Below are 446,031 nucleotides of genomic sequence, written 5' to 3' on the forward strand. Positions count from 1 at the left end.
TGAATAAATTATAATTAAATATTATATGCTAATAAGATAATATTACTACTTCTTAAAAGCTTTTATTATTATTATAAGTTTCTAATTAGGAATTCTATAATTGATTTCTAAGCTATTTAACTTCTTTGAAAAATTGCTTATAATCTTTAAATGCTCTTAATTATCTTGCTAGCTAAGTTGTTCTCCAAATGCATATTCTAATATATCAGTTTCAATTTCAAAGGATTTGTAGAAATCTGCTTTATATAGAATTGGTTCTGAGATAATATGCTTAATAATCTTATTAAAAGCTTCTTATATCTTGAGAATTCATTTAAAAAACTATTTCTTTTTGATAAGATTTGTAAGAGAATATATAATTCAGCTATAGTTTCTAATGAACTACTTATAAAAGTTAATATATTCAAGGAAAGATTTAATATTTCTAATATTCTTAGAAACTAGCTAATTCCTAATAGCTTTTATCTTATTTTTCTATAGCTTAATGCATTCTAGCTTGATTATAAATTCGAGATAATTGATTTTTTGTATATAAAAATAACTCTTTGCAAGTTTTATAAGAAGTTTTGCATTTTGAAGCATTTGCAATATTATTTCCATATATTTCTTATATTCTTTAAGTATTCAAGAGTAGATAAGAATATTATTAAGATAGATAATAATAAACTAATTCAGATGCTTGCATAGAATATAATTAATCATTTTCTGAAATAAAGCTAGAATATTTATTAAATTAAAAAGTATAATTAAATATTTATAGTATTTATAGTATATTCTGAAAGCAGTTTTCTATTCTTTTTCTTTCTTTACTCTAATTAGATTATAAGCTTCTTTTAGATTTAGAATTATAAACTATTATGCTTTCTGCAATCTATTTTGTAATTTCTTAATGAGTAGCAATGAATATTAGTTCTTAATTATAATATTATTGAATTACTTATAATTAATATATAGCTTAAGCTTACTATTCTTCTTGAATATAAATAGAATAGGATATTCTGCTAATAATTGCAATAATTATATATATTCTTTCTTAAGATTCTCATTGAAATATTCTCTAAATATTTCTAGCTATACTTTATTTAATCTATAGATAGAGAAGAATTTGAGCTATTTCCCTTCTTATAGCAGAATCTTGTAATTATATAAGCTGTATTCTAGCAATTCTGTATTCAATTCTTTCTGAAACAGTTTCTTGAATTTATAATATTCTTATAATATGTTTGCAAGTATTGATTCTGATTTCTATGCTATTTCTGCTATCTGGAGGAATAGTAGATACTATTAAGTATGCTTCTTTTCTGATAGCGTTTTCAAGAGCTTTGAGCATTTGCTCCGAGCTGAATCGAGCGCTTGAGAGTCTGATTTCGAGGTTTTTCCTGTATAATTCCACAATCTATATTCTGAAGCTTTTCCTTGCTGTTCTGAAGCAAACTAACTTGCTAAGGGTTTCGCTTCTGTTGTTTTGCTAATCTGTTAGCGCTCTAGCACTATTTGAGTTCGCTTATTACTAGATTTTTCTTTTTGAACTGCTAGCTTTGCTAGTTTGAAAGTATGTAGGAAGTTGTATAAAGCTTCTTTTTCTGAGTATTCTTCAACTATTAGCTTTGATCCTATACTATTAATTATAACTATCTTTCTAAGTATAGCTTGTTCTTATAAGATTTGGCTAGTAGTTTAATTAATTCGAGAATTGTACTTTTTAAGCTATAAAAGCTTTATAATTAGCTCATACTGTGCTATATTTATGATATTAAAGAAAGCTCTAATTATATATTCTTAAATTAAAATAAATAGATAATTAGTTTTCTTATCAATTACTTCTTAGTTATATGCAACAGATTGTTCTTTTATAGTATTGAGAATATATAATTACTTCTTTCATTTCCATTGTAGTTATGCTTGATTAATAATATATAAGAATATGAAATTTCTCTAAGCGCTACTATTCAATAGTATGCTATACTTGCATTCTTAAATATATATATCAAGCTTGATATAAATATAATCTATCTTGAAAGCTTTATATAAGAACTATTTCAATCTGATTATCTATAGTTCTCTTATAAGCAATTCTATTCTTTTGAATTTATTAAGAACTGCTTATTCTTCTAAGCTTACTTTGCTGCTTCTTAAGCAAGCTTCTTAGCTTGCTTTTGCTTATATTATTATTATTTCTAATTTTTCTTCTATTAATGCTAATTGCAAATCTTATTATTAATATGAATTATATAGAGTATTATTTTGTACTGCTATTATTTTATTTCCTTGTTTATGCATTATATAAAGCAGTTATCTAATAATTCAATATATGCATTATAATGCTATCTATTAAGAATTTTTCTGAAGCAGAGTTTTTATTCTTTAATAGCTTAAAGAATTTATTCTAATTCTCTAATAAAGAACTATTTATATTGTATCTTATCTGAGAAATGTATTTTGCAGCTATAATAGATGCAGAAGATTTATGCTAGTTTGTAGTATAGGTTGTAAAGTAAGCTGATCTGAGGATTCTTATCTTCTTATGCTTTGATGTTCTGCAAGGAGATGTAGATAAAGAGCTCTTTCAGCTCTATTCTATAGATGAGATATTCGATCTATATTATTTCCTTATTCTATCTAATACTGAAAGGAAATCTTTCTTTAAGCTTGTTAGATATATTGTTTGCAGGAAGCTTCTGCAAGCTGCTAGATTGTTTGCTCTAGCTTAATCTTTCTATTATTTAAGAAGCATTCTTTATATTGCTTAGATATTTATACTAGTAGCTAAGAAGATACTATTTCTTATTCATATTTCTAATTATAATGCTTAGTATAAGCAATGAAGAATATTGAAAAGTATTATTGCTAAGCTCTTCTTCTAATGCTTGAATGCTCTATTTTATAATATTAAAGCAGTTTGAGTTGCTATTTATAAGAATGCTAAGCATACACTCTCGCTCTGCTATTGCTATTTATCTGCAGCGCTGAAGCTTCTGAGGGAATTATTCTAATCCTTCTTTATTTGAAAGATGTATTAAGCAGTTATTGTTATAGCAGAATATCCAGCTGAGACTTCTGTAATTAATAGAGTTCGATATTTGCTTCGAGGGAATGTTTTTGCTTAGTTGATTAGATTTCTATTATTGAGCGATATTCATTTAGCATTTTTTCTGAACTAATTGCTATTTATTCTTTCAGAGTTAATAGCAGTTGCATATAATATATTCTTATTTGTTGTAATTATAGCAAGTAATGCTATTTTTCTTGCTATATTGCTTATTAGTAGTATCGAGTTTTATAGAATCAGCATATATAATACTACTTTAAGCTATGCTACTCTGTTGTTTGCTATTCTTATATTGGAGTTTCTTGCTTGTATTAGCTGGAAATCTCCAAGTTTGATTTCTTTTCTTCTTGAACTTTTTCATTCATTGTTCATACAAACAGTTGTTAATACAAATAGCTTGATTAAAGAATATTGCAAAGTTCTTCAGCTAATTCTGCTTAGAGATTTTATCTTTAATATTGTTTTTGAGTTCCTTGTAATAATACTTCATAAAATTCTTATCTTTCTACGGAAGTCTTGCTAAGAGCTGCTTGAATCTGATTATATAAGTAGAAGCTAACTGTAATGAGCACTGCAGCAATCCGAAGATTCCTAAGTATATGAAGAGGTTTATGCTAATAAGAGCAGTATCTGTCAGGTGGAAAGGTTGCAAAGGCAATGTGGCGAGGTCTTTTCTCTCTTTCAGGGGTATACAACTAGAATAACATTGAAGCTTAAGGAGCTAAGTTCTGCTCAGCAGTGCTGACGTGGCTAGAAAGCCGCTTTATAGCCGCATATTGCTTAGTCATCCGTAATCCAGCTGGCTTAGCTGGCCCTGAGCCTTGCTGGCACAATCGGCCCTGACAGATTGTTTCCCCTTATCAGGCCTTGTTCTCAAGGCCTTTGAGGCTTCCGAGCTTTCGTTGCTTCCAGGCTTCCGTTGCTCCCAGGCTTCTGTTGCTTCCAGGCTTTCGCTGCTTCCTAGCTGCTCCTACGCCTTCTCAATGCTTCAGGCTCTTAAGATCTCTCAGTGCCTCAGGCTTCTAGGTCACTCAAGGTCTCTCAGTGCCTCAGGCTTCTAAGCCACTCAAGGTCTCTCAAGGTCTCTCAGTGCCTCAGGCTTCTCAAAGCCTCTCAGAGTCTCAGGCTTCTCAAAGCTTCTCAAGATCTCTCAGTATCTCAGGCCTCTCAAGGCTTCTCAACCATCTCCCTCCTTCTCTTCTGGCTTCATCCCCGAAGCCTGTGAAAAAAAAAATCTCTTTTTAATCACATTCCAGACATAAGTCTTCCGAATGCAATACCCGCGCTATATACGCTGCTCAGTCGCTACTCCCTCAGCGCTTTATCCAAGCACTCTTCAGAACTTAAAGCTGTTTGATATAGATTGCAAGCCTTTCATCAGAAACTTAGTTTGCAGCTAAAAAGCTTAGCATTCAGAACAGCATCTTTGCAGCTATAATAGATAATTACAGCTTTCCATTTTAAAAATTGCTTTCTAGCAATTCTAAAGCTATTGCTACATTTCGCTTTATTGCTAAGTACAGAAGAATAATTAGTTTGCAATCTAATATCCAAGCAACTTCAGTTGCTAAGCGGATATTCTACTTCAGCTCTATATTCTTGCTCAAATAGCAAAGAGTATACTTTTAAAAACAGAAGATACTCAGATCTACTGCTTGCTTACTCTGCTCTCTCGCTCGAATAGCAAAGAATATACTCTTGAAAACAGAAGATACTCAGATCTACTGCTTGCTCACTCTGCTTTCTCGCTTGAATAACGAAGAATATACTCTCGAAAACAGAAGATACTCAGATTTACTGCTTGCTTACTCTGCTCTCTCGCTCGAATAGCAAAGAATATACTTTGTTCTAGCTTAGCAACTCGAATGCTCTGAATCTCTTCTAAATGCTTCTTGCACGTTGCTTGCATACTGCTTGCTTGCTATTTGCTCTAGCTTAGCAACTTGAATGCTTTGAATTTCTTCTGAACGCTTCTTGCATGCTGCTTGCATACTGCTTGCTCGCTATTTACTCTAGCTTAGCAACTCGAATACTCTAAATCTCTTCTAAATGCTTCTTGCATGCTGCTTGCATACTGCTTGCTTGCTATTTGCTTTAGCTTAGCAACTCAAATGCTCTAAATCTCTTCTGAATACTTCTTATATGCTGCTTGCATACTGCTTGCTCGCTATTTGCTCTATCTTAGCAACTCGAATGCTCTAAATCTCTTCTGAATGCTTTTTGCATGCTGCTTGCATACTGCTTACTCGCTATTTGCTCTAGCTTAGCAACTCGAATGCTCTGAATCTCTTCTAAACGCTTCTTGCATGCTGCTTGTATACTGCTTGCTCGCTGTTTGCTCTAGCTTAGCAACTCGAATGCTCTAAATCTCTTCTGAATACTTCTTGCACGCTGCTTGCATACTGCTTGCTCAACACTGCTTGCTCGCTGTATTCAAGGCTCGAAAGCTCGAAAATCGAAAGCTCGAAGGTTAAAGGCTTGAAGATCAAAGGCTTGAAGATCAAAGGCTCGAAGGTTCGAAAAGAATAGTAGTCTGATCGTTTGCTCTGCTCCTGCTCAGTGTTAGCGCTGCTCCTAGGGAAAAAAAAAAGATAGAAAGCCTCGCCGGATTGCCTCCTTTAAAAGGGCCAGGCCTCAAACTGTCAGGTGGAAAGATTGCAAAAGCAATATAGCGAGATCTTTTCTCTCTTTCAGGGGTATACAACTAGAATAACATTGAGGCCTAAGGAGCTAAGTTCTGCTCAGCAGTGCTGACGTGGCTAGAAAGCCGCTTTATAGCCGCATATTGCTTAGTCATCCGTAATCCAGCTGGCTTAGCTGGCCCTGAGCCTTGCTGGCACAATCGGCCCTGACAGTATCAAAGTATCAAGTTCTTGAATATGAAACTGTACAAGTTCTAATAAGTAATGCAAGTATTTACTGCTTTTGGAGTTACTTAGTATATAAAACTGAATACTTAGATTGATAACTGAAGAGCTATGTATAATAATCTATCTAATAATAATGAACGTGTGATTATATATTCAGCTCTTCAGTGTGGCTTGCTGATGCTCACTGAAGCTCACTGCTGCTCAGTGGTGCTCACTGAAGCTTGGTGAGCACAGATGAGCTCTTCTGATTAGTTAGCCTGTAATCCTAACCCTGGATTATATAATCCTTGTAGATTATCTAACATTGAGTTATAATATCTAGTTCTTATTTACTCGTAATCTGTTTTTGTAATCTGTATATTGAATAGATTATAATATCATCTCTCTTCTATCAGTTATTATTCTCAACGATCTCCTGTAAATATTCAGCAAGTTCTCTGCATGCATGATTATGCCTTCCTAATCGAGATATTGAATAGAATCTTAAATTCTTGCATTAGTAAATCTTCTTTCTCTATTCTTTCCAAGAAAAGCTTTGCTCATCGGAAACATTTCGGTTATATTGAATCTAATGAATATAAGATAATGCTGTATTCTTCGTATTTGGAAAAAGAAGTATTATATAAGATGATGAATGGAATAAAGAGTTGTTTGCAATGCATCAAGCGGGATTATTCCTACGATGCGAATCGCATACTTGTTTCTTCCTATTAGTATTTCCTTCTGAATATTTTTCTTTATTAACTAAAACTTTTCTTCTTAGTATTCTGAATTATTAATGAGTTAATTCGTATCGATGAGCGCAAGCTTAAGAAGAAGAAGCGATTATTGAAATTTTAAGCTTGCATGAACAAATCGCTAGCTCGTTTGTTGCAGCTGAAGAAGCAGTAATGCTTTCCTTAAGAGAAGGGAATAAAGCTGGTAAATAAGAGTCTGGAAGAGGAGGAACGGAAGCGTGTAGCTGCTGAGATGCAGGCTGTAGTTTCTGCGGAGCCTATTGCTGTTCCTGTAGATTCTTCCTCTGAAGATTTTGACTGGAATTCCTTGAATGTAGGGAATGCAGTGATAGATTGATCGGATTTCCTGGAGAGCAAGGTCTCTGAGGCTTCTGAACCTCGGTTCGGAACAGAGCGATTATCTTAGATGCTAGCTTTCCTTTTCCAATATTCAGCTATCTTTTTCTGAGCATTTTCAATGTTCCCCTATAGTTTCCATGAATTTTCACTTGCTGAATAATCTTTCTACTTGATAAGATATTCCCTTGTATTATCTGTGCTTCTATGCCTAAGGATTTTTTCTATCTTATACTCTGGTTCATTATTTTCTATTTCTGCTGTATTATTCATTAGTATTTCCTGTACTGCTAGTTTCAGTAATAAGATATGAAAAGCTGAATGTATTCTTATTCTGTAGAATAGTGCGAGTTTGTAATTAACTAGCGAGATTTGTTATAGGATTTTGAAGAATTCTAGTTTCTTGTAATTGAGTTTGTTGTTAAGCTTAATCATTTTGATGTTTTTGCAAAGAAGATAGACTTTATCTCCTTCCTATAGGATTAGTCCTTTAATTCTTTTTGAGTTTGCAAATCGTATTATTCGTTTCCTAACAAATTATAGATTTGTTTGTAGATCTTTCTAAATCTTTTTGATTTTCTTAACTCTTTTATTTGCAGCTTCTGCATTTGCTTCTAGCAAAGCTTTATAATAAGCTGTTGGATTGTATTTATAGAATGTGTAGAATAGTGACTTTTCTATTGTGCTAGTATCTGCACTGTTATAAGCAAATTGTATAAGTAGTAACAGATTAACTCAGTTATCCTATTCATAGTTAATATAATATTGTAAATACTGTTCTAATGTTTAGTTAGTTCATTCTATTTGTTTGTCTGTTTGCAGATGGAAAGCTGTAGATAGCTTATAGTTTGCTTCGAGTTATTTCATAAGTAACTTCCAAAAGTTTGATATAAACAACTTATCTCTGTTAGAAATAACTTCTTCTAGCATACTGTAGTTAGCAATAATCATTCTGAGAAATATATATGCAAGATTCTCTGTAGTGCTGCTTTTCTTATAAAGTAGAAAGTATGCATACTTGCTCAGTCTGTAAATCACTACTAGAATACTATTATACTGCACTTTAATTAAGAGTTCTTGTAAAAGAGATAGCTTAATAATAAAGTTTAAGCTAGTTGATTGCTAAATAGCTATAAATACTAGTAAGAATTGTAGCAATCTATAAGATTTGTATTATTCTGTTTTATTCTTCTTGCAACTATTATATTATTATAGAATATTCTCAATTCTTTTTCTAAAGCTTAATAAATTTTAATATCTTTTAATACATTTATAGATTGCTCTAATTTCCTGATATCTATATACTAATATACTATATATATTCTTAATATAATTATCTTATTCATCTGAAGTTATTGATTCTGAATTCTCTTTCGAGAATTCTATTCTGAAAGCAGTATTTAGTTCTCTGTATGCATTGATGAGATTTTCTGATTCATCTTGGGCGAAGATGTTCTGTATATTCGAAGAGTTTGCATCTTAATAATCTGATCTTCTGCTAAGAGCATCTGCTTATTCATTCTCTGAGCTTTTGCAGTGCATAATCTTGAAATTGAACTGTAAGAGAAATTCTGCTTATCTAATTTATTGTTTATTTAAGACTTTGATTATTATAAATGTAATTAGATTTTTGTAGTTTGAGTATATTATAATCAAATGCTATATACTAATGAGATAGTATTGCTATTTCTTAAAAGCTTTTATTATTGCTATAAGCTTCTGATTAGAAATCTTATAATTAATTTCTAGCTTATTTAGCTTCTTCGAAAAGTTGCTTATAATTCTTAAACATTTTTAGTTGTTTTACTAATTAAGTTGTTTCCTAAGTATATATTCTGATGCATTAGTTTTAATTTCAAAAGGCTTGTAAGGATCTGCTTTATATAAAACTAGTTCTGAAGTAATATGCTTGATAATCTCATTGAAAGCTTCTTATGCTTTGGAGGTTTATTCGAAAAGCTATTCTTTCTTAATGAGATTTGTAAGAGAATATACAATTCGGCTATAATTCTTGATAAATTGTCTGTAGAAGTTGATATATTCGAGAAAAGATCTAATATTCCTAATATTCCTGAAAACTAACTAATTTCTAATAGCTTTTATCTTGTTTTTCTATAGCTTAATATATCCTAGCTTGATTATGAATCTGAGATAGTTAATCTTTTATATATGAAAGTAACTCTTTGCAGATTCTATAAGAAGTTTTATATCTTGAAGCATTTGCAATACTGTTTTTATATATTTCTTATATTTTTTAAATATTCAAGAGTAGATAAGAATATTGTTGAAATAAGCAATAATAAACTGATTTAGATACTTGTATAGAATATAATTAATTATTTCTTAGAATGAAGCTGGAGTATTTATTAGATTAAAGAGTATAACTAAATATTCATAGTATTTGTAATATATTCTGAAAGCAGTTTTCCATTCTTTTCCTTCTTTTATTCTAATCAGATTATAAGCTTCTTTTAAATCTAGAATTATAAATTATTATACTTCTTGCAGCTTATCTTATAATTCCTTAATAAATAATAATAAATATTAGTTTTTAATTATAATATTATTGAGTTGCTTATAATTAATATATAGTTTAAGCTTGCTATTTTTCTTAAGTATAAATAAGATAGGATATTCTGCTAATAATTGCAATAATTATATATATTCTTTCTTAAGATTCTTATTAAGATATTTCCTAAGTATTTCTAACTATACTTTGTTTAATTTATAGATAGGAAAGAATTTGAGCTATTTCTCTTCTTATAGCAAAATCTCGTAATTATATAAGCTGTATTCTAGCAATTTCATATTCAATTCTTTCTAGAATAGTTTCTTGAATTTGTAATATTTTCATAATATATTTGCAAGTATTGGTTCTGATCTCTATGCTGTTTCTGCTATCTGAAGAAATAGTAGATATTATTAAGCATGCTTCTTTTCTGATAGCATTTTCAAGAGCCTTAAGCATTTGCTTCAAGCTGAACTAAGCGCTTGAAAGCTTAGTTTCGAGATTTTTTCTGTATAGATTTACAATTCATATTCTAAAGCTTATTCTTATTATTCCGGAGTAAACTGATTTGCTAAGAATCTTGCTTCTGTTATTTTGCTAATCTGTTAGCATTCTAGTACTATTTAAGTTCGCTTATTACTAGATTCTTTTTCTTGAATTGCTAGCTCTGCTGATTTAGAAGTATATAGGAAGTTATATGAAGCTTCTTTTTCTGAATATTCTTCAATTACTAGCTTCAATCCTGCATTGTTAATTATAATTATTTTTCTGAATATAGCTTGTTTTCATAAGATTTAGCTAGTAGTTTAATTGATTCGAGAATTGTATTTCTTGAGCTATAAAAGCTCTATAATCAGCTTATATTATACTATATTTATAATATCAAAGAAAATTCTAATTATATATTCTTAGATTAAAATAAATAGATAATTAGTTTTCTTATTAATTATTTCTTAGTTGTATATAATAAATTATTTTTTTATAATACTAAAAGTATATAAGTATCTCTTTCATTTCTATTATAATTATACTTGATTAATAATATATAAGAATATAAAGTTTCTTTAAGCGCTACTATTTAATAGTATACTGTATTTATATTCTTAAATGTATATATTAAACTTAATATAAGTATAATCTGTTCTGAAAGCTTTATATAGAAATTATTCCAATCTAATCATCTGCAATCTCTTTATAAGCAATTCTATTCTTTTGAATTTGTTAAGAACTGCTTATTTTTCTAAGCTTGCTTCGCTGCTTCTTAAGCAAGCTTCTTAGCTTGCTTTTGCTTATATTATTATTATTTCTAGTCTTTCTTCTATTAATACTAGTTGCAAATCTTATTATTAATATAAATTATACAGAGTATTATTTTATATTGCTATTATTTTATTTTCTTGTTTATGTATTGTATAGAGCAGTTGTTTAATAGTTCGATATATGTATTATAGTGCTATTTATTGAGAATTTCTCTAAAGTAGAATTCTGATTCTTTAATAGCCTAAAGGATTTATTCTGATTCTTTAATAGAAAATTATTCATATTATATCTTCTCTGAAAAGTATATTCTGCAGCTATGATAAGTATAGGAGATTTATGCTAGTTCGTAATATAGATTGTAAAGTAAGCTGATTTGAGAATTCTTATTTTCTTATATTTCAATATTTTACAAGGGAATATAGATAAAAAGCTTTTCTAGCTTTATCTTATAAATAAGATATTTAATCTATATTGTTTCCTTATTCTATTTAATGCTGAAAGGAAATCTTTCTTTAGGCTTGTTAAGCATATTATTTGCGGAAAGCTTCTGTAAGCTGCTAAGTTATTTGCTTTAGCTTAATTCTTCTGTTGCTTAAAAAGCATTCTCTATATTATTTAGATATTTATATTAGTAGCTAAGAGAGTATTATTTCTTATTCATATTTCTGATTATGATATTTGATATAAATAATAAAGAATGTTAAAGAGTATTGTTGCTAAGCTTTTCTTTTAATGTTTAAATACTTTATTCTATAATATTAGAGCAGTTCAAGTTGCTACTTATAAGAATGCTGAGCATATACTCTTGCTCTGCTGTTGCTATTTGTTTGCAGTACTGAAGCTTCTAAGGGAATTATTCTAATTCTTTCTTACTTAAGAGATATATTAAGCAGTTATTATTATAGCAGAATGTTCAGCTAAGATTTCTATAATTAATAGAATCTAATACTTGCTTTAAGAGAGTATTTTTGCTTAGTTAATTGGATTTCTGTTATTAAGCAATATTTATCTAGTATTCTTTCTGAACTAATTGCTATTTGTTTTTTCAGAATTAATAGCAGTTGCATGCTATATATTCTTATTTATTGCAATTATAGCAAATAATACTATTCTTTTTACTATATTATTTATTAGCTATATTGAGTTTTATAAGACTGATATATATAGTATTATTCTGAGCTATACTGCTATATTGATTGCTATTCTTGTTTTGGAATTTCTTGCTTATATTAGCTGAAAACTTCTAAATCTAGCTTTCTTCTTTCTTAAACTTCTTTATTTATTATTCATATAAATAGTTATTAATACAAATAGCTTAATTAGAGAATATTGCAAAGTTCTTTAGCTAATTCTGTTTAAAGATTTCATCTTTAATATTATTCTTAAGTTTCTTATAATAATGCTCTATAAGATTCTTATCTTTCTACAGAAGTTATATTAAGAGTTGTTTGAATCTAATTATATAAGCAGAAGCTAATTTAGTTTGCTTAAGATTTATAAGCTGCTAAGCTGTAGTATATTCTTTATTAGAATTATTAAAGATTTTCTTGAAAGCTTTCTTAAAGCTTTCAAAAGAATTAAATATACTCTTGATATTCTAAGTATGTATATTAGAGTTGTTTTGATGCTCCAAGTAGTTGTATAGAGAAAGCTTATACTAGATAAGAGTATTCTTTTCGAGATAAGTCTCTGCAAGAATAACTTTCTCAGATTCCTTAATAAACTAAGTCTTGTAATACAGGAAATACACTCTACAGTAGATAAGAAATCTATATAATATCTTTTAATTGCTATTATATATAGCAAGCTTATTCATCTTATATGCTTTTTCAGCACTACTAATAATTGCAGAAGTAAACTGTGCCTGCTGAGCTTATTAAACTAGCTAAGCTTATTAATTAGCAATAATAGCGCTCTAAATCTGCTATTATTTGTATAGATTCTGAATATGCTGAGTAAGCTGATATACCTAATTAATCAGTTCTTTCTAAGTAGAAGCATATAAGAATAAAGAGATTTCTGGAAAAGCTATTATATTCCATATTGCTTAAGAAAGTAATACTAAATCATTCTTGAATAAGAGTTATTAAAATATAATAAGCATTGTAGCAATCCAAAGATTTCTAAGTATACAAAGAGATTTATACTAATAAGAGCAGTATTAAAGTATCAAGTTCTTAAATACAGAATTATACAAATTCTAATAAGCAATGCAAGTATTTACTGCTTTTAGAGCTACTTAGTATATGAAACTAAATACTTAGATTAATAATTAAAGAGTTATATATGATAATCTATCTAATGGTAATGAATGTGTGATTATATATTCAGCTCTTCAGTGTGGCTTGCTGATGCTTACTGTCAGGGCCGATTGTGCCAGCAAGGCTCAGAGCCAGCTAAGCCAGCTGGATTACGGATGACTAAGCAATATGCGGCTATAAAGCGGCTTTCTAGCCATATCAGCACTGCTGAGCAGAACTTAGCTCCTTAGGCCTCAATGTTATTCTGGTTGTATGCCTCTGAAAGAGAGAAAGACTTCGCCACATTGCCTTTGCAACCTTTTCACCTGACAGTTTGAGGCCTAGCCCTTTTAAAGGAGGCAATCCGGCGAGGCTTTCTATCTTTTTTTTTTCTTCCCTAGGAGCAGCGCTAATACTGAGCAGGAGCAGAGCAAACGATCAGATTACTATTCTTTTCGAACCTTCAAGCTTTTGACCTTCAAGCCTTTGACCTTCGAGCCTTTAACCTTCGAGCCTTTGACTTTCGAGCCTTCGATTTTCGAGCTTTCAAGCCTTGAATACAGCGAGCAAGCAGTGTTGAGCAAGCAGTATGCAAGCAGCATGCGAGAAGCGTTTAGAAGAGATTCAGAGCATTCGAATTGCTAAGCTAGAGTAAATAGCAAGCAAGCAGTATGCAAGCAGCGTGCAAGAAGCGTTCAGAAGAGATTTAGAGCATTCGAGTTGCTAAGCTAGAGCAAATAGCGAGCAAGCAGTATGCAAGCAGCGTATGAGAAGCATTCAGAAGAGATTTAGAGCATTCGAGTTGCTAAGCTAGAGCAAATAGCGGGCAAGCAGTATGCAAGCAGCGTGCAAGAAGCGTTCAGAAGAGATTTAGAGCATTCGAGTTGCTAAGCTAGAGCAAATAGCAAGCAAGCAGTATGCAAGCAGTATGCAAGAAGCATTTAGAAGAGATTCAGAGTATTCGAGTTGCTAAGCTAGAGCAAACAGCAGGCAAGCAGTATGTAAGCAGCGTGTGAGAAGCATTCAGAAGAGATTCAGAGCATTTGAGTTGCTAAGCTAGAGCAAATAGCAAGTAAGCAGTATGCAAGCAGCGTGCAAGAAGCATTTAGAAGAGATTCAGAGCATTCGAGTTGCTAAGCTAGAGCAAATAGCGAGTAAGCAGTATGCAAGTAGCATGCAAGAAGCATTCAAAAGAGATTCAGAGTATTCGAATTACTAAGCTAGAGCAAATAGCAAGTAAGTAGTATGCAAGCAGTGTGCAAGAAGCATTCAGAAGAGATTCAGAGCATTCGAGTTGCTAAGCTAGAACAAAGTGTATTCTTTGCTATTCGAGCAAGAGAGCAGAGTAAGCAAGCAGTAGATCTAAGTATCTTCTGTTTTCAAGAGTGTATTCTTCGCTATTCGAGCGAGAAAGCAGAGTAAGCAAGCAGTAGATCTGAGTATCTTCTGTTTTCAAGAGTATGCTCTTTGCTATTCGAGCGAAAGAGCAGAGTGAGCAAGCAGTAGATCTGAGTATCTTCTGTTTTCGAGAGTGTGTTCTTCGCTATTCGAGCGAGAGAGCAGAGTAAGTAAGCAGTAGATCTGAGTATCTTCTGTTTTCGAGAGTATGCTTTTTGCTATTTAAGCGAGAGTGCAGAGCTGAAGTGGAGTATCTGCTTGGCAACTGAAGTTGCTTGGGTATTAGATTGCAAACTAATTACTTTTCTGCATTTAGCAGTGGAGCGAAGTGTGGCAATAGCTTCAGAGTTGCTAGAGAGCAACTTTCAAGATGGAAAGCTATAATTATCCGTTATAGCTGCAGGGATGCTGTTCTGGATGCTGGGCTTCTTGGCTGCAAATCAAGTTTCTGATGAAAGGCTTGCAATCTACATTAAACAGCTTTAAGTTCTGAAGAGTATCTGGATAAAGCGCTGAGAGAGCAGCGATTGAGCAGCGTATATAGCGCGGGTATTGCATTCAGAAGACTTATATCTAGAATGTGATTAAAAAGAGATTTTTTTTTTTTACAAGGCTTCGGGAATGAAGCTAGAAGAGAAGGAGGGAGATGGTTGAGAAGCCTTGAGAGGCCTGAGGCACTGAGAGATCTTGAGAAGCTTTGAGAAGCCTGAGACTCTGAGAGGCTTTGAGAAGCCTGAGGCACTGAGAGACCTTGAGAGATCTTGAGTGGCTTAGAAGCCTGAGGCACTGAGAGATCTTGAGAAGCTTTGAGAGGCTTGAGGCACTGAGAGATCTTGAGAGGCCTTGAGAGGCCTGAGGCACTGAGAGACCTTGAGAGATCTTGAGAAGCCTTGAGAGGCTTGAGGCACTGAGAGACCTTGAGAGATCTTGAGAAGCCTTGAGAGGCTTGAGGCACTGAGAGATCTTGAGAAGCCTTGAGAGGCCTGAGGCACTGAGAGATCTGAGAGGCTTTGAGAAACCTGAGGCACTGAGGGATCTTGAGAAGCTTTGAGAAGCCTGAAGCACTGAGAGATCTTAAGAGCCTGAAGCATTGAGAAGGCGTAGGAGCAGCTAGGAAGCAGCGAAAGCCTGGAAGCAGCGAAAGCCTGGAAGCAACGGAAGCTTGGGAGCAACGAAAGCCTGGAAGCAACGGAAGCCTGAGAGCAACGGAAGCCTGGAAGCAACGAAAGCTTGGAAGCCTCAAAGGCCTTGAGGACAAGGCCTGATAAGGGGGGATAATCTGTCAGGGCCGATTGTGCCAGCAAGGCTCAGAGCCAGCTAAGCCAGCTGAATTACGGATGACTAAGCAATATGCGGCTATAAAGCGGCTTTCTAGCCACGTCAGCACTGCTGAGCAGAACTTAGCTCCTTAGGCCTCAATGTTATTCTGGTTGTATGCTCCTAAAAGAGAGAAAGACCTCGCCACATTGCCTTTGCAACCTTTCCACCTGACACTTACTGAGGCTTACTGCTGCTCAGTAGTGCTCACTGAAGCTTGATAAGCACAGATAAGCTCTTCTGATTAGTTAGCCTGTAATCCTAACTCTGAATTATGTAATCCTTATAAGTTATCTGATGTTAAGTTATGATATCTGATTCTTGTTTGCTTGTAACCTGTTTTTATAACTTGCATGTTGAATAGGTTATAATACTAACTTAGTCTGCTTAAGATTCATAAGCTGCTGAGCTGTAGTGCATTCTTCGTTAGAATTACTAAAGATCTCTTTAAAAGCTTTCTTAAAGCTTTCAAAGAAATTAAACATATTCTTAGTATTCTAGATATGCATGCTGGGATTATTCTGATGCTTTAAATAATTATATAGAAAAGATTTATATTAGATAAGAATATTCTTTTCGAGATGAGTTTCTGCAAGAATAATCTTCTTAAATTCCCTAATAAACTGAATCTTGTAATACAGAAAATACACTCTGCAGTAAATAAGAAATCCATATAGTATCTTTTGATTGCTATTATATATAGCAAGCTTATTCATCTTATATGCTTTTCTAGCATTACTAGTAATTGCAGAGATAAACTGCACCTACTAAGCTTATTAAGCTAGCTGAGCTTATTAATTAGCGATAATAGCGCTCTAAGCCTGCTATTATTTGCACAGATTCTGAATATACTGAATAAGCTAATATATTTAATTAATCAGTTCTTTCTGAGTAGGGGCGTGCAAGAACAAAAGAGTTTCTGAAGGAGCTATTGTATTCTGTATTACTCAAGAAGTAATACTAAACTATTCTTGAACAAGAGTTATCAAAATGTAATAAGCATTGCAGCAATCCGAAGATTCCTAAATATACGAGGAGATTTATGCTAACAAGAGCGGTATTGAAGTATTAAGATCTTGAATATGGAATCATACAAGTCTTAATAAGCGATACAAGTATTTACTGCTTTTGGAGCTACTTAGTATAAAAGACTGAATACTTAGATTGATAACTGAAGAGCTATGTATTGAATTCATCTAATAATAATAAATGTATTCTTATATATTCAGCTCTTCAGTACAGCTCGTTGGGATTGCTGGCGAGTCTAGCGATTCAAGGTATGAAGCTCGTTGGGATTGCTAGCGAGTCTAGCGATTCAAGGTGTGAAGCTCGTTAGGATTGCTAGCAAGCTCAACGATCCTCCCTTCTTTACAACTCTAACTCTGAGTTATGTAATCAATGCTTTGTCAGAACGTTGGATTCTTAATACCTGGTTCTTGTTACTCGTGACTTGTTTTCGTGACCTGCATGTTGAATGAGTCATAACATAATAGCTGTAGAATTTCTGTTTCTGCTTGTAAGTTCTTCTTTTTTTTTTCTTTTTCTAATCTCTTCACTAATATCTCTCTTCTTTCCTTAGTTTTGCATATCATAGCAGAAGATAAGAAGCTGGAATCGAAGAAATAGGAGGCAGAAGCAGAGTTGGAAAGAGCTTATCATTAAGCATTGGAGGTTCTTGATGAGGCTTGTGCGAAGATCTCGGAATCCGCTGCCCGTCTTGCTTGCTTGCGCATCCAGCATAGATCTCTTGCTTTCCGGGGTGCTCAGATGGTAAATGCAAGCTTTGAGTCTCTTGATGAGCTGGATGAGCAGGAATGTTGTGAGGAGGAGGAATGCAATCTTGCTGCATCGGTTTGTAAAACAATATCAGCTGAGAGTATTTTGGCTGAGAATTTCTTGTTTGATGGTTTTGATTGGAACTCTGTTAACTCTAGTAGAGCTATTGTAGATTATTCTGGATTTTTGGGGAGCGAGGTTTCTGAAGCTTCTGAATCTCAGTTCAGAGCGGAGCAGCTGTCCTAAGCGCTGGTTCTTTTCTTCTTTCAATACTCAGCTACTCTTTTCTAAGCGTTTTCGATATTCTTTCGTAGTTCTTATAAGTTTTCGCTTGCTGAGTAGCCTTTTTATTTGATAAAGTATTCCTTCATGCTATTTATGCTTCTATACTTGAAAATCTTTTCTATCTTATATTCTGGTTTGTTATTCTTCATTTCTGCTGCATTATTTATTAGTATTTCCTATATTGCTGGTTCCAGTAGTAAGATATGAAAAACTAGATATATTTTCATTCTATAGAGTAATACTAACTCGTAATTAACTAGAGAGATCTATTGCAAGATTTTGAAGAATCTTAATTTCTTATAATCGAGTTTGCTGCTAAATCTAGTTGTTTTGATATTTTTTCGAAGTAGATAAATCTTATCTTCTTTCTATAGAATTGATTTCTTAATTCTTTTGGAGTTTGTATAATATACTATTCATTTCTGAACAAATTGTAATTCTAATTGGAATTCTTTCTAAACTTTCTTAATTTTCTTAATTCTTTTGTCTGCAGTTTCTATATCTGCTTTCAGCAGTATCTTGTAATAAGCTATTGAATTATATTTATAGAGTATAAAGAATAGCGATTTCTTTATTATACTTATATCTATGCTATTATAAGCAAACTATATAAGAGATAATAAGTTAATTTAGTTATTTTATTTTTAGTTAATATAATATTATAAGTATTATTTAATAACTTAATTTATTCTTTCCATTTATTCATCTATTTGTAAGTAAAATGCTGTAAACATTCTATAATGTATTCTAAGCTATTTTATAAGCAAAGTTCAAAATTTTGAATTGAACTTTCTATTTCTATTAGAGATTATTTCTTCTAATATGCTGTAGTTAGCAATAATTGTTCTAAGAAACATATATGCAAATTCTTCTACTATACTGCTTTTCTTATAGAAAAGAAAATAAGCATACTTGCTTAGTTTGCAAATTACTACTAGAATACTATTATATTGCATCTTAGTTAAGAGTTCTCATAAGAAAAGTAGCTTAATAATAAAGTTTAAACTAATAAATTGCTAAATAATTATAAGTATTAATAGAAAGTATAATAGTTTGTAAAGCTTATATCTTTCTACTTTATTCTTCTTATAGCTATTGCATTATTATAGAATATTCTTAATTCTTTTTCTAAAGCTTAATAAACTTTAGTATCTTTTAATATATTCATAGATTGCTCTAACTTCTTAATATCTATATACTAATATACTATATATATTCTTAATATAATTATCTTGTTCATCTGAAATTATTGATTCTGAATTTTTTTTTCAAAAGTTCTATTCTGAGAGCAGCGTTTAGTTCTCTATATGCATTAACGAGATTTTCTGATTTATCTTAAGCAAAGATATTCTGTATATTCGAAGAATCTGCATCTTAATAATCTAATCTTCTGCTGAAAGCATCTGCTTATTCATTCTCTAAGCTTTTGCAATATATAATCTTGAAATCGAATTATAAAAGAAATTCTGCTTATCTAATTTATTGCTTATTCAAAATCTTAGTTATTATAAATATAATCAGATTCTTATAATCTAAGTAAATTATAATCAAGTATTATATGCTAATAAAGTAATATTATTATTTCTTAAAAGCTTTTATTATTGCTATAAGCTTCTAATTAGAGATTCTATAATTGATTTCTAAGCTATTCAACTTCTTTAAAAAGTTGCTTATAATCCTTAGATGCTTTTAATCATCTTGCTAGCTAAGTTATTCTCCAAGTGCATATTCTGATGCATCAATCTTAACTTCAAAAAGTTTATAGGAATCTGCTTTATACAGAATTAGCTTTAAGATAATATGCTTAATAATCTCATCAAAAGCTTCTTATATCTTGAAGATCTACTTAAAAAGCTGCTTCTTTTTGGTAAGATTTGTAAGGGAATATGCAATTCAGCTATAATTCTTAATGAATTATCTATAGAAATTAATATATTTAAAGAAAAACTTAATATCTCTAATATTTCTGAAAACTAGCTAATTTCTAATAGCTTTTATCTTATCTTTCTATAGCTTAATGCATTCTGGCTTGATTGTGAATCCGAAATAGTTAATTTTTTGTATATAAAAGTAACTCTTTGCAGGTTTTATAAGAAGTTTTGCATTTTAAAGCATTTGCAATACTATTTCTATATATTTCTTATATTCTTCAAGTATTTAAGAGTAGATAAGAATATTATTGAGATAAGCAATAATAAACTGATTTAGATGCTTATATAGAATGTAATTGATTATTTTCTGAAATAAAGCTAGAGTATTTATTAGATTAAAAAATATAACTAAATATTTATAGTATTTATAGCATATTCTGAAAGCAGTTTTCTATTCTTCTTCTTTCTTTATTCTAATCAGATTATAAGCTCTTTTTAGATTTAGAACTATAAACTACTATACTTCTTACAATCTATCTTATAGTTTTTTAATAAGTAGTAATAGATATTAGTTCTTAATTATAATATTATTAAATTGCTTATAATTAATATATAGTCTAAGCTTGCTATTCTTTTTGAGTATAAATATGTCAGGGTAAAAAGGGCACACAAGTGAGGTGAAGGGGTATGAGCTGCTCTCAAGCCGCTCTGTTGATGCTTTTATTCAAAGGAACTACTAAACCTATCTCCCTCCTTCTCTTTTCGCTGCTAAATCTGTTATTCCCCTTTCCCTTATATATACAATTAGCCTGAACTAGATAGAATGATAATAGTCTGATAGCTATATAGTATTATACAAGAGCGCTACTTTGAAGCGAAGCTCTTGCAGCAGCTCTGGACTGCCACCAGGGATTGCAAGAGCTATCTATTTCCTTTATACGCATACAAGCTCTAACAGAATCCTTCCTCTTTCAGATTTCTATTTCCAGAAATTATGCATCCGAGCTGCTCTCGTACAGATTTACAAGTTCCTTTATACTTGTTAATAATCCTCTCATTAGTTAGTTCTTGTTATTGGAGTATTTCGCTCTAGAAAGCCAAGTTTTTCTCTGCTAATAAGTCATATAATATTGTGAAGATTGCTCTAGCGCTAGTGCAGCGCAGATGCAGTATGATTATAAAGACTATGCAGCTTAATGCAATTATCCATGCTACTACAATCTCGGAATAGCTTCTAGAGCTAGACAATAGGATTGCCTGAGATGCGCATACTAGTGAAGCACTATTGCTCTCTATTTCGCTTTTGCATTTGAATCTCTTTCTCTTTCTATTTTTCTCTTTTCTTAACTACTATAGCAGCAGCAGCAACAATAATAATAATAGTAGCAATAATATAATATATATATTCCTATTCTCTGAAATATTATATAAAAGCTAATTTATTGCAGATATCTCCTTTTACTGCTATTAATGCATCTGGGGAAGCTGCGCTAGCTCCTGAGGTTTCTGAGAATCAGATCGCTTCTAAAGCTTCGAAGACTAGCAATGCCTCCTTTAGCGCTATTAATGCAATGCTCTCTTCTTGCTACTCTCTGCTCTCAAGCGCTTCTGCTGCTTCCGCATCCTCTCTCTCTCGTAGCCGCTGCAGCAATCAGCGTAGTAGCTGCAAAGCCCCTGCTAGCAAGAAGCGCAAGAGAGCCTCTCTCTCGCTCTCGCCCTTTCTCTCGCCTCCTCTCAAGTCTCCCGAGACTCCTGCTCCAGAGGCCCCGCCTCTCGTTACTTCCACAGCTTCTGTAAGTACTTATATATATTGTATATACAGTGCTGCATTAACATTGCTAAGCTGTTAAGAGAAAGAAGATTCTCGAGAAACCGAATGCGATGCATTTCTTTATCAGCTGATGCTAGGAGTGCATGCATTGCTGCATTCAGAAGTCTGAGATTTAGTACTGAAACCAGTTAGATGTACCAGTTTTCTTATCTTACAAATTCTTATATTGATTTGTTATAAGCTCCAATGCTTATTATTTTCAGTATACTTGCAGCAATTACTTCTGCTAGCCTGTAAATAGTATTATCCCTGCTTCTTCTTATCTTTCATACTGCTTATAAGCTACTATAGCTTTCTTACAAGGCAGGTTTGGCTCTGAATAATGCTTGCTTCTTTGATCGGAAGCTGATTGATAAGAACTTGCAGGGTGTCCTCCAGCTGATATGCTCTGTAAGCGCTGCTTCTGCGCTGATAATCAGCGCATTTCCTGCTTCTGTTATAAGCAGAGAGTTAATATTGCTGCTTCAGTACAATATCAGCGCTCTGAAAATGCTAGCTGAAGCAGCTCGCAAGCCTTCTGAAGCAGCTTCCGAAGAGAAAGAATAATCTCTTTAAAAATCCTGAGTAGATGAGCATGCTTTTACAGCATAAGAAATAACTAGCATTAATTGCTATAATGCAGAAGCATTGCTAACTCTTTGAATAAATAAGCTATATAAGGATTTTTAGTTTTCCAATTAAAGATTGAGTAGCTTCTGCGCTGCATTATTATTACTTTAATTATATCTTATATTCTTTAATTAATAATCTGTTATTAATAAATGCTTATAATTTTTATAAATTCTTATTGCTGCTATATTCCTTCTAATATATAAGAAATTAGTAGTTCCTAGATAGCTCTCAGTATGCTAGAATAGCTTCTATCTTCCAACATATCTCTTTTTCAAGATCAATATTAGAATGCGCCTCAAGCTCTTCTCTATCTTGTTTATTAAAGTTCTTTAGAGCTACAATTGAAAAGATATTGTAAATCTTGTATTTTGCTAGCAATTCGAGCTTATATGCTAGTTTATATACTTCTATAATCTCCAGCATTTGAAAAGAGCTAAGATATTTATTTGCTAGTTTATTATTAATATCTTTTTAGTATAAATGCTTAGCTGAGATGAAAATGAAGTTGCTAAGAGAGAATCTTTTATTAATATAGCATTTGTTATATTATCTAATATATGCTTATCTTGCATAATTAAAGCTTTTCTAAGCTTTCTTATAAGCTTTGATAAGATCTTTGAGCTACTTTGAAATCTTGGAAATATAGCTTGAGTACTATATATTAATATCTATTAGTTTTGTTAATTGGAATCTATAGAGCAATATAGCAGATAATAATCCTATTCCACTATAATCTGCACTATTATATGCTGTCTGTGCAAGAAGTAAGCGTTGCACTTAATCCGCTTAAAAAAAGCTGTAATAAGTATGGAGATATTGTTCGAGATTCTAGTTCTGCTGCTCAGTTTATTCATCTATTTAGAAGTAAAATACAGTACTTAAGCGCTACTTGATTCCCAGATGGAAGCAGAAGTTAGTTCAGAAATAGCTTATAAAAAAGCTTTTTCTATCTGATATAATGCTTTCAGGAATACTATAGAACTGATATATATATTATAGCATAATATCTGCTAAGCTGCTGCTTATAAGCTGTATTATTATTAGAATATACAGAATATACTTCAAGTATCTATTAATAATTATCAGAATAGCATTGTAAGCTTTATTATAAAAACTGATAAATCTGAGCAAACTGATAATAAAGTTTATTAATATCTTAGCTTATAAGCAAGTTGCTAGTAGTAAGGAACTAAGCAGGCTATATGAGCATTATTTCTTCGTTTTTATCTGCTAGTATATTATATACATATTAATATACTTCTTTATATTCTTAGCTAATACATCTTAATAGTAGTAATGAGAAATCATTTTAGTAAACTTAGCTATGCTGAGATAGCCAGCTATTAAATCATCATAGTATGCTTTCAAAAGCTCCTTGCAAGTTAATGAATAGTTTAGCACAAATATATATTCCTTAAAGTATAGCAAGCTTTCGATAACTTGCTATAGCTTTATACTAGCTGTAGAGCTGTATATTCGCTTCTTGTATCAAGCTTCTATTTGAATAAAAACGTTTTCTTGTTGCAATTATAATAAATACACTCTTATTAGCTCTGCAAGCTGCTCTAGCACTATTGCTATGCTTCGCTTTATTGCTAAATGCAGAAGAATAATCAGTTCGCAATTCGATATCTAAGCAATATTAGTTGCTAAGCGAATATTCTGCTTCAACTCTGCGCTCTTGCTCGAATAGCAAAGAATGTACTCTTGAAAACAAGGAATACTTAGATCTGCTATCTGCTCAAACTCTGCATTCTTGTTCGAATAGCAAAGAGTGCATATTCGAAAACAGGAGATATTCAGATTTGCTGCTTGCTCTATTCTTACTCTTTGAATATAACTAATATAAGATTCTTTCTGATTCTTCAGATTCTTCATTATAATGAAATTGCTGAAGCTTTGTAGCTTCTGCTTAGCTTTCTTTCCTTTCTGATAATCTAGCTGTTTGGATAATTTATTAGCTGAATTAGATTTGCTGAAGCAGTACTGAATAATGAGATTATATATGCTAAGATTATTTAGCTAGTATAACTAGTAAGCAGATAGCTTCTGTTTAGTCTCTCAGTATTGCAAGTTGAGATAGTTTGTAAGAATAAGTATAAGCTTAAGCAAATATAACAAATAATGCTGCTAGTTTGATACAGCATTTACAATAGCTAATAGCTTGATATTCTTTATGCTATATTGTATTTCTGTTGAAGAGAGCTTCTTTGAATGAAAAGCAATTGGATGCTAGCAGCTTTGAAACAGCTGAGCTAGCACAGCTTCTATAGCAAAAGCAGAAGCATTCATTTCAACTCTTATTAGTAATGCAGTATTGTAATAGTGTAGCAATAAAGCTGTTGTAAAGAGTATAATCAGGATCTTGAAAGCTATTCGAATGCAGTTTAAGAGCGCAACTATGCTTATACTGCTGCTTTGCAAAAAGTTGATTAATAGTATAGCAATCTTGGAATAGTTCTGTATAAATCAATAATAGAATCTAGTAAATCCAAGAAATATCTGAATATTGCGAATAGTATGCAGAAGCAGCTACTATATAATAGCTATAATATGCTTCTTATCTATACTAATTTCTTCTGAGAATATTATAAAGCTTAGGAATTCCATCTATTGTATATTGAACTTGCACTTCCTCAGATTGAAGTATAGCTTTTATTGCTATAGCTGCTTCAAGACTTTTCGAATATAGCTTATATGCTACTTAGCATTATTGCTATAGATTAGGATATTATTCAGATAAATAATGCAGATTATATTTATTAAGCTTATTAGCGCTTTGTTAATATATGCTTGAAATATAGCTGAAGCGTTAATAAGACTAAAGAGCAGAATATAATACTCGAAATAGCTATATTTCGTATAGAAAGCAGTTTTCCATTTATTTTCTTTACAGATTCGAAGCTAATAATATGCATTCTTAAGATTAAGCTTAATATAGATTTGTATATAGCTTAGTTAATTAAGAATCTTAGCAATCAAAGACAATGAGATGCAGTTCTTATATATAATCCGATTCAGTACTCTGTAGTTTATATAAAGATGCAGCTTGCTTCCTTTCTTTAGCACGAATAGTATAAGTATGCTAGCAGAGCTGATTAAGAATTGAATTCATTCTCTAGCTAGTATTTCCTCTAAGTATTTCCTAAGCATTTCTAGTTCAGCTGCAGAAAGAGCATATAAGAGCTTCTAGAATAATCTTGCTTTCTCTTCAAGCTTAATATAATAGTTAATATCAGTATGGAATGCAAGCAACTTTAATGCTTCCTTCATACATAGATTAATGAAGTTGCAATACTCAGGAAGCAAGCGCAGCTCTAGCGCTGCATCTTCTAGCTCAGTCTTGAGGAGTAGGTCTGATAAGCTTGGATAGTAATATGCTGCAAAAGCAATTCTTGCTCCCTCAAGCTCTTTCGCTATAGTGCAGAGCTGAATCTGAGAGCGCTGGAGAGGAAATCTTTATTGCTTTATATTTCATTATATTACTAGGTTAATAATCTTAAGCTATAGAAATCTCAGAATTAGGCTGAGCTAGCTAATATCTGCTATTATGAAGTAATAGCACTGCTTCCTAGATATTTCTAAGCTATTTATAATCTTTATATTGATAGAGTAGCTGCTGTATGTAATAATAGCTTTCTGGTTAATTGAAATGAGCTTAGAGCATGCTTCAAAAGGTTGATTCTGCGCTAGAGCTTCAGCTAAGCAGCAGTTAATCAGATTCTCCTCTGCTTCCGAGTTAATCAACTTATATATATGCTTCCTTTTGTTTCCAAGCAATAGCCTTGCATGAACAATAAGCTAGTAAGGCTTCCGCTTAGCATCTTCTCAGCTCTATTGCATGGCTATTGCTACCTTGTTAGCTTGCTTGCAGCTGTTTGCTGTATGCTTCTTCTTTCTGCAAATTCAATATTCTGCTTTTAAGCAACTGAAACTATAGTAGCTTAGCTTATTGCAGGTGTAACAGATATTTCGTTAAGGCTCTGAGCATAGATTAGCAAAATAGCTTATTTTCTAACAGTTATAACAGCAAGCAAAGTTGTTATCAACTATTTGAAAGCACATTAATAAAGCTTGAATACCCGTAAGGAGAAGTGCTTGAGAACTATGCAGAGCTGTGCAGTCCCTTGCTATATAGCTTAGCTTGCTACAGCTGTAATAGCTACAATATGAAAGGGTAGCAGTTTCTAAGCTGCTGCTTAGAAGCGTTTTAACAGCAGATTGAGAGTTGGTAATCATTCCTTGAGCAGATTCGATACATCATACTAAGCTAATCAAAGCATTTTAGCTGCTCGAAAGCATCATCTATACACTAATAGCAATACAGATCTCTAATCTGAAGTATATAAGAACAGCTATTATATAGTATTGCTTGGTATCAGAATAGGAAAACTCAAGCTTCACCTTCTAATACTAGCATATAAAGCTTATTATTAATTCGCTCTTGTCTTAAGCAATGCTTGCAAGCATTGCTGCAGCAGTAATAATACAGGTAGTAGAATTAGCTAACTGATTCTTCAGAAAGAACTTGAGTTTTCCAAAGATAATAGGAATAGGCTTATGCTATTCCTTCTTCTAGCAGATAATATAGTTAACTCAGTTCTGCTTGAAATTGTTTTTCAAGCAGTATACTGCATATTCTATCTTATCTGCTTCATTAGTTAAGCAGCAGATATTGAAATAATATTGCAGATTATATAGAAATATCTTCAACTTTATATACAATCTCTTCTTATATATAAGAGCTAGCAAGCTGCAATATAGCTATATAAGCGCTATTGAGAGTGCTTCTGAAGAAGTTAGCACAGAAGGAATGCTAAGAGGGCTGAAGCTAGCTGGCTGAGGCTTCAGGCTGGTATTACTGCTCTAGAGTAGTATTAAGCAAGTGCGCTTGCTTCTTAGCTGCTGCTATATCTTCTCTTCTTCCAACTAATAATTGAGCTTGCATTTCTAGCATTGCAATCTAGCTATATCTGCTGATGCCTCGAGCAAGGGATTCTTATAAGCTAAGCCTGGATTTGAGCTTGAAAGGAGGATTTGAGAAGGGAGTTAGCTTAGAGTCTGTAAGAGATCAGAGTTGCTAGCTCGTTGTGATTGTTGCTCTGGAGCAGCGCTGCTGCTTTGTATAACCGGAGCCATTCTCACCTCCGACAGCTTACTTCTCAGAAAAGAGTAGGAGATTCAGACTTATCAGAGTAAAAAGAGCATATAAGTGAGGTGAAGAGATGTAAGCTGCTTTCAAGCTGCTCTGTTAATGCTTTCATTCAAAGGGATTACTGAATCTATCTCTCTCCTCCTCTTTTCGCTGCTGAATCTGTTGTTCCCCTTTCCCTTATATATATAATTGGCCTGGATTAGATGGGATAACAATGGCCTGATGGCTATGCAGCATCGTACGAGAGCGCTGCTTCGGAGCGAAGCTCTTGCAGCAGCCCTGGACCGCCACCAGGGGTCGCAAGGGCCACCTATTTCCTTTGTGCGCATACAAGCCCTGACAAAATAGAATAGAATATCTTGCTAATAATTGCAATAATTATATATATTCCTTCTTAAGATTTTTATTAAGATACTTCTTAAATGCTTCTAATTATGCTTTGTTTAATTTATAAATGGAAAAGAACTTGGGCTGTTTTTCTTCTTATAGCAAGATCTCATAGTTATATAAGCTATATTCTAGTAATCTTGTATTCAATTCTCTCTGAAATAGTTTCTCAAACTTGTAGTATTCTTATAATATATTCGCAAGTATTAGTTCTAATTCTTGTACTATTTCTGCTATTTAGAGAAACAGTAGATACTATTGAGTATGCTTCTTTTCGTTTATTATTTTTGGTAACGTTTTTGAGAGCTTTGAGTATTCGCTCTAAGCTGAACTGAGCGCTCGAGAGCCTGATTTCGAGGTTTTTTCTGTATAGATTCACAATTCACATTCTAAAGCTTTTCCTTATTGCTCTAAAGCTTTTCCTTATTGCTCTGAAGCAAACTAACTTGCTGAGAATCTTGCTTCCGTTATTTTGCTAATCTATTAGCGCTTTAGCACTATTTGGATTCGCTTATTACTAGATTCTTCTCCTTGAACTGCTAGCTCTGCTAACTTGAAAGTATATATAAAGCTATATAAAGCTTCTTTTTCTAAGTATTCTTCAACTACTAGCTTCAGTTCTGTATCATTAATTGTAACTATTTCTCTGAGTATAGCTTGTTCTTATAAGATCTAGCTAATAGTTCAATTGATTCGAGAATTATGCTTCTTAAGCTATAGAAATCCTATAATCAGCTCATGCTGTACTATATCTATAATATTAAAAGAAATCTAGATTATATATTTCTGAATCAAAATAGATAGATAATCAATCTTCTTATTAATTACTTCTTAGTTATATACAATAAATTATTCTTCTATAGTGCTGAGAATATATAAGCGCTTCTTTCATTTCTATTATAATTATGCTTGATTAATAATATATAGAGATATAAAGTTTCTCTGAATATTACTATCTAATAGTATGCTATATTTATATTCTTGAATATATATATTGAATTTAATATAAGCATAATCTGTTCTAGAAGCTTTATATAGAAACTGTTCTAATCTGATTATTTGCAGTTTCTTTATAAGCAATTCTGTTCTTTTGAGTTTATTAAGAACTATTTATTCTTCTAAGCTTGCTTTGCTGCTTCTTGAGCAAGCTTCTTAGCTTACTTTTGCTTATATTATTATTATTTCTAATCTTTCTTTTGTTAATATTAATTGCAAACTTTATTATTAATATAAATTATGCAAAGTATTGTTTTGCATTGCTATTATTCTATCTTTTTATTTATACATTGTATAGAGCAATTATTCAATAGCTTAATATATGCATTGTAGTATTGCTTATTGAGAATCTCTCTGAAGCGGAATTTCTATTCTTCAATAGCTTGAAGGATTTGTTCTGATTTTCTAATAGAAAACTATTTGTATTGCATCTTTTCTAAGAAATGCATTCTGCAGCTATAATAAATATAGAAGATTTATGCTAATTTATAATATAGATTATAAAATAAGCTAATTCAAAGATTCTTATCTTCTTATATCTTAATATTTTACAAGGAAATGCAAGTAAAGAGCTTCTTTAGTTCTATTCTATAAATAAGATATTCAATTCATATTATTTTCTTATTTTATTCAATACTAAAGGAAAATCTTCTTATAGATTTCTTGAATTCATTATTTACAGGAAACTCTAATAAATCATTGAATTGCTTATTCTAGCTTAATCTTTCTATTGCTTAAGAAGCATTTTCAGTATTATTTAGATATTTATACTAATAATCAAAAGAGTATTATTCTTTATTCATATTCCTAGTTATAATGCTTAGTATAAGCAATAAAGAATATTAAAAAGTATTATTACTAAGCTCTTCTTCCAACATCTGAATACTCTATTTTATAATATTAGAGCAGTTCAAATTGCTATTCATAGAAATGCTAAGCATATATTCTCGCTCTATTATTGCTATTTATCTGCAGCACTAAAGCTTCTAAAGAAACTATTCTGATTCTTTCTTACTTGAGAAGTATATTAAGCAGTTATTATTATAGCAGAATATTCAGCTGAGACTTCTGTAATCAATAGAATCCGATACTTGCTTCAAGAGAATATTTTTGCTTAGTTGATTGGATTTCTATTATTAAGCAATATTTATCTAGCATTCTTTCTAAATTAGTTGCTATTTGTTCTTTCGGAATTAATAATAGTTGCATATAATATATTCTTATTTATTATAATTATAGCAAATAATGCTATTTCTCTTGCTATATTGCTTATTAGCAGTATTAAGTTTTATAAGATTAGTATGTATAATACTGCTCTAAGCTATACTGCTCTATTATCTGCTATTCTTATATTAAAGTTTCTTGCTTATATTAGCTAGAAATCTTTAAATCTAGCTTTCTTCTTTCTTAAATTTCTTTATTTATTATTTATATAAATAGTTATTAATATAGATTGCTTGATTAGAAAATATTGCAAAGTTCTTTAGCTAATTCTATTTAAAGATTTCATTCTTAATATTATTCTTGAATCTCTTATAATAATATTTCATAAGATTCTTATCTTTCTATAGAAGTTTTGCTAAGAGCTGCTTAAATCTAATTATATAAGCAGAAGCTAATTTAGTCTATTTGAGATTTATAAGCTGCTAAGCTGTAATGCATTCTTTATTAGAATTATCAAAGATTTCTTTAAAAGCTTTCTTAAAGCTTTCAAAAGAATCAAATATATTCTTAGTATTCTGAATATGCATATCGGAATCATTCTAATGCTTCAAGTAATTATGCAGAGAAGATTTGTATTAGATAAGAGCATTGTTATGACTCATCCAACATGCAGGTCACGAAAACAGGTCACAAGCAAACAAGAACCAGGTATCATGACTCAACATCAGACAACTCACAAGGATTACGTAACCCAGGGTTAGGGTTACAAGCTAACTAATCAGAAGAGCTCACTTGTGCTCACTGAGCTTCAGTGAGCACTACTGAGCAGCAGTAAGCCTCAGTAAGCACCACTGAGCAGCAGTAAGCCTTAGTGAGCATTAGCGAGCTATACTGAAGAGCTGAATATATAATCATACATTCATTACTATTAGACAGATTATTGTATATAGCTCTTCAGTTATCAATCTAAGTATTCAGTCTTCTATACTGAATAGCTTTAAAAGCAGTGAATACTTGCATTGCTTATTAAGACTTGTATAATTCTGTATTTAAGATTTTAATATTTCAATACTGCTCTTATTAGCATAAATCTTCTTATATACTTAGGAATTTTTGGATTGCTGCAATGCTTATTACATTTTGATAACTCTTGTTCAAGAATGGTTCAGTATTATCTCCTTGAGCAATACGGAATACAATAGCTTTTCCAGGAATCTCTTTGTTCTTGCACATCTCTATTCAGAAGGAACTGGTTAACTAAGTATACTAGCTTATTTAGCATATTCAGAATCTATATAAATAATAGCAAGCTTAAAGTGCTATTATTGCTAATTAATAGATTTAGCTAGTTTAATAAGCTTAGCAGGTATAGTTTATCTCTGCAATTATTAGTAGCGCTGGAAAAGTATATAAGATAAATAAGCTTGCTATATATAACAGCAATCAAAAGATGCTATATAGATTCCTTACTTACTGCAGAGCATATTTTCTATACTATAAGACTTAATTTACTAAGAAATCTGAGAAAATTATTCTTATAGAAACTTGTTTTAAAAAGAATGCTCTTATCTAGTATAAGCTTTTTCTATACAATTACTTAAAGTATCAGAATAATCTCGATATACATACTCAGATTATTAAGAATATATTTAATTCTTTTGAAAGCTTCAAAAAAGCTTTTAAGGAAATCTTTAATAATTCTAACAAAGAATGCATTATAGCTTAGCAGCTTATAAATCTCAAGTAAACTAAGTTAGCTTTTGCTTATACAATTAGATTCAAGCAACTCTTAATGCAATTCCTATAGAAAGATAAGAATCTTATAAAGCATTATTATAAAGAACTTAAAAATAATATTAAAAATGAAATCTTTAAGTAGAATTAGCTAGAGAACTTTGCAATATTCTCTAATTAAGCTATTTGCATTAATAATTATCTGTATGAATAATAAATAAAGAAGTTTAAGAAGGAAGAAAGCTAGATTTAAAGATTTTCAGCTAATATAAGCAAGAAATTTCAAAATAAGAATAGCAATTAATATAATAGCATAGTTTAAAGCAGCATTATATATACTAATTCTATAAAACTCAATGCTACTAATAGATAATATAGCAAGAGAAATAATATTATTTGCTATAATTGCAATAAATAAGGATATATTATATACAATTGCTATTAATTTCGAAAGAATAAATAGTAATTAGTTTAGAAAGAATGCTAGATGAATATTGCTTAATAACAGAAATTCAATTAACTGAGCAAAAATACTTTCTTAGAGCAAGTATTGAATTCTATTGATTACAGAAGTCTTAGCTGAATATTCTGCTATAATAATAACTGCTTGATATATTTCTCGAATAAGAAAGATTCAGAATAGTTTCTTCAGAAATCTAAATACTGCAGGCAGATAGCGATAGCAGAGCGAGAGTATATGCTCAGCACAACTACAAGCAGTAATAACTCGGATTGCTTCAATATTACTAAATAAAGCATTCAGGCGCTAGAGAAAGAGCTTAATAATAGTATTCTTCGCTATTTTCCATCATTTGTATCAGATATTATAATTAGAGAAATGAACAAAGAATGATACTCTTTTGATTATTAGTATAAATATTTAAATAATACTGAAAACGCTTCTTAAGCAACAGAAAGATTAAGCTAAAACGAATGATCTAATGATTTACTAGAGTTTCTCATAAATAATAAACTTAAGAAGCTTATAAGAAGATTCTTCTTTAATATTGAATAGAATAAGGAAATAATATAGATTAAATATCTCATTTATGAAATAGGATTAGAAAAGCTCTTCATCTGCATTTCCTTACAAAATATTAAAGCATAATAAGATAAAGATTCTCGGATTGATTTACTTTATAATCTATATTACGAACTAGCTTGAATCTCCTGCATTTATTATAGCTGCAGAATGCATTTCTCAGATAAGATGCAATATAAATGATTTTTTATCAGAGAACTAGAACAAATTCTTCAGATTATTAAAGAATAGAAACTCCGCTTCAGAAAGATTCTTAATCAATAGTACTATAATGCATATATCGAACTATTAGATAACTATTTCATACAATATATAAATAAGAAAATAAAATAATAGCAGTGCAAAATAATGCTTTGTATAATTTATATTAATGATAAGATTTGCAATTAATATTAATAAAAGAAAGATTAGGAATAATAATAATACAAGCAAAAATAAGCTAAGAAGCTTGCTTAAGAAGCAGCAAAGCAAGCTTAGAAGAATAAATAGTTCTTAATAAATTTAAAAGAATAGAATTGCTTATAAAGGAATTGCAGATAATCAGATTGAAACGATTTCTATATAAAGCTTCTAGAATAGATTATGCTTATATTAAGTTTGATATATATATTCAAGGATACAAATATAGCATATTATTAAATAGTAGCATTTAGAGAAACTTTATATTTCTATATATTATCAATCAGATATAATTACAATAGAAATAAAAGAGATGCTTATATACTCTCAGCATTATAAAAGAACAATCTGTTGTATATAACTAAGAAATAATTAATAAAAAGACTAATTATCTATCTATCTTAATTCAAGAATGCATAATCAAAGCTTTCTTTAATATTACAAATACAGCATAGCATAAGCTGATTATAAAGCTTCTATAGCTTAAAGAGCATAATTCTCGAATTGATTGAATTACTAGCTAGATCTTATAAGAACAAGCTATATTCAGAGGAATAGTTGCAATTAATAATGCAGAATTAAAGCTAGTTATTAAAGAATACTCAGAAAAAGAAGCTTCAAACAACTTCATATATACTTTTAAGTTAGCAGAGCTAGCAGTTTAAGAAGAAGGATCTAGTAATAAGCAAATTCAAATAGTATTAGAGCATTAACAAATTAGCAAAACAATGAAAGCGAGACTCTCAGCAAGTTGATTCGCTCTAGAGCAGCAAGAAAAAGCTTCAGAATATAAATTGTAAAACTATATAGAAAAAATCTTAAAATTAAGCTCTTAAGCACTCAGTTCAGCCTAGAGCAAACGCTTAAAGCTCTCGAAAACGCTATTAGAAAAGAAGCATGCTTAACAATATCTATTATTTCTTCAGAAAGCAGAAACAGTATAGAGATCAGAACTAATACTTGCAAACATATTATAAGAATATTATAAGTTCAAGAAACTATTTCAGAAAGAATTAAATACAGAATTGTTAGAATATAGCTTATATAATTATAAGATTCTGCTATAAAAAGGGAAATAGCTCAAATTCTTTCTTATTTATAAATTAAACAAAGTATAGCTAGAGATATTTAGAGAATATCTCAACAAGAATCTTAAGAAAGAATATATACAATTATTGCAATTACTAGCAGAATATCTTATTCTATTTATATCTAAGAAAAATAGCAAGCTTAAGCTATATATTGATTACAAATAACTTAATAATATTATAATCAAGAACTAATATCTATTATTATTTATTAAGAAATTATAAGATAGATTGCAAGAAGTATAGTAATTTATAGTTCTGAATCTGAAAGAAGCTTATAATCTGATTAGAGTAAAAGAAGAAGAAGAATGAAAAACTGCTTTCAGAATACGCTACAAATACTACAAATATTTGATTATACTCTTTAGTTTAACAAATACTCTAGCTTCATTCTAGAAAATAATCAATTATATTCTATACAAGCATCTGAATCAGTTTATTATTGCTTATTTCAATAATATTCTTATCTACTCTCGAATACTTGAAGAATATAAGAAATATATAGAAACAATATTGCAAATGCTTTAAAATGCAAAACTTCTTATGAAATCTGCAAAGAATTACTTTTATATACAAAAAATTAACTATCTCAGATTTACAATTAAGTATAATGAGCACTGCAGTAATCCGAAGATTCCCAAGTATATGAGAGATTTATGCTAACAAGAGCAGTATCGAAGTGCTAAGTTCTTAAATACAGAACTATACAAGTCTCAATAAGCAATGCAAGTATTCACTGCCTTTGGAGCTATCAGAGTAGAGAATAATCTAATACTTAGATTGACAACTGAAGAGCTATATACGAGATCTATCTAATGGGAATGAATATGTTCTTATATATTCAGCTCTTCAGTTCTGTTAGTAGTGTTAGTTGTTGGATTCCTTGGATTATCTGAATAATTCAACTAATCCGGATTACCATAGATCAGCTACTGATTCATTCTAATCCTGTAATCCTAATCCTTGCTTATGTAAGCCTTAATCCTTGAGATGTTTGAATCCTTTCCTGTCTTTCCGGATAGCTGTTCCGAGTATTCTGGCTAGTGATTTGCATGTTGGATGAGTTATAACATTATCTCTCTTCTATTAATCATTGTTTCTAATGATTTTCCGTAAGTATTCTAGCAAGTTATTCGCATACATGATTATGCTTTCCTAATCGAGATATTGAATAGAATCAACAAATTGCATTCTAGTTGTTTGGTGAAAACTCAAGAGCGTTATCGTCTTGCTGAGCTTATTGTTAGAAGATGAAAGCTTTCTGTTGTTTTGCTGAAAACTCTTCTTGTTATAGAAAGTGTATTTCTCTGAGCTAAAGCTGTAATACTGATTGTTTCTCAGCTTCTGCTAATTAGTTTCTTCGTTCCTTAGTATTCTCCGTAATTACTAATTTTCTTCTTCAGCGAAGTATTTAATTCGTAAAAAGTGCAAAGTTTTGAGCGAGAAAGCTAAGGCAGAGTCAGCAAATGCTGCTGCTCTACAAGCCTTGCTAGCGTTGCAAGCTCGTCTTGATCGTATACGGAAACAGCAAAGGCTGTTGAAGGAACGTACTGCAGAAATGATTCGTTGTAGTTTCAATTTCTTGGAGGAGTTTGCTGATAAGGAGGATTGCAGTCTTCGTAAAGAGGAGACTTGTCTGATGTTTCAGGGATATCTTGAGATTATCAACTGGAGTTTCTTAGCTCTTGATCCTAGCGTGTCTGGTTAGCTTTCTCTTCTGAAGAGTGAAGTTCCCAAAGCTTCTGAGTTTCGGTTCGGGGCGGAGCGATTATTTTAGATACTGGTTTCCTTTCTTTTCCAATACTCAGCTACTCTTTCTTAAGCATTCTCAACATTCCCCTGTGATTCCCATGAGTTTTTACTTGCTGAGTAATCTTTCCACTTAATAAGATATTCCCTTGTATTATCTGTGCTTCTATGCTTAAGGATTTTTTCTATCTTATACTCTAGTTCATTGTTTTCTACTTCTGCTATATCATCTATTAGTATTTCCTATGCTACTAGTTTCAGTAGTAAGATATAGAAAACCGGATATATTCTCATTTTATAAGATAATACTAACTTATAATTAATCAAAGAGATTTGTTATAAGATTTTGAATAATTCTAACTTTTTGTAATTAAATTTATTGCTAAATCTAGTTATTTTAATATTTTTTTAAAATAGATAAGCTTTATCTTCTTTCTATAGAATTGATTTCTTAATTCTTTTGGAGTTTGCATACTGCATTATTTATTCTTGAACGAATTGTAATTCTGATTAGAATTTCTTCTGAACTTTCTTAATCTTCTTAATTCTTTTATCTGCAGTTTCTGCATCTGCTTCTAGCAATGCTTTATAATAAGCTATTAGATTATATTTATAGAATATAAAGAATAATGATTTCTTTGTTATGCTTATATCTGCGCTATTATAAGCAAATTATACAAGAAGCAACAGATTAATTTAATTATTCTGTTTCTAATTAATATAGTATTATAAGTATTATTTAATAACTTAATTTATTCTTTCCGTTTATTTATCTATTTGTGAGTAAAATGCTGTAAATATTCTATAATATATTTCGAGCTGTTTTATAAGTAAAGTTCAAAACTTTGAGTTGAACTTTCTGTTTCTATTGGAGATTACTTCTTCTAGCATGCTGTAGTTAGCAATGATTATTCTAAGGAATGTATATGCAAGTTCTTCTGCTGTACTGCTTTTCTTATAGGAGAGAAAGTAAGCATATTTACTTAGTTTGCAAATCACTACTAGAATGCTATTGTATTGCATCTTAGTTAAGAGTTTTTGTAAGAGAGATAGCTTAATAATGAAGTTTAAACTAATGGATTGCTAAACAGTCATAAGTACTGATAAGGGGTGCAGTAGTTCGTAAAGCTTGTGTCTTTCTGCTTTATTCTTCTTATAGTGAGATCTCGTGGTTATATGAGCTGTGTTCTAGCAATCCCGTATTCAATTCTTTCTGGAATAGTTTCTTAAACTTGTAATATTCTCGTAGTATTGTGGTGGCCAGGGTGGTAGTCCGTGAGATGTGGAGTACAGTGGATCAAGAGTCCTCATATATATAAAGAATACCACTCACTTTTCAAATTCTTTAGCTATAAGCAACAATGAAGCATCCTTTCTCTTCCTTTCAATTTTGAACTCTTTGAACAGATCTAAGACAGGTTTTTCACTCTGTTCTTGCGCTCGTATAGCCTTAGTTTGCTATCCTCATCTGTACAAGCATGCTTGGGTTGCATGAGCTCTTGCTCATTGCTTCAGCAACTGTTTATCCCTTTTTCTTTCGAGAGCGATAGCGCTCTAGTTCTGGTGTTGTGGTGGCCAGGGTGGTAGTCCGTGGAACGTGGAGTATAGTGGGTTAAGGGTCCTCATACATATAAAGGATACTACCCACTTTTCAAATTCTTTAGCTATAAGCAACAAGAAAAGCATCCTTTCTCTTCCTTTCAATTTTGAACTCTTTGAACAGATCTAAGACAGATTTTTCACTCTGTTCTTGCGCTTGTATAGCCTTAGTTTGCTATTCTCATCTGTATAAGCACGCTTGGATTATACGAGCCCTTGCTCATTGCTTCAGCAGCTGTTTATCCCTTTTTCTTTCGAGAGCAACAGCGTTCTAGTTCTGGTTCAATGATGCAGTATATGCAGACTTAGCTATTCAGGCTGGTAGCTTAGAGCTGTTTGCGTTATAGTTTGTAAGGATTAGTAAGAGCAGCAAGTTTATTCTATAAACAAGCGTATTCTTTTTCCCTGCTAAGCTCTTTTATTTCCTTTATCTATTACGCTTATATAACAAGCTGTATATCATATCTGAACTCTGAGTTATGCCTGAGATCTCTTGTAGAAAGGAGATGGGTGGATAGAGGAGGAGTGGTATAAGTTCTGATTATAAGCTGGTAAATGATATATTGAGCTTGCAAGCTAATATTATAAAGAAATGAATTCCTTTTTCTAATATTTTCCATATTAATTAATAATTCTATATAGAAGCTAATATAGCTTAGATCTGTATAAGCTACAGTAGAAAGTTTAATTATGTTAAATATAGATTTATAGTTAAATTATAGAATAAGATGCTTTTAATGAATAATATTCTACAGAGAAAAGTAATATGATTAACAAGATCTATGCTTCTTGTAATAGTTTAATCAGTATGCTCTATCTGAATACATCTAGCTATATTAATTCTTTAAATCAAAAGCTTGCTAGTTGCATTATTTCAAAAGTAAAGAATATAAGAAAATAAAGATAAAAAACTATTAGTATATATAAGGAATAAAGATTAAGAATTATAATAATATCATTCGATATTAAACTTTAATTAATACTTTATATCTAATCAGAAATATTTCTATTGATTAGCAGAACTATTAATAAAGAAAATTCTAGTACAATATAGAATAGCTAATTTAATCTCTTGTTGTTTATTATAAAACAGATCTTATATACGCTTTATTTATAAACTGAATCTTTCTTAAGCATCTGAATTCTCTTAATTTCTATAGTATTGTTTTCTGCAGGATATGGAAAGCATTTCAGCTATAGCGCTCTCAATTCAAGGACTTCGAATCAGAAAAGCAAAGAAATATCGGAGGAAGCGATAATCAAGAGGAAAGATAGCTTCTATATCTGAGAGCTCTTTCAATTAGATATTCAGTTCAGCTGACTACCTAGCTAACAATTACTATAGTTAGAACTTCAGATTTCCCTTTTACAGTAAGCTTGCTAGTAGTGGATTGATATTATTTGCTTGTATAGAAGTCTTCTTATAGCTGAAGCGATTCAACTAGTGGCATTAGATTAAAGGGATTAATAATACTTAAGCACTTAACTTTATAAAAAGCTTCTATATAAATATAATCGTTGCTAAAGAAGTAAAGAGATTTATTATAAGTATTAAAACTTGAGATGAATAGAAGGAGCAATTGTTGATTGCTTATTGCTCTTAAGATTATCTTTAAGTATATACTTCTGAGCAGAAGTATCTAAATATTATTAATAATTATTTCATTACTAATGCTGCTAGCTTCTAATTATTTATTATAGATTATAATAATACTCTTATTTATCTTAAGATTAGAGATAGTTAATCTGTAGCAGAAGTATGAATGAAGCTTTCTTTAATCTGAATTAAGCATTTCTAAGCTAATTATAATATTACTGCTGAAAGCATTAGTAATAAGAAGTAGCTTTATCTTATGGAAAAGCTATTAGAGATTCATTATAAAGTACTTTAGAAGAAGATTCAAGATTAATTTATTTCCAATACTACTAATCTTCAACTTCATTAATAAACTCAATTCCAAGATTCTTTTATACTTCTATCTCAGCTAATCCTTAATTAGATACAGCTTATTCCTATTCTATATTTAATATATAGTGCTTCTAATTAACTAATGAATCTATTAGAACAAATAATAGAGCTATTATACTATTAACTGCTTCAATAATCAACTTATGATTAGCAAGCTTAGCTTGAACTAACTAAGCAGATCTTAAAAGCTGAATCTGCTCAGAAGAGCAACTAAGAATATAACTAATTAGCTTTAATAATAAAGCAACTCTGTATTAATTAAATTGTAATAGCAAAATCCTTAAAGCTGCAAACTAATACTCTTAAATAGATATAAAATATCTTATATAATTAAATCAAAGCTCTATAGAAAATCTTATAATTAATTAAGCATTTCTAAACTGTTTCTGCAAAAAATTCTTCTTAGGAAAATGCAAATTTCTTGCAGATAAGTATTATCTATACAAGTTCAGAGAATAAGAAAGAGCAGTACTCTGAAATATAGCAAGCAAAGATTAATGAAATCCTGAAGAAGGATGAAATTCTATACAGATGCTATAGCTATGAATCGAAGTTTCATAGAGCTTATAAGTATATAGAACTTCATACTATTATAAACTATAGCATTTGCTATATTTCAGTATTAGCAAAGCTAGAATAGCATCTTAGCAATTGCTTAGAGTTTCTAAACTCTAGATCAAAACCAGTATTATATAGCTAAATCATATTTACTTGAAATAATTCTAAAAGCAGTATAATTCATCTAATTCTCAGTTTCTATAAGAATTAGCAGCTGAAAGATATTAAGAATTCTTGGATCTTTTGATATATTAGCTTGGTTTAAGAGAATGAGAAATAGCGTAGAGATTCTGAGATAGCTAAGAATAAGATATTGTAAGAAGAGATCAACTCCGTTCTCAGATGCAATAATTAGTATAGAACTAATAATATTGAGATTCTTAGCAATGCTAATAAGATTCAAATAGAAAAGTTATATCTTATTTCAGCTCAAGCTGAATTATATCTACTAAAGCTTTTTAGCATTAATGCTATAAGTATTAAGCTTATTTAAGCTCAGATAAATGCAGATAAAGCAAAGAAGTGCTATATTAGAAAGGCTGAGTATAATGATAATAAGATTGAAAGAGATGCAAGTATAAGAATTATTAAGATTTTTATATATTTCGGAAATATTGAATTAGAGAAATCTAACAAGCAATTCAATAGTTTGAATAAAGAGCTAATAGTTTAAGCTATTAGTAATAAGCTTCTAAATCAGTTTCTAGATTACTTATTGAAGATTTCAGGCTAGGAGATGATAGTTATGTTATTAGAATAAAGAGCTTATCTGATTTATAGTTTTCAAGAAGTTAGCTCTGAAGCTCGAAAAGTTGTTAATCTCAATAATCAAACCAGCTTGAACTTGTATAAGATAGATACTGCTGAATTAGCTAATTTATTGCAGTATAAACTTGAAATCTCGATACTTTCTTAGCTTGAAGAGCTTATTAATAATTAGATTATTAATACTCGAAATATTACTGAGTATCTTTTGAAACTAGCTTAATTATTTGCAGTTCAAGCTTTGTTTCTTATTATTAAATCTAGCTATATTAAGCTTACTATTAATATGATTCAAGCTTTCAATAAATCCTTATTTCTTCCTATAATAGCTTTCATAACTGCTCTTAGCAGCATTCAAGATAAAAGCATTACTTTAGTAGCATACATTCTTCTACAGCTAAGAGATAAAGAGAATAAATCTGTACAAGCAATGCTGAATACAGATATTGAAATAAGCTTAATAGCTCTCTCTTTATATTCAAGCATGCACTTATTTTATATGCTAATATTGAATATTATCTTATATATATATAATAAATCAGATATAATGCTTGTTAGAGTTCTTGAAATCAATATTTTCTATAGCAGCTTCTCTAAATAAATAATATTCTATATTATTAATAATAGATTAATATTACTAAATTATTCTATATTATTAGAAATGCTATTTGTAATGCAGACTAAGCTTTTCTTTAATTACTCCATTCTCGGATTTCTTCATACAAGCTTCGCTTTTGGAGAAGTATAACTAGTTATTATAATTAGCAATTAGAAACTTCTTAAAGAGAAGGGTTTATATAGAACTATATCAAAAAACTGAGTATTAGCAGCTACTCTGAGGAATGCAGAGCTATTAGCAGAGAAGTTATCTTAGAGTAAGTATTATTGAAGAAGGGAGATATAGCTGTAATATTTATATCTGAATAAGATATTGCAGCTATTGTGAATGAGTTAATAGTAGAATTGATGAGAAGAAAGTTGAAGAAGAATTGCTTTATAATAAATAAGAAAGAAGCAATTCAAGAGTCTTACTTATATGAAATATACAGTAGCTAGCGCTATTCATGCTAGCTATATTATATAAGAAAGGAAAGAAAAGATATTTTAAGCTTAATTAATATTCTTTACAAGCTTAAAGATAAGAAGATTAAGCTAATTAATGATTCCCAGCTTAATGATTCAGTACTGAAAGGGATAATTGGATGAAAGCTTGCTAAGATTAAAGAGATGAGATAAGCTTAGCAATCTATAAAGCTTATCAAGTATGATAAGTGAATTGAATCTAAGTTTAGTAATCTGAATTCTGATTAGTATCTGAGATTTAATTAGTAAGCTGCTATGCAAGAGAAAAACTGTAAAGGGTTTTCTGAAGCTGAGAAGGAAATATTTAAATATATATTAAGAAATAGAATTAAAGCTCTTGCATGAAACTTTATTGAGATTGGAAAGATCATTAAGAAAGTAGCTTTCTTGCAAGAAATCAGAACTGTATTCTACAAGATCTTTTAAGCAAGGCATATTTCAATCTCTAATACTCTTAGTGAATCAGAACTAGGGCGCTATTGCCCTCGAAAGAAAAAGGAATAAATAGCTGCTGAAGCAATAAGCAAGGGCTTGTACAATCCAAGCATGCTTGTACAGATGAGAACAGCAAACTAAGGCTATACAAGCGCAAGAACAGAGTGAAAAACCTGTCTTAGACCTGTTCAAAGAGTTCAAAATTGAAAAGAAGAGAAAGAATGCTTTATTGTTGCTTATAGCTAAAGAATTTGAAAAGTGAGTGGTATTCTTTATATATATGAAGACTCTTGATTTACTGTACTCCATGTTCCACGGACTACCACCCTAGCTACTACAACATTAAGCTAAAGCTAATAGAGCTTCTAAAATAATATATCAAGCGGAAGATTATTAAGAAAAGCTATACATTATATAGAAACAACTAGTTTCTTATTATTAAAAAGAATAATAGCTTATATTTAATTAATAATGCTCAAAAGTATAATAAGCATAGCTTTAAGAATGCTTTCATGCTGCTTGCCTTAGATGAATTCTCGGAAAAGTTTGCTATATACAAGATTCTTTTATTACTTAACTTTTTTTCCAGATATAACTAAGTACAACTGTATTCTAATAGCAGAGATATAATAATCTTCTTAATACTTTTAAGCTTATTTAGAATATATATTCTATTTCAGAATGCTACTAATTCTGTTACTTAGTTTATAAGAATAATAATTAAACTTTTATATAATCTTATTTCTTATATATACTAGCTTTTCCTTAACAATATTCCTATTTGTAATTCTATAATAATCTATAGAAATAAAGAGATTCCGAGCTTTCCTGGAATGCATAAGTATATTACTGAATATATTGAAAATCTTAATAAGATTCTTATAAATACAGAGCTAGCTAAAGCTATAATCTCAGTATTTAAGTTAGAATAATACTAAGTAAAAATTAATATAATTGATTATATTATTAGTTTCAGCAAATAATAACTTTAGAATAGAAAGATAGAAAAGCTTCTAGCTTGAATAGAATGTAAGAATATTAAGAATATTCGCTTTTTCATTAAACTGATCATTTATTATATAGCTTGGATTTGAAACTTTGCAATCATTGCTTAACTACTCTACAATCTTCTCAAAAAAGATGCTGTATAGAGATAGGAGAAAGAACAGAAAGAAGCTATTGCTATACTTATCCAAATACTCATATCTTGTTCAGTTATCATTTCAATTAATTATAATACTAATGCTAGAAAGATTGTTCTTATAATAAATGCAAGCTTATTAAGCTGAGATGCTGTACTGATATAAGTAATAGAGAATAAACGAAAGCTAGCATATTTTGTTAGCGAAATCTGAATAGTTACAGCACAGAAGTATGATGCTACTAAAAGGAAGTATTGCATTATTCTCTGTACTCTATAGTTTCTTCAGCAGCATCTTTATAATTATTATTTTATTCTGAAAACTAATGCTTGCATTCTAGTAAACTAACTTAATAAAGGAATAAATAATATACTTAATACTCTTCTGAATAGATAAATAGCAGTAATTAAGATATTTAATTTTATTATTAAATACATTTCCGAATTAAAGAATTCTGTAGCTAATATCTTTTCTCAATCTTTATACTTAATACTATCTAAGAAAAATAAAGATAGCAATATTAAGAACTGATATAATGCTTAGCTTAATAGTATAAACTTAGATAAAGCTAATCTAGTATTACTGCTAAATCTAACTTTTTAATAAATGGAATAATCGAAATAGTATGCAGAATTCTTATACTATAGAATTATTTTATTAAAACTCTTTAAGAGAGATTGCAAGAACTTTATAATAGAGATATTAAAGCATTAAGTATTTAACTAAGCTTTGTAGCGCTGTACTGATATAAAACTCTTATGCTAACAAATAGTAAATAATTCTAATCTTTATTACTAAATTATTAGAAAATATTATGCTAAGTTTGAATATTAAGATCAAGATTTTATAATAGCTTATATTAAGCAATTCTATTACTAAAGAGATCTCTGAATAGATATAGCTAATACTGTTTCGAGTTACAAGAAGTATATAAAGTTCGATTCAAAGATATAAAAGGAAAAAGTAATTCTAATTCTTTCAAATCAACTCTTTACAAGAATTAATATTAATATTTAATACATAGCTAAGAATAGCAGTTACAGATATCTTATAGAAGCTTGCTATAATCTAATCAGCTATATACTTGTAAGATTTCTTAAGAAAGCTATAGCTGCAGAAATGAGAAAGTTCATTTTGAAAGAGATTATTCTTATATTCAGATGCTTTCTCAAAATTACTATTAATAGAGAATTAGAAAACAAAGCTGAAATAGCTAAGATTATTAGAGCTCTTGAAATTCTGCTTATTCAGATCTTTAATTACAATTTCTATATTTAAGAACAAATAGAAGCTAGTTATTTTTTCTTAGCAAGTGCTTTTACTAAGCTAGCTAATGCTTAACTCTGAAAATGAAAGTAGTATTTAAAACTTATATTCTTTACTAAAAGAATTACAATCTGCTAATTGCATAAATACAGCTTTTTCTATTTAATTTTCAGTTAAAAGCTGCTTATTCCAATTGAAACTAAAATCTCAATATAGAGAGTTCTTATATAAACTGAAGATTAATTCTCTTAGAAAGCATTTGAAATGCAATTAAGAATAATTGCAGCTAAGAAAGATAATATATAGAAAACAATTGAAGCTATCTAAGCATATTATCAAAAGATTATAGCTAAAAGTTAAATACAGAATCTAGTACGAAAATCTCAACTGAATATTAGAAATCTTATACTTATTTATAATTATATTCGGAAAATAAGCTATTTATGCAATACTAAGATTTCTTATAAGTAAAAGAGTTTATATCTAATTGCTTAGATTTTAAATAAATATGCTTATAAGCTTAAGATTACAAACAGAGTTCTGCTAAAAAGCATATATTTAGCTATCAATCTCAAAAAATTTATATAGAATATAGATAGCATTTGGAAACTCAAAATGCTTATACCCTAGAAAGAAAATATCAAGCTTTAATCTAGCTAATTATTAGCAGAAAAGCTGAATTCAATAAAAGCTTTCTAATAAGAGAAACTAAACAATAATATTCTTGAAGTTCAGAAAGCAGATTCAAGCAATAATACTATATTCTGAATTCCAGATATCATTAAGCACAACTTTATGCTTAGTTAAACTAGTTCTAATTCAGAAACTGTTAATCTAGCAACTAAAGCGGATAATAATGCTAAGAATGGAAATGGAGTTAATAATAATAAATATTTCATACAAGCAGCAGAGAAGAAAAAGTAAGAATAGGAGAAAGCAGATAGAAGTAAAATGTTTATACCAATTCCAACTAAATCAGCATTTCTAGCTTATAAAAGAGATTAATTTCTTTCTATTTATATTTCTTTTTTGTTTACAAAACACATTTTCTTTTTATCTTTCCTATTCTATCTTATGTATTTTGCTAGAGAAGAAGAGATAAAGTATTATCTGCTACTACTCGCTACAGAATACTATAAACTCATCTAAAAAATTTCAAAGCACTCAGTACAGAGCATATTAATCAGCTCTAAAGCTATTTTCATTATTCAAAAATTACAGTATATTGAAATGCAATGCATGAAAAATGCAGAGTATTAAAGAAATACTGCAACTTATGAAAACCTCTTACTTTTATATATTATTCTTATTACTAAAATATTTATAAATATTATTCAATAGCTTTCTTCTTATTCTATTTAGATTTATATTATCTATATTATCCGCTAAAGAATTATTATCAAAAATAGAGAAAGAATCTTGAAACTGAACAAATTTAGCTTGTTTTTCAATACAAGATTCTACTATAGCCTTGCTCTTGCTTTTATTCTTATTGCAAGATATAGATTATAAAGCTATCTGCTTAGACTCAGATACTTCTTTCTTAGAAGCAGAAGAAGCAGTACTCTTCTTGCTGATTTATGCAGATAAAGTTAGTAGTAATCTTCTTAAGCATTGTAACTATAATTGATTATGAAACTCATAATATCCTATGAATATTATTTTCTTAATATAAAAGAAATCTATTTAATCTAGTTATATATAATATTTTTATTCTGCATAAGCTTGTATTAAGCTTTAATAATATACTTAATATTAGTATTAAAGTTGATTTAAGAATTTATCTTAATTATATATTGAAAGCTAAGTTAGTAAAACAAGTACTAATGCTATAAGAAGAATAATAATTAATATATATTCAAATCTAATTAAGAATATTAGAATAGAAATCTTACTTATATATTATGCTCTTTAATATAAGAAAAGTTTTTAGTATAATTATATTCAGATTCTATATAATAAATGTAGTTATTATACTTTCTATTGAAAAAACTTTTTATTAAGATGCATTCTAGAAAAAGCTAGTTAATATTAATCTGCTGCTTCTAAATAAGTATATAAGCAGTAATATACTAATAAGAGCAGTAATTGCAAGAAACTAAATTATACTGATTATAGAACTGAATAAGAAGAGAATTTATTTGCTTAGATTGGAAAAAGATGCAGATAAGATACTTGCTAAAGAGCTTCTAACTAGCTTTATATACTATAATAGGATTTAGTTTAATAGAATTCTTATTATTCAGCTTTACAAAATAAGCAGTAAAGCTAGAGCTTAGCAGTAAGTTATTCCAAAATATAATATCGCTTTAAATATTCCAAGAAGCATATATTAAGCTAAAATTTCTCTTAATAATATTAAAGTTTGTAATATTAAGAAAGTTAATATAAATATTCTTAAGCTAATAGTAGTTGCTGCTCTGAGGAGAAGAAACTAAAGAAGAAAACTAGATTCAGATTTTATTAATTTCTTAAGAAGCAGTATTTATCTGCAAAGAGAAAACAGCATTGATAATGATTTGAGATATCTTGAGTATATTGCAGAGCTGAGCAAGGGAAGATTGATAGAAGGAGAAGTTGTTATGTGAAGGATGAATTGAAAAGCAAGGTGAACTAAGGGAGAGATTATTGAATAGTTTGCTGAAAATTAATAAGATAGCAATGAATAACAAATATATTCAACTGAGTTATTATGCTTTCTATCTAGTTTGTTGCTGAATAGCTTCTATCTAGCTAAGGATGAAGCTGTTTGTTTTATAATAAATAGAAAGCAGTGAATTACTTGAATAGTTGCTAAATAAGATAAATTAGCTATTTTATTTATACTTGCAGCTAGCTATTCTTCTTCCTTCTTCAACCTTTTTACAACTATCTTTCTCAAGCATATATATACTCTTTTTCTTTCTCATCAATGCTGCTTCAGATCTGTATACCAACATTAGAGCAAATTATTAACTGCTCTGCTTGCATAATATCATCTTTCTCAATAAATTCTCTAGCTAAAGCTGCATTCTTCTCTATTTTTCTTTCTCAATCAATACTCTCTTAATCTCTTAACTTTATATCTTTGCAAATCTCTTTTGCAACTACTTATCTTCTAACAAAACTGTTCTTTCCTTTTCCCTTTTCTTTCAACTTAGCAGCAATAGCCGAATTCAAGTATTCTCTATTCTTACCTATTCAGCATAGCTAAGGAAACTGAATGATCAAAGCTTATTGCTTTCGAATTGTTTTTTCCAGAGCGCTATACTTAACTAAAGTAATTAAAAGTTGTTCGCCCTACTTCAGTCTAAGGAATAAAGAAAATCATCTAACAGCAGAATTCGTTAAGAAGTATTTTCCAGAGTTATTCCCTTATAAGTTATACTTGCTTACAATCTTCAGTACTAATCCTTTCAGATATTTTCTCGATATTTATAATCTAATTGGATTCTTAGATATAGAAATCTCTCAAGATATTAGTTTGCAGTATACTATAGCTGCTTTTCATTATTATATTCAGTATAACTAATAAGATGTATTCTTAATAAAATGCTTTTGTATTCTATTAATAGCTTATTTATCTAGCTCTTCTAATATTCTTAATAAGCAGGATCTGCTTAAATATAAGGCTAGATAGAAGCGCTTATGAGTTCTTCTCTTAGTTAATATAGCAACTTTAGCTTATACTCTATCTTAGCTTAATATAAAGATTGAAAAAGGATTTTATATTATTATGCATAAATTTAGCAATATTCTACTAGCTTATACAAGCAAGCACTATCTGAATAGTTAGCTTAGAAGTATTAAAGCTAATTAGGATTGAGATTTCAAGAATGTTTCAATTATACTGCTAGATAACAATTCGAATGCAGCTCTGCTTTATGCAATCAAACTATTTCATCTTCGAATTCTAAAATCTATTGATTTCTACTAATTACTTAGTAGCTATTCAGACTGAAAGCAAGCTCTTTATCTTAACTATAGAGAAACTGTATAAAATGTGAAAGAATGAAATGCGGAGATAGCTATAACAAGCTTGCACTGCTAAGCTTTCTTTTATAAGCTGAGATATAGCAACTATATACAATATCCTAATCAGCTATTAAGAAGGAGTATCTTATTTTAAGAATATAAAGCTATATAAGTAAAAGCTAGTAGAGTACTGAATATAATCTATAAGCTGAATATTATTTTCTTTGTAGAAAGAATTGCAGACTTGCTTGAACTATTTATTAAAAGCAATCTTAATAGAATAAGAAGGAATATATCAGCTTTTATTCTAAAGGATTTCAGAACGAGTAGAGTATTCAGCTTAGTTCTATTAAAATAACAATCCCAAGAGAATATAGCTCCAGCTAGCCCGATCTTATATTTATCAAGAGGATATAGTATCAGCTTAGAGTTAAATTGATTCCTATTCGGAACTCTTACCAATTCTTACTTCTCTTCATCTCAAGAAATGCTTATCAGTTCAGAACTGATAATCAATCTATCAATGCAGCAAATAGCTAAGCTTGAATATGCTACTGAAGCTTTATTGTATCAGAGACTGAGAAGCAGCAATATTATGCTTCCCAGTTTTCCTAATAAACCTCAGAAGCCTTGTATGCTTCTATGGAATAAGCTTTATAGCCTTAATTTTATCAAGCTCTCAGTAGATTCTCCGAATTGGATAGGATTTGATTATACTATCAAGATAGATATATATAAAGCAAACTGCAAAAGGATTCGTTGAGTAAGAATGCAGAATTAGAAGAGAACTGCTGCTGCTACTACTGCTTAAGCAGAGTTTGAAAGCAAACGGAAATAGAAAAGAGATTAGCATTAGGATCTATTCAGATCATACTTGTATTACAAATGAATTGAAGATGAATACTAATATTTCTGCATTGATTTGAATAATAGCTTAAGCAATAAGAAAAGATATAAAGATTAAATTGAAAGAATGGTTTGGTTTGCAGTATTTCCTTTAGCAGTTTATAATAAATTCTTTATTTCTTTATTTTATTTCCCTCTGATCAGATCTAGCATACTATTGGATTTGTTGCAACTTTGGAAGAAAGTTGCTGGGGAAGAACTGTTGTAGTAGCCAGAGTGGTAGTCTGTAGAATGTGAAGTATAGTGGGTTAAGAATCCTCATATATATAAAGAATACTACTCACTTTTCAAATTCTTTAGCTATAAGCAATAAGAAAAGCATCCTTTCTCTTTCTTTCAATTTTGAATTCTTTGAACAGATTTAAAATAGGTTTTTCACTCTGTTCTTGCACTCGTATGGCCTTAGTTTGCTGTTCTCATCTGCATAAGCACGCTTGGGTTGCACGAGCTCTTGCTCATTGCTTCAGCAGCTGTTTATCCCTTTTTCTTTCGAGGGCGACAGCGCCCTAGTTCTGGTTCACTGGTTCAATAGTGCGGTAAATATGGATTTAGCTATTCAGGCTGATAGCTTAGAGCTGTTTGCATTATAGTTTGTAAGGATCAGTAAGAGTAGCAAGTTTATCTTATAAATAAGCATACTCTTTTTCCCTGCTAAGCTCTTCTATTTCCTTTATCTATTATGCTTATACAACAGGCTGTACATTATATCTGAACTCTGGATTATACTTGAGATCTTTTGTAAAGAGAAGATGGATAAATAGAGGAGAAATAGTATGAGTTCTAATTATAAGCTGGTAAATGATGCATTGAGCTCGCAAGCTAATATTACGAAGAAACGAATTTCTTTTTCTAATATTTCCCATATCAATCAACAATCCTATACAGAAGCTAATACAGCTTAGATCTATACAAGCTATAGCAGAAAGTTTAATTATATTAGATGTGAATTTATAGTTAAATTATAGAGTAGAATGTTTTTGATAAATAATACTCTGCAGAGAAAAGTAGCATAGTTAATAAAGTCTGTACTTCTTGTAATAATTCGATCAGTATGCTTTATCTGAATATATTTAGCTATATTGATTCTTTGAATTAAAAGCTTGCTGATTATATTATTTTAAAAGCAAAGAATATAAGAAAATAAAGATAAGAAATTATCAGTATATATAAGAAATAGAAGTTAAGAATTATAATAATATTATCTAATATTAAACTTTAATTAATACTTTACATCTAATTAGAAATACTTTTATTAATTAGCAGAATTATTAATAAAGGAAATCTTAGTATAGTATAGAACAGCTAATTCAATCTCTTGTTATTCATTACAAAACAAATCTTATACATACTTTACTTATAGACTAAATCTCTTTCAAGCATCTAAACTCTCTCAATCTTTATAGTATTATCTTCTGTAGAATACGGAAAGCATTCCAGCTGTAGCGCTCTCAACTCAAGGATTTCGAATCAGGAAGACAAAGAAATATCGAAGAAAGCAATAATCAAGAGGAAAGATAGCCTTTATATCTGAGAGCTCTTTCAATCAGATACTCAGTTTAGCTAACTATCTAGCTAATAACTACTATAGTTAGAACTTCAGATTCCTCTTTCATAATAAGCTTGCTGATAATAAGTTAATATTGTTTGCTTATATGAAAGTTTTCTTATAGCTGAAGCGATTTAACTAGTAGCATTAGATTAAAGAGATTAATAATATTTAAGTATTCAACTTTATGAAAAGCTTCTGTACAGATATAATCATTGCTAGAGAAGTAGAGAGATTCACTATAAGCGCTAAAACTTGGAATAAATAGAAAGAGCAACTATTAGTTGCTTATTGCTCTTGAAACTATCTTTAGATATATATTCTTAAGCAGAAGCACTTGAATATTATTAATAATCATTTTATTATTGATACTGCTAGCTTTTAATTGTTTATTATAAATTATAATAATGCTTTTATTCATCTTAAGATTAGAAATAATCAATTTGTAGCAGAAGTATAAATGAAGCTTCTTTTAATCTGGATTAAGTACTTTTAAGCTAATTATGATATTACTGCTGAAAGCATTAGCAACAAGAAATAGCTTTATCTTATGAAAAAGCTGTTAAAGATTCATTATAAAGCATTTCAGAAGAAGACTCAAAACTAACTTGCTTTCAGTACTATTAACCTTTAACTTTATTAATAAGCTTAATTCCAAAATCCTTCTATACTTCTATCTTAGCTAGTTCTTGATTAGATATAGCTTATTCCTATTTTATATTCAATATATAATGCTTTTAGTTAACTAATGAATTTATTAAAATAAGCAATAGAGCTATTATACTATTAACTGCTTTAATAATTAATTTATAATTAGCAAGCTTAGCCTGAACTAACTAAGCAAATCTTAAAAGCTGAATCTGCTTAGAAGAGCAATTAAGAATATAATTAGTTAGCTTTAATAATAAAGCAATTCTACATTAATCAAATTGCAATAGTAAAATCCTTAAAGCTGCAGACTAATATTCTTAAATAGATGCAGAATATCTTATATAATCAAATCAAAGCTCTATAGAAGATCTTATAACTAATCAGACATTCCCAAACTATTTCTACAAGAAATTCTCTTCAGAGAAATGCAAATTTCTTGCAGATGAGTATTACTTATACAAGTTCGGAGAATAAGAAAAAGCAGTACTCTGAAGTATAGCAAGTAGAAATTAATGAAATTCTGAAGAAGAATGGAATTCTATATAGATGCTACAGCTATAGATTGAAGTTCTATAAAGCTTATAAATGCATGAAACTCCGTACTATTATAAATTGTAGTATTTGCTATATTCTAACATTAGTAAAGCTAGAGTAGTATTTTAGCAATTACTTAGAATTTCTGAATTCTAGATTAAAACTAGTATTATATAGCTAGATTATATTCGCTCAAAATAATCCCAAAAGCAATATAATCTATCTGATTCTCAGTTTTTATAAGAATTAGTAGCTAAAGAGTATTAAGAATTCTTGAATTTCTTAATATATTAGTCTAGTTTAAGAAAATGAGAAATAATATAGAGATTCTGAAATAGCTAAGAATAAAATACTATAGAAAGAAACTAATTCCATTCTCAGATATAATAATCAATACAGAATTAATAATATTGAGATCTTTAGCAATATTAATAAAATTCAAGTAGAGAAGTTATATCTTACTTTAGCTTAAGCTGAACTATATTTATTAAAGCTTTTTAGCATTAATACTATAAGTATTAAATCTATTTAAGCTTAGATAAATGCAGATAAAGTAAAGAAGCGCTGTATTGAAAAGGCTGAGTATGATGATAGTAAGGTTAGAGAAGATGCAAGTATGAGAACTATTAAGATTTCTATACATTTCGGAAATATTAAATTAGAGAAATTCAATAAGCAATCCAATAGTTTAAATAAAAAGCTAATAATTCAAGCTATTAATAATAAGCTTCTAAATCAATTCCTAAACTACTCATTAAAGATCTTAAATTAGAAGATAATAGTTATATTATTAGAATGGGAAGCTTGTCTGATTTATAGTCTTCAAGAAGTTAGCTCTAAAGCTTGAAAAGTTATTAATCTTAATAATCAAACTAGCTCAAATCTATACAAGATAGATACTGCTAGATTAACTAATTTATTGCAGCATAAATCCGAAATCTTAATACTTTTTCAGCTTAAAAAGCTTATTAATAATCAGATTATCAATACTCGGAATATTACTGAGTATCTTTCAAGACTAGCTTAATTATCTATAGTTCAAGCTTTGTTTCTTATTGCTGAATCTAGCTATATTAAGCTTACTATTAATATGATTTAAGCTTTTAATAAATTCTTATTTCTTTCTGTAACAGCTTTTATAATTGCTTTTAGCAGCATCTAAGATAGAAGCATTGCTCCAGTAGCATACATTTTTCTGCAGCTGAGAAGTAAAGAGAATGAATCTATATAAGCAATGCTGGATACAGATGCTAAAATAAGCTTAATAGCTCTCTCTCTATATTTAAGCATATGCTTATTTTATATGCTAATATTGAATATTATCTTATATATATATAATAAATCAGATATAGTACTTATTAAAATTCTTAAAATCAATATTTTCTGTAGCAGCTTTTCTAAATAAGTAATATTCTATATTATTAATAATAGATTGATATTATCAAATCATTCTATATTATTAGAAATGCTATTTGTAATGCAAATCAAGCTTTTCTTTAATTATTCTATTCTCAGATTTTTTTATGCAAGCTTTGCTTTTGGAGAAGTATAACTAATTACTACAATCAGTAATCAGAAACTTCTTAAAGAAGAGAGTTTATATAGAATTATATCAAAAAAACTAAATATTAGCAGCTATTCTGAGAAATGCAGAGCTATTAGCGGAGAAGTTATCTCAGAATAAGTATTGTTAGAGAAGGAAGATATAGCTGTAATGTTTATATCTGAATAAAATATTGTAGCTGTTATAAATGAGTTAATAGTAGAACTGATAGGAAGGAAGTTGAAGAAGGATTGCTTTATGATAAATAAGAAAGAAGCAATTCAAGAGTCTTGCCTGTATGGAATATACAGCAGCTAGCGCTATTTATGCTAGCTATGTTGTATAGAAAAGGAAAGAAAAGATGTTTTAGATTTAGTTAATACTCTTTATAAGCTTAAAAATAAGAAGATTAAGCTAATTAATAATTCTTAGCTTAATAGTTTAGTATTAGAAGGGATGATTAGATGAAAGCTTGCTAAGATTGAAAAGATAAAATAAGCTTAGCAATCTACAAAGCTTATTAAGTATAATAAGTAGATTAAACTTAAGTTCAGCAATCTGGATTCTGATTAGCATCTGAGATCTAACTGATGAGCTGCTATGCAAAAGAAAAACTATAAAAGATTTTCTGAAGCTGAGAAGAAAATATTCAAATATATATTAAGAAACAGAATCAAAGCTCTTATATAGGATTTTACTAAGATTGAAAAGATTATTAAGAAAATAGCTTTCTTATAAGAAATCAGAATTATATTTCATAAAATTTTTTAAGCAAAGTATATTTCAATCTCTAATACTTTTAAGCTAAAGCTAATAAAGCTTCTGAAATAATATATTAAGCGGGAAATTATTAAGAAAAGCTATATATTATATAGAAACAACTAGTTTCTTATTATCAAAAAGAATAATAGCTTATATCTAATTAATAATATTCAAAAGTATAATAAGTATAGCTTCAAGAATGCTTTTATGCTGCTTATCTTAGATGAATTCTTAGAGAAGTTTGCTATATACAAGATTCTTTCACTACTTAACTTCTTTTCCAAATATAATTAAATATAATTGCATTCTAATAGCAGAGATATAATAACTTTCTTAATATTCTTAAGCTTATTCAGAATATATACTCTACTCCAAAATGCTACTAACTCTATTGCTCAGTTTATAAGAATAATAATTAGATTTCTATATAATTTTATTTCTTATATATATTAGCTTTTTCTTAATAATATTCCTATTTGTAGTTTTATAATAATCTATAAAAATAAAGAGATTCCAAGCTTTTTCAGAATATATAGATATATTACTAAGTATATTGAAAATCTTAATAAGATTCTTATAAATGCAGAGCTAGCTAGAGCTATAATCTCAGTATTTAAATTAGAATAATGCTAAGTAAAAATTAATATAGTTGATTATATTATTAATTTCAGCAAATAATAATCTCAGAATAGAAAGATAGAAAAGCTTCTAGCTTAAACAGAATACAAGAATATTAAAAACATTTACTTTTTTATCGAACTAATTATTTATTATGCAGCTTGGATTTGAAACTTTGCAATTATTATTTAATTACTTTATAATCTTCTCAAGAAAGATATTGTATGAAGATGAAAGAAGGAATAGAAAGAAGCTATTGCTATACTTATCCGAATATTTATATCTTATTCAATTATTATTTCAATTAATTATAATACTAATACTGAAAAGATTATTCTTATAATAAATGCAAGCTTGTTAAGCTAAAGCGCTATACTAATGCAGATAGTAGAGAATAAACAAAAGCTAGCACATTTCATTAGCAGAATCTGAATAATTGTAGCATAAAAGTACAATACTACTAAGAGAGAATATTGCGCTATTCTTTATACTTTACAATCTCTTCAGCAGCATCTCTATAGTTGCTATTTTATTCTGGAAATCAATGCTTGTATTCTAGTAAACTAATTCAATAGAGAAATAAACAATATATCTAATGCTTTTCTAAATAAATAAATAGCAATAATTAAGATATTTAATTTTATTATCAAATATATTTCCGAATTAAAGAATTCTGTAGCTAATGCTCTTTCTTAATTTCTATATTCAATACTATTTAAGAAAAATAAAGATAGCAATATTGAAAACTAGTATAATGCTTAGTTTAATAGCATAAACTTAGATAAAGCTAATTTAATATTACTGCTAAATCCAACTTTTCAATAAATAGAATAATCGAAACAGTATACAGAGTTCTTATACTACAAAATCATTTTATTAAAACTCTTTAAAAGAGATTATAAGAACTTTATAATAGAAGCATTAAAGTATCAAATACTTAATCAAGCTTTATAGCGCTATATTAGTATAAAACTCCTATGCTAATAAATAATAAATAATTCTAATCTTTATTGCTAAATTATTAGAAAATATTATACTAAGTTTAAATATTAAGATTAAGACTCTATAGTAGCTTATATCAAATAATTCTATTACTGAAGAAATCTTTGAATAGATATAGCTAATGCTATCTCGAATTGCGAAAAGTATACAAAGTTCGATTCAAAGATATAAAAAAAAGAAGTAATTCTAATCCTTTCAAATTAACTCTTTATAAGAATTAGCATTAATATTCAATATATAGCTAAGAATAGCGATTATAGATATCTTGCAAAAGCTTGCTATAATCTAACTAGCTATATGCTTGCAAAACTTCTTAAGAAAGCTATAGCTGCGGAAATAAGAAAGTTTATTTTGAAAGAAATTATTCTTATATTCGAATACTCTCTCAAAATTACTATTAATAGAAAACTAGAAAACAAAGCTGAGATAGCTAAAACTATTAAAGCTCTTGGAATCCTGCTTATTCAGATCTTTAGTTACAATTCTTATATTCAAGAACAAGTAGAAGCTAATTATTTTTCCTTAGCAAATGCTTTTGCTAAGCTAGCTAATATTTAATTCTAAAGATAAAAGCAGTACTTAAAACTCGTATTTTTCGCTGAAAGAACTACAATCTGCTAATTATATAAATACAGCTTTTTCTATTTGATTTTTAGTTAGAAGCTGCTTATTCTAATTGAAACTGAAATCTCAATATAGAAAGTTCTTATATAAATCGAAAACCAATTCCCTTAGAAAGCATTTGAAATGCAATTGAGAATGATTGCAGCTAAGAAAAATAATATGCAGAAAGCAATTAAAGCTATTTAAGTATATTATTAAAAGATTGCAGCTAAAAATCAAATACAGAATTTAGTATAAAAATCTTAATTGAATATTGAAGATCTTATACTTATTTATAATTATATTCAGAAAATAAGCTATTTATATAATACTAAGATTTCTTATAAGTAGAAGGATTTATATCTGATTGCTTAGATTCTAGATAAATATGCTTATAAGCTTAAGATTATAAATAGAGTTCTGCTAAAAAGTATATATTTAGCTATCAATCTTAAAAAGTTTATATAGAATATGAATAGCATTTAAAAATCCGAGATATCTATATTCTGAAAAGAAGATATTAAGCTTCAATCTAGCTAATTATTAGTAGAAAAGCTAGATTCGATAAGAGCTTTCTAGCAAGAAGAACTAAATAATAATATTCTTAAAATTCAGAAAGCAGATTCAAGTAATAATACTATATTCTGGATTCTAAATATTATTAAGTATAACTTTATGCTTAGCTAAACTAGTTCTAATCTAGAAATTATTAATCTAGCAACTGAAGCGAATAATAATATTAAGAATGAAAATGAAATTAATAATAATGAATATTTTATATAAGTAGCAGAGAAGGAGAAGCAAGAATAAGAGAAAGCAGATAGAAGTAAAATATTTATATTAATTCTAACTAAATTAGCATTTCTAGCTTATAAAAAAGATTAATTTCTTTCTATTTATATTTCCTTTTTGTTTATAAAATATATTTTCTTTTCATTTTTTCTATTCTATCTTATATATTTTGCTGGAAAAGAAGGAATAAAGTATTATCTGCTATTACTTGCTACAGAATACTGTAAACCTACTTAAAAATTTCAAAGCATTCAATATAGAGCATATTAACTAGCTCTGAAGCTATTTTCATTATTCAAAAATTATAATATATTAGAATGCAATGCATGAAAAATGCAGAGTGCTGAAGAAATATTGCAATCTATAAAAACCTCTTATTTTTATATATTATTCTTATTATTAGAATATTTATAAATATTATTTAATAGCTCTTTTCTTATTCTATTCAGATCTATATTATTTATATTATTTATTAAAGAATTATTATTAAAAATAAAGAAAGAATCTTGAGATTGAATAAATTTAGCTTGTTTCTCAATATAAGATTCTACTATAGCTTTGCTCTTATTTTTATTCTTGCTGCAAGATACAGATTATAGAGCTGCTTATCCAAACTTAGATATTCTCTTCTTGGAAGCAGAAGAAGCAGTATTCTTCTTGCTAATCTATACAGATAAAGTTAGTAATAATCTTCTTAAATATTATAATTATAATTAGTTATAAGACTTATAATATTCTGTAAATATTATTTTCTTAGTATAAGAGAAACTTATTTAATCTGATTATATATAATATCTTTATTCTGTATAAGCTTATATTAAGCTTTAATAATACGCTTAATATTAGTATTGAAATTAATTTAAGAATCTATCTTAATTATATATTAAGAGCTGAGTTAGTAAAACAAGTACTAATATTATAAGAAGAATAATAATTAGTATATATTTAAATCTAATTAAGAATATTAGAATAGAAATCTTACTTATATATTATACTCTTTAATATAAGAAAAGTTTTTAGTATAATTATATTTAGATTTTATATAATAAATGTAGTTATTATACTTCTTATTAAAGAAGCTCTTTATTAAGATATATTTTAGGAAAAGCTAGTTAATATTAATCTGCTGCTTCTGAATAAGCATATAAGCAGTAGCATACTAATAAGAGCAGCAATTGCAAGAAACTAGATTATACTAACTATAGAATTAAATAAGAAGAGAATTTACTTGCTTAGATTAGGAAAAGATACAAATAAGATATTCGCTGAAGAGCTTCTAATTAGCTTTATATATTATAATAGAATTCAGTTTGATAGAATTCTTATTATTCAGCTTTATAAAATAAGCAGCAAAGCTAAAGCTTAGCAATAAATTGTTTCAAAATATAATATTGCTTTAAATATTCCAAGAAGCATATATTAAGCTAAGATCTTTCTTAATAATATTAAAATTTATAATATTAAGAAAGTTAATATGAATATTCTTAAGCTAATAATAGTTGCTACTCTGAAGAGAAGAAATTGAAGAAGAAAATCAGATTCAGATCTTATTAATTTCTTAAGAAGCAGTATTTACTTGCAAAGAGAAAACAGCATTAGTAATGATTTGAAACATCTTAAGTGTATTGCAGAGCTGAGCAAGAGAAGATTAATAGAAGGAAAAATTGTTGTATAAAGAATGAATTGAAAGGCAAGATGAACTGAAGGAGAGATTGTTAAATAGTTTGCTGAAGATTGATGAAATAGCAATGAGTAACAAATATATTCAACTGAGTTATTATGCTTTCTATTTAGTTTGTTGCTGAATAGCTTCTATCTAGCTAAGAATAAAGCTGTTTGCTTTATAATAAACGAAAAGCAGTGAATTACTTGAATAATTGCTAAATAAAATAAATTAGCTATTTCATCTATACTTGCAGCTAGCTATTCTTCTTCCTCCTTCAACTTCTTTATAATTATCTTTCTCGAATATATACATACTCTTTTTTTTCTTTCTTATTAATGCTGCTTCAGATCTATATACTAATATTAAAGCAAATTATTAACTGCTCTGCTTATATAATATCATCTTTCTTAATAGATTTTCTAGCTGAAGCTGTATTCTTCTCTATCTTTCTTTCTTAGTTAATACTCTCTCAGTTTCTTAACTTTATATCTTTGCAAACCTCTCTTGCAACTGCTTATCTTTCAATAAAGCTGTTCTTTTCTTTTCTCTTTTCTTTTAACTCAGCAGCAATAGCCGAATTCAAGTATTCTCTATTCTTACCTATCTAGTATAGCTAAAGAAACTGAATAATTAAAGCTTACTGCTTTCGAACTATCTTTCTCAGAGTGCTATACTTAACTAAAGTAATCAAGAGTTATTCGCTTTACTTTAGTTTAAGAAATGAAGAAAATTATCTAGCAGCAGAACTTATTAAGAAGTACTTTTCAGAGTTACTCTCTTACAAGTTATACTTGCTTATAATCTTCAGTACTAATTCTTCCAGATATCTTCTTAATATTTATAATCTAGTTAGATTCTTAGATATAAGAGTTTTTCAAGATATTAATCCGCAGTATGCTATAGCTGCTTTTTATTATTATACTCAGTATAATTAATAAGATGTATTCTTAATAGAATACTTTTGTATTCTATTAATAGCTTATTTATCTAGCTCTTCTAATATTCTTAATAAGCAGAATCTGCTCAGATATAAGATTAGATAGAAGCGCTTATAAGTTCTCCTCTTAATTAATATAGCAACTTTAGCTTATACTCTGTTTTAGCTTAATATAAAGACTGAAAAAGGATTTTATATCGCTATATACAAATCCAGCGATATTCTACTAGCTTATGCAAGCAAGCATTATCTGAATAATCAGCTCAGAAGTATTAAAGCTAATTAGGATTAGGATTTTGAGAATGTTTCAACTATGCTGCTAGATAATAATTTAAATGCAGCTCTGCTCTATGCAATTAAACTATTTCATCTTTAAATCCTAAAATCTACTGATTTTTACTAATCATCTAGTAGCTGTTCAGACTGAAAGCAAGCTCTTTATCTTAACTATAGAGAGACTGCACAAAATGTGGAAGAATAAAATACGAAGATAGCTATAACAAGCCTGCACTGCTAAGCTTTCTCTTATAAGCTGGAATATAGCAACTATATATAATATCCTAATTAGCTATTAAGAAGAAATGCTTTACTTCAAGAATATAAAGCTGTATAAATAGAAGCTGATAGAGTACTAAATATAATCTATAAGCTGAATATTATCTTCTTCATAAGAAGAATTGCAAACTTGCCTGAACTGTTTATTGAAAGCAATCTCGATAAAATAAGGAGAAATATATCAGCCTTTGCCTTAAAGGATTTCAGAGCAAGTAGAGCATTCAGCCTAGTTCCATCAAAACAATAATTCCGAAAGAGTATAGCTCCAGCTAGCTTGATCTTGCATTTATCAAGAGGATATAGTATTAGCTCAGAATTAAGTTAATTTCTATTCAGAATTCCTACTAATCCTTACTCCTTTTCATTTCGAGAAATACCTATTAGTTCAGAACTAATAATCAATCTGTTAATGCAGCAAATAGCTAAGCTTGAATGTGCTACTGAAGCTTTATTATATTAGAAACTAAGAAGCAGTAATATTATACTTTCCAGTTTTTCTAATAGATCTCAGAAGCTTTATATGCTTCTATAAAATAAGCTTTATAGTTTTAACTTTATCAAGCTTTTAATAGATTTTTCAAATTAAATAAAGTTTAATTATATTATTAAGATAAATATATATAAAGCGAACTGCAAAAGAATCTATTGAGTAAGAATGCAGAATCAGAAGAAAATTGCTGCTGCTGCTACTGCTTGAGCAGAATTTGAGAGCAAATAGAAATAGAGAAGAGATTAGCATTAGAATCTATTCAGATTATATTCATATTACAAATAAACTGAAGATGAATACTAATACTCCTGCATTAATTTGAATAATAGCTCAAATAATAAGAAGAAGTATAAGAATTGAATTGGAAGAATGATTTGGTTTGCAATATTTCCTTTAGCAGTTTGTAATGAATTCTTTATTTCTTTACTTCATCTCCTTCTAATCAGATCTAGCATACCATTAGACTTATTGCAACTTTGGAAGAAAGTTGCTAGAAAAGAACTGTTGTAATAGCTAGAATAGTAGTTCATGGAATATGAAGTACAGTGGATCAAGGATTCTTATACATATAAAGAATACTATCTACTTTTCAAATTCTTTAGCTATAAGCAATAATGAAGTATCCTTTCTCTTCCTTTCAATTTTGAACTCTTTGAACAGATCTAAGACAGATTTTTCACTCTATTCTTGCATCCGTATAGCCTTAGTTTGCTGTTCTCATCTGTATAAGCATGCTTGGGTTGCATGAGCTCTTGCTCATTGCTTCAGCAACTGTTTATCCCTTTTTCTTTCGAGGGCGACAGCGCCCTAGTTCTGGTTCAGTAGTATATTCGCAAGTGTTAGTTCTGATCTCTATGCTGTTTCTGCTATCTGAAGGAACAGTAGATATTATTAAGCATGCTTCTTTTCTAATAGCATTTTCGAGAGCTTTGAGCATTCGCTCCGAGTTAAACCGAGCGCTTAAGGGCTTAGTTTCGAGATTTTTCTCATATAGTTCTACAATTCATATTCTAAAGCTTTTTCTTATTACTCTAAAGCAGACCAACTTGCTAAGAGTTTCGCTTCTGTTGTTTTGCTAATCTATTAGCGCTCTAGCATTATTTAAGTTTGCTTATTACTAGGTTCTTCTTCTTGAACTGCTAGCTCTGCTGATTTGAAGATACATATAAAGTTGTATAAAGCTTCTTTTTCTGAGTATTCTTCAATCACTAGCTTTGATTCTGTACTATTAATTATAATTATTTCTCTAAGTATAGCTTGTTTTTATAAGATCTAGCTAGTAATTCAATTGATTCGAGAATTATGCTTTTTAAGCTATAGAAATTCTATAATTAGCTTATGCTATGCTATATCTGTAATATTAAAGAAAGCTCTGGTTATATATTCTTGGATTAAGATAGATAAATGATTAATTTTCTTATTGATTATTTCTTAGTTGTATATAATAGATTGTTCTTTTATAATGCTAAGAGTATATGAGTATCTCTTTCATTTTCATTGTAGTTATGCTTGATTAATGATATATAAGAATATAAAGTTTTCCTAAGCGCTACTATTCAATAGTGCACTATATTTGTATTCTTGAATGTATATATCAAACTTGATATAAGCATAATCTATCTTAAAAGCTTTATATAAAAACTATTTCAGTCTGATCATTTGCAATCCTTTTACAAGCAATTCTGTTCTTTTAAGTTTATTAAGAATTATTTATTCTTCTAAGCTTGCTTTGCTGCTTCTTAAGCAAGCTTCTTAGCTTGCTTTTGCTCATATTATTATTATTCCTAGTCTTTCTTCTATTAATACTAATTGCAAATCTTATCATTAATATAAATCATATAAAGTATTATTTTGCATTGCTATTATTTTATTTTCTTATTTATGCATTGTATAGAGCAGTTATCTAGTAGTTCGATATATGCATTATAATACTGTCTATTAAGAATCTTTCTGAAGCAGAGTTCCTATTTTTCAATAGCCTGAAGAATTTATTCTAGTTCTCTGATAGAAAACTATTTATATTGCATCTTATTTGAGAAATGTATTCTATAGCTATGATAAGTATAGGAGATCCAAGCTAGTTTGTAGTATAGATTGTGAAATAAGCTAATTCGAGAATTTTTATCTTCTTATATCTTAATGTTCTGCAAGGAAATGCAGGTAAAGAGCTTTTCCAGCTCTATTCTATAAACAAGATATTCGATCTATATTATTTCCTTATTTTATCCAATGCTAAAGAGAAATCTTTCTTTAAGCTTATTGAGCATGTTGTTTGCAAGGAGTTTCTGCAGGCTGCTAGGTTATTTGCTTTAACTTAATCCTTCTATTGCTTAAGAAATATTCTCTATATTGCTTAAATATTCGTACTAGTAGCTAAAAGAGTACTATTTCTTATTTATATTTCTAATCATAGTGCTTAGCATAAGTAATAAAGAATGTTGAAGAGTATTATTGCTAAGCTCTTCTTCCAATGCCTGAATGCTCTGTTTCATGATATCAGAGCAGTTCGAGTTGCTATTCGTAAGAATACTGAGCATATACTCTCGCTCTGCTATTGCTATTTGTTTGCAGCACCAAGGCTTTTAAGAAAACCATTCTAAACCTTCCTTACTCGAAAGATATATTAAGCAGTTATTATCATAGCAGAATATCCAGCTAAGACTTCTGTAATTAATAGAGTTCAATACTTATTCTAAAGAAGTATTTTTGCTTAGTTAATTGGATTTCTATTATCAAGCAATATTCATCTAGCATTCTTTCTGAACTAATTGCTATTTATTCTTCCGAGATTAATAGCAGTTATTGTCAGGGCCGATTGTGCCAGCAAGGCTCAGGGCCAGCTAAGCCAGCTGGATTACGGATGACTAAGCAATATGCGGCTATAAAGCGGCTTTCTAGCCACGTCAGCACTGCTGAGCAGAACTTAGCTCCTTAGGCCTCAATGTTATTCTGGTTGTATGCCCCTGAAAGAGAGAAAGACCTCGCCACATTGCCTTTGCAACCTTTCCACCTGACAGTTTGAGGCCTGGCCCTTTTAAAGGAGGCAATCCGGCGAGGCTTTCTATCTTTTTTTTTTCTTCCCTAGGAGCAGCGCTAACACTGAGCAGGAGCAGAGCAAACGATCAGACCACTATTCTTTTCGAACCTTCGAGCCTTTGACCTTCGAGCCTTTAACCTTCGAGCCTTTGACCTTCGAGCCTTCGATTTTCGAGCTTTCGAGCCTTGAATACAGCGAGCAAGCAGTGCCGAGCAAGCAGTATGCAAGCAGCGTGCGAGAAGCGTTCAGAAGAGATTCAGAGCATTCGAGTTGCTAAGCTAGAGCATACAGCGAGCAAGCAGTGTCGAGCAAGCAGTATGCAAGCAGCGTGCGAGAAGCGTTCAGAAGAGATTCAGAGCATTCGAGTCGCTAAGCTAGAGCAAACAGCGAGCAAGCAGTATGCAAGCAGCGTGCAAGAAGCGTTCAGAAGAGATTCAGAGCATTCGAGTCGCTAAGCTAGAGCAAACAGCGAGCAAGCAGTATGCAAGCAGCGTGCGAGAAGCGTTCAGAAGAGATTCAGAGCATTCGAGTCGCTAAGCTAGAGCATACAGCGAGCAAGCAGTGTCGAGCAAGCAGTATGCAAGCAGCGTGCGAGAAGCGTTCAGAAGAGATTCAGAGCATTCGAGTCGCTAAGCTAGAGCATACAGCGAGCAAGCAGTGTCGAGCAAGCAGTATGCAAGCAGCGTGCGAGAAGCGTTCAGAAGAGATTCAGAGCATTCGAGTTGCTAAGCTAGAGCATACAGCGAGCAAGCAGTGTCGAGCAAGCAGTTTGCAAGCAGCGTGCGAGAAGCGTTCAGAAGAGATTCAGAGCATTCGAGTCGCTAAGCTAGAGCAAACAGCGAGCAAGCAGTATGCAAGCAGCGTGCAAGAAGCGTTCAGAAGAGATTCAGAGCATTCGAGTCGCTAAGCTAGAGCAAACAGCGAGCAAGCAGTATGCAAGCAGCGTGCGAGAAGCGTTCAGAAGAGATTCAGAGCATTCGAGTTGCTAAGCTAGAGCAAATAGCGAGCAAGCAGTGTGCAAGCAGCGTGCGAGAAGCGTTCAGAAGAGATTCAGAGCATTCGAGTTGCTAAGCTAGAACAAAGTGTGTTCTTCGCTATTCGAGCGAGAGAGCAGAGTGAGCAAGCAGTAGATCTGAGTATCTTCTGTTTTCGAGAGTGTGTTCTTCGCTATTCGAGCGAGAGAGCAGAGTGAGCAAGCAGTAGATCTGAGTATCTTCTGTTTTCGAGAGTGTGTTCTTCGCTATTCGAGCGAGAGAGCAGAGTGAGCAAGCAGTAGATCTGAGTATCTTCTGTTTTTGAGAGTGTACTCTTCGCTATTTGAGCGAGAGCGCAGAGCTGAAGCGGAGTGTCCGCTTAGCAACTGAAGTTGCTTGGGTATTAGGTTGCAAACCAATTATCCTTCTGCGCCTAGCAGTGGAGCGAAGCATGGCAACGGCTTCAGAGTTGCTAGAGAGCAACTCTCAAGACGGAAAGCTATAATTATCCGTTATAGCTGCAGGGACGCTGTCCTGGATGCTGGGCTCCTTGGCTGCAAACCAAGTCCCTGGTGGAAGGCTTGCAACCTACATCAAACAGCTTTAAGTTCTGAAGAGTGCCTGGATAAAGCGCTGAGGGAGCAGCGACTGAGCAGCGTATATGGCGCGGGTATTGCACTCGGAAGACTTACGTCTGGAATGTGATTAAAAAGAGATTTTTTTTTCACAGGCTTCGGGGACGAAGCCAGAAGAGAAGGAGGGAGATGGTGGAGAGGCCTTGAGAAGCCTGAGGCACTGAGAGATCTTGAGAGGCTTTGAGAAACCTGAGGCACTGAGAGATCTTGAGAAGCCTTGAGAGGCCTGAGGCACTGAGAGACCTTGAGAGGCCTTGAGAAGCCTGAAGCACTGAGAGATCTTGAGAGGCCTTGAGGAACCTGAGGCACTGAGAGATCTTGAGAGGCCTTGAGAGGCCTGAGGCACTGAGAGACCTTGAGAGGCCTTGAGAAGCCTGAGGCACTGAGAGATCTTGAGAGGCTTTGAGAAACCTGAGGCACTGAGGGATCTTGAGAAGCTTTGAGAAGCCTGAAGCACTGAGAGATCTTAAGAGCCTGAAGCATTGAGAAGGCGTAGGAGCAGCTAGGAAGCAGCGAAAGCCTGGAAGCAGCGAAAGCCTGGAAGCAACGGAAGCTTGGGAGCAACGGAAGCTTGGGAGCAACGGAAGCCTGGAAGCAACGAAAGCTCGGAAGCCTCAAAGGCCTTGAGGACAAGGCCTGATAAGGGGGGACAATCTGTCAGGGCCGATTGTGCCAGCAAGGCTCAGGGCCAGCTAAGCCAGCTGGATTACGGATGACTAAGCAATATGCGGCTATAAAGCGGCTTTCTAGCCACGTCAGCACTGCTGAGCAGAACTTAGCTCCTTAGGCCTCAATGTTATTCTGGTTGTATGCCCCTGAAAGAGAGAAAGACCTCGCCACATTGCCTTTGCAACCTTTCCACCTGACAGTTATATGCAATGTATTCTTATTTGTTGCAATTATAGCAAATAATGCTGTTTTTCTTGCTATACTGCTTATTAGCTATATCGAGTTTTATAAAACTAGCATATATAATGCTGCTCTAAGCTGTACTGCTATATTAACTGCTATTCTTGTTTTAGAGTTTCTTGCTTATGCTAGCTGTCAGGTGGAAAGGTTGCAAAGGCAATGTGGCGAGGTCTTTCTCTCTTTCAGGGGCATACAACCAGAATAACATTGAGGCCTAAGGAGCTAAGTTCTGCTCAGCAGTGCTGACGTGGCTAGAAAGCCGCTTTATAGCCGCATATTGCTTAGTCATCCGTAATCCAGCTGGCTTAGCTGGCCCTGAGCCTTGCTGGCACAATCGGCCCTGACAGATTGTCCCCCCTTATCAGGCCTTGTCCTCAAGGCCTTTGAGGCTTCCGAGCTTTCGTTGCTTCCAGGCTTCCGTTGCTCCCAAGCTTCCGTTGCTCCCAAGCTTCCGTTGCTTCCAGGCTTTCGCTGCTTCCTAGCTGCTCCTACGCCTTCTCAATGCTTCAGGCTCTTAAGATCTCTCAGTGCTTCAGGCTTCTCAAAGCTTCTCAAGATCCCTCAGTGCCTCAGGTTTCTCAAAGCCTCTCAAGATCTCTCAGTGCCTCAGGCTTCTCAAGGCCTCTCAAGGTCTCTCAGTGCCTCAGGCCTCTCAAGGCCTCTCAAGATCTCTCAGTGCCTCAGGTTCCTCAAGGCCTCTCAAGATCTCTCAGTGCTTCAGGCCTCTCAAGGCCTCTCAAGGTCTCTCAGTGCCTCAGGCCTCTCAAGGCCTCTCAAGGTCCCTCAGTGCCTCAGGCCTCTCAAGGCTTCTCAAGATCTCTCAGTGCTTCAGGCCTCTCAAGGCCTCTCAAGGCCTCGCAGTGCCTCAGGCCTCTCAAGGCCTCTCAAGGTCTCTCAGTGCCTCAGGCCTCTCAAGGCTTCTCAAGATCTCTCAGTGCCTCAGGTTTCTCAAGGCCTCTCAAGATCTCTCAGTGCCTCAGGCTTCTCAAGGCTTCTCAAGATCTCTCAGTGCTTCAGGCCTCTCAAGGCCTCTCAAGGTCTCTCAGTGCCTCAGGCCTCTCAAGGCCTCTCAAGGTCTCTCAGTGCTTCAGGCCTCTAGGCCACTCAAGGTCTCTCAGTGCCTCAGGCCTCTCAAGGCTTCTCAAGATCTCTCAGTGCCTCAGGTTCCTCAAGGCCTCTCAAGGTCTCTCAGTGCCTCAGGCCTCTAGGCCACTCAAGGTTTCTCAAGATCTCTCAGTGCCTCAGGCCTCTCAAGGCCTCTCAAGATCTCTCAGTGCCTCAGGCTTCTCAAGGCTTCTCAAGGCCTCTCAACCATCTCCCTCCTTCTCTTCTGGCTTCGTCCCCGAAGCCTGTGAAAAAAAAAATCTCTTTTTAATCACATTCCAGACGTAAGTCTTCCGAGTGCAATACCCGCGCCATATACGCTGCTCAGTCGCTGCTCCCTCAGCGCTTTATCCAGGCACTCTTCAGAACTTAAAGCTGTTTGATGTAGGTTGCAAGCCTTCCACCAGGGACTTGGTTTGCAGCCAAGGAGCCCAGCATCCAGGACAGCGTCCCTGCAGCTATAACGGATAATTACAGCTTTCCGTCTTGAGAGTTGCTCTCTAGCAACTCTGAAGCCGTTGCCACGCTTCGCTCCACCGCTAGGCGCAGAAGGGTAATTAGTTCGCAACCTAATACCCAAGCAACTTCAGTTGCCAAGCGGACACTCCGCTTCAGCTCTGCGCTCTTGCTCAAATAGCGAAGAGCATACTCTCGAAAACAGAAGATACTCAGATCTACTGCTTGCTCACTCTGCTCTCTCGCTCGAATAGCGAAGAACACACTCTCGAAAACAGAAGATACTCAGATCTACTGCTTGCTCACTCTGCTCTCTCGCTCGAATAGCGAAGAACACACTCTCGAAAACAGAAGATACTCAGATCTACTGCTTGCTCACTCTGCCCTCTCGCTCGAATAGCGAAGAACACACTCTCGAAAACAGAAGATACTCAGATCTACTGCTTGCTCATTCTGCTCTCTCGCTCGAATAGCGAAGAACACACTTTGTTCTAGCTTAGCAACTCGAATGCTCTGAATCTCTTCTGAGCGCTTCTCGCACGCTGCTTGCATACTGCTTGCTCGCTGTTTGCTCTAGCTTAGCAACTCGAATGCTCTGAATCTCTTCTGAACGCTTCTTGCACGCTGCTTGCACACTGCTTGCTCGCTGTTTGCTCTAGCTTAGCGACTCGAATGCTCTGAATCTCTTCTGAACGCTTCTCGCATGCTGCTTGCATACTGCTTGCTCGCTGTTTGCTCTAGCTTAGCGACTCGAATGCTCTGAATCTCTTCTGAACGCTTCTCGCACGCTGCTTGCATACTGCTTGCTCGCTGTTTGCTCTAGCTTAGCGACTCGAATGCTCTGAATCTCTTCTGAACGCTTCTCGCACGCTGCTTGCATACTGCTTGCTCGCTGTTTGCTCTAGCTTAGCGACTCGAATGCTCTGAATCTCTTCTGAACGCTTCTCGCACGCTGCTTGCATACTGCTTGCTCGCTGTTTGCTCTAGCTTAGCGACTCGAATGCTCTGAATCTCTTCTGAACGCTTCTCGCACGCTGCTTGCATACTGCTTGCTCGCTGTTTGCTCTAGCTTAGCGACTCGAATGCTCTGAATCTCTTCTGAACGCTTCTCGCATGCTGCTTGCATACTGCTTGCTCGCTGTTTGCTCTAGCTTAGCGACTCGAATGCTCTGAATCTCTTCTGAACGCTTCTCGCACGCTGCTTGCATACTGCTTGCTCGCTGTTTGCTCTAGCTTAGCGACTCGAATGCTCTGAATCTCTTCTGAACGCTTCTCGCACGCTGCTTGCATACTGCTTGCTCGCTGTTTGCTCTAGCTTAGCGACTCGAATGCTCTGAATCTCTTCTGAACGCTTCTCGCACGCTGCTTGCATACTGCTTGCTCGCTGTTTGCTCTAGCTTAGCGACTCGAATGCTCTGAATCTCTTCTGAACGCTTCTCGCACGCTGCTTGCATACTGCTTGCTCAACACTGCTTGCTCGCTGTATTCAAGGCTCGAAAGCTCGAAAATCGAAGGCTCGAAAGTCAAAGGCTCGAAGGTTCGAAAAGGATAGTGGTCTGATCGTTTGCTCTGCTCCTGCTCAGTGTTAGCGCTGCTCCTAGGGAAAAAAAAAGATAGAAAGCCTCGCCGGATTGCCTCCTTTAAAAGGGCCAGGCCTCAAACTGTCAGGTGGAAAGGTTGCAAAGGCAATGTGGCGAGGTCTTTCTCTCTTTCAGGGGCATACAACCAGAATAACATTGAGGCCTAAGGAGCTAAGTTCTGCTCAGCAGTGCTGACGTGGCTAGAAAGCCGCTTTATAGCCGCATATTGCTTAGTCATCCGTAATCCAGCTGGCTTAGCTGGCCCTGAGCCTTGCTGGCACAATCGGCCCTGACACTAGCTGGAAATCTTTAGATCTAGCTTCCTCCCTTTTTAAACTTTTTCATCTATTATTTATACAAATAATTATTAATGTAGATAGCTTAATTAGAGAATATTGCAAAGTTCTCTAGCTAATTCTGCTTAGAGATTTTATCTTTAATATTATTCTTGAATCTCTTATAATAGTACTTTATAAGATTCTTATCTTCTTATAAAAGTTGCGCTAAGAATTGCTTGAATCTAATTATATAAGCAGAAGCTGATTTAGTTTGCTTGAGATTCATAAGCTGCTAAGCTATAGTATGTTCTTTATTGGAATTATCAAAAATTTCCTTAAAAGCTTTCTCAAAGCTTTCAAAAGAATTAAACATATTCTTAATACTCTGAATATACACATTGGGATTATTCTGATGCTTTAAGTGGTTATATAGAGAAAGCTTGTATTAAATAAAAGTATTCTTTTCGAAATAAGTTTCTATAAGAATAACTTTCTCAGATTTCTTAGTAAACTAAGTCTTATAATACAGGAAATATATTCTGCAGTGAATAAGGAATTTATGCAGTATCTTTTGATTGCTATTATATATAGCAAGCTTATTCATCTTATATGCTTTTCCAGCGCTACTAGTAATTGCAGAGATAAACTGCGCCTGCTGAGCTTATTAAGCTAGCTAAGCTTGTTAGTTAGCAATAGTAGTGCTCTGAGCTTGCTATTGTTTGCATAGATTCTGAATATGCTGAATAAGCTAGTATATCTGATTAACTAGTTCTTTCTGAGTGAAGATGTATAAGAACGAAGAGATTTCTGAAAAAGCTATTGTATTCTATATTACTCAAAAGGTAATACTGAACCATTCTTGAACAAGAGTTATCAAAATGTAATAAGCACTGCAGTAATTCGAAGATTTCCAAGTATATGAGAGATTTATACTAATAAGAGTAGTATTGAAATACTAAATCCTTGAATACAAAACTATACAAGTTTCAATAAGCAATGCAAGTATTTACTGCTTTTAGAGCTATTAAAGTAAAGAGTAATCTGATACTTAGATTGATAATTAAAGAGCTATATACAAGATCTATCTAATGAGAATGAATATATTCTTATATATTCAGCTCTTTAGTTCTGTTGGTAGTGTTGGTTGTTGGATTCCTTGGATCATCTGAGTGATTCAACTGATCTGAATTACCATGGATCAGCTACTGATTCATCCTGATCCTGTAACCCTAACCCTTGCTTATGTAAGCCTTAGTTCTTGAGATATTTGAATTCTTTCCTATCTTTCCGAACAGCTGTTCCGGGTGTCCTAGCTGGTGACCTGCATGTTGGATGAGTTATAACATTAAGCTAGAATGCATTAAGCTATAAAAAAATAAGATAGAAGCTATTAGGAATTAGCTAGTTCTCAGGAATATCAAAAATATTAAATCTTTTCTTAAATATATCAATTTCTATAAACAATTCATTAAGAACTACAGCTGAATTGCATATCTTCTTACAAATCTTATCAAAAAGAAGCAGCTCTTCAAGTAAATCTCCAAGGCATAAGAAGCTTTCAATGAGATTATTAAGTATATTATTTTAAAATCAATTCTGTATAAAGCAGATCTCTATAAATCCTTTGAAGTTGAAACTAATATATTAAAATATACACTTGAAGAATAATTTAGCTAGCAAGATAATTAAGAGCATTTAAGAATTGTAAGCAACTTTTCAAAGAAGTTGAATAGCTCGGAAATCAACTATAGAATCCCTAATCAGAAATTTATAGCAATAGTAAAAGCTTTCAAGAAATAATAATACTATCTTATTAATATATAATATCTAATTATAGTTTACTTAGATTATAAGAATCTAACTATATTCATAATAATTAAGATTTTGAATAAATAATAAGTTAGATAAGCAGAATTTCTCTTATAGTTCAATTTCAAGATTATATACTATAAAAGCTCGGAGAACGAATAAGCAGATGCTCTTAGCAGAAGATTAGACTATTAAAATGCAAACTCTTCGAATATATAGAACATCTTTGCTTAAGATAAATCAGGAAATCTCGTTAATACATACAGAGAACTGAATACTGCTCTCAGAATAGAACTTTTGAAAAAGAATCTAGAATCAATAATTCCAAATGAATAAAATAATTATATTAAAAATGTATATAGTATACTAGCATATAAATATCAAAGAATTAGAGTAATTTATAAATATATTAGAAGATATTAGAATTTATTAAGCTTTAGAAAAAGAATTGAAAATATTCTATAATAATGTAATAACTGCAAAAAGAATAAAGTAGAAAAATATAAGCTTTATAAACTACTGCACTTCTTATTAGTATTTATAATTATTTAGCAATTCATTAATCTAAATTTTATTATTAAGCTATTTTTCTTATAAGAATTCTTAACTAAGATATAATATAATAACATTCTAGTAGTAGTTTGCAGATTAAGCAAGTATACTTATTTTCTCTTTTATAAGAAAAGCAGTATAATAAAGAAACTTGCATATACATTTTTCAGAATAATTATTACTAATTATAGCATACTAGAGAAAGTAATCTCTAATAAAGATAGAAAATTTAATTCGAAGTTTTGAATTTTGCTTATAAAATAATTCAGAATATATTACAGAATATTTATAATATTTTATTCATAAATAAATAAATAAATAAAAAGAATGAATCAAGTTATTAAATAATATCTACAATATTATATTAATTAGAAACAGAACAACTAAGTTAATCTATTGCTTCTTATATAATTTGCTTATAATAATACAGATATAAGTATAATAAAGAAGTTATTATTCTTTATATTCTATAAATATAATCTAATAGCTTACTACGAAGCACTGCTGGAAGCAGATATAAAAGCTGCAGATAAAAGAATTAAGAAGATTAAGAAAGTTCAGAAGAAACTTTAATCAGAATTACAATTCATTCAAGAACGAATAATGCAGTATGCAAATTCCAAAAGAATTAAGAAATCAATCCTACAAAAGGAAGATAAGATCTACTTACTTTGAAAAAATATCAAAACAACTAGATCTAGCAATAAGCTTAACTATAAGAAGTTAGAACTATTCAAAATCTTGTAATAGATTTCTCTGATTAATTACAAATTAGTATTATCTTATAAAATGAGAATATATTCAGTTTTTCACATCTTACTACTAAAACTAGCAATACAGGAAATACTAGCAAACAATATAGCAGAAGTAGAAAATAATGAATCAGAGTATAAGATAGAAAAGATTCTTAAGTATAGAGATATGAATAGTATAAGGAAATATTTTATCAAATGAAAAAGCTATTTAGTGAACCAGAACTAGGGCGCTGTTGCTCTCGAAAGAAAAAGGGACAAACAGCTGCTGAAGCAATGGGCAAGGGCTCATGCAACCCAAGCGTGCCTGTACAGATGAGAACAGCAAACTAAGGCTACACGGGCGCAAGAACAGAATGAAAAACCTGTCTTAGACCTGTCCAAAGGGTTCAAAATTGAAAAGAAGAGAAAGGGATGCTTTTTTTTTTTTTTGCTTATAGCTAAAGAATTTGAAAAGTGAGTGGTATCCTTTATATGTATGAGGACTCTTAACCCACTGTACTCCATGTCCCACGGACTACCACCCTGGCTATCACAACATTAGCAAGCGAAAACTCATGAGAATTACAGAAGAATATTAAAAATGCTTAGAAAAAGATAGCTAAATATTGGAAAAGGAAAGCTAGCATCTAAGATAATCGCTCTATCCCGAACTAAGATTTAGAAGCCTTAGAGACTTCACTTTCCAGAAAATCCAATCAATCCATCACTGCATTCCCTACATCTATAGAATTCCAGTCAAAATCTCCAAAGAAAGAACTCCTAGAAGCAATAACGAGCTCTGCAGAAACCATAGCCTACATCTCAGCAGCTATACGCTTGCACTCCTTCTTCTCCAGACTTTCATTTACCAGCTTTATTCCCTTCTTCTGAAGAAAGTATTGCTGCTTCTTTAGCTATAACAAACAAGCTAGCAATTCGTTTATATAAGCTTGAAATTCCAATAACTACTCCTTCTTCTCAAACTTATACTCATTAATACAGATTAATTTATCAATAATCCGAAATACTAAGAGAAAAAGTCTTAATTAATAAAGAAAAACATTTAGAAGGAAATACTAATAAAAAGAAATAAGTATATAATCTGCATTGCAGGAATAATTCTGCTTAGTATATTGCAAATAACTCTTTATTCTATCTATCATCTTATATAATACTTCTTCTTCCAAATATAAAGAATATAGCATTATCTTATATTCATTGGATTCAATATAACCAAAACATTCCTAACGAGCAAAGCTTTTCTTAAAAAGAATAGAGAAAGAAGATTTACTAATATAAGAATTTAAGATTCTATTCAACATTTCGATTAGAAAAGCATAATCACGCATACAGAGAACTTGCCAGATATTTACAGAAGATTGTTGAGAATAATAACTAATAAGAGAGAGATAATATTATAACTCATCCAACATGCAGATTATGAAAACAGATCATAAGCAAACAAGAACTAGATATTATAACTCAATATCAGATAACCTACAAGGATTATATAATCCAGGGTTAGAATTATAAGCCAACCAATCAGAAGAGCTTATCTGTGCTTACTGAGCTTCAGTAAGCACTACTGGGCAGCAGTAAGCCTCAGTAAGCACCACTGAGCAGCAGTAAGCTTCAGTGAGCATCAGCAAGCCATACTGAAGAGCTGAATATATAACTACACGTTTATTACTATTAGACAGATTATCATACATAGCTCTTCAGTTATCAATCTAAGTATTCAGTCTTCTATACTGAGTAGCTCCAAAAGCAGTGAATACTTGCATTGCTTATTAAGACTTGTACAGTTTCGTATTCAAAGTCTTAACACTTCAACACCGCTCTTATTAGCATAAACCTTCTCATATACTTAGGAATCTTCGGATTGCTGCAGTGCTCATTACAAGCATTCTTTTCAAAATGAATTTCTATTAGAATAACTTTCTCAGATTCTATAATAAACTGGATTGTATAGTACAAAAAGTATGCTCTACAATGAATAAGGAATTCATATAGTATCTTCTGATTATTATTATATATAGCAGATTTATTCATCTTATATGCTTTTTCAGCGCTACTAATAGTTGCAGAAATAAACTGCATCTGCTAAGCTTATTAAGCTAGCTAAGCTTATTAATTAGCAATGATAGCGCTCTAAGCTTATTATTATTTATACAGATTCTGAATATATTAGATAAGCTAATATATCTAATTAATCAGTTCTTTCTAAGTAGAAGCATATAAGAATAAAGAGATTTCTAAAAAAGCTATTATATTCTGTATTATTCAAGAGAATAATACTGAATCATTCTTGAATAAGAGTTATTAAAATGTAATAAGTATTGCAGCAATCCGAAGATTTCAAAGTATATAAAGAGGGTTTATGCTAATAAAAGCAGTATCAAAGTGCTAAATCCTTGAATACGAAACCGTACAAGTCTTAGTAAGCAATGCAAATATTCACTGCTTTTAAAGCTATTAGAGTAGAGAGTAATCTGATACTTAGATTAACAACTGAAAAGCTATATACTGAATCCATCTAATGGTAATGACCGTGTTCTTATATATTCAGCTCTTTAGTATGGATCACTGTCTGGCAGCGCCCCGCGGATCACTGCGGTGATCCGGGTGAGCCTAGTGAGCTGTGCTCCTGGTGCTCCTAGTGATCCATCCCTGTCTTCTTCCTAGGTTATGTAATCAATGCTTTGTCAGAACGTTGGGTTCTTGACACCTGGTTCTTGTTACTCGTGATCTGTTTTGTGACCTGCATGTTGGATGAGTCATAACAATAATATATTATTATATTAAAAGTTAATAATTAGAAGTAATTAAAAGTAATTAGAAATAGTTAAAAATAATTAAAAGTAATTATTAATAAATAAGAATTAAAAAATAAAATATATAAAAATACGTTTATTATTATTAAATAAGTTATTAAAATATAACTTTTTAATTATTAATTTAAATATTTATTTATTATATATTTAAATAGCTTTAAAAGAAAATAATAATATTTATATAAATTATTTAATTATATTTTCGTATTTATTTAATTATTACTTTAATATCGCTTTTATTAATATAAACTTTTTATATATTTTAAAATTTTCAAATATTATAATATATTATTATATTATATTTAATAAATTAATTATTATAATAATTTTAATATTAAATTAATTATTATTATATATTAAATAAATTAATTTTTTAATAAAATTATAAGCTATTTTTATTTATTTATATATTTAATAACTTTTTTATAAAATTTAGAATATATATTACTAAAAAATTAAAAAATAAAAGTATTTATAAATTAGATTATTTAATTAAATAAATATTTTATAAACTTAGTTAAGAATACTTATTTATATAAGAAGATAAGTTTAAAATATATATTTATTTAAGCTATGAATTTTTTCTATACTTATTATGCATTGATAGGGTAGTGAGCAGGTTGGATGCTGAGCTTATAGGAATGATACAAGACGCAGTTGCAACAGAGCACTAACAGCTCACTAGGTACTGTCTAGTGTGGCACCTTAACTCCGACCTTGCACTCGGTGACGACACGCACTTGTTGCACTCTCTCCTTCATCTTTCTTGTTGGCTCAACTTCTAACCTGGCTAACCATTTGCTTCTCGTCCTCCACACTCACCCTCCGCCAAAAACGAAAACAAAAACAAGGCCGGCGTACATGCATCTGTATGCTGTGGGGTCGAAGAATTATATTTAGACCATTGCGTCTCCTTCGCAACCTATCATAATTAATCCGGCTCGCTACCTCGTCTTCACTTAGTTGAAGTCCCCGTCCAAGGGATTCAGAACCTCCGCTGGTCAGAAGTTCGACACCCCCTCTTCTGTGCTCCGCGCCTTGTTGCGCAGTATCCTTCATCGTCCAATCTCTAAAAGAAGCCCTGGCCGCCATGCCCATCCTGGGCGCCCGCGATGTGTCGCCTTTCCTGGTCCTGCTTGTTTTCGTAGCTACCCTTGGCCCTTTCCAATTCGGCTATCACTTGGTATGGCCCTCCCCGTGCCTGTTTTCTATGACCGCCTCTCCACATCCTTTCTGTGACTCTGCTGAACGATACCCCTTCCGTCTGCTGCCTCTCTAGTCCGAGCTGAACGCCCCGCAACATGCCATCACCTGCGAGAATGACGACCTCCCCACCGTCACCAGCGCTCTAGCCCGTATCACCGCCAAACTCTCGTCCACCACAGGCTCCGTCGATGGCTGCAAGGGCATACCCATGGAGGAGGCTGCTTTCGCAGCCGTCTCCTCTGTCTTCACCATCGGCGGCCTCATCGGCGCCCTAGCCGCTGGGCCCGTCACCTCCAAGAAGGGCCGGTGGCTGTCCATACAGATAACAGCTGTTACCTTCATCCTCGGTGCCGCAGTAGAGGCCCTGGCGCCCGCTGCATGGGTTCTTGGGCTTGGTCGCTTTGTGTCTGGCCTCGGGTCCGGCGCCAGCACCGTCATCGTGCCGCTCTACATCTCCGAGGTCGCACCACCCGCCGAGAGGGGCTTCTTTGGCGCCTTCACACAGATCAGCTGCAACACTGGCATTCTAACCGCGCAGGCACTGGGCTACTTCCTGAGCCATGGCGCTGCTTGGCGCTGGATCCTGGGAATCAGCGGCATCATCGCTGCTGGCCAGGTGGTGCTGACCTTCTTGATACCCGAGAGCCCCGCCTGGCTAGCTACTGTCAAGGGGGACGCGCCGGCTGGCCGCAGAGTCCTACAGCGAATCCGTGGGCCGCGGGTTAACATCGACGACGAGGTAGCCCTCTGGGGCTCCGGCGCTGTCAAGGCCTCCGTGGATGCCAGTGAGGAGCAGGGGCTGCTGGCTCCGCCTGCGGTGGCGGCGGTCGAGAGAGAAGAGGAGGCCCGGCACATTGGGGTCATGGAGGCGCTGAGGGATCCCCTCTACCGACCGGCTATGATCGTGGTCATGGGGGTCATGTTCGCCCAGCAGCTGTGCGGCATCAACTCGATAGTGATGTACTCGGTGGCGCTCCTCAATGGCCTGCTGCCCCTGAGCTCTATCGTCCTGACCATTCTTGTCTCCGCCGTCAATCTTGTCATGACTGCGGCATGCTCGCCTCTCCCAGACAAGTGGGGCCGCAAGACGTGCCTCCTGGTGTCCATCATCGGCCAGGGGTGCTCGTCCCTGGTGCTGGCCATCTCAATCATGACGGGGTTTAAAATCATCTCGGCTCTGGCTGTCGCCTTCTTTGTCGGGTTCTTCGCCGTCGGGCTGGGCCCTGTGCCGTTCATCCTCGCATCGGAGCTGGTGGGCCAGGAGGCCGTTGGCGCGACGCAATCCTGGTGTCTGGCTACTAACTACACGGCTACCTACCTTGTGGCGCAGTTCTTCCCCATCGTCAACACGGCTTTGAACAACTGGCTGGGCGGACGTGGTGGGTGGGTCTATTTTATCTTCGCAGCCTTTGCAGCGATGTTTTCCCTCTTCATCTGGAGCAGGGTGCCCGAGACCAAGGGCAAGAGAGATGCGGATGAGGTCTGGGGGCGTACAAGACGGTTGGACTGAGCAGCTCTGGCCGCTCCGAGAATTGCCTGACGGACGGGGACCAATGACCTATGTATGTATATAACCTTGTACCCTACCAACATGCCAACCACAACGAAAATCGACACCTGACATCCTTCGATAAGATGGAGAAAGGCAACATCCCGATGAAGTGGTGATCCAAAGGACCAGAGAGTCTATGCTTGAAGAGGCAAGAACATGCGCCGCATTTTGACCATGTTCCCAAGAACCTCCACCCCAGCGCGCACCCCGTCAAGAACATAGACATTCTTTGCCTGGTGCTCGCCGTATTCGGCCTTGATGGCAGATCGGATGATGTCCTCTAAGCCAGCCATGCCGGCACACCCCATGATGACACAATCTACCCCACCATCCTGCAGAAGGCGCTTGGTAGCTTGTGTGAGCTTGTCCATGACTGTCTCCGGCGACACATCTCCGTGGAAGTCGCCAGCGTTCAGACCCGTGGTGAAAACCCCCCGGAACCATCTGTTGACATTTGCTTTTTGGTCGCCAAGGAACTCACGCACAGCCGAAGCGAGATGGTCCTCCCAGAACTGACCAGTAGTGACGATGCCCCAACCGCCGCCCCAACCGCCGCCCCAACCGCCGCCCCCACTGCTATCCCTAGGACTTGTCCTCCTCAACAGCGGGAGGGCCGCGACTATGCTCGCCTCAAAGATGCCCGTCACAGCGATGCTTGGATAGTGACCTGCTATCCTGCTCACCAGGGGATGGGAGCTGTAGCAGGCAATCAGAACGCCGTGGTAGTTCCTCTCTAGCACATGCGTATCGCGCATGTGTTTCCACACTGCCTGGGCGCTCGTCTCAATGTCGTCTGCGTTATTGATGCTGGCGGGGCTACCACTGTCCAGAGGCGCAGTGTACATGGTGATGTTCAGAGACTAACTCATCGTAGAGATGCCATCAGCCCATGCTTGCTTGCCTTATCACGAGTGTACTGAGAAAGAGTAGTGATGTGTGGTGTATCTTGATGGCCCTTTCTTAGAGAGGCTGAATGTATATCGTACATGTGGTAGATTCATGCTGGCAATGGCCTGTTCCATGCCATGGGTCATGTCCTCGGATGTGTTTGGGTTCACGACCAACAAGCGTAGAGCGCCGTCATCTTTCTCTGGTAGAGGAGTCATTATTTTCTCGAACTGACAAGTCGTGCGTGCCCTGGTCTATTCGAGTTGGCGGCTGATTGATTGACATTCGCAGGAATTCTTGCATAGTAAATTAACTGTTAGAAGACGAGGCTTGATATGTGGGGCAACGCTTTTAACAAGCTACTGTGTGCTGGAGGAGAGCCAAAGGTCGGGTGGGTGCGTGTGTACTAATAAGCAGGGGAGAAGGTACCGCTACGTAGCGTCTGCCCCAGGCGCGCACCTACTTTAAACCCCCTTGAAGGGCCCCCCCCTCTCCCCGCCGAACTACAGCTGTAAACCCCCCTACCAGCGGCATAGTACGCGGTACAGTACACACAGAGGAGTCTCTTGCACACTGTGGTACTGTACTGCGCACCGTACCAGTGCCGCAGGGTACGATCACCCCTGCAGTACCTCAGTACCTCCGTGCACGCGCATTGGGAACCCTGCCACTGTAGGTCGACCTTACCGTCATCAGGGCTGCCAACAACCACCACCACCGCCTACCACTCTCGAGCTGTCCGTCACCGCACTGCGAGAGCTCTCTCAACGCCGCCCATCTTTGCTCGACCAGCTGCGCTTCACTTTGCCGTACCGATTATTTCTCGGGCAGCTAGCTCTTCACGAACTCCTCAATCCAGCTCCTGGACAGACCTGTCGCCCGTCAGTCAACATGGCGAACCCGCCTCCTATCGGTAATGCCACCGCCCCTCCCACTGTCTCTGCCTCAGGGTGAGAGAGCAACATCACAACTTCACACCAGCCCTCCCATCTCCTGCTTGTTGGCTGCCGCCGAGACTGACTCGTTTCCTACCCTCGCTCTCTATCTAGTCCTCGATGGCGGTACCGGCTTCCTCAAGGTCGGTTACGCGGCCCAAAACTTTCCCGAGTTTCAGTATCCTTCCATCGTTGGCCGGCCTATCCTGCGTACCGAGGAGAAGGGTGCTGGCGACAGCGACCTGGTCATCAAGGACATCATGTGTGGTGACGAGGCCGCTGCTGCCCGCACCATGCTGCAGATCAGCTATCCCATGGAGAACGGCATCGTCAAGAAGTGGGATGACATGCAGCACCTCTGGGACTATACCTTCTTCGAGAAGATGAAGGTCGATCCCACCGGCCGCAAGATCCTCCTGACTGAACCCCCCATGAACCCGCTCAGGAACCGTGAGCAGATGTGCGAGGTCATGTTCGACCGCTACGGATTTGGCGGTGTCTACGTTGCCATCCAGGCCGTCCTGGCCCTCTACGCACAAGGTACGCCCCACCTCTTCGCACACCTCCCTCCTTGCTCCTCCTTGCACCCTGACGACCAAAAGCCCCCCTGTGATGCCATTGATTGTTATGGCTACGGGTGGCGATGGGAATGCTTATCACTGACACCTCCTCTTGTCGCTTGACGATTAGGTCTCAGCTCTGGTGTCGTTGTCGACTCGGGTGACGGCGTCACTCATATCGTCCCTGTCTACGAGTCCGTTGTCCTCAACCATCTTACCCGCCGCCTCGACGTGGCGGGCCGCGACGTCACCCGCAACCTGATCGCCCTGCTACTGCGCAGGGGTTACGCCCTCAACCGAACTGCCGATTTCGAGACGGTGCGCCAGATTAAGGAGAAGCTGTGTTACGTGAGCTACGACCTGGAGCTCGACAAGCGCCTGAGCGAGGACACGACGGTACTGGTGGAGAGCTATACCCTGCCAGACGGGCGGGTTATCCGCGTCGGAAGCGAGAGGTTCGAGGCGCCCGAATGTCTCTTCCAGCCGCACCTGGTGGACTGCGAGCAGCCGGGCATCGCCGAGTTTTTGTTCAACACGATCCAGGCTGCTGACGTGGATGTGCGCTCGTCCTTGTTCAAAGCCATCGTCCTTTCGGGCGGAAGCAGCATGTACCCGGGCCTGCCGTCACGGCTGGAGAAGGAGCTGAAGCAGCTGTGGCTGACGCGGGTGCTGGAGGGTAACCCGGAGCGCCTGAGCAAGTTCAAGGTCAGGATAGAAGATCCGCCGAGACGGCGCCACATGGTGTTCCTGGGAGGTGCGGTGCTGGCCAACATCATGGCGGACAAGGAGAGCATGTGGATCACGAAGCAGGAGTGGGAAGAGCAAGGCCCCAGGGTGCTCGAGAAGCTGGGACCGAGGTAGTAGCAGTAGTAGTAGAAGCAGCAGCAGCAGCAGTAGTGGCGGGAATCCGAGGAGCAGGACCGTGGGAGACGGACGAGAAGGACTCGCTGGGGAGGACGCCGAGACGGGTCTTTTGCGGTCATTGTGTGGATTATCTCGCGGGCCTCCAAGAGAGAGAAGGGGAGGGAGAGAGGGAGAGAGCAGAGGAGACGAGAGACAAAAAAACGAGCAATCAAGAACTTGTTTCGATACAAAGTTTTCTCCTATCTTTACCCCCTTTTGGTGAGAGTTGAAAGCGCGCATGTGAAGGCAGTACCGTCGATGTCGATTGGCTTCTGAAATGCGGGCGATAGACCAGCTGGGGCAAGGGCTCTAACGACAAAACAGTAACAAATTTCGCCGACACGTGCAGATAAACTGTTAGTGCTTCAGCCGTAGCGCGCACCGGCCTTAGTGTGCCGAAACCGCGTGGGCAACAATCGTAGACGAATACAAACAACCAAACGACTACGACAGCTGCAACTACGATCTGCCACAAAGTACACATATTCATAGACGTTCATCATTGCCACGGCTCTACCAAGGCTGGTTTTTTCAATTGTCGTGAAACAGAAGAGGCAGCCCCATATCCCAACAAACTCGGCACCAAATCTCAGGCGACAACGCATCCATGAAACACTACCTTCTTGTCAACTGTACGATCCACCTGCCAACCTGTTGTCGTCACTCTGAGGCTCTGGGATCTGACTCGAGAGCATTAGTGCTCTGCCGGCAAGCTCAGCTTGTTCCCTTGAGGTGAAAGCTGTCTTCCTGCAGAGACCAGATGGGCCGTTGAATACTGGAACACCCGCACAGGAATAGCCGAGAAAGTCCAGATTCGAACCCTCGTTCTATCTGAGACAAAGAGAGACACCCGGAAAGCGATAAGCAAGCATCCTGTTGCGCTTTGAACGAAAAAGCAACCCCCAATATAACACCTGCATATCTGGCTGCTCTTGGCCCCAACAAAAGAAACGGGAACCAGGACAGGGCGCCGACCCGAGATCAAATATCCCACACTTACTTTGGCGTGCATATCCGAGGTGCTTATTGGGGTCGTTGTTGGCCCCGTCGGCATCCCAGGGGCGGCACAGAGATCAAGTTCAACCCACCTGATCGACACGTCGGCCCCTCCTCGAGGGCATTCACTTGAGGCGCCGTGACTCGTTTGCTGTCTGCTGGTTCGCGAAGGACAGGAGTGCGGCTGGCTGGGCTGCTTGTGGTCTTGGGACTGCGTCCACACACATCTCGTTTCCTGCGCAAGGTGGACTCGAGAGTATGACCACCAATCCATCATCTGTTGCTTCTCAAGGGTCGGGCAGAACGTTTCCACACCAGCATTCGGGCTCTGCCTCGAACAAGAGGAGCGTCCAGGCTGCCTTTGAAGGTAAGAAGAAGATGAACAATGAGCTCAACCAAAAGACCACCTCGATACACACAGATTTCTCCCTTTAATCCCTCCTCTTCATCGTCTCTTCTCCCCCCCCCCCCCTCTCTCTTTTACTCGAACAAATGTCGCGTGTGTTTGTGTGTTGCTACAACTCGAGCAAATCAATGTGTCTATTGAGGAACACTCCTCGTGTGACCATTATACCTCAGCAGACCGCTCTGTGCCGCTGCTCACCGGTCACTCTGACGGGATTGGATGACCTCTTTTCGCCCCTGCATTCATTCGTTCATACATACATACTCGCATGCAATACACACGCGCGCGCGCACACACACCCACACTCTATCTAATGTACAGGTGTTGATTTTCCTTATTTGATTGTGATTTATGATTCCCTTGACGTCTTCTGCAACCCTGTTCATCCACCTGTCCTGTGCCTTTCTGGCTCTACCCTCATGTATTGGTGAACCCACCCTGCTTTCTTGATCTTCTCGACTGTCGTCTTTTCGTCTTCTCTGTCCCTCTTCACCTCCAAAAGTTTGCTACTTTCATACTCAATTTTCCCTACCTGTGGCATCCCCTCATCGCACATGGGCCTTTATTGTCTCGCCTTTCGGGGAAACCGGCAACGGAGCCGATCTGCTTTGTGACCGACAGCCTCTGCTTTTGCGGAGTCCGGACCCCGTCGGATGTCAGCTGGCTGCCAGGAAGGAGAAAAAAATTCCCCGTTCAGAGACACAGCCCAAGCCTGCATGCATAAAACAGTTTTGTGTGTCTGCGTGTGCGTGTGCGCTGTGAGAGAGTGAGAGAGTGAGAGAGTGAGAGAGAGATTTCGGAATATCTGTTCTTCTTTCAATTTCTTCTTTTTTTAATTCTATTTTTGATGTAAACACCTCGGGGCAGGACACGCTGGCGGATGGTCCGGACCACGAGCTCCCGGACTGTTCCTTCCTCTCCTTCACCCCTCCTCCTTCCTTTCTCTCCGACTCGGTGCTCGATTTCCTCCTTGCCTTCTTCACCCTTCTTACTTCTGCTCTCGTCCCCCAACACCCCACCATCTACCCCACCAGCAACGGTGGAGGCGGTGGCATGATGAATTCGGCATCGGGTTCGAGACAGTACGGTCTGTCCCGACAGTCGTCGACCACCCATGCGGGTCAAGCAAGACCTGGTCTGTCGAGACAGGGGTCGTCCTTCTCATCATCATCATATCGTATGGCCAGCTGCCCGTCCTCTTTTGTTCCTATCCTTTCTTCTTCTTCCTCGTACCAATCATCATCATCATCATCATCATCATCATCATCATCATCATCATCATCATCATCATCATCATCATCATCATCATCATCATCATCCTTGCCTATCCATCACCTCATCTTGTTGCACGCCCTTGGTCCTCCCTACTGCCTTGTATGCGAGAGAGAGAGAGAGAGAGAGAGACAAGCACGTGGAGAGAAACACACGCAGAGAGAGACACAGAATGAAAGAGGCACAGGAAGAGAAAGTGAATCGACGAGAGAGAAGTTGGCTGGGGGAACGCAGACCACCGAAATTTCTTGTGTTTCTCGGCTGACATGAAAGCTACAAACAGATCCGACCGACCGCGGTGCCTTTGGCCCGGTTGGCTATCAGTCCAAGGTCCGGGTGATCGACCGGTACAAGGTCATCGGCTTCATTAGCTCTGGGACATATGGCCGCGTATACAAGGCGGTTGGCCGGCAGGGCCAGGCTGGGGAATTTGCCATCAAGAAATTCAAGCCGGATAAGGAGGGCGAGGTGGTGACCTATACGGGCATCTCGCAGTCGGCGGTGCGTGAGATGGCCCTTTGCAGCGAGCTGTCGCACGCCAGCGTCATCAAGCTACACGAGATCATCCTTGAGGACAAGTGCATCTTCATGGTCTTCGAATACGCCGAGCACGACCTGCTGCAGATCATCCACCACCACACCCAGCAGCCGCGCCACCCCGTCCCGCCCGCCACTATCAAGAGCATCATGTTTCAGCTCTTCAACGGCTGCCAGTACCTCCACTCCAACTGGGTCCTGCACCGCGACCTCAAGCCCGCCAACATCATGGTTACCTCCGCGGGCGAGGTCAAGATAGGCGATCTCGGCCTGGCCCGCATGTTCCAGAAGCCCCTGCACAGCCTGTACAGCGGCGACAAAGTTGTCGTCACCATCTGGTACCGCGCCCCCGAGCTGCTACTGGGCTCCCGCCACTACACCCCCGCCATCGACATGTGGGCCCTCGGATGTATCTTTGCCGAGCTGCTGAGCCTGCGGCCCATCTTTAAGGGCGAGGAGGCCAAGATGGACAGCAAAAAGACTGTGCCCTTCCAGCGGAACCAAATGCAGAAGATTGTCGACATCATGGGCCTGCCCACTAAGGAGAGATGGCCGCTCCTGGTGCATATGCCCGAGTACCAGGCTCTGCAGCAGCTGACGCCGCCAGTGCCACCCCATGGTGGCCACCACGGGCGTGGACAACATCACCACCACGGCGGCAGCAGCAGCCACCACCACCACCACCACTCCTCCAGCTCCTCTCCCTCCCATCAGCAGCAGCCATCCTCGAGCCACCTAGAGAAGTGGTACTACAGCATTCTCAACACGAGCACCGGTACATCCCAGCCCGCCCCCAACGGTGGGCCCACCTCGCTGGTTAGCCTGGGCCAGGAAGGGTATAAGCTGCTTGCGGGCCTGCTCGAGTACGACCCTGAGAAGAGGTTGACCGCAGCCCAGGCGCTGCAGCACCCCTTCTTCACCACGGGGCCCGACCGCCCCAGCACCAACTGTTTCGAGGGCCTAAAGATGGAGTATCCGCACCGCCGCGTTAGCCAGGACGACAACGACATCCGCACGAGCAGCCTGCCAGGCACAAAGAGGAGCGGCCTGCCCGATGACTCGCTTCGGCCGGGAAAGAGGGTCAAGGAAGGCTAGCGATTGTCCCACCCAAATTGTTCAAGTCCGTAGAACGACCTTGCAAGGCCGTAGATTTTTCTTCCAGTTCCTGTCCCCCCCACAGGATAAAGGGCGGAGAAAGGAGCCGAGTATGGACTTAGATCATGGGATTTATGCATCAAGATATAAAGCGTGGCGTTCATGGAAAATATTAAAGACGAGAAGTGTTGTACTTTGTGTAAATGATAAGAGGTACTGCATGCACGTATACAACATGTTCAAATTCATCTTCTCATCCTTTCCTTGAGGTTTCCCAATATATCAAGGTTGAAAGAACCGGCCTCCCCGAATGTCTGTCTCAAGAGCTCAACACAGCCCCCCCAGTGAAGATCCCACCCTCGGCTGTCTAGACAAGACAATCCGTCCGTGCGGGTGGGACTGATCTCACATCGCTTCCTTTGTGTCAACTCGCCTTGGCCAAACTTGCGACCTGTAACATGTAACAGGTTTGTGCGTCTTAGAGACTCCCTATGTGCTTCAGCTGGAACCTAAACCAGTCTACTTTTGGGGGGGGGGGGGGGGGGAACCCAGGTGCGAACAGGAGCACCGTCTCTTGATACTATAGGAACAAACGACATCACGACGGAGAGTAGGATTCAGCAGCATTGGAGCAACGGGATCTTGTCTGTTTAATAGGTCCTGAATTCTCGCTTTGGGTATCCCGCCAGAACAACAAAAAGAAACAAGAAAATATGGAAAATGGTAGAGAATTACATGAATGTACAGAAGGGAATTAATGGTTTATTTTGGGGAGGGGGGGTTGGGGGAAGGGATTGGATCGTCAAATGTAGGGCCATGATATAGGAAACCAGGAAGGACCCCCTCCTCCCCCCAAAAGGAAGGGCGAGAAAAAAGGACTTTCAACACAGGCCCTGTTGCTTGTGTGATGAAACGCCCGCTATCGCTCGCTGTGAGAGCTGGATGCCCTCATTGCATACAGCGAAGATTCAGCATCTACTTGCCAGAGTTGGGGCTATAATCGCTCCCCATCCTCCACTGGAGAGATCCCCGCATGCGCTCCCTCCTGGTACTGAGCACGGCTGGGTCCTCGAGCCCCGACCCAGCACGATATGTAGGTGACTGACAGTCATAACCAACTGACCAAATACAGCCAGCATGTCCTCACAGCAACTGTGAACCGCCTCACATGCTCCTAGAGCTCCTACTTCTTGGCCGGGGCAGCGGGGGTCTTGACGTTGTTGGACAACCAGGCAAGGCCCTCGAGCAGGCCTTCGCCGGTCGTTGCGCAGCTGGGCACGACGAACCATATCTTATCCTTCAGTTGATTGAGCTTGAGGGCCTCGGTCACCTCCTGTGGCTTCATGGCTGTGGGGGAACAAAAAGACCGAATTAGCACGTCAAATAGGCATGTATGTGTGTGTGTGTGTGTGTGTTCACGCCACAGGTGAACACTAGAGGAAGGAGGGCTGTTGTAAAAGAGGCAAACTAACCGTTGTCGAGATCCTGCTTGTTGGCAAAAACCAACAACAGGCTGTCCTTCATCTCCCTATCATTGATGATGCGGTGCAATTCCTGCCTGGCCTCTTCCATACGTGCGCGGTCGGACGAGTCAATGACGAAGATGAGACCCTGGGTGCCTATTGGATGCGAGCGACGAGTCGTCAAAGTCAGTCACCGGTTTCACGCACACAGAGCCCCGAGACCATGCCAATGGCACCAGGGGGAGGTGCACCGTCCTTACCGCTGAAGTAATGCCTCCACAGGGGCCGGATCTTGTCCTGGCCACCGACGTCCCAGACATTGAATTTGACGTTCTTGTAGGTGACAGTCTCGACGTTGAAGCCAACGGTGGGAATGGTCGTGACGTCCTGACCCAGCTTGAGCTTGTAGAGAATCGTGGTCTTGCCGGCAGCGTCGAGGCCGAGCATGAGCAGGCGCATCTCCTTTGATCCGAAGATCCTGCCCATCATCTTGGAAAGTTGGCCTCCCATTGTAGTGGCGGTCTGGTTTGTGGGGTCTGGAAAGTGTTGTTGTATGTGTGTGTGTATAGAGATTGGGCGGGGAGAAGGAAACGTGATCCTGGGACGTATTGAAGTCGAGCGACCGTTGCAGAGGTGGTGGTAGTGGTGGAGACCACGAGGTAAGAGGGCAGCGAGAGCAGCCTTGTTGGGTCGAGGTGAGAGGGCGAGTCAGGCCAGATTAGACTGTGTCAGTGCGCGTCAGGACGCAGCAGCCACGGCAGGGCAGCGTGTCGAGAGTCTGGGTTGGCAGGCGGCGAGGCGAAGGAGTGTACTGGCTACAACGCAGAAGCGCAGCAGCAGCAGCGAGTGGTTGCTTGACTGCTCAGAGATTCGGGTAAGGGCAACGCAACACAGCACGGCAAATATCGCAAGTATCGTGCGCGTCGGGCGGGGAGGTACTGGTACTCGTGGGCGTCGAGAGGTCGGCTTTGGTCGCTGAGAATTGGACAGATCCAATTAGTACTGTGTACGGTTGTGGGTGTGCGCGCTCGGTATTGAAGCAGGCTGTGTGGGCGTGAAGATGGACTGTGGTGCAGAGAAACGCGGTAGGGACCAGAGACGATGACCAGACCAGGTCAAAGACGTAGGCAGGTCCCCTTTGAGAGGCCACCAGGTCAGGCACCCAGCAGGGGGTATATGGCATATATTTCCTGCAGGGGTCTTTCGATTTTAAAAGAGATGGAGGTAGTTGCCAGGGGGGGGGGGCGGGTGGATAGAGAGGTGTGTGTGTGTGTGTGTGGACGGAAGAGGGCTGGGTTGAACTCGCTCGTGAAGATTGATGATGGGACAGGATGTGGGAGTAGCAATGCAACTTCTACGTGGATTTGTTGCATACCTATTCGGTCAATGATGGGGCATCAGACTTCAGAGACAATGAAGAGGAAAGGAAGGGAGGGAACAGCGAGCTAGCAGAACAGAAAGAGCCCACGATAGGGAGAAGGAAGGACAGCAGTGGGTGGGTTCAGAAAAAAAAAAAGAGGGTGAGTGTGGTGTTTGTTCGAGAGAAGGAGAGAAGGAGAAAGAGAAGACACGGAGATTAGGGTCGGCAGCACGGATCAAGTGCCCTGGCAGGAAAGGAAAGAAAGAGAGGAGGATCAGAATTCCAGATTTCGGTTCGAGGTTGTTGAGATTGAATTGAGTTATCGTCAACCTTACCACGGCTACTATAGGGGACGTAATTACAGTGGACAAGTGCGCTGTGGTTTTTCCACCCTGCCACCGTAGCATGTAATTACTTGTAAGCATGCCTTCAACCAGCTTTACTGCTTCAGGCCTTGAGGAGCCAGTGGACCGCCCAACTAACTTTTGAGACCCGCCAGATTCGGCCACGACTCTCATGTTTTCTGCCCACCTCAAAACCAAACAAACAACTAGCCCCCCTCCCCTTTTTTCCTTTTCCCCTAGGCCCTTGACCCTAGGGCCCTGGCGGGTCCCCCTGGACCCCTTCTATCCAACTCCCCAAAACGACCCGGCTCGGCTCTTACCCGCACGCCAGGGCTGCCCCAGGCCTTGCATGGGCAAGCACTAAACCATTGCATTGATAACAACAACAAACCCCCCACCCCCCCTGAAGTTGTTATACATCATGCCTCTAGCGCATATGATTGTCTATGCCACTATCAATCAATTGTTAACGCATAGCCTTCTCAAGGCATGCTTCTCAGGCTGGATATGCAAGACAAAGACCAAAACGAGCTTCTTTTTTTGTTGATGAGATGATCTTACGCGAAATTGGTATTGTTGTGATAGCGTTTGTTGTTCAGCTCTGGGTCGAGCGCAACTGGTGATGCCCAATAACCCAGTCAAGCATACGAAATATATACAGAATATTAATTTGTATAATATATATGAATATATATATGTATATATAACTGTGTGCATGTATGTATAATCTTAATAACAAATGCACACCTACATGTGGTTGAGATTGGGCATTCAGAACTGTGCATTGCAGCAATACCAATCTGCCGAGTCTACGAGGCACATCAGTCTCGGTAGTCGACCACAAACCTACGCTCCACGACCTGCTGCGTCCCTGACTGCTCTTCACCTTCGAAGCGAAGGCTTACATTCCCCGTCGCGCTGTCCATCCCCGTCACTTCGGCCTTGTAGAACGTAGTGCTGTCGGGATAGAGCGCCAATACCATCTTGCCCTTGTCCAGCCTCGGCAGCTCAGTGGTGGGCGAGGGAATGGGGATCATGGCCGACGCGCTCATCTTGTATTCCTTCCTGGCGGGCGAGGGCACGTCTGGATCCTCGTCCTTGACCAGGTATCGGCGCGTCTTGCCGTCCCCCATCACCTTCTTGACCTTGCCCAGGTACCAGTCCTGCGTGTCGCTGGGCTGCGCCGGCTTGGGCTTAAACGCCACATCCTGGTTTTCCGAGAAGACCACTCTGGCGCGCATGGCCGAGGAGCCGACCACCCCGTGGGCTTGCGGCTCGACGCTGTCAGCCTTGGCCGGCGTGTCGCGGTCGCGGTCACGGTCACGGTCGCTGGCGTGGGGCGGGGGCACGCTGTCCCTGTTGCCGGACCGGTCGCTCGACGGGCCAGTATTCCTCCCCGCCAACTTTCGTGCGTGGCCGCCAATGGGGCTGGGGTGGGGGCTGTCGGCGGCCCCGTCAAAGTCATACAGATCTTGCTTGCTGTCCTTGTCGCCTTCTCTGTCCGCTGCCGCCGCCTCACGCTCGCGGTCTCGGTCCCGGTCCCGCTCACGGTCACGGTCGCGCTCCCGTTCGCGCTCCCGTTCCCTCTCGCGGTCTCGATCCCGCTCCCTTTCCTGCTCCGCCTCGCCTTCCCTTTCCCTCTCCCTCTCTCTATCCCTTTCCCTCTCGCGCTCCCTCTCCACCCGCTCGCGCTCCTTCTCCCTCTCCTTCTCCCGCTCGCGCTCCCTTTCCCGCTCCCGCTGCTCCCGAGAGAGTTGGCTCTCCCTCTGGGCGCGCTCGCGGCCCTTCTCGAGCTTGCCGGCACGGCTGGAACTCCGGCCTGTGCCAGCGTGAAAGCTCGAAGAGCGGGCGGCCGTCCCGATGGAGGGCTTGGCGTCCTCCTCCTTGGCGGCCTGGATGCCCTTGACGATCCCTAGGGATTCGTTGATTTCGGCCATTCTCTTGATGGTGGCGTCGTTGATCTTAACGCCGGCCCTGTACAGGGTGTCGAGCTGCTGCATGAGCTCTGAAGTGCGCACGCTGTCGGCGGGGTTTTTGGAGTCCTTGATCTTGGCGATCTGGCTCTCGAGGGCGGCGATCTGGCGGATGTTGTCATTGCTGGCGTTGATATCGGCGATGACGGACTTGATATCATTCTGGGTATTCTTCCAAAGCTCGACCTCCTCGCCGTCATTGCGGCCTTTCCTGCGGCCGGACATGGCGCTGTCCCTCCAGCTCTCGGTGTTCTTGAGATTCTGTAACTCCCTGCTCGAAGATGACAACTTAGCAGATATTCAGGTTCCATGATGTATGGGCCAAGAAGTAAGATTGAAATTTTGGGGAATGATCCGTGATGTTATTGAAGTCATGGGAGGACGGCGTTCTAGAGGAGGAGGAAAGACGGGAGAGATGCGTTGGAAGTCAGTTCGATTGAGAGATCATCGGCCAGCGCAGTCTCTGGCAGGCCTCCCCCTCCCCCCTCTCTCTTCCCCTCTCTTCTCCTAGTTTTGTATTCCCTTATTTTCCTGCAGAACCCACCCATGACCAGGATGGCTAAGCAGCGACAAGGTGAGGCGTACCTTCAGTTCAGAATCCAGCTGCCAGACCTTGCGTGTGTTTTCGGATAGAGCGCAGCTTTGCAGTGCCAAGAAGCAAAGTGAGAGCAAGAACACTATAAGCCAGTGCTGTCTATAATGTAAGGATGAGTGTTGGTGGTGGAATAAGATCAAAGATGAGATCGGGTAGAGAGGAGATGTGTTGAGTTGAAATAAGAGAGCGCCTTGACTATTGGTTTATGATGATGGAGCGACGGCGTTGACCTGGCGCTTTGGGGAGTGTTGATGATGAGGATGAGGAGTTTGATGATGCTGATGCTGAGATTTCTCTGTCTCTGTCTCTCTCCCTCTCCCTCTCTCTCTCTTTTGAATTTTCCTTTCTTTGTTCTCCTTCTCCCCTCTTTCAAAACGTGTGAATGTCACAAACACCTGCACAGCACGGTACGGCACGGCACGGCACGCACGGCACCGACACAGCGCAGCTTAGAGACAGACAGGCAGACGGAGCAGATCCGGTTGTGTGTTGTGGTTGGAGATTGGAGTTGAGTGTGTGTGTAAGGCTCAGGTGCGAGTTGAAGGATCAAAGGCAAATCAGCCAAGATCAAGACCGAGATCGAGACCAAAAGCCAGCCGACCAAGATCAAGATCAAGACCCAAGACTAGGGACCAGGACCAAGGATGGGTACTGTACTGTAAACGGATGGCGTAACCAACCTGGACTGCGAATTTGAGCGCGAGTGAGTCAAGTGCGGCCGCGAGGCGTGAGGCGGCGGCGAGGCCTCGTTTGACTTGGGCGTGGAACTGGGACTCTGGTTGTGACCGGGGCGTCCTTCATTGCGCCTAGGAGGTTGCCATGTCATCCTCAAAGACTTTTTTTGTCAGGCCGCGTCGTCGCAAGTCGCGCAGCACAGTCAGAGTACGGGTGTACTAAGTAAGGGAGAGAAGAGGGGGGGCCGTCTAAGGGAGGAATTGGGGGGGGAGGGGGGTCGATCGAGGCTAAGGTTAGAGGGAGTCGCTCGTTAGAGGGGGGTGAGAAGAGAGGCTCAGTGGCAGTAACAGGCTCTCATTGGGTGCTGAAATCAGGTAGTCGATCCTTGAGATTGGCTGGTGGTAACGCATAGGTGGGCAGGCGCGGGCGCGGGAGATGAAAAGCACGGGATGGGATACCCAAAAGGCGGGTGTAGACCGGGTGCTATGGAATGTACCGCAAGGGAAACGTAACAAGTAACAAGTAACGTCGCAGGTGTGTGGCAGAGCTAGCAGAACCAGATTCAGCCAGGATTGAACCTTATTTATGTATGCACGTTTTCATGTATGCAGAACAGAAGTATGGAGAGATTATTCATTTAAATTTCGGAGGGGGGGAATGAGCCAGCGAGGCTGGGAGGGGAGAGCTGTCCAGGCTGCCAGGTGGTGGTGGATACAGTGGGGAGGGGCGGCGTCCCTCTCTCAAGCTGGCAGCTCTATGCTGGGTTAGGGGACTTTAGGCTAGGGGGAGGGAGGGATGATTTTTTGGTAGTGCTGGTTGGCCCATCCCACCCCCCTAGCCCCCTGTTGAACCCCCCGGCAAGTCAGGCACCTTCTCGTGCTTTTACAGTGAGTGAGGGGTGGACAAGGCAGGGCAACAGCATAGCTAGGGGCGATCTGACCCCATAACTTTCTCCCCCACTTAGCATTGCTGTTGTCTTCTCCATGACGATGACAACAACAACAACAACAATAATAACAAAAACAAAACTGCCACCACCACTGACCACATTCACAACTAGTAGACACATTGTCTACATATACCAATCCCAAAATATTCAGTCCTCAACCACATATCACAAGCAAATATCATGCAGGTGCCCTTAATCAGACTCCAGTGTGGGGTGAACTCGTACGACTGGGGCAAGAAGGGCTCAGACTCAGCAGCTGCCAGGTTCGCAGCAGCAACGCCAGCCCAGGACTTCACTGTCAACAATGCCCAGCCCTATGCCGAGGTGTGTATTGGCCCCCTTGCTGTGTCTCTACGGCTGTCGCTGACTATAATGACCCTGCCAGCTCTGGATGGGCACACACCCCTCCAACCCCTCCAAAGATGTCCAGACCGGCCGCACCCTCCTCGACCTAGTCAGCGACAACCAGACCCTCCTATCCCCCTCCGTTATTGCTCGCTATGGAAAGAAGCTGCCCTTCCTCTTCAAGATCCTCTCCATCGCCAAAGCCTTGTCGATCCAGGCCCATCCCAATAAGGGCCTGGCTGAGCAGCTCCATGCAAGGGATCCCAAGAACTATCCAGATGACAACCACAAGCCCGAGATGGCCATTGCTCTTACCCACTTCGAGGGTCTCTGTGGCTTCAGACCCCCTGAGGAGATAGCACACTTCCTCCAATCCGTCAATGCACTACGTAATTTTGTCGGCCCCGACACGGCCGATGCTTTCGTCAAGACCGTCAGCTCTCACCAGGGCGACGACTCCGAGGCTGCCAAGGGCGACAACAAGGCGGCGCTCAAAAGCCTTTTCGGTGCCCTGATGTCCAGACCGCAGTCTACACTCGACACGGCAGCTGCGGCCCTCCTTGAAGAGGCTTCCAAAGACGCGGACCGCTTTGCTGAGGGCGGTGCTGGTCCTAACAGCGGCGGGGATCTTGCCAGTCTCATCACGCGCCTTCACGGCCAGTTCGGCCCCGACTATGGCCTCTTCGTGATGTTTCTCTGCAATCTCGTCACCATGGCCCCTGGCGAGGCCATGTTTCTCAGGGCTGATGATATCCACGCGTACATCTCGGGCGATATCGTCGAGTGCATGGCCGCCAGCGACAACGTCGTCCGCGCCGGCTTCACCCCCAAGTTCAAGGATGTCGATACCCTCGTGTCAATGCTGACCTATAACTACGCACCCATCGATGAGCAGAAGATGACCCCCACGGGCTACCCCTACGCGACCCTCAACCGCGCTGCCTACAGCTCCGGCAGCGAGGCCTTGCTCTACGATCCGCCCATTGACGAGTTCAGCGTGGTGCGGACCGTTCTGAAGTCAGACGGTGCCAAGGCCACCTTTGATCCGCTGGATGGCCCAAGCATCGTCATCTGCACTGGCGGCGCAGGCAAGATTTCGGTTGGCCCAACAGTTCAGGAGATCAAGGAAGGATACGTCTTTTTCGTTGGCTCTACCGCTGAATTGGTTCTGGAGGCCACAGGCTCGGGGGATGATGGCTTTGTGACGTTTAAGGCTTTCTGTGAGGTCGAAGACCACAGCAATGGCGCCTAGATGGGCCATCTGTCGTGTGCCGAGGTGGCCAGCCGGCGGGCACTTTCTTTTTTCTGAGATACCCTATGAACTGATGAAAACAAAAATGAGGTGTGTCCCCAGTCACTGTCAATACGTCTGCTTTCCCCTGATCCGAAGGCTAGGAAGAGATAGAAGGATCCTCCAGGTCTGAATCTCAAGTCGAGGTAAGGTTTCCCATAATAGAAGCCAGCTCAAGCGCCTCAGGGCTCTGCTGGAGGGTGGATGACTTGGAGATTGGCAGGCCAGCAGTATCGAACCATATTTGTCACTAGTAGCGCACCATGATCTCGAAAATCACTTGGCTAGCATTAGCATCAAACAAAAACAGCGCTTCGTTTCACACAATTGAGGAAACAAGAAGGCAAATAAGCGACAACATATTAAGTCCGTGACATGTGACTGGCACGTCAGATCTGAACCCACTGCATACAACCTGTCGCCAGGAACGTTGAATACAGTGTTTGCGCTGACAAAAGAGCTACTACAAATCATCCTACGCGAGCGAGGTTCCATAGCGGGGGCAACTCAGTAAGGTGAAGTAGAACAGGAAGGATGTAAAATCAATGCCGAAAATAACCTCTCACACAAGAATTATAAGAAAGTCCTGTCTCATCCTCTCTGCCATGCATGTGCTTTTTCGTATTGCGAGTGTAATGTTTTAATCAACGAACTCTCCTTGATCTCTACTCGTTTGGACACACTGCATGTGGTATATTCTGGTTTCCTCCAGGCTTCGTATTCCTCCTTTTCTTTCTTTGTTCTTCTCTTGCCATTCCATCTCTTCTAAATGATACCGGCGCAATGACAAATCAACAAAGTAAGATTACCATTCCCCTCCTTCCGCTTCGCTTTCCAAATTGACTCCCCGGACATGGCGATCCTATCTAGAGCCAAGCCATGTTCTCCCCTCTGACCCCTCCTCACATGATGAAGAATTAAGTTTGGCTTGATAGCACTCCCCATGAATGGGATGAGGCAAGAGCGTAGTCCTAGGCCCTGCGTTGTACAGGTGCAAGTGAGTTTTTCCCGGCTGAGCCTTGATGGAATGATGATGTATGAAATAAACAACAATAAGCAGGCACCCGACATATTGTAAGAGAAAAGGAATCCCCCGCCCTCCTTCTATTGTACTGCAAGTGTCAAGTAGCTAGTCTGGACATAGGCATGAATATGCCAGACCTCATCTTTGGCAATATCATTTCCTCTCTCTGCTCCTGAGTATGAGATGCCTCAGGGGAGGCGAAGACCGTCTCAACAGGCCTGCCTTTAAGGACATGTTTGCTTCATGACGCCGCAGAGAGCCGTGTGTATTAGGTCCTCCGGTACGTCAGATGGAATAGGCGAACTCCGTGGTTCTCATGCTGTACAACATACGGTTGTTGATTTCCAGATATCTGTTTCTGTTTGATTGTGGCTGTATGCCCTGAGTGCTAGTTGGATTTACGGACAGCCAGTCATTACCATCCTGTCAAATCCTCTAGCCTCGAGACACCCTTCCGTCTTGGAGTGGAGGGGGTGTTCGAAGATGCCTCGTAATTTTTTGTGCACACCTCATCTGACTATTTCTTCTGCTGCTGCGTTGATGGAGGGCTGGGACGGGGTCTTGTAGATTCGAAACCCGCATAGGCACAACTGACATGGACCGGGCTGCGTCGGCTATGTGCCGGCTAACAAACTGTCGGGGAAAAAAGCGATCGCCAGTCTCTCAGAACTGGCTGTACCTATATATTTTCCCACACAAACAACGGAATCTCATTGAGAGGACGATTGTGTCCAATTTTGTCTGCACATCACCTTTGTTCGGAGAACACGAAATCATTTGACCTGGATTCTTGGCAAGATATCCCCATATGCTGTCCCGGACAGCGAACGTGCCAAAAAATACACCTTGCACGCTGAAGCGAGCAGGAGTTGTCTTTGAACCCCCACAGCAAGGGGACAATAAGAAACGAAGAAAAGTAAAAAAACAAACAAGGGAACAATAAACATGTCCTCCTGGGGCGACCTCTCAGAAGATGAATCACGGGTGAATGCGTGACTGGGGGTGCATCAAGGTGCGTGCCTGCCATCTGACTGACTCTGGTGCAGCAGAGAGGCCAATTTATTCTGCTGGCGACTTCCCTCCTTCATCCATCATTGACCTTCTCTGCACTGCGACTTGAATACCTCGACAAGATTCTATAACTTGCTCTGAAAGACTTGTAGGACGACATAAGCAAGTGGGTTGCCAGAGAGTCTTTTCTCCTTCGTTGCTTCTGCAAATGTTGGTAAGGCGTAAAGGGCACCGTGACCTCAGTGGCTGGCTAGAGATGATCGTGAGATAGCGGCCCCCAGTCCCAGCTTAGCGATGGGAGGTGACGCTGACTCGATGGCTGTCTGTAGCCGCTATTGTACCACCAGTAGGACCTCCAAGAAGGCCGCTGCTGCTACTACCACTGCTGCGGCCAGACGACACTTCTCCGTAGGCCGTGCTGCTCGTGATAGCATGCTGCTGCTGCTGCTGCTGCTGCTGCTGTGAGAGATGGCGGCTTGCATGGCGTGGAGAGGCGTGGTGTGACACTCCGTGATGTTGTTGGTGGTGGTGTTGATGATGGTGTGGATGATGAGGAATAGAAGCAGCAGCAGCACCAACGTGACTGTGGGTGTGTCCATGAGAAGGAGATTGATGTTGGTATGCTCCAGATGGGCGAGGAGTTGATGCACTACTATCACTCTCAACATAGCCTGCGCTGCTAGGGCTGCTCTCTGCCACCGATCGGGATGTGAGGCCATGTATAGATCCAGACGATGCTCGTGGCATGCTCGGCGACTCTACAGCAGGGCTGGCCGCACCGTACGTATACCCAGAAAGGTCCACAGCTGAGCCCTGCGTCGCTGCGCTGCGATCTGACGGACCAAAGATGGTCTCGCTCCCTCCCGACGAGGCTGCTGCATATGTAACTGCTGGGTTGCCACCATGCTGCTGCGAGGACCTCGCCGCTGTCGCATACTCGTACGCAGAGCTGGCATAACCAACCGCGGCCGCTGTCACGTCGGTAGAAAGAGGTGCAACAGGTGTGGTCTGACAGATCGTCACACCAGACACAGCAGTAGAGCCCTGACCAGGCCTGGAGGCGCCGTATCCGGACAGAAGACCGTCGCCACGGTAGCTGTTGTTTCCAGAGCCATTACCCAGCGTCTGCGAGATAGGCGTTGGGAGAAGTCTCTCACTGCCAGCGGACGGGAGGGAAGCAGCGATACCAGAGAAAGAATAGGCAGACGAATCTCCAGGCACAGACACCGCTGGGCGAGGGGCGAGGGCGGTAGTATTACTTGACATGGCACTGTAGGCGTACCCTGCGTCCGAGTCCAGGCAAACGCCGTTGGCGCCATGACCGCCGGCCCTCTGTCGGGAGGCAGCAGCAGCAGGCCAGTGTCCATAACTCGAGACCATGTGAACAGGATCGTTGTTGAGGACTGGGTACGGCGGGCAGCTCAGCGCGTAGTCGACGCTCGCGTCTGAGCCGTAGGCGTCCGCCCACTCAGGTCCGATCGGGGAATATCCATTGCCCCGGTACGAAGCTGCTGCTGGTAGCGCTCCCGTCGCAGGGCCCAAGAGGTGTTGCATGTCCTGCGGATACTGGGTCATGGCAGTGCTCATGTGCGCCATGGACGCAGCCGCAGCCCCGCGCTGCGCAAGCGACCGAGAGATGTCCATGTTGTAATCATATCTGCAATCTTCCCGCATGGGCGCCTCTTGTGATTGGACCTGTGAATCACGAACCATGTCAGATCGACTGCAGCCGCCAAGCAGGGGGAGAAGAAGAAGTTCATCATGGTGTGTGCAACTTGTGTTGTTCGAGGGCCCGCCCGGCTGGGGCAGCAAGGTTGATCGTACCCGTAGAAAGAGGCATTGCTCGGTTCCTGAGTTTTTGCAATTGTCACATGGCTGTCCACCGCCCGAGTCCCCACTGCAGCGGATTTTGCGCTTGCGACATCGTCCACACTGTTAGACCAAGAGTCAGTGACTAAATTTGTACACATGTGGTGATTTTTTTCGTGGCCTTTTGGTTCTCTTTCACTCCCTACGGCTGATGTCTGACCGACAAGTGGAAGTTCGTACGCCCCTCTGCCGGTAAGCACCTCGCCGAACACAACAGACTCGTGAGCCAGTTGGTAGCAGCAGCTCCAGTATCACCCATGCCAATGTGCGGTTGGAAAGCAAAGTGTGCTCTGATGCGGCATGGACGAGGGTGTGTGTGTGGGTGTATTGGAGGTGGGGGGTGGGGGGGGGAGGAACGATGAGAAGAAAGGCTTACAGCAACAGCAATGCGTTTCCGTGGCGGCGTCGTTTCTTCGGTCTGTGTATCAGTCATGGTGATAACCTGGGCGTCGTGTGATGGAAGCTGGTACCGCCGTTCCGAATAGGAGAGGTAAGGGGCACATGAGCGGCCAGATGGATATCTCGCTCCATTCTTAGCGTGTGGGTGAGGAGGAGGATAGTATGGACGGGAAACCATGGTGATATAAAGATTGCTCTCCTCAGCTGGAGAGGGAAGGGGCGTCCGTGTTGTTGTTCAGCTTGGTAGAATGGGAAGGCGAGAAGGACTTGTGGATTGTAAAGGAAAGAGGCCAGGCTTGGGCAGGTGCACTATTAGTCCTTTTGGACCAGATATGGGGGGGGGGGGGGAGGTCACGTCACTCCGATCTCCTGAGAACCAGGCTTGGCTGAACAACGGCTGAGTCGAGGCAGGTTGCCTTCTGCAGACCTTTTTTTTATTTTAAAACCCCCTTCCCTTTTCTTCTTTCCTTCAGGGGTCGTATGGCAGAAAAAGGCAATCGAAAGCGAGGACGGACGCGCGACGGGATGTAAAATGCAAGGCCACACTCCGAGTTAACGAGACAAGGGGTCCAGCAGTAGAGAGATGAGCGGCGGCGGGCGAAGACAGACAGGCAGGGCCGGCACCTGGAAGCGCAGCAGGGTTTCTCGAGGCGAGACAAGAAAAGAAGCCCAGGTAGAGAGTGGCCACGGAAAACGTACGAGGCCCGAAAGGACGGCCGATCACAATTCGAAGTCGGTGGCTAGAAACCAGGGAGAGCGTCTTTCTCCAGCGGGCTGATGAATCGGTCCAGTTGCTGTGTGTTTGTTTGGGTGCTTGCACGTGTCTGATCTGCCCTGGCTTGACCGGCCTGGTTCGATGGTACGGCCTGTGTGTCCTGCGGCTCTGTCCAGTGATAAATTTGCGACGACAATGATTCCTAGCATGCATAAGACTGCGTCGGACATACGAAGGCCTACCGCAAGCACACACACAAGTATGGCCTCTTGTGGAGTAGGTGTTGCGTGAGCTGATGAATGTGTCCGTGTGTGTTTGGTGTCGGGGGAAGGCTGGAGCCTTGGTGTGTAAGTATGGACCAGATCCAGTCTCGTCTGATCGGCTCTTCTAAATGGATGGCACGAGGAAACCTACCACGCAGCGTTTGCTGTTGTTCTTCCAAGTCAACCTTTCAAGGCGATGTCGGAAGCGATGAGCTCCTAGTCTTGTTGCCTGGCAAAGTTGATTCCTCGCCCCAGGCCTGAGGGACTTGAACAAACTCCTTGTCTTGTGGGACCTGGTTATTCGAGAGGGAGCTTCAGTAGTAGTCAACAGATGCAGCACCAGGAGGACATGCGATGTCGGTGATTCGTTGCACGTCTGAGAATCTGGTCACAAAGTCCAACGTGACTGACGAGGAGAGCAGCAACAGTATTGAAAAGGTGAGATGGACACTCGGATAGAAAACATTAAAAAGCAGAAGAGAAGATCGACGGAGGGTAGCTTTCAGTTGATTTGAGGCAGAGGATGAAGAGTCGTGAAAGTATTGAATGCGTCCATTCTCTTAAATAGCGATTATCTTCTTCTGCCTATGTTCAAACGGTCTGCAGTACCAAATGAACCTGAGTTACCCAAAACGGAAAAGTTACTTAGCTATTTTGACTGACGGAGGAGGCGTTTGCCAAAGTTGACACACCCAGGATTATTAGGTAAGAAGTTAAGCGATGGGGAGGGAATAAGAAAGAAGGAAAGTAACAACGAAAAGAAACTAAAGGAATGAGTCCCGTCTGCAAATGTATCCTGTGGGGCACACCCCTGTGTCAATCTTTTCATAACCTAATTCCAGGTCAAGTGTGAGATACGTCTCGTCTGGCGGGTCCAAGAAGTTGCACAGCATCTGTCAGTGAGACGTGCGGATGCACTTCTTGAGAGGCGGTATCGTAACATAACCGCGCCTTCAAGGTAGCCAGCGGATACCTGCATTCGGCCTGCTGCTGCGCCGTGGCCCCTTTGCGTGGCAAGGATCACTTGTAACCAAGCTCGTTCAGCCTGATCGGTGCGGATGTAGACGCAATTTCTACATGTGTGGGATTGTAGGACTCTTGCAAACGGTCTCCCGTTGTCAACAACAACTACATAGTGCCAATGACAAGCGTGCAATGTCGACCGCGAGCTGTGCAAAGGCAAGGGAAGGAGCCCACGCGTATGTGAGATCATGAGTTATATTGTTTTGGGGGGGGGGGGGGGACCTGCTCGAAAGCTCATCACCATGTTGATATCGTGAGACAATGAATAGTTTTTGATGAATTTGAAAGACTTGAAACAGGCTTCTTCTGTTAGTACCCCTGGGGGTAGGAGTGTACTTTTTGGTGCCATATTGCTGTATAAACCCGAAACCAGTGTGCTTCTACGAGCTCTTTTACCTTTAGAATCTTTCTCCTCCTGGCGGAGCAAATTGGTATCAACACATAGACGCAGGGTAGAAGAAAAGTTGTGAAACTGATAAAACGATTCATGAGGGAAGATAGAAATCAAAACATTACCACATAGACAGAATGTTGGAGGCGAAATGCCTTCATGCTGCCACCCGTGTATTAAAAACGTAGGACTGAGGAATAAACGCTGACGGAATCGAAGGTAAAGTGAGTGAATACCAGATTTGCAACCACTCGGAGGCAAAGTTCTGGCCGCGAATTGACGAACGTCAGGGACTTACTTATCCAGTCGCGTGGCATTTCTTTGTCAGTTGTCTCACCCCTCCTCCCCCCCCCGGGGGCCAATCCACCCCCCTTCTCGTCCGCCTTAACATACTTCTGTGCATGCGCTCAGACATATCAATGCATGAGAACGATGCAGTACTTTGGTGATACGAAGTTCGTGGTCATATCTTGGTGTGTGCATGTGTGTGTGTGCGCGCGCGTCCACAAGTTCTGGTGTGTCACAACAGCATATACATTGTTCCTCAACCCAGGTTAACTTTATCATATGCCTCACCGCAATTTCAGGTGGTAACAGGGAAACAGCTGACGGTTCACACAGCTCATCGGGGATTTGAAGGAAAGGAATAAAAACTGGGCATAGAAGAAGTAAGAAAGAAAAAAAGGGCAAATGAAGGTACAAGATACGCAAGGAGGAGGGCAGCAAACTTTGGCACAGACTAGAGCCACTGGGGAGGGGACTGTACTCTTTTGACCCTACTAGCTTGTGGCCTGTTTGTGTGTGCACCGTGGGGCGACAAACGAGGTGAAGGTGAGACACGCGTCACCTGAAGATGCTCGTCTCTGGAAGATCAACATATCTTGGGTCTCGCCCATAGGCTCTGAAGTCCATGGCCGAAGAATGGCCACGAGACACGTCGTAATAGGACCCATTCAGGCTCAGGGCCTCTTCTCCGAAAAGAGACATGGGCGAAAGGGCTTGCACGATCGAGACCACATGGCAGAGGAAGTCTATGCGTTAGCCTTGATACAGGTGTAGATGCTTTCTTCAGAGGAGACAGGCAGCTCCTGATTGGCCAATAGAGAGGGCTTAATGTTGAGCAAGTACGGAGCGGGGCCGGGTTGCCAAAAGCTGGCTGTTTTCCACTAGAAGAGGATCTCTCACTGTTAGGACCGTCAATTAGACGACCTGTCGTCCCTGCAAGTAATTTGCACCATCCTGAAATAGATATAGGCTGGGGCAGGGTGGAGAGAGGCACAAATGCTTGTTGAGGCTGGCCTTAGCCCCCCCCCCTCTCCCTCTTCCCTTTTCCCTATGCACATGCAATAAACTTGTACGCATGCTGTCGATCGGTGACGACAGGGAGGATACCTAAAATAATGTCTCCCCGATGCTTCAACCCAGAAAAAATTGGCCCTCCTCAGGTATCCCGGTACCACGGGGGGAAAAAGCAGCTGGAGGGAGTACTCTTTCAGAAAGCCTTTCCGTATTGCCAATGACCCAACAAAAAGATGACAGGGACACAAATGAGATTACATGTACGTAGCGCACAAAGGTGAATAGCTGTCGAGCAAGTCGCAATTGGTTACATAGCAAGAGGCCCTCATCTGATAAGATGCTCGTTCACACGATTCCAGAGTTTTGACATGCTCGGCTGTTGGGAAATCGAAAGACAGCTGACGAAAAGCATGGAAAGATGAATAAGCTGGGAGGCCGCATCTCATCTCGTATCAACGAGCACTGTACTTCTCACTCCACTCCGCCGCCACAAAGGCCATCACTGCTTGCCGATATGATCAGCCAGCAGAGGGTAGCTTGCTGGGGAAACAGCTCTCCACGGTTCGAAAATTCGGTGACACAATGCCTCTTGTCCCCTCTTGACGTGGCACCGGAAAGAGAGCTTGAGATCAGGTGCATCTCAGCAATGTACGTGGTAGGTGGGCCTTGCAGCAATCCGAACATTCCACCAAAGGCCCACTAGAGAGAGCAGAGTGTGCAGAAACCAGCCACTTGAGGCTGTGACCAGCTAGGGCTGGTCTTTGTAGCCAACGGCCGATATGCGCTGCATCGTGAGGTGGTGTGTTGATTACCTTTGAGCATCGGCTCCATCGACCCTATAGGCCCAGCCACGGTTTCAAATTTCGCGAGCTGTCCCTTCAGCAAAGTCGCTGTGTGGTATACATATGCAGGTTCTAGCTGATAGGGGGCACGTGTCCGGCCACAGATTGGTCCATACAGCAACGTCGGCAGCTTTCATGCATCGCTAGAGAAGCAGTCCGCGTGCTTCAATTTTCGTTGGCCGCAGCTTGGCTCTCGACGCTAGTGATGCTCTGCGTTGATGTCTGGAGTATCTCACTCTCCTCCACCAATCTAAAGTTTCGGAACACTGCAGACATCCAGTGGCTGCTCCCCAAAGAGCATGACAGCACAGGGGGTTGTGATGAGGAACTGGCACTAGTTCTGCACCGAAAAACCGTCCATCTAGAAGAGAGGCTTGAGGCGAGACCCTCCAAGTCGGGATTCTGTGTGTGTATATCTGTGTCTGTCTCGAAGTCGTCGGAGCTCGCCTGTCAGTGTCAGGTTGACAATTGGGCGTAATGAAGTGAGCAGCCGGGACGGGACGAGCTGGATGGTGCCTCACCCCCCCCCCCCCCCAGCAGCCCTCAGCCACCAAATGCAACGCCTCACTGTGAGGGCTTCAACATGTGACACATCAAAGTATGTTAGGCAGGAGCCATGCCACCCTTTGTGAATCCCTGCTGATGGCCAAAAATCTATTGTGGTCGGTCAACGTCCCGCGCAAATATTGAGACGACATGTAAGCCGGGCCCCTGCGAACTTTGAGAGCCCCGCTCGTGGACGAAAAGGTACCGGTCTGAGACATAGGATGCAGTGATCTTCTTTTCTTGTCTGGATCCAGTGTCGTATCGGGGACTTGTGGTCTTGACCCTCTGTGCAACGTCCTCGAAAGCGCCTGACTACGAACACCCTCCCCCCCTCCTTCAAATTGGTGCTGTATTATCAAGAGTTGAAGAAGCCCAGAGCTCCATGCCACTCAGAGCCCAATAAGTTTGAGGCCCGGTCTTGGCCGGTCGTGAGCTGTGCTCTCGGGATAAGTGACGGCTAGCTGCATCGTCCACAGTATGCAACGCGCTGCTATTCTCGAGCGCTAATTCGTGGGTGGATAGAATCAACCCATGCTGTACGACAATGCAAAGCCTTTTAGGCCGCCTTCATTTTCGATGCCGGCGGCCCTTTTGATTCCGCAGCGGAATTCATGCCATCACTGCTCAAGAGAACGAGGAGCTGTCGGAAACCCAATTCTTGTCTGCACCGTTCGGGATACCTAGCCAAGGATCCGGCTCTATCAGAGGCAACGTAGACGAATGCTTTTGAACTGTGGTTAGAGGGGGCCGTAAAGTGCGTGGCGCATGAGATGTCGTTCAGCAAGAATTGGCTCGCAGGGAGCGACTGGTCAGCGGTCGGCACGAGAGCCACTCGTCGACCTCGCCGTCGACCTGGACCTCAGCTTAGACTGATTGAAGACGATGCAAGAGGAAATCCGCCCCCTTCAGAGGATTAGATCTAGCAGGCAGAAGTAACGATCGACCTGCATCGTGTATGCAGCTCGTGCGACTGGACTCGTTCAATGGTGATGTTCTTGTTTGTTGATTCGTATCGTCGCTGGCCCAATTCCAGTAGTCTGACCACCTGTCTTGTATGACCAAGTGAGCACGAATGATGTAACCCATGTCTTCATGACACGGAACTTCCTCATATGCATATTAAGGCCACAAGATAGTGCGGACTGAACACTCCATCTGAGCCTATCCAATCGCTTCTCCCCTGCTTCATAGTCGAAGCGCCAATGGTCTAAGTCTCATCTCCATCCATGCACATCAAGACTCAGATGTATATCATGGTATTTCTGTCAGATTTTCCCAGTCCATTGAAAAGCGTGCACAAGTAGGCTGCTGGTGCTCGCCCCAAGCGGTTATATGCAAATCCAGGGAACAAGAGCAGCAGCCCTCGAAACGACAAAACAGCCGCTGCCTCTTACCATGTACATCTAGTCGAAACAAAACACAGGTCCTTGGAGCATGAATCGTGCTCCCAAATATCCGAAAATACGTAAATGCGTGGATAGCAAAGACATTTTGCAGTTGGGCTTCGGGTCTGCCAGGCGTGTAGAGAGACTGTATTGCCATGCCGTACCAAGAGCTGTTTGACATGCCCGTGAGCAAGTCGGATATCCGGCCGTGGCTATTGGAAGACCCACGGTCCGGGGGAACCCGCATCAGGCTGCAGGCACCCAGATGGATATGACAGGTCACTGCGGCAGTTGACCAGACAGAGCAGTGCGAATGCAACTCTGATCGTTTTGGGCCAAGCTTCACGGCCCAGACCAGTCAGCTACAAACCTCGTCGCTTCTCGAAGGTCCTGGCACCATCGGATATGCAACAGGCCATGAGTGGTGGCAGGTCGTTGCTGGGCAGTGGAGTCTTGGTGCTCTGGACATGACATTGGTCAGACGTATAAATTTCCGAGGTACAAGTTACTGACCCCACACGGGGCTGTAGGACTGCACGATGTTGTTTCATAGGGTGCATTTTCGTTGTCGTGTGTCCTCCCTAGCAGCCGGTGTGATGTGGTGGACGCAGATAGGCACCGACCTCATCGAAGACCCTGGGAAAAGAACGTGACCTAGAAGGCAGAGACAGAATCACATCGACCAAGATGTGGACAGTCAGAGTTTGTCCGCGGAATCGGAAGATCAGACAAGCGGTCCCGAAGGCTTGGCCCCAACAGTTGGGGGACACCTCAATTTGGGAAATGGTGAATCTCTGCTCGCTTTGTTCTCCCTCAAACAGCCTCTGCAGCGGCTGAACAGTCTCCCGTGAAACCTTGAACCCCACGAGAATGGCTGGGGACTGCGTTCGGCGGGGAGATCGTAGAACCACATAGTGCCTCTCAGCTGAAAACCATGCTGAGCGACGACTGCAACAATCAGCCCTGGCTTTCACTCTGGCTGGGGTCCACCAAGTGCTTAGGTACTCTGCAATGACATGATGACAGCCACAGTAGACGCCACACCTAAATTCTCTGAAGCCTTCTGTCTCACAGATTGCAAGTTCACTGACAAGGTTCGAGGACTGTTCCTAGGCAGCTGGTTCTGTTCTCATCTGAAGGGTCTGGTAGTGTGCACCAAGAGACATGAAGCCACATGTGTAGCAGCAGGATTTAGCGACTCGACCCAGATCGCGCAGAGGTGAGAGACCGGCAATTACTTGCTCGTGAACCGTGAGATGTGTCAAGGGAGCCGCTTCGTCTGTCTTGACGGCGAGATAATATTCCGAGGCTGCGAGCCAAGCAGCCAGTCAGCATTGAGCGGCCGTAACCTCAGACAGGTCGCGCAAAGAAAAAATATTTGCCCAAGAGCAAGGGATCCCCTACAAGGATTGACGCCCTTGTCCTCCACCGAAGAAAAAGCTCTAGTTTCGAGTGAAGAGCTGATGGTGACCAGACCCGAGGGCTTAAATCTTAGTACGGCACGCATCAGTCATGAAAGGGGTGAAAAGGGGGGGGGGGGGGGCACGGATATCTGAGGGGACAGATGATCGGTCGAGTACGTTTGTGACTTCGACTGTCTTAGGAGTTGAACCCGCCGTAGGCTTATGATACGGACGACCCTGGTACGGCTTGCTTCGTAAGTCATGTATCTCAGGTTGCTATGTATCGATTCCATGACTATAAGGTGTAATCTGAGTAAAGGTTTAAAAGAGCGGACTCACTCGTAGTAAGACCGCAGGTGGCTGGTCGATGCGAGACGCTCGTATTAGAAGAAGCAGGGGAATCGTGACAGCCCAAGCTGGTTGTTTCTCATCTCCTTCGCGAGTCTCTATAGCTGCCCCCGCGGCGTCTGTCTCGGACGTCTTGGTCTCTTCTCGACTCGTGGCGACCCTTCCAGGGGCTCCTGCTTCGATCACGCCTCGAAAAGCCCAAGTCTTTGTCGTTTTTGGATTCTGAGTAGCGAGATTGCCGAGGGCTCCGGCTTCGGTCGGTTCTCGAGAAAGCCCGGTCTCGTTGGGAGCTGGTCTGATGCTGGCTGGAGCCATGAGACACTGTGGGCCTGCGCTCTTCGTCTCTGACGGCCCTGCTCTCCATCTCCTCATCGCCGTGTACCATTCGGTAGCGATCGCTCTCCTGAGGGATGTCATCCTCCTCGCGGTACTTGCGCCACTTCTCCAGCTCTTCGACGCCACCCCAACCGCCTCTGTTCCCGTTAGAGGCGTGTTTCCGCCTCTTGGTGTTGGTCTCTGTCCTCCACATCTCACTCAGCCGGCTCACGCTCTGGGAGAAATCAACATGGATGCGCCGGTCGTCGATGAGCACACCCTGCATCTTGAAGTAAGCGGTCTCACACGCGCCCTTGTCCTCAAACTCGATGAAAGCGTACTGCAGGCTGTCACCCGTCTTGCGATCGCGAATAATCTCACACGAGAGGATCTTGCCAAAGCGGCTGAAGATGAGCTCCAGGTCGGAATCGACGGTGACAGGGTTCAGCTTGCAGACGAAAAGGACATTCTCTGGAGGCTTGACCTCGGCAAATGGCAGATCGCCCATCATCTCCAGGGTCAGAGCCTGGGCGCGTGCTTCCCTCTCACGGCGGGCCTTTTCTGCATTCTCGGCGGCCTCCTCGTCCATCTCTTGATCGAGCTTCTCGACTTCGCCGTCAGCAATGCGCACGGTGGCAAGCTGGGCTTTGGTGGGGACGGGGGAGGAGCTGGGCTCGCGCAGGCCAGCGGGGTCGGGATAGGGATCGTCGAGGACGACAGTGTGCTTGATACGGATATCGGCTAAGGGGTAGCCCTTCTCGTCGACTATTGCATCGTTAATCTTCTCGAGTACGTCAAAGCCCTCGACGACCTTGCCAAAGATGGCAGCCTTCCCGTCGAGGTAGTCGGTTTCATCAGCCAGGGTGACGAGGAACTGGCTCGCGGCTAGTCTGGTCTCTCCGCCGTCTGCGGGGTTGGGAGTGGTGGCCATGCTGACGGTACCACGCTCGAGATGTTTGAGCTTGGGGTGGAACAAGGCGGGAAAGGTACGGTCTGCCGGATCAGAGGATAGAAGCCCCCAAACAGAGGAACCGCCATCGGATAGCGAGGACGAGGGACCGAGCGGGTCGCCGGTCTGGAAGGAGAAGTTCTTCTGGACGGAGTGGACGGGGGCGAAATTGTAGTATTTGAGCTTGCAGAGCTTCAGAAAGTTCTCGCAAAGCTTTGGGGTGTAGTCGACGAGCAGGTCCACGACGATGTCGCCGGCGCTCGTCTCGAGGAGGACCGACATGGCGAAGAAGGCTGGGTGCAGTCGAAGGCGCGCAGTCGCACTCAAGCCTGCGGCACCACAGCGCTATTGGTGTGCACAGAGGCCGAACGTGATTCGCGATACACTGCGCAGCGGTGTAGGACGCGAATGGGCTTCCGTCGACAGCAATGGTCCCTGAAAGGTGGGAGGTGGAAACAGACGAAGGTACGACTGTGCAGTTTGGTTGAAGACTGATGTTCCATCGAGGTTGGCCTAAGACTGCAGGTAAGAACGACCCTTGAGAATCGTTAATGACGTCGGATATCGGCTGATATAATAATCCGCGGTAAGGGCCCCCTCCCCGGCTTCCTCTGGCAAACACCAAGAAAAAAGTACTTGCTGTACTCTTTAGGTAGACCTTGGAGGCAGAATGGGTGCCAAGATAAGAACAAGACCTGAAGTACAAGCAGTGTCAGTCAAGATCACACATATGCCCATGAGTTTATATGAATTTATTCCCTTATGTTATATATAGAAAGCCAGAACTGCTAATCACGTTTACAGTGAGTTCATACGACTCAGTCCCCCCCCCCCCCCTGAAATGATCCTCGCTCTGCACTTCCAAGTGCTATCAAGAATTGCCAGCAGATATGGTGAGTTTCAAAGGTTCCATGTTGTTCAGGTTGATCCAGGAGAAGTACTTTCAGACTCAAAAACATAAAATTAAAAAAGAATGAGCAGCATGTAAGGCTGCAACTCCAGACGCCCCCCACACACGAGGTTGTTCAGTTTTCATTCCCATGCCGACCTCTTTACCTTCACTTCCCTTTTCTCCTCCCAAGAATCAAACAGGCCAAGAACGCCATGCCCAAGATGACAGACCACGTGCGAGTATGCCATCAATTTGCCATGCCCTCCCTACCATAGATTGTCCTCTCCTATGAACGCCAATTACCGCAATGATGCAAAACAAAGCAACCACTGTTCCTTCTGCCCTTTTCCAAGTTCCTCCCTGTCTGCATCCACTATTCACTCGGTAGGGCAGCTCCTCCTCCGCCGCCCGACCCGTAACTCCTTCTCGACCTCCAGAAGGCGGGCCATGATCCATTGGCGGAGGGCCTGGTCACATCGCACCGTCTCGCAATTCAACAGCTCAGTGAGCGACCGCTTGATGCCCTCGTTGATACTGCACAGCTTGGCCTCTTCACTGGCCACCTCTGCGAGCATCATGGGATCCACCGCCGCGGCATCCAGCTCCATGGACGCCGTCATGTCCATGGCCCCGCCCCTGCGACGGCCCCGGGCGTGGATACGGGGCTGTGGTACGTTGAACTGGGGCATGCTGGCCCTACGCGCCGCTGAGTCGAGCCTTTTGTGCCCAGGTCGGGTCGGGCTGAGCGCTGGTGATGTCGTGGTGTTGGTGGTGGTACCGGAGGATATGGTGGCGGAGAGCTCGTCGAGGTGCCGGCGGATGGTCTCGTGCTCCTCTTGTAGGAGCAGATACCTCCGCAGGGTAAGCTCGCGGTTGTGCTGGGGCAGGCTATCCTGCAGGGCCGGGCTGGCCGTGGGAAGCGTGAGGAATGGTCCCATCGACATGACGAGGGCTGCGTTGGGTGTAGACTTGGAAGGTTTGTGGTATGATGCTGTAGTATGTTGTTGACTTGTCTTGGGCGGCGGGGTGCGTATGCTGATCGTCAAGGATCTGCAATGGGCTCTTGAGGTTGTCATCGGGAAGCCGGTATTAGGACGTGTGTGTATACGAAAACCCCTACGATGAATGTCGTGACAAGAACTGCAATGCTGGATATGGTGGGCGTGTAGAGGGAGAGGACTGCGCAAGGTTCGATGAACGGTATTATGATTTGACACTTCAGAAGCGCAATGACCGCGCTTGTGTTTCTTATGCTGGTGGTGATGGCGTCGATGTTGCTTGTTTCTGATTTGAGTGCTTGAGCGGTTGACGATAGTAGACACGAGAGGAGACGGAGAGAGAGGGGAAGATGAGAGAAGGGAGAAAGAGGACTTTGTAATGTCTTTTGCTGGTCGTGGATGGGTGAGGTTGCATCTCATAAAAGAATATGATGGTGGTGGTAGTGGTGAGCCCCTGGATGTGACGGTATTTGTGCCACAGTATGGAAGACCAAGTGCACGAGTAATTTCCCAGGGGAGATTAATACGATAGTTGACCACGACCTTCAGCCTACGTCGTCGCCAAGTAAAATGGCAAGAGGACCGCAGACAATCTCAGGCTGGTCGTTTTTGGTGTCGTATCGAAATTTGTCCCGTAAACAGGTTCAAGATCCGATGGCGAAATCCACAGTCTACCATGAGAGCGGCACCAGGACCACCAAAGGAATTTGGAACACTGCCAGCTGGCGATGCAGAAGAGGAGGGCCCAATAGTATGCCCGAATAAGGTGTAATTAAGAGGTGGAGGTGGGGGGACGACACACTCCCTCGTCCCTCTTCCTTTAGCGCGTGGGGCAAAATAGGGAGCTCCTTTGCGGGCGGTGAGTCTATCTGTCGCAGTTGTTATAGATCGCGGTTGCGGTATGGTGTATTTGTACGGATGCTCTAAAGACGGCTCTTTCTTCTTCCTCGTTCGTCTGCGTAGGTCGTCCACTTGTCGTGGTAAAAATCGAGGGTGACAAGAGTGTTTGGAGATGAAACTGACTCGTGCCGTGGAGACGTAAAGTCCAGAACGGATGCATGAGGTATTTATACAGGCTAGGGTCAATATTTGGCGACAGATATCGTGATTGTTGCGTGGTCGTATGCCGGGAGCTGCCGATACGTTCGAGAGGGTTTCATTCGCCCACCCGCTTCCGCATCCGGAAACCTTATCTGAGGCTGCTGAATTCCAGTTGGGCAGTCTAATTTGAAGCAGAAGAAGATCTCAGAGGTATCATTGGTGAAATGACTTCCCTCCTAAGCAGGAAACGGTCAACAAAAACAAGTTGTGAGAAATAGCATACTATACTATATCTCCGCTGTGGAGGACAGCGTTGAATCTAGGTGAATTTTCTTTCTTTCAATCATCAATACCTTGTTCATGCCCCCCCTCCTGATAACCTGTGACGTCGCTAACCAAGTCCGTACTCTGGTACTCTGGTACGTCTTTTACGCCTGCTTTGACGATTTGTTGAGTGTACTATATGTCCCTGTCAGTAACCACGGAAGTATCCGTGTACCGATTGTTTTAATTTGCTACATGGTTGTTTACTAGACTTGGCTAAGATTTTCACTTGCTCTCACTTTCACTTCTGAAGGAGGGAGGTGATCACAGTGTATACACGCCTGAGATCGGAACTGTTGAGAGGAACTTACAAGTGAGACGAGAGAAAACCGGTCACATCAGGCACCAACACCATCACGTCGATTTTACGTCATGTTACGAACGTCAGGAGAGGACAAAAGGTACCGACTACGCTAGTTAAGGACAGAGTCTGAGAGTGTATGAGTGGGCGCAGAAAACGGCCTGGCCTGGCCAGCCTAGCATAGCCTCTGAAGGACTGTGCCTTTTCTACTAAAGTACTTGTCTGGCAGTCTAGTAACAATACTATGATATTAGCTACGACGATGATGAGGGCTGAACGAACCCGCCCTTTCCGCCTCCAAGCTGTGGAATGCTGAATGCTGTCTGTACGTGGAATGCGCCAGAACAAGGTCCGAGTGACACTTTCCCAAGTCCTGTTCCTGTGCAAGCTCATCAGCTGGTCCAACTCAGTGAAACAAACAAAACAAAACCCTGCCACCCTGCCAGATCTCTGCAGGTGAACCGCTGCCCGGAGCGAAGGCTACGGGCCCCGATCCGATCAAGTGCTGATGCCGCCACCTCGACTCGATCGGCACTGGATTTTTAGGAAATGGATCGTCCCAGCGGTGGCCTGCCAGCCCCGTCAATCCGAGTCGATCATAGTAAAACAAGAGGTGAGGACTCCAGCGGGCATCAAATCAGTTCCAAGAAGTATGGGACGTCCTGTACTTGGAAACGGCCCACATCAGCCAGAACCAGCCAATCGTGGCAAATAGTGATGCACTCACTCGTGACTGCGAATCCTTCATCTTCTTACATGAAACCTTCTCCCTGCGTGTTTATACGTCGCACACAGGTGCATGCCATCCAATGCTGGATTCTCGTCCTCTATCGAATACATACTGTATACACTGTCGTACCACACCGAAGCACCGAGAAAGCAGCTATGGTAACATGGTTCGTTCACTTGCCTCCCCTATGCCACCCAGTCGCTTACTGTGTAGGCACTCCAGGCACATGGGGCACCGCAGGTGTACAAGTCGTCTACAAGTAGGTCCCTAGTGTCAAGCGGGTCACTAATATTAGTCCCCTGTTTGTTTAGCTGATCGCAGCCTTATGTACGATCGTTTTGGCGCTGTGCCTAGTCGTGAAATTCTATTTTTTCTCCCTCTCTAACTTGTTTCTGCTTTCATCCAGGCCTTCATCAGGGCGGCACGGCGCTATTATCATTCGTTCGCAGACTGGGATGTGGCGCTGTGTCACCCCTGTATTCGACGGCCACTTGGCCATCAAAGAAGCCTGGCATTGCTTCCCATGCCGCTTTTCAGGTTAACAATGGAGGGGCTTATCACGTCATAATTACTAGAAGTAAGTAATTGACGAGTCTATAATGTTAACCAAATTTAGGCGCGATGCTGCGATGTGTATTTTCCTTTACTTTTCTCTTTGATTTTCTTCCTTGACTGCTTCAGTTTCACGGCACCATGCCTCGAACAGGATGCTTCTTGGCTTAGCACCTCGAGCTATGCTTATAGCTAACGATAGCTTGGGCTTAATCTTTTAACCCCTTGGTGCGCTTATACGTGTGTCAGACGTTACTTCAACCGAAAACTCATCATCTGCACCCTGGTGACAGTCCAGACACTCTATGATCGTCGACATTACCTGTCATAAGAGATCTCAGTATCCAAGAGTTGATTTTCCTGACCCATCGATTTTCCACGGACGAAGGACTGCTACACATAATTACATGCCAGAATGAAGATCGACAAGTCTCAGGCGACGCTCCAGTACTACTCCGAGAGTACTTCAGACTGCAACGACTTCTTCACCTTAGAATGACTCTCGATGTCGGGCTAGATTATTGTGCTGGGGGATCCCAATCTTGATAGCGTGCAAAGGCATTCATGGATGTATCGTTGAATACTTAATATGTGCATTCTTGAAGTGCTTTTGCTTTCTTCGGTCTCTCTTCCGCTTTACAAGTGTTGGGATCATGGCATTCCCATGTCGCGGCATACAATCATCGTGCTGCTGACGACAGCTGAGTCCGCTCTCAGCTAACGCGTCGATATGCTTTTAAATCGCTTGCGATTCTACAATTAATTTGTTGGTATCAGTTCTTCGGATGGCACTTCTGGCTTTTCTTCGTGGATTCGACTCAGACAATTAACCTCATGCTTGACTGTGTCATGTTAGTGTCAATGGGAGCTCACAATGTTCAAAAGCGGCGATCTCTGACTCGGCCATCGCTGCATCTGGCGCTGTGTACACTAGATATTTACTATCTAAGCCCGCGTCTAGTATTATTTTCTGTAATTCCTATCGTGTCTGACGTGACGTGTTGAGAGGTAATGGGAAGTGGTGATGAACTTCGGCGGTAAAGATCTTTGTCCTGCCCGTTTTCTACTACATTTCGCTAAACTTCTTAAACCTACCGTAGAATTCACTGATAGCGGAATCGATTGTTACAATATTCTCGCTACCCATCTTGGTATCTTGTGGCTAGTAGACAACATGTATAAGGTTTTCTTTAAATAAGAGAGCGTTATGTTAGACGCTTTCATATTGTCTGGGATTGTGATCAGCCAGTGGCTTAGTCGGCTGATGCTTTGAATGTGAATTAATTACGCGTTGACCGCCTCAGAGATTAGATTGATGATTACCTGCACGTATTTGATAGTATGTCAAAGCCTCAAGCTCACATGATGAAGTAGTCTTGCGTCAGGACCCTAGGTCTAGACCTTTGAAGAACATTTGACCAGCAGGCTCTGGGAATGAGAATGACGATTAGGATCTGGGACGAGTTTATTCTTGAAGGCATAGCCTTCTAGAGGTCAAGAGCAGAATCAACTTCTTCTCACCGGTTACATAGTAAGCTGTAGTTTAAGTTGTCTTATTGTGAGATCTTCATTCTTCGATTCTCGTCGAAAACATAGTGTTCGGCCGTCACGTGCACCACATAATTAGTACTCGACCATCTACATAATCTCAGGTGTTGAGTTGGGTAAGTATAAGGCCAAGTAGGCGGATATTCAAAGACAATGAAAACACAAGAAATGAACGTTGGTATCATTAGAGTGTCACCTACCTTGGCGTCTTAATTATACTGCCCAAGTTCACTACTTAAGTACTTGTAGTATGCAGTGCTCAGACTGTAAGCACTTACTTCCTGTACCGTGCACACTCCATTTCTGCGCGTAGGGGACCTCGATGGATCACTACATGTCAACTAATTACATGGCATATCAGTTGTTAAACTGATCAATGGCTCTCACATGTGATGAAGTTTCAAACTCAAAACTTCATGGCTATGTCGCTTTTAAAAACTTTCTTTCTTCTTTTCAATCTTTTTTTCTTTCTTCCCTTTCTTCATCATCATCATTTTTCCTCTCCGAGATCAATCCACACGGAGAGATGGTTTGACCGCTTACGCCCGGAATTCACAGCGTTGCGTATTGGCGACAGCGTGTTTGCGTGGCCCTTGGCCCAATCGGAGTCTCCAACCTTGGCATTATCAGTTTGCATGCGTGGCCCCCCGCTAACACCACACCACATAAGAATCCAGCTCTTGCTCTCCATTTCAGACATATTGAACCTACAGCACTTGAGCCTGAGCCCAGTAAAAAGGCCAAAATTGCACAGAGGCATCACAAGAGACATGAGATTCTCGACGAGGTTCACGCCGGAGGTCCTTATCGAGGCCCCTCGTCGGGGTCCGGCCGTCGCCAATCCAGATGGCACAAAAGCTCTCTTTACTTGCTCAACCCACACAATCGGGGGTGAGACCGTCAAGGAAATAAAGGTTCTTGACATACATACAGGATCATCACAGCTTCTCACAGCTAGCAACAAGGCACATGACGCAGCCTGGCTCGATACGAGTTCGGTCGCCTACCTTCAATCTGCAGAGAAGGGCAGCACGGAATTGAGGGTTGCAAAGCTGCAAGACAATGAGAGAGGTGGTGTTTCGGGTCAAGACTCGGCTGTCATCGCCACATTCCCTGGCCCAGTCCTGAACCTGAAGCTGAGGGCATTGGACGATGACAGCGTGGCTGTTGCGTTGGTCGGCAGAGTCGACTCTAGTGGGCAGTTGTTCAACGAAGAGACCGAGGAGAGAACAAGCTCAGTGAGAGTATACAACGATTTCAATGTTCGCTTAGTAAGTTGGGAATTAATTTTGTATGTCTTTAACTGATTTTCCCGATACTTACTTTTTCATGTCAGTGGGACAAGTACCTGAAGCCGCAGAAGTACACGATCTGGTACTCTCGCCTGGTCAGAACTTCAACACCACTACGCGCTCAACGTGACGATGCACAGCTGACTTCACCATGGGTAATGGACGGCTCATTGAGAAATCTACTCCCCCATAACCCAGAGATGGAGGCCCCGTTCGGCATGGATGACGGCCTAGGCGACTCCATGAGCTCTTTCGACCTGGCTGAACGAGGAATTATCTTCACAGCATGTGACCCGCAGAATCGGAACCCGCTGTACAGAGTGACGACGAAGGTCTACATTGTCCATCTCAACTCGTGGTCAGCTCATGATTCACCAACAGTACCCAAGGAGGTCCCGGTTTTTGGAGACGAGTCAAGAGGGACCTGTTCCAACCCTCGCTTCAGCCGAGATGGGCGGATGGTCGCATTCCTCAAGAGGCCAGCTGAGAGATATGAAGACAACAGACTGTACCTCGCAGAACTCGAACAGGGTCACAGCGATGGGACGCAAGGGGCACGCTCTGCGACTGCCATCAACGTCTGGACCATGGTGACAGGGACGAAGTGGGAACTTGTGCCGGATAGCTTTGAGTTCTCCGGCGACGGGCACTCCTTGTTCCTCACTGCGCAAGATCACGGCCAAGTCGCGCTGTATCGGCTGAGCTTGCAGCCCAACGCAGTGCCGCAGATAGTGCTCAGAAACGGGTCCGTGTCGAGGTTTCAGTCACTGGCCGACGGATCCCCGGAGAAGCTCCTCGTGACGACAACTACTTTTGTGGAAACTTCGCTCTATCAAATTGTCGACGGGTCTGGCAGGTCTGAGGTCAAAGTCGTATCGTCAGCTTCGCAGAACGGTGCTAAACTAGGTCTGTCCCCTGAGCAGATTGGAGAAATCTACTTTCAAGGCGCTGGTGACTACTTCGTGCAGGCGTGGGTCATCAAGCCTCGCAACTTCGATACGTCCAGGAAATATCCTCTCTGCCTCCATGTTCATGGCGGTCCTGCCTCCGCTTGGAATAACGGATGGAGCACCAGAGTATGCCTCAGACCCGTGTCTTTCAATGACTTATATATATCTCGTGGGAAAATGCTTGTAGCTGACTTAATCAATTTGCAGTGGAATCCGGCGGTCTGGGCTGAGCAGGGCTACATTGTAGTCGCCCCGAACATCACAGGTTCGATCGGGTTTGGGCTTGAACATACTGAAAGTAAGTCTTTGCCTCGGCAATGGTGATCCAACCCATCTCTCTATTAGATGATCCATTTCTGACTCATACCTATTGGCAGGAGTATTCGGCTCATGGGGAGGAAGTCCGTATGAGGATCTTGAGAAGTGTGTGGAGCATATCAGCGACATGCCCAATCTTGATCTTGACAACGCCGTCGCGGCAGGTGGAAGTACGTACTTCTTGAAACGAACTGCATACTTACTGATCCTCGTCATGACACGATGAACTCGGACGAGCTGTGTTTGTATTGGTTGCAACTCGCTGACGGGCTACTTTGAACATAGGCTATGGCGGATACATGATGCTGTGGCTTCAGGGCCAGAGTTTAGGACGAAAGGTGAGGGTTAAGTTTTCCACTTGAACAGGACAAGTATGAAGCTAACACAGATACGCAATTCGTCAAGTTCAAAGCTCTTGTCTGCCATGATGGCATCTTCCACCTCCCGAGCTTCCTCCTTGAGAGTGACGTGAATATTGGCACAGAGGACTTCAGGGGCACCCCTTACATCTGGAACAACATCGCGGAGCTGGACAAATGGAATCCTGCGCGTCCAGACCTCTTGAGAAAATGGAAAACGCCAATGCTCGTCGTGCACTCTGACCTGGACTTTCGCTGTCCCGTCACCGAGGGCATAGCTGCATTCAACACTTGCCAGGCGCTCGGTATCCCCAGCCGCTTCATCAACTTTCCGGACGAGAATCACTTTGTTTTGAAGGAGGAAAATTCTCTTCAATGGCACCGGGAAATACTTGCGTGGATCAACCACTATTCTGGAGTTTCCAACGGAACAGACAATTTCGCGAAGTAAAACTTCCCCGGACAGACACCTGGCAGGCCTGTTGTACTGTCTACCAGCCGCAGCAGTACGAACCGATGACCCTCCTTGAGCTGAACCGATGGAGTCTTGCCACCCGAGCCTGATTTGATCATTGATTAGATCTTTTCGACGCCGCATTACGAATTACATTGCATGTTTGCATTGTGAGGAAAACAGGCAACCCCATCTTGGCCGGCACATGTCATCATCCATCGATCTTTCATGTCCAAGTAATCACAAAATCGGCCTTGGATCGTCCGTGATCTCGCAGCTATGCGTTGGGGCGTCCATGAAGACATCTTTCAGGATTATTCTGCCGGCCAGATCCAAACTTTCATGGTGTGGTTTCAAGTGAATATCCAGTTGCAGGGTGCAAGTCCAGGCACGGCTCCAGGGGGAAAGAGGGGATGGGACTCATTGATAGGATATATAATAACCATGGTAGCGTGTTGTGGGGAAGTTGACGGTAATTTATTTCGGACCATAAACCCTCCTATGTACAACTTTTGGTTCAAGCCCTGCGCAGTGACCGTGTGTCCTGTGATACCGCTTTAGGTCGTAGATCGGTAGATCCGGGCTTAGATTCAATCTACTATGGTTGTAGATCCATGGTGAAGGTTTCCGCCGTGGTATTTCCGCCATACATCACGGTAGTATTGGTTTCTACCCCCCGCCCGAGATCCAAGAACACGTTTGGTTTCTCGAAACATCGAAAGGCAGCAGGTCATCCGATTGACAAGGGAAGCCAGCTCTTGTGAGTTAGTCTGTCTCTCCAGTTCCGCTCGTAGCGAGGATCAGGGTGTCTCTAGTGAGTGCGGGAATGAAATAGGGCGTGTTTCATGTGTACTGCATAAACGAGCAGGACTTTGACCCGCAATATTAATCCACCACAATAACGCCATTCGTGGAGAATGGCTTCACCGTGCCATAAATCCTTCGCTTGGAAACAACATGCATCTGCAGTCTACTCGCAACCGCGCTTACGAGGGCGGCTGAATTGCCCTTTTCAGTCCGCCATCGTAAATGAAGGGGCATCATTTCTCAACACAAGGAGCCGCCCCTGAATATTCACTCCTATGTTTTTGGCACAAGAAGCCCCATGCTTCTTCTCGTGTGGACATGACGGCCAGCCAGTGCAGCCGCCCAGTCGAAGGATCTGAAGAGCTCTCAGGTCGATAGATGAGAGGGATGAACTACAGCAACCAGGTCATCGAGAAAGCGCATATCACTTCGCCGCGAACCGGAACTTACAGGAGAAGCATAATTAAGTAGATGAATTTTTATGTCAGTACTTGTATTTTATCCAAGGAGGTATAATCATCATACCATTGTACATACATAGTAGCAGCAGAAGTATGTACCCACTGAAGAGTTTACTGGTACCAGCCCTGGTATTCCCGTGTTCATCCTGATCCGCAATAACCTCCTTGCCTTTTTTTTTCTTCATATGGGTGCCCCTGGCAAGTCCTTACCACCCCCCTCCTAATCATGAAACGAACCACAATCTATTCAAAAAGGCTGGACAGCCGCAACGATGAGTGTCCCTCTTCTGACCTCGTCGAGATTTCTCAATTCAGGTTTGCTTTGGAACAAGTCCTGTGTGGTTCATTCTTTTTCTGTCGCTCTTTAGCAGGCTGTGCACTGCCTTTTCTCCTTCATAACTTGCTCTGCTTAGGTACACTCAAGCCATTCTCTTTTTCTGAGAAAGCCAAAAGGAACAGCCGACCAAATATTCATTTTCTACTTTGATACTTTCCTTTTTGAAACAAATACAAACACACCAAAGCCATGGCTCCTCGTCTTCTCACAACTGGCCTGCTGGCCACAGTCAGCTACATCCTCCCGGTGTCGGCTCAGCTGTCTGGAACGGTTGGACCGACCACGTCCACCTCGGCCAAGGCTGCCACCAAGGTGTGCAACATTATGGACTACGGTGGTGTGGCGGACGCGACGACAGACAACAGTGCCGCCATCACCTCGGCCTGGACCGACTGTGCCTCTGGTGGTGAGGTCCTCATCCCGGCTGGTGATTATGGCCTGGAGACCTGGGTCACCTTGAGCGGAGGCTCGGGCGTGTCCATTAATCTGGAGGGCATCATCTACCGCACGGGTACCGCTGACGGCAACATGATTGGGATTGAGGACAGCACGGATATTGAGATCTACTCTGCCACGTCGGCCGGTGCCATCCAGGGCTATGGCTATGAGTTCCACAAGGACGGAGAGTACGGTGCTCGTCTCATGCGGTGCACCAAGTGTGTCGACTTTAGCATCCACGATATCATCCTCGTGGATGCCCCCCAGTTCCATCTTTCTCTGGACACCTGCAGCAATGGAGAGGTGTACAACATGATCATCCACGGAGGATACGAGGGAGGCCTGGACGGTATTGATGTCTGGGGCAGCAACATCTGGGTTCACGACATCGAGGTCTCGAACAAGGATGAGTGTGAGTTATAGAATGATTCTTTTTCTTCTTTTCTTTTCTCTTCTTCCTGTTGTTAAGATGGGAGGCCACATGGTTGCTAACCTAAGCTCTCTTTCTCTCGTCAAAGGCGTCACGGTCAAGGACCCGTCCAACAACCTCCTCATCGAACAGGTGCACTGCAACTGGTCTGGAGGCTGCGCCATGGGCTCCCTCGCCTCTGGCATTGACATCTCCGACATTGAGTACAACTACATCTACACCCACGACTCGAACCAGATGTATATGATCAAGTCCAACGGCGGCAACGGAACCGTCAAGAACCTCGCCTTCAACAACTTCATGGGCCACTCCAACGCCTACACCCTGGACTTTGACACCGCCTGGAGCAGCATGGACGTCGTGGCAGGCGACGGCATCGACTACTCCAACATCACCTTCAGCGGCTGGACCGGTACCTGCGCTGATGGCGAGGAGAGAGGCCCCGTCAAGGTCAACTGCCCCGCGGAGGTGCCTTGCGATGATATCACCATCGAGGATTTCAACGTCTGGACCGACAGCGGCAGTGAGGTCCTCTACGGCTGCCAGAACGCCTACGGCACTGGAGCCTGCCTGGTTTCCGGAGATGCCAATGCCGCCTACACGACCACCCAGACCGTGACGACCGTTGCTTCTTACTCGTACACAACCAGTGAGTGACGCCTTCTGCCCCCCTTTCCCCCTTCCTTTCCCCAACAAGCTTTGCCCTGAACAAAGACTGACTGTCCTCTCTCTTTCTCTCCGGTAGTGGACAACGAGCTCTCCACCGGCTACGACATCTCGTCTTCCATCCCCATCCCAAGCATGCCTGCCTCTTTCTACCCTGGCAGGGCACCCATCTCGGCCATCCTGGCTGGGTCTTCCTCCGCAACGACGGCTGCCGCTGAGGCCGTTGCTGCAGCCTCGACCACCGGTGCTGCTGCGGCTGCCACCGGTGGCAGCGCCCGCGCCAGCTCATCCGCCCCAGTGGCCACGTCCGCCGCCGCCAGCTCTACTTCGGTCGCCAGCTACACCGCTGCGGTTACCTCTGCTGCCCAGGCGAAGCCGTCGTCTGGTGGCCACAGTGGTCACGGCCAGGGTGGCTGGGGTGGATTCTTCGGCAAGGGCAGCTTTGAGAAGGCTGGTGTCCCTGGCAAGAGGTCGGCCAAGCTTCGTTACTAGGAGCTCGTCCGCGCGACATACCGCCAGGCAGGCGGTGGCATAGAGTAGATGATGGCGACAGTCTTCCTGATGTTGGATAAACCAGCAATTTCTTGTGCTGTATATACTACTTTTCTCTCTTTCTTGTATAAGACACACGCTAGAAGCAGCTAGCGATTGTAATAAAAAGACTTCGAAATTGTCTCACCAACTGTATTGCGCAGCTCTTGGAACGTGTGCTCAAAGAACTGGCAGACACTCAGGAATGTGCCATCATTGACATATCAGCATTCTTGCACTAGTTTTCTGCTCGAGGGCTATCGAAACGTGATGAACAACACTTTATTGTAATGTTTTGCCGTCTTGCTTTGAGCTTTTTCTGGCGGGACCTGGAAGCCGGAGTTGGAACGGTGAAGAGAGGAGAAAGAGCAACAGTTCAGAGATATCGAGGGCACGTAGCATCTGGGACAGGAGGCATGGAACAAGAAATGAAGTGCAACACTGTGCATTCTCAGAACGCGGAACATCAAATTTATTTGTTTCCTGATCACAGCTGGAAGATGGCGTTCATCGAAGTAGCTTTGAGGCCATTGCTGAGTGGTCGGGTTGTAGCACTGTATTCCCGTAGTGTTATAGGGTTGCAGCGCTACAGTACTACTAAGCTGCTATGGTAGTAACTATCCGGAGCTGGAAGAACCCTCGGGCGCTAGCGGTTGATAACGGCCTCATCCCTGTCGAGTCTCTGCAAAGTAGGAGGAATCTTTGCAGGGGGCCCTTTCAGAAAATTTCCAGCCTGCGAAGTCCACCTGAGAGGAGTCGTTCTATCGCAAGATTGTCTCGACTTAGCATCTTCTTCTTTTACATCCAAACCACACGCAAACGCACACACACCTGCCTACCTCGTCACCTACAGCCCCTCACATATTGATCGGGGAAGATATCCTTGAAACAAAGAGGAGGACCTTTGATCAGGTGCATTCTTATTGGCTCCAGTCGCCAATCCCCGCAACCTCCCTCCAGCACATCAATCGACCCCAGCGTTGCTTAAGGCCCGCGACAACTTTCCCTCTTCAAGATGGCGTCCGACAAGAAGGAGAAGAATGAGAAGAAGGAGAAGAAGGAGAAGAAGCACAGCAGCGATGGAGTGACCAAGGTCAAGAAGGACAAGAAGGAGAAGAAGGCCGAGAAGGACAAGCTGAAGCAGAAGGTTGCCGACACCCTCGACAGGCAGCTGCAGGCAGATGCTGCTGCCGCCGCCGCATCAGATGACCATGACGACCACCCGGGCTCCGACCTCGAGGATATCAAGAACCCTGAGGTCGAGACCAAAATGGTATACTTTGCCGTGCCATTAGCTGATGTCAAGGGCCACAAGAAGATCTACAAGACTATCAAGAAGGGTATGCTTGACCTCTCTTTTCCCCTTCTCCCTCCCTCCCCGAAATACGATTGCCTCTTTTTGTATGGGGCCCAAACAAATGAAGTAATACACCTTGCTGACGGTCCATACCTACAGCGCGGAAAGCAGGCGCCCTTCAGCGCGGTGTCAAGGAGGTCAACAAGGCTCTTAGGAAGACCCCCCTCAAGACCCCCTCCAGCGCAGACCAGATCCCCGGCATCGCCATCATCGCAGGGGACATCTCCCCCGACGAGGTCATCATGCACCTGCCCATCTACTGCGAGGAGCACAATGTCCCCTACCTCTTCGTCAAGTCTAGGCTCGAGCTGGGCAGCGCCGCCAAGACGAAGCGGCCCACCTCCGTCGTCTTCATCCAGGAGAAGGGCAAGGAGAGCAAGGCTGCCAAGAAGGCTGAGGCTGAGGACGAGGACGAGGACGACGGTGCTAGCTACGCCGACGCCTACAAGGAGCTGTTGAAGCTTGCCCAGAAGGAGTACACCAAGCAGATGAAGGATGTTCTTCGGGGTTGAGACACCCAGGCAGAGTGGTCATAGACAAACCCCAACAGTGATCCACACACATACACACAAACACAAACACACAAACACAAACACACACACACACACACACACACAAAAGACAGTTAAAAATGGGGGAACCGGGGAAAACGGGATCTTACCCTAGGGGGCGTTGGTGGGCGTATGGATGAATTTTTGCATGAATCGTCGCGGGCTGGATGGACTTCTTGTTATAAAACCGTCTGTTGATTCAACTGGAGGACGTTGACAACAAATAGGGGTTGAAAAATTCCAAAAGAAAGTACGTGCATTTTACTGAAAAGCCAGTGCATCTTTCTCTCTACCGTCAATTACCGCCCGCGGATAATTTGGAAGGTTACTTAGTAGGCACGACCTGGGCGAACGCATGTCCCAACATGTATTTGAAGTACTGACGTATGTTCGATGCGGATAAATCACGACAAGCAGGTAACACGAGAAGGACTGGAAACCACATTCTGCACTGCCAATCACCCTATATTATCATGTGAAAACTAATGCTGCAAGCCGACCTTGACGCGCCGAAAACCCCTATTCCCCAGTTTCCTTAGTTCCCAGCACACTTGCCCGACAATCAACTACATCCAAACGTGTAGTGGACAGGCTTCCTTTATTCGAATCCATTACTCGAAAGGGTTGGTGCGGGTGCCCCACCAGGTGAGGAAGCAGGCCAGGCCCACGGTCTCGAAGACCTTGGCGACAACAGAGACACCGACGGTCTCGAGAGGGCGCTTCTCTTGGAAGATTTGTGAGATGTACTGCGAAGGAAGGTATTAGCAGCTGCTACGCAAGAGAGTTTCTTTCTATGCAAGGACGGGGTTGTGGGCTCACAGTTGGGGCAGAGGTGGCAAGGAAGATCAGTCCGCCGAGGTATGTAGCTCCCTTGTAGGAGAGAGTACCGGTGGCGTTGATGAGGGCACCGACCGCGTAGCTCTGTGCGAGGCTACCGACAAAAGATGTGCCCAGAGCCTGGAAAACACCAATTAAGGTCAGCATGAAATGACACATAAAGTCGAAGGGACAAAACAATCGCGGGAGGTTACGAACCACGCCAGTGCTGGTTGCCTCCTTGCTCTTGAAGAATTCCTCTGCAGAATCGGCGCGCTTGGCTCGTCGATATGAGTCGCCGCTGTGTCAATGTCAGCACACTCCGCTCACAAATGGTCAAGACAAGCCTTGCGCTGGGAGGGTTGGGGGCAGTGGGCCTTGTGGATTGACGTACAAGACTGGTGCGAGAACTACTCAATGATGATATTTAGCAGTTGATCTTCACTGACAAGCACATACACCTTGATTATATATGCGTTAGAGCGTTGACGGCAACTCACCAGCAGTCTCAACGGTCTGCGAGAACATCAGTCAGTCATGGCTCAACATTCAACAGTCCTTTCAAATCGCCAGTATGGGATGGAGGATCATACCTGGTTGAAGACAAGACCCAGGGCAACGGCCGAAGGCTTGACGGGGGGAAGGTCTAAGGTACATCGTCAGCAGCTGGTGTAAACAGCCCGCAGTGTCGTGCTGGGCGCAGCACGTCATTCAAAGGCATGCCAGAGCTTCGTGCTGAACCACAAAAGCTAACCCCCAGGCTCTCAAGGGAGACCAGTGGGTGAGAGAAGGCCGATGTGGTGGTGAGACGCTATACTCACAGTGCAGAGACATGTTGATGGTTGATGTGTAATAAGAGTTTATGTGTGTGTGTGTGTGTTGTTATTTCAAGAAGAGGACTTGTTGGCTGAGTTTGTTAGGCAGTGTTGACAGGGTTTTGTGGTAGGTGAGGTGAAAGGTAGAGCATACACAACAGGTGGGCAAGACGCGGACTACTTAATAAAGGGCGGGAGATGTGTGTCTCCCCCAACCTCATCCAGCCTGTTTTGTCTTACGTGCTACAATCGTCACTTGGGTTCGTTCAAAGGGAAGCTATGAGGCAATGAGGGGGGCCAAGAGAAGGGCTAGCTGGGGGGTTCGATCGTTGTGTTCCATGTCCTCGGACACTGGTTCTTCCATTTCGTCACTGGTTCTGGGCCCAAGGTCCTGGTCCTGCTTCCTGTTCCTGATCCGGACAGGCCTGTGACCGCACCACGGCAAGCCACAAAACCAAGGATAGCTCTGTTAGGTGGTACACAAGTGGCTTTGGTATGTAATGCATGATGACGGGCTGTTGGGCAATGTACTATGTACAGTGTGTAAGTGAAAAGTTGTATGTAGTAGTAGTGCTGCAGAAGTAGTCGAGACCACCTTCTCCCCTGTCTCTTCCAGGATTCACCTGCCCCACCCTCAACAAGAGTATTACTTAACAATGATGATGGCAGACAGACCTTTCAGGGGCCATGTTTGACAATTACCATGTGAGGGACGCGGGGGAGCGCCCCACGGGCCCAATGCTCCGGGTCAACAGAGTAAGAAGACCATAGAAAAAAGAAGCTTGTTGGGAGATTATAGGTGGGTGGTGGGTGAGGTGACCCTGTCGAAGCTCGATGCAGGGCCGGGTCAGCTGTGCCATGATGTCATCAACGGGTGGGTCTCCGCGTTGCCTCAGCACAGCATACATTCTACTGTTTAGTGCTATGCTGCTATGGTATCATAGCGGTGGAGGTGCACTGAGGTGGTAGTAGTAGTAGCACAGTACCGCACTGGTGGTGCTATGTACAATATCACTGTTCAAGGCACGCACTATACTCTTACTTACGAGGCGGCATTCTATACACGTACTACAGCGACAGTACAGTGGCACAAGAGGCTTTCCTACATACAACCGTTATACCGCTACAGACCGCTACAGTAAGTACTCAACTAGGCAAGTAAAGGGAGGCACTTCAACCAACACCAGATCAATTGCGTCGACTTGAAAAGATCGTCCGAGGAGGCATGGGGTGCAGTTTCTTCTTATATTTGTTCTTGTGTGGCCCAAATCTGAACAAGATGCATCCTTCTGGAGGAGTTGTGCTTGTCTGCCTTCGACTTGCAGTGTCTAATACACTAATGGTCCGAACAGCGCTCGCTTCCGGCTCAGCCCCTTGCAGAATAGAACACGACGTGACATGATGACAGCCCTCCCGGAACGATTTCACATGCTGTTCTATCGGTTGGCAGGTCGCTGCTTCTTCTGTTGGCCTGTTCTCTTTCAAGCGCCGACAGGATAATGCCGTGGATACACACACAAGAATACACAAGGTGCAAATAGTAACGCTATGAGACCATATGCTGTCCATCTTCGCCCCCTCGAAGCGCAAGCAGGGCTCGCACGTCTGATACGTACTGGAGCCCCTCCAGGAAGGGGATTAGATGCTGCAGGTCGTTGTCCGTTGGATCATTGATCCAGCCTTGTATGGGAATCGCATTGTCTGAACTTGGTTTCAGCACATGACCTTTGTGAATCCCAAGAAAGAGAAAGAGACACAGAGAGAGAGAGAGCCGGGGGGAGGGGGAGGCAGCTGTTAATGACCCGGAGGGCTTGCTTACCTTGATGGAACATATAGCTGAGAGGGCTGTTGTCCAAGATCATGACCTTGCTGAGGTCGGGCTCCACGGAGCTGAGGTCCTTGATGAACGCGCCGTGACGAAACGTGCAGTGCTGTCGGTAGTACCTTGCTGAGAAGAATTTTCTCTCCGACTCAAGCCAGTCGATGACTGGGTCGGCATACTCCTGCACCGAGGCCGTGAATACGACGAGATTAAACCATTTGCATACCTAGAGGGAAAGAGAGAGGGAAAAACACTGTTAGAGCTTCTGGGCACACGCACGCGCTGGGGGCTGCGGGAACGCGACTCACCCTCCGCAAGAAATCATCGCAGTGTGGTCGCTTGTGCACGTAGTAGAGTATAGGATGCTGAGGCCCGATGCTGGCTTGGCCTCCCACCCCGACGTATGTCGTGTTCAGTTTCACCTCGACCATGTGTCCCGTGCTCATCCTGCCGCCCTTGGACATGCTGTGAATTAGGGTCTCGTCTAAGTCTAGTATCAGAGTCTTTTGGGGCGGCTGCCCGTTTGTCTCGATATTGATATATGAGGGTTGTCGTCGGGGGATCAGCGGCCTCGGAGGCGCCGGAGTTCTTGGGTACTTGGTGAGAGCCCCGGCGGGAGACGTGGGCGATTTGAGTTGCGCCGATATATCCTTCTGGTTCTGGCTGCCTCCCGTGGTGCCACGAGGGCTTCCTGATTGGCCCTTTCTGTGCTTGCGCTGCCTCAGAGCCTCTTCATTATGCAGCTTGATCCGTATAGACCTCCTGGACGGACTGATCTCCTCCTCCGGCGGTGGTGATGGCTTTGATGCTCGTGAGCTCCGACGCCCTGATCCCTTGCTGCTCCGGGCACTCCTGTCGAGCTCCGACTCCGACTCGCTGGACACACCCGAGGAGGACGAGCCAGACGAAATGACAGGATGCGCCGTCATGGCGGTGCTGCGGCCGGTATCAAGAGTCTTCTCGCCTCGTGCTGCGCCGCCATCTCGCTTCTCGTCTGCGGCTGCGCTGCCGAAGTCTTTTTGATTTGCGCCGAAGAGTCTCCTCAGCGGCGCAAGGTTGCCCTCGTCGTCGTAGAAATAAGCGATTAGGTAGAAACCTGGCGCGGCAAGCGTGGAGAGCACCCAGCGGACCGAGTTCAGGATAGCGCTGACAATTCGTTTGGGGATCAAGTGCCATGCAGACTGTCTTGCACCCATATCCTTGGGTTCGGCGTGCTGGAGGAGGGGTGTGTGTTCGTCCGGAATTGCGCCGCTCCGCTCGGGGTCGTGGCTGCGTGCCTGGTAATACTGGTACGATTCGGAGGCGTGCGGGTCCTCCTGGTGCAAGTCTCCTTCGTGAGAGGTGGGCTGCTCCTCATGGGAGGTTACGGCGATGCCCACCGACGCGAGGGAGTTGGATCGAGAGGAGGCGGGAGCGGGGGCGGGGGACACGCGGGCGGAGACAAAGTTGAGGGAGTTCATGGTTTTGCAGAGGTTGGTCGAGCCATGAGAGATCGCCCTGGGAATAGCTGGGTCGTGGAAAGGGTGAGGGCGGATCGCGGGAGGAGGGAAGGGAAAGGAGAGGAAGAGGACGAGGAGACGACTAGCCGACCAATCGCAAGACAAGACGCGCTGAAAAGACGGGCGCTGATGATAAGAAGATATGAAACGGTATGGTAAACACAGTCGACCCGAGGAGACGAGCTGGTTGAGTGCAGCGCTGGACCGCGACTGCTGATGGCCTGGAGACGAAGTTGAGAATTACGAAGTCTATAAGGCGGATGTGAGAATGAATGGACGATGGATGATGGCCATGGAATCATATGGTCTTAGCTCGGCCGCTCGGCTTGACTAGGGCGCCAACACTTCCAACACACCCCACGGCACTCTCCAGCTAGGCCCTTCAGCAGGTACCGTGTGGCAGGGGGTTATGGCATGGCCTAGAGCCTAAAGTGTGGCATGGGGACCGGGGGAGTTTCCCCCTCTGAGCGGGACGTGCTGGAGTGCTGGGTGGGCTCATAGGCCTAGGCCTGACAGCCTGTGGACTGTGAGACCTCGGCTGGGAGAATCTCAGCAGTGTCTTTGCATGGCCCATCATCTAAAGACTCTTACTGTCGACTTTTGCTTTCCTTCCTTTCCCGTATTATGACTTTTCGAGCTTCAATCCTTCAAATGAATCCCTTGCATGCCACAGGAAGATGTCATTCTGTCAGAACACAGCTTTGAAAAGACAAGTAAAGGCATCTTTGGCTCATGACACTCTCTTGCTGGCTATAATTCATGACAGGCCATGGTAGGTAACATCGACCTGACCTTGACGGCTGACCCCCCATGTACTATGGTAGGTGGCGCCGTGTGACACCTCGCGCCTCTGTACAGGGGGTATTACAGAGACTCCATACGTGACCCCACACCTGCCACGCCCGCCCGCGCCCGCAGTTGATCAAGCATCAAGTAAGTGCCTTATCATTTATCAGTAGTCGTACAGTATGTACTTGGATGGGCATATGATCTATGACCCCTACTGTGCTCTTTACATATCTCTTGAGGAACCTTTGGAGTCTCGAGAGTCCTCTCCTCCGCACACAAAACCCTACCAGCCTGAGCAGACCTTGTTGTGCTCTCTGCTTTTACTATTTTACCCTTACCTGCTTATCCTAGGAAATAAAGCTTGGATCCTCGTTCAACATCAACTCGGTCGGGTCCTCTCGAGGCAGACATGCTGCACCCCTCTTTGACAGGTTGAACCACCTCCTCCTTCGACCACCTCACCCCCGACTTCTGCTTGTCCCTTCGCCTGCGAGTCCGTCAACCTCGACTGCTTCCCTATGACAGGTCCCTACTGAGGTATGGTCCAACACACTCCGTCGACATGAAATACCGTGCAAACTACTTCCACTGCTCCCATCTCGACGGCGTCCCCGACCTCACCCCGACCCGCCCGTCTCCTGCTGCCCACACGGCAGATATCCTTTCAACATGGCTGGCATCTTCCAGTCCTTTCGCACATCGGCCATGCCGAAGCGACTCCTCCGATATGCGATGGCCCGTTTTGATATCTTCGAGGACGATGCTCTCGATCTCGAGAATCTCGACCTAGGCTTTGGCCTCCGCAACACCCTCGAGTTTAAAGATGTGGGCCTCAAGGTAGACGTATGCCGTCCTGCTCCAGCTGCCTTGCCGCCGTTCTACACTATCTAGAAGACCTTTGCAAACACTAACGGCGTCTCTCTTTTTCTTCAGAAACTTACTAAGCAGCTCGCCCTCCCGCCTGAATATCGTATTAAGCAGGCAGCGGTATCTCGCCTTCAGGTCACTGTGCCTCTCGACCTCTACTCCAGCTCCATCGAGCTGACTGCCGTCGGCGTCCGTATCTGCCTCGAGATCTCATCTGTCGATATCCAGAAGAAACCTGCTTCTGAGAAGGAGGAACAGAGGAAGAAGAAGAAGAAGCAAGAGGAGGAGGAGGAGGAGGAGGGGACTGCTGCTCCAGACCTGGTTCCCACAGCAGCTGATCTGGCTCAGTCATTTCTAGACACCCAGCCCGTCCAGGAGAAAAAGGCTCTGGAGGACGCGCTCGCTGCCGAAAGACACGACTTGGCTGCTTCGGTCGTCTCGAGCGAGGATGGTAGCGAGGATGACGCTACGTTTGGAACTGGCCAAGGCCTCTCTCTGCCTGTTTTCCTGACCGACTTCCTGCAGGGTGTCGCCGACCGCACCCGTATCACCATCCGGGACGTCGCATTCCACCTTGATGTTGAGGTGCCCGTGGAGCCTAAGAGCCTCGAGACAGAACCAGTCTCTCTCCAGCTTTGCCTTGATGAGCTGCACGTGGAGGGCCTTACGAAGCAGGTTAGGGACGACGAAAGCTCCAAGATCGTGCCCAAGGAGGGCAAGCGTCATATCCTTCTCAGCGATATACGCGCTTCCCTTGTCTCGCAGGCCGGTGCCTTCTCAAGCTTTGTAAGGTCGCCGTCTACCACATCCGCGGCATCGCAAGCTTCTGTGGCGGCGGGACTCGACTCGCCGCAGTCAGCGGCACCAGGATTAGTCCCAGATCTCCACAGCCCGCAGACCGAGGCGGAGCCTGACGATCGTGCCCACAGCCCACGGCTCTTAGATGACAGTGAGGAAGCACTCCAGATACCGTATGAGATAGAAGAATGGGGAGGCTCCGGAGATGCAGAGCAGCTGGAAGAAGAACCAGCTTCGTCTCTGTCCACGCCTAGGGCATCTATCTATCATGACTTCTCTGGCAATACTGGTCACCAGCCCGGCCTATCCCCACCTGGAGGCGACGACGTTCCTGAAGGGCCCACGGCGTCGGCAACACTGCAAACAGACCGTGACAATGATGTACTCGCAGGTTCAACGTCGTCTGATTCTGCAAGTGATGACTCTGGCGCCCAAGCCTCTGAGGATCTCGTTCAATCGCATTACTTCAGTCACGAGGAGGCGGAGAGCATGTACATGAGTGCTTTCTCTTTACCAGACTCTCAGAGATTGAAGAGCGGATCTATGCCAGGTACTTGGAACTCGAACCCCGGATCGCCTGACAACTCGCCCAAGCATCATCCTCAGGACAAGCACGCACTTCCGACCCATGCCATGAGCTCTTCAGCTCAGGATGTGAGCACGTCGGGGCCTGCCGAGGAGGCTCTTCCTCCTAAACCAGGAACTCCTAGTCTGGTCCAGAAGGCTGTGGCGAGTGAAGAGCAGATCGCAGACCCGCAAAAAGGCCCGGTCGTCCCGATCGGAGTCACTCCCAGTCTTAGCGAGGAAGGTCTGACATATGAGACTGGCAGTCGAAGGTCTAAGAGCCTCATAGTACGAGAAGTTCTGTGCATGGACTCGATCTCGGTCTATGTTCCGACGGGTCACCAGCATCTTCACGTTTCGAGTGAGGCGAGGACAGGAAATTTGGCAGAATCAGCCTTTCAGAATGTCCCAGGAGCCTTTTCCATGCATTCGTCCGTATCACAGACGCCAACTCACTTCAAAAGCCATGCACAGGCTGTGGAAGATAGTGCGAGGGACGATGCCGTCGAGGTACATGTCGCGCCTATATCAGTTCAGTTCGACGCTTCCATTGGCCTCTTACTGGCAATGGTAGCATGCAGATTACTCGAGGTCTCAAAGAGATCGCCAAAGGCTCCTGACCAAGCTGGGAGCCCTGCTGCGCAACAACCAGCTGTCTTCTCGATGCCTGACTTGAGATTTTTTGTGCAGAAGATTTCCGTGTCTTTCATGGACAAGATATCCGGCCTTGCGGACACAGGAGCAGCAAAACAAGGTCCAGGCACAGATTCTAGCTCGGAGACGCTGCTGAGAGCTGAATTTGGGGATCTGCGGGCCATCATGTCCGAGTCTCCTTCTTCAAAGGAAGCTGGCCTCACTCTGGGAGACTTCCACTTCGGCTACCCTGATAGTGATATCCTCAGCTTCGACCGAGACGCGCAGATGTACATGTCTACGAGGGACAAATTTCCCGATCCTGGGGTCGATATCTCAGTGAAGATGACGACAAACGCAGAGGGCAGCCGAGGGATCGTCAATACTCTCCCACTTCGAGTTCACATCGATCTCCAGCGCCTAGACGAGACGCTGAACTGGTTCGGTGGCCTGAGCAGCGTTTTGCAGATGGGTGCCTCGATGACCTCGAGTGGTCCACGCCCACAGAGAAAGCCCACGATCAAGCCCAGCAAGCCGAGGGGAGTACGTTTCGACATCCCGTCGCAGCCGGAGAGTGCCGACCCGGGACCTGGGGCCAAATGGGACGTCCGAATTGGTGGTCTGAGCTTTGACCTGGTGGGGAGAACATGCAGCATGCTCCTTCGAGCCAGTGCTGTAAAGGCCTCCAATCGAGGCACTGCACTCCGTGTTCATATCAGCAAGATTCACGCATCGGGACCCCACAACAAGAAATCCTCCGGTGAACCGCGGGTCAACATTACTGTGACGGGTTCTACCCTCGAGTTTCTGACATCACCGCGCGACGAGGACTTGGATCGACTTCTTGGGCTGATCATTCCTTCCAAAGACCAATACGACGATGGAGATGATGAGATTATGGTGGACACTCTGCTACGACAACGACGAAAAGGGTCAGTGGTGGCGCTCACCTTGGATGACGTGCAAGTACGGGCTGGTGAGCTCCACCAGCTCGATGCTGTTTCTGCTCTCGGGGAGGAGATTGCGCGGCTTGGGGCTGTAACCAAATATCTCCCCGAGGATGATCGCCCTGGCCTGCTGACTCTGGGAGTCATCTACAATATAGAAGCTTCTGTGGATGTCGGGGGCAGGTTCGGTATGGTGAGTGCGCACATGAAAGACCTCGAGCTGGCTCATATCACTTTCCCGTCCCTGGCCGCGTTCAGTATCGGATCCATCGAGGCCAGCAGGAACAACATCGAGGAGCTCGTCGGATCGGCCAAAGACCCTACCCAGGAACTCGCCGGGCGGTCACCCGTTCTCATGGTGCGAATGATTGGAGACCAAATGGAACCTGTCATCAGGGTCAGGATGAGGAATCTCATCTTTGAATACCGTGTTCCGACCGTCATGGATCTTTTGGGACTGTCCTCCGAGACGACGCCGCAAGAATTCGATGCCACGTTGGCGGCTTCTGTTGCGAATCTCGGTGAGAGGGCCCACCATGCGCTAATAGGGAGTGAACTGGCACCGCGGCAGAGTCTACCGACACCTCAGTCTGAAACGACGAAGCCCACAGTCTTCAATGTGGCCTTTCGCGACTGTCTATTGGGCCTCAATCCACTGGGCTTGACATCCAAACTTGCGATTTTGCTTATCGAGACCAGCGTGGAGGCCAGTATGCCAGCTGATGGCGATGTGTCCGTCGTGGCAAACCTGAAGAAGGCTGCGATTCTCCTGATCGACGATGTCTCGTTGCTCGACGCTCCTCCGAGACCGGGGCCGTCTCGACACCGAGGCTCAGACGCTCAAAGGCAGAAAGACATGCTATCGGCCCTGTGCTCCAAGGGTTACGTGAATATCTGCCAGATCTCTTCTGCGAGGGCCACTGTCCAGGTCACAAATGACGCAGATGGCGAGAAGCATATCGATGTCGAGCTCAGAGACGACCTGTTGGTGCTGGAGACTTGCGCAGATTCTACCCACACCTTGATAATTTTAGCAGGCGCACTGAAACCACCGACTCCTCCGAGTAGGGAGATTAAGTTCAAGACTGAGGTGATTCCGATGCAAGACATGCTGGCTTCTGTTACAGCTGATGCTTTCGGAAGGGCGGAGGGCAATTACGACTTTGATGACGACTTCACCATGGCGCAAGAACTTGACGGAGGGGACGAGCTGTCCGAGGGTGAGCTGATCGACGTGGACCCCATGGAGATTAGGCCACAGTCTCATTTGAACGACCCGGAAGTTTCCGAAAACCTCTTCGATGCGACGTCGTCCTCTATGTTCTCGAATCAGACCACAAAACAAGGCTCAAAGACCGAAGAGCCAGAGTTTGGTATTCATTCTGAGATCGAGGTTCACGAGAACTTCTTCGCGATGGATCCACGGTCACAGGGGAAGGGCCACCGCTGGAATTCCGCCAGAAACACATACGACGAAGTACAAGAAGAAAAGATCCGCAAAAGCCCCCTCAAGGCACGCGTGCGGGATGTACACGTTATATGGAACTTATTCGACGGCTATGACTGGCAGCACACCCGGGAATCGATAACGAAAACCGTCGAGGAGGTCGAAAACCAGGCCTTCGAACGGCGGGCTCGGTCTGGGCGAAGGTCTTTGGAAGATCCAGACTTTGACGACGACGATGTTGTGGGAGATTGTCTGTTCAATTCCATCTACGTCAGCATTCCGGCCAACCACGATCCTCGAGAGCTTGTTGGTGGCATCAACCATCAGTTAGATGATACCGAGTCGATAGCGGCGACAACGTTGACCACGGCGACAACGCGCGCAGGTGTCGGTCAGTTCCAATCGAGAGCCAAGAAACTGCGCCTCGGCAGGAGCCGACGGCACAAGATCACATTCGAGCTGGCGGGTGTCAATGTCGATCTCGTCCAGTATCCTCCAGGCTCCGGCGAGACGGATACTTCCATCGACGTGCGTGTCCACAGTCTGGACGTCTTTGACCATGTCCCTACCTCTACCTGGAAGAAGTTTGCTACGTATAATCTGGATGCTGGCGAACGCGAGATCGATACAAGCATGGTGCATATTGAACTGCTGCTGGTCAAACCGGTGCCCGACCTGGCAGCTATTGAACATGTTCTCAAAGTCACCGTTCTCCCCTTGCGCCTGCATGTTGACCAGGACGCGCTCGATTTCATCACGCGGTTTTTCCAGTTCAAGGATGAATCGCAGGCCCCTGCGCATGCCTCCCCAAGTGACGAGGCCTTTATACAGCGTGCTGAGGTTATGGATATCCCAGTCGTGCTGGATTTTAAGCCTAAAAGGGTGGACTACGCTGGACTACGGGGCGGGCGTTCTTCCGAGTTCATGAATTTTGTGATACTTGAGAGCGCACGTCTGACGCTGAAACACGTGATCCTGTATGGCGTGCCGGGCTGGGAGCGTCTGGGCAACACCCTCAACGACACCTGGACGCCAAATGTGAAAGAGGAGCAACTCGCTGGCGTGCTGGCCGGCGTGGCTCCTGTGCGGCCTTTGGTGAATGTTGGGAGCGGCTTCCGCGATCTCATTGAGATCCCCATCAAGGAATACAAGAAGGACGGTCGGATTGTACGAAGCATCGGGAAAGGCGCTGTTGCTTTTGCGCGAACAACGGGCACTGAAATTGTCAAGCTGGGAGCCAAAGTTGCTGTCGGCACGCAATACGTCCTGCAGGGTGCGGAAGGTATGTTGACTAATAATCCGGCGGAGGGCAGCAGCGCGGCCATGCGAGAGTACCAATCGGCCGTGGCGGGCTGGGAAGAAGAGGATGACGCAGAGCCAGAAGAGAAGAAGCAGATCTCTCTGTATGCAGACCAACCTACAGGGGTCATACAGGGGCTTCGACACGCATACAGCAGTCTTGCCCGAGACTTGAACGTCGCCAGAGATGCCATCATTGCAGTCCCGGCAGAGGTGATGGAGAGCCAGAATGCACACGGGGCGGCAAGAGCCGTGATGCGGAGAGCACCTACAATCATCTTCCGGCCTGCCATTGGAGCTACCCGAGCTGTTGGACAGGCGCTCATGGGAGCGACCAATGCTATGGACCCAGAGAACCTCAGAAGGGTGGACGATGTAAGTGGGCGAGATCTACGAGTTGACAACACTGCGCGCACTCCTGCTGACCAGTCACATAGAAATACAAATCAGGTCCTGGAAGATGACGACATGCCGGAGACACTCTCGAGTGACAGACAGAGCATCATGACGAGAAATGAAGGATACGAACAGTTATTGAAGACGAGGCCGCATCATGGAAGTCGGGACATTGCGCCAAGAGCAAGAATCCGCTGATTATTATTTCTTTCTTTTTCCTTTGTTTCTGTCCCACTGCCAAGACTGCAAGGAACCGTGCCGAAAGTACACTTCATCAGCATCGTATTCACGCGGGCGCACACACGCGCGCATCAGCAGGGCTGCCGCTGAAACCTACAATCTACAGCGGATTGCTGATGTGGCAGGGTAGTTCGACGATGCATATTACTCTGTCTTTTCACACTCTTTTCTCGGCATTAGGGAGCGGGCAGTGCATCTAGACAAGGCGTTGGGTGTTTCAGTACTTCCGACTTACCATACCATCTCATTGCGAGGAGTCAAAGGAACAGGATGATATATATCTTCTTCAAATGGGAATCTCTTCATCTATTTTTATTTATTTATTTTTATGTAATTCTTGGATATTGACCTGACGGTGTGACAGGTGATTCGGCAGTGAATCCCCGTGCATGCATACGTACATGCAGAGTCCCCATCAGAAACCATCGTCCTGGATGCTGCTCTTGCGTTCTGCCTCTTTTCTCTCCTTGTTGACATCGGCCCACCACCTGTGGGTCTCGTCCTTGCTGGTGCTGTTGCCGTCGGCGTCGAGCTCATCCCAAGGGTTAGGTGTCAGGATGTAGTGGATGTTCTTGACCTTGTCGTCCCTCCAGATGGGCTTGTGGACATTATCCCAGCGCAGGGTCTTGAGGGCGTTGTAGATGTAAGGCAGGGCGACCCAGCGGCCGCGGTACAGCTCGCTCAGCAGGGACTGGTCGGCAAACTCCATGGCGGCGGCGTTGTTGTCCATGTAGTCGACAATCTGCTGAAAGATCTCGACCGAAGGGTTGACGACCTGCAAGCCTCCGTTCATGAAACCCAGGGGACCGACGGCCGGGTCGGCGCCGACGGTCTGGGCGGTGTCTGGGTCGGCGTGCTGGGAGGTGAAGGCGCAGTTCTCGGGCACCCAGTCCTTGGGGTAGTGTGGCTTCTTGAGCGGGTTGCAGACGCAGGCGTGGCCGGCGGCGAAGACGCGCTTGCTGTCGGGGCCCCCCTTGGCGGCGACAGAGGGCTCGTCCAGGTCCATGGTCATGAGCTCGTCCATGTTCTGCAGGACGAGCATGTCCGAGTCGAGCTGGACGACGCGGTCGTACTGGGTCAGGCTGAAGGGGGTGAGCTTGCTCCAGCAGTCGTAGAAGCGCGGGTCGTTGCTGTAGTCCTTGGTGGACTTGGTGGGCAGCAGGTACTTGATCTGCTGGTGCGGGATGCCCCTCGCGTCCAGGGCGGCGATGCCCTCGGCTGGGAACGAGTCCGTGTACAGGGCCACTAGGGGATAGGCGGACTTGTGCTTCTTGAGCGAGTAGTCCAGAGTAATGAGGCCAGAGAGGTAGGCCGTGTTTGTGATGAGCGTCGTCCAGACTGTAGAATGGGTGTCTTTTGTCAGCAAAGAAAGCTCATCTTGGGTGGACAAAGAAGACAAGAAACTTACCTCTGCTGGAGTCGACTGCCCTCTTGCCATCAGCCATGACTAAGGACAAAAGAAAGGAAGAAAAAAATATGTGTGTGTGTGAGGGGGATACAAGAGAATCCAGTGAGGGGATTCAGATGAATGGATGATGATTGATGGTGAGTACTTTTTAGTAAGTCAATAAGTGAATACTGTAGTGCTTGGATGACGTGCCAAGTACACTAGAAAGAATGAGGACTAATTACAGGGACAAATGTTCACCACGTGCGAGGGTGATTAGATGAACTCGAAATAGAGATAGAGAGAGAGAGAGAGAGAGAGAGAGAGTTGAGGCAGAGATATATACCTCAGACTTATCTATGTGTGCATACACAACTATATAGATATATATTTATCTCTCTATATATAATCATATCTATAGAGGTGTCATCGATTTGCTGTTTGATGTGGATTTGCAGTGGATCACCAAGACTTCTTGAATCGTGCTAAACGTGTTTTAAGTACGCGGCACATTGATTTGGCACTAAACACATGCTGTGGGCGCCGAGGTAGGCGACATGGTGCGGCAGATTTCATGAGAGCATAAAACAAAGGCGGGACCTCCCCCCTCTTCTTTTCCCCAAAAAACTCCATAACTGTATGCTTGAGGTCTGTTTTACATGCTCTATGTTGTAAAGGGGCAAGGAAAAGTAGAATTGACCTGAAGAGTACCATAGTACTATATATCAAGATAGATGAACCAGATAAATGGAAGAATGAGAGGAGGGGGGGGGGGGGGCGGGAAGAAAAATGTCATTAGATGTCAAAGTACATACCTACTCAAGGACATAATATGAGCTGAGCTGGATCAGGGTGTTTAGATGGCTCTCTCTCTCTCTCTTCTTCAATTCCAGATCATCATGTCATGGTAAGCATAAACCTGTATGGTGTGATTCTCTGGTATAAGCTTGTAAACACAGAACAACTTGTCTGTTCCAGACACATAAACTATTTTTGAGGATGCAACCTTCGGCTGAGGCTATCCTGTATTCAAAGACCTCCACAACACGGTGGGTCCTCTGCGTTTTGGACTCCTCTGAGGCAGCGCTGCCAGGGTTATCTTTTGTCTTGGATCTGCAGGGTCTGTAACTCCCGCATGCAGCCCTGGTGTTTCTTGTTGTTTCTATCATGCAGTAGTGGTAGTATCCCGTACTGCCTCCATTGTAAGTACGTACCTCTCTGCTATAAAATTGCTCGCAACATCTTTTGTGGACTGGGCCGGGCCTGGTGAGAATCTCGCAGGGAACAGCCAGGCCCCTCAAGACCCCTCTCCCCCACCTCCCGACACAGTCCTTCTATGCATGTGCCTTTAGGACTGGAGAAGACAGCAATGTACTATCTCAAGGGGTATGGGTATCCAAAAGAAGTTGTAGGACTTGAGATGAAGATGAGAAAGAGAACGAGAGAAGGAGTCGGGCACACACAGGGTTCCAAGGTTCATTTCAAAGGTGAGAAAGGGTGGTGGGGTTGAGCTGGAGCTCTTATCTTATCTGGTCAGGAGTGACTAAGCAGGGGACCACCCCCCCTGCCATCTTTTGTTTGGGTTTGGCAGTGCGTGCTGCTTTCCATCTTGGGGACATACTAATGTACAGTAGTACTATTTACTGTACGTACTACCAAGATACCTATTGTTTACCTTCTGTGCTGTTAGTTCTTGGTCCTTGAACGAGAAAACACACCAATTCTCTGTTGGACTCATAATTTCTTTTATACCTTGGGGCCGCCCTGACACTCGTTTCCACCGTTTGAGACGGTCCATCGCCGCCATGCCCCTTGTCGACCCTGTCACCATGTCCGCCTCTACTTCGTCGTCGTCGTCCTCCCCTTCCAAGGCTCAGTCGATCGCCGGGAAGACTAGCGACCAGTCTCAATTGCAGCAGCCTGTTCGCCTGAAGGCGACGATTGTAGTACAAGCAGCACGTCATGTCTCCCCAGTCGTCCTTGCTGGCCTGTTCATGGCTGGCTTTGGACATCTCGTCGCCTCTCCTGTGTCGACCATGTGGGCCGCCTTGCCCGTCGTCGCCGCTCTGCAGCTCCTCCACGCCATCATCTGTCTTCCCGTGGCTGGCTCTTCCGGAGCAATCAAGGCCAGGAAACAGCGCTCTGGCGACAAGAAGAAGGCCACCGAAGGCTCCGGCCCAAACCTGGTCATTGTGGGCTATCTTACCCCCCCCCCTTCTCTTCCTCTTCTTCCTCCTCTGGACCTCTTTTCTTGCAGCAGCCTTCTTTGCTAACTGTGAAGTACCTTTGGACGAAAACAGACGGCCCTGCTCTCTCTCCTGCTCTCCGTCCTCCTGGCGCCTATCCTCCACGCTGCGATGATTCTTTTCGGCGCCCCTTTACTCACGCACGTCTCGCATACCTTCCTGTGCGCCGCACACCTGTCTCTCCTGACCTCCTTCCCGCTCTTCTACGTCCACGGTATCGACCCGACCGTGTGGACCTCACTCGCCGGTTTCAAGGCTCCTCTCGACGAGTGCTATGGTGGCCTCTTGGGAGGATTCCTAGGCGCTTGGCTGGGTGCCGTGCCTATCCCGCTGGACTGGGATCGTGAGTGGCAGAAGTGGCCCGTTACCATCTTGGTCGGTATATACGCTGGCTATCTATCTGGGCGGATACTTGGAGGTACTCTGCTCTGGGGGAAAAAGTTTTGAAGCTTAGAGCTCCTTGTCGTTGTCATCGTCATCTTCTACTACTTGCATATGTGAGCAAAGCTATGTGAGGGGATTTGATATCCCATAGCCGAAAGAAACACTGGATACCTCTAATAGAAAACAAACCATTTGAAAGAAAGGGGAAAAAAAAAAAAAAGACAAACAAAAAACCGGAACGCCGTTCATCATCAGAGTATGCTACGCAGGCCAGAATATCTTGTCCCAGCAAGGGTAACCATCCTTAGTCCCTCTTTGCGTAATGTAAATAATCTTTGTCTTCAAGCCTTGGTAAGGTGCCGCAGCTCCTTTCGTGTCTGCGCAGGGCCCCCAACGCGTTTATGATAACCAAACAAGGTCGTAAGAAGCTTCACCAGGACCGGGAAGAAAACAGCAAACAGGGTAGCCCGCACCGAGGCCACAACACCACCGCCCTGGTTCTCCTTCATCTTGGCCCCTGCTGCCGCTGCCTCCTTCTCCTCCTTGCGATACCGGTCACACACCTCGAGGAACAGCTTCGGGTCGTCCGTCATGATACAGTCCAGCTTCTTGCGGATGGCCCAGCGCATCCAGGACACCTTGTTCACGGTCCACGCGTACAGAGGCCGCCCGTCCTCCTGGCAGTCCCGGATGAAGCGCGGCCCGCCCAGGCAGTACAGCGGCTCCTGGCGCATGTTGATGGCCACGTTGGGCACTCTGAGGTACTGCCTCGCCAGGGGCAGCGTCACCCCGATCCAGGCGATGGCGAAGCCGGGGAGCAGCTCGTGGCACAGGCGGAGGTGCTTGGCCGTCCAGCAGCCCAGGACGACCCGCCGCGTCCAGGCTGCCGAGGGCGGCGGCTGCGGTGCCTCGCGGAGGATGGTCTCGGCGATGCGTGGGATCATCTCCCCGGCTGGGTCGTCGATCTTGATGTCCAGCAGCAGCCAGACGGCCTCGTTGCCCGGCTCGGCCAGGTACGCGAGCAGTTCTGACAGGCGCGGCATGGGTTGGCGCGGCTCGCGGAGGGTCCGCAGTGTTTGCAGGTAGGCCCAGTCGCGGTCTCGGACTAGGCCCTCTTCGCCGTAGCAGCGCTTGAGATCTTTGTCCTGTGAGATTCATTGGAGGGTCAGTATATAAATATTTATGTGTGTGTGTGTGTGTGTGTGTGTGTGTGTGTGTGTGTGTGTGTGTGTGTGTGTGTGTAGGTTTTGTCTTGAAATGACGAGAGAGAGAGAAGTGGAAAAGAGGAGAGAGCTCACATGTGAGATGACGACGACCTTGTCTTTGGACAGGTGCAAATCCGTCTCAATGGCGTGGGCGCCGACCTCGACAGCCCCTCGAAACGCTCCCATTGTGTTCTCTGGAAAGCTGGCCTTGTACCCTCGATGTGCAACGGCCTGAGGCATTCCATTGTGGTTGAGCGTCCACCACGCCGGCGGAATGCCATTGTCATCACTACTGGATGGTGGCTTGTTCACATCTGTCGTCTCGTCTGACAGTACTCGTTGTCGGAGGGCCGACTTCACGTCGGCAGCAGCCTCGCCCATGTTTATCGATACGTATATATGTATGTATTCGCAGTTCTCCTCCAGAATCAGATATAATGGGATGTCCTGTGTAATAGGAGATCAGGTACGATGATGGTGAGGCTGGCAATGAAGAAGAAGATGAGGAAAGATGATGATGGGCGGGGTTCTTGTGAGGAGAAGAGGGTAGGAGAGGGAACACAGAAAAGAGCAAGTGGTTCTGAAGGCGACGAACAAGCTGAAGAACTTGGTGATGATGATGCTGCTACATTTCTATTACGCTATGGTGGAGACTTACAACACACCTGCACTGCCTCCTGCGTTGTTAAATCACAATTTAAAGTAGAGCAGAATCCAAAATGTCGGATGATGAGACCCGATTCCAAGGTTCTTGGGATCTGATCTGCACGACTGCTGCTGTGTGGCGACGGGCCCGTCGGATGATTTTCCAGCCCTTTTCTCTTGAACTGGGGCTGAATCTTGCATGTGTTTGGCCTGGAGAGAAGGTAAGTAATTACTAGCTGAATGCAGACCTTGATTGTTTGGAAAGAGGACATACAGTCTACTTACCTGAATAGTGACTTCTTGGGAAGTCCTACAGTATTTTACGTCGTCCAGGACTTTTGGGACTTGTCTACTCACTCACAAGTCATACTCCGAAGGAGCCGACCTTGATTCTAAAATCCGCAAACTCCGTTCTGAGGCTTGCTCGTTGTAAAGCAATAGGTGGTCAATGCTGATTCATAGTATTTAATTTTTTAAGAATAAGGAAGAAAAGAAAGAAAAATGACCTTACTGACAAGTCAGAAATGGCCGTCGTACAGCGTGTTCTATAGGTCGTTTTGATTGGTGAGTGAGACATTTGAAGGGGGAGGGTGGGAAGGGGAACATAAGAGAGAGGTGAGCAACAGGGGAGGGGGTGGGTAGGCCTCAATCGTTGAAAGTCGGATGGAATCATTCATATTCAATCTCGTATTCATACTTTTTGAGACGTGTGAAAGCTACATGTACTCTCAAGCAGAGGGAAAGCAATCGCAAGCTAAAACAAGAGACTGCAATGTGGCAATAGTCACAGAGCAGAAAAGACAGCCACCCCCGCCTCCCCGCTCCGCCCCCCCCCCCCCCCAAAAAAAAAAGGAATCAAAAGAACCCTCATATAAAAAACACCAGCACAGAAATCACCCACCTATACACGCCATGATATCTGATATGAAGCCACAATAGCAATTTCTCTCAAGACAAACGGAGAAAGAGAACAACAAACTTCATAATAGACATTTCCCCAACAAGCGCTCAACCAGTATTGAAATAAAAAAAGTCCATTTACAATCCAAAACTACCGTCTGTTGGCAGCCCTTCCAGCACGAATCCATCCGCCGGCATCATCGATCCATGATGATGATGACTCACAGAAAACTCCCTAAAGTCCAGCGACGCCATGTCGTCGCCACCAGACACCGAGCTGAGGCTCTCCTCGCTCAGGCTCGAGGCATGTGGCGCGCCAAAGTCGCCTAGGTTGAAGGTGGACAGGTCCAGCGCGTCGGGGGACCAGTTGTTGCTGCTGCTCTCCACGGCAGAGCTGACTGGCGTCTCCAGCGTGACCTGAGGACCGCCGTAGATGGCATCGTAGAGATTGGCCTGTCCCGCGTCGATCTGACCCAGCAGTGCCTCCCACTCCGATGCAGACATGCCGCCTGAAGTGGACGCCTTTTGCGGTACCTGCACTGGGTTGTAGAATGGCTGCTGGGATGGAGCTGGCACCGTGGTTGGAGATATGCCACGCTGGTGCTGCTGCTGCTGCTGCTGGTTGTTATTGTTGTTGTTATTGTTGTTGTTGTTGTTGTTCTTCTGGCTGACCCTGCTCTGTGGTGGCGATGTTGGGTTGGGTTGCCGAGGCACACTGTTGCCCCTCATTGATAGGTAGTCTATTGGTAACTTCTGTGAACAGGCCATCATCGCAGATTGTGGTACCGACAGTCGCTGGTCACGTCGCTGCATGAAGGATGCCGGGTTGGGCCGGCCGCTGTCCAGGGAGGCCCGTGAGGCCGGGCGTTGCGCCTGCGGTCGTTCTGCTGCGGGGACTGGCGAGGTCTTGAGCATGGCCAGCCTCTTGAGCTTCTCCTGCTGCAACAAGAGGTCGGTCTCACTAACGCTGGGGTGTCGACCAAGCGAGTACTGCTGTGGCTGATTCCTCGAGATTGAGTGCCTCTGTTTCGGTTTGGAGGGTGATGGTGAGGTCTGTGGCGGTGGTGCAGCCACACTGATATCAGGACTCTGTCCGGGAGGTGTCGGTAGTGATTGTGGTGGCTCGTCCACATTGACGACAAGACTTGCGATCCGCGTAAAGTCTTGTGTGCTGTGCACCTTCATTTTCCCGACAATGCTGAGCACAGCGTTGACCAGCCTGTCGTTGTCTTTCATCATCTTGCTGTCCTGCTTGAGCTCAAGACTCTGGTACAGGAGAGCCATGCCGCAAGACACCAGCAGATCAGTCTTGTTGAGACAGAACGAGAATGACAGGCTCCTCTCTTCGAGCAGCTGTGCGATCTGGATCGTATGCTTGCTCGACTCACTGATGGACATGACTGCCGGCGCTGCCCTGGGACCGAGGCTGGATCCCACAGCAGGTCTGTAGATGAGCGTACGGATATAATAGTACGCAACAGCCTGGGAAAACGATCAAAAAGAGTCAGTACATTTGTGTATTCTCCATCATCCGGACCATATCAAGAAGAAGCCAGCATGGACAATGACCTACCAGTAGGGGAGATCGGCTGCCTGTGATGTCGGTGGATGGCTTGTCTTGTTTGAACGTGAGCTTGAGGTGTTGGGGTAGGGTGTTGGACCAATCATCCAGTTCGCCCTCCAGGCTGGACAGCTGCTGCAGAGAGAGCTCATGGCTGGTCGCGGCAGGGTAGTTCTTCTCCAGGACCCTGGCGAGGATGCGGGACGCCCGGAACAGAGCCAGAGCGCCTGACAGGCGTGTGCTCTCGCCAGGCAGCGTCGGCAGGAATCCCTTTTCGGTGACGTACTCGTCGTCTATATCGTTGGGGTATTCGGCGTATATGTCATCTTCCTTGATCAGCTTGGGCAGGCCGAGGGTGGCGGCGGAGAAGCAGTCCAGCGTGTACAGGGCCCAGAAGACCTTCTTCCTGGTCTCGATGGTGAGAGCGCCGAAGGAGAAGCGCTTTTGGGACTGATGGAGCCCGAGCCTATGCGACAGGCCGACAGCGAGGCATTTATAGTGCTGGAGGCGTTTGTAGTCGGCTCGGATCTGGCAGTACGTCAAGGCCAGGACCAGGCACTGGAGGGTCTCCATCGTGTCGTCCATCAGGATGGCCTGGAGCGACCGCTGCCACTGCTGTTCACAAGCAGCCACCTGCTCGAGATCGGGATTCTCGCTCGACAGAGCAGCCACGGCAAATACCAGGTACAGCTGCGCAAGCTTGTGATGGCTCTTGACCTTCTCGGGGTCGGCCACCCAGTCCTCGTAGATGCGGAGGAACGTCGGCTTGTGCAGGATGGGAAAGAGGGGCGCCCATTCTTGGAAATAGATGTTGACGCATCGGTCCGAGAACAGGCGCGGGGGACTCAGCATGACGGTGCTGGCGTGCTGCGCCACGAGCGGACAGCAGCCCTGGATGTGCAGAAAAGACTCGGTGTTGAAGTCTGAGCAGGGCTTGCCGGCCTCTTGGAGCCTGCGCTTGAGAGCCTCTATGAAGCCTCGCCCACTGGACGGACCCATATAGTACGAGTCTGAGTTCTCCACCCCCAACAGGAGCGGTGATGCCTGAATGCGGAATGTGTCTTCTCTCGGCGGCGTAGCCTCTCTCCCAGGTCCGCTGTCCATCATCATCGGCGAGCTGCTCATGGGCGACATGGCCGAGGCGCTGGGCCCCTCGGATAACCGGCGGTGGTTGTGGTTCCCGTGCATCTTGGACAGCATATCGATCTTCTCATCCTTCTCGTCCAGCAGATCTTTGAGGTCCCGCACCTCAGCCTCCAACACCCTGACTCTCTCTTCCAGGCTCTCTGTGTACCCCCTCGGAAAGGCGCGGCGGCTGAGCTTGTCGCTGGTGCGGCACTCGAAGCCGACATTGGCACACTGGGTACAGGTCGGCCGAATCCCGTCGCATCGTATCTTTTTGCTCCTGCAGCGGTCGCAGGCCTGGGCGATGCGGCTCTGTGAGCTGCTGCCCACCTTGATGACCTTCATGGGAAGTATTCCCGGCATGCTGGCGGTGAGGCGACACTGCGCGGGACAGGACAGATCCTCTCTTCGGTCGATCGTAATTTGAAAAGTATGTAGGTGACGAGGTATGGGGAATTTTTCACAGGAACTAAATTAATAACTTGTGTCGACTCGATTTGAGTGCTGGCCGAATTAAGCGTAAACGAGACAGATCTCGACGTATGGATGGTCAAAGATAACAGCGTTCGGTGTAATTGACGGTGCTTTTAACGAGTCATCTCAGGTCACATTCGCGTCTCCTCGCGCTTTCGTCCAGATGCTCGGCGTCGCGAACATGTGTAGTCGATGCGCAGCACTTTAAGAATGAGCCCCCACAGTGATCACAGAGACAAGAGATTCGCAGCAGACGAAAAGGAAGTTGAAAAATTGGATAATAGGGAATATCGCACGTAGGACGAGGGACTGAATTCTGGGAAATGGAGGAAGAAAGGAGAAGGGGTTCGAATTGGGTACGGTTAAAAGAGGAACCAGTGGAGGCTTTAGAAGGGGGGGGCAGGTCAAGGCGGGATGATCGAGAGAAGACAAGAGAGGGGGGGGGGGCAAGGCGAGGCGACTCGGGGCAGGGAATGGGCATGACGGTCCGGGACTAAATCCCAAACTGGGGTCAACCAGACAGGAGGTGGAGCAATCAGCTTCCATCCTCTCCCAAGCATAGACCACGTTATTGGTGTGTGGGAGTCCAAGTGTCTCCACTCGAACTATGTGTGTGCCACGAGGGAAATCTGGGGTCGAGGCCGGGGTTTGGCTTCTGGGGTCCGGTGGATTCCGGGTCGTGAAAGATAGCGGCCCTGCAGACTTCTTTGAAGGATCGATCGTACGGTAATCTTTCTCTCTCTCTCTCTCTCTCTCTCTCTCTGTGTGTGTGTGTGTGTGTGCGCGCGCGCGTGTGTGTCCATATCATTACACACAGAGGCAGAAGTACCGGTACTTGGAAGAGAGCGAGCAGGACCACCGAGCACCGAGGACCTGTACGTAACGACGCCTTTTGTTGAGAAACCCTCCTCCTCTCGTCGAAGGATTCTGTCCAGATTGACTAGGCGCGAACAGCCCTGTACCATTGGTCGACGAGAATGCGGGCGCAAGCCACTGGCTTGACTCATGATTGTGAAATCGCCAACGGTATTGCAGTAGCTCGGCTAAGTAAACCTTCAACGATGGTGGGCGACCCGGATTGGACTTGGGCTTAGTCCTGGTCCTGGTCTCCGGCCCCGTTCCCAGTTCACTGGGATCCGTTTTACCCCGGAAACCCCAGGTTTTCTTCACTTTCGGTTTCCGGCTTGCGTTAGACCCAAGAGCCAACGAACAGCCCAGCAGAGACCAATTTCTGTGCCGTGTCGCGTGGTACGGGCACCTCCTTTAGCGATGGCGTTCCCCCACTGTCCCAAGAGATGTTGAGTTGCAGTGCAGCGCTACCGTAGACGCATGCAGTATTATTCCGGTGTCACGCTCGTGAGACATGGGAAGGCACCTTGCCTGACACCCACCCAGAACCCCTACTGCCAGCAGCTTGGTGTACTTTGGCCGCTCTGGTGTTCAAGTTCACGATGGTCTTGAGATCTTGTCAACCTGCCGTCGATGGTCATGTGAATCAGTGAACCCCTTGGCGGCTTGGCGGGCTCATCTCCCGTGCATTGTTACAGCCTGTGTAATTCAGCAGTTTGGAATTTATTCAACAATTAGCACCCGAGGGTGCCGTACCATGGTTTGGAGGAGTTCGATCAGCATGCAAGGTATCCCCTCTCAGGTGTGGCCTCTCGTGATTTCTGCATTTTTGTTTCCTCAGTACCCAGTAGTTAATCAGGCGATCTGACCAAAGAAGGACGGACTCCCTCGACTCTTGAAGACCAAAAATTGACAGACAATATTCTCACTAGCATTGGCGATTTTGACAGATGCAGAGATGCTACGGGTGGAATTCGCACCAACACCCTGACGATCATCATCCTTTGTCGTCATCAGGTCTGTGAGTCGAGCTGTGATCTCCGAGTTTGTATTGATCCTGTCAATTTACATAGCAGACATAGTCGCAGGCGGCGGTGTCGTATCTGCGGTTCCGCCCACGGATCCGAATTTAGCACGTCCTCGTGCGGTTCCACTCAGGTCATCAGCGCCTGAGGGCTGAAAGTATCGGCTGTTGAGTGACACCCGACGATCGGTCTCGATCTCAAGCCCTTTGATGACGAACCAAAGCTCCACACACGACCGGCTGTGTCGCCAGATGCTGCTAGCCTTCTCATTGGCTCTCAGCCAGGAGCAGTGTCGACGAAGATTCAAGATCTCTACTCCTCAGCTGAAGTCATTTTCGGAAGGGTCCTCCTCTTGGGTATCATTAGACTCAGCGCCAGCCTGCATCGACGCGAGATAGGTTGTGACGCTCTCTTCTGCCAGAAGTTTGTTCCGCTATAGAACGTGAGCACGTCAAAATTGATTAGCTTCCGGACGTTGTTCACCACGACACGGCAAAAAGTTTCATCCTTCACACGGTGTCTAGAGGAATCTCACAGTGTAAGATGTCTGCTGGGAAACCCCCCCCCCCCAAAAAAAAAAAGGGAGAGAGGGAGAGAGATAAATAATAAAAAGCTTGCATTTGTGCGATTTTGGCGACAGTAAACTCACCTGATCTTCCAGTGCCGCTGATGTTCTCTCGAGGGCGCCCTTCTCTATGCGCTTCAACATGCGCGCGTTGATGGCGTTGAAGCTGCTGACCTCATCGACCACACCAGCTTCTTCGCTCTCGTACAGCTGTTGCAACTGCTCCTCAAGTCGCTGGGAGATTACCATGTTCACTCGTAGTCTGAACACGTCTCGCAATGGATGGTCTGCAATGAGCGTCTCAAACGATGCGGCCTGTTCAGTAACATCACTGTCTTGCCAGAACATCCTGAGCTCTCTGCCACCATCGGACGACTGCAGGATCTTGAATTCCAAGCCGTCCTCTTCATTCAGGCACACTAAAAAGGCGAAAGGGCTCGTATACTCCATCTCCCCATCGACTTCCTTGACCTGAATGGAGGGAGTGCCCGTAAAGATGTGAGCTTTCGCCCTGCCGAGCGGATCGTCTGGGAGGGTGTCTAGGGGCAAGGTGAGACAGCAAGCTCCGGATGAAGCATCTAAGAAGCCATAAGAAAACAGCATCTCCGCGGCTGGCTTGTCTGAGCCATAGCTGATGGTGATTTCATCCTTACTGTCGACCTGGCTACCAGGCCGGAGCAGCAGAACGACCTCATCTTGGGGTGTCTCCTCGTAGTATGCGTTTGCTTCAGTTGAATGATTTGCCATATCAATACATGGGACCATAGATGGTCCGGACCTGGGCAGCTCGAGCACCCTAGATCGATACCAAGCGTCAAGGCGATACCAGTCCACCAGTTGGATAGGATTGTTGTTATCCCAGAAAGCGTTCCTCCAACGTTCGATGTCGGATGACTTCTCGCGAATTTCGTCGAACTCGCGCGCGAGTGCCAGCATCTTTGCGTTTAGGGCGGGCTAAGGAGAGCAGATCCAGTCAGAGTTCGTCAAACATGAACACCAGGCGCCATGAATTCGGTGTACGCACTTCAAGGGATGTTCCTCGGAGGAGCGCGCGTTCTTCCTCGATCCACAGAATCGGCACCGGCACATGGTCATCTAGGATTTTGATATACTCTGTCCATGGAGTTGAGAGGCCTCCCAGCTCATGAGCCTGGGAAGAGAGGGCTAGCTGGGCCAACAAGAACAACAGCACATCGTGTCGTGGACTCTGCTTTGATGTCAGCTGTGTCCTTTATTTCGCCTCCATCAGACCGAGAGAACATGCGACCTGCCTTGTGCCCGCAAGCATCCAAGAGTGCCCTAAAGTTCCTGTCTGCTTTGGCATACTCTTCCACAGCTCCTGCATTCAAGAGCAGGTCACGAGGGACTGTGATGAGAGGAGACAGTCCAATTTCAGCTGATTTTGCTTGGGCGACCAGCCCATGGCCCTTGTCCGGGATGGTCTTCACCTCAACGTGAGAAAATGTTGCATTATTGAGGCTCATCCAGGCCGGAAGTGACTCCAGTGGCAGCTTCTCTCGAGGCATCATAGACAAGTTTTGCGGCAGGAAGAGAGCAGGGGATAGAAAATAAGGGCTGTTGCAGGTATCGTGGTTGAGAAATACATTTGATCCCAGAGAATATTGTTTACTACTGCGGATAAGAAGGAGCACTGAGCACTTACAGCATTAATGTCACTGTTAAGACCCCTGTATACACCCGGACCTCCCTGTTGCATCAGCAGCAGGACCCAGTCGTTTCAGGGCCGTTGGAAGCTTAACCCACTAAGCCTAGGGCCTGAACCCAAAGCCACAGTGGCTTGGTGGCAGACAGTCACTGCCAGGACAGCATGTGCTAATCGATTCCTACTTCGGAGCTACCCCTCCATGGAAGACAGTATCTTGGAGGGGGAGACTTTGATTTTCTCTCCACCACACCACACCACCGGCTACTACTACTACTGCCACCAACACCATCCCCAGGCACACCCTTCACCAAAGAACGACGAGGCCTCCCCTCAGTTGATCACCCAGAATGCCTCGCGACCCTTTAATAGGTCTTGTTGGAAAGCCCAGTGCTGGCAAATCTTCCACCTTGAATTCGCTCACAGATGCCACATCAAAAGTTGGTCCGTCATGTCCTGATCTTTACGTTTCCTGGTCTGAAGGATTGCGAGCTGATTGTAAGCTGCAGGAAACTTTCCGTATGCGCATATTTTTTTTTAACTCCCTTCTTTCTCTCTTCCATACCCCTCCTCTGGATCACAACCTTCCGACCTGACCCCATCGCATCGTTGACTCCATCCTCTCGTCCAGCCTCGAACTGACAGCATCTGTGTCGTTGATGTATAAATAGATTCACCACCATCGACCCCCAACGAGCCATAGGCTACCTCCAGATCGACTGTGCTTGCAAGCGCCACAATGTTTCCGACCGTTGCAGACCCAACTACGGGTCCTGCGACGATGGCAAACGCAGTGTCCCTATCGAACTCCTCGATGTCGCCGGTCTCGTCCCGGGCGCCCACCAGGGAAAAGGCCTCGGTAACAAATTTCTCGACGACCTCCGCCACGCGGACGCTCTGATACATGTGGTGGATGTGAGCGGGACGACGGACGCGGAGGGTAAAAACACACGGGGTTATGACCCAAGCGTTGACATCGCCTGGCTGCGCAGCGAGATCGTGGCCTGGATACGGGGAAATCTAATGGAGCGCTGGGGAAGCATCCGGAGGAGACACGTCGCGGTCAAGGCCACGGCTGTCGAGACCCTCCAGAACCAGTTTTCGGGCTACGGAAGCACGGCCAAGGTCGTCGCGCGAACCCTCGACAGGCTGAGTCTCAAAGAGCCCCTTGAGAGCTGGGACGATGAGACCATCGACAGAGTTGTGAATGCCTTCACGGACGAAAAGTTCCCCACCGTCATCGCACTCAACAAGATCGACCACCCGGATTCCGATGCCAACATTTCCCGGATCGCAAAGATGCAAGACCCCAACACAATTGTATTGTGCAGCGCCATCTCCGAGATCTTCCTGCGAAAGCTTGCCAAGCAAGGGTACATCAAGTATACGGAGGGTAGCGAGTTTGTGGACACACGGGAGGATCTCATTGCCGACGGGGACCCGGACGGCGGGGGCTTGAAAGAGCTGGACGAGAAGAACCGGGCACGGATAGAGAATCTGAAGGACATGGTCCTCTACCGCTTCGGCTCAACGGGCGTGGTACAGGTGTTAGCTAAGGCTGCCGATATTCTAGGACTGGTACCCGTATTCCCTGTCCGGAATACATCAACGTTTAGTTCCGGCGCAGCAGATTCTAAGCACGTCTTTCGGGATTGTGTTTTGGTCAAGAAGAATAGCACCGTAGCCGACGTGGCAAGAAAGGTCATGGGCGATGCCCCGATAGCGTATATAGAAGGTGCTGGTGGCTTGAGGGTCTCGGAGGACGACATTGTGGCTGTGGGAAAAAACGACGTAAGTCTGCCGCATGTTCTTCTCGTCTTCTGTCACTGTGTTGGCTGACACTATTCACAGATTTTATCGTTCAAGGTGGGAAGGGCATGAGGAAGAAACATTCAGTGTCAGACCTGCGATGCAGAGTCGTATTCACATCTTGGCTATACAAGATTCATTGGTATGGCTCTTCCGTCCTGAATCAGCTTTGACAGTCATAACATTGCGCTTTGCCAGGCCACCATGAAAAGGCCCTCGCAAGCATGGTGACGATGTCTATCAAAGGCATCATTTCCGCCTCAAGTAATTGAGGGCCATAAGTTCCACAAAATTTGGGCACTCAGCCCTTGATCAGAACGGTGCCGCTGTGTGACATCATGGGCGGTAATATCCGACGTCGGCTTTGGAAGTTGTTGCGCCAATTGATGAGCGACAATCAGCAGAGACGAAAAGGAACACTCAATATGCATAGTTGTAGATCAATCCAGATAAGAGGCCAATTCATATCAAGGGTGTGAAGGGTATCGTATCATTACTCAAACATAGCTAAGTCTCCATAACCTGGACCACCGTCCGACTGGACCATTGAGTGACAAAAGAAAAGGTGAAAAGGAGGGAAGCTGCAGTATGCTGTAAACCGAAACGCATCTCGTCGCATAGGAGCGAACCAGACGCCACGTAAAATTCCCCTCCAAGCAGCCCGTCATTATAGAACAGACGATGTAGTAAAGTGTCTCGTCAATGTTCTGTCGTGAATAATCGCCGGTTCATTGCCCCCCCCCCCCCCTGATTGTTGAAAATCCTTTCTTCGGTGGTAAGGAGTTGGTGACGAATGCGGCCAGCAACGGCGTACGCGCCGGGCCCCGCTTAGCGGCAGGACACAGTGGAAACCGGTGGCTGGGCCTCGTTGATCCGTCGGTGTGAGACAACCACAACTCCATATGGCGGCTTAATAAAGAATATTGATCTCTGAGGGGAAGGGGCATCCGCCGACTAGGCCCGATCGAAAGGTCTCAGCGGCTTTGCGGGTGCGCCATCCAGGCGCTTAATACTTGAGAATGATGTAGCTAAATGGGAGAAGGAGGGCTCATATCAGCTCGTCATGTCCATTCATGAAAAGGCAGCCTACTGCTAGAAGCTGAGGGGTGGACGTACAGGGCATGAATGATGCCAGGGATGTAACCCAGGATGGTGAGCAGGATGTTGATGAGCAGGTCAGCGCCACATCCGCGCTCGAAGAAGACACCCAGAGGTGGGAGGACAACGGCAAGGATGATCTTGCAGATATCGCTATTAAGAACAAGCTTCTGGTTAGCTCTTTGAACACAAGAGAGAGGGAGCAGTCGGGTGGATGAGGCAATGTTCAGAGGTGTACACGGGGCAAAGAGAGGAAACAACGGGCATCGGCGGGGAACATGTTGGTGTGTTTACCTGGCGGTGAAAGGCATGATTGCGGTTTGACGAGTTGGTCAACTGAACAATTGAGATGAGTTGGTTGGAATGGTCAATTGGGGCTTGACTGTAAGTTTGTCGAGCGTGATTTTCGGTAGTAGGTTGGATGTATACGATAGGTTTTGGAAATGCGTGTATAGCTGGGCGGGACAAGGACTTAAATAGAAGAGGGACCCGGTTGCATCAGCATTGAGAAAAAGAAAAGCGGTGGTGACGGGCGCAAACCAGCTTCATCACCTGGACACCCATACCAGGCAGGTTCGGCAGGGTTGGACTTGGCACAATCAAAAGACGTGCGTCATAGCCCACGGTAGCTCGATCATTGGCTCCAAGGGCCTGCCTGGCATTGGTGGCTTGTTCCGTCGCTGCGCTGCCCAGTTTCGTCTTCCCGAATGGTGCAAGGCTGCCCTCAATGCCATCTTGTAAGACCTTGCCATTGTTGATTGGGATTGATTGTAATGCTCTCATGCCATTGCGCCTCCTCTCTTCGAGCGAATTACTTTTACATACTAATGTACTGAGTTATGCCGCCGTGCATAACGTCGACGAGGACTTACGAGGTGCGGACTCTATTTACCTGCAGAAGCAGTAAAACCCTGCCTGGCGTCTACACGCAGCAAGGCAGCCAGCCCACTTTGTTTGTTTGGAACGAGTCCTTGGAGCTTCAAAAGCTCGAGCGCCATGGTTCTGGGCCGCCTCGCTGAGACAGAAGCTGGATAGCGCTGTGCTCTGGCTGGCCCAAAGTCGAGCTGCCGTCGAATCCTCTCCGGCCACCGCAGCTCTCGCTTTCGCGTTGCAGGCACTGCCACACGGTTGCGTGTTTTTCTCCTCAATTGGCACAGGAAGTTAATTGGGATCTCGCTTCAGCATCCTCCTGCTTCTCGTTTGTTTCGAAGTCTTGTCTCTACGGACGGGCGCTAATTCCCACGGAGAATTCCGGCGTTGCAGCAGGGCAAAAGGTGGTCGTCGCAGCGCAATACACGTCTGATTGATTTTTCATACGTCATCAGCATTTCGCGCCTGAGGGTATCCTCGTAAGTTAGTGGAGGTGCCGATCCTCCTCCACAGTGCTATGTGCCGACAACAGGATCAGCCCAGGAACGTCTCCACAATGACCCGCTCAGAGATGAACTTGCACTACTATATACATAGTACATGCCGAAGGGAGGGTGGCTTTGCGGCTCATGACCAGTGGCGCAGGCCTCCCGCGTGTGTGGCGGTGTCATGCATCTTGGCTACTTTCTGGCTGCAGGACAATGAGATGAACGTTCTCGCAAAAATGGCTGTCCATCGTGGCGAGAGGCAAAAAACCTGGAGACCTCAAGACGCTGAAGTATGATAATAGGCGGCCTCTGAATAATTCGTGAGATCTGGAAACCCTGCCTCTTATGACTCGCCTTTTGCAGTCCATAAGGGGCCGACGAAGAAAAGTTGCCGCTGCCAGCTGTCAGCAGCTGAAGACCGGCCGGGCCAAATTTTGAATCTTATCGTCTATAGCCAACCCTTATCGTGCTTAGACCCACTGCTCTGGTGGGTCAACGCCAATTACAGACTCGCGAGCCCATCTAGCAGAAATTTTGAAGGAGTTCGACATCGCAGAAACGACCAAATACTCTTCCTCACTTCCGACCACCAGACCACCACGCGGCGCAGGATATCCGACCTCTTTGCGTCCTCTTCTCCTTCCCATCTCAAAATCCAGACAAAATGGCTCCCCCAACTGTATGTATATGACACCGCTTTGCTGCTGGCCCAGTCTCCCCGGCCAGGGCCGCAGAGATCATGGCGTGAAGCAGTAGGCTAAGGTCAACTTTTTTCAAAATCACAGAAGAAGGGCAAGTCTAGCAAGACTACCAAGAAGGTAAGCTTTTGATCGAATCTCCCCCGTCCTATCAATCACCTTGAAGGGGTTTTGATCCTGTTCCTTACTGACGTCCGCGCCTCCCGCTCTCTGCCTGCAGTTCATCATCAACGCCTCGCAGCCTGCCAGCGACAAGATCTTCGATGTCTCCGCCTTCGAGAAGTTCCTGAACGAGAAGATCAAGGTTGAGGGTCGCGTCGGCAACCTGGGCGACACCATCCAGATCTCCCAGCAGGGCGACGGCAAGATCGAGATCATTGCCCACAACGAGCTGTCTGGCCGCTACCTCAAGTACCTGTAAGAAAATATCCCATTCACCTACAGACAGGACTCATCCAACCCCCCCCCCCCCACCGAGCCAGTGGATGAAGGAAAGGACAGCACGCTGACGGGTAATGTGGTTGTACAGGACCAAGAAGTTCCTCAAGAAGATGCAGCTCCGTGACTGGCTCCGCGTCGTCTCCACCTCCAAGGGTGTCTACGAGCTCAAGTTCTTCAACGTTGTCAACGACGAGGCCGATGAGGACGACGAGTAAGCGGCTCATCGTAATGGTATTCGCACTTCGGACACTCTTGATGGAACTGCGAACAGCGTAACTTCTCGATGAAGAGGACGGCCGCTGGTGGAATTCAGAAGAAGTGGTCGAGCATGCCGGGCCGGGGAAGACTGTCAAAGCGGAACCGGTTCGTCGCATGATGGATAGCACATAAGGGAGGGCACTTGTCTGGCCTGGCTAGAAAAAAAATACCATCCATGTTGCATCCATGATCTATGTTGAAACGAAAAGTGCCATCCCGTCTATGTTTGAAATGCTCTGGGTATCAATGCGCCCGCATCTCCAAATATTTCATCAAAGCCCCCCACCCATCTAAGTTGATATTCTGAAATACCCAATTCCTCTTTGATGCTATACAGGCCAGTCACGGCAAGACCCTCATAACGCCTTCAAATGCCACGAGAGCCATCGCGTTCGCCGGGAACGCCCTCAGGAAACACGGCAAAAATCCTCGCCAGTAGCCCCTCCACCCGCTCTCCCTGTATACGGCAGCAGCGGCATCCTTCCATCGCGGAAACCGCCTTGTGCCATCCCCCAGCCCTCCGCCCAGGGGGTCCGTCATGATCCGCTGCTTGACGACGTCGCTCGGGTAGCTGGTCAGCCAGAAGACCTGGGCGCTCAGCCCGCCGGCCCAAAAGTTGATGACCGGCTTGCTCAGATCGGTGGACCTGGTCATCCAGCGCGAGAAAAGGTCATAGCTCCCCCACCAGAAGAAGAAGAAGGACCTGAACAGCAGGGTCGCCGACAGCCCGTGGTAGATGCCCCGTACGCCGTGGGCCCGCCAGATCTTGCTCACGCAGTCAATCGGCCCTCTGTACAGTCTCTCGCTCTTGTTGGCTGCGTACTGGATCTGCAGGCGCGCTTTGACGTGCTCGACGGGGGCGGCGATGAAGGAGACGGTCGCGCCGGCCATGATACCCGCCAGACCGTGGCCGTGGACAGGCAGGGGCTTATTCGGATCGTGGAGCGGGTGGAAGGGCGGGTTGAAGATGTTCTCGCGGAGGAGGCGGCGGTAGACGGTCAGACTCCCGAGCATAACCGAGTCCATGAACATCCACCCGACCAAAGGTGGTGTTGCGCCCTTGTAGAGACCGTAGAGACCTTCATTGCGGACGGTCTGGAGCACACACTGGAGCGGGCCAGAGAAGCGAGCGGCGTCGGTGGTCTGCAGGCGGACCTTGATCGTGTCGAAAGGATGGCCCACTGTGTTTTTATGTTAGCAGGCTGGGTGTTGCTGAGCACCAGATCTTGTCAAGAGAGCGAGAGACAAGTCCTGTTGAAAGGTGCTAAGCCGTGCTGTGCTGCACTTACCAGATAGCTTCGCAATACCGGAGAAGACGCCCGCAACAAAGCCTCTATAATTTTTGGTCTCGACCGTCACTGGCTTCTTCTCCGTTCCTGACATCTTGCCCTTACCAGCCTTGGCAGCAGATTGAAGCTCCGCTGGGTCAGGATCCAAGGAATCAACAAGCAGTCAATTGAAAAGAAGAAAAAAAAAAAAAGAAGAAATGAGACACTAACATAAATTTATGTTGAACCCTGAAGAAAATGGTGAGGTAATGGACAGACGAACTTGGGTACGTAAAGTAGTGGGGTAGTTCTGATGATCCTTGTTACAATGTCGACCCTTCCCCAATAGATGGGCCAGTGCTGTGTACCTTGAGTACCTAGACAGTTGTAGAAGAAGTTTACAAATTCTTGACAGTGAGGAGACCTGTCTCTTTCAGATCTGGGTTGTAGAATACATCATGCCGTCCTCTTGACTCATCAATTTTGTCTTTCCTTCCCCCCTTTCTTTTCTTTTGGGCAGCAACCTTGCTGACATGGCCCCATTTTCCCAAGCCCTGTTGCACACAGCATACCTTCATGTCTCAGAAGAAGTCCAGGCCAGCCCCATTGCTTGTAATCACAGAGCTAGAGAATCCCTCGAGAGTCCTCCCAATCAAGACGCTGCTGAGCTGGGTATCAAGTTCCGGAGTGACAGGTCGTAGACAACATCCTCAACCTTCTTGACATGGTACTTGACAGCATCAACTCTCTTGCGTAAGATGTCATTCTTGAGATTGAGCAGCTGAAAGCCAGCATGGATGTCTTTGACAAAGTTGCTGATCTTAACAGCAAGCTCGTGGTCTCCCAGAGTGACGGAGTTGACAGCCAGACGGGACAGCTCGTCTGTTAGTGATGTGACAGCCAACAGATACTCCTCGATGGTGATGTGGAAGGCATCGCGATCTTTCAGGTTCACAGGCACTATGATGAGCAGGTGTTAGCTATGACACAAGCAGGATTAAAGGAAGAGAAAAGTCAGCTAGATACCTTTGAAGAGCTCTCCAACCTCCTCAAGGGTGAGCAGTCGTCCAAGCTTGCCCTCAGGAACCAGGTTGCCGCCTAGCCAGCTGTCCAGCAGGACTGTGAGGACTGCATCTTGAATCGTTCGAGACCACTTGACATTGTACCTGACATAAGACAAGTCAGCAAGCACACGGATCTCAGCTCAGACTCCTATGATACCTCTTTACCATGGGTGGGGAGGGGGAAAGGGAGGGCAGGCATCATACTTGTAGTAAGGGTGCTTGGACGCGGCAGTGCTTAGGGTCGAGATGTCTTCGAGCTCTGACTGGATAGAGACCTCAACCTGAGAAAGCAGAGCAGGGTCTGATATGCCAAGTTATCATCAGCAGATGGTCAATATGAGCTCGTAGAGAGTGTGTTATAGACTCACAGGCGGATCTGGGTGTTGAGTGGACTCGGGAGAGCAGACCCTGTGTGTATGACACGTCCCGTTCCAGCTTCTGAATGATCTGGGTCAGTTCATCTCGAGCCTGAGTGTCCTCATCAATCTTGGTCTTGAGGTGTTCAAATATCTGGGGATCAATCATGCCCGACATTTTGTCCAGGCCAGATTAGGGCAAGTATGAGGTTGACCAAGAAGAGGATAGGTGGTGGTGGGGGTGGAGGAGAGGTTGACCAAGTACATGGGCAGGCTGGGGCGTCGAGGGGAAAATTTGAGATCTCCAGCATAAGGAGAGAGTGATGCGGGCACGCCTAAGAGAGGAGACAGTAATATATCACAACAATGTTGGCCACACTCAACAGTAGATTTTTTCTTCTTCTTTTTTTGATACTTTTGTCAGTGAGACAAATAATGAGAGATGGCATCCATAATTAACCTCTTTTCTCCTGCGAAACAAGTGAGGCTCACAGCATCTCGGAACGAGCAAGACACCATACCCCTAACCCTGACAATCCACCCCCCCTAGGAACAAAGAAGAAAACAAAAGATAGAAAAGGAAAAAGAAGAAAAATATACCGCACGGGCTGAAATCATCGTAGAAAAGAGCTTGGAACATATGAACATGTTATATAAACTTGTCTAGACTAAACAATTGATTGGCCAAGTTTATTACGAAGGGCTATTGGAAGATTATCCTAGATGTAAAACCCAAATGCACAGAATTGAATTGCTTTTCAAAAAAAAAAAAATTTTTTAAGTTTTTTTTGGTTTGGGCAATATGAACTGCAGTCATTGTATTTTGGATAAGTGATAGCTGCTAACAAGTCTAGAAACTCAATCATTGTTACCAGTGGCAACGCCCCAGAAATATGCAGCCCATGACCCCAGAATGAATATTAGCAATGCAATGAAACAGCTTTTGCTGAAGAGCTTGTTGCGCCTCCCGCGCTGCCCCTTCTCAAACTCGTCCTTCAGTTCCACAATGATGTGGCCGTTCAGGATCCTCTTCTTCCTCGTCCACTGAAGTCTGCCAATGTCGGGTTTGATGAAACCCAGGCTGAGACTGACAAGGGCTACCAAGACAGATGCAGCCGTAAGGAAGACATAGACAATGACGACTCTGTCATAGCTGTTGTCATCTGCATCTTGGATAACACCAGTGATGACCCTCACAATGATGTTCATGCTATTATTGACAGCGATCTTGACAGCATAGGCTGAGCCAAACACCTCATGGTACCACATAGATGTGCGAATAGAATCGACGATGACAGTAGGGCCCAGAGTCACTTTGAGAAATTCTCCAGTTAGCACGAGTTCCATTATATGATGTACCAACAATATATATCTGAAGGAATCAGAGAGGACCACTTACGTGCGACTGCGTAGACACCAAAACTCGCGGCTGTACCGCTGACTGTTGGACCCCAGGCTGCCAAACACATAGCAACAAGCATGCCACAACCGCATACCATCATAACGCTGAGGCGATTCCCGAGTATATCGATGAAAATGCCGACTAACGGCACGAAGAAGAACCCCATGTACTGGGACAGCGAAGAGTACCAGCCTGCGGTCACGGCTGAGACGTTGAAGCGCTGCTCGGCCAGCTCGGTGGCGTTTTGGGAGAAAATGATGGCGGCCGAGGTCTGGAAGAGCGAGAACATGATGACGAGCCAGAACGGCCAAGGCAGCTCGAGCATCTTCCTGAAGTCCCACTTCTCGCTCTTTTCGGTGAGCTTCTCGCCGGTCGCCGGGTCGCGGAGGTTTCCATAGCGCTTTTCAGACCACTTGTTGAAGAAGTAAAAGACAAGAGTCGCAACGTTGGTAAAGAGGTTCATGAAGACAGCCATCCAGTAGACCCACGCAAAGTCGCCGAGGTTGGTCGCGATGATGTTGGCCGTGGCCTGGCCGACAAAGGAGCCGATCTTGCCGATGCCGAGCTCAAAGCCAAGCGTCGAGGCAAAGCCGTTGGATGGTGCGAACCAGGAAGAAAAGATTTTGTACTGAGCGACCTGGGTTGCGATGTCCCCGAGCGCCTGGACAATAGTTCCAAAGATCATGAACTTGTAGTTTCGAACCTGCGTGGCTGCCGCTATCAGGATGGCCCCGACGGAGAAGATGGCATTGCCGTACAACATTGCACCTGCAGGAAAGGACATGAGTTAGGAAATGAGTTCCAAAGCTAGGTGTCTTTGCATAAGATAAGTTTATAACAAAAAGGAAAGGGAAAACAATCTTTGTTGGGGGGGGGGGGGTTTTCTAAACATACCGGCGCCTCCTATTCTGTCAGTTACCAAACCGCTGACCAAGATCAAGGCTGTCACCATGAAATCCTCGCTGGCCTCGAGAACAGCATACTGAGTATTGTTGATGTTGAGTTCCTGAGATTGATGTCTAGTCAGTGAGACAAATCTTGAGTGGACGAGGGTCCGTCTAAATCATCACCAATTGCTCATACCTTCTTCAAAGTACTCTTCATAGCCCCAGTGACGCCGCTGCTCCAGTGCGAACCAAATCCGATCGCGCTGACCAGAGCAACCGCTATGATCTTCATGCTCAGGGGAACCTTGGAGCTACGGCTGTCAACCTGTGTGACATCTTGATCCAGTGTGTCGTCCTGCTCCGAGTCCACGGCCTTGACAGCCTCTTGGGCTGCCTTGCTTTCTTCAACCATGTTGTCAACGATGTCCGAAATTTGTTCCTGAGGAAGACTGGTTACTGCACAAAGAACGGCGTCCGGTGGCTCCAGCAGGGGATCTGCGCAAGTTTTATACATAGAGCCGTTGAGAAAAGATCCATCCTAGGTGCATCGGTGTAAATTCTGCTGCCCAGGTGTGCCCAGCCCGTCCAAGGCCGTCCAAGTGCACCGCTCTCGGCACCAGAGATTATCAGATCTTCCACAAGTGGCATGGTGAAGGCTCAGGTTGCAATGAAGTGGACATGTTGTCTGCGGGTCGCTCCATTCCTAATCTAATCAATCGCGATGTCTCGGATCACGACTCAACAGAGTGGGCAGTGACCCGACTTTCGTTGATCAGTTGGACTCGGCCGAGCTGCAAATTTTCTCTGCCAAGACTATAGCTGCACGAAACGTAAATTTATCGTGCGTGTCTGGAGTCTGGGCGGAGAGGACTCTTGGAAAGTGGATAGCTGCTCCTCCTACTTCGGTCCATAAGGGATGTTGGATCTGACGAGGAAAGAATGTGCCTCTTACACATCTTGTCGCAAAACTGTTGAGAACACTCATTATGCGGAATTACCCTGACTGCAAATACCTGGCCAGTATTATGGGTAATGAACAGGTTTGTGGAAGATCACCACGGAATTCCTATCTACCCCTTGCCCCAAACGAATAATATACTCCATCCAGTCTTGCTTCCTCCACTTATGGCTTGTTGACCAACTTCCGAGATCTTCCTTTACTCCGCCCTTGAACTAGCATATTTTATGTTTGTTTCTTTTCTTTTATCCTCACCCATACCGCCTCCACATCCTTGTTTATCTATGTTTTTCCTCTTGTCTTGCCCACACCATAGGATGGGGACCCTGGAGCGCCACGTGTGCGCGCTTGCGTCCGCCTTCATGTTTCCGCCGAATTTTTTCCCTCTCCCAATTTTCTTCCAGAGAAGCAAGCTTGGCAAGGACCTGGGATGCACCAGACAGCCAATCAGAGCCTGCTCTGCCACCGATTTAGGAAGCCATTGCCTCTAACAACCACATCGCACTGCAGTAACGACTTCTTGGAGCATTGCGTGGACTCTGTAAGTCTCGAATCATTCTGATATTCCAAACTACAATTGTGACAAACTATAGCCACGATACTGAGCAAACGAAAGCCCTCCAGGGGATCAGGGGACTTAGTAGTTTTTGCTCTATTATAGGCAAGAAAACAACCGTATGGAATCTTGTGTGGCGTAACAGCACATGCAGATCGCCGGTCAAGAAGAGTGCAACGGCACGAGGGCTGCTAGGTTGACCTTCCTTGGGCGTTGTTGCTTGTTTGGACATCCTTTGAGACATTACAAAGGCACAACAAAGGTATTGCCTGGCTGGACACAGAGGACCTGGAAACAATCCAATCACCATTAGCACTTTAGAATCCATTGTTCTGCTTGCAATAAGGAACGACGGCAGTCAACTAACAATGCTCAGTGTTACAATGCCGGCCCTATCAATGTCTATAAAGATGCGGGCACACACACAACTCACCACAGACGGACATGAGATGCAATCCTATCAATCAGCCAACCAACTAATCAACCAAACCTTTCTTCCCACATCTGCTGAGAGACACCAGGCCAGAGGCACGGAGCTGGGATCCGGCCAACCATCAGGATGCTTTCTTTCCTGGATCTGCGCAAGAAGTTCTTGCAAAAGAGCCTGCAGACCCAGTCCAGCTTCGGCGTCGAACTGGAATTTCTGGTTGCGGTGCGATCAGATTCGGATAACATGGTTCGTTTTGTGCCGGAGGAGCTCGCAGGTCAGCCCGGCCAGGCTATCTTGATTCCTGAGGAGAAGAATAATCTATGGGAGAGAGATACGTACTGCATCAATCATGTGCAGGCAACGCTGGACAGTTGTCTGGGTAATCTTTCCGCCAAGACGAGAGTCTTTGTCCCAAATGAGCTCTCTACTCCCGAGGAAGGCTACCTGCATGAAGATTACGAGTACTGGACTGCCAAGCAGGATGCTTCGATCGGACTGCCGGATAAGCTGTTCTCTTCTGGTGAGTATCTGGGCCACCAATGGGCGGGCATTGAAGTGACGTCTCCGGCTCTCTGGAACGAGAATGAGAGTTTCGATGAGATTCGAAAAGTCTGCGAGGTCTTGAAGGCACGGTACTGGATCCTGACCCCGCCAACGTGCGGCCTGCATGTCCACTATGGGCATGGTCAGGACCAGATTGCCGTCCAAGATCTACGCAACATCGCTGCGCTTCTCCTCGCTGCTGACCCTCTCTTGGTCCAGTTACACCCCGAGAGCCGCAAGCGAAATCGGTTTTGTGTGAGCAACCGCCTGTTCTCTGATGTTGCACAGGGTCTTAGTGCCGAGACAGCCACCGCCATGTTGATGCATGATTCTGTATCCTCAGAAGGTGAGGAGGCTCCGCAGAAGGTCATGCGGCCTCTGCAGGGTAGTAAGCTCTTGAGTCGTAGCAGTTGGCGATCTTTCAATCGCCTCATCCCTCAGGGAACACTGACTAGCTACCCAGTCGGCGAGCCAGGCTCAAAGCTCAAGTGTCCTGGGAATGCTGCCGCCAGGCTCCATGCTCCACGGAGCATTCTTGGGTGCGTGGAGGAAATCCTCTCTGCCACCCAGCCGGAGGTTGTTGCGCGGCTGATGCAGGCTCCTCCTAATACTTCCTCTAAACCGGCCTACAGCTTTGCTAATTATGACCAGCAGCAGCCCTTCCCCAACAGCAACAGCGAAATCAAGAAGACGGTCGAGTTCCGACAGGCAGCCGGTACTGTGGACGCAGATGAAATTATCACCTTTGCAAAACTTGCCATTGGACTAGCTGATTTTGCCTGTTCTTCCGACCTCGACACTTTCTGGTCCGTCATTCTGAAGTGTGCGCAAGCGGACGCCAATACGACAGCCCAAGGCAAGGACAAGACCACTTCTTACGATGTTTTCAACTTTCTAGCGGACATTGGGCTGTGTAGACTGATTCGGCCCCTGCAGAATATCGTCATCAAGAAGCATCCTACTGTACAGGAAAGCCAGTCCAAATAAGTTGCGCTGGGTGGCTGTTGGAGGCCGGCGGGCCGGCGAGAGAAGAGAAGAGGAATAGCGGATACTAGGAAGACTGACAACAGAATTATTGAGAGGTTAATTTGCATGATCATTAATCGTTTCCCAAGTGATAGTCTCCGTGGCCTCAATCTACCAATCAACATAGAGGTATATACATAAGTCGAGCGGGCTTACGGCAAAGTTCTCCGAAACTCAGGTCATTGTCGTTCCATTAGGCACCGTAAGTGACACGATTTAATATGTACATAGACAGGCTAAAGACGCTGAGTTTGGATATACGTTACTGGCTATATGACACAGGCCCGTCGGCTTGTGCATGTACAACGCACAAATGTTCCCATCCTTTCGTCCAGTTTATTGGAACGGGACTACATGACGAAGGAAGTATCACAACGCTGTCATATAAGACAAAAAGCAAACAATGGATGATTTTGGCTCCAGAGACTGGGCGCACGAATTTATCTCCTTTTTGAAGTCGTGCTCATCGATTGTGTTCTCAGCCAAAACAAAAGAACAAAGGAAGAGCAAGAGACAGCCTTTACTGCTAATAACTAACAACAAGAACGTATTGACAATATGGTCAATCTCACAGTACTCGCCTCTTTACAAGACTGCCTCAATGGTGTCTGTGCGGGTCGATCCAACTGCGTGGCATACGCCAGTGACTCTGATCCTCTTTACCAGATCGAATGGGTCAAAGCCTACAACCTCGCCATCGATGTCACCCCAACAGCTGTGATCCGTCCAAACTCAACCCAAGAGGTCGCAGCAACCGTGCAGTGCGCCGCCGAGAACGGGATCAAAGTACAAGCCCGATCGGGGGGACACTCGTACGCGAACTTTGGTCTGGGAGACGAAGCTGTTGCGGTGGACATGACCAACCTGCAGGACTACAGCATGAACGAGACAACCTGGTATGCGACCATCGGTGCTGGCATGAAGCTGGGCGATGTGGACCGGAATTTGCACAAGACGGGTCGCGCTTTTGCCCACGGGGTGTGTCCTGGCGTGGGCCTCGGCGGGCACGCCACTGTGGTATGTTGAGGAGTGTAAGATAAGAGAGCGAGATGAGTATACCATTGAAAGTGACTGACAGGTTATGTATGCAATACTAGGGCGGTCTCGGGCCAATGTCTAGGATGTGGGGTACCGCGCTTGATCACGTCGTGGAGGTCGAGATGGTCACTGCGAACGGGACGATTCTACATGTGAACGAGCGGCTCAACCCAGACATGTTCTATGTAAGTTCTCAAAAGCGATGTAAAAGGGCCAAAAAGAAACACCAGTAATAGACTCCATGTAATTTCTGCCCAGAGTGCTGACCCAGAAATAAACACATTAGGGAGTCCAGGGGGCCGGAGCCAGCTTCGGGATCATCACCGAGTTCGTCATGAGAACGCACCCTGAGCCAGAAGAAGTGGCGCAATTCACATTCGACTTCACATTTGGTGTGGAGCCAAGCAAGCTGGCGGACTCGTACATCCAGTGGCAGAAGCTCATCGCGGATCCTAGTCTTGACCGTCGCTTCGGAAGCCAACTGGTCATCTCGCCAATAGGGGTCACAATCACAGGCACATTCTACGGCTCGGCGGCCGAATGGAATGCATCTGGAATCCTCTCAAGGCTTCCACAGAATGGAAGCGTCATATTCACCGACTGGCCTAGTTCGCTGACAGCTTGGACTGTACAAGAGGCGCTGTACCTGTCCGACACGCCCTCCCACTTCTATTCCAAGAGCCTTGGTCTCCGCCAGCAGGACCTCTTGTCCGAGTATTCGGCCACCAAATTGTTTCAATACCTCGAGTCGCAGCCCAAGGGCACCCTCCTGTGGTTTATCGTCTTTGATTCTTCAGGTGGTGCTGTGGCTGATGTCCCCATGAATGCCACGGCATTTGCACATCGCAACAAGATCATGTTCTATCAGTCCTATGCCGTCGATGCTGTCGCCCTTTCCAACGAGACATGGTCCTTTCTGACTAATTTCCATAATAACTTGGTTGAGGTATTGCCTTTGAATGCTACAGGACGGGGAACGTATCCTGGATACGTGGACCTGAACATTTCGGGTGTGCCGCAGGGGCAATACTGGGAGTCAAATTTACCGGCCTTGCAGATCCTCAAATCAAAGTGGGATCCAAATGATGTTTTCCATAACCCTCAGAGTGTCCAGCCTGTTGAGGTGTAACGATTGAAGCCAGTTTATATTGGCATGAAGGTTGGATGGGCAAGGAGGGTTCCTTAGAGTATGCAGGATGCTGAATCAACAAGTCAGTCTATCATTTCGAGACTGGCAAGAGCCAGTAATTTGGGAGTCTTTCACAGTCGCTGAGTGATAGCTTCTAAATGAGTCAGTTGATCAGCTCTCCTAGCCATTGTAGGCAGCTGTATGTTCAAATCCTAGCCTCTGGGAGCCTTTTGATTCCTTTTTTGTATTTTGATCTTCAAATGCTCAATAATAAGCTCAATCTTCAATTCTCACATTGAACACATTCAAATGCAGGTTCAAAATTCACAAAGGGTTCTAGCAGCACTTTTGAATGGTATTCTCTGTGAGAGGCATCTCTTTATGACAGGAATAAAGAAGAAAGACTGTAATATTCTTTGGACTACTACTGTGCGCTCAATTCCTAAGTTGAAGAAGCTCAACTACCATGATGAGAACGTGTGATTAAGATGAGGATACTCTGACAATGAACATAGAACACACAGATAACTAAGAACAAATTATTTTTTCTGGTAAGCCCTTCTTTACTTTGTAGAGTCCGCATCACGAAGTCCAGCATACGCTTCCGTCTCGATATCTGCCCACAGTTTGAGCACCTTTGCATCACAAAACGGCAAGATCTGCGTGGCTACCATGCCTGCGATGCCATGTTCCGGATCACACCACCAGAACAGATTTGCCAGCCCAGCCCAGTTTGCAGTCTTCGTACTGCGGCCGGTAGATCCGCCATTGGAGAGCATGAAGGTGAGGCCCCAGCCTTGCGGAGGGTCGCCCGAGACAGGGTATAGATCAGGGACATTGTTTGTCAGATCTGGCTTTGCCGCGGGAATAGACTGGCGGCCGAAATTAGGGAAGTCTGAAATATGATTCTCGAACATCTCGGCAACCGTCGAAGGCTTGAGAATCTCGGCGCCCGTTGTAGGGGATTTGCCTTGGTTGAGAAGGGCAGCTAGGATTTCTGCTCTCTCGGTCAACACACAATTCGGGAGAGACCAACAAAACGCCTGATGACGATGAAGGTGACGACATCACTCAAGGGTAGCCCAATATATTTATATATATAACTTACTGCAATATTCCTGGGGCCTAGCAAAGAGACCTGCACCACCGCTGTTGAAACATCGCGAGATGTCCTCTCCCCGTTGAACGACCAGTGGTGTCCGCATGAGGTGATCTCTTGAGCGTAAAGATCCATCAGGGGAACGTTGTTGCATGAAAGCCAAGTTGGCCTTCATCTTTGGTGATGGAAACATGGACATATCTTTGATACCCAGAGGCTCAAAGATGTTCTTGACCATATAGTCGTTGAGGGTCACGCCCGTAATCCTCTCAAGGGCGATTCCGGCCCAATCAACACCAATCTATTCATTGTTAATCATGATGAATTGTCAAACTGAGGTCTTGCATGTGCCCTGGCAGGAACCTAAACAAGGAAACAAACAACTTACACCATATTCCCAGCCCTCTCCAGGCTGAAACAACAGTGGCGAGATCATTTCTTCCTGTCTGCCATTGAATTCGTCTATTCCAGCCGGATATCCCCAATCTCTCAGTCTCTCGTTGAAAAATGAGTACCCAAACCCAGCTGTGTGGCTCAGGAGCATCCGCAGCGTGATACGCTTTTTTTTGTGCTCTAAAGCCCCATCCTTCCGCAGCACCTGGAGTCCCTTGAGCTCAGGACACAGGTTCTCGATCTGTTCTCCATCGTCGAGCCTCAACTGCCCCTTCTCGACAAGCTGCATACAAGCGATGCCGGTCACCAACTTGGTGCAAGACGCGATCCAGAAGACGGTATCGAGCGTCATGTCCTCGAGGCTAGCCACTCCGCGTCGGCCAGCAGCGTGAGCAAACAGCTCCTTGCCATCCCTCCTCACGACGACCACGGTGGCTCCGGGTAGCTCATGAAGGGGGTCTGAACACGCGGCGTCGACGGTGGAGCGGAGCGTGTCGACAGTCTGTTGGCTGAATTTGGACATAATTATGATATAATGACTGTGTCTCTTAGTTATCGTTAGTTTTGGTGGTGAAAAGTAGAAAGATAATAATCTGAGTCCACGTATCGTCAGCCTAGATGAAGCTGCCAGTTAAGTACTCGCAAACCAAAGCCATTACAGCTTGGCATGAACCACATGATGAACATGGTATGGAGTCTTGGGAAAAGCCACAAGCACGAATCGCCACACATTACCAAAATGATTCCAAATGCGGGGTAACATAACTTTACACCACGGCCGTAAGCTTTTTGCTTTTCTTGAAAGGCTCTGACATTCGGACAGGAGGAAGCAAGAGAGAGGCACGGATAGACGGAGAGACGGAGGAAGAGGGGCTAGAAAGGGACGAGAGTTACTTGTGGGGCACCCCGGAGAGGCTGGAAACCATAATAATGCATACACGGCACAATTAGCATGCCAAGGGATCACTAATTACCGACGAACCCGTGGATATCAAGTATTCTACAAGCTTCATGATCAATTATATGTACGTCAAGCATTCTTCGCAACGCTTGCTTCTCGTCCGTATGGCCAGTCTCATTGTGTAACAAGTAGTTAGTGGGACTTGTCGAGATTATTCATCAACTTGTATCCTCTTTGAATCCAACGCCGGCAACAAGAAGGTGGCATGGACGGGCAAATTGGGAAAAAGCGCAGATATGTCTTAGAACCAAGAGATAGGAGGAGGAGGAAGAGAAAGAGGGGGAGGAAGATGGAGAATGGCACACTACCCAAGAGATGTGCCACACCACAGGTACCGGTTTCCTTGATTTGGAAATCCGATTACAATCCGATTGGGCTTCACAACCTAGATTTTGCTTGACATCTCCGCATTGCTCGTTACCTAGGTAATTTTGCATGTGGAGAGAAGCTCGAGGTATGCGCAAGTACCTGGGTACTACTCTTGATGATGCAGTAAACACATTGGCCCGCAGCCATTTGATTGTATATTGAGAGACGATTCATGAAGGCCTCTCTGTTCTGAGATATGAGGCTGTTGTACAACCAAGAGATGAAGACGGGGATGAGTTTCTTGTGATAACAAATCAGAATAGCAGCCCATTTGGAATCTAAGATGCATACATAAGTACTCAAGTATGATGTACAATCAGTAAGCAGATCAATAGCGACATTCCTCCACACCCTCCATCGAAACTAATGTGAGGAGAACATGGGGTAATTATGCAGATCTTAGCAGAGTCTGGGGAAGAGGAGTCAGATAGTGGAGGAGTACGCACGCCTCATCCATTCGTGCGAGCTCTGATGTATTTCCAGGCAAAGAGACATTGTCTTGCAAATGTCCAGGTGGTACAATTTGCGGAGAAATTGCTCCATTCCGGTGTGTGTGTGTGAGGGAAACCGACTATTTAATCACCCATGATGGGCAGATGCCAGTTTCTCTGGCCTTGGTTCTCATTGTTCTCATAGTGACTTGTCTCATGAGGTACAACGTATCACTACAGGAAAAAAACTGAGAAACCAGGCCACATATTCTTTTCTATATCAACTAATATTCTCTGATAGTGTTCATCATGGGAGAGCCACCAAGTTCCAACGGCTCGACTACCACGGAGGAGAAGAAGTTCAAGACGAGTCTCACTGATTATTCTACCCGCCATGGAGAAAAGACTGGACCATACGCAGACAACCTCGACATAGACGCCATCATCGTCGGAGGAGGGTTCAGTACGTGTCTCCCAAACACGTTTCAAGCATACTATGATTGTTTCACTAACACACAGGCTCTTTACAGGCGGCACCTTTATGCTCAAGACGCTCCGCGACCGCGGGTTCAAGGCTGCCATCTTCGAGGCTGGGAACGACCTGGGCGGGACATGGAGGTTCAACTGCTACCCCGGGGCGCGTGTTGACTCAGCCGTCCCGACGTATGAGTTCTCGTGGCCAGAAGTGTATGAGAGCTGGACTTGGACCACCAACTATCCCGACTACAAGGAGCTTCGAGCCTACTTCGATCATGTGGACAATGTCCTGGACATCAAGAAGGACTGCTCGTTCCACACCGTCGTGACAGGGGCCAACTTTGACAAGGGGGCTGGCAAGTGGATCGTGGAGACTGCAGATGGACGCACAAGCAAGTGCAGATTCTTAATCCTTGGATCCGGATTTGTAAGTGTTGTACACATTTCCTTGGCCCTGACCGTCAACGAAATACCACACGCATCTGCTGAAGACTCACCGTCGTCGTCTCGCACCCACAGGCCGCGAAGCGATACATTCCAGACTGGCCCGGCATTGAGAAGTTCCAGGGCGTCTTGCACCACTCTTCCTTCTGGCCAGATGAGGAAGTCGACGTCAAGGGCAAACGCTGCGCTGTCATTGGCACAGGCGCCTCGGGCGTGCAGATCAGCCAAGAGTGGGCCCCGGTCGCCGGGAGGCTGACTGTCTTTCAGAGGACGCCAAATCTGGCTCTGCCTATGGGCAGGAAACCCCTGACGGCCGAGGAGCAGAATGCCTGTAAGCAGTTGTACCACCAGCTGTTTGAGATGCGCGAGAAAAGCTTCTCGGGGTTTCTGTTTGTAAGTAGCAGCTCCTTTCCAATGTTTTATTGGTAGACGTGTGAACTAACACTGGGCAGGACTTTGCCGAGAAGCAGACCTTCGACGACACGCCCGAGGAGCGGGAGGCGTTCTACCAGAAGTTGTGGGATACCGCTGGCTTCCACTACTGGCTGGCCAACTATGATGACATGCTGAAGAACGGCGAGGCCAACACGGAGGCGTATAACTTCTGGGCCAAGAAGGTCCGTGAACGCATCACTGACCCCAAGAAGCGAGACATCCTGGCACCACTCAAGATGCCTCACTATTTCGGCATCAAGAGGCCGTGTCTTGAGCATTCCTACTATGAGGCGCTGGACCGGGAGACTGTGGAGGTTGTCGATGTTAGCAAGAATGCTATCAAGGCGTTCGATGAGACCGGAATCATCCTTGAAGATGGCACTCACTATGATGTGGATGCTATTGCCATAGCCACTGGATTTGTGCGTTGTTCTTCCCTCTTATGTTTGCTCCGGCCTCTCGCCGCAGTTCGATCTCCTCTCCCTCTCCCTCTCTGGTATTCTGACTTGCCTTGAATCATAGGATATCATGACTGGCGGCATGACCCAGATGGGCCTGAACAGCGTCCGTTCGACCCAGTTGGCAGCTGAATGGCAAGCCGCGGCCAATACATACCTGGGGATCACCGTGTCGGGGTACCCAAACATGTTTCACATGTATGGTCCTCACGGCCCTACGCTCCTCTCCAACGGACCCGCAACAGTCGAGGTCCAAGGCCGCTGGATCGCCGACGCCATCACCAAGATGCAGAGACAGGGCATCAAATATATCGATGCCACGCAGGAAGCGACCAAGACCTGGAAGGCTCGCATCAATTACCTAAGTGACCAGACGCTGTTCCCCACGACGCGAAGCACGTACAGTAAGTTGGATTTATCCATCCACCCCCCTCTTTCTCTCCCCCCCCCTCGAGTGCCTCAGAGTATGAGTGATATACTAACCGCCGTTGCACAGTGGGAGGATCCGTTCCTGGGAAGGCGTTCGAGCAGGTCAACTATTCGGGTGGGCTCTCAAAGTATAAAGATGAAATCAGGGAGGCCCTCAATACCTGGCAAGGTTTTGAGGTGGTCAAAGGCGGGGTGCCTATTGGCCTGCAGAGCGGTGTGCAGGGCAGTGTACAAAACGCCGCCATACAGAATGTTGTACCGACTGGCGTGCAGCATGGTGCTGTCATGGTATAGATTGAGAAGGGAATATGACTGAAAGTCTGCTTGAGAGAGAGGAAGAGCTCAGCGGGCTTACGCGAGATGGTGATTCCAGAAGACAAACAGCTCGAGGATTGAAAACAAGAGTCATGAGCAAACGTAAATCTTCGAAGAGCCAGTCGTGAAAGTGTTCCTATAACGAGTGTGTCTCACTGCTTGTGCTGCTGAAGAGGTATAAAAAGCGATCAGGAGTCAATGGTGAGGATGTCACAGGCGTGAGGACTGGCCAAAGATCTCTAGTCTATTTCTTTCATCGTACCTATCTCGTTGTCATTGATGTACAAGGCAGCATGCATCCGGCTGCGACAATTACCCGTGCTGTGGCTTGTCGCCTCCATCTGCTCCCACGAGCGAGCCCGTCTTTTCTCTCTTCCTCCTTTCCTCATCCCATCACCTGATGCAACGCCTACTCCTCGTCGGCGGCGAACTCGGCTATACCAGCCTTGGAGTTGAGATAGTGGTTCCTGTCAACGGTTTCTGGTCAGCACTCATTTCCGTCGTAAGGCTATTCTCATTCATCCATCCACTCTGTGCAACACCATCCCTCGCACGGCACGGACTGACCTCTCGATAGCCCAGCCCATGACGAAGTAAGCGGCGATAAAAGGAGGCACGACGTAGAGGACCTGTGAGCTGAAGCGTCGCCACGTGTTGAAGACGGCAGCGTGGGCGGCGCCAGCGAAGGGGTTTTGTCGGTTGGGAGCCAGGCCGTAGGTGACGATGCCCTTCTGCTTCTGCACCGGGGTGCCTGTTATTGGAGGTGATCCTGTCAGCATTCCTTGCTTTCAACCGTGCAAAAAACGTTCCTCTTCCTAGCATTATAGTATCGACTGCCTGCTCTCGCCCTCGGGAGGGAGTTGACCCGTCACAAAATCGTTCGACGTGGCCTCGGCTTCCGGGTTTGTCTCGTCGGCAGGTCGAAGAAGCGACGAGGTGAGAGAAAGAAGGCGTCACTCACCGAATGAGCCCCAGCCGTGGCCAAGGTACCTGTGAAGACGACAGTTAGCAAAAGACCAGCTTCCTTCAGGATAAAAAGGCGCGCCATGCGACACCCGAAGGCTCCGCAGGCCTACTGCACTTACTTGTTGTGCTTGCCAATCTCCTCGGCGCCGGAGAGCAGTCTCTGTGTAGGTCTCATATTGACGATGGGATATCAATTGATGTTCCTGAAACAAAAAAAAAAGGGGTGGGATCAATCGAGGGCGGTCGGGGGGTCGTTGAGGTCGGTCTCGTCGAGAGCTTCAAAGTTGGCTGCTTGAGCCGGCCGCTGTCGTTGGAAATCGGAATCGTCTGGCAGGCGATTGGGTCTGATTTGAGCTAGCCATAAGTAGACTAGCGTATTCAACAGGGGTTGGGAACGCAAGGAGCACGGGCCACCCAACTTTTTTGCTGCAGTTTGTATATGCAAGAGCTATCCTACCCGTGCTTGCCGTGGTACCATCAATAGTACGAGGGGTCTTTCAAGTCGAGCTCATCATCACCATCATCATCACGACCACGACCGACCAACCTCAGCCCAGCGTCTACCACTCGAGCTGAGCCACTCTTCCTTCATTTCTCTTTTAACTTTCCCCAGGTCCTCTCTCTTACTTCTAGCACCTGGCAAACGGCATCTGCTGTGCCTTCTAGACGAGAAATCCTCTCTCTCGGGTAGCTTAGCATCTGCTGCCCTTGTTTTCTACATACACACACTCACACTCTCACTCACACCCACCCACACCTCTCTCAACGATGGCGCAAATAAATCCCAATGCCCTGCGGAACATCTACCGCTTTGCCATCCCCGCCGCCCTCGGCGCAAGCTTTGTCAGCAACTCGATATACGACGTGCGCGGTGGCTCGCGCGCCGTCATCTTTGACCGTCTCTCGGGAGTCAAGGAGGGTGTGATCAACGAGGGCACACACTTCCTCATCCCTTGGCTGCAGAAGAGCATTGTCTTCGACGTGCGTACCAAGCCTAGGAACATCGCCACCACTACTGGCTCCAAGGACCTGCAGATGGTCAGCCTGACCTTGAGGGTACTGCATAGGCCTGAGGTGCAGGCACTGCCCAAAATTTACCAGGTTCGTCTACTATTCTCTTTCTCTCTCTCTCTCTTTCCGCCCTCTCCCTCCACTTCCCTTCCACCATCCGTGGACGTAAAGCTGACAGGGATCTCTTTGTCTTTCAGAACCTCGGCCAGGACTACGACGAGCGCGTGCTCCCTTCCATCGGCAACGAGGTCCTCAAATCCATCGTCGCCCAGTTCGACGCGGCCGAGCTCATCACCCAGCGTGAGGCCGTCTCCCAGCGCATCCGTACCGACCTGATGAAGCGCGCCGCCGAGTTCAACATCGCCCTCGAGGACGTTTCCATCACCCACATGACCTTTGGCAAGGAGTTCACCAAGGCCGTCGAGCAGAAGCAGATCGCCCAGCAGGACGCCGAGCGCGCCCGCTTCATTGTCGAGAAGGCGGAGCAGGAGCGCCAGGCTAACGTCATCCGTGCAGAAGGCGAGGCCGAGAGCGCCGACGCTATTGCCAAGGCCATCGCCAAGAGCGGCGACGGTCTGATCCAGATTCGCAAGATCGAGGCCAGCAGGGACATTGCGAACACCCTGGCGAGCAATCCGAACGTTGCCTATATTCCGGGCGGGCAGCAGGGGACAAACATCCTGTTGAATGCAGGCCGGGCATGAGGCGGAGGACGACAATAGGCGTGTTGCAGAATGCAAAGACGTGTCAGCTGAAAGCATCTTGGGGCTATTAGCAAGAAGTTTGGGGGGGAGGGGGGGGGGAGGAGGAAGAAGAAAACTAAAAACAAGGGGCGAGTAAAGAAGCCATCACAGAGGAGGAAGAGGATGGAGGGGAGGAACCGCATTGGGGAGGAGGCGGATGAGGAAGTCCTCTTTTTTGGGGGGTTGCCAAAATCAGCCCATGTAAACCATATATCATGACGAGGCCTGGAGGGCAGAGCACTCGTCTACTCCACTATTATGATGAATTAATGCCAGAGGAAGCACACCAGCCAGGTCCTCCCAAGCAGAAAGAAGTGATATCCTGCTGTCTCGCCCCGGGCGTCTTGTTCCAAATGTCAATCAGCAGGCATAGTATACTAAAAAAAAGGAAAGAAAGAAATCCCAAATGTTCACCGCCTGTGGTCGCAGGGCGGTCCCGTAGCTTATAGCATTGATGCTGCATAAGAGGTACGACGCTGTGTGCGCAGAGAGAAGGGAAGAGAAAGAAGCGATAGAGAGCATTGCAATCGTCGCCAGCCATAAGAGTTTTTCTATAAGCTCTAGGATGAAGCAGCCCCCAAACTCCTTGACCATATGCCTGTATGAGCCTCAGCCCTCCACGACGCCTTAGGCTATCCTTTATCCTAGACACATTCCAGAAACACCTGCTGTGAGCAGCGGGAGGAAATAGTTATTGCCCAGCATCTGCCTGAGGCTCCCCTACGATTCGGCCTCGAGGACTCCTTCGGTGAGCAGTGCACCTCCGTCGTCTAGATCAACTGACTCCTCGCTGCTCCGTTCCTGTGGTAGGGCGGTGGGTGGTTTCCAGCCTGGGGCACGGAGCTCGCCGTCCTCCCACTTCCACCCCTGGGACTTCATCAGGGTCCATTCCTTCTCTACCTTGTACCGAACCAAATCACCGGCAGACCGAGCATCCTCGGCGCTGTCGTGGCCCTCGCCCGTGTCGACCTGGATGCGCCGGTTGAGCAGAGTCTCCATGAGCAGCTTCAGGCTTGTCCGGACCGGCAGCCCGCGCTTGTGCGGGTACAGGAGGACTGTGTCGACAATCTTAGGGTGAACCATGCGCATAGCGTTGAGGTCATTCTCCAGACCATGGCCGATCAGGATCGTATCGGGGTTGATGAACGAGTGGAGCAGGTCACGGGCCAGCTCGGGCGACGAGACCTTCTGCAGGACCTTCCGCTCGCCAGGCTGCTGTGGTGGCGGCGTCCAGTCCCGGGTCCATGGTACAGCACGGGCTAGATCTTCGGGCCAGACACCGCTGTACCTCGAGTTGAGGTTCAGGATCTCGCCGTACGGCTGGACGAGGACATCGAGCAGCTCAGCACCATCGGGCCAAGAGGTGGCCGTCACCCGGATGAGCTCCATGCCGTGCACGGTGTAGCCCATCTCGCAGTCGAAGGCCACCGCCTCCTTCACCACAAAGGGGTTGTCGTTGGCGGGCGTCTCGGCATAATTCCACAAAGACGCAAGCCGCTTCGGGTCGGTGGTCTTCCAGACGTGGGCCTCACTGACGGTGCAGCCCGGAGACTCGCCCACATCCTGGTTGCAGCAGCGGTATTTCTTGGCAATCCAGGCGGTATCCCCTTTCGGCCGCTCGGGGAAGTAGGCCCTGCCGGGGTGATGATTGCACTGTCCGCCTGACGCGAGCTGGCCGGTCTCGATGTCGCGGCCAGGAAAGACCTGAAAACGAGCTGTGCACCGATCACACTGCTCCCAGCCCTGCGACCACTTCACGGCCTGCTTCGCCTCCTCGATCTGTTCGTCTGTGGGTGGCACGGGAACGTAGCCATATTGCTCGAGGTTTTGAATGGGCGTGACCAGTCTCTGCTGTAGGACAACGACCTCCTGAGCCGTGGTCAGGCCGGTGTTGATGGTGACCGGCGCGCCGATGCTGGGGGTTTTCTGGGCAGTCTTCTTCTCTAGGGCCTGTTTGCGCTCGGCCACCCAGGCGTCAAGCTTCATCCTCTTGTACTTCATAACCTCCTGCCGCATAGCATTGTCGTAGACTGCAGCCTTCTGCGTAGCCAGCTCCTGCTCGCGATCCAACACCATCCAGATGATTTCTTGGCCGGATAGGACGAGACCCTTTAGCTGGGGATCCTTAGCAGCGCCGCCCGAGACCTCGCCGTTGAGGCGGGTGTAGTCAGCATGCAGCAGGGACACCAGCTTGTGACGGACGCCGTGAGAGGCTGGAGCCGCGGTGAGATGGCGAGGATTCAAGGACTCGGGCTTTCTTGCGGATTTGGGTTTCTGCGAAGGAGGGGAACTGGATGTCGACTTGCCCGTTGCCAGTGCTTTCCGTGTGGCGCTTGGAGACCTGGCTGGGGGAGAAGCTGATGGATTGACTGGTGTCGGCTTCCTGACTGTTGAGGTAGGTGTTGCAATCCGTCCTGAAGTAGTAGGCGTCCTAGAAGCAGAGGAAGGAGGTGACACCTTGGGCGTCGTCCGGGCAAGAGTGGTAGAGGACTTGAGCGGCGTTGAGGGACTGACTGTCTGGTTTCTCAGAGAAGAGGGCGTCACAGCCAAGGGTGACGCAGGTTGACGTGCGTGGTCAGCGACGGGGGGTGACAATGGATCATAGAGATCAGACGCCTGGACTCGATCGACGGGTTTCAGGCTGTCGTCGGGATGACTTGTGATATGTGAGCCACTAGCGGGCCCGTCGCCCACGCGTCCACCTTGGCCTTCGACCTCGCCAGGCCGGTGGATTGCTGTCTTTTGACGCTTACTAGGGGGAAGCCCATTTCCATCACTCGCAGGGCCTTCCTCTTCCTCGTCTGCGGCTCCGTCGAAAGATCGGTGAAGGCTCCTCGTGTCGGAGGGTTGACTGTCGGCCCTGTGGCCAAAGAGACAGCCTGTGGTAGTGCATGTGCGGCCTTCAGTCTCCTTGGGACACGGGAGATGCTTGAGGCCGTTGAACAAAGGAACGGCGCTGGCCATCCTAACGAGGGTGGACCGGCCAGTCGAGTGTGGGAGTCAATGACGGCCCGGTAGGAGGGCGGATGCTGAGCTGTTGTAGAAGCTCAACTGCTCATCCCTCAGACGCGAAGAAGGCGCAGGGCTCCTCAAAACGCGAGGTAGCGGTGAACGCTGTGCCTTGGGGCCAAAGTGACGTGAAGAGAGACCCGCCGACGACGACGTATAGACGCGCGGGGATAGGAACCTCAGTGACAAAATCGACATTTACGATTATGAGATGGAAGGAAAGGAGGGAAAAGACTGTAGCCACATGGAGAGAAAGCGAAAATCGTTAGTCGAAAGTTCTTGTATACTCTTGTGTCGTTTGTGCCAACAAGAGGCCGGGGTAACGAACGGGCGATTGTTTGTTGATTGATGTCCTTTGTCTGTGCTTTGGTTTGGGTCGTGGACAAAGGGTTTTGGTTGATGTCGAATCCAGAAAGAGACGGACACCCCTGTGAGGCTGAAGGGTACAGTGGGTCTCGGTTGAACCGCTGGGGGAAGAACGGTGGGACCAATTGTAACGTGCTTACTACGTATTGCGTACATAGTGCATTGTACCATGTCGTGTCGCGGCACTACTCGCAGTAGGTGCTGCTAAGGGACGGTACTATCCGTACACGCTTGCAGTACTAATGTAGTACCAGAGTATGTGCTTACTTCGTCACTGTAATGCCGTCTATATCATGTACTACGTATGTATTTCAACTATGTACATCTACGGTTTGCCATTATATACCAAGTATTTGGTATACATAATTGACTCCTACTTTATACATTACAGAAAATAAATACGTAGTAGACAAGACACGAAGCGCATCTTTTCAACGTTTGTAGTGCGATAGTTGAGGGGGCAGAAGTATTTCTGAAGAATTACTATAATCAGCTTGGCCTCAACGTTTGCACCACCGCTCAACCAAAATCAGGAGTGAAGTGAGTGGATTATGAGAGGAAGGGTTGCCAAGTCCTTCAAGCACATTCTCAATCGACGTACACACTTATCGGTCACCGATATCCAACTGAGAAAACACCTCCTTGATGCCATGCAGGGCGGTATCCTCCTTATCTGGATGATCCAGATAGGCATGAAAGATGTTCCAGATGGTTGAGGTCTTATCTGTGGGGGCTTGTCACAAGCCAAGAGACGTGCTCGGAATTATCTATTTATTGATCTGTTCGCCTATCTGTCCTGCCCATTCTGTGTCTTGTTGGCAGGTGGAAAGTTGTTTCATTCAAAGACTCCTCCGTTTCCTGTCGTTGCCCGCATGTCGAGAACGGCCGCCCGACCACCAACACCAACAACACTGGAACTGGAGGAGCACGCGTACAAGACTGACTGGCTTGCTGATCTTTACACAGAAACCTACATACACACAGTACTGAGGAGGAGAGAGGAGAAGGAGGTCTCAAGTCAATCGCAATTTTATCGCTTCTCGTTGGAACGAAGAGAGTGGGGTTGTGATTTTCCCCTTATATATTCTGTGCAGTGCAGTACGTGCAGACGTGCATGATTGCATAGAAATCGCTACAAGACTTGTCCGTGAGCGAGAGTGTGGGTGTTGGTGGTTGGGCGTGGGTGATAACAACAGCATCTGCAGTGGTTGTGGCTGATAAAGCAGAAGCTCGCCCCCCTTTTGTTGCAAGGAGGATAACTCTAGCCACAGTGCTGCACTGCAGCCTGCAGGTACGCCCGGATTTAGCGGTGTTTTGGCGGGCAGCCCATCTTTTTGCGGCTCGTCATCCCACCTGGCCGAAACCAACAACCCCCTACAAAAGACACTCAAGCTGCTGCCCTTCTCGATCCGGTCCATCGACCGGTCCCTGATCAGCCATTACGACGAGATGGCTGATTATACCGGCGGTGAGATCGAGGCTGACCACCTCGTCGTTTTGGTCCATGGGGTATGTTCTCCTGTTCTCCTGTTCTCCTGTTTGCGTTCTTGTTCCCCTCGTGCTGGATGGGTTTTCTGATCTTGATTTGATTTGATTCGATTCCTGCCTCCCATCTTCCCCCTATCCTGCACATATGCACGCCAACCCACGCAGACATATTTTTTTTTCTATGGAACATGACAGGTCACTGACAAGCTCGCCTCCTTTTTCTTCTTCTTCTAGCTATGGGGAAACCCAAACCATATGGCGAGCATCGCCAAGGCCTTACGCGCGAAACATCCTGCCGATAAGCTGTACATCCTCTGCGCCAAGAGGAACAGCGGTTCCTTCACCTACGACGGCGCCGAGCTCGGGGGCGAGAGAGTGTGTCTCGAGATCCAGGAGGAGCTGCAGGCGATCGAGCGGCGAGGAGGCAAGATCAGGAGGCTATCCATCATCGGCTACAGCCACGGCGGCCTTGTCGCGCGTTATGCCATCGGCCTGCTGTACGCCAAGGGGACGCTGGACGAACTCGAGTGCATGAACTTCACCGCCTTTGCCAGCCCCTTCCTCGGCGTCCGCACCCCGCTGCACGGCACTGCCAACCACCTCTGGAACGTCCTCGGCGCTCGCACCCTGTCCATGTCTGGCAGGCAGCTCTTCCTCATCGACAAATTCCGCGACACGGGCCGCCCCTTGCTCGCAGTGCTGGCCGACCGCAACTCCATCTTCTATAAGGGCCTGGCCAGGTTCAAGCGGCGCACGCTGTACGCCAACATCGAGAACGACCGGAGCACCGTCCACTACACTTCCGCCATAGCCAAGACCGACCCCTACACGAACATGGACAGGGTGCGGGTCAACTACCTGAAGGGCTACGAGGATGTGATTCTTGACCCGGTGCACCCAGTCGAGCACATCCCACCGCACGCCTGGAAGAAGGAGCCTTTTCCCGAGTGGGCGACCAAGTGGATACGGCGCGTGCCCCTGATCGTTGCGCTGGTCATCTTCGTGCCCATCGGCATTGTGGCCTTCCTCATCAACAGCGTCATTCAGACGGTGCGGAGCTCCAAGCGCATTGCCCTGCATGAGAAAGGCCTGGCGGGCATCAACATTGCCGATTATCGGCCGCCGACTCTCATGATCAACGAACTCCGGGAGGCCGTTGAGGATGTATACGAGGGTCTGAACAGCTTTCAGCAGAATGAGTACCTCGGCCTGACGGACGACGACGACGATGACGAGGAGGGCGAGGGCGAAGTCTCGGACCTCGAGAAGGAGGCCCAAGAGCCGCTGCTGGAGAAGCAGGACTCTGAGAAGATCCACAACAATATGGCGGCCAGGCGGGCGAGCGATGCGAACATCCTGCGGCTGGAGCGCAGACAGAGCCAGCCGGGCCAGCCGACGCTGGCCCTCGCACCCTGCCAGTTCGAGATGATCTCGGCCCTCGACAGCCTCGGCTGGCGCAAATACCCCGTCTGGATCCATCGCAACCGCCACAGCCATGCTGCCATTATCGTGCGCATCGACAAGGAATCACATAGCGAAGGACATGTGGTGTTGAGGCACTGGCTGACTGAGGAATTTTTGGTTTAGATGTATGCATTCATGTACATGCACTTGTATATATAGATAGATGGTAAGATGGAGTGATGGCTACTGGGCGCTGATTTAAACATCCTTTTGCAATAAAACTAATATCTATATGCTTAACAGCCTCCTTTTTTTCCAGGGATTGCATCTCTGGTGCCTTGCTTGGGACACGTCACACGTCTAGTGTGTGCGACCTGGACAGATGATGCTTGTAGTTATAATTTTAGAGTACCATTAACGAGCATTGATACACGGGTAGGATCGTCGTCAGTCCTTGTCTTGACTCGGGCTTCATCCGAACAATCAACCTTTTCTCGGCCCTGGATCGCTGTGTAAAGTATGCATAGTAGTGCAGCGAGAAAATCATCCATGACAGTAATGACGTGACCATCTTTTTCTTGTCTGGGCTGCTTCCCGGTCCCGGGTAAGTCCGTCCGTCCGTCCAAGCCAAGCAAGCAAGTTTAAAGTGTCTGCTTGTCGCCTCACTCTTATTGTTTCCCTTTTGTTTTCAATGACTCAAGGATTCGAAGGGCGGGGCCCGCATGCGTCCATCCACGCTGGCAACCCCCCGACCGGGGGGCTCACTACCCCATTTGGGAGGCGAGCGCCGGCCAACACGAACGATAAGGTGGTGGGTGCGTGGCTGATTCCGATGATGAAAGGATCTCGCGATTTGGAACGGGGACTCGTGTTGCGAGAGGCTTGGCTCTTTTCTTCTTCAACGTAGTGCACAATCTTGTATGGGTGACAATTCATAATGATCAGAAACACAGTTCTAGAGGAATAAAAGGCTACAATTCGTAGGATTATCACGAGAATGTAGGGGTGGTAACGGTTATTCTCATGTTGGCTGTTTGTAAGCAGTCACACGACCAACACCCGCCGAATCCATCCATACCCCCGCCCGTCTTGGTAATGCCCTCGTCTCTCTTATCTATCTCTGCCCCTTGGGCTAATAAAGCAACAGTCCATATCACCAGCGCAGTATGCAGGATGAAAAAGACCCTCCCATGCCAACAGATATCTCGCTCATAAAACCAAATAAATAAATAAAAAAAAATCAGTGTAAATTGGTAGAACCGGCTCCTCCCTCCACCAAAGGCGCCGATGCGTAAACAGGGTGAATTATGGTGATAAAGGTACAAAGAAGAGGGTGGAAGGTTTCATCCTCATCCGTTCCCTCTCACGCAGCCAGTGTTGCGTGTTTTCTGGTGTGTGTATATGTGTGTGTGTGTGTGTGTGTATAGTGTTGACGTCGTCCAAGAGTATATGAGGTCTGTCTCTTTCCCTTTTACTCTCTCGAAAGTGAGTTTGAGGGCGCTGTGTGACTCGTCTAGAGACTTGTTGAAATCGTATACGGCGACCATTCGAGATTTCTCATTGTAGATCGTATATTTGGGTGGACCATGATCTTATATCCTGACGACCTGTGTACGCTCCTTGAGGAGCTGAGCGGCGTTCTCCTGGAACAGCTTGGTCTTGGTCTGAGCGTTTGAGACGTAGAAGTTAGTCTTTTGTCCGATTGATCCGGTTCTAGCCTGGCTTGGTTGTTTTCGTAATCTATCAGAACTTACCACATCGGCCATCTCGCAGTTGTGTTCCTCCATGAACCTGTGTGCGCTGCAGAAGAGCTTGCCGCAGTCGTCACACTTGCCGACAATGGGGTGGGCAAGCTTCCGGCACTCCTTGCCCTCGATCTTGGCTGGGCATCTGGGCTTGGCCATTTTTGCCTGGTTGGATGGTTGTTGTATGAGTGTGGTGGGGGGACAGCTCGTGTGAGAACGGCGACAGAGAGAAGTCGGCCGAGGTTGGTCGAAGAGGAGGGGGATAGTGTGTGGTTGGGTGGGAGGATGAGGAGAAGGGTAGGAGGTGGTGGTGGTGAGATTCGAAAAGAGGAGGACGTCTCTTAAGAATAGTTGGAAGCCGAGGTAGTCACGAGGAGGAAGGAATAAGAAAGGAAGAGGGAGAGACAAGGCGGACGAGGCTGGCGGAAAGTGGGAAATTGGCAATGTTATGTACCGTAGGCAAACATGCCATTTACGTGGTGACTAGTTCCGAGGATGGCGACAGCAAGAGAAGAAAGGGAAGATGCTGGAAAGGGCGGCAAATAGGGACCGACGTCAGGGGGGGGGGTGTGTACAGTACAGTACACGGCAGAGAAAGGCAGGCCAGGCCGGCCAGGGGTACTTTGTTCCGGGGACGTCAGATGGACGACGATCTTGATTAGGTACTAGTATGGTGTACTTTCTGGGGGTGGAGTGCAGGGGAGGGGTGTGAAGGTACAGAACTGTGTAGTGTGAGGACGTGTGAGTTGTATGAGTGTGTGTGTTGGCTGGTGGTGATCGGTCGAGCCGGTGCCGTAGACTTTGTTCACATACTTGTTATCGCTCTGGTAAGTAGTCCCTCTTCTCGTTTTCTCCATTTTGCCGGTAGGGAGCTTGTTTTTGTCGGAAGAGGCTACTGCGTCCCAGCGCAGAGGAAGGGGAACGTGGCGTCGGGACGGGGTGAGCGGTCTGGTGACGAGGCTGATGATAGCGAGAGGGACCAGGCGAGGCTCCGCTTTCGGTGGGTGGTGGCGAACTAAGCAATGGCAAACAAGTTATAGAAGCCAAGACTGACAAGGACTCTTGACATTGAGAAGGAAGATTATCATCTTGAGATATATCCACAAGCAATCAAGGACATAGGAAGAAGAGTTGGAGGAACATGAAAAAAAGCTGATGAAAAAGAGGTCACCTGTCATTCGTACTTGCAGGGCTGTAAGGGCTGATGGTAGGTTGCCAGCTTGGTCACAAGACACGACAAGACAGGTGTCCGTCTCAGTAAGTCAAGTCATTCAATTCATTATTACAGTCTCAGTACCCACCCCCCAATAGAGAATTCCAGTTTCTTGGTTGCATCGTGTCGCAGTACGGCACAGGGCTATTCTTTCCCCATTGATACCAACCACGATATATTCTGTCCTTTTGACCTGGGCGAATAATGCATTTCTCCTCCTTTTCTTCCTGCCTCTCATCTCGAGCGAGATCCAACAACTTCCGGCACGGACGGCAGGGTTTCGGCTCGGCTGGGGCTTGGGGCCTTGGACCTGCTGGGCTGGGTTGTCTTGGTGGATTTCGTTGATGACGCGAGTGCTTGGGAGCCTGGCCTCGGTTCTGGTGACCTTGCACGACGGGTGAGAGAAGTAAAAAATAAAATAAAAAAAGCCTTGTTCCTTCCCTTGAAGTGCCGGGAGCAGGGGACCCTCCTCTCCTCTCCTACTACTGCGTAAGTAGACCCCTGCTAGATCAAGATACCCTCCCGGCGTGTTTCCATCGTATCGGTACGTATTTTATGTAAGTACTCAAGGTGGAAGGCACGCTAGGGTAGCACTGTAGCACTGCCCGTGGGTCCCGTCTAGCCATGTGGGCGCATCCGCTGTCCGCCAAAAAGAAAGAGCCACCCCATTAAATGGGAATGCATTGGAGGGGAGATTCAGCCTCCCGACGAAGTCAAGTACAAGGTATGTACTGTATGTAACTTGAAGTGTGTATCATGTCGTGAGATGGTAGATGACGGCCCAACCTTGGAGGACAAACCACACAAATGCCGAAACAAGACAAGACCAAAAGGGACCGGCCACATCCCCATCTGACTCGTCAAAAAGGAACAAGCCGTGGTTTGAATTGACTATAAGAGCATAACATGAACAGGCCCAGGCCCAATCCCTCTTCCATGGCATCGCATCGTAGGGTCGCAGAGGCCCATCGTCCAGCCCAGCCCAGCCCAGCCAACCAGCCGGGCATTTCCCCCATGCACTGTAGTACTGTAGTACCTAATCATTCATGCCTAGCCTGTCTTGGGTACAAACCCCATGCATCTATTGCATCCGTCTCATCCATCCATCCGTCTGGTGGGACGGGAAGTGGTGGACAGCGTGGCGTGGCTTGTTCTTAACTGGCTGGGCTAGATGGATGAATGGATGGGAAAAAGGTCATCGCCGGCATGGCGCGTGCAGAAATACACGGCGAACACGACAGCAAGCCAGCGATCATCCGTCTATTGTATTTGCGACACTCACTAGTGGAAAGCCCCAGTAGATTTTGTGGAAATATTTACACCTCACCATGTGTGCGTGCGTGTTGAACTAGCTGGCCATCCTCATCCTGCTGTTGTTGCTGCTGCGGAACATACGGTAGTCACATTTCGCATTGTACATATTTTATGAAGGATCGTTGCAAAATGGGCAAGAGGAGACTGACTCAAGCACACACCAGTCCTCGAACAAGATGTTTGGGCGCGTGTGCAGTACAGCCGAAGTATGTAGTAGTAGTACCATGAATTTTGAAACGTCGTCCTTTTGCTGACCTACTGACTGGTTGGGTGGTTGGGTGGCTGGCTGACGGACTGGCTGACAGATACTCCGTGTCAAAGGTAGGCAAAAAGAGAGGGAAAGAGAGCAAGGAAACAAGAGAAGAGAATTGAATCCTCATCTCATACCAGTCCTCAATCCTCACTGTCGCCCTTGACGATATCTCAACAATCAATTTGACAAAAGTCCACCGCATGACCAAAGACACAAACAAGCAGGGAGTAGGACCGTCAAGAGCAAGGAATGGACCCTGAAAAACCCAGAGTCCGGGCCCAAGGATGCGACCAGCCGAAACCGCGAGCAAGTCTTGGTTGATGGGCTTGATACGCTCGCACCCCTTCCTGGACCCACGAAGGGGCCCCACCGAATCGTGGAGAGAGACGGAGGTGTGAGAACGAGAGGCGGAGAGGGGTCCAAGATCTGTGTGTGTATGGCTCTCCCTGCCTGACACTCTCTCTCCCTTTTGACTGCAGCAGTATGTGCATCTGCAAGTGCAATGTGCATAGACGCCCACCACGCATGCATGGCCTGCTGCATCCAAGGGCAACAGGCACCAAGCACCAGCACCACTTACCATCACCTCTTCCGAATCCGTCCGTGATCATTCGGGTACGACACGAATCAGACGAGGACACGATATTTGGTCTGGTCCCCTGGCTGACAACGACCCGGTTGCCCATTCACACCCCCATTGATAAGCCCTTACTGTAACTGGCTGGGACGGACCATATTCTCTCTCTCCCTCTCTCGCTGTCAGACTCAGAGTCGCAGAGTCCAAGGATAACGACCAATACTGTAATCAGTTGCCAGGGAGGAAAGGAAGGGTTGCTCACTTTTTGGCTACGCCGAGTTTCACCCGGGACCAAACCGCTCCACCCCAAGAGTCGATCCTATCTCGGGCCCTGATAAGCCACCAGCAGAGAGTCACCTGCTACCTCGCCGCGCGGCCGCAGCAAGTTGGTCCAAACGTCCCCATACCATGCATATTTAAAGTACATGGTAGTAGATACATACATACAGTTCATCATGATCATGAAAAGGTCCAGGAGCTAGAAGAACCCCCCGGCCGGCTTCCTTAAGATGTCACATTGTCCCGTCAAATAGAGACCACACGCCGTGCCGCTGCAGCAATCGACGATACGTCGTGCGATGCGTCCACGTCTTTCAACGATGACAGCGTGTCTGGTTGTCCGTTCGTCTTCACTGTATACTTCATCCATCGTCCTGCCAATGGTCTGAATAAGAAAGGTCACCATTTCATTCTGTACCACCCGCTGCGAAAGAGAATAGGAATCGAACTGTCCAGGCCGTCAGCCGGGCACAACCCATCAGGACAACACTCTCGGCCTGCCATGCATCCCGCCCCTCCTGACCTCGTTCCTACGTGCGAATATTCCAGCGACACACTCGAGGTTGTCACGTGCTACTCCAAAGTTTGTGTTAGGATTGAACGAGTCCATTATGAATTGTAGTGAGGAGCCCAGCTGCCGAAGGAGGGACAGGCGCGGATTTTAAATTCCGTGTAGAAAGGTTGATGCCATGACACAGACGGCTCAAGGAGATGTCTTGATCAATTGAGAGGGTCGCCTCTTCCACGTCGTGTCACAATCCTTAGAGACCAGTGGCAGTCGAGCGAAGAGACGCTTGTTTGTGTGAACAGAGACGTTCTCCTACACACCTTCACTTCTCGTGCCCGGCTTCACTCTTAACCGCTCGTCTTTTTTCTGCTGTTCTTGGACGACACGAAGCAGATGCCCGCGCAGGTGTTGAACCGCAACTTGTAAGTCTCACTCTGCCCACGCCCTCTTCGGCCTATCGATTATGGAGAGCAGTTCACTTGCTGGGGGCTCGCCGTTCACAATGCATGGATGGTCTCGCGGACGATCACTATCTTTGGACTTGGGCTGCTTGGATTATTTTTGATTCGCTATCAACGTTTCGGCGACCAAGGGTCGATCCCAGTTGTCAGGCTACACAAAAACCACAATGCATGTTCGAGCAAGCCATCTCTGGCGTGCGGCCCTGGCCAAGAGTCTTTAGATAGCCAGTCTCTCCACCTTGTCCTTCAGGGCCCGGATCTGACCCATCAGGTCAGAGGCCTCGTTGCTGGTAATGGCAGCAGCGATCACAGCGCGCGAGACACCGCAGGCTCGGCCGAGGGCGACCTTCGAGGGAACGTAGACCTGCGAGAGCTTGAAGTCAGCCTGCTAGCTCCAACATGCGTGCGGTGGGTTGACGACATCCGGTCAGGTTGCGACTCACGTAGGGGGTGTTCTTGTCTTCGGCCAGGAGGGGAATGTGCAGGAGGATGGCCAGAGGCGCGGTGTCGGCAGCGAGCACGACGACCTCAGCCGTTCCACGGTTCAGAGCCTTGGTGGCCTCGTTGGCACCCTTCTTGAGCTGGCGGTAGTGGCTGGCCGACTGGATCAGGTCCAGGATTTCCTGTTTGCCTTTTCGTCAGTTGATGTCGTGTATAAAATCGTTGAAAAGGTTGAGTCGTCTCTCAGTATTCACGAACCTGGGACAGGGCAGCATCGGCGATGGGCCACGCAGCAGACTCGTTCTGGTTGGACATGTTGGCAGAGAAATGGATTGCGAATTATCCAAGGGAGAGGCAAAGAGGTACACAGCAGGGTTCCTTTCCGTAGATCGCCCTGTATTCTGGATCTAGATGGTGATGATGGAGAATGGGTGAGTGAGTGTTGGGATTGGCCTTGCCCAAGGGACTTGGGAAAAAAGATTGGAAAGAGTTTAAAGTGGGGCTTACCGATAAGCTGATAGGATCATTTGGTTGTTGCGTTTCCCGGCCCCAAGCCGCTGACAGGTGGTTCCGCTCTGCTGGCCTGATGGGAGCTTTTCGTTATAGCGCAAGTTAGTGGTGATGCTGCTGACCTGGCAGTGCCTGGGAGGTGCTGAGCTGGCCTGCGTTCAGGCCTGACTTTGGGACCTGCCCAGCGTGCCCAGCGTTTCCAGCCCCCCTGCTGGAGGATTTGCCGCAGGACAAGGAGTGCAGGCAAAACCTTGCCCTCCCAATCAAAGGCGGATTCCAGCTGCAACTGCAGCAAACGACGCAACTCGCAACTCGTCACCATCATCCATCCACTCACTGGCCCCAAGCTAGCTGCTGCTTCTATTCCTCACCCACCCGAAACAAGACTCTCAACAACGCCCTTTCGCCATTACGACTTCAACGCGCTATCGCGACCATTCCATCTTCATACTCTCCTTCTACTACCTCCTTTACCTTTTCTCATCCTCCACAACCGTCAAGATGCCTTCAGATCTGTGGTAAGTACTTGCTGCTGATGGGCGTCCCGAGCTCCCCTGCCGTCACTTGAAGCTTAGACCAGAGACATCACCTCCCTCAACCTGTCTCAAACACTTCGAAATCAACCTTAGATGACATTCCCAGCTGATCATGATGAACTCGCAGTCCCGTCTATGCGGTTAGTTCTCCCTCCAGGGCACCTCCCTGCCCACCGTCGTCATCGTCATCCTGAAAAGCTCCCTCCGGCTCGAGACGAACTTATCCACGAGAATATCATCGAGAGACAACGTTATGCTGACAACCTTCTAGCCCTTCTTCGGTGCCATGGGCTGCACAGCTGCAATCGTCTTCACATGTCTGGGCGCGTCATACGGAACCGCCAAGTCTGGCGTGGGTATCGCGGCGATGGGTGTCCTGCGACCTGACCTCATCGTGAAGAGTACGTCCCGACAATAAGAGCTGCCTTCCATTCCGACGATGAACTTTGCTTACCGATAACCTCTAGACATTGTCCCCGTTATTATGGCCGGTATCATCGGTATCTACGGTCTCGTCGTCTCCGTCCTCATTTCCGACGGTCTCAAGCAGACCGACTACCCCCTGTTCACCGGCTTCATCCAGCTCGGTGCCGGTCTGGCCGTCGGTCTGGCCGGTCTGGCTGCCGGTTTCGCCATCGGCATCGTCGGTGATGCTGGTGTGCGCGGTACTGCCCAGCAGCCAAGGCTCTTCGTCGGCATGATTCTGATTCTCATTTTCGCTGAGGTCTTGGGTGAGTTATTTTTAGAAACAACAGCTGCATCCTCCTGCTCCCATGTCATCTCGAGGAGCCGAGGTCAGACAACGATGGGCACATGCTGACAAAATCTACCCAACAGGTCTGTACGGTCTCATTGTTGCGCTGCTCATGAACTCCAAGGCCTCGCTGAACGTCAGCTGCTAAAGCGCTTCGCTGTCCACGTCTCGACCCGTCGACACGATACTCCGAAGCGGACCGGCGACTGGAAACCTTGCGCAAGGTCCTCTTCGAAGCTTACAAGAACGACACAGTCGGCGGTAGCACAAAAGTCACGGAATCAGCTTGGGACTCTGGATAAATGGGTCATGCTCTGGGGAAACAACCGCATTCAAGCACGGCGGTTCACTCCCCTGACCAGGATGAACGAAAGGGGCGTAGACGGAGAGGACGGATGATGGGGAACGGTGCGTCTGGAGCATATACGTGTAAAATCTGTCACATTAGGCGGCATCATCGGTTGTCTTTTTTCTCGTCATAGATGTTGGGAGGCGGGAGAAGTGGTGTGTGGGAGAAGACTGTAGTGTAGGATGGGAGTAATGCTGCGTTGATTCTGCGATTTCTGGGTTTCACGGCTGCATTAAGTACTGACAAGTGTGTTTTTGCATTACACCTCATCCTCAAGAACGTTCTCCCTGTCTTGTTGACATTTGTTTTGGCAAGCCCTTGCATGTATCGATGTCCTGCCCGATCTGCTTACTGTTGCTGTCCTGCAATGTATGCTTTCTGAGCCCACCACGTCCTCAGGAACTTATTCTTCATGATTTCCGCCATTATGTCTCACTCATCATCGACATGGGCCGGCATCTACCTCTCTGTCCAACTTTTTGCCTATTGGCTCTCCAGGTCTGCAAAGCTCACGAAATGACGAGACAATGCTCAGCAGTCAACACAGATTCTGCAAATGTTTTATTAGATTGATTTTCTTTCCCCCCTGAGAAAATATCCATTAACTGGATAGGTGTGTGTCACTTTTCGCTGCTCGCGAGGCGCAACGTACTATATGTGCATTACCACGTATAAACAAGAGTGAAGATGATGCAACCAACGCCCGGGGGTGTGATGCTACTATTAAGCCATTAGGTCGCATTGGATCAATGTCCGGCCCCCTTCACTAACTCCCACCATAGCCTTCCTGTCCTCTTCCTCTCTTTTTTTTTTTTTGTTCGCCCCCCCCTTCCCCCTTCCCCTTTTCTTTTCTTTTCGCACTTTTCATGCCCTCCTTTTGCCCTGGCTCCATCAAATAGCTTCCAGCCGTCGGAGAAGGGTCCATCTAATACAAGAATAGAAAGACTATTGCCACCATAAAGAAATGCAAGAGTTAAAAGCAAGTACGTTTGTCGGAACATATACAAGGTGAATCGAACTGGAAGTTATATCAAGTCATGTCCCGCTCCCTGCCTCCTCTGCATTCCGACACCAACAACCTGTTCATCTTCCGAGGCCATAGTCATGGTATGAGCCTGCTTAGATGACATACTGCAGGAGAAAGAAGATGATGGTTAGCAGGTGTAGGTTCATGTCGTTCCTGTCGTTCCTGTCTTTCCTTTTCTTGTTCTTCTTCGAAGATCTACAAAGAATGGATTGAGACTTACGGGGATGAACAGGTATGGGACCTGCCTCTCGTACTCCTTCCAGGCATCTCCATACTTCTCGCGACAGCGCTCAATGTCCCGAGAGGCACGGTGGGCGATCATGCCGAGGAAGAAGATGGGGTAGAACCAGGGGAATGGGCTGCTGAAGCCGGTGATCAGACCCCAGCAGATGGCGAAGAAGGCATCGCACGTGTAGTGGACCTTGCGGGCGAGTCCGTACCAGCCGTCCACGAGGATGGCATCGCCGGTCTGCGTAGGGATCTTCCTGGGGTTCTTGACGGACTGCCATGGGACCTGGGGGAAGGTGTTGCGCTTGGTGAAGGTACCGCGCTCGGTGGCGCGGAAGCTGTTCTTTTGGCCGTTGCAGCTGTCCCAGACCCAGTAGACGAAAATGTAGGCGGCGAAGAGGAAGGTCAGGAAGACACGGTTCCAGCGGTACTCGGACGGGTCGTGGTTGGCGAGGTAGATGGTGCAGTGGCAGTAGGACAGCGGCACACCCGCCATGTTCCAGAAAATAAGCATGAACCCCCACTTCTCGTAGTACATGTCCCAGGTGGTGATGATCAGCTCCTCGCCCTTGCTGCAGGCGTTGGCGTACAGCCAGTGCGCCATCACGATGAAGCACACCTCGCCCGATACATAGCCGTACTGCTCGTACTGCCGCACGGCGGTGCTCACGCTGAGCAGCAGCAGGATGTACCAGGGCAGCCGGACCTCGAAGAACATCTTGAAGTCCAGGATGCCAAACATGCGCGGGTTCAGCTCGGCGCCCATGAAGAAGTCATAGATGGGGGAGCCAGTCATGCGGTGCTGGGCACCACGCCAGAGAGCCGAGAAGTAGGCGATGAACGCGACGAGGTAGCCAGAGAGGATGGCGACGGACAGCAGGGGCCCAAACTCGTCAATGAAACTGGCGGCACTGTAGATGCCCGAGAGGTGCAGGGCGGCAAAGACGGCGAGGGTGATGTAGAGGGACACGAAGCCGGAGCAGTAGTACTTTAGCTGCTTGCCGCCCTCGAAGGGCAGGGGCTTTCCATAGCCGTAGACGCCAGGCGCGAAGAGGTACAGGACCATTTCGAAGACGAAGAAGATCCAGTACATGGCCCAGGCCTTGAGGGTGGGGAATGCGCCCGTGTAGACCAGGTGGCCGAGGTGCTGGAAGAAGTCTCCCCAGCTCTGGCCGGCTTCCCGCGCGGGAAAACGACCGTCGTAGTAGGTTGCGCCGATCCACATATACCACATCAACAGGGGAAAGCCAATCATCATGGCAGACACACCCAGGCTGCCGCCAAACTCGTATCTTCCCGAGTAATCGATCTTGTGGTCCATGCCGGGCTTCCAGCCGTCCACTACCCTGTCCTCGGCAGCAGCAGCATGCCCGTTGGTGGCCTCAGCAGCAGCAGTCTTGCGCCTTGTAAGCACGCCCTCCTCCTCTTCAGGCTGACCAGCCTGCTGAGCCGAGTTCTGGACAAGGCTGCTGTTCTCGTTGTCGTCATCGATGTGCTCGACGAACTTGGGTGCGCCTCGTCGCCGGAGGGCACGGGTGGCGCGTGAGGAGGTGGTAGTCTCGGCGGCGGAGCTGGACTCGGCGTCGGCATCAGAGCCTTCGAAGGACAATGAGGTTTGTCGCTTGGAGACGCGACGGCCAGGCGTCTCGATCATGCCCTCAAAGGGCTCCTTCTTTCTGTGAGGAGGCAGAGAGTCAGACAGAGGACACAACGCGTGCGCCATCCGGGCAGAGCAATGTGAGGTGGTATTGCGAACTTACCGAGGAGTCTGGCGAAGAGAGTACCTCGACATTGTTTTCTGGTCGGTATGGTTCGCTTAAGAGAAAAGGAAAGAGAATGAAACAGACAGATTGAACCTGATATGGACGTGGTATTGAGCCAGACAATATCAATTGCCAAGCAGTTGCTCTCGCCAGCACAACGAACGACCTTGAGACTTGACAGGTCACTCGGATGGGCGGTTGCAACGTGATACTGTAGTGAGTGGGTTCATGGGCAGTATTCGAGCTAAGCTACCTGGAAAGAGCGAAGCAGGAGGGTCTTCCAAACAAATCAAATCTGCTCTCGGCTCCACCTCGGCTGTTGGCAGGGCAAGCAGGGATCTGTTGTGGTTGGCACAGCAGCCAGTCACTGCTAGTGTGAATTTACACCAACCAACCAATCTCCTTGAGGGAAAGGAAAATCAAACAAAAAATTAATTTATTTGTTTCCAACCTGAAATACGAAAAACAGATCCAACAACGAGAAGGTTGGGGGGAAGGGGCGGGAGGGAAAAATGAAAGGAAGAAAACAAGGAAGAAATCAGAAATGAAAAAGAGAGGGGGGGGGGGCATACTGGAAAATGGAGAGCAATCCGCTTCACACTGGCATCAAAGCAAGCTTCCTCTGGTGATTGACACGTCTTGCTAAGTAAGTACTTTGTAACAAGATCAATGACAAGTAGTTTCGGCCATTCTCTCTTTTCATATTGATTTTCCTCATTAGATCCAGCTCTAAGTACTATTAGTACCTCATCAGCTACCTTAGCAAGTCTTTTTCATTTGCATTTATTGGCTGCTGAGAATGTTGTTCCAACTTGATTCATCGATGGTTTCTCACCATAAGCAGAGTTTGTGCACTGATGGCCGGGATGATGTGTTCATCCCTTTTCTGTCGCAATCTGAGTTGCTGCGTTGGAAATTATTGAGCGCTGTGAGTTATGTGTTGTAGATTGTCATTATTCCTGTAGGACCTGTGTTTCTGCTATATAACACGTTCTCACTCGAAGAAAACCTTGATATCGGGGACTTGGGCTGCAGCTGTTCGTTGATGAGTCCATGTCGTCCGGTCGTTTCACTTACTTGATTGGTTAACGATGTTTACAAAGGATCGAGTGTATATTTCTGCTCCCTTGCGTAAGACACTTGCCGCGTATTTGAAAGCCCTCTTAATGGTACTCTCCGTCACGGAGCTCGAGGGCCTAAGTCTATCAGTCCATCGGATATCAACTCGACCGCTCTTCATCCTGCTCACAACATACACACACCATGGTTGTAGTGAGGCAAACGCTACAGAGCAGATGACGCCCTCAAGTCTCGATTAATGAGCTCGGAACCAGCCTGTCCGATTATGATGATCACCTGGTAGATGTTTCTCATGTGGTGGCCCTCCTGTGCATAACCGCATGTGAACTACCCACCTTTAGCCCAGCCTCTTAAGTACCTGCATAGCGGCACTATTATATTCCCAGACTTGTCTTGAAGACTTGTTAATTTGATGCCCCCCACCCCCCCCCCTTTTCCCACATGGTCGGAATGATTGTTATCTCGCAAGGTTCTGTTTCTGGGTTGCATGTTGGCAATTCGCGGCTCTTCCGACTTAAACTCCAGATTGTCCGGTTGATTGAGAATTGAACCCGCTGGATCCTGAATTTTGATAGGACACAGATATTAAGCATCAAATATAGTCCTCAGTACCAATATACAGCCTTTCTCCTACTCGTCCAAATAGGCGTTTGACATGTTGATTTCCCTGGTTCTCATAGGCTTGGCGTCGTATTCATCAATGTGGCACGCCGCACTCTTCGGCACTTCTTTTGGAACATTTGTCTTCTGTCATACTTGGAAAGACGAAGATCGTTCACAAATATCGATCATTACATGAATTTATAAGTAGTGGCTATTTTCTTGATCAGTTGACTCTTTGCTCAGACCTCTCCTCTTCGTTTTTTTGCCTTGGCTCAGATTATTATAGTAGACACATGTTTGCGGAATAGACATACCATTCCACAAACTGCCTTTCATTCAGTCACTTACTCACAATTCTTATCACCATCACTTGCTGAGAACATGGCGTGGTCACAGGTCATTGGCCTCCTGGCCCTGAGCGTGCTGGGTACTTCGTCACCCACGCCACAGATTGGTGGAGGCGGCGCCGAATACACGATGCTCCGTTTCGTAAGCAACTTCATACATGCATTCATCCAACACATACACCCATGTTGTTCACATATTTGTGAGACAAATGAATACTGACTCTCATGGTTTGTTAGGGCTGCGCACAGGTCGTCATCGACCGTCTCGACCCTCTAGTTTCTCCAGGATCAGTGCCATCGGGCCATGTTCATCAGATCGTTGGCGGAAATGCGTTCAATGCCACTATGACGACGGGAGATGTTTCGGACGAGTACGTGGTGTCCGCACTCTAGATATTTAGGACAATTCTTTTTTGACCAGTCTCTTGTGAGGGGACTTGCACTAACATCACCTATGCGACGTTGATAGCACTACTTGTACCACCTGCGCCTTCTCACAGGATCGCAGTAACTACTGGTGCGTATTCGTCATTAGTGTTATTAGTCAAGAGTCTACTATCAAGTTGCTTCGATGTACTAATGGGTGGAATGCATGATAGGACAGCAAACATGTACTTCAAGGCTTCCAACGGCTCTTACCATCGCGTCCCTCAGGGCGGAGCAGCCTATCAATTCAATGATAACTTCAGCACACAGATCGGAGGAGGGATCCTCGTATACTACGTGTCATATCCCTCTCTTAACATCACTGCCTTCAAGCCTGGGTTCCGGATGCTCGTCGGGGACTATACTCGGCGCACCAACCCAGGCAGCACACTGAAGTATCAAAACTGCTTTCGCTGCTACACGGGTCCCAATTACGGTGGCGATACCTCAGCGCCCTGCCAGGGGAGGTATGTGCTCAGAAGTGATTTGCAAAGTTCTGTCCTGAAGTTGTACTGATGCAACTCTATTTATAGCAATGACTACCAAGGACTCCCTCCACAGGCTTGTCCAGGAGGCATTCGGTCAAACATTCTCTTCCCAACGTAAGTTTTTCGTGGCTCTTCACTACTTGAGTAATACATTCTACCTGTCAATGATTGTGCTGATTGATCTTGAAATAGCTGTTGGGACGGCGTCAACCTTGTAAGCAACTGTCCCATCTGCCTTGTCGGCTATAGGGTTACAACACTTCAGCACGCTCTTGGGCTGCCCAGGAGGATGTTCTGCTCGATGAATCTTGTCACCTCTGATACCTTGATTATCCTGAATTACTTTTTCCCCCTTTCTTTTGGAAATAAAGTCTGTGATCATAGCATTGCTCACTCAAAGATGGACAGGATACACCGAACCACCAGGATCACGTCGCTTATCCCACCTCCGGCCCGACCACCTTCATCGATCAACCTGGCGAGTGTCCATCCACACATCCTGTTCGCATCCCGCAGGTGATGTTTGAGGTGGTCTGGAACACCACCCAGTACAACGACGAGTGGCCCACAGACGGCTCCCAACCCTTCTACCTAAGCTACGGGGACAACACCGGCTACGGCCAGCACGCCGACTACGTCTTTGGCTGGCAAAACACCTCTCTCCAGGGGGCCATGGACGTGGCTGGTTGTATGGGCGCCACGTGCTCTCAGGCGAACCTGCTCACCCAGGACATCAACACGGCCAAGGAGTGTACTGTGAAGAAGGAGGTCAATGAGGATGAGGACGGCTGTGAGTGCAAGGCCGTCGACTATCGTGTGTGTATCGTGAGTTGCTAATAGCTATTTAGGGATGTCGGCCCTTCCGGGGCAGAGTATGTAATGCTCACGGTAGGATTTTATTTCTTTATTATATCAATTCATTCAGCGATCACAGAGGTCGCTGTACGCCGTGGGACCACGAGAAGAGCGTGTTCCGTAGGCGCACCTTGTATTCGTGACCTGTGATTCCTCCTCAAGAGCTTTTACAGGTACTTGTTATGTGTGCAGCAGTTTCTGTGGCGAGTTGTTTCGTATGGTTTGTCAATCTTCGTTGCTGGAGATTTGATTGATTATCATACTCAAAGTTTCCATTGTTAGATTTAATGCAATTGCATTTCACTTTCGCATCCCACGCGCGATGCACAGCCCTCCTAGCAGAATCCCTTATGTTAGGATCGATTCGTTGTCCAAACCAAAATGTTATCCCTTTTTGAGGAAGAGAAAAGAGAATTTCCAAAAAATTATGGATATTTGCTGCTGTCGCAACAAGCTACACTTTATTTTCGATCAAAATCGTTTTCTCTTTCCGGTTTTCTCTTGCTCTTTACATGCATAGATAGATACGTATACAAATATATATATCTATATGTTATATTTTTCAAGTCGTCATTTTCAACATCTTCTCTGATTATTGAGCACGCCTTTCATGTCAAGGGACACACGTGGAACTGAAAGCAAAAAAATAAAGTCGTCACACGGCTCAGATTAGTGATCTGTTGGCTGAGCGGGCAAATTAATAATGCAGAGGACTGCAGCAGCAGAAGATATCGTGTGATCGGTTCCGGAGCATCTTGTCAGCCGCAAGGCATGAATTATCCTGCAAGTTGATTGGTTCATTTGCTGCCACCTTCCCAAGCGCCAATTGTAATTGAGCCGTTCCGCTTTGAAATCCGATGGCTGTTTGGATTTCCGGCATATTTTTACCGTCTTTGAGGAATCTGCCGTGCTGCGCCGTGCGTACGTAATCCCCGCTTTTAAACCTTTCGATGAATGAATGATGCAATCATGGGTTCGAGCCTTGGGTTGGGGCGCTACGGGGTTTCTCGGGCGTAAAGACGCGGCCGCATTTATCTCCAGCGGACTTGAGAGATCTTAAGCGGTACTTGGCAGGACACTCCTCCTGCTGTATTAATATGGTAGTACACATATGATCAACTAGGAGACTTCATTGCAACACGTTGTCTTCGTAAGTATATAAACAGCTAGTTGGTTCTCGTCTCCAAGTGGTGACTGTCCTGGGAGTCCATCATCGTCTTGACCAAACCAGACACTCACAATCAATTACACACTCTCACTGCCTGCGTCCGATTCCAAAACACGTACTTTTCGACACTCACCTGAACTGCATTCTATTACATACTTCGCACCCATCATGGCGTCGAAATACAACAAGCTTCAAGGAAAACACGTCCTCATCATTGGCGGGACCTCTGGAATTGGGTACGCGGTGGCAGAAGCGTCTCTGGCGGCCGGAGCCAAGGTTACCGTGTCCTCGTCCAGCCAGGCCCGAGTCGAGTCTACTGTCCAGAAACTCAAAGAAAACTTCCCTAACGGCACCGCTGCCGGTCACGCCTGCGATGTGTCCAAGCCCACCGTCGAACAGGATCTCGAGGCGCTCTTCACCAAGGTCGGACAGGTCGACCACATCGTCTACACGGCTGGTGGCAAGCTCTCCCAGCTGGACCTTCCCGACGTCACCTACGAGAAGCTCATCGCAGCTGGACAGATCCGCTTCTTCGCCGCGTTTTTCGCGGCCAAGGTCGGCCGTAAATTTTTGACCCCCGGCCCGTATTCGTCTATCGTCTTTACCACTGGTACTGTCAGCCAAAAGCCGATTCCAGGGTGGTCTGCATTGGCTGGTTATGGCGGCGGCCTGCATGCGCTGACGAGAAACCTGGCTCTCGACTTGAAACCCATCCGCGTCAATCTTGTCAGCCCTGGCGCCGTGGAGACGGAGCTCTGGGAGACTGGGAATAAAGAGGCCGACGAGAAGTTGAAGGCAATGCTTGACGGCGTTGTCAAGACTTTACCGACGGGAAGAATTGCCCAGCCTGAGGATGTGGCCGAGGCTTATCTGTTTCTATTGAAGGACCCGAGTGTTACTGGCACTGTTGTTGACAGCAATTCAGGAGCGTTGCTGGTCTAATTTTCGAGGTGACAACGGCTCTCCCTCCCCCCCCCCCCCATCTCTAGGTATCACTATACTGTATTAGCTTTGCATATTCCTGTTTGTTTCGCGTCGAGACAAGATAAGCATGTATTACATTATTTAACAAGTAACGTGTTTCACCATCGAATGATGGGCTGATGTGTGAGCCCGGGAGACTTCTTTTAATGTTCAAGAGTCACTACAAATATCGAAGCATACCACAGCCTATCACGCGTTGTAATCTCCGTAATCCTTTGCCTTCTCATCCTCGATGCCTTGACCGTTCACCCTCGGCTTCCTTGCATTCCATACGCGCCTCACAAAATCTCTTTCATGAACCAAGTAAGTTAGAAGAAACACTATCACTGTGAGCGGTACAGTAGCAGCCCAGTACCACCAAAAGGGCGGCCCTCCTTCCTGTCCGAATATATCCGTGGGTATACTGAAGATTGATGCCACACAAGCCGGGGGTGCGAACAGCATGGCCACCAGAGTCAGCGTTCTAGCCGTGCGGGCCTCCAGGATCGAGAGACGACCGCCGATCATGCCGTTGAGCGCTGCTAGAGACGATGTCATGCGGGCGTAGTCTGCGAGACGCAAGCGGAACTCCCGATGAAGGTAGAGAAGATCTGGAGTTGATGTCCGCCAGTCTGCGTGCCCAGGAGAATGGACTGGGCTATTGTTCATGTTCGTGTGTCGCCGAGAGGCATCGAGAAAACCCTCTGCGTCCACATCAAAGTGCTCGTACGGTTCATGCCCATGCGGAATGCCAAAGCAGTCCAGCACGTGGCTGAGTGCCTCGAAGTATTCTGGACACTTAAAGTGGCTCCACGCGCTCTCGACCTGGCTGGCTTCGTCGATTTCCTGCTGTGTCCGGCGCTGGACCGCCCACCCTGAGGATCGCATGGACGCGGTCTGATGGCTGACAAAGCCCAACAACTGGCAATAGTGGCTGGCGGCGATCTTCCTGAGGAATACTGCCGCTGACTCTGGCTCTGTGACGGGTCCCAATACAGCGGAATGTTCTCGGATGTAGTAGTTTATGTCGTCGAAAAGGGATGTGTGTGGTGGAGCCTCGATTCTTGCACCACGGACGTGATCAGGTATGAATCCATGATAGCCGCCTTCGAAGATTTTGGTAGCCACGTCGATCTCCAGCCCGTTGATCATGACCTTTCTGGGAGGAGGGTCGCACAGAATCACAGCTTTGGTTATCCATAATCCACGTGTCAGTACACACGAAGCACTATATCCCTCGTGCAAGAACCCAAACTGAAGTCGAAACCGATGTTCTGCACTTACCATTCCAGCCGTAGCCGTGTCTTTCGGACCAGAATGAACACTTTCGCGGCGCGATGAGAAGCCATTCAGAAGTCTTGCTCCATTTATGACACTGGAGATCTCTCCCTGTTGCTGCGCACTGCACAATGCTATTCTTCGCGTTCTTCATATAGTGATCGAAGGACTTCTGGCTTGTAATCTGCCACATTTCGAAATATTCAATCGAGAATCTCCTCCTCGGATTACAAATCGTTGGAAGTCTCGGGCAGTTGATGGTCTCGTTGAAGCGAAATGTTGTATTGTTCCACTGATGGATATTGAGCATGTCCTGTGGCATGTGTAGGCTTGTCTCTAGCACTTGTCTGAGTTTATGACCGGCCTGGCAAGGCCTGCAGGTGGCCGATGGATGACGTCCATTGCATTGTGATGGGGTTTGCACGATAAACAAACGTTGTCGACCTGTTCTAGCATACGGCTGTGAGCCCTCCTTTAGGGCTTCCTCAAGCTTGGACAAGTCGTTCTTGTGCTTGATCCCACCCAAGTTAGATGCTGCGCCTGACTCTTCAAAGTCCCATATAGAGACGCTCGCTTCCATTGGCAACACTGTCGGGAGAAGTGGCCTTGAGCCAAGGGTTCGAGTTGAGATTACACGAGGAAACTTCTGGCATAGAGAAAAAGTGAAGAAGAGTATGTCAAAAGGTAGGTTTCCGCTCCAAGGGCGCTTAATTAGGTATTATATGGTAACGATTTATTACACCTCGCACTCCAGCAGGGTGGTCAGCAGCAGATCTCGCCCGACTAACCATTCATATAACACTTAAGCTCATGCATATAAGCACTGCCACACTATAGTACATAGCTCCAACCCCCATGGTCATAGGTCATTGGACGAAATGGCCTTGGCGGCGTAGGAGAGGCTGTGTAATTCGACCTCCTTGATCCTGCGACATGCAGTGCTAAGGGTTAGGCTGCAGCATAGAGTCATTTGTAGACGGCTTTTCTTCTCCTTCTTCTTCTTTCGTTTTTATGCGCTTTGTGATTTTAATCAGATCACACTATATTCTAAGTATACAGATTTCGCTTTCTCTCGAGCTCTCCCTCTCTCTTTCTATGCCCGGCTGGATTGCTAAAGTGAGCACTGTGGTATTGTGTTTCCACTTGATGAGAGACAGCAATGACCCAATAACCTCATGTGAAACTTTTCATGTAGAGTGATATCAGCACTAGATGATCCTACTCCTGGGCATTCCTGTCGACCTTAGCCTCCAGCAAGGCATTTTCCAAACGAAAAGATGAAGTATTCATATGGGACAGTTGCTAATGATTTTGATAGTAATGCCTGAGGGAGTAGAATAAATAATATGAGGGAAGTAATTATTGAAAGGTCTGACAAGCACATCGATATCTGATGAGTTGAGTAATTGACATACATTTTCTATTTATTTGGATACTTAGATACTGCTAACCGATCTCTGCAATGTTGATCTACACAATCGTCACATCCGTCAACTCCCCATTGTTTGGATCCTCGGCCCACCTGGAGTCCCATTCTCCCTCTTGATGCCCAGGAAGAGCTCGCTCGTCTGCCAGACCAATTCTCTCGTAGCATCCCGCCTGCGACTTTCCCGCAGCCCGAAGAACCAGAAAACAAGGCTCGTGCACCTTGGCAATAACCTTGTAGCCAAGAAGAAGGAGAGAATATCCAGAGCTGCGGCCCGGGAGTACACTCGACGGATCGTCACATATGAATGGTAGGCTTCTCTCACCTTTGTCGAACAACCGAAAGGTGATTTTGTCGTTGCTGTAGTGACTTTCATCCAAGTGAAAGTCAGTGCCACTGTATTGGCAAGAAAGATCTCTAATAAGCCGGCCGCGCAGAACAAGTTTGGCCGAGGCGACCTGTCCAAACGGATCGGCGGCTCGGTCGAGGGGCTCTGCTGTCGCCTCCAAAACTTCCACCGCACTCTCTACGCGAAGCGCATCCATCGGTGAGATGGGCGCATCCAATGACATAAACGACCATGTTGGAGCACGCCACGGCTCAGCACGCCTGGGATCGTACACACCAGTGATTGTACCGTTGTCGGAACGCCACGAGGCTGCCGTGTAGGTGACATACCAACAAAGGCTCCTCACCAGTAACTCGTCGCCCCAGAGCCCCGCAAGGTATGTGGGCTGGCGACCCAGGTGACGGGTCAAGAGATCCGAAAATTTCCTTGCCAGGCCCGACAATGCAGGAAGCTTGTCCTTCTTGTCGGTGATGCTCCGCCTCGTGAAGACATGCACATAGTTACTCCAGACGTTCCTCCAGAAGAAGGACATGTCATAGCCCTCTGTCGAAAGAACATCGGACCGACGCAGAACAACGTTCGGGTTCTCGGTCACGTCAACCTCTGTCTCGCCGAGACCACACTCGCACCATCCCGCCTCGTTGCACTCCCACATCATCTCGTCGGACGTATAGTGCAAGATCCGGTTCGAGAGGACACTCTCCTGCATGCACCACGCTCGTGCGGCCAGCGGCTCCGTGGTTGTGGTGTCGGCAGACCAGTCGGCCGAGATTGGCACGCGGAACAGGAGCCCCCAGTCGCAGTCATTGTGATATTTGGCGATGTTCGCTCGCGTGTATACCTCGCGTCCGTCGCGCAACTTTCCGAGTGATCTGGTCTGGGAGCCGAACCACTGCTTGCCAAAGATGCCCACAGAGGAGCCCTCGGCTTGCGTGGCTGAGATGGTGAGCAGTGCGTTTGAATAGACGTCGCACATCTTGCCAGACTCTCTGATCCACTCCTCCGCGTCGTGCTGAATGATGCACAAGGCATCCACCCACAAGTACTGTATGCCCAGCTTCCGGGTGATCGTCACTGCATCTTGAATCGTCTTGGGCATATGTGAGAACTTGATGGCCTCGAGGTGTTCTTGATAATTTGCCTTGAGCTTGAACTCTGGGAAATCCTTCTTGACGGTCTTCATAGGCGGGTGCTGCTCCCACCAGCCCCAGCAATAACTGAGCGCAATGTATGGCTTATTTTTGCAGGCTGATCCCTTTGTCTCGAACAAGAATGGTTCCCTGACGCCTTCTAGCCCGACGTCGATAACCCTGGTGGGCATAGGGAGATCCCCAGGCATCTGGCATCTTGGATGGTCAGCTCGGCACTTTTTGAGCCACGACGCGGCCAAGGCGAGTGATGTTTCGGAGCCGGAGTTCTCGGAAACCTCGATAGTGGGGCCGATGTATGGCGCTTTTGGGTCTTTTTGTTTTTGTGCGGTCCCGTTCTGGGTGATTCCATTCGTGTGCGGGCTTCGAGTAAAGAGCTCGATGGAGTACTTGGGAGCCCTATATTTAACTCGCAACGGCTGGTCCCGTGCAATGAGCAGTTCTACGAAGTCATCGTCCTTGAACTCTGAAGTGTATAGTTGGAGGGCTCTCCAGACGAGTTGGCACTCGTCACAACTGGACGACTTCAGGCCTCCAACACTGATCCATTTGGGTATTTTGGCCTTCGAGCCTGGCGGCAAGTTTTGCAGTTCCGGTGGGTGGATGTTGGCACAAAGTTCGCAGCTCATGTTCAAAGCAATCTGAGGAATATAGAATTGAACGTTGACGGGACAAGATCATAGCCACCGATGTGGGGAGGAAAAGAAGAAGAGGGATAAGGAGGAGGATCAGAACATTCTTACACGTAGGAGCCAAAATTCTCCATGGGGATGGTTCCACGATGCTGCAATACCAAGCCAGCTGAAGTCAGGGTTTCGCATCCTGTGAATTGATGCATCGTCAGTGATACAATGCAATCATGAGTTATAGATGAGCGAGAACTGAACAATGATCATGATGTCCAGACATGGCTCTACCATTCATTCTGAATCAAAGATACGACGGAACTCATGCCCCCAAACTTGGAAGCCAAAAGATGCCGTCGTCCAACCAAGTCTTTGGCAAATCCTGAAGTCGAAAACAATTGGGCAAAGCCTTGGACCCACTGGTCGACCACATGCGACTCAGCCCCATAAGAAAGGGGTTTTACTTAGATGGCCAAAAGTCGCGGCCACGGTGATACGGTATTTGCCTGGACTCGAATCAGGCAACGATATACGAGAGCTAATAATCGATCAACAATTTTCTCGGTCCACTTTGGTCAGTTTTTCTCATAAGCATTTATCTCAGCGTTTAATCAGCACAAGGTGTCGAGGTACTCAAGCACATCCAAGGGTTTCCCAATTGTTACAATTCCGTCTCTCCACGCTTGATCCACTTTTGATGGCTATCAGTAGAGGATTGTTACAAGCATGATAGCAAACATCATTCATCTCTACCGTTCAGGAACGACTGCAAGCGAACACAGTGAGCACTCAAGAGAGGACAAAAAATCACTCATCATAGCTCAGGGTAACTCCGAAGCCATGTAAGATGAAGAAGTCCGGTTCTTCAGTAGTAGCTTAGTCAAACCCTTCTACAAATTAGCTACTTGAGGGCTTCAGTTCCGTCACTGAGGTCCTTCTTGAGCAGGCTGTGCTGCCATTATGTGCTTTATTATGAAAGTGTGCTTCTCACATAGTCGGTATTAGGCATAAAAGTAAGCGACTTTGGTTTTGCTGTCGTTACTGAGACCCTGAACACCTCGACAAGTAGGAGACAAGCCGAGCACTGCCGCGCTGTACCACTGTAAGTAGCTGCAGTAGGGGTTGGGCTAGAGATCCCTCTCTGCATGCGCGGTGAGATGTCGTAGGCCAGCCAATCGTTTTCATTTCAGCCGTCCTGCAACTCCACAATGGCGCTGTATGCTAGTTGTGCGAAACCGATCCCGATCCCGCCGCGTCCAAGTTTGATCCTTATCAATAGGGAGGACCGGACTGTCAGAGTGCTGAGCCACACGTGTGCGTTGCTGGCTCAAGTTCGCAACCAAAGAGACAACACAATGTTTGGGCAGGATGGGTGGAGCTGAGTCAAACCCACATATTCTTCACGAGGAACGAGGAACGAACCCGTCGTCGTGGGGTAGAAGTAAGCAGGATTGATGGGGGCGGCGCAGACTTTGAAAGATGGTGATGGTGTCTTCGATAATGATATAAAGATCGGAATCAGGACCTTTGTACATGTCTCTGATCAACTGTTTCCGGATCTTGATAATTACCTCTTCTATCTAATGGTCCTATAGCAGCTTGTTTTTTTTTTGTATTCGTATCAAAAAGACATACTGCCATAAATAACCACATTATCTTACACGGCACTCGCAAGATATTTACCAATCTGTCTCTTCACATCGCAAACTTTTGTTCTCTCTCCTACCTTGACCAATAAAAAAAAGTCAATACTCGAGTTTCCGACTTGTCATTGTTATTGTCGTCCGAGGGGCACCGCAACCATGGCCTCACAACTCTACAACCGCATGGTGGCCAGCCTACCACAGCTAATGGCACGGCGTTCTTCCTCCTCGTCCTCCGACGACTGGTACCCATGGAACTACACCAGCGTCAACGGACGAGTCTGCGACATGCCGCGGCCGATGCTAAACACCGAGACAGCCACGCTGGCGGGCGGCATGGACTTCTCCACCATCAACAAGATCATCACGGGCGCGTGTGCCCTCTTTGTGCTGCTGAGCCTGCTCGTGCTCATGTTTCGGCACGCCACGCACTTTTCGCGGCCCAATGAGCAGCTCCACATCATGCGCATCTGCTGCTACCTGCCCATCTTCAGCATCGGCTGCTTCCTGCAGGTCTCGTTCCCGAACGCCTACGTCTACCTGAACCCGTGGCTCGATTTCGCGCAGGCCGTCGCCCTCTGCAACTTCTTCCTCATGATGTGCCAGTTTGTCTCCCCGTCCGACAGCCAGCGCGAGCTGTTCTTTGCGGCCCTCAAGGTGCCACAGAAGAAGAGGCGGAACAACATCAGGAGAGGCGGGAGGAGAGGCAGAGGCAGGAGGGCAGGAGGCTACGACGACCAGGAGCAGCAGCAGCAGCAGCAGCAGCAGCAGCAGCAGCAGGTCAATGACGAACCAGTCAACGGCCTGCACTGGTATCGCCGCATGTTCATCTTGATATTCCAGTACCCGGTGGTCCAGGCTGTTGTGTCGATACTCACCGCCATCACAGAGAGCCAAGGCGTCTATTGCCTGGTCTCTTCCAAACCTCACTTTGCACACCTCTGGCTCGACATTGTCCACACGGCTAGCCTGGCTGTTGCCGTCATGGCATGCCTGAGGCTCCTGAGCGGGCTGCGTGGCCAGTTGAAGCACCACAGGCCTCTGCTCAAGCTGGCCGCATTCAAGCTCCTAATTGCCATCACGGGTCTGATTCAGGTACGTGCTTTAATCCATCATCATCCCTCATACACCATGATTGCCCATGAATAGTAGTAGAGGAGTTTGGCTAACAACGCCCTTCCAGCTCATCTACTGGATCCTTCGGACGGTTAAACCGACCCCTCTCAAGCCTACCGCCTCCCTTTCCTTCGCAGACGACTTCATCGGCATCCCCGTGCTAGTCATGGCCCTCCTCACCGTTCCCTTCTCGATCCTCTTCCACTTCGCCTACGATGTCCAGACATACTACCTTGAAAACGTCGACAAGAACCTGCCACTCACCCAAAGGGATGCAGAGGCTGGTGATAGCACCGACTCCCCCTCCTCGTCCCTGAAGCCCAATGCTGGCCTGAGCTCGGCAGGGTCATCGTACCAGGGCGGGTTTTTGGGGATATGGGCCTGGCTGGGCATGCTCAACCCGAGCGAGCTCATCTCTGGACTCAGGTTTGGGCTCACCATGTTGAACAGGGAGAACCGGGAGATGGGTGTCGACACAGTGCGGAGAGCGCAGACGGGGGAGTTTGATAACTGAATGCCTTGAGGGCTCGAGTCCTTTCTTTTGTTCGTCGAGAACAAGCATTATACTAATTCGAGGATGCGAGGTTACTTTTCTTGATATCCAATAGACTACTGCAGATTTCATCTTCTTTCTAGAATTGGAATCGTTCATTAAGTAATTATAAGTTAACTGCTTATGGTCTCTTCAACTACTTCGAGGCAAGGCTGAACGCTAATGTCTGTGGATAAGATGATATCGGCCAGTGTTTGGCAAGAGTGAAAAACGACAATTCTTCATTCACCATGCAAGCTATTTTATACCGTTTTTGGTGCACGGATGGAGGACAACCTTTGGTTATATGCTCCTCTGGAGAGAGTTTCTATCCTGTTCCTCTTCCCTTTCCACAAGACAAAAGCTCATATCAAGTCCGCGCCACTCGATGCAGGACCAAACCCGACCAGAGAGACACCTGTCCTCCCCCAGGTGCGGAAATTGGCCGGGTTCCCAGGCTCCTTGGCACCGTCGTGATGGATATACGGCCACTCTTCTCTCAATGCCACCCTAGCTTCTTCTGCGCTGGTTGGTGGTGCTTGGGGGCTGGAGCCGGTGGTGTGTTCTCGATCTAGGAGGAAAGAGTCTATGCGGTTCTGATAGGAGCCGCAACAAGTCAGATTTGAGGCGATCGCCTGGTTTTCAGGACACAATTGATGTTTCAGAGGGGGAGAGCACTTACCCAGTCAACCCTACCAGCCAGAACGTCGTCCAAGGGGTAGTAGTTACTACTACTCGAAGCCCGATCTTTTCGAGTTCCCAGATTATCCAGCCATGCATAGTTCCACAACACAGAATGTCCCTTGTTCGCTGCGGCTACTCTCTCGGTCAGAGCCGTAGGTTCTTCCTGGTTATTGGTGGCAGTGGATGACCAGCCCGGTATGAGCGCTGGCTTTCCACAATTCCGCAAACCGTTTGCATTGCTGGGCTCTGTATTTGGGACAGCAGAAGAGGAGGAGACCGCTTTATCCACTCCCCCTCCCCCTCCGTCATCAAGCGATGATAGTCGTCCCTGGTCCTGCTGCTGAGGGATCGTGGAGAGGATATGCTTGAGGACCTCAGTTGCGTGGGCTGCCTCTTTGCACATGCCACTCATCATGCTCCAAAGGGTGTGGGCTCTCTTGAGAGCGTTGACTTTGCGGTCTGTATCTTGCTGGGTGGTGCTAATCGTTTGCAGTCATATTCATTGACTGTGTCAGCATTCCAGTACAGAGTGGCCAGCAAGAAAGAAAGACAGAAAGGGGGGAAACAGGATAGGCATATAGACAAGATTTTCTATTACCTCTGGCGATCCCCAACAAGGAGGTCGAGACATATGCACATAGCCGCCAGCAAAAAGTCATGATAGCCCGTATTGGTCAGCATATATCTCTTCTCAAACAGCCTCGCCCCTCGACGGCTGTGCTCTTCGAACTCGGCCTGAAGATCCAACAGGCGCAGTGAGGCATCCCGACAGGCCTCGCGTGAGCCGTCGTAGACGCCGTTCTTCTTTTCCAAGGTGAGATATCTGCGGTGCAACACGCACATGGACTTGAGGTAAATCATCTCGCACAGCAAGCGACGCATGATGACATCGGGCACATCTGCGAAGCCGCTCTCGCGGATAGGCCTATACCGTAGGCTTGGCGGTACGTCGTCGTGCAGCGCTCGCAGGTCGGCATCGAGGCGTCTGACGTCGCCATAGGAGGGCGGAATGGCACCCAGGGCCTGCTGTACAACGCGGCGCAGGAGCTTGGTTTGTTTGCTGTAGTAGATGAACCCCAGGATGGGCGTGAAATCACCCGTGGGCCTGGCCCGTGGTAGAACTTTGCTGTCCTCGTTGAACTCGTCGTCGTGTAAGTTGGCGGGCAGTTGAGTGTCCACGTCGGTGTCCTGGATGATGGGTGGAATGCCCAGCTGGAAACTGTGGACGACATCAAACCACTCGAGCGTGAACCAAGTCCTTCTGCGCATCTCTGCCTCGAACGGAGAGATCCTCAGGGCGCCGTCGCTTGGGCTCATGTTGGAAGCATCGCGGTGATATCCCATACGCTGGGCGAGTCGTACGGCCGTGCTGATCGAATGCCAACACAGGGGGTCCGCATCGCGCTTCTGCAGGACCAGGTGCATGCCAAACAACAGAGTGGCCTCGACACAATAAGGCTTTCCACAGAGGTAGTTGCCTGCCACGAGACAGCGGTAGGCCATCGAGCTGAGGTCGGCAATCTTGTCCTCTGCCTTTGTAACGACGGAGGCGGCGGGCCTGTTTGTCCCCGCTCCTCTTCCTCTTTCTCCTCCCCCTCCTCCTCCTCCTCCTCCTCCTGCTGCTGCTGCTGCTGCTGTGCTACCAGCCCCCACGACACCTCTCGAGGCCTGCTGGAAGATGGAGGTTGATAGCAGGGTAAAGAGGATGCTGATCCAGAGGAGGCTTGTCTTTTCTGGGTCCTGCCAGAACTTCTCATAGGTTCGTTGGAACTGGCCCGTGTGTAGCGTCGCAGGGATCATGTAGACCTGCTGGAAGTAAGAAGTGAGCAAGTCGTCGCACTCGACCCTGAGGGGAAGCCGCCTCATGACCTCATTGATAGTCAAGGGGCGCTGGTCTGCTGGCCCAAGAAGAAGATACTGATTCACGTCAGAAGTAGTAGGTGGGGAGGAGGCAGCCCTTGTTGTTGTTGTTGTTGTTGTTGTTGTTGTTGTTGTTGAAGATGATGGCGGTGGTGGTGCCACACTGGTGGTGGCAGCGGTGGAGGCATCGACGAAGCCCTGGAGGTCGCGTATACAGTCGAGGACGGCCTCATAGCTGGTGGCGCCGACAAAGCGCACCTCGTTGCCCTCCTTGCTCAGATGACCACTGCCAACGACGGGCTGTGCCTGGACGGTGCCCTGGTCATGACTTCCTTCTCTCTCAGCAGAAGCAAAAGCAGAAGAGGAAGCATGACGCGAGGTACCTGTCGAGCTGGTCTCACCATCGTTGGTGACAGCGACATCACCACCAGGAGAAGCCCCGTCTTGGTGCATGAGCCCGCTGACCAGGCTCTCCAGCACCTGCAACCTCGCCTGAACCTCACTCTTTTGCACTGCTGCTGCTGGACTGTGACCCTGACGCCCACCCGCGCCCTCGCCGCCGCCAGAGACGCTACGACTCCCACGCCCTCCTCCACTCGACGACCAAAGAAAGAACTTGCACGAGGCCTCATCGTGCCTCTTCACGCACGAGGCGCACGGCTGCTGGCGGTCACACCTCAGCTTGCGGCTGCGGCAGGGTAGGCATGAGACGACCTGGCGGTTGCGCCTGATGACTTTTCTATGGGGTTCGGAGGTGGAGGTCAGGCGGAAGACGCCCGTGTAGTCGGCCACATCGGTATTGTTGGGCATGGTCTCGATCTTAGTTTTCCCCGCCCTCTCTGTCTCTTCTTTCTTGCTTCTTCCTTCCTATATCATCAAAGGGTGTTCCCAAGAGGCAAAGTAAGCTCTGGAGAGAATCAATAACAGGACTAAGGATGGGTACGCAGAAGGAGGCATGTAGGTAAGTCTGAACTGGGTGCGCGTGTTGTTTCACAATCCAATGAATGAATAGATGGATGGATGAATGAATGAATGAATGTTTTGGTGTAAGTTGCGTGCCAAAGGACGAGAGCATGGAGTTAAGTCCGTCTAGGTTCCGTCAAATGCACCGAGGCAGGGAAGCACGGAGCCGACGGCGGCGGGCCGCGTTCCGGAGATTGTCGGATATTTTTCAGCAAAGGAAGAAAGGGAGTTAACCGCTCATGGATATTGTGCATGCCACGTACATAAAATTGCATGCGTGTTGTTGTTTGCAAGTACGAAGTCGATTGTTGAGCACTGCAATGATTTCTTATCCAAGACAATTCAAACTGTCATGAGATATAAACGTCATTCCTTGGTGGTACAGACACGCTATGGTGAAGTCCTCCTTCCTTCCGAGCTGTGGAAAAAGTGGACCATTCTGGCCCTAACCCTCCCTCCTATGTGACTGCCAACTATGAGCCTTGACATGGCCACGCCAAAGTTTCTTTTCTTCTTCTTCTTCTTCTTTAGGTTCCATTTCCACATTGTTTCTGCCACTATCGTACTCACAAGTTCCGATATTTTGTCTCTCTTAATCTTTACAAAAATCGAGAAATCCCAAAAAATCGTGTCCTCCAAGGTCCAAGGAAGAGTCAACGCCTGATCAGTCTTGTCTCTAAGTACTCAGCATTATCGCTGATCGGCTTTAGCAGTGTGACGCGTTCCATGGAAAATTACAGTGGGCCTGTCACAGCAGACGGCGCAGCCTGATCGCCGCCTGGTACATGTATTTTGAACTAAGTACTCTTCCCAACTCGTTATCTGCTAAATCTTTCTCTTTTCATATCGCACCTCTGGCAGCATCTGCATCGTTCACGGGGCTCACGGGCGGAGCTGACGGGCGGGGCGGCCTTCAAGTGTACTCAATCCGGAGGAGCATCTGCTCGGCCGATCGCTGCTCCAAGGACGAAGTGTACTCGGCATCCCTAATCTGGAGGCATAAATGTTAAGACAACTCTTTTTTGCGACCAATCTTTCGCGGACAAGGCGTCGGAACCGAGATGCCTACAGTATAGCGATGCGCGCTTGAGCCGCTAGTAGAGACAACCACTCCTTTTCGGTATTCGCCTGCAGCAGAAGATGCACTCTTAGCCCGCTGGTGCCCTGAGTTTTGGGCCTCGCTGAGTTCGTTCGTAATGCGGTAACTTGCCTCGCGCCTGATACCATACAAGATTGCTCATCTTATACTCCCATTTTGGCTCTGCGGGAACGTATACGCTCTCTTGCAAGTATTCGTTGGATGGGGGCAATAGGGGTTCTCCAGTTTCCGCCATACTCCGGTGCTGTGGTGCGAAGGTTGGGCAAAAACAAAAAAAAAAAAAAAGGTGAAGTTGAGAGACAATTAGGGCTGATTATGAATGCTAAAATAGGGGATTTGCTTAGAATTAGTAATTAAGACTCATCTATAGATCTGCTCTCCTGCTAACTGATCAGCTAATAGCTCTAATCCTAACTCAGCACCTTTATATCCACCGGGTATTAAAATACTTTGGAAATGCACTTTCGCCCCGAATACTGACCGCGAGGCTCTCATGGATTTCCCCTCCGACCACTCCCAGCCTTACTGTCAACTCCAGGTGTTGCTACTTATATCTTGTCATCATTCCCCTGCGCTCGCTTTGGTGATTCGCAAAATGAGATGACGGGTTGCGTCTCGAGAATATGGCCGCGTTGGTGGAAGAACTTGCCGAGGCTCTGAGCAAAGAGCTGACTGCTAATCATTGCATCTCCTCACCTGCTCTCGCGTCCATCTGTTCCCCTGAGGCTCTCCAGGCGGCACTCGGCCCACCAGACGATGCAGATTACGACCCGGCGACAGGCCGCAAGCTCCTAGCCCTCCTGATCTATCTCGGACAGCCGCGCGAGGTGATTGTGCAGTGCCTGAATCGAAGACCCGATGATAACGAGCTGTTCAATGTGTTTGAGTTCCAGCCCGGCTGCACGCAGGAAGGACTGGCGAGCATAATTCCAGACGATTCCGAGCTCCGGAGGCAGGTGTTCGAATCGCAATGGATCATCCCGCCGATGCTTTCGGGCAGTGAGCATCAGCATTTTCCAGCACAGTTTAAAGCGCCGTTTCGTCGAGTTGATACCGGCCGCTCCTTGCGAGACGGAGCGTTTGGGAGGCTTTTTGTTGTTCGTGTCGTCAAAGGCCATCTTGATGCAGAGGTATAAACCAGAAAGATCCCGAAAATTACCTTCTTGAGAGAGATCACAGTGGCTCACCGTGGTCCAGGAAGCCGACTTGGTTGTATGCAAAGAAGTCCAATATGGGCCTGGGAAATCAGCCGAGCTCGAGGCGAAACTTATGAGACGCTTCCGGCACGATGCCATTGTTCCTCTCCTGGCCAGTTTCGACGCTCCTATGGGCGCAGTGAGCGCCAGTCCAGCGCCTTCATTGCATCTTATTATGCCGTTTGCTTCAGGTGGTGACTTGCAGCAATTCATAGAGGCACAGAGCATTCCCGACTTCCTCACAGATGACGCCCAAACCAGGTCCTTGCTCCTATCCCAGATCCAAGCTCTTTTTTCTGGACTCGCTTTTCTACAGCGCCCCCAAAAGCCCAGCGACGAGATTGTCCTCCACTTTGACCTGAAGCCGCGGAATATCCTCTGGTTCTTCTCTGAGGGTGGACATTCCTTGAAGATTGCCGACTTTGGAAACGCTCAGACGATGAAGAGTGATGCTCTTTGCGGTCCTGCTGTAGAGCACACAACAGCCGAATATGCACCGCCTGAAGCATTCAATGATCGGGGAACTCTAGTACCAGGAGAGAGTCATGGCACGCAGTTCGACGTATACTCAATGGGTTGTATTGCGCTGCAACTGATGACTGTTGTCGTTTACGGGTGGGGTCGCCATGTCCACGCGATTCGACAGTACAGGCCGATCGCAGGGGACTCACGCGTTCCTTTTTGCAAGGACCCAGAAGTCATCAGAGACTGGCTCGCTACCCTGAGAGAAGAACAAGACGACCTTCAACGACATGACAGAGTTGTATCCATGACGCTGGAACTTGTCCGGCAATGCTTGGATCATGATCCGTCCGCCAGGCCATGCGCATGGGAAGTTGATATTCATCTTGCTCAATGCCTATCCGGGACTCAGGATAATCATCTTGCCGGCGACCGCGCAATAATGATTGCACCGATGATTCCAGAACCGGCCAATTGTTTTGGTCCCATGAGACCGGGTCCATCTGAGCGAGCGAAAGCTCTGGCTGGAAGCGATGCCCCCGTACTTGTCAACCTCATTCAGCAGGCAGGATGGGATGAGTTTCTGCTCAAGAGGTCTGAAAGGGTGGCTGTAAGATCCAGCCGCCGGTTGCTCCAGAATCTTCCTACATCGCACACACGAGTTCAGTATGGACTGAAGCGTACCATTGATAGAATACGTGATGCGTTTCTCCAGCCAGGGTGTACTTGTGTCGGAATCTGGGGCTTAGGCGGCTCTGGGTATGGCGTTCCTCACTTTTCTGAACAATGCCGCAGTGACGAGCTAATCCGCAGTCCTTAGAAAATCGCGATCAGCCTACGAGTATTGCAAACTTGCGTACAATGTTCGACCCGGCCAAGCCGGCAATCAATATCTCGGACCAGCGCACGTCTTCTGGGTCGACGCTGGGAATCCTTACAAGGTGGCGCAGTCTTGCGTCGCCATCTGCAACAAGATCGGCAAACCGGTTCCAGAGGACTGCGCCGAGCCATTCCGCATAGTCAAGTCGTGGCTCGAGCTTGAGTGTGAAGAGAAATGGATCATGGTCATGGACGGACTCGACAGCGAAGTTGAAGCCTGCAGATGGCAAGAATGGGGCCTGCCAACCCCGGCACGCCGCGGCGCAGGGAGTGTTATTATAACGACAAAGAATAGGGAATTACTCCAGGATTTCACCCATTTTGACGAGAACACGACGATTGCTGTCAATACTCTTGAAGAAAGGGATGCGTTCAAGATATTTGTCCAGGAAGTGGGCGAGGACTCTATTCACGTTACCGCTGGACAGGACTATTTCAAGATGCTGTGGGAGATCCTTGGTATCCCATTGTTTGTGATACTCGCCGCCCAGTACCTCAAAAAGCACATGTTCGGTCACGCAACCTTGCAAAGGTTAACCGCCCGTCTGCAAGAGGACGTGCCGAATTTCAAGTGCCTGGACAAACGGCCTCAGACTGCTGGAAAGGTTCAGGAGGTGGAACTTATGCAGTATAGGATCTTTTGTGTCCTGCTGGATCCGTTCGTCGACCAGTACAAGCCCGACACGGACGAGTTCGGCCTCCAAGCCACGCTCTGTTGCATGGCACCCGATAATCTCGATGTCGACATCATCTCTTCTTTCTACGAAGACTCGGACCCCATCGAAGAGTGGTTGGGCACCCTGGGTAATTACAGATATATTACACCGCAGGGAAACGGAGGGCAGTTCACAATGCACGATCTTGTGCACAAATTCTTCTTCCGCTACGTTTTCGAGCATCCCGATCTGGGGCCGAAATACCTCCTGGGAGAATTCGGAGAAGTCTTGAAGTGCATTTATTTCCGCTCCCAGCAATACCGACCGGAGAAGTCCTGGACCGCGAACTCCGGGACTCCGCAACACGCGTCCCACGGCAAGCGTAGATTCATGCCGCACTTTGAGGTCTTCAATGATTTCGTCAAGGTACTGAACAAGCAGAAGCTCACGACTGGTACCCCTGCCGCAGAGGGTGTACGCTTAGGGGCTCGAGAAGTACAGGGCATCATCAGCTTCTCCCGGGTGCTCCATACGGACAACAACACCAATGAGGCTCTTGCCTTGCTAGAATTCGCTCTAAACCAGGGCGTCAAACCTCACACGAGGATACCAAAGAAAGAAGTTGAAGTGGAGGTAGAGCTGCATCGTAGTATTGCTTACTACCATCTTGAACGACACTCCGTGGAAACGAAAAAGTTCAATGTGAACCAAGCCAAGATACATTTCGAGGCGGCTCTTCAGCTCGCACGAGATCATGGCCTACACAAGAAAATATGGAGGACCTGGATCGGCCTTGTCGAGGCCATGGCCAGCTTGCATCTGCTAGAAGAGGCGGATGCTCAGATCCACCTCCTCGAGAGTTACATGACGGACAGCAACAGCCACCTCACTGGCAAAGACAACGAGCGGACGGAATTCTCGAGCCGACTAGACGTCCAAAAAGTCCAGATCGAGTTCGAGAAGGCGAAACGCGACCAAAAACATGGCCTCTTCACTTCGGCAGGGAACCGCCTCCTTTCAGCACGACTGATGTGCGCGCAGGCCGTCGTCAGAACGCACCGGGGCACCGCCGACGGGGCGGCCCGGGAAGAAGTCACATTCGAGAAGCTCCGCAAGCTGGCCGAGATCGATATGGAAATACCGCATCCGTTCCCACTGTGCGAGGCCGAGGCCATCTACGAGGCCCACCTGCGACGGCGGGAGCGACAGTTCACGACCAACTCGTCGTCTGCTGGAAAGGGGGCTGACATGAGCTCTCGCACAAGCGAGCCCATACGCCGAGACGCCCTCGTGCACCTCGCGCGGGCCCGGAGCAACCTGGCCATGGTGTGGCTGCGCATGGGCTGGCTCTGCACTGCTCTCATGGAGCCGGAAGCCGTGGCGCGCGCCCACTGGGAACGGGCGAGGGCCGCTATGGAGCCTACCGTGCGCGAGATGGGGGCAGTGTGTGGATGTGCCGACGGACTGGCGCAGTCGATGGCGTATAGCCTGCGGGAAATGCTTCACGAGCTGGGCCTGAGGGACGAGTGCCGGCTTTTGGAGACGCGGTTTGGCCTGTTGCCTTCAGAAGACCTCGAGCGTCCGCCTTGGTTCCAGCGTGGTGCTGGTCTTGATGCGGAGACTTGGCCCACGTCGTGGACAACACCGCTTCGGTTTCATGATGTCCCCAATGAGTCGTCCCAGGCCGGCTCGGAAAGGATGATTCTCAGCCTTGGGTCATTCTACGACGAGCCACAACCTCGACGTCTTCACGGTGCTAAACATCTTGACAGGCGTTCCGTCGACCTTGCTACCATTTTAAGGGGGACATGATCGGCTATGGGTTCGAGCGTAACCAAACGCTATATAACATTCAAGGCGATAGCCAAGAGGAACATGTTCCATTCTCGTGGACAAAACTCAGGGAAACAACAATATGCCTGAATCCCGCCTACTTCGAAACCTCTGGACCCAGCCAACTCATCAATCAACATATTTATTGTGCCATTGGACCTTTTCTGGTTGCATTTTCCCGTTCGAGGAGAAGATGTCCTCAGTTTTCCAGGCTTCCCGTGCCCAAGTCAGCATGAGCAGATCCTCCGAATCATGTGAGAAGTCGAGGGTGGCCAGATGGGAGAACTTACATCCAGAACCGTACGTGTTGGAAGAGTCCGAGGCGTCATTCATATCGGCCGTGATCTCCTTTTGCTCCTCTCTTGCGACGGAGACGTATGCATGTCAGTAAGTGAAGAATATTACACTGAATATGCGCTGAGCCTTATGATAGTTACTCACCTGGTGTATGTTGTGGTGGTATCCACACGTTGGGTTGAAAGCGTCGAAGTCTCATGATACTTGCTCGAGTTTTGTTCTTTTTTACCCATTGTAGAAACTTTTTCGACCTTGCGATTTGGTGTGGGGATCAAGCTTGAGTAGAACTGGGCGAAGAGTGGAATTTTGGAGATAGCGAGGGTTAAAAGATTATCGGTGGCATTTATACTTATACTCAGCTTGGGCAAGGACTTGGAACCTAGAGTGGTTGCCTGCAAGCAACAGTTTATCTGGCAGGATGCAGAATAACAGGGCTTTCCCCAAACGCACTCTCGCCCTGTTTTCAACAAGTGGGCGAATCGGATCTTGACGGCAAGTTGCGTACGCCTCTCGCCCTGTTTTACAAAGTGGGCGAATTGGAGATACTACCATGTCCATTATCAACATGCAGTCAGCATCGCCCGAGGCATTCCGCGCAGCAAGGCAGAACCACTTGGGTTCTCAGGATCCACGGCTGCACACAACTCTTGCATGCGATTTTGCAAGGGTTTGTAGGAGTCTACAACCCAAGGATAACAACATATACAATTAACTTCTTGTTCCGGGATTTTCTCATCATCTCTTGCGGCACTTGTTCCAAATCACAAACTGTCCAAGGCAAAATGGATGGGATCTCGACCGCTGCGTCTCTTGTAGCCTTGCTTCAAGTTGCGGCCCAGTCTTGCAAGTTTATCCTCGGGAGCTATGAGGCGATCGCTGGTGCCCCCGGCGAGATCCGTACGCATTGTATCACTATTAAAGCACTGATCTCTACTTTAGATCGACTTGCCACAGCCTGGACGGGACTCCCGGCGGGCATCACAGCGGACGCGGAGCTGAGAAGCACCCTCGGTACCTTCATCGATGAGGTACGGGAGGCGGAAAAAGCAGCAGCCGAAGTCGGTCGTCTCCTTGCAAAAGGCGGCGTCCGGGGTTGGCTTGCCAGGGTGAATCATGCAATGCAGGACCGACGACTTGTCCGATTCCGCGAGCGCGTGACCTACTTTTATGCTGTCTTCTTGAACGAGACGCAGGTACTTGAAATGTGCGCTCGGAACTGACTGTTTTCTAATGTTATACATAGGGGACGTCGAGTTATCGTCAAGAAAGTCATTCCTCTGGACGCTGACGCGCTGCAGGGAGATTTTAAAAGTTTTAGTTTCTCGAAGCGAGGTGATTGTTGCTCAGTCCAGACCAGGACATAACAATACAATTACAAACAGCGCTCAGCCTGTCGGCGTTATAATCCCGCCTGCAGTGCCCTTGGGTCACAACTTGGTTGACCATGCCGGCCAACTTGCACCGAGTTCACCATCACCGCCGGCCTGCGGCTCTGCAGGACTCTCTGTTGCAGAGGTCGGAATGCAGCCCAAGGCTTCCAAAGCATGGACCATGGGGCCTTCTCTCCTGCGCTTACGGCATGGACATGCGGTCTTTCGGCAGGGCACATCACGAACTTGTGCAATATACACTGTTCTCTTATCATCGTGGGCGTACCAAGTGTCCCTGACTGTGTTCTCTTGGAAAGTCACTCTGACGATTCTCGGATGCACGCGTTTGCCGGGCCTTGGCGGGATGTGGATGGATCCTAAAATACGTGTGACAAGCGTCGTGCCAGACGATTGGCCCATATTCAGAGCCATCAAAGAAGGCGATTGTGATACTGTCCGAGAACTCCTCGTGTCGAGACAAGTCTGCATCACGGATACGACGCGCCAGGGAGAAAGCCTCCTCCATGTAATAATGCCTTTGCAATGAGAAATCAAGCAGTGTCTGGGGCACAAACATACCTAGGTAGCTAACCTCACCTTCAGGTGGCCACTCGGCACCAAAAGACAGGCATAGCGCAGCTACTTCTCCATCTCGGCGCTGATGTCAATGCAACTGATGACCTTGGCGTGTAAGTCCTTGGCCCTTTTCCCCTTTTCGAGAACCCCTGGGACTGGGGCCTGAGGCTTGAGTTAATAGAACCGAAAGCTGATACCACGTGACTCTCGACATGCTAGAACCCCTTTGCATCTCTCCATCCGCTTGTCCAACGACCTCGCTCTATCCAAAGCCCTCCTCGCATCCGGCGCTGATCTCGCCCGCCGCGACCTCTCACAGCGCACACCACTACATCACTACTTTTCCTCGCACACACGCGCCGTGCTCTACGAGGCGGCTCTGCACAGCCAGGACAGCGACCTGGACGCCCTGGCAGCACCCGACGACCAGGGCATGCGCCTCATCCACTACCTCGCATGGACGCGCTCCTCCACTGCCAAGGAGGACCTCCTCTTCCTCGCCCAGCGCCAACAGCTCCCCGCCGAGTCCTGGACCCTCCCTGACAGCGCGGGCCGCTCGCTGCTCCACCTCGCCGCCGAGCGCGGCAACATCCCGCTCATGCGCCACCTGCTCAGAATGAAGGGCTCAGGTTCCGAGAGTCTAGGTCCCTTCCGTGGCCGTGACCGGACGGGGTGCACGGCGCTCCACTGTGCGACGAGGAGCGGGCGGGCGGCCGCGGCGCTGAGGGTGCTGATCGAGGAAGCGGGGTTTGACCTGCATGAGAGTGACAGAGGAGGCAGCACCGCGCTGCACCACGCTGCGGCGAACGGCAGGCTGGGTGCGGCGGTCGTCCTGCTGGAGCTCGGGGCGGTGGCGGATCTGACGAGTAAGAATGCACGAGGCAAGACGCCGCTGAACTTGACCAGGACCCGAGAGATGAGGGACTTGTTGGAAGGGAGAGCGCAAGGTCATCAGGGAGCGTGTGAGCAAATCGTGGAAGCCAACATATACGGCCAGACCGGCGCGGAGCGGTCAGTCCAGGGGCCCTTGAAAATCATGAAGAAAGGCTGGGCGCAGTCGATTTCGTCCAGTCGCATACTACTATTGTATACTGTGGGAGTTGTTCTGTTTCTCCTGCAGATTGGACGACTATAGGAATTTTCTAGCTGGGGGATTAGAGCTTTTTTTTTTCCTTCCATGGTTTTACACTGAAAGTGGGATAAGAAACGGATTGTTTGTGACGATCCGTTTTATTCTGTTTCTTGCTTGGTTTCAAAGATAGATCGTTTATAATTTTTGGGAAAGATGAACTCGTCTTTCTGGTGAAATACTGTTTGCTGTATAAATCATCATTCCCATGTGTGAGTAACGGAAGGGGAAAAAAAGAGGAGGAAAAAAAAAAGAAAAGAAAAGAAAAGAAAAGAAGAAAAAAAAAACCAAAAGCCAGATCATGAACAGCTGTAGCTGCATACCCCAAGTACTGTGCTGCAGCTGGTCCTCGTGTGGCCTCGAGGGCAGCAAGCAGCCTTGGTGCGGCCGCCAGACGCTCACCAATCTAATATGCTAAAAGCTGGAGGTCGGTTCTGATGAGAAAGTGAACGTGGCTTGAGCAATGTTTGTCGAGTGAGGATTCTGACAAAGGGCCTGCAGTGGTTGCCGCTCTGCTTAGGGCTCGGAGTACCACATTCTGCGCCATCTACTTTGGCGGACCACACGCGAGAAGCCTGCATCAAGTTTCTCCATTGTCAACTGTCGATGTTTGATGTCGCGCCAAGGAGAGAGTAGCCCTACCCGTGAGACATCCCAGGAATTTCGCTTTCTCTGTCCATTGTTTTCTGTTCACTGGAAAGTCAGTGGGCGGAGAAGTTTCAACTGCAGCCTCCATGAGTACACGCGTAAAACTCGGGCTTGTAAACGAAGCTTAAGTACCTACCATCTGGTTTATATATATTCTACATATATATATATATATATATGTGTGTGTGTGTGTGTGTGTGTGTGTGTGTGTGTGTGTGTGTATATGATAGCGGGGGGTCTTTTCTATGCAAATTCTTGTGTCTTCGGATGAAAACCCTGCGTGACACAGGTAAACCTCTTAGAATTCAACGCTGTCCCATCTAGATGTCGAGACTATTACTTCAGTACTTATCTAGCTCAGAACATACTCTACAAAAGGCTTCTCAGGATCGTCAAACAACTTAGTCACGTCTAACCCTTGCACGTAACAGTCTCCCTGGAGGGTGTACGTATCCCCTTCACCAGGCCGCAGAGCAAAAGGGTAATGGGATCCAGAAAGGAAGACAATTCTATCACCCGGCTGCACTGGCGGATCTGCAAGCCCCATAGACCCTCCCTCGGTAACGAATAGCTTCCTCCCATAAACAACCTTCTCCAAATCCAAGGCATAGCGTTGGTAAGCACTCTTGTACCAATCATATAGTGTATTCTCGTCCCTGTTTCCATTGCTGAGGTCCGTGCAATATTCGACGTCCTCAAAGTATCGGGGCTCCTTCTCCATAAGCACACCCGTACCGTATCGTTTGTACCATATCACTCCAGCCAAGCGTGCCCAGCTGTAGGTTGAGCCGAGCCCAGTGCCTTCAGCAACTAGTGTCGATAGGAACGCATCAGCTGCCGTGGTGTGCGGGTCGACCGACATCGAGCCCGTTTCCGAGTCTTGCGTCCGGGACCAGGTCTCGCCAGCGAGACTCTCCCATCCTGAGAGAACCTGGGAGAACGCCTCTGTACCAGGCGCATATTCTGTGCTTGCGGGCATCTCATCCCCAACGGCCAGAACAGTGTCGACGGCCTTACCCTTGATTACGAGTTCCTTGCCGCCGTTGCGGACACGCAGCCCGGGCAATGCCTTGGTCAGATACTTTGATATCCACTGACCAAGTTCCTTGGTGCAAATGGTGACCCTCTGGGGAAGACGACATGAGGAGCGTCTTGCGCTAAAATCTGGCACCCAAGAAGGTAGACCGGGTAGAGTCTTCTTCGTTCCACACAGGTTCAAGAGGCGGATGTTAGCGTTATTCTGGATGATGACCTGGGCGAATTTGCGATAAATTTCTTGAACATCCAACTCGTACTCCACTTTGACTAAGCCAGGTCTCAGCAGGCCAAGTATGCCGTAGACTCTATCTTTTGGCTCGGTAGCTTGACAAAACTGACTGTACGTGAGCAAGTCCTCGTATGCCTCGTGCTCGGTCGACAGGTGCAGTCGGCCCAGCTGATGTGCTCGGCTTTGGTGGTGTAGGCCACCGAGGGGATGGTAGGCTTCCTTCCTGTAACCCGACGGCCTGAAGAATTCTTCCCAGGGGGCTGAGTCGGATCCACAGCAGATAATGGCTTCTTTGCTGAGGGCTTTCTCCTGAATTACCCATGTCCGGAAAAACCAAGGTCGCCGACAGAGGCGTCGAAACGCCGCAAGAGTTGGCCCTTGATAAAGTGGCGGGTTGACGTGAGATTCGCCGAAAGGGTCTTTTGGCCTGGCGCGACCTGAAAGTACATCATCTCGGTGCTTCTGGAACTCTGCAAGATGTTGGAAGACTAGGTGAGAGTCCTCACTTGCCTTTCCCAGCCAGACGAGGACTCTGCACGCGTTTCTGTATATGTCGCCCATGAGAGTTACTTGCTGGTTGCGCTCGTTGGTGTCGCATTGATTAATACAGGTGGCGTCGACCCATAAGTGTCGCGGCTGGGACTGCAGCCGAAGTGCGAGCAGGGCTTCGTACAGGTTGGGCTTGACCTGGAAAACCTTGCCATCCAGCTTGATGTATCTCGACACAGGGCTGTCGCCCCATACGTAGGAAAGTGTTTCATAGTCTGGGTTCAAACTCAGATCGGAAGCCACGAGTTCACATTCAATCAGGGACCCTGAATCCGTAGCAGGGTGGAGGATCATTGTACGGAATGCGTCGCGGCCGGATAACGGCTTGTGTTCAAACTTCTCCCCGTCAATCATGTCCATTGGCAACAGCTGGGATTCAGGGTTTGTTGATTCTATGTGGTCGTCCCAGTAGTCGAATGTTTGGTCCTTGTTGTTGATCACGGTCTCGATGGGCGCACGCCGCTGAGTGTTCACCCGCCACTGGTCTCGCATTCTTTGCGCTTCCTCCGGCATATGACGCTCCAGCAGCCAAATGAGAGACCATAGCCCCGAGAGACCACCACTCCCCCACCCTTTCGTTTTGAGCGTCTTTTCCAGGGTCGTCAACACGTTGTTTCCTGTCTCCGGGCAGTGAAGGTTGGCGCCCCGCTCAAGAAGAAAGTCGATGGTCTTCTTAGACCCAGTCCTGCATGCAATTTGCAAAAGCGTCTCGCCCTTTTCATCCTTGTCGGGCCGGGTGTGGAATTCCTCGTTGATATTTCCGAGGCAATTTGAGGTAAGGAAATCAAGCATGTCCATATCACCCCTCGTGATCACTGACACAGCAAGCTGTCCAAGCTCATCGGGAGGCACCAGATTGCCCCATCTCTGAAATAAGAGGTTCAGCAGCTCGCAGTTTCCTTTCTCGACAGCAGACTTCTGTGCTTGAGCAGCGTCGAACTCTGAGCCGTGGTCGACAAGGAGCTGAATTGTCTCAAAGCTTTTAATATCGGGGACACGGGCAAGTCTACACCCCATCTGCAGAAGACGCTTTACCAGGGAGACCTCGCCGTGTTTAATAGATATCTCGAATAACTGGGCCCGGTCATCTGGGTTGGATCCAACTTCCAAGAGCACGTGACACGTCTCCCAGTAATTCGACATCAGCTGCTCCGACTCCGAACGTTTCATAGTACGATTCCACCGATGGGAATAGGGACTCTTCGCAAAGGCATGCGCCTCGTCGATGGCGACCGCCAGAGCCGTCTGCTTCCGAGCCTTGCGTGGAACAGATTCGCCCGATAAACGAGGGCGTCTTTTATCTATTGCAACACAAGTCGAAAGGCCCAGATCTTGAGGCCGGGCGTCCTTGCCAAGAAGGAGTTTAACCACATCTGCCTGCCCCCCGGCGGCCGCAGCATGAAGTGCACAAGCGTAGAACCTCCCTCCGCTACGATCTTGAACTGTCGGGGCGTCGATTGGAACTCCAAACTCCATCAACCTCTTGATCCATGAAGCATTCCCCTGGAAACATGCCGTCTGCAAAAGTTTGACCATGCGTGGATCGTCGCGTGGGCACGATAACCCAGCATCCAGCAGATCGCTTGCAATCTGTCTCCATCCATCTCCAGGTTTCAATCTCCACGGATAATCTAAAACAAAAGGCGTTTGGAACTCCTGCCATGCAAAGGCCTCGAGTGTTGCCTGCAGTAGGTTCAGCGCTGTCACCTCTCGCCACGAGAAAAACTGGTGCGTCGTCGATATATCGGCCCCTTGTCCCAAAAGCTTCCGAAATAGCTTGTGATGTCCAAGCATGCAAGCGTAGAAGAGTGCAGTGTTCCCATGATCGTCGAAAGCCCTGACGCCGGCCCCATGCTCAACAAGTAGCGGGAGAATCTCAATCAACTCGCTAGAGAAGGAGTCCAACTCCCAGGTTGCAAAGCTCCATCTCTTCTCGGTTCGAAAACACGAGGCGAGGGCAAATGGTAGAATATCAGCTCCGTCTTTCAGGAAGTCAGGCGCAACCACGCCCTTGATCTTTTGGAAGAGAATGAGGGCGATCTTGTACTGCCTCTGTTTGAGTAGGGACCTCAGACTTTGGATGACAGATGGTGTGAAGGCCTCGCGACCTGCGCCAGCGCCAGCAGCGCAGCATTCGTCCCACATCGCTTCCTCAAAAGCTGTCAAGTCGAAATCTGCCAAGTCGCGGGACCCGTCAGCGGCGATGTTCATACATATGGCGAGTAATTTTTGTCCAGCGACCGGCCCCATCTGGATCTCAATATCCGCATCAGGCTGAGCCACAGCGACCTCCAGCTGTAGTGAAGGCACTTCCTCCATGAAGTATGCTTATTAGATTATAGACGGATTAATCTGATGATGGACATTGGGCGTTGGATCATCGAGTTTGGACAGTGTAGGACTTGGAAAAGTTCAGCTACCCAAGTTTGTAGAGCAGGGCAAGATGCGGGGAGTAATACAAGCTGCGAGGGTGGCTGCTGCCTTATCGAACCTGGGTTCTGTCAGCAATTGGTATCGCCTCGAACTTTCCCCTCCCGATCGCCTTTCTCCTGCTTTTTTACTAGCTATAAAGCTTTTAAATATTACATATTCGAAACTTGAATTGATAACTCAAAAGCTACGTACAAGTAATTTGTCTGATAATAATAAATATAAGATTATATCCAACCTTTTAGTCTTAGAAATTTGGAACTACCCCAACATAAGTCATCTTGTGTAATAATGCAAAGAAAAGTAGAGCGTAGGCAACGATTTACACGGTAGTATCATGGTTCTGCGCTTATAGAAATGTGTGAGAAGGAGGAGGGGGGGGGGGATGGTTGAGAAGCATGTTACACTATTATATTCATCTTTGAAATAAGACTCTTGAGAACAATGAATAAGTAGTGTACCTATGGTATAATGAACATTATAGATCGATGGGCCACCCAGGAGTCCTCTACTCAAGTACGTTAATAGCTGCCGGACAAGATCCAGCCCAGACCCAATGGCGGATTGACTATCAGCCAACAAGGGATCTATTGCTCATATCCTCATTCTAACTCAGATCGAACAATCATTATGGGTGCTTTTTTTGCGTACAATAGAGCTAGACAAGTGGTGACACAGATTAATGGGGGGGTATGCAGCAAGTTGCGCCCTCAGGGCTCATCTCCAACAATCCTCTCGTCTTCTTCCTCTTCCACAATCGGGTCTGTCTCCTCCAGTCCCCTCAACACCTCCTCGATCTCTGACGGGTCCGTAATCGCCCACACACCACCGCCCTTGACGGCATCTGTCCCACGAATCCCGACTTCTTTTCCCACCAGGTTTCTCCCCACTTTTCCAGGGCCTATGCCGATCCACCGCCTGACTTTTTCCTGCTGGTCTAGATACCGTATGCTGTCCCACCACCTCACTGTTTCCAGGCACGACCTGGCCACGAGGTCCTTCAACATGGCCTTGCTCTCAAAGGGCCTCGCCGTGACGTTACTGATCGCCCTCACTTTCCCAGGAAACGTGACAAGCTCTCCTTGCTCTCCCTCCTCCCTCTGGTCGTGGCCTCTTGACCCTTTTGTCCTCCTCCGGCTTTTCCCATCCAGCAGGCGCCGCATGGTGGCGACGGCAGGCTTCATAATGGGGCTGTGGAAGGGACTGTCGCTGTTCAGCCGGACGGCCCTCGGGTCGTGGCCCAGGAACTGCCTCACGTGGGCCACCAGGGTCTTGATGCGCTCGATGGACCCGCTCAGCACGATCTGGTTCTTGCTGTTGATGTTGGCAATCTTGACCTGCTGGATGGGCGGAACCTCGGAGTCGGCGCCGCTGTCGGACTTGTCGCTGCTGGGCACGGTGAAGTTGTTGACGGCGTCGATCAGGCCCGCCAGGTACTCGGGCTCCGTGACGATAGCCACCATCCCATAATCCCCGCCGTACTCCTCCCTTGCCGTCGCCGTCGCAGCCGCCATCACCTCGGCCCGCCTCTTGACAAGATACAGACTGTCCTCGAACGCGAGGTATCCGCCCGCCACGAGGGCTGCGAACTCGCCCAAGCTGTGGCCCAGGGTGAAGTCGATGCGGTCGCTGACATGGAAGCCAAACTCGCGCTCCAGGACGCGCAGGACGAGGATCGAGGTTGCCATGATCGCAGGCTGGGCATGGGGGGTCGCGGAGAGGAGCGAGTTGGGGCCCTCGGCGATGATGCGCGTCAGGGAGTAGCCCATCACCGTATCGATCTCGTCAAGGATGGGCGCCGCGGTGCGAGGGAAAGCTTCGACCCAAGGGGTCAGCATGCCTACTTTTTGGACGCCCTGGCCTGCAAAAAGAGAGACACAGGAACCTATTGTTAGTCATGGAGACTGAAAAGAATACTGGAAGGGGGGTCTCGGCATCCGTACCTGGGAAGAACAATGCTGTCTTCGGCCGTGTAGTCCTCTTGGAGGACGAGGCATGGCGTCTTTGTCCTTGTAGGTGTCGCTGCCGTTGTGCTTGACCACCTCTCGAGACCCTGGGTGATAATGTTGACACCACCCTCCTCTGCACAGTCCTGGGTCCAGCCGCCAGACGTCGAGGTATTATAGAGTGGCAGGTCTGCTGAGAGGACAGCCCGCGCAGAGGGAGGGGGAGGAGGCGGCGGCTTGACGCTGGTATTCGTGCTGCTGTTGCCGTTGCCGTCTTCATCGTTGTCGTCATCGTCGTGACTCAACCGACTTGCTGCTCTTCTACCGCCGCACTTTCTCTCTCCCTCTCTCCAGCTGGCCCAGCTCGAGATGCCAAGCCGCGCGACGATCCGCGAGAGAGAGAAAGAAAAGAAAAGGTCACCGCATCAGGCGTTCGAGAGCCGCCCTTCTGTGTAGTCGTGGACGGGAATGTGAGAAAGCGTTGACCAAAAAGGACGTGACGACGGGGAAAGGGAAACCCACACAGCCTCGGCTCAGTAATACAGTCTAGAATAGCTGCGATGACATACGATCGGCAGTAGTGTTTAGCAGTGGGTACAATAGGCGCCACGGAAAGGAACAAGGGGCCTTCTTCAGGCGGCCTGAGGAGGATTAGCCGCTGCCGAGGACAGGCGAGCGACTCTTTTCCGCTGACCCGCCGTAGCCGAGGCTGTTGTAGACAGTCCAAGGGGCCTGCAGCTCCCGCCTGTAGCGCCTGTAGACGCTGTACTGTAGACGCTGTAGAAATCGCGCTTGTGGGCGAAGAAGCATTGTCGCGAAAGACTACAAAACAAGCGATCTCTCTGTTTACTTGCCAGCATAGTGTACACAGAACAATTGAGCTTAAGAAACATTTCAGCACTGAGTCCGCAGCAGTATACTTGCCAATTGTACCCTTTGTTTTTTTTTTTTCTTCTTCTGTCATCTTCTTCTTTTTTGATTTATTTTCTTAACCTCAGTGGCCAGATGAGCACCCAAGGGTGGGTCGTTTTGGTGAAGATGACACCAGGTACAAGTCCATGAACATAGTTCAACTGCAATTACAGTAGTGCATCTTCACGGTATGAGATAGTCCCAGACTCATTCTGGTAAAGCTTGTTTCTGTGGTTGATTTATGTTTCATTCTCTTCTTTCTGAAATACCCCGGAAAAAGGGCCACCAAACCTGCAATTCCACGTGAACTTGCATTGGGCCCCTTTGAGACTCAGTAAGAGCCTGGATTTTGCTCTCATAACAAGTCTATGTGGCCATATTGCCTCTTTCCCCGTTGTGCATTCCAATCTCGTTCTCCTTCCTCTTTTTCAGTCACCAAAAACACTCTCAATCAGCTCACTCTGTGCACCCCGGGGTGCAAGAAGACACGCCCTCTTTCAAGGACTTTGGAAGCTCCCCTTCGGTGCATGGAAATGGAAAAAGGGTGAACAAATCGAGATGAGAATGTTGAGAGGCCCATGGCTTTTCTTTACGTTCTTTCTTTCTCTTCTTCATCATCAACCATTAAAATGGGTATCTTGGACAAGCAAGAGGACTAAAAACAGTTGCTACAAGCAAAACAAGTAAAAGCAGTAAGTGCAGCGAAATCAGAAGCAATAAAAAGAAAAAAGGAAGAAAAAGATATATAGAGAAAACTCCAGGGAAATCCACAACAAGTCCAGCTTTTTCTTTTTTCCTTCTTTTTTTCTTTTTCCTTTAGGAATACGGCGATGCGATACCCCTTGTGACCTTGGCTGGATTACCAGTACATATGCAAAAAGCCGGTTGTGTCTAGATTCATAATCAAATGTCAACTGTTGGCACATGTCATGGTCGAGAAGAGGAGAGAGAGAGAGTGAGGAGACACAATGACATACCCTCGTCACCAGGCTCATGGCGCCAACAGTTGTGCCCCGACCGATCTTGACACCCCCAAGGATCACCACGCTGCCCCCGATGAAGCAATCGTCCTCGATGACAATCCTCTGGCCCTGGCAAGCTCCCTTTGCGCCATTTCTTCTCCTCGGGTCGGTCGTCATGCTCGTCGTGTAGAAGCTCACATTGGGTCCGATGACGACGTTGTTCCCGATGATGACCTCGCACGCGTCTACCATGGTGCAGTTGCGCCCAATCACGGTGTTCTTTCCAATCTGGATGTTGTATCCATAATCGCAGGTAAAGGGAGCCTCCACGACGACGTGGTCGCCCACGCGCCCAGCATTCATCACAGGGATCGTCTGCACGGGCGAGAGTTGGATGGGCACCTTGGGCTGCAGGATTTCGCGGAAGAGCCGTGCTCTCTCCTCGGGCGATGCACCGTTGGCCGGGTTCATGCTGTTATTGAAGCGGCAGAGAGCCGCATTGCAACGCTCTCTCTCTAACACGAGCTCCTTGTCGAACGGATAGTACTGCCTCTCCGCAAGCATCTCGTCCTTCTCGCGGCGGCCACCACCGCCTGCCACTGCTGATGCGGGCGAGGAGAACTGCGAGGTGTGCGAAAGCGCGAGCTGTGCCGTCGTCTGGGCTGTGCTGCTGGACTGCGGCGTGCTGATGGGGCTGTTGGTGCGTGTGGCGTGCATGATGTTGATATGAGGGAGGGTGGTGCCCGTACTGCTCTGCGGTGTCATGTCTGGCTCGGTGGAGCGGGTGAGATCGTGCAGAGGCGGCACACGCTGGTATTCCTTGGGTCCTCTGTCGGGGAAAGGCACGGGAGCGGCGCTGACAGGAGTCGGGAAGACGTTGGCGGGCGTGCTGCTGGTGGTGGTTGTATAGGCGGTAGAGAGAGCAGACAACTTGTTGTTGTCTGGGCTGACGACGGATGCGCTGGGAAGTGTGGACGCGGTGGGCCTGTCATCATCCGAGTAAAGAGGTCGACCCTGGGGCGGCTCGATTCTCAGCGGCTGACCTCGATATGAAGGAAGAGGCTCTCGCTTCTGTTGGCTCAGGGGGGGCTGTGGCGGTTGCGGTGGTGGTTGTTGGTTGGGATAAGGCGGCGCCTGCTGAGGCATGCCATAGGCGCCTGGCGGCTTGTAGGATGGATCCTTTGACTCGATCTGGACCGTCTGCGCCTTGCTCTCTGGTTTGGGCCATGATCCTCTCTGCGGAGGGTATCCGGCGCAGACGAAGCCCCCCTTCAAACAGTTGGTACCTATATTCCTCGCCAATGTCAGCTATGCCTTCTGAGAGATGACCTATTTTGTATGGGAGGCGTGACGAAAGGACGGTGGCTGTTGTGAGCTACTCACACTCGGGCTTTGCCTCGTCGCACTTCTTCTTCCTCTTCCGGCAGGTCAGGCAGCCTGTCTTGGTCCGATTGCTGAAGTTGCGCTTTCTCTTCTTGGCGTCGGACTGGACCACGCCATCCCTTCGCTGTTCAGGCGTGTACGGTCCCGAATAGGCCATCAGCCGGTCATCACCTTCAGGGCTCGTCTGTGGATACTCATGCTCGGCAGCAGCCCTCCGCAGCGCCTCGCCCATTTGCTGCTCTTCGCTCTGGGCCGAGTCGGGCGCCGCCGATGCAGGCTGGCTGTAGACGGATCGCTCGTCACGGCTGGTGTGCGACGAATACCAAGCCTCATGGTCCCGTTCACGCTCACGATCCCGTTCTCGTTCTCGTTGCTCATCGCTATAGGTATGATACTCGCCCCGATCGCGTCGTTCCTGGTCGTAAAGGTCTCTGTCTCTCTCCCTGGGCGGTTCGGAGAGCTGTGACCGTTCCTGGTGGGAAATTTCCTGTTGCCTCTCCACCGACATAGGCATCTCCCTGCGATCATCGCCAGGATCGTCGTGTGACCTCTTCCTTTTATGCGACGAGGCTTCAGCGTCAGGATGAGTTGCTGCAGAAGAAGAAGTATATTGATGATGAGCAGCCTGGCCCTGTTGACTTCTTCCTCCTTCCCGTGTCGGCGAGGCCTCACTCGACGATGACTCTCGTTGTTGTTGTTGTTGTTGTTGCCGCCGTTGATCCAGAGGCGGTTGTAATGGTGCTGTTTGTGGCGCTGTGGTCCCATGAGCGCCATCGATAGAGCCGGCGCGTTGCACGTCCACGGATAATCCTCCATTCGTGTCCTGCACGCCCTTTTTTGGCGACCCCCCGCCGTTCATAGCTGTAAAGCTTGCCATCTTGTTTCGTTCGAACTGAGATCAGCACGCAGGTGGGTTGTTGTGGCAAGGGCGTAAACACCAGCGTGAGATGGATAGACGAGGTTACCGATGATGGGCTGGATCCTCTTCTTCTTGTTTATTTCCTCCTCTGGTGCTTTTCTTCTCTCCCTAGACAAGTCTTGCCGGAGAGGAAATTTGGTGAGAGGTCACCCGCGCCGAGGATGGCGAGTACGGACTCTTTGCTCCTCTTTGAGTAACGCAATACCCCTCCTGGGACGGTTGGGTTTGTCTCGAGGCGGAGGTGTGAGTACAAACAGAAAAATGAGAAACTCAACGTTGCGCAGAACACGACGGCGAGCCTTGAACCAGGATGATCAAGTAAGGATACCGGCGGTGGTCCTCTGCTTCCAACAACCCCCCCACACCCGCCAAGCAGAGAGCACCAGTCACTCACTATAAGACTTGTGGGATATTGAAGGTGACACAAGCAGAGCACAAGAGATTGAGACACCAAGCTGGGATCTCCTCCGTCTCTCACTCACGCCTAATCAAAACCCACGTTCGGGGTGCCAGCTCGACAGATTGTGTTGGAAGTAGCATATGAGAAAGAAACAAGAAGAAAAAAACACAGAGAATTGATGGTGCCTGTCCTCACCCAAACACACGCATTTCTCTGTGCTCCGTCCGAGTAAGCGCCGATATCGTCTGGCCTTCACGACGCCCGAGTCCTCCGCCGTCTTGGATTAGGGCCAAGACACAGATATCACAGATACATGCGTCTGTCTCGTGCGCCCGAAGTCCGAAAATTATAGAAAGGGCGAACCGGAGAATTGGGGAGGATCGACAAAAGGTGGATTTTGGCAGTGACGCACGATTGAATTAAAGAAGAAGAAAATTGACTGCCGGAGAAAACAATTCTTTATCGTTGTACTCGGTGGAATGTAAAATGGACAGAGAAGACGATAGATGATTTGACCGGATCCGCCCCGTGTGAGATGAGAATCTTGTCTGGATGAATCAGCGACTAAATGTGTGATTAGCGTCCACCCATCCTCCGAAGAGGGGGGTAGGAAAGGCGGAGGGAGGGAGGGAGGGAGAAGAGGGGCCTAGAAGCGAGGGAAAAGGCGGCGGGGCTCTTTTGCAAAGGTGCTGCGTGTGCAGTAAGGCAAGGCCAGGCCAGGGCAAGGCAAGGCGAGGAGGAGTTCGAGGTAGGGTGAGTTAAGGTAAAAGTCAGGTAAAAGGGTAAGTGCATGTGTGTAGATGGTGGTGCGGGTATGGGAGCCCTGGGAGAAGGGTGCAGGGAAGGGCAAGCAACTGGGATGGGATAGGACAGGACAGGATAGGGTAGGATTTGGCGGACGAGTAAGAGGAGAGCGTGTTGTCGTGCGCGTATCTTGCCTTGGAGACGCAACCAGGTGGTGGGTCGGACTGGGAAGGCCAGGGCGGCACAGATTGAGCCCATTAGACGGGGCAGGACGGGGGTGTGCTAGACGCAGAGGGAGGCGGTATGTATGGGTACCTACGTTGCTTGGATAGGCTGTCTTGGCGGAGAGGTACAGTACCTCTCTTGTCACTCTTGAAGCTGTGGGCCAGGGTTGGCCTCTTCTCTTGTTCGAGGTTACTTCGACTTTGGGTCGATCATTGAACTGCGCCGCCTAGCCTCGGTCAGACTACAAGGAATAGTAGAGCCGAAGGAGATTTTACTGTCTCTCGATTTCAGCGGACGGCAAGTGCTTCTACCCTTTCGCAGACTGTATTAGAGTAGAGAATAGATATCTGCTTGCTCGATCGAGCTGGGCATCTGTTTCTATCAGCATCATCTCTTGTAGTTCGGATAGAAAATGTCACTGGCTGAATCTATTGTGAGGAAGGAGGGTCAAAAGTGAACTGTACAGGCAGCCTGGTCCCCAACAGGATCCAAGGGGAGAGGAGGGGAGAAACGAGGGAGTAGGGAAGGGAGAGAGACACCTCCCGCCCTCTTTGCTAGTCGCGCGGGTAAGGCACAGGGTCATAATTTCCAATAAACCCACTTGTCAAGGGAACGCGGCAATCTGAGCAGCCTGCAACGTTGACTGACTTTCCAACGCCAAGTGGAGACGCCGGAAAGGGGAACGCGAAAGGAAGGGTGGAGAGGGCAATGCATTGCAGCGCCAGGCCTCCCAAGGTCCAGGCGAATTGTACACGTCAGAGCTACAGAACAAAGAAAGAAAGAAAAATGGGAACCAACAGCAGCGAAGGAGGAGAAGAAGAAGAAGAAGAAGAAGAAGAACACTACAGAAACAAGTAACAATAAAGAAGAAAGGAGGGGGGGGGGGGGAATAAAGAAGCAAAGAGAGCCGCGCGCGCGACATGACGCTGCACGACAGCCCAATATCTGCTGGCTGATGATGATGATGATAATGATGCACATGGAAGAAAATGGTTCCGTACAGAACGCATCAACTAGCCATTTGCTGCATGGTTCAGTCTAGGCCTCCGCTTGTCTTGTCGCTACCTGACAAGAGCAAGGCGTGACGATGTGCGTGTGCGTGCGCGTGCGTGCATTGGTGGGTGTGTGAGTGTGATGTGAGTGTAAATGCCAATGATTGGTTGCCCGGCAGAGTGTCATGGGTGCCTGAGTATGTAACGTCGAAAGTACTGTACGTCTCTTTTTTTTTAAGAAAATAAAAAATAAAAAATTCGCTGCAGAGTGTGATCGGATACGGATTACCGTGTTTGCATAGTGAGCGTTCAGACAGATCCGCGTCCAAGCATATTTGCACAGCGTACGGTAGAACTTCAAGAATTGAAAAAAAGACAGGAAGCATTCGCGAATGACATGGGCAGGTTTTCAGAGCATGTACATGGTAGATTGAAGCACTCACCGATAGGGGGATTGATTCGACAGGAAGGTGATGATGACCTCGGCCGAGACTGATTGGACTCGCTCTCTTCCTGGGATGATCAGCGTGATGATGTTTGTTGCGTGAGGTCACGGAATCGAACGAAGCTGCAAGCTGCAGGTGGTCCAAGATTGACGCAAGAGGTCCGTCGTCCTTGTCTTAATGTTCCCTTGCATCAGGCAATTTGACGAAATCTCGTGCGTTGGTCAGTCGACTCCAGTTGTCTCTCAGGACGCTGGGTGTGCTCTTGTCGTCCTTTTTTTTTCTTCTTCTCCCGTCCTTTTACCCCGGCTCCAGCTGAATAGGTAGTATGGAGAAATAAGAGCCCTCGAAGTGAAGGAGGAAGGGAAGTGGTGAAGGCTGAAAATGGGGGAGTAGAAGCTGAGTCTCTGCGGAACCGCGCTTGAGGGGGGAAGGCACGTTGCCGCTGGCGCGCGATTATTATGGAAATCAGGGCGTCTGCTCTGGAGGACAGAGCGAGGCACTACAGATGTACTAATACCCCTAGTGGGTAGTACTATAGTACAGTGTGTTAGGCCGGGGCTGACCCACGACAGTACGGCTCTTGAGGCGGTTTCCCTGATGAATTTGGTGACATGTACAGTACATGGTACAGTACAGTACTAGCACATGACACACTAGGTCGTCTAGCTACGCTTGTTGCACGTCGTCCCTGCCGACTCTTACTGTGATGGTAGTTTCGCTTCCCGGTACTCTCTTGCATGTTATTCGCATATATGCAATGCATGTCAACCAAGTCACTTTCTTTCAGCTTGCCTCTCTGCCCTGCAGCAGCCTCAAAACAGGTTGGAATGCTACTGTACGGAGTAGTTGTCTCTCTTGCCGAGATTGTCACCTTTTGGGCATGGTTTGTCCTTCTTCTTCTTCTTCGCTGCTCTGTTGGGCTGGCACATGTTACATACGACCTCGGGAGTCCGAACCCTGAAGAGGAAAAGAAAACGGATGGCGTGGCTCCTCTCAGGGCCTTCCTCCTACCACCACCCCCCTTTCTCCTCTCCTCATCTGAGCCCCCGAGGTAGCAGCGATTGCTACACAAAAAGACGCGAGATTAGCCAGCCACTTACGCTCCTTCACAGCGGTTGTAGCTGTACGGACAGAGAAAAGAGGGCGTGCGCGCAGAGAGATTGGGATGACGAATGGTGGTTGTGTCTCGAAGGTGGCGCAGTCACGGGAAATAAGATGAGAGAGAGAGAGAGAGGAAGAAGAGAGGAAGACATGCAAGCCAGCCGCGGACGGGTGGAATTTGATGATAAGTAAGACAAACGTGGCGGTTGGAGGATGGTAAAAGGACTCCCTCCCCGGCCCCTCTCTTCCCAACCCCAGAATAATCATGTCTGCAGAAGAAGGAGGACTCATCTGGGTCTGTTTCGAGGTGGCCCAAGATCAGGATCCAAGGTCCAGATCCAACGGCCAGGAAGGGGAGAAGGAGGACCTCGGGTGATGTTGCAAGCAGCGAAGCAACGTGACAGCCTGAAGGCTTTGCTGCTGGCCAGACAGACTGCTACCTACCATGACACAGTAGTGTAGCATTGGACACTGTACTGCACGCCGTGGCACATGGAGCATGAGACGTACAGATACAAGCTTGCCCGCCACCCTTGTCAGAATCAGGTACCACCACAAAACCCACCGTAGCGCACAGCGTTTTCCTCAATCCTCTCGTTTCGATACCCGCATGGCTCGCGCCAAGTTCGCATCGGCTCCAATGTTCGGGCGGCATGGCGCTTGTCCAGCAGCGTGTGTGTATCGGTAGCACACAATAAGTCTTATGCGGCACTCACTGTGACACAACAACACCCGGTGAGTATGTCGATCCAGTAGCGTGACCCTCTCTCTGGTCGATAGTCTTAATTTTGTTTTAAAATGAAGGAAAGAAAGGGAGAAAAGAAGCAAATAGAGAGAAAGACACGGAAGAAAAAAGAAAGAGACACAGAGATCTCCCAAAGAATGACTTCTTTTAGCCATCAATAGGAAAAGGGAGTGAGAGAGCGGAGACCTCTTTCTCGTCGGGATAGTTCGTGCTAAAGAAGCGCGCTGGGGTTTCTCTGGTGCGCCCGAAAGGGGCGCCGCCCGTTCCGCCGCTTGTTTCGATGAAGGAGGTCCAGGGACAAGGGCTGCCAATGGATGCTGGAGGGAGAAATCCATGATAGATAGAGAGGAGGCACATCCCTTTCTCCTTAATCGCAGCCGCGGGCTGACGATAATCCTGCGTAAAGTGTCAGACAGTCCAAGGGCAGCCTGTTTGGCGGTACTGCAAATACGGTACGCTACTGGAAGCAAGTAACAGAAAATCTACAGCCTTGACCCCAGTGCCTGCCGGTATACATAGTCGTGCTGCTGGAATTGCACAGAATCTTGGTGGGACAAGGTACGTGCGAACAGGGGACAGATAAACGGACATCCAGACACATACTGCCATATAGTACATACACAGCATGTGCGTACTTCCTTACTTACGTACATAGTTGTGGCTCCTCTAGAACGATGGTCAGATAGGAGCTGGCTATAGGTTATTTTACGAGAGAAACATGACAGTCCGTCGGGAAAGGGAGGAAGAGGGGGCAAGATTTTAGGTAGAATCCTCCCGTCTGTGCTGTCACCTACCCATGGATGATGAAGAACTGAAGTAGTAATGTACTATGTACTGTTGTAGCCAACAAAAAGAAGAGGAAGAAGATCACCGTCAGCCAACCCACCCATACACCCACCACCAGAACCAGCATGCTTAGCAAAGTAGCAACGACAACACCGCTGCTACTAAACCATTCCGGTTTCCCGGCCATGCAGGTTGGTGGTATCCTAAGGCCCAGAAGAGAGACACAGAGAGAGAGAGGCATTGGTCGACCTACAAAGACAGAGAAGATCGGGAATACAAGACCTTCCGGATACGGCGGCCGGCAACATCATTCCTCAAACACCCCTGTGGATCAAATACTACTTGGGACTGCCCATTTGGCAAAAAGAGATGTCATTTTGTGTCTGGACCTTCTTTTCCGCCTATCCCCGCCGTCGGGTGATCGCGCTTAGGCCACGTTCAGCGCGAGGAGGGTGGGATGCCATGGTGCAAAAGCCTGGCAAGGGATGCACGTCACCCTTTCTTTCATGTTCTCCAGATGAGATCCCGGTATGCCAATCCTTCGGAACAGAACCAGGCCGTTGGGCATCCCCAAAGGAAGCGATCCGATCTGTGCCTAAGTTGAGTGGCTGCCCTGGTTTACCAACCATGAGACCAGACCAGAATCCTCAATCGGATCTTCAGAGTACCTCTCTTTCCCCTCCTCTCTCTCTCTCTCTCTCTCTCTCTCTCTCTCTCTCTCTCTCTCTCTCTTTTTCTCACACACACACATATTTCCCATCATCGCGGGAGATCGTCGTCGATAGAATGAATAGCATGCGCACAATGGTTCCTGTTCAACAAGAGTTCTTCGCTACTCGGCCAGCGGACGCACTGGCCGAGGTAGTTAGCCCGTTCAGTAGTATCGGTGTCCAACAACCACCGCTAGCTGATGCCCGCGGGTCTTGAAAAGGCAAAAGCCGTGCAGTACCTTGCACAATAACCACAATAACCTGTGGCCCGAGAGAGAGAGGGGATGCAACCCCACAAAATCCAGACCGACGGAGAGGAAAAGAATGGTATGAAAAATCCTTCCTTTATGAGGAATCGAGCCGCGACCCCTGGTCTCTTGGGGGCTCCTCTGGCATGGGATGTGAGACTAATAGTACGACTATGGTCCATAGTAATAACTCCTCTTCCCGCCGCCGTGTTAGACAGACTGGCCGGCTCTGCCATATCATTGGCGAGAACCATGGGTGGAGCAAGCCCAGCCCAACGCGATTTCGGCCCTTGGGAGTGTGTGTGTGAGTGTGTGTGTGTGTCTCTGTGTCTGTGTGGCCGCATGGTGCATAATCATGGACCAAAGAGACGCGAAAGCCCAGAACCAATGACTTGGTCGGCGACAAGGAATGGCGACAGTCTAGCGCGGCTGCGTTTGAAGCCCTGGGGGACGCCTAGGACCAGGGGGCCCTCAGCCTCTTCTTCCGCGGCCTGTAAATGTCCCTACGCTTGTTACTTGGTAGGCCCCATCGTAATCCATTGTGGGGCTCATATTTTGTACTTTACCGTAGTACTATGTTCGTTTCATGAGATACTGAGTTGGTGATTTTGGGAGAGAGACTTTTTTTTTCTTTTTGTTTTTTTTTCTTTTTTGAAAATAGGCCTTCTAGAGTACATAAGATTGCCCTGTCACGAGAAGCGTCATGGGAACCACTCGTGTCGTTTGTGTCATTCGCACGCATGTTCTCTCTAGCGAGAGCCGCCCTGAGTCAACTTGCACTCGCATCTTTGAAGGATGAGGATACACAACCCTTGTCATTCCCCATTCACTAAATAAAAAGGCCTCAGCTCGCACTCTTTTTCCTGTACTATGCAGACTCAACTGTCGACCCACATTCTCTCTGCACGACATGATTTATGGTGCATATACCGCTCTCTGCCACCCAGCCTTGTTGTTGGGACGAGCGTGTCATGCATGCATGCTAGTTCTCCTCCATCAGCCATGAGTCGTGTTCTTTGACAGTACCTTGCGTAGTAATTCTGGTACAGTACTATAGTAGAATGTTTTTCTGTCTGGAGGTGTTTACTTTTTCGGTGACATGAGGTTTGTGTTTTGAGGGCAACTGTGGCTGCACAGGCAGACAATTTCCTCTTCTTTCTTTCTGCTCCGGCTGTCCTATTTATACCAATAAATATGCTGCAATTCGCACCTCCAACATACATACTGTACTTTATTACATACCTGAAGTACTTATATGCAGCATAGTCCCACCAAAGCTCTCCAGGGGGTCGGCATCCCGAGAACCATGCCCGGCCTGGCTGCAGGTCAGCCCAGGCCAGTCTGTATACTTCTTGGTTGGTCACACACCTTTACGCAGGCGTGTGGAGGAGCATGTTCGCGGCATAGCATGATTGGTCGAGAATAGAAGGGCCATCATGAACCTATAACAGACCGTTAAAAGATGATCTTCTCTTGCTCCGTTTCCCCCTCCATTCTCACCCCTGTTTTCTTCTCTTGGATTCTTTTTTATTTTTGCCTTTTTCCACTGTGTCTACCGGGATTGTTTTTCATAGGCGAGATGTGGGTTCGTGGTACCGTGCCGGCTCTCTCTCCCTCTCGGCGAACGGTAACTGTGCTACTTGCTACTCACTCAACGCAACCTCCAAGGGCAACTTGAGGCAATTAGACGAAAGGGAAGACGAGGGGGGGTCCCTTTGTCATGTTCGACTCGACACCACTTTCAGTCCCAGCCCAGTCCTTGGCGTGATGACCTGCAACCCCCCGGCTGCATTTTGCATATGCGCGACCCGTCAGCACACACCACCACCACCCCCCTCCCTTCTCTTGGACGAGTCGCTTATCGAGCGCGATCCGCGGAGGTCTTGCTCGGCTAAGCTTGTTCTCCTTCATTTTTTTTCCCTTGTCTTACTTTGGAAAAGAAGGCTTCACACACAACACACCTGCCCCCCGGTAAGAATAGAGGATGTTCTTTCGCCAATTGCCCCGGGGTCTAACAGAAAGGACATAGTTCCGAAGTGTTTCTTACCAACGGCGCCTGATGTATGTGTCCAGCTGACCAACCTTTTCATCACATCGTGGGCTGGGAATATAGCTGCGGCGCGGTTGTCTTGCCCTCCCGAGTCCTTCCCCTCCTCCTCCATCTTAATTCTCCTCTCACCTACTCGCTCTCATCATCATCGCTACTCTCCTGCACTCACAATATACCTGTCAGATGGTGCCATGTACGTACACAGCGAGTGAAAGAGTGAGAGAGAGAGAGAGAGAGAGTATGTATGTGTGTGTGTGTGTGTGTCTCTCGCGGAACACAAAGATGACTAGCTTGATCCTTCGGGCCTTACCCTGACCACGAATTGCCGAGGGGGTCCCTCTTATTTGCGAATAGACTCATCCGTGCACAGTGTAGTCTTTCTTAGCTCTCGATAATCATTCTCTGGCGTCCTTGTCCTCGCCTACGTCGTCGCACCCTTCGTCCTCCTCTCAGCAGGAGCTCGACCAGTGGAAAAGAGAGTGTGTAACTTCCTCCCCTCCTGGTGTTTGATTTTGTTTTTGTGCTACTATTTATCATGACTACCAACCAACCACCCTCACGCCAGGCCAGGCCAGGCCAGGCTACAACAGTGTAACCCTCGTAGGTACCACCGAGTGGTACTTTGAAGCAACCAGCCCGTTGGGCCTCTCTCTGTCCCCGTCTCTTTTTTCTTTCTTTCTGTTCCTTTCTCTGGGTCCAGGAGATCGACATTGAAAGTGACGAAACGGCGCCTGCGTGTAAGCATTTAGCGCCCTCCGCGCAGAGTATACCCCTCCATATTGCTTAGGGATCATAGTCACCTGATTGATAATTATCCCTTGCAGCCAGAGACCTCCCTCGGGGGTGTGAGTGTGTGCACGGATTCCAATCTGAAGAGTAGGTGCAAGCGGGCCGTCATGAGTGGGTGAGGATAACAAGAGCAGCATTGGAATAACAAATTGCTTATTACAAAGTGCTATGGACTCTTCAATGTTGATTACTAGGCTAAGATGACCTCTAGAGCAGGGTGTGGTTATGCACTACTTGATTCCTCCTTATTGTCGATAGTGTACGTTGCGTCTGTATTCTGACACCCTCCAGCATAAGCACTCTATAACCTTGGCAGCATGAAAGTACAAGTACAAACACATGAAAAACAGAAAGGTCATCACGATCTAGACAAGGCTCGGATGTAGGATTCGCGGTGCTTCTTGATTTGCGGGGGAGGGTGAAGGGGGGGGGGTCTGGTTTTGCAGGGATCACTTCGAGTGTGTGTGTACATCCTCAAGTGCACAGCATGTATCCTGCATAAATGAGGCTGCTTACAGAGCAACGATATAAAAAAAGGAACTGATTACTTGACAAGTTCACGAATTTTATGCCTTTGTCTCGCACACACAATGTCTGATCGAGGGCCGGAAAGGCGAAGGATCAGCCAGCAGGCCAAAGGGCCAGATCTGGGCCAGGGCATCCAATTTATCTTTTTTGCCCCTCTTCTTCTTACTGCCATGATGTTGGGATGATTTTGGTGGTTGATTGTATGCTGCAGCCCAGATATCCTACTTTTAATCGGAAGTGGTGAGGCGGATCATATAACACATATATCGACGGTGAAGACATTTGTTTTGCCCGTCAACGAGTATGAAGATAGGCTGGGCAGATGGACGAATAACGAGACAGAACCAGTCAAAGTCGACATCTGCTGTATACCAACTTACACCATTGGGTACTTCAACAAGTCACATGAAATTCCCCAGCCTCTTCTTTATGGTGTACTAGTAGCGTTGCGTTGCTATAAGACCTAAACTTGGTGACGAAGCATTCTCAGCGATTGTGTCTACCACAAAAAACAACCACTTCACCAACCCAGCGCACCAGAATGTTGCTAAGCCAGCCAGTTGCTCAAGTCTAAAGTACAGTTTTCAGATTCATTATTTTGTATGAATAAATAGAACATGGCGTCATGCTGACCAAAAGTCCAGATTTCTCAAAGCCGCGGCGTGCTGCAGCAAACCGCACTGCAGTGCGAGTGGCCAGCAACAAATCAGAGGCGCAGCAATAGCCGCCCATATCGAGAAGCGCCTCGCCAGGGCCTCACTTCGTTTCTCACCACCAGCCAAGGAAATATCCTAACCTGTTCGGCCATGCAGCCATCTCTCTCCCTCTCTCACCACGATGATGCCCTCTCATTCTGGTTCCTTCCGTCCCCCCCAAGTTGACACATTTTCTCCATGACTGGATGACGAAAGAGGAATGAATGAAGAAAAAAAAAGCCCACCCCAGCTGGGTCCCTTGTCAACCCCCCAATTGCCCCACGCCGGCGCTTAACCCTCTCCCCCTTCACCTTCTTTGTCTTGCCGCCCCGCGCAATAAACGAGATCTCAAGATGCATCATGCACGACTGGCAGCCAAGGTCTAGGTTCAGGGGCATGGGCGGACCGGCTCATGAGAAGCAAGAAAAGATCTCTAAATGGCACCGTTCCATCGGGCCGGCACATGGATGCCTGATCGGTCTGGGTCGACAAGTACTTTTGCCCTGCCTTACCTGGGGGTTGTACCTGTACCACCTGAGAGAGAAGGATGGAGGGAAGGAAGGAAGGGGGCATCTGCTGCTGTTGTTGGTGACGGTGGTGGTGGTGGTGTAGGTCCCAGGCAGTCGGGTCGCAGGCGCTTCCACGAGGGGTGGGCTTACCCACTTTGTTGTGTTGATGTCGGCAGGTGTGCAGGTGTGCCGTGGAGGTTGTGCCGAGGGAGGGTGGCTGAAGGTGCTTGTGGGCGTCACGCGGGCAAGACGTCACACGGAGGATTGTGTGCAGCCGTTGAGAAGAAGGAGAAGGAGGAGAAGGAGGAGGAGGAGGAGGAGGAGGAGGATGGAGTCCAGAAGAGGCCATCAACAGGCACACTGTTGACTGAGAACCTCAATTGTCGCCTCGTCCTCCTGTCGAGCTGCTGACCACATCGCCACCAGGGCGCTTACGTGCAGTCTTCCGAGCGGCTACCCACCGATGCCTGGCCAGCAGGGTCTACAGTGGTCTGTCCTCATTGGTGTGCATGTGTACGTCTGTCGACTTGGCTTGTATGTGCTTGCCATGAGTGCTGTGCGTGTGGTGGGCCAGGACGGAGTAAACAGGCAGGGGCATACGCAGAGACCCAACTGCAAACCAAACAAGACGACCACTGCCGGGTTCAAAAACGAACAAGCCTTGGTCTGGCCCTCCCCTGATCCGTCAGCTATAAAAAGACGCGGCTACGCAGGGTGACGAGATGCGGCTGCAGGACAGGTAACTTGTCTATCGCAACGACACACAAAGGCCCTTCCATCATCAACCTATCATATGCCTTCCTTTCCATCTCACCTTGGTGGTTATTGAGATGCATATTTCGAAACAATTGGCGAATGCAGGGAAACAAACATTTAATTGTGACTGTTTCGTTCACCCGCTTTCTCCCCCATTTAGACCCAGCGCCTAGATTTGGTTGGTGGGCTCCTGTAAGTTGAAGTCATGGCTCTCGTACCGGTACGAAACCCACGAGGGAAATCCCCGCTGGGTACTTGATGATTGCTGCGATCAATGTCGAAGTACATCTAGTCTTGTCGTAGGACATGCAGGCCAGGATAAAATTGTGCCATCACGACAGGGTTTGTATGTTGGGTTTTGAATGTGTCGACAACAGAGCTGAGAATAGCATCAGGTCCACTCACTCACACACGCACTCTCTTTCTCGTGGCACCGGACAGAAAGGTAAATAACGGTCATGAATCGACCTATCGCTTAGACGAGTTGGCCAGAGGGTAGTGAGAGAAGGGTGATGATGCCCAAGAATAGAATTGCTCTTGTTACATTGTGTTTCGCAGTATAATATACCAAGGTCCTTCATTATCAGTCTCATCCTAAAAATAGAGTAGCAGGGATGATCTTGATGCACTCATCAGGAGAAGACTGTGCAAGAGCTACCACCACCATCACCAACAGCAGCGACGAAGACGCATTGCCAACAGCTCCCTCTTGTCTCACTTCTTCTGCCTCTTGGTGCTCTTGTCGGATGTAGCGCTGAGAACGCTAGCACTTCGCTTGTTCCGGGGTCCACCGCTGCTCCCTGGCCTGGTTGCACCCTCCTCCTGCTTTACGAGCGGTGTTGGTTGATCTTCGCCCTCAGCAGCTGCAGCTGCAGCGGACGCGTCGCCGTCGCTATTTTTGGTCGGCGCCTCTTCTGCCTTTGCCGCCTTGGCTGCTGCTTCCGTCGCAGGCGCTTCAGCGGCAGCAGCAGCAGCAGGTTGTGAGTCGCTGCCTTTGGCATTCGAATCGCCGTTCGTCTCTGCCGACTTGTCCCCCTCAGCCGTGGTAGCAGTCGCGGCTGCGTTCTCAGAAGAGGTGGACGCCTCGCCGTCCTTCTTCTTCTTCTTCTTGTCATCGGCAGACGGCTGCTCATCGGCCTGGCCGTCCAGACCCAAGGCTGCTCTCGCCTTGGCCCGCTCTGCCCTCTTCGCCTCCTCGATTTTGATCTCGTTCTCGAGCTTGTCCTTCTGCTTTCTCAGGTCTACCAGGCTGGTGACGGCGAGTACAAGCTTCTCGTACTCGGCCACGACTGTCGCGGTAGGCATGTTGAGACGTACAGGGATACTGAGCTCGTTGAGGACGTGCTGTATCCGTGCCTGCTGCTGGCCGCTCTTGTGGGAGAACAGCTTGTTAACCCGTTCATACCGGAACGTCGGTCCAGAGCTGAGCCGCTCGTGCGTCGAGACGCCGTAGATCTGCTCTTCGTACTCGCTGAGCTTGCGTCTCTCGGGAGGTGGCTGTCCCTTCTTGTTGCCCACAGGCGTGGGCTTCTCGGCGCCGATCGAGTCGCGGTGGCCGGCGGACTGGGCGGCGATGCTCTCACGCCGACTTGGCGCTGTCTCAGATACCGCGCTCGATGGCTGGGCATTTGCACTCGCAGCACCAGTAGCCGGGCTCGCGGTCTCGGGCGCCGTGAGGGGCTTGCGTTTCCTGGCTTGGCTCTGGGTTTGCAATGTGTTGAGCAGCTGAGAGAGCCCCGCACTGCCTCTGAAGGCGCTGATGTCCTGGTCCGCGTGGGGATGATCAAGCCTCTGGTAGAGCTCCCTGCGCTCCTCGTTGAATCTCTCGGCACGGGCCATGATGCGCTTGACCTCGATGAGGAGCGACTCTTCCTCCTTGGCCTCGGCTTCTGTCCTCGACATGGTGTTCAGCGCGAACCTCTTGCGTTGGGCTTCCTTGTCCGGGTCGAAGTTCAACATCATGGTGTGCATGTCCCATTCAAATTGTGTCATGTACTGCTTCGGCTTCTGAACCTCCATCATCTTGGCCGCCACCTCGTAGTACCGTGCCTTGAGATCCTCCATGGTCCGCTGTCTTGGGGCGGGAACGACTGCCGTGCTCGACCCATCCAAGTCCATATCATCAGGTTGTTTTGGCGAGTACTCAAATCGGTCCCATATGAGAGGCCACCGCAGGTCAAAGTCCCTGACCAGCTGGAACAGGTAATCGGTCTCGTCTTTGGTCCAGTCGTCGCTCTGTAGCTTTGCGTCGTACTGCTCCTCGTTGTAGTCGGGCACCTGGACCTTGACGTTGAATCTCGCAAATGCCGAGTCCTCGACCTCAGGCTCACCCTCCTTCTGCTTGTCGCCCTGCTCTCCGCCCTCTGTAGCTCCTTCGCCTCCTCCTTCGACGGTTTCGCCCTCTACTGCTGTACTTCCATCAGCCCGGTCTGGCCTTGGCCCTGCCTCTGACTTGCGCTTCCAGTGCCGTAAAACTAAGCTGTTGTCATCACGCGCCGAGTTTCGGAAGGCCCGTAGTTCCCATTTAGAGGCCGGTTTGCGATTAATCTGACGACGCTTCTTGTAGAGAGAGACTTCGGGTACGATGGCAATCGGTGTGTCGCCTCCCAGGCTCTGAACTTCCCGTGCAAGTCCTTTCAGGTTGGGCCTTGGAGCGGCAATCTTTTGCTTCTTGGAAGGACGTGGTGCCAAGCCCTCAGAGGGCAGGTTGAGGACATCACGAACGTCGTTAGAGGCCATGGCGGGGTTCTCGCTTTGTTGACGTCGACGTCGACGTCGACGTTGGTATTGATTGTCGTCAGGCTGGGTCTTGGGAGGAGATTGTTGTTGTACGAGGGAGGGGCGTGTCGAGCCTCGAGGCAGTGGATGTGGCTCGATAAATTCAGTCAATCATGGGTTGGGAGGACATGAATGGAGCGAGGGGTCGCAACTGATGGATACTGTTGTATGGTGGGTTTGGTGGCAGGTGGGTGGATTGCCCATTTCGATTTCACGTCTGTCACCAAACCGCGTTTCTGCAGAATAATAAAGTGGAGGCTCGCACAGACCATTTGCTTACGTGATGATGGCGTTTCTTGCTCTTTTCGGGGACAAGTTCAGGGGGAGCTTGGGCCTGCGGACACCTGGGCAAGTGCCACAGTGGACCTGAACCTGCTAGAGCTGGGGGACCTGGGGACCCCTGCACATGCATTTGGAGACCGTGGCTGCTTCGATTCTCGACCACCGAGCCACTGCAAGCAAGGGCCTGGACAGCATCACATCTTCTTCTCGCACGACGACGACGCGACAGACCGACTACTTCCACAAAATCACGTCTCGTCCTCTAAAGACCAATTGTTTGATTGCGCTATCCTCCGTGGGGCCTACATCTCAAGCGTGCAACTTTCCAGTTCGATCCCGACGGGACAAAACAGACAATGAGGGCCTTCTTCCCCCTCGTGGCCTTGAGCTCCCTTGCTCAGGTCACCCAGGCCCTCTACTTCTTTCTCGACGGCACTACCCAGAAGTGTTTCTACGAGGAGCTTCCTAAGGACACTCTGGTGGTTGGACACTACTCGGCAGAGGAGTATGATGACCAGAGACACGCCTGGTGGAAGCATGATGGCATCAGCATCTTTATTACTGTGGATGTATGTTGTATTTCTGAATGATGGCGTGGACAAACTGTCGTTCGACCTCTCTTTCTCCCTCCCTCTTCTCTCTCGTGCGCCTAGTGGAAACCAAATCTAATGCGTGCGCGCTTGCGCCCCCCGATGAACAGGAACTCTTCGACAACAACCACCGCATAGTAACGCAGAAAGGTGGCGCAGGCGGCCGCTTTACCTTCACTGCCGCCGAGGCTGGCGACCACAAGATCTGCTTCACTCCCTCCTCTGACAGCGGCAAGACGGCCTGGCTTAGCACCTCCAATCCCAATGGCGGCATCAAGCTGACCCTCGACATGACCATCGGCGAGACCAGCGTGATCGAGAGCTCCGACAAGGACAAGCTGGAGGATATCCAGTCGAGGATCAAGGACCTGAACTCGCGGCTGCAGGATATTCGCAGAGACCAGGTCTTCCAGAGGGTACGCTTCTTCTATAAGCTCCTTTTTCATATGACAAGCTTGGACTTGGATTTGGACTATTTGTGGCGGTCGGGGGAAGCTAATGTTGATGAAACAGGAACGAGAAGCCGAATTCCGCGACCAGTCTGAAGCTACGAACTCGCGCGTGGTCCGGTGGATGCTTATCCAATTGGTTGTTCTCGGCGGTACTTGCGCCTGGCAGCTCTCTCACCTCCGATCCTTCTTCATCAAGCAGAAGCTTACTTGAAAGGGTGCTAAGGAAAGGAAGGAAGACAGAAGTTGTACGTTTGACGACGCGAAACGTATGTTATGGACTAGGGATGGGGAGAGGACCGGACAGGGGAAAAGTTACGTTCTCATGAATGAGAAGGGCGTTGGTGTGGGCAGCCTGTTTGGTTGAAATGATATACCTATGCTTATGGCAAACCTCAGAGACGATCATGCTAGATCGAGGTACACCCCGGAAAAAGACGGGAATCTACTCTCTTCCCCTACAATGGGAGCATTTGCTTTTTGCTTGCGATATCCCTTACTTGCATATGTGTTTCGTGTCGCCAAAGTTCATGATGGGAAGAATCATGGTCAATTGTCTCTTTCAGTACCGCTACCTGCTAATGTATAGAACCGCATTTGACCAACCCTTCGCTGAAACGCCGTCATGACCCGATTCATCAAATGAGAACCCAACGCATGAAGATCAGCAAAACGCATCTTACTCTGCGACACAGGCGCATCTCACTTCTTCTCTCCTGCCAGCTATCATGTCCTGGGCTTGCCTGGCTTCGTGGTCTCGGGCGGATCTGCCGTGGCAGGACCCCAGAGACACCACACGCACTTGAGCTCATTGTTCCGAGGTTTGCAAATGTACTGCGGGGCCTCCTTGCGAGGAGCGAGGGCCATCAGGTCCTCCAGGGTGTGCCTGCGGGCCTCGAAGGTGCTGAGGGTCAGGCGGATCTTGGGATGTGGGAGCTTCAGCAGATCATCCACCTCACGCCTGGTCAGGCTCTTGCTGACGGCCTCCCTGATCATGTCGTCCTCTGCCTGCGTGAAGGACAGGTATTTATCGATACGCCGCTTGATCTCGCCTGCGTACATGGCCTCTTTTGTCTCGGCGGACCGCCCAGAGTCGACTCTGAAGTCATTGGCTATCTGGACCGGATCTTTGCCTTGGTTGTAGTAGAGATCGATAATGGCCCTGTCATCTTCCTCGGTGAAGTGAGCCGCCGTGTCGTAGTTACATCCCCCTTTGCCCTCGATGAGACATATTCTCATAGTCACCTCGGCCTCGCTCAGCCCTATCGCCTTGGAGATCTCGCGGATAGTCCTGTTCTTCCTCCTTATCGTCATGAGCAGGTCCCTCTTGATCGGTGGCAGATGGTACAGAGCCATGAGGTACTCAATATCCAATTTCGATTTCTCTCTTCGATCAGGAGTTGCTGCCTGGGCATCTACAGCACCCTTTGTACTATTATCACCGCAATGGACCTGCTCAGCCCTTGGTACTATCTCCAATGTAGAGGTCAAGGGATTCAAGCGGACGTCCTCTTCTCGTAACCCAAGTATATTCAATATGGCCTGTTCACTCATGTGAGCATAAGGATTGGAAGAGAGTGCATGTGCCGCACTCGCCGTAGATCGAGAGTGTCCAGCGATGATCCCCTGTGGTGCTGGGTTTGTGCGCCTGTTTGTGGGAAAGCGGTAATAGGCTGGGTATCGAGTATAAAGTGGACAATATGGTGGACTTGTATCAGAGGGGCCAAATTGTGTAGACAACTCTGATAGAGGTGTTTTCCAAGCACCATTGTTTGGGTTTTCTTCCAGGTATGTTTCCAGGAGGCCGAGGGAGTGTTGGATTGGGTCGTCAGTATCTTGGTCCTCGAGCCCCGTTGCTGGATCTGACCACCTGCGCATGGTTGGTAATGATGGTTGGTAATGATTTTGAAGGAGTCAACACTGGCGAGACTCGTGATGATGAATCGTGAAATGATCTTCTGGTTCTGGACATACCTAGAAGAACTATAAGGCAGCCGCGATCAGAGTAGTCCCCAGGCCTGTTCTCATAGTATCAAGGCAGGAGAAGAGAACCTCTTGCAAGTTGTATGTGCTTCAACACATATATGGACGCACAAAACAGTACTTTTGCGAATATTGAATGTATGAGTGTACAAGCGATCAAGAAAAGTGCATGAAAAAGAAATAAATGGAAAAAAGAAGAAGGAGAGAGTGGGCGAGGGAGAAAGAGTGTGTGTGTATGCGCGCGCAAAAGAGGCTTCCGCAGCTGCCTATTACCGTTTGGAGATTCATTCACTGTTGGCAAGGCTGGTGAGTAAGTGAATGTAAATGAACATCAGATTACTGACTCCTAAATTTCCGTTGCCAGATTGACACCGTATGTTCCTCAGGTAACGTCAAACACGGTGACCGCAGGAGCATTTCAGTAACACATCGAAGTCTGAAACTTGAGTTCTCTAACAACGAATCCTCCGAGGAATATATTGTGACCTTAAAGTAATTAGTTATTATAGTAAGTATACACAGAGACTCGTCGTCAATTACCACTCCCCCTCGCACATGACAAAGATCAAGGATAATTACACCTCCTCACGCCGTCCTCCCTGAAAATCTCCAAGAAGGGTGCCTCGCTCGAAAAGACGAGGAAGCCGTTGCGACAATCCTGTGTTTCCGTTGCCCAAGTAGCCCCTCCGTTCTTCCAGGCCACCAAGTTGCCGTCGTTGCCACCGTGGTATATGAGCTCGGCGGCACCAGGTCCATAACGGTTCATGGCCCACTGGACGTGCCCGTTGGCGGCGTAGACCACCAGGTTGCCGTCAGGCTGGTAGACAAAACGGTTGCCGTTCTCGAAGATGAGGAAGGGCGTGTCGCTGGGGCTGACGCGGAATGTATCCCCCCTAAAGGAGACGGAATGACGGCCAGTGTGCACGCCGTTGTTGAACCTGATCTGCTTGGCGTTTTCGATGGCCTGTGCCTTCTCATGCTCAAAGTTCTGTCTGGCCGCGTCAACGTCTCTTGAGATCGAGGCTCTGGCCTCTTCAATCTCTCTGTTGGCCTGCTCCTTGGCGAGCTGGATCTCCTTCCTGGCCTGGTCACGCTCTTCTCGGGCGGCATTGATGGCAGCATCCGTCGCGATGGCATCCGTGTCGTAGACGGGAGCGGCCTCGCGCACTGTCGTGGACAGCTTTGTCGAGCTCGAGTCGCCCCAGATGACACCCAGCCGCAGGATGCCTCCGTTGGTGGATTCGTCCATGGAGATGCGGCCAAAGAAGCCCTTGAACGTGCCACGGCTGAAAGCAGAGTCGAGGAAGACCGTCTTGATCTGCTCATACTCGATGTTGTCCTTCTTGACCCGGTCGCCAGCTAGGACTTCGTTCTTGATAGCCTGACCTAGAAGTCTGCGTCCGCGGTTGGTGTACATACAGACGGAGAGGACCCGCACGGCATCCTCTGCCTTTTGATCGCCTCTAATAGTGGGCACGCCGACCTCGATGGCAGCAGAGGTGATTCGTTCGCCTGGTTGGAAGTTGCTGAGGGTCTTTGGCGTGAGATTTGCCGCGGGCTATAATTTCATTCAAATAATGCGATTAGTTTTCCGAATCAATCTTCAGTACTGTTCATAGAACACAAGTAATTTCATTGTGGTGTGAGTGAATGGGATGACTTACCAGTCCCTTTCTCAAGAGAAGTCCGTTCTCGTACACCACCTCGACCGACCCAACACAACCCCATTTTGTGATGCCAATAGTGATAGACTCGACCTGCCACTCGGGGAAGAGGAACTCGAGGTTGTTGAAAAAGTCTCCCTTCTCCGTGTTGGGCGTGGCTCTCGAGACTTGCAGGTGCCTGCCAATCCCGGGGCTCTTCATCTTGATCTCGTCAAGAGACGTTGTCTCAGCCATTGTGAGGTCCTGGTCCATCTGGTACAGCGCTGGTGAGTCGTTCTCCAGCCTCTCCTGGTCGATCTGTTCTTGTTTCAGATCCTCCTCCGTCTGCGTCTTGGCCATGATCCTCCTTCCGCTGAGCGGATCCGACTTGGGCTTGAGTGCGTCTGGAACTTTGGTGACGGGCAGGCGCGTCTCGAAGAGCAGGGGCGCCTGGAAGGGCTCCTCGTGGTCCTCGTCTGTCGCAAGCTTGGGATCCTTCTCGATCTGGTCGACCTCGTTGACGATAAACACCATTTGCCTGCGGATGAACTTGCGTGCATCGCTGAAGCCAGCCAGAGACGCATCGAAGCGAGAAGTGTCGAGGGCGGCAGTCAGCGCAGCCGCATACCTCTTGGCCGCCACCAGGGCATTCTGGTCGCCCGAAGCAGCGGCCTGACCCATCGCCGTGATGGCCCTGGACTTGCTGGGCGTATCCACTTCTCCTTCGCCCTTCTTACCATCGTTTGCGTCTGTCCAGGGTTCAATCTCCAAAGTCTTGCTCTGGATCCGGTAGACATCGTCTCCGAGCTTCTTGTACAGGGACTTGTACGACATGAAGGCATCCATCAGCACGTTGGTGTAGATCTGCGCATTCTCATACTGGAGAGGAGAATATTGCGCAGGCTTGAGCGAGACAAAACTTCGCAGGCTCTCGTACTTGGTCAGGATGGCATGTGTTCTCTGCGGGCAGTCGGCAACGAGGCTGGGGAAGCGGGCAGCAGCCTGCATGACGCTCTGGATGTTCCATGGCTGCTCCATCGGCTTGATGTGGCCACCACCGCACCAGCTCACCTGGATGGTGGTCTCGGTGTTCATCTCCAGGTTGGTCCTGGCGATGCCCACATTGGCCTCTGCGGTGATATCAACTGGGCCAGCTGTCAGAGCGACCTTTGCCTCGGCCTGGATGTCTAGCAGCTTGGCCTTGTTGTGCACTTTCATGCTGATGATGGCGTTGAACTCGCCTCCTTCTTGGAAGCCAGAGATGAAGCTGTCTCCGTAGACCTTGTTGAAGTCATCTGAGCCGATGCCCACAGAGCGCATGGGATTATAGACAAGGGCGTCTTTGAAGTTGACCGTCTGGTTGACGACCTTGACGGAAATGTAGAAGTTGAGGTCGCTCTCCTTGAACTTGTCCGAATCCACAAACGATCCTCGACCAGAGCCGCCAATCTTGGCCATCTTGACCGAGAGCGCGCCAGAGATGGCCATGTCCTCCGTGACATCGCTGAGCCTGTCGATGAATCTGCTCGAGTATGTGACCGTCTGGCTTGGGCCCCTCGCTCCGCTGGCGTCGAAGTTGTACTTCTCGTCGCTGGTCGCCATGCCTTCGAACCGATCCGCAAACTGGTTCTGGGCCTTGATCTTGTTGAGGTCCTCGAGGGTCAGCGCATCCTTCTTGGCAGCCACAGCCTCAGCGATGGCCTTCTGGGCTGCTGCACGGCGCACTGCCTCATATTCCCTCTTCTCCTTGCGGATCTGCCTCTGCTCTTCGCGCTCCTCTGCCTGGCGCTCTCGCTCTTCCTCCCGTGCCTGGATCTCCAGTTTTCTCTGGTAGTCACGCTGCTCGCGCATGCGTTCCTTCTCCAGCTTAATCATCTCGAGCCTCTCTTGCTTGTCCAGGCGCGCCTGCTCGAGCTCGACCTCGCCTGCTGGCTTCTGGGCGACAACAACTACATCTTTGGCTCCCCGTTTGGGAATCTCTTTCACCTGAAACTTGGTGGATGGCGCCTTGGTAGTTCCTGTGTTGCTTGATTTGGCGTTTTCTTGCTTGTTACCGACTGATGAAGAGCGCAGTCGGGACTTGGGACCAGCGGGCTTCTCTGGCTCAGCAGCAGCCTTCTTTGGGTCGGCTTTTCCTGTGGCAGATGTCGACGTGGCCGCGACGGCCTTGATTGATTCCTCGTCGGCGGGGGCCTCGTCGCCGTCTTCTGTTGAGGCCTTCTCATCATCTTTCCTAGCTGTGTCGCTGTTCTCGGCTTCGGCCTTCTCTTCAGTGTCGTCGATCTCAGGGGTGTCCTCTTTAGCCACATCCACAGCAGACTCGCTTCCACTGCCATCTGCGTCGGCTGTTTCTCCCTCTTCTTCTTTTGAACCAGAATCGTCTGCAGCCTGGGCTTCTGCATCTCCCGACGCCTCCTCGGCCGATTCATCTTCATCGCCTGCAGCAGCAACGCCCGCCGCCTGGGCGCCCGCATCGGTCTCCTCAGCAGCAGCATCAGCATCATATCCAGACTGAGCCTTGGAACTAGAGACAATGGCGTAGTCATCGTCACCTCCTGCAGCCTCCAATAGCTTGGCTGCAGCGACAGGACCTTCTTTGACGACCTCCTTGATCCTGTTCCAGACACTGGGCTTTCCTGAACTCTCTGCTACAATGCGCATCGTCGTGCCATCGTTTGTGATGACGTTCTCGGCTCTGTTGGGGTCGATGACCACGGCATCGTCCACACAGATTTGTTGCGTGTAGGAATTAAATCTGGGGTCTCACGTTAGCCATGGCGTAGTCCTAGAGAAGAAGATCTGGGCACTTGAGAGAAGGGGAAATTTTCTTACCCTTGCCCAAGCCGCATGGCATTGGTGTAGGGTGCTACGAGCAGAGCCATCTTGAGACGCTACTATGATTAAAACAACAATGAAATGAAATGAACTGGCTTCTGTGGGTGCGGTTGATAAATTGGAAGATTTGTTGTACAAGTATTGGCGCAAAGCAGACTTCAACCACACTCACCAAGGACGCAAGCAGACATATATATACACACACACACACATATATATATATATATATTTATTTGTTACTTAGAATGAGTAGGGGTTCGTGGAAAGTGGCCGTCAGTCACATGCAGAGACTGACCTTGCCTGGTCTAGACATAGATCTTTCAAGAGTCGGCCTGGACCACTCGATCCATGGACGTATAGTCTCAGCCCCATGAGCTGATAATCTGTGTATGGCTGTTTGGGGTAATTACAGTAGTACGTTTTCATGGTGGAGATGCACCGCAGTGAGGGACTATTGCAACTAGTGTAGAGGTTCTCAGTTCTCAGGGTCTCGCATCTAGAACATCAAAGGTGATAGGGGTATAGTATCAATTGTTTGGCTGAGCTTAATTGTAACTATCGTGAACTGGAACAGTGGAATCCGAGCCAAGGCAGTGCGACCACAAGCCAGCCTCTCGGGAGCATCCGTCGAACCTTGGCGGACGCCACAAGCCCCGGGACTAGACCCGCCCGGTCCTCCGCGTGGTCTTTGCTGTAGGAGCTAACACCCCATCTAGACCTCGTCGTGCAAGGGGACATGGCCAGATGTGCGAGTCTGGAAGCAGATGAATCGTGTTCAGCTGCGCAGGGAGACCAGCTCAGCTTATGGAGACCTTCGCTTCGATAGTTTCGCTGGCTCTCCAGATCTGCCCAGGTGACCAGTCAACATGAAAAGCATACTCTTTTCGTGATGGCTTTCCCTCTTGTTGACACGTCTTTGTGATTAGTTACACCAACAAGGCGGTATAGCAATATTTTTTTCTTCGTCTTCTTTCCCCTGTCTTGCGCTCAGACCTCTTCGTCCTTAGAGGCTAGAACTATTGCATGTTCACATGTAATCGACGAAGCAGAGCTGGCCCCTTTTCCCATAACCTCGGCGTATTTTCTGTTTGTCCAACTTTGAGCTGCATTCGATGATCAGCCTTGGAGAGAAAAAAATTGGCCATTGGTAATTATGAGTTACAACCGCGTTTGAACGGACCGCCATCATGTCACGAGCAAAAATCCAAGATGATGAATTCGAAGACTGGCTCCAACTAGACAGCCAAGATGAGAACTGGCTCGCCCAGCAGGTGGCTCTAGGTGTGCCGCTCACCTTACCGTGGAAGAAGGAGAAGGTCAGGCTGGGAACTTGCTTCCAGTCTCGCCTACAGAACGGCAACCCTTGGCTCAAAGACAACCCCTTCATCTTGTCGGATCTCTACATGATTCCAAAAACCCTGCGGAGCGAATACGGCAGCACTTCTTCTTTCCATTCGGTCAATACAAGTCGCAAGTCAGAGACGGGAAATCATCTGAGTCTGGGCTTTGGTATAGGTGTTGGCCTGCCCTTTTTATGTTCTGCGTCTGTCAAGGGAACATATGATGAGCATGTCCAAAACAATAACGACGTGAGTCAGCCCCAACGCCTGCTCGAAACGGCTTTTTTTTTTTTTTTTTTTTTTTTTTTTTTTTTTTTTTGACCTTTTTCTTTCTTACTAACATGAAATATGAAAAATTAAAGTCCGACAAAAGCTCCATTCGTGCCAGTGTTCGGAGTGCTACTGTGCAGCTGGAGCGCAATCCCAGGCTGAGCCACGAGGCAATGGCAATGCTCAAATACGGCGGAGGATACGAAGCCTTCACAGAGAAATATGGTGATTATTTCGTTTGGGGGTACCGTCTTGGAGGGGATACTGGCTTGATGATAAGCAGCAAAAGCTTCTCGACAAAAAAGGACGAGTCGTATGGCATTACTCTCACAGTCGAGGTTCTGCTGATCGAGGTCAGCGAGACCTGGACAAAGGATATTCATAGCTTCTCCGCGGGCAAATCAATGAGGCTGGTGGGCTATGATACACTGAGTGATACGAACTGGAACGTTACTACTACCGCTGAAAGTGGCATCACTGCCTTGGTGGACGGGACCAGGGAGGTCATTTTGGCCTCACAGAATATTCTTGAGAGGACGCTGAAAGAGCTCGAGAAACAAAACATGGCAGATGGGGATGACTTGTCTCATGAGCAGTGTGAGTTCTTGACTGGCAGTGGGCTAGCTGTAGAGCTCGTCCTGCTTCCCATGTCTGCACTGAGAGATGTAGCCCGCTGGACGACGGAAAAGAATGTAATTTAGGAACATGATTGATTAATAAATATAAGTTCATAGCTTTAAGCGTACGGATGTTAATCTGATTCAAGTAAAAACTCTCCAGCCACAATCCGTGATAGCAGCTGTCTGCTTGTCTACTCATACAGGGCGCATATAAATTGAGTGGGAAGAAAAACATCTGGAGGCCCATTCTGGGAGGAAATCAACGGATCTGCCCATATTACCATGTGCTAGCTGAGGAGTAGTCTCTTGGTGTCCACCTATCAGTTAAACGTACAGGATGTGAATTTTGTAACTAATCATTCAGTTAACATAACTTATGGCTCAAAACCAATTCAAGTTAATCAGTTACAGACAAGAATCACAAAAAAGAGTACATGTCATGATACGTTTGAATTCAACAGCACTTTACAAGAAACACTAATATGATGCAAGATAATCACATACAAATGGGAATTGGCGCCTCTCCACTCTGATGGCATCTCATGTGTTATCACGAGCACCGAAAGACAGACAGATCAAGAGCCTAGGCTCAAGTCGACCCAAAGCGCCCGCATCACCTCCACCGCAACCCATCCCTGCCTGTTCAAGCCCCCAGCAGAGTCAAAATGGGGCCCGTTATTCTTGAACAGGTCAAGTTGTTGGTGATTCGCGAGCACCTCCCCATTAGGGACACCCGTCTCATATGCAGCCGCAGCCACGCCTTTGATGTCCTAGCAAAGCGAGATTATTTAGTACCCAACAGTCAGTAAAAGCTAGTGTTATGGAGAACGTACCCCTTGCTTCCACACGCTCTTGAGTATGCAATAGAGGTACTTCTCAATAGGAAGCTGTGGTCTGACATTGTCTTTTTTTCCTTGATCAACCGCCTTTTGAGTTTTCGTTTTAGCATCGCCCTCAAGGCCCTCGAATTGCTTCTGAGGGATGCTGATCATTGTTTCCGGAACCAAGTGAATCTCTGCAGCCCATTCGGGGTCCCAGGCTGTGCCCAAGAGAAGATGGTCACAGGCCTTGCTAAGGATCATGGAGACGGACTTGTCGTAAAGTCCCTTCGTTGGCATCTTCTTCCCGGCCAAGGCTTGCAACTCTTCTGTGCCATGGTTCGGCAGACTCAAGATCAGAGCCGTTCGCATGACACTTGCTGCTGTGGCTTCCACGCAAAACCCTCCCTTGCTGGTGTTGGTGCGTTTCCAAAGGTAAGCCAGAACTATTTTGGCCTCTAATTTGTGAAATGTAAGCAGATCGTATCATCGCTTAGGGCCTTTGCTTCCACAAAAGAACGTACCTTCACTGGGAGGATGTTCTGCAGCCCATGCTTTGATCTTGTCGCGCGCAGCCTTCCTCTCCTGCTGCCTCTGGATCATCTTATTGCTCATCATCTTTCCTTGCTGATATTGTAAGAGTGTGAAGAATGGGTGCGGCTGGTTGTGAGGGATGATGATTATGAGTAATACGTAGGTGTACTTGCGTCCCTATTTATATCCTCTTCTCACACTCCACCTCACTGGCTCTTGGAAGTCTTTTGAGCAACTGTCTTTGACATCTTTCAGTAGTTCTGCTTCTAGACTTACAGAGTGGATCCACTACACTCGTGATCAACCCCAGCATATATAGCGTACAGGCCCAGGAGTGTTGATCCCCTGAAAGCCAGTGACAGTGTGCTTGCAGTTCAGCTGAACTTTTTGTGGAACTACTATTGACATCCTAAACCAGTGCGAAAACCAATCATACCCCACAGCTGTTGTCTCTAGTGCGGATATACCTTGGTCACTGTGTTTCCTGATTTCTCCTTGCCAAGCAAGTGACCACTTCTACGACGTCTCCCTTCCACCAAAAAGCTGAAGATTGACTTTTTGACTACTGGGCAAGTAGTCATGATCTGACTTTAACGCTCATTTCAGCTAGCCTCCTAGGCTGCAAGACAAACTAATGAGCCTAGGCCCATGACAGCCAGGGGACATGTGGCGGATTCAACCTCGGAAGCGAGAAAACAGGGGACTATTATCACATCTTGAATAGGTGGGCTCATCAGCTCTACTTTTGAGATAAGAGACAGGTAGAATACGTCTGTGACATTGTGACAACAGGCAAAGGCCGAGAGTTCTGTCTTAGCAAGGAGAAGCTAAGGCTCGTCTTGGCCGCTCTGTTCTCTATTGCCTTCTCTTGCAGAAGTTTGCCCGATCATATGGAATGATCTATGAGTTGATTATTATGGATCTAGGCTTTCTATTCCTTTCTGGAAGGATGAGGTCACATTTCCCATACCTTGATTAGTCCATGGTTCCCTCACAGTCTGCCCTTGAGGTTTGCCCGTCACTGACCACTAGCTTCTAATCGCCCTTTAGTTACATCACACTGGCGACTGCGAAGAGAGCTGATTCCCTCTCCAGTATCAGTAGACACTGCCCTGGCCTCTTCTGTTGGTTATTGGACGGCACAGAGCTCCCAGCAGGGCTAATTGGCAGAGGAATATGCTCCTCTTTATGGTTGGTCTACGGCAACTTGGAGGTCATTTCCACAGACATGGCTCTGCAAGCCTCGAAGCTGTCGTATGAGAAGCTTTGCTGACCACTCCAAACAATCCCGCAATGGAGTATCTTGGCTTCTAACATATTCCGCGGACTTGGATTATTTATATTGGAATCTGGTTGGTCAGAGATTGTCCTCTTTGAGCACTGAGCAAAGTCTGTCAATACGTGTAACACACTGGCTAGTGGTGTGAGTCCTGGGGTGCATATAAAGAGAATCGTCAAATACAGATGATTCTCGATCTTTTTGACGCCCTAGAGCATGAAATTCTCTCCTCCAGTGTTTGAGGGAACCGTGTTATTCGTTGATTCTTATGTGTAGAACTGCACGTGTGACAGCTGCTGCCACTCTGTCTGCAAAATTTTGTGTTTTATACAAGGGCTTCTACTCCGTATTGCGCTTGGTGTTGACTAGAACCAGACTCATGTGTCTGCTCATGGTCTATGCAATCACTAGGTCAGCGGTGGTCTGTGATTATGTCGAGACTGACAACCTTAGAGGCCGCATAGGCTTGACTGAACATGACTGGCCTACAAAATGGCTGGACCATAATCCTTTTTACTCATGGCCCAAGCCGTGGGTGATCTTATCCCAATGGACAACTGGTGGTCACGCCATGTTTCGTGCCTTCCTGCTGCTAGGTGTCTTCATCGTACTTACTTTCTTTTTTCCTGAACGCAAGTCTGACTTCATCATAACTACATACTCGGCTTTTCCACGCCGCCAGACTGACAAGATATTGGGGGTATTTTTCATTAAGATAGATATTCAATTTCCACTTTAAGTTGGATGCTCAGCAGGCTCAGACTAGGACTTGGCTACAAAGAGCTGATGTCTCAACGGGCAGGAGGGGGGGGGTGTCAGTTCAATGACTGACATGGAGAGTGAGCGAGGCAGAGTCAGACCAACAAATCTCCTTGTCAGTTGATGTAGACTAATTGTATCTCGAAATTAAGGCTACTGAAAGTAGTTCACCAGTATTCGCCGTGAGTAAATGTTGCTTACTATTCGTGAATCCCAACCACAGACAATTTGCATCAGCTTCTGGATCACGGAGAAAAAAAGCCCAAGTCGGCCACTGAACATTCAGTCCCTGTGTCATCTCTCGGACGTTCCTTTTGCGCTGTCTTCTGGGTTGACAGTACTCGTCCTATGATGTGAAAGCTTAGTTGGCACACTGAAATTGAATTTGATACCAACGGATGGGTGGCTGTCGAGTCCTCTATTGGGGACTGTGGGTGTAGAGAAGGCTTGAAGGGGGATGTTCCAATTGACAGCTTTCTCTCTCTCTCTCTCTCTTTCTCTCTCTCTCTCACACACACACACATTTTCTCTTTTCCCCATGCCTTCTGATTTTCATCTTCTTTGCCCTCGTTTTGGTCTTCACATCCACCACCCTCTGCCCACTTGATCTCCTTCCTCAATCTGTGTACCAAATCGACAACTAGATACTGAGAGGTCCTCACCACTGACTGAACAATTTAAAAGCATACCGAGGGGTGGCGGTCCTATTGGGATCACCACATGCATAGGGTTGAACAGACCCTGAAACACCACCTTGATATGGTAATTGCTACTTCATATGTGGAGAGTCTTATCGTACGAAACACGTCTAAGCCTTGCTACTATCGTACAAATGTGTGTGGGAGCCAACATTATTTCTTTTTAAAAACAAGAATGCCAATACAAATTGGCTTCAGGCTATCACTATAACAACTGTTGCTGTTCACAACCTGCGCTGACGTTTACAAGCGAGATGACCCAATTAACAGTTAAAGCGCCCTTCCGGGGGCCGCCGAGCCCCGCCCCGGCGGCTATTCAATGGTAGCATGGGCGCAGATAGAGAGAGAAAACGATGCCATGCCTACTAGATCTATCTGCGAAATGTCCGAGCAGACCAACGTTTGGGAGCGATGGCGCTACGGCCTCTTTCTGTGTCATCTTCTCCAACTGCGGCCTGTAGGAAGGTCAAGCTCATCTCGATTACACACATGTTGCTGCCGCGGTTGCATCCCGACGTCGGAATGACCAGCTGGCCACGTCTGAGATGCGGGAGACGACCTGGAGGATGGCGCGTCTTGATTGGTAAATTGTCGAGCAGCTGATAGATGACGGTACTTGACCTGCGAGGTCCTTTATGCGGTGTTACCTGGAAGACGGGAAAGAAGAAGGAAGAAAAGAAGTAAAAGATATTTACTACACTAGGTTGGGAATAGTCAAACAAAATCCAGAAAGAAACAGAAGCCAAGTCAGTCTGCAGCGCCTCGAGTCATCACGCGCATTGGGCCTTCTTCCATCTGCGACACGTCAACTCAATTCATGCAGATCGATGATGCTGATGATGAGGTGGCGGCGGTGGTGGTCTGTGTCGAGTGCCCGAACCCATCCTCCATCCTAGAGAAACAATCAAGATGGAAGAACCGTTGTGTTGACAAGCACGACACCAGATACAAACACACATCTAGATACTGTGGTAGGACCTCGGCTTTTGTTTTCAAGTAAAGGATGTAATGACTTCCAGCCAGTAAAAACGGGCCGTACCCATAGCCAAGGATGCTGACACAGGAGGAACACGGCTCACGGGCGTCAATCTCATGGCCCCCGGTCCTCGGCTGCAGGATTTCGCATCTCGCTCCATCTCGGTACGGAGATGGGATGGGGTTTGGGTAAATAACTGCTGGGAATGATGTATTAGCGCTTCTGCCATTTGCTGGCTTGCCTCATGAGAGCAAGTATGTAGTGTAGTGCAGTGCAACATATCAAGTAGTAATTACTTTATGTAGTAATTGTGTCGAGCAGGTCGAGGAGCAATGTGGATGGTACACACATACATTTATGGACCATGGTAGCATCATGTATGTACATTGTTACTTATTATGCATACATAATCTGACAGGCGTGAGCTCTTGTGGTGGTGTGGATATTTCGTCAGGTCGATTCGATGCATCTTGATCTTTGTTTTTTTTTCTTTCCCTTTCTTTCCTCCGGGGTTCTCGATTGGTTTTCGGTTGCAATAATCCTTCATGAGCGACATTGTTGAGATGAAAGCGCTCAAGAAAGCAATTTCAGTGCCTCCTTTTTCTTCTTCTTTTCCTTTCTACCCCATTATTCTCTTTACTCCTCTCCCTTTTTGTTTTATTTTTCTTCTTGTTGAATTCCTCCTTGCCTCACCCCTCCTCCAAATTTGATGAGGTTGGAAGATGGTATCCATTCTCTTTCCTTTCATTCACCTCAAAGAACTATGGGTAATATGGGGTTGCTCCACTTGGATAAGTCCTGTTCTTTTTTCCTCTCCTTCTTTTCATCTCTTTTTTCTTTCTTTCTTTCTTTCTTTCTTCCCTTTTTGCTGGGAGGTCCCACGGACTGGCCGTGCTGAGGCTGGCCTTTACATCGTTACAGCTTTGATGTGGGTCGATCCGTGGTATTAGCAGGCAGCCTGCTAAATGTTGCCCTCCTTCTGTTAGTGAGTGGATGTCGCCAAATCTACCTTAGGTGGGCTGCTTGACTTCGTTTAGCCCCGGTTAAACCCCCCTGGTACCCCTGGCGCCGCCCCAGGCAGTCTCCTGGGGTGGTTCTGGCCCAATATAGGCCCGTGCCCCCGGGCGTTTCTATGGGGCTTTGGGAGGGGCACAGGGGGCCGCTGGGGGTTACGCTGTTGCACTCGGATGTCTCGATTGGGGTGGAAAGGGGGAAACTAACCTCTTCTCGTTGTGTCCCGTAATAATGCCTTGACAATTGATGGTTGATGACCCGGTTTGCCTGGTCTGTCGTGCCTTGGCCTGTGACCTCGGACCTGTGCGCCCTTCTCTGCCTCTCAGCAGAACGGCTGTGTACCAAATTTGGACCCGTGATCCGTCCGGGCTTCTTTTTTCATCTTTTTTTCCCTGTAATTCTTCTCTCCGTCCCTGTTCTACCTTGCCTTATGCCTCTCACTCTGCCCACCGACTACGACTGCACAGCACGGGCTCCTCCATTACACACCTCAAGGCCACTGAGGTCAGCAGTGTCACTGGTGCCAAGTTCGAGTCAAGCCCTGCAGCCAAGCCCAGACGGGACCAGAACAAGGAAGGAACAAGTCGGGGAGACGACGAACAGAAAGAAAAGGAAGAAAAAAAAGGCAAGAAGAGGGCAGTGCAGCTATCAAACTTCGACCTGGGCCTAGACCAACTTGCGTCTAGCCTACCACAGGACCTGAATCTGGCTACCACTAGCCTTCCCGTCTGCCTGCCAACCTGCCTGCCGTCTTGCCACGCCTGCCTGCAGCCCGTATCCGCTCCCACCGTCCACCGTTCACTGTCGCCCAATCCTGCCCTGGCCCAACTCTCGACTCCCTCCCTCTCTTTTCCTAGACCCTGAAGCTTTGACGAATCCAATTCACTGGCGATCCCAGGGAGGCGTGATCTGTCACCCACCCACAACCCTCAGTCTTCCCATTCAACAACCTCTCCCATCCATCCCCCTTTGCAGGCCAAGGTCCAACCAAGATCACAGTTGGCGCCAGACCTCCTCCGCCTCCTCCCTCTGTGCTGTTCTAGTTCGCACAAGAAATAAACCGACAACTCCTTTCTTGCAAAAGTGTGATTGATCGCAGATCTATCAGCCGCTTGCTGTTGTGTTTCCCCCGGCCCTTTCGTCCCGGTCCTCCCAAGCCAGGTTCCATTCAGCCCAGTCAGCCTGTTCTAGCTGCTGCTTCGTTTCTATAACAAGTATCCTCGGGCTTTTCTTTCCCCTGGTCTTTAGAATTCCATTGGCAGCTCGACATACATACACGTCACAAGACAGTTCAGTATTTTGATCCTTCAGCGCCACCCTTGAATCAGATTTTGCCTCGACAAACAGCCAGTTCCACGGGTCGGCCGAGTACGAACGAGCGGGAAGAGAGCCCATAGCCTCAACTAAAATACGGCCCCTAATCCGAATCTCGGCCAGGTTCCCGCCTCCTGCTGCGGCCACTGCCACCATTCAGGCAACCTAACCCAACCCATTCACCATTGTCAGAGCAGCGCCAAGAAATAAGGCAACGCAACGCAACTCGACATTGCCTCTCTGTCTCTACCTCTCAGCTGCTCTTCTCTCTCCCTCGCTGCCTATCTGTTTTTGCCTATCCCTGCCCACCCCGGCTTCTAGAACAACCAGGTATGTAAAATGTTGCACTTTAGGGTGGCCGAGTTAAGCACAAGGACAGGCATCAGAGCCCCATCCACACACACAAGGCCCTGAACCACTAGACACTACCACTGGGCACTGGCCACTGCCACCGCTGGCGACCACCACCACCACCACCAGCACCTTCTTCTTCCTACTTCCTCCACTACCCTGCATCTCCCAGCAGGTGCTGCCGCCCTTGTCTGCCGCTCACCCTTCCCCCTAGCAGGTTGCCCCGTACCCAACCAATAACTCGGACAGGGTCCCCCCCCTCCAACCCCCAAATCTATGCTTGTGCAGTACCTGTCGTCTTCAGCAGCTGCGCCGTAGACCATCTCCCTCCTAGCCTGTTGGCTCAGATCGGCTACCCTTCTCTCCTATCTCTCCACATCCTTCCTCCAGCCCTCAATTACACGCCTGGCCGACGTACAACAGACCACACTACACCACACCCTCTCTGTCGGGCGTGAGAGTTTCTCTATTCCCGACTTCTTTTTCCTCTCTCTCCCTCCCTCTCTCCCTCCCTCTCTATCAGAGCGACGTCGAAGTGACGCGCGCCTCCATCAACCAGTTTCACGGAGCATGACCGACGTTGTGCTCTGCTGACCGCCTCATCTGCAACCATCTAGGTCTTCAGCCAACCCCCCTCCCCCCGGGCCTGGTCATTTAGCATCTTGCAGATTGCTAAACCCCTCGTCGTCGTCTGTCCAGGTTTTGTCGACTTAACTTTCCGACATTTCCCTTCCATCGGCCGACCGGCTTCTTACGTCCTTGCAGGACTGTCAAAATCGCGACAATGGCCTCCTCGTCATCAAACGTCGTTGGTGTGCATTACAGGGTGGGAAAGAAGATCGGCGAGGGCTCTTTCGGTGTCATCTTCGAGGGAACCAATCTATTGAACAACCAGCAGGTTGCCATCAAATTTGTACGTCACCGCCTTGGACTGGTCCTTGTCCGTTTTTCGCTCGCTACAGATGGCTTCTGAAAAGAGAGCAGCATACAGAAAAGGGGGCGGAGACAGGGGGAAAAAGAAAGCTGAAGAAAGAAGAGAGCGACCGACTAAACGACATTCAATAGGAACCACGAAAGAGCGATGCTCCTCAGCTTCGAGACGAGTACAGGACATACAAGATTCTCGTCGGCTGCCGTAAGTCCGCCAGTATGCCCTCACGTCGCCCACACAACACCGCTAACACCCAGCCTCCGCAGCCGGAATCCCAAATGTGTACTACTTCGGTCAAGAGGGTCTTCACAACATCCTCGTCATCGACCTGCTGGGTCCCTCGCTGGAGGATCTGTTTGATCACTGCGGCCGGAGGTTCACGCTGAAGACCGTCATCCAGGTTGCCAAGCAGATGGTAAGGCCATATGGTGTTGCTGCTTCATGCGGCTGGTCCTTCCCGCCAGCTGGCATTGTGATTACTTGACCCCCTTTTTTTGCTAATCGGAGGCGACAATAGCTTTCTCGAGTCCAAACCATCCACGAAAAGAACCTCATCTACCGCGACATCAAACCCGACAACTTTCTGATCAATAGAATCGACAAGGCCGTCGTCAACAGCGATCGGAGATCGATTAACCAGGTCCACGTTGTTGACTTTGGAATGGCGAAGCAGTACCGAGACCCCAAGACGAAACAACACATCCCCTATCGCGAACGGAAGTCCCTGTCAGGAACGGCCCGATACATGAGTATCAACACCCATCTTGGGAGGGAGCAGTCGAGACGCGACGACCTGGAGGCTCTGGGTCATGTCTTTATGTATTTTCTGCGGGGTGGGCTGCCGTGGCAAGGCCTGAAGGCTGCGACGAACAAGCAAAAATACGAGAAGATCGGCGAGAAGAAGCAGACCACCGCTGTGGACGAGCTCTGCGCGGGCTTCCCGGTCCAGTTCAAGGAGTACCTCGAGTATGTGCGGAACCTAGGCTTTGAGGAGACGCCCGACTACGAACACATGCGGGGCCTGTTCACGCAGGCGGCGCAGAAGGAAGGCATCGAGGAGGACAATAAGTATGACTGGGATCACATCATCGACAAGCTGCTGGAGAGCAAGTATGGCCGTGGCACACCACAGCTCCGGAACCCGGAGCAGAGGCCTGGTCCTTCCAACATGGAGGTCTACGGCCACTCGCGGGGCGGCAACACGACTCCTCACCTGTCGGACCCTCGCATGACACGCCTGACAGCAGACCGTTTAAACGCCGCACAACCCCCACCACCTTCTCCGATCAAGCAAAGCCCGAAAGATCGGCGAAACGGCCCAGACCGCTTGATGATGTCGCCCCGTTCCGGAGCCGGGGGTCTCCGCGACATGGCAACGCCGACAGGTTCTACGCAGGCCCAGTTCCAGGCCAGTACCCAGAACCTGCCCAAGCCCATGAACTCGACACAAGCGATGAACCAGCCAACATCCACTCCGAACCGGGCGGCCTATGAGGAGCAGGCGACACCGGGACCGACGGGCTTCCAGAAGGTCATGAAGGCTCTGTGCTGCGGCTAGAAACCGAGCCCCGGTCGCCGTGGTCTTTCCAGCTTCTGATCCCTCCCCACGACGGAGATCTGTAATTTGCTGGGCCATGGTCAACTTATACACAACACACACTGCTTACTACTCCTGGGTGTGGAGAGGAAATGGGCACGCTCCTGCCTTGCTGGTTGTGGGGACCGGTTCGGCGGGATTCTTAGACCACCACCACCTTGGGGGGGGGGATTCATTTTCGGAACGATCCGGATCTTTTTCTCGGTTATAGAGGCATTCTCATGACTTTACGCTCGCTCACATATTCCGGCTTTTTTCTTCTTCTTCCTCTCCATATACGTATGCATTTGCGGACCACTTGGTCCCTCCTAATCGACAACCCCCTCCCCCCACACCCACTTTTCCCGCTTAATGACGCCTTTCCGCCTCCTTCAAACCGGAATTTCGAATGACCGGCCGTGAATCTCGATGCTCCTCCCCCAATGGCAAGGTTGTTTAGGTCAGCAGCACTGAATTGTCGGACGACCAGTCGACAACGCCATCAACACGTTGAGCGGCAGACTGTGTGGGGAGAGCCTCACAGCTCTGTCTCCAGGCAGCGTGGGGGTTGGGGCTCTGATGAAGCCCTTTTAGCTAGTTGGTGGATGTGACGCCAACCGAATATGGGATTACGCAGCTGCGACTCGTGGTTCAAGGGCCTTCAGAATCCGGCCTCTCCCACTTTAATACCGAGCTTTGCTGCGCTCACGAAGCAGCGAGCAAGAACAAGCACGTTACTTGGGGGTAAGGTGGGAAGCTTTGGTTTCGGGCCTGGTATCGACAGCCTGGTACCATTTTCTCTCCTGCGACGTGTGGTGGACGATGACGGCCGTTTGTTCTTCTACTTTTCTTACTGCTGGAGTCAGGAATAGCATAGGAGTTGTTTTCTTTCTCTCTATTTATTATTATTATTATTGTCTTTTCCCGTGCAGAAATATATGAGTAGCATGGTGGATGGAGCGCATACAGGAACGGGATGGAGATGAAGTGACACACCGCAACCATGGAAGAGGTCCTCCGGAGGGAGGGACAGAGAGCGAGAGAAGGGCAGAGCAAGAGAGAGCGAGTGAGGGATAGACAGACAGGGCACAAAATAGGAATCTAGGGATAGCATTGAAAACCTCACAAACTAACTGTTTGACTAGTCTTTTTTTGCAGTTGATTGCCTGTGACATCGGAGGCAGTTTCTCTTAGTGGTCAGATCACGGCCGAATTTACTGTTTCCAAGATTGAGCCTCTTTTCCAGAGGCTGATCTTCTTGACAAGCTTGGCCAGCTTTCTTGTAGGGCGTATCAAGACGAGACAGGTACGTTGTGCAGATGCTGAAGAAATGATCCAGGACATGCAGTGTTGGTTTATTCGTACTGGCATTGGCTTACATAATAACACAACGCCTCGGTCCGCTGACTGGAAGTACTTGTGTACCTGAGTACATAAAGCCTACCACGTGCCTGCTAAGTACTCTGGTACTGTACTGTACTAAGACATACGCTACAGTTACAGGGGAAAGCTATGGCCGCCAAGGTCCCCAGCTGCATTGTGTCACTGTACCAACCGCTGGGAACTGAACTGCTACTGCCTCCGCCATTCTTCCTCTCTCCCCTCCCAACCATTACTTCGAAAAGAGACACAATTACCTAGCACAGCACAGTAAAGCACAAGGCAAACCAGCCAGGCCTAACAGTCATGGCGACAGCGATACCCTCAATAGCCTGTCTGGGCGTCATAGGGCGAAATGTGCGTACTTTTCCCCCGCTTGCTCACCCTGCCATCTCCAAATTGTCCCTTCTCCCAATTCCCGTCCTCTCTACCTTTGCCCCTTTTCGATGCTATGGATTGTGTTTTATGCTGAATGAATCTGCTAACCTTTGTCCTCTCTGTCTCTCTCTCACACGCACACAGAATAATCCCCTTCATATCTCCATTTTCCCCTCCCACGAACCTCACACCAACACCCTCCAGCCGATCCGCTCCCCGCTCCAGTTCTCCCTCCTCTTGTCCTCCACCCTCGACATCTTCGAGCTGCGCGCCAGAAACTCGGTCATACTACCCCCTTCCTCCGCCTCCTCTTCTGTCACAGCGGGAGCAGCAGCAGCACCCATGTCAGGCGACTACGGGCTCCTGCACGCCGTGGACGAGCGGCTCGCGGCGTACGGCTTCGAGACGAACACGGGGGTCAAGTTTGTGGCGGTGGTGGACATGCGTGGACGGAGGATCGACGGTGCGGCGTTGGCTATGAGTCCTGCGCTGCAGCAGCTTGAAGGGTTCAGCGGCGCGGCTGCTGGGGCCAGTGCCGGGGCAGGTGGTGGGGGAGGCGGGGGAGGTGGTGGTGGGAGGGCGGCGAGTGTGGTGGGGCTGCGGGAGAGTGATCTCAAGGTTGTGTTTAAGGCTATGCAGAGCGCGTATGTGAGGTTGCTGCAGAACCCGTTCTATGAGCCGGATGAGCATGGAGGTGGTGGGGGAGGAGGGAAGGGGGGCAAGAGAATCGTGAGCAGACGGTTCGAGTCAGAGATGAGACGGATTGGGGAGGCCTGGACTGTAGGTGTGACGAGCTTGTGATGAATATGAGGGATAAGAGGGAGGGGGAGAGGGGGAGAGAGCTCTACACAACTGGCTATCTCACCTCAACCCCCATCCTTCTCGCAAGCCACCCTCCGCCTCCTAGTACGCGCCCAGTGGCATTTGGCCTTGCGTGGAAAAGGGTCTTGCGTCAGGGCGTTGGTGAAAGGATACACCTGCCTGTATCGAAGCGGCACTTCCAAGGCTTTCTTTGGCAGGCACATGAGCCAGCCTGTACCGTGGAGCCACTGGATGCTTCACGAGGACAAGGTCGGTCACGTTTGCCAAACCAACCCCCCTCCCCCTCCAACCCCTCCATGGCATTGCAAGGCAAGGAAAGCATTCTGTGCAAGGCGTTTTCAGGGAGTTTGTGTGAGAGGACTGTGCCTTGTTTTCTTTCATTTCTGAGGCAAGTGGAAGAGGCCTTGTCCCCCTCTGTGTGTATCTGTAACGGACCCAGCATGTACGGAAAGTTTGTTTTGTTTTTGATACCTGACCTGCTTGTCATGATTTGGTTCCCCGCCTCTCTATGGCATTTCATGCGTGAGCTATAGGCGCTCGTTACATCCCAGCTTCCAGCTGTTGATTGGGTCTTCATACCACACCTCCGAGCAGGAGGTTTGTTCCCTTTCCATCTCTTTTGGTGACTATTTCTGTTCCGTCGACGCGCGTGCACACACACATTCTCTCCCCCTCCCTCACCATTGCCAGCTCTGGTTGTTTCAACTGTAAGCATCATGCTAGAATGGAGGCAATCTTGGTTGGCAATCAAAGTGCAGAAGACCTTTGTTGACTTGAGGCCTGGACAAACTTGGGCTGAGCAACAGGACAGACGGAAGGTTCTTGACATCCTTTCCTGTAAGAGGCTCAGACAGAGAGACGGTGAATGTGAGTCTATAAGTCGCGAACTGTCGGATGATTCGGTAAGTGGGAAATCACTTCCTACGTCCCTTAGCCCAACCTTATATTCATCCAAACCCGCCAGAGTCATTCTGCTCACCCCAAATAGTATGTCTCACACTCCTTGGCGAGTTTGGCCCCCTCTTCCTCCCCCCCCCCAGACCTAAGGACAAGGGATAATCCCGCGGGGGGGGGGGGGGGGGGTTGACGGGCATGAGATCCCAATGCAGGGTCGCAAGGTTGTCAAGGCACCTGCAGCTGACTATGTAACTGTAGGAAAAGATCAGATGCACACCCATCATCCATTGACAACCATGGTGATTGCAACACAGTCCAATGTGCCAGGAGGATTTGGGACAAATCTTGTGGGTGCATCAAGAAAGAAAATTGGATGGAGATGGAAGGCTCTCTTCTATGGAGATGAATATTGAATGGGCAGTGCAGACAAGCCACACATACACACACACACACACACACACACACACACACTATATGCTATGAGTTTCCTAAACTGGAGCACGAGGCATTCTGAGTGGTCCCCGACCAAGGGTGTTTCCGATACCAAACGGGCGACATGGTACTATATTTATTCCAATGGCTTGCCGGACATTAATACGTACAAAACCTAACAGGCTTGACAGTGGAGCACACAAGATCGATAAAGGTGACGGCCATCGTCCAATTCCTCAACGATCTCGCCGAGAGACAAGGCAGAATGAACAGACAAGACAGCCTTGGACCGTGCATCTTTGACAAGGGGTGGGTCGAATCGTATTTTTTTTTCACTTGCCGCAGACATTAGTCCCAAGCCTGAGGAAAGCATACGGTCGATCACTTTACACAGAGACAGAATGACAAGCCTAAGCTTATCTTCAAAGGGAGTTGCTAGGGAAGTTAAACGTTCGAAACGCGCAAGCGCAAGGGGTCTGGAATCCCTGATGAATCGTACCTGAGTTGAGGTAGTGTTGCGGGAGGGTGGAAACCTCTTTAGTTCCCGCATGTCGGTATCGTATTCGTATTTGTTTCTGGATGCTATTTTTCTTTGTACTGATAGTACATAAGTATAGTCAAAGTAATAATGCTGTACTATAGCCAGCAACATACCACAATACGGCTTCAATGCCCACTTACGAGGAGATTCGGTTTTTTTCATCCCCTCCTCAGCCACCTTTGGATGGGCCAGAACCACTGTACTACCAATGCTGGTTTTTTCTTAGTGTTGTCTCTTGCTCTCTCACTCCATATGCGTGGCATCTGGAAAGAAGAAAGAGAGAGCGAGAGAGAGCAAGGTAAAAAAGAAAAGAGGGTCCCGAAAGTAGTGTGTGTGGGTAGGGGTTTGTGCTCTCGCATGCAGTCTAGGTCCGCTTCCCCCCAAGCCCTTGTCCGCCCCCGTTCATTGTATGCCGGCAGTCGAGCTTCGTTCCGAGCCCTTTATGGGGATTAAACTCGTTTTCGAGTTTGAAGAGATGCACACAGCCACAGCAGATGCGTTGGACCGTGGGCCGTCCCAGGATAGCTCTTTGAAACTCCCATTGGCCATGCAAAGAAGAAGTGGTGACCGACTATTCACAGCCTTGATGTGGTCCTTTAACATGTTACTAGCAACTCCATGGCTATGCTTGCAAACTCAGCTGGCACTACGCAGACCTCCTTTCTCGAGATCGCCAATATAATTACGGCCAGTGGCTCCTTGGTCTTTTCCTAAATTGTTGAACTTCATGACTATCAAACACCGTGCTCTACAAGACCTTGCACATACATGGACTCGGGGAAGAGATAAGAACCAATCCAAGAGCATAACAAATCTTCTTCTACTCTCTTTCTCTCTCTTTCTCATTTACTCCCTTCACAATACTCCCTCCCTTCCCCTTCTGTCTAGTCAAAGTGTCTTCCTATTCTGCCTCCTGCTCCTCCTCCTCCTCCTCCTCCTCTAGACCCCGAGCGGTCTATCATGTCTTCTCTCAGCGATGTTGTCATCAATGCGGCCCGCGCAACCGTCGATATACCTCCGCCTCCACAATCCGTCATCAACCTCGCCTGGGCAGATCTCATTTTCGCCTTCATCTTCCTCTTCATCAACGGATGGATAGCATGGAAACATGGAAAGGCAGGCATGGTGTGCTGGCAAATCCTGCTGCCGGCCTTCATCGCTCGGATCATCGCGGACATTTACCAAATCATCAACAAAGACCAGCCTATGATCCCCACCGCCGTATCAACAATGACTGCTTCTGCTGTTCTTGCTTGTATTTCTCTCGCCCTCATCGGCATCATATATGAGTGGTACGTGTGTGGTTACTTTTTTACTTTCTTATTCTCTTATGTAAAAATTGCATTCGGAGCGTCGGTCCGGCTATGGTGTGTGTGAAGAGCAATAACAATATGATTGAAACAATTTTTCTGACTTTCTCTTTTGTGCATTCTCCAGCAACACGATTCTCCCGACGAAACCCAAAGCCTGGTCCGAGAAGATCATCCTCGGCGTGCTCCACCTCTTCAACACAGGCGGCATCGCAGTGGCCACCTACGGCGGCTCGGCCAGCGCCACGGGCGAGGGTGGAGTCATCAACCAAAGCCTCTACCGCATCGGCACCCTCATCCTCCTCTTCGTCCTCTTCAGCGTCTGCGGCTGGATGTGGCCCACCTTCCGCAAGATCCAGCGCTACTCGCGCTTCCACCCCAACGCGCGACCGGCCCGCCACATGTTCTGGGCTGCCGTCGCCGCCATGGCCTTTTGGCTGCTGCGCCTTGCCTACGACACCTTCTATGCCTACGACCACCTGACCGAGCTGGACCCGGTCATGGGCACCTTTGGCACCAAGCTCGTGCTCGTCTTTGGCACGTACCTGGGCGCCTCGATTGCGCTGCTGGCGGGTGGCTGGCTGGGCATGAGCAAGATCCCTCTGGACATGACGATGGAGCTGGTGACTAGTTCAGAGGAGCGGCAGGAGGATGTTGAGATGTTGGTGCACCGGAAGTGATGGACTGGAGTCTTTTGTTTCTTCTTCTTTTTTCTTGTTCTTTTTTCCTTCCTCTGTAGGAATGGGTAGGGGTCAAAAAGGATAGAGAGGGTTTCCTATATTAGTGACAAGGCTAGACCTGCACTGCGAAAGAGGATTCTTGGTTTGGTTGGCTTGGGCTGGTTTGGGAGAAAGGCAGCGTAGCATCTTGTTCTTCTTTGTTTCATTGTCCTTTAGCCTCTTTTTTCTTTTTCTGCAGAAATACCCACATTCATATTATGCCTATCAACTGTGTCTAGTTGTTGTGTGACTTTCTTCTGCCTTGAGTAATCATGCCTTTCTTGTTGCACATGGATTTGAACTCGGGGTGCATTAGATGCTGTACCTCTGCCCTTGACAGGATCTTCTTTTCACGGCCAACAAGAACTCAGTTTACAAGGTACTTGGCTGGTGTGAAACACCAGGGGCATTGATGGTGTCGATCCTGGAGAGAGAGACAGAGAAAGAGAGAGAGAGAGAGAGAGAGAGAGAGAGAGAGAGAGAGAGAGAGACAGAGGAACAGTGTTGTTGATGGTCTTGAGTCACAAGTTGCAAGTCTAAGCCCGTTTGGAAGGTCGACTGGAGAGATGACCATGAGAATGATTCCATGAGTGATCAAGTGGCCCCCTTGAAACTCATGCGTGATGAGTGAAGCCAGTCCTCTGGAACCAAACATGTCAGCAGCCAAGCCAGCTGTGTGTTTTTATCTATATACCTAATTGAGTTCAAAAGAGCACGGAAGATGAAAGAAAAGATTCTCCATGACCGAGTCTTTGGAGCATATAAGTCAGTACTCAAGTAGGGAAGACCAGGTGGATCTACGGCTACAAAGATGTTATCAGATTTACTGATGACACCCGTCTGTATCTCTCAACATGAAATCTTGGGCCGGAAAGGAAAGTTGAAAAAGATAGAACAGAAGAACACCAGGATTAACTAGACTAAACGGGATGGTAAATATCAGAATAAAAGCATTATAAGTATAATAGCTAATTAATATGGCTCTAAAAGCTTAATTATTTAAGTGTTCACAAGAGAAAATACTAATAGTTCTTGCGATTCATAAAGGATATAATGAATAAAACGATTTATCTCGGAGTCTCGCTCTAATCCAGGGACCTCCTGGGACGACTTGATTTTACAGACCCTTGAAAGTCAAAACCACATGCGGTCAAATATTTCTATCCTGAAGTCTTCTCTGAGCACTTCGTAGCAGACACATCATGACTGGCTCGCAAGTTGGGCCAGCCACCTTTCCAGATCAGCCATGATACGCTGCCCAAACGTCGCATCGACAGCGCAGTCCGGCCAGTTGGTGCTGACACACATGCCCCGGCCAGCGACGCTGACTGGGGAAAACTCCATGGCGGCCGCGGGGATTTCGGTGCTGAGGCCAAACTGCGCTCGGTCGATCGACCACCTCTGGCCGTCGTCGCACTTGGTGTCGCCGCCGGTGGACGCAGAGATGCGTCATCTATGAAAAAGGCCCGGAACTGGGGTTTGTACGGAGCGGAGCGGATCGGGAACCAGGCTGCTTGGGACACGTCCCGGTTCAGAAACCGAGGCCGAGTTTCCTCCCAGAATACCTTGGCGAGGTACTTGAGATCTACTGGAAGACTCTTTAAGCTCTCGATTGGGGTTGGAAGCAAGGGGGCCGCTTGAGGTAGTCTCAGGATATCGCCATCCAAGCCAGTCCGCTCGCATGCTCCGTTGTCAGCATTGAGCATCTCGAGAAAGTCTTCGTGGAACACCTTGGCGCCTGCACCGTCGAATTGGGGGTGATTCCACGTGAGTAAGACCTCCATGATAGGATCGTTCCCTTGTCGAATGACGGTGATCTTCCAGCCCGGCTGCTTAATAGAAAGGTCTGGGAAACGGTCATCGAGCTGAGTGCGAAAGATTTCCTGCACCGTCTGTTCAAAGTCGTCATGCCCTCCGATATAAAGCCATTTTATATGTTGCGTCAGGTCGAGACTCTGCAGCTGGATCCACGAGGGAGTCTTGGAAGTGGCATCCACCATGCCGACTTGCAGCATCGGATGTCTCATAATGGTGTCCACCGACAGCGACCTTGACTGCCTCCTCCAGTTGGGTCTGCGACTCTGCCAGTGCAAGACGTGGCGGGATCGCATAGCGACAAGAGAGAATAGTGCCACGGTATTGGTCCAGTAGATACATGGCCAGTTGGTACGTCTCGCTAGACACATCGTCGTTAATTAGATGCCCCCCGAGATGCCATACCAGTATGCGACACTGGGTACTTACTTGATTCCGAATGTGCGAAGCACCATCGTCTCTGTGCCATGTCTGAGTTTGTTTGCCATGGTTCGTTGCTAACGTGGCAGATCAAGAAGAGACGGATCTGATAAATAAATACTCGATTGCTGCCAGAGAAGGCGTGCAATAGATCTCGTCGTGATAGCCTCAATTCGAACTTGGCGACAGACGCGGCGAAATGATTGACTACGTAATTGAGGATGAGATATTGTTTTGTATTGGAAGAACGAAGAGAATGAGAATTTAGCGAGTGATTACTTTTATCTCTAGAATGAATACCCGTGGACCCTGGTCATTTCATTTCTGCCCACAAAAACTATCCCCTTTGAGTATCAGTTCTGAATCCTTCGGCTTGCTCTTCAGGTTTAGATACTCCGCCAACCTGACACCAACATCCAACGCTACGGCCCCAACAACTTGTTGTGCTCCCTGCCGGTATTATCAGGGGCTCTGTGGATAATGGCGTCGAATTCTACCGTGGCTTCCCTTATTCCCAAGTTCCAGCCGGCTTTCTGAGACTGAAGCCCCCGGTACGCCTCGAGAGTTTCGGCTCAGTCCAGGCCATCTCTATCGGCCGCACATGGGTTTGAAGTGGGCGGCAGACAACATTGCAGCGTTTGGAGGTGATGCCAATGCGGTCACGATAATACGGGGTGATAGCGTCGGCTGTATGAATAGTTCTGATCAGCTTGCACTGTTAGACGGCAACAACACCTACAAAGGCTGACTCTTGTTCCGACGGGCCGTTATGGATAGCGGTTGCGATTACTCAATATGAGAACAGTGCCTCTGAGCTGGAACTGACGATGATGCCCATAAATCATAATCAACCACTACACTAAGAGAAACAAACTCGGTTTTCTCTCAGCTCGTAATGATCAAAGGCTCTTAACTGCATTTTGCAGATGAAACTGTTCAGCTAATCTGCACCTCGACATCGTAGCCTAAAAAGGAATATGCTTTACTTTCTTGACCGCTGCTAGCCTGGCCGCAGTCATCATCCTGCTGAAGGCTGCAGAATTGGCCGGCTAGATCTGTGGACATTATAGGCCTTAAGCCATGCGACCTGTGTGATCTGAGATGTGAGATCTGATCGTGGGCCCGTAATTATGGAGATTTCGGAGATCTCTTGAGACAGAACCTTAGTAATGATGTTGTCGTTTGCATCAAGCACAGTATTGGCACACCAACAAGCTGTCTACGACCTAAGGGCATTCACCGGCATTTAGACAAGTACGCGCAGCCGTTCCACTCAAGCAGCCTCCAGTTCTGGATTATAAATGTATATTATATGTATTCCAAGTCATTGATTTGTTCATCTTGCAACTTCCTGCCAAGATTGGGCAGGCCGGTGATGATGGTCCCGATGTGGAATCACGATGATTATTTTAGCTTTATCAGAGCCATGCGCGGGGAGGCCTGGTATAGGATGGACGGGGTGAAGAAAACGAGTAAGCACCACCCGCCCAGAGACCCGTTTCAACCTTAAGTTTAACCTTCGTAAATCGAAAACAGGCTGCAGAATTCCAGAGCCTCGTGCTAACAAACCATTGTGTCCAATCGCGTAATCATCTGGCTTGGTTGGGCATTGGCCGCCAGGAAGCAGAGTTTCCCTCTTTTCCCACGGCCTAGTCAGGTTTCGAATGGAACAAACAGCGTAATGGAATGCGATGTCGACATCTATCGGGCAGTGTTTAAAAGAAAGCCTTTTCTCCCACAATATCATTGATTCTATGCTCTCAGATCACAAGAATTCCATCAAGTCAACGAGCAGCCCTTGTCAGCATTGAATCACCTCGAGAGCGTAGATCGTCACCTCGAAACCTTTTCTTTTACCTTTTCCCCCTACACCCTGACTTCACACAGAGGTTTCTCTCTATCATCATCTTCTCTCTATATCACCTTAGCCACTATGCCTTCCCTCAAGACAGCTCTTCTCTTGAGCGCGACCTCCCTGATCTCGACCGGCTCGGCCCTAGGAATTAACTGTCGTGGCTCCGGCCTTTGCACCTTTGCTACCATTGAGAGTATGTCTTTCAAATTCTCAGCATCTCCTGTCAGGCTGTAGTTGCCTGGGCTGTCTCGAAGACACAAGGGACAAGGACGTTTCCCAGGAACACTCTGAGAAGATTAGTTCCTTTTGCAGCCTTCGAGACTGTTCCAGCAAACGCCAACCTCTTTTCTATCCCTGTTGAAAACCAAAGATTGTGAGGGTGATGTGTTCTAACAGGCGAATAGACCATTCTGGGACGAATATCGTGCAGGTAAGAACGCTTCAGAATTGAACTACCCTCAACAACATCAAAAGTCCAGAGGGGACTGCAAGAATCTATTATCAGACACTTGCTAACCGATCGTCTCAACAAACCCACAGCTCTGGCACGACGTTCTCAACACGACCACCGTCGATGGGGGCACGACGTATTCCAACGGCGACCACGTCGTTTGCATCGGCAGCTCGGCCTCCATCACAGTGGGTGCCGATGTAGGGGCCGAATTTGGCGGTGCTTCTGGGTCTCTGAGCCTGTCATCCAACGCCAACATCGGGACCGGCGGTGTCTGTCTGTTCCCGCAGAACATGGCTGACGGGGCGACTATTACGCTGGAGTCGATCCGCAGCCTCGTCGATGCGCTTGGCGAGCATGGATGCACGACCTGTGGCTCGGTTCCCATTCACTATGTGGACCAGGGCAGCAACTCTCCGTCGGATGGTATCCTGACGTCCAACTATGTTGGCAACCCGTTCTGTATGTTTACACACTCACACGAAACCCATCTTCTCCTTTTCGAGTCTAGGCAATGGCTGACGAGTGATGACAGGTGATGACAACTGTATTACGTCTGTTGGAAGTACTTAAGGGTTATGTTCTGAGATTTCAAGGAGTCATGGCGTTCATTAGGAGGGTTGACTTTATTTGATGCACGTTTTTAGTTCAAAGTTTACGAGCAGGCCTCAGCTTTAGCTTTTGTCTTTTATTCTTCAGTTTTCAATATCCGTTCAAGGTTCTTTGCTGGTTGTATAAGGTCTTGTCTACTTAAGCAAGCGGGAGTTCTTCCGGCTCCTCCGCCTCCCGCAGGAATTCTTTTGGCTACTTGGCCGGAATTCCGAATCAGATCACTTCCAGTCATTGCATCACATAAGAAAATGAGTGATTGGTGTATTTGCAATGTATTCATTCTCAGACGGACCTTCTTATTCACAAACCCCAAATCCTACAAGTGCGCCAGGCTCGATCTTCTTCTATGTTCTCTCTTGAATTCATCAGGAGGATCAACAAGTCCTTCAGCATATATTTGAGAGAAAAATATTCAACCAGAAGCTGTGTAGCATGCAGAACAGGCTGCTTCTCTTCAGATCATAGACACCTCGCCCCCCGTCCCCTCCTTCTCGGGAGCTTATATTCACAGCATCATGAATACAGCAGCAACAGCCATCATGGCACCAAAGGCGCTAACAGTCTTGCTTGACGAGGCAGAAGCGGTCTTTGTGCTGGATGTGCTCGCGGTCGCCGCGCTGCTGTTGCTGAAAGCGATGCCAGCCACTGCAGCCGACCCCCCAGCGGCGTTGGTGCAGTTACCAGGAGCAAACTGGGCCGAGAGGTCCGTCAGCTGGCCCGTGAACTGTCCTGTGAGCTGGGTGGCGACGGACTGCAGGGTTGAGGGGACCTTGGACACGGTGGCGGAGATGAGGCTGTTGGCGGCGCTGCCGATGTCGGTGGTCTGCTGCTGCACAATGTCGCAGAGGCTGGCCTGCTGGATCTGCGGCTTCTTGGCGACGAGGTCGCTGGACAGGCTCGCGGCGGACGACTGGATGGGAGACAGGGAACTCTGAAGGGTAATGGCGTCCTGTGCCGAAATAGCTGCGGTTCCCTGGATCGTTGATGTGCCCTGGGTCAGGACCGTCTTCAGGCTGGCGGCGTTGGTGGCGAGCTGGGTGAAGTCTTGGCCGTTGAAGGCCTTGACGGTGGTGTCGAGGGTTGTGATGGCGTTGGAGGCCTGGGTGATGACGGACTGGATGGTGGCGACGTCTCGTTTGGGGAGAGGATCCCACGTCTGGTCAGCCACGGTGGAAGCCGCCAGGGCGAGGGTGGTGGTGAGCAGCGATGCCACGGCCTTCATGATTGCGACGATGGTGATCTTTGGATCGAAATTAAAAAAGAAAAAGAAATATTGTTGAGCAGTATTATAAGTAGTTATCGAGCCCAGCTCGTTTGAATGAATTATCCAGATTGCTCAAGTTGAGATATCGCCAGAGATGATGGCGAGGATGAGGCGAGGATGGCTGGTTCCAGCTGGCCCTATAAATATTTTCTCATCAACTACCCATCGGACCAGACTGCCGGTGGCCTGCTAATGATCACATCTTGGCAACAGTTACTGTATTTGGAAGTGAGGTTTCACGATGCTCGTGCCTGGGGACCTTCGAGCTTCATCCAATGGTAGGTGTGGTTTCATTGTACAACTACTTCAGATGAAGCAAGAAACCAGCCTCGCAAGGGGGACATGCCAAGTTTTGGGATCAATTCCCAACTATGTCTTTCATTCACTTGGATCAGTAAGTCTGCTCGCATCGATCGCTGTAAGGGTTGACTCGTTCGTCGTCCGAACTCCAATACCCCCCCCCCCCCCCCTTCGTCAGCTGTCGCACGCACGCATCGACTTCTGGAGTAGGAATCTCGGCGTTTTACTTGCGACTTGACATGTCCGACAGCTGGGGCCGGTCGGTCAGGAGCGCTGCATGTCAGAAGTGTGGAAATAATGGGAGAAAACGGTAATTCACCACACACAAATGTATGTGGGGTGGAAGGCTCATCTGTCTCAGTTCTGCACCGCATGCTTTGCCAACTTTGGTAACTGCCAACATTGGAACTCACACACAATTCATGCGAGGAATCCAATCGACCGAGAAGAAACTCCCCATTCTATTCAAAAATAGATTACGCAACCAAACATATCCTGGATTCCATTGCCGATTGTTTCCTCCAATTATTGAGGCAGCTAGACTACTTATGACCTGGACATGATACTGAGAATTGTGCGAACAAGAACACTCAATCAAGACGGTTGATGCTGTTGTTCCTTCTCAACATGTACTCAATACTGATAGTGTTATGAATGAGATGATTTCGAAATGCTTTGCGAGTGGACCATGCATCAAAGGCAGTAATAAGAACATGTAAAGTGCTGAATGCGTAATTCAAAAGCAGGACAAGTAAAGGGTCAAATGCAAGGCTGGACTTACTCACTTCTTACAGTACACGCACAAGTCAGGCTGCTTAGCCGCCCCCCTGTTCTTTTTAACAATTGCAGCCTCCCCAAGCAGTTCCCCTGCAGAGGAGCTACAGTAGCTTCCCCAATGCCGAGGCTCCCACATCCGCTCGCAAACGTCAATCCAACAGCTTCGATAAAAAGCTGCCAAGCTAAGTAATTATCTTGCCTGGAATATTTCTCAACATTTGGCGCCTCAAGCAACTCACGCTCGAACTCGCATGCCTTATCCTTCTTCCTCGTCCTCGTCAGCATCCCTCCTCTCCAAGTGCGGCACGACGCTCACCTGCATCCTACGCTCCGTGCCCCTCTGGGTGGTCGTCGTTGTCGTGCTGCTGCTCGGCGCCCTGCGACGGCGCATCGCGCTGCTCCTCTTGCCCTCTAGCCCACACGACAAAACTCAGCTCGTGCAACAGCAAAAGCCAGCTGCGAAGGCACAGTAATCATAGAGAGAGACTTTTGTGGGCGATGAGGCAAACATAAGCGAGGAAAGACAGGGCAAGCAGGGAAGGACGGACGGACGACACAAAAGAGCCGAACAGCCTCCTAAAGAAAGAAAAATAGAAGATAAAGAAAAAGAAAAGATGGCCTCCGCAAACGCCCTTGGTTACATATTGCCCTTGGGCATGGGCTCGGCAGCTGTAGCGGGCCTGTCGCTCGCGCATGTTGACTGGAAGACTATCATATTGAAGTTTGTCACGGGGCCTGGGCGGACGAGCCGGATCTTGCTGGCCATTTTTGTGTTGATCAACTACAAGAGCATGCCCTTTATGTGGACGGTATGTTTTTTCCCCATTCTCCTTTTTCTTTTCTTTTTTCTTCTTTCTTTCTACCTCTCCCTCGTCCTCCTTCTACAGACTGGTCTGGCTAACGTTTCAATCCTCTTTTAACGTAAATGTAGTACCGCGTTCTGGGCGCTATAACCCGCCAACACCTCCCCTACCTCCGCCCCGCCCGCCTCCACCCGCGCATGCTCTTCCACTACTCCATTACCTCCTCCTACAACTCCCTCCTGGAGACAGACTACAACTTCCACAAGTCCAACTCCACCTACTTCAGCGACCTCGACGTCGCCCGCTCCCACTGCGTCTCGCACCTCCTGCGGCCCGGCATGGACGCCATTGCCCGCAACGCGGAGACGCAGTGTGTCCGCACCAAGGACGGCGAGCTCGCCAAGGGGGGCATGGCGGTCGGGCTGGGGGCTGTGTTTTGTTCCTTTCGGAGGGAGGTTGCTGTGCTGCAGGGCTATGAGATGTGGACGCGGGTGTTGGCCTGGGATCGGAAATGGGTCTATCTTGTCACGCACTTTGTGGTCAAGGGGAAAGTCAGGCCGACCGCGTGGGACCAGGATGGGAGTGAGCGCTGGTTCGGCCCGCTCCGAAAGAAGCAAAAGACGGCCGGGCTGAGTGGGGCCGAGGCAAAGGAGCTTGAGAAGCATGTCATTGCCACCGCGGTGAGCAAGTACGTGTTCAAGGTGGGACGGTTCACGGTGCATCCTGCCATCCTGCTGGAGAAGAGCGGCCTCTTGCCTGCGCGGCCGGGCGGCTGGATCGGCGGCGTGAACGAGGTGTGGGACGAGGTTGTTGACGAGGATCTGGGAGGGGCCCAGAATGGTGAGAGTGAGGAGGAGGACGGGGTTGGAGACTGGAGGCAGGTCGAGTCGCAGAGGAGGCAGGGCATGAAGTTTGCAGAACGATTTGCTGCGTTGGACGGGCTCAACGGACTGTTTGATGGCGGTGAACATGGTGCACTTGGTCGGTTTTACCCTGGCTAAAGGTTGTTGTCGTTTACAGAGGTTTTAGACTCGGATTAGAAAGAAAGAGACGGGACATTACGAGAATATAGAGAGAACTAGAAAGTTTTATACTAGAGGCAAACACTCTTCAGCAATTCGTTACAATCACAAATATATATTGTCATTCTGATCATTCTGAATGGTTCCTTATTCTATCTATAAAAGTCTTGAGCAAAATGTGGTGTACTTGAGCCACTTTGTATTGGTATATCATTCATCCCATCACTCGAAGAAAATTCCATCTTCAGCCGTCTAGACCTGAACTTTTTTCTTTCCTCCTTTTGAAACTTCCATGAAATAATCCACTATCTGCCAGCTGACATGTGGATAAGTATCTCCCCTCCCCCTCTTATTTGTCCATCGTGAATTGAAAGTTGGGGAGAGAAAGAGAGAGAAAAGAGGGGGCTGTCTATATGCAGCCCAGGAGGAATGGAAAGCCACACAAGAGGCAAGCTAGCTTATAGGGCCAACAGGCCAACAATTCCAACAACAGCGGCCCAGCCGAGACCGTAGAGCTCTGGCCGGCTGCCAGCAGAGCTGGAGCTGGAGGAGGAAGAGGAGGAGGCGGCTGATGACGAGCTGGTGCCTGTGCTGGTGCCCGTGGTCGAGGAGTTGGACGCCGTGGAAGACGTGGTGTTGCCGCTGACCTCCTCGCAGATCTCAGTCACAACCTTTTGGGTGGCTGAAGAGTGAGAGGAGAAGTTAGTTACCAGTCCGGTAAATGTTACCCAGCTAAGGGACACTTACAGGTGATGTCCGTGACGGAGCATGACGTGGTCAGACACGAAGTGGCGTTGGTCTCAATGGTCGCCTTGTTGTCACACTGGCAGGAGTAATCTGTGGCGCCGCAGCCTGCAGAGGCAGCTCCGGTGGTGAGGCACGAGGTGGCGCACGAGGGCAGCTGGGATGCGATGGCGGTGACGTTGGAATCAGAAGAGGCTGCTGAGGCCAGGCTGATGAAGCCAGCGAGGGCGATGTTCTTGAACTGCATGTTGGATGGTGTTGGGTTATGTATGTGCTGTAGAGGTAGGTAGCTACAAGGCTTGTGTGATATTCAGACTTGGTCTGTACGTAGATGTGTTGAGTGTGATGGAAAGAAGAGAGTGTTGTAGTCACAGACCAACTGTAGTAATACCGTCAAGAAAAAGAGTGTTGAGGACGGAGGAAAATGGTCAAATGGTCATAAATGAGGGTCAGAGGGTTGAAGGGTTGAAGGGTTGAAGAGATGGTATTCGTTCCTCCAGTCTCGAGAGCAAAGAGAGCGAGCATGGCAAGAGTGGGCACTATTTATCTGTAATACATAGTACCTCGATCGAAACTTTGTTCAGGGTTTCTCGATGGTAAGAAGAATAGGGAACAGGGCGAGGAAAAGACTGGATCCTGTGAAGGTAGAACCATGTCCCACATCCATGTTCCATGTCATGAAGCCGGAGTCCCGAGAGAGCCTAGACCATCGGAAAGGGGAAGTGGAAGCGGATACTTGAAAACAGTGACACCGGCACTGGCCGTAAGCCTCGAAAACAAAAGGGTGTCACTAAGGGGTGTATGGATAATTGTCATAGCGGCAAGATGGTCTCTGAAGCCGTCGAGATAGGTTTGCCTTCTATCCTTCCTTCGCAACAACCTAATGCAAGCCTAGGAGTCAGGAGAGGGCTCGAGAAGGAGGCAAACCTCGTTCTCAATGAGCCCAAGCTTGTCAAGCGCCGGAGGATGTTGCCATGATGCGACAAGGACACTTTCCTTGAGGTGCCCCAGACGAGGTCTGTGTGTGTGTCTGTGTGTGTTCCCAGTGTAGGTTCTCGCCGAAAGAGCGAAAGCAGGAGATCCTGACTCGGCAGGAAGAAGAGACAACCATGCACAGATGCGAACTATCATACTATGCACCAACCATAGTAACACACGTACAAGCTGTCAGGGGAGGGAGGTTGAGGCATTATACACAGTTCAGGGCAGTGGCAAAGTGACTGTCCAACCAGTGGCATGGCGTCCATCAGCAAAACCAAGGGGAAAATTTTTGAAGAGCTGGAAACAAGTACAACAGGACCAGAAACGCCCGACGTTGAAACCAATGTCGATCCACACTATCCATGTACCATCGTAGACAGCAACGTCGCCCTAGCCCAATCAAGAAAGCCTGCGAAATGCGATCTTGGTCAGAGGTGGAGAACAAGTGAGCTGGGTGTTGGGTTACTGTACCATAGTTACCTGCGTACATACATCATAAAGTACCAAAGGTTTTCAGGACTTATAGTGAAGGCAGGGCGGACGTTCAGCCCAGCCCGATCCTGTCCCGATCTCCACAGTGGACCACGTTTTGAAAGGTCACCGTGGAGTGACGACGTGAGACATTGTTCGACAAGGCTGAGGATTGGAAGGAAAACAAGAAAACTGGGCCCTTGGTAGACACAGGGCCAGAACAGGGGGAGGGTTGAAGTCTTATTGCTCCGAGAGCAGGAGGAGGCAAGAGACGGTTATCGGTGCGAAATGAAGAACGAGAAATTAATGAAGTAATGGCTGCAGTAGCCTGGCTGCCTTGAGCTGAACGCTGACTTTGAAGGAAGAGGAAGTGACCACAAACCGAGGACCGCGCTCTGGCCCTGAAACAAGGTTGAATTCATGGCAAGACAGTCGCACATGTTATTCCTGATAACTCAGGGGCTTGCTTGGATGGCACTGTCCATCATTTTTCAAGCGGCCTTGGCCAACCCAACGGAACCTTTCTCTACTGGGGCGCGCGCTCCTAGAAGAGTTTGGTCTTATGGTGTCGCCGGCGGTAGGCCTATGCATCCAAGCGAGATCACCATTTTCTTCTTTTTGGGGGGCTTGGAAAATCATTACTCAGAGAATGAGGAAGAACAGTGCCTGTGGTGCCCCTGTTTCCCTGGAAGAGAGAAGAAGTTGGCTGTCGTTGTGTGCAGTCAGCCGAGAGCATTTGAGCTCTTAACGTAGGATCCTGACATGCTCTCGGAGTCTCATCGTCCGTCCCTATTTCTAGGGAAGTAGTGGACGAAAAGCAAACAGATGCAATGAGGGCGCACGGCGGTACTTGTGTTGGTAGGAAGAGGGAATTTCTCTTGGTGGATTGTTGACTTGGTTCCATTCATTGATTCATTCAGGAGCGACGCAATGGGCACCTGTATTCATTGGCTGTTGCCCCACCCCTGAAATATCTATTTGGGTTTTGTTAGTCTGACTGCTTTGGGGGGGGGGGCGCTGATCTCATCGGTCAGTGCTGCGGGGCATTTCTCCCTGAACCTGAGCATTTCAGGTCGAGGCTTATACTAAATATTTCCCCCCACCACCTCAAACCACGACTTGACAACGACCACCACGATAACCACAACCACAGTCTTCCCATCAGCTGTGTGTGTATATATATATATACTGGTTGTAAGTCGTTAGACAGATCGAACTCTTCAAGGAGTCCAGTTCTGCCCCCTCATCTGCTGCCGCCTTTCCATACGTCCATAGCCAGCATCAGCTCGACACAATGCCCGAACCAGTATCAGTCCTGTTCGTCTGCCTGGGCAACATTTGCCGCTCAACCATGGCGGAGGGTGTCTTCCAGAGCATCACGTCCAAGCCCCCATACGAAGGCCTGGTGAAGAAGCTGGACAGCTGCGGAACGGGCGCGTACCACGTCGGTGACGACCCAGATGACAGGACTATGGATACGCTGGAGAAGCATGGCATCACGGACTACGTGCACGCTGCGCGAAAGGTACGCCACTTCTCTCAAACAGACGACCCCCCCTCTATCCACGTTCAGCAGTCTTGGACGAACCCAGAGGAAGAGGACTAACTCAAGGTTGTCTCGTCCCCTGTCGCCGCAGGTACATATCAAGGACTTTGACAACTTCGACTACATCTTCGCCATGGATCGAAACAACCTCCGCGACCTCGAGCGCATGCACAAGAACAAGCCCGAGGCCAGGGCCAAGGTGATGCTGTTTGGCGAGTTCTCCGGCACGGGCAAGGCCGAGATCGTCCAAGACCCTTGGTATGGAGGGATCGACGGCTTCGAGACGACATACCAGCAGTGCATACGGTTCACCAGGAACTTTCTCCAGGTCGTCTTCCCAGACATCACACCTCCCGAGGAGTGATTGAACCTCGCCATACACATATCAACTCACAAGCAAGAAACGAAATATGGTTAATAGCGAATGCATACTTTTCGGCGTTTTGGGTATCTTTGATAAAAAGAGGTTGGAAGACTTGACTTGAGAGAGCGATCATAATAGAATAGAAAGAAAGATGTTTTGGGAAGGGGAAAGAAAAAGAAGGGCACATGTGATACCCAGCCTCGTAGAGTTAGGATTGGCTTATAGAGTGAATCATGGATAGACTTGATCGGCAGCTTGTTTGAAACCCCCAGGTCGTTGAGTGAAGTTTTGAGGCTTGAGCCGTAGTGCCCCGGCGCATTCGGTCCTTTGGGATGGTTGATGATGTGTGCTTACCTCGCTCACTACTAGCGACGGAATGATCGGCCAGGTTCCTGGCTGGTCTGGCCCTTGGTCCATGAACTACCGGTTGTGGGCAAGCGATGGGTGTCGAGGTCTCTCCAGCCAACCACCACTGCGCAGTGACTCTCTCCAAGTCTTCTGTCTCGTCTGCCGATCACCCAAGCTACCAAAGGGCGCGCGGGCACGGGTACCATAGTAGTCGGACGGGGTGGCGTTATACTAAACCAACTGTCGGATGCAACCAAGTCGCAATGCATGTTCAGCCCTACCGTATCGCCCCCAATGGCACCGTCGAGACGACTTGGCAGTGTGACACTGCGACAAGATGAAGCTTGACCGGGCGTAGCAGCCCATCGGCGGCGGCGACGATCGAATGCGGCCTCTGTCTGACCTTGGAGAAAGAACGTTTATTACTGGAGAAGGACGGTCGCATCGTCCACAGATAGATACCATAGTATTACGGCAGATGGGTTCGGCGCGCAGACGTTGCCTTATTAAGTCAGTCAAATCTGACCAATTCATTGCCAACCCGGAGCTATAAGCCTGTCTCGGATAGGCCCAACAATCCTTCGTGTGGTTGGCTGGTTGCAAGCAACAGAAAGACCAACTTTTGTTGTGTACTTTTGCGCTTGGCACTCGTCCTCCTCCTCTTGCCTGTGGATTTTCTCACTCTTTGTCTCTTTCTCTTCTCTTTGTTCCCTGGGAGGGTAGACTCTTAGCAGCACTGCCCAAAAGGTCCCACCGAGCTCCTCCGACTGCCACATCTATTTCCCCCTTCGAGTTCAAATTGACTGTGGCTGTGTGAGGGTAAGGTTGCAGTACATGTCCGACACTAGCATCATCACCATCATCTCGTCCATCCTTTGTTATCATCTGTAGGGCGGTGTGGGATGGGGGAGGGCCTCGTCTCGGCAGTGCTGTGGTCCAAAGTTTGAGGGTGGACCTTTTTTTTTAATTTAGAATCGTGATGAGTAGAGACAGGTCCAGATAAAATAATGAGGTCCCTATATCCGTCAAGTCTACATAATATAAAGTACTTGGTGCCAATGGACAAACAGAGCTGTCGTTTGCTGCCAGCTCAGAAGGAATCACCTACCTTCTCTACCATGAGGCCGTTCGATGCTTGCTGCTTGCTGTCTGTCTATCTGTCGTCGAGATGCGTTGTGAACACACCCCCTAGCAAAAGAAAATTGGGTGCAAAATGGTTGCAGCCCGAAGAGGACTGGGTGGGGGTGGGTGTGGGTTAGATGGCATGAATGCAGATGCGGATGCCGGAAACCTGCAAATCATCAATGCCTTCAGGGCGTAGCATCAACTTTCTCTGTACCAAACTAAGACCATTCCTGCCGCTGTAGATCTGGGTTGCTCCCCCTGCACAGGGCGGCTGTAGAGCTAATTACCCACCAGGAGTGGGCGAAGCACATCCTGCCCATTGGCTCCCGACTGGCCCTGACTGTGGCTCTGGCGCACTCTGGGTTCCCGGTACCTAGCGCTACAGTGATGCCATAGTGCCGTTGTAGGTAACCAGCTCCCAAGTGACAGGGTTCCCCTCTTCACACAGTCATCAACCCATAGCACGATAGGGACGGTGGTACAGTGGTACTCTGCCCTATGGAGGAGGGGAGGAGGGGAGGAGGGGAGGAGGGGAGGAAGGAGGGGGAAACCCAGCCAACCTCTCGAACCTGAAGATACATTAAACCGTTCCCCATGGTTCTTACCTTCTTACCACCATAAATCCCACCTCACCTCTCCTTTCCACGGCGCATCCCAACATTTCCTCCTGTCTTCTTTGTGTTTATCTATCATGACCAGGAGAGTTCTCTGAAGGCATTCGCTACTGCTAAGATAGCTTTTTCATCCATACTTCAGCCTCTTTGGGCGACCACCTTCTCTCGTCCCCCCCCCCCCTCTCTTGACGGCCTGTGGCAGTAGGACAACTTTACTGCTCTCTCCACCATCAAGCGTTGTTGTGTGTGTGTATCCAGTAGCCTCACCAGAACGGGTAAGCTTCCGCCTTGTCTTGTGTTTACTTGGCCGCGTCTGTCTTTGTCCTGTCCTGCCCAATATTTGTGTGTGTATGTCGCTTGCTCTAGCTTCGGGGTCGATTCTGACTGTGCCATGGATTCAATTCATTTGAAAACATGGTCCAGAGGGCTGACGCTGATGATGTGGTGGAGACTATGGTATATTTTTACTCAGAGTGTTACCCTTTGCTGACAGCCTTGCAGGTGTCTTGGACCACACATAGACGCTATCCAGGGCCTGCGACTCCGCCTCCTTTGTTTAAACAAATCCCGTCCTCTTCCTTTCATCCTTTCGAACAACGACCGTGACGAGTCTCTAAAAGGGAACGAGCTCCCTCCCTCTCACACGCATCGACACATACAAACACGTCTCTTGAACGTTTGACCACCTCGAGTTCCAGAACCCTGTCCTCGGTATACATACCATAGATCCAGGCATACGAACAATTCAAGATGGCAGAGTTACAAGGTCGCAAGGTGTTCAAGGTGTTCAACCAGGACTTTATCGTCGATGAGCGCTACACCGTCACCAAAGAGTTGGGCCAGGGAGCCTATGGTATTGTCTGGTGAGCAGCAACGCCCAGTCCACACTCTCTTTATCCTCTTTCTTTTGGGCCTGTCTACTGATCACTGCGTTGTTTCTCTTTTTCTACAGCGCTGCCACGAACAATCAGACCAACGAAGGTGTCGCTATCAAGAAGGTCACCAATGTCTTCAGCAAGAAGATCCTGGCCAAACGAGCTTTGCGCGAGATCAAGCTCCTTCAGCACTTCCGAGGACACCGCAACGTAAGCGTTCCCCTAGGAGGAGGAAGAAAGGAACGAAAGATGGAGAACAAGGAGAGGGCCGCAAACAAAAGAGCATGAGCTGACAGCAAGGGCGCCTAGATCACCTGTCTGTATGATATGGACATCCCCCGACCTGACAACTTCAATGAGACTTATCTGTACGAAGGTAGGTCAGAACCGCAGGTTGCAAGAAAGAAACACGGATGGGAGAATCATAGTAGTAGGCTGACTAGAAATGGTGGACCTGCACAGAGCTGATGGAATGCGATCTCGCCGCCATCATCCGGTCTGGCCAGCCCCTGACCGACGCACACTTCCAGTCCTTCATCTACCAAATCCTCTGCGGTCTAAAGTACATCCACTCGGCGAATGTGCTGCACCGTGACCTAAAGCCCGGAAATCTTCTGGTCAATGCGGACTGCGAGCTCAAGATTTGCGATTTCGGCCTGGCCCGTGGGTTCTCGGTTGACCCCGAAGAAAATGCCGGTTATATGACGGAATACGTGGCCACGCGGTGGTACCGTGCCCCCGAGATCATGTTGAGCTTCCAGAGCTACACCAAAGCCAGTACGTGAAAACCTATCAGACTCGACGGCAACCCCCTGAAGACCCTGGAGAGCGAGAAAGAGAGAGAGAGAGAGAGAGACTTGTCTGCTAACGTGTTCCCTGTCTCTTTTTTTGTCTTTTTGTAGTCGATGTGTGGTCTGTTGGCTGTATTCTTGCCGAGCTTCTGGGCGGTAGACCTTTTTTCAAGGGCCGGGACTACGTGGACCAGCTCAACCAGATCCTCCACATCCTCGGCACGCCCAACGAGGAGACGCTCTCCCGCATAGGGTCTCCACGCGCCCAGGAGTACGTGCGAAACCTCCCCTTCATGCCCAAGAAGTCGTTCCAGTCGTTGTTCCCCAACGCCAACCCGGACGCCCTGGACCTGTTGGACCGCATGCTCGCCTTCGACCCGACCTCGCGCATCAGTGTCGAGCAGGCTCTGGAGCACCCTTACCTGCAGATCTGGCACGATGCCTCTGACGAGCCCGACTGCCCAACCCACTTCAACTTCGACTTTGAGGTCGTCGAGGACGTAGGCGAGATGCGCAAGATGATCCTGGAGGAGGTGTTCCGGTTCCGACAGACGGTGCGGACCGTGCCCGGCGGGGCTGGGAACCAACATGGGGCGCAGGCCGCAGCAGGCCAGGTGCCTATGCCCAGCGGCGGCCAGCAGCAGTGGAGGACAGAAGACCCGCGGCCGGAGGAGTACCTGGGCCACAGCCAGGGCGGTCTGGAGGCAGACCTAGCGATGGGTGCCGACGGGAGGAGATAGAGTCTCACTTCCTCGGCCGCAGACGACCTACTCTCCCCGGGGGAAGCAGACCTGTGGAGCCGGACCTGCCAGTGGCTATTTGATGAGGATCTCGAGAACGGCATCCTCACAACCGGCAGCAGCAGCCTGGACATAGACCGTCATCTTGGTGAGGAGGACGAAGACGACACCGCCGAGAACCAGAAGAAGAGGAACTGCGGGGAACTGACAGGTCGCAGTCCTGTGGTAGAGGACCTCAGCCCGGACGGGCAGAGACATTATTGGGCGCGGGAGCAGATGTGGCTTCGCGAAGCCGTGCGGAGGTTGGACATGGACGGGCAATGACGACAACGGGGTTGTTGCAGCCTCCCGACTCCGGGGTTTCGGTCACGTTTGATAGGGTTGCGTGTGGCGTCAGGCAAGAAGGCCTGCGTGGGGAGAATGGCAAGTAAGAGGACGAAGTCATCATCATCTGGATGAGGGACAGAAAGAGGTTGAGGTGTGTGATGGACATTCGATTTCACGAAGCAGAAACAGCAGCGGGCGTGCGCGTGATGTCTTTTTTCCTTGTCTTTGTTTCTTCTTCTTTCCGAATAGCTTTTCTCGTTTCCTCTCCTCTTCTCTCTCTCTGTCTCTCTCTCTTACACAGCACATTATCATCTATCCATCTGTTGGACGACTTGTAAAATTGGCGAGCGTACCTCTATCACATGCGTGAGGTCGCCGACACCCGAAGATGGCGGTTTTCTGGTGCGGAAAGGGTCCCACCCTGAACAGAGATGCTGAAACACGAAACACGCAAAAGACTAGACTGAGCATTAGCTGTCACTTTCCGGGGGTCCTCGGGGTTTCTTCTACTGCAGGACCCCTCGCCAAGCTACAGACGCACGTCCATGCTACATAAAATTTCGTCTCATGTTGGGAGAGCAAGGCTTGCTTAGCTTTATCTTTAACCTTGACAATAACGTTTCGCCCTTTCGAAGGATTGGAAAGAAAGAAGGAAAAAGCCCGTCCTACTCTCCTGGTACAAACTACGACGAAACATTGACATAATACAGGCCCCCCCTGCTTTGTCTCATGCCCCGTTCGAAACGGTTTCCACTCGGACCGGGAATGACAAGTATTGTTGGGAGGGGGGCGGGGGAGGGAAGGAAACTCCTGTAAAAGGGGACGTGGGGTTTTGAAGAGAGCAAGGGGGAAGAAGAAGGATTTTTTGGGCAGGTCGATTCAATTGATGTCTTGATCTGCGTGGGTTGGTGGGGGGGAAGATGTAAGGAGGGGGCGGGGGAGCGGATGATGATGATGAGCTAAATCCTATGTTAAACTCTAAAAAGTAATGAAACAAACGACAGACAGGGCTTGGATGAACGTGCGGGCGGAGGAGGCAGAGTGTGTGCGCTTTGATCATCATTGAATTCCTTGCTACAGAAATTACTATCATCCACCTCATTGTAACTCAGATCAACATGACGTATTTTTCATGTTATCTTGAGTTTAGGATCTTTTTTCCAATTTTTTTTCTTCTTCTGATTATGATCTCTCCAACGCATATTATGATTGTATGTATGTATGTAATTAATTGATCAATAATTGTCTAGAACGATTGACTGTCTTTTCTCCTCCTCTCCGTGCCTTTGAAGAGTTTGACTCTTGAAAACGAGAGATGTGGGTGCAAGTAATGTTAAAACTTTGTCTAAATTAACCACTCCCTCCTCATCTGTCAAGACGAAAAATGGCGTCCAGGGTATATCCAAGCGAAGGTTTATGCAGTTAAGTGTTTTGTGCGTGTTGTGTTGTGTGGTGTGGTGTGTTGTTCGTGTGTTTTTTTTGTTTCCTTTTCACAATATAGATCCATCCATCCAGCCACCCACCCACCCAACGCCGCCCCAAAAGGCAACACTAGACATTGAAAGAGAAGAGAAAGAAATAAGAAGAGTTAAGGTGAGGGAGAGTGAGAAGCACAGGGAGAAAAGATGGGAGGGACGGAGTGAGAGAGAGAGAGAGAGAGAGAGAAAGAGAAGAGAAAGAAGCCGACCAGAGAAAGAGAAAGAAAGAAAGAAAAAAACACAACATCATCATCATCATCACCTTGCCTCATCCTCATCCATAGAACCAATACTGCGCAGTGTACGGCACACTAAAGGTCCCGTTCCCACTTGCCCCGCTCACACTACACGCCTCAGCTCCACCACCGGCCGTGACGACGCGGTACACGTTCGAGATGCCCACACTCAGGCCTCGTCCGCTGTCCGCCAGCTCCAGCCAGTCGACGGCCTTGGTGTCCAGCAAGCCCGAGTCGGCCGTGGTGGGCGCGGCCACGTCGCCCACCTTCTTGGCGCTGAAGAACAGGCCTGCCGTGGCGGCGCCGGCCAGGTTGAAGGTGGGCGAGGACTCGCTGTCGAAGTAGTGGTGGCCCAGGTAGGACGCCGAGAGGCCGTCTTCGGAGAGGTCGAGGGCCGCGGCGGGCGAGGGGAACGGGTCGGCGCTGTCGGCGTTGTAGGACGACTCCGGGTACGTGGTGTCGTCCTGCTTGGCGACGACGGCGTCACCTGCGGCCGGGTCGACGAGGTTGAGCGGGATGGCCTGATCCCAGAGCACGGCGGAGGTCATGTTGGCCCACGACGTGCTGGACATGCTTGTGCTGGACAGGCCTGGGTAGAGGCTCGTCACGTCGTAGAGGACGGCGAGGGCGCCTGTGTTGACGGCTGTGGCGGTGCTGTCGTCGGCGCAGGTGTAGTTCTGGATGCCGTGGCCGACGGCGACGTACAGCAGCGTGAGGTTGGACTCCGGGGCAGGGAGATCAGTGGCTGCTAATGGGTAGATGTGTTAGCTAAATTGTGGGAGAAAGGAGAGAAGAAGGAAGAAGAAGGAAGACTTACACCCTGTGCTGGGAAGGGTCGGTGTCACAGATACTGAGGCCGCCGCTGAGGTAGCCGCCACCGTGGAGGTCAAGGAGGAGGAGGCTATCAAAGACAACGACGAGGGTGACGATAAAGAGGACGATGAAGATGAAGAAGAGGCTGAGGGCTTTGTGGGCCTGCACTTGACCGCCGGGGCCGCGAGTGCTGCCGTCAAAGAGACCGCAAGGGATATTATCTGTGAGGATCGCATGATGATGTTGTGGTTGTGTTTGTATCTATGTAGAATAGGGAAATAATATGTATAAGTCTTTCTTCTGGGGTTTGATCTTTTTGCAAGATAGTGTAGTTGTCGGGATGAGGTTCGGATGAGATGATGGCTCCAAAGCTAATAAGGCTGGAAGGAGAGGAAACAGGATGCAGAATTTAAATTATGGCCTTCTCTCGTGCCAGTATACTCTCAGTCTCTTTTTGCAAGGGACAGGAGAAGGAGAAAGGGGCAAGAAAGAGGAAGATGCAGTAAGTTTGTTTCAACACACAGGAGCAACAGATGCTTTCTCAACTTGGGGCCGAGACTGTATCGTGTGTGTGCAGGTATGTGTGTGTGTGTGTGTTGTTCTCAAGTCTACAACACAAGAACAAGAACACTTGTGACAGGAGTGCGCAGTATGTCCGTCCGTGCAGAGGAATAAGTATGGTTTGAGAAGAGAGAGGGCCTGACACGCAGGGACAAGGTGCTCCTGCATGAGTCTTTTCGTACATATATACCACGAGAAGAGACAGAGCGAGAGGGAAGAGATGGCAGAGACAGAGAGAGACATGATCCCTGGCAAGCCATGGTCGGAGCACGGCTACTATCGCCAGCCCCAAATGGGTTACTATGGGTAGGTACTTAACACTACATGCATGCTCGTGGCGCACCAGGGGAAGAGAAGATACGACGCTGTGAGACCCCCGGTCACCTGAACTGAGCAGGGGTGAAGGAGGCGAGAGGGAAAAAGAAAAAGAAAGAAGGGGAGGAGGAGGGGTGAAAACGAGGGGGGGCCCTGGGAGAGCATTCGAGATTTGTGTAAGTACATACCATTATATGCAAGGAGGACATGGTTCTCGATCCCCCCCAAGATGCACAGAAGTGGAGGAGACGAGACACGAAGGAAAAGGCCGAAATGTACCTACACGAAGTGATGGTACCTATAGTAGTAATCTACATGCTACTACTATAGTAAGCCATTGCACAGATACATAAAAAGATATGCCGCAGGGGTTTGGTAAGGTTATTAACCAACAGGCCATGGCCAACAACGGGTGGCTGCCGCTCTGAGACCTAGGGCGACAAGAGGAGTCTGAGAAAGACAAGCTTCTCCACCCGAGTGCCTAAGTGTTATACAGTAGATGACATGCTGACTGAGAAAACAGACAGGACACAAGCCATCGGGTCGGGAGGAGCAGAGCAGCAAAAGGAAACCCTCGGGAGCGGCTCTGTGCATGACTCCAGAGTCAAACACCCATCCACCACCATGCTCGCTTCACACAGGCGCAGAGATCTTTCCGTATGCCAGCCATTCACCCACTTGCTTCGTCCCTCGGCCTTAAACTTGGAACGTGGACTTGTCGTACTGCCGTCGAGTCTCTCGAGGACGGCTGCCGACTCTGGCCTAGCACCAACGGACGGCAGAGTGCGGCATGCCCTGCCTCGTTCCTTGTACCATACTGTGGTAAAACGAACGAATATTGGGAAGGGTGGGTCTTCTCCCCCTCCAGGATATTATTAAAATAGCGCTATGGCCTCCGTGTGGGTGTTTCTGTGTGTGTGGCGCATCGGAGCTGCAGTAGTTCGACGTCCCCTGCCCCTGGTTTCCCGTCGTTGCAACATTGGGCCCCCGTCTTTCTTCCGCCCTCTCGAAGAAATAGGAATAGCTGCGAAGGAGAAGCTGATGGTTCCAGGTGAGACAAGGCTCCGTCGTGGTGGAAATGGAGGTGCTGTTGTTGTTGCGGCTGCGGCTGCTACTCATTGACGATGGGGATCCAGTCTATTGTCTGCAGGGCAGTTAGTGAGTTCATTCTGTACCGTGCTTCTAAGATTTGCAAGGCCTTAGTAGTAGTATTAGTAGCAGCATGTGTTGTTGATGGGTCAGTATTCCCAAGGCAAGGCGGTAACATCGTAATGCAATGACTACTATGGGAAAAGATAATGGAGGGTGGCCATTGGACAGCAGGCAATGTGTACATGGTACATTTGTGCCGTGAACACTGGATGGGCTGCCGAGAGGCCGAGATCTTCTCCAGTGATCCTCGTCCTGGGATCCACCAAGAGACCATGCAGTAGATCTCGGTTTCCTTCCACAAGACAGCCAGCCAGCCACGCAAGACAGAGAGGGGCATAGATAGACACACACATAGAAACAACTGAGAAAAGATCTCTCGGCCGAGACGGGAATTGGCTCAGCCTGTTTTGTTGACGTGACTCCTGCCGTCTCGCTCTCGATTCTTTCGGGCTTCAACAACAATTTCGGCTTTAATGATCACAACAACACCACGGCAAGATTCTGATTTTCAACTTCGAGTGAGCGATTGGATGAATAATCGGGTTGTTAAGGAGGGCCGTTCATACCCAGGTTTCCCGAGTTGCCCATCTCTCGAATGGGTGCGTAATACGAGGCGAGACGAGGCGCGTAGGACAAGTCATATGCTGTACTTGATGGTGAAAGCCGACCTTTTTCGTTCTACCTGCTCGTCTTGTCTGTCCTGAGCCAGCCAATATTGTGGGCAGGCGAGATTGGATTGCTGGGCGAGAGGAGGGTTACAGTTGCAGTCGGGTAAGAGATTTGACTTGACGCGCATGCAGTCGAGAGCCACCATTTTTTTTTTCTTGCCATTCCGAGATGATGGCCTGTCTGTCTCCTCTCATCCTCCCCACCCTTTCCGTCTCTCCTTCCCTCTCAGAAAATAAGCGACAATAGAACGTTAGGAAAAGAAAAGGAAGGAGGGGACTGGACTGACGGCGCTTTCCTGAAAAGAGGTCATGCGCGGCTACAGCAAGAGCCTAGGTGCCTTTTCATTCGTTCAAGCGGCTGCAAGACAGTGGGGCCGGGCGGGCTGGACCACCACCACCTGGACTGGGCTTGTATTTATAGCGACGTTAGGCCTCTCCAGGTCCTGTACTCTTACTATAGTAGTGAGTTGGCGCTGGAGGATGCCCTGCAGATTCCCTGCAAGCGCGCTGCAAGTGCTTTTGCCGAGATGCTACCAATAAGTGCTGTGCTATGGTTCTACAGTTACTTGCAGCAGCAACAGCAGCAGCACTCACTACAAGAGTATTATCATATGTACTGCGTATTAAGCATAGTAGTACCGATGGCACCCTTCTTCTTTTTTTGGTGGGGTGGGATGAGCGGCTTGCAACGTCCAACAACCACCAACCAAATCCAATCCGGCCCACACACCAAAAAAGACCACCTGCTGTGGCACTCAACCCTCACTCTCTCAGTCTACACACACACACACACACACAAACACACACGGCGCCTGTGAGAGCGGCCTGAAAGCACGACCTCGTTTACTAAATCTAGACGGCGCTATTAACGGCTTGCGTGTGCACCTTGCAGATGGAGAATTCGATGCAGATGATTTACTTACCTATTACAGTCCCAAGACGGGCTTCACTGGCGGTGCTGCTGCCCTGCTTGGGCCCCAACCACGCGAAGGCACACACACCACTGCTGCAGTAATTACACATTAGTACATATAGTACTAATGCGACGTACCTATCATGCTCACATGCTCCAGCAACAGCATGTCATCCTCGGTAGTGCCAATTTTTTTTTTGTCCCTAGAGGCAACGTTGTCCCGTGGCGACTATGGCGGGCGGGGGGGCTAAATATTAGGTTGCAGTAATGATTATGGCTGGCTTGCTTGCTTGTTTGTTCATCTGCCTGCCTACCTGCCTGTCTGTCTGTCCGCTTCTACAGACAGGTGAACATTCATAGCAAGATTTCCCAAGGCGTGACGAGGCGGGTTGAGCCAAAAGAGGCCTCAGTATAATATGCCCAAGGGGGTGCGACATCGGCTGCAACCCAGAAGACGATCTGTACTCTCCCTTTCTATCTGTTCACCAGTCGATCATGCCGCATGGCGCTTCTCAAGCAAAAAGAGCAGGGAAATGAGTGGTCATCACCATGTCTCCCCCTTCTCACACCATTGCAAATTGTTGTCTCGGATTTTCTTTTTAACTTTCCTTCCCTGTCGTGTGATACACGAAAATCATGCTTGATCATGGTAATACTCACCAGGGCGCTTTTGATTCTTGTTCGACCACGTGTCGGTCTGTCCGTCGACTCTGAATCACGACGTCAAGTGAGGATGCTCAGCCTCTCTGTGTCCGCTGAACCTAATCATCATACTCTGTGTACTATAATGGAGGCATAGGCTGGGTAACCGCGAAGTTTGATTGTTTATACTCTGAAAGACGCCAATTCCATGTTCATCTGTCTCCTCGATCCATCTCGCTACCAGAATAACGAATATTTCTTTTCATATATACACAAGTACGTATATATAGATACAAGACAAAGAGAAATGAAAATAAAATGAGGCAGCCCAAGGACGGGCGGCAAGGGACCCGTGGTCATGTCTTGGTCATGCGCCTGCCCGCATATCAAAATCCGGCCCGTCTGTGTCCTGCTCCGCCATACAGATCGGCAGTTAGGCGCCGGTGTGGCGGGTACGGTGATGCTGATGATCAATTTAATTTATTCTATCCGTTGCGAGATGATCCTGGTCTGGAAGCTTGAAAGGGTGGGTTACATAATTAATGCGGAACGGAACAATGATAGACATGGCACCTGGGGAAAATGGCACCAAAGAAGGAGGAGGAAGGGTGCAATGCTCCTATGTGACTCTGGGATACGATTCTGTGCCATCACATGTAATGAATGCTTGGAATAGTGCGGGTGACTGCAGCTTTCATGATCATAACATGCACAGACTTGGGCCGATCCTCCCAAAGAGATTGTCTAGCTGTAATCATCCATCAATGTCTCAAAACTGCACTCAATGTGCGCAGGGTCAACCCCACGAGGGAATGTAATCACTGGCAAACTGTGTGTAAAAAGAAATGTGCAGGCGAGTGTATTTGTGGCTGGCTTCCATAATTCACTCTTGCTTTTGATGTGTCTATGGCCTAATATTGCCTAAGGAGTTATGACTTTTGGTCTCCGGTTTCTGTTTCGACATTCAAGCACCCATCCTACTCTGGCTTTCAAACAAATACTACTACCATTGCTATTTCCATATTAATCAGGGCAAACTAAGTAGTCTTTGGGAGTCTCGCACACTAGAATTGCCTGCTAAGAACTGAATAGAATACCATACGACTAGATGGTCTGTTGGTGTTTTCTTCTTTCTTTTCTCTCCATATTTGTCGCATTGACAGAGCCAGATCAATATTTGGGAAAGAATTGTATGAACTCACTGACAATTCGCATTGGAACGTTACGGGAACAAGTTAAGACAATAACAGCCAGCCGTCTTACTTACAAGTTGCGACAAAATCATCCTGATGCCTCTCAGCCGCATGCGGACACGGCTGGTGAGAACACAATGAATGCCTTGCAGTTGGCTTGGAATTCTCTGAACAAAGTCGAGAAGGAAAACAGAAAATGCTGTCTAGATAGCATACATATCTTCTCTTTCTGGTGATGGGATGGCTCGTCGAGGTATGTCCTGTTGTATGTAGTTTATTTATCTATCCGATGCTTGTTTGTGTTCATGATGAAATCCTCCTTCACTACCAGCAGTATCACGGCAATCTGCTTCTTCTTCTCCTTCCTCTACTTCCCCCAACCTGCCGCACCCACAAACACTTCCTCACCCCCCACAACTGCCATCCTGCTCCCCCTCTACGTCTACCCAGGCCTAGGCGCATGGAGCCCCATCTACACCGCCATCAAGAACCACCCACACCTCCAGTTCCAGGTGGTCATCAACCCCAGCTCCGGCCCAGGCCCGTCCTCGCCTCCGGGAGCCGACAGCCGCTGGGTCAAAGCCACCGCCAAAATCAACTCCTTCCACAACGCCCGCACGTTTGGCTATGTACACCTCCTGGGCGGGGCCGAGCCAGCCGCCTCGGTCGAGGCCAACATCACAGCCTGGGCGTCCTGGGCCTCGTATGGCGACGGCGACGGCGACGGCGATGCTGCGAACATCTCCATGCACGGCATCTTCTTCGACGAGACGCCTGACAACCGCACTGCTTACATGCGCAACCTGACTTCCTTTGCGCGCGCTGCTCTCGACGCAGGCTCCGAGATCATCTTCAACCCGGGCAGGACGGTGCTGGACGATACCTACTTCACCCTAGCCGACCATGTCGTCGTCTCTGAGCTCGCGGCCGGTGACTATACCACCGCTGTGCCTACGGACAGTGTGCCTTCGCAGTATGCTTCCAAGGCGTCTATTCTGGTGTATGACTTTAAGAATCGGTCTGCATCTGACTCTGGAGGAAACGCAAAGGCAGAGCTGAGGACATGGCTGGAGGGGATGGTCGCGGCTGGCATAGGGAGTGTGAATGTCGTTGACTATGGTTGGGATGCCTCTGATAGTGGAGATGCACCGGCGAACATTGGCACTGTGGCCAGCTTGCTTGCTCAGGCTACTGGCGGTGGCATGTCCCGATGGGATGGTCTGGGAAGCTCATCAGTCGTGCTGATTATGATGGCTGGCGCTGTGACGCTGTTGGTGACGGCCGTCTTTTGACGATTGAGGTTCCTTCCGTCAAACAATCACAATAGTCCAGCATCCTGTAGGTCCAGCTTTAGTTCTTCAAACATCATAAAGTCTATTTCATGGGGCTCTTCGAAAGAGGAGAAAAACTTAAAGGGGTATCGCGGGTCAGCACCGACGCCTCTTCTCTCCGAATATCTAGGTTCGTCCATCCGCATATGTCTTTGCCCTCCCGAGGTAAAGGCACAGTAAACCAGGCTCGCCAGGTAAATAGATGCTCCTCGGCATGCTCACCGCCCGAACCCGATGCTAGTCGTGAACATCATCATAATAAAAAAAAGAAAAAAAAAGAAAAAAAAAAGGGCTAGCATGCTGTAGTAATCATCAAACCGTCAACCGCCCTCTAATCATGCCAGGAACTCTTCTTCCCTTCCTCGATGCTGTACAGTAACCTGCACTTGTCCTTTTGACACACCTTCTCCCTGCCTAGTCGCTTGAACTTGGGCCCCATCGGCCCCGTGACGTAGTGATACTGTCCAAACAACCGCCACTGCCTCTCGTCGCCCAGACCGTACAGCTCGTCGCCCCAAGGCCCATCGAAGTGGAACCACGACGTCGGTGCGTCGGGGTTTGACGAGGCCGGTACGAGAGATGTGGGCTGCACGACCTCACCGCGCCTATTGAGCTGCACTGTGCGGTTGGTGTGTGCTTCGAGGACGCCCGCACCGAAGGGATAGGGAGTCGACTCGTCGAGGAGGAGTTCCTTGTCTGAGCCGCCACCACGGCCCTCGTCCTCCTCGGGCGGGGGTGGGGAGTCCTCGTAGTCATAGAAGTAGGCATACTTGTTCAGTGAGGGGTCCCAGAGTGGCCCACGGTCGGTAACATCCTTGAGCATTTGGAATGGCAGGACATAGGCGTGAGGACCAGGGAAGGCATACATGGCGTGGCTGCCAACGGCGGAATAGATTACTGGTCGCTCGACGATCTCAGTGGTGCCTTCACCAGTCGCACTGTTGGTTGTAGTGGTGATGTTCATGCGCTTCTTCTCCAGTGCACCCCACGCGTAGGCCTGTCCGCCCTCGTGCTCGCTCAGGAACATGGCGCGCGGCTCACTGTTCTCGAAGCGCACCATACAGTGTTCCCAGTCGCCGACGTGATTGCCGAACCGCATGTCGAGTACAGTCTGGCCGAGGTTATAGCTGTAAAAGAAGAACCAGAAGGCATCCAGTATGCCTGAGCCCTTGTCGACCAAGACCAGAACAGCCGGGGCTGCTGAGTAACCACTGGCGTCTGGTTTGTGACCTGGCGTGGTTGGGGGCGGCGGGAATGGCTTTTGAGAATGGTCACCAGAGAGGACGGCCCGGCGCATATGCTTGGACAGCATCTCGCTGGGCTCAAAGGAGCGCTGCTCACGTGGGTCGGAGATGCGGCGCAGCGGATGGTCTTTGTCCACGTCGAACCACGTGGTTCCCTCTGTATACGGCGCATTTGGTTGCTCAGCATTGTGGTCGCCCGCAGGGTCGATCGTCTCATCGTCGTCCTCGTCAAATGGCTCCGGTCTGCCGACATGGCTGGACAGCCACTCTGGTCGCTGCTCGACGTCTTCCCTGCTCGTCAGGTAGACCATATCAGGTATGGTGCTCAGGTCGTACAGGTTGGCCAGCGACAGAGGCTCTGTGGTGTTGAGTGGCTCCTTATTGACAAACGGGGTCATATGCCGGATATGTTCCGAAATATCCGAGGGCCAAAAGCTCTCCCCCGAGTACAGATGCACCAGAGGCGCATTTCTGAGTACGTATTCGGGCACGTCGTCCAGCGTCTGGCCTCTCTCCTGTACCGGCCTTGCCCTCGTCCCAAGGTCTTCCCAGGAGGCCGAAGACACATCTCTGCGTCCCTGAAGTGACCTCCTCTTCTTGAGCTCTAGTTCGCCGAGCTCGGAGACCGGTATGGCTGGGCCCCTTGGCTTCACAGGGTCGTCCCACCGCATATGATGTATTCCGCACACGCTGAACCACTTGCAGGCCTGTCGGTCGAGCCAGTACGGCGAGGAGTTGACCCAGGCCTTGTCGCGCTTCTGATCTTCCGGGCTGGGCGGGTTTGGGATTAGGATCTTGGGAACGAACCACGTGATAAAGACGAGAGAGGCGATGATGGCGACCGCAACGGTCGCACGTCGGAGGTGGTACATGGCGACTTCGGTGCCTTTTTCCCTCTCTTTCCCCACCCTGGGAGAAGGAGAGCAGGGAAAGTTCAAGAATGGAGAAAAAATAATAATGAAAAAAAAAAAATGATGTTTTGGATGCCCCCAAGAAAAGTGAGTGCTTCTGTGAGTGTATAGATGTTTGCCGGGTGGGGATGTCTTCAGCTGGGCGACAAAGGAAGGGCGTCTTGCGGAGGCCGAGGCATCGCAGTGGAACCGTAGGAAGGAGAAATCAGGACCTAAGAATAAATGCTATGAAAATGATAGACGGCTAGGACATGATGTCTGTCAAAGCATTGTAGTTTTCCAAGAAGGTGAAGGGAACCAAGAGAGTGGGAGAGTAATGCGAGAAGAAGAAGAAGAAGAAGAAGAAGAGGACGAAGGTTGGTCTGTTCGGAAGTTCAGGCGGAAGAGGGCATCATTAGGACCCTGGAAATACTTTGTCTAGGATACTATGTAAATCAGGGACATGCTTAACTGCGCACTGCCACTGCTACTTCCCTACTGTCACGGCCCCTGGGCTCTCACTAGAGATGGCAAAGTCCAAGTGACTCCAGCTTTTGGTGTGACATATGCGGGGGTGCATGTATGCAGTACCCCATGCATCACTATAGCACTATGACACTCCGCAGGCTTACTGACGCAGGCACGTACCCTACTATGGTAGATCCCAAAAACGCGAATGGCGAGGGGCACTAGCATACACGTACTGTGATTTGTATCGAAAATGTTAGTGCTGACCCCATGACAACCCTTAGTAAAGGTACTAAAGTAAGAACATACTACCACTACATCCTACTCCACAGGACTGAGGAACATTCCCCTCCACAGATCGCTGATATGGCACATAGTAGAAGAGCCTTGGTTGCAACCCCTGACAACCACATGCGGCCAGGGAATGTTCAGGGTCCACACGCCGCCTCGTCACAGCCAACGCCTTGCTCCACGAGACCCAAGATGGTATTATCATACGCCGTGCAGTGTAGACAGTTGCAGCAGACCTCCACTTTCTTATCTTGCGACGAGATCATCAGACATGACTCCCAGCAATGAGGGGTTGTTTGGGGTCAGTCATTGAATCAGTCATCTGTAGGGCATGTCAGAAGAAATAGAAAAGGCAAAACAACACGCTTGAACAAACTGCCCAGATGCAGCGAATAAAAAACCAAAAATACAAAACCATGGGGTATCATATCTGACTGACTGCCAAACTCCATCGCCGTGTGAAGAAAGTCCCAAATAAACCAATCACTCCGTCACTCACTCCGAGTCCATGACTGTATCCTCCTCAGCGCCGTGAACATGTCCTTCGACTTCACCACCAGTGTTCTCACCGCCGCCCTCTCCGCTGCCACGACCCAGTTCGTCCCACGTCGTAGGTGTGGGCCTCGACAAGACACTTTCGTCTTCTTCTCTATCGTCCACCTCCTCGCCCCTAATCCTATCGTCACCATTACCACTGCCATTTGCACCCCTGTCCGCAAAGGTCACCACCCGCCTCCTCATCCATCGATTCCCGCCATGCCTCTTCTTCTTGGGTCTTGCCAGCCTCTCCTCCATTAGCCGCTGCTGTCTCTTGCGGTCTCTGGCTCGCTTCTTTTGTAGCGATGCCTCTTCCGGGTCGTCGTCGCGGTCCACCCAGTCTCGCGTCGTGTCCCGGGTCATGGTCGTGGCATCGTCCATCTCGCCTCTGCTTCGCTTGATTGCCATCAGGTTCTCGAGGAACCGCGCCTGCGGCTTGCGCCGCCCATGCTTGTCGAAGGCGATCGGGATTTCGATGCCTGCTTCCTTGCGCAGGTGCTTGTACCGGTCGGGTGCCGGCCGCCGGTTCTGTTGTGCGAGCGCCGCCGCCGCCGCTGCAGCCGTGTCGCCCCGGTTTTTAGGCCGCAGGTCTGCCGGCACCGTGAGAATACGCGCCGAGCATGCCGCCATCAGGTCCACGCCGCCCGCAAGCGACCGCAGGTGAGGCAGGTTACGCTCGACCACCTCATCATGGTCGCCAAACAGGAGCTCCGTACCGATGTTGTGTGCCCAGCTGCCCGAAAAGATGCGCCCCTTGTAGGAGATGATAGGGTTGTCCGAGTGCAGGTCGAGGATCTGGATCTCGCCCACATTCTTGATCCGTGCTGGTCTGTCCGGCTGGTCTCTGCCGAGATGCGGTATTACCGAAGGAGCACGTGACGCTGCTCTTGACGGGGTTCTCTGCGTGTTCCCTGGCGGCGCCCGAGACGGAGCTCGCTGTGCTATGTTCCGCAGCGTAGGATCGATAAGGTTGTCGTCCTTGTCGCGGCCGGCGTCTCGACCCTCGTGTTCGCCCTTGACCCTGTGGCTTCCGCCGCCTCCTCCTCCTTCTCTGGTGTCCTCGTTTACGTCTCCATCCCTGCCCTCAATTTCCTCCTCGTCCTCGTCGTCGTCCTGCGGCGCAAGTTCCCCCTCGTCCTCATTCTCCTCGTCGCCAAACAGCATAGCGTTCGTCTTTGTGGGTCGAAGCTTGGTGTTCTTGTTCGGATCGGCGTAGACGGGGTTGAACCACTGTTTGTAACCGCCTCGATTCTGTGCATGGAAGGAATCCTTGACCTTCTCGAACATGCCCGAATGCGACATGTCTATCGTCAGGTAATAGGTCTGATGGACGCCGTCAGCTTTCTTCCTCTTTCTTCTTTTGTTTTACAATAGTTTTGTGTGTGTCGCCCAAGGGATATGGTGCATTCGTACCTCCGTCTCGGTATTCGAGTACTCATATTCCCACTCATCTTGGTCGTCGCCTGCTTTAGACGACGACGATAATTGCGCGAGCGGGAAGCTGGCGGCGGTCTCAGGCGTTGTGCCTGGCCAGGCAATGGGCGCCTTGGCCGTCCTCACCATTGTCGATGTGGAGAGGGAGCTCTCATGTCAGTTAGAACATGCAATGTTTGGTGCAGCACCCATGGAACAAAAGGCAAGGGTGAAATCTGTTTGTATGGTTGGTTGTTGGAGGAGGAGGAGAGACAAGAACACGGGTGGGCAAAGGCTGGAGAGTTGCATATGAATCGTGAGGTGGGCGGGTGGACCCTGTAGGAAAATCTTAGCTCAGCTCTTAGTGACGGCATCAGTGGTGTGAGCCCCTGTAAATTCTTGCCCATCAGCGCCTGTTACCCCCTGTCAAACTTGACCCCTCCTTGTCAGTCGTCAGTAGTAGCGCCATGCAGGCTGCCCCTCGCTGCCCCTCCATTTGAACGTTTTTGGAGATTCAAATTCGATGCTTGGGTGTTTGACTCACTCACCAACCTTTTTTTCACCCATGATCTCCCACGCCCCAACTTCACACTCATGATTATCCTCGATACGAAGTTGAGACCGTCTGAGGCAGATACAGAATACTCAAGATGCCTACCGTCTATTTATTAGACTATGTTGCCGGAAATGTGAGGAGTTTGGTCAACGCCATTGAAAAGGTCGGATATGAAGTCGCTTGGGTGAAGACGCCAGAAGAGGTCGCCAATGCTGAGGTGAGTAACTCGCATTCATGCAATGCATGCTACTCTGGTCCAATCTTTTTGTTTCACTAAACTAATCTTCCATTGCGCCCATAGAAACTCATCCTGCCTGGCGTAGGCCACTTTGGCCACTGCCTCACCCAACTTTCCTCTGCCGGTTTCCTGCCTGCCATCAAGGCTCACGTAGAGGCTGGCAAGCCATTCATGGGAATCTGTGTCGGTCTGCAAGCCCTGTTTGAAGGGTCCTCTGAGAATCCAAACTGTCCTGGCCTGGGTCTCATCCCCAGCCGCTTGGGCCGCTTTGACAACGCCGTCAAAGCCGTTCCTCACATCGGCTGGAACGACGCACTCGTCGCTGGCGGTGCATCACTATACGACCTCCGCCCTGGGAGCAAGTACTACTACGTCCACAGCTACCGGTGTACATACGAGCCTGGCGTGCTGGAGGGCCAAGGGTGGTCCGTCGCCACGGCTGGCTACGGCAACGAGATCTTTGTCGGAGCTGTGGCCAGGGGGAACGTGCTGGCCACGCAGTTCCACCCGGAGAAGAGTGGTGTCGCAGGCCTGCGGGTGATCAGGGCATTCCTAACTGGTGACGGTGCCAGGACTCTCGGTCAATCCCTGCCTGCGCCGCCACCGGCCACGACCACGACCACGACCAGCACCACCACCACTGCATCGATAGCACCGCCTGGCAACAAGGATGTGGTGCCCCCACCACAAGGGCTCACCCGCCGTGTGATAGCCTGCCTTGACGTGCGCACCAACGACGCCGGCGACCTGGTGGTGACCAAGGGCGACCAGTACGACGTGCGCGAGAAGTCAGACGGGCGGGGCGTGCGCAACCTGGGCAAGCCCGTTGAGATGGCTAGGCGGTACTACGAGCAGGGCGCAGATGAGGTGACCTTTCTAAACATCACCTCGTTCCGAGACCTGCCGCTCCGTGACCTCCCCATGCTCGAGATCCTCCGCCAGACCTCGCAGACCGTCTTTGTCCCGCTGACCATCGGCGGCGGTATCCGCGACACCGTCGACACAGACGGCACCAAGGTGTCCGCCCTCGAGATCGCCAGCATGTACTTCCGCAGCGGCGCAGACAAGGTCAGCATCGGCAGCGACGCCGTCACCGCCGCAGAGGAATACTACGCCGCCGGCGAGACCCTGTCGGGCAAGACAGCCATCGAGCAGATCTCGTCCGCGTACGGGAACCAGGCCGTCGTCGTCTCCGTCGACCCAAAGCGTGTCTACGTCGCCGGGCCCGACGCCACCCCGCACAGCACGGTCAAGACGAGCCAGCCGGGCCCCGGGGGCGAGGAGCACGTGTGGTACGCCTGCACCATCAAGGGCGGCCGGGAGACGCGCGACCTCGACGTCGTGCAGCTGTGCCGGGCCGTCGAGGCCATGGGCTGCGGCGAGATTCTGCTCAACTGCATCGACCGCGACGGCACCAACAGTGGCTTCGACCTCGAGCTGATCCGCCAGGTGAAGAGTGCCATCAGGATCCCCGTCATCTCGAGCAGCGGCGCGGGCAACCCGGGCCATTTCCAGGAGGTCTTTGACGAGACCACCACGGATGCCGCGCTCGGGGCTGGCATGTTCCACAGGGGTGAGTACACCGTGAGACAGGTCAAGGAGTTCTTGGGCGGCAACGGCCTGGCGGTAAGGGGTTTTGAGGGAGATTTGTGATTTACTTTCATGCATGTATCGAAGATTATCAGTTCATCAAGCTCCTTTTGTGATTTACTGGGTTCAAGGGGACCAGAAAAAAGGGGGGCGTAGCAAGGCGGCTTCACATAGACAGCCTGGGGCATACACAAATATTGGTAGACAAAAGATTATATAGAATTGCATAAAGATACCGTGCATGAATGTTAGCTAATTCTTGCAACCTGTTCAGCTAACCCATGAACAAAAAAAGCCAGTTGAAGTATGAATAGGTGTGACGCTATTACGCTCCCAGAACTCCTGAGTGGTACTGTGTCTCCCCTTCTCTTCTTCTTTTTTTCCTGTTGCTTTTTATTTGCTTTTGCTATTCCTCCCAGCAGAGAAAAAGACCGTGGAATTTTTTGAAGGTTGTGTCGACAAAACAGTGGCAGACGAAACCGGGCAAGTGCTGTGCGTACAACCAAACAAGACCAAATAGAGGAATCAAGTAAAAGAAACCACACAGGCATGGACAGGAAAGATTGCTCGCCTTAATCCTACACCTCCATACCCATGAAAAGCCACCTGCTACTGGTGACATCCCGGATCTCGGCCCACCGGTCGAGAGTGTCCATCTCGAAGCCGGCCCACGCCAGGCCCTTGGTCAGAGATTGCATCTCATCGGCCTCGATGGACCGATCAATGCAGATGACCAGCCTGGAGCAGCCGAGAGGGGTCTCAGCCAGCTCGATCAGGGCGACTAGGGCCTTCTTCAAGTCGCGACCGACCACACCCGCGTCGAAGAAAGTGAATAGGGACTTTTCGCCGGTGGTCAGGTCCTCGGCTACGAAGGCGAGGAAGCTAGCACCGCCCTGGTAGTCCCAAATTTCCATCCACGACGTCGCCTCAATGCCGGTGCCGGTACACGGCCCGTAGAGACTTGTCCTCTCGTTGTCGTCGGAGCAAGAAGAGTCGCAAGGCAGGGTCATGCACTGATGGACGTCGGAGCGGTGGTCGTCGCAGGTATAAGAACCGAAGTAGCCAGAGTCGACAGAAGCAACACTCCTCCCAGTGTCGGATGACTGGCTACGATCTCGACTCGATGATTGATGTTGATGATGATGTTGATAAACACCCGTCAGGCCGGAGCCATGAGTGGCCGCGTTCTCCTCACCGTGGAAAACGACCTTCATGGTCTCGCAAAAGAATCTCTCACATTCTTCCCTGATGCGAAGTGTTGCCCCCCCTCGACGGGTACGAGCATTGCCGGAGCCGTTGGCGTTTGTGTGATTGCGCTTGGGCTTGGGCTTGATGGCGAGCTCGTTGTCGGAGGTGAATGCCGCGAGGGGGGGACTGGACGGAGGGGATGGTAGTCCTGAGATAGGGACCTCAGGAATACCACTCGGCCCCTATCGAGAGAAACTTATGTCAGTTATGGTCTTGGAGAGCAGTAGGGCTCCGGGGGGGGGGGGGGGTTGTTCTTTTCCTTACCTGCAGCCAGGGTAGTGCAGTAGTGGAGGCCCTTCAGAGAGCCGGCGACATCGACGACGTAGCAGCTGGCGAGCACATTGGCCTGACGGGCAACGTCCTCGCCATAATTACTACTGGATGAATTGGAATTTAAGTTTTTCATGGGCGCCATTTCGTCTTGCCACCTTGGGGGATTTGTCGTCTACGGTGGGGAGAAGAAGATCGGACTGGTTGGAGGTTGAAAATCGAGGTCAAGTCGATTGGGCACAAATGCTAGGTAGAGGTAAAGTAGGTGTGTGTAGGTAGTGTACTTTGTTGAGGTTGGCAGGCTGGAGGCTGTAGGTCGGATGGTTGACAGACAGGAGTTGTTGTGTTGACTGACGAGGAATCAATTTCAGAGTGTGGCTGAGACAAGAGGCGAGAAGAGTAGAAATGGAACGACGAACGGATGAGGAACGGGGGTGGGGAGGTTGGGAGAATGGCAAATGTACCGGAGTACTGAATGGTTGCAAAGTGACTCGCCGCCAAGGTTGCAAGGTTGGACCGTGTAGCGCTGTCCTGTTCTGCGGGTCTCTGGGAAATTTCGACGCTTCGCTTCCAGAGTGCCCTGCAGTTGTGCACGTGGTGTGTAATGGAGTCCGTATTTGTGTATGCACCCGGGTTATAGCGGCAGTGCCAGGGTTTTAGTGCCCCTGCCAGCGCTATCGTCGCTTCACTCTCCCCATGCTTCCTCCCCATCCGGAAAAGAAGCCGCTGAACCAAGTGCCAACCACAAGCTCCACATCACAGAAGGTGCTGGATGAAGTTTGGACCCTGCATATTTCTAGAACAACTTCGTTCGACAATTTATTCGTGCTACCCTACCTACTCCTCTTGCTGTTGCTACTCTAATTGTCTCAGTTGATTAATCTGCATCAGCTCTCTTCTCCTTCTTTTCCTTCTCCTTCTCCTCATTCCTCCCCGCCTTCTCTTTCCTTCTCCAGTGGGGTTTGCGGAGGGAATCATTACAAGCCTGGCAAGCTTGGGTGGTGAGGTGGGTGGAAATAGGCGGCTTGGAGATTTGAGAATCTCCAAAGCAGACGTGTCCGACTCTAAATGGCTTCATTACACCATGTCGTTGTCAATCCGCTTCAATTTCTGTAGCAGATGTCGATCGATGACCAAACGCAGTAATGCCTGCGTCTGCATCTGCGCGGACAACACGTACTTACATGAACCACCTGATTGTACATGCATATTCTCCAACAATATGTGCGCTGGCAGGAATCTGCACTTGTGGAATTGTTGTCCATATCTAAGGAAAAGTCCCAACAAACCCTTCTGACGCACAGTCTGGTCTTGACGGGCAGTACCTAGTCAGATCATGCAAACTCCAGGCCTGCCTCCAGCTGTTGAACGTTGTGAAGCTTCATGGTGATGCAGGAGACCGACGGCAGATGCCTCATAACATATCTCTCAGCCTCCAAGGCTTGTACAAGTGGCGATTCATCTGTGGTGGGCTGTCATACCGTCTGTGGTGGCGCTCAACACAGGCCGGAACTGGTGATTCGACGGCTTCTTCTGGCCGCTCAGACTGGCCAGCACAACACATTGGATCAACAACACGTTGAGCGATGCGAGGACATACACAGTACATGATAAGCAAACTCTTCGCCATAAATGTCTCTGTCTCTTTTCGAGTTGCTTCAAGAAGAAAGAGAGGGAGAGTGGGAGAAAGACGTAGAGATCCGGGGCCCGGGGACAAGACACAGTGCCGCGTTTGACCCCCGACACCCGGCCGGTTGATCCGGAATGCGGATTACAGATTACCAATCGAGAGGAGCGCCCTCTCTAAACCAACAAGGGCCCTTCTCTTGCTCGTCACCGACTTCGTTGGCTGGAACCAATAAAGCTCTTCAATCCACCATTCTATTGCCTCGCCAAGGGGCAGTGCAGTTCCCATCCTGTATTATTTTGTTATTCATTGTAACATGTTCTGTACAATTCTTTTCCCTTGCGCCCTAGAACCCATGTCGCCTTCCGATCAACGAGACGCTGGACATATACAAATACACACAGACACACAGCGCAAGAGAGAGGTGGGGATCTTGGCCACGGTAAAGGACACTTTGATAATCAAAACCACTAGGTCAACGAAATGGCCAAGGAAGAGCAACTAAATACCAGCAGTCTCCCGAGACCTGGCAGCCATTTGACGAACAACTATACACCAAGCGAAGGTTCCACCGTGGCCGTTGCCTCTGAAGACTCACCGCTGCTGGGATCAAGGTCGACATCTCCAACTCTCCGCGATGTCTCACCAGGTGAATTCCATCGCTCACGTACTGGTGGTGCGGTTGGGGCTGGGACCGACGATGACGATGCAGTTCAGCATCACGTCACCCCGATAAGGGCTGTGTGCATCTGTCTCAGCATATGGATCCTCATGTTCATGCAGGCGTGTAACAGTGAGTCTCTCATGCATTGTACCCTCTAGTTGCAGATTTCTTGGTTTGGTAACATGCTCGCTGACCTGATGTAACATTTTGCAGTGTCTGGGATGACAATGGTCCAGGGCAACATTGCAGATGACCTCGAGGCTTACGACGGCGCGATGTGGTTCACTTCCGTCTACCTGATCGTCATGGCCTCGACCTCACCCCTGGCGAGTCGGCTGGCGACCATCTTCTCCCTGCGCCATATGATCTTGGCCACGGCATGTCTCTTCGCACTTGGCGCCATCGTCACATCTCGTGCCGAATCGTTTGCGATATTCCTGCTTGGGAGGACTCTGACTGGCATGGCTGGAGGCTGCATCATGACCCTGTCCCTCATCCTGGTCCTCCAGCTCACATCGAGGAGACGTAGGGGCTTATTTGTTGGCATGGTCAACGCTGGGTTCACAGTTGGCATCTCTGCAGGTGCTGTAGTGTTCGGTGCACTGCTGCCAGTACTCGGCTGGCGGGAGTTGTTCCTCGTACAGGCACCCGTTTCTCTGCTGGCTGGCTTTGGCGTCTATCTCAGCATTCCTGCGTCGACATCAGATGGCCTCTCTAAGGACAAGAGCACCCTGCAGAAGCTCAAGACCATCGACTACGGCGGGGCTCTTTGCCTGACAGCGACCATCGTGCTCTTCCTCTACGGCCTGTCTGGCACGATCCAACCCCTCCCGATGATACTGTCTATCCTGACGCTGGCTTTGTTTGTGTTCAACGAGTACAAGTTGGTGACCGACCCTCTCATCCCACTGAGCATCCTTCGGTCCCGGGGAGTGCTGCTCTCCTGCCTGGCCCAGCTGGGCCTCATGAGCGCACGCTGGACGGTGCTCTACTACGCGCCTATCTTCGTCCTCGCCGTCCGAGGTCTCCCCCCCACGATTGCAGGATCGGTCCTCATCCCAACCAATGTCGGTTTTGGTCTCGGCGGCCTTCTTGTCGGCTGGCTGCATGTGCGGCGCGCCGGTTCTTTCTATATACCTTGTCTCGTCTCCATCTTCCTGTTTGGCCTGGCCATCTTTGGCCTGTCGCTGCTGAGCAATGCCGTCTCGCCAGCATGGGCGTACGTGCTGGTCGTGTTCTGTAACGGTTTCTGCACGGGCGCTGCCCTGAATTATACTCTAGCACACATCCTGCACGTCTCGGCGCCTGGTACCCATTACATATCCACCGGCCTGCTGGCGACATTCCGTGGCTTTGCCGGCAGCTTTGGAACTTCGATCGGGGGCGGTGTGTTCACGAGGAAACTGAGAGAACAGCTGACCATCGGATACGCAAGGCTCGACGCCACAGACGGTCTCTCGCCGGCCCGCCTGCGATTCGTGACTCGGCTTGTGGGAAGCCCGAACTTCGTCTTCAGTGGTGCCCTTAGCGACGCAGAGCGGGACATTGCCATTCATGGGTATGAGGCGGCGCTGAAGGTGATGTACACATCTGCAGCCGTCTTGATCATCTTTGTCCTTGTGATCCAAGCCGGCACGGGGTGGACGGAGCTGGCGGACCAGGAAGACGAGGAGGAGATTCAGGAGGAGTTTGCCGAACACGACGGACGCATGGAGGCGTAGGTCACGTTTGCAATGTACTCTATGTTGGCGTATGTACGAATTTACTCTACGAAGGTATTGCTTTACAGATATGACTATTCGAGAATAGTTGGGTGGTTCAGAGAAAAGAAAAATAACATCATGTATAGAACATAACAGGTAGAGAAGTCACTTTACCGATCTTTCACAGGACATATAGACACCCACCCGTACTCAGTTGCGAGACACGCTTGATAGCAAAAACATAAGCACACTTACACACTCACACACAAACATATGGACCCATATGCCTTGCAGGTCTCTCTGTCTCTCTCTCTCCCTCTCACAAACACACATATTGTACAGTATAAAAATGTTGCTGAGTGCAGATGACATAATTAGTGTCACGCCCCGTTGCTGTATGTACTGTAACGGAAGAAGGCGCGTCCCTGAACAAGACTTAGTCAGCAGGTGCCTCACAGCTGCAGCTACACTAGCTGCGGGTAGCACATGCCAGAGATCCATGTCAAAAGTACCAATGTACACTTCCAGGTATCAACGAATTACCACATGGTCACTGTTTTTCGTCGTCTCTTCCTCTCTTTCCCTTGATTCAACATCTTACGCCAGCACACCGCAACCAGTCCACCACGACGACAATTCCTCAGGCTCTCCTCTCTCTCTCTCTCTCTCTCTCTCTCTCTCTCTCTCTCTCTCTCTCTCTCTCTCTCTCTCTCTCTCTCTCTCTCTCTCTCCCCCTCCCCGTCCCTGCCTGACTTTTTCTCTGGCCTGAGAGGGTTGGGTGTGTACATTCTTGCCAATGTAGTAGGGTTTCCTCCCGCCTAGACCTCTTGATAAGATGTCGCAGTGGCTCTCGTTGATGGGTTGGACCATCCTTCCTGATGTAAGTCGCGTATCCTTCCTTCTTACTAGGCCAAAGAGAGCCTCTTGCTTTTGCCTTGGTGTTCTGATATAAGCTTCACCACCTCTAGATGGCCACCCGCTTCCTCCAGAATCTCTACTACAATGTCACCATCCGCGCCGGCTCCCCTCGTCCACAACCAGGCCAGCAACGCTGGGCCGAGCACTACAGGCGCACCTACATCGTCGTCATCTGCGCGTATCTGCTCTTCACCATCTACGAGGCCGACTGGGAGCTCCAGCGGCCCGCCAACAGGGACTTCTACTCGGTTTTGGGCGTACCTCCGGATGCCGGCCTGAAGGATATCAAGAGGCGCTACCGCCAGCTCTCGGCGGCCATGCACCCAGACAAGGCGTCGCTGGGTCCTACAGCCTTTGACGCTGACCTGTACGTGCGGGTACAGCTCGCCCACGAGACCCTCTCCGATGAGGTCAAGCGTTTTGCTTACGACCGCTTTGGGCCGGACATGACGGGCTGGACGAGGTGCACCGTGGTGCGCGACTACGTGATGACGGGGGCGACCGGGCTGGTGGGATACTATGGCGTGGGTGCCGTGTTTCTGTACGTCCTCCCCATGCTGGGCTATTTCAGCGACGGGGTCTATTGGCGGTACCTCGCCTTCGCGGCCCTGCTCACCTTTGAGGTGCGTACCATCACCAGCCCGAACCATCCTTGGCTCCTCGAGGGCCTGGTCAATCCTTTCCTGGTCCGGATCGTCAACCCTGTCGTGTCCTTCTGGAGCCCAGGTGCCGCCCACCCGCCATACCTGCCCTTTCAGGCCGTCGCCATGGCTCGCAAGCTCAGCGTCACACTGTCCATCGCGCTGAACCAGATCCTGCCCCGCCTGACGGCCGACACGCGGGGCGGGCGCCTGCAGCTGAGGAAGAGCAGGGGGGACGACGAGCTCTCCAGTGCGAGGCAGAGCCTGGACGAGCTTGACAAGGCGGTCGTAGCGGCGAACGAGGAGGCGGAACGCTTAGTGAAGACGGAGGCGGCGCCGTTCATGGGCGACCCACAGCTTTGGATGACGCTGCGCGATAAAATCAAGAGGTGGCTGGTTGACAACACGGTGCGAAACGACCCATTGACGAAGGCAGCCATCCACGAGAGGATCAAGAGACGGAGACAGGACGCACCCGCCGGCGCGCAGGGAAACGGCATGAGAATGAGGCAGAAACCGGCTGGGATGGCGAACGGCAATGCCTCGGCTCGGTAGAGTCGTGCTCTTCATCTTTTGCACCTTCTTCTCTTACTGTAATAAGGGCAGTAGTAGCTGCTGCTACATTAGTAGTAAGTAGATGCCAGAGCATGGGGAGCAATCTCAGCCCACCCCAACCCAGCCTTGTCTTCTCTTTTTTCTCCCATTGTGTATATACATATATATATGCCTCAAAGATTGTGGCCCATGCTATGCTGCCCTTGTGTACCATGCATGCACAACTGTACACGCTGATAAACTGCCATACCATTTACAATTACAGCCTCTGTCGGCCTCTCGTCTCGATAGGAATCAGGACCATACCCACAAACGCCGCGAAGATCAGTGCCGCGGCCAGGTAGATGGGCGTCGTGGTGCCGTCACCAGGGATGCTGGCCGCGAGCATGGGCGCGATGAGGCCTGTGATTCTGTTGAGAAAGCTCGCCACGCCGGTTCCTGCGCCTCGTACGGGGGCAGGGCTGTTACCATTTCAATAACACACCATATATAGTCAGCCCCCGCCGCCTTGGTCGGTCATTCAGGGAACAATAGAAGGAAGAAGGATAGGAGGAAAGGAGAAAAGGAAGGAAGAGAAACACTCACAAGATCTCTGGAGTAAATGCATATAGCACTCCATACATGATGTTCTGGCTAAACGCCTCGACACATGAAAAGACCAGCTGGGATGTTCCCGTCTTGCCGTAGCTGACGAATAGAAGCAGGAATCCCGCCGAGATCAAGGTCGAGAGGGCGAGCGTGCCCTTGCGGCCTAGGAATGGGGATGGGCTGTCTACTGCAAAGTAGGCCAGTACGCTGCCTGGTACGCCAACGACGCTCAGAATGGCGTAGTCACGGTAGGTCTCGGGTGAGATCTCTACTGCTGCTGGGTTTGTAGTAGCTGTAGCCTCTTTTGTGGAGGAAGAGGAGGATGTGTCTCCTTGGTGGTGAGAGAGGTACTGTGGGAGAAAAGCGTTGAACAGAGGGTATCCCATGCCGATCGTTGCCCAGCAGAACCAGACGAGGATGGTCGCGAGGCCTAACCTGCGGCTACTGAACAAGGGACGGAGGCGCGCGGCAGAAAACCCCTCGAGACGGGCCTTGAGCACGCCCCTGGCTGATCCTGAGGAGGACGATGATGACAGGCCTCGATAACCGTTGGCACCTGGCCCAGCAGACACCGTCTCATCGTCACCATTGTTGTTGTCGTCGTCGTCGTCCAGCACCACAGCATCGAGGATATCCTCCGTCAGCCAAGTCTTGGCCCTGTTCCTGTACGCAAGACCATGGACCACAGCAACAGCCTCAGGCTGGCGGCCGCGCGACAAGAGGTACTTGGGGCTCTCGAGCAGGCGAAAGACGAAAAATCGGAGGGCAAACATGGTCAAGGTAATGAGGCCGATGGACAGGACGAAGCGGCGCCAGCCCTGGTCGGCAGGCCAGCTGCCGATGAAAAACCAGGCCAGGATGGAGCTGGCGAGCTGGCCGACGGGCCACCAGACGCTGAGCAGGGTGAGCAGGCTGCTTGAGGCGTCCGGGAGAAACTCGAGAAAGAGGGCGCCGTCGACGGGGAGGTTGCCGCCGACGCCGAAACCGAGGAGGGACAGGAGGAAACACACGGCGGGCCAGGAGGGGGCGAGGGACACGAGGAGGCCGAAGACGGCGGTGATGAGGAGGGTGGCGTTGAAGGCGATGCGGCGGCCCAGGATGTCAGACCCGAGGCCCCAGGTGAAGGCGCCCAGGCAGAGGCCGAGATAAACCCATGATGTTGTGTAGCGGACCTGCTTCTCGGAGACGGAGAACTCGGCCGAGAGGGAGGGGAGGATGAGAGAGACGCCCTGGAGGGTGAGGGGTGTTTGGTCAGTGGTTGATGAGGATGAGGAAGAGGAAACGAGGGAAAGAGGAGGAAAAGGAGGAAGGAGGGCCCATTTTGGAAGACCTGTTCTCCCATCCCCCCTCTGCATCTTTTACTTACTTGCATCCAGAGGCTGAGGCACGTTCTGGTTAGCCCAAAGTACAAATGAAAAAGATGAAAAACAGCCGTCAAGAAGGAAGACAAAAGGCATACTTGTCTGCAAACCATCCAAATCCACACAATACAAACAGCTGCCAGTTATATCTCCCCATCCCGATATCCTGAACAGCCTTGTTGATGATCATCGACTTCACTACTCAAACACGTCAGTAGTTTAATTCATACGTACAGACTCTGAGTTCCAAGAAACATCTGAACCAAAGGGACAGCTGAAATGGACTGCACAACAGCAGACTTACTCTCATATGCTGACCTTATTCCCCCTCCCGTCCGCTTCATTTCCCTCCTCACTTCCCTCCTCAAACCCTCGATGCTATACTCTGCCGCGCTCATCTCCAGCATAGCTGCACCCTCATCCCGTCTTCCTCCTCCTCTTCCTCTTCCAACACCACTACCAGCACTACCAACACGCCTGTCCTTAGCATCCTCCTCCTCCTCCTCGTCATCACCCCCCTCGACTTCCTCACGGCCCGCCACCTCCTCGTACTCTACCTGCCCGCACCTCGCAGAGTGGCTGTGCAGATGGGCCCGGTCGAGAGGGATCAGCACGCCTGTGTAGTCGGCCGTCGACTCGGGTCTTGACATGCGCCATCTCCATGCTGTGATCCGGCCAGACATGACCTCCTTGCTCTTTTCGCTGAGCAAGAAATTTACAGATAGGGGAAGAAAAGACAGGCAAAAACAAAACGAAATAACAAGATCAACCCCTCCCCTCAGTCGTCTTTCGTTTCTCTGTCTCTCTCTCTCTCTCCCTCTCTGCCCTTCTTTTCTGTGGCGCCTGCTGCTGGTGTCGTTATTTCGAGGGCGAGCGATAATTCGAAAGGTTCTTGTCTGGCCTGGTCTGATCTGAAGACCCAAGAAAAGACAAGAGAGGCGTTCAAACACGAAGGATGACGAGGAGGGTGATGAGACGACAACGATGGCAGCGAACACGACGTAAGACCAGATGGACCAGATGGACCAGAGATGTTGAAGATGTAAGTGAAATTAACAGAACCCCATCCTCTTCTCAAACCACGCGCACACGGTTAGATCAATGTATCAAAAGGAGAAGACGAAGAAGATGAAGAAAGACGAGGACGCAGGGTTGCGTTATGAGTACCTGGATGCAGTGAGACACAGTGGTTTACAGCTCTCGGCTTGTCTTGCTCGGCTGGTCCGGCGTCTTGGGGGGGGGGGGGTGCCGTTCCCGTGCTGCAGAAGGGGAGTGAGTGAGAGTAGCCCCTGTAAGCTACCGCCGTCGGATGTCGGGGTACAAAACTATGGTACTAATCATTTTACCTTCCACCCCTGTTCTGGTGGCACTCTGTGCTCTGCTGCTGCTACTTTTGGCTGACAAAGAAAGAATATATACCAAAGTAATTATAAACTTGTAGCCAGTTTCTGATGGAGAGGGATAAGAAGTCGGACACAATTATTCGACATTCCTTTTCCTTCTTCTTTTCGTACTGCATATGAGAGATCAAGATAACATAGAGAGAAAACAAATGCTGCGCAGTTCTGTCGCACACATGCACAGTGACACATGTGCATGTGCCCAAAGCATGTGGCCTTCACCAGGTTTGGAGTATCAGGTCACTTTCATTCTTTTGGACCGACATACTTTTTGGTGTGTCATTAAGCAACTTCTGTATGCCCACTGCAGGTGGTCTCAGCTTGTGACCAGCCATATCGTCTCATCGCAGGTGACTGACTGACCGATTGACGGACTGCTTTTGGAATACATGAAGGGGAAAGTGTGCGTGCTCGCTTGTGTGGATCCAAACTCCAATCTTGCATGTCAGTCAGTGCAAATCAATCTGAATCAAGATGTCGATTCATCAGCCCCTTGTAAGCCCTTATTAGTTAGGGAAAAGTATGGGGAATGCATGAGCTGTCCTCATCAATCCCCTTTGATCCTGCCTGTCTGGTGACGCCAAAGCATGCCTCCTTCAAAAACATCCCCCCCCCCCGGAAACGCCCAAGACTACATTTGTAATTTAGGTACTGAGTAGTCACCCGTGAAGAAACCACCTTGAATCCGCTTCTGTAGATCCCCTCCCCAAGACCGTTAAAGGGTTTGTGTAAGCAAGAAAAGAAGAAGAAAACCATCCTTGAATGCCTGCGATATTCCTTCCAGCCTGATTTCCATTGATGATCCTGACCATGCTCTGTAGTGCGGTCCAGCCCTCCCTCCAAACGAGATTGCAAAGAGGGCCAAAACCCACGGCACCGTAACCAAACACAAAACGCCGATATCCAGTTCCGCAATGCTCAGGCATTTCCATCATCATTTCATGATCCCATGATTCCCGCCAGATGTATTTTTTGTTTTGTATCTTCCTCTCCCCTTCCTCTTTGGTCTCTATTCTCTGGTCACAATTCGTGAGACTCATTCGCTAGAGAAGGACCGCCTCACCATCGTCCTCCACGTCCTCCTCGTCGCTAAGCTCCACGTCAGCCGCCATGGCTTCGGCGCGACGCTGGACCTCCGCGAGGCCCGACAACTCCGCAACATAATCCTTGTCCTCGAGGGCTTTCCGGAGGAACGCATAGCCGTCCTTCTTGTAGGCGTCGACGATGGTCTTGCTGCATGCGCTGCAGTTGGGATACGACTCGCCGCGGATGATCATGTTCTGGAAGGTGGAGAGGAACCCACGAATCTGGTGGGGGACGAGGCCAAGTGCATGGTTGGGCGGGTCGCGCTCATACGAAACGGTGTCGCCGCCGCTGGGGACAGGAGCCTTGGCGTGGTGGCCGTCGGGATGTTGCAAGATGCTCGCCAGCAGCTCGACAAGGAGTGCTGACGCGATCGCTGCGCCGCCAGGACGGGTGACCGTGCATTGCTGGTCGAGGGTGAGATCTTTCTGGGACTGTAGCAAGAATTTGTGTCAGCAAAAAAGAGGAGGTTGTTTGGTATTCGTTGTAAGACAATGATGATTGAATACATATGCTGCGCGGCGGAACTTACATCAGTAGCCACAACTACATCGTTGCAGAAGTAGCACCCTAGAGTCTTCTCACTGCCATCCTTGGGCGCGGCACCATGTCGCATCACGACGTACGTGTCAAAGCCCAGCGCAGCATTCATGACGATCTTGCCCGCAGCCTTGCCCATTACTGTTGGCAGCCACCGTGACTCACGACTGTCCATCAGCAAAAAGATGACGTCGTGGGACTCGACGAGCTGTCGGAGCTTGGTGAAGTCGGCCTTGGTCCTGGCCTCGTCCGCAATAGGATGTCCCAGCATGGGAACCGAGAGCACATGGCCCTCGCTTTCCACACTGGGGTTGATCTCCCGTAACGCCTCGGCCGCCTTGGTCGCCTTGGGAGCGCCTCCATTGAGGGCGTCGTTGAAGTCGAAGAGGGGCTGCCGCACAGGGTTCGAGAACGAGACGGAGCCGTTGTCGACAAAGGTGATCTTGCGAACGCCCCAGCCCATGAGGTTGCGCGACACGTAGCTGCCCAGGGTGCCCGCGCCCAAAAGCAGACACGAGGTATTCCTGATGGTGTCTAGGTCCAGGCCGGGAGATATCCGCCACTTCATAAGCTTGAGATTCAGGTCCACGGCCTGGTCCGCCAGCTTTTTGGGGTCCATATAGTCGCCGAGGCTCGCCTGGCGCGCCTGCAGCTTTCCGATCGCGTTCCGCTCCCAGCCCGTGACCTTGGGCATCGTGCTCGTCTCCATCTCCGGCACGCTGTCCATAGCAAGTGGCAGGATGATGCTGCGAGCCTCGTGGCGCCGAGCCTGGGTGTCGCGGAAACAGAGGATGTTGACCTTGCTCAGGTGGAAGCGCTGGCGGACAAGGACTAGCAGGTTGCGCAGGGGCCAGGAGGGGTGCTCGGCATAATTGGAAGGGTCAACGAAAGAGACGAAGCGGTCCTCCTCGGGGACGCCATCGAAGAAGCCGTTCTCGAACTCTCGTAGGGAGGCGATGACCCACCTGAATCCGAGCTCCTCGGCGGCAGAGTCGAACGAGTTCTTAGACCGTGTGTCCTCGCCGCCGCGGACTTTTTTGGCCAGGAAGAAGCCATATTCCCTGTTGTCGACGCTGTAGCGCCAGGTCCCCACCTGATCGACCAGCGCGGTGCTCTCGGCGGACGTGAGCCTGCCTATGTCCGCGGTGCGCTTCCACTGGGGGTCCGAATGCAGGGCGGGGAAGGCGAACCAGTACGTGAAGCGGTATTTCTTTAGGTCGGCAAACGACAGGATAGTGTGGGAAGCGAGGAGGGAGGGGACGGAGTAGATGGTGCCGTCCTTGATCGCGTCCCAGATCTGCCGGCCGGCGGTCTGGAGCATGGCAGCCTTGTCGGTCTGCTTGAAGTCTTCGATCGTGTTCACGTTCTTGATGGTACCGTCCGCGCGACATTGGTTGAGACCGACCCTGTCGCAACATCTTGGTGTTAGGAAATCCTGTAGAAGCAGACGAAAGCTCTCCTTTCTTTCTACCTGCATGCCGAGAGAAAGACAGCAGACAACTGCATCCGTGAGCGACTTACGAGTTATTGGTAAGCGAGTTACCGAGGATCTGCATACGAGTGCTCTCGTCGGGGGTTGCAGCCGGGTTGGACTCATAAGTGCCGAGGACGAAGCGCGCAGAGTCGTCGAGCTTGGCGTGGTCAAGCTTGGACGAGAAGAGTGCCGAGTAAAACGGCAGCTCTATCTGCGACGAAAACGCCGCGAATTTAAGCTCTGCCATGGTGGTGCTGGTGTCGCGATCGGTGCCTGTCACAGGCTCTTTGAGGTTGCACAGCTGGGGTTTCTCTCCAGTTTGGATGGTACTTGTTCGTTTTCTTCTCCTCTCGTTTGGAGCCGCACTTTCCACTCTTGTATGAAGGGGGAAATAAGGAAAATATCAGAAGATCACAAAATCAAGGAGAGGATGAAGGAGGAGGAGTCAAGAGAAGGCGTCGTGAGGTTGTCAGGTGGCTGATGTCGGTCGCAAGGTGAGGGGGACCCTGAGCAAACAAGCCCCACTACACCTTGGGCAGGAGGGGTGTGGGACGAGGGGCAGTGGATGATGCAATGAGCAATGAGTGTGCAACGTACTGTACGCCCAGAAAGAGAGGCAATGGTGGACAACGTCACCAACCTTGAGGAGAAGAGGGGTGAAGAAGAAGAGGATGAGGGGAAAAATGGTCTCAGGGTCGAGTCATCAGTTCATCAGTGCACAATGATACTGGTCACGAGGAGGAAATAATTAGAGTGCAGGCAGCGAAGCAGGTAAGTTGGTGAGCTGCTTGGTGATGGGTGTCGAAGAAGAAAGAAGCTCCGAGGTGGTCCAGCAAACAGGTCACAGGGATGTTCTGGGGAGTGGGGGTCCATGAGGGGTTGGAGCGGCAAGGTACATAGCACTGTGGTTGCAGGCACATACCCCTGTGACTTGGTGGAAGAGGTGCTGTAATACTATGGTACGTACGGTGTCACGTTGAATGCTTAGAGGCTAGAAGGATTGACAGCAAGGAAGCTCCCGCACCGTCTCCTTTCTTAGGGCTGCAGCACCTGTACCAACAGGACCCCTGCTCCAACCCCCAAGAACGCGTGAAGCGCGTATCCTACAGCAGCGCGCCTCTAGACTTTCTAGCTTGTGAACCTCTCTGTATTTCATTGAGTTGCCTCAAGGGTTTCTCCTGTTAATGAGCCATTCCCCCACACGAAACCTAACCCACTGCACACACAAGTCAGACACAAATTGTCTCACCCCAACCAACAAGATGCTTATTGGAATTTGTGGCAGTGAGTGTTGAGCAGTCTTTTCTCTTTCCTCCACATACACAAGTTCCTAATCAGCTCCTCTTAGGCATATGTTCTGGCAAGAACACTGTGGCCCAGTACTTGGTGGAACATCATGGCTTCACTCATGTCTTTGTCAAACCCCAACAAGGCGCGTTGGTCACAAATAGCAGCACCCCTTCCCAGGAGCCAGCAACAGCACCAGTAACTGCAGACACAGAGGAGTCAAATACACATCACAAACGGAGCTCATCATCCTCTACATCCCTCATCTTCTCCTCTCCAGATGACCTCCTGGAACACGTAACTCAGCACTGGCGGGCCCGCTGGGTCGTCACGGATGTGCTGTCCAAGGACATCCTCGACGCCTACTCGAAGCGGCCCTTCTTCCTGCTCATCTCTGTCGACGCGCCTCTCCTCGTGCGGTGGAAACGCTACCAGCAGCGTCACCTCGAGACGCAGCAGTCGCTGGCATCCTCCGGCGATAAGGCACAGCCCACCACCAGCACCAGCATCTTCACCAGCACATCATCATCAGACAGGTCGCCACCGCCTGCCCAGACACTCGAGGCCTTCGCCGCCCTCTCAGACGCACAGCTCTACCACCCGCTGACAGGCCAAGCAACACACATCTCCAGCGCGCCCGTCCGCCTCCTCAACACGTCGCGCGCCCTGGCCTCTCTCTACGTCAACCTAGGCAAGCTGGACCTCCTCAGCCCCGAGCGCCTCCGCCCGTCCTGGGACAGCTACTTCATGTCCCTCGCCACGCTCGCCTCGCACCGCTCCAACTGCATGAAGCGCCGCGTCGGCTGCGTCGTCGTCAGCCACAACCGCCGCGTTATCTCCACCGGCTACAACGGCACCCCGCGCGGCATCCGCAACTGCAGCGAGGGCGGCTGTCCGCGCTGCAATTCGGGCCAGGGCTCGGGCCACGGCCTGGCCACTTGTCTGTGTATTCATGCCGAGGAGAACGCCCTGCTCGAGGCCGGCCGGGACCGCCTGCGCGAGGGCGCCGTGCTGTACTGCGATACGTGCCCGTGTCTTACCTGCAGTATCAAGATTGCGCAGGTCGGCGTCAGCGAGGTCGTGTATGCCCAGGGGTACAGTATGGATGGAGAGACGGCCGCCGTGTTTAGAGAGGCCGGCGTGAGGTTGAGACAGTTTGTACCGGTGAGTTGTGTTGCCTTCATATTTCATTTATCTGTTCTTTCTCTTTTTACTCCCACTCTAGCTCCTCTACTCTGCAGACCAAATGCTGACAGCAGGCAAACAGCCTGCAAATGGTCTCATCCATCTTGAAAAGATGGAATTGAACATCTAAGCCGCAAGGGCAGTGGTGGGTTAGGCAGCCGAGATAGTCCACGGTGTGTTGTGTTCAATGCGCCATGACCGCATCAGCACATAATGAGGGGCTTCATCGAAAATGCACAAGCTGCTTGGTAGGTGTAACGTGGGAGGCTTGTCTGTGTGTATGTCGTATGGAGAAGGCAAGGTTGGGAAGGCGGTCAAACACAGGATTGTGTGGATTACGCAACACACACACACACACACACACACACGAGATACTGCGACACCAAGCAAGAAACCATCCAATATCATCCGTCTCTGGTCTTTAAAACGACTGTGATTAGACTGTTGTATCTTTGTTGATTGAAAGTCAGACGAATAGCTGGCTGCTGAAACGCAGGGCAGCTTGAAGTATGTGCGAAATTGCCAACACAGGCTCAGTGGCATGGGAGGAGCATCATGACTTCGTCGCCGTCCTCCCCGTCCCCCTTTACCCGCCCCCTTCCTCTCAAGAAATAATCATTACTGCCATAATAAGGTCTTCCGTTTTCGTTCAGCCGTACGTCCGCCCTCCCCCGTGCCTCACCAGATTAGGTGGCGCATATGTTCCATATCTTGCCCCGGGCTCCTGTCCAGGCGGACCAGTAGCTGCAGGCCACAGCTGCCGCTCGCGCGTACTCTTCTCGTCAATTCCTCCCCCACGTCGGGCTCCCCATCTATTGAGCCTGCTTCCGTTGACGCATGGCAGTGATCTTTTTGCTGATGAAGAGGCCGATAATGCCGACGGCGACAACGAAGACGATGCAGAAGACGACGACAACACCAGCCTCCTTCTGGGCCCAGTTCTGGCGCTTGGCAATGGTGGAGACGGCCTCGCGGGCGACCAGAGCGTTGATGGCAGGCATTGTTGCGGGATTTTCTGAATGGACAAGAATGGATCCTAGAAAACGTCACTCATTGTTAGCCACACGTCATCTTTGTATCCTCTTCGAGGGTGAGGTGCTGCAGGTGAAATAGAAGACTTGAAGATCCGTAACGAATCAATCACACGACGAAGCAATTGGCCTCGCCGGTCACGCCAATTGGCTCGCGCAGAGTTTGGTTTTCCACCAGGACCGCTCACGGTCGCAGCAAAACGATGGTTCAATAACAGTGACGATGGCTCTTTTTTTGTTTTCTCATTGCCGTCTTTTTTCTTCTTCATGGCTTTTCTCTTTTTGTCTTGGGTCACTGCGCCGCTCCCGTCCAAAGCCGCAGCTTGGCACCCGTCATGTGTGGGTTGCTGGGGCTGCCGCGGCTGGGGCCAAGAGCTCTACCCTACAGCTGCAGCTTGTTGACACAGCCGCTGCGGCAAGGTTCCAGTGGTGGTGCGCGCGCGACGGCGCTCATAAAGGCCAATTGCTGCTCTCTGGGATAGATGGATGTGTTGAGAGGGGAAAGGGAAGGAGATGCAGCGAAGGTGCAACAGACGAAGGAGAGAGGGTTCGTCTCTGATGGTGTGAAGATTTGTGTCGTACCTTGTAGAGGGAATTTGTTTACGGATTCGGCGGCGTGAAATGAATCTGATCGCGGCGTTGGGTGGGTTGGGGGGCTGCGAATGGGTGAACAGCACACGACAATTTGACAAGAAGGTCTGAGAGGCGGAAGATGTCCAAAGTTTCAAAGGTTGAAATCTATTCTTCGTCGAGAGAAAATTGTCTGTCACAAGGTCGAAGTGCGTTGAGGGGAAATCAGGAAGGAGAGAGAGGGAAGGAAAGAAAAGAAAAAAGAGGAAAAAAGAGCAGACTCGAAAGGCACGCTGGGCGCTGGCAGCAACAAATAGCGGCAGCTTCTCTCTGCGCGCAGTGGTGTGGGAGACCAACCGCCTCGGATGGCTTAAAAAGACCAAGATCGGCAGTGACAGGCGGTGTGGTGGTGGATATGCGGGGGATGCAGGTACCGCCTTAGCAGAGAAGAAGGTAACACCAGGCCAAGGCCTGCTATAGCACCAGAGCAGTGTGTATGTTACGGTACTGGAGGGAATAACGGAACGGGGTGGAGTCGGCCAAAAATCAATCAACCATCCAGGCCGAGCTAGCGACGCAGAGAAAAGCTTGTCAATGGACCGGCACGGCACAGGCACAGCCTTGACCTTGAGCTCGAACCTCGACTAGGGTGGGAAGGAAGGGTAGGTGAAATGTGCATTTGCATTCACACTGTCGTTCCTGGGATCTTCAGCAGCGGTTAGTGGAGGAGGCGGAGGCTTGCCGCGGAGGAAACAGGACAAGGAATGGGTGGTCGGACGTGTCAGTGACCGCTGTTTTTCTTTGGTCATGCTTGTGTGTGGGGTGACAGAGAGGGTGCTATGGATGGATTATTGAGTATCGTACATAGTACTATGGTATTTTGCGCGAATTTCTCCCCCCTTTCGTCGTCGTTATTATTAAGGCGAGAAGGCGGCGAGGCGAGCCCGCGGCGCGAGGGATTGCCCCAAAGCCCCTGCACCCTCCCCCCCCCCCGGCCCCGAGCCCAGCTCCATCACTTTGGGCTGCTTCCTGGACCTGGACTACCATACCGTACCGTACCTTGTTTGGCCTTGTATTTCTGCGCTCACTGGCACTGCGTATCATTCATGGTGGATTTGTGGGTTCCCCGGGGATAGGACGGCGGACAAAGTTTCCACAAACATCACCCCAGAGGCGAAAAAGATCTGACTCGGAAAACGGGTTAGTACAAAAGGGCACTGATAGAAGAAAGGAGACAGGAGGTGTGTGAGAATACGACGCTCAAATTGGATGCAAACCGAACCTGAAACTTGTCACTCTACGTAGTACTTAACTGCTTCTTACTATTGACTGAGAAGAGGAGACGCGATGAGAATAATTGAATGAATGGTTCGCGTCATGTACTGTACGGCACATGCTGCATACTTTCGAGTACAGTACCATGTAACAGTAGATACACTGATCAGTGTGGACCTGCGTACCCTGTTCAGCATGGAGACGCAGGGGCCTACAGTAGGCAGCTCCTACCAGGGGGCCTGAACGAACCTTCCCTCATACAAGGGCCCAGGGCTCCAGGTGAGGTGGGGTTTAGAGGATGAACTGAGGAATGGTCCAATCAGGCCATGCAGCCTGCAGTGTTTCCATCTACCTCTGTCCTCCCCACCCATCGGTCCAAAGGCAGACACTCCATTTACAATCTCGTCATTTAATTGCTCTGGCCTGGATCAATGTCACACTCCCTAGCATGCTTGCAATGAATGCTATGGTATGGTGGAATTTACTGTCTATCCATTGTTCCTTCGTCACTGGAGGCTGGTCATTCCTTCATTCAACGTATCCTCCCCACCGAACGCCATTCCTTGGGCATTTCACAAACAGTTGGAAGTGCTTCCTCTCTCTCAACGGCAATGTTGTTCTCCCGATCAAGACGGTACAGTGCAGCTGAGGCGGCAATTCGAGATGGAGAGAGTGTGAGAGAGGGGCAACACTACGGCTTGCCCGATCTGCAGGCTGCATGCACATGGACAGGGCAGAGAGACAACAAAAAGTCCCTCACCCCAGATTGCGATCCTTGACTCTGCAGACGCGCGATGACGTTACGCTATCAGCAGCCGAATCGTTTCCCTTCCTTTCCGCGCATGATTACAAGAGAGGGAGAGACGGGAAGACAGAAGAGAAAGGAAGGAAAAAAACAAGAAGAAAAAAAACACAAACGCAGAGACTGTAGGATTGGCTAGGATCAGCGCGGCATCTTATCCACTCCTCGCTCTTATTCCGGGCATTGTCGCCTCCACCGCTGTTCGGCGCAAAGGCACGAGCACCAAAGCGAAACACAAAACAGCCTCGGGGCTCGGATATGCAGGCCCCCTTCTAGCCAAGTGAACTGGATCTGCGGAAGAACCCTTGCCTACAAAAGATGCGGAAGGGAAAAGGGCTGCTGATGACGACAAGCCCGTCCAGCTGCACTAGGCTGCAGGTGCCGGAATACCGGCTGTTCGATTTCGAGTCGCCTTGAAATGCCTCCTCCCAAGGGCTCTTCTCACTTGTTAATTTGCACTAGATACAGCACCGCGTACATACACACCCTGGCCTTGATTACTAAACATGTGCACTTAGGGTCGAGGTTAAGATGCAAAGTTGTCGGCAGCATGCGATAAGGAAGTGAGAAACTGTGGTACATATCGCAAAGCCTCGATCCCCTCAATCCCACCCAGCACTACCTACTTACTCACCCCTGACAACGCTCCCACCCTCTCAAGAGGGAGAGGAAAAGGAAGTTCAGGAAAGAAAGGAAGAACAAAAAGTAAATGACCGAGATTTCGTCTCTCAAGCTTGTTGAAACTCACAGTCGCCAGACTTCAACACGTCACTACAGCCGGACCTGGCGGCGTATACGGCTTGCCCCCATTGTCAGGCTGCCCCGTCGGCCCATAGATGTTGATCAGGATCGAGGGGTCTGTGGCCGTGTACGCTCCAGGAAAGCTCACCGTCGACGAGAAGTTTGTCGAGCCGCTGCCGCCCACCTCCAGCTGAGCACAGCTGCTATAGAACTGCGCCTGGCCCTGGGCGTATGCCGAATGCAGCGCGATGATCTCGGCTCGCAGAAGGTACTGGCCTGGCGCCAGGCAGCTGGGGAGCGTGTGGTACGACCAGCCATCATTGGCGATCATGTCATCTGGACGGCCGGCCTAGTCAGCCTTGTACCGGTATACAAATGCCACCGAGCCAGCAAAACATCAACAATCGCCGCCAATTGGGAAGACACGGGGAGGACCGCATCGGAAGAAACCTACCTACGCCCCATGTCTTGGTCGACGTGTCGAACCCATCCGAGCTGATCTTGAACCACTGCAGTCCCGTCTGCGGCGACGTGGCCGCATTGACCACCCTCGCCATATATGCCATTACTGGTCCCTTGTGACTCGACGCGATGGGGTTGTCGGCGTCGTTGGCCCCCTGCGGCCCCCCGATGATATGTTGCCACCACGCCCCGATCTTGTCACCTGGCTCGGCCGATATGACCGTGGTTGAGGTGGTCCCAGCCGTGCCGCAGATCAACGAGTCACTTGTCACATCCAGGACAGGATTATTGTTGTCGGGAGCCCTGAGGCCCACAAGCTCGGCCTGGTCTTGGTCATTCACAGACACTTTCTTGACAACCCCCAGTCAGCCTGGAACTATCACTAGCCACGACGACCAACAGTCTGTATGTATGTAGGATAGGGGGCTCATATACCTGGAAGATCGTATGCCCTTCGACAGCAGCGCCTGCGCCAAGCGCTACGGTAGCCAGGAGGGAGAACCTCATCGTAATGACGCACAACTCAAGAGAGTAGCTAAGGACCACTGTGGCCTATGACTGCAGCTGAGATGAAGTCCAGAAATCAGGGCAAGCCAGCTGGCCCCCTTCACAGTAAGGCTTCTCGTCCCCTTTTATTATGTATGAACATGTAGACTTGTCATCAACATGACAGTGCCAAAAGCTGATAGATAGATAATGTAGCACCACTCACTCTATTCTTTAATTTCCAAATCCAGATTTCCATGTAGACTTCCCTATGACGAAAACCAGTCTCGTGATGATTGCATAACACAAGAAACTCTTCCCGCCCGAGCCGGTTTGTGCTAATCAACAAGCCCAAAGAACACAATCAGAGTCACATCAGCCAAAGAGAAAGACGTTGAGCATTAATTAGAAGGTTGCTTGTAAGTAGCTCACCCAAAACTCCTCCCCGGGTCCTCCGTTCCGCAGCCTACCGTGAATGGCAAATGCCAAGTGTTAATATAATGTCAATTTATTCTGGAAGGGGAGGTTCCAGAGGACTTGCTGACAGTTTAACCGTGGGACGGGCATTATTTTCTCTGCTCCGCCCAGCGTCGAGGCACTTTGGAGGCACATCATGACGAGCCGTTCACCCAGAACTCCTAGGAAGGAACAGTTGCTGAAAGTAAAGATACGTAACGTCAGGTATGTCAGCTAGGCAGAAGAATCTTGAAGAAGGGGAAAAGTAAACCACCAAAGAAACAACCCCAGTCGGGAACGGGTTGCTGGTCTGACGGATCTTCTGGAACGGACAGGCATTCATATGTTGTAGACATCTCTCGGAAGTCAAATGCTGTCGTCCACTTAAACTCTCCCTCTTCACTGGCTTCAAATCGTATAACGAATCAACTGCAGGTAGCAGCTGTCTTTTGTCACACTGCTTAAGTCCCCGAACAGCAGCTGCAGATGCGCATATTTCGGTGATATGTGTGAAAATTCGATAACGAGAACTTGGTGATGGACTACTTTTTTCTTCACGCTGGATAAGGCGAAAGAGCTGAACAACAGGCAGTTCAACTTTGCATTGAAATATAAAATACTCTATATAAGTAAGTACGTATCGGAAGTAAGTGGTGATTGATTAGGTAAGCACCTCGGCGGTATCCGCTCTTGCCCACCTGGCCAATTGGCTTCGGGTTGATGACCAGGATTATGTGGGCCTCGCAAGCAACGGGCGGACTGGAGAAGCAGCTCTCCAAACTTCTTGACGACATGCACTGACTTGTCTGGCCCTCCGTGAAGTCCCCCCAACTCCCATCCTCTACTTCAACCCAGTCGCAAGTTCCCTTCCAATCGTTCCAATTGCCTCCTCACAAATCGCGCCCAGCATGGCAAGCAGGATCGCGCCCATAGTATTCCGCACAGCAGCTCGCTGCTCGAGGCCTACGAGGAGCGCAGCAAGGCAACAGATTCGTGCTCTCTCAGCCACACCATCAAGACCGAGCGATTCGCTCAGCGTTGTACGTCCCATTGCTCGTCCTCCACCCCCTTTCGAGCATGTCTCTTCCGTTCCTGGCGGAAACAAGGGCTGTGCCGACCCTCAATGGCCTTCATGGCCCCCCCATCCACCACGATCCCAAGAGGAAGATGAGGAAGGGAGAGATAGAGGAAAAGAAAGCAGGAGAGATAGAGAGAGACAAAAGCTGATCTTGGCCTCGCAATAATGCAAACAGCACCGCAACACACCCGACAACAACCCCGACATCCCCTTCAAGTTCACACCGCAGAATGAGGCCGTCATCGCCGAGATCCTCAAGCGGTACCCACCCCAATACAAGAAGGCGGCCGTGATGCCCATCCTGGACCTGGGCCAGCGCCAGCACGGCTTCACCAGCATCAGCGTCATGAACGAGGTGGCCCGCATCCTCGAGATGCCCCCCATGCGCGTCTACGAGGTTGCCTCCTTCTACACCATGTACAACCGGACCCCCGTGGGCAAGTTTTTTGTTCAAGCCTGCACGACGGTAAGCCCAGACCCCTTCGCCCTACTTTGCCACGACATTTTATCGCCCTTAGTGGGGGTTAAACGATACTTGAGAGAGAGGGATGTGTGGATGGTGGTATATAATCGATACAAAATGGAACCTTGTAAAACCTTGTATCGAGCAGAGAGCGGCACACAGCAACGCACTTTTGTAGGATGAGACAAGGGAAAGAAACTGACAAGACTTTGTTATCCCTTACAGACACCCTGCCAGCTGGGCGGCTGTGGCTCCGACGTGATTGTCAAGGCCATCGAGGAGTCCCTCGGCATCAAGGCCGGCCAGACGACCCCGGACGGGCTCTTCACCTTCATCGAGGTCGAGTGTCTGGGCGCATGCGTCAACGCGCCCATGGTGCAGATCAACGACGACTACTACGAAGACCTGACACCCGAGACCACCAAGTCGCTGCTCACAGCCCTCAAGGAGTCTGCGGGCGACGTGGCCAAGGTGCCCAAGCCCGGTCCCCTGAGCGGTCGGGACACGTGTGAGAACAGCAACGGCCAGACAAACCTGCTGAGCGAACCTTGGGGCACGGAGACGACGAGGTCAGATTTGTAGACAGGGGGTGGTTAGAAGACAAGGGGAGAAAAGACGTTTTATTTCACTTGCGCAAGTGTGCAAAGTGTTGGTGGGTGTGGCCAGGAAGAGAGGGTTTGATCTGATCTACATGGAGCGACACGAAGGTAAAAAGGGAGAGGAGGGCGCAGGTGGATGTATGCCCCAACAACCTCTTTGTAAATATGATATGTACCTGTGGGTTCAACAAGACAAGAAGTTTTGAGACAATGATTGAGACGATGGTCCATGTGGTGTTGTTGTCAGTCTGCTAAGCTGGTGTTGACTAGATTTCCAGATCGTAATCCTCGAAAATAATGAGAGAAGAAAGGAGAGACAGGGAGAAAGGATGGAAAAGGAAGACATCCTGCCATTGGATCTTGCCTCAGCTCCAGGCTTTTGTGACAATGTCATCAAGGCTCCCTCTTCTCCGCTCCAATCCTGAGGATCCATCCATCCCCAAGTCTCTTGTTGGTCTCATCAACACCACCCCAGATGACCACCCCTCTTTCCTCCAGCTCGCCCATGTGTGCACTGGCGAACCAGCCCCTTGGGCCTGGTCCCTGCGCCGCAACCTCATCCTCGTCATCGTATGCTTCAGCTTCCACACGGAACCACTTACCCTCGACTGAGCTAGAATGGCTTCCGCTCCGCCCACGCCCAAGCCACGCATCGAGGCCACCCTGCGCCATGCCGATAACCTGACCCGCGGCTGTGGGATGAGGCAGCTCGTACGCCCAGGTATCAGACCAGAACTTACCCGCCGCCTCGTGCCCTTGGCTGCTCGGGTCGCGCTCGCCCAGCGTGAGCAGCAGGTACTCGCGCCCAGAAGGGCCGCCGATGGTAACGGTCTGGAGGCCCGCCACGCTGCGGTGGCCTGGCCAGCTTGGGACTTGAGATGGGTGCTGCTGCTGTGCCAAGGGTTGAGATGAGGCTGCCTCGTCGTCCTCGCTCGCAGCTGGGTTGGTGGCAGCGGCAGAAGGGACCTGGTTGGGGAAGATGCTCTTCCAGCCTCCTCCTCTGGCACTTAGAATGACCTCGGGCCCGCCGCTGTGGTCGTGAACGTCGTTATCCACGCCCAGCTCGAGGTAGTCCAGCTGGCCACCCTCCTCGCCCTCGCCATTAAAACCACCAAACCGCCACAGCTTTCCACCCGCGACAGTGAGACCCGTCCCGCCACGAGACCGGCCTGGCGCTGAAGGAAGCTCATGCCAGACCCGCGAGCGCACATCAAAGGCCCACGTGTCGTTGACGCGACCCCCCTTGTCGGCAGCGAGGCAGCCCCCGTGCACGATAAACGTTCCGTAGCCGTCCTCATCCTCGTCACGGCTGTTGTTCGCCACGTTGCCTACGATGGGCCTCTGCGGCGTGCCGACCATCTCCGAGTCGCCCTGTGCCCACTCTGTCCACGTGCTCGTCCGCTTCAGCCTCCCTCTTCCGCCCGGCCCAGCAGGGCCAACGCCACTGCCGCTATAATGATGCTGCTGCTGCTGCTGCTGCTGCTGCTGCTGACCATCCCCAAAGTCCCTTGGTAGGTCAAGTGCCGCTGCGGAGTGGTAGCTGCGGGCAGCAGGGAAGAATTGTCTCTTGTCGGCGAAGGAGGTGGGCTCTTCAGCGTCGGCGGCGGCGGCGGCAGACGATGGTATGTAGGGGTCCAGGTGGCTCCACAGGTGGGTCTTAGTGTCGAACACCCACACGCGGCCTTGCTCCTCGAGGGGAGTGTCCATGTCGGCACCTCCTCTGCCGCCAAAGAGGAAGATGCGGTTGCCAATGACGGCTGTGGCGTGGCCTACACGAGGGCTGGGGACGTCACCAAGGGAGTTGTCACCAGCACGAATGGCTGGCTTGGAGGAGGACGACGAGGAGGCTGCAGTTGGGTCCTCTTGAACCTGATCTTCGGAGAGGGGCACATCGGAGAGCTCCTTTTCTTTGTCGCCTCCTTGGACAGAGGAGGAAGTGGCAGCAGGAGGCTCGACAACGGTGGGAATCTGGGGGCGTGGTGCGGTCTTGGCCTTGATGGTGTAGCAATCAGCACCGGCGGAGCTGTAGGGGAGCACGATGACGTGCATGTCGTTGTCGACGGGCTGGCGGGGCTCGACCTCGCCGCCAAAGATGTAGGCGCTTCCCGAGACGACATTGATGGAGTGTGAAGAGCGTGGGATCGAAGGTACGTCGATGCGCTCCCATGTCGCCCTGGTGGTTGGCTGCTGCTGCTGCTGCTGCTGCGATGGGGACGAAGACTGGGCCCAGGCGGGCATCTTGGGTAGATGGGATGACAGGCCCGAGAGCGAGGGGAAGCTGACCTGGGGCACTTTTGGGAGCTCGGTGGGCATGGCTGGCATGGCTGGTTTGGGAACGCTGATGTTGTTGACCAGGTCGGTGGTCCGACGCTTCAGGGTGCCAAAGGTCTCCATGGCTGCCACTGCTGCTGCTGCTCTTGTCTTCCTCTTTGCCTTGTATTTATCTTCTCTTCTCTTCTGTGCTGTACTTTGGCCTAGATGAGATAGGGAGTTGATGGTTCAATTTGGTTGTGGAGGTTAGGAGGAGGAGGAGCAAAATGGATGGCTGCAGCTTGGCAGTAGGCACTCAGTGTCGCCTTTATGAGTGGGCAGACAGACCTGATGCGAACGTGGTTGTGTTATGCTCTGTTGGCATTTGGTAGTAGCAGCAGCAGCAGCAGCAACAACAGGCTGAGCTGAGCTGAGCTGAGCTGGAGCCTAGGTGTGGGTGGGTTTGCTTCTCGCCTCTACTGTTGGTCCACGCCGCTTGGCTTGTCCACGTCTTGCTATGATTTACTACCCGAGAATACGTACATGTGCAGTGACGTAAGATGGTACATTGCTTCACTAAAAGGCGAGGCGGAGAGGGGGAGGCGTCGTAAGGGAAGGGGCGGAGGGAAGAGTGGGCGCCCCTCGCTAAGAAAGTTTGGTGAAGATCCGTACCATGTACAACCGAATCATCCGGGTTGGAACTTGAAGTACTTACCTGTTTGCTGCTCTGGTCCTTTGCTGCTCTTTTTCTTTTCTTGTTTTTGGCCGTAATAAGAGGACTCGCTAATACTTACTATGTTACTCAACATAACAGACTGCGTGCTGAGTGGATGTCAGGTTTCCAATAGGACAAGAGAAGGAAAAGCTGGGGAGGTGGGTGGCTTAGTTCCGCTCCGATCCTCCAGAGCATGCCACTGTGGTGGAAGGATCCATCTATTATGGTACGTGCAGTACCCCACAGCACTATAACACAGCAACAAAACGGTGAGCACAGCCCCTCCCCCCCTTCACGTGTGCCCCTGTCTGCCCGTTGCAGCTTGACACGAATCAAGCAAGACCTCCTGGAGCAAGGCGGTGGAACCCTGACAAGCCTGCCTCACCCGCTGTACCACTCAGTAGACCATGTATGTCCACGCCGTACATAAGTGCTGTGTACGCGAAACCTTCTTCCATCAGCAAATACGAGCTGTGGCAAACCTTTTTTTTTTTTTTTTTTTTGGCATCGTGACTCGACAAACCAGCAGCTCATCCACCTTAGTAAATGCCCTGCATACACACACACACACACACAGAGAGAGAGAGAGAGAGAGAGTGAGTGAGTGAGTGAGTGAGTGTGTGTGTGTGTGTGTGTGTGTGTGTGTGTATGTATGCGTGTGAGTGAGAGAGAGAGCTTGGAGGGCACAGCAACAAGTCATACCATCATCATCATCATCAGTTCCTCTTCCAAATTTGCTGATTACATGACAACCTGTCCCAGGATTCATCCAGTCACCTTTCCAACCCAAGACTCTGCTTTTTCAACTGCCTGTTGAGGTCATACCCGAGGAAGAGGCTGGAAACCATTGCCACAGCCCTCCCGACACCCTTACATCGCACCGTCGGCAGTGACACGGAATCGGCTACGAATCCAATGGCTCAGTGCCATCGCTAAATCAAGCATAGATCATCTCATCTCATCCAGTACATACACTTAACCTCTGCCTTATAGAAAAAAAGAGAATTCTTTGGGAGAGTGGCACCATGTCACAATGGTCTGTGCACAAAAAGAGTTAAATCCTTCGGTACAAGCGAAGACTCAACTTTAAGCGGAAGATAAGATAGAGGTGGCTGACGCCGGCATGTCATTCCAGTCTCGAGAGAAAGGACTGCTGGCATTAGGTAGCATACACCGTAGAGCACAACACAGCATGGTAACGGGCTTGGTCATTTAGGTTCGAGCGGACACCGGAACAAAGAAGAAAAAAGCAACACAAGCACGAGACTGCGCAGGCAGAGAAAGCACCCAGGAGAGTTGCATAGGGGCTTACGTATAACTGTATGTTTCATTTGCTTGTGTGAATGGTCTGCATCATAGACTATAGTATGCAATCCAGCCTTGCTTCAAGGTATCACAGCGCCCCGAAACTCAATCTTCTTCGGAGTGAAGAAAGCCGTCGCGACCGCAGCTTCGTTCAAAGTCCAGATGATGATGAGGTGGGATCCGGAGGAACGCTGCCCACTTGGCACGCGGCTGAACCCCCCTTGCTCGTTTTGAACATGATGACCGATGCGTGGACGTCGTCGGAGCAAAGAACAAGAGACAGCGTCCCGTCTGTGCTATCCGCAGCCCTGACCACAAGAGGACAAGTTCGAGAAAGGCGAGGCGGCGGCAAAACACAGAGAAACTCCACCGAGGATCATGAAGATCCCTGCGCGGCTCAACAAGCTTAAACAGACCTCGTTTCATTGTGCTGGCAAATCGCAACCTCTGCACTGGCCTCCTGCGCGAGCGCCTCCCTGACTCCGAGTCCCAAGACAGAGATCCAAAACAACGCAAGCAACATCAGACGAGTCGGCTTCACTCCTATTGACTATGCTTTTTTTCAACCTCCTTTCTTTCTGATTTTCCCTTTGCTGAAAAACTACAATGTCAAACTCTAAGCCTCACGTTTCGTTCCCTCCGCACCCCCCCCCCCTCTTTCTCCCCCAACCTTGTCGCCCCAGCCTCTAATTCGTTCTATCTCTCTTGTCTAGATCAATTCTGTTCAGGTTTTGGCCAATCGCAACCTTGAAACGGCACCTATGCTTAATTTTATTTTCATTTTCATCTTCACTCTTGCCTCCTCGTTGGTTTTCAGGTCCATCCCATCCTCTCTCACAGTCTAAAGTCTAGGCGCCCGGGTCGTCCCCTCTCCTGCTGTGAGAGGTTCCCACTCTCACTGCTGCGGTTGCGTCGTCGGATCATTGCTTCACCTGAACTCTGAAGAAAGAGAGGAGGAGGAGGAAGAGATCGGGAGGGCAACAAAGAGACACACAGACAACTCACGAGCATGTCGTCGCCGAGAAGAACTCCCAAGCCCTGCCAGGTGGAGGCCAAGGTCTGGGCGAGAAGCATGGCATCCGAAATTTCTATAAGACACTCGGCATCCTCTCCCGTTCACTTGTCATTACTTCATTCTCATCACCCTCATCATCAACAAGTTCCATCAACTTCAGCAGTGCTGTAATCTCATCTCAACCTTTCTCCTCTATTATCCCTTCTTTCATACTAAAGAGCCTGGAGCTTCTTCAAGTCTAATAATTCCTCTCTTTCTCCTTCTCTCTCTATTAATACCCAACCACCAACTTCTCCTTCAAGATGCAGTACTCTTCAGCTATCCTCATCGCGGCCTTTGCTGTTACCAACGTCCTCGCACACGGTGTCATCACTGAGGTGCAGGGTTCCAACGGTGTCAACCTGCCTGGTCTCTCCGTGGCTGATGGCACTCCTCGTGACTGCCCCTCGCCTGGCTGCGGTGCTGAGGCCGACACCTCCATCATCCGCAGCGCCGAGCTCGGCACCACCAAGGCCACCGCCCTGGGCCGCACCAACGGAGGCGGTCCCGTTGATGCCGAGACCATGATCTCCACCTTCATGGACGGCGCCTCGGCCAACAGCTCCGCCGTCACCGCCGCCCGCGCCCTCCACGCCGAGAACATGGCCCGTCGCGCCAACCTGCCTCGTGCTGCCAACGGTGGCACCAAGACCCCTTCGGGCACCAGCGAGACGGGCGTCAAGGCTGCCACCGGTGTGGCTGCCGAGTCTGGCCTGCCCACTACCCAGGATGACGGCACTATCGCCATGACCTTCCACCAGGTCAACCAGGACGGCGCTGGTCCTCTGACCGCCCAGATCGATGCCACCTCTGGAGGCCAGGACGCCTCCGCCTTCCAGGACGCCCAGGTCAGCACCAACGTTCCGGGTCTCGGCATTGGTGGCCTCTCTGCTGCTCAGACCACCGACTTCCCCGTCAACGTCCAGATGCCCGCAGGCATGACCTGCTCCGGCTCCGTCGGCGGCGCCAGCAACGTCTGTATCGTCCGCATGCAGAACAGCGCCCTGGCCGGTCCCTTTGGAGGCTCAGCTGCCTTCACCCAGAGCCCTGCTGCCAAGAAGCGCGCCATCGAGTACAACCTGGCTAAGCGCCGCTTTGCCCGTGCCCTCAAGACGGAGTAAGAGCAGTCGACTCCACCACGGATAAAGATTGAATTAGTAAATAAGGGTGTCTGGGTCTTCCACACAACTTCGCTGCTGGTCTGGACTAGCAGAAGAAGAGGTTATTACTGTTCTTGGTTGGTGTTTTGATCATGATAATGGTTGGCTATTCATTGGGTTCTCAGCGCATTATTATACCACGCTCTTTTCTTTTTGTTTCATATACACGAAAAAAGACCCATTACGACATGGGCATAGCTATATACGAGGAGGAACGGTTGTAAATAATATGAGATAGATGGTTGTAAATGATGAGAACACATTCCTTAAATCCTAATCTTGGGTGAAGCTTGAAGCTTTGTGAAATTCCTAAATTTGTAAACTGTAAACTAACTATTCCGCAGTTTTGATTGCACAACAGAGCTCTGCTTGGGTCGTTTCAGGAGGAGCCCATCTACAACACGCCGTCTGGAGGCGCATGGAGCTCCGTGAGGGGCCTTCTGCTGCGCTAATCGGTGGCAGGCTCGTTGAACTATATGCTGCTGCATGTTGTCATTGCTTACAGTAGTATAACTAGCATTATGCTGATAGGGCCACAGTGTATGTGCCATACTTCTCTCTTGGCGTACTTTTGGTTTGGGCCATTGGTGTGTATATAAAAATAAATTAAAAAAAAAAAGAAGAAACAAGAAACTAATTGAAATACATAAGAGCTGTAAGGTCAGTCCCCTGGCATCGAGGGCAGAGACAACATGAAGAAAAGAATAGAAATGAGAAACACACCTTCTATGTCATCATTGGTTCCAAGAGCTTACAAGGTTGTAGATTGGTCGCGTTGATCTGGCACATGTAGATGGAGACGGGCTTGGTCAGGTTTATCGCCTGCCAGACCATGCTCAACGTCTTGCCCTCTACATAGACAGCATTCGATGCTGCATGTTTCTTCTTGTTACTTCTACATCTTTATGAATTGCTAATGTCATCCAGTGCAGGCAAAGTGATTATCAAAGAGCGTATGTGTAGTATAAGTTTTCTATCTTGTTCACTTTCTTCGGTAGTTGGGCACTAAGCATTCATAATTTATATCGTATCAGTGCGTGCATGGTTGCTAGTGACTGGATTTGCTTCTAAGATTCATAGTAGATTCTAATCCAGACTGCAATGTTTTTTTTATGGATCAACAAATACACATTTACCCTAATAAATAATTCAGAAGGATTCAAGAACAGAGAGAGCGACCCCTCTACCTTTCCCTCTCTCTCTCTCTCTCTCTCTCTCTCTTTCTGTTTTTGTTTTTACTTATTCTTTGCTGGGTTGTTCATATGCACTATCTATGTCCAGTAGGACCTGTTACTCAGGTGACAGGCAGTTTTAAAGTCTCCCGATAGCAGGCAGAATAAGTGTATTAGTTCGACAACAGTGTCTTGGATTCTGTTGTTCCTGCCGCCTCTTTTCTGCTTCTGGCAGAGCATTCTTCTCTTGTCTAGCCTCTATTAGCAGACTCTATCCAGATGGTCCGTGAAGCCCATTTTCCTCCAGCCTGTCATCCAGATATCTAACACTATATACAGCGTGAAAGGCTGATCTTTTTTTGCACTACACCGCTCCTGTTTGACCTGATCAGCGTGTCTCTTATTCAACATGCACGAGATCTGCACCAGGTTGATGATCCATTACAATGCAAGGCCTACGCGCCAGCTAGATGCTAGACAAGGGCTAATGCCCTGAATCCCGTCCCTTAAATGTTCTTTGTCAACCGAGTCTCCAGATCGCCACCTCCATCTGGCCTACTCAGGACGTTTTCCGTGCTCATGACTTCCCAATCTCTCCCTTGACCCATGACTCCAGCCCGCCTGCTGCGATGATAGCCTGCACGTTCTCCGGCAGCTCGCCGACCTGCTCCGTCCAGGTCTCACCACCCTTACCCTCCGTGACCTTGACGAGGCTGCGCTTCACGTCCCACGTCAGTGTCCAGCCCGTCCGGCGCGTCAGCTGGCGCCCAGCGGCCTGGCCCGAAGTGGAAGAGAAGTGGGCACGCAGGCGCTCGAGGAGACGGGGGACTTCGAGGCCCATAAGCGCATTGTTGATACTATTCCGAGCAAAGATGTTGCCAAAGCTCCCAGCCACGACTAGGGGGATCTGCTTTGCGAGCAGCGCGGTCGCAGCCTGTTCTCTTGAAGACCCACAGCCAAAGTTTCTGCCGGCGACAAGAATATCGTTGGGCTTGGCGATGCCGTGAAACTCGGGGTCGTAGTTGGACATGCAGGCGCGTGCCATGTCCTCCTTGGAGACGTTATCCTGATATGTTAATTTTCCAGGGTAGATACTGTCTGTATCGAGATTGTCGGCGTCGCAAAAGAGGATCTCGCCGCTGATCATCTCGGGGAAGCCCGGCAGGATCTTGACGGCGGGTTTGTCGTCGTCACTACCTTCGACAGACTGCATCAGAGATTCCATCTGCCGCAAGGCATCGGCAAGTTCGTGCTCCATAGTGGGCTCACTACCGGTGCCAAATCCACACTCCACGCCAGACCAGTCTGCTGGTACCTGGTGGGCCCCTGGGCCAGAGATAATACCGCTGAGAGCGCTGGCGGCAACGACTTCGGGGCTCGCCAGGTAGGCGAGGGCATCTCGAGAGCCCATCCGTCCCTTGAAGTTTCGATTACTAGCGCTGATCCCGACCTCGCCGGGTTCCAGAAGCCCTTTGCCCAGGCCAATGCACGGCCCGCACCCGGCGGGCAGTGGCTGCGCACCAGCATCGAGCAGAGCCTGCCAGTCGCCTGCAGCCTCGGCAGCCTCCTGCTCAGGTGCTGAGGCCGCGGCAATGTAGAACTGGACACCGTCGGCAATTTTGGGAGTAGTGCCTGGGTTCGCCTTGGCGGCGTCTTTGAAGACTTTGGCGGCCGCGGCAAGATCGGAAGCACGAGAGTTGGTGCAGGAGACGACGTATGCACGATTGATCTTGATGTTCTGCTGGACGAGCTCGTTGAGGGGCGTTGCCACCTTGACCGAGTTGGGCCCCGAGACGTAGGGCGAGAGGGTAGAGAGGTTGAGATAGAGCTGCTTGGCATAGGAAGCGCCCTTGTCCGCTGTGAGGGGATTGGCAAACAACTCTTCGATCTTCTGGTGGGTGATACGTTCTCGGGTGGTCCGCGTCTCGTACGATGTTGCCTCCTCCGCCTTGCGCTGCAGCCAGCTCTTCAGTGTCTGGTCGATAGGGAACAACCCGGTGAGCGCCCCCCATTCACATGCCATGTTGGCTATCGTCATCCGGCTGTCCACCGGCAAGCTTGCCATCGTCTCCTCCGAGCCGGTGAACTCGACTGCGTGGTTCAGGACGTCGCTGTTGAACAGTCCGCATAATGCGACGATCACGTCCTTGCCCGTCACTCCTTCTGGCAGTGCTCCTGTCAGTGTCACCCGTGCGACAGGCGGGATCTGCCACCAGGTTCGCGAGGTTGCCCAGATACTAGCAGCATCTGTTCGTACGACAGGCGTTCCAAGGCAGCCCACCGCGCCGTAGTGTGTACTGTGCGAGTCCGAGGCAACGACCATCGTCCCAGGCCATGCATATCCTTCCTCCACCATGATCTGGTGCCCAATGCCTCGTCCTGCTGGATAGAAGTCGATTCCATGCTGCTTCGCAAACTCCTCAATCTGCCGGTACTTCTTCAGATTGGACTCGCTGTCGTTCTGGACATCGTGGTCGAGAGTCATGACGATCTGCTGCGGATCGTTGACGCGTGTTGCTCCTAGAGACATGAATTTGAGGGCCACAGGCCATGAATTGTCGTGGGTCATGCAGAACTCGGGTTTCATGCTGATATAGTCGCCGCTCTTGACGAGCTTTCCCTCAGGAAGACCGATGGCATATCGTTGTACGATCTTCTCCGTCAGGGTCTGCGGTGGCTGCTTCTGGGAAGAGATGATTGAAGAGAAGTTCCTGGACTGCGCGCCGAATGCTCTAGGTCGTACGGAAGCGGTGGTCGTGCTCAGGGAGCTTACTCGGCAAGACGAGGAGGGTGGGCATGTCGAGGAGAGCGGACGCAATCCATGTTGGTGGTGGTGAACTATCCTCCTCGGCAAGAGGCCGACAGATGGAGTCAACCGAGGAGGAAGCCTGAACTTTGGTGAGGAGTTAGAGGGAGCTGGCTGTTTGAAAAGATGATTGAGAAGAGGATGCGTTCTATTACTTACTGATCTACGAGGAATCATGTGCGTCATTGGGAAACGCGATCATGTATGTACCTCAGGATGGTCATTTCCAGAATTGATCATTCTCAAGTCTCATGAATAACTTCTACTTTTCCATCTTTTTCTTTTTCTTCCATGCAGTTGTTGCGAAGCCGGACTATTACGTCAGCCAGGACTTTCTCAGGGTGGGTTTCACCCAGCACTTGGGCAACTAGCGCTAGCTGCAAAGCTGGGGCCCCATGTAGAGATGGGGCATAGATGACCAATCATCGTTACTGGGTTGCACATCCATACCAGGATGCTGGATTGGTGTATGGATAAGTTGCAACGAAATCGGCAGCCTTCCAAGGTTTCCAGCTACCCAGCCTGAAAAGCTGGATAGACAACCTCGCGTTCATTACGATTTGATAGAGAATTGTAATTTGCTCCTCAGTTGATTAATCTAATCGTTTATTTGACACACATTTGAATAACTCCAAAGGCAGTAAATACTCGAAGTAATGACCTATACATTGTTTCCTTATCAGAGGTCTGTACTTTACACCCCGCTTGTCAACATAAACCTCTTGTGTGCATAGATATTTTTGGGTTACTGGAATGCTCTATATAGCAGCCTAGCCTCTCAGTCCTTGGAGAAGTTCATAATCAGTGACATCCACGTGGTAAGTGTGGTGATGGAAGTCAAAGTCGGACAGGTACGTTCACCGTCGGGTCAGACCATCGATCGTGCATCATAGCTCTGGTCAACTTCGAGCATCCGAGTAATTCCATTTGGGCCTTGTCCTTCCTGCCAGTTGTTCGGGTTGGCTGGGCTCTGGATAGTGGCTTGAGTCTGAGTGAGAAGGCTTGTGTCTCTGAGCTCGTAGTAGCTTGTGCCTAGTGGGAAGCCGCCTTCTGCAATAGTTTGGTCAATTCCTTGAGCTCTCCCTTTCTTGCCCCCGCCGCCAACGGTTTCGATTTTCTTCTTGTAACTCGGTTCGCCGGACTTGGTGTTCGTGTCTCTGTCCTCGTAGTTGGTAAAGTGAGTCCTTAGTTTTTTATAAAATGTCGAATTTGCCACGTGAAGCCTGAGAAAAGTGGCGAAAGCAGGCATGCAGCCAACAATCAATGTGACAAAATCCTCAACTATGCTATTTCATGAACACTGTTAATAAACTTCTTTCATTGTTTTAATGTGACCTTAGAGCAGAAGGATCGGAGATTGTACCGACAACTCACATCGGCAAAAAGACTTGTGCATCGGCCCAAGTATCATCACCCGAAGCCACAATCAGGCGAAAACGATACACACAGGCGATAACGCTGGCGACAATACCCCTGGGAGATTCAACATAGTTAACCAGCCGACTTCGAGCTATTTAAACACCAATTGAGGGCAATGGTAATATAAGAGCTTACATAAGAGCAGTCCCAAACAGGATAAAGAGTTTGAGACGCAGTTTTCGCGGCATGTTGAGAGTTTTCAGAATAGGAAATGGCAGGATAAATATATATATATCCAGCAGCACTGCACATGGTCCTTGATATGTTCCAAGCCATTTCGCATCTGCTGGACGTTGGTTGACGACAAGATCCGACCAGGTTTCTCCAGCATGAGGAGCTCCTAAGAAACCGGTAACGAACAAGTTCGGAACATAGACTATCGCGTTGACAGCAATCCCAGCATAGATCGCCCAACGCATCGACTGTTTCACGGAGAAGATCTGGAGAAGGATCAAGAATACTGATGTCTTGGATAGTCCAACAGCGAATGGAGCGATTATAGAGTTGGCGAAGTCGATCTAGACTCATTTCGATCAAACTTGTAAGCGGTTTTTCTGTTGCAATCTTTACCGGATGGTTATAGAGTTGATGGGGCTTGCCTTCATGTACTCTCCTGTGAACCAGCACTTGAAGATAGCAAGTATTTGTTAGAATTGAGTATGGTATTCTTAGACCGTGATGAACTTACAATTGGTATATCCCATTCGTGCCGAAACCAACGGCGGGTCAAAATGACAACCACAGCATGTGCTACATCAAAAATGAAAGCCGCAATAGCCACGTCTGTTTCAACTTCCGTCAGATTTGGCTTATGCTTCTCACATAAATTCTAAGTGACGTACAGTCGGCAACCGCTAGTTTGCGGAAGTTGACATACAACCGTCCAGCCATGAGGACAGAGGCCCAAAATATCATAATACTGCAAACCGCGATGGCTGTGTTTGCTAAGGAAGGTGGGTTGACAAGATTTGAAGTGTATCCATCTGGAGGTTGCACTGGTGCGATGAGACAAAGGGGGTTGGTTGCGTCATTGTCCATGATTCTGGTTGATTGGCAGAATCAGTCCTCTGAAAATTGAAGAGTCCTTTAGAAGGGTGCAATGAAATAATAGCACTGAAATTCGAGGATATAGTAATGTCTGCCTGATAAGGGGGCGGGGGACAAAAAGAAATGATGCAAGCAGGGAGAGTAGAGAAAACTACCACAGAAATGGTGGAAGGTTATGAGCAAAGATGTAAAGAAAGAAGAACAGAAAGAAACGTTCAAGTTCGATGCATGTTAGTAAGGAGCAACTGCAAGTAAGCTGCCTGCTTACCAGGAATATCCTGCGAGGATGTAATCAAATGGTGGAAAAATCATGTTGATGGGTTTCACCACATGCATGAGCTGACCACATTCACCTCGGCTGATAGTGGCTTGGGGGGTTGGGGGCTCAAATACAACTCTTGTTGATACTGAAAAGTTGAGTGAAACCTTTATTCGGCCCTTTTGCCTTGGGGATGGAAGCACAAATGCAATGGCTTATGTAGCCATTGGTTTTCCTTGGGGGCTAACATATGATAGGCAATATTCTTCTGGCTGTTTGAATTTGGGTGGAGGCTGAAAGGACAAATGCAACTTCTGAGACATTTTCTTCTTATAAGCAGAAAGGAAAGTATATCTTCTTATACAGGAATAAAAAGAATACCCATTTCCTTTTCTGAAAATCTCGAAGCATATTATTTCTTCACCAAAAAATACTAGAGCACACCCCACGAATATTACCTCCACACTATCGTGAATGCCATGCCTATCACAGCTTTCAGTCTTGCTGACTACGTGTCGCGCGTTCCTCTGGCAATGATTGTTGCCATATGTGGGCTTCTACTTTATTTATGGCGGTCTGCAAGATACCTCGGCAAACGGCTGAATGGAATCATCTACCTGTTCAAAGGTATAGCGATCATTGATGAAGCCTATTCCAAAGTGCGTTGGAGGCTCTCACAAATGGATACTTGTCGTTAAAGATTTACTGAAACAATGTCATTAGGCCAACGGCCAGCCATTCAAAGTCTCGACACCATCCAATGATATCTTAATGATCACATCGAATGATCTCTACACGGATGTCAAGTTCTCTACTCATCGCAATCTGTCCCTAAATGCAGCTGCAAAAGAGGCAAATTCCCCTTTGAACCTAGCGTTCTGGAGTACCTTCATCATAATAATGGTTTTTTTTCTTGACAGCTCTTGCAACCCCAGTACACAATGCCTCTTTTCAAATGGCAGGATGCGCGCAAGACGAGTGATGGCGGTGCATTTACCCGCGCGATCCGCACTAGCCTCACCGCGCACCTTCAGTACTTACAGCCGAATCTGGAAAGTATTGTCAAGAGCGAAATGATGAAAGCTCTTCATCAGACAGACAGGCATGGTACGATGCTTGCAGCTATGGATTTTTCCTTGATGCAGTGTTACTAAATTCAGCTGATGGTGTTAGGCTGGGCGCATCCCAAAATCTTTCCCCTAATGAAACATATCGTTTCTAAATTGAACTGCTATGCCTTTTTTGGCCCAGAGCTTTGTACGTTACTGTCTATGAAGTATCCTTTGGCCGTCGTTCTAGCTAACTGGAAATATTTGCCATCAGGGCAGGATGACGAGTTCGTCGCTACGGCATTGGAATACCCACAGACCACCGTTTTCGCAGCAGAGCTTGTGAGGAATCTTCCGACCTTCTTGTGTCCGTATGTATCTGTCCAACAGCCTGAAGATCTATGATTCTCCCATTACCAGAGTTTTATACAAAGACCAATCTGACTTTGTCTCGGGCAGTCTCGCCGCTGGTTTGGCAACAAATTGGGGCCAGGCTGAGAAAACACTTGTCCACTACCTGTCCCCTATCGTTGAGGAGCGACTACGCATAAAGGAGAAGATTCGCGAATCAGGCGCTTCAGACCAGCTTGACAAGCCGGTAAGATAGACTGGCACCCTTAATAAGGCGATTATACTTACGAGCTAAATCGAACGAAACAGAAAGACGTGATGCAATGGATGATTGATGTGAGTCCTCAGAGGAATTGGACGACGACTTTGATGGTGGGACAGATTCTGGCGGTGTGGGTCCCTTCGGTTCATCAAATATCTATGGTAAGGATTTCAATGATCACGAGTCTACGCCCATTTTCATCGACATCGGCCTAACTTATGTCTTATAATTCAGGTGACTACTTTTGCGATAGAGGATCTCTGCATGTACGAGGAGTACGTTCAGCCACTCCGAGAGGAAATACGCCAGGTCCTGGGGGACGCGAATTCCGCGTCTATTCGAGACGTAGAGCAGCTGCCCCTTCTTGACAGCTTCCTTCGCGAGTCAATTCGCATGACCAACACAGACCCGATAGTCATGCGTCGAAAGGCAGTCGAGCCACACATTCTGTGTGATGGCTCTCGCGTGGCAAAGGGCGACTGGATATGCGTGCCCCAACAAGCTATCATGAAGGATGGCAGCATGTATCGCAACCCTCATGAGTTTGATGGCTTCCGTTTTGCGAAGGCCAATGAAGTCCTACGTCATGGTCATTTATCCCCTGATACTCCTGACAAGGTAGAGACGAAACTGAACGATGCCAACTTTGAATGGTCTGTATGGGGATTTGACCCGGCTGCTTGGTAGGTATTACCCCTGACCGCTCCCCCACCCACAATGTTCACTCAAGAGAGTGACCGGCTAATATACTGATTGAAAATTTCTCCTCTTTTACAGCCCTGGACGTTGGTATGCTACCTTGGTTATAAAGCTCATCATTATACACGTTCTGGAAAATTGGGATTGCAAATTAGCCGACAAAAATGCGTCTCGATCCAAAACATGGCGCACAAATTGCTTTCCCCGTTCTGATACCATTGTGTCAATGAGGAAGCTTGAGTAGTTGCAGTTCAATGAAGCGGAGAAGGGGCCAGAACATGAACCGGTTGGAAGCTGGGAGTTTCCGTTGGAGCAAAGTGTTGAAGCTTCTTCCTTCACAGAATAAATCTGCAATACACCAGAGATATCTGCAATACAATGCGCTCAAAGAACAAAGCATTCAATGCAATTGCAAGCCCTGATAGAAGAATGGTGAGTAAAACACTCTACTTGGAAAGGGAGCGAAGAATGCAAGCAAGCCCACCAGTTTGGCTGAGGCGATCTACAGAAAGCTGTGGGGCAGTTGGCTGCCAGGCTCTTGAGTCACCAGGCTTTGTACAAATGCTATCTTTCGACCCCAAATGCAAGTTTTTACCTCCGCGCGTAACACAATGCTACACGACTCACTAACCCTCGCATACTAATGCATCATTTTGCCTTCATGTCACATCGTTCATGTTGTGTAAGGAATGAGTGTTGGTTCTTGGTCGACTCTGAAAAGCACCACCTCACATACGTGGTATCATCGAGTATGAGGGGGCCAAAATGAGCAATCGAGCCACTCATCACCCCTCGCAGCCTCGTCCATAATCTTCTAGCCATTCCGGAAAGTTGCATGCTGGATAAAAGAACTGTTCACAGGTAAACGTGCTCAGATGCCTGTTGCAATCACCTGCCCTGCACAGTTCTTATGCAACCGACATCCCCCAGCCGGCCTCGCCCCCATTGCAACACTCTTGGATAATATTAAGCGAGTGAGGCGAAGCGAGCCCCAAATCAATAGTGTCTTCTTTCGGAGCTATCTGGAAGTCTGCGTTTCCCGCGATCCCCCCTCGCCACTGATCCTTTTCGGTTTCCGGGCAAAGACTAGTAGATCATTGCATAATACGGACTACTACCTCCGTTCGCCCTTGCAAGGCTCTGTCTGTCGTATAGACAACGGCTGACTAGCTCAAGATTCAAGTTCATTGCAATGAAGACCCAAACTCACCCCATATCTTACACACCCTCATCCTACCGACCGCCTCACTTGCCTAGACGAAGTTAATGCTACGTGAATTTATGTACAACCACTTTTCGTGCAGATGGGTGGGAGTTCCAATGCAATTGCGAGCTTTGTACATTCTCCTTAAGCTACTTTGACGGACCGATGCCAGGGTCAGGGGTCGACCACCTATGATAGTACTCCACAGATCTTGCCGCGTATCGTCAATAAAACTGTTCCTTGCCATTACTCCAAGTTCCAATCCCGTGTGATGAAGTCCGCACACCTCTCGCCAACCATGATCGCGGGCCACATGGTGTGGGAGCTTAACATACGCGGGAAGACGCTGGTGTCCGCAATACGCAAGTTGTCAAGCCCATGGACTCGAAGCCGCTGGTCAACGACGCCCAATCTTGGATCATTGGACATGCGACAGGAGCAACTAGGATGAAGGCTGACAGTAGCGACGCTCCGAATGTACCTATCGATCTCGTTGTCTGTAACACTCTCCCAGGTCTTGGCGGCTCCCGAGGACGGCGGCGTCTGTGGAGTTGCGGGAATCTGTAATCCCTGTGGACTGGAGGAGGCCGAGGCTATGGTAGTTGCGGAGTGCTGGCCACCCTCAGCGGTCTGCTCCCACTCGGCAAGTTTGTCCAGATTGTTGCCAGGCGCGAAGGCAAACGGGGCCGGATAGGGATACCCGGAGTTCTGAAACTCCTGGGCTAGGCGCATGGTAAAACGAACTGCCTTTCGCGCTACAGGCCAGTCTCGTTCATCACGGAGTACTGGATGGGTAACCCGAGGATGTGACAGTGAGTCAGAGTCTGCTAATTCAACTCGGCCTGTCGAATGTGGCTGGACGACGCAAGCATAGAGGCTGAAGAGTGTGCGGCCTGGGAGAGGTCGCTTAAAGCCATTGACGGCAAAAAGCATCACCTCTATGTCTGGTACGTTTCGTGGCTGTGAGATGTCCATATTGTCTGCTCCTTGACTGCTGTCATCATGTCCAGGGATGCGCTCCTGGATGGCCATGGTCTTATCGTCGATGGCGCCGCTGCGGACGAAAATAGTGCTGTAGTTCGACCCGCTGCTGACAAGCCCTGTACTGAAGATTAGCCAGAGCAGCAAATTCCATAAAACGAATATCGTAGACTCGAGAATGTGCAGTGTTTCCCGCTTTGGCAGCTCAAGCATGATGGGAAATGCGTAGTGGTCAGACAAAGTTCTGCCAACAGGCAGGTCCTGCGCTGGAGTAATTCCTTTCGCTTGCAGTTCATCCCGAGGTCCAATTCCACTGAGCATGAGGATCTGAGGAGTTCGGAGCCCTCCGCAGCAAACGATTACCTCCCTCCGTGCCTTCACATAGAAGTCTTTGCTGGGTTTACCGGGGGTTGCAGCATGAATGAATACACCGCGAACAGAGCCAGCGTCACTATCCACATCCAAACGTGATGCCATCGCCCCAGTGCAGATAGTGAGATGGGTCTGCCTCTCACAAGCAATCCTTTTGTTCAGAAAAGCTTGATAGGAGGTGTTTCTATGCCCGCGCTCGTCCACTGCTTGATCCAATCTGTACAAGCCCATCGCTGGAGCTTTGGGGTCATTCACGTCCTCGACGATGGGAAGACCGACCTTTCTGGCCGCCTTGTCGATGCTTTCCCCCAAAGCAACTCTGTCAGCATGCAATGAGAATCCTAGGAGCCAATATAGCTAAGTTCAAAAGCCAAGAGTATGATGAGAGAAACTCACTAAGGTCCCCATGCGAAAGGAGTTGGAAACTGCTGAATCATGATGGGGCCTTCGAGGATGTGTCATGTAATTGATCAGTTCAGTAGTTCTGGAAAGAGAAAGAAGTGTTGATGCACATCTTACCGTTATGACCTCTCGCAGAAGATGCTGGATGGGCAACGGCATTTTCGCTCTTCTGGAAGAACGGCTCAACGTGCTCCCATGACCAGTCATCAAGGCCCATTTCCTGCGCCCATGCGTTGTAGTCGCCTGGTGCCCCGCGAGTCATAACCATCCCGTTGATTCGTGACGCGCCCCCAAGGCCTTCGGCTGTCCAAAGCTTCATCTTGAGCCCGTTGGCCTGTGGAGCGGGCTCAGAGAAGTGGTCACTGACGACTTGGAACTTGTCGCCGAACAAGAAATTCTGGCTGACAAGTGGAATGCGTGAGAGGAAAATATCCTTGACACGGCCTTTCTCGAGAACCAGCACCGAGACTTCAGGGTTTTCCGACAATCGCGAAGCAACAGCGCAACCAGCAGTACCGCCTAGATATCAAAAGCCACCAATAGTCAGCCTGATCCATGCATATTGTCTAGTGGCCTTTCAACGGTCTTTTGTCTTTCGCATAGCATACCTCCCACAATAATGTAGTCATAAGTTTTGCCGTCCACATCCGACGGCGGAACCTCAGGATATGAGCGCGAGAAAGGCCACATGATTGGATGCTTAGAAAAGGCCTTGGCTTTTTATTGCTGTCCGTTGTCTCTGAGGTGGGATTTTGCGAAAGGCTGTGGAGTGAGGGAGGTGGGGGGCGCGGGGGGAGGACGAGGGAGAAAGGTTTGGGAGCTTTCTGAAAGAATGATAATTGGGGGGAGACTGAGTTTATAATCTGACAGAGAGACATGGAACAAAAGTTTGGGGCATTTGAAAGCCTCCATACGGCTAGCATATGTGACAGCGCAGCTAATGTGTGTAGCAATGCAGCTGGTGAGTGAGACAAGTGGCGCTGGCGGGGGGCCAAATGCACCTTTGTCTGAGTTGCGTAACCGCACTTTGAGGGAGGGAAAACAATCCCCTGGTTCGGTTGGATACTGGAATTACGAGCCGAGCCGTCTTTCAGGTTTCGAGCAAGTCGTCCTAAGTGTATCAACCCATTTCAGCTTCATTCTTAGAGTAGCAGAGCAGCTCACGAAACAGCTCTCTTATCGCCAGTTTCCATACTTTTAAAGCTGGTCGCCGTCTCAGTGTTCAAACTGTTCGTAGTTTCAGGTGAAATTGCTATATGCCGATCGTTCTGTGAGGTAATCTGTGAACGAATTTTGGCGGGCTCTCTGTGTGCTCTTAATTTTGTTAACTATCCAGTTGGCTTGTCGAGGTTTAGTGATGCAAACGGCAAGCGAAAAGGAATGCCTTAGGCAACCAGACGGGACCATTATGCAACTTTCAATCATGATATACTCAGGCGCAACCACGTCCACGAAAGAGCACATCACAGCTAAGTCTCAGTATCGGGAAGCTTGTCCCAGAAGATGATCTCCAATGTACCTTTCGACCTAGTTGGCTTTTGTTAGGGTCTGTATGCGCATAATGTGAGCAATTTCTAATTTTCCAGCACATTTAATTAGTATTTCGTATATCTTAGAAAGCATGTAAATATTAGCAATTCCTACTCTCCGGAGAAACATGGCGCAGGAATTATAGAACCAAAGCATCTTCAGTGAATTCTGTACTTCTCAACGCTTCTTATAGATGTGGTCACGCTTAGCTATATATCTATTTTAGATTTATATGTCAATCAATATGTGTATAATTTATTCCGACTACGGTATTTAAAAACGAGGGGAAAAGATGGCCACAAGAATGCAAGAATAAGCTGATGAGCATACCCTAAACCTGTCCAGGGGGTTTAACTTGAGAAAAGAGGGGAAGATGTCTCACTGTTGCTATTTATGTGAAGAAGTCGAAAGGGGTGGTAACCTTATAAATATACGAAATATACGAAGACCTAGAACCCATTTCACTCCTTATGCCGAGAACTGACATGCTGGCCACTACAATGGTATAAGCGTTGCTTTTGCTTCTTATGCAATATGTATTGCAAAACTGTGCATTAGCCCGTTCATGCCATAGTTATCTTTTCATTGACAAGACACCGCCTGGAGTTTAGTCTTCAATTTTTCACTCTGCCTTGTGTATAATATACTCACAATACTAGGCGTTAGTGTTTGTAGAACCCTCAGTAATCTCCTAGAAACTTATTGCTGCAATACCTATCTCTCCAGATGTGCTCGAGTTTGATACGAGCTGGGTGGAGGGAGACGTTCCTCACTTCTCCAGGGCTGTAGTATTGCTGGAGGCAAGGTCGGAGTAGAGGTCTGCTGGGGAGAAAATCCACTCCTCGGAACGTCGCAATAATGTGCTTAGCTGCATCCTAGACGCGTTTTGAGAAGCGCCAGAAAAGAGGCGAAATTCACAAAACTAGCTTCAGTACTTATGCTGACTTATACATCAATTTCCCAGGTCAATTTTCCTGTTCACGCTCCTGTCTTCTGGATTTGAAAGCATTGACTCTGGGCCGGTGTTACAATGAAGTTCTTTATTCTGCCACTGTATCTTCAGGATAGTCACAACTGTTATGATATTTAGAAGCATAACAAATGGACAATTACAGCTTCTGAAGAAAGTGCATATACTATATTTGTAGCTATCATGATAGTTTCAAAGTCTCTGTAAACCCATGAGGTCCGCCCACGAACATAAAACTCGGTTCCTAGCACACAAAGTCTGTGAGTGGTGGTACCTTTCGTCTGACTGAATCCGGCCTCTTTCCGTGCATCGCACATTGCCATAATTTTCCCGAAGCTGAGACTGCCAGCCTGGCTGATTAACTGTAGATCCCTTACCTTTCCCCTCTTGGGAGAGGTTTACGAAACCTTGCTGTAGAGACGAGGGATCTCCTATAAGATCTAGATGCCCGTCCACATATGGTTGTCATCTGCAAAGAACATGATCGTGTTTCATAACCACAGCCTTTGCTTGAGCTAGAAATTTGCTCACTTTGGGATTGTACTCTTTTCTCCTCGAGCAGCCCCTAATCAATGATTCCAGCGACGTAGAGCGGAAATTGGTTAGCTGAGACCATCTCCATAGGAATCCAAGAAGGACGCCTATGAAGTCCACGTAAATGTGTTGCATAAGTAATATTAGGGATAGAATAATGTTCCATCACAACTTTGGCCAAAAGAATGCTCTCAGCCATGTTAAGCTCAAGGTTCCTTTACAAAACTGGTTGCTACGAGATGATAGGAATTTGGTTCAAGGTGATTGGAAGGGCTTGCTTTCTCCATTCCGGTCAAAAGACTGATTTTAAAGAGAGAAAAAACCTCCTGGCTTGCATCTGGGCATCCTTTTTCATCCATAACGTACCAGGGGCTTCAACCAAGGTCCTGCAAACCCGAGGAGATATCCTTTTCAGTGCGTCAGAAGTAAGTTCGCGTGAAAATATTTCATTATCGACTGGACTGTTGTTGTGGCTGAAAACTAAGCGCTTCTCGAAAAGTTCGTTGACAGGGTTGTGCAAGGAGTCTGGAGGCAGAGTCCTGTGCTGCCGGTGGTGAATATCGGACCGTACTGTACGATCATGCAGATCATTACCCTTACGCCGAATAGGCGAAGTTCCTGGCGCAGGGTGCGACTGTAGCTGACTACAGCACCTTTGCTTGCGCAATAGGCACTGCCGATGACGTAAGGAGTCAGAGCCGACAGAGAGGTAATGTTGATGATCAGGCCTTTGGACTCAATGAGGAGGTTGGAGAAGGCAGCCACTGCATCCATCACCCCGAATACGTTGACCTCGAAAGTTGCGGGTAAGTCTGGTATGGAAAAGTCTAATGCGGGATGCGTGTGTGTGCATCTTTAGAGAAGGGAACCATCAGCATGTCATGCCATAAAAAGCCGACCAACTCGATTTTCTTTTGAAAACGAAAGGAAAAAGAATATGTCCCTACAAATTGTTGACTAAAATGTCCAGACGACCTCCAGTGAGCTCAGAAAAAAATGTTGTGACAGTTTTCGATGCTGACAGGATCTATCACGTCCAGTTAGATAGCGCTCATACCCTGGGCGGCGAGATTCGTCAATACTGATGGATCACGAGCCGTGGCAATTACATGGAGGCCTGGGTCATGTTGGCCACAGAAGACGGCTCGTGAAAGTTCTGTTGTCAAGCAGTATTACCTCGTTTCTGAAATTCGTGACAGAGGCCATAGCCGATGCCACCAGGTGTGCAGCTATTATACCGAATGTCACTAAATGTCATCCAAAGGAGTATCGCTGTCTCCTGGCTAGAGAAAGGCGCCATCACTTTCTCAGACGTGTACATGCGCTATCACCCTGTCTCCCTGAGACCCTCTCTGGGTCCAGTCAGTCAGTGCAGCCTGGTGAGCACGTCGCCATCTTCGGTCGCACAGGTGCAGAGAAGTCACCCCTCATTGCCGCTTTGCTTTCGGGCTTTCGAAGTGTCCAGAGGCTGTATTCCCATCGACGGAGTTGACATCTGCGGACTACCACTGTCAGACCTGCGCTCCCATTTGTTCATACAGCCTCAGGACTCGATCCTTTTTAGCGGTAGCGTCCGCTACAACCTGGATCCTTTCCACGAGCACGACGATGAGAAAATGTGGCATGCTATGCGAGGGGCCTGGCTGGCTGATAGCGTACATCTCGGATGATGGCGTCGAAGAGGAAGGGGCCAACTTTTCCCATGGTCAGAGACAGCAGGGTTGTCGCGTGCGATGAGGCGACTTCGAGCTTGGACCTGGAGACGGATGACAAGATCCAGCAGACCATGGCCAAGTCGTCCCAGGGGAAGACGGTACTGACCGTTGCACATCGTATACGCACCATCATCAACTATGATAGGGTGTGCATGATGGATTAGGGCGGGTTATAGAGCTGGGGACGCCCAGGGAGCTGTGGACCTGAGAGGTGTGTTTAGGGGCATGTGCGAGACGAGTGGAATCTCCGAGATTGAGGGGTTTATGATGTTCTGAGCCACCATTTTGTATACGAGTGCAAAAAACGGAATCATCTTTGGGTCTTATTTCAGGTTTGGCTTTTGCTAGCGAATTTGTAACAATGAGTAAAGCCAAATTATCAGCACCATTGCAAAAGAAAAGTTGTTATATTTACAAAGAATCAAAACGTATTTACATATCCAATCTGAAAACCGAACATGTACGGTCAAATAATATGCTTGCATCGTTTCATATGTATAAAGAACATCAGATGCTCTCAAATACCGCAAGGCTAGAGTAGGCCACGCCCGACGAGCTGAACATGAGATTGGAGGCGCACGACGAGCCCAGACCTGCGTTGTTGATCCACGCAGGCTCCCAGTAGAAAAGTCCTGAGCCACCACTCGTGGCAGCCACAACAGCAGCAACGTCCTCGATAAATTCCGTCTGACCAGCTGCGGAGAATGGGATACTCGTGAGGTCACTGGGGAAGGCATACTCGGGATCGGGGCACGACACGGGCCAGTTGGTCTCGGCCACGACAATCTCCTTACCCCAGGCGCTGGCCATGTCAGCCAGGGAGCTCTTGAGCGACGATAGAGTTGCGGAGGACGAATAGAAAGGATAGTATGACACGCCCATCATGTCGAAGTCGGTCGTCAGGAGAGGGCCTTCGGCCAGGACGGTCTCGTAAAAATATTGCTGCTCTGACCAATCCCAGCCATTGTCCAGGTGGATCATGATCTTGGGCTGTGTGGCAAGATCGCTGTCCTTGATGCCCCATGCTGCCGAGTGCAGCAGGTCGGCGATGTTGTAGTAATCTGGCGTCTCGCCAGTGGGCCACAGCAGGCCCGCCGAGATCTCGTTGCCAATCGAGATGATGACGGGCTCAAGGTCTTCGGCGGCGAAGGCATTGGACACAGCCAGAGTGTAGTTGTACAGCTCCCAGGTCAGGTCATCAATATCGGTTGGCCATCCAGATGGGATGGTCTGATCGCCCGGATCAGCCCAGGTGTCAGAGAGGTGCAGGTCGAGGTAGACCGCAAGACCAGCATCACCGGCGCGCTTGGCCAGCTCGATGTTGTAGTCAAGATCATAAATACCGTCTGAAGGGTTGACCCAGACTCGTTGGCTAGAAAGAGAGGGATCAAGCGTTAGGAATGTGTATGTGTTTCAGCAACACAGACAACTCAACAGTTGTACATGTAACGAAATCATAAATGATAATAATACGAACCGGACTGTATTGACTCCGCTCGCCTTCAGAATCGTCTCCAGAGGCTCTGTCGTGCCACTGGTCGTCTTGTACGTGTACCCAGCGTCTTCCTCGACCACGACTGATGACCAGTCGACTCCCTTGTAAGTAAGCGAGGCATTCAGCCCTTGTGCCAGAGCGAAGCCGAGGCAGAGTCGAGAGAAGTGCATTTTAGTTATTTTTTCTGTGTTATTATCAATTATCAGAATTCCATCAAAGGTAGGGCAAAAGGGAAAGTATGTGCATTGACTCGCAAACAATGTCAAGATGCTGAAAGTTGGAACAACATCGACTGTCCTTTTATATAAGGTAATACAAAACCCCACTGCCACAATAGGCTGGGTACTGCACTGTAGTACGGCATCTCATTGATGGAATCTTGTATTTGGGACGGCCACCACCATAGCGGATACGGAAGTCTGAGGCCGCGTGGAGCCGGAGACCCCAAAAACACAGTGCTCGGAGATCTAGTCAGTTCTGAACTGGCTCCAGGCCAAGTGGTCCAGTAACTTTGGACGTCAGCTATAGAAGTATGTGGTGGGCACGGCGGCTAGCTTCCACGCACCAGAGTCGTAATAAGAGGTCACCTGCAGCACACAACCATCCCAGAATACGGTTCCGGGGCTACACTCCCCCTGCTTTGCTTATAACTAGTGGGTTATCAATACCCTCGGCATTCGTGCCGGAACTACCTTGACAAGACATTAACGCAACAATTATAGCCGACTTACGGGCCGCAACACGAGGTCGCATGATTTTTACTTTCTCTCCTTTCCGACGTACCAAACTGAACAGCATTTTTATCCGACTTGAGGCGGCCAAATCCGCATCTCTATTTGTTAATATTCATTTGACAGACATGGAAAACTGCGATCTACATTTCAAAAGAAACAAACACGGCAGTTGTTTGTACTGCCTGTGAACATTGCATGAAATCTGTTATTCGTCACTATGCACCCTTGACTTACTTCCAAGACCCTCATACTCATTAACTAATCAGTACAGGTTTATAAGCTGTAACACACCCAGTTCTATCCTTGTAATCAGGTAATTCAACCAAGCCATAACATGCTGTACTGGCCAGCACTGCAAGTTTTCATTGCCCGAGGTCTTCATGTCTGATGATTCTTTTAGTTTAACTGACAGTAATTGAATAACTCTGTTCTTGTCTCCAGGCGAAGTTCACCTCTGTTTGTCTCTACAAACGCTCCCCAGTCACCAGGTTCTTGAGACGGAGACGCGGCGGACGCTGAATACGCAACTTGAAATCTCATCTAATGTTTTGAAATCTACTTAATATTCATATCAGATCCCGTGCATGCACCTGAGAAATTCTACCAGTCATCATGATCGCGCTGCTAGAGAAAGACTTCAGTGACGACAAATGATCTTTGGGTCCTGAATTATCACGCCGACTTGAGCTAATTCCCCAGGGAGCCTAGCAGTAATTTCGTCCCCGGAAATCTGGTATATCTTAGCGTTGCTCTGCAGAAAGGTGTAAGGGTAATTCCTCCTGAATCAAGCACGTTGGGACCCCATGCGGTCTCAACGTGGTGTTGAACATGGGTAAGGGCCAATCCTTTTGATGACTCCTCGACAACAAGCTGCTCAACTGGATGATGGATGGGCGACCACAACGTTCATAATGTACTGATGGAAATAAGTTTTGAATTCATTCATTGCACCCAGCTGTCCTGTGTCTTGTAGGACACAGTTCTCATCATTTTCACCTCTCCTGGTGCCTCTACGCTTTCAATTTGGACGCAAAATCTCCACAAGTCACTGAAAACGTGTTGATAAAAAAAAAGGGGGGGGGGGAGGGGGAATCATCGTCCATCCTTCAGTGACATCGTCTGAGTGACTTCGATCCCGCCATAGCTATCATGACGAGCAAGTCGGCACAAAACTCAAAATGCCTGGCCCTTTCCCCCAATGGAAACATCGTCGCCTTCCTGCTATGTCGTTTTCTTTAAAGAAATGCTCGCCCAATCCATATTTGCGGCGTCCCACTCCATGATTGGTGGAGAAGTTTATGGAGAAAGGGGGTCCGGAGCAGTGGGGAGTCCGGGGTATTGGCCGGGGGGGGGGGTGGAGAAGGGCCGGCTGGGCTATGAGCTGCATACTACTGTGGTACAGAAGTAGAAATTGCTGCACGCAGTTCATTGTTCTCTCAAACCAGCATCACGGAAGACGTTATGTCTAATGCAGCTGTTCCGTTCTTGAACACGCGGCCTTGCACGAAAGAGTATGCTACCTCATGATGTCTCCTCTTTCTCCGAGGTTAGCGGGCGAAGAGTCCTGCTGAGCGTCGAGATTGAGATTGGCTAGACCAGGTTCCAGACTGTCAGGCTCTATTAAAGCTCCTAACAAAATATATGTATTGTAAATAAACACGTAATGTAGGATCCACGGGCCAGTGAGTTGCTGCTACCCTCACTTCAGAATTATGCCATCACAAATTTGAGAGCACCATCCCTGTAATCCTACCCAAGTGACCGGGCCCTACCCCCGCATTCGTGGACATCACGATACATTACAATGTCTAAGCCATCTTCATGCAACTTTCTATATCAAGACCGAGCGGTCTTATCGGTGAGTACTTTACAACCCGACTCTCGCTGGGCCACTGGTCCTGAGTCTGACCCGGGTTGAGAGAAAACTTTGGAAGCTCTTCAATGTCAGAATGGAGGTTGACGTTACTATGGAGACAAGGAGGGAAACTGGGTTTATGATAGTGCTCTTTAGCTACCCTAATACCATTGAAATACTTGAGAGTACAACGTTAATGTGTTGGGTTTTTAACGAATGGCTCTTCGACTGAAGCAGGTTTCCCTGCGGGTTTGGCTTTGTGGTACTTGCACGTGGGACCAGAGTCTGGTGAGTAGATGGCTTGACACAAGACATGTGACGTTGAAGAAAGGGGTATGTCAGAGATAAGGGACTGTTCCTATTTAGTTTCAGTAGGAAAGAAAAAAAAAATTAAAAGGAAGGAGGATAAAAGAAAGAATCAAGAGGGGAGGATAAGCCCGTCCGGATAGAAAACGATGCATCAAATGAGCTCAACGCTCTCAACTTCCGTTCCATTTCCTCCCTCATCCCTCCTTGTCTTAAGCTCTATTACTGTGCGAATGAGGCTACTACAGGTGCTTTACATGATCAATCAAAGAACCAGATCTTCCTAGAAAGCCTAACCAGACGCTCTCTGTTGTACTGCGAGGGATTTCTGTTTCAGGGCTGGCTTTACCATCCGGCATGTCGAAGAGGATGAATGATACACGGTTCAGTGCTTCATCAAATGGAAAGACAGCCTCAAGATGTTGGATAAATCAATGTAATCGACAGCTGTAGGAGCCCTTAGACGTAACTGTAAGCTGAAACAGCAATCGGGTCCTGCGCGGGTAAATGACGGGATCAGAATCGTCCTTTTATGTACATCAGTGTACACTATTCGACCTCTTGCAGGCCGTCTTTGGCATACTGTGTACTGGAAATAGTCTTAAGAGATGTACATATATTTCCTCATTGGCTCGTCTAACAAAACTCCTCCTCCCTCGCTCTTCCACTTCCTCTTCAGTTACCCAAAGCCCAAGGACATCTGCCTTTACAAGATACAGTTCGATGTCTCTTCACCAGGCATGATTGGTACTCTTACTCTTCATAATACCCCAAGACTCCATATCTCGCCGTGGTGGTGGTGGAAAATTGGGGCAGGCCTCCTAAGCACCATTAGCATGGTTCTCCTTCCAGTAACACTGTCGAAAGCCATCAATCTCGCACTCGCATCCTGGCCGCTCTCGATCCAGCCCATATCCCTGATTGCCGTCTTCACAACTGTCGAACAGTCGTCCATGATGGTTCCGATTGCTGGCTGCATTAGCCAGCCTAAGTGGCGCCACTTTATGCATCGGCCGAACCGCTCAGTCATCTCTAGCTGTTTGACGAGGCCAGCCGTGGGCCGTGAGGTTCGCTCATGGTCTTGCTGTCGACTCTACTCATCGTTATAATGACAGGTCGCTGACTGGCTTAAATATCAGGCATAAGCAATGCACTGACATTAAACCCCGATCTGCACAGTCAAACTCCAGTCTTCATTGATCGATGGGATTTCCGGCTCAACCCTCTCACCCATGTACTCATGCCCAGGCGATCACTGCTCATGAGAAACATTCACTACGCTGGGTATGTGTAGAACATATTAGAATGTAATAGACATGGTAAATGTAAACTGCACCATACTAGCTCCCGACTCCCTCAACTGCACCTATACATCCCCCCCCCCCCCCCAAGATCCTCCCCTTCAATCTTTAAACGCAGATCTACCTCTCATGCAATTTGTTCAATATGACCCTCATAGCCCCAACATAAACTCCATTTCGTAGCAAGGGTTACATTGGAAGTAAACAGGCGTGGTCGGACAAATTCAACAGCTGACGATTTGCCATATCAGAACTTTGGATACAGCTGGTAGCATTGCACGGGTTCTTCGACTTCCTCATGTCTTTCAATGCTTCTTCAGAAGAACCTGGATTAGTAGGTTCGAAATCATCCCAAAATTGAACTTGTAGAATCATGTCTGGATTTACCAAGGAAAGACAGTCGCTGCCAGAAGGGGCATGGGACGCCGCCAGCAGCACTACTAGCAGCACAGCCAAACCAATGCTGCTGCCGGAATCAAGCCGGACTATCAGAAATGGACCAGGCCTATATGTGCTGATACAGGTGATAAATACCGAGTCCGTCTAACGCCACTAGGTCGAACAGATGATGCCAACACTGAAGGCGGAGAAAACGTGCCAAACAACCTCATTGGAGGTATCATCCCTGCCTTTGTCAACCTTGTGACTTGACGACGGCCAATCGAGCCTCGACAGCTGTACCCCCGATGTCTTGATCCAGAGGCCGCAGACAGTACTCCCAAACGCGGGTACTGTGTCAACATAGCGGATGTTCAACGAATGCACATGCACATGCTTCAAGGGCGCGTCAATCGGCTTGCACTATCAGCAGGATTTAAAAGGGACTACGGTGCCAGCGACGACGCACTTGAGAGACTGGAGCCGGCGCTTCGGGAATACCGTACGTTGTCTCGCGTCACCCGTGGAAGATAAATAGAAGTAGTCTGTGGCTCACATAAATGCTTTCATGAAAAGCATAGGCCGTCCGCGATCACGAGGATATGTGCCGCTACAGTGGGCAAACGCGACGACTCCTTCAAAATATCTAGCGAGCGTTACCTAGACCGACTGTTGCTGAATCAAGCCATGAGCAATAAAATGAAATCTATGTGACATTTTGAACATCTGAAGTCCACGGCAACTGTTACGGGGCCCTGGGAGGCCGGTAAGGGCGAGGTGAGACCCATGGTCGGGACACGAGGGAAGGCGTTTAGACGGGCGCTATGGTCGCGGATTGCGGGCGCGCTCGTCGGAGCTGCTTTTCTCATTGGGGCCATGTAGCTTCTTGTTCCAGAATAGAGGATCTTCCTGCAGCTGGAGTTGTAATAGGATGCATACTTGCGTTTGGCTTGTTTATGGTCGTTTCGCTTGATTCGGCTACGCTAGCTTATGCCGCAGTGCTGATGGTTTTTGTTGGCGTCGTACTGCAAAACACTGGGTGGGGACTTGTGAGTGTTCAGAAAATTCCGCTGAAAACAAGTAAATTTACTCAGCTGTAATGATTCCGATTCACCAGTTGCGACGCAACCGGTATTCCAGAACGGTCATACTAAATAGAATCTTTATCATAATGGATGGATATAGCATACAAGTGCGCGGACAGTGTAAACATTGGTGCTCAGGGGTTGAGTGCATTTCTTGGATGTCAGCACTCTAAAGCGGCCTTTGCAAGCTGGTTCTGAATCCCCCAATGCGACCTACAGACCACTAGCGCAGTAATGAGAGGTGAGCTGGCTGGACTGCCTAGTCCAATTGGACTGGTAGATCTGTAACGTGGTGAGTATATAATGAGCTACTATAGTACGGGGGAATTCTTCGTATATCCATCGTCTCTCTAAGCCTTCTCCCTGCCGCAGGATAACCTCTTATCATCCAAGTCCTCGCCGGCCCAGTCCCACTAGTCTCAGACACGAGTATCAACGAGATAGATTCAGTGTCTGAAGATGCAAGTGTCTCCTGCTTGACAATTACTGTACAGCTAGTGTTGCTGGTAGTCTTCGCTAACAACGATCCATAGTGGGAGACGACGCCAAATCTGTGGAGGCAGGCTCTGAATCAGTTAGCAGAGGACGATCGGAAGGAATTCAGGTTCGATGGCTCCAACAGAGGATTTGACCCTGCTGAGATTGTGCAGGTGGTCGAGAGTGAGAAAGCGAAATGCGTCAAAAAGCAATGGGTTCTCTATACGAACAAAGCGGGCAAGGAAGTGCATGTTCGCGACATACTGGAGAAGACTGTTGGGTGGATCGAGAAGTTCAAGGAAGTGGGCGACATGGCGGTCGAGTTTGACCCCTGCCATACTTCTGTTCCTTGGATGGCAGTAAAGACGCTTCTGCAGGTAGGGGCTAAGTGTCTTCCTCTACTGTATCCTCGAAGCACGTCTGTTGCTGATGCGTTTTGTTTTGTGCAGGTTGCTGTGAATGACTGCCAGACGTTCGGCGCCATGATCGAAAGCCTCGAAGGTGTCTCCAGTATCATTGCCAGATATACGGAGCTAGAGGCCAAGGTCCTCATCCGTATATCCACCCTCACCAAGCAACTTTCCACAGCTCTTGTTGAGCTCTACAGTTCCGCTTTGAGGTTTCTCGCGCAAGCCTGTCGGTACTACGGACAGAGTACTACGAGTAAGCCACTGATCATGCCTACTGGGGGCATCGGTATCGCATGATATCTGACGAGACTGGCAGAACGAGCCTTCAAAAGCACCTTCATCACAGCAAAGAAGGCCGTCGAGGAGCCCGTACTTCGCATCGAGAAGCAGGAGAATGAGGTATACAAGCTGGTCTGCCTCGTGCAGAGTGAGACTACCGGTGTGGACCTTAAGAGCATCATCGAGAGCATTAGACAGAGCGTGGAAGACTTCCATGCCTCGAAAGAGGAGCAGTACAAGCGTTTCGCCGCCTGGATCAAGGGCATCGACACAAAAACAACATACGAAACGGCTCTCCAATATCATCACAGCGGGACCTGCGAGTGGCTCCTGTAGCTGGACGAGTTCCGTGCCTGGGAGTCGGCCAAGACGACCAAGCCAAAACTGCTCTGGGTCCACGGCCCAGCAGGGTTTGGTAAGACTTTTATGTCGGCCTGGGCAATTCGGCATCTGGAACAGAGGGAGGGAGCAAGGCCGCTGTCGTATTTCTTCTGCGTGGCCGACAACCAGCTCACCCGCGACCCATACGCAATTCTCCGGTCGTGGCTTATGCAGATGCTGGAGCAGGACGAAGCCGTCGTGTCAGTCATGGACGCCGTCTACAAGGAACGAAAGAAAGAGCAGATGCTGACGCATATCGGTCTGTGGCAATTGTTCGCGGCAGTTGGCGAGGCCATCGAGGGCTGCACCTTTGTCGTGGATGGGTTTGACGAATGCACCGAAATCGACATGGGAGCTCACTACCATCACAACGAGCCTCGAAACCTCTTTCTGTGCGACCTTCTTGAGAATCTGTCACAGACGAAGTCGCGCGTCTTGGTTCTCAGCAGAGACACTCCAGACATTAGGGAGTATTTAGGGAACGACAGCACCGTAACGACGCCTCAGGTTGCGAACTTTGAGCACCGAATCACGGTCGAGGACACCACCGCCGATGTGAGATCGTTCTCGGAGCACGTGGTCAACAATAAGCTCTCCAAGAAAACGCCTGAGCTGCGGCAGAAGCTTGCCACTCAGGCTGCAGAGAGAAGCGAGGGCATGTTCTTGTGGATCAAGCTCCTCGGGCAAAAGATCTCTCCGGCCCAGAACGCGAAACAGCTCTCCAAGACTGTGACGGAGATGCCCTCAGGTATCAGTGAAGCATACTCCCGCGAGCTGAACAAAATCATTCGGCTGCCAGCAGACGAGAAGGAGAAAGCTGTGATGGTTCTGCGATGGACTCTTTTCGCCGTCCGTCCTCTCCAGGTCAAGCAGTTAGTGGAAGCCCTTGTCGTGTCCGATGATGACTTGGACAAGTACCCTGAGAACGACCTTCCTGATTCCTGGAATGAAGGGTTCGTCGATGAGGACTATGTAAAGGATATGATCCTCAGCCGGTGCGGATCACTCCTGCAGCTGCAATCGAGCTCGGCCGAAACGCCCATCGCTGATCATACCGTCCACTTCGTCCACTTCTCAGTTAAGGAGTATCTGTCAAATCTCTCCAACGGTACAATCCATAATCAGAGGGACGTCGACCTTGGACTGATGGATCCTGCAGCCGAGGAGAGGCGCCTCGCTGGCATTTGTCTGCGCTACCTGGCATTGGACTCATTCGATAACATTCCGTCCGACACAGACGTATATCCTTTCCTGTCGTACGCGGCATGGGCGTGGTACTTCCACAGCTTCCACGACAAGCCGAAGCCACCTGTAGATATTATGTATCGAACGCAGAGAGCCTTCGATCCGGCAACCTCAAGCTGGAGAGTCTGGACGCCGCTGATAGAGGCTGAGCTTGCCGACTCAGACAAGGGCACCGACTTTATCGCTACAGACACGGACGCCAGGTCGGATAAAAAGTCAGACACGCATGCCGAAAGTGTGGAAGAGCCTGTCCTTCTCCAGGAGGTGCCGAACCCCATCTATTATGCTGCGCTCCTAGGCTTAACGGACATTGTGAAATGGCTCGAAAGTCAGGGCCTCGATTGTTCCTGCACAGGTGGACGCTTTGGCTTCCCTTTGCAGGCGGCAGTCGTACACAGACACGAGGAGGCTGTCAGGCATCTGCTTGACCGGGGCGTCGACGTCTCGCAGAAGGGTGGGACGTACGGCGCGTCCATCGTAGCGGCTGCCGCCGTATCCACTCCGAATATAGTTAAGATCCTCCTGGATCAGAGCGCTGACGCCACAGCAACTGGCGAAGCTGGGTGGACGGCATTGCACTATGCCGCTGATCGAGGGAGTGCCGAAATTGTAAAACTTCTCCTTGACTACGGCGCGGATATCGACGCTGTAACAGACATGCTCGTCACAGCAACCCACCTGGCCTGCTCTTCCAGGCATACGGATGTCCTTTGCTTCTTGGCCGACAGAGGTGCAAATCTGACACTGTCAGACACAGAGGGTAGATCCGCATTGCAGGAAGCCATTTGGAATGGAGACGCAAAGACTGTTGACCTTTTGCTCGACAAAGGGGTCATGCCCGAGAATGTGTTCCCTGACGGGTGTGGTGCGCTCCAGTCTGCCGTCTGGGAGCCCAAAATAGTCAAGAGGCTACTCATGAAGGGCCTCGATCCGAATCTGCTTGACAATCAAGGACAGACTCCACTGCAAGTGGCTGCCGCCAGCGGTGTCGAAGATTCTATCACGATGCTGATCGATGCCGGAGCAAATGTGAATGACGCACCTGCTACCACCAATGGTGCTGTATTCTCTGCTCTGCAGGCCGCGCTCAGCAATGGAAAAGTGCGCGTTGCTCAGATGCTCCACTCGAGAGGCGCTGATCTGGACTTAAAGACCATTGGCGGCCTCACTGCGCTGATGGTTGCTATTGATTGCGGTGACCGCCAGGCGGTGGACTGACTGCTAGAGGAGGGAGCATCAATGCGATGCATATGGGAGCACACCCAAGTGTCACTGTTTGATAATGCTGTCGACTTGGGTAATGACGAGATGGCGAGGTGGTTAGTACGTCGTGGTTGCTTTCGTATTCAGGACGGACAGGTGGACGCTGCTTGTCGGGTGTGGGACGAGGACAGCTTGGTCATGCTGGCGTACGATGGCGATGCGGTGAAAGCAGAAAACCTCCTTCGCGACTCAACGCCAGAGATGGTCCTCAGCGAGGCACTTCATGTCGCATCAGCCCGCGGACACGTCGAGATTATTGAGTTGCCCCTCAGCAATCATGCCAAGATCAACCTCAGCCTCAGAGACATCAACGGGCGAACCGCCCTGCACCACGCGACTCGACACATGCACCTCGATGTGGCGAATCTGCTCGCCCATCAGGGTGCAGGCGTCTCGCTGGAAGACGATGTCGGTTCCACGCCTATCGACCTCGCTGTGCGGCATGGCAAGAACGCCGGCGACTTCATCCAGGAGCACATGGACGACTTTACCCTCAACATTAGCCGGCGACCGTCCCTCCTGGGCGTCACGCCAAATCAAGGGGCAAGTCTCACCGTTATAGGTATCAGGAAGCGGCTCTCTGGCATGTGGGCTGGCCACTATTGCTATCTGGCATGGAATGATGGGCGAAAGGATCCCTTTTCCATCAATATCCCTGCAGAACAGCCACGCAACTCGCAACCGTGCACTTTCTCGAGCGATGGCGAGGACGTCATTGGCCCCTTCCAGATCCATGGCTTCGTCGACCCAGCTGGCATCGTTTGGTTTGCAAAACTGTACCGGGCCACGGGGTGGCTGTATCGTGGGCGGCTGGATGCCACGAAGGGGGTGTTGAAGGGGACATGGGGCAGCAATAGGAAGTTATGGTTCGGAACGTTGGTGCTTCGACTGGAGGAATGAGACCTGACTAAGCATGTGAGCAGCCTAGAAACTTTCATGATCTAGATATATATATATTGTTGTTTGGGGGGGGGGGGGTGGTTTTGTATGTTTGCGCGAGCTCGCTTGCGTCTAAGTGGATTGCTACTTGACATAAGTCTTCCCTTCCGTCTTGTGCAATTCTCTTATTAGCTTTGGCTAAGTGACTTTAGATTATAGAAAAAAGGGTATACGGAAAGTTCGTTACATGGAGCTGTTTTCTGCCGTAAACGTCTTACATTTGCTAGTTATGACCATGAAGCAAGCCAATCTGACTTTTCGCTCTCGTTTCCATTCCAAATGTTATTTATATGAGTTTAGGCCGAAGAATCATGTCACAACATATATGCTTCCAGTACAGAATCTTCTTCAATATAATCGGCCATGAAAAAGATAAGAAGAAAGAAATTAAACCGCAACAGCTCAGGGTTCCCAGCGGTTTTCCACCCTTGCTCTGTATGACAGCGTCTCCCCGCATCAATGCCATCGTCTTTTTGACCTCACACTCCCAGGCAGTCAAGTGACCGTCCTCGCCATCCTCTACATTGCCGACTATATTCTCACTCAAGCAGCAAGCCATTGTCGCCCAGGTGAAAGGCTCCGTAACCTACATGGATGCCAGAACTGGCCGTCCCGTCGACATTCGCACTCTTGGTGATGGATGGCCGGCCTTGTTTGACAGTTTGGCCCAGAACTCTGAACGAGCAAATGCCCTCAAGAAGGATTGGGAGAGCAAGAATCCCACCCGTTCGAAAATCTGAGAGCATGGCTTTTTCGAGACCCTTCAGGGATTTCCCACCTCCCCCCTTTTTCTTGTGTGTGTGTTCTCGATCATAATACTACTATAAGAAGCGCAATCAAACAAGTTTCTATCAGAGATGCACCTCCACATCCATGGTATTCCATGCTTATCTTTCTGTTTGTCTCGCCGACAATTGTGGAGCAACGAAGACGCCATCCGCAGTAGACACTCCCATAGACATGTCGGCCGAAATCATCTTGATGCCAAGCTCTCCTGGAAATCATTAACTTGTGTTGGACACCCAACGTCAATAAGCACCTTTCGGCCTTCATCTCAGCCATCACTTACGATAGGCCGCCTCGTCCATCGAGATGGATCAGTGTATACATCGACACCTTGGTGATTTCCCTCCAACTTCACTGAAGTTACGTGTCCTCCAAATCCATTGCCCGCCTCGTATACGTCGACCGTGCAATTGCGCTCACGCAGCTTCCACGATCACGCTGTCTCTGAGATGCTGACACCAATGACAACACGGGTGCGGAGGAGATGGCATAGGCTTCTTTGGCTCGTACGTCATCTCATAGAATAAAATCAAGCGCATAAAAACTCAAAAATCAGAAAGGATGAGTAAGAGTAGCAAATGTCTTGTGTGAGAGCAAAGTAATAGTCATATTTTATAATGTGATCGACTGGAGACCATGCAAGTCCTTAGCCAAGTAATCGTCCTTGTAATACTTGAATATCATACCACTTTCTCTCATGCTCCTGAGTCTTCTACCCAACAAATCATGCATGTATTTTGCGAGGGATTCATAATGTACGTACAATAGGGTTTTAACTAATAGCATTAAATTCCGAGCTTCCACCGAATATTTAGCAGGAATTTAGCCCCCATGCAACAAGGTACGTTGGTTGTGCAAGTGCAAGTTCAGAATCATCAAATGATTTGCCAGCATTGCAATCCTCGGTGAGCCTTTTGGCCTATGGTGTGATTGCATTCATATCTATTCAAGTATGCATATAAGATGCACTGCGAGGCCTCTAGCCCCGACTAAGAGTGGAGAAAAGAGCTATGGCAGCGTCTTCACCTCGTCGATGAAGGATTGCAATCCCGCTCACTGTCGCATTGTATACTCACACTTGTAAACTTTGATTGCTGAGACTGCTTCTTTTGGAGAAATGGGTTCGGTCAGCCTGGAGAGCTTCCGCCCTCTGTCTTCTATCTGTGAGTTACTTACATGTGGGGCCACCCTGACGAGCCTATAAGTCTAACTGATCGTCAAGCAAGAACACCGTCAGAAGTGGAAAAGAAAAGACAAAAGGAAAAAAAAGAAAACATAGCAATATGATACCGGGCTTTTTGGAGCGCCTTCAAATGTTCCACCATGGTGAGTGTGTCTCATTATCCCGCTCTTTCGCCAGCCTCTTGGCCGTTGTTATCGGCACCCGGAATGTCTATTCTCATCCTCTTCGCAATTAACCAGAGCTGTTCCTTGCCAAGCGTGTACCTACGCGTTGTCATTGATGAAGTCATGCGTCTACTTCCTCCACCCTGCGGCGTGCACTGCCGTAAGTGCGAGTGAGGAGGCGTGACTGTTGTCCTGGACAATTTTCTTGTCCCGATTGGCAGCGATGTTAGGACGGGCCTGTTTTGCATCTTTCGCAATGGCAGAATCTTTCGCGATCCTGTCAGCTTTTGGACATAGCGATACCGGAGACGTTGCCAGAAGCTGAGTACAATCTTGCTAAGGAGATGTTCCCCCATTTCTTATCGGCCCAAGAAATTGTGTGCGAGGGCCAGTGAGTCACTGGCCCTAGGCCGTGCACGGCCCAGCCAGCCAGCCAACAGCCAGACCTGTTGATAGCCTCAGTTAGTTGCCCTCGTGGCTTTTCTCTTCTTTTCTCTTCTCTTCAGCGCACTGCAATACGAGCTTTTTGCCCTCGCATAAATTGTGCTGGCAGTCACGTCGCTATCAGAATCAGCATCGCATTCACTGACGTTTTATTGAATTATGACTTCCGACTAGGTCTTCAACAGTCCAAGGCGTCTTCCTTCCTTTGGAAAAACGCGCTTGAAGAGCCCGGTGCAGAGTCGGACCTGATGTTCGAAAGCCACTATTTAATCGCCGGTTGGGAACATGGTCCTTTTATTCAATCTGAGGCGCGAGGTTAAGAGTTGAATCCAGTGTATCGTTTGATCAAATGTAACCTATTGAATATGCAAGTTGCGGATTTAGTCACGCGTATCAAATGCTGTAGTAACAAGAAAACAAATCAATCATCCCCCTCCCCGGAGCAATTGTGATTGAAAGCCAGCCAACCATTTGAAATTAAAAGCCAGATTGCTGTTCTCCGAGAAACTTCCGAGCCACGTCACAACTCGTGAGGCTTATGATACTGGCTATCTTGGCGATTTGTTCTCCCCGCTCTTGCGTGTTTGCTTGGTTGATGCGAATGGCGTCCATTTCGCACTGTGTCAGGTTGACGAAGATGTCTCAACGCACGGGCTAGATCTGCTCCAACTCAGAAAGTAGAAGAAGGCGGTATGAGTTCATCTGCATCTCGTACTATGACACGCTCCTCAGGGTCAAGTGATTTCCAAGTGTTGGTACGCTTCGTACCGTGGACGGTGGACTGCAAGATTTGGGGAGGGTCGTCTTTGGTGGAGAGAAGCTTCGATTGTCGGATCTGTGTGAGTCTACGAGGCCTCCCAAGGCTCTCCATTAGTTGTTCGAGTACAGAAAAAAAAAAAAAAGAATTGTCATCGATCGTGTTGTAACCCACCAGCCAGGGGGCAAGCTTTGTAGGCAAAGATGGCCTAAAAGGGCCTCCAGCTGGTTAGAAGAGCCGGCTGCAAGGGTGTAATGCAAAAAGGGGCTTTCTATGTTCGAGGACCTGATCAATTTCTTTTCCTTTTTACTATTCAATAGATACAGCAACAATATAGACAAATGTTTTCCCCAGATTTGGTTCCAGTTCTTTAGCTGTCACAAGTTGTGCAAGAGCCTCCCCCGATGTAGGCTCAGGACCAAGTTCGACTGTGTCGATGACAATCTGGAATCGGTTGATGAATGCTACAGGGCAACATCTTGACTGTGCGTATAAAATTCTCCTTGGGCCGTGAATACTTACATTGATCGATGAACCCTCATCAAATTGATGACGAGACTCCGCAACGATCAACCCGTGTCGTAAAAGTGGTCAAGTGCGGTCGCAAGGGCTCTACTCCATACGTTTTCAAATTGTGCCTGAGCAGAATGTTGAAGCATCTTGGAATCTCGAGTCAGCAGACAGGATTGAGACGGATGTCACTGAGAACTGTTATCTAGAAGCTACTGAGCTGTCATTTTGCAGTATGCCTTCGACTTTGAAACCTTCAAGGATCCTTGTGGGCCCATACGTCGTCAAGATAATTGTGATATTCAGGTGCCGTCTCATTTGATTACTCATGCATTACCCAGCACATATTGTACCAATCCGAGGCTGCCCTCGTAAGCAGCCACTCAGCCTACGTCATGTCATCAAATAGCATTACTTCGTGGTGAAGATCATGTTTGCGCTTCTATATCGCAGGTGTATATATCATTCCTTCTTGGGTGATGATGCAAGACTAGTTGGGTTCTTTGCGAGTCGCTGCAATTTGGGGCGTTTGGGCTTATGAAGAAGCATGCGATGTTCGAACCCTTACAGTAAACCTAAGCTGCATATCATCAATTTCGTCCCGGACGTGTTACCTTTTTCTCTTGCCTAACTCACTTCATTTTTGTCTTTCTGCATTGTCATTGTAAAATCTCATGTATAGTAAACCTGCCTTATACCTGATTGCATTTGAAGTGCACTCTACGCGTCGGTTGTAATAGCAAGTAAGCAGTTACAATACATCACGTCTATTGACCTATTGGCCCCGCAGCCGTAATCATAAACATTCCCACACCTGAGCTGAAGCCTCTACATGCAGGAATGCGCCATCGGGGCTGAATAGCGCCAATGCATGCTAGATACATTGCATTATAGAATGGGCTTGGTCATACTACATGAAATCGGATGTATATTATTCCGTACAAAAACATTAGGCTCCGATTTCCAACCTCCACAATTTTCCCTCTTTCAGCTTACGTTTCGTCCTCAGGTGGTCTGTCTTGTCCAGTTCATCACATTAAATGTTTATCGCAGGCAAAATGCAACGCTATGAAAGGGACGACGATCCCCTGAATCGGCCGATCCAGCGGCGGGAGACGACACCGGCGCGAATCATGGAGCAGCCAGTGCCGCTGACGCCGTCGTCGAGACAGCCCACCAGCTCATTCCGGCGGCGGGTGCCGGCCCAGCCCGGCATAGTGAATGGAGCCGGAGTCCAGGCCTTTTATACGCCGTATGCGCCATATTATCCCGGCAGCACGCCACAGGCAGTGCCCATGTACTACCAGCCGCAGCCGATGCACTTCATCAGCATGCAGCCACAGCTAGGCATGCCCGACCCGAGCCTTATGGGCTCGTCGACAGCACTGCTGCCGGGCGTGCCGCTGTCTTCTCTCTCTAACAGCGGCGCCAGGGCCTCGCGGTCGCGGTCGCGGTCTCGGCAGAGATCTCGGCGTCGCTCCCCTGTTGACTTGAGAGCATACTCCAGATCGAATAGGTCCCGTTCCCGGAGCAGGTCTGCGGGCGATAGACGGCAGAGGAGCAGGACACCGCCGCCACCGCCGTCGCCACCACGGTCGATCCCAGTGATAATAAACCGCCGCGGACGCTTCGACGACGACGACGATGAATTTGAAGATAATTCCTCCTCTACCGTCTACTCCTTTACACCATCGCGTATGTCACGCGCCGCGTCGACGCAGCCAAGCAGCACACATGCAGAGGACAAACCATTCGAGAAGGATGAAGACGATGCCAATGGTGGTGGTGACGGTATTAGAAGCAGTGGTGGCGGTCAAGGCTTGCGAAAGGAGCCAGATCGCGGGCTTCGCCTCTCGCACATCCTTGAATCGTGGTACGACGGTGATCACACGCTGGGCGGCTCACACGGCGCCAAGATCACAGCCGTACAAAGCAGCAGACTGAAATATCAGCCTCTGTTTCGGTGGTTGTAAGTGGCTGGTGCCCTAGAGAAAGCTCATTTCCTGCCCCTGTTGTTCATGAGACTGAGATACTGTCAGACATTGCACACGGAATCACATGGATTTTGAAGACTTTTCGGTAAGATTGTACACATTCACACATCTAATTATGTGTGATCATCAATCTCTGGTTCGAGTTGTTGCTGATAGCACTTTGAAGAAGGAGGTCACGCGCATCCCAGACCTGACCGCTGCCGAGGAGAAGGGCATACGTGATCTGCTCGCCCGCGTGCAGCGAAAGTTTGTCAAAACCGTCCAGACGGCCAACGGCAACAGCGTCCGCCACATGGAGCCCACGTGTATACAGCATGTGCTGCCGCCTGATGGTACTTCTAAGGCACCCAGCGTCGCTCGCCGCACTGTAACCTGGGTTTGTCTCCCCTACTTTACCCTGGAGAAGTACTCAGGGCTGGAGGGAGCTCCTCAGAATCCAGCCGCCTTTCCGATAGAGACATTGCTACAGGCCAAGTTTTCAAGAGCAGGTAGAAATCGAGATATGCGCCAAGCGGTCTGCCAGAGCAAGGACACACCGACTGGCCTCTGCTTCCACGTCGCACAGATGTGGTGTCTTGTGCTCGATAATTGTGAGTGGTCAACTTTTGGGTGACATTGCTGTCAGACGGAGAGCTCTCAGCGCTTATCAACTCACCCTCTTCCGTTAGCATTCCTATTCACGTATAGCCGCATGGCAGAGGAGACCCTTCGCGGTGACTCGGTTAGCCTAACCGTCAAATCCTCCCAAGATATCTCCAACGCGAGGCCTCAAGCGATCATTGCAGTGTCCTACCGGCAAACTGTGTTGTGGTCTATCCCTGTTGAGGAATGTCAGACATGGCTGGTGAGTTCAGTGGCGACCGGTGTCGGAAACCGCCGTATGTTGCGTTGACAATCAACCTCAGGATTTCCTTTCTCACTTCCGGGATTTCTGGCCTCGGAGACTACAATTCTTCCGGAGGAGACGGCCAGTGACGGCTGATGACTGGCCACGAATTTGGAATATGGCCAAACACGTCAGTGACAAGGTCACGCTTGAGATGAGAATCGGGTTCGAACTGCCTTTTGTCTTCAGCAGAGTTTCTGCGCTATTGGCTGACTGTGGACGCAGAAATCCCCCTGGACCGCCACCAGCTGGCGTTCTGATGCCCAGGGACATTGACGAAAGTGTTGAGAGAGAAGTGATCGCTGGGGCACATGTGCAGCCGCAGCCACCGCCGGGACGGAGCCATGCAACGTCGGAAAAGCTCGTCTCAGGCCAACATACTAAGCCTATGCCGGGAATCTCCAAATCAACGCCCTCATCTAGGTTGTCTATCTTCTCCTGTCTTATTGGCGTTACTCATCCCGACTTCGACACGATCGACGAGGAAGCTCTTGACGACCACCTGCGCGAGGTGGAAGACTATCTACTCTCTCGAACCAGCTTCAGTGACCGCCGCGCTTACACTGCCTGTCCTGATGCCACCCGGTCTGAGGTCTATGCCTTTCTTGAGAGCCAGGGTGTGGAACTCTCGAAGAGCGACGACAGCCAGCGCGTGTGGCAGCGGGACTACGAAGCAAAGCTAGATATCTTCAACGCAGCTGATGTGGTTTTCAAATTCTTCTTTCCGCTCGGAGTCGAGGCCCCAACAATTTCAAAGTTTTGGGGTGCGCTCCAAATAATCATCACTGTGAGTCTCGAGTAAAAACATCACCGTTTATCAATTTGGCATGTGTAACTTAACTTCACCCAGGACGGCGGACTCACTGCTTCGACCGACATGGAGGACGGCCCTCGACGAATCGGGCGACCTGTGATACCCAAGTACGCCATACAGAGCATGCGGTCAGAGCTGCGTGGCCTCTGTGTCGATTTGCAAGCCTTTGACGAGATCTTCGCTCACTCTGGAAAACGGGAGCAGGCTAGAATTGCAGTGCCCAAGGAGATCATCGAGGGCTGGATCCACCTCCTCATGAGCCTCATATACTTGCCCAAAGCCAACGAGAAGAGCGAGCGGCTTCTTGACGATGCCAAGGCCCTCATCCGCAGTGGCATGGCCGCAGTGGTTCGCTCGTTGTCAGCAAAGTCACTGCTGGACAACTCCGTTCTCTTGCCGCTGGAGCTTCTGTCTTTACTGAATCTGAAGCTGCTGCAGGATATGACCGTAGGGCGGCCGGATATCAGCGAGTGCTATTCAGCGTCTCTCGAAGAAATGGTTGGTAATTATCATTTGGCAGTTGGTTTTTAGTCGTCAAGTTGTAACAGCCCTTTGGAAGCTAATAGGTGAGCAACATAGGAGGCGGAGATCGCGTTCAAACCGTCAGACCGATCTCGAGAGTATCGCACCAGCCTCCTTGCAGAAGAGATATCGGTCGTGCAGCGAATTGTTGACACTCAAACGTCCATCTTCCAGTCGCTGCTGAGCTTCACGCGGGAGACAGGCCAGGACGAGCCAGCGCGGGGAGGCTACTCTGCACCGGTGCATCACGCCGATTCACGCTACCGGACTCGAGACAGGAACACTTCCGACACAGTGTACCATTACCGTGATAGCGGCCGGACGAGGATCCCCGCCTCAGAATATCGAGAGGCGCTACCTGACCGCTCACAATACGGGCCGTCATCGCGCGAGAGAACACGATCGCACTCATACGAAGGAGACGAGCCCACCATGTACTACTCCGTCCCGCCATACGTCGCGGCAAATGATCCGTCGACCGGTTTCAATCTTGCATCGACTGATCCGGGAGGCTACCGCGTCCTGCTGCTGAACGAATGCCTTCAGTTTCTGGCGGGACGCGATAGGGATTTCGCTGGTTTCCGAGGCTGGGCGTCGTTCCTCGAGAAAGTGGTGAGTTCCCTGTTTCCTACGCAATCCCTCCCCATGAAACCGCACCATTCCTTGCTAATGAACACTGCCCTTCTCGTCATCGTCACAGAATCGCAATAAGATCGACACCACCAAAGATCGGCACGACAATGCCATCTACGCCTTTACCATTGTCACCATCATCTTCCTGCCCCTCAGCGCCGTCGCGAGCATCTTCGGCATGAACACGAGCGACGTGCGCAACATGGACGGCGGACAATGGGTCTACTGGGCTGTTGCCGTACCTGTGACCGCCGTGGTTATCTTCCTGGGCCTGCTCTGGACCGGCGAGCTGGGCAACATTGTGCAATGGGTGCTGTCGTTTGGCCCACGCCAGCAGGGTTACCAGTCTCTGCCAGATGATATATACTATGACTATCCACCTCGACCGCCAACCCTTGCGCCCATGCCAGGCCGGCCGCGAAGGTACTCGGAAGAAATTGTTGTTGTGCGCGAAGAAGACTATCTGAGATAGCGCCATCCCTTCTGGATCCAAGGTCTACAGAGGGTAAGCCCCCAGGAGGAAGGATCAAGAATGGTAACATACTCTAGATTAACGCTGGAATAAGTAAGTGATAATTAACGCATGTCAGTAAAAATGTTGACAAGCTGTCTAATACGTTTTCGTAGTCATCTTTCTATGCATTACTTCCATGTCGACCAGGTTGATAAATCCACCATTTGCTGCCCACGTCCTTAGTCTCCATCATTGAATCCTTCGGCACTCCAAGGTGACAATAGTTGTCGTAACAACGCGCCAATACTGTAACAGCTTCATCTACACAAAGACGATTTCCAGCTTCCAGCATTCGGCCATTGAGATGCGGAAAAGTGTAAACACCCAGCAGTATAGCAACGAGCTGTGAGGTTCTGCAACCGCCTAGCAGTCTACTGGAATTATTGTCATGATTGGTGGGAATAATCACGGAGTCTTAAGGAGCATGGAACGATGACGCCTTAAGCAAGGTAATCTCACTCCTTGATACTTGCCTGAAGATCCACAGCAGTAGCAATTTCCTCGGCGAGCCAGTCTCGCGATTCATAATGTAATCCTAGGAGGTATAGAGCGAGCCCACGAGCGCTGGCAAGCGATATCCTTCTCAGCGTTATTTCATTATGTGAGTATTTGTCACTATTTCATAGACTGACCATCCGTCTCTTATTGTCTTTGATGAACCCCATTTTCCAAATGATGTCACGGTGTGAATAATCTAAGGGCATGTACAAGGGAACGCATTACACCGCTGGATTAGCCTTTTGGAATGTCGCTGAGAAATAGGCACAGTGAGAATGGTATTGCTTGAGAACGTGTTGGGGAATTTAGATTCAAAATGATCTCACAGACTCTGGTTCCCTTACCTGTGCTTGCCCGCAGAAATGACGCTCAGGACCTGCATTTGGACCCAGAAGCCCTCGGGCGACTGCAGCAACCCCGGTCGATGCAACCATGCAAAGCGACACTATTGCTTTTTTGACCCTGGGAGTCCTTAACTCGGTCCGCCCAATTCTTCGAAAGCTTGCCGTGCCTGCGTAAGCTTGCGGTAGGATAAAACTGATAAAACGGCGGCGGGCGGATAATTCCGCGAGGCAAGCAGGCAGCAATCGCATAAGCGGCATCGAAGTTTATGTTTTCCCTGAACCATCGAACGCGACCTGCCGCAATTTGGATGCGTTGCCATGCTGTATAAGGAAGGTGGCTATGCATGGAACGTCGATCCCTGCTATTGTACCGCAAACCAGGTGCTCATACGACAAAGAATGTAACCGTAAGCCGGAAAGAGGGTATTGATAAGCACAACATGGGAATTACGTCTTCGACAGGCGTGAAGATGCATGACGATGGCACAGACCGACGGCTCGATTGCCCCTCTGGATCTGAAAATGAGGGAATTATTTGAGGGGCACGTCCGCCTCGGACGCAGCTCTAGATTGCGAAGCGGCTCACCAGCCTACTCATTCGTCTTCGTACAAACGAGCCTCGTTCAGTGGCAAGATGGTTGGGAAGTTTTCCAGCATGATCACCTCTTTCGCCTTTGCGGCTTTGCTCCTGGCAGGCGCATCGTCGTCCTCGCGCCTCGGCCAGCGACTCGGCCAACGACAACTAGATCGGCGGTCGCAGATGATCGCTGAGAAGTATAAGGCCGTTTCTAAGAGATCCAGCAACAGCAGCAGTTCTGGCTTCCGCTTCCTCAACAACAATACCTCGCAATATCAGGTGACATCACTGCCAGAGGTGCCTTATGATGTCGGCGAGCTGTATGCGGGTAATATTCCCATCGGTACTGGGGACGCCGACCGAACCTTGTTCTTTGTGTTCCAGCCCACCATCAGCGAACCTGTCGACGAGATCACCATCTGGCTGAACGGCGGGCCGGGCTGTTCCTCAATGGAGGGCTTCCTTCAGGAGAATGGCCTTTTCATCTGGCAGCCTGGAACCTATGCACCGGTTGAGAATCCCTATAGCTGGGTCAATCTTACCAAGTAAGTCATTGTTGTTGTTGTTCACACCAGAACATATCATCTATTTCCTGGACATCTCATGGATGAGTGAGTCTGAAAGGGTGGTGTACTGGAAGCGCAGAAACTACGATATAAGGGTCTCATGGCCGCTCCTGGATTTGGGTTCAAGATTGCTAACAACTGTTGGTTTCCAAATTATAGCATGCTCTGGGTGGATCAACCTGTCGGCACAGGCTACAGCACCGGAACACCCACAGCGACATCACAAGAGGATATCGCTGCCGACTTCGTAGCCTGGTTCCTCAATTGGCAAAAGGCGTTCGGGATTACGAACTTCAAGATCTACGTCACTGGCGAGAGTTACGCTGGTCGTTATGTGCCATATGCAAGTAGACTTCCAGTTCCTTTTTTTTCTCTTCTTGTTTTTTTGCTTCTTCTTCTTCTTCTTTCTTTTTTTCTTTTGGTTTTATTTTGAATGTATGGTGTAGAATCTTGCTCTGTTGGGAAGCCGTCGAAAGTAAGGATTCTGCGTCGCATCAAGAAGCTAACATATACGTACCAGATTTCAGCTGCTATGCTGGACCAGAACGACACGACGCACTTTGACCTCTCAGGTGCGCTCATCTACGACCCTTGTATTGGCGACTGTGGATGGGTTCAAGAAGAAGTTCCAACAGTTCCTTATGTGTTGCAGAACAGGTTAGTATTGATATATATTCTAAGCATTGTATTTCTGCCCTTGGATTTCGGTTGCCAGCACCGATTCAAGTCATCGTTCTTGTTTTGGCAGCCCTGAGCCCTGCTTCACATTAGAAACGGGGTCAACAAGCACAACTAACCTTTGTTATAACGTAGTAACTTGTTTGGTCTTAATGAGAGCTTTACCGAGACCTTGGTAGCCTCGCATGAGTCTTGTGGGTATGCGGCCTACATTGACGAATATCTCACATTCCCGACAGGAGGCATCCAGCCGCCTTCGCCATATTGGGGTGAGGGCAATTGTGATGTCTTCGACTTGGTGAATAATGCAGCGCTCGAAGTCAACCCGTGCTTCGACATCTACGAAATCAATCAAGCCTGCCCCATTTTGTGGGATGTGTTGGGCTTCCCGACCGAGCTGGAGTATGCGCCCGCCGGGTACGATTTGTATTTCAACCGGACCGATGTCAAGGAGGCTCTCCACGCGCCACTCGATATCAATTGGGCCGAGTGCGCCAACGAGGATGTCTTCGTGGACGGAGAAGACAGCTCGGCCCAGCCCAACATCTATGTCTTGCCCAAAGTCATCGAGGCGACGAATCGCGTGCTTGTCGCCAACGGCGATTACGACTTTATCCTCATGACAAATGGAACCCTTCTGAGCATCCAGAATATGACTTGGAACGGAGCCCTGGGTTTCCAGACCGAGCCAAGTACCCCAATTAATATTGAGATCCCGGACTTGGCATGGGCTGAGGTGTTTGATGAAAACTACGCTGAGGGTGTTGATGGGCCGCAGGGTACTAGTAAGTAATTGTGCAGTTGAAACGAATGATCTCTAAACTGGATGTCTGACTGACTTGGGTTATTGCAGTGGGCATTCAGCACTATGAGCGTGGACTCTTGTGGGCCGAAACATACCAGAGCGGACACATGGAGCCTGAGTTCCAGCCGCGTGTAGCTTATAGGCACCTGGAGTGGGTCTTGAATCGCACTCAGACTCTTTGAAGGATGTCCGGCAATATACAACGAGAAGTTAATGGTATATATATATAACCTTCGATGTAGCTTAAATTTTAAACCTAAATTTGGATTTTGATAACATTGTCCCCCGGAGATGATCAGCTGTTTGTGGGATTGAAGGAGCAAGCATGGCTCTCATTCCGTCTGGATCAAACCACTTTCACTCGAGGCTGTGCAGGTATTACTTTAATCCCAAGATGTCACCTGCGAAGTACAAACATGGAATATGTGCTGCGAAACCAAGCCCCAGAAAGTATGAGATGTTATAATGAAGAAGTAGTTATCGCTTATGGAGGGGAAGCTGGAATTGTTCCGATTTTCGTCTGTCTTCATAGCTTATATGCATTACGGGAGCTCAACGGAAATATCTCATTACATTAATCATGATTTGGCCCCTCTAATTCGTCAAAGGAATACGAAACCTTGGCAGTAACTTCAAGTTCTTACGCACATCTTGCTTCTCAGCAATTCTGTATGCTTTCTCTGGGGAAATTCTATGCTGGAGACAAAAGGTCTTAGGGGCCGACAAGTCCAGATTCTCACGACATAACCGCGCAGACCCAAGTTTGGAAAAGGATCACTGCCATTATCGATGAGTGTTATGTCATGTGAGCTCATAACTGACCAGAACATGTTAACAGCCCCATTGACTGAGTGGGTTTTCAGGTCTCTTCTAGCAGGGCTTCACTTCGAGTTCCTTCCAATGTTGCGGATGCTGAATGGAAAGGAAGTCCGACCTTCTCTGAAGACCATAGTAGATACCAAAGATTCTGGATGTGACATACGCGCAGACTCTATTTCGGATCTCCAGAGAAGGAAGCCAACACAGCAGAACACCCCTGAGAATACCGAAAAGCAGTGGAATGAGCATGAAAAAGCTTACTAGGCAACGCAGAAGTTTGCGAAGAGAAACGCCGTCCGGCGACTCGGAGGCATGAAAGGAGATCGAGCGCAACCAGCACAGAGAGTTATAATTGAACAAGCAGCCATATCGGCCAAGACAACACGAGCTACACTGGCACTGGAGACGGCTAAAGATGATGTTTGATTGTAAATGTTTCTTATCGCGTCCTGCTCAAGATCGAGATGCTAATCAAAGAACTTCGGCTGCTCATAGGCCAAGAGTTGTGCGTGATTGAATACAGAGTCCATCAATTTGAGTCTGCTTATCGTGGTAGTATTCTCGCCCCCATTGTATGCAAGGTCTCAGCCCTCGGCTGCCCCAGCATATCGATAGCACCTGCACGGGTGCTTAATTCATATACTATTGCTACTTGTGACAACTTGCAGCAGCTGCACACGAGTGTAACATGCAACCCCGGAATACAAAAATAGTAACCACTCACCCGCTATTCTTTTTTTAGAAAAAAAGGCTGAATTGATCTTCGCAGAAAGGCTCACATTTCAGCCTATTTGCAAGGTCACTTAGTAAGTGTGCTAATATAGTGACACCTACCAGGCCAGTACATAGTGTGCATTCCTGTGGTTTCAATGTAAAGTATCCTGAGATAGATCAATACCTCATCAACGCGCTGCAACCACACGGAACTTTAGGCCAGAACAGCTACCTTATAGTATTCTGGCCCCCATTGACAAACCTGTTTCTTGCAGATTCAAGTCACGGCTTCCTCGGGACAGAATTGCTGCGTACTTTGATAGCAGCAGCCCAGTATGGCTCTCCTCTGTTTTAAAATGATAAATGAGAAAGCTTTCCCGAGAGAAGCGACTCCAGACTTTGAAGGTTATTATATCACAGTATAATCGAGCCAATCTTCAAAATCCTCCCTCTACACCTTATCAAAAGCCCCTTTAAGTCATTTTCATTGTTCTTGGTGCTCATCTTATACAAGCTGTCATAAGAGTCTTGACAACTCAATGGTTGAGACCAATATGGGACCAGCAAGCAACAATTCACATCCCTTTCCATCCCCTGACGGAACTCCGTATGAGCAAGCTCTCTCAGTGCCATGGCAATCTCATGTTTCATTGGATGAAGTACACGGGAATCATGACCCTGAAGAAAGTGGGACAAATCAAAACGAATTGTGTCCAGGGAAGATTGCAGGTGAACTTAACGGACACGATGCACCTGGATCTGTCTGCCTATCTCACTCTCCTCGCTTTTCCACCCACGATACTACAACGGCGATGCAAGTCCGTCCAGGCACTGATTCCGCAACGTCTCCAGTTCTGGTTTCGGAGAAATTTGTCTCGAGTACCGGAGAATCTTTGGAGAAAAAGCGCTCCCTGATCGCCCCCACACTGGAGACCATCTCAACAAGCCAGACTAAGCCTGGGGCAGACGAACAAACGTACACTACTGGTCGTTGTGAATCGAAGTCTTTCAAGGAGTCCGTTGGTCTAGGCTCGCTCATCAGCCTCGTCGGAGGCTCGCTCGGCATCCTAGGTGTACTCGGTTTCATCATCTTCCTCTGGTTTGGGTACGGGCAGGCTCCTGAAGCAACAAAGGCCACATGGATCTGGCGCCAGCTCGCTATCCGCGGCTGGATGTCTCGCGCAATCACCCTCGCTGCACTTGTTCTCCAGCTCATCATCGATACCCAGGTCGCTGTCTGCACGTCCATGATCGCAGCACTGCTGCTGGAGCGGTGCTCTGTCCGCGCTTAGATGTGGCGCGTATATCCGTCATGCGCGGCACGGATCCCAGTGCACTGAAGCTGGCACAACTTGTCTTATCTTCCAAGAGGTGGACCGTCCTTTCTCATGTCGAGACCTGGCTGGTGATTCTTCTAGGCTTGGCAGGCCTAGCTGTCCAATTTACCTCCACCATTCTACTATCTGATCTGAGGCCGTACGTTATGACTGGAGACCTCAATTCATCAACAATTGGTAGTCTGTTCTCTTATCCGGGAACAAATTTCTCCCTCTTTCAGGGAAGCCTCATCGCCAACGCGCCCACTTATCCAGTGTTTGGCGAGGTCGCCACTGGGTACGAGGCCAGTCCAGACGCTTATGGATTTAGCGATACTGGCTTAAAACAGAGAGGACTTCTTCCACTGGTCGGGTCTCAGAACCGAACATCCGTACGCCAGTATTCGGGAAATGCCATGGTCTTGAACTCGAGGGCAGCCTGTATGCGGCCCGCATTGGTCAGTAGCCAGTACAGCACGACCGCGTACGAAGGGTCGTTTGGGGGACTGGACGGCATGTTGAATTACAGCCAAGCAATTGCACGAGGCGCATCCCGGAGCCAACATATCTTGTCTCTCCTCCGAGGACTGCGAGCAAATACCGTTCCACTGCATTCTGTCGGCGACAACGAAGTAAGTGAAACATGTGTCCATTTGATTTATTTTACCCCCTCCAAGCGGCCAAGTGGCATTACTTGAATGCTCCATTCGATCCCGATTTGTCACGCGGAAAGCTGACATGTGAGATTCCACAACCAAGAAATGACACGTGGGCTACCACGGCGTGTGTAGCTGGTGGTATCGGACCTGCAGGTTTCAGAGGCCCATACGCGCCGAGCTGGAATTCTACTGACGAACCTTGGACATTAAACTCATCAGTCTGGCTAGTTAGTTCAACTAACCTGCAGACTGATCAATGGAGCTCTCTGGAATCGGAAGGTGCCTTACCTCCAGGCCAGCCTCTGGAAAACACCGAATGGCTCTCCTACGAGATACTTCCCCGGTATTTTATCAATATCTCCATGTGTTTTACGTCCTTCAACATTGAGCACCGTCAAGTCCAGATGGTTGCCCAAGGAAGCACGCGAGAGCCGTCAGCTCACTGGTCTCTGATGTATGATGCCGGCAACACGGACGACATTCAACTTTACATCGGTGCGGACGGCGAACGCCAAGAAATATCTGACCGTCAAATCCTTGAGCTTCAGTTGCCAGACTACAGCAATAGCAACAGCACAGCGATAGGTCTGCCGCCCCCTCTGAATGACCTCCTTGAGCTGCCCACCGACGAAATACCGCCCGGCGACCTAACTGCTGGCTCCATACAGCTGGAGATGGAATACGAGTTCAGCGGTGGCAACACGCCCAACACGACTTTCGTGGTTTGCAACTGGTGTACGAAAGACGGCCAACCGGCACACCCTGAGTACGCACTGCTGTTCACTGGCATCCTCGCCTCGTCGCCGGGAGGCGGGCGGCCTGCAGACGCGCTGGACGCATTTTTGAGCATCGGAGGCTTCAGTGCGTACAACCAATTCCTGCTTGACTCGATGGACATATCCGAGAATGTGACAATGGTTACGACCTTCGCAGCCATGACGCCCGGGCCCTGTTCATCGGTCGGCATGTGCGGTGGTTTCGTCTCAGTTATAACTCTCCTGGTAGTATACTTGGCGCTCGTTGGAATTATTGTGGCTATTTTCATTGGGAATACGCGATTATCGAGGTGTGGAAATGTTTGGAACACCATCTCGCAGCTTGTGGCCTTCGAGGAGCTGGGTCAGATACTGGACCTGGGAAATGATGCTGGGGACAAGTCTATCGCCAGGGCCGTGCAGAATGCTAAACCAAGCCGAGATATACTCGTTAAGCTGGGTAGGAATAGCCAGAGCGGTAAGATAGGTATTGTGAGGTGTGAAGGTTAAGGAGAAAAGGAGACGTTTCGATAAAAACGAAAGGACATACATAATTAGTTCAGCACATAGAATACTGTTGAAATTTCAAAGGATGTAACAAGGCGGAGCCTGTTAGTCAGCGGATTCGCCGTTTCTATACGGATTCATCAGGAAAGTTTAAGCGCATACTAATGAGTTGACTAAAAAGGCTGTGCAACATATGCAGGATGTAGCAGTACTATAAGTATAAGTGGAGTTACAGAGCTCGTACTTATTGTATTCTGTGCCTTGGATTTCGGTAACCCTCGTCATCTAGTCTCATTCAGCCTGGCCGATATAATTTACATCCTATATGTATCTTTACTTCAGCCCCGTTTTGCAGCTTTCTTCGTCAGTGATACTCAATAGAGTGTTCAAGACGTCTCGGAGGCTACTAGATGCATCCACTATATTTCCCATTGATAGTTTATAACGACCTCGCCGCATATGATAATAGCGGTGGCTGGTGCACCTTTCGTAGGAGATACTGTTCTAGGCCACGGAACAGCAGCATGCGAAAGAATACGGCAGACAGATATAGTAAGATATGAGGAAGATATGATTTAAAGCTGTCTGTCTTTTGGCTTCTTTTCTAGGCCTCATTGAAGAACAGAATACTGACCCAAATAAAGCTTTCCGCTAATGGACCAGGCTTGAATGATTAAACGGAGAATTGAATATTGAGAACTTTTCTTCTGCATTATATTCCTCCCTAGTCACTGCAATCGACCTGCCATAATGATAGCAAAAGCTCCTGTCAGATAGTACAAGCTGAGACTCATTTCTTAGACATTCATCACAACCCCTCCTCACCTCCCACATAGCCTCGATTACCACCGACGCCCTTTTTCCAATTCGGTATTAGTATAGTGGTACAGCATATTCTCAGCTCCTCAGCACTAGTCTTTGACGTATAAATACCAGCGCGCGCTTTTTTACGAATACGAAGAAACTGCTAGATTTTCTCCTTCATTTTGTTTCCTTTCTTGCTTCACTCGTAGTTGCATGAATTGAAATGGTTCGACTTGGTGATCCATGAGTACCCGATCGTCAGTGAATCTCAACATCAGACCCAATCATCATATGCTAATAAATTCCTCAATTTAGCTTTCACCGTTGCTCAGTTACCTTGATTATGGTAATGGTCTCCAGCCGGAGAAGTCAAGGTGTCAGATTATGGAAATCCAGTTCAAGTGCCCTACTTTACCACTCGGTCTCTCTAAAACCAGCGGAGAATTAGGTACAAAGCTTGCAGGTCCTCAGCGATTACAGCAACTCGTCAAAACTACAAGGGTGAGACTGGACGATGATGGGAGGCAATGGGGCGAAACTGAGTCCGAAATAAGCCTTTTGCCATGAAGCGCTCCTGAAGCCAGGTGACTGGAGAGTGTAACATGGAAGAATCTCAAAACTTCTATCAACCTTAGTAAACTAAGCTCGGATCTATCAAAATTGTGCTCAAGATGCTATTAAGTAAATATAAGTATACCATGCTAGCTACCACGATACCGTGTAAGTTTCTATTTTTCTTTCGATCCGCAATCAAATTTATTTTGATTTTTTGTTACTGGACCACATGGTATTATTTTATGATAGGTTGATGCATTCCTCCTCCTGCTCTTCCCCGCTAATGCGTATGTGTCATCTTCGGGTTAAGGGTTTATCTGATTCTGAGTTCTGAGTAATCACGCCCACTTTAAGCTAGCAGAACATTGAACATCACCTGATTGACGGGCATTTGCTCCGACGATTGCTCCGAAGATAATCTGCGTCGAGTCCGTAGCCAAATTTGCAACACAAGGCACAGATATCCCGGCAGGACATCATTCTTCCTGCCGATCAGATGCATTCGAGAGCAAAAGGGGGACATCTCGACGAAGATGGACCAGCCGCCAGCACCCGACCTTGGGCAATCACCACCATCACGTAATATCACAAAAACACCACGGCCCGTCCATACCACTGCAGTAGATGGCTCCTGGCAGCAGCTGCGGGACCGACGGCGAGAGAAGCTTCAATTGTCATGTTCTTTCTGTCGAAGCCGCAAGTATGTCAGTCCCTATCATCGCCTGCTCCATCTATCCACGCTCTTCTTCTTATTGTTCACGACTATACACAGGGTAAAATGTGACCGTCAATTGCCATGCAACACCTGCAAGACCAGGGGAATTAGCCTTTCATGCACCTACCCGTCAATGTTGGGCAGTGACTCGAGTACGCCACGCAAGATCAACAAAATTAATAACAACGATAATATCAGCGTGTGCGAGCGCATCCATCGGCTCGAGACACTTGTGCGCTCTCTGATGCAGCAGCAGGGACTGCTACGGAATTGTCCCGATGTTGTCACAGCAACGCCCAAGATAGGCCCGACGACAACCTTGGAAAATCCTCGGCCTCAACAAGTCCTTGAAGATACATGCAGTGCTAGAGTATCCCCGGCATCAACAGCACCAGCAGCTGTGGCCGAGGACGACAGTTTCAGTGTCTCGATGAGAAACGTGTCGCTCTCGCCCAGCCGCACACCCTCCGAGTCTGGGAGTATGCTTCGGTACACGCATGGTGCAACTTACGTGGGAAATGTGCACTGGGCAGCGGTGCTTGAGAGCATCTCGGAGCTGAGAGAACACTACGAGGAGAGAGAAGGGGCCAGTATGACGATGCCTACCGGTACGAGCAGCAACTACATGTCGCATACCTCAAGTGCCGGCCCTCGGCTATTATATGCGCCTGTGCAAGCTACCAAAGCTGAGATTTTGACCTCAATACCATCTCGGCAAGTGGTGGACCGTATGGTAACGCGCTACTTCAATACGCAATATAATGTATCGCTACCTGTGCTTCATAGGGGTCGTTTTCTCCGAGAGGTTAGATACATGTTTTCCTCTCTCCTCTCCCTAGAAAATGCACCTTACTGTCAGCCCCAGAATTCCACCCATTCTCATCCCCTTTACCTTCCTCTTCCTACTTTTCTGCCTCAGATGTCTGACGCATATACACATTTGGCCATAACCAACAGTACGAAAAGTTCTGGCAAGCCCCAGCTTCGGCATCCATGCTATGGATCGGCCTTCTATTTAGCATCATGGCACTTGGCACCCATTTACAGGTATGTGTAAAGGACTGAAAACCCCCTTCTAATCTTTTCAAGATGGAATAAGTAAAATAAGGGTAAGAATTTTTAAGCTCATACATATTTATAGTTGTGTACAGATGACCAGCCAAGCTCTGACATAACAGCTCGTGCCTATGTCTTTCGTGAGAGGACTATCCACTGTCTTCGTCTTGGCCAGTTTACCCGAGGAAAAGAGGATGTTCTTGAAACGATGCTCAATTATCTCTTTCTCGAGATCTTACTGTGTAAGGACGCCGACAATGGGCTCTGGCTCGTGTTAGGCATGATCGTACAACTCGCCCTGAGTCTAGGATACCACAGGGACGCCAAAAACTTCTCCAGGTCCAAAATTTCGCCATTCGCCGGTGAAATGCGACGCCGTGTCTGGGCTGTTATCGTGCAGACAGATCTGCGGCTGTCAAGCCAGATAGGCTTGCCACGCCTTCTCAAGCTACACCAATGCGATACAGCCGACCCTCACAACTTGCTCGATACGGACTTTGACGAGACTACTGTCGAGCTTCCACCCTCTAGGCCCGAAAGTGAAGTAACGCCGGTGCTCTATGTGTTAGCAAAGAACAGAATCGACCGCCTAAGCGACCTGATTAGCAGTTACGTGAATATGGCTGACAACGGGGAGCATGCGTATGCCGAGACGATCGAGCTGGACCGAAAGCTGCAACAAGGAATAACCTCACTGCCTGCCATTTTCCAGTGGCAACCTGTGACTGTCAGTCAGTCCATGATGCTGTCGCCACAGATTATTGCGCACCGCGTGTTGTTTCATCTCTCCAAGCAGCGTCTCACGATCTGGCTCCACCGGAGATACCTCGAACCTCCCTATGTCGACGCTCAGTATAGATACTCACGGAATGCCTGTGTTCAGGCTGCTATGGAGATTCTCCAGCTCCAGAAACTGATAGACGAAGAAACGTATCCAGACGGGCTGTTGTACTCGGTGCGATTCCTGGTCGTCACATCACTCGCGCAGTTTGTCTTCCTCTTGGGCATGAGTATTCTCAGCTATTATCTACAGCTGCTCAAAATCCAGCCTGATGCTGCGTCCTTACAGAATGAGCCGGATGAGAACAGGAAAAAAGATGAGAACGAGAAAGAAATGGTCATCGACCAGGACCAGGACGCACGAGTCGCCAGAATCTACAGCCTGCTGCGCGACTCACACTCAATATGGCTGCGGTCGGGTAGCGTATCACGGGAAGCCCGGAAAGCGGCTAAGCATTTGAGCCTTGTACTGGGTCTGCGGGAACAAGAAGAAGATTTGAGCAGCGTGACAACGACGACGACCGGCGAGAACATTGTTGCGGCTGCTGCGGAAGCTACCGCCGCCGCCGCCGCTACTACCTCCACCACGATGTCTCCTACCTCATTTCCCCTCAACTTCATGGCATCTCAAGATACCCCCTTCTCGTCGCCGTGCGACCAGGTCTCGTGGGATGCTTATCAAGGTACGGAAAAGACCTGATCGTATATTCCTTGATGATTGAATCACACAACTCTGTCCACACTGGATACTGGCTCTTTTCCTTACATACTTGAACATTATAGAATGCCTCGCCAACTAATTGTTTTCTGCACAGCACCAATCAGTGGAGAATTCGAAAACCCACCTTCTTTTGCTCCGTCTTTCTCGGTGGACGTCTCAATGGCGGACCTGCTCATGCAGAACAGCACTGACTGGATGAGTGGATAATGTTAGTGTTAGTAGCTGTGCCATTTATTCCATTATTCTCCACCCACGTATTAATGATTAGCTTATTTCTACCCTGATTCCTTTCTTTGTCTAGACCTCATATGAAACCTCGGACACGTCAAGAGAACTAGGCTCAACAGCAATTGTTGCTTTCACATTCGTTTAATTAATTTTATACTGCCTCTGTGTCTCATAGACACGTGCACAGTCATAATTACTTCTTGGTTCCCTGTCGTCTGCAACGGGCTTTGAGTTGTGCTGCTGCGAGAGTATGAGAATATCGCTGATTGGATAGTCGTGAATACTTGCGTTCGCACTGCCTGTACCATTCTTTCGATTGCTTTTTACATGTCTGGTACCAGAGCGGTGGGTTTCGGGACGGCTGCCGTGTCATTTTGCATGACGACAGAAGCATTGTACGTCGGGATGCTGTCGTCATCGAAAGGCTCCCTTGATGTCGACTATCGAGGTGCTGCAGCGGCAGTCGTTCTCGTAACCTGCTGTGTCCATGACTGCTGCATCTCAAATTGACCCCCAGCATTCTTGTTCGGGGATTGCGTCGCTCGACGGTCCGGGCGGTCAGCACAGGCGGTGATGCGACACGGCTTTAGCCCGGCGTGTCACTGCCACATTCTGTTGTGTGGTGACGTCGTGCAGCCACGAGGCCAGGGCGTCCCGTGTAGCCTGATGAGAGTCCCGTGAGAAGTGGACATGAATTTGTGCAGCCTCCGTGGTCGAGTGACATATTCAATAGACAACCAAATCTTTTCCACACAGTAATAATTGAAGCGGCAGTCTTCAATAGGAATCTAATATCTAGTAATTGCAAGAGGAGAAGGAGGGGGGGCCGGGGCGGGGATGAAATTTGCAACGGACCCAATTCGGAGCGTTCGACGGAGCAACAACGGAGACAAGTCCGGGTTGGTAAGAAAAGAAGAGTTGCCGGATGCAAGGACGGAGCAAGAGACGGGGCAAAAGATTGAGCCCACATTTCATCAGATATGGACTCAAGATTATAGACACTGATCAATGATGCTCTCTGCGTGTTTTCGTTCATTCGGACCTATCTCGGACTCGCCACCTTATTCAAACTCCCGCTAATCTTCTGATGTTGACCTTACACCTGGTAACAGCATGCTCTAGTCTTTAAATGACTGGTTTGGGATGCACGCATTGCTCTTTTTTGTTTTGTTTTCTTATATATGTTCTCCCTTTCTTTTGCTGTGCAACAACTCACTATTCCACTTGTTCTGAGAAGCATACAGCAACGCATTCAAGCAAACTGAACCTGTACAACAACTGTACGACAACAAAGTTATGCGATGCACCATCTCTATATTTCTCTCTAACAACCAGACAAGGCCATAAGGACAGCCTAATATGCCAATAACAACAAAAACCACAACTCCTTCAACAAGCATGAACGAAGCCAGCAGGAAGCCCGTCGATGCTCCTGACAAAGACGCAGAGAAGGACGCTGCTGCTGCAATTGCTGCTGCTCCTTCAGCCGACTCCGATCTAGTCGACTGGGATGGGCCCAACGACCCTGAAAACCCACGAAACTGGTCCCAAAGCCTCAAGACAGCCCATGTGGCACTTCTCAGTCTGTCGGTGTTATATGCCAACTTGGCCACCACCATGTTTGCCCCAGGGGCCGCGTTTATGCAGCGGGACTTTGGTTTCACAAGCAGCACCGTCGAGGTCTTGACAATCACGATTGCTTCGCTGGGATTTGCCATCGGTCAGCTCTTCGCCGGCCCGCTATCCGAGGTCTTTGGCCGCTCACCCATCTATCGTGTGAGCTCTATCCTCTACATGGGATTCACTGCTGGCTGCGCCCGCAGTACCCACATCGCCGAATTCCTCGTTTTTCGCTGGTGCACAGGCTTCTCGGCTGCCTCTTATATGTCCACTGGAGGCGGCACAATCGCTGACCTTCTCCCCAAGGAGAAGCGTGGCGGGGCCATGGCCTTGTACACCGCTGGCCCGGTTCTCGGCCCCGTATGTCTCGCTCTATCAAATACATGGAATTACAACCCTTTCATTCTCTTTGCCCCTCCCCCTTCTTCCCTCTAGCACTAAGTCTTGGGCATAATTAAAGGAAAACAAAGAAAATTCCACTGGGCTAACTGGTAATCATCTAGGTTATTGGTCCGATCATCGGGGGTTTCGTCACCCAGGATCTGAGCTGGAGGTGGTGTTTTTACCTTATTCTGATGCTAGTAAGAATAATTCTTGAGTGGTAAAACTTGAAAAAGCTTGACTGACACTATAACCAAACCCAGTCCGGAGTTATCAACCTAGCAGCTTTCTTTGTCATGCGAGAGACAAGTTCTCTTGTCCTCCTCAAACGCAAGGCGGCCCGCCTTCGCAAAGAGACAGGCAACGAAAATCTGCGGGCCGTGGGTGACATGCAGCTCCCGGCCCGCGTGCTGATCCTCAACGCCCTATACCGCCCAGTCAGGCTTCTCGTGCTGTCGCCCATAGTGGGCTTGACGGCCATTTACCTGGGCTTCGTCTTTGGCGTCGTCATGCTCCTCTACGCCACCTTTCCGGAAGTCTTTGAGAACACCTACGGCTGGAGTGTCGGGGTCTCGGGGCTGGCTTACATTGGCCTCGGGATTGGATCCGTGTTCGGCATGTTTCTGTTTGCCAAGTTCAGCGACCGCCTGCTGCATACCAAAAATGGTACTATATACCGCCCGGAGCAACGGCTGATCCTCATGATGTGGGTCGCCCCCGTGGTCCCCGTCGGCATGTTCCTGTACGGCTGGGCGGCCAAGTACAAGCTGCACTGGATTGTGCCCATCATTGGTACGACAATCGCAGCACCGGGCGGTATTATTATCACCTCAGGGTCACAGATCTACATGATCGACGTCTTTGGACCACAGGCCGCCGCGTCTGCCCTGGCTGCTGTCACTCTTCTGCGCAACCTGATGGGCTGCTTCCTACCCCTTGCCGCCCCGGCCCTCTATGACAATCTCGGTCTGGGCTGGGGAAACAGCGTGTTGGCCTTCATCACCTTGGCTTTTGTGCCGGTGCCTTTCTTGTTTTACAAATGGGGTGAGTGGTTGCGCGAAAGTTTTCCCGTTAAGATTTAGTCATATATATATATATATATATATATATATCAACAGACAGTTGAATGGCTGCATAAACATATAGAAGCATAGACATGAAAACTGCACAATGTCTGGATGAGATGTTGATTTGCTACTAAGTTCAAAGTTTTTTAAGGAAAAGCGTGAAAGAAACAGTGAATCAAAGCACGCTGCCAATTGCCTGTCTACTATAGTATATATCGAAGTTAATCCGAACTAGTCCTAACTAAGTTACCATGCCTGCTGACCCACTGTCTCTCCATTAAATGCTCAAAGCCAGTGAGTCAGCTAGGCCTCACATTCACTGAAGCTCTATAGCTACTATCACACGTATGCTTGATAAGCTATGATAAACACGTAATTTAATGATATGAAGCTGTAGGGTGTTGAGGTTGAAACGGACGGCCTTCATATTTTCTGTATCTTTTTGCTCTGATAATACGTTATCACACAGCTTCCCAACAGGAACTCATTATTATAAAGACATAATCGAGAAGCCTTTTTTGCGAGTGCCTTCATTAGCGTTTATGTTAGCTTAACTTGTATTCTAACACGGAATGTTTCCCAAAAACGAGCAGCTACGCTAGATCATTAGCAAGCAGCTTATATAAGAAGTTTGCAACACTGGTACAATGGGATTCGAAGTTTATAGCAACGGGGTTGATTCAGTAGCCACTGATAATGAAAACGTATTAACTAAGATGAATGAATTGGATTTAGAATGGAAAGTAGTGTAGCTATATACAGGTATAAAGCCAAAGAAGATAAAAAGAGCTAAAAGCTGAGAGCTTCCTCGCTTGAATATCAGATTGGATCAAATCTTTCCAATCCGATTGTACCTCCTGAGTTTCATTTAAATAGCAAGAGGATCTCCAATGGCTGTCCTCCCAGATCTTGATGAATTGCCATTACTTGGAGGAAGTAACATCACTGCTGTAAATGCAGTAAGTTCCATCACTGCCTGATGCAATTTCCGTGGGCTCATCACCAGAATCATTTCCCTCATAGGTAACACAGATATCATCCACCTCAGTCGCAACTGTGTTTGTGATAGTAGCCGAATCACCGTAATTCTCGTTGATACCCGCCAGCTCGCTGCCCGTAGTCGCGGTCACACCGTCAATGATAACGTGGCGTTCGTACATAGAGTCGCAGTTGCCGCAGGAGCGGTAGAGTTTGCCGAAGGTGTCAACAGTGAAATCGGAGATGGAAATTGTGCCAGCGCCGTTATGTTGGATAACTTTGTCGTCGGCGTTGAAAGCACCGCCACCGTTGATGTAGGTCGTTTCACCAGCGTCTTGCTCTTTGACAGTGAAGGCATCTTCGCAGACGGCGGACCACCAGACATTGGTGAGGGTGCAGGCGCTATCACAAGATTATTAGTAGATAATAAGCAGAATCAATATTGGAATGCCTTACCCCTCGCAGTGAACACCTTCAATCTGATTGGGGCCGATGATGACATTGGAGAGAGAACCGCCGTTCTCGATGATAAACACAGCATCGCTATCACCGCCTTCATCCTGACCAGTGCAGCTGACGCCACGATCATACATAAACATGCCACCGTCGAAAGAATCACCGGCAGCAATGGTCTGGGTAGCATCCAAGACAGAGCTTCCAGAAGAAGCAGGAAGGCTGCCCCCGGAAGTCAAAGTAGAGTCGGAAGTGGAAGCGCTTGCGGTAACGGTAGGACTGGCGGAGCTGGTATTGCTGGAGGCGCTGCGTCCAGTAGCGGTAGGAGTAGCAGTGGCATAGTTGCTAGTGGTAGAGGCGGAAGAGTCATCGCTAGAGTCAGAGTCATCCTCTTCATCGTCGTCGTCGTCGGCATCGTCGTCGTCGGTGCTAGCGACGTTAGAACCGCCCCAGGTACCGAAGGAGTGTCCGCCATATCCGCCCCAGCGCTTTTCAAGGCTCATGGCATTATGAGCAGCACTAGACAGGCCGGTGGAGTAACGGCGCAGGACTCCAGATTTACGAGCGTTAAGCGCGTTATTCTGGCTAGGGGCGGCAGAAGCTCCAATAGCGAAGGCCGCAATAGCGACAGAGACGACTTGAATTCTCATTGTGAAGAATCGGTGTGAGTGACGTGGAAGAAAAGTGAAAGAGAATGAAGAAAATAAAAACGATTGGTAGACTGATCGATGCACAGCAAACAACGAATGAAGCTTGACGAACCAGTCGTAAGATAATGAAAGTAATGAGTTGGAAGAAAAATAAAGATAGACTTGAAGATGAAGGGAAAAGTTTTGAGATCCTATAGAAACATGATCATTTATATCCTCCACCATGTCCTAGGGACAACTCGAAACGATTCTCAACGTTTGCTAGACGCGCGTTCTAGTGTTGACTGGTCGAATCATGAAACAAAACTAGTTGCTCCAAGATAATCGAATTAATTAAACATTCACTCCTTGAGATAATACTGGTGGGGAAGATGCAGCCTGTAATGCATTACTATGGGGAACTTATTCGCGCATCTAATGATATTTGTGTGATCATAGCCTGATATGGAAGGGGTGTTTGTAACTCGGAAACGATTTAGTAAAATCAACCCGCCTCCTGGAGAAATCAACCCGCCCCCCACCAGCGCTATACCTAAAGTAAACAGCTATCTGAGTATACAGCTCTTCTTCATACTGTGCTAGATATCAAATACCTGGCTCTCAGCATTAGTACCAGAGCCAAGACCAGCACCACAGCAGAGGCAGAACTAGCATCACAGCAGAAGCAGGACTGGCACTATAGCAGAGGCAGAAGCAGTACTATAGCAAAAGCAGTTGGTGCTGGTTCTGCCTCTGCTGTAGTGCTGGTCCTGTTTCTGCTATGGTGCTGGTCTTGGCTCTGGTACTATAAGTACTTACTGATAGCTAGTATAATTCAGAACATTTGTTATGAAATACAGTATTAGTATCCTGTATTATATTGTCCAAATATGGCTAGAGTAGTGGGGGGCGAGTTGATTTCTCCAGGAGGCGGGTTGATTTTACTAAGTCGCTCGGAAACATAGAAATGGGCCCAGGGCCCTACCAAGCCTTGGCTGAGGATGAAGTGCCTTGGCATTATTCTTGGCTTCAGCGCTCTAGGCGGTCTTACAAATTACCAAGACAATGTAAGCCAAGATAAGCAAACGTCACTATATCTTCGTATTATGATACCATCTGTGCTAATTTGATTGCTTGTATCTAAGTGCTCCAAATGTCAATGTTGCTTGGCGCTTCGAGAAGCTTGATCCTGAGATATGAACTTTGATAGACTGGTTCTGCAATGCTGAATGCTCAATGGCTTCCGACAGTGGTACAAATAGAGCATTTCTATAGACTGTATTAAGCACTGTAACGTTCATAATTCCTGAAATATACACGGATTTCATGTTAATATGAGCAGTGTCCAATATAAGGCTCATATCTCTAGCAGGAAAAGCGAGCTATTAGTCAAAGTAGCGCGCGTTTTACACTATCTTTAAGCTTTGAAGCACTTGTCAGATAGACTTGCAAGAGCAATGTGATAAAACTTTTTCAGAGGCTCACATAGCAGTCAACTTGAGGCTTGAATAACTGAATCTATCTCTGGCTGCGCTGATGTGGCTGGATAGCTGCGAAATTGCTCAGTTAGCCGAGATCCAGCTAAATATGAGCCTTACTAGCTTTGATAAATAAGCTGAGCAAGCTAGAAGCAGCTCGTATTCTCTTCCCTACCAATGTGCTCTTTTATCCTAAGTGCTGAGTGCTAACTGCATTTCTGCTTCTTCTTTCCCCTTATGTTTCAATAATAGCCGGGTTTAAATATTGAAATGTAACATCATAAGCTCAGGCCAACCGATGTCCGATATTTTAACAATGGCAACAGTATTTTATCCTTTTGATATTGCCATAACAGCGCTTGACCTCGCACTTCAAACTTTTTCACAACTGATGCTAGCCTTCCAGAGATAATATACACTCCTCGCTCGCCACTCAATATAAATCCAGCTTCATCTCGTATGCTTTTATGAACTTCATTCACATTTTAGGGTCAAAGCTTATGAAATCTAACTTGATCTCCTGCTCAGGCCCACCACGACGCATCGCACTCCAAGCGCATGGCTTCAATAGCTCCGACTCGTCCTCGTAGCTCTGCTGCCGTGCCGCTTCGCAAAGTGGATACAGTGCTATTATACTGCTACAGCCTTGACTTGCATTCGCAAAGTGCAATAGTGCTGCATTGTGGCGTCACGCAGCACTTCCTAGACTCAACTTTTGCTGGCTACGTCTACCGCCGGGGCGGGTTGTTCCACGAAGGCCCGCGCAACTAGGGAAACGGCCTGTACTCACTGCACGCGACCGCGTGCAAAGTTTCCAACAGAGACTTTCTCCCAGGCAGGCTGAATTTCACTGTCAGCCATGTACAATGTAAGGAGCATAGAAAGATGTGCAGTGGCTCAGGCGGTGACTAGCTACCCCTAGTAGAGGCTGGACCAAGTGTCTCCGCCTCAATAACTTAACGCTTCAGGAGTCCGACAATAGGCATGCATAATTCCGATGCGAAGAAGGACGAGAGGACTTGCCTTCCGAATATGATATCTCTCCGGATTCGCTAGAAATACAACAAATGTTTCCATCAATCTTTGCACTAGCATACAAAGGTAGCGTAAACGACATGAGTGTGCAGCGTGTGCGCATTCAAACTATCGAGTATGGTATAATTATACATCTCTAATAATAAATCATTCGCAGTTACAACAAACTAGGTGTCTTGATAGCTATATATATTTTGCTTTTTCTTTTCTTCAAGAATAAGGGTTCTCCTCACTGTTAAAGAACAACGCATATCTTTCTTTGTACTTATTCGTATGATCGCAGGAATCGGCTCAGACCTCGCTCCAGTTTCAGTTTCATTCCCAAAAAGCATAATACAGCCAATTGCTCGGTCTGCACTCCAGTGCTCTATTATCTGCACTTGAATATTTCTATTTTGCTACATAGACTCGTATAATGATCAACGACCTTAGTTGAGCAGTATATCTTTCATTATAATTCAGCTTCTCTGATTAGTACTAGAGAATTGTTGTTAGTCTTGCATATTCCGGAATAATGAGCTTAATAGCCAGGGTTTTGTAATGCTCTGATTGCATTCTTTGTAGCTTGCTGATATAACTCATTCAACATGCAGGTTACGAAACAAGCCCTGCAAACAAAAGACCAGATATTACAACTCAACATTAGACAAAAAGCAAGGATTATGTAACCAAGAGTTAGGATTACAAGCTCAATAACCAATCAGCAGAGAACCGTACCAATCGCACATCGGTTCTTACGGTTCAAGCTGTGAACTGCAACAGTCGATCTGCAACTCTAGCAGTTCAGAACTGAAGAGCTGGATATATAATCTCACATTTATTACCAGTAGATAGATTATTGTATATAGCTCTTTAATCATCAATCTACATATCGGATTATATATATACTTTGATAACTTCAAAAGCAGTGAGTACTTGTATTCAGATTTCAGTTATATTTCCGTATTGCAAGCCTATACTTAGCACTGCTCTTGTTAGTATAAACTCCTTTCAATACTTAGGAATCTTTAGACTACTACAGTACTCATTACATCAAACTCCTACAAAGCTGGATATATCGTAAAGTTGTACTAATTACATTCCAGGAGCGCATCTTTAAGATAAGAGATTAAAGCTGTATCATTAGTAATAGAATATATCTTTTGTAGAAAATTTCGTAATTGAGAGATTAATCAAAATAACACAGATACTATAATTTCTTCGAATAGCTGAAGCATAAGATTTTGAATACGCTATGAGATTTAGCATTAGGATCTGAGTAAGCCAAGATGGTAAACCAGAACTAGAGCGCTATTGCTCTCAAGAAAAGAAACAACAGCTAGCCTAGCAATGAGCAAGAGCTCATGCAAACCAAGCATTCCAGTATAAATAACAACAGAAAATCTAAAGCTATACGAGCATAAGCACAGGATGCTTAAGACATATCCAAAGAGTTCAAAAGAAAAATAAGAAGAGAAGTTGCTTACTTGTTATTATCTGATTGCGAAAATCTAAAGTAAGTAGTATTCTTATATGCATAAGGATTTATACTCTGCTCTACTCAATGTTCCAAGGATTATCACACTGGCTCCTACAACAATAGGTTATCATTTCCAGCTCCTCTCTTTTTTTCCCCTTACCTTCTGCAGTGGTTTGGAATGATTATTAGCATGCACTATTAGCTACTAAATTACTAATTGAATACTATAGAGCTCCGTAAGCAAGCTTACTCTGGTTGCGAGCTGTGATGATGCACTGCAATAATCCGAAGATCCTGAAGTACACGGGGTTTATGTTAACAAGAGCGGTGTCAAAGTGTCAATCCCTGAATACGGAAATATAGCTGAATAATGTATGCAAGTGCTTCACTGCCTTTGGGGCTATTCAAGTGTGTGACAAATGAATACTTAGATTGACGACTGAAGAGCTATGTCTGGTGGTCTATCTAATGGTAATGAACATGTTCTTATATATCCAGCTCTTCAGTTTTAACTATCCTGACTATGTGCTGATTCCTCATAGTTCGTTCTTGAATATGTTGACTATGTCCATAGTCAACATAGTCGCACTAGTAACCCTAACCCTGAGTTATGTAATCTTGTCTGGTGTCCAACGTTGGGTCACGACACCTGGTTCTTGTTGGCGGGGCCTGTTCTGTGACCTGCATGTTGGATGGGTCATAACACGAGCGCTATTTGTTACTATGATAGACTGTGAATAGCTTTATCTATTCCCCTTCTTCTTTTCTCTTCTTCTTGCTCTCTTTTCTGCTTTTCTTTATAGAGGTCAGTCTGCAAACCAAGTCTGCACTAAAAGGCTAGCAACTGAGCGATTAGGTATATAAGCACCTTTCAGCTGCCTCCGATCCCTGTCAATTGAGGGCCCGCTTGCCGTTCGCCCACCTGTTGTTAAATGACGCAACACTCCATCTTTCTTTCCGTCAGTAATGTAGTCATTCATCCTCATTCAGTGCCTCATCTATAGCACTGTAGCCTCAGTACTTCCTTGCGGTAATCTTGTGATCGAAAATTGTCATTGCTTTATAATCAAAGCATCTTACATTCTTGCAGTTCCTACGGAACTTGTCTTATCTCGCACGGTACTCATGGATCTGGCCCGTGGCTCCAGCTTGAATGCTCACGAATGTGAATTCTGCCAGCAAGCCACCATTGACGTTCGCACTCACAAAAGTGATTTGAAGCGCAAGGGTTCCTGCATAGTTCGCCTTTCTGCTGCTGACATCTTGAGTGGTGCAAAGCATGGCTGTGCATTCATGCATGTCTTGCAAGACCAATATCGAAACAACAAAAGCCCCGACGGATCGGACTGGCTCGGCCTGCAGTTCACTTCGTTTACTCGACCCGGACCAGGATTTGAACACGAGGAAAGCTATGCCGATATATCCAGGATGCAATACAAGTCAGCTCGTAGTTGGCTAGTCTTTGCGGAGCCCAGTAAGTGATAGACTAGAATTATGATGAGATAGTCTTTGCTGATGTTGGGATGAAGTGGACCCGAGCGCCCGGTGGGTTTCTAGCAGAGAGCCTCATCGCAATCTGGGGGGTGAGGCCGTACTACACCTTGCCAAGACGTGGCTAAAGGACTGCATTACAACTCATTCCATCTGCCAAAATCACGGACATGCAAGCACCTTTAGGCCGCTTCGTCTCATAGACGTACAACAGGACGACCCTAATACCATTCGCTTGGACACTACAACATCGGATGAGCACCTACAGTACGTAGCCCTGAGTTACTGCTGGGGTGGCGACCAGCTGGGCAAGACACTCCGCGCAAATCTAGATACTCGGACCGAGGGTTTCAGTTTGAGTGATAGCCCAGCGACCATCCGAGATGCTGTCTCTGTTACTCGTCAATTAGGGGTCCGCTTTATATGGATTGACAGTCTGTGTATTGTCCAGGACGACGACGACGACAAGAATATCGAAATCACGCGAATGCATGACATCTACCAGCATGCCGCGGTAACCCTTTCCGCTGCCAGGGCTACATCCAGTCAGCAAGGGTTTCTGAATGTCTGTTCACCGCCTCTACTCGTCCGTTTGAAGTATGTTGGACCGGACGGCTCGGTGGGCTCTGTCATATTGTCGTTGAGCGTCAACCAGATGGAGCCAATCCACTCCCGGGCGTGGACCATGCAAGAACATGTGCTCTCGAGACGGCTCCTGATATTTGGGACATTTGGGGTAAGATGGACATGTTCAGCTGGGCGTCAGCTTGACAATACTCAGGAGAATGGCAATCAGATAAACAATCTCATTGCGGAGTTCCTGCTTGGCCCGAATTCGAAGACCCAGTACGGCGAAAGCACTATCACACCTGACACATGGAGGGATACGGTGTCTAATTATTCGGTACGAGCTCTGACAAATCCAGAGGATCAACTGCTAGCTATCTCAGCCATTGCTACACTTCACGCCGCTGCGAGGCCGAGGGATCGGTACTTGGCAGGCCTATGGGCGGATTCGGTGGCTAAGGGCCTTCTTTGGAACGTACGGTCAGTCGAAAAATCATCACGCAGCCAGGACCCGCAATTTCCCAGCTGGTCCTGGGCTTCAGTGCGGGCGGCAGTATTCTTTGCAGCAACCCTTTCAAGTGCGGAAGAACGAGTCACAATGCGGCTGGTTAGCTACGACATCATCCTCAGTAACAAAACAGTTCCATTGGGTCATGTCATTCGTGGCTCGTTGGATATTGAAGGAAACCTCTTTGTCATTCGTGGGGCCCAACCAGATCTGCGCTTCCGCTCGGACACCATCCTGCTCGGAGCATGCGAGGCATTCGACGAGCACGTGGTCCCGTTTCATGCTTCGTTGGATCTCCTCACGCCGCTTGACTCACTCGTGGGCCTTGTATGCTTGGAACTCATCTCGACTCTCGATGATTTCTCAAATTCCTATGGCTTGATCCTGTGTGCAGAAGCTGGTAGCACAGTCTCCTTCTCGAGAGTCGGTATATTCACAAGATTTCCCGGTCCCTTATCTGATAGAAACCCTGCGTGGAAGGAAAGACCTTCGGCTACAAGAAAGTTGGTGAGACTTTTGTAACGTTATGAGTGGTTTCATTTTGTGGTTTCGCTGTGGTTCTCATCCACTGCAACGAACATGTGCTATCAGCCAATATAAGAAAACAAATATAGCGCATTTATTGTTGCTATTCTGAGAGTCCTGGAAGCAATCAAGAGCTCACCAGCGGGGGACGGCATCTTGGAAGCGATTCGGGAGAATTGATCCTTGCAAGTTTCGATATAAGGACAGCGTTCCACACAAGTCAAGTCAAGGCAAGCGGTAGCCCTCCACTTGGCTTGCTAACTATTTTGGCCACTTGCTTGTCTTGCAGTACTTTGCCACTTGTGTTGCTTGTTCGCTTGATTCAGATAGCATCTTACCTAATATAGCTTAATTTTAGCTAAATTTTCCTCCTATAAGCCCAATAATATAAGCTTGATTATATAAGGTTGAGATTCCTATCTTATCTGATCAGAGTTAGAGTTCAATTTTTATTGAAAAATATCTAAAAAGAAAGGGTGGGAAATAGAATAAACTGAGCTTATAAGGACTCACAATAGGATTAAGGCCGCTTGCTTGTTCGCTTGCAAGCTGCTTGCTTAAAAACGCCGCTTGCTTGTCTTGAACAGCATCGCGAAACCGTCAACTTTGCTTGTCAAGTTGCTTGAATCCCCTTGACTTGTATGGAACGCTGTATGAGGAGAGGTTGCTAAAGGACTCCACAATAGCGAACTTACCGAGGAATTGCTTATTTGAGCGTTCATTTCGCAAAGTTGTAAACAACCTTTGAGCTAAAGGTATAAGCGCAAGACAAAACGAAATGTTTACTTACTTGATAAATAATACGAGCTGGAACTTATGTGTGATGATGCACTGCAATATCCGAAGATTCTGAAGTACACAAGAGGTTTATGCTAACAAGAGCGGTATTAAAGTGTCAATCCCTGAATACGGAAATATAAACAAGTAATCTCTGTACAAGTATTTCATCCGCCTATTCTAAAGTCAAAGTGTTCTCAAGGTAGAGAACAGTTTTTTTGAGTAGGAAACTTTTTAGCGCTAGCAAAAACAGGGATAAGAGGATCGTTTTTTTCTTCTATAAACTGTTCTCAACTCAATTTTTAAGCTTTCTATCTCATTTCAATTTAAAGTCTGGTTGCTTCCCTTAAAACTCTTAACATATGAAAGTCTTGGGAGAGCTCATACTTACACAACCATAGCGTCCGTAGTCAGCAAAAGCGGGCTGCTGACTCCTATATCAGCTCATACGACTCACTTAGCTGATTTATACAACTCACTTAGCTGACTTATACAACTTACTTAGCTAACTCATATGCAGTGGCTTGTATGCTTCTTAAACCAGCTGAATTAAAAGCGCTTAGAGGGATGAGTATAGCTATTAAATATTCCAGCTTTACTACATTCTTCCAGCTTAACTGCATTCACATCTTCAAATCTCTTTCTCAATTCTACAGGATTCTTAGTTAGCAATCAGCAGGTGTAACTCACTTAGCTAATGCATACAACTCACTTAGCTAACTCATATAATTCACTTAGCTGACTTATATGCAATAGCTTGTATGCTTCTTAAACTAGCTGAATTAAGAGTGCTTAGAGGGATAAGTATAGCTATCAAATATTCCAGCTTTACTATATTCTTTCAGCTTAACTGTATTGTTATAACTCATCCAACATGCAGATCACAGAATAAGCCCCGCCAACAAAGAAACCAGGTATCACAACCCAACATCGGACACCAGGCAGGATTACATAGCCCAGGGTTAGGGTTGTAAAGGAGGGAGGATCGCTAGGCTCGCCAGCGATCCCAGCGAGCCTTATACCTTGGATCGCTAGACTCGCCAGCGATCCCAGCAAGCTTTACACCTTGAATCGCTAGACTCGCTAGCGATTCATACTGAAGAACTGGATATATAACCGCACATTCATTACTATTAGATAGATTCAGTATATAGCTCTTCAGTTATCAATCTAAGTATCAGATTACTTTCTTACTCTGATAGCTCCAAAAGCAGTAAACACTTGTACAATTACTCAATTGTATTTCCGTATTCAAGGCTTATACTTAGCACCGCTCTTGTTAGCATAAATCCTTTATGTACTTTGGAATCTTCGAATTGCTGCAGTGTGTTATGACTCATCCAACATGCAGGTCACAAAACAGGTCACGGGTAACAAGGACCAGGTATTAAGAACCCAACGTTCTGACAAAGCATTGATTACATAACTCAGGGTTAGGGTTATCAGCACGGCTAATCAGGAAGGATAGCTTTGGATAAGTGCTATTCAGAGCTAGCAGAATAACTTAAATATGTTGCTATTCAACATATTCATACTGAATAGCTGAATATATAAGAATACATTCATTACCATTAGATAGATTTAGTACATAGCTCTTCAGTTATCAATCTAAGTATCAGATTACTCTTCTACTCTGATAGCTCCAAAAGCAGTAAATACTTGCATCGCTTATCAGAACTTGTACAATTCCGTATTTAAGAACTTGATACTTTAATACTGCTCTTGTTAGCATAAACCCTTTTTGTCAGGGCCGATTGTGCCAGCAAGGCTCAGAGCCAGCTAAGCCAGCTGGATTACGGATGACTAAGCAATATGCGGCTATAAAGCGGCTTTCTAGCCACGTCAGCACTGCTGAGCAGAACTTAGCTCCTTAGGCCTCAATGTTATTCTGGTTGTATGCCCCTGAAAGAGAGAAAGACCTCGCCACATTGCCTTTGCAACCTTTCCACCTGACAGTTTGAGGCCTGGCCCTTTTAAAGGAGGCAATCCGGCGAGGCTTTCTATCTTTTTTTTTTTTCCCTAGGAGCAGCGCTAACACTGAGCAGGAGCAGAGCAAACGATCAGACCACTATCCTTTTCGAACCTTCGAGCCTTTGACCTTCGAGCCTTTGACCTTCGAGCCTTTGACCTTCGAGCCTTTAACCTTCGAGCCTTCGATTTTCGAGCTTTCGAGCCTTGAATACAGCGAGCAAGCAGTGCCGAGCAAGCAGTATGCAAGCAGCGTGCGAGAAGCGTTCAGAAGAGATTCAGAGCATTCGAGTCGCTAAGCTAGAGCATACAGCGAGCAAGCAGTGCCGAGCAAGCAGTATGCAAGCAGCGTGCGAGAAGCGTTCAGAAGAGATTCAGAGCATTCGAGTCGCTAAGCTAGAGCAAACAGCGAGCAAGCAGTATGCAAGCAGCGTGCGAGAAGCGTTCAGAAGAGATTCAGAGCATTCGAGTCGCTAAGCTAGAGCATACAGCGAGCAAGCAGTGCCGAGCAAGCAGTATGCAAGCAGCGTGCGAGAAGCGTTCAGAAGAGATTCAGAGCATTCGAGTCGCTAAGCTAGAGCAAACAGCGAGCAAGCAGTATGCAAGCAGCGTGCGAGAAGCGTTCAGAAGAGATTCAGAGCATTCGAGTCGCTAAGCTAGAGCAAACAGCGAGCAAGCAGTATGCAAGCAGCGTGCGAGAAGCGTTCAGAAGAGATTCAGAGCATTCGAGTCGCTAAGCTAGAGCAAACAGCGAGCAAGCAGTATGCAAGCAGCGTGCGAGAAGCGTTCAGAAGAGATTCAGAGCATTCGAGTTGCTAAGCTAGAGCAAACAGCGAGCAAGCAGTATGCAAGCAGCGTGCGAGAAGCGTTCAGAAGAGATTCAGAGCATTCGAGTCGCTAAGCTAGAGCAAACAGCAAGCAAGCAGTATGCAAGCAGCGTGCAAGAAGCGTTCAGAAGAGATTCAGAGCATTCGAGTCGCTAAGCTAGAGCAAACAGCGAGCAAGCAGTATGCAAGCAGCGTGCGAGAAGCGTTCAGAAGAGATTCAGAGCATTCGAGTCGCTAAGCTAGAGCATATAGCGAGCAAGCAGTGTCGAGCAAGCAGTATGCAAGCAGCGTGCGAGAAGCGTTCAGAAGAGATTCAGAGCATTCGAGTTGCTAAGCTAGAGCATACAGCGAGCAAGCAGTGTCGAGCAAGCAGTATGCAAGCAGCGTGCGAGAAGCGTTCAGAAGAGATTCAGAGCATTCGAGTCGCTAAGCTAGAGCAAATAGCAAGCAAGCAGTATGCAAGCAGCGTGCAAGAAGCGTTCAGAAGAGATTCAGAGCATTCGAGTCGCTAAGCTAGAGCAAACAGCGAGCAAGCAGTATGCAAGCAGCGTGCGAGAAGCGTTCAGAAGAGATTCAGAGCATTCGAGTTGCTAAGCTAGAACAAAGTGTGTTCTTCGCTATTCGAGCGAGAGAGCAGAGTGAGCAAGCAGTAGATCTGAGTATCTTCTGTTTTCGAGAGTGTGTTCTTCGCTATTCGAGCGAGAGAGCAGAGTGAGCAAGCAGTAGATCTGAGTATCTTCTGTTTTCGAGAGTGTGTTCTTCGCTATTCGAGCGAGAGAGCAGAGTGAGTAAGCAGTAGATCTGAGTATCTTCTGTTTTCGAGAGTGTGTTCTTCGCTATTCGAGCGAGAGAGCAGAGTGAGCAAGCAGTAGATCTGAGTATCTTCTGTTTTCGAGAGTGTGTTCTTCGCTATTCGAGCGAGAGAGCAGAGTGAGCAAGCAGTAGATCTGAGTATCTTCTGTTTTCGAGAGTGTGCTTTTCGCTATTTGAGCGAGAGCGCAGAGCTGAAGCGGAGTGTCCGCTTGGCAACTGAAGTTGCTTGGGTATTAGGTTGCGAACCAATTACCCTTCTGCGCCTAGCGGTGGAGCGAAGCGTAGCAACGGCTTCAGAGTTGCTAGAGAGCAACTCTCAAGACGGAAAGCTGTAATTATCCGTTATAGCTGCAGGGACGCTGTCCTGGATGCTGGGCTCCTTGGCTGCAAACCAAGTCCCTGGTGGAAGGCTTGCAACCTACATCAAACAGCTTTAAGTTCTGAAGAGTGCCTGGATAAAGCGCTGAGGGAGCAGCGACTGAGCAGCGTATATGGCGCGGGTATTGCACTCGGAAGACTTACGTCTGGAATGTGATTAAAAAGAGATTTTTTTTTTTCACAGGCTTCGGGGACGAAGCCAGAAGAGAAGGAGGGAGATGGTGGAGAGGCCTGAGGCACTGAGAGACCTTGAGAGGCCTTGAGGAACCTGAGGCACTGAGAGATCTTGAGAGGCTTTGAGAAACCTGAGGCACTGAGAGATCTTGAGAGGCCTGAGGCACTGAGAGATCTTGAGAGACCTTGAGTGGCCTAGAAGCCTGAGGCACTGAGAGATCTTGAGAGGCCTTGAGAGGCCTGAGGCACTGAGAGACCTTGAGAGGCCTTGAGAGGCCTGAGGCACTGAGAGATCTTGAGAGACCTTGAGTGGCCTAGAAGCCTGAGGCACTGAGAGATCTTGAGAAGCCTTGAGAGGCCTGAGGCACTGAGAGACCTTGAGAGGCCTTGAGAGGCCTGAGGCACTGAGAGACCTTGAGAGGCCTTGAGAGGCCTGAAGCACTGAGAGATCTTGAGAGGCTTTGAGAAACCTGAGGCACTGAGAGATCTTGAGAGGCCTTGAGAGGCCTGAAGCACTGAGAGATCTTGAGAGGCTTTGAGAAATCTGAGGCACTGAGGGATCTTGAGAAGCTTTGAGAAGCCTGAAGCACTGAGAGATCTTAAGAGCTTGAAGCATTGAGAAGGCGTAGGAGCAGCTAGGAAGCAGCGAAAGCCTGGAAGCAACGGAAGCCTGGGAGCAACGGAAGCCTGGAAGCAACGAAAGCTCGGAAGCCTCAAAGGCCTTGAGGACAAGGCCTGATAAGGGGGGACAATCTGTCAGGGCCGATTGTGCCAGCAAGGCTCAGAGCCAGCTAAGCCAGCTGGATTACGGATGACTAAGCAATATGCGGCTATAAAGCGGCTTTCTAGCCACGTCAGCACTGCTGAGCAGAACTTAGCTCCTTAGGCCTCAATGTTATTCTGGTTGTATGCCCCTGAAAGAGAGAAAGACCTCGCCACATTGCCTTTGCAACCTTTCCACCTGACACTTTTGTATACTTTGGAATCTTCAGATTGCTGCAGTGCTTATTATATTTTGACAACTCTTGTTCAAGAACGGTTCAGTATTATCTCTTGAGCAATACGGAATACAATAGCTTCTTCAGAAATCTCTTCATCCTTGCGCGCCCCTACTCAGAAGGAACTGGTTAATCAGATATACTAGCTTATTCAGCATATTCAGAATCTGTACAAACAATAGCAGACTCAGAGCGCTACTATTGCTAACTAACAAGCTTAGTTAGCTTAATAAGCTTAGCAAATGCAATTCATCTCTACAGTTACTAGTAATGCTAAAAAAGCATATAAGATGAATAAACTTACTATATATAATAGCAATTAAAAAACATTGCATGAATTTCTTATCTACTGCAGAGCATACTTTTTGTACTATATAATTCAGTTTACTATAGAATCTGAGAAAGTTATTCTTATAGAAACTTATTTCAAAAAGAATGCTTTTATCTAATATAAGCTTTCTCTATATAACTACTTGGAATATTAAAATGATTCTAATTGTTATGACTCATTCAACATGCAGGTCACGAAACAGGCCCCGCCAACAAGGAACCAGGTGTCACGACTCAACGTCGGACAACCACCAGGAATTACATAAGCAAGGGTTAGGGTTGGATCACGACAATACAGGTGAGCTGCTCACTGGATCACTACGACACAGATCACGGATCACGGTGAGCCAGGTGAGCCACGATGAAGAGCTGAATATATAAGAATACGTTCATTACCAACTAGATAGATCATTGTATATAGCTTTTCAGTTGTTAATCTAAATATCAGATTACTCTCTTACTCTGATAGCTCCAAAGGTAGTGAATACTTGCATAGTTACTCAGTTGTGTTCCGTATTCAAGGCTTGTACTTGATACCGCTCTTGTTAGCATAAACCCCTTGTATACTTTGGAATCTTCGGATTGCTGCAGTGCTCATTACATTTTGATGATTCTTGTTCAAGAACAGTTCAGTATTATTCCCTTAAGCAATACGGAATACAATAGCTTCTTCAGGAATCCCTTCGTTCTTACGCACCCCTACTCAGAAAGAACTGATTAATCAGGTATACCAGCTTATCCAGCGTATTCAGGATCTGCACGAATAACAGCAAGCCTAAAGCGCTACCATCGCTAACCAACAGGCTCAGCTAGCTTAACAGGCTCAGCAGGCGCAGTCTATCTCTGCAATCACTAGTAGCGCTGAAAAAGCATACAAAATGAACAAGCTCGCTATATATAATAGCAATCAAAAGATACTGCATAGATTCCTTACTCACTGCAGAGCGTATTTCCTGCATTATGAGACTCAGTTTACCAAGGAATCTGAGAAAGTTATTCTTGCAGGAACTCATCTCGAAAAGAATGCTCTTATTTAGTATAAGCCTTCTCTATACAACTACTTGGAGCATCAGAACAATTCCAATATACATACTCAGAATATCAAGAATATATTCGATTCCTTTGAAAGCTTCGAAAAAGCTTTTAAGGAGATCTTTGGTAATTCTAACGAAGAATGTATTACAGCTCAGCAGCTTATGAATCTCAAGCAGACCAAATTAGCTTCTGCTTATATAGTTAGATTTAAGCAATTCTCAATGCAACTTCTGTAAGAAGATAAGAATCTTATGGAGTACTATTATAAGGAACTCAAGAATGATGTTAAAAATGAAATCTTTAAGCAGAATTAGCTGGAGAACTTTGCAATATTCTTCAATCAAGCTATTCGCATCAATAACTATTTATATAAATGATAAATAGAGAAATTCAAGAAGAGAGAAAGCTAGACTTGAAGATTTCCAGCTAATACAGATAAGAAACTTCAAAACAAGAATAGCAGTTGATATAGCAGTACAGCTTAGAATAATACTATGCATGCTAATCCTATGAAACTCAATACTACTAATAAGCAGTATAGCAAGAAGAGCAGCATTACTTGCTACAACTGCAATAAATAGAGATATATAGCATGCAATTGCTATTAACTTCGGAAAAACAAATAGCAACTGATTCAGAAAGAATGCTAAGTGAATATTGCTTAGCAACAGAAATTCAATCAACTAAGCAAAAATACTTCTTCGGAGCAAGTATTGAATTCTATTAATTACAGAAGTCTCAGCTGAACATTCTGCTATAATAATAACTGCTTAATATATCTCTTGAGTAAGGAAGATTTAGAATAGTTTCCTCAGAAATCTAAGTGCTGCAGATAAATAGCAATAGCAGGATGAGAGTATACGCTTAGCACTCTTATGAGTAGTGTTGTGGTGGCCAGGGTGGTAGTCCGTGGGACGTGGAGTACAGTGGGTCAAGGGTCCTCATACATATAAAGGATACCACCCACTTTTCAAATTCTTTAGCTATAAGCAACAATGAAGCATCCTTTCTCTTCTTTTCAATTTTGAACCCTTTGGACAGATCTAAGACAGGTTTTTCACCCTGTTCTTGTGCCCGTGTGGCCTTAGTTTGCTGTCCTCATCTGCACAGGCACGCTTGGGTTGCACGAGCCCTTGCTCATTGCTTCGGCAGCTGTTTGTCCCTTTTTCTTTCGAGGGCGACAGCGCCCTAGTTCTGGTTCAGTAGCAACTTGGATTGCTCTAATATTGCAGAATAGAGTATTTAAGCATTGAAAGAAGAGCTTAGCAATAATACTCTTTAATATTCTTCATTGCTTATACTAAGCACTATAATTAGAGATATGAATAAGGGATAATACTTTCTTAGTTACTAGTATAAATATATAAATAATACTGAAAACGCTTTTCAAGCAATAGAAGGATTAAGCTAGAGCGAACAACTTAGCAACCTACCGAAGTCTTTTGTAAACAATATACTCAATAAGCCTAAAAAAAGGTTTCCCTTCAGCATTGAATGGAATAAGGAAATAATATAAATTGAATATCTTGTTTATAGAATAGGGCTAGAGAAGCTCTTTATCTGTATTCCCTTGCAAAATGTTAAGATATAAGAAAATAAAGATTCTTGAATCAGCTCATTTTACAATTTATACTACGAACTAGCATGAATCTCCTGCATCTATCATAGCTGCAGAACGCATTTCTCAGAAAAGATACAATATAAATGATTCTCTATCAGAGAATCAGAATAAATCCTTTAAGCTGTTGAAGAATAAGAACTCCGCTTTAGAAAGATTCTCAACAAGCAATACTACAATGCATATATCGAGCTACTGAATGATTGCTTCATGCAATGCATAGATAAAAAGATAGAGTGATAGCAGTGCAAGATAATACTTTGTATGATTTATATCAATGATAAAGTTTGCAACTAGCATTAATAGAAGGAAGATCAGGAATAATGATGATATAAGCAAAGGCAAGCTAAGAAGCTTGCTCAAGAAGCAGCGAAGCAAGCTTAGAAGAATAAGCAGTTCTTGATAAATCCAAAAGAATAAGATTGCTTGTAAAAAGATTGCAAATGATTAGATCAGAATAGTTTCTATATAAAGCTTTCAGAACAGATTATGCTTATATTAAGTTCGATATATATATTCAAGGATATAAGTATAGCATACTATTAAATAGTAGCGCTCAGGGAAACTTTATATTTCTATATATTGTTAATCAGATATAACTATAATGAAGATGGAAAAAATGCTTATATATTCTCAGTACTATAGAAGGATAATTTGTTGCATACAATTAAGAAGTAATTGATAAGGAAACTTGTAATGAGCACTGCAGCAATCCGAAGATTCCTAAGTACACGAAGGGTTTATGCTAACAAGAGCGGTATCAAAGTATCAAGTCCTTGAATACGGAACCGTACAAGTCCTAATAAGCGATGCAAGTGTTCACTGCCTTTGGGGCTACTCAGTATAGAAGACTGAATACTTAGATTAACAACTGAAGAGCTATGTACTGAATCTATCTAATAGTAATAAACGTATTCTTATATATCCAGCTCTTCAGTATGAATATATTGGATAGCAACATATTCAAGTTATTCTGCTAGCTCTGAATAGCATATATCCGAAGCTATCCTTCCTGATTAATCATGCTCATAACCCTAACTCTGAGTTATATAATCAATGCTTTTATCAGAATATTGAGTTCTTAACACTTAGTCTCTATTACTCATGATCTATTCTGTAATCTGCATGTTGGATGGATTATAACATCATCTCCCTTCTATCAATCGTTATTCTCAACGATCTTCTGTAAGTATTCTAGCAAGTTCTTCGTATACATGATCTTGCCTTTCTGATTGAGATGTTGAACAGAATCAACAAATCTCGTTCTTGCGCTGAGAAGACTAAACAAAAGGATTCTCTTCTTTCCTTGATTCTTCAAAACGCTATTACTATATCTTCTTGTTCCTTCTGTAAGGGTTGTAATATTCAGTCTTATTAAGTCTTCCTCGAGGATTCCTCTTGCTGCGCTGAATGTGTTTGCCTGGGTTGCTCTCAGTGCGACGTTCAAGGGTTGAGCGCAGCGGAAATTCGTCGGATAAGCATTCAATACTAATGCCTGGAGAACCAACTCGAGAGTGCTGAGAAGCGGCTGCGCGATGCTGCTGCAGAGGTAGAACGTTTGCGGAAGCAGAAGCGTCTGTAGTTTGAGAGGATAATGAAAGCCATTCATCGAAGCTTTTCCAGTGTGGAGGAGTTGGAATATGAGGAAGCTGAGAAGGAGCGGGCTCGCATCGCTGCTGGGGTTTGTTCTGTGGTTGCAGAGGAATCTGTTGTGGTTGCTGGAGATTCTTCTTTTGAGGGTTTTGACTGGAATTCCGTAGATGTGAGGAATGCAGTGGTGGATTGGTCAGGTTTCCTGAAGAGCAAGATCTCTGAGCTCTCTGAATCTCAGTCTGGGGCGGAGCAATCATCTTAAGTACTAGCTTCCTTCCTTCTCCAATACTCAGCTACTCTTTCTTGAGCATTTTCGATATTCTTCCGTGGTTCCCATGAATTTTCGCTTGCTGAGTAATCTTTTTATTTGATAAGATATTCTCTTGTATTATCTATGCTTCTATACTTGAAAATCTTTTCTATCTTGTATTCTAGTTCATTATTCTTCACTTCTGCTGCATTATCCGTTGATATTTCCTGTGCTGCTGATTCCAGCAATAAGATATGAAAAACTGAGTATATTCTTATTCCATAAAGTAATGCTAATTCGTAATTAACTGAGAAGATTTGTTGCAAGATTTTGAATAATTCCAACTTTTTATAATTGAGTTTGTTGCTAAATCTGATTGTTTTAATGTTTTTCCGAAGTAAGTAAATCTTATCTCCCTTCTGTAGGATTGGTCTCTCAATCCTCTTGAAGTTTGCATATTGTACTATTCATTTCTGAACGAATTGTAGTTCTGATCGGAGTTTCTCCTGAACTTTCTTAATCTTCTTGATTCTTTTATCCGCAGCTTCTGCATCTGCTTCTAGCAGTACTTCGTAGTAAGCTGTTGGATTGTATCTATAGAATATGAAGAATAGTAATTTCTTTATTATGCTTATATTTATGCTATTATAAGCGAACTATGCGAGAAGCAATAGATTAACTCAGTTATTCTATTTCTGATTAATATAATATTGAAAGTATTATTTAATAATCTGATTTATTCTTTCTATTTATTTATCTATTTGCAAGTAAAATACTATAGATATCTTGTAATGTATTTCAAGCTGTTTTATAAGTAAAGTTCAAAATTTCAAGTTGAACTTTCTATCTCTATCAGAGATTACTTCTTCTAATATGCTATAATTAGCAATGATTATTCTAAGAAATATATATGCAAGTTCTTCTGCTGTACTATTCTTCTTATAGGAGAGAAAATAAGTATACTTGCTCAGTTTGCAAACTACTACTAGAATGCTATTATATTGCATCTTAGTTAAGAGTTCTCATAAGAAGAGTAGCTTGATAATAAAGTTTAGACTGATGAATTGCTAAATAGTTATAAATATTGATAAGGAATATAGTAGTTTATAAGGCTTGTATTTTTCTGCTTTATTCTTCTTGCAGCTATTGCATTATTATAAAATGCTTTCAATTCTTTTCCTAAAATCTAATAAATTCCAGTATCTTTTAATACATTTATAGATTGCTCTAACTCCCTAATATTCGTATGCTAGTGCACTATATACATTTCTAATATAATTGTTTTATTTATTCGGAGTTATTGATTCTGAATCCTTTTCCGAAGATTTGATTCTAAGAGCAGCATTCAGTTCTCTGTATGCATTAACGAGATTTCCTAATTCATCTTGAGCGAAGATATTCTGTATATCCGAAGAATCTGCATCTCAATAGTCTAATCTTCTGCTAAGAGCATTTGCTTGTTCGTTCTTCAAGCTTTTGTAATATATAATCTTAAAATCGAATTGTAAGAAGAATTCTACTTATCTAACTTATTGCTTATTCAAAACCTTAGTTATTATAAATATAGTTAGATTCTTATAATCCGAGTAAACTATAATCAGATATTGTATGCTAATAAAATAGTATTGCTACTTCTTGAAAGCTTTTACTATTGCTATAAGTTTCTAATTAGGGATTCTGTAGTTGATTTCTAAGCTATTTAACTTCTTCGAGAAGTTGCTTATAATTCTCAGATGTTCTTAATTATCTTGCTAATCAAATTGTTCTCCGAGTATATATTCCAATGCATCAGTTTCAACTTTAAAAAGCTTGTAAGGATCTGCTTTATACAGAATTGGTTCTGAGATAATATGCTTAATGATTTCGTTGAAAGCTTCTTATGCTTCAGGGATTTATTCGAAAGATTATTCTTTTTTTGTAAGATTTGTAAGAGAATATACAATTCGGCTATAGTTCTTAATGAACTGCTTATAGAAGTTAATGTATTTGAGGAAAGATTTAATATTCCTAATATTTCTGGGAATTAGCTAGTTTCTAATAGCTTCTATCTTATTCTTCTATAGCTTGATGCATTCTAGCTCGATTGTGAATCCGAGATAGTTAACTTTTTGTATATGAAAGTAACTCTTTGCAGATTTTACAAGAAGTTTTGCATCTTAGAGCATTTGTAATACTGTTTCCATATGTTTCTTATATTCTTTAAGTATTCGAGAGTAGATAAGAATATTGTTGAGATAGACAATGATGAACTGGTTTAAATGCTTGCATAGAATATGATTGATTATTTCTTGGAATAAAGCTGAAGTATTCGTTAGATTAAAGAGCATAATTAAATATTCGTAGTATTTATAGCGTATTCTAAAAGCAGTTTTCCATTCTTTTTCTTTCTTTACTCTGATCAGATTATAAGCTTCTTTTAGATTCAGAACTATGAATTACTATGCTTCTTGCAATCTGTTTTGTAATTCCTTAATGAGTAGCAATAGATATCAGTTTTTAATCATAATATTGTTGAATTGCTTGTAATTAATATATAGCCTAAGCTTGCTGTTTTTCTTAAGTATAAATAGAATAAGGTATTCTGCTAGTGATTGCAATAATTATATATATTCTTTCTTAAGGTTCTTATCGAGATACTTTCTAAGTGCTTCTAGCTGTACTTTATCTAATCTGTAAATAGGAAAGAATTTGAGCTGCTTTCCTTCTTGTAGCAAGATCTCATAGTTGTATAAGCTGTATTCTGGCAATCCTGTATCTAATTCTTTCTGAAATAGTTTCTTGAACTTGTAATATTCTTATAATATGTTCGCAAGTATTAGTTCTGATCCTTATGCTGTTTCTGCTATCTGAAGAAACAGTAGATACTGTTGAGCGTGCTTCTTTTCTGATAGCGTTTTCGAGAGCTTTAAGCATTCGCTCCAGGCTGAACTGAGCGCTTAAGAGCTTAGTTTCGAGGTTTTTCTCGTATAGTTTCACAATCCACATTCTAAAGTTTTTCCTTATCGCTCCGAAGCAAACCGTCTTGCTGAGAGCCTCGCTTCTGTTATTTTGCTAACCTATTAGCGCTCTAGCACTGTTTGGATTCGCTTATCACTAGATTCTTCTCCTTGAACTGCTAGCTCTGCTAACTTGAAAGTATGTATGAAGTTGTATGAAGCTTCTTTTCCTGAGTATTCTTTAATCACTAGCTTCAATCCTGCACCATTGATTGTAACTATCTCTCTGGATATAGCTTGTTCTCATGAGATCTAGCTAGTAGTCCAATTGATTCGAGAATTGTGCTTCTTGAGCTATGGAAGCTCTATAATCAGCTTATACTATGCTATATTCGTAATATCAAAGAAAGCTCTGATTATGCATTCTTGAATTAAGATAGATAGATAATCAGTCTTCTTATCGATTACTCCTTAATTATAAGCAACAGATTATTCTTTCACAGTACTGAGAGTGTATAAGCATCTTTTTCATTTCCATTATAGTTATACTTAATTAATAATATATGGAAATATAAAGTTTCTCTAAGCACTACTGTTCAATAGTGCGCTGTATTTGTATTCTTAAATATATATATCGAATTTAATATAAGCATAATTTGTTCTAGAAGCTTTATATAGAAACTATTCTGATCTGATTATCTGTAGTTCTTTTATAAGCAATTCTGTTCTTTTGAGTTTATTGAAAACTATTTATTCTTCTAAGCCTGCTTTGCTACTTCTTAAGCAAGCTTCTTAGCTTGCTTTTGCTCATATCATTATTATTCCTAATCTTTCTTTTGTTAATGCTAGTTGCAAATCTTATCATTAATATAAATCATACAGAGTATTATCTTGCACTGCTACTATTTTATTTTCTTATTTATATATTGCATGGAGCAGTTATCTAGTAATTCAATGTATACATTATAGTATTGCTTATTAAGAATCTTTCTGAAGCAGAATTCCTATTCTTTAACAGCCTGAAGGATTTATTCTGATTTTCTAACGGGAAATTATTCATATTGCACCTTCTCCGAGAAATGCGTTCTGCAGCTATAATAGATGCAGGAGATCCATGCTAATTCGTAATATTGATTGTGAAGTAAGCTGATTCGAGGATTCTTATCTTTCTATGCCTTAATATTCTGCAAGGGAATGCAGATGAAGAGCTCTTTCAGCCCTATTCTATAGATAAGATATTCAATCCATGTTGTTTCCTTGTTCCATCCAATGCTGAAAGAGAATCTTCCTGTAAGCTTCTTAGATTCATTGTTTACAGGAGACTTCAGTAAATTGTTAGATTATTCGTTCTAGCTTGATCTTTCTGTTATCTGAAAAGCGTTTTCGGTATTATTTAAGTATTTATACTAATAATCAAAAGAGTATCATTCTTTGTTCATTTTCCTAATTATAGTGTCTGGTGCAGGTGATGAGGAATAGCGAAGAGCACTATCGTTAAGCCCTTCCTCCAGCGCCTGAATGCTCTGTTCTACAATGTTAGAGCAATCCGAGTTGCTATTCGTAAGAATGCTAAGCATACACCCTCGCTCTGCTATTGCTATTTATCTGCAGCACCAAGGCTTCTGAGAGAACCATTCTGATCCTTCCTTACTCGAGAGATGTATTAAGCAGTTATCATTATAGCAGAATGTTCAGCTGAGACTTCCGTAATTAATAGAATCCGATACTTGCTCCGAGAGAGTGTTTTTGCTCAATTGATTGAGCTCCTGTTATCAAGCAATATTCATCTAGCATTCTTCCTGAACTAATTACTATTTATTCTTTCAGAATTAATAGCAATTGCATGCAATATATTCTTATTTGTTGCAATTATAGCAAGTAATGCTATTCCTTTTACTATACTGCTTGTTAGCAGCATCGAGTTTCATGAAGCTAGCATATATAGTGCTGCTCTAAACTATACTGCTATATTGATTGCTATTCTTGTTTTGAAGTTTCTTGCTTATATTAGCTGAAAACCTTCAAGTTTAGCTTCCTCTCTTCTTGAACTTCTCTATCCGTTGTTCATATAAACGGTTGTTAATGCAGATAGCTTGATTGAAGAACGTTACAAAGTCTTCCAGCTAATCCTGCTTAAAGATTTCATCTTTAATATTATCCTTAAATCCCTTATAATAGTATTTCATAAGATTCTTATCTTCTTACGGGAATTGCGCTAAGAATTGCTTGAATCTAATTATATAAGCAGAAGCTAACTTAGTTTATCTGAGATTCATGAGCTGCTAAGCTGTAATGCATTCTTCGTTAGAGTTATCAAAAGTCTCTTTGAAAGCTTTTTCAAAGCTTTCAAAAGAATTAAATATATTCTTAGTACTCTGAATATGTATGTTAGAGTTGTTTTGATGCTCTAAGTGGTTGCATAGAAAGAGCTTGTACTAAATAAGAGCATTCTTTTCGAAATGAGTTTCTGCAAGAATAATCTTTTCAGATTCTATAATAAACTGGATTGCATAATGCAAGAAATATATCCTGCAGTGGATAAGGAATTCATGCAGCGTTTTCTAATTGCTATTATATATAGCGAGCTTATTCATCTTGTACGCCTTTCCAGCACTATTAATAGCTGTAGAGATGAACTGCGCTTGTTAAGCCTGCTAAGCTAGCTGAGCCTGTTAGTTAGCAATAGTAGCGCTTTAAGCCTGCTGTTATTCATGCAGATCCTGAATACGCTGAATAAGCTGATACATCTGGTTAATCAGTTCTTCCTGAGTAGGGGCGTGCGAAGACGAAGAGGTTTCTGGAGAAGCCATCGTATTCCGTATTACTTAAGGGGATAATACTGAACCGTTCTTGAACAAGAGTTATCAAAATGTAATGAGCACTGCAGCAATCCGAAGATTCCTAAGTATATGAAGAGTTTATGCTAACAAGAGCGGTATCAAAATATCAAGTTCTTGAATACGGAACTGTATAAGTCTTAATAAGCGATGCAAGTGTTCACTGCCTTTGGAGCTACTTAGTATAGAAGACTGAATACTTAGATTGATAACTGAAGAGCTATATACTGAATTTATCTAATGGTAATGAACGTGTTCTTATATATTCAGCTCTTTAGTATGGATATGTTGGATAGCAACATATTCAAGTTATCCTGCTAGCTCTGAATAGCACATATCCGAAGCTATCCTTCCTGATTGATCGTATTCATAACCCTAACCCTGGGTTATGTAATCAATGCTTTTGTCAGGATGTTGAGTCCTTGACACTTGGTCCCTATTACTCGTAACCTGTTCTGTGACCTGCATGTTGGATGGGTTATAACAAAACTGATTATCTATCTGTTTTGATTCAAGAATGCATAACTAAAGCTTTCTTTGATATTATGGATACAGCATAGTATGAGCTGATTATAAGACTTTCATGGCTCAAGGAGCACAATTCTCGAATTGATTGGACTACTGGCTAGCTCTTATGAGAACAAGCTGTATTCAGAGAGATAGTTGTAATCAGCAGCGCAGGATCGAAGCTAGTTGTTGAAGAATACTCAGAAAAAGAAGCTTCAAACAATTTTACAGATATCTTCAAACTAGCAGAGCTGGCAGTTCAAGGAAAAGAATCTAGTGATAAGCGAATCCAAACAGTGCTAGGGCGCTAACAGGTTAGCAAAACAATGAAAGCGAGATTCTCAACAAGTTGGTTCGCTCCAGAGCAACAAGGAAAAGCTTCAGAATGTGAATTGTGAAACCATACGGGAAAAACCTCGAAAACAAGCTCTCGAGCGCTCGGTCCGGCCCGGAGCGAACGCTTAAGGCTCTTGAAAACGCTATCGGAAAAGAAGCACGCTCAACAGTATCTACTGTTCCTATCCTAAAGTCAAAGTGTTCTCAAGATAGAGGATAGTTTTTTTGAGTGAGAAATTTTTTAGCGCTAGCAAAAACAGGGGTAAGAGGATCGTTTTTTTCTTCTGTAAACTGTCCTCAACTCAATTTTTAAGCTTTCTATCTCATTTCAATTTGAAGTCTGATTGCTTCCCTTAAAACTCTATCATTTCTGAATTTCAAGTTCTCATCATCTTTCTTTCTATTTCAATTGCAGGATTTGTATTTCTAGGATAAAGGATTGAGGTGGTCAGATCCGCATTTTTACCCGCATTAAAAACAACCAATTGCTTTGCTTTATTTCTAGGGCATATTCCTAACTCGCAATTCTAATCAGAATCTAGCTATAGCTGATTTTATTTATAATTTGAAAATATATAATAGATAAAAGAGAGCAGAAAAGCTTATTCTAAAGTCAAAGTGTTCTCAAGGTAGAGAACAGTTTTTTTGAGTGAGAAATTTTTTAGCGCTAGCAAAAACAAGGGTAAGAGGATCGTTTTTTTCTTCTGTAAACTGTTCTTAACTCAATTTTTAAGCTTTCTGTCTTATTTCAATTTGAAATCTGATCACTTCCCTTAAAACTCTATCCTAAAGTCAAAGTGTTCTCAAGATAGAGGACAGTTTTTTTGAGTGAGAAATTTTTTAGCGCTAGCAAAAACAGGAGTAAGAGGATCGTTTTTTTCTTCTGTAAACTGTTCTCAACTCAATTTTTAAGCTTTCTGTCTCATTTCAATTTGAAGTCTGATCGCTTCCCTTAAAACTCTATCATTTCTGAATTTCAAGTTCTTATCATCTTTCTTTCTATTTCAATTGCAGGATTTGTATTTCTAGGGTAAAGGATTGAAGTGGTCAGATTCGCATTTTTATCTGCATTAAAAACAACCAATTGCCTTGCCTTATTTCTAGGATATATCCCTAATCCGCAATTCTGATCAGAATCTAGCTATAGCTGATTTTATTTATAATTTGAAAATATATAATAGATAAAAGAGAGCAGAAAAGCTTATCCTAAAGTCAAAGTGTCCTCAAGGTAGAGGACAGTTTTTTTGAGTAAGAAATTTTTTAGCGCTAGCAAAAACAGGGGTAAGAGGATCGTTTTTTTCTTCTGTAAACTGTCCTCAACTCAATTTTTAAGCTTTCTGTCTCATTTCAATTTGAAGTCTGATCACTTCCCTTAAAACTCTATCATTTCTGAATTTCAAGTTCTTATTATCTTTCTTTCTATTTCAATTGCAGGATTTGTATTTCTAGGATAAAGGATTGAAGTGGTCAGACCCGCATTTTTACTCGCATTAAAAACAACCAATTACCTATCCTAAAGTCAAAGTGTTCTCAAGATAGAGAACAGTTTTTTTAAATGAGAAATTTTTTAGCGCTAGCAAAAACAGGGATAAGAGGATTGTTTTTTTCTTCTGTAAACTGTTTGTCAGGTGGAAAGGTTGCAAAGGCAATGTGGCGAGGTCTTTCTCTCTTTCAGGGTGTAATGAGCACTGCAGCAATCCGAAGATTCCTAAGTATACAAAGGGGTTTATGCTAACAAGAGCGGTATCAAAGTATCAAGTCCTTGAATACGGAACCGTACAAGTCCTAATAAGCGATGCAAGTATTCACTGCCTTTGGAGCTACTCAGTATATGAAACTGAATACTTAGATTAACAACTGAAGAGCTATATACTGAATCTATCTAATAGTAATGAATGTATTCTTATATATCCAGCTCTTCAGTTCTGACTATCCTAACTATATTCCGATTCCTCATAGTCGTTTCCTAAATATGTTGACTATATCCATAGTTGATATAGTTGCGCTAGTAATCCTAATCCGGGTTATGTAATCCTGATTGGTACCCGATGTTGGATTGTGATACCTGGTTCCTTGGTTGATGAAGCTTATCCTGTAACCTGCATGTTGAATGAGTCATAACATCATCTCCCTCCTATCAGTCATTATTCTCAACAATCTTCTGTAAGTATTCTAGCAAGTTCTTCATATACATGATCTCGCCTTCCTGATTGAGATATTGAACAGAATCAACAAATCCCGTATTCGCAAACCTTCTTCCGTTCCAAAGAGTACCCAAGATCGAAATCTCTTGGTTTCCTGCCTTTTGGAAAATTTTATCGAAATTGTTAGGGCCGATTGTGCCAGCAAGGCTCAGAGCCAGCTAAGCCAGCTGGATTACGGATGACTAAGCAATATGCGGCTATAAAGCGGCTTTCTAGCCACGTCAGCACTGCTGAGCAGAACTTAGCTCCTTAGGCCTCAATGTTATTCTGGTTGTATACCCCTGAAAGAGAGAAAAGACCTCGCCACATTGCCTTTGCAACCTTTCCACCTGACAGTTTGAGGCCTGGCCCTTTTAAAGGAGGCAATCCGGCGAGGCTTTCTATCTTTTTTTTTCTTCCCTAGGAGCAGCGCTAACACTGAGCAGGAGCAGAGCAAACGATCAGACCACTATTCTTTTCGAACCTTCGAGCCTTTAACCTTCGAGCCTTTGACCTTCGAGCCTTCGATTTTCGAGCTTTCGAGCCTTGAATACAGCGAGCAAGCAGTGCCGAGCAAGCAGTATGCAAGCAGCGTGCGAGAAGCGTTCAGAAGAGATTCAGAGCATTCGAGTTGCTAAGCTAGAGCATACAGCGAGCAAGCAGTGTCGAGCAAGCAGTATGCAAGCAGCGTGCGAGAAGCGTTCAGAAGAGATTCAGAGCATTCGAGTCGCTAAGCTAGAGCAAACAGCGAGCAAGCAGTATGCAAGCAGCGTGCAAGAAGCGTTCAGAAGAGATTCAGAGCATTCGAGTCGCTAAGCTAGAGCAAACAGCGAGCAAGCAGTATGCAAGCAGCGTGCGAGAAGCGTTCAGAAGAGATTCAGAGCATTCGAGTCGCTAAGCTAGAGCATACAGCGAGCAAGCAGTGTCGAGCAAGCAGTATGCAAGCAGCGTGCGAGAAGCGTTCAGAAGAGATTCAGAGCATTCGAGTCGCTAAGCTAGAGCATACAGCGAGCAAGCAGTGTCGAGCAAGCAGTATGCAAGCAGCGTGCGAGAAGCGTTCAGAAGAGATTCAGAGCATTCGAGTCGCTAAGCTAGAGCAAACAGCAAGCAAGCAGTATGCAAGCAGCGTGCAAGAAGCGTTCAGAAGAGATTCAGAGCATTCGAGTCGTTAAGCTAGAGCAAACAGCGAGCAAGCAGTATGCAAGCAGCGTGCAAGAAGCGTTCAGAAGAGATTCAGAGCATTCGAGTTGCTAAGCTAGAGCAAATAGCGAGCAAGCAGTGTGCAAGCAGCGTGCGAGAAGCGTTCAGAAGAGATTCAGAGCATTCGAGTTGCTAAGCTAGAACAAAGTGTGTTCTTCGCTATTCGAGCGAGAAAGCAGAGTGAGCAAGCAGTAGATCTGAGTATCTTCTGTTTTCGAGAGTGTGTTCTTCGCTATTCGAGCGAGAGAGCAGAGTGAGCAAGCAGTAGATCTGAGTATCTTCTGTTTTCGAGAGTGTGTTCTTCGCTATTCGAGCGAGAGAGCAGAGTGAGCAAGCAGTAGATCTGAGTATCTTCTGTTTTCGAGAGTGTGTTCTTCGCTATTCGAGCGAGAGAGCAGAGTGAGCAAGCAGTAGATCTGAGTATCTTCTGTTTTCGAGAGTGTGCTCTTCGCTATTTGAGCGAGAGCGCAGAGCTGAAGCGGAGTGTCCGCTTGGCAACTGAAGTTGCTTGGGTATTAGGTTGCAAACCAATTATCCTTCTGCGCCTAGCGGTGGAGCGAAGCGTGGCAACGGCTTCAGAGTTGCTAGAGAGCAACTCTCAAGACGGAAAGCTGTAATTATCCGTTATAGCTGCAGGGATGCTGTTCTGGATGCTGGGCTCCTTGGCTGCAAACCAAGTCCCTGGTGGAAGGCTTGCAACCTACATCAAACAGCTTTAAGTTCTGAAGAGTGCCTGGATAAAGCGCTGAGGGAGCAGCGACTGAGCAGCGTATATGGCGCGGGTATTGCACTCGGAAGACTTACGTCTGGAATGTGATTAAAAAGAGATTTTTTTTTTTTTCACAGGCTTCGGGGACGAAGCCAGAAGAGAAGGAGGGAGATGGTTGAGAAGCCTTGAGAGGCCTGAGGCACTGAGAGATCTTGAGAAGCTTTGAGAAGCCTGAGACTCTGAGAGGCTTTGAGAAGCCTGAGGCACTGAGAGACCTTGAGAGACCTTGAGTGGCTTAGAAGCCTGAGGCACTGAGAGATCTTGAGAAGCCTTGAGAGGCTTGAGGCACTGAGAGATCTTGAGAGGCCTTGAGAGGCCTGAGGCACTGAGAGACCTTGAGAGATCTTGAGAAGCCTTGAGAGGCTTGAGGCACTGAGAGATCTTGAGAGGCCTTGAGAGGCCTGAGGCACTGAGAGATCTGAGAGGCTTTGAGAAACCTGAGGCACTGAGGGATCTTGAGAAGCTTTGAGAAGCCTGAAGCACTGAGAGATCTTAAGAGCCTGAAGCACTGAGAAGGCGTAGGAGCAGCTAGGAAGCAGCGAAAGCCTGGAAGCAGCGAAAGCCTGGAAGCAACGGAAGCTTGGGAGCAACGAAAGCCTGGAAGCAACGGAAGCTTGAGAGCAACGGAAGCCTGGAAGCAACGAAAGCTTGGAAGCCTCAAAGGCCTTGAGGACAAGGCCTGATAAGGGGGGACAATCTGTTAGGGCCGATTGTGCCAGCAAGGCTCAGAGCCAGCTAAGCCAGCTGGATTACGGATGACTAAGCAATATGCGGCTATAAAGCGGCTTTCTAGCCACGTCAGCACTGCTGAGCAGAACTTAGCTCCTTAGGCCTCAATGTTATTCTGGTTGTATACCCCTGAAAGAGAGAAAAGACCTCGCCACATTGCCTTTGCAACCTTTCCACCTGACAGAAATGCCCATCTGTTCCTATTGCGAGGATCGTGGTTTCGAATCTTGCAAGGTATCTTCCGGAAACTCTTCTCGTTGTATCGAATGCGTTCGACTGAGCTGCTCCAAGTGCGACGTCATAGGCCCTTTTCCCGAGGAGCTTCGCAATATTGCTACTCAATATCGAAAGTTGGAGAATGAGATCGAGAAAAGAAAGATCGAGCTTCTCCATTTACACTAACAGAAGCGAATGTGATCCGAGAAGATGAAACATGCCCTGCGTTGTAGCATTACTTGCATGGAGGAATTGGATCGTATAGAGGCTGAGGAGGCTGAGGCTGAGAGGGTGTGTATTGCTGCTGAAGTGCAGGCTGTAGTGGCAGAGAAATCTGTTGTTGTAGCTGAGGATCCTTCCTTTGAAAGTTTCAACTGGAACTCTGTGGATTTGAGAGGTTCTGTGGTGAATTGGTCGGGCTTTCTGGAGAGTGAGGTTCCTGAGGCTTCTGAGTCTCGGTTCGGGGCGGAGCGATCGTCTTAGGTACTGGTTTCCTTCCTTTTCCAATATTCAGCTATCTTTTCCTGAGCATTTTTGATATTTTTCTGTGATTCCCAAGAATTTTCGCTCGCTGGATAGCCTTTCCATTTGATAAGATATTCCCTTATACTGTCTGTGCCTCTATGCTTAAGGATCTTTTCCACCTCATACTCTGGTTTATTGTTTTCCACTTCTGCTATATTGTTCGCTGGTATTTCCTATGCTGCTAGTTCCAGCAGTGAGATGTGAAAAACCGAGTATATCCTTATTCCATGAGATAATGCTAACTCGTAGTTAACTGAGGAAATCTGTTGCAAGATTTTGAATGGTCCCAACTTCTTGTAGTTAAGTTTGTTGCTGGGTCTGGTTGTTTTGATGTTTTTTCGAAGTAGGTAAATCTTATCTCTCTTCTGTAGGATTAGTTCCTCAATCCTTTTGGAGTTTGCATATTGTGCTATTTGTTCCTAAACAAATTGTAGTTCTGATTGGAGTTTCTTCTGAACTTTCTTAATCTTCTTAACTCTTTTGTCTGCAACTTCTACATCTGCTTTCAGCAGTATCTCATAATAAGCTGTTAGATTATATTTATAAAGTATAAAGAATAATAACTTTTTTATTATACTTATATCTGCACTATTATAAGCGAACTATGCAAGAAGCAATAGATTAACTCAGTTGTTCTGTTTCTAATTAATATAGTATTATAAATACTATTCAATAACTTGATTCATTCTTTCCATTTATTTATCTATTTATAAATGAAATATTATGAATATTCTGTAGTATATTCCAAGTTGTTTCATAAGCGAAGTTCAAAATTTTGAGTTGAACTTTCTATCTCTATCAGAGATTACTTCTTTTAGTATGCTGTAGTTAGCAATAATTGTTCTGAGGAATATATATGCAAGTTCTTCTGCTATACTGCTTTTCTTATAGAAAAGAAAATAAGTATACTTGCTCAATCTGCAAACTACTATTAGAATGCTATTATATTATACTTTAATTAAGAGTTCTTATAAGAGAAGTAGCTTAGTAATAAAGTTTAGACTGATAGATTGCTAAATAGTTATAAGTATTAGTAAGGAATGCAGTAATTTATAAAGCTTATATCTTTCTGCTTTATTCTTCTTGCAGCTATCGTATTATTATAAAATGCTCTCAATTCTTTTCCTAAGATCTGATAAATTCCAATATCTTTTAATGCATTTATAAATTGCTCTAATTCTCTAATGCTTATATACTAGTACACTATATATATCCTTGATATAATTATCTTATTCATCTGGAATTATTAATTCTGAGTTCTTTTCCAAGAGTTTGATTCTGAGAGCAGCATTCAGTTCTCTATATACATTAACGAGATTTCCTGACTCATCTTGGACGAAGATATTCTATATATCCGAGAAATCTGCATTTCAATGATCTGATCTTCTGCTGAGAGCATCTGCTCGTTCATTCTCTGAGCTTTTGCAGTATATAATCTTGAAATCGAACTATAAGAGGAATTCTGCTTATCTAACTTATCGCTTGTTCAAAACCTTAATCATTATGAATGTAATCAGATTCTTGTGATCCGAGTGAACTATGATCAGATATTGTGCGCTAATGAAATAGTATTGCTACTTCTCAAAAGCTTTTACTATTGCTATGAGTTTCTGATCAGAGATTCTGTAATTAATTTCCGAGCTATTCAACTTCTTTAAGAAGTTGCTTATAATCCTTAAACATTCTTGATTATCTTGCTGATCAAGTTGTTCTCCGAATGCATATTCTGATGTATTAATCTCAACTTCAAAGGATTTGTAGGAATCTGCTTTATATAGAACTAGCTCTGAGATAATATGCCTGATGATCTCGTTGAAAGCTTCTTATGCCTTAGAGATTCATTCAAAAAGCTGTTCTTTTTTGGTAAGATTTGTAAGAGAGTGTGCAATCCAGCTGTAGTTCTTAATGAACTGCTTATAGAAGTTAATATATCCAAGGAAAAACCTAATATCTCTAATATTCCTAGGAACTAGCTAATTCCTAATAGCTTCTATCTTATCTTTCTATAGCTTAATGCATTCTAGCTTGATTGTGAATCCGAGATAGTTAACCTTTTGTATATAAAAGTAATTCTTTGCGAGTTTCACAAGAAGTTTCGCATTCTGAAGCGTTTGCAATACTATTTCTACGTATTTTTTGTATTCTTCCAGTATTTGAGAGAAAATGAGGATATTATCGAGATATGCAATGATAAACTGGTTTAGATGCTTATGCAGAATGTGATTGATTATCTTCTGGAATGAAGCTGAAGCATTCGTTAAGCTGAAGAGCATAATCAAATATTCGTAGTATTTGTAGCACGTTCTGAAAGCAGTTTTCCATTCTTCTTCTTCCTTTACTCTAATCAGATTGTAAGCTCCTTTCAGATTTAGAACTGTGAACTACTGTGCTCCTTGCAATCTATTTCATAGTTTCTTAATGAGTAGCAACGAGTATCGGTTTGTTATGACCCATCCAACATGCAGGTCACAGAACAGGTTATGAGTAACAGGAACCAGGTGTCAAGGATTCAACGTTCTGACAAAGCATCGATTACATAACCCAGAGTTAGGGTTATTAGCGGATAGATACAGTCGACGTCTATTCCGTCGATGAAGGAATCGATGAAGTCAACATCGATCCTATCTATCCGAACTGAAGAACCGAGTATATGAAGGTTTACATTTCCTACTGTTAGATAGATTTCCTTCAGATAGTTCTTTAGTTGTTAATCTAAGTATTCAGTTTCATATACTGAGTAGCCCCAAAAGCAGTAAACACTTGCATTGCTTATTAGGACTTGTACAGTTCCGTATTCAAGGACTTGATACTTTAATACCGCTCTTGTTAGCATAAACCTCTTGTATACTTAGAAATCTTTGGATTGCTGCAGTACTCATTACATTTTGATAACTCTTGTTCAAGAATGGTTCAGTATTACCCCTTGAGCAATACGGAACACGATAGCTCCTCCAGGAATCCCTTCGTTCTCGCGCGCCCCTACTCAGGAAGAACTGGTTAACCAGATGTATCAGCTCATCCAGCGCATCCAGAACCTGCGCGAATAACAGCAGGCCCAGAGCGCTACCATCGCTAACCAACAGGCTCAGCTAGCCCAACAGGCTCAGCAGGCACAGTCCACCTCTACAGCCACCAATAGTGCTGGAAAGGCGTACAAAATGAATAAGCTGGCTATATATAACAGCAACCAGAAAACGCTGCATGAATTCCTTACCTACTGCAGAGCATATTTCTTGTATCATACAATTCAGTTCATTATGGAATCTGAAAAGATTATTCTTGCAGAAACTCGTTTTAAGAAGAATGCTCTTATCTAGTATGAATCTTTTCTGTATAACTACTTGAAGTATTAGAACAATCCCGATATGCATATCTAGGATACTAAGAATATGTTTGATTCTTTTGAAGGCTTCAAGAAAGCTCTCAAGAAAACCTTTAGTAATTCCAATGAAGAATATATCACAGCTTAGCAGCTTATAAACCTTAAGCAGATCAAGTTAGCTTCTGCTTATATAGTTAGATTCAAGCAACTCTTAGTACGATTTCTGTAGAAAGACAAGAATCTTATGAAGCATTATTACAAGGAACTTAAGAATAATATTAAAGATGAAATCTCCAAGCAGGATTAGCTGGAAAACTTCGCAATATTCTCTAATCAAGCTATCTGCATCAATAACTGTTTGTATGAATGATGAATGAAGAAGTTCAAGAAGGGAGGAAGCTAGATTTGGAGGTTTCCAGCTAATACGAGCAAGAAACTTTAAAATAAGAATAGCAGTTGATATGGCAGTACAGCTCAGAGCAGCACTATGCATGCTGATTCCATAGAACTCGATGCAGCTAACAGGCAGTATAGCAAGAGAAACAATATTACTTGCTATAACTGCAACAAACAAGGATATATTGCATATAACTGCTATCAACTCTGAAAGAATAAATAGCAGCTAGTTTAGAAAGGATGCCAGATGAATGTCGCTCGATAACAGGAATTCAATCAACTGAGCAAAAACACTTCCTCGAAGCAAGTATTGAACTCTATTGATTATGGAAGTTTCAGCTGGATATTCTGCTATAATAACAACTGCTTAACATACTTCTCGAGTAAGGAAGATTCAGAATAGTTTTCTTAGAAGCCTCAGCGCTGCAGACAAATAGCAACAGTAGGGCGAGAATACACGCCTAGCATCCTCACGAGTAGCAATTCGGACTGCTCTGACATCGCGGAGCAGAGCATCCAGATGCTGAAAGAAGGGCTTAACAACAGTGCCCTTCGCTATTCCTCATTACCTGTACCGGATACTATAATCAGAGAAATGAACAAGAGATGATATCCTCTTAGTTATTAGTATAAATACTTAAATGATACTGAAAATGCTTCTCAAGCAATGAAAAGATCAAGCTAGACCGAACAATCTAATGATTCACTGGAGTCTCCTGTAAACAATGAACCCAAGAAGCCTACAAGAAGGTTCTCCTTCAGCATTGGATAGAACAAGGAAACAATATGAATTGAATATCTCGTTTATGGAATAAGACTAGAGAAGCTCTTTACCTGCATCCCCTTGCAGAACATCAAGGCACAAGAAAATAAGAATCCCCGGATCAGCCCATTCCATAACCTACACTACGAATTAGCTTGAATCTCCTATACCTATTATAGCTGCAGAACGCATTTTTCGAACAAAGTATAATACGAATAGTTCTTCATCAGAGAGCTAGAACAAATTCTTCAGGCTGTTGAAGAACAGAAACTCCGCTTCAGAGAGATTCTCAACAAACAGCACTACAATGCATATATCGGGCTATCAGACAACTGCTCCATACAATGTATAAACAAGAAGATAAAATGGTAGCAGTACAAAATAATACTCTGTACAATTCATATTAATAATAAGATTTGCAACTAGCATTAATAGAAGAAAGATTAGGAATAATAACAATATAAGCAAAAGCAAGCTAAGAAGCTTGCTTAAGAAGCAGCGAAGCAGGCTTAGAAGAATAAGCAGTTCTCAATAAACTCAAAAGAACAGGATTGCTTATAAAGAGATTGCAGATAATCAGATCGGAATAGTTCCTATATAAAGCTTCTAGAACAGATTATATTTATATCAAGTTTAATATATACATTTAAGAATATAAATACAGCGCACTATTGAACAGTAGCACTCAGGGAAACTTCATATCCCCATATATCATCAATCAGGCATAATTATAATAGAGATGAAAGAGATGCTCATACACTCTCAGCACTGTAAAAGAACAATCTGTTGCATACAACCAAGAAATAATTAATAAGAAGACTGATTATCTATCTATTTTAATTCAAGAATATATAACTAGAGCTTCCTTTAATATTATGAATACAGCATAGCATAAGCTGATTATGAAGCTTCCATAGCTTAAGAAGCACAATTCTCGAATTGATTGAACTACTGGCTAGATCTCATGGGAACAAGCTGTACTCAGAGAGATAGTTACAATCAACAGCGCAGGATCGAAGCTAGTAATTGAAGAATACTCAGGAAAAGAAGCTTCACACAACTTCTCACATACTTTCAAACCAGCAGAGCTAGCAATTCAAGGAGAAGAATCTAGTAACAGGCGAACTCCAATAGTGCTAGGGCGCTAACAGGTTAGCAAAACAATGAAAGTGAGATCCTTAGCAAGTTGGTTCACCCCAGAGCGACAAGGAAAAGCTTTAGAATATAGATTGTAAAACTACACAAGAAAAACCTCGAAACCAGGCTCTCGAGCGCTCAGTCCAGCCTGAAGCAAACGCTTAAAGCTCTCAAAAACGCTACCAAAAACAATGAATGAAAAGAAGCACGCTCAACAATACCTACTGTTCCTTCAGATAGCAGAAACAGCACAAGGATCAGAACCAATACTTGCAAACATACTACGAGAATACTACAAGTTTAAGAAACTGTTTCAGAAAGAATTGAATACAGGATTGCTAGAATACAGCTCATATAACTACGAGATCCCGCTACAAGAAGAGAAATAGCTCAAATTCTTCCTTATCTACAAACTAAACAAGGTACAGCTAGAAGCATTTCGGAAGTATCTCGATGAGAATCTTAAGAAAGGATATATACAACTATTGCAATTATCAGCAGGATACTTCATTCTGTTTATATCTAAGAAAAACAGCAAGCTCAAGCTATGTATTGACTACAAGCAACTCAACAATATCATAATTAAGAACTGATACCTGTTATGACTCATCCAACATGCAGGTTACGAAACAAACCCCGGCAACAAGAAACCAGGTGTCACAACCCAACATTGGACAGCTATCAACGATTAGGTAATCCAGGGTTAGGGTTATAGAGCTCAGCTAATCAGATCATAGGATGATCACTTGTGATTACCAGTGCTTAGTAATCAGTAGTGATCCGAAGTGATCACTAGTGAGCAGGAACTGAAGAGCTGGATATATAACTACACGTTTATTACCATTAGATAGATCATTGTATATAACTCTTCAGTTGTCAATCTAAGTATTCAGTCTTCTATACTGAGTAGCCTCAAAAGCAGTAAATACTTGCATTGCTTATCAGAACTTATACAGTTCCGTATTTAAGGATTTGATACTTTGATATTGCTCTTGTTAGCATAAATCTCTTTGTATATTTAGAAATCTTCGGATTGCTGCAGTACTCATTACATTTTGATAATTCTTATTCAAGAACGGATCAGTATTACCCCCTTGAGCAATACGGAATACGATAGCTCCTCCAGGAACCCCTTCGTCCTTGCGCGCCCCCACTCAGGAAGAACTGGTTAAGACCAAGTCGGCTTCTGCTTATACGGTCAGGTTCAAGCAGCTCTCAGCAAGACTTCCGTAGGAAGACAAGAATCTCATGAAACACTACTATAAGGAACTCAAGAACAACGTTAAGAACGAAATCTTCAAACAGAATTAGCTGGAGAACTTCGCAACGTTCTCTAATCAAGCTATCCGCATCGATAACCGTCTGTATGAACGACGGGTGGAGAAGTTCAAGAAGGGAGGAAGCTAGACTTGGAGATTTCCAGCTAACACGGGCAAGAAACTCCAAAACAAGAATAGCGGTTAATATAGCAGCACAGCGCAGAGCAGCACTACGTACGCCGATCCCATAGAACTCAACGCTGCCAACAGGCAGTATAGCAAGAGGAACAGCATTACTTGCTACAACTGCAACAAACAAGAACACATCGCACGCAACTGCTATCAACTCCGGAAGAACAAATAGCAACCAGTTCAGAAAGAACGCCAGATGAATGTCGCTCGATAGCAGAAACCCAATCAACTGAGCAAAAACATCTCCTCGGAGCAAGTGTTGGATCCTATTGATTATGAAAGTCTCAGCTGGACATTCTGCTATAACGATAACTGCTTAATACACCTCTCGAATAAGGAAGGTTCAGAATGGTTCCTTCAGAAGCTTCAGCGCTGCAGATAAATAGCAACAGCAGAGCGAGGTTATACGCTTAGCACAACTATGAGCAGCAGCAACTCGGACTGCTCCGATGTTACTGAACGAAGCATTCAGGTGCTGGAGGAAGGGCTTAACAACGGTGCTCTTCGCTATTTCCCATCATCTGCACCAGACATTATAACCAGGGATATGAATAAGGGATGGTATTCTCTTAGCTACTGGTGTAAACATCTAAGCAACATGGAGAATGCTTCTTAAGCAACAGAAGAACTAAGCTAGAGCAAACAATCTAGCAGTTTGCAGAAGCTCTCTGCGAACAATGATGAATCCAAGAAGCTTACAGGAAGGTTTCCCTTCAGCATTGGGTAGAATAAAGAAATAATATGGATCGAATATCTCGTTTATGGAATAGAGCTGAAAGAGCTCTTTATCTGCATCTCCTTACAGAATATTGAAATACGAGAAGATGAGAATTCTCGAATCAGCTTACTTTACGATCTATATTACAAACTAGCTTGAATCTTCTGTATTTATCATAGCTGCAGAATGCATTTCTTAGATAAGGTGCAATACGAATGATTCTCTATTAGAAAACCAGAACAAATCCTTTAGGCTGTTGAAAAACAGGAACTCTGCTTCAGAGAGATTCTCAACAGATAGCACTACAATGCATATATCAGACTACTAGATAACTGCCTCAAGCAATGCATAAACAAGAAAATAAAATGGTAGCAGTATGAAATAATACTTTGCATAATTCATATTAATAATAAGGTTTGCAATTAGTATTAATAGAAGAAAGATTAGGAATAATAATAATATGGATAAAAGCAAGCTAAGAAGCTTGCTTAAGAAGCAGCAAAGCAAGCTTAGAAGAACAAGCAATTCTTAATAAACTCAAAAAAGCAGGATTGCTTATAAAGGAACTGCAGATAATCAGATTGGAATAGTTCTTATATAAAGCTTCTAGAACAGATTATGCTTATATTAAGTTCAATATATATATTCAAGAATACAAATATAGCGCACTATTAAATAATAGCGCTTAGGGAAACTTTATATTCCTATATATCATCAATCAGGCATAATTACAATAGAGATGGAAGAGATGCTCATATACTCTCAGCACTGTAGAAGAACAATCTGTTGCATACAACTAAGAAGTAATTAATAAGGAAACTGATCATCTATCTATCTTAATCCTAGAATGTATAATCAGAGCTTCTTTTGATATTATAGATATAGCACAGTATAAGCTGATTATAGAACTTCCATAGCTTAAGAAGCACAATTCTTGAATCGATTAGACTATTAGCCAGATCTCATGGAAACAAGCTATATCCAGAGAGATAATTACAATCAACAATACAGGATCGAAGCTAGTGATTAAAGAATACTCAGGAAAAGAAGCTTCATACAACTTCATACATACTTCTAAGTTAGCAGAGCTGGCAGTTCAAGGAGAAGGATCTAGTGAGAGGCGAACTCAAACAGTGCTAGAGCGCTAGCAGGTTAGCAAAACAACGGAAGCAAGGCTCTCAGCAAGTCGGTCCGCTCCGGAGCAATAAGAAAAAGCTTTAGAAAGTAAATTATAGATCCATACAGGAAAAACCTCGAAACCAGGCCCCCGAGCGCTCAGTCCAGCTCGGAGCGAACGCTCAAAGCTCTCAAAAACATCGCTAAAAACAACGAATGAAAAGAAGCATGCTCAATAATACTTACTGTTCCTTCAAGTAGCAGAAACAGCATATGAATCAGAACTAATACTTGCGAATATACTACGAGAATACTACAAGTTTAAGAAACTGTTCCAGGAAGAATTGGATATAGGATTGCTAGAATACAGCTTATATAATCACGAGATTCTGCTACAAGAAAGGAAACAGCTTAAATTCTTTCCTATCTATAGACTAAACAAAGCATGACTAAAAGCATTTAGAGAATATCTTAATAAGAATCTTAAGAAAGAATATATATAATCATTGCAATTACTAGCAGAATACCCTATTCTATTTGTACTCAAGAAGAATAGCAAACTCAGGCTATGCATTAACTATAAGCAACTCAACGATATTACAATCAAGAACTGATATTCGTTGCTATTCATTAAGAAATTATAAGATAGATTACAAGAAGTATAATGATTTACAGTTCTAGATCTAAAAGGAGCTTACAATCTAATTAGAGTAAAAGAAGAAAAAGAATGAAAGACTGCTTTCAGAATATGCTACGGATACTACAAATATTTGATTATGCTCTTTGATTTAATAAATGCTCCAGCTTCATTCCAGGAAATAATCAATCACGTTCTATGCAAGCATCTGGATCAGTTCATTATTGCTTACTTCAATAACATTCTTATTTACTCTCGAATACTGGAGGAATACAAGAAGCATGTAGAAACAGTATTGCAAATGCTCTAAGATGCAAAACTCCTTATGAAACTCGCAAAGAGTTACTTTTATGTATGGAAAATCAACTACCTTAGATTCACAATCAAGCTAGAATATATCAAGCTACAGAAAGATAAGGTGGAAGCTATTAGAAACTAGCCAATTCCTAGGAATATCAGAGATATCAGATTTTTCCTCGGATACATTAACTTCTATAAGCAGTTTATTAAGAATTATAGCTGGATCGCATACTCTCTTACAAATCTCATCAAAAAGGAACAGCCTTTCGAATGAATCTCCAAGGCATAAGAAGCTTTCAATGAGATCATCAGATATATTACTTCAGAACTAGTTCTATGTAAAGCAAACTTTTATAAACTCTTTAAAATTAAAACCGATGTATTAGAATATGCACTCGGAGAATAACTTGGCTAGCGAAATAATCAAAGATGTTTAAGGATTGTAAGCAACTTCTCAAAGAAGTTGAATAATTCGGAAATCAACTACAGAATCCCTAATTAGAAACTTATGATAATAGTAAAAGCTTTCAAGGAATAGCAATACTATCTCATTAGCATATAATATCCAATTATAGTTCACTCAGATTACAAGAATCTAACTATATTCATAATAATCAAGATTTTGAACAAATAGCAAATCAGATGGGCAGAATTCCTCTTACAATTCGATTTCAAGATTGTATACTGCAAAAGCTCGGAAAACGGATGAGCGGACGCTTTTAGCAGAAGATTAGACTATCAAGATGCAGATTCCTCGAATATATAGAATATCTTTGCTCAAAACGAATCGGGAAATCTCATTAATGCATATAGAGAACTGAATGCAGTTCTCAGAATCGAATTCTTAGAAAGGAATCCAGAATTAATAATTCCAAACAAATAAGATAACTATATTAAGAATGTATACTATATACCAGCATATAGATATCAGGAAGTTAGAGCAATCTACAAATACATCAAAAGATACTAGAGCTTACCAGATCTTAGGAAAAGAATTGAAAGCATTCTATAACAATACAACAGCTGCAAGAAGAATAAAGCAGAAAAATACAAGCCTTATGAACTACTGCATCCCTTACCAGTATCTACAACTGTTTAGCAATCCATCAGTCTAGACTTTATTATCAAGCTATCTCTCTTATAAGAACTCTTAACTAAGATGTAATACAATAGCATCCTAGTAGTGATTTGCAAACTAAGCAAATACGCTTATTTTCTCCTCTACAAGAAAAGCAGTATAGCAGAGGAACTTGCATATACATTCCTCAGAATGATCATCGCTAATTACAGCATGCTAAAGAAGATAATCTCTAACAGAGATAGGAAGTTCAACTCGAAGTTTTGAACTTCGCTCATGAAATAACTCGGAATATACTACAGAATGTTCATAGTATTTCACTCATAAACAGATGAACAGATGGAAAGAATGAATCAAGTTGTTGAATAATACCTACAACACTATATCAATCAGAAACAGAATAACTGAATTGATCTATTGCTTCTTGCACAATTCGCTTATAATAGCACGGATATAAGTATAATAAAGAAATCATTATTCTTCATACTCTACAGATATAACTCGATAGCTTATCACAAAATGCTATCAGAAGCAAATGCAGAAGCTGCAAACAAAAGAGTTAAGAAGATTAAGAAAATTCAGAAGAAACTCTGATTAGAACTACAATTCATTCAGAAACGAATAGTACGGTATGCAAACTCCAAAAGAATTAAGAAATTAATCCTGCAGAAGGAAAATAAGGCTTATCTACTTCGGAAAAACATTAAAACAATCAGACCTAGCAACAAACTCAACTATAAGAAATTGGAATTATTCAAAATCTTACAACAGATCTCCCTAGTTAACTACGAGTTAGCATTATCTCATGGAATAAGAATATATCCGGTTTTTCACATCTTACTGCTGAAACTAGCAGTACAGGAAATACTAGCGAACAATATAGCAGAAGTAGAAAATAATGAATCAGAGTATGAGGTAGAGAAGATTCTCAAGCATAGAAGCATAAATAGCACGAGGGAATACCTTATTAAATGAAAAGGCTACTCAGCAAGCGAAAACTTATGGAAACTACGGGAGAACGTCGAGAACGCTCAAGAAAGAGTAGCTGAATATTGGAAAAGAAAAGCCAGTACCTAAGACAACTGCTCCAGCCCGAAGAGAAGCCCAGAGCTTATCATCTCATTTAAAAACCCAGACTAATCCATCACACCATTCCCTACATCCACAGAATTCCAATCAAAAACTTCGAAGAAAGGATCTCCAGCCACTGCAGCCGATTCCTCGACTACCACAAGCTCCGTGGAGATCACAGCCCGAACCTCAGCAGACATACGCTCGCGCTCCTCCTCTTCTAAACCTTTGTTTACCAATTTTATCCCCTTTTCCTGAAGGAAGCATCATTGCTTCTTCAGGCGGAACAAGCAACTCAAAGATTCCAACAAACGAGCCTAAGCATCAGCTAACTCTCGTTGACGCTCCAGCAGACGCTCCTCTTCCTCCACCTCCCTACTATCCAGACGAATCAGCTCATTGGTAATGCAGAACACTAAGAAAGTGCTATCAGGAAAAGTGTGCAAGGAAAGAAAACAGTTGGAAAACTTACAAGAAGAAACAGGAATCCAACCAGCATCACACGAACAGCTTCGCTTTATGCACTGAGAACAGCTTTTTACCCCATCCACCATCTTACATCGCACCCCTTCCTCTAAACAAAAAGAACACAGCATAATCTCATAACCGATGAATTCGATATATAAAAAACGCTCAAAATGATGAAGATGCGATTGCAACAAACCAGAAGAAGCAGAGAAAGATTTCTTCGCAATACAGGAATTTAAGATTCTATTCAACATCTCGATTAGAAAGGCATGATTACGCATACGGAGAACTTGCCAGAATACTTACAGAAGATTGTTGAGGACAACAACTGATAGAAGGGAGATGATATTATAACTCATCCAACATGCAGGTTACGAAACAAATCCCAGCAACAAGGAACCAGATATTACAATCCAACGTTGAACAGCTATCAATGATTAGGTAATCCAGGATTAGGATTACAGAGCTCAGCTAATCAGATCACAGGATGATCACTTGTAATCACCAGTGCTCAGTGATCAGTAGTGATCCGGAGTGATCACCAGTGAGCAGGAACTGAAGAGCTGGATATATAATCACACGTTCATTACCATTAGATAGATCATTGTACATAACTCTTCAGTTATCAATCTAAGTATTCAGTCTTCTATACTAAGTAGCCCCAAAGGCAGTGAATACTTGCATTGCTTATCAGGACTTGTACAATTCCGTATTCAAGGACTTGATACTTTGATACTGCTCTTGTTAGCATAAACTCCTTTGTGTACTTAGGAATCTTCGGATTGCTGCAGTGCTCATTACAATACCCGTTGCTACTCATCAAGGAACTACGAGATAGATTGCAAGGAGCATAGTGGTTTACAGTTCTGAATTTGAAAGAAGCTTATAATCTGATCAGAGTAAAGGAAGAAGAAGAATGGAAAACTGCTTTCAGAACATGCTATGAATACTACGAGTATTTGATCATGCTCTTTAGTTTAACGAATGCTTCAGCTTCGTTTCAGAAAATGATCAATCATGTTTTATGCGAATACCTGAATCAATTCATTATTGCGTATCTTGATAACATTCTTATTTACTCTCGAATGCTGAAAGAATACAAGAAATATATAAAAACAGTATTGCAAATGCTCCAAGATGCAAAACTCCTTATGAAATCTGCAAAGAGTTACTTTCATATACAAAAAGTTGACTATCTCGGATTCACAATCGAGCTGGGATATATCAAGCTACAGAAAGATAAGGTGAAAGCTATTAGGAACTAGCCAATTCTCAGGAACATCAGAGATATTAGATCTTTTCTCGGATATATCAACTTCTATAAATAGTTTATTAAGAATTATAGCTGAATTGCATACCCCCTTATAAATCTCATCAAAAAAGAACAATCTTTCGAATAAACCTTTAAGGCATAAGAAGCCTTTGATAAGATCATCAAGCACATCATCTCAGAGCCAATTCTATATAAAGCAAACTCTTACAAACCTTTTAAAGTTAAGACTGATGCATCAGAATATGCACTTGGAGAACAACTTAGTTAGCAAAACAACTAAGAATGTTTAAGGATTATAAGCAACTTCTCAAAAAAGTTGAATAGCTTGGAAATCAACTACGGAATCCCTAATCAGAAACTTATAGCAATAGTAAAAGCCTTCGAGAAATAGCAATACTATCTTATTAGTATACAATACTCAATCATAGTTTACTCGGATTACAAGAATCTAATTATATTCATAATAACTAAGGTTTTGAATAAGCAACAAATTAGATGAGTAGAATTCCTCTTATAGTTCAACTTCAAGATTGTGTACTGCAAAAGCTTGAAGAACGAACAAGCAAATGCTCTCAGCAGAAGATCAGACCATTGAGATACAGATTCCTCGGATATACAGAATATCTTCGCTCAAAACGAGTCGGAAAATCTCGTTAATGCATACAGAGAACTGAATGCTGCTTTTAGAATCGGATCCTCGGAAAGGAATTCAGAATCAATAATTCTGAATGAATAAGATAATTATATCAAGAATGTATACAATGCATCAGCATACGAGCATCAGGGAGTTAGAGCAATCTATGAATGTATCAAAAGATACTGGAATTTACTAGGCTTTAGGAAAAGAATTGAGAATATCTTATAATAATGCAACAGCTGCAAAAAGAATAAAGCAAAAAAATATAAGCCTTATAAACTACTGCATTCCTTATCAGTATCTACAACTATTTAGCAATCTATTAGTTTAGACTTTATTATTAAGCTATTTTTCTTACGAGAACTCTTAACTAAGATGCAATATGATAGCATTCTAGTAATAGTTTGCAGACTGAGCAAGTATGCTTACTTTCTTCCTTATAAGGAAAGCAGTATAGCAAAGGAACTTGTATATGCATTTCTCAGAATAATCATTGCTAATCATAGCATACTAGAAGAAGTAATCTCTAATAGAGATAGAAAGTTCAATTCAAAGTTTTGAACTTTACTCATAAAACAGCTCGGAATATACTACAGAATATTCATAGCATTTTATTTGCAAACAGATGAATAGATAGAAAGAATAAATCAAGTTGTTGAATAGTATTTTCAATACTATATCAATCAGAAATAGAACAATTGGATTAATCTGTTATTTCTTGTATAGTTCGCTTATAATAATATAGATACAAGCACAATAAAGAAATTATTATTCTTCGTACTTTATAGATACAATCCAACAGCTTACTATAAAGCACTGCTAGAAGCAGATGCAGAAGCTGCAGATAAAAGAATTAAGAAGATCAGAAAGGTTCAAAAGGAACTCCGATCAGAGTTACAATTCGTTCAAGAACGAATAACGCAGTATGCAAACTCCAAAAGAATTAAGAAACCAATCCTATAGAAGGAAGATAAAATCTATCTACTTCGGAAAAATATCAAAACAATCAAGCTTAGCAATAAACTCAACTATAAAAAGTTAGAACTATTCAAAATCTTGTAGCAAATTTCTCCAGTCAACTACAAGTTGGCATTATCCCATGGAATGAGAATACACTCAGTTTTCCACATCTCACTGCTAGAACCAGCAGCACAGGAAATACCAGCGAACAATACAGCAGAAGTAGAAAACAACGAACCAGAGTATGAGGTGAAGAAGATTCTCAAGCACAGAGGCACGGATAGCACAAGGGAATACCTTATCAAATGAAAAGGTTACTCAGCAAGCGAAAATTCATGGGAACTACAGAAAAACGTTAAGAATGCTCAAGAAAGAGTAGCTGAGTATTGGAAAAGAAAAAAAAACCAGTACCTAAGACAATCGCTCCGCCCCGGAGCGAGGTCCAGAAGCTTCGGAAACCTCGCTCTCCAGGAAACCCGACCAATCTACCACTGCATTCCCCACATCCACAGAATTCCAGTCAAAACTCTCAAAAGAAGAATCTCCAGCAATTACAGCAGATTCCTCTACAACTACAGAACGAATCTCAGCAGCAATGCAAGCCCGCTTCTCCGCTTCCACCCTTTCCAACTTCTCCATATTATCAATACCCCGATGAACAGCATGCATTATCTTCTCGTACTATATTCTTTTCTGCTTGTGCAGCCTAAGGAGTTTGGCATTCAGCTTAGCAGCCTCCTTTTCGATCGCCTCTACCTCCGCTTCCAGGCAACAGTATTGAGCAGTCATACGATTCAATTGTGCAGGCGTCAGGCTACGAACGTCGCAATTCGACAAGCTCAGACGCATGCAGGTCTGACAACGGGAAGATTCGGACTCAGCAATCTTGCACTCAGCTGAAAGATTGTGATCTTCGCAGTATGAGCAAGGCATGAGCAAAAGAGAACTGAAGGTGGCTACAGCAGAAAGAAGGGACGATTTCTGCGAAGAACGAGAATAAGGCTTAGCAATACAACGAGAACTGACTCTGTTCGACATCTCGATTAGGAAGGCAAGATTATGAACGGAAGATTTGCTAGAGTACTTACGAAAGATCGTTGGGGATAATGACTGATAGGAGGGAGATGATGTTATAATCTATCCAACATGCAGGTTATAGAATAGGTTATGAGTAACAGGGACCAGATGTTAAGGATTCAACGTTCTGACAAAGCATTGATTATATGACTCAGGGTTAGGGTTATTAGCGGATAGATACAGTTGATGTCTATTCTGTTGATGAAGGAATCGATGGAGTCGACATCGATCCTATCTATCCGAACTGAAGAACTGAGTATATAAAGGTTTACATTTCCTACTGTTAGATAGATTTCCTTCAGATAGTTCTTCAGTTGTCAATCTAAGTATTCAGTTTCATACACTGAGTAGCTCCAAAGGCAGTAAATACTTGCATTGCTTATTAGGACTTATACAGTTCCGTATTCAAGGACTTGACACTTTGATACCGCTCTTGTTAGCATAAACCTCTCGTGTACTTAGGAATCTTCGGATTGCTGCAGTGCTCATTACACGGTTCTTAATTGTAATATTGTTAAATTGCTTGTAATCAATGCATAGCCTGAGCTTGCTATTCTTCTTAAGTATAAACAGGATGGGGTATTCTGCTGGTAATCGCAATGATTGTATATATCCTTTCTTAAGATTCTCATCGAAGTACTCCCGAAATATCTCTAGCTGTGCCTTGTTTAATCCATAAATAGGAAAGAATTTGAGCTATTTCCCTTCTTGTAGCAGGATCTTGTAATTGTATAAGCTGTATTCTAGCAATCCTGTATCCAATTCTTTCTGGAACAGTTTCTTGAACTTGTAATATTCTCATAATATATTCGCAAATGTTAGTTCTGATCCTTGTGCTGTTTCTGCTACCTGAAGGAACAGTAGGTACCGTTGAGCGTGCTTCTTTTCATTCGTTGTTTTTGGTAACGTTTTTGAGAGCCTTAAGCGTTCGCTCCGAGCCGAACCGAGCGCTCGAGAGCCTGGTTTCGAGGTTTTTCTCGTATAGTTTTACAATTCACATTCTAAAGCTTTTCCTTATTGCTTCGAAGCGAACCAACTTGCTGAGAATCTCGCTTCTATTATTTTGTTAATCTGTTAGCGCTCTAGCACTATTTGGATTCGCTTATTACTAGATCCTTCTCCTTGAACTGCTAGCTCTGCTAACTTGAAAGTATGTATAAAGTTGTTTAAAGCTTCTTTTCCCGAGTATTCTTCAATAACTAGCTTCAATCCTGCATTATTGATTGCAACTATCTCTCTGGATACAGCTTGTTCTTATAAGATCTAGCTAGTAGTCCAATCGATTCGAGGATTATACTCTTTAAGCTATGGAAGCTTCATAATCAGCTTATGCTATGCTGTATTCGTAATATTAAAAGAAGCTCTAGTTACATATTCTTGAATTAAGATAAGTAGATGATTAGTTTTCTTATTGATTACTTCTTGGTTGTATGCAATAAGTTATTCTTCCACAGTGCTAAGGGTGTATGGGCGCCTCTTTCATTTCCATTGTAGTTGTACTTGATTGATGATATTTGGGAATATGAAGTTTCCTTGAGCATCACTGTTCAATAGTATGCTGCACTTGTATTCTTGAATATATATATTAAACTTGATGTGAGCATAATTTGTTCTAAAAGCTTCATATAGGAACTGTTCTGATCTGATCGTCTGCAGTTCCTTTATAAGCGATTCTGTTCTTTTGAATCTATCGAGAACTGCTTATCTTTCTGAGCCTGCTTCGCTGCTTCTCAAGCAAGCTTTTTAGCTTGCTTTTGCTTGTATTATCGTTATTCCTGATCTTCCTTCTGTTAATGCTAGTTGCAAACTTTGTTATTGATATGAATCATATAGAATATCATTCTACATTGCTACCATTTTATTTTCTTGTTCATACATTGCATAAAGCAATCGTTTGGTAGTCCGATGTATGCATTGTAGTGCTATCTGTTGAGAATCTCCCTGAAGCGAAGTTCCTGTTCTTCAACAGCTTGAAGGATTTATTCTGATTTTCTGATGGAGAACTATTTGTATTACACTTTGTTTAAGAAATGCGTTCTGTAGCTATGATAGGTGCAGGAGATCCAAGCTAGTTCGTAGTATAGGTTGTAAAGTGAGCTGATCCGAGGGTTCTCATCTTCTTGTGCTTTAATGTTCTGCAAGAGGATGCAGGTAAAGAGCTTCTCTAGTTCTATTCTATAAACGAGATGTTTAATCCATATTGTTTCCTTGTTCCATTCAATACCAAAGGGAAACCTTCCTGTAAGCTTCTTGGGTTCATTGTTTACAGAAGATTCCAGTGAATCGTTAGATCGTTCGTTCTGGCCTATCCTAAAGTCAAAGTGTCCTCAAGGTAGAGGACAGTTTTTTTGGGTGAGAAATTTTTTGGCGCTAGCAAAAACAGGGGTAAGAGGATCGTTTTTTTCTTCTGTAAACTGTTCTCAACTCAAATTTTAAGCTTTCTGTCTCATTTCAATTTGAAGTCTGATCGCTTTCCTTAAAACTCTATCATTTCTGAATTTCAAGTTCTCATCATCTTTCTTTCTATTTCAATTGCAGGATTTGTATTTCTAGAGTAAAGGATTGAGATGATCAGACCCGCATTTTTACCCGCATTAAAAACAACCAATTGTCTTGCTTTATTTCTAGGGCATACCCCTATCCTAAAGTCAAAGTGTTCTCAAGGTAGAGGACAGTTTTTTTGGGTGAGAAATTTTTTGGCGCTAGCAAAAACAGGGGTAAGAGGATCGTTTTTTTCTTCTGTAAACTATCCTCAACTCAAATTTTAAGCTTTCTGTCTCATTTCAATTTGAAGTCTGATCGCTTTCCTTAAAACTCTATCATTTCTGAATTTCAAGTTCTCATTATCTTTCTTTCTATTTCAATTGCAGGATTTGTATTTCTAGGGTAAAGGATTGAGGTGGTCAGACCCGCATTTTTATCCGCATTAAAAACAACCAATTGCCTTGCTTTATTTCTAGAGCATACCCCTAACCCGCAATTCTGATCAGAACCTAGCTATAGCTGATTCTATTTATAATTTGAAAATATATAATAGGTAAAAGAGAGCAGAAAAGCCCGTTTTCACATCATGTAAATATATATGAGGTGAAAGCTAAGCATAGGGCGAGGGCGAGGGCTAGGGCCAGGGCGAGGGCGAGGGCGAGAGCCAGGGCGAGGGCGAGAGCGAGGGCTAGAGCTAGGGCTAGAGCCCGTTTTCATATCATGTAAGTATATATGAGGTGAAAGCTAAGCGTAGGGCGAGGGCGAGAGCTAAAGCCAGAGCTAGAGCCCGTTTTCATATTATGTAAGTATATATAAGGTGAAAGCTAAGCGTAGGGCGAGGGCGAGAGCTAGGGCCAGGGCGAGGGCGAGGGCGAGGGCCAGGGCGAGGGCGAGAGCGAGGGCTAGGGCTAGGGCTAGGGTTAGGGCTAGGGTTAGGGCTAGGGCTAGGGTTAGGGCTAGGGCTAGGGTTAGGGCTAGGGTTAGGGCTAGGGTTAGGGCTAGGGTTAGGGCTAGGGCTAGGGCTAGGGTTAGGGTTAGGGCTAGGGCTAGGGCTAGGGTTAGGGCTAGGG

General features: G+C 47.2%; 110 protein-coding genes across 110 annotated transcripts; 51 read left to right on the forward strand and 59 right to left on the reverse strand.

The window, feature by feature from the left end:
- Positions 1-36,315: 36,315 nt before the first annotated feature.
- M406DRAFT_263167 (uncharacterized protein) lies at positions 36,316-36,474 on the reverse strand (the record flags this gene model as incomplete). The annotated part of the gene is made up of 1 exon (XM_040917571.1): positions 36,316-36,474. A coding segment is annotated over one exon (159 nt), but the record flags the coding sequence as incomplete, so codon positions are not given.
- Positions 36,475-64,124: 27,650 nt separating this feature from the next.
- Positions 64,125-64,811, forward strand: M406DRAFT_323714 (uncharacterized protein; the record flags this gene model as incomplete). The annotated part of the gene is made up of 2 exons (XM_040919807.1): positions 64,125-64,619; positions 64,688-64,811. Coding segments are annotated over exons 1-2 (248 nt in total), but the record flags the coding sequence as incomplete, so codon positions are not given.
- A 12,362-nt stretch (positions 64,812-77,173) lies between these two features.
- Positions 77,174-78,799, forward strand: M406DRAFT_341982 (general substrate transporter; the record flags this gene model as incomplete). Its single annotated transcript, XM_040921724.1, has 2 exons — positions 77,174-77,266; positions 77,363-78,799. The coding sequence occupies 2 exons, from the start codon at positions 77,174-77,176 to the stop codon at positions 78,797-78,799; spliced, it is 1,530 nt and encodes a 509-aa protein (XP_040773842.1).
- Positions 78,800-78,844: 45 nt separating this feature from the next.
- Positions 78,845-79,947, reverse strand: M406DRAFT_294633 (uncharacterized protein; the record flags this gene model as incomplete). The annotated part of the gene is made up of 2 exons (XM_040919149.1): positions 78,845-79,701; positions 79,828-79,947. The coding sequence occupies 2 exons, from the start codon at positions 79,945-79,947 to the stop codon at positions 78,976-78,978; spliced, it is 846 nt and encodes a 281-aa protein (XP_040773843.1). The 3' UTR covers positions 78,845-78,975.
- A 612-nt stretch (positions 79,948-80,559) lies between these two features.
- On the forward strand, positions 80,560-82,316 carry M406DRAFT_294634 (Actin/actin-like protein). The gene is made up of 3 exons (XM_040919150.1): positions 80,560-80,642; positions 80,779-81,204; positions 81,355-82,316. Exons 1-3 carry the CDS (start codon positions 80,621-80,623, stop codon positions 82,083-82,085), a joined length of 1,179 nt encoding a protein of 392 aa, XP_040773844.1. The 5' UTR covers positions 80,560-80,620; the 3' UTR covers positions 82,086-82,316.
- A 1,065-nt stretch (positions 82,317-83,381) lies between these two features.
- M406DRAFT_264558 (kinase-like protein) lies at positions 83,382-86,433 on the forward strand (the record flags this gene model as incomplete). The annotated part of the gene is made up of 2 exons (XM_040917669.1): positions 83,382-83,490; positions 85,085-86,433. The coding sequence occupies 2 exons, from the start codon at positions 83,382-83,384 to the stop codon at positions 86,431-86,433; spliced, it is 1,458 nt and encodes a 485-aa protein (XP_040773845.1).
- Positions 86,434-87,616: 1,183 nt separating this feature from the next.
- M406DRAFT_341986 (ARF/SAR superfamily) lies at positions 87,617-88,406 on the reverse strand (the record flags this gene model as incomplete). Its single annotated transcript, XM_040921725.1, has 3 exons — positions 87,617-87,780; positions 87,906-88,052; positions 88,157-88,406. The coding sequence occupies 3 exons, from the start codon at positions 88,404-88,406 to the stop codon at positions 87,617-87,619; spliced, it is 561 nt and encodes a 186-aa protein (XP_040773846.1).
- A 1,849-nt stretch (positions 88,407-90,255) lies between these two features.
- M406DRAFT_281041 (uncharacterized protein) lies at positions 90,256-91,810 on the reverse strand. The gene is made up of 2 exons (XM_040918426.1): positions 91,405-91,810; positions 90,256-91,194 (listed from the first exon to the last, which is right to left on the reverse strand). Exons 1-2 carry the CDS (start codon positions 91,796-91,798, stop codon positions 90,422-90,424), a joined length of 1,167 nt encoding a protein of 388 aa, XP_040773847.1. The 5' UTR covers positions 91,799-91,810; the 3' UTR covers positions 90,256-90,421.
- A 2,162-nt stretch (positions 91,811-93,972) lies between these two features.
- On the forward strand, positions 93,973-95,389 carry M406DRAFT_333219 (mannose-6-phosphate isomerase; the record flags this gene model as incomplete). The annotated part of the gene is made up of 2 exons (XM_040920827.1): positions 93,973-94,116; positions 94,178-95,389. 2 exons carry the CDS (start codon positions 93,973-93,975, stop codon positions 95,387-95,389), a joined length of 1,356 nt encoding a protein of 451 aa, XP_040773848.1.
- Positions 95,390-97,751: 2,362 nt separating this feature from the next.
- M406DRAFT_72844 (uncharacterized protein) lies at positions 97,752-99,909 on the reverse strand (the record flags this gene model as incomplete). The annotated part of the gene is made up of 2 exons (XM_040925582.1): positions 97,752-99,395; positions 99,709-99,909. 2 exons carry the CDS (start codon positions 99,907-99,909, stop codon positions 97,752-97,754), a joined length of 1,845 nt encoding a protein of 614 aa, XP_040773849.1.
- Positions 99,910-107,209: 7,300 nt separating this feature from the next.
- M406DRAFT_352945 (uncharacterized protein) lies at positions 107,210-109,492 on the reverse strand (the record flags this gene model as incomplete). Its single annotated transcript, XM_040922725.1, has 3 exons — positions 107,210-107,504; positions 107,600-107,835; positions 107,938-109,492. The coding sequence occupies one exon, from the start codon at positions 109,490-109,492 to the stop codon at positions 108,026-108,028; it is 1,467 nt and encodes a 488-aa protein (XP_040773850.1). The 3' UTR covers positions 107,210-107,504; positions 107,600-107,835; positions 107,938-108,025.
- Positions 109,493-110,488: 996 nt separating this feature from the next.
- On the reverse strand, positions 110,489-110,980 carry M406DRAFT_243433 (uncharacterized protein; the record flags this gene model as incomplete). The annotated part of the gene is made up of 2 exons (XM_040916216.1): positions 110,489-110,704; positions 110,777-110,980. Coding segments are annotated over 2 exons (420 nt in total), but the record flags the coding sequence as incomplete, so codon positions are not given.
- A 5,386-nt stretch (positions 110,981-116,366) lies between these two features.
- Positions 116,367-119,458, forward strand: M406DRAFT_93208 (uncharacterized protein; the record flags this gene model as incomplete). Its single annotated transcript, XM_040926246.1, has 6 exons — positions 116,367-116,867; positions 116,933-117,964; positions 118,046-118,136; positions 118,216-118,326; positions 118,442-118,494; positions 118,562-119,458. 6 exons carry the CDS (start codon positions 116,367-116,369, stop codon positions 118,964-118,966), a joined length of 2,193 nt encoding a protein of 730 aa, XP_040773852.1. The 3' UTR covers positions 118,967-119,458.
- A 1,305-nt stretch (positions 119,459-120,763) lies between these two features.
- M406DRAFT_45704 (family 28 glycoside hydrolase) lies at positions 120,764-122,600 on the forward strand (the record flags this gene model as incomplete). The annotated part of the gene is made up of 3 exons (XM_040924284.1): positions 120,764-121,424; positions 121,531-122,057; positions 122,157-122,600. 3 exons carry the CDS (start codon positions 120,764-120,766, stop codon positions 122,598-122,600), a joined length of 1,632 nt encoding a protein of 543 aa, XP_040773853.1.
- An 853-nt stretch (positions 122,601-123,453) lies between these two features.
- Positions 123,454-124,838, forward strand: M406DRAFT_357609 (L30e-like protein). Its single transcript, XM_040923723.1, has 2 exons — positions 123,454-123,979; positions 124,096-124,838. The coding sequence occupies exons 1-2, from the start codon at positions 123,655-123,657 to the stop codon at positions 124,506-124,508; spliced, it is 738 nt and encodes a 245-aa protein (XP_040773854.1). The 5' UTR covers positions 123,454-123,654; the 3' UTR covers positions 124,509-124,838.
- A 44-nt stretch (positions 124,839-124,882) lies between these two features.
- Positions 124,883-126,289, reverse strand: M406DRAFT_357610 (DUF1761-domain-containing protein). Its single transcript, XM_040923725.1, has 7 exons — positions 126,185-126,289; positions 125,957-126,009; positions 125,864-125,879; positions 125,758-125,773; positions 125,583-125,664; positions 125,367-125,504; positions 124,883-125,293 (listed from the first exon to the last, which is right to left on the reverse strand). The coding sequence occupies exons 1-7, from the start codon at positions 126,195-126,197 to the stop codon at positions 125,159-125,161; spliced, it is 453 nt and encodes a 150-aa protein (XP_040773855.1). The 5' UTR covers positions 126,198-126,289; the 3' UTR covers positions 124,883-125,158.
- A 1,116-nt stretch (positions 126,290-127,405) lies between these two features.
- M406DRAFT_281055 (uncharacterized protein) lies at positions 127,406-129,497 on the reverse strand. Its single transcript, XM_040918427.1, has 3 exons — positions 128,309-129,497; positions 127,998-128,226; positions 127,406-127,879 (listed from the first exon to the last, which is right to left on the reverse strand). Exons 1-3 carry the CDS (start codon positions 129,458-129,460, stop codon positions 127,725-127,727), a joined length of 1,536 nt encoding a protein of 511 aa, XP_040773856.1. The 5' UTR covers positions 129,461-129,497; the 3' UTR covers positions 127,406-127,724.
- A 1,460-nt stretch (positions 129,498-130,957) lies between these two features.
- Positions 130,958-137,437, forward strand: M406DRAFT_99196 (uncharacterized protein; the record flags this gene model as incomplete). Its single annotated transcript, XM_040926445.1, has 7 exons — positions 130,958-131,131; positions 131,222-132,452; positions 132,490-132,503; positions 132,632-132,761; positions 132,807-135,317; positions 135,381-137,218; positions 137,273-137,437. 7 exons carry the CDS (start codon positions 130,958-130,960, stop codon positions 137,435-137,437), a joined length of 6,063 nt encoding a protein of 2,020 aa, XP_040773857.1.
- A 457-nt stretch (positions 137,438-137,894) lies between these two features.
- On the reverse strand, positions 137,895-138,924 carry M406DRAFT_72853 (family 8 glycosyltransferase; the record flags this gene model as incomplete). Its single annotated transcript, XM_040925583.1, has 2 exons — positions 137,895-138,817; positions 138,888-138,924. The coding sequence occupies 2 exons, from the start codon at positions 138,922-138,924 to the stop codon at positions 137,895-137,897; spliced, it is 960 nt and encodes a 319-aa protein (XP_040773858.1).
- A 1,771-nt stretch (positions 138,925-140,695) lies between these two features.
- Positions 140,696-141,559, forward strand: M406DRAFT_45776 (uncharacterized protein; the record flags this gene model as incomplete). Its single annotated transcript, XM_040924286.1, has 2 exons — positions 140,696-141,058; positions 141,167-141,559. The coding sequence occupies 2 exons, from the start codon at positions 140,696-140,698 to the stop codon at positions 141,557-141,559; spliced, it is 756 nt and encodes a 251-aa protein (XP_040773859.1).
- Positions 141,560-141,562: 3 nt separating this feature from the next.
- Positions 141,563-143,327, reverse strand: M406DRAFT_347708 (PLC-like phosphodiesterase; the record flags this gene model as incomplete). The annotated part of the gene is made up of 3 exons (XM_040922322.1): positions 142,795-143,327; positions 142,056-142,641; positions 141,563-141,597 (listed from the first exon to the last, which is right to left on the reverse strand). The coding sequence occupies exons 1-3, from the start codon at positions 143,080-143,082 to the stop codon at positions 141,563-141,565; spliced, it is 909 nt and encodes a 302-aa protein (XP_040773860.1). The 5' UTR covers positions 143,083-143,327.
- A 564-nt stretch (positions 143,328-143,891) lies between these two features.
- On the reverse strand, positions 143,892-147,295 carry M406DRAFT_99199 (uncharacterized protein; the record flags this gene model as incomplete). The annotated part of the gene is made up of 4 exons (XM_040926446.1): positions 143,892-144,062; positions 144,472-144,752; positions 144,840-145,728; positions 145,820-147,295. The coding sequence occupies 4 exons, from the start codon at positions 147,293-147,295 to the stop codon at positions 143,892-143,894; spliced, it is 2,817 nt and encodes a 938-aa protein (XP_040773861.1).
- A 2,304-nt stretch (positions 147,296-149,599) lies between these two features.
- Positions 149,600-151,371, reverse strand: M406DRAFT_264282 (SET domain-containing protein; the record flags this gene model as incomplete). Its single annotated transcript, XM_040917650.1, has 4 exons — positions 149,600-149,713; positions 149,930-150,799; positions 150,870-151,009; positions 151,113-151,371. The coding sequence occupies 4 exons, from the start codon at positions 151,369-151,371 to the stop codon at positions 149,600-149,602; spliced, it is 1,383 nt and encodes a 460-aa protein (XP_040773862.1).
- A 487-nt stretch (positions 151,372-151,858) lies between these two features.
- On the forward strand, positions 151,859-153,389 carry M406DRAFT_264679 (P-loop containing nucleoside triphosphate hydrolase protein; the record flags this gene model as incomplete). Its single annotated transcript, XM_040917681.1, has 3 exons — positions 151,859-151,956; positions 152,180-153,299; positions 153,360-153,389. The coding sequence occupies 3 exons, from the start codon at positions 151,859-151,861 to the stop codon at positions 153,387-153,389; spliced, it is 1,248 nt and encodes a 415-aa protein (XP_040773863.1).
- Positions 153,390-154,051: 662 nt separating this feature from the next.
- On the reverse strand, positions 154,052-154,899 carry M406DRAFT_323727 (UPF0057-domain-containing protein). Its single transcript, XM_040919808.1, has 3 exons — positions 154,710-154,899; positions 154,434-154,568; positions 154,052-154,345 (listed from the first exon to the last, which is right to left on the reverse strand). The coding sequence occupies exons 1-3, from the start codon at positions 154,724-154,726 to the stop codon at positions 154,324-154,326; spliced, it is 174 nt and encodes a 57-aa protein (XP_040773864.1). The 5' UTR covers positions 154,727-154,899; the 3' UTR covers positions 154,052-154,323.
- A 1,434-nt stretch (positions 154,900-156,333) lies between these two features.
- Positions 156,334-157,356, forward strand: M406DRAFT_357619 (60S ribosomal protein L22). The gene is made up of 4 exons (XM_040923726.1): positions 156,334-156,452; positions 156,559-156,591; positions 156,692-156,888; positions 157,001-157,356. The coding sequence occupies exons 1-4, from the start codon at positions 156,438-156,440 to the stop codon at positions 157,125-157,127; spliced, it is 372 nt and encodes a 123-aa protein (XP_040773865.1). The 5' UTR covers positions 156,334-156,437; the 3' UTR covers positions 157,128-157,356.
- Positions 157,357-157,512: 156 nt separating this feature from the next.
- M406DRAFT_63646 (uncharacterized protein) lies at positions 157,513-158,553 on the reverse strand (the record flags this gene model as incomplete). The annotated part of the gene is made up of 2 exons (XM_040924846.1): positions 157,513-158,351; positions 158,460-158,553. The coding sequence occupies 2 exons, from the start codon at positions 158,551-158,553 to the stop codon at positions 157,513-157,515; spliced, it is 933 nt and encodes a 310-aa protein (XP_040773866.1).
- A 537-nt stretch (positions 158,554-159,090) lies between these two features.
- Positions 159,091-160,027, reverse strand: M406DRAFT_265103 (Translin; the record flags this gene model as incomplete). Its single annotated transcript, XM_040917711.1, has 4 exons — positions 159,091-159,398; positions 159,465-159,604; positions 159,707-159,803; positions 159,871-160,027. 4 exons carry the CDS (start codon positions 160,025-160,027, stop codon positions 159,091-159,093), a joined length of 702 nt encoding a protein of 233 aa, XP_040773867.1.
- Positions 160,028-160,716: 689 nt separating this feature from the next.
- M406DRAFT_342008 (MFS general substrate transporter) lies at positions 160,717-162,559 on the reverse strand (the record flags this gene model as incomplete). Its single annotated transcript, XM_040921726.1, has 4 exons — positions 160,717-161,171; positions 161,258-162,028; positions 162,155-162,266; positions 162,344-162,559. 4 exons carry the CDS (start codon positions 162,557-162,559, stop codon positions 160,717-160,719), a joined length of 1,554 nt encoding a protein of 517 aa, XP_040773868.1.
- A 1,661-nt stretch (positions 162,560-164,220) lies between these two features.
- On the forward strand, positions 164,221-165,621 carry M406DRAFT_72863 (uncharacterized protein; the record flags this gene model as incomplete). Its single annotated transcript, XM_040925584.1, has 1 exon — positions 164,221-165,621. One exon carries the CDS (start codon positions 164,221-164,223, stop codon positions 165,619-165,621), a length of 1,401 nt encoding a protein of 466 aa, XP_040773869.1.
- Positions 165,622-166,218: 597 nt separating this feature from the next.
- Positions 166,219-167,827, forward strand: M406DRAFT_264272 (FAD-binding domain-containing protein; the record flags this gene model as incomplete). Its single annotated transcript, XM_040917649.1, has 3 exons — positions 166,219-166,677; positions 166,758-166,883; positions 166,985-167,827. 3 exons carry the CDS (start codon positions 166,219-166,221, stop codon positions 167,825-167,827), a joined length of 1,428 nt encoding a protein of 475 aa, XP_040773870.1.
- Positions 167,828-168,390: 563 nt separating this feature from the next.
- M406DRAFT_264020 (beta-lactamase/transpeptidase-like protein) lies at positions 168,391-169,842 on the reverse strand (the record flags this gene model as incomplete). The annotated part of the gene is made up of 3 exons (XM_040917629.1): positions 168,391-168,824; positions 168,936-169,227; positions 169,315-169,842. The coding sequence occupies 3 exons, from the start codon at positions 169,840-169,842 to the stop codon at positions 168,391-168,393; spliced, it is 1,254 nt and encodes a 417-aa protein (XP_040773871.1).
- Positions 169,843-171,297: 1,455 nt separating this feature from the next.
- M406DRAFT_347713 (FAD/NAD(P)-binding domain-containing protein) lies at positions 171,298-173,639 on the forward strand (the record flags this gene model as incomplete). Its single annotated transcript, XM_040922323.1, has 7 exons — positions 171,298-171,543; positions 171,611-171,984; positions 172,077-172,394; positions 172,454-172,858; positions 172,959-173,298; positions 173,391-173,487; positions 173,597-173,639. Exons 1-7 carry the CDS (start codon positions 171,390-171,392, stop codon positions 173,637-173,639), a joined length of 1,731 nt encoding a protein of 576 aa, XP_040773872.1. The 5' UTR covers positions 171,298-171,389.
- Positions 173,640-173,865: 226 nt separating this feature from the next.
- M406DRAFT_357624 (UcrQ-domain-containing protein) lies at positions 173,866-174,856 on the reverse strand. Its single transcript, XM_040923727.1, has 4 exons — positions 174,724-174,856; positions 174,600-174,628; positions 174,206-174,389; positions 173,866-174,105 (listed from the first exon to the last, which is right to left on the reverse strand). The coding sequence occupies exons 1-4, from the start codon at positions 174,777-174,779 to the stop codon at positions 174,048-174,050; spliced, it is 327 nt and encodes a 108-aa protein (XP_040773873.1). The 5' UTR covers positions 174,780-174,856; the 3' UTR covers positions 173,866-174,047.
- A 258-nt stretch (positions 174,857-175,114) lies between these two features.
- On the forward strand, positions 175,115-176,646 carry M406DRAFT_347715 (uncharacterized protein). The gene is made up of 2 exons (XM_040922324.1): positions 175,115-175,705; positions 175,813-176,646. Exons 1-2 carry the CDS (start codon positions 175,373-175,375, stop codon positions 176,317-176,319), a joined length of 840 nt encoding a protein of 279 aa, XP_040773874.1. The 5' UTR covers positions 175,115-175,372; the 3' UTR covers positions 176,320-176,646.
- Positions 176,647-177,189: 543 nt separating this feature from the next.
- Positions 177,190-178,641, reverse strand: M406DRAFT_22723 (uncharacterized protein; the record flags this gene model as incomplete). The annotated part of the gene is made up of 1 exon (XM_040915763.1): positions 177,190-178,641. A coding segment is annotated over one exon (1,452 nt), but the record flags the coding sequence as incomplete, so codon positions are not given.
- Positions 178,642-179,009: 368 nt separating this feature from the next.
- Positions 179,010-179,714, reverse strand: M406DRAFT_103306 (uncharacterized protein; the record flags this gene model as incomplete). The annotated part of the gene is made up of 1 exon (XM_040915057.1): positions 179,010-179,714. A coding segment is annotated over exon 1 (312 nt), but the record flags the coding sequence as incomplete, so codon positions are not given.
- Positions 179,715-181,182: 1,468 nt separating this feature from the next.
- M406DRAFT_281093 (DUF676-domain-containing protein) lies at positions 181,183-183,061 on the forward strand (the record flags this gene model as incomplete). The annotated part of the gene is made up of 4 exons (XM_040918428.1): positions 181,183-181,242; positions 181,456-182,472; positions 182,530-182,851; positions 182,929-183,061. 3 exons carry the CDS (start codon positions 181,183-181,185, stop codon positions 182,806-182,808), a joined length of 1,356 nt encoding a protein of 451 aa, XP_040773877.1. The 3' UTR covers positions 182,809-182,851; positions 182,929-183,061.
- Positions 183,062-183,580: 519 nt separating this feature from the next.
- On the reverse strand, positions 183,581-184,742 carry M406DRAFT_357628 (uncharacterized protein). Its single transcript, XM_040923728.1, has 2 exons — positions 184,380-184,742; positions 183,581-184,289 (listed from the first exon to the last, which is right to left on the reverse strand). Exons 1-2 carry the CDS (start codon positions 184,527-184,529, stop codon positions 184,218-184,220), a joined length of 222 nt encoding a protein of 73 aa, XP_040773878.1. The 5' UTR covers positions 184,530-184,742; the 3' UTR covers positions 183,581-184,217.
- Positions 184,743-189,047: 4,305 nt separating this feature from the next.
- On the reverse strand, positions 189,048-189,731 carry M406DRAFT_294697 (L30e-like protein; the record flags this gene model as incomplete). Its single annotated transcript, XM_040919151.1, has 3 exons — positions 189,048-189,339; positions 189,419-189,598; positions 189,675-189,731. The coding sequence occupies 3 exons, from the start codon at positions 189,729-189,731 to the stop codon at positions 189,193-189,195; spliced, it is 384 nt and encodes a 127-aa protein (XP_040773879.1). The 3' UTR covers positions 189,048-189,192.
- Positions 189,732-190,269: 538 nt separating this feature from the next.
- VMA-3 (response to antibiotic) lies at positions 190,270-191,842 on the forward strand. Its single transcript, XM_040915058.1, has 5 exons — positions 190,270-190,444; positions 190,590-190,602; positions 190,734-190,863; positions 190,930-191,193; positions 191,300-191,842. Exons 1-5 carry the CDS (start codon positions 190,428-190,430, stop codon positions 191,362-191,364), a joined length of 489 nt encoding a protein of 162 aa, XP_040773962.1. The 5' UTR covers positions 190,270-190,427; the 3' UTR covers positions 191,365-191,842.
- An 842-nt stretch (positions 191,843-192,684) lies between these two features.
- Positions 192,685-194,612, reverse strand: M406DRAFT_342020 (uncharacterized protein; the record flags this gene model as incomplete). Its single annotated transcript, XM_040921727.1, has 3 exons — positions 192,685-192,696; positions 192,813-194,496; positions 194,581-194,612. The coding sequence occupies 3 exons, from the start codon at positions 194,610-194,612 to the stop codon at positions 192,685-192,687; spliced, it is 1,728 nt and encodes a 575-aa protein (XP_040773880.1).
- A 2,035-nt stretch (positions 194,613-196,647) lies between these two features.
- On the forward strand, positions 196,648-198,407 carry M406DRAFT_342021 (uncharacterized protein; the record flags this gene model as incomplete). The annotated part of the gene is made up of 8 exons (XM_040921728.1): positions 196,648-196,755; positions 196,851-196,984; positions 197,083-197,130; positions 197,213-197,506; positions 197,573-197,641; positions 197,720-197,741; positions 197,936-198,317; positions 198,376-198,407. 8 exons carry the CDS (start codon positions 196,648-196,650, stop codon positions 198,405-198,407), a joined length of 1,089 nt encoding a protein of 362 aa, XP_040773881.1.
- Positions 198,408-199,718: 1,311 nt separating this feature from the next.
- On the forward strand, positions 199,719-200,492 carry M406DRAFT_333251 (NAD(P)-binding protein; the record flags this gene model as incomplete). The annotated part of the gene is made up of 1 exon (XM_040920828.1): positions 199,719-200,492. The coding sequence occupies one exon, from the start codon at positions 199,719-199,721 to the stop codon at positions 200,490-200,492; it is 774 nt and encodes a 257-aa protein (XP_040773882.1).
- A 231-nt stretch (positions 200,493-200,723) lies between these two features.
- Positions 200,724-202,371, reverse strand: M406DRAFT_108074 (uncharacterized protein; the record flags this gene model as incomplete). Its single annotated transcript, XM_040915281.1, has 2 exons — positions 200,724-201,700; positions 201,798-202,371. 2 exons carry the CDS (start codon positions 202,369-202,371, stop codon positions 200,724-200,726), a joined length of 1,551 nt encoding a protein of 516 aa, XP_040773883.1.
- A 1,268-nt stretch (positions 202,372-203,639) lies between these two features.
- On the reverse strand, positions 203,640-204,941 carry M406DRAFT_231302 (HET-domain-containing protein; the record flags this gene model as incomplete). Its single annotated transcript, XM_040915871.1, has 3 exons — positions 203,640-204,109; positions 204,185-204,299; positions 204,480-204,941. Coding segments are annotated over 3 exons (1,047 nt in total), but the record flags the coding sequence as incomplete, so codon positions are not given.
- Positions 204,942-207,283: 2,342 nt separating this feature from the next.
- On the forward strand, positions 207,284-208,879 carry M406DRAFT_294704 (uncharacterized protein; the record flags this gene model as incomplete). The annotated part of the gene is made up of 4 exons (XM_040919152.1): positions 207,284-207,640; positions 207,761-208,078; positions 208,167-208,383; positions 208,444-208,879. 4 exons carry the CDS (start codon positions 207,284-207,286, stop codon positions 208,611-208,613), a joined length of 1,062 nt encoding a protein of 353 aa, XP_040773885.1. The 3' UTR covers positions 208,614-208,879.
- A 413-nt stretch (positions 208,880-209,292) lies between these two features.
- Positions 209,293-211,985, reverse strand: M406DRAFT_264595 (uncharacterized protein; the record flags this gene model as incomplete). The annotated part of the gene is made up of 6 exons (XM_040917672.1): positions 209,293-209,784; positions 209,931-210,889; positions 210,974-211,232; positions 211,338-211,475; positions 211,596-211,701; positions 211,777-211,985. The coding sequence occupies 6 exons, from the start codon at positions 211,983-211,985 to the stop codon at positions 209,293-209,295; spliced, it is 2,163 nt and encodes a 720-aa protein (XP_040773886.1).
- A 625-nt stretch (positions 211,986-212,610) lies between these two features.
- M406DRAFT_357633 (uncharacterized protein) lies at positions 212,611-213,481 on the reverse strand. The gene is made up of 3 exons (XM_040923729.1): positions 213,349-213,481; positions 213,208-213,266; positions 212,611-213,129 (listed from the first exon to the last, which is right to left on the reverse strand). Exons 1-3 carry the CDS (start codon positions 213,470-213,472, stop codon positions 213,052-213,054), a joined length of 261 nt encoding a protein of 86 aa, XP_040773887.1. The 5' UTR covers positions 213,473-213,481; the 3' UTR covers positions 212,611-213,051.
- Positions 213,482-213,860: 379 nt separating this feature from the next.
- M406DRAFT_72880 (uncharacterized protein) lies at positions 213,861-218,242 on the forward strand (the record flags this gene model as incomplete). The annotated part of the gene is made up of 3 exons (XM_040925585.1): positions 213,861-214,367; positions 214,435-215,654; positions 215,716-218,242. 3 exons carry the CDS (start codon positions 213,861-213,863, stop codon positions 218,240-218,242), a joined length of 4,254 nt encoding a protein of 1,417 aa, XP_040773888.1.
- Positions 218,243-219,342: 1,100 nt separating this feature from the next.
- Positions 219,343-221,641, forward strand: M406DRAFT_108075 (uncharacterized protein; the record flags this gene model as incomplete). Its single annotated transcript, XM_040915282.1, has 5 exons — positions 219,343-219,457; positions 219,500-219,764; positions 219,943-220,456; positions 220,534-220,619; positions 220,726-221,641. 5 exons carry the CDS (start codon positions 219,343-219,345, stop codon positions 221,639-221,641), a joined length of 1,896 nt encoding a protein of 631 aa, XP_040773889.1.
- Positions 221,642-222,603: 962 nt separating this feature from the next.
- Positions 222,604-226,418, reverse strand: M406DRAFT_72882 (uncharacterized protein; the record flags this gene model as incomplete). The annotated part of the gene is made up of 2 exons (XM_040925586.1): positions 222,604-222,616; positions 222,652-226,418. The coding sequence occupies 2 exons, from the start codon at positions 226,416-226,418 to the stop codon at positions 222,604-222,606; spliced, it is 3,780 nt and encodes a 1,259-aa protein (XP_040773890.1).
- A 790-nt stretch (positions 226,419-227,208) lies between these two features.
- On the reverse strand, positions 227,209-228,755 carry M406DRAFT_63659 (uncharacterized protein; the record flags this gene model as incomplete). The annotated part of the gene is made up of 4 exons (XM_040924847.1): positions 227,209-227,250; positions 227,285-228,390; positions 228,473-228,507; positions 228,601-228,755. The coding sequence occupies 4 exons, from the start codon at positions 228,753-228,755 to the stop codon at positions 227,209-227,211; spliced, it is 1,338 nt and encodes a 445-aa protein (XP_040773891.1).
- Positions 228,756-229,615: 860 nt separating this feature from the next.
- M406DRAFT_357635 (uncharacterized protein) lies at positions 229,616-230,957 on the reverse strand. Its single transcript, XM_040923730.1, has 2 exons — positions 230,365-230,957; positions 229,616-230,278 (listed from the first exon to the last, which is right to left on the reverse strand). Exons 1-2 carry the CDS (start codon positions 230,911-230,913, stop codon positions 230,204-230,206), a joined length of 624 nt encoding a protein of 207 aa, XP_040773892.1. The 5' UTR covers positions 230,914-230,957; the 3' UTR covers positions 229,616-230,203.
- Positions 230,958-237,451: 6,494 nt separating this feature from the next.
- Positions 237,452-238,331, reverse strand: M406DRAFT_333261 (uncharacterized protein; the record flags this gene model as incomplete). The annotated part of the gene is made up of 4 exons (XM_040920829.1): positions 237,452-237,700; positions 237,952-237,970; positions 238,099-238,115; positions 238,203-238,331. The coding sequence occupies 4 exons, from the start codon at positions 238,329-238,331 to the stop codon at positions 237,452-237,454; spliced, it is 414 nt and encodes a 137-aa protein (XP_040773893.1).
- Positions 238,332-245,533: 7,202 nt separating this feature from the next.
- Positions 245,534-247,114, reverse strand: M406DRAFT_13553 (uncharacterized protein; the record flags this gene model as incomplete). The annotated part of the gene is made up of 2 exons (XM_040915384.1): positions 245,534-246,727; positions 246,782-247,114. Coding segments are annotated over 2 exons (1,527 nt in total), but the record flags the coding sequence as incomplete, so codon positions are not given.
- Positions 247,115-247,791: 677 nt separating this feature from the next.
- Positions 247,792-248,688, forward strand: M406DRAFT_264135 (uncharacterized protein; the record flags this gene model as incomplete). The annotated part of the gene is made up of 3 exons (XM_040917637.1): positions 247,792-248,004; positions 248,136-248,441; positions 248,539-248,688. The coding sequence occupies 3 exons, from the start codon at positions 247,792-247,794 to the stop codon at positions 248,686-248,688; spliced, it is 669 nt and encodes a 222-aa protein (XP_040773895.1).
- Positions 248,689-249,200: 512 nt separating this feature from the next.
- Positions 249,201-250,352, reverse strand: M406DRAFT_72888 (uncharacterized protein; the record flags this gene model as incomplete). Its single annotated transcript, XM_040925587.1, has 1 exon — positions 249,201-250,352. The coding sequence occupies one exon, from the start codon at positions 250,350-250,352 to the stop codon at positions 249,201-249,203; it is 1,152 nt and encodes a 383-aa protein (XP_040773896.1).
- A 2,549-nt stretch (positions 250,353-252,901) lies between these two features.
- On the reverse strand, positions 252,902-254,982 carry M406DRAFT_45333 (uncharacterized protein; the record flags this gene model as incomplete). Its single annotated transcript, XM_040924272.1, has 3 exons — positions 252,902-253,723; positions 254,813-254,855; positions 254,933-254,982. Coding segments are annotated over 3 exons (915 nt in total), but the record flags the coding sequence as incomplete, so codon positions are not given.
- Positions 254,983-256,709: 1,727 nt separating this feature from the next.
- M406DRAFT_357636 (uncharacterized protein) lies at positions 256,710-257,308 on the forward strand. The gene has a single exon (XM_040923731.1). The coding sequence runs from the start codon at positions 256,719-256,721 to the stop codon at positions 257,244-257,246; it is 528 nt and encodes a 175-aa protein (XP_040773898.1). The 5' UTR covers positions 256,710-256,718; the 3' UTR covers positions 257,247-257,308.
- A 432-nt stretch (positions 257,309-257,740) lies between these two features.
- Positions 257,741-258,601, reverse strand: M406DRAFT_72891 (uncharacterized protein; the record flags this gene model as incomplete). The annotated part of the gene is made up of 3 exons (XM_040925588.1): positions 257,741-257,935; positions 257,999-258,441; positions 258,508-258,601. The coding sequence occupies 3 exons, from the start codon at positions 258,599-258,601 to the stop codon at positions 257,741-257,743; spliced, it is 732 nt and encodes a 243-aa protein (XP_040773899.1).
- A 1,534-nt stretch (positions 258,602-260,135) lies between these two features.
- M406DRAFT_72892 (uncharacterized protein) lies at positions 260,136-262,616 on the reverse strand (the record flags this gene model as incomplete). The annotated part of the gene is made up of 10 exons (XM_040925589.1): positions 260,136-260,192; positions 260,412-260,479; positions 260,757-260,901; positions 261,074-261,195; positions 261,245-261,324; positions 261,460-261,565; positions 261,620-261,708; positions 261,743-261,900; positions 262,211-262,470; positions 262,583-262,616. 10 exons carry the CDS (start codon positions 262,614-262,616, stop codon positions 260,136-260,138), a joined length of 1,119 nt encoding a protein of 372 aa, XP_040773900.1.
- Positions 262,617-264,170: 1,554 nt separating this feature from the next.
- Positions 264,171-265,199, reverse strand: M406DRAFT_323748 (uncharacterized protein). Its single transcript, XM_040919809.1, has 2 exons — positions 265,123-265,199; positions 264,171-264,887 (listed from the first exon to the last, which is right to left on the reverse strand). Exon 2 carries the CDS (start codon positions 264,711-264,713, stop codon positions 264,348-264,350), a length of 366 nt encoding a protein of 121 aa, XP_040773901.1. The 5' UTR covers positions 264,714-264,887; positions 265,123-265,199; the 3' UTR covers positions 264,171-264,347.
- Positions 265,200-265,296: 97 nt separating this feature from the next.
- M406DRAFT_93258 (uncharacterized protein) lies at positions 265,297-267,397 on the forward strand (the record flags this gene model as incomplete). The annotated part of the gene is made up of 4 exons (XM_040926247.1): positions 265,297-265,821; positions 265,974-266,043; positions 266,106-266,254; positions 266,357-267,397. Exons 1-4 carry the CDS (start codon positions 265,693-265,695, stop codon positions 267,395-267,397), a joined length of 1,389 nt encoding a protein of 462 aa, XP_040773902.1. The 5' UTR covers positions 265,297-265,692.
- A 375-nt stretch (positions 267,398-267,772) lies between these two features.
- M406DRAFT_103315 (uncharacterized protein) lies at positions 267,773-268,560 on the forward strand. Its single transcript, XM_040915059.1, has one exon. It carries the CDS (start codon positions 268,039-268,041, stop codon positions 268,285-268,287), a length of 249 nt encoding a protein of 82 aa, XP_040773903.1. The 5' UTR covers positions 267,773-268,038; the 3' UTR covers positions 268,288-268,560.
- Positions 268,561-269,101: 541 nt separating this feature from the next.
- On the forward strand, positions 269,102-269,974 carry M406DRAFT_264475 (snare-like protein; the record flags this gene model as incomplete). The annotated part of the gene is made up of 3 exons (XM_040917667.1): positions 269,102-269,152; positions 269,318-269,654; positions 269,739-269,974. 3 exons carry the CDS (start codon positions 269,102-269,104, stop codon positions 269,972-269,974), a joined length of 624 nt encoding a protein of 207 aa, XP_040773904.1.
- Positions 269,975-272,825: 2,851 nt separating this feature from the next.
- Positions 272,826-273,855, forward strand: M406DRAFT_72895 (uncharacterized protein; the record flags this gene model as incomplete). The annotated part of the gene is made up of 2 exons (XM_040925590.1): positions 272,826-273,157; positions 273,303-273,855. 2 exons carry the CDS (start codon positions 272,826-272,828, stop codon positions 273,853-273,855), a joined length of 885 nt encoding a protein of 294 aa, XP_040773905.1.
- Positions 273,856-275,094: 1,239 nt separating this feature from the next.
- Positions 275,095-276,178, reverse strand: M406DRAFT_333270 (uncharacterized protein; the record flags this gene model as incomplete). Its single annotated transcript, XM_040920830.1, has 3 exons — positions 275,095-275,295; positions 275,460-276,070; positions 276,139-276,178. 3 exons carry the CDS (start codon positions 276,176-276,178, stop codon positions 275,095-275,097), a joined length of 852 nt encoding a protein of 283 aa, XP_040773906.1.
- A 1,884-nt stretch (positions 276,179-278,062) lies between these two features.
- Positions 278,063-279,008, forward strand: M406DRAFT_333271 (killer toxin; the record flags this gene model as incomplete). The annotated part of the gene is made up of 4 exons (XM_040920831.1): positions 278,063-278,177; positions 278,389-278,414; positions 278,525-278,897; positions 278,971-279,008. 4 exons carry the CDS (start codon positions 278,063-278,065, stop codon positions 279,006-279,008), a joined length of 552 nt encoding a protein of 183 aa, XP_040773907.1.
- Positions 279,009-279,612: 604 nt separating this feature from the next.
- Positions 279,613-280,185, reverse strand: M406DRAFT_242445 (uncharacterized protein; the record flags this gene model as incomplete). Its single annotated transcript, XM_040916170.1, has 1 exon — positions 279,613-280,185. A coding segment is annotated over one exon (573 nt), but the record flags the coding sequence as incomplete, so codon positions are not given.
- A 1,817-nt stretch (positions 280,186-282,002) lies between these two features.
- On the forward strand, positions 282,003-283,192 carry M406DRAFT_263881 (uncharacterized protein; the record flags this gene model as incomplete). The annotated part of the gene is made up of 2 exons (XM_040917621.1): positions 282,003-282,197; positions 282,320-283,192. The coding sequence occupies 2 exons, from the start codon at positions 282,003-282,005 to the stop codon at positions 283,190-283,192; spliced, it is 1,068 nt and encodes a 355-aa protein (XP_040773909.1).
- A 745-nt stretch (positions 283,193-283,937) lies between these two features.
- Positions 283,938-284,204, reverse strand: M406DRAFT_264376 (uncharacterized protein; the record flags this gene model as incomplete). The annotated part of the gene is made up of 1 exon (XM_040917658.1): positions 283,938-284,204. The coding sequence occupies one exon, from the start codon at positions 284,202-284,204 to the stop codon at positions 283,938-283,940; it is 267 nt and encodes an 88-aa protein (XP_040773910.1).
- Positions 284,205-286,703: 2,499 nt separating this feature from the next.
- Positions 286,704-287,319, forward strand: M406DRAFT_264441 (phosphotyrosine protein phosphatases I; the record flags this gene model as incomplete). The annotated part of the gene is made up of 2 exons (XM_040917664.1): positions 286,704-286,934; positions 287,047-287,319. 2 exons carry the CDS (start codon positions 286,704-286,706, stop codon positions 287,317-287,319), a joined length of 504 nt encoding a protein of 167 aa, XP_040773911.1.
- Positions 287,320-290,156: 2,837 nt separating this feature from the next.
- M406DRAFT_99210 (uncharacterized protein) lies at positions 290,157-292,475 on the forward strand (the record flags this gene model as incomplete). Its single annotated transcript, XM_040926447.1, has 5 exons — positions 290,157-290,269; positions 290,359-290,491; positions 290,591-290,657; positions 290,744-291,058; positions 291,184-292,475. 5 exons carry the CDS (start codon positions 290,157-290,159, stop codon positions 291,810-291,812), a joined length of 1,257 nt encoding a protein of 418 aa, XP_040773912.1. The 3' UTR covers positions 291,813-292,475.
- Positions 292,476-293,897: 1,422 nt separating this feature from the next.
- On the reverse strand, positions 293,898-294,770 carry M406DRAFT_242106 (uncharacterized protein; the record flags this gene model as incomplete). Its single annotated transcript, XM_040916165.1, has 2 exons — positions 293,898-294,598; positions 294,671-294,770. Coding segments are annotated over 2 exons (801 nt in total), but the record flags the coding sequence as incomplete, so codon positions are not given.
- A 5,692-nt stretch (positions 294,771-300,462) lies between these two features.
- M406DRAFT_93266 (uncharacterized protein) lies at positions 300,463-303,557 on the reverse strand (the record flags this gene model as incomplete). Its single annotated transcript, XM_040926248.1, has 2 exons — positions 300,463-302,046; positions 302,212-303,557. 2 exons carry the CDS (start codon positions 303,555-303,557, stop codon positions 301,773-301,775), a joined length of 1,620 nt encoding a protein of 539 aa, XP_040773914.1. The 3' UTR covers positions 300,463-301,772.
- A 1,272-nt stretch (positions 303,558-304,829) lies between these two features.
- M406DRAFT_72906 (uncharacterized protein) lies at positions 304,830-306,434 on the reverse strand (the record flags this gene model as incomplete). Its single annotated transcript, XM_040925591.1, has 2 exons — positions 304,830-306,221; positions 306,285-306,434. 2 exons carry the CDS (start codon positions 306,432-306,434, stop codon positions 304,830-304,832), a joined length of 1,542 nt encoding a protein of 513 aa, XP_040773915.1.
- Positions 306,435-306,934: 500 nt separating this feature from the next.
- On the forward strand, positions 306,935-308,731 carry M406DRAFT_45364 (uncharacterized protein; the record flags this gene model as incomplete). Its single annotated transcript, XM_040924273.1, has 3 exons — positions 306,935-307,057; positions 307,142-307,658; positions 307,731-308,731. The coding sequence occupies 3 exons, from the start codon at positions 306,935-306,937 to the stop codon at positions 308,729-308,731; spliced, it is 1,641 nt and encodes a 546-aa protein (XP_040773916.1).
- A 134-nt stretch (positions 308,732-308,865) lies between these two features.
- On the reverse strand, positions 308,866-310,540 carry M406DRAFT_357639 (uncharacterized protein). The gene is made up of 2 exons (XM_040923732.1): positions 310,181-310,540; positions 308,866-310,098 (listed from the first exon to the last, which is right to left on the reverse strand). Exon 2 carries the CDS (start codon positions 309,880-309,882, stop codon positions 309,247-309,249), a length of 636 nt encoding a protein of 211 aa, XP_040773917.1. The 5' UTR covers positions 309,883-310,098; positions 310,181-310,540; the 3' UTR covers positions 308,866-309,246.
- Positions 310,541-312,296: 1,756 nt separating this feature from the next.
- Positions 312,297-314,198, forward strand: M406DRAFT_264798 (MFS general substrate transporter; the record flags this gene model as incomplete). The annotated part of the gene is made up of 2 exons (XM_040917696.1): positions 312,297-312,606; positions 312,691-314,198. 2 exons carry the CDS (start codon positions 312,297-312,299, stop codon positions 314,196-314,198), a joined length of 1,818 nt encoding a protein of 605 aa, XP_040773918.1.
- An 817-nt stretch (positions 314,199-315,015) lies between these two features.
- M406DRAFT_45821 (uncharacterized protein) lies at positions 315,016-316,294 on the forward strand (the record flags this gene model as incomplete). Its single annotated transcript, XM_040924287.1, has 2 exons — positions 315,016-315,060; positions 315,149-316,294. 2 exons carry the CDS (start codon positions 315,016-315,018, stop codon positions 316,292-316,294), a joined length of 1,191 nt encoding a protein of 396 aa, XP_040773919.1.
- A 74-nt stretch (positions 316,295-316,368) lies between these two features.
- Positions 316,369-318,902, reverse strand: M406DRAFT_281124 (MFS general substrate transporter). The gene is made up of 7 exons (XM_040918429.1): positions 318,786-318,902; positions 318,548-318,725; positions 318,342-318,441; positions 318,249-318,261; positions 317,469-318,111; positions 316,880-317,420; positions 316,369-316,755 (listed from the first exon to the last, which is right to left on the reverse strand). The coding sequence occupies exons 1-7, from the start codon at positions 318,891-318,893 to the stop codon at positions 316,554-316,556; spliced, it is 1,785 nt and encodes a 594-aa protein (XP_040773920.1). The 5' UTR covers positions 318,894-318,902; the 3' UTR covers positions 316,369-316,553.
- Positions 318,903-320,107: 1,205 nt separating this feature from the next.
- On the reverse strand, positions 320,108-322,987 carry M406DRAFT_108084 (uncharacterized protein; the record flags this gene model as incomplete). Its single annotated transcript, XM_040915283.1, has 3 exons — positions 320,108-321,160; positions 321,259-322,672; positions 322,788-322,987. The coding sequence occupies 3 exons, from the start codon at positions 322,985-322,987 to the stop codon at positions 320,687-320,689; spliced, it is 2,088 nt and encodes a 695-aa protein (XP_040773921.1). The 3' UTR covers positions 320,108-320,686.
- A 1,015-nt stretch (positions 322,988-324,002) lies between these two features.
- Positions 324,003-325,342, forward strand: M406DRAFT_264326 (uncharacterized protein; the record flags this gene model as incomplete). The annotated part of the gene is made up of 5 exons (XM_040917654.1): positions 324,003-324,024; positions 324,089-324,180; positions 324,247-324,485; positions 324,528-325,191; positions 325,295-325,342. The coding sequence occupies 5 exons, from the start codon at positions 324,003-324,005 to the stop codon at positions 325,340-325,342; spliced, it is 1,065 nt and encodes a 354-aa protein (XP_040773922.1).
- Positions 325,343-325,610: 268 nt separating this feature from the next.
- M406DRAFT_357642 (uncharacterized protein) lies at positions 325,611-327,023 on the reverse strand. Its single transcript, XM_040923733.1, has 2 exons — positions 326,826-327,023; positions 325,611-326,248 (listed from the first exon to the last, which is right to left on the reverse strand). Exon 2 carries the CDS (start codon positions 326,211-326,213, stop codon positions 326,025-326,027), a length of 189 nt encoding a protein of 62 aa, XP_040773923.1. The 5' UTR covers positions 326,214-326,248; positions 326,826-327,023; the 3' UTR covers positions 325,611-326,024.
- A 2,627-nt stretch (positions 327,024-329,650) lies between these two features.
- M406DRAFT_45444 (family 61 glycoside hydrolase) lies at positions 329,651-330,600 on the reverse strand (the record flags this gene model as incomplete). Its single annotated transcript, XM_040924275.1, has 3 exons — positions 329,651-329,967; positions 330,086-330,443; positions 330,529-330,600. The coding sequence occupies 3 exons, from the start codon at positions 330,598-330,600 to the stop codon at positions 329,651-329,653; spliced, it is 747 nt and encodes a 248-aa protein (XP_040773924.1).
- Positions 330,601-331,824: 1,224 nt separating this feature from the next.
- On the forward strand, positions 331,825-334,085 carry M406DRAFT_357646 (uncharacterized protein). The gene is made up of 3 exons (XM_040923734.1): positions 331,825-332,075; positions 332,289-332,579; positions 332,802-334,085. Exons 1-3 carry the CDS (start codon positions 331,944-331,946, stop codon positions 333,156-333,158), a joined length of 780 nt encoding a protein of 259 aa, XP_040773925.1. The 5' UTR covers positions 331,825-331,943; the 3' UTR covers positions 333,159-334,085.
- A 4,677-nt stretch (positions 334,086-338,762) lies between these two features.
- On the forward strand, positions 338,763-339,911 carry M406DRAFT_294734 (uncharacterized protein; the record flags this gene model as incomplete). The annotated part of the gene is made up of 1 exon (XM_040919153.1): positions 338,763-339,911. The coding sequence occupies one exon, from the start codon at positions 338,763-338,765 to the stop codon at positions 339,618-339,620; it is 858 nt and encodes a 285-aa protein (XP_040773926.1). The 3' UTR covers positions 339,621-339,911.
- Positions 339,912-341,408: 1,497 nt separating this feature from the next.
- On the reverse strand, positions 341,409-343,823 carry M406DRAFT_342051 (homoaconitase; the record flags this gene model as incomplete). The annotated part of the gene is made up of 2 exons (XM_040921729.1): positions 341,409-343,514; positions 343,797-343,823. The coding sequence occupies 2 exons, from the start codon at positions 343,821-343,823 to the stop codon at positions 341,409-341,411; spliced, it is 2,133 nt and encodes a 710-aa protein (XP_040773927.1).
- A 376-nt stretch (positions 343,824-344,199) lies between these two features.
- M406DRAFT_357647 (uncharacterized protein) lies at positions 344,200-346,095 on the reverse strand (the record flags this gene model as incomplete). The annotated part of the gene is made up of 6 exons (XM_040923735.1): positions 344,200-344,923; positions 345,012-345,110; positions 345,192-345,574; positions 345,656-345,682; positions 345,745-345,839; positions 345,899-346,095. Coding segments are annotated over 6 exons (1,219 nt in total), but the record flags the coding sequence as incomplete, so codon positions are not given.
- A 1,208-nt stretch (positions 346,096-347,303) lies between these two features.
- On the forward strand, positions 347,304-348,967 carry M406DRAFT_263418 (cytochrome P450; the record flags this gene model as incomplete). The annotated part of the gene is made up of 6 exons (XM_040917590.1): positions 347,304-347,469; positions 347,536-347,782; positions 347,871-348,009; positions 348,072-348,207; positions 348,431-348,707; positions 348,802-348,967. The coding sequence occupies 6 exons, from the start codon at positions 347,304-347,306 to the stop codon at positions 348,965-348,967; spliced, it is 1,131 nt and encodes a 376-aa protein (XP_040773929.1).
- An 877-nt stretch (positions 348,968-349,844) lies between these two features.
- Positions 349,845-352,463, reverse strand: M406DRAFT_281142 (alcohol oxidase). Its single transcript, XM_040918430.1, has 5 exons — positions 352,291-352,463; positions 351,800-352,201; positions 351,677-351,725; positions 350,568-351,581; positions 349,845-350,504 (listed from the first exon to the last, which is right to left on the reverse strand). The coding sequence occupies exons 1-5, from the start codon at positions 352,370-352,372 to the stop codon at positions 350,174-350,176; spliced, it is 1,878 nt and encodes a 625-aa protein (XP_040773930.1). The 5' UTR covers positions 352,373-352,463; the 3' UTR covers positions 349,845-350,173.
- A 2,508-nt stretch (positions 352,464-354,971) lies between these two features.
- On the reverse strand, positions 354,972-356,016 carry M406DRAFT_342055 (NAD(P)-binding protein; the record flags this gene model as incomplete). The annotated part of the gene is made up of 6 exons (XM_040921730.1): positions 354,972-354,997; positions 355,083-355,260; positions 355,293-355,569; positions 355,664-355,733; positions 355,774-355,872; positions 355,965-356,016. 6 exons carry the CDS (start codon positions 356,014-356,016, stop codon positions 354,972-354,974), a joined length of 702 nt encoding a protein of 233 aa, XP_040773931.1.
- A 922-nt stretch (positions 356,017-356,938) lies between these two features.
- M406DRAFT_72924 (family 53 glycoside hydrolase) lies at positions 356,939-358,096 on the reverse strand (the record flags this gene model as incomplete). Its single annotated transcript, XM_040925592.1, has 2 exons — positions 356,939-357,803; positions 357,909-358,096. The coding sequence occupies 2 exons, from the start codon at positions 358,094-358,096 to the stop codon at positions 356,939-356,941; spliced, it is 1,053 nt and encodes a 350-aa protein (XP_040773932.1).
- Positions 358,097-361,657: 3,561 nt separating this feature from the next.
- Positions 361,658-368,540, forward strand: M406DRAFT_333297 (uncharacterized protein; the record flags this gene model as incomplete). Its single annotated transcript, XM_040920832.1, has 14 exons — positions 361,658-361,883; positions 362,012-362,105; positions 362,306-362,322; positions 362,374-362,456; positions 362,868-363,002; positions 363,233-363,266; positions 363,431-363,549; positions 364,119-364,439; positions 364,512-364,725; positions 364,789-365,083; positions 365,121-365,166; positions 365,211-366,705; positions 367,603-367,700; positions 367,737-368,540. 14 exons carry the CDS (start codon positions 361,658-361,660, stop codon positions 368,538-368,540), a joined length of 3,981 nt encoding a protein of 1,326 aa, XP_040773933.1.
- A 4,923-nt stretch (positions 368,541-373,463) lies between these two features.
- On the forward strand, positions 373,464-377,890 carry M406DRAFT_347738 (putative Mg2+ transporter; the record flags this gene model as incomplete). Its single annotated transcript, XM_040922325.1, has 10 exons — positions 373,464-374,392; positions 374,463-374,502; positions 374,584-375,007; positions 375,086-375,261; positions 375,323-375,468; positions 375,529-376,090; positions 376,154-376,615; positions 376,697-377,251; positions 377,340-377,695; positions 377,728-377,890. 10 exons carry the CDS (start codon positions 373,464-373,466, stop codon positions 377,819-377,821), a joined length of 3,744 nt encoding a protein of 1,247 aa, XP_040773934.1. The 3' UTR covers positions 377,822-377,890.
- A 2,401-nt stretch (positions 377,891-380,291) lies between these two features.
- M406DRAFT_357649 (alpha/beta-hydrolase) lies at positions 380,292-381,660 on the forward strand. The gene is made up of 3 exons (XM_040923736.1): positions 380,292-380,428; positions 380,585-381,234; positions 381,303-381,660. The coding sequence occupies exons 1-3, from the start codon at positions 380,304-380,306 to the stop codon at positions 381,434-381,436; spliced, it is 909 nt and encodes a 302-aa protein (XP_040773935.1). The 5' UTR covers positions 380,292-380,303; the 3' UTR covers positions 381,437-381,660.
- A 1,939-nt stretch (positions 381,661-383,599) lies between these two features.
- M406DRAFT_333300 (uncharacterized protein) lies at positions 383,600-386,189 on the forward strand (the record flags this gene model as incomplete). The annotated part of the gene is made up of 5 exons (XM_040920833.1): positions 383,600-384,067; positions 384,346-384,735; positions 385,011-385,995; positions 386,109-386,128; positions 386,169-386,189. The coding sequence occupies 5 exons, from the start codon at positions 383,600-383,602 to the stop codon at positions 386,187-386,189; spliced, it is 1,884 nt and encodes a 627-aa protein (XP_040773936.1).
- A 2,390-nt stretch (positions 386,190-388,579) lies between these two features.
- Positions 388,580-390,734, forward strand: M406DRAFT_342059 (fungal-specific transcription factor domain protein; the record flags this gene model as incomplete). Its single annotated transcript, XM_040921731.1, has 4 exons — positions 388,580-388,903; positions 389,056-389,145; positions 389,240-390,458; positions 390,718-390,734. The coding sequence occupies 4 exons, from the start codon at positions 388,580-388,582 to the stop codon at positions 390,732-390,734; spliced, it is 1,650 nt and encodes a 549-aa protein (XP_040773937.1).
- A 1,547-nt stretch (positions 390,735-392,281) lies between these two features.
- On the forward strand, positions 392,282-393,966 carry M406DRAFT_263246 (putative MFS transporter; the record flags this gene model as incomplete). Its single annotated transcript, XM_040917574.1, has 3 exons — positions 392,282-392,863; positions 393,007-393,084; positions 393,148-393,966. The coding sequence occupies 3 exons, from the start codon at positions 392,282-392,284 to the stop codon at positions 393,964-393,966; spliced, it is 1,479 nt and encodes a 492-aa protein (XP_040773938.1).
- A 932-nt stretch (positions 393,967-394,898) lies between these two features.
- On the reverse strand, positions 394,899-395,603 carry M406DRAFT_18819 (family 3 polysaccharide lyase; the record flags this gene model as incomplete). Its single annotated transcript, XM_040915431.1, has 2 exons — positions 394,899-395,331; positions 395,386-395,603. Coding segments are annotated over 2 exons (651 nt in total), but the record flags the coding sequence as incomplete, so codon positions are not given.
- Positions 395,604-401,577: 5,974 nt separating this feature from the next.
- Positions 401,578-403,071, forward strand: M406DRAFT_263990 (HET-domain-containing protein; the record flags this gene model as incomplete). The annotated part of the gene is made up of 2 exons (XM_040917627.1): positions 401,578-402,060; positions 402,130-403,071. Coding segments are annotated over 2 exons (1,425 nt in total), but the record flags the coding sequence as incomplete, so codon positions are not given.
- Positions 403,072-406,153: 3,082 nt separating this feature from the next.
- On the forward strand, positions 406,154-406,825 carry M406DRAFT_323764 (uncharacterized protein). The gene has a single exon (XM_040919810.1). It carries the CDS (start codon positions 406,241-406,243, stop codon positions 406,472-406,474), a length of 234 nt encoding a protein of 77 aa, XP_040773941.1. The 5' UTR covers positions 406,154-406,240; the 3' UTR covers positions 406,475-406,825.
- Positions 406,826-407,618: 793 nt separating this feature from the next.
- M406DRAFT_323765 (uncharacterized protein) lies at positions 407,619-408,928 on the reverse strand. The gene has a single exon (XM_040919811.1). The coding sequence runs from the start codon at positions 408,625-408,627 to the stop codon at positions 408,016-408,018; it is 612 nt and encodes a 203-aa protein (XP_040773942.1). The 5' UTR covers positions 408,628-408,928; the 3' UTR covers positions 407,619-408,015.
- Positions 408,929-424,278: 15,350 nt separating this feature from the next.
- On the reverse strand, positions 424,279-425,464 carry M406DRAFT_56833 (uncharacterized protein; the record flags this gene model as incomplete). Its single annotated transcript, XM_040924576.1, is given in 3 exon segments — positions 424,279-424,806; positions 424,821-425,216; positions 425,251-425,464. A coding segment is annotated over 1 exon segment (274 nt), but the record flags the coding sequence as incomplete, so codon positions are not given.
- Positions 425,465-429,120: 3,656 nt separating this feature from the next.
- On the forward strand, positions 429,121-429,390 carry M406DRAFT_263299 (uncharacterized protein; the record flags this gene model as incomplete). Its single annotated transcript, XM_040917581.1, has 1 exon — positions 429,121-429,390. A coding segment is annotated over one exon (270 nt), but the record flags the coding sequence as incomplete, so codon positions are not given.
- A 2,702-nt stretch (positions 429,391-432,092) lies between these two features.
- On the forward strand, positions 432,093-432,284 carry M406DRAFT_264173 (uncharacterized protein; the record flags this gene model as incomplete). The annotated part of the gene is made up of 1 exon (XM_040917643.1): positions 432,093-432,284. A coding segment is annotated over one exon (192 nt), but the record flags the coding sequence as incomplete, so codon positions are not given.
- Positions 432,285-433,356: 1,072 nt separating this feature from the next.
- On the forward strand, positions 433,357-433,524 carry M406DRAFT_264785 (uncharacterized protein; the record flags this gene model as incomplete). The annotated part of the gene is made up of 1 exon (XM_040917692.1): positions 433,357-433,524. A coding segment is annotated over one exon (168 nt), but the record flags the coding sequence as incomplete, so codon positions are not given.
- Positions 433,525-438,379: 4,855 nt separating this feature from the next.
- M406DRAFT_264755 (uncharacterized protein) lies at positions 438,380-438,784 on the reverse strand (the record flags this gene model as incomplete). The annotated part of the gene is made up of 1 exon (XM_040917689.1): positions 438,380-438,784. One exon carries the CDS (start codon positions 438,782-438,784, stop codon positions 438,380-438,382), a length of 405 nt encoding a protein of 134 aa, XP_040773947.1.
- A 4,188-nt stretch (positions 438,785-442,972) lies between these two features.
- Positions 442,973-443,164, reverse strand: M406DRAFT_243864 (uncharacterized protein; the record flags this gene model as incomplete). Its single annotated transcript, XM_040916234.1, has 1 exon — positions 442,973-443,164. A coding segment is annotated over one exon (192 nt), but the record flags the coding sequence as incomplete, so codon positions are not given.
- Positions 443,165-446,031: the final 2,867 nt, after the last annotated feature.

This window comes from Cryphonectria parasitica (genome assembly GCF_011745365.1).
Source record: "Cryphonectria parasitica EP155 unplaced genomic scaffold M406scaffold_7, whole genome shotgun sequence".
Taxonomy (NCBI): Eukaryota; Fungi; Ascomycota; class Sordariomycetes; order Diaporthales; family Cryphonectriaceae; genus Cryphonectria; species Cryphonectria parasitica.

What these genes read in the sequence shown, in the direction of transcription:
- M406DRAFT_294634 (XM_040919150.1), top strand. Translation starts at nt 80,621, where the DNA reads ATGGCGAACCCGCCTCCTATCG. An exon ending in GGCGAACCCGCCTCCTATCG is followed by an intron (nt 80,643 to 80,778) that starts GTAATGCCACCG and finishes CTCTCTATCTAG; the next exon opens with TCCTCGATGGCGGTACCGGC. An exon ending in CCTGGCCCTCTACGCACAAG is followed by an intron (nt 81,205 to 81,354) that starts GTACGCCCCACC and finishes CTTGACGATTAG; the next exon opens with GTCTCAGCTCTGGTGTCGTT.
- M406DRAFT_281041 (XM_040918426.1), bottom strand. Translation starts at nt 91,798, where the DNA reads ATGTCCGGCCGCAGGAAAGGCCGCAATGACGGCGAGGAGGTCGAGCTT. An exon ending in CACAGGCCGGAGTTCCAGCC is followed by an intron (nt 91,195 to 91,404) that starts GTGCCGGCAAGC and finishes AGCGGGATCGAG; the next exon opens with ACCGCGAGAGGGAACGGGAG.
- M406DRAFT_357609 (XM_040923723.1), top strand. Translation starts at nt 123,655, where the DNA reads ATGGCGTCCGACAAGAAGGAGAAGAATGAGAAGAAGGAGAAGAAGGAG. An exon ending in CTACAAGACTATCAAGAAGG is followed by an intron (nt 123,980 to 124,095) that starts GTATGCTTGACC and finishes CCATACCTACAG; the next exon opens with CGCGGAAAGCAGGCGCCCTT.
- M406DRAFT_357610 (XM_040923725.1), bottom strand. An exon ending in AGGCAACCAGCACTGGCGTG is followed by an intron (nt 125,505 to 125,582) that starts GTTCGTAACCTC and finishes GGTGTTTTCCAG; the next exon opens with GCTCTGGGCACATCTTTTGT. An exon ending in TTGCCACCTCTGCCCCAACT is followed by an intron (nt 125,294 to 125,366) that starts GTGAGCCCACAA and finishes CTTCCTTCGCAG; the next exon opens with TACATCTCACAAATCTTCCA.
- M406DRAFT_281055 (XM_040918427.1), bottom strand. Translation starts at nt 129,460, where the DNA reads ATGAACTCCCTCAACTTTGTCTCCGCCCGCGTGTCCCCCGCCCCCGCT. An exon ending in GCGATGATTTCTTGCGGAGG is followed by an intron (nt 128,227 to 128,308) that starts GTGAGTCGCGTT and finishes CTTTCCCTCTAG; the next exon opens with GTATGCAAATGGTTTAATCT. An exon ending in CAGCTATATGTTCCATCAAG is followed by an intron (nt 127,880 to 127,997) that starts GTAAGCAAGCCC and finishes AACCAAGTTCAG; the next exon opens with ACAATGCGATTCCCATACAA.
- M406DRAFT_323727 (XM_040919808.1), bottom strand. An exon ending in CCTGGCATCATTCATGCCCT is followed by an intron (nt 154,346 to 154,433) that starts GTACGTCCACCC and finishes TCTCCCATTTAG; the next exon opens with CTACATCATTCTCAAGTATT.
- M406DRAFT_357619 (XM_040923726.1), top strand. An exon ending in CTAGCAAGACTACCAAGAAG is followed by an intron (nt 156,592 to 156,691) that starts GTAAGCTTTTGA and finishes CTCTGCCTGCAG; the next exon opens with TTCATCATCAACGCCTCGCA. An exon ending in GGCCGCTACCTCAAGTACCT is followed by an intron (nt 156,889 to 157,000) that starts GTAAGAAAATAT and finishes GTGGTTGTACAG; the next exon opens with GACCAAGAAGTTCCTCAAGA.
- M406DRAFT_357624 (XM_040923727.1), bottom strand. Translation starts at nt 174,779, where the DNA reads ATGAGACCTACACAGAGACTGCTCTCCGGCGCCGAGGAGATTGGCAAG. An exon ending in GAGATTGGCAAGCACAACAA is followed by an intron (nt 174,629 to 174,723) that starts GTAAGTGCAGTA and finishes TCGTCTTCACAG; the next exon opens with GTACCTTGGCCACGGCTGGG. An exon ending in CCACGGCTGGGGCTCATTCG is followed by an intron (nt 174,390 to 174,599) that starts GTGAGTGACGCC and finishes CTCCAATAACAG; the next exon opens with GCACCCCGGTGCAGAAGCAG.
- M406DRAFT_347715 (XM_040922324.1), top strand. Translation starts at nt 175,373, where the DNA reads ATGGCGCAAATAAATCCCAATGCCCTGCGGAACATCTACCGCTTTGCC. An exon ending in CACTGCCCAAAATTTACCAG is followed by an intron (nt 175,706 to 175,812) that starts GTTCGTCTACTA and finishes TTTGTCTTTCAG; the next exon opens with AACCTCGGCCAGGACTACGA.
- M406DRAFT_357628 (XM_040923728.1), bottom strand. Translation starts at nt 184,529, where the DNA reads ATGGCCAAGCCCAGATGCCCAGCCAAGATCGAGGGCAAGGAGTGCCGG. An exon ending in ACTGCGAGATGGCCGATGTG is followed by an intron (nt 184,290 to 184,379) that starts GTAAGTTCTGAT and finishes TCAAACGCTCAG; the next exon opens with ACCAAGACCAAGCTGTTCCA.
- VMA-3 (XM_040915058.1), top strand. An exon ending in ACCTGACCTCATCGTGAAGA is followed by an intron (nt 190,864 to 190,929) that starts GTACGTCCCGAC and finishes GATAACCTCTAG; the next exon opens with ACATTGTCCCCGTTATTATG. An exon ending in CATTTTCGCTGAGGTCTTGG is followed by an intron (nt 191,194 to 191,299) that starts GTGAGTTATTTT and finishes TCTACCCAACAG; the next exon opens with GTCTGTACGGTCTCATTGTT.
- M406DRAFT_357633 (XM_040923729.1), bottom strand. Translation starts at nt 213,472, where the DNA reads ATGGCGGAAACTGGAGAACCCCTATTGCCCCCATCCAACGAATACTTG. An exon ending in TGTATGGTATCAGGCGCGAG is followed by an intron (nt 213,267 to 213,348) that starts GCAAGTTACCGC and finishes CTTCTGCTGCAG; the next exon opens with GCGAATACCGAAAAGGAGTG. An exon ending in CAAGCGCGCATCGCTATACT is followed by an intron (nt 213,130 to 213,207) that starts GTAGGCATCTCG and finishes TTATGCCTCCAG; the next exon opens with ATTAGGGATGCCGAGTACAC.
- M406DRAFT_357635 (XM_040923730.1), bottom strand. Translation starts at nt 230,913, where the DNA reads ATGCTTGCGGAGAGGCAGTACTATCCGTTCGACAAGGAGCTCGTGTTA. An exon ending in CCATGAGCCTGGTGACGAGG is followed by an intron (nt 230,279 to 230,364) that starts GTATGTCATTGT and finishes TTATGAATCTAG; the next exon opens with ACACAACCGGCTTTTTGCAT.
- M406DRAFT_357636 (XM_040923731.1), top strand. Translation starts at nt 256,719, where the DNA reads ATGGCAATGCTCAAATACGGCGGAGGATACGAAGCCTTCACAGAGAAA.
- M406DRAFT_323748 (XM_040919809.1), bottom strand. Translation starts at nt 264,713, where the DNA reads ATGGTGGCAGTGGCCGCAGCAGGAGGCGGGAACCTGGCCGAGATTCGG.
- M406DRAFT_103315 (XM_040915059.1), top strand. Translation starts at nt 268,039, where the DNA reads ATGGGATTACGCAGCTGCGACTCGTGGTTCAAGGGCCTTCAGAATCCG.
- M406DRAFT_357639 (XM_040923732.1), bottom strand. Translation starts at nt 309,882, where the DNA reads ATGAAGGTCGTTTTCCACGGTGAGGAGAACGCGGCCACTCATGGCTCC.
- M406DRAFT_281124 (XM_040918429.1), bottom strand. Translation starts at nt 318,893, where the DNA reads ATGTCAAGACCCGAGTCGACGGCCGACTACACAGGCGTGCTGATCCCT. An exon ending in CGACGACGACAACAACAATG is followed by an intron (nt 317,421 to 317,468) that starts GTGACGATGAGA and finishes ACGGTTATCGAG; the next exon opens with GCCTGTCATCATCGTCCTCC. An exon ending in GCATTTACTCCAGAGATCTT is followed by an intron (nt 316,756 to 316,879) that starts GTGAGTGTTTCT and finishes AAATGGTAACAG; the next exon opens with CCCTGCCCCCGTACGAGGCG.
- M406DRAFT_357642 (XM_040923733.1), bottom strand. Translation starts at nt 326,213, where the DNA reads ATGCCTGCCATCAACGCTCTGGTCGCCCGCGAGGCCGTCTCCACCATT.
- M406DRAFT_357646 (XM_040923734.1), top strand. Translation starts at nt 331,944, where the DNA reads ATGGCAAGCAGGATCGCGCCCATAGTATTCCGCACAGCAGCTCGCTGC. An exon ending in CGAGCGATTCGCTCAGCGTT is followed by an intron (nt 332,076 to 332,288) that starts GTACGTCCCATT and finishes TAATGCAAACAG; the next exon opens with CACCGCAACACACCCGACAA. An exon ending in TTGTTCAAGCCTGCACGACG is followed by an intron (nt 332,580 to 332,801) that starts GTAAGCCCAGAC and finishes TATCCCTTACAG; the next exon opens with ACACCCTGCCAGCTGGGCGG.
- M406DRAFT_281142 (XM_040918430.1), bottom strand. Translation starts at nt 352,372, where the DNA reads ATGTGGCCTTTCTCGCGCTCATATCCTGAGGTTCCGCCGTCGGATGTG. An exon ending in TGACTACATTATTGTGGGAG is followed by an intron (nt 352,202 to 352,290) that starts GTATGCTATGCG and finishes TTTGATATCTAG; the next exon opens with GCGGTACTGCTGGTTGCGCT. An exon ending in TTCTGCGAGAGGTCATAACG is followed by an intron (nt 351,726 to 351,799) that starts GTAAGATGTGCA and finishes ACATCCTCGAAG; the next exon opens with GCCCCATCATGATTCAGCAG.
- M406DRAFT_357649 (XM_040923736.1), top strand. Translation starts at nt 380,304, where the DNA reads ATGCTGGACCAGAACGACACGACGCACTTTGACCTCTCAGGTGCGCTC. An exon ending in CCTTATGTGTTGCAGAACAG is followed by an intron (nt 380,429 to 380,584) that starts GTTAGTATTGAT and finishes GTTATAACGTAG; the next exon opens with TAACTTGTTTGGTCTTAATG. An exon ending in TGATGGGCCGCAGGGTACTA is followed by an intron (nt 381,235 to 381,302) that starts GTAAGTAATTGT and finishes GGGTTATTGCAG; the next exon opens with TGGGCATTCAGCACTATGAG.
- M406DRAFT_323764 (XM_040919810.1), top strand. Translation starts at nt 406,241, where the DNA reads ATGCAAGCAGCGTGCGAGAAGCGTTCAGAAGAGATTCAGAGCATTCGA.
- M406DRAFT_323765 (XM_040919811.1), bottom strand. Translation starts at nt 408,627, where the DNA reads ATGCTTCAAGCTCTTAAGATCTCTCAGTGCTTCAGGCTTCTCAAAGCT.